The sequence below is a fragment of the Dunckerocampus dactyliophorus genome, chromosome 1 (assembly GCF_027744805.1).
Source record: "Dunckerocampus dactyliophorus isolate RoL2022-P2 chromosome 1, RoL_Ddac_1.1, whole genome shotgun sequence".
NCBI classification, from domain to species: domain Eukaryota; kingdom Metazoa; phylum Chordata; class Actinopteri; order Syngnathiformes; family Syngnathidae; genus Dunckerocampus; species Dunckerocampus dactyliophorus.
The window spans coordinates 5,638,492-6,215,207 of NC_072819.1; the positions used below are offsets into that span (position 1 = coordinate 5,638,492).

Here is a 576,716-nt window from a genome sequence, read left to right on the forward strand (position 1 = left end):
TATATCGTATGACAAACAATTCAGCAGCATTAGGATCAATAACACAACTACCATAAGTCTTTGACAAAAGTATTTGAGAGAAAGAGAAAAAAAGAGAAACGCCTTTATGATGACATGAGGAATATTAGAACCTTTTCAGACGAGAACAAGAATGGTTTCTTGTCATTTGAGGACACATTGCCATCTTGTGGTCAGACGTAAACTTGCAGCACAGTAAACAGCAAAACAACGCACAAAAAAATGGCCAGAAATGGCCAAAAGTGATACAGATTACAGATTTGCATTTCATAATTTATATATTGAAATCGAATGGCCTGCACTGTTTATTTAGCTTCGTCTTTGTCGCTGATGTGATTGGGACCAACTAGGAACCAACGTTCGCTGCTCGTTTCCGGGGCGGAAGCGGAAGCATCGCCGAAGTTGAGCAAAGCAAAATGGCGAGCCAAGAGGAGTCTGTGCGGGACTTTATTAACGTTACTGGCGTCGACGAGGAGAGGGCCCGCTTTTTCTTAGAGTCTACCAGTTGGAATTTGCAGGTACTGTTTTGACGCCTATAGGTTGGCGGTGTTTGCGGGGACATGGAGATATTAGCTTACACGCAGCACCGCAATCAGTTAGCTTGCCCGGCTATCGTTAGCATGTGTTGCCGGCAATTTATGCAAGTCACTGACTGACAATAGCCGAGCCTCCCTTTGCTATGTGATGACGAAAGGGCAGATATATCGATGTTGACAAGAATGGTTGACACAAAATGGCATATTCTTTGGAAAACACACATAGGCGTTAAATGATGGCGCACCCAGCAAGCTGTAGCCGTTAGCCCGGTGTCGCCTTGGTGCTTTGAACAGGAGCTTCTAATGACAGCGTTTCATGTCCTGATGACATGGGAAAAAAAGCTCCTTCAAAGTGAACAGAAACTCACATTTCACTCGCAGTATTTTGCATGTGAATCCCCCACGCTAGGAAGTGAGCAGACAATACACAAAGATTTGTAGTTAAGTTACAGCATCACAGCAAAATGAAATTACAACCTATTTGCTCACTTGTTGCTAGGCAGAGTTCACAGTTAGACATAGGTATGTATGCAGCCACAACATTGGGAACAGGTTTATATCCCGGCGCCGCCTGCTGTTATGTTTGTCATCAACTAGTGATAGCGATTTGGCAAAGTTTAGCCACTACTATGTGAGTTATGATTGAATATATAGCACACAATGACTCTCTTCTCTGAGAATGCTTTTGTGCTTGTGCACACGCAGGTTGCCCTGCAGCCTTATCACATTCGCTGCTTGGACGCTAGTTTACAGCCATGCACCCTCGATGGACACAAGCTCGAACCAGTTAAATACCTACACATAAATCACATACTGACCCACTCAGGAAGGAGTACACACCCCTGCGTGGGCCTATCTCAAGCATAGCACTTAGCTTGGACACTTCCTGGTTTTCATCACTGCCTGCTAATGTGAGCAGGAGTCCAGCATGCTGTACGTTTCACAAAAAGATTTAAAAGACAGAAAAGTGTATCTGCCTGATTTCTTCTTGGGAAAAACAACCCGGTTGTTTCAGTATGCTGAGAAGTTTTATCTATAATTCAAGAAAAATGTGCATCTCAGCTAGGCCTGTCACAATATTCGATAAAACGATTAATCGAACGATAGAAAAAAACGAGGTCGATAATTTTGGTCGATAAAATTGACATGTACATTCGCCTGTTCCATTTTCTCGTCTTGCTGTAGCACACAGGCTGGATGAAAAGAGGGTTCACTCTGTTTGTGTCTGAGCGCATTAGTCGATCAGTAAAATAAAGGGAAAGAGTGAGCCTCTTTCTATTACTACGAGCTACGTAATAATTGAATACGCTGAGTGCTAGCAAGCAGTTCGCAAGCAAACGCTAATATGAATGAAAGCACAAAAGCGATAGTTTCTAAGCCGAATGCCACTGTTTCAGTGTGGGTGTGCTGTGGGGCATTCGTCCCAGTGGTTGGTGCTTACTGGGGCGTTTGATCGGCGAAGTGAATGTCTAGTGCCGGGCGGTGCGAGTTTGCAATACCCAGGGTATGTGAAGTGGTGATTCCTAAGTGCTATAGAAGGCATCTTCTGTGCCTCACACAGACATGACACAGTGATGATTGAACGATAAACTTAATGATAATATGGTCTAAAAAAAAAAGGTTAAAGTTTTCAACTATCGTCAATAATTTATAGCACAATTATCGACCAGCAAAATTTATCGTGACAGGCGTAATCTCAGCTTTGTCATATAGGTGTAAAAGACTATTATTAATATCAACTTCACTCTTCGCTCCTTTTTGTTTAATTTGACAAATATTTCAACTTTCTTCTCAAAGAATTTTTGTAAATTTTCTTCTCATAATATTATGACTCTATTCCCATAATATTATAACTTTTCCACAACAGAAAATTTCCAAGAATGACAACTTTTATTTTATTTTGCATAATATAACTTTTTTTTTAAACAAAAGCATATTTTTTCATTAATATTTCAACTCTATGCTGCTAAAATATAATTTTCCTCATGAGTTTATTCTTAGAAAATTGCAACTTTTTTCTTGTTAGATTATGACTTTTTTCTCTTAATATTTTTGACTTTATTCTTGTAAAATTGAAGGTGATTTTTTCCATTTCTGCTGTCATTTTTTTTTGTTTTTTTCATTTTCAGGCTTTTATTTTTCAAAAAAATGTTGTTGTAATTATGACTTTACCTTGATATTTTGACTTTATTCTTGTAACGTTATAACATTTTCCCAAACTGAATTTTCCAAAAATGGCATGTTTTTTTTAACATGTTTTTTTCCCCCACTTTATTCCACTAAAATGACATTATTTTTCCACATAATATTATGACTTTATTCTCGTAAAGCTGCAGCCTTTTTATTTTGTTCGAATTTCTCTGAATATTTTCACTTTATTCTTGTAAAATTACATCTGTTTTTTCCCCAACTATTTCAACTTCTTGTAAGTTTTCTTCTCATAATATTATGACTTTAGCACTATAATATTTTGACTTTATTTTCTGACTTTATTTTTCCGCAACCTCATTGTCCAAAAATTACAACTTTATTTTGTTTTCTTTGTCATAATGTTATGACTTACAAAAAATGTTTTTCTTTAATATTTCAGCTTTATGGTACTAAAATGACATTTTTCCTATGAAAAATTGTGACTTTTTTTGTAAGATTTAGACAACTTTAATCTTGGAAATGCCATCTCAACTCCCCAAGTGGAGGAGTTTAGGTACCTTGGGGTCTTGTTCACTAGTGAGGGAAGGATGGAACGCGAGATCGACAAGCGAATTGGTGCGGCGTCTGCAGTGATGGGACTCTACATGGGTCTGCTGTTGTGAAGAGAAAGCTGAGGCAAAGCTCTGAATTTACTGGTCGATCTATGTTCCTACCCTCGCCCATGGTCATGAGCTTTGGGTAGTGACCGAAAGGACAAGATCAAGGGTACAAGCGGCCGAAATTAGTTTTCTCTGTAGGGTGGCTGGGCTCTCCCTTAGAGATAAGGTGAGAAGCACTATCATCCGGGAGAGACTTGGAGTAGAACCGCTCCTCCTCCGCATTGAGAGGACCCAGATAAGGTGGCTTGGGCATCTAGTCAGGATGCCTCCCGGACGCCTTCCTGGGGGTGTTCAGGGCAAGTCCGACCGGTAGGAGGCTTCGGGGAAGACCCAGGACACATTGGAAAAACTGTCTCCCAACTGGCCTGGGAACGCCTCGGGATCTGCCGGGAGGAGCTGGACGAAGTGGTTGGGGAGAGGAAAATCTGGGCCTCCCTGCTTAGGCCACTGCCCCCGCAACCTGATCTCGGATAAGCGGTAGAAGATGGATGGATAATCTTGGAAAATCACTGCTGATTTTTACATTTTTTCTGTTGGTTTTCTTTTTTTTTTTTTGTTAAGTAATTATTTCTACTGTAGAATGGCCCCCGGGCTGCACTTTGAACACCCCTGGTGTGACAGCCATAAACACTGTGTGTTTTCTTTGACTTCAACACAAATTTACCACCAATTTCATACATTTTATTTTGTAGTTGTGACAAACAGGGTTTTTTTGTACAATCTGTTCTATTGGTAACATATACTAGCTGGTGGCGGTGGTGTTGTTATATCTTTGTTATTTGGAGCGAGTTGCATCCAGTCCCTTTAAGGGAATGATTTCCAAACAGCACTATATATAAAAGTAGAATGGGACACGTCTATTCATTTCACGACTAATCTTGTCTTGTCGTGTGGACAGCTTGCACTTGGCAGCTTTTTTGAGGATGGACCTGAGGATGACGACATTGTGACTCTGCCTCAACCCGAAGGCGGCTCCTCTGTATCCAGATCCACCGGTCCAAGGTATAATACTTCATTACCAATTTAAAATAACTGGTCAGAGGTGGGACGAGCTTTTCCCTCCCATGAGGTCATAAAAAGCAAGCATTTGGGGGCGCCCCACCCCCAAGTTGAACAAACAAATGGGGGAGGTGGTAGATGTTCATAAATACATATTACTGATACTACATGATGAAAAAGTACCTTTTAGCATGACGATGTTTTCTTGTTTCCTTTATTAGCTCTCAGCACAGAGTGACGTCCTTCAGAGACTTCATGCATGAAGCTGAAGACGAAAGTGATGAGGAGGAAGGTCAGAGGTAAGTTGGGTCAGCTCACAGACTTGTCGGGCCCTAGGAAATCCATTTTATATCTTCCCAAATTAATTTTTTCACCATTTAATTTTTTTTTTTTTTTTTTTTTTACAATTCTGTTTTTTTGACCTGTTACTTATTTTACCAGCATAGAGCACGGGCTTTATGGGTTAGTGACTCAAATGTCTCTTGATTAAGTGCAAAAATGCTTACATTTACTAATTTACTGACAATTTTGCTCATTAAATAAACAGATGGAGCTTGGTGAACTTCTCTAAAGCGAAATGATCTCATTCAATACCAAATACGCGGTTATGTTTTTGTAAACCCGAATGCCCAATCCGTATTTATGTCTTTTACGTTTTTTTGTGTGCGAGAGGCAAAAAGAAGTGATGATGCAACTCTCCACTAATACATTTCACTTCAGAGCCGTTTTAAGACATAACAATGGCCACAAGGTGGCAGAAGTGCATTTGATAAGAGTTCGGCAGAGATCATGTGGACAGTAAATACATGACAGGGAGGAGGAAGTGAGAGAGCGTGGAGGAGTGTAGCGTGTAGAAGGTAATACATTGTAGGGAAATTTTAACGCATGTACACGCACACACATGCGCGCGCGCGCATGCGTGCACAGACATAGTTCAGTTCCAAATGTGAAAATTGTAAATAGTTCATGGTGTTATATTTGTAAATACATTATTTTCATGTAAAACAAACCCTTATTTGAGTTGTTTATGTTGTGGCGTAGTTGTTTAGATATTTGAGTTGTCATAAAGGCCAAAAATATTTGTGTCAAAGTGTAAGTTTGCTTGAAATGTATCTTTTTGCAAAAAGATGGTTATCTCTTTTTTTCTAGTCGGGAACTGATATTTTCCTGAAATGTACCCATGTTCTACTGCTCATGACTAAAGAACGGAAAAAGGTAGAAACGTTTTTTTTCCACAGAGAGCTTGGCTGGGGTAAAAAGCGTGTGAATGGTTGTCAGCCAGTTATAAAACAGGAGATAAGGAATTGTGATGCTGATTTTTCCTTCCTGTATTTAACCTGTGTTTGGTGGTCATCATGCCACGATGTGCAGGTTCTTTGCGGGGGGGTCCGAGCGCAGTGGGCAGCAAATTGTGGGACCTCCTAAAAAGAAGAGTCCCAATGACGTGGTGGAGGATCTTTTTAAAGGAGCCAAGGAACACGGAGCCGTGCCCCTGGACCGCAGTGGGAGGGGCCCGGGGGAATCGAGCAAAGCTAAAGTAAGTGAAGAGAACACCATGACTGTGCTTTCAATGAAAGACTGCCTCGACGTGCTGTCTGGTCTTCTTAGGCCTTTGATGGAGGTGGATACAGGCTGGGAGCAGCTCCTGAAGAGGAGTCCACATATGTGTCTGGAGGGAGACGCGACGGCAACGCACAACAGGACGTGAGTGGTTCCCATGGTGATTCCACCCATCAAATTACCTAGATCAGGGCTGGCCAAAGGTTTCTCTGTGAAGCCCCGGTCACACCGCCCGAACTTTGCTGTAGGGTCCCTGGAGCGGTGAAAAAAATTCATCACCGCTCGTAACCGCGCACCACTGTTTCACAGAAGTTGGCCCCCGTTAAGGCAACGCCGTATACGCTTGGCCACCGCTGATGGTCCCTCCTACCGCTCCGAAAGTTTTGAGCTGCACAAAATATTGCCAGCGGTGGGAGCGGGCAATTTTCCGCTACGGCAAAGTTCATCACTGCTCCAACAACGCCCAGTCAAAGTTTGGCGCCGCTAGACGGAAGTTTGTGGACGCTTGGATCCGCTACGACAACGCAGAAATCTTGAACGCTGGACCACTGCTGCTTCGCCAGCTTTGCCCGGGTGATAGTGTTTTACGAGCGGACACGGGATTGCTGGAACGGTGTCAGGCGTTGAAGCAGCGATGAAGCAGCAATCCGTTGCGGTGATGAACTTTGGTTTGCCGTTGGTATGGAAGTGTCGGAGGCGGAGCATAATTTCGCTATAAATACAGGGAGCAATGGACCAGGAGCCTATTTGGAATAGCCGTTGAGTGCAGACCTCAGTTATATCGAATTTGCTCAAAGTTACAGTCAAACTGTACTACCATGGATGCTGAGAGACTTGCTATGATTGATGCACTAGTCCAGCAGCAGAATCAGAACCTCCTCAGATTGCAACAAGCTGTTGACAGAAGGAGAAGAGAGAGGAGGAGAGACAGAGTTGTGTGGGTCAGACAGTTGTTGTGTTTGCAGAGACACACTAGAGGGCACTGTGGGACTGCGAATGAGGATCCACGAGCCTTCCAGCAAGTCATGAGGATGCCACCAGCCCGCATGCACAGAACGCCGCTTCATCGACGCTCGCATCACCGCTAAACCAACGTTCGCTACCGTTAAACCAACACTAAAGCAACGGCGGCTTCAGCGGTGCACCGCTAGGACAACGCCCGTGTTTTCTTTTTTTTTTTTTTGCTATTTTGTGCGCGGTTACGAGCGGTGATGATTTTTTTCGCCGCTCCAGGGACCCTACAGCAAAGTTCGGGCGGTGTGACCGGGGCTTTATACTTTACAGAAAGTCATTTTCTCCCAAAAAAATCATTAGGGATGCTCTGATCAGGTTTTTATGCTGCCCATACCGATCATCCATGGAACATACATTTTTACATACATACATTTTAAAATAAAAAAAAACATTTATTTTCATAGCTTATTTCAACCCAAAGAAAGCGAATATGCTTCTTTGTTTTACCAGAACATGAACAAAATGCTGGTATCCATAACTCCCATTTTGTATTTCAGAATGCATTTCTTTCTAGTCTTTTCACATTAACTGAACACCTGATTGAAAATGAGGCTTACAGGCGCCTCGTGGTCGTCGATCGGAGCAGCCGTACAAATCATACATCTCCAAGAGTTATGGTATTTATTTTCGAGAAATAAACATTTTCTAGAAAACTATTTTTATAAAGAAATAATTTTTAAGAGTCTAGAAAACTCTTAACTTTTCCAGTTTTTTTCCTAATTCCTTTTTTTTATAAGTTGTTTTCAAGAAAAAAGTGTAGTTTGTCCGAAGTCATTTTCTCAAACATAAATCATACATTTCCAAGCGTTATGAGATTTACTTTCTAGAATACTGTTTTCAATAAAATAAATACTTAAATGAGTAAAATCTAGAAAGCTATAACTTTTTTCTGATTTTTTTTTTTTTTTTAAGAAAAAAAGTTGCTTTCAAGAAAAAAGTACCGTAAAGTCCGGTGTATAAACTGCTACTTTTTAAAAAACCTTGTGGCGTATACAGGCGTGTTGCTAATCTATGGCTAAATTCTAATCTTGTGACATCAGAACTACTACTAATTGAGCCTGTCAACCCACTGAAACTGCAGGAGGTCAGTATATGTAGCGGTGTGGAAAAAGTGTTTGCCCCCCTTGAATTCCTTTTTTTTTTTTTTTTTTGCATGTTTGTCTCACTTTAATGTTTCAGATCATCAAACAAATTTAGTTATTAGTCAATGACAACAAAATGTAGTTTGCAAATTAAACTTTTTAGTATTAGGGGAGAAAAAAAATCCAAACCTACATGGCCCTGTGTGGAAAAAGTGATTTCCCCCTAAACCTAATAACTGATTGGGCCACCCTTAGCAGCAGCAACTGGAATCTCTTACAGCACTTTGGAGGAATTTTGGCCCCTCATCTTTGTATAATTGTTGTAATTCAGCCACATTGGAGGAGTTGAACCGCATTTTTAAGGTCATGGCACAGCATCTCAATAGGATTCAGGTCAGGACTTTGGCTAGGCCACTCCAAAGAGTTCGTTTAGTTTTTCTTCAGCCATTTAGAGATGGACTTGCTGGTTTGTTTTGGGTCATTGTCCTGCTGCAGAACCCAACTTCCTTTCAGCTTGAGGTCACAAACAAATGTTTGGACATTCTTCTTCAGGATTTTTGGGTAGACAGTAGAATTCATGGTTCCATTCATCGCACACAGCAAGTCTTGCAGGTCCTGAAGCAGCAAAACAGCCCCACACCATCACACTACCACCACCATATTTTACTTTTGGTAGGATTTTCTTTTTCTGAAATGCGGTGTTGCTTTTACACCAGATGTAATGGGACACACACCTTCCAAAAAGTTTAACTTTTGTCTCGTCAGACAAAAGCATTTTCCCAGAGGTCTTAGGGATGTTTTCAAGATATTTTCTGGCAAAATTGAGATGCGCCTTTATGGTCTTCTCCCTTAATAATAAAAAGTTTCATTTAAAAACTGCATTTTGTGCTCACTTGTGTTGTCACTGACTAATATTTAAATGTGTTTAAATGTGACCAAAAAAGTAAAATCAGGAAGGGGGCAAACACTTTTTCACACCACTGTAGTCATTCATACAATGCTTAAACTTGTTTTCAAGTTTAAAAAAAAAACAGTGTTTAAGGTATTGCGGCTTTTATTTAGTCTATCAATTCCATGTAGCCGAAACCCTGAACATTATTCTGGTAAAATGGTGACATTCTCTGTTACATAAAAATGTTTTTCTTTTAAGATTTTTGGATTTTGGCGATTTTTATTTTTTAGAATGTGCTGTTGGCCAATGAGAGGGCAACAAGCTCTGAACTAGATAGATGTACTTTGAATTTTGGTATCGACACGATACCAAGTAAATAGAGGGCCAATATTGCCAATATGATACTTGTCACTTGGACCCTTTGAAGATCATCGAATGATGGGTAGAGGGTGTAACAGGTTGAGTATGTATGAAGGTGACGGTTGGGTTCATTTTGGGAACAGTAAGGATGCAATTGCAAACTACTGGAAGCTCATTCCCCAATATCATTGAACAATTAAAAATAAAGCAGAAATATTGAGTTCTATGCAAGCCGTCAGTTGACGTCTGACTAATTCCTTCCATGCATTGATGCAAGCGTTGCGTGTGAGTGTGTGTTTAAAAGAATAAAGTGTGTATGTTAGGTACATGTGGTGTTGAAGCTGTGGAAGACGGGCTTCAGTCTGGATGACGGCGAGCTCCGAAACTACAATGATCCTGGCAATGCTCACTTCCTCGAGGCCATCCGCAGGGGGTAATTATTCCCTTTTGATCATTGCCATATTATTATTATTATTATTATGATTCTGATTGTTATTTTGGCTTTGCGCTGCAGGGAGATTCCCTTAGAGCTGAGGCAGCGTTCTCGTGGGGGCCAGGTCAACTTGGACATGGAGGACCACAGGGACGAGGACTTCAGCAAGCCCAAGATGGCCTTCAAAGCTTTTGGAGGGGAAGGACAGAAACTGGGAAGGTGAGATGGTAGACTAATGCAAACCACTAAACATGAATTTATAAAACCAAAGCTTAATTACATTTCTACACCAGTGTGACCTGCACTGGAGGGTGAGTGAAGTGCTTTGTTCAAAGACAAACCAGCAATGACTGGGATGAAGGAAGCTGGGTTGAAACCCTCAGGTTTCTGCACAACCTGCTCTTCCTCCAGAGTCACTGCCGCCCCCAGTGATTAGTTTGAAATGTACATATTTCTCTGTTCAATTGAATAAAAGAACCCTCTCTCTCTTGTCTTTCTCTCCCAGCGCCACCCCAGAGTTGATTTCAGCTCCCGCCACCTCCCAGCAGGACCAGGCAGCCAATGAAGCCCAGGCCAGTGCCAGCGTGAGCCTGGACACCTCTCAGCCCGTCACAAGCATTCAGATCCGACTGGCGGATGGCGGCAGGCTGGTTCAAAAGTTCAATCATAGCCACAGGTGACTATAGTCCAACCCCAGTAACCCCAATGCCACAAAAATTGGACAATTTGGCCTTTAGCCTACATTCCCTGAATTAAGATGAGTAATAATATTTGTATGATACATAGATGAATACATAAATCACTACAAATGATCAAATGAATAAATACAAACTATACACTAATCAAGTAATGGATAAAAATAATAATTAAAGATATTTTCATTATAATATAAATATAAAAATGTTAGTATTCAAAATATAATTATAATGGATTCGATTTTATATAGCACTTTTCAAGGCACACAAAGAACTTCACAATGAACTGAACCCATTATTCATTCACTCCTCAGTCACACACTGGTGGTGTAGCCACAGCTGGGAACTCCTCTCTTACGGAGCGTGAATGGAAGCTATCAGGGTTGTCTTAGTTTAGCAGAGCATACTAGTATGGCTGTATAAGTGTGTTTTCACCGTGTTGTGTTTTAACGCTTTAATGTAATCAAGTGTTTTACCATGTTCGCTGACGATAACGCGATTGGAATTGCACGGGTGACGACATCTTCCTTAATCACGAGCACGGGCATTACAGTTTGTTGAAGATTTCATAGCAATGAGTGCAGAGGCTAACATCCCATTAGAAAAGTTAGCCAGGCTACATTCATTTCTCAGTTAGTGGGCGAAATTGGCCAATGATGTATTGTATCAATAAATGTAAGGATTCTTGGGCGAAATTGGCCAATGATGTATTGTATCAATAAATGTAAGGATTCATGGACATTTTATTAACTAACCCAAAAAGCACACCCTGGTAAAATAAGTATAAAAGGTAAAAAGGAGGGTGTGTTCCAACTATGGTGGGAGCACACTTGTCAGCCTTCCTGGTAAGGTCTATTCAGGGATCCTGGAGAGGAGGATCCACCGGATAGTTGAATCTTGGATTCAGGAGGACCAGTGTGGTTATGGTCCTGGTCATGGAACTGTAGACCAACTCTACACTCTGGACAGTTATGTCTCATTCTAGTCGCTTCTAGGTGCGAGGAATCCAAGTAATAACGCGCTCCAATAATGCAACTTCCAGACAGATGATCACGTTGGAATTAATATTGTACATGTATATGAATTCTATGTCCAAGATGGCAAATGTTATGGCTGGTTGAATGAATGGAGGCTGTGAAAGTGGTGCAGTTGTGTGCATGAGTGTGCGTGTGAGCAGTAAAAACCGTGTGACCTCCTGTCAACATAATTCCGTGCACTATCACTTCCGCACCTATATGTGCAACACCTCCATACCGCCTTGAGGGTGCATGGGAGTTTGCCCAACCAGTCTACATGTATTTTGTGGACTTGGAGAAGGCATTGGGCTGTGTTCCTCAAGAAATGCTGTGGGGAGTACTCTGCGAGTATGGGGTACTGGACCACCTAATTCAGGCTATTTGTTCCCTGTATGACTGGTGCCAGTTTGGTCCGCATTGCCGGCAATAAGTCAGATTCCTTTCCAGTGAGGGTTGGACTGTGCCAGGGCTGCCCTTTGTCACCGATTCTGTTCATTACTTTGATGGACAGAATTTCTAGGTGCAGCCAGGGTATCGGGGGGTTCCGGTTTGATGGCTGCAGGATTGGGTCTCTGGTTTTTGCAAATGATGTTGTGCTGCTGGCGTCATCGGGCCGGTACCTTCAACTCATTGGATGAGTTCCCAGCCGAGTGTGAAGCGGCTGGGATGAAAATCAGCACCTCCAAGTCCGAGTCCATTGTTCTCGCCCGAAAAACGGTGGAGTGTCATCTCCGCGTCGGGGATGAGATCCTGCCCCAAGTGGAGGAGTTTAAGTACCTCGGGGTCTTGTTCACGAGTGAGGGAAGGATGGAACGCGAGATCGACAGGTGGATTGGTGCGGCGTCTGCAGTGATGAAGACTCAGCATCCGCCCGTTGTGGTGAAGTGGGAGCTGAGCCCAAAGGCAAAGCTCTCAATTTACCGGTCCATCTACATTCCTACCCTCATCTATGGTCATGAGCTTTGGGTAGTGACAGAAAGGACAAGATGGCAGGTACAAGTGGCCGAAATGAGTTTCCTCCGTAGGGTGGGTGGGCTCTCGCTTAGAGATAAGGTGAGAAGCATTCTCATCTGGGAGAAACTTGGAGTAGAACCACTGCTTCTCCACATTGAGAGGAGCCAGATGAGTATGGTGAGGTGTTCCGGGCACGTCTGACTGGTAGTAGAGCCTCGGCCTCGGGGGAGACCCATGTCACATTGGAGAGAAGAGACTGTGTTTCCGGAGGAGCTGGACGAAGTAGTCGGGGAGAGGGAAGTCTGGGCTTCCCTGCTTAGGCTGCTGCATCTGTGACCCCACCCCGGATAAGCAGAAGAAGATGGATGTAAAAAAAACGGAATTCTAAAAAATGTTTATGGAATTAGGGACTAGGGACTAAAAGGGCCCTATATATGGTGTTGGAATTGCACTGCTGTTGGTGAATAAAGTTATTAACGAGCAGCAGATGCAGCGTTCGGGACGCTATTTTGACTTGACATTCATATGATAATGATGCTAAAAATTGCAATTAATGAAATAAATGAGTTATCGCCTTTTAATGTGCTATTTTTAACAGCCCAACAAAAAACAGAGTACCCCCAGCATAGAAATATACAGTATACAGTTCATCCAAAGTGATGAATGATTGATCGTTGTCCAGTCAAAAGTCCGGGCACACGTTATCCTTCAGAAACTTAAACTGCTTTGCATGAAGTCCTCCCTGTTGTGTCGTTCCCAGGGTGTCGGACCTGCGGCAATATGTGGTGGTGGCCCGGCCCGCCATGGCCGCCCGGGAGTTTGTCCTGATGACTACTTTCCCCAACAAGGAGCTGTCGGACGAGAGCCAGACGCTAAAGCAGGCCAACCTCCTCAATGCTGTCATCGTGCAGCGGCTACAATGAGGACCCCACCCACCCAACCCTGCTGCCCCTCCCGCTTCGAGGGGGACGACGAGGAGTCACGGACTTGTGTTTGGACCTCTTCATTTCTGATTGATTTTTTTTTTTTTCTCCTTTTGTAAAATGCAGTGAATGATCACGGCGGCCCAAGACACGTCCGCTTGTATCCCAAATCACGCCGTTTGGACCATCATTCCCTATTTCTCTGGCAACAGCACAAAAATTCCTACATGAGTTTTGTTTAGCTGAAGATGGATTAGATCGGTTTCCAGTGAAATTGGCATGATCCCAGCTTAGATTTGCAGGGTAGCTATTGTTTTCTTAACAGACTGATCATGATTAATGATTAGAGGCTAAGCAGACAAGATCTAATAGATTGTAAACACCGCTTTGGCGCTGTGGAAGGTGGACATCATCTTTGCATCCTGGGGCAACATGGGAACCCGTTTGGACCTTGAGGGAATAAATCCATTTTCTGATCAATGTATGAGGAAGCCAGGGTGGGCTTGTCTTCTGTATTATTTGGGGGCACCTGCAGATTTTGTAGAAATAAATGCCCATCCAGGTGTGTTAGTCACCAGGATGTTCACCTCTGCAAGTATCAAAGACATGGTTAGTTCATTTTATTGGAAAAATGTGTGACATATATTAGACGATTCGATACACATGTACGGGTTAAGATACGATTAAAAACAAACATACATTTTAAAAACAGAATGCTTCGATATGAGTCAAGGATTACATTTGTTGACGTAGACATGAATCTTACGTTATAAAATATACATTTTCCAACTTACATTAGAAAATAAAGAGCCAATTGTACAAAAGTGGCATTCTTCCAGTATTTTCAAATGTGTAATAGAGCACATCATATCCTCAAACATGCTGTAAGGCAGGGGTCCACAACCACTGGACTGCAGGAAAAGTTTAGGCACAATGATTTAAAAAAAAAAAACCACACACACACAAAAATAATTTGTACATAACTACATCAAATTGTATGTAAAGGGCTATTAATTTTGGAAATATGGGCCATTTCATTAATACAGTATACAGTTAGAAATCCCCCAAGTTTTTGCATGTTTAATGCGAGCGGAGACTTGTCCGACTTTGTTGGACTGTCCTTGGACACATCAACTCCATGACTATCTGCACATATAGACGACTTTACTGTATTTTACCCTTTTTCTTTTACTTTATATTTGTGGATGCATTTGTGCATGCATAACGGTAAGATCTGATGATCTTATTGAGTGCTAATGTTCGTATTTGTTCTCTGAAAAACAAAAGTCCAGGCTCATGCAGGTGGGTGGTGGCTGTTAATTTGATGTCCCTGTCTTAGTTTTAGACAATACATAATAAGATCAATTACTTGAAGAAAAAAAAGTCATTTAAGTTTGCTTATCAAGTCAGGATGTGTGTGGCAGATGGGCTCACTCAACAGGTCGGATACTCGCGCCCCCATGTTGCTCAGATGTCAGCAAACGTCCACCACGTGACGTGGATCAAAACACAGTAGTGACGGGTGGGTTGAGGATTCACCGCTGGGCCTCATCCCTCAGGTTAATTACAAGGTAAACGTCAATTACAACAGTAATTGCTCGAAAATAAAACAACAAAAATATGAGTTGACTGCCGGTTGAGTGACGATGGGAGATGATTAAGTGTCCTTCATTTTGTGTCAACAAAACATGGAAGTCAAAGCCATCGGGTGCACAAGAAGAGGAAAGAAGGGGGCCAAAATACAGGTATGGAGCTATGTCAGCACCTTATGACCACCGCAGTATGGAATGCATGCGATCAAGTAAGGGAATGTTACAATTTTTATGACTTATTAACTTTTTTCACGAACCAGCAGAACATGTATGGAGAACATTGCAAATCTGTTAATTTAATGGCAAAGTTGCTGAGAGCAACTATGTACTATTAGTGACTGTTAGTACAAAAGTATTTGACAAATCTTAATTTGATCTGATGCTGGTTTTAGAGTAATAGAAATACATGGGAAATTAGTTGTTCAATAATATAATATGTATAATACAATCTAGAGCACTCTAATGTTTAAAAAAGAATGTATTTAGAAGGTCATAAACAGGTTTTCTGCCTTATTTTGGTGACTATAGGGGTGTTATTGCATGTCTTGAGGGCTCTAATGTTTAAAAAAGTATTTAGAAGGTGATAGGTTTTCTATGTCTTATGTCTTATTTTCTCTTATTATGTCTACTATATTGGGTAATAGAAGTGTAAAGGTGACTATAGGGGTGTTATTTCATGTCTAGAGGGCATTAATAAAGTCAAAAAACTTATTTAGAAGGTCATAAGCAGGTTTTCTGTCTTATTTTCTCTTATTATGTCTACTATATTGTGTTATTTCACATCTAGAGCACTAATGGTAATTCTAAAAATTTTAAATTTGTTAAAACATTTTCCAACATTCTTTAGCAATTTTAACATTTTCTATCTTCAGTATTTTTTAACAAAATCTTCCTTTACAAATCTTCCATTCTTTAACATTTTCTAACATTCCTCAACAAATTTCAACATTTTCCAGCATTCTTTAGCAATTTACAACATTTTCTAACTTTTGTCAACATTTTTTTTACATTCTTCAACATTCTTTAAATATTTTCTTACGTTCCTCAAAAAATGTCAACATTTTCCAACATTCTTTAACAATTTCTGCCATTTAAAAAGAAACATTTTCTAACATTTATCAACAAATTTCAACATTATTCAGTAATTTATAACATTTTCTGACATTCTTTAAAATTTTCGGATAGTTTTTAAAACATTTTCCAACAATTCATAACATTTATCAACTTTCCTCAACATGTTCTGACATTTTAAAAGCATTTTCTTCCATTTTTTTTTTTTTACATTTTCTGACACACTTTAACAATTTCTGGTGTTTTTATTTTTTTCATTACATTCAACATTTTTTCAATATTCTTCAATATTTTCGAGCATTCTTTAACAATTTTTATCATTTACATTTTTTTTCTAACATTCCTCAACATATTTCAATTTTATTGAATCATTTCTAACATTTTCTAACATTCGTTAACATTTTCAGATATTTTTAAAAACATATTCCAACATTCCTCAACAAATTCCAACATTTTTCAACATTTTAACCTTTTTTTTCCATTCTTTAACATTTTCCGGTGTTTTTCTTTTTTTTTATATCCTTGAAAATTTTCCAATATTCTTTAAAAATGTCTAATATTTTTAAAACATTCTTTAACATTTTCTTTAATGTTTTCTGACAGGCAAACCTTTTCTATTTTTTTACTTTTTTTTTACTTTCTTGAACATTTTTTGAAATATTTCTAACGTTCATCAACATTTCATAACAATCTGCAGTATTCTCCAAGATTTTTCAGCATGATTTAACACTTTAACACTTTGTAATGTTATTTTGAAACGTTTTCATAAGATAATTTGAAAGTCTTCAACAACATCTAACATGACTGAATATTTTCTAATTTGTTGACAATCTTCAAAATTTTTCAAAATGCTTGAACTTAATATCGAAAGATTAGCAGAAAATATTTCACATTCATTTTGTTCAAAAATTTTCCAACATAAAATGTTTTCACATTCTGGAAGGGTCCAAAATGCTGCATAGAATGAAAATAAATAAATATGTATGATCGAGTTTGTACAAAAGTTTTAATATGATCTAAGACGATAATACGTTTATACGTATATGACGTATGTTTATGTCAGCTGCTGTGAGCCCAGGTCATGTGACCGGAGTGGGTGGGGCTAATGACGTAACGTCGCTGGTCGGGGTCCACACGAGCTGGAATCCAAGTGTGACGTCACTTTCCGCGAATCCCCTTCCTTGAACGACGAGAGCGAAAGAAAGGAGCACAAAAAAAACCCAAACAAAAACACACATTGAACCGTTTGATCGCCGAGGACTTTTATTTGAAGAACAAAGCGACGTCGTACTGAGTGCTTGATTCCAGGTGAGTGTTCCTGTATGAGGCTAACGGTACATGCTAACGGTACATGCTAGCTGCGTATGTGCGTCACTTGAAATTAACATTTAGCCACAAAGAAAAATATCGCCCCTTTTTTAAAACATGTAACAAACTAATCGAGAATACCCAAAGTATCAAATGCGTGTGATCGTGTTGATTGTAAAGAAAATCTTCTAATTTCCTGTCTTAAACCATAGATTTAGTATTTTTACTTCCTGTTTGTGTCATTCATCATCCTAGTTATCTATCTGCGTTTCCGGTCTAAATGCATGCTAAAAACGACACACATTCTTGGCTCTCAACAAGGTTTCCAGTCTCAACTTGTTTTTTTCCCACCGGTAAACTCTGCCAAGAAGAACAAGAACAACACGGCTCAGCTCCACCCACGTTAATCCCCTCTTTTACATTTTCTTTCCACGGGAAAACAAGCAACTTGCTTTCTACTGCACAAAAAACACCAATATGCAACAGCAACAAAAAAGGGGGTTGGGGTCTTATCAGTGATGAGAAATAATAATCAAATACTAATTGTGAATGGCGTGCTGTATTCTACAGTGGCCACGGGGTGGCAGTGATTGTTCACTGAGACAGGCACTAGACCCCTCACTAAGGTTCCCGTGGGAGCACATTTACTGTGACACTACTCGAGCAGGAGTTTTATTTTCGTCTTAAATGTCTTATTTTCACTTATTTTGTCTACTACGTTGAGGAATAGGAGTGTAAAGGTGACTATAGGGGTGTTATCATGTTTAGGGGGCTCTAATAATGATAAAAAGCATATTTAGGAGGTGGAAAACAGGTTTTATATGTCTAATATGTCTTATTTTCTCTTATTATGTCTACTATATTGGGTAATAGGAGTGTAAAGGTAACTATAGGGGTGCTAGTTCATGTCTAGAGGGCTTTAATAATAAAAAAAAACATATTTAGACGGTGGTAACCAGGTTTTGTACGTCCTAAGTGTCTTATTTCCTCTTATTATGTTTACTATATTGGGTAATATGAGCGTAAAGGTGACTAGAGCGGTTTTAGTTCATGTCTAGAGGGCTTTAATAATAAAAAAAACATTTAGACGGTGGTAACCAGGTTTTGTACGTCCTAAGTGTCTTATTTCCTCTTATTATGTTTACTATATTGGGTAATATGAGCGTAAAGGTGACTAGAGCGGTTTTAGTTCATGTCTAGAGTGCTCTAGTAATGTTAAAACCGTCTTTAGAAGGTGGTAAACAGGTTTTCTATGTCTTAAGTGTCATATTTTCTCTTATTATGTCTACTATATTGGGTAATATATTGGGTAAAGGTGACTATGGGGGGGTATTTCATGTCTAGAGGGCGCTTATAATGTTAAAAAGTCTAATTAGAAGGTTGTAAACAGGTTTTCTATGCCTGTGGGTGGCCAAGTGGTGTCATCATAGTACAATATACAGCTTGTGTATTGCAGTATAGATGTCCAGTGTGCAGAAAATGACACATATTGTCTAAACAGCAGGTTCTATACTGTAATACAAGCTGGACGCTGACCACCTTTTTATATGTGTTCATTCCAAAGTCTTGTTTTTCTTCCACGCTGTGTTGTTGTGTTCCCAGCATAAATAAATGTGCCGGTCACGCATCTTGTGATTGTGACGCTTGTGATGTGATGATGATGATGATGAATCATTTTTTAAAATGTATTTATTTGTGTCATCTTTTGCTTTTTGCTGAGAAAGACACGAGTGTGCCGTGATGTGACCGATCTACAGCGTAGCACTTCAGTGTCTTTTTTTTTTAACTTAAAAATTTTATATTTTTAATTCTTTTTTTTTTTTTGTATTGATATATTTTTGTGTTTTAAGTTTTTAAAATTGTTTAGTTCCTTTGTTACTTACTACCTTTAAAACTTGAAACATGTTTTAATTCTGTTTTATTTTTTAATTCTCTGTTTTTGTTTTGTATTTATTTTGTATTTAATTTTTTAATAGTTTAGTATCTTCAAGTGAGTTATTACTTAAGTTATTACTATAAAATTGTATTGATTTATTATTCATATTTATTATTTAGTTTTATTTACTACCTGTTATTACTATGAACTTATTATGTAATGTATGTGCTTTAGTTACATTCCTTCATTTTTTATGTCAGTTTTTAAATAGATTTGTGTCTCTAAGCAACTTATTACTTAAGTTATTACTATACAATATGTATAATTTACATTTAATTCAGTTGAATTTATTATTAGTTATTACTATGAATGTATTACTTAATTTAAGTATTTTTTAAATTATTATTTTTTTAAATATAGTGTATTTAAGTGACTTATTAAGTTATTACTGTAAAATCTTATTATTTATTTCTTATTTATATTTATGATTTATAAGTTTCATTTACTATTAATGTCTTACCTAAGTGCTTAAGTTGCTTTTTTTAAATATTTGAAGTAGGTTAGTGTCTATAAGTGACTTGTGGGATGAATAGTAACGCCAACATGGTGCAAGCCTGTCAGCTGACTTTCGCTTCCTTTTTCTACCCGCCCTCATTTCCTCTGCCTATTTTTTCTTTAGCTTAACATTTTGCTGTACGCCTGGGTGGCCAAACGTTTTCCTCCAGCGAGGGCCAAATCATGAAATATGAAAGGATGCAACTTTGCCACTTTCATATTTTCATATGCTAAGAAATTATACATATTTTTTAAAAAACTGCACATTAGTCTTTGTTTTTTCCCCTTTTTTCTGTTTTTTCCCCAAACATTTTAACTTTCTTGTTAAGTCATTTTTACACATTTTCTTTTCCTAATGTTTTGACTTCATTCCCACAATATTCCCACATTATATTTTGACGCTATTTTTCTCAATATTTTGACTTTATTCTCGTGAAATCACAGCTAGAATTTACCAATTTACCAGAACAAAGTTGAAGTAGTTGGACATTAAAAAAACAGACAAGAAGAAAGAAAAAAACTTGTAACATGATAAAAAAAAACCCCATATCAACAAGTTGTACATTTTTGGAAAATTAGGTTGGTGTAAAAAGTTATTTTATGGGAAGAAGTTCTAAATATTACAGGAATAAAGTTGTTATATTCCGAGAAAAACATTTATGAGAAGAAAGTTGAAGTAGTTGGGAGAAAAACACAGCAGAAATGGAACAAAAACAGCTATAATTTTAAAAACACAGCCAAAAAATGGAAACATTTGCAGTAATTTTACAAGACTAAAGTCAAAATATGACGAGGAAAAATGTCTTAATTGTGCGTACATAAGATTGTAATATTTATGGGGAAAAATGCACTGCAGCAGAATGATGTGTTGTTGTGGTCTGCAGGATGTCTCTGTACCCATCCCTGGAGGACCTAAAGGTGGACAAGGTGATCAAGGTAAGAAGAAAGATGTCCCAGTAGTTGTCTTGAAATGAGGACAAGATGTCTCACGCTCAGCAGCTGGCAATGCAACGCTAACGGGAATGTTCCGGTGCCGACACGAGGTTAAAGCCGAGCACACTTAGAGCCTTTTTAATAATGCACCATTTGATGTGTGTGTGTGGGTTGTTTTCAATCCGTGGTCTTGTTGATTCATGCTTCCCGACCACTCCTGTCTCTTATTTCTGTACATTTCACTCATGCTGATTCATCTCCAATTGTTGTATTTCTGACTGACTAGCTACCATGAAAACATGACAACTAGGCCATAATTATTGTCCTACAAATGATTGCCGATAAGCGATATTAATGTCAACATTATTTTGAGAGCATTTTTTGTTGAATGTAATGAGAAAAAAGTGGCAATTTTACAAGAACAAACTCGTAATATTATACACTAAGTCCCCAACTAACGAACACAATTGGTTCCAGACGACCGTTCTTATGTTGAATCGTTCTTAAGTAGGGGAAAAGGTAATATTACCAATGATATAGGTACTACATGTACGTGTATACATATACAGTATATGTGTATGTATGTAAATATGAGTTTGGATGCAGTAGTAATATTAAACGAGGATAATTTAATGGAAAAAACAATAATAAAAATGATATAATAATACGTAATGATAAATGTTATTTACCTTTGAAGAGGAGTGGCCGAGCATACATCGTGGTGGTGGTGGAGGAGGAGTTATTGAAAAAAAGGACAAGTCGTCGTCGTCGTTAGACTCTTCTAAAAGAGGTAGTGTTCTGTGGGTGGTGTAGAATTAAGCAGGCCTATTAACTCTTCATAAACTTTAATCACACGCTCTGTCCCGGTTGTACAATTTAGCTTTCCATTTAGCTTTACACTCTATCTCCCCAGCGTCTAACACTTCATCTGTTGGTCTCATTAGCTCTAAGGCTGCATTAGCAGTGTCACAGTGCCCTCTACTGGTCAAGCATGTACAGTAGCAGTATTAAATACTGATTGAGTGACAACAAGGCAAAATAAAATAAAATACAGACCAGTCGGCTTGTGTTCGTATCCGTGAGTGTTCACTAGTCGGGTGTTCGTAAATTGGGGACCTAGTGTAAGTTGAAATATTAAAGAAAAAGTGTTTGTTTTTTTTCCAAATATGAGAAACAAACAAAACTACAGATTTGTCATTTTTGGAAAATTAGACCACCGCATGGTGGTCTAATTTTCTGGGTTCGATTCCTGGGTTTTCTCCGGGTACTCCGGTTTGCTCCCATATTCCAAAAAACGTGCCCGTTAGGTTAATTGGCGACTTTAAATTGTCCATAGGTATGAATGTGAGTGTGAATGGTTTGTCTATATGTGCCCTGCGATTGGCTGGCGACCAGTCCAGGGTGTACCCCGCCTGTTGCCTGAAGTCAGCTGGGATAGGCTAACCGCGACCTTAATGAGGAGAAGCAGCATAGAAGATGGATGGAAAATGAGGATGCTCTAATGTTATGAGGATGAAGTCAAAATATTACGGCAATAAAGTCATAATTAGATATACCTTCCATAAAGGAAGCAGAGTCTGAGGACACGAACGCTGACAGTTCCATCACCGTGGCTGAGGTATCTGGCGTCGTCAAAACACTCCTCAGTGGCAAAGCTCCAGGGGTGGACGTATTTCGCCCTGTTTTCCTCAAGGCTCTGGATTGGATTGGTCTGGGTTGAAACTCTTAAAGTGAATGTTTGTTTACAAGTGAGGTCAGGGGCAGGAGACAAAAAGGGAGGGCTTGATTTGCTCACCCGCACAGTACGGGTAATCGCATCTAGTTTAGCGTTTTTTTAAATGATCAGTTATCGGAGCTATTTTTAATGTTATCGGATTTATCGGTATGATGTCGTAATTCTCTCATAACTATCATGCATCCCTAATTTCAACATTGTAGCGCACACCTAACACAGGAAATATGCCTTTTACTGTTATTTTTCACTGCCAAAAGAACAAGATAGACGTGTTTTGGTGTCATGAACACTTTACACACTATGTTGTGAAAATGGTCATTGGCTCTAGCATCGCTTCACTGTTGGATTGCTCTTCAGGCCCAGGCCCAGTTTGCCCACACCACCACCACCACCAGCACCAGCACCACCATGCCAGCCATCAGTGAGGTGGGCCACCAGCTGCAGCAGCCTGCCACTGCCGGGATGCCATCATCCAGTAGGTTCCATACACAATATCTATTCACCTTCTTCATCTTTTTCTGCTTGGGCTTGGCTGTTTTGCTCAGCTGAGGTGGTAGCAATAAAGTTGGCTCGACAATATTTCAGCTTCAGCGAGACACTAGAACCTCCAATAAAGTCAAAATATGAAGAGAAAAAAGTAGTATTCTAACGAGAAAAAAGTCACAATTTTACGAGAATAAACTCATGAAATTATGAGGACAAATATTTTAGTAGCGTAAAATTGAAATATTAAAAAAGGCATAATGTAACAAAAAAGAAAAGCAACAAATAAAGTTGTCATTTTAGGAAAATTAGGCGGCTTATGAGAATAAAGTCAAAATATGGGAATAAAGTCATAATTACCAGAAGAATATTTACAGAAACAAAGTTGAAATAGTTGGAGGAAAAAACAGCAGAAATGGAAAAAAAAGCAGTCATTTTACCAGAATAAAGTCAAAATATAAAGACAGTAAAGTTGTGTCCTAATGAGAATAGACTCATAATATTATGAGGAAAAATAATTTTGGTAGTGTAAAATTTGAAATATTAAAGAAAGAGTGTTTTTATTTTAAGTCTTTATTGAGAAACACCGAAAACTACAAATAAAATTGTCATTTTTGGAAAATCGGGTTGCGGGAAAAACTTTTAATTTAATTCTTGTAAATAATTTTACGAGAATAAAGTCAAAATATTATGGTAATAAGTCATAATTACTAGAAGAAAATTTACAAGAATGTACAAATAGTTGGAAAAACCCCCCAAAAAACAACAACAGCAGAAATGGGAAAAAAAAACAGCTCTAATTTTATCAAAATACTAAGCGACAAAAGTCGCAATATTTTGAGAATAAACTGTATAACGTTGAAATATTAAAGAAAAAAAGACTTACAAAAAAAGTCATAATATGAAAAACAAAATTAAGTTGTAATTTTTGGAAAATTAGGCTGCGGAAAAAGTTTTAATGTTATGAGAATAAAGTCATAATTACCAGAAGAATATAAACAAGAAGAAAGTTGAAATAATTGGTGAAAAGCCGCCGAAAATGTAAAAAAAAACCAGCTGCAATTTTACGAGAATAAAGTCAAAATATTAAGAGAATAAAGTTGTCTGCTAACAAAAATTTGGGCAATTTTCAGAGAATAAAGTGGTAATATTATAAGGAAAAATAATGTAATTTTAGTAGCATAGAATTGAAATATTCTCATAATTATGACTTTTTTGTCATAATTATGGCCTTTTATCTGATAATTAGGACTTTATATAGTAATTATGACTTTTTATCTTGTAATTATGACTGTTTATCTTGCAATTTTGAGTTTTTATCACCTAATTCTGACTTTTTTTGTAAGTATGGCTTTTCATGTCGCAATTATGACGCTTTATGGCAATTTAGACTTTTTATTGCCAAGTAGGAGGTGTGTCCTAGTATAAAATCAAAGCTTTATTTTGTTGATGATGATTTGAAATGTACGTAAGGATGCTTTTGGTGATCATGTGTGTTTGTGTCTGTGCTGCAGGCTTGTACCCTAACCTGGAGGAGCTGGGAGAGTACATGGGTCTGAGTCTCAACAGTGACGAGGTGCAGAACAACTTGGCCTTGCTGCCTGTGGCCAACAACGTAAGCAGGAGAAAACAACTCCACACTCTGTTATGCTATGCTATCCCACATGCTAGCTAGCAGCAAAGTCTTTCACAATTACGCAAGTCACGTGACTCTCACCGAAAACCCATGCAGCAGCATAATCCACCATTTTTATGGGCCTCTCTCACTTGCTAATCTTTATTGACTATTCACATAGGACGTCACCCCCGTCATTAGGATAAACGATTTTTAAAGAAATACCATCTTTGTTTATGTAATGTATTATACTGAATATGAAATATTCTGTAATTATTATTATTTTATATTAACATCATTGGTTTGATTAAAACCTATGAAAAAATACAATATAGTAAAAACTATATTAAAAAACATTTTTTTAAATACAAATAATTAAAAAGATAATATAAAAATATTATTACAATTAATTAATTAAAGTAAAGTGCAAAATATATTAATATTGTAAAATATGAATATTCTAAAAATAATTATAAATTATACAAATTAATACTATTACTATGATATAGTATTATAGTATATTATAATATTATAGTATTAGATATTATATTAAATCATATTAAATCCTGTGAAAAATGCAATAGTTTATAAATTGCATCAACAATTATTAAAAAAGCAAATACAAAAATTAAAAAGATGGACTATAAAAAATAATATGCATACTATTTAAAGTGTGGTTAGATGTAAAATATATATAAGCTTATGAAAAAATACAATACAGTACAGCAAGATGTCCAGGTGGTCCATGATGGGAAGCGGTCACACTGCCCATTGGATTGTCTCCCAGCTAATCTGTTAAAAGATGTTTTGATGAGCAGTGGGCCCTATTTTGAGGCTAGTCAGTGCTATAGGTTGTGCCTCCATGCATACAGACTACAGTGCAGCCACTTATTAAAAAACACAATTTGCTAAATATTATATGAAATATTATATTAAATTAAATGAAAAATACAATATTGTATCAAATATATCAAAAATGATAAAAAAAAAACAAATACAAATAATTAAAAAGATAGAATATAAAAAATAATATGCATGGCATTTAAAATGTGGTTAGATGTAAAAAACACAATATTGCAATATTGTATAGGCTATTGAAAATGATAAGAAAATACAAATAAAATAAAGATGCAAAAAAAATCATTCAATCCATCCATCCATCCATCCATCCATCCATCCATTTTCTATACCGCTTCATCCTCATTAGGGTCGCGGGGGCATGCTGGAGCCTATCCCAGCTGACTTCGGGCGACAGTCTGACATTCAATCTGATGAAAAATACAATATTGTATGAGCTTTATTAAAATGATTTAAAAAATACAAATAATTAAAAAGACAATTTAAAAATATTTTGATTGTAACATATGCAAAATATTACATTCAGTCCTATTAAAAATAAAATATTATATAAACTATCAAAAATGCTAAAAAATAAATAAATAATATAGATAAAATATTGTGCATATTATTTAAAATGTCTGGTTAGATGTCAACTATTAAATCATATTAAAAAATATTATATAAGATAAGTAAAAAAATACAATAATAATAAAAAAAATAGATAAATTATTTAAACTCTAAAATCTCATAATTTCGGCTTTTTATGTTGTAATTATGACTTTTTATCTCATAATTAAAACATTTTATCTCGTAATTTTGACTTTTTATCTCATAATGATGACCTTTTGTCTCATAATTTCAAGTTTTTATCTCATTATTATGACTTTTTCCTCCTAATTATGACCTTTTTATCTCTTTCGTATGTCATAATTTTGACTTTTCCATTTTTTTTTTGACACTTTTCAATGTCTAAATGTTCCTCTCTCTCTTTCTCGCTCTCCCAGCAGGTGGCGGTGCCCTCCTATTCGGGCGTGGCCGGGATGGTGTGTCCCGTGACGGGCTCTGACATGGGCATCAGGAGGGCGGAGGTCCGCCAAGGGCTGCGGGAGATCATCCTGTGCAAGGACCAGGACGGCAAAGTTGGACTACGCCTCAGGGCCATCGACAACGTGAGTCATACCCATATTCTATTCTTACATAGTCTTTCATATCACATTTCACATATACTGTAACTAATCATACTTTCGTCAATTACTATCATTTCAAAATAGATTTTTAAAATTACATTTCTTTTTAAATGAAAATAAAACTATGTAATCATTATTAAATATTGAATAATATGCAATATAATGCATTCAATAATATAGTGTGATTGTAATACAATACGTTACATAAAAATAAAAAGTATTTCTTCCAAAGAAAATGTAATAAAATAAATAATAAAAGTAGAAATAGCTTGTAATATAATAAATACATTGAAATCGGACTATTGTAGTTAATTTGGCAATATACAGTAAATGATGCTTATTGAGCAAAGAGATATACTGTATATATGATTCATGTAGCATAAGGGGGCTATGAGCATATGCCTGGAGTGTGGCATGTGATTTTGGATTTTCTTTTGGGCAGGGAGTGTTTGTCCAGCTGGTGCAGGCCAACTCCCCCGCTGCCTTGGCCGGCCTACGTTTTGGGGACCAGGTCCTTCAGATCAACGGCCACAACTGCGCCGGCTGGAGCGTGGATAAGGCCCACAAGGCCCTGAAGGCTGCGGCCGACACCCGCATTGACATGGTGGTCAGGGACAGGTGAGGCTTGCTTTCTAGTCTCAGTGGCGTTGGTGGTCTTTGACCTCTCACCTGGAAATTTGTTGTTCACAAATAATAATAACAATAATAATAATAGCATTGCCAGACCGTCACAATATTAACACAATCTTGTATGCAGTATATACTGTATACTGTATACTGTATATATACAGTATATACTGTACCATTAGCATTCTCCCATACTTTTAATATTATGACTTTATTCCCTTAACATTATAACTTTTCCCCCAACCCAGTGTTCCATAAATAACAACTTGTATTTTGTTTTATTTGTTTCTCATAATATTATGACTTAAAAAAACGTTTTCATTTTTATTTAACAGGTCAACTCTACGCTGCTAAAATTAACATTATTTTTCCTCATAATAGTCAGAGTTTATTCTCGTAAAATTGCAACTTTTTTCTCGTTAGAATAAGACTTTTTTCTCTTCATATTTTGACTCTATTCTCGTAAAATTATAACTTTTTCTGCAAAAACTTTATTTGTTGTTTTGTTTGTTTTTCATAATGTTATGACTTTAAAAATGTGTTTTTTCTTTAATATTTGAACTGTATGTAACTAATCTGACGTTATTTTTCCTCATAATATTACGTGTTTATTCCTGTAAAATTCTCATTAGAATATGACTTTTTTCTGATCATATTTTAACTTTATTGTAGTATTTGCCCCAAATTTTTACAAAACTTTATTTGTTGTTGTTTGTTTCTCATATTATTCCGACCTAAAAAAAATCATTTCAAAAAAATATTTCAACCTTACTAATCTGATACAATTATGACATTATTCTTGTAAGATGGCAACTTTTTCTTATTAGAATACAACTTTTTTTTCTTGATATTTTGACTATATTCATGTAAAATTACAGCTGTAAATTTTATTCATAATATTACGACTTTATTTCCATAATATTTTCACTTTATTCCCATAATATTCAAACTTTTTTTCCACAACCTAAACTTCCAAAAATTCCAACTTTATTATTTTTTTGTTTCTCATATTATTATAACAAAAATAACTTTTGTTCTTTAATATTTCAACTTTATGCTATTAATATGACGTTATTCTTCCTCTTAATATTATGAGATTATTCTTGTAAAAGTTTTCTCTTTTTTTCTCTTCATATTTTGACTTTATTCTTGTAAAATTACAGCTGGTTTTTTTTCATTTCTGCTGTTGTTTTTTTTCACTATTGTTTCACTATTTGTTTTTTTCACTATTTAAACTTTCTTCTTGTAAATTTTTCTTGTAATTATGACTTGATTCCCATAATATTTAGATTTTATTCTTGTAACATTATAACTTTTTCCGCAACCTCATTTTCCACACTTTATTGCTCGTTTTGTTTGTTTCTCATATTATTACAACTTAAAATATTCCGACATTATTCTTATAATTACATTATTTGCTTATTAGAATACCACTTTTAGAATACAGCCTTTTTTCCTAATATTTTGACTTTATTCTTGTGAAATTACAGCTGTTTTTTTGCATCTCTGCTGCTGTTTTTTTTTTTAGCTATTTCAACTTTCTTCTTGTAAATTTTCTTCTTGTAATATTATGACTTTATTCCTTTTATAGTATAACATTTTCTGCAACATGATTTTCCAAAAACAACAACTTAATTTGTTGTTTTTTTGTATCTCATATTAGTACGACTTTAAAATATTTCGACTTTATGCTACTAAAATGGATGTTATTCTTCCATAATAATATTACGACATTATTCTTGTAAAATTGCCACTTTTTCCTCGTTAATTACAACTTTTTTCTCCTTATATTTTCGCTTCATTCTAAAATTACGGCAAATTTTTCAATTTTTGATTGTTTTTTTTTTTCTCAACAAACTTGAGGTCCCCTCGGAGCCTCAGCAGGACTGTCGCACTATTACATTGTACAAGCAGAGAATATGAAATGACTATTGATATACGTTTAATGTAAGCATGAGGCCGCATTGGTGAAGGTGTGTATGTGTGTGTGTGTGTGTGCGTGCGTGTGTGTGTGTGTGTGTGGGTGTCCAGGCCATTCCAGCGCACTATCACCATGCACAAAGACAGTTCAGGCCACGTGGGTTTCATCTACAAGTCTGGGAAAATCACATCGCTGGTCAAGGACGGCTCTGCGGCTCGCAATGGCCTACTGACGGAACACTACATCTGTGAGATTAACGGGCAGAATGTTATCGGACTCAAGGTGAGGCCCTTTTTAAGCATCTCTACTATGGAACACCAATCAATCACTCAATCAATCAATCAATGCCTTCCAATTCCAGGATTCCCAGATTAAGGACATTCTCAGCTCCTCCCCGACCGCCATGACCATCACCATCATGCCCAAGTTCATCTACGAGCACATGATCAAGAGGTAGTAACACGGCTCTCACGTCATTTCAAATATCAGAAAGTCATATTTCTCTCATAGGAAATTGTGGACAGTGGATTCATCTGTTCCAGGGTCCAACTGTGACCATCCATTAAGCTTTATTAAACGTACATGCGATGATTTCATGGGACATTTTATCATTCAAGTGTAAAAAGAAGTCAACCACTGTTAATAATAATTGAAATACAAATAGTCTGTTCCAGGGTCAAACTGTGGCCGTCGTACAAGCTTTATTAAAAAAGTAAAATAAATAAATACAATAAAATGCATCAAATAAAAATATAAACAATAAAAATGAATCTAAATAAATAAATACTCATTTGAAAAAAAATATTTAAAAAAATAAAAGCTTTATTAAGCTTTTATGTTTTCATTTAACATTACAACATTTATAATTGTTATTCAAGTGTAAAAAGAAGTTAAACCACTGTTAATAATAATGTAAATACAAATAGTCTGTTCCAGGGTCAAACTGTGGCTGTCCTATAAGCTTTATGAAGTGTACAGGCAGTGTTTTAATGGAACATTTCAACATTTTTAACTGTCATTCAAGTGTAAAAAGCAGTTCAAGACTTAATGATAATGTAGACGTAAATAGTCTGTTCCAGGGTCAAACTGTGGCCATCCTGAAAACTTTATTATGTGTTTGGGCAGTGTTTCAAGTCACATTTTAACAGTCTTTGAGTTGTTTTACAAGTGTGAAAAGAAGTTAAGCACTGTTAATAATAATGTAAATAGAAATAGTCTGTTCCAGTGTCAAACTGTAGCCATCGTAAAAGCTGTATTACGTGTACGGGCAAAGTTTGAAGTCACATTTCAACATGTTAATGTATTATTCAAGTGTAAAAAGAAGTTAAACACTGTTACTAGTAATGTAAATAGAAATGGTCTGTTCCTGTGGCCATTATAAAAGCTTTATTAAGTACAAAGGCAATGTTTGAAGTCACATTTTGACATTATTAATGGTCACACACGTGTAAGAAGTTCCACACTGTTGATAATAATGGAAATGTAGTCTGTTCCGGGGTCAAGCTGAGAGTGTCATTGAAGTGGAAAAAGAAGTGTTGTCAATGTAAATGATATACTGTAGTATAATAATATTTGGAGTAGTAGATGAGGAAAAGGCTCCAGCAGAGGGTGCTGTGGTGTCACATGTGTATATGTGTGTGTGTGTGTGTGTGTGTGTGTGTGTGTGTGTGTGTGTGTGTGGTCCAGGATGTCCAGCAGCCTGCTGAAGTCGGCCATGGATCATTCCATCCCAGAGGTGTGAAGGTCAGGCAGGACAAAGAGGACACCGACATCTCTTTTATCTTTCTTTCTTTCCTCGCCTTCACGTGTGTCTTTGATGACACGCTCATCTCACAATGCCTTGATCGTCTTTTCTCTCTCTCCTCCTATTTTCATTCTACTTGGAGATTAAGGTCGGTCCAAGATGTCTTTTGTTTTTTTTTTCAAACCATGCAAAGTCCAGAGCTTCCTCTGCGTTGGTTTCTTTTTGTTTTTCTTTTCCGCTCCAAGATGCTGGAAACAAGCCTGAGCCCCCCCAACCCAACATGAAATGCAAAAAGCAAGTCATGCATTGAAATGTCAAACCATTCTTTCATGAAGTAATGAAATATCATGCTGAATACTGCTTGTTGGTTTTAATATCTCCAAAATATTCAATCATTTCTAAAAAAAAAACAAACCAAAAAAAGCACAGATTTATTTTTGTAATATTCCACCAAATTTTTTTTCTCTTGGAATTATATGCCCCCCCCCCAAAAAAAAAATTCCAATTTATTTCCAATTATGAGATAAAGTCATAAATTTGACATTAAAAGTCCAAATTGTGAGACACAAACGGCGCATGTGCCAAGTGCATAATTTTGATTTATCTCAGAATTATGACTTTTATCTCATAATTTGGATTTTTTATGTCAGAATTTGGACATTTTATCTCATAATTGGGAATTTTTATTTTATAATTTGGACTTTTGGACCTTTTAGCTCACAATTTCGACTAATCTCTATATATGGATTTTTTAATCCCATAATTTGGACCATTTCTCTCACAATTTCGACTTTTATCTCATAATTTGGATTATTTATGCCATAATTTGGACATTTTTTTTATAATTTGGACCTTTATCTCATAATTTGGATTTTTTTTAAGTCATATTTTGGACCTTTTATCTCATAATTTGGACTTTTGATCTTATAATTTGGACTTTTTATCTCATAATTTGGACCTTTATTTCATAATTTTGACTTTTTATTTAATAATTTAGACATAATTATGGCTTTCCTATCTCATAATTCTGACTCTGTATTTTATCATTTCAACTTTTTATCTCATAATTTCGACTTCGGTCACAAATTGGACTTTTTATCGTGCATTTTTCACGAGTGATTTGTGTGAGATGAACTGTTGGCATTTAGGAACGCTAGAAAGGTAGTGCGTGTTTATTGCTTCCCTGCTGAAGATGATTTTTTTATTATTATTTGGGCCAAAATGACATCAAGATGAAATGAAAAGTCTTCCATTCAAATGTCAAATCATTCTTTCATGAAGTAATATTTTATCATGCTAAATAGTACTTTTTCTTTCTAATATTTCCAATAAATTCAATAATGTTAGTTTTTTTTTTTTAAGATTTATTTTTGTGGTATTCCACCTTTTTTTTCTTTACTCTTGAAATTCTACCATGTTTTTCTCCACCCACAAAAAAAATCCAACTTATTTCCAATAATGAAAGCTATGAAAGCCTGGAAAAAATAGGACCGATAACTCATTTTATTTGTTTTTTTCTAGTATTACCACTTCAGTGTTGCAGTGTCCAAAAAAGTCCACACTATTTTTCCAAAATGTGAATTTTTTTCTGATATTAGAACATCGTTGTTATTATTTTTAACCTTTATTCTTGGAATATGATTTTATTGATCATATGATCAATTCCATTTCATTCCTATTGATTTCTTGGCATTGGAAAAAATGACTTTTCGGTGCCACTCTTTTTTTATGTACAAGAAATGAAAAAGGTGAACTACATAAATAATAGTTTAAAAAATGCTGTGATTACGTGTGAGTATAATAATGAATGAATTAGATTGGCTGTTTAGGGCTGGAGGGGTACAGGCTAGTTTTAGTTGTAGTATTTATTAGGAGACTATGACTAAGTGCACTTTCCATCACCTTTACCTGTCCTTGAAATAATTGTACGTGTGGTGCCTCCTGTCTAAATGCAGCTATCTTCTCAAAGCTGCTCCAATTCAACATCATATCAACCCCCCGCGACCCCGCGCTGGCCTTTTGCTTCCTCAATGAAGAGCACAGCGACAGCAGCTTTTTCTTTTTTGTAACAATGTACCCACTGGCTGCTGATCAGGGAAGCACGTTGCCGCCACTGATAGAAAAAAAAAATATCCCAATGCCAAGTCTTCATTACCACATAAAATGCCAGTTATGACACAAAAAGTCCACATTATGAGATAAAAAGTCAGAATTATGGGATTAAAAATCCAAATTATGAGATAAAAAGTCATAATTATGAGATTCAAAGTCCAGATTATGAGATAAAGTCATAATTTAGAGATTAAAAAAATCCAAATTATGAGCTAATAAATAATAATTATGAGATAAATAGTCATAGTTATGAGATTAAGTCCAAATTATGAGATAAAAAGTCATAATTATGTGATTAAAAGTCCAGGTTATGAGCTAAAAGGTAATAATTATGATAGAAAGTCATAATTATTAGCTAAATAGTTATAATTATGAGATTAAAAAAATTGAAATTATGAGATAAAAACGCAAAAGTACAACATAAATTGTAATTATGAAATGAAAAAGTCCAAATTGTGAGATACAAACTGCGCATGTGCCAAGTGCATAATTTCAACCTTTTATCTCATAATTGTGACCTTCTATCTCATTATTTCATTTTTTAATCTCGTAATTTCGATTTTTGATGTCATAATTCTGATTTTTTTAGCTCACAATCATGCCTTTTTATTTCCTCAATATGACTTTTGTTTTATAATTTTGACTTTTTATCGCATAAATGTGACTTTTTATTTCATAATTTAGAGTTTTTATCTCATACAGTAGTTGTGACCTTTTATGTCATAATTTTGCCTTTTTAATCGCACAATTTCGCCCTTTTATCTCAGAATTCTGAATTTTGATGTCATAAAGATCCTATCTCCTAATTGTGACTTTTTATTCCCAAAGTAGGACTTTTTTTGTGTCTGATAATTGTGACTTGCCACAGAGATACGAGTTTTCTCCGAGCGGCGGGAAAGGGGCTCCCATCCCACATGTGATGTCTGCATGCATGCGTTCCTCCATAAAAAGTCATTTCTATATGAATGTAATCAAGATGGTTGTATTGTCAAAGAAATAAAGGTCAATCATTAGCACTCTTGTGTGTGAGATTTTAATGAGAGCTTTGAATGCGTACACGAGTACAGTATTGCATTTCAAGTAGTTTACAATATATTATACTATACAGTAGCATCATTTCATGTCGGAAGGACTACATAGAGCGTGGCCATCACAGAGACACCATAAATGTAATCAGAACTATCTCTATATCTTTGTTTTATACGTTGACTCTTGGTCTACATAGGATATACTCGATATGAGGGGCCTTTAGTGCACACACAAACATCCTGAAGGAAAAGACAACAAGTCATTCATTGTTTGCACAAAGCAAAGCAAATGAGATTAGGAGATTATGATTGTCCCTGACGTCTCGTACCGTGTGACACTATCGTATGTGCAATAGTATTGGGACACCTGGCAATAACATCCACGCTGAAAATATGATGGCTGTGGGGTTTTTTTTTTTCTTATTAAAGTCACAAGATCACAAGAAAAAAACATTTCATCACAATAAAGTTGCAATATCAGCAGCCAAAATCTTTAACTCACGTGACAATAAAGTTGTAATATCACAAGAAAAAAAAGTTCAACAATCGTAATTACATGAACATTACAACTTTTATTGTACTCAATTTTCCGCAAAAAAATTTCAACCTCATTTTCTTGCAATAATCACATTTTCTGTAACGTAATGTCGTTCTTTTCATATTACAACCCTTCCCCTTCGTTTTATCACAGCATTGATTCTTCATGTTTTAAAACGCTTTTCTTCGCAAAACCAACTTTAGTATTTTTTTTTTATATTACGTCATATTTCGAAATTTTAATCAGTCTTCAGAAATATTTTATATTTATATTTTAATGTCCTGAATGTATTTTTGTAATTTGATTTAATGTCTTATTTTCAGAACCAATTTTGTGAAAAAAAAACAAAACTTTATTTTTTAGTAATGCTGATTTTTTCTTGTAACGTTCCCAATTTATTCTCATCATTTTAAGACTTTATTTTTTTTTTTAATAATTTTAATATTAGTCTCCTTTTATCTTGAACCCTTCCCCCAATTTATTCTCATCATTTTAAGACTTAAAAAAAAAATAATTGTAATATTAGTCTCCTTTTATCTTGAATGGGGCCGCACGGTGGCCTAGTGGGTAGCATGTTGGCCACACGGTCAGGAGATCAGGAAGATCTGGGTTTGAACCTCCGTTGCATGTTCTCCCCGTGCGTGTGTGGGTTTTCTCCTCTTCTTGTAATACTAGTCTCTTTTTTTCTTGAAACCAACCACTCCTTTATTTCCATAATATTCATCATAATTATTTTTTTGTAATATTAATTTTTTTTAATGTTATGTTAAAACAGTCTCCAAAAATGCTTCACATTTTAATTTACTTACAAATTTATTCTCAGAATTTTAAGACATTAATATCACAATTGTATCACCTTCTTGTAAAAAGAGTCTCCTTGAAAAAACCAAACAAATTTATTTCCATAATATTATGGAATATTACGTATTTCGTATATTACGTCTTTCTTGTAATATTGCAACGTGTTTTTTTTTCTCCCAGAGTGTCCCAATACTTGTGTCCATGTGGTGAAAGACGAATGAGGCTTTGGATGACGTCTGCTTGAAGAGGATGGAGTACGCTTACTTACTGTACACTGACTGCCACTAATTCAAGTAATTGCTTACAATTCATAAAGTGAACAATAGTGCAAAAACAGCAACAGAAAGGGAAAGAAAAATGAACTTGTGTGGCTTCTTCCGTCTTAAAATGATGTTTTCTTCTGCGTCTGCTCGTGTCGGGATGACAAACATTTGGCTTTTGACTTTGTTTTTGTACATATTTACACAAAAAGTCACCAAATAAACATTCACAACTAAATTGTCATCACAACCAAAACCTCACCATTTTTTTTTGCCACGGTGGACCCTCGGAACTGATTTGATTGCCATTTGAGTCAAATTACGACTTTCCATTCCATTTTCTTCCGCTTATCTGGGTTCGGGTTACGGGGGCAGCAGTCTCAGTAGGGAAGTCCAGACTTCCCGGTCTCCAGCGAACCAAGGTGTTCCAAGGCCACCTTGGTGAGACATAATACCTCCAGTGTGTCCTAGGTCTGCCCTGGGGCCTTCTCCCGGCTGGGCATGCCCGGAACACCTCACCAGGGAGGCATCTTGGAGGAATCCGGACTAGATGCCTGAGCCACCTCAACTGGCTCCTCTGGATGCGAAGGAGCACCGGCTCCTCACCCTATCTCCAACCACGGAGAAAACTCTTTTCGGACGCTTGTATCCATGCCCTCATTCTTTCAGTCATGACCCAAAGCTCATGACCATAGGTGAGGGTGGCAACATGGATCAACCGGTAAATTCAGATCTTTGCCTTCCGACTCATCTCTCTCTTCAACACGACTGTCCCGCAAAGCGAAGTTGTGCTGTTTCCCCCGTTCACGCTCACGCTCCAACCTTCCTTCACTAATAAACAAGACCCCCACATATTTGAACTCCTCCACCTGGGGCAATCCACCCTTTTCCGACTGAGAACCATGGCCTCAGATTTGGAGGTGCAAAGTCTCATCTCAGAAGCTTCACACCCAGCTGCAAACCGCCCCAGAAGGTCACAGCCTGATGAGGCCATCAGGACCACATCGTCTGCGAGTAGCAGAGACGAGATCCTAAGGCCCTCAAACTGGACCCCCTGGATGCCTTGGCTGCGCATTGAAATTCTGTCCATAAAAATTATGAACACAATCGGTGACAAAGGGCAGCCTTGGAGGAGGCCAATGTTCACCGGGAACAGGCTTGACTTACTGCTGGCAATACGAACCAGGCTCCTGCTCCGGTTGTACAAGGACCGAATGGCAAATAGTAGCGTGCCACCAATCCCGTACTCCTGGAGCATGGTACATGGTCCAATGCTTTTTCCAAGTCCACAAAGCACATGTAGACCGGTTGGGCAAATTCCCATGTACCCTCCAGTACCCTTACAAGGGTGTAGAGCTGGTCCAGTGTTCCACGACCGGGGCGAAAACCACATTGCACCTCATGTAGCCGAGGTTCGACAAATGGTCGTGCACTTCTCTACAGCCCCCTGGAATAGCCTTTTCCAGGGAGGCTGGGGAGTGTGATCCCCCTATACCTGTAGTTGAAACACACCCTCCAGTCACCCTTCTTAAAAAGGGGGACCACCACCCTGGTCTGCCAATCCAGAGGTACTGTTCCTTACTTCCACACAATGTTGAAGAGACGTGTCGACCAAGACCCTCAACATCCAGAGCCTCCAGGAATTCAGGGTGAAACTCGTCCAGCCCCAGGGCTTTGCCGCTCAGGAGTTTTTTGACTACCCCAGATACCTCAGCCACAGTGATGGAATCATCCGCGTTCTAAAATTACAACTTCATTCTCATAAATGTCAGACTATTTCCCCCCAAAATGAGACTTTTATTATAACTTTTTTCTTGTAATATTACAACTTTGTTCCTGTAACTTTTAAACTTTTAAAAAATAGTATTATTACAACTGTTCTTGTAAGTGTCCGACTTATATCATGACTTAGTTCTTGTAATGTAATTTTTTGCAAAAAAACCCTCTCCTTTCCTTTTGAGAAGACACAACTTCACTCTGGAAAAATTATTTGGGTAGTATTATGATAAGTGCTACTTAAAACATGCGTAGACTATTTCAAAGTTCTGGTGATGTGGGACGTCCGAGGGTCCACCGTAATTGAGTGCGATGCCTCGCAGAAGGAGCTTGTTATCGGATGAGGTTCCGTTGGAATGATTTCAGTGCCGATCTATGTGTAGTCCAGAGTGACAATTGACAGTGACAAGAAAATGGGAGCTTTTCGTAGAACTATTCAGCACAGAGAGCGCTTGCCTCATTCAAGAAGACCAGCTGAGCCAGTGAGTATCTTCTAGCTAGCTTATTGCATATCTACAAGAAAATCGTTGGAGCGTGAAGGTGGACGTGTTGGTTCTTTGTGTTATCTGCCAAGAGCAAATGTTTTGTAAGAAATAAGACTGGACATTTGACAATCTAGAGGCTCAGTAACTTGGTAGGACCCTATTTAGTTCTTGAATAAGTCCACATTAGTGGTACAAGTTGGGTTTATTGGGTTTTTGGTTGTGTTTTGTTCTAGCCTCATCAAGGTCTTGCAGTGTTTTGGTGGCACAGGAACTTGACTCTTCCTGATAGTGAATCTGGACCTGTGTCTTTAGGATAAGAGGAAGATGAGTTTTACATGTAGATTGATTTCAGGTGATGGAGTATCTCACCTAAGAGACATCCTTGAAGACACAATACAGACTATTTTGCGTACACATCCAGCAAAGTGCTAATCTGAGTCAGTCGTGAGTGAGTAAGCAACAAACCTTGACAGTTTTCCCTGCATTTTTTTTTAAATCTGCACATTCAATCTGTAGCCTTGCACCAGTGGGTGGGACAACCCAGTCACTGAATCCTGTATTTTTACTCACCTGACACTCTCTTCACTGAAGACTTTGGCGTCTTCCTAATTAAAACCTGTGGTGGCCAAACGTGGTAATGAGGTTTCACATCTGGGATCCGCCGAGGTCTCCCCCGCCTGCAGGGTAATGCCTCAATCCGCCGCCCCTGCGTAGCGAGTGCAGGGCCACGGTGCAGCAGCCCCTCAGCAGCGACCCAATGTGGTACATAGGCTGCCCGTCTCGGACCGGACCACGGCACAACCATGCCACCGTTGGCACTACAGGGATTGCCACTGCTAGGAGGTCCACCAGGAAGTGACGACTCCAGTAGCTCTTCTGTACCGGCCCGGAGGCAGAATCAGAGTCCGCCTCCTCTGTCGATGCTTCACCGCCATCTTCGCATCCTTGCTCTTCAGCTCCTATTTCCTGGTCATCCTTCAGGACAAGTACACCGGCTCCCTCCTCGTGGGAAATTGATTTTTTAGGCTGGGAGGTGTGAGGTTCCAAGACTTGTGGTGATTCTGGGCTACTACATGGGCTCAGTCCTGGTGTTTGCGACTGGAGTGTTTCAAGTTGTCTGTCCTCTCCAATCCATAGGCCTTCATTTCTCTCCTTCAATTCTTTCTGATTTTCTACCAAACTCTCTGCCTCTGTGTCCAGCTGTCCCCCTGTGGGTTGGGCAACTGTTGGACCCTGGTTATCCGCTGAAGCAGATTCTTCCTCTGGATCTTCCTTCCGATCGTCCTCACAGACTGGACTCTCCATGGAACAGGCGACAGTGGCAGATCGCGGCATGGAATTGACCCGAGGCAATTTGGAGCACGGAATGGGCTCTGTGGCCGCACTCATGACGGTCGCTGTGGTTATAGAAGTAGTGGTTGTGATGGAGTCCAGCTCTTCCTCTCCTTCATCGGACAACCAGGTGGAAGTCGGGCTGCAGGCTTGAGAGCGGAACGTACGTTGTTCCGCGATGGTATCCAGGTCAGATGGGCACCCTGATGTCGCGGGGATGGGACAGCTCTCGGTCTGAATGCCCGTCTCGCGTAGAGGATGCAGGTACAGGTGATGGTGAGACAGGCAGGGGTGGCTCATACAGCCGCCTCCGCCCAGACCGCAACGGAATGGCGACAGACGGTCGCCCGAGCACAGCTTCTCGTAGGTGGCCGAGTGCGGCATGTTGTGGGGCACAGAGTGGTTGTGAGGGAAGGAATGAGGTAAAGTTTGGGCATAAGTGTGAGGCAAAGAGTTGGGTATGGAGCAAGAGAAGGTTTGTGCGTAGGAGTTGAGCAAGGAAGCGGTTTCCTCTGAGAGGAAAGCAGCCTCTAGCAGCAAGTCAGCCCGACTCGGGACGTTACCACCTTCCCCGCAGCACACAAAGCCACTGTCCTGAGTGCCGTCTGCTGAAAGACAAGGAAAATCTGCACCGTTGCGATCTCCCGCTTGATCACTCAGTTTGGTGTAGGTGGAGCTCCGTGTGATAGAGCGGGCTGGGGATCCATCACAAGAGCAAGAACCCCTCCCTCCTATTGCTGGTTTTGGTATTACTCCTGGACTTTCCCCAGATACAGATGCTGGCGCAGAACCCCCAACCCGGTTCCGGCGTCCTGCTATGGCTTCACCCTCCTTGGCTAGTCCGGCCTGAGCTAATTCCATGCTGAGCAGCAGGTTCTCAAGCTTGTGGTTTTGAGTGTTGATGTCCTGGAAGTACTTCTGGACGCCCATGTCCCCGCTGATCCCCCCGGCATCGCTGAGCCTGGTGCGGACCGTGTCCACGGCGTTTTTGAGCTGCTGGATCTCCAGACGCGCCTCCTTAAGGGCCAGTTGAGCCTCCACACGGTGGCACTCCTCTTCAACCCAGTCCTCCTGCATCCTGTAAAGCTTTTCTCTCAACTCATCGATCTCTGTGTCCCTAAGAGCAATCCCACAAACATAAAATAACATAAAGAACCTTTCTTAGAGAGTCCAAAGAGAGATCTCAACCGCTCACCTGTTTTGCAGTGTGGTGATAGTTTCTTTTAACCTGGCCCTGAGGTGCCGAATACACACTTCCTTCTGCTGCAAGGGTGTCAGGTACTGCTCCGGTGGAGGGGGCCGGATCCCGTGGTTGTCGGTGCATGACGTGTACTTCTGGTGACGTCTAAGAGAACGTCAACATCGTTGTCAAAGCAGTTTAGCGGAGCGTGGAGTTTTGGTTGGTTTCTGGGTTGGAATCCGTGACTCCAATACGTCTTTCGTTGCCTCTTTTAACAGAGCCGTAACAGAGCCGGGACAATGCTGTTGTAATCGTGGCTGCGGGGATGACGAACACTTGACCCCACTTTAACACTACGGCTGTCTGATAAGTGTTGAATACCATTTCAGGATTGAATGTCACTGCGAAATTGTACAGTTGCAGCAATGTTCCGATTCCCTGGGCATTGTGTGAAAGGTGCTGGCGAAGAAATGTAGAACCTTCTGCTTTGATGACTTTTAATTGCATTTAAGTGTCAAATTCCTGGCTCTGTGTCAAAGCATGCAAACTTGCAGAAATATCTCTTCACCTTTGCTGCGTTCTGTGTGAAAAGTGTGTCCAATGGTGTCCTAAGCTTTTTCTAGCAAGGGCCACGTAGTGAAAATTGAAAGGATGCAAATTTGCCACTTTGATATTTTGTAAGATGTGCATCTCAGCTTTGTCATATGGTGAAAAAGCATATGCTCAACTTCACTCTTTGCTCTTTTTTTCCCATTTTTGATGTTTTTTTTTTTCCCAAAATAGTTCACCTTTCTTCTCAAATTATTTTTTATAAATGTTCTTTTTATTTTATGACTTAATTCCCGTAATATTTTGACCTTATTCCCATAACATAACTTTTTCCCCAACGTAATTTTCCCCAAAAGCTTTTTTGTTTTGTTTCTTATATTATTACAACTTTAACTAAGTCTTTTTTCTTTAATATTTAAACTTTAACTACTAAAATTACTACGCTTTTTGCTCTTTTTCCCTCACATTTTTGCAATTGCTTTTTAATTTTTTTTCTAATATTTCAATGTTTTTCTTAAATAATTTTTGTACATTTTTTTCATATTATAACTTATAATATTTAGACTTTTTCCTCAACTTAATTTTCCAAAAATTACAATTCAATTTTTTTTGTTTATCATAATTTTACAACTTAAAAAAAAAAACTTTTTTTCTTTAATAGCTCAACTCTTTGTTTTTCCTCATAATATTATGAGTTTATTCTCATAGTTTATTCTCATAAAATTACAGCTGTTTTTTTAAATTTTTTTTGTTGTTGTTTTTTTTTTTAATTTCCAACTATTTCAACTTTCTTCTTCTAAGTTTTGTTCTTGTAATTATTACTTTATTCCCTTGATATTTTGACTTTATTGTCGTGACTTTGTGACCCAATTTCATTTTCCAAAAATTACATTACTTTGTTTTGTTTTTTCTCATATTACAACTTCTAATGTCTTTTTTCCTTAAATATTTCAACTTTATGCTCCTGAAATGACAATGTTTTAACGGAAGCGATGTCGTGTAATATTGCTGACGATGGTGAGCAACGGTGGCAAAGAAGTTGTAATGTTGGGCTAAAACGTACAAAAAGTCAAATCATAAAGATTATGATATTTATGCGGTATTGGACAGTTTTCGAACGGTTTGTTGTATAAAAATCAAAATATCAAAGGGCTTCTTGAGCCCTATTGTGTTCGTTTGTCGGCGCCCCGCCTCGCCCCAACCGTCAACATATCGCTTTGAAAGTAAGTTTTATAACCTTTATAATGCTTTGAATGCATGTTGCTATGGTGGCATAGCATTTACAATGCTACAGTATATGATAATATACTATACATAAATCTTATGTAAATAAGATTTACTGTGCAACTGTTGCAACTCTGACGCCTCTCTCCTTCTTTAGTCCTGTTGCTTGCTTCCTAGCATCCAAAATGTGTTCATACCGTACTTGTATAGGTTTTTCTTCATAGCAGTCTTCAGTGAAATGAACACGAGGCGGTGGTCCATATCACATCCACCGAAATTAGCACTACTCGGGGCTGCTAACAGCATGTGTTAGCTTACAATGCACCGGTATCGTCCACGGCGGGTAGCTCAGTCCCCGCTCTCTTGTGTGGTTTTCCTGGCATTCACATTCACTCGCAGCATGTGTCGGCTTAAAGCACTTTCCTCGGCGGGTGGCTATCGTACTTGCTTCGTTCATTGTAGTCTTAAACGTTTGGAAAAGAAAAGAAACTTAGAGTATCATTCGGACACGGTGAACAGCAAGCGGCAACACAATGTTTTGACATGACTAGGCATGATTTTGATAAAAAAAAATACATCAAACCAAGTCGATTAAGCTAGCATTTGTTTACAATCCTGCTCCTTCACCAACGTCACTTGGGAAACGCCCTCTTCTGACGAGCTTCGACCAAAATGGCGGTGTGAGAGATACGAAATGCAATTTTTACTAATTTAACCTTCGCTTTAAAAAAAGTAACAACGTAGAACATAATTACAAACAATCTAAAACATATTTAAGCAAAGTTGAAAAATCATGTCAGTGACCCTTTAAGGTGGTACCCCTGCCTCAGCGAGTTGGTGATGTGTTGCCTCACACACATCCAAAATAAATACCTATGAGTTTGTTACAACACGCAATGTAATGGTACGAGCTAGGATTGATTAATGTCATATTTGACACTGACATTACTTTGAGTTAGGAATACGCTTGTTTGCCCCCCATGTCTCTGAGGCGGGGCTGCCAACGACCGGATGTGACGTCACGTGAAACCCGGCAATTATGAATTAAGCTTGGAGTACCTCTGTATGTCCACGAGATGGCAGTAAGGCCCATGTTAATGGCCATACAGTGTACCTTGGGTATTGGGACAGTTTAGTGACAATCTACAACATGTTCTTACCCTTTGGTTGGGCTGCAGTCGCTGCCTTTACAAGAGCCTGAGTTGCTGCTGCTACTGAGGGAGGCGTTGCTGTAAGGATCTCTGTTAGTGGGTGCCGCAGGGGACCGCCTAGCTCCACAAAAATAACAAAAGAAATATGTTATGTCTTGCTGACGCCACAAAAAAACACACCAGATGGTAATCAACTCTTTGAGCTGTACAGCAAAAGAAAAAAAGAAATGGTGTAGTGATAAGACTAACAAAAGCAGGTGCCAATGGAAATGGACAAAAATACACAAAAACCTTGGAAAGACAAGCTGGCGTGTGGCAACGCACCAGTTCATGTGGTTTCAGACACACCAGGGTGAAAAACAACAGCAGTGCAAGTCGAGATCAGACTGGATGTGTAACACGATGAAGCACAATGTGACGCATCATCATTCTCATTTTGCTCTGCAGGGTTTCCCAAACTGCAGCTCTGGTCCCAAAACGGGTTACGGGGCAACTTTCTGTCCTCAAAAACAGCAGAGTGCTGTTGTCATATTCAGGTATTTGTACCTTGTATTTCCCTTTTTGCAGTAGATCCTGCCATATAGAGGATCTTTGACTTGCATTTTTGCAGTAGACCCTGTCATATCGAGGATCTTTGACTGGTGTTTTTACAGTAGATTATTTTTATATAGAGGTTCTTTGACTAGCATTTTCCAGTCGATCCTGTCACATTGAGGATCTTTGACTAGCATTTTTGCAGTAGATCTTTGACTAGCATTTTTTCTAGTAGATTCGGTCATGTAGAGAATCTTTGACTGGTGGTTTTTTGTTGTTTTTTTTTTTACAGTAGATGCTTTTTATATCGAAGATCTGTGACTTGCATTTTACCAGTAGATCTGTTATATAGAGGATCTTTGACTATCATTTTTCTAGTAGATCATGTCACATAGAGGATCTTTGACCAGTGTTTTTGTAGTAGATCCTGTCATGTAGAGAATCTTTGACTGCCATTTATGCACTAGATCCTGTAATATACATAGAGGATCTTTGACTAACTTTTTTCTAGTAGATCCTATCATGTAGAGAATCTTAGACTGGCGGGTTTTTTTTTAAATATTTTTTTTTTTACAGCAGATCCTTTTGATATAGAGGATGTCTGACTTACATTTTACCAGTAGATCCTGTTATGTAGAGGATCTTTGACCAGCATTTTTGCTGTAGATCATGTCACAAAGAGGATCTTTGACTAGCAGTTTTCTAGTAAATCCTGTCATGCAGAGGATCTTTGACTGTCATTATTACCATAGATTAACACTTTTACTTTAGATCCTGTCGTATACAAAAATCGTTGAAGAGCAATTTTGCGACAGATCTTGTCATGTACAGGAGAGGCTCTTTGACTAGCATTTTTCCAGGAGATGCTATCACGTACAGGATCTTTGACTGGAAGAGATGGTGTCATATAGAAGATGTTTGACAGGGGTTGTTCCAGATTTTGAGTATTTAAGTCCACGTTTGGGAGACCCTGCCGGAGGACTGTGAGGGTGGGGTGGGGGGGGTTGTGGACAGACCGGGAGCGAGGGGTGGAGGGGGAGTTTGTCAGACGGCTTTGGCGGTCTGGAGACTTGGTGGAGGCGTGTCCTTTGGGCGTGGGTGCATAGCCTTTAGTGGGGCGCATGGAGACCATGTAGCCCGCCTCCATGGGGACGTAGTCTAGTTCTATGAACCTGCAGTAGTCAAAGCTGAGCAGAGATGACAACAACATATTAGCTCGCACACACGCTAACCTGCCAGCCCTTTCTGTGCTGTCAGGGGAAAAAAAGCACGTGGAAATGCATTTGTAAGCATCATGTGGCGTTAAAAGCCATCGTGGTGGCTGCTAGCCAATCAGAAGCAAGAGTAGCGAGAATAGGCTCCAGCAACTTGTTGGAAAATCCCCATGTGCTGTTCTACCCCGGTCCTGCAGGTGGTGCCATGTATATTGCACAACACAGCAGCAACAGAACCAATGTTGTAATGTAGCACTAAGGCGCATACTCCGCATTAATAGCGCCGATGAGTTGATTGTAAGCAACAGTGCGACACCTATGGCTTTCACACCAGCGTTTTCAAGCGCATGCAGAGCTAGGTAAGCCCACCCCTCGTGCTTCACATGCGGCGAGCTTGTGGAGTTCATGAGGGTGCCTACAGCCACAGCTCTTAACAGCAATGTTGTTTGATTTTGTAGACAATGCACCCGGCGGCTCTCGGGGACTGCAGTTAATTGAATAGAGGCATTGATTCGAGCGTTTCCGCAAAGCGCGCAAACAGCGGCGGCGTGCGGCGCTTTGATGTTTTCATGAAGATGCACTCAAACACGAAAGAGGACCCACGAGACGTACGATAGAGCATCTCTAAAAGCTTTCCCCTCTCACTGCTGAAACAACATCCACTTTGTACAGTATAGGACGTCCCGTTGCCCTCGCGTGCACTTAAAGTCAAAAATACTGGTTTTGTTTTGTGTGTAAAACGAGCGTCATATTGTTGTTCAACTAAATATTATTGGAAGTCATTCTAGAAATGGGCGCTACATATGTATGTAAATTATTATGATGATTTTTATTTCAAATAATCATATACTGTATATATTATTGGAATATACTGTCAATTATTATACAGTAATTAGCAATTATTGCCAATTGTATAAAGATTTTTTTTCAACTTTTGTGGTAATTATTATAAATGTTAATTACCGGAGTTATACAGTATTGTAAATGATCAATTTCATTTTTTTTTTTTGCTTTCGTGGTCATGACTATAAATGTGCAGTGGTGTGAAAAAGTGTTTACGTCCTTTCCTGATTTTGTATTTTTTTGCATGTTTCTCACACTTAAAAGTTTCACATCATCAAACAAATGTAAATATTAGTCAGTGACAACACAACTGAACACAAAATGCGGGTTTTTAATGAAACTTTTTATTATTAAGGGAGAAAATAAATCCAAACCTACATGGTCCTGTGTGAAAAAGTGATTGCCCCCTAAAGCTAATACCTGGTTGGGCCACCCTTAGCAGCAACAACTGCAATCAAGCCTTTGTGATAACTTGCAATGAGTCTCTTACAGCGCTGTGGAGGAATTTTGGCCCACTCATCTTTGCAGAATTGTTGTAATTCAGCCACATTGGAGGGTTTTCCAGCATGAAGCGCCTTTTTAAGGTCATGCCACAGCATCTCAATAGGATTCAGGTCAGGACTTTGACTAGGCCACTCCAAAGTCTTCATTTTGTTTCTCTTCAGCCTTTCAGAGGTGGACTTGCTGCTGTGTTTTGGTTTCAGCTTGAGGTCACCAACAGATGGCCGGACATTTTTCTTCAGGATTTTTGGTAGACAGCAGAATTCATGGTTCCATTCATCACAGCAAGTCTTCCAGGTCCTGTAGCAGCAAAACAGCCCCAGACCATCACACTACCACCACTATATTATACTGTTGGTATGATGTTCTTTTTCTGAAATGTGGCATTACTTTTACGTCAGACGTAATGGGACACACACTTTCCAAAAAGTTTAACTTTTGTCTCGTCAGACCACGGAGTATTTTCCCAAAGGTCTTGGTGGTCATCAAGATGTTTTCTGGTAAAATTGAGTTGAGTCTTAATGTTCTTTTTGTTCAGCAGTGGTTTTGGTCTTGGAACTCTGCCATGCAGGCCGTTTTTGCCCCGTGTCTTTCTTATGGTGGGGTCATGATCACTGACCTTAACTGAGCCAAGTGAGGCCTGCAGTTCTTTGGATGTTGTTGTGGGGTCTTTTGTGACCTCTTGGATGAGTCGTCGCTGCACTCTTGGGGTCAATTTGGTTGGCCGGCCACTCCTGGGAAGGCTCACCACTGTTCTATGTTTTCACCATTTGTGTATAATGGCTCTCACTGTGGTTTGCTGGAGTCCCAAAGCTTTAGAAATGACTTTATAACCTTTTCCAGACTGATCGATCTCAATCTCAGTGTAGTTATGTGTAACAGGTGGACAATCACTTTTCCACACAGGACCATGTAGGTTTGGATTTTTTTCTCCTTTAATAATAAAAAGCTTCATTTAAAAACTGCATTTTGTGTTCAGTTGTGTTGTCATTGACTAATATTTACATTTGTTTGATGATCTGAAACATTTGAGTGTGACAAACATGCAAACAAGGGAGCAAACACTTTTTCAGACCAGTGTATGTTATTATATAGTATTATCAAATATTGCAAACTGTATAAATATTTTTGTTCAACTTTTATGATGATTAGTAAAAATGGCACTTATTATACTGAACTCTAAATGATAAATTCATTTTTTTGCTTTTATGATAATGATTATAAATGTTATTATACAGTATTATAAAAGATTACAAATTGTATAAATCATGATTTCACCTTTTATGATAAGTAGTATAAATGTTAACTTATACTATATACTATACGTTATGTTACTATGTTAAGACTTCATTAGAAATTACTATTAATTCCATAGATTAAAAAAAAACCTTTGGTGATAATTAGTATAAAATATTAATATTCCACATAAATTATGATAAATAACATGGATTTTAAAAATGTTTTATGATAATGAATCTACATTATAATTAATATACAGTGTGATAAATGAGTCTAAATTCCGTAAATGTGAAGTCATTGTGAGATTCTCGTATTATTCTAGTATTAAGGATTAAAAGTTTTTTAATATATAGTCACATTTAAATACAAATCCTTTTTAACATCATTTTTATTTGAATGTTTAGCTTGGCAATAATGTAACAATAATATTGCCATAGGAGTATTTCATGCACTGATGTCAAGTAACAGGACGTCCCACGTAGAGTAGCTGTGCCTCATGATCCATCAGTGCGTGACTACGGAAACAACCAGATCGCCAGAGGTGCACAAACGGGGAAAATATGGAGTGAGCGTGTGATACAGTGGGAGGGGGCGTGGCTACATTTCAGATGAAATAAAAAGTCAGCAAAGCGGCACGGCGCCATCATGAGGCGGAGTTTCTCTCTCAACGGATTCCCTCGAGAAAGTGCGAGTGAATGCGAGCAGAACCATTCAAGGAAAAAGTGATGCTGCTTGGTGGAAACAACCGTGCTTCTAGTGATCACCAGCAGGGGCGCTGTAAGCACACGTTTATTTGGTTGTCAGCGATGCTTTCGTGCTGTAAGACCATGTGATTTCCTTAGCGCCTAGCAACAACTTACGCACGCTTGACGCGTTTGCTTTGGTCCTTGAATACATGCGCTCTGTTTTGACTTGGCTCTTTTCGCTTCTCCTTGTCCTTTCTCGTCTGCGTGAGGCAGCAGGGTTCAATTCTGCCTAGCGACAAGTCAAATCGCCACCGCCAACCAGTGATCACAGTTTTTTTGTTTTTTTTCCCCGCAGGAAATGAGCGTTGTCGCCATGCCTGAGCTCCGAAGCACAGATCTACCCGTGGGAGATCTACAGCAGGGGTGTCCAAAGTGCAGCCCGGGAGCCATTTGCAGCACGCGGCTGGTTTTTTTTTAAAATTGTACCACGGCACATTCTAAAGATTAAACTGAACAAAAAAATAAAATAAATAAAATAAAATAAATACAAAAAAATTAAAAAAACAGCTGTAATTTTAAGAGAATCAAGTCAAAATATTAATAGAAAAAAAATCTAACAAGAAAAAAATAAAAATAAATTGTAATATTATGGGGACAAATTATGTTATTTTAGTAGCATAAAGTTGAAATATTAAAGAAAATGTTGTTTTTTTTTAAAAGTTGCAATATGAAAAACAAAACAACAAATAAAGTTGTCATTTTTGGAAAATCAGGTTGCAGAAAAAGTTAAAAGAATAAAGTCAAAATATTATTGGAATAAAGTCATAATTACTAGAAGAACATTTATTAGAAGAAACTTGAAATGGTTGACAAAATATTAAGAGAAAAATTCTTATTCTAACAAGAAAACTAATCACTGAACTGAACTAGAATAAACTTGTAGTATTATTAGGCCAAATAATGTCATTTTAGGAGCATAGAGTTCAACTATTAAAGAAAAAATACATTTTTTGTAAAAGTTCTAATATCATGAGAAACAAACAAAACTAAATAAAGTTGCTCGTTTTGGAAAATTTGTTTGGGTAAAAAGTTATAATATTATGGGAATAAAGCAAAAATATTATGACGATAAAATCATAATTACCAGAAGAACATTCAAGTTGGAATAGCTGGAAAGTAAAAAAAAAAAAAAAAAACAGCAGCAGAAATGAAAAAATATGAACAGAAAAAGGTCAATATTAAGAGAAAAAAGCCCCAATTTTACAGGAATAAATTTAGGAATAAACAGGAATATTACGAGGAAAAATAATATAATTTTGGTAGCATAGAGTGGAAATATTACAGAAAAAAGACAATTTTTAAAGTTGTGATGCTATGAGAAACAAATCAAACAAAATGAAGCTGTTATTTTTGGAAAACTAGGTTGGGGAAAAGTTTTAATGTTGTAGGACAAAAGTCAAAATATTCTGACAAGGAAGTCATAATTCTGAGAAGAACATTTACAAGAAGAAAGTTGAAATAACTGGAAAATGTTAAAAAAAAACCCTGCAGACATGGAAAAAACAGCTGTAACGATACAAAAATGAAAAAAATTCCAATTTTACAAGAATAAACGTGTAATGTTATGAGGAAAAATAATGTCATTTTAGTAGCGTAGAGTTGAAGTATTAAAGAAAAATTCATAATTTTTTTTTAAGTTGTAAGATTAGGAGAAACAAACTAAACACAATAAAGTTGTCATTTCTGGAAAATTAGGTTGGAGAGAAAGTTCTAATTTTATGGGAATAAAGTCATAATTTACTAGAAAATTGAAATGGTTAAAAAATACAAAAAAAACGCTGTAATTTTACAAGAATAAAGTCAAAATATTAAGGGAAAAAAGTCGTAATCTAAGGAGAAAAACAGTCACAATTTAATGAAAATAAAATCATCATATTGTGAGGAAAATAATGTCATTTTATTCGCATACATTTTAAAATATTTTTTTCAAATCTGCTATTTTTAAAAAAGTTGTATTCTTATGAGAAACAAACTGAACAAAAAAAAGTAAAGTCAAATTAGGTTGGGGAGAAAGTTAGAATATTAGGAGAGTAAAGTCATAATATTGGTAAAAGAACATTTTTGAAAGAAAGTAAAAATATTTTGGAAAATAGAAACAGCAAAAATGGGAAAAAAGAGTGACGCTGATATTAATGATCATGTTTCACCTTGCTGAAAAAATGTTTGGACACCCCCGGTCTACAGTGAGCCAGTCAAGGTTTCCCTCATCGTCGTTCTTGCAGGAAATCAAGTTCTTGCAGGGGTTTTTTCGCTTTCGTTTTTGTGTATTGCAAGCGAATGAATGAGGATCCAATCAGTGCAGGGGCCTGAGGGGGGAAACCCTGATCCCAGGGCAGCGTGGTAGCTCATGTGTTGTGTTGCCAAATGCGCTCTTGTTGTTTTAGTGGCCAACACAACGCATGCCAGAGCTGCAGCAGCTGTGCAGCAATGCAGCATGCTCTCTGTCAGAGTGGGGTGGGGGTGGTGGGGTCTCACGCGGGGCGCGCCGGCACCGGAATGGCCACCGGCGCTGTGGCAGCCGCCCCAGACCCGGAGGGGACCGGGACGGGCGAGGAAGAGGGCGAGGAGGAGGAGGCGGCCAGTATTTGCTGCAAGCGACGTTTGGGCTGCAGCGCCTTCAGAGGGTTGAATCTGAGAGGGAGGGAGAAGAAAGAGGAGGACACCCATGCCACATGTTGAGAGCCGTCTGCAGGGACTTGTTGCCAGGCGGCGCTGTGCGCTACGTACCCTGTGGACCCATCTAAAAACACACTCAGAAGTTGCTGACTCGGCAGAAAGATGCACTTTTCACATAATAGATGTTAACAGGCGGAATAGATGCCATGTATCACATACAGCCCAGGACACACCAAGCAGTGGGACAGGAAGACACAAACGTTAGCAATAGCTATGTCATGCTAAAGTGCTAGCATCATGCTAGCTTAGCATATTCGCTGAAAACCTGCATGATCAAAACGTACAGCTCCCGTGTCTGCGACTGACTGCCGGGTACTTGGCAAAGCTTTGTTTTTTTGCAATGTGTAGCGAAGCCTGCAGCATGTTATTGTTAAGTGAGCCCCTAAAGTCACGCAAAATGTCACGACATTATTATGACATAATTTTTTAGTCATTATATTATGAGTCTATTCTTAATTGCGATTTCTTTTGTTTTTTTTGTTTCCCGTATGCTCTTAAAATTACAGCTGTTTTTTTCCATTTCTGCTGTTATTATGCTATTATGCTATTATGTTATGATTTCCAAAAATGACAACTTTATTTAGTTTGTTATTCATAATATTATGACTTCTAAAAAAATGTGTCTTCTTGAATATTCAACTCCATGCGACTAACATGACATTATTTTTCCTCATAATATTACAAGTTTACTCTCATAACATTGAGACTTTTTTTTCGCGTTACAATACAACTTTTTTATTGTAATAATTTTAACTTAATTCAGGCTTTTTTGTTTTTTTTCCATTCTTGATGTTCTTTTTTTTAATGTTCCAACTATTTCAACTTTCTTCTGGTACATTTTTTCTCGTAATATTATGGCTTTATTCCCATAATATTATACATTTTCCCCAACCTAATTTTGCAACTATTTCAACTTTATTTAATTCGTTTTTTTAAAATTTCTTTAATATTTCAACTCTATGCTACTAAAATGACATGAATTTTCCTCATAATATTACGAGTTTATTCTTGGACAATTGCAACTTTTTTCTTACTGAAATACAAATTTAAAAAAAAATTATTCCCATAAAATGGCAAAGTTTTCTCGTTAGATTACAACTTTCCTGGATAAATATTTTGACGTATAGAATATAGACTATATAGAATGACATAGAATACAACATTGTTCTTTTAATATGTTGACGTTATTTTTGTAAAATAATTGCTGACTTTTGCTGTTGTTTTTTTTTAAATTTTCCAACTATTTGTAATTTTTTTTGTAAATGTTGTCTTGTAATTCGGAATTTATTCTCATAATATTAGGACTTTTTCTGCAACCTAATTTTCCAAAAATAACAACATTATTTGTTATTTTGTTTGTTTGTTTCTCAAAATATTACGATTTCTAAAGAGGAAGTATTTTTTCTTTTAATATTTCAACTTTATGCTACTAAAATTGTCCTCATAACATTACGAGTTTACTCTCTGACTGGTGGATACTTGGTCGAGCTGCATTTTAAGATGTGTAGCAAAGCCTGACTTTCACCAAGCCCTCGCCCAGCAAGTGGTGGGTGTAGCAGGCTTACATTCATTATTGATCCCGAGGGTAAAAAGTGTGAGTATCATTGCACATCGCTTATTTCAAACGCTTTGCAGTGGAGATGATGCATTTTAGAATAATTTTTTTTAAAAATACAATTAAAATAAATCAAAAATTTTAAAATGAAATGAAATGAAACAAAAAGTCTCAGCCTTCAATGTGTTTTTTTTAAAGATGTGTAGCAAAGCCTGCTTTTTTCCAGAGTGGTGGGCTTTTGTCCATGAGGAAGGAGTGTTTGAGCGCCTCTTGTGTCCATAGTGGAGCAACGAAGTGAGGAAGATGATAGATTTCCATCACGTTTGGTCTTCAGAAACACATACGACTATACCACATCATTAAAAAGGACCTTTGGCCTCATACGGGTTAAGGACTGCACTGGTACTGTGTACTGTGGCTTACCGGCGAGAGCCCGACCCAGTCCTCCTAGCGGCCGGAGCGGGGGCAGACATGGGTCCAGGCGGTGGTGTGCAGGTTCTGCTGTCTCTTGCTGAGCTGAGCCCCGAGAGCCTGGAAGCGAAGAAGAGAACTTAGCAACTTTGCAGTGCCAGCGCCACATGACATACAGTACACAATGTCCTGGCTGCTTTTTTTTCATTTTTCTTCAATTATATTATATTAAATTCAATTATTAATTAAATTAAATTATATTATATTATATTCTCGTAACATTGTAACTTTTTAAATCAATCAAATTTGACAAGAATACAGTCAATAAACAAAGAGAGAAAAGGTGTAATTTAACGAGATAAAATCTTATTTTTACGGAAATAAGGTCATAATATTGTGACGAAAAATAAAATCATTTCAGGAGCATAAAGTTGAAATATTAAAGAAAATAATTTTTTATAAGTCGTAATATGAAAAACTATGATGCAGTATTACGACCACATTGAGAATTTTTTTTTTTTGAGGATAAAGTCGTACATTTCGGATAATAAAGTCGTACATTTACGAGAAAAAAATCATAAATTTACAACCTTTTTCTCGTAAATTTATGACAAAAAAAGCTGTAATATTACAAGATAAAAGTCGTAAATTTATGAGAACATTTTTTCCTGTTACGAGAATAATCAGAAATTTATTAGAAAAAAGCCTTAAATTTTACAAGAATAAAAGCATACATTTACGAGAAAAAGTCATAATATCACGAGAATAAAGTAATAAATTTATGAGATAAAAGTCGTAAATTTACGACTTTTACGAAATTTTTTCTTTAATATTATGAGAATAATCGTATATTTACGAGAAAAAAGTCCTAAACTTACAAGAATAAAGTAATAAAGTTACGAGAAAAAAGTCATAAAATTACGAGAATAAAGTCGTACATTTACAAGGAACAAGTCGTAATATTAACGAGAATAAAATCCTAAATGTATGAGAATAAAGTCAGAAATTTACGAGATACAAGTCGTAAATTTACAAGAAAAAAATTTTAATATTGCGAGTATAATCGTAAATTTACAAGAAAAAAGTCCTAAATTTACAAAAATAAAGTCATAAATTTACTAGAAAACAAATCATAATATTACAAGAATAAAGTCGTAAATCTATGAGAAAAAAAGTCGTAAATTTATGAGAAGAAAGTCGTGATATTACGAGAGTAAAGTCGTAAATTTACGGGGAAATAATTTTCATATTACGAGACTAAAGTCATACATTTCTGAGAATAAAGTGGTAGTATTAGGTGTCATGGTGTCAGACGTGTCAGAGGGAAAATAGAGCACAGCTCTTCAGGAAGGAAGGAAACTTTCCTCTTGCTTTTATTTATAACGTGGCAGCAAAACAGAGCACAAACAGGTTAGCATGGCTAGCCCTTCTCACTTCCACCTTCCTTACCCCGCCCCCTCCACATGCTTCATAGCTGTCTCAGGCAATGCCTGTAACAGAAAGTTACAAGTTTTTTCTTTATTCTCGAAATGTCAGATGATTTTTTTCCTCCGTGTGGCCCTAATACTCCGTCATAAGAAACAAACAAAACAACAAATAAAGTTGACATTTTTAGTAAAAGATATTATGGGTATAAAGTCAGCATTATTAAGAAAATTTTATTCTAATGAGTTAAAAGTAGTCACAATTTTACGAGAATATACTCATAATATTATGATATTGTAATTTTAGTAGCATGGAGTTTAAATATTAAAGGAAAAGTATACGTTTTTATGTCCTAATAGTATTAAAAACAAACAAATAAAGTTGACATTTTTGGGGAAAATTATTTTGTGAAAAAAGTTACAATGTTATGAAAATAAAGTCAGAATATTAAGAGGAAAAAAATCCTGAGTTGGAATATTAAAGATAAAATATGTTACTGTTTAAAAGTCATAATATGAGAAACAAACAAAACAATGAATAAAGTTGGCATTTTTGAGAAATTAGGTTGTGAAAAAAACGTGACTGTTAAGAGTAAAGTCAAAATGTTATGGAATGAAATCATAATTACAAGAAGGAAGTTGAAATACTTGGAAAACTAAACAGCAGAAATGAAAAAACATTTGTAAAAAAGTGTCAATTTTACGAGAATAAACTTGGAATATTATGAGGAAAAATAATACCATTTTAGTAGCACAGGGTTGAAATAGTAAAGATAAAAAAGGGTGGGAATATTGCGAGACACACGCAAAACAATCTAAAGTTGTCATTTTTGGAAAATTAGGTTGAGGAAAAAGACAAAATATCACAAAAAGAAAATTTCCAAAGTTTGAGAAGAAGGTCAAAATATTTACAAAATAATACTTAAAAAAACGGAGAAAAAGAGCAAAGAGTTAAGTTGATATTAATAGTACGCTTTTTCACCTCTATGACAAAGAGATGCAAAAAATAAAAATCTTAGCATATCTGGTGCCAAAGTGGCTACGATGGCAACATGTCGACTTCTACTCTGGCAGAGCAGGTGTGTGTGAGGTGTGCCAAGAAGCAGAGTTACCACGCCATCTACTGTACGTCGTTGTATGTACTTTATTTATCCCACAGCGGGGAAATTTACTTGTTACAGCAGCAAGCAAGACAAGTAAAGAGTACAGTGTAAAGAAAGCATAGTGTCTACAACATGGTTCAGGTGGTGCAGGTGTTGTAGAGCCTGACAGCGGTCGGTATGAAGGACCTGCGGAACCTCTCCTTCTTACACCATGGGTGTAACAGTCTGCTGCTGAAGGAGCTGCTCAGGGAAACAACAGTGTCATGTAGCGGGTGAGAGGTGTTGTCCATGATGGACGTCAGCTTAGCCAACATCCTTCTCTCCCCCACTTCCTCCACGGAGTCCAGAGGACCGTCCAGGACAGAGCTCTCTCTCCTGATCAGCCTATTGATCCTGCTCCTGTCCCTGTCCGTGCTGCCCCCTCTCCAGCAGCCCACAGCATAGAAGATGGCTGAGGCCACCACAGAGTCATAAAAGGTCCGTAAAAGAGTCCTGCACACACCAAAGGACCTCAGTCTCCTCAGCAGGTGGAGGAGACTCTGGCCCTTCTTGTAGAGGGCGTGGGTGTTGACGGACCAGTCCAGTTTGTTGTTAAGGTGAACACCCAGGAATTTGTAGCTGTCTACCAACTCTATGTCCGCTCCCTGGATGTTCACCGGTGTGAAGTGAGATGTTTTCCTCTGGAAGTTAATGATCATCTCCTTTGTCTTGCTGGTGTTGAGCTGCAGCTGGTTAAGCTCACTCCAGCTGACAAAGTCCCTGATGACCGTCCTGTATTCCAGATCGTTCCCCTCCGAAACACAACCAACGATGGCTGTGTCATCGGAGAACTTCTGGATGTGACACTGTGTGGAGTTGTGTGTGAAGTCCGAGGTGTAGAGGGTGAAGAGGAAAGGGGAGAGCACCGTACCCTGAGGAGCACCTGTGCTGCAGAGTACCATGTCAGACACACGGTGACGGAGCCTCACATACTGTGGTCTGTTGGTGAGGTAGTCTATAATCCATGCAGTCAGGTGTTGGTCTACTCCCACACTCTCCATCTTCACTCTGAGCAGTGACGGCTGGATGGTGTTAAAGGCACTGGAGAAGTAAAAAAACATGACCCTCACAGCGCTCCCGCTGTCCTCCAGTTGTAGCAGTGATCTGTGCAGCAGGTAGATCACTGCGTCGTCCACTCCGATCCGAGGCCAGTAAGCAAACTGCAGGGGGTCCAGCTGAGTGCCCACCAGGGGTCGCAGGTGCTGCAGGATAATCCTCTCCATGGTCTTCATCAGGTGAGAGGTCAAGGCAACAGGCCTGAAGTGGTTAGCAGTAGCACTGCTACAGGTGTAGCACTGCTCTCCTCAGACCACTGCTTCACAGGCCTCTTCACAGGGGGTTGTCTATTCACTACTGGAGTGTAGTCTGTGACGAGATGGACGAGGTTGTGATCAGAACGACCCAGCGGGGGGAGGGGGGATGAGGTGTATGCATCCTTGATGTTTGCATACAGGAGGTCCAAAGTTTTATTGTCTCTAGTGTGGCATCTGACATACTGGGTGAAGGTGGGAAGAGCAGAGGACAGGGAAGCATGATTGAAGTCACCGGAGATGAGGAGGAGGGATTGGGAGTGCTGGTTCTGAAGTTGAGAGACGATGGTGTGGATCTGCTCTATAGCTGCAGCAGCGACCGCTGAGGGGGGGATGTACACAGTCATAGCAATAACATGTGAAAACTCCCTCGGAAGGTAGTACGGCTGCATGCTAACCGCTAACAGTTCCACGTCTCTGGTGCACAGTTGCTCCTTCACACAAATGTGTCCCGGGTGGCACCATCTATCATTCACAAACACAGCGATTCCCCCTCCCTTCTTCTTACCGCTCTCCGTTGCTTTCCTGTCCGCTCGTACCAGCTGGAATCCGTCCAGTGTGACGTGTGAATCCGGAGAAAGTTCACTCAGCCACGTCTCCGTGAAGCACATGAGGCTGCATTCCCGGTACTCCCTCTGCTTGTTGGAAGAACAAGCTCCGCTCAGACGGTCCCCTTATCAGGCGTTTATGATTTAGGAGCTTATGTTTATGTTTATGAGCCGGGGCCAACAGGTAGCGGAAAATGTATGCGTGACATCCCTATGCTGCTCACAGCCACTAGGGGGCACATGTACTCTATGTTCATTCTCAAATGGTCTCAATCTGGGAACCACATCTTCCAAAGGTCATGAAGTCGGGACCCACTTTTATTTGAATCATTATTTTTCTTATTTCTATTATTATTATTTTTTTTATACTTTTATTTAAGTATTTTTTTTAAATGTATTGTTGTTTTTACGCCTCTTATTTAAGTCATTTTTATTGTTTGCATTTTATTATTATTATTTATTTTTATTCTTTTTTACACTTTGATCTAATCTTTTTAATGGAGTTTTCTTTTCTGTCATTGTCATGAATTTTTAAGCCATTTTTATTTTTACTTATTTTTATTTTTTACACTGTAAGCCATTTTTATTACTACTTTTTTTGTACACTTTTATTTACATCAGTTTTATTTTGATTGATTTTATTATTGTTTTACACTTGTATTGAAACCATTTTTCATTTTTATTTATTATTGTTTAATGCCTTTATTTTTGTTTTTTTTAAAAAGGTTTTAAAGTATTTTTAAATTGATTTATTTGTTTTCACTTTTATTTAAGTCATTTTCATTTATTTTTCTTTTCTTTCACTTTTTTGCTTTTATCTATTTGTATTTTTTACAGTTTTATTTAAGTCATTTTCAATTTGTATTTATTTCTATGATTTTTTAAAGTTTATTATATGGTATATATTTATTTACTTTTATTTATTGTAACGTTTTTTGTTAAAAGTATTTTTATGTTTTATTCCTTTTTATTATTTTTCTTTTATGTAAGTGTCACTGTTATTTTTTATTTTATTTTTTTATGTTTTTATTTAAGTCACTGTTACATTGATTTCTGTTTTTATTATTTTTACACTTTGAAGTCATTTTTATTTTTGCCTTATTTAAGTCACTATTATTCCTTTTTTTTTTACACTTTTACTTAAATCATGATTATTACTATGTAATTAAAAAATACATACACTTTTATTTACATCATGTTTATTTTTGTTGTTTTAGACTTTTATTGAAGTCATATTTATTTATTTATGCCCTCATGTGTTAGTATAGTTTTATTTCAGTCGAACCAAGAAAATGGATTGTTTTTTTTAATAAAGTGGCGTCTTTTGAAGCGTGACCAGCAATAATGGTAATAATAGACATAATTTCATGTCCAAAGTGCGTTTTAGAGGACTCGGTGAAGGTATTTTGTCAAGGAAATGAGGAGGAAGACGACTAAAACATTGCTCAGTTTGACTTCTGAATAAGTTAGACATGAGTTGCATGTTAGATATTTTCATGACATTTTTGATTTGCGGTAACGGACCTGCGAGCCACTTTTGGGTCCCGGCCCACCAGTTGAGGACCCCTGCAGTAATATGTGCGGTACACATTGATGCTATCTGCTAGCAGGACACGGTCGTCACTCGTGTTGTGATGTTTCTCCCCACCCCTCCGAGAGGCGGAGATGCTGCAAGGTCAAACTGCCGCTGCGCCAGGGAATCTGTCACGACTTCCCGCCAACATGGACGCCCCGCGAGCGCGTGTGTGCGTTGTTTGCATTATGTCCATGTGGCCTACAGAGCGGCCATCCTCTCACCGCATGCGGCGTCTTACCTGCAGCCCTCCTGCCGTCTCGGATGGCGCCGTTAGTCCTCCGTCAGCCTCACGGCCGCCATCTTTTACTGTTCCCCCACGGCCGAGAGCACCGCAGCATGCAGACGACAGAGGATGTTAGCTCAAAGCAGCAGCAGCAGCAGGAGGAGGAGTAGGAGGAGGAGGAGAAGGAGGAGGAAAGGGTGGGTGGGTGATGATGAAGAGGAAGAGGAAGAGGAGGAGGAGGGGGCAGGAGGCAAGGAGAGCGGATGAATGCGACGCGTCATCCTACCTCACTTCAGTTCCAGGGCAATGACTAATGAAGATTGACTTTTCACTGGTTTATTATATATTTTTAAAGATATTTCAAACATTTATTCACATTTTCTTTGTTAATTTTATTATTTTATCTCCTGGGCATGTAACGGCCTGTCTATGAGGTATTTTATTTCGATAGCTATGACATTCAGTTCAAGTGAGATTTAGGTAAGATTTTGCGCACAAACTGTTAACAATCATCATAATATTAATAATAATTAAGCCAAGAAAACTTGAGTAAAGGCTTATTTTTGTTCTAAAGCCTGTAGTAACTGACGACGATGATAATGCTACTAGTAATGTTGACAATCATAGGAAACCAGTAACTTCCGGTATGAGCCGCTGAAAACGGCCACATGCTGCCATCTTGTGGGCATGTTGAGCACTGCAGTCGTTTCTGATGCACATTATAAGGGAAGCATGCGGCTTTGCAGCTGATACATCCATCCATCCATTTTCTATACCGCTTCTTCCTCACGAGGGTCGCGGGGGCATGCTGGAGCCTATTCCAGCTGACTTCGGGCGACGCCGCTGATACAGTATTTTGCAAAATATGCTAAGTTATACACTGTATACTGTATATTTCAAGCAAAAAGTGCATCTCAGCTTTGTCATTTAGCTGAAAAACGTCTGTTATGAATGTCAACTTCACTCTTTTTTTCCAATTTTTGCTGTTGTTTTGGAAATTGTCCAAATAGTTTAACTTTTTTCTTAAATAATCTTTTTCAATTTTCTCCCCCATATGACTTTATTCCCGTAATATTCTGACTTTATTTCCATAATATGATAACTCTTTTCTAATTTTCCAAAAATGACAATTTTATTTTGTACGTTTTCATACTCTTTTCATACTTTTTTTTTTTTTTTTTTTTACATATTTTTTCCTTAATATTTTCACTCCATGCTAAAAAAAAAACTGACATTATTTTTCCTCATAATATGAAAGGTTTTTTCTTTTAAAGTTGGGACTTTTTCTCGTTAGAATGCGACTTTTTTCTCTTACTGTTTGGAATGTATTCTTGTAAAATTACAATTACGTTTTTTTCATTTCTCTTGTAGGGGTTTTAAAATCTTATTTTTCAAATATTTCAACTTTGTTATAATTTTTTTTTCTCCTAAGTATGCTTTTATCCTCATAATATTTTTGACTTTATTCCATATTATTGAACCTTTTTGCCCAATGTAATTTTCCCAAAATGACAACTTTATTTTGTTTTGTTTCTTTCTCATTATATTACGACTTTTAAAAAAAATACTTTTTTGTAAATTTTTTTTCTCTGAATTGTGACTTTATTCCCATAATAAAATACTTTTTTCCCCGACCTAACTTCCCCAAAAGGACAACTTTATTTAGTTGTGTTTCTTTCTTGTAATATTACAACTTTAAAAAACGGCCTTATTTTTGCTTGAATATTTCAAGTGTATGCTATTAAAATGACTTTACTTTTCCTTATATTAATATTACCACGTTATTTTATGAGAATAAATATTGAATACTGTGAGGGAAAAATAATGCCATTTTAGTAGCATAAACTTTTTTTTTTTTAAGTTGTGGTATTATGAGAAACAAACAAAACAAAATAAAGTTGTCATTTTGGGGAAATGAAGTTGGAGAAAAATGTCTAATGTTATGGGAATAAAGTCAAAGAAAAAATATGACAGGAAGAAAGCTGAAATAGCTGAAATTTAGAAAACAAAAAAACCCTTTATTTCCTAACAATAATCATGATAATAAATCTTTGCCAATAAATGTAAAAAATTTATTAAGAAAATTAAAAAATACTTCCTTTCCTAACAATGATAGAGGTGGGGTCCGGGGGGAGGAGGCAAGGAGGGAGGATGGATGCAGGCAACACAAAGTGACCCATACGTCCATCGGGCCTCACTTTACTTCCAGGGCGTGACTTGTCACTTATTTATTATATTTTCAAATATATTTATAATATTTAATTACATTTGTTTTTACTTTTTTGTTTATTTGAATATTTTATCTCGTTTGCTTGTATAGTAACTTCCCGTCTATCGTGTATTTGATTTACATAATAATAATAATAATAATAATAATAACCAACAATATCTTGAGTAAAGGCTCATTTTTGTTTTAAATGTACTTTATAATATCTATAATGATAATAATGATGTTAATAATAAAAATAAAAAGCATTAATGCTGACTGCATTAAAACAAATAACTATTGGCATAAACATGACGTAATGCTGCCATCTAGCGGATATGTTGAGCACTGCATAAATATTTCTTTTCATTGCACAGTGGACATACCATACCGTCCATACCGTAGTGGAGCGACTGGCGGTAACGCTGAACGTCGACCAACAGAGGTCGCTAAAGGATCATTTGTGATGATTACTTTCTAGGCCTGACTGGAAAGTCCCTTCAATCACAACAACAATAAAATAGTGATGAGTGCTCCTGTCACACTCAGGATCTTTGACTCGCATTTCTACAGTGGATCCCTAAAAACAGCAGAGTGCTCCTGTCATATTTAGGATCTTCTAACATTTTTGCATCAGATTCCTAAAAACAGCTCAGTGCTTCTGTCATATGGATGATCTTTGACTGGCATTTTTACACCAGATTCCTAAAAACAGCACACAGGATTTTTGACTACCACTTTTTCACTGGATTCCTAAAAATAGCACAGTGCTCCTGTCATGTTGAGGATCTTTGACTAATGGTTTTGTAACACATTCCTAAAAGCAGCAGAGTGATCCTGTCATATAGAGGATCCTTGATTAATTTTTTTGCACCGGATTCCTAAAAACAGTTCAGTGCTCTTGTCATATTCAGGATCTTTGGCTAGCGTTTTTGCACCATATTCCTGAAAACAGCTCAGTGCTCCTGTCACACTGAGGATCTTTGACTAGCATTTTTACACCAGATTCCTAAAAACAGCACATGCTTCTGTCATATTGAAGATATTTGACGAGTGTTTGCGTTTTCGTGCTGTATTCCTAAAAGCAGCACAGAGGATTTTTCACAACCGCCTTTTGTGCTCCTGTCATATTGAGGATCTTTGACTAATGTTTTTGTAACACATTCCTAAAAGCAGCAGAGTGATCCTGTCATTTAGAGGATCTTTGGCTAATGTTTTTGCACCAGTTTCCTAAAAACAGCAGAGTGATCCTGTCATATAGAGGATCTTTGTCTTGCGTTTTTGTGCCGTTTTCTTAAAAACATCACAGTGCTCTTGTCATGTAGAGGATGTTTTACTAGCGTTTTTGTACCTATTCCTAAAAACAGCACAGTGTTCCTGTCATAATGAGGACCTTTGGCTAATGCTTTTGTAACAGATTACTGGAGTTTTCGCACCAGATTCCTAAAAACATCAGAATGCTCCTGTCATAAAAAGGATCTTTGACGAACATCATTTTAGCAGCATAGAGTTGAAATATTCAAGAAAAAAATATGTTTTTATTTTTTAAAGTTGTCATATTAAGAAACAAGCAAAACCAAATAAAGTTGTATTTTGGGGAAATTAAGTTGGAGAAAAAAGTTATAAAATTATGACAATAAAGTCATAATATTAGGAGACGAAAATGAGAAAGAGAGAGAGAGAAAATTTGAAATACTGTAGTTGTAAAATAAACTTAAAAAAAACAGCATAAAAGGGGAAAAGGAGCAAAGAGTGTAGCTGATATTAATAATAGGCGTTTTCATCTATATCACAAAAACGGAGATGCATTTTTTTCTTGGGGGTGGGGTTGGATGCCTGTATGAAAAGTGCAGATAAATGCTCCAGTAAACACCGGTGGTCATGCTTTTGTAATTTCACGCTGCAGAATTGTCCAGATGGTGCGGGAGATGATGTTTTTCTTATTGCCTTACACTGGAGAAAAAAAGCAAAAAGGCTGTTTGGGTTGCAGCACGCAATGTGTCCGACCCCTTTACTGTCAGCGGAGGGACTGCTTTATCGCCACCACCTGCTGTGTGAAATGTTACCCAGTGGACACATGCAACAACTTTTTCATTCTTCATAATTGCATGATCGCTTGGCGGCGAGATTTGCATCACGGGCCGTGACCATTAAAAGAAACACACATGAAAATATGTTTAGAACTACAAATGTACGCGACAAAAATAGATTGTTGTATTTTTTCTCGTTAAAAGTCGTAATGTTACAAAAAAGCAGTTGTGTTGTTGGGAGAATGAGGTGGCAATGCTACAAAAATAAACCTGCAAAATTACGAGAAAAAAGTTGAAACGCTACGACAAATAAGTTGTATTTTTACAAAAAGTCAAAACGTTACGAAAAAGGCAGTTGTGTTGTTAGGGGAATAATGTCGCAATGCTGCGAAAATAAAATTGCACAGTTACAAGAAAAATTGCAAATGCTACGACAAATAAGTTAATGAGAATAACGTCACAATGCTACAAAAATAAACTGGCAAAACCACGTTAAAAGTCACAATGGTGCGAAAAATAAGTTGCATTTTTATGAGAATAATATCGCCATTCTACCAAAAAAAAAAAGAGACAAGACCATGTTAAATTTGTAAAGTTATGAAAAGTAAGTTGTGTTTTAGGAGAAAAACATCGCAATGCTACAAAAATGAACATGCAAAGTTACAAAAAAAAAGTTGAAACGCTACGACAATTAAGTTGCATTTTTCCGAGAATAATGTCGCAGTACCACAAGAACAAACTGGCAGGACTACGTTAAAAGATGTAAACATTGCGAAAAAAGCAGTTGTGTTGTTAGGAGAATAAGGTGGCAACGCTACGAAAATAAACTTGCAAAATTACGAGAAAAAAGTTGAAACGCTACGACAAATAAGTTGTATTTTTACAAAAAGTCAGAACGTTACGAAAAAGGCAGTTGTGTTGTTAGGGGAATAATGTCGTAATGCTGCGAAAATAAACTTGCACAGTTACAAGAAAAATTGCAAATGCTACGACAAATAAGTTAATGAGAATAACGTCACAATGCTACAAAAATAAACTGGCAAGACCACGTTAAAAGTCACAATGGTGCGATAAATAAGTTGCATTTTTATGAGAATAATATCGCCATTCTACCAAAAAAAAAAAGACAAGACCATGTTAAATTTGTAAAGTTAGGAAAAGTAAGTTGTGTTTTAGGAGAAAAACATCGCAATGCTACAAAAATGAACATGCAAAGTTACAAAAAAAAAGTTGAAACGCTACGACAATTAAGTTGCATTTTTACGAGAATAATGTCGCAGTACCACAAGAACAAACTGGCAGGACTACGTTAAAAGATGTAAACATTGCGAAAAAAGCAGTTGTGTTGTTAGGAGAATAAGGTGGCAACGCTACAAAAATAAACTTGCAAAATGACGAGAAAAAAGTTGAAATGCTACGACAAATAAGTTGCATTTTTACGAAAAGTCGGAACGTTACGAAAAAGGCAGTCGTGTTGTGAGGGGAATAATGTCGCAATGCTGCGAAAATAAACTTGCAAAGTTACGAGAAAAATTGGAAATGCTATGACAAATAAGTTAACGAGAATAACGTCACAGTGCTACGAAAATAAACTGGCAAAACCACGTTAAAAGTCATAACGGTACGACAAATAAGATGCATTTTTATGAGAAGAACATCGCCATGCTACCAAAAAAAAAACCTGACAAGACCACTTTAAAAGTTGTAAAGTTCTGAAAAGTAAGTTGGGTTTTTAGGAGAATAACATCGCTATGCTACGAAAATAAACGTGCAAGATCACGCTACAAGTCATAGTTGTCAAAGTTGCACAAAAAAAGTTGAAACTCTACGACAAACAAGTTGTGTTGTTAGGAGAATAACGTTGCAAGGCTACGAAAATGAACGACAAGCCCTTGCGTGATTTAAATGCGACAAGATCTCTCGTTCAGAAAAAAACGTACATACAGTATATATAGCATATATATATAGCATACATACACACAGCGTAGAAATTAAATTGGTAGATTGCCATATATTTTGTATATTTTTCCATTGTACATTTCTTAAAAGTAATGTTAAAATCTTGTATCGTCTTGTGTTAAGTGTCTCGTCACATCCCTAGTTCTTAATGATATTTGAGTTATTTTTTATTGTTGAAAATGCCATGTTCACATATTTGATGTGATTTTGTCCTTAGTGGTGTCAGCCATGTGAGGGCCAGCAGATGCTGGTGAGGAACACGTCCATGTCGTCCATGTTGTTGTGGGCTTGGAGATGATGTTGCGCGCTCCAACACTCCAGAAGCTCCTTTTGTGTGGCGGAACATGAAGCAAGCGTCAGATGTTTTTCCTTGAATATGACGTGACGTATCTGAGCTCTTTCATCCGCCTGTTGCAAACAATCAGCTGGGCCTCTGCTGACGTGCTCATATAAATCTTGGAGTGGTGCGGCGCGGCGCTGCAATAAAAGACACCTTCAATATAGCGTATAAATATATAATAAAAACCTGCTCTTGATGAAAAGCTTGATTAAAGGCAGCCACAACACAATCATTGATCTCCGCAAACTAATCCCGCTGACATGTGACTCCTTTTTGTTCAACAGATCCCAGACGTTGACAACGTGATATGCTGTACTGGTCGGCATGGGAGGTAGAAACCACAAACCAGCAAGAAAAGGAGAAAGAATGTCACCAGGAAAGAGGAAAACATCCAACACACAGGTAATAAGCATAAGTCTAATTACCAGACGTGCACGTGTGTAGCACCTTCCAACCAGAGTAAACAAAGGGGAACGCTCCAAAGCAAACACCACAAGGAACTTGACAAGCAAGCGCCCAAAAACCTTCATGGACCTTCAGTGAGTGTACAGGCTACATTCTAATATCACACACGTGTAAAAAGAACTTAACCGCTCTTTATATCAAAATGCTAAATCAACAATACGCTACATGATGTAAGATATGTACAGTATGTATATATGTATATGTATATGTATATGTATATGTATATGTATATGTATATGTATATGTACAGTATATGTATATGTATATGTATATGTACAGTATATGTATATGTATATGCATATGCATATGTATATGTATATGTGTATGTATATGTATACGCATATGTGTATGTATATGTACAGTATATGTATATGTATATGCATATGTATATGTATATGTACAGTATATGTATATGTATATGTACAGTATATGTATATGTATATGCATATGTATATGTATATGCATATGTATATGCATATGTATATGTATATGTATATGTACAGTATATGTATATGTATATGTATATGTATATGTATATGTATATGTACAGTATATGTATATGTATGTATATGTACAGTATATGTATATGTATATGCATATGTATATGTATATGTATATGTACAGTGTATGTATATGTATATGCATATGTATATGTATATGTATATGTACAGTATATGTATATGTATATGTATATGTATATGCATATGCATATGTATATGTATATGCATATGTATATGTACAGTATACAGTATGTATATGTATATGTATATGCATATGTATATGTATATGTATATGCATATGTATATGTACAGTATATGTATATGTATATGTATATGCATTTGTTTTTGTATATGTACAGTATATGTATATGTACAGTATATGTATATGTATATGTATATGTACAGTATATGTATATGTATATGCATTTGTATATGTATATGTACAGTATATGTATATGTACAGTATATGTATATGTATATGCATTTGTATATGTATATGTACATGTATATGCATATGTACAGTATATGTATATGTATATGCATTTGTATATGTATATGTACAGTATATGTACAGTATATGCATTTGTATATGTATATGTACATGTATATGCATATGTACAGTATATGTATATGTATATGCATTTGTATATGTATATGTACAGTATATGTACATGTATATGCATATGTACATGTATATGCATATGTATATGTATATGTACAGTATATGTATATGTATATGTATATGTATATGTACAGTATATGTATATGTATATGTATATGTATATGCATATGCATATGTATATGTATATGCATATGTATATGTACAGTATACAGTATGTATATGTATATGTATATGCATATGTATATGTATATGTATATGCATATGTATATGTACAGTATATGTATATGTATATGTATATGCATTTGTTTTTGTATATGTACAGTATATGTATATGTACAGTATATGTATATGTATATGTATATGTACAGTATATGTATATGTATATGCATTTGTATATGTATATGTACAGTATATGTATATGTACAGTATATGTATATGTATATGCATTTGTATATGTATATGTACATGTATATGCATATGTACAGTATATGTATATGTATATGCATTTGTATATGTATATGTACAGTATATGTACAGTATATGCATTTGTATATGTATATGTACATGTATATGCATATGTACAGTATATGTATATGTATATGCATTTGTATATGTATATGTACAGTATATGTACATGTATATGCATATGTACATGTATATGCATATGTATATGTATATGTACAGTATATGTATATGTATATGTATATGTATATGTACAGTATATGTATATGTATTTGCATATGTATATGTATATGTATATGTATATTATAATAATAATAATTATTATACAGCAATATGTCTTCCTCGTGTGTGTTTAGGAACACCACGTGATGAAAATCCCACAATATAACAATCTAACATCTAAATCTATCGTCTAAATATATATCAATAAAATCTATCAAAAATAAGAATCTAACATCTACATCTATTATCTAAATATCTATTAATAAAATCTATTATCTGCAAATATAACATCTAAATATGTCATCTAAAAATCTAACATCTAAAACTATAAGATTTAAATCTATCATCTAAATATCTATCAATACATCTAAAAATATTAAATCTAAATGTATCTTCTAAAAATCTATCCTCTAAATGTCTATTATGAAAAAATCTATCCTCAAAAAATCTATAATCTTAAAATGTATCATCATAAAAAATTGATAATTAAAAAAAGGCTGTCGTCATAAAAAATGTATAATAAAAAAATCATCTAAATATAAAAAATCTCAAAATGTAAAATCACCTAAAAAATGTAAAATATGTGCTCATAAAAAACTACAATAGAAAGATCTATCATAAAAATGTATAATAAAAAAATCTGTCATCATAAAAAATCTATACTGTAAATGATAAAAATCTACTATCTCCATAAAAATCTATAAAAAAATCTCTCATCTAAATATACGATCTAAAACTATCGTTATGATAACCTATCATCTAAAAAAAAATCTATCATCTAAAAATGTAATCTAAATCTATCATTATAACAATCTATCTACAATCTATAATCTAAAAATCAATGCGAGCCCATTGCGCCCCCCCACTTTATGGAGGACAACTTTGTGTAGCGCAGCACTATGCATCACAACAAGTGGTTTTGTGTGTGTGTGTGCATGTGTGTGTGTGCGTGTGTGTGCAGTATGAATGTGAAAGAGGCGTCGCGTCGCCAGTGAAGGTCAAACGTTTCATAAAGGCTGAGAAGATCTGGCAGGAAGAAACCTTAAAACTGACTGATCGGACTTTCAGCCAATCACATTCATTTGTAATCTTCTACACGCTCACTCTCTGGTTATGCTACGTTACTGGATGTAAATATGCTACATTACATATGATGACAAGAAATTGTAATAAAAATAAATACGGTGCATAAAGGCTTTAAATACAAAGTCAATATGGTACAAAGTATTTTTATTCATGTAATGACCTTATCATGGATTAGCAAGTACAAATCACATTATTTGCAGTTAGGGTCCTGTCACACCTTGACGATTTAGCCAGCGTATGCCCGACGTGATCATTTTGATGGCATACGTTGAACTGTGGACGTTTTTTTTCAATTTTGGGCGTATACATAGCGTATTCATAACGAGTTGGACGTATACATGGCGTATTAGTAACTTATATAGAACGTTTCTATAACTTATAGACAACTTATACCAACGAATGCGTAGCGTGTTGCCGGCGTTCACAACTTATGCCCAACGCCAGTCTAACTTAGGCAAACTGCACGGCAGCGTATGGCCGACGATGACGTGCCGTAGCCTACAAAAAGGCTGCCACTTGATGACTTACCTCACTCGACACCACAGTGTCAACATCAGCATCATGCCGAGGACAATTTCCAAGACCGCTGCCGTCAGGGCAATGTAAATAGTTCTATTTTTTCCAGCAAACGCTAACTTGGACAGTAACATGCTGTATCTCTCCATTCTTTTTGAATGTAAATACTCCTATGCACTTTATGTTGACGTGATCGATAATGCTTGATTAAAACATGCATCGTTTCTCTCAGACAAAGAGAAAAAAAAAAGTTAGTTCCATTCCCAGTGTCACAGTGCCCTCTACTGGTCAAGCATGTACAGTACACATAAGGACTTCCTACAAGGCACACACACCATAATGTACTGTATAACGTAATCTATGCAAAAACAACAGCCTCCATCTCCTCTCAGCCAACGCTTCCCAGGAAGAGAGACAAGAAGACAGGTATGTTGACGTATTACGACTTGTGCGTAACTTACAAATAACGTGTGTGAACGGGCGTCAACAATCGCATAACTTATTGCCCGCGTATGCTGTACGTATGAATCATACGTTGACATACGTCAAAAAGTTTTGTGCATGCACAAAATCTTTGGACGACTTGGACGTACTACGACGTATGCCGGCATGCTTCAGCGTGTGGTTAACTTATACAAAACTTATCCGTAACTTATTCGACGTACGCCAGCGTATTGGCCAAATTTTTCATACGTTGGCATAAGCTGGCTAATTCATCAAGGTGTGACAGGGCCTTTAGCAAGTGAGTTAGCATTCCGCCAACAGTCCACTGTTAGCTCCCAAGCTAAAGCCAGGTCCCAAGCCACTTAGCTCAGGGGTGTCCAAAGTGAGTCCATTTGTGGTCCCACGGCACATTTTAAAAACATACAATAACGCGCCCCAGGCCCCCCATATCATAATAGCATTGCTTGCAACACGGAGGAGAGACACGGATGTGACCCCCTCAATAAGGCACCCCAGCCCCCCATGCCATAATACCATTGTTTGCAATACGGAGGAGAGACATGGATGTGACCCCCTCAATAAGGCGCCCCAGCCCCCCATGCCATAATACCATTGTTTGCAATACGGAGGAGAGACATGGATGTGACCCCCTCAATAAGGCGCCCCAGCCCCCCATGCCATAATACCATTGCTTGCAACACGGAGGAGAGACACGGATGTGACCCCCACAATAAGGCGCCCCGGCCCCCCATACCATAATATCATTTTTTGCAACATGAATGTGACCCCCTCAATAAGGCACCCCAGCCCCCCATGCCATAATACCATTTCTTGCAACATAGATAAGACCACATTCCTGTCCTTGTCAGCCTCATCTCATCTCATCTCATCATTTGTGATGTTTTAGTTTCATTTTACGTTCATTGTTGGCCCATCTGTATGTTACGCCAGTGGCGCCGCAATCACAAATCCAATTGGACCCCAATTGGACAAACAATTTCAGTCTTTCATCTACTGACCGGCTGCAATTTGCTCATTTTGGATTCTCCTCCTCGCTTTTGCAGCAGCGTTGACTGCAAATCACCTCGTCTGTCAAGGCGCTGTGTGGCTATTAATATGAGGAAGAAGCACGCCAGCCGTGTTGGTCACATTTTAATGCTTTTATGCTTTAACTTTTCTCCCAACCTAATTTTCCAGAAATGACAACTTCAAATTGTTTTGTTGGTTTCTCATATCATTAAGACTGGAAACAGGACACTTATTAAATATCTCGTGAGGCGCTAGTTTTGGAATGCATGTTAACTCCTTCACTGAACCTGGGCTCCTCCAGTTACGGCAGCACTCATGCAGCCCCGTACCGTGACGCTACCACCATCATGCTCGACTGTAAACAAGACACTTCATATCTTGTGACTTTCTGTGGTATTGTCCCATGACAAGCTATAATAAATGCTTTGCTAAAATGTGAGTGCTGTGCTCACTCATGTGCAAAAATACACTTTATATGTCGTAGTACTCGAGCATTATACTATTCCCTGCTAAAAGAGTGTGGAGGAATGTTCTGGAGTCGTTTGTCCGTCTGGCTGCTCTGAAGCAAATGAGAGTGACGCCTCCCTGGTGAAAAACTGTGGGAAAACCATCTCTAAGCTGTTCTAAGTATTTACCCTGCACATTCCCACACGGTGGCTTTTGGCCCCCTCCTGTGCTGGTGTACTTTCCTCCAGGCAGTGACACGCTTTGCTTTGTTTAAAGCTAGCATGTGCCCAGAGAAAGTCACAGAAGTAGAAGTAGTAGTACTCATTATTATGATTACCATATGCTGTGGCCAAAGATGGCCACTGATCCCTCCTGCGTCCACTGTGGCCGATTAGCTAACAGTTGCATCCAGATGGGAACGGATCACTGGCAACACGAATCAGCAGGTCTCCGCGTGCCGCCCGCCGATAATAAAGAACATCATGAATGCACAACGCCATCATGCGGAATCACTCGGGTGCCGTTTGTGTGTGTGTGATACAGGCTGGGAAGCGCTAGGCCACACCATTAAGCCATCATTTCACCCTGAAGGAGGTCCTTTCAATATCCTCCCTCAATTAAGCCTGACGACACGACATGCCAGCTTCCCCAAAACTGCAATGAAATGACCTTATATTCGTATTTTTCATCATGCCTCATATTCATAATAGTTTTGGCGTTTTAAAAACTTTAAAAGACATTTTTAAATATTGAACATTTCCATTTAGTAAAAAAAAACAATTCATTATAAATAACCAGAAATATATATGATATAATCAATTATTGATTATTATTATTATTATGAAGTCCTGAGATGAGTCAATTATTGGCAGCAATGCTGATTTTTTAGACCAAAAAATGCCAGCTTCCCCAAAAATTTCAGTAAAATGACGAAAGATTCATATTTTTTCACAGGTAAAATATTCATTATAGTTTTGGGCATTTTTTAAATGGTAGACAAGACATTTTTAAATATGTAATATTTTATTTTATAATATATTTTAATAGAATATTTAAAATGAAAAGCATAAAAACAATTATACATACTAAAACATGATTTTATTAGAAAAAAAATATTATAATAATAATAATTACTATAATAATAATAATAATAATAATAATAATAATTATTATTATTATTATTATATAATAATATTATATATTATATAATAATATATAATATAATTATATATAATATATATATAATAATATATATATTATATATATATATATATATATATATATATATATATATAATATATAATATAATTATATATTATATAATAATAATAGTAATAATAATTATTATTATTATTATTATTATTATTATTATTATTAGGTTCTAAAATGGGTCAATGATCGGCAGCAACATTGGTTATTTTTTAACAAAAAAAAAGCCAACCTGCCAAAAACTACTGTAAAATGACCAGATATTAATATTTTTTCACAGTTAAAATACGCATTATAGTTTTTGACATTTTTAAAATGGTAGACAAGACATTTTAAAATATGTGATATTTGATTTTATAATATATTTTTAATACAATACTAAAAAAGGAAAAGAGTAAAAACAATTGTAAATAATAAAACATGCTTTAATTACAAATAAATATATTATTATTGTTATTATTCTTATTCTTATTATTGTTATTATTATTATTATTATTATTATTATTATTATTACTATTATCGTCATCATCATCATTATTATTATTATTAGGTTCTAAAATGGGTCAATGATCGGCAACAACATTGATTTTTTTAACAAAAAAATGCCAGCTTGCCAAAAACTCCTGTAAAATGATCAGATATTCATATTTTTTCACAGTTAAAATATTCATTATATTTTTTGACACTTTTAAAATGGTAAATAAGAGATTTATATATATATATATATATATATATACATATACAAGATTTTATTTTATAATATATTTTAATACAATATTTCAAATGAAAAGATTCAAAACAATTGTAAATAATAAAACATATATGCTGTCATTACAAATAAAATAGATATTGTTAGTATTATTATTAGGTCCTAAAATGGGTCAATGATTGGCAGCAACATTAATTTTTAACAAAAAAAAAACCCCTCAGCTTCCCAGAAACACTATATGAATTTCCATGGGGGTTGAAAGGTTGCAGGTGGAATATTGACAGTAAAACCCGGAATGCCGGGACTGCTGGGATACCTTGACCTTCTGCAGACAATCAATTAGAAATATAGACTGACTGATTGTTTGTCCGGCCCCCACGAGTGCATGTATTTATTTATGTCATAGTTTCCTACTGTTCGTGGAAGTCACTGCTCTTCTATTTTGTGCTCTCTGCTGCGTTTTAAAGTCCCAGCGCATCAAGAAAGAACCATTATAAGACTGATAATTCATACTGGGCTGTACATCATGCAGTCATTGCCTCCTTTATCTGCTGCTGGCTGGGAAAATACCACATATATATATACAGTATATATATATATATATATATATATATATATATATATATATATATATATATATATAAACAATTTTATGAGAATAAATGATTAATATTATGAGGAAAAATGTCATTTTAGGAGCATAGAGTTGAAATTTTACAGAAAAATATGTTATGAGAAGCAAACAAAACAAAATAACCATGTCATTTTTGGAAAATTAGGTTGGGGAAAAAGTTATAATATTATGGGAATAAAGTCAGACTATGATGGGAATAAACTCGTAATAATGCAAGAAAAAAAATTGCAAGAAAAAAGTTGAAAGAGTTGGGAAAAAAGAAACAGCTGTAGAAATGTAAATGAAGTCAAAATATTATAAGGAAAAAGTCATATTCTAGTGAGAAAAAAGTCTCAATTTTACAAGGATAAACTTGTAATATCATGAGGAAAAAATTATGTTCTTTTACTAGCGTGGAGTTGAGATATTACTGAAAAATATGTCATTTTTCTTAAGGCGTAATATTGTGAAGAGAAGAAAACAAAACAAAGTAAAGTTGTCATTTTTGGAAAATTAGGCTGGGAAAAAGTTATAATTTTTGCGACTTTAATTCTTATGGGAGTCAATCGGGACCAAGTTGGTCCTGAGGGTAAAAACAGTAGATAATATAATAATAATATAATCTTACAAATAATTAATATCTAAATAATAGGGGTATAATACAGTATATCAAATGTAATCAACAATACTACATATATAAATAACATTTATAATATGAATATAATATGATGATATAAAATGCAAATATAATAAACACCTGTATTTAAAATGATTTATCATGATACAATAATTTATTTTTTAAAACATGTATATTTACATAAAATGACTAATATTACAGGCAATATAAATACGATAAATACCTAATATATTTTGCAATATATAATTAATAATAACACATGCATAAATAATACAATAGTCATATACTGTACATGCATTATAATGTAAAATGCAAATATAATAAATAATTGCATATAATATTATGTATAATAATAACATGACAATTTATAAATAATAATGCGCATGTGTAAATAATATAAATGATAATATATGGGATACCATAAATGTAATACTACATATATGAATAATCTAATATGTATATAATATACATATAATATAAAATGCAAATATTCTGTATAAATTGTAAATAATATATAACAATTTAAAACTACTAATACATATGTAAGTAATATAATATACATGTGTAAGTAATATAAATAATACATAATGATATCATAATATAGAATTCATATGTTTGTTTAACAATAATAAAATATAAAAAGATGAAAATGTTTTGGATGGATGGGCGTGGGGGATAAAAATGTCATTCAAGGCTTCAAACTGAAAGCAGCTTTGTTGCATTGGAGTTTTGAAGTGTCAATCAAGACAAGCTACGCTTAAATGTCCTTTGGCGTTTACACCCGAGAAAGAGAGAGAAAGCGAGGACCACTGAGGGGATGGAAAGCTTTCCTCCTGGAAGAAAGATCACATTCACAGTCAAATTGCTTTGCTTACAAAAGTCGAATGATTTCTTTGACGTTTTGATATACTGTCATCATATCATGATGTTTTGGTCACAGATACCCCATGAACATATCCCAAATCTAAGCCATGGGTGTTCAAACTTTTGTCTAGTGAGGGCCGCATGGTGAAAAATGAAAGGATGCATCTTTGCCACTTTCATATTTGATGAATATTTCAAGAAAGAAATGGATTTCAGCTTTGTCATATAGGTGAAAAACCATCCATCCATCCATCTTCTGCTGCTGATCCGAGGTCGGGTCGCGGGGGTAGCAGCCTAAGCAGGGAAGCCAGACTCCCCTCTCCCCGGCTATTTCCCGGCGAATCCCAAGGTGCTCCCAGGCCAGTTGAGAGACATCCAGGTAGTCTCTCCAACGTGTCCTGGGTCTTCCTCAAGGCCTCCTACCAGTCGGACATGCCCTGAACACCTCCCCAGACTAATGCAGAGTTTGCATCACCGCAGACGCCGCACCAATCCGCCTGTCGATCTCTCCTTCCAACTTTCTTCTTGTATATTTTCTTCTGGTAGTCATGACTTTAGTCCCATAACATAACTTTTTCCACAGCGACTTTGTTGTTTGTTTCTCATAATATTAAGACTTTTAACAAAACAGCGTGTTTTCTCTTTAATACTTCAAGATTTCTTCTGATATTACACCGTTATTCTTTTAAAATGACATACATTTTTCCTAATATTTTGACTTTATTCTTGTAGAATTACTGCAGACTTTTCCATTTCTGCTGCTGTTGTTTTTGTTTTTATTTTCCAGCTATTTCAACTTTATTCCAATATTATAACTTTTTATGCAAACTAATTTTCTAAAAATGACAATTTTAATTGTTGTTAATTTCTCCCAATATTAAGACTTTTAACAAAATAACATCTTTTTTCATTAATATTTCAACATTATGTCACTAAAACAACATTTTTTTCTCCTAATATTACGCCATTATTGTTGTAAAATTAGGACTTTTTCTTGTCAGAATATAACTTTCTTGTTTATATTTTGACTATTTTAGTAAAATTACTGCTGATTTTCCATTTCTGCTGGAAAAAAAAAATTCAAGCTATTTCAACTTTCTTACAAATTTTCTTCTGGTAATTGTGACTTTATTCCCATAATATTATATCTTTTTCTGCAACCAAATTTTCCAAAAATGACAACTTTAGTAGCTGTTTGTTTCTCATAATATTAAGACTTTTAGCAAAATAACGTCTTTTTTCTTTCATATTTCAATATTATGCCACTAAAATGATGTTATTTTTTTATCCTAATATTACACGATTATTCTTGTAAAATGAGGACTTTTTTTGTCGGACTACAGCATTTTTTGTAAAATTACCGCTGACTTTCCCATTTTGCTGTTGTTTTTGTTTTTATGTCATTTTCTTTCTAAATTATATTTTTAGAATGTGCCGTGGGCCAATAAAAATGTGCCACAAATGGACCCCGGGCCGCACTTTGGACATCTTTGATCTAAGCCTACTATGCCCACCATTTTGTAAAAAAGCAGGCTTTGCTACACATCTTAAAATGCAGTCAGTCAGTCAGTTACAGACGTATGAGCTGTACGTTTGGTGGTGTTTTCTTCAGCAAATATGCTAACCTCGCAAGATGTTAAAATTTCATGCTAGCACTGTAGCATCACACAGCTATACTAGTGTTGCTAACGTTTGTATCCTCCTGTCCCACTCCTTCATGTCGATATATGTCACCAGTTATGTTAGGCAAGGGCTTCGCCACGCATCTTAAAATGCAGCCTGCCAAGTGTTTGTCAGTCGGCTGCAGTGGACATGACGTACGCAACGGCTCAGTTTTGGTCTTGTGAAAATCCGTTTTGTGCTTCGTTGACCTGAACTCCAGTATTATCACCCCTAAACACACGGGTGCTTCCGAGCAACGTCCACGAGTGACATTTGTGCTCTAAAGACCAGCGCGATCAGCAGTCAGGTGTGGTGCATACGTGGCAAAAGGTCAGAGCCTTGTTGTGCTCCGCGTGTGTTTGTCCGCTCGTGTACTCGGCCGTGACCGCGGACATCAGCAGCGCCTGCTGAGCACCAAACTGCGCTGCAGGAGAGACACGGTTCATGTCCTTTTGTTCTGTCATGACGAAATGACAAGTCAGACGACCGCTGGCCATGAATCGCTTCTGAGAAATGATCACCTTTCTTTTAGAGAAGCATTCTAGCGCACGTTATGAATACATTCACACAGATGCAGAACTTCTCTTTCCACTTGTAATGTTGCCCTGGAACAGATGATTTCTTTTGTTTTCTGCGTGGAAAACAAGAGGTTCCGCTGCACTGCACACTTGATTCCCAAAGGTTGTCAGATGGAGGTGAAGCCAGGTCAAATAAGGATGCTTATGCATATATTTTTCATTTTATTTTTTTAAATAAAACATTTATTTCATTCAAAAAAGAAAAAAAACAATGTAACAAACAAACACTCTTCAATTCAGAATGAAAGTGAGCAGAAAGAAGCCAAGTCTTATTGTCTTATTACCCCTTTTTTAAATCAATATCTACTCATCAATACAAGTCATGCCATTGATAGCTGGGTTTTTAATACAAAAGAGCAGACAGGGTGTGGCAAAAGTGATGAAAATGAATGCGCAGCCTGTCTTTAATGCCAAAATGAATGTGTAGTGACATACAGTAGCAAGGTGTACATTCAACGCAGCACAAGCACCATTTCACGGATGACCTTGACATTCACACGCAAATGAAATATATCCAAATTATAAAGGCTGAAAGGACAAAGGACACAACAACAGCAAGACACAACAACACTGTCATGTACACTTTACAGCATCAAGCATGTCTGAACATTTACATACAGAGAATTCATGATGCATTTCCTTCCCTTTTGTGTGATATATACTGTATACAGTATATATAGTATATACAGTATATACATATATATATATATATATATATATATATATATATATATATATATACTGTCTATATATTCATTTCTTACACACAATTACAGACCACTGCAGCATGATCCCCATGAGCTCAGTTCGTGAACTCAGGGCACAAAGATGTAAACAAGGGATAGTTTTGTTTGTTTTGGGGGTTGCGGGACCCCCGAAAGGGGGGAATTGTGGAATCTTTCCATGAACTGACAACTGCACTATACAGTATATATGATCATTTCTGAGTGAGGCTCCCGATTCCCGATGCACCACTATAACTCAAAATTATTATTAAAGTTCCAAAATGAACTTGTTCTATATGCAGACCAAATAAGACGCATTAGCGCACAAAAGTAGACATTTTTGTTTGTTTTGAGGATTTTGGGATTATATTGTGGAATCTTTCCGCAAACTGACAACTGCACTAACTGCGGTCGTTTAACAGTTGTTCTCTTGTAGCATGTTTGGCGAAATTGTGTGACGTGGACTCCTTACGTAAGCTTAACCGCTTACATGAGCATAAACTTCTGGTAGTCGTTTAGAACGCTATTTAACTGTTGTTGAATGTATGAGTGAGGCTCCCGCTTCTCCATGCACCACCACGACTTTTATTATTAATTATTATTAAAGTTAGAAAATGAACTTGTTCTATATGAAGACCAAATACGACGCATTAGCGCACAAAAGTGGGCATTTTCGTTTATTTGGGGGATTTCTTGATACTCCACGCTCTATATAATGACCTTTTTAGATATTTCTCTCCTTGCCTTGTTTTTTTGTGCCTTACCGCTTAAAATCACCTAAAATTAGAATTGGGCACGCAAAAGCAAAAGGTTTCATTTGATATAAAAATTTGACTTTTCTTTTGTTTTGGGGGTTTTGGGATCCCCTATAATGCTAGAGTTTATATTGTGGAATCTTTACACGAACGCACATTATACACACAGTACACACATTAAATGCAGCACATTGTTTTTCATCACTGGTCGGAATATCGGGAACCAGTCAGACACCTTGGCCTTCAAAATAAAACACCTATTATAACGTCTGCTAGATCCGACGATCCAGAAACTGCACCCGCTGGTCCGTGCCAGAGTAAGTACTACTGCAAAGGTACTTCCTAGTAGGCCGTCTCCTTGATGATGTTGGTGGAGAGGGTGTGGTTGCTGGAGATGCTGAGAGAGTGTCGGGTGAGGGGACGGGGGCGACTTCCGTGGGAGCGCCACCCGCAGGGCAGACAAAGGTTGCGCAGCGTGGAGAAGAAGACTTGGCGGAAGGGCGCCGACACCAAATTGTAGAGGATGGGGTTGATGGCTGAGCTGATGTAGAAGAGAACGTTGGTGATCATGTAGAAGTAGTGGTAGAAGTCGTACAGGTCGCTGAGGACGACACGGGAGACATTGTTTCTTTATACACACCTTACTTTTTCTATATCTCGCCTTTTATATATACTTTACATACCCTACCTTCATACGCCTTACTTACTAGTCTATAATGAATGATTATTTGTATCATTAATGAGTGCATTTTCTAATCCCTAATATTTTTGTTTTTGTAAACCAGTACATTTGAAAATTCTAATTTGTTTTATTCAAAAAGAATTCATGTTTTATTATAATTTTTTAAAATCATTTAATAATATAATAATATAATACGTTTTAGCATTAAAAATCCTTTTTCACACATATCCCAAAAACATATTTTATAACTTTTTTTTTTTGTATTTTCTGTAATAACAATAGTATAATTTTTAAATAAAAAAAGTTATAGTTTTTTATTTTTAAAAATAATACTGTAGTTTAGCATTCAAAATATAATTTCCGGTAAAGATCTTCTACTAAATAGTCCTTTTTCACACAATACATGACACACGATTTTTTTTTTTTGCAAAACAGTAAATTTTAAAAATTCATGGATGGCAATAGAATTATTATTTTTAGAAACACATTCATTACACTGCCTGTTATTAAAATGTTAATTTTTTTTGTTCAGGAATGCAAGTAAATAAATATAATTTTCACTTTTTGCTCCCTTTTTTGTGATTTTTTTTTTTATTGTGTGTTTTTGTAAACCAGGAAATTGGAAAATTCATGGACTTATTTGTTTAATTCAAAAGTGATACATTTTTTATTTTAAAAAATAATATATTTTATTAAATAATATAATGCATTTTAGCATTAAAAATCTTTTTTCACTCATAGCCCAAAACCATATTTTGTAAATTTTTTGTAATAAGATTAAAAATTTTTTTATAAAAAAGTGATTTTATTTTTAAAAATAATGATATATTTTAACATTGAAAATATAATTTCCTTTAAAAAATCTTCTACTAAATAGTCACACATGATAACCAAAAAGCATATATTATTATTTTTTTTTTTTTTTTGGTCTTATTTTTTTTGCAAAACAGTGAATTTAAAAAAAGGATTAACATAATCATTATTATTGTTATAAACAGTATACAGTATGCAGTACTGTATATATATATTTTTATTTAACATGAATAATATATTTTAGCATTAAAATGACCATTTCAGTCCAATAGCTTGTATAATACCGGTGTATTAAGTATTACAAAACATGTCACCGGCCTCAAGTGTCCCCCGGGGGCAGGGGGTCCCCATTTTGGACACCCCTAGAGTAACCTTATGCTAATCATTGAGCAAGAGTCACTGTTAAACCATCCAGTCAGGATGATGGATCCTCTGGTCGTCTGTGTATGTAACACATTCATGCTCCAAGAGAAGGCTAACGCATGAGGAGAGAAGCCGTCACTCACTCGGACCAGTCGCTCACGTAGCAGAACATGAGGCGGCGGGAGTGATAGGGCAGCCAGCAAACCACAAAGGCAATGACCACCGCTCCTGAACACAAAAACACATGTTAGCTGGAAGTAAACAATACAAAACACTTGTTTGTTCAATCTTTATAGTGTAACATTCAAAGAATTCTACATTTTTGCTTTACATTCAACTCATGTTAGCATGTCATCGCTATCCAATGATGAGCATGTATGAGTTTTTTTTTTAAAAAGCAATTTTCAAAGCAACTGTTTTTGAACAAAATAAATGTTTCGTTGATTAGCGATGTTCAAGCCTTCAGTCATGAGGGATGCCCTCAACATCTCCACATAACCACCTGCCGTTTGACGCCCCTGCACAACCTGAAGCTACATTGTTCCATTGAAGGATCATGATGGCGCCCCCTCCACTGTGCCATGTGGAAAACATCTCAGGTGGGATCTCCTTGTCATGCCAGTAACGTTGGAAGCCATCAGGACCGTCAAGGGAGAATAAGCCTTTCAATGTCCCATGTTTGGTGCTCTCCTGTAAATTTCAAACCTTGAAGGAGACGGGGCTTTGAAGAGTTATTTCCATCTTAAAAAAAATAACATTTTTTGTCTTTATGCTACTAAAATGACATTATTTTTTCTCGTAATATTACAACGTTGTTCTTGTAAAATTACAACTTTTTCTCACTGGAGTACAATTTTTTCTCCTAATATTTTGACTTTATTCTTGTAAAATTAGGGCTCTTTTCCCATTTTTGCTATTATTGGGTTTTTAAAAATTTCTAAATATTTCAACTTTTTAAAGTTAGTTTCATAAAATTTCCTTTTGTAATATTATGACTTTATTTAGATAATATTTAAACTTTTTTCCCAACCTAATTTTCCAAAAATGACAACTTTTATTATATGTTTTGTTCTTTCTCATAATATGACAAAAAAATTGTTTTATTTCATATTTCAAATCTCTGCCACTAAAATGACATTATTTTTTCCTCATAATATTACGTGTTTATTCTCAGAAAATGTTGACTTTTTTCTCGTTTGAATATGACTCTTTTCTCTTAATAGTTTGACTTTTTTTTTTTTTCCAACTGTTTCACCTTAGCATGTTGACCACACAGTCAGGAGAAAAGATCCAGGTTTTCTCCGGGTACTCATAATGTACCGTTATCTTTGCATTTTTATTGTTATTGCACAGTGTAAAGCATTCCGTATTTGTCATTTTCTTATTTTCATACAAAAAGGTAAAAGCTACAGTAAATTTGGAGATATTTGCTTTCCATTGAACCGCATTGATACTTTACACATGTAGTGGACATTTCCTTGGCAGACGGTCGTGAAAACGAGTAATTTTTGAGCAAAGAACACTGAATCCTTTAATTTGAATGTAAGCATGTCAACATGTGGAAGCGGTGAGTTCAACAGATGAAAACAAACAGGCTAGCAAAGTTATGGACATGCTAACTTGACCAGCCTGGAGAACCTATCTCCATATAACGCTAACTTTTTCAGTTTACGACATGAACTTGTGTGTTAAAATGCAGCAACAGCCCCAAAATGCACTTAATGACAAGGTATATATCAACGCTATATTAGTACACAGCAATAAAATATTTGTTAGAACTCCTTCAATGTGTTTTTTACTGGCTTCCCCCTCGCTGACGTTTGTCTTCATTTGGCCTTTAAGTACAGCTGTGGATACCTTGTGATGGACTGCCTCCTCCATTTACACTCAACACGCTTGGAAGGAAAATCAATAATACTCAATTACTACAAAATAATAGCAATGGACAGTGGCAAGGTGAAATAAGCTCTGTACAGCCAAACATTTTCAGGAAGAAAGATCCGTCTATCGGTCTATATCCGTCTATGGATCATCTGTCTGTCCATGTATCTGTCGATCCAGCCATCCGTCCAGCCATGTATCTGTCTATGCAGCTACACTATGCATCCATCTATCCATCTGTCTATCCAGCTATCCGTCTATCTATCTGTCTATGCGTCTGTCTAGCCAAATATTTTTGGATCCATCTATGCATCTACAATATGTGTCCATCAGTCCTATCCATCCTATCCATCTCTTGGTCCTTCTGTATCTTTCTTTCTATCGATCCATCCATGTATTTGTCTGTCTGTCCATCCATGTCCATCTGTCTATCCATGTTTCTGTGTATTTGTCCATGCGTCCATCCATCTATTTGTCGATCTATCCGTCTACCCATCTGTCTGTCTATACGTCTGTCTATCTGTGTATTAGTAATTGTCCAGCCGTCTATCCCTCTATCTGGCTATCTGTCTATGCAACCGTCTGTCGACACGTCCATCTGTCTATCCATGTATTTGTCTTTCCAATCCATCTATCTGTCTGTCTCTCTGCCGATCTGTCTGGTCGTCTATCAGGTCTATTAGGTGTATCTGTCTGTCTATTCACCCATGTACCTGTTTACCCGCCGAGCCATGTGTATCTGTGTATTTGTCTATGCGTCCATCCATTTATCAGTCGGTCTGTCGACCCATCTGTCTGTCCAGCTAGCTGTCTGTTGTTACTTGTATTCGTCCTGCTGGCTGTCCCTCAATCTGCCTATCCGTCTATCCATGTATCTGTCTATGCATCCATCCGTCTTTCTATCCACATGTCTGTCTGCCCTATCTGTCTATCCTTCCATCCGTCTATCTGTCCATTCATGTATCTGTCTTGCTATCTATTCATCCTTGTGTTTGTCTATGCGTCCATCCATCTATCCATCAGTCCGTCAATCTATCCGTCTACCCATCTGTCTGTTCGCCTATGCGTCCACTAGTACTTGTCCATCAGTCTATCCAAATGTCCGTCTACCCATGCATCTGTCTATCCATGTATCCATCGATCTGTCTACGCGTGTATCCATCGATCGATGTGTAGTCTGTGAAGTGTTTGCATTTTCCTCAGGCAGACTTTCAGTAAGTCACTCATGTGCAGCCTCTCCTTCTTACTTTCTGCACTTTCCCACTGTCAGTCAGTCATCACACATCCACACTCTCGCTCTTTTCTCACGCGCTATGCAGCCCTCTATGGACCTCTATAATACACTACATATACACTATACATATACTACATACTATTACATATTGTACAAACACAACAAGCTCTTCCCAGTGTACCGATTCCACATTCAGTGTGCAAAGAAAAGTTTTATTTTATTTTAAACCACAAAATCTTCTAAGTTCAGGAGTTAGAATTCCAACAACATTTTTTAGAACAGACACCTAACATGCATGACGTCACACGAGACCTTATGAGCTCTCTGGCTTTTTTTTTCGAGACACTTTTTACTCCAAAAGGAGCAAAGGAGCCTCAACAAGGAGAGTTCATGTGTTGTGGTGGCAATAATAATAATAATAATAATAGTAATAATAATAATAATAATATTTGGAGGAAAAACCAAGGGTTATTATGCTCAATTTTCCATTCCATTTAAATCAGGGGCGTCCAAACTTTTTCCACCGAGGGCTGCATACTGAAATTTTTTACATTTTTAAACCACCACATCTAGATATGCAGAGAGATTTAAAAATATATATATTTATTTATTTTAAAGAAAAAATAGCCTTCATCACAGCTTTGTGTTATCGGTGACAAAGCATATTATTGGTACAAGTCTTGGTTTTGACATGGTCTTGACTTGGTCTCAACAGGGACAAGTCTTGGTTTTGACATGGTCTTGACTTGGTCTCAACAGGGACAAGTCTTGGTTTTGACATGGTCTTGACTTGGTCTCAACAGGGACAAGTCTTGGTTTTGACATGGTCTTAACTTGGTCTCAACAGGGACAAGTCTTGGTTTTGACATGGTCTTGACTTGGTCTCAACAGGGACAAGTCTTGGTTTTGACATGGTCTTGACTTGGTCTCAACAGGGACAAGTCTTGGTTTTGACATGGTCTTGACTTGGTCTTAACAGGGACAAGTCTTGGTTTTGACATGGTCTTGACTTGGTCTCAACAGGGACAAGTCTTGGTTTTGACATGGTCTTGACTTGGTCTCAACAGGGACAAGTCTTGGTTTTGACATGGTCTTAACTTGGTCTCAACAGGGACAAGTCTTGGTTTTGACATGGTCTTGACTTGGTCTCAACAGGGACAAGTCTTGGTTTTGACATGGTCTTGACTTGGTCTCAACAGGGACAAGTCTTGATTTTGACATGGTCTTGACTTGGTCTCAACAGGGACAAGTCTTGGTTTTGACATGGTCTTGACTTGGCCTCAACAACAAGAAAGACTCAAGACACTTACGAAGAACAAGAACTCCGTGCCGAAGCGACTGAGCGCGGTTGGGCTCCACAGAGACGTTGAGCATGGTGGGATTGCCCCCGACGATGCAGACGCGGTTGTCTTGCTCCGCCTCTCTGAACATTCTCAACAGCTGATTGGCTATGACCCCGTTCAGGGCGGAGATGGCGACCATGGGTAAGACGAAGGACAGGAAGGCGTTCATCTGTTATAGGGGACAGAAGAATCGTACGGTTAGATTTATTAGGTGTTAAGGAGTATTCATGGGTACCGCTTTGAGAGTATATGCAAATCTCTTTGCAATTAATGCAGATAATGTGAATATAATATAATTGTGTCATACAATACTGTATGTGTCTAGACTTTAGAGGCAACCTATATAACATAACTCATATGTAATAAAACACAACCTTTGGTGACTTGTGAGTTGATAGCCATTTTGTACTGAGCAGCCGGGACAAAATACAGTATACGTTCCATTTCCTGTTCTAAGGTTGTCATCGCACTTTTCCAGCTCTTCGCCTCATTAAAAAGTCTTAACAGGATAGCTTTAAGAGAAGGTTTAATAATACTGTAGAGCAGTGCTTCTCAAACAGTCGGGCGGGTCCCCCTGGGGGGGTGGGCGTGAGAGGCAGAGGGGGCTAATCATAAAATTTGTTGAAGGTTGGCAGGTCTGTTCGTGTTTTTATTCACGCTTGAAGGATAATTGAGAAGCACTGCTGCAGAGGTTGTGTTTGCTCCTACATGGAGAGGTCACGTGACCAGTGAGGGATGAGGGATAATGATGGAAGCCATGCAGGGAATCGTGGAAAAAAATGTTAATGGTTTTAATGAACAATGCTTAGTGAAGGTTTGCTGCCTCCAAGACTGATTGAATCGGAAAGGAGGTAGTGGTGGAAACACCTCAGAGGGGACAAACAGCTCAAGTTAAAAAAATGTTGACTTCCAGTGCTGAAAGGGAATATTTACAGTTATATTTAAAGCCAGCGACGTAGTATAGCCACGCTAAATATGGAATGACACCTCGCTAATTAACTTCTAGTGCTCGAGTGGCTCAAAGAAATGTTGACCAGAATCATCGGCACTTGGATAAATTACATAAAATCAAGGTAAAATCAAGGTCGCCCTTTTCAGCAGCGTGAGTTATTATACTTACCACACTTTCACACGCGGCCCAATTTCACAGGACTTCAACCTTGTTGATGAAGTGCTAACACCCCATTTGTCTAATTTAGCTTCTTGTCTCTGGAGATTTACAACTATCTGCTGCTGGATCTGCCATCAGCATCACCATCCGGCTTCCAGCATCAGCTATAGCATCCAGCATCAGCATCCGGCATCAACATCTGGCATCACAATCAGCATCCAGCACAAACATAGGCATGCAGCATCAATATCTAGCATCAGAATCAACATCAGCATCCCGCACCAGCATCAAAAAACAGCATCTAGCATCAGAATCAGCATCCAGCATCAACATCCGCAGCTGCATTTACATCAATATCAAGATGCAGCATCAACATCAAGCACCAGGATCAACATCAGCATCTAGCATCAGAATCAGCATCCAGCATCAACATCTGCATCAACCATTCGCATCAGCATCCAGCATCAACATCTAGCATCAATATCACCACATCCAGCATCAGCATCCCGCACCAGCATCCACATCAGCATCTAGCATCAGAATCAGCATCCGCATCCAGCATCAGAATCAGTTATCAGCATCCAGCATCAGCCTGCAGCATCAACATCAGCATCTAGCATCAGAATCAGCACCCAGCATCAGAATCAACATCAGCATCCAGCATCCACCTTGGATGTGAACACGCTGCAGTCGAACAATTTGGACTTCTATTTCAAAATGTGCCTTAAAAGTTTAGAGTTTATATGATTGTCATGCATAACACCAGCCAATCTCATGAAACTTCGGCACAGTGACCAGTATTAGCTTTTTCTTTGGCTTTTTTTGGGTCATACCACACACCAGAGCAGTACCAGTGAAGGGAAAGACAAAGAGTGTGATGATAACCACAGAACCGGAATGTATTGAGACATAAGAAAGCAATTGACTCCTCCACATAATAATAAATTAGAGATGCACAATATCTTTTTTTCAACACGATACTGATAACCTTCCACTTCTCAAGGCTGATATGATGCACATAGCCGATAACTTTTTTATGTCTACTTTTGAAATTTTGATTTAAGTGTGCTTTGTGCACACCTGGAGGTAAGAAGGACTGGAACAAATTAGGATTTGACCAACTGTACCTGTTGATTTGTCCTAATCAAATATCGACATTACTACTATCAGGAGAGCCAGACTGTAGAGCGGAGGGAGCTACCTGCTGTGGCCCAGCAAAGTGCACCAGAGTATATTTGGACATATGGGCCGAGCAGCTGGTGTGCCACTACAGAGGTCAGAAGAACCGGAGTATAGAGTGCAAGGAGCCACTTGGCATGGCCCAGCAAGGTGCACTGTATTCAGGCACACTCTCCGAGCAGCCAGTGTGCCGCCACGGAGATCTCGGGCAAACCTTTTGCACTTTTCAAACGGTGCGGCGCCGGAGATTCAGATGGCTGATATTTTTTTTTGTGTGCTCTCATCGCAGCACATTTGGTGCATTGTACTTCCTCTAAAAGTGAATGTTTGTTTACAAGTGGGTTCAGGGGAAGTTACGACAGGCCGTTAACGTCACAGGCAGGAGAAAAAAGGAATGCTTGATTTGCTCTACTAATCTCGCCTCATTGGAGCCTATTTTTAAATTATCGGTTAACTGAGCTATTTTTAATGTTATTGGATTTATTGGTATGGCGTCATTATTTCCCGATAATCATTATTAGGAATGTTTTATATTATTATTAATAATATGAATTAGTGTTCATGATTAATAGTATATAATTAAATAATATTATTTTAGGAAAAATGCCTTTCAATGCTCAGCTATTTATCTGAAATGTATTCAACATAATAATATTAAAAAAATTAAATGATGATTCCCTCTGATGATCCTGGGAGCGTAACGAAATGTCCAAGGACGTTTAGTACTGAGCTTCAGATTCTGTTGCCTTGCTGTTTTGGCTCGTTTGAATTTATAAAATTAGAAAATACAAATATTAATGAATAAAATGATAATTTTCTGATAACATACTAAAAAATGATAATAATACAAAATAATAATAATCTAAAACTAAACTAATAATAATAAAATAATAATTCAATAAAATAATACTAATAAAATAAGAAAACAATAAAAATATAGAACTTAATATTCGCTGTGTCCATAGAAATATACAGTACTTTATGTAGTACATGTAGTACATATACATGACAGCAACACAATGTGTTCTGCTGTGACGTTGGCCTGGCTCGGCTTTCACCCTGGATCACGTTGACACGTTGTGTTGGGGGGCATTAGCAATGCTTGATGTTAGGTGGGTGTGAACGCTTCTCGCTTTGTGCCTTTGAGGTGTCTGAATGCACGCACCTGCGAGTGAATATCGTCATACAAGTGACGCACGCATCGTTGTAGAGCGTGTTTTTATTTTTTTTAATGTGTTATAAGCGTGCAACTTTATTTTATTGAGTTATTGAGGGCTATTGGTGGCTGGAGAACTTCATCAAAGTATCTCTCCATCCTGTTATTAAACAGAATTGCCCTTATGTTTGATTTGTTATGTTGGATATTTTGCGCAAAAACCTATAGGAACGCTATGCAATGTTTTTGTGTGGTATCGTAACGCATCTTAATGGTAGCCAACATATTGCATTGTGTTGTATCATAATTGGAGGGAATCATATCATATTGTATCGCATGGTAATTGCCCTGAATCATATTGGATCAAAATTGGAGTTAATCTCAACCTTACGCATGGAGTTGACAAATCATATTGTATTGCACAGTAATTGCCGTGAATCGTGTTGTATCGTAATTGTCATAGGTTTGTATTGTAATTGGTATGAATTGTATTGTATCATAATTAATCAAATTGTATCGTAATTGTTGTACTGTATATTGTAATGTATCGTAATGGATGTTAATTGTGTTGTATCAAAAATTGTCGTGAATCATGTTGTATTGTAATTGTTGAAATTGTAAAATTGTATTGTATCGTAATTTGCGTGAATTGTACTGTATCATAATTTTTGTGAATTGCATTATATCGTAATGTCATAAATCGTGTTGTATCATAATTGTCATGAATCGTGTTGTATCGTAATTGTCATGTATCGTGTTGTATCGTAATTGTAATAGGATTGTATTGTAATTGTAATGAATCGTATTGTATCATAATTAATCATATTGTATCGTAATTGTTGTATATTGTATTGTACCGTAATGGATGGTAATCGTGTTGTATCATAATTGTCATGAATCGTGTTGTATCGTAATTGTCATGAATCGCGTTGTATCGTAATTGTCATAAATCATGTGGTATCGTAATTGTTGTAAATCAAGTTGTACCAAAACTGCCGTGAATCGTATTGTATTTTTATTGGCGTGAATCGGATTGTATCATAATTAATTGTCTTGTATCGTAATTGTCGTAAATTGTGTCGTATCACAATTTTCATCAATTGTAATGTATCGAAATTGTCATGGCTTGTGTTCTATCGTAATTGATGCGACTTGTATTGTATTGTTATTGCAGTGAATCATATTGTATCATAATTAATCTTGTTGCATCGTAATTGTAGTTAATCGTCATGTATTGTAATTGTCGTGAATCGTGTTGTATTGCTATTGCCGTGAATCGTATCGTATCATAATTAATCTATCATAATTGATCTTTATTGTAATTGTCGGAAATTGTTGTGTCGTGGAAGTGAATCATCCTGTTTCTTATCGCACTGTGCAGTAATACAAGTGAATCGGTCGAATCAAGTCTTTACACGTTGTGATCAGACTGAATCGTATTGTATCGTAACACACTGTGCAATAATTGGAGTGAATGGTATCAGATTTTCACACATTGTAATCAGACTGAATCATATTGTATCGTAACACTGTGCAATAACTGGAGTGAATCGGATCAAATCTTTACACATTGTAATAGTAGTGAATCATATTGCATCGTATTACCACGGTGTAAGAAGGAGAGGTTCCGCAGGTCCTTCATAGCTGGAGTGAATCGTATCGTTTTGCTTTGCAATTACAGTGAATCATATTGTGGCTTTATACGGAGCACAATGTACGGTATCACTGAGATACATATGATATCGGGGAAGAAGATGCACATTAGAACACCGATTCAGTTATCCTTGACGTTCTGAATCTTAATTGTTCATGCGTGTAAATGTAAATAATCGTTCGTCGCTACTGTGATTGACAGGTGGCGTACCCCGCCTCCCGCCTACTGGGATAGGCTCCAGCCCCCCATGACGAGAATAGGCAGTGCCATGACATGCAAGAGATGACAAGTAGTCATTTTGTTGGCGTTGTGTCCTTGTTGGAGAAAATGACACAAACACAAATATGGCCTCCAGCTGCGGTAGCGATTAGCATCGTGTACGCCGTCGGAGAGGCACAGCACGCCGTCATGGAGTGGAACGACACAAATTAACGTTATCAACGGCACCACACAGCTGAAGATGCTGATTTCCAAAATCGTTCATCCACTGGCATATCCATCATTTGGCTGCTCGCCGTGAGGCGGACGAAAAAATGAAAAAAAAAAAAAAAGGGATTGACACGTCGCCGACTTGACAAACGTGGACGGAATTGATGATGCGGTTGTCGCGCTCCATCACTGCTGCACTCGTACGCGCTCACTCACAAGTAGAACGCAGCCATTCGTCACTTGAACAATACTGTCTTCGATCATGCCATCATACTTTTACTGCCACAACAAGGCACGCATCGGCATTAGCAGTACTACTGCTAAGTGGTAGTACTTGCCATCTTTTACAGGCTACGCTAAGAAGTTATATATTTATATTTCAAGATAAAAGTGCATCTTAGCTTTGTCATACACAGGTGAAAAAGCCGATTATTAGGATCAACTTTTTTCTTTTTTCCCCCCATTTTTGCGTTTTTTTTCAATTTGCCATTATTTCAATATTTTGTCATGTGATTATGACTTTATTCCCATAATATTTAGACTTTACTCCCATAATATATAATATAATAAAATAATAAACATATTTTTTTATTAATATTTCAACTCGATGCTACAAAAAACATTTTTTACATATTTTATTCTTGTAAAATTGTGACGTTTTTCTCTTAATATTTTGACTTTATTCTTGTAAAATTACAGCTGTCTTTTCCCATCTCTGCTGTTTTGTTTTTTTCCCCAGCTTTTCAACTTTCTTCTTGTACATTTTCATCTCGGAATATTATAACTTTATTCCCATAATATTATATCATATAAATTAAATTATATGAATTATATATTATATAAAAATTACAACTTCTTGTTTTGTTTGTTTCTCATATTACAACTTTAAAAAAATCTTAATATTTCAACTCTGCTTCAAAAATGACATTATCTTTTCTCATAATAGTACGAGATTATTTTCGGAAAATTTTGACTTTTTTTTCATTAAAATACAACTTTTTAAAAAATTTAATCTCCTAATATTAGCACTTTATTCCCAAAATATTATAACTTTTTCCCCAACCTAATTTTCCAAAAATTACCATTTGCTGTGAATGGTTCTCATAATATTACGACTTAAAAAAACAACAACTTTATTTCAACTCTATGATACTAAAATTACATCACTTATTTCTCTTGATATTTTGACTTTATTCTCGTAAAAAATAATGCTGTTTTTTAAATTTTCCAACTATTTCAACTTTCAAATGACTTTATTCCCATAATATTATAAATAATATAATAAATTTCCCCCCAGCCTAATTTTCCAAAAATTACTTTTTTTTTGCTCTCATAATATTAGGACTTTAAGAAAAACAGAAACATTTTCTTAATATTGCAAGTCTATGCTAGTGAAATGACATTATTTTTCCTCACAATGTTACAAGTTTATTGTTGTAAAATTGCAAGTTATTGCAAATATTTTGACTATTTTTTTTACTTTTTTTCCTACTAGTTCAACTTTCTTCTTGTCATATTATCACGTTATTCCCATAATATTATAACTTTTCCCCCAAGCTAATTTTCCCAAAATTATATCTTTATTTTGTTTTGTTTGTTTCTCATAGTATTTTTTCTTTTAAAAAAAAATTCTTTTTTATTTAATATTTAAAGTCTACGCTACTAAAATGATATTATTTTTCTGTTCTTATAAAATTACAACTTTTTCTATTTAGATGTCAACTTTTTTCTCTTGATATTTTGACTTTATTCTTGTCAAATTACTGCTGATTTTTCCCATTGTTGCAGTTGTTGGGTTTTTGTTTTATTTGTACAATGTGCCATGTGTAAAAATGCTCCTTTACCACATGGGAATGGGAAAAACTGCGTTGCTTCTTTTGAACAGACTTTATGATATTAGCCATCCAAGGATGCCCTTCTTCTGGCTTCTGATTGGTCAGAAGATGCTCTTGACTTTAGTGTGTTTTTTTGATTTGCTTGTTTGAGTGTTGCCTCGTGTTGCATCACAGTGGAGCAGAAGACTTTTAATATGTGAGCCAATCTGCTAAATAAACTTCATCTCTCTTCCTTGATGCTATGAAATGATGGCTTAGCATCCGCTTCACCTCCAGTGTGCTTTTCCTGAACAGGAACCCATCCAGACTTCATCTCACTCATGAATCTCGCCCAAATTAAAGCCACCAAGTGAGATAATCCTAGCCTGAAGTCATCGCATGGATGAGCGGAGCGTCTATGTCAAGACAAGACAAGACAAGACAAGACGAGAAGAAAGTTGAAATCATTGGGAGAAAACACAGCAGAAATGTAAAAAAAAAAATGCAGTAATTTTAATAGAATAAAGTCAAAAATATTAGAAGAAAAACGTTGAAATTAATGAGAAAAAGTCATAATTTTACAAGAATAATGTCAGAATGTTATGAGAAAAAAATAACGTCATTTTAGTAGCAAGTCTGAAATATTACAAAAAATTATGAAGTTATTTTTAAAAAATCATTATGAGAAACAAATGAAACAAAAAGTTGTCATTTTTGGAATATTAGGTTGAGGGAAAAGTTATAATATTATGGGAATAAAGTCATAATATTTGAATAAAATCATAATATTACGAGAGGGAGTCTAGCTTGGAGACTGCAGCTGCTGAGTCATCCGCTGACTAACTAAATACACGCGGGTCTGATTTTCACTCTATTTTCATGCATTTGTGAATATAAAAATGATGACGAGGGATGATTCTGTACACCTGTTGCGCACATAAAATACAGTGTTGGTGTTTGGGTTTTTTTTCCCTGAGTGAATGTGTTGTCTGCTGGATCATTGGCGTGATGAAGCAGGGAGCGGTGAGAGCAGCCAACGAGAGTGTTTTAATTAGTGTTGGCTACAAGTCAAGTGCTGCTCAGAGCGCTTGTCCTTCTCCGAGATTCTTTACGTGTGACAGATGAGCTCTCTGCACCGGATAGAAGCCACTAATTAAAAGTACAAAAGCAATACTCGAAAGGTCACAATCTCCAAATACCACCAGCACACTCTCAGGATGGGTTTTGAAAACGTGAAATATGTCCTTTTTTTGACTGGATTTTATGAACATAAAGATAAATGACGGGACAGGATTCTACTGCATATATTTGTACTGTACAGCATATGCTAACATAGAAACGTATCATACAGCCGTACTTTACCAGCAAAACTTCATTTTTGGATTCACAAATGCATGCAAATAGAGTGAAAATCAGACGTGTGTGTAAAACTTAGCCAGTGGTTGACGCAGCAGTTACAGTCGCCGAGGTAGACGTCGTGAGTGTCCTCATGAAACAACACTGCTGTGTAAAATAGCACATTTCTCAATAATGCACACACGTATCGTATCATTATACTTGCACATGACTTACAGACACACGGTCTCCAAGGCAGAAAAAAGTATTCTGGACCTGTATTATTCAATTTGTGTGCCTAACTGCGTCACAACAAGCTCAATGCCATGAATTATTACATCCATTATTACATATAATTTAATATTTTGACTCTATGCTACTAAAATGACCTTATTTTTGCTGATAATGTGATGAGTTCATTCTCGTAAAGTTGACAATATTTTCTTGTTAGAATATTACTTTTTTTCTCTTAAAATTTTGACTTTATTCTCGTAAAATTATAGCTGTTTTTTTCCTTTCTGCTGTTGTTGTTTTTCAAATTTCCGACTATTTCAACTTTCTTCCTCTCATAACTTTATAATTTATTCAAATATTATGACTGTATTCCCATAATATTATAACTGTTTCGCCAAATTCATTTTCTAAAAATAACAACTTTTTCTTTTATTTGTTTCTCATAATATATATACTGTATATATATATATATATATTTATATAGCATGTTTTTTCTTTAATATTTCAACCTTATGCAACTAAAACGACATTTTTTCTCATAATATTGCAACATTATTCTTCAAAAAATTATTACTTTTTTTCGTTAGATTTCAACATTTTTCTTTTAATATTTTGACATTATTCTGGTAAAATTACAGCTGTTATTTCCCATTTCTTCTGCTATTTTTTCATTTTATTTTTATTTTATTTTTTTTTTTGCGCGGTGATAGTGAACAAGGTGATGACGCAAGTGCATGGTAAAAGATGTCACTGTTAGAGCAGTTTCAAGCCATAAAAACGGCCACAAGGTGGCAGAAGTGCATTGGATAAGAGTTCGGCATGGATCCTTTGCGTGTAAAAACACACTCGACAGCAGGGAGGAAGTGAGAGAGCGTGGAGTAGTGTAGCGTGCAGTAGGTTTTGCATTGTAGGGAAATTTTAACGCATGCACACGGACACACATGCACGCGCGTGCACACACACACTATAGTTCCAAATGTGAAAATTGTAAATAGTTCATGGTGTTATATTTGTAAATAATATTATATTATATTTTGACGTAAAACCACCCCTTTTTGTGTTGTTTATGTTATGGTATAGTTGGTTAGATATTTGAGCTGTCACAAAAGCAAAAAATATTTGTGTCAAAGTGAAAGTTATGCTTGAAATGTATCTTTTCACAAAAGCTGGTTTTCTCCCTTTTCTAGTCGGAAACTGATATATTCTACTGCTCATTACTAAAGAACGAAAAAAGGTAGAAACAAATTTTTTTTCTGATGAAAGACGGGAGTCTAATCCTTCTTCTGGTAGGTTCCATGTTTATATAGCAGCCATAGAACACAATATTCTGTGTGCCTTGAAAGATCAGTCAAAATCGTCTAAAATGGCCGGTACCGAAGGGGTTGTCTTTTGAAAAATGGCTGGGATTGAATGAGTTAATTGAGAAATCTGGACGTTGAAAGAAATTTTAGAAAAACAGAAAGTGGCGTACCAAAGATGTGTGAATTTTGTGAAAAATTCACATTTTTGGACTGTGAAAAATGGCCAATTTGAAAGCCCTGAATGAGTGGAATGGTTTCATGTTGGAATGGTTGGAATTGGTGTGAAAAATGATGTGGAATTTTTGGATTTTTGGAAAATCTGGGATTTTTTGGAAAAAACTAAAATGGTTGCACACGATTCCCGAATGAGCTGAACGATTTGACACGTGAATGCTGTGAATCGGTTGAAAAATGAAGGAGTTAGACGACAACAAAACGGTGGAGTTTGACATAATTCTCGTAAAATTACTGCAGCAAAATATGGTAAGCACTTTCTTGTAAATTTCCTGTCTTTTATTAACCTTTATCGGTAAAAAAAAAAAATCAGTTATTTCCTGTGAAAGGTCCCCTCATTGTCCAATGTGTACCGTAAACATGGCGGTGTAACTTTGCCGAGCATTAAAGTGAGCTTTAGTCGCGCACTAAAGATGTCGTTCCGCGTCGGACGCTCGTAGACGATAGACAGACGCCTTTGGCCTGCCATCATAAAAGCCCAGCAGGAGCTTCCAAGTGCATTAGCAATGTCAAACGTGTGCAAATATTTGCCATGAGAGTGAGACGGATGTTTGTTTGGATATAAAAGAAGCGGGTCAGCGTGCTTATGAGAGGAGGACAAGATAAATACAACATCTTCTGCTGGTTAATAGCGTACAAAACACCGGCGGGCAGCAGTCAGGAAGCAGATAAGCCGGGAGAATCCGTCTCATGAAACACCAACAACACTCGGGGGCTGACGGAAAATATGAAATGTTGACGAAGGAAGTCAGAAATAGACCACTTGGAGCTTACCGGGTCAAAAATAACATGAAAAACTCTAAGGTTGAGGGGGTGAGAAAAACGATTTATCGTATGGCGCCCTCTACAGGCGGGATACTGGCAGGGGGGGCACTGTTTTTTCATTGGCCTACGGCACATTCTAAAAATCTAATCTAACAAGAACACAAAAAAAAGGAAAAATCAACAATAATTTTACAAAAAACAATTTCACGATAATAAATTGAACTATGTTACAAAAAAAGGCTTAATATTACAACAACCAAAGAAACAAAAAGTTTAACCAAAACCAAAAAGTTATAATATTATAGGAATAAACTCATAATAATACAAGAAGAAAATTTAAATTTTTTTTTTAAAAAAACAGCAGAAAAAAAACTATTTTATGAGGATAAAGTCAAAATATTGCGAGAAAAAAATCTTATTCTAATGAAAAAACGTTGCAATTTTACAAGAATAAACTTGGAACATTGTGAGGAAAAATAATGTCATTTTAGTAGCAGAGAGTTAAAATATTAAAGAAACATTTTTATTTTTAAGTCATAATATTATGAGAAACAAATATAGCAAAAAAAAGGAAATTCGGTTGGGGAAAAAGTTTAAATGTTATGAGAATAAAGTTCAAATAATATGACAATAAAGTAATTATAAAAGGAGATGAAAATTTACCAAGAAGAAAGACATTTTTAAAAATTAAAAACAACAACAGAAGAAATGGGTAAAAAAAAAAAAAAAACAGCTGTAATTTCACAAGACTAAAGTCAAAATATTAAGAGATTAAATTCATATTCTAACAAGAAAAAGTCCTAATTTTATGCAAAACATGTTGCAATATTATGAGGAAAAACATGTCATTTTAGTAGCATAGAGTTGAAAAGAATTTTTTTTTATTTTTTCTTAAAGTTATAATATTATGACACACAAACAAAACAAAAAAAAGTTGTAATTTTTGGAAAATTAGGTTGGGGAAAAAGTTATAATATCATGAAAATAAATTCATCATTTTATGGGAATAAATTTAAATATTATGGGAATAAAGTCAGAATATTACAAGATAAAAATTTACAAGAAGAAAAGTTGAAATAGTTGGAAAAAAAACAACAGAAGAAATGGGAAAAAACAGCTGTAATTTCAAAAGAATAAAGTCAAAATATTAATAGATAAAAGTCATATTCTAACAAGAAAAATGTTGCAATGTTATGAGGAAAAATAACATCATCTTAGTAGCAGAGAGTTGAAATATATTGTTTTTTAATTACATCATTTGTTTTAAAGTCGAAATAGTATGAGAAACAAACCAAATATACTAAAGTTTACATTTTTGGAAAAACAGGTTGGGAAAATGTTAAAATATTAGGGGAATAAAATTATAATATTATGACATAAAAATGTACAAGGAGAAACTTGAAATAGTTGGAAAAATTGAAAATACAGCAGAAATGTAAATAAAACAGCTGTAATTTTAAAAGAATAAATTCAAAATATTAACAGAAAGAAGTTGTAATCTAACAAGAAAAAGTTGTAATTTTAGGAGAAAAATGTTGCAATATAATGAAGAAAAATAATGCAACATAATGTTAAAAACCATATTTAGAAGGCCATAAACAGGTTTTCTATGTCTTATTTCCTCTTACTATGTCTACTGTATCAGGTAATAGGAATGTAAAGGTGATCACAGGGGTGGTATTTCACATCTAGAGAGCTCTAATAATGTTAAAAAAAACGTATTTAGAAGGTGGTAAACAGGTTTTCTATGTCTTATGTGTCTTATTTTCTTTTACTATGTCTACTATATTGGGTAATAGCAGTGTAAAGGTGACCATAGGGGTGTTATTTCATGGCTAGAGGGCTCTAATAATGGTAAAAAACATATTTAGAAGGTGGTAAACAGGTTTTCTCAGTTTTATTTTCACTTATATGTCTTAATTCCTCTTACTATGTCTACTGTATCGGGTAATAGGAATGTAAAGGTGACCACAGGGGTGGTATTACATATCTAGAGGGCTCTAATAATGTAAAAAAAAAATGTATTTAGAAGGTGGTAAACAGGTTTTCTATGTCTTATGTGTCTTATTTTCTCTTATTATGTCTACTATATTGGGTAATAGCAGTGTAAAGGTGACCATAGGGGTGTTATTTCATGGCTAGAGGGCTCTAATAATAGTAAAAAACATATTTAGAAGGTGGTAAACAGGTTTTCTCAGTTTTATTTTCACTTATATGTCTTAATTCCTCTTACTATGTCTACTGTATCGGGTAATAGGAATGTAAAGGTGACCACAGGGGTGGTATTACATATCTAGAGGGCTCTAATAATGTAAAAAAAAATGTATTTAGAAGGTGGTAAACAGGTTTTCTATGTCTTATGTGTCTTATTTTCTCTTATTATGTCTACTATATTGGGTAATAGCAGTGTAAAGGTGACCATAGGGGTGTTATTTCATGGCTAGAGGGCCCTAATAATGGTAAAAACCATATTTAGAAGGTGGTAAACAGGTTTTCTCTGTTTTATTTTCTCTTATTATGTCTACTATAGGGGTCACCAACACGATGCCCGCGGGCACCAGGTCGCCACTAAGGACCACATGGTTGTCCACCTTCCTTTTCTAAAAATGATTATGTCCCGAGCACCGGCACCGAGGTTGGCGCCATGACCGCTGCCATCTTCATCACCACCCGTTGCTGCGCACCGCTTAGCGCTCAATGAGCCGAGGCCGGCATCTGAAGCGAGCCGCCTGGCTGGCTGTCTTTTTTCTTATCTCTCATGTCTTGCTTTAGTTGTTTTATTTTGTGATTTAGTTCATGACGAGCTGCTGGAAATGTGAATTTCTCTTGGAGAGTGATAAAGTATCTATCTATCTATCTATCTATCTATATAACTATCTATCTATCTTATCTAACTGTATATATATATATACGTATACAAGCACGTACAAGCACGTGGGGGCCACACAAACTACTGAGAATCATTTTGAGTTGCTACAATGACATTTTAGCAAAATGGACCAGTGTGCTGCATCATTTTTTCACTTGCATTTTTGGGGCGTCTTTGATTTCCCCCCTCTATAGGGTGATCATTTTCATTTCTATCAAATGATGTGGCATCATTTTGTTACTAATACATCACCCACTTATTATCAGGAAAGATATTCAAGATCATTTTTCCCCCAGTTTAGATCTGATGTGTTTTTGAAGTGTTCCTCTATTTTTTTTGTGCAGTATATATATACTGTATATATATATATATATATATATATATATATATATATACAGTATATATATTTGCCAAGTTGTTATTCTTTGTGCAGAGTTGGCTTCTTGTTGTCACCTCTTGCAATGTTTCCAAGGGTCCAACGTGAGCAGAGAGCAAAAAACGATCGGAACTTAGCAAATTGGACTCTTGACCTGCTTCAGGGATCACCGACCCCCCAACCCGCCTCGGCGGCTGAGAAGCTTTCAAGGCTCCAAAGGAGTGAAAGTGGCTTAACATCAAAAACGGATGACAAATCACGGCTTTCTTCCAGGATGGTGACCCTCTGCTGGCATAAATAATGTATGATGCGGCGCACACCACCAACACAATTATGATATATAAATACTATATAATAAAAATATATCATGATATTCATCCTTAGGGTGTTCACTTGGGCTATTTTTCACAATCTGGATTCATTTTAAGTGTTATGTTAGAATACAGGTTTTTTTCCTAACATTTGGCTCTTTTTTTTATCAATAAACACATTATAACGGGACTGTCTGTGGTCATAAAGTCAGAACATAATGCAAATAAAGCCATAATATCACAAAAATAAAATTTACAAAGATTATTTAAGATGGAAGTTGAAATATTTGAAAATTTTAATAGCAAAAATGAGAAAAAAAGATCATTTTTAGAGAAAAAAGTTGTAATCTAACAAGGAAGTGTTGTCATTTTACAAGAATAACATCATAATATCATGAAAATAATGTCATTTTAGTAGCATAGAGTTGCAAAAAATATTTTTAAATTAAAAGTTATTTTGGAAAATTAGATTGGGGAAAAAGGTATTATGGGAATAAAGTCATAATACTAAGAAAAGATCATTTATTAAGATTTCAAAGAAAGTTGAAATATGTGAAAAAAAATTAAAAACAGAAAAAATGGGGGAAAAAAAGATCATTTTTAGAGAGAAAAGTTGTTATCTAATGAGAAAAAGGTTGTGATTTAATTAGAATAAATATATATAATATTATGGGGAATATATCATTTTCATGTCACATTAAATATATATTATATGGAATATATATTTTAATGTCATTTTAATAGCAAAGTTGAAATAATAATGAAAAAACATGGAGATTTTTTTTGTCATAATATTACCAGGAAAAAATTTACATGAAGAAACTTGAAATGGTTGGAAACTAAAAAAAACAAAAAAAAAACCACACACACACACAAAGCAGAATTTTTTTTTTTTTTTTTACAAGAATGAAGCCAAAATATGAAAAGAAAAAAGTTGTATTCTAACCAAAAAAAAGGTTGCAGTTTTATGAGAATAAATATATATAATATTATGAGGAAAAATAATCTAATTTGGGTAGCAGAGTTGAAGTACTAATGAAAAAAATAATTATTCAAAAAATGCAATTTTTTAAAAATTAGGTTACGTTATAATATTATGGGAATAAAGACTAATAATAATAATAATAATAATACCTTTATCTGCTTCTATGTATGCTACATGTAAATATATTAGCCATACAACATAGAGTCAGCAACACCCGCAAGTTCAATTCCAGGTGTCCTCGCAGCCTTGAAAAGTTTGGGTAAGCATTTGCTCTCTCGCTTTGTTCAGTCATTCTATTAGCCATCCCTGGCCCTCAACCTATCGCCACATTTTGACATTCTCAGTTGTCACGGCAGTGTCAAAAGACGTGAACCTCTGTTGTTCTTGTAATGTTGGTTGAATTATGAATTGTTTTGGGGGGTGGGTAACAGCCTTTGCAGTATGTACATGTCAGTACAGGGACTCAGTACTAAATCATAAGAGCACAAATCCAGCGCAACAGCACAGAAAATGACAGTAAAAAAAAAAACACCCAAAAAAAACCCTACGGAGATGCTAGCGATGAACACCACCCAAGCATTAATGTCCCGTTTCTCCCGCCACCTTCCTCGCCTGCAATGACTTCATCTCATCATGACTTGCTGTGTTGCTTGTTATCCCACGTCCACGAGGAGGAAGGCAAGCACTGCACACAATATTGCGTTTCATTTCACACCACACTACACGACACTACATCACAAGCATCCTCTAAACGCAACCCATCATCCATCAGCTACACACCATCATGGCCTTCACTAATAATACTTTACACTTTCTCTCTATGGCTTATGTACTGTGTTTTATACCTGTATATATACTATGTGCTATATACTATGTTATATACCTACTATATACTATGTGTTACATATTATATACTATGTGCTATATTCTGTTATATACTATATACTGTGTGTTATTATACTATGTGCTGTATACTATGTTCTATATACTATTTGCTATATACTATGTTATATACTATATACTATGTGCTATATACTATGTGTTATGTGGTACGTGTTGTGTGCCATGTTCTGTGTTCCTTGGACGGTATTCTATGTGCCATGTCTATGTTGTTTGTGCCATATTCTATGTTCCATGTGCCATATGTACCAGGTGCCATGTTCTATGTTGCATGTGCCTTGTCTCTGTGCCACGGTCCAGGGTCCATGTGCCATGTGCATTAATACGCTACCGGTCCGTCACACATCATCTAGGGCTTGGTTAGCTTCTTTTTACACCTAATAAAGCTTTTATGGTGGCCACAGTTGAACCCCGGAACAGACCACTTCTATTTACACTCTTAATAAGAGTGGTTAACTTCCTTTTACACTTGTATGACAGTTAAAAATGTTGAACTGTGACTTAAAACATTGCTTGTGCACCAAATACAGATTTAATGAAGGTCACAGTTTGACTCTGGAACAGACTATTTGAATTACATTATTATTAACAGTGCGTAACTTCTTTTTACACTTGAATTACCATTAACAATGTTAAAATGTGACTTAAAACATTGCCTGTAGGCTTAACAAAGCTTTTATGGTGGCCACAATTTGACCCTGGAACAGACTGTTTCTATTTCCACGAGTTCCTGCACGGGTGAAATTGTCTTGAGACGACAAAGAAATGGGAGGTGGTCTCCCGTGTCGCGAGTGCAAAGTAGGCATGACCCACCTGGAGCACGGCCTTCATGGTGACGGGGGCCACGGTGGCGGTGCAGATGTTCTCGCCGCGGCGCGCCTCCTGGCCCATGATGAAGAGCATTGGCGCGGCCAGAGCGAAGGAGGCGAGCCACACTCCGCTGATGAGCTTCTTGGTGCGGCTGCGGGACATGATGCTCTTGGCCTTGAAGGGGTGGCAGATGGCCATGTAGCGCTCCACGCTCAGAGAGGCGATGTTGAAGGCGGTGGCGTACGAGCAGCTGTCCCGCAGGAAGTAGTAGCCGCGGCACACGGCGTCCCCGAACACCCACGGGTGGTGGACCCAGATGAAGTTGTACAGCTCGATGGGCATGGACAGAACCAGGATGAGCAGGTCGGACACGGCCAGGCTGCTCAGGTGGTAGTGGACGGTGCTCTGCAGATTCTGCAGGCTCGTCTTGCGCAGCAGGGTGCACAGGGTGACGGCGTTGCCCAGCGAGCCCACCGCGAACACCAGCACGTAGATGACGGTCACCACCACTTTGGAGTACACGTCCGTGTTCACGTCCAGGTCCTCCGCCTCGGGGGCGGCGGTGCCGTTCGGGAAGAGAGACTGGTTCCCCCAAAGTCTCTGCCCCAAGGCGCCCAGGTTGTGCGCATCGCGCCCGGAGTGCGTCCGGTTGGCGTCCATGTTGGCTGGACGCGTTGACGCGCGCGAGAGCGGACCAGGGATGACTTCGGACATGCACGCCCAGGTGGACACGGTCCGGTATGAGGAGGACAGAGGAGAACAGCTTTTATGTTCTGCAGAAGGAGGCGTGGACACTCGGATGACGTCACATGGCTGGATCTTTTTTTTCCTTTCCATTCATGGAACACCTCAAATATTATTTTATGCATCTGTGTTTGTGTGCGCTGCAAAATGGACTTTATTAATATTTTTTGACATTCTTAGCCGTCACACAAACGCAAAAAGACGTTAAACACAGCTTAAGACAATGTAACAAGAAATAGTCTGTTCCAGGGTCAAACTGTGAATCATAAAAGCTAAAAAAAAAAAGTAAAATAAAGCAAATACAAATATTTTTTAAAAAATGAATATCAAAAAATGTATAATAATTTGAAAAAAAGTTAAAAATTATAAATAAGACTTCATTACGTGTACAGGCAATGTTTTAAATTACTTTTTAATATTCTTAACTGTCATTCAAGTGTAAAAAGAACTTAAGTACTGTTAAATGTAAATAAAATAGTCTGCTCCAGTGTCAAACTGTGGCTATCATAAAAGCTTTATTTAAAAAAGTAAAATACAAAAAAAATAATAATAATAAATAAAATAAAGATACTAAAAATAAAAGCACTCGGAGAGGGCAGACCTCCTCCACACGCCATAGTTTCCCCCCTACTGTGATTCACACCAAAATAATAATCCTACATTTTTTGGATCAGTTTTTTTATATTTTGTAGAACCTGTTGGAAACTTGTCCTGTATTTCTTCCAAGTGCTCTGACCCTTTTATATGCACAAATGCTATCTCGCAATGTTAAAGAATCTGTGAAAAAATTCCTGGATCCAGACGGTGGTCCGGATCACCCCCAAAATGTAATCAGTTCTTCCGTATCCCATTTCCGACAATTACTGAAAATTTCATCCAAATCCATCCAGAACTTTTCAAGTTATTTTTAACACAAACAAACAGATAAACACCGGCAAAAACATAACCTCTGCGCTGCGCTTGCGCTTTGCGCTGTACTTGGCGGAGGTAATTTTTGTTTTTGTTTTATTTTAATCTCATACATTTTTTTCATAATTATGACTTTTTATGAAATCAAAAAATTTTATGTCTTTATTTTGACTTTTTATCTGAGAATTTAGACTTTTTAATCTCATAATTACGACTTTTTATCTCAGAATTATGACTTTTATCTCATAATTGTGACTTTTTATCTCATAATTTTTATTTTCATCAATAATTTGGACTTTTTATTTTATAATTTTTACTTTTCGCCTCGTAATTTTGACTTCTTATCTCATAAATTTGACTTTATATCTCATTATTCTGATTTACCATTGGGACATTTTTTTTCCTTCCAGTGGCGGACTTTTATAGTAAAAAAAAAAAAAAAAAAGCCAAGAGGAAAGAGAGTCCATTTAAAAGTTAATGGCTTGTAAAAGAAAAAAAAAAGCAAAACGAAGCAAATAAAAAGAAGTTAAAAGACGTGAGGTGACTGCTATTGTGAGAAGCAGCTCATTAAACAATTTTTGAATGAGCCACATCTCAAATGGGCTCACAAAAAAAACGTGATGTGCAGGTGGAGTCTCACCAGGTGTCCTTGTATTGTGTTTGCATGCTCAGTGATCATGGTGGTCTCTCGCGGTGATACAACAATTAATGCATCCTCTGCTGCTGCTGCTGCTGCTGCTGGGAAGCACGAGTGTCGTGCACGGGCGCAGAGCCTGTTTGTGTGGTTTTTTTGCGCTGCAGTGTCCTTGATCTTTTTTTTTTATTGTGAAAATTCTCATCTCCCCAGACAGGAGATGTTCATGATTGCTGGCTAGTCTGCAGAGCTGCAATGCTTTTTTTTGCATGGAGGACAACAAGTAAAAAATGACATTCAGATAGTTATTTGTCTGATAGTCTGAAGTCTATTTTTGATTTAGAAATACATTTTGCACAACTAATGGAGTGTCTTTTTCTAATAAGATGACATGCATGTGCATGCATTACCTCTATAAATGTGGGCCACCGCTTAATGACCGTGGAGAAAATGTGTTCAGAGCTCCTGCTCAACAAGACCCTTTTTCATTTTTTTATTTTATATTATTATATTTCATTCTAATATTACATTGTTATAGTCCACAATAGTTTGTTAAATTTGAATATATTTCTTTTATTTGTATTGTTTTCAGTTTAGATTTTACTTCACAATATTTTGATGAATGTTATTATATATTGTATTTTTTATATATTTAATTATATATTTAATTATATATTTTTATTGTTTTCAGCTGAAATTAATTAAATACATTTTTAACTTGTCTTGTAATATTATGACTTTATATATCCTAATTTTCCCAAAATGACAACTTATTTTTGTTGTGTTTGTTGCTCTTAATATTTTCACCTTAAAAATGCTTACGCTTAACAATATAAAAATATTATTGTTTTTTTTTCATTGTCCAATAATTCCAACTTTCTTCTTGTAAATTTTGTTTTTGTAATATTATGATTTTATTTTCATAACATTTTGACCTTATTGCCAAAACATTTGGACATTATTTCCATGATATAACTTTTTCCACAACATTATTTTCCAAAAATGACATATTTATTTTGTTTTGTTTCTCGAAATATTTCAACCTCAGACAATATTTTTTTCTATATTTCAATTCTATGCTATTAAAATGACATTATTTTTATTTTTTTATTTTTATAAGTTTATTCTCATAAAATTGCAACATTTTTCTCGTTAGAATACGACTTTTTCTCTTAATATTTTAACTTTATTCTTGTAAAATTACAGCAGTTGTTTTTTTTTTAAATTGTCAACCATTTCAACTTTCTTCTTGTCAATTAAATTTTTGTAAAATTCTGACTTCATTTCCATATTATAATGTTTCCCCACCTCAACTTTCCCAAAAATACAACTTTATTTTGTTTGTTTGTCATGGTATTTTTGCTTTCTACTTTTATACTTTATATATATATATATTTCAACTTTATGCTACTAAAATGACGTTATTTTTTCCTCCTAACATTTCAAATTTATTTTTGTAAGATTAAGACTTTTTCATGTTAGATTGCAACTTTTTTCTCTTCATATTTTGACTCTTCATATTTATTCTTGTGAAATTACAGCTGGTTTTTTTTCCATTTTTGCGACTAAAATTTCCTCAACAACTTGATTTTGTTTTGTTTGTTTTTTCATAACCTTAAAAATGTTTTGAGTTCCGACACGTTGTAAAAGTTTTGAGACAAGTTTTCATTGAAATGCATGAGAAAGTGTACCAAAACTTTTGTTGGACTGTGGAGGGTGGGCTTTAATTTGTTTTGCCCAGGAAAGCAGCTTCCATTGATTGCCTTCTCGTGTGTGTGTGTGCGTGTGCGTGTGCGTGTGTGGGTCATACACCATATGGAGCTCATCATCTCAGCAGCGACTCGGGAGAATATTGACAATGTAAAATGTCACCAGGGTACCATACTGTATATATATATATATATATATATATATATATATATTTATACAGTAGTATATATTAAAAGGTGATGGCTGAAATGAATCAATTTAAAAAAATCCTCTTGAGAGGTTCTTGCAGCATTTCCTGATTGCGTGTGCACAATTTGTTGACAGCTCCATAGAGTCCGCATTTCCAAATGCCATACAAAAATGATCAGTTCAGAGATCCCATCGGAAATTATGTAAATGGAAATTGTCTGTTCCGGGGTCAAACTGTACTGAGCATCCAGGACACAGATGTTTGTAGTATCCTCGTAAAATTACAGCTGTTTTTTTTTCCATTTTTTTTTTTTATTGTCAACAATTTAAACTTTCTTCTTGTAAATTTTCTTTTTGTAATATTATGACATTAGTTCCAAAATGTTTGGACCTTATTGACATAATATTTTGACTTTATTCCCATGATGTTATAACTTTTCCCCCAACCTAATTTTTAAAAAACCATAGAACTTTATTTTGTAAATATTTTTGTTTCTTTGTTTTTTTTTGTTTGTTTGTTAATAAAATGCATTTTTGATTTAATACTTCAACATTATCCAGCTTCTTCTTGTAAAATTAGGACATTTTTCTCGTCAGGTTATAACTTTTTTCTCTTCATATTTTGACTTTATTGTTGTAAAATTACAGCAGTTTTTCTCATTTTTGCTACTAAAATGACATTTTTTTTCCTCATAATATTACAACATTATTTGCCTAAAATTACAGTTTTTTTCTTGTTAGAGTACAACATTTTTCTCTTAATATTTTGACTTTATTCTCGGGGGGTTTTTTCCCATTTTTGCAGTTGTCGTTTCTTTTTGTAATTTTCCAACTTTTTTAATCTTGTAAATTTTCTTCTTGTAATATTATGACTTAATTCCCATGATATTATAACTTTTTCCAAAAATTACATCTTTATTTTGTTTTGTTTGTTTCTCCCACATATTATTAACCTTAAAAAATATATATTTTAAAATGTAATATTTCAACTCCAAGCTACAAAAATGACATTATTTTTCCTCATCATATTACTGTACAACGTTATTTGCGTAAAATTACAACTTTTGCTTGTTAGGGTACTTTTTCGCCAAACTAATTTTCCAAAAATGATGTTTTTATTTTGTTCTCTTTGTTTCTCATAATATTTCCACCTTCAAAAAAATGTATCTTTTATTTAATATTTAAACTTGAAGCTACTAAAATGGTGCTATTTTTCGTCCTCATATTCCGTTATTTGCCTAAAATTACAGTTTTTCTTGTCACAGTACAGGATTTTTTTCTTCATATTTTGACTTTATTCTTGTAAAATGATAGCTGTTTTTTTCTATCTTTGCTATTGCTTTGCAACAATGCCAAACACAAAGCGAAATGATACCGATCCTGGAAATCTGGAAAGGCCAGCCTGGCTGTTGGATGAGGAGGATGACGCCGACAATATTCTCAGGAGCAAAATTTGCTGTTATTACACGTCTTAAAGAAGGAGATAAGTGAGCTACTAGAAGAAACTTCAGCACTAACATAGCGAGAAGTATCTGGTAGCAAATATGTCAACTGCAATATTACAGAACGACACCCGCGACGAAATGCTCACGGGGATCCATAATGAAGTCATAAACCTTAAGGAGGGAAATAGAGCCCTGAGTAAGGATACCAAAGCATTACGAGAAGATGTCAAGGAATTACAAGATGAGAATGTTGCCTTGCGAATGCTCTTAAGGAGGCTAAAAACCCTAAGGAAGAAAATAGAGCATTATGCGACGATATCAAAGTTCTACAGGGTGATATCAAGGCACTATAAGAAGATAATGCCGCCTTGCGCACCACTCTTGAGGAAGACAAAGAAGCAAAGGGAAATATCACTGAGTAAATGAAAAATAGAATTGATGACATGGAGCAGAACGCACGAATGAAAGATGTGGCTCCGAATTACACCCAGGTCAAAAGATTGGACAGTTCAAAAGACATTTTGTTGCTCCTTCAACAAAGCAATCGATTGCCGACTTCCTACAATCAAAGGAGGTGGATGTAGATATCAACACCATCGACACTTGCATCCCGCTATATGACAGAAACCACACCACACCTCATCAGCGTAAAGTTCACCAACAGGCAACTCAAAACTGCACTGCTAAAAACCGGGAAAGAAGCTGAGAGGCACAAACGTCTCCATGAATGAGCATGTGACAAAACGCAACGCTGACAACGCCAAGAAAGCACGAGACTCGAGGAAGCAGGGAAAGATACGAAGCACTTGGCGAGGTAGGATTAAATAAGCTCTTCTTCTTGCTACTCCTTTTCGGACATGTGGAGTTGTCAGTTGTAATAGGAAGCATTCAATGTAAACGGCATGCATGTTTGAAATAAATGAAACCATAACCATAAGTTACCATAAGTTCACACCTGGTGGCATGTGCCACAGACTACCTGACTGGGGAACTGCAGGTCCAACACTGTGACCGGCAGCACTGGAGCACCGCCGGCAACTGTGCTCTCTCCAGTTCTGTTTACCCCGTACACGTCCGACTTTCAGTACAACTCTGAAGTACGTGGATGACGTGGCCGTGGTGGCATGTATCGGGAATGGACAGGAGGATGAGGACAGACAAATGATCCAGGACAACACTACCAAGACCAGGGAAATGATGGTGGACTTTAGGAGAAACAGGACACACCTAGAAGCTGTTGTCATGAAAGGTGACCGTGTGGAGATGCTTCACACCTACAGTATAAATACCTGGGAGTGCATCTGGATGATAAACTGGACTGGACTGCCACCATAGCAGGAAAGGGCAGAGCCGTCTGTACTTCCTCAGAAGGCTGGCGTCCTTCAACGTATGCAAGAAGCTGCCACAGATCTTCTACCTTCTACCTGGACAAAGTGGTGAGGAAGGCAGGCTCTGTCACTGGACAGCCTGGTATCTGTGCAAAGGACACCGAGGAGGCCTCTTTCCATCATGGACCACCAGCATCATCCGATGCACAGCATCATCTCCCGACAGAAGAGCAGGTTCAGTGGCAGATTACTATCACTGTCCTGCACTACCTGCACTACTGATACAATGAGAAGATCATTCCTCCCCCACGCCATGCGACCTTTCAACACAACGGTGGTGGAGCAGTAAAAACACACACAGCACTGGACTTATTACCTTATTATGTATTCTTCTTCTTCTTATTTATTATGTATATTGAAATTGATGTGATCTGTTACGTATTTATTTATTCTTATTCTATTGTCTTATTTTTCTTAACTGCTATTTTGCTTTGTTTTACTTTTAAGAGGTTATGTTTATTAGGGCACTTTGGCAGAGCAGCTGGAAAGGTGAATTTCTCTAGAAATGAAGTAAATAAAGTATCTATCTATCATTTGGAACTTAATGTGGCAAAAAGTGCCTCCTTCATGTCTTTATAGTCCACCTCCCGCCTCCCTACACCTCAGTCAACAAGAATACTCTGACTGGCTCCGTAAAGTACAACACTACTGCTGATGCTGCAAAAAACACTTTCTCCTCACGTGACATGACTGCAAAAAGCCTGTTTCTTATCATCATGTCGACTTTATTAGGATTTCTAGTGATGCAGATAAGGTCTCCTTAAAACACATCTTTTATACAGTTATATACCTCATAAGTCCAAATTCAACGCAGAACAATTGCATATTAATGTTTTTTTTTTCATTTTTCTGCCTTTTTCTTTAGTAGAATTCATGGGCAACTATGGTGACTTAATAACATAGATTTTTATTGAAAGAAACTAAAATAACTTCCATAAAGTACATTTAAAGGCTATTTTTTCATATATACAGTATATACAGTATATATAGCAGCATAGAAAGCGGCATAGAAAATGGATGGCTGGATGTCACGTCTGGTGCGTGGAAGTCTGGTGTAGGATCCCCGGATGCAGCGGCGAGACAACTCCAGGTAGGAGAAGGGTTTTATTTAGGAACAATGCAGCAGGCCAAATAAGAGGAACAAAAAACTACGGTGCAAACTAGAGTCTGAATGCACCGCGAAAAAAGAGGGAGTACACAATGTCCAAAAATGAAACCAAAACTACCAGAGATACAGGCGGGCTGCGGGATGAGCAGGCAGGAAGCAAAAGGTACTAACGAATGTCTCGGGAGACACGAAGCGTAGTCTGTAGAGTCCAAACCGAGGAATAATCCCACGCCTTCCTGAAGCAGCTGTGGGGATTAAGTGGCGGAGAAGATGGAATGCAGCTGTGCTCATCCGGCAGCTCCGCCCGTCTCAGGAGAACCAGCATCTGAGGGAAACAAAAAACAACGAAACAGTAACGAGACATACAAAAAGGGTCCACTAGAAATACCGCAACATGAGATAAGTCCAACATGTCACAGCAGAGAGTGACACTTTTCACTTTTAATATTTTCACTTTATTCCCATTGTATTATATCGTTTCCCCAACCTAATTTTCCAAAAATTACAACTTTATTTTGTTTTGTTTGCTTCTTAAAATATTTTGACCTTAAAAAAATATTTTTTTTCTTTAATATTTCAACTTTATGCTACTAAAGTGACATTTTATTTTACAGCTTTTTCTTGTACAAGAGTAAAACAGTTTTCTCTTAATATTTTGACTTTATTCTTGCAAAATTACAGCTGCTTTTTTTAAAATAGTTATCATAACGCTCCTTAAAATGTATTTTATGGAAATTATTTTTGTATAAATGAATTCTTCCTGTTATTTTTTTAATTCTATTTATTTTTGTAAGTTTTTCTTAATGAAGTAATTAATTGGTGTCAACGGTGTTGAGTTTAAAATGACAAAGTGTTCTTATTGTGTGCTAAATTGAGTGCTACATAAGCCGCCACGGGGCCAAAGAAAGTTGCGTGTGGCAGCGGGAAAACGTTGCCTGGGTTTTCGTACATGTGGGTTCTGGTTGGACACCTTTTGGAACAAATGAATAACACAGAAGATGTTACTGCAGGTGCCCCCTAGAGGTGTGTGTGCGTGTGTTGATGATGAGGTACGACGCCACGGCTTGTCTGGAGGAAGGCAGCAGTTTGATTAGCGTTGAGAGCATTAATGAGCTCCCAGCCTCTCATTCGTCAACCTTTGCCGCCGCCGCCAATTCTTTTAATGAGTTTGTGCCTCCTATTTGTCAACCTTTGCCCTGATTGTGCTAACCCACGAGTGCTCAGGCAAAGTCATTACCGCAGTGTCACACTGGTGCTCCCCCAGGGAGATTTTGGCGGTAGGCCCTTAAAAATAGCAGAACACGTCTGTCATGTAAAGGACCTTTAACTAGCGTTTCTGGAGGATGTTCCTCAAAGCAGCACAGCGCTCCTGTTTTATACAAGATCTCTGAATAGAGTTTTTTTCAGACTTTCTTGAAAAAGTGAAGACCGGTTGGCTCATGTAAAGGATCTCTGTGTTGTTTGTCTCTACTGCAAGTGTTTTTACAGTAGATCCCTAAAAACAGCAGAGAACCATTGTCATTGGAGGATTTTTGACTAGCATTTTTCAGTGGATTTACTGTATAAAAAAACAACATCAACAACAGTGCTCCTGTCATATTGCTGATCTTTGACTTGCACTTGTATCAGATTCTTAAAAACAGCACCTGCCCTTGTCATAAAGATTATTTTTGACGAGGGTTTTGGCAGTAAAGGATCATGTAAAGGATCTTTGACTAGCATTTTTAAGTGATGCAGATAAGGTCTCTTTTTTAGTAGATTCCTAAAAAAAAAAACCAAAAAAACAGGATGAACACTTGTCATAGATGATCTTTGATTTGCATTTTTGTAGCAGATTGTTAAAAGCAGCACCAGTTCTTGTCACACAAATGATCTTTGACTAGGGTTTTGGCAGTCGGCCCTTAAAAAATAGCACACTACTGTTAATTGAAGATCTTTGACTAGAGTTTGTGTAGCAGATTCCTAAAAACAGCAGCACGCTCCCATCATATAGAAGATCTTTGAATGGAGATTTTTCGGGACATTCTTAAAAAGTGCAGATTGCTTCGGTCATATAAAGGATATTTGTGTTTTTGCAGAGGATTCTTAAAAACAACAGACAACATCTGTCATCGGAGGATCTTTGACTAGTATTTCAGAGTGGATTCCTAAAAAAAAAAAAAAAGCAGAGAACATGTCCCATAGAAGATCTTTGACTTGCATTTTTGGAGCACATTCTTAAAAACAGCACCTGCTCTTGTCATATAGATGATCTTCGACTGGGGTTTTGGCGATAGGCCCTTAAAAATAGCAGAACACTTCTGTCATATGAAGTATGTTTGACTACTGTAGGGTTTCTGTAACAGATTCCTAAAAACAGCAGAGTGCTCCTGACATATAAAAATATTTGACTAAGGATTCTGTAGCAGATTCCTAAAAACAGCAGAGTGCTCCTGTCATATAAAAAATATTTGACTAGGGTTTCTGTAACAGATTCCTAAAAACAGTAGAGTGCTCCTGTCATATACTGTAGAAGATCTTTGAATAGTTTTTTCAGGACATTCTTTAAAAAGTGCAGATTTCTTTGGCCACATAAAGGATCTTTGAAGTGTTTTTGCAGTAGATCCTTAAAAACAGCAGATGTATTTATTCCCCACAACAGCCGAGTGCTCCTGTCATACACAGGATCTTTAAATAGCATTTTTGCAGTAGCTCTTTCAAAACAGCAGAGCGCTTCTGTCATACAGAGGATCTTTGAATTGCATTTGTAGATTCCAAAAAACAGCACCTGCTGCTGTTATGTAGAAGATCTTTGAACATGGTAAAAAAAATTTGAAGGGGATCCTGAAGATAGATACTTTGAAAAATATCAATTGTTGTGTTTCTTGCACTTCGAAATCATTTGAAAAGAGCAGAGAACACCTACCACGTAAATTATCTTTGTAGTTGGTCTGCATCTGACGTCATATAAAGGATTTTGATAACGGGAATGTAAATTTGGGCCCTAATAATGGAGGATTGTTTGAGAAAGTAATAGCACAGTCCATGCCGTGTTGTTGCATCTTTTGACAAAGTTTGACGTCTCTGCATGCAGCAGTTCAGAAGGAGAAGCGACTTGTCGGTGCTGGAAAAAGACTCCACCCACTACATGCTGCCTTCCTTCCACTATCCTTTTCATTTTGCTTTTTGTTGGTCGTATGTTTTTCTCCAGTGAATTTCTTCTTCTTCTCTTTGCGTAATTTTATTCATTTATTATTTTATTTATTTAAAAATTAGATTTACACTAACTGTACTGAATAAATACACATTAGATGTTTCAAGAGGTTTATTCATTTATTGTTTTTTTTTAAATAATACAATTGTGAATTGTTTTTTTTGTATGTAATTTCATTGAGTATACTGTATATTTTTTTATATTAGATGAAAAAAATATAGATTTAAAAGTCTTAGAAGGTTAATTCATTTAATTATTGATTTAATTATTCTGCGATTTTTGACGATTAGATTTTTTTTAATATGCTCATTTAAATGTTTTAGAATGTTTATTTTTTTTTATTACAGGTTGGTCATAAAATGGAGAAATTTGATACCTTTCACACATGATTTGATTTTTGTTTAACATAACAAACGTAAAAAAAAAAAAATACAGTTTAAAATGTTTTTTTAATTACTTTTAATTTTTAAAAAAATTCTCAGGAGGTTTATTCGTTTATGGCAGTTGAATAATTATTCTAATTTTTCTGAATATTTTAAAATATGCCCATTAAATGTTGGTCATACAATTGAGAAATTTGACATACTCCATAATTCATTTGATTTTTTTTTTTATGTTTCAAAATGTTTATTCTTTTATTGCAATTTTATAACAAAATTGAGAGTTGTTTTTATTTTTCTGTAATTAATTTATTTTATATACATTTTATATTACATGAGAAATATATACAAATTAAAATGTCTTAGGTGGTTTATTCAATTATTGCAGTTTAAATTATTTAGTATTATTATTGTTATTATTAGCATTATTATTAATAATAAGTTGGTATTTTTTGCATTTTTTACATTACACTGTTTGCTGTTCATTCATTTATTGAAATTTAATAATAAAATTGAGTTGTTTTTATTTTTCTGTAATGAATTTATTGTAGTCCATATTTTGACTTTATATTAAAAAAGACATATTTAAATGTTTCAAGAGGTTTGTTCATTTCCTGCAGTTTGTGAATAAGATTGAGCATTGTTTTCATTTTTCTCCAATTAATTACATTTCACATATAATTTTATATTACATAAAAAAATACAGATTTAATTTTTTCTTTTTTCATATATATTTTTTAAAAAAGCTCATTTAAATGTTTGAGAATGTTTTTAATTCATTACAGATTTCCAATTAAACTGAGAAATGTTCCATCTTCCGTAACTTTTACCTAACATTTAAAAATATACGGATTTAAATTCATTGATGACAGTTTAATAGTAAAATTGAAAGTTGTTTTTCTGGAATTTTTACACAACATTTTAAAAAACGACAGATTTACATGAGTTGTATTCATTCACTGCAGTTTATGAATTAAGCTGAGAGTTGTTTTTATTTTTCTGTTAATGAACTGAATATTTTAGATTCCATACAAAGATAGATTTAAATGTTTGAGGATGTTTATGCAATGAAAAGGTCATGATTATATGCAACTAAATGTCATTTAATTCTTCATGAATGGGGTTGTGATGCAATTATGACGCATATTCATTATCGATAGCGTCATCGTTTCCAACCACTGAGCCTTTATTATTTAGACATTATTCCTCACGTTCATTGCAATGCTGAGTCGTCCAGCGATATTTCAGCATAAACGGACAGAAGTTGCCCTGCGGAGTACATTGTGGTCGTCGCCCGCGGCAGACCATTACGCTTTTACAGTTTCCAAGTCCAAGTGGCGGTTTTTCCTCATACATTTATGAATGCTGTGTTCAAGAATGAAAGATGGGGAGGAGGAAATATTAATATTAATACTTTACTGTAGATCTGTTCTGACCTCGCAGCGTTAAAGTCCGTAAACGTGTCTCTTACGCAACATTTCATTGCCGTCTATTTTTGGGCATAATTATAATAATCACAGTCTCCGCTTTACATTTTATTTTACAGTTGAATAAAAGTTAAAATATATTGTTAATCATTAAATAACTAAAAGTTAACACATAATATATTATTGTCAAATTCAACTAAATAAATGCATAATAGGCATATAATTTAAATATTAGTCAATGACAACACAATTGAACACAAAAACTTTTTATCATTAAGGGAGAAGAAAATCCAAACCTACACGGCCCCGTGTGAAAAAGTGATTGCTCTTCCTGTTAAAATATAACTTCATTGAGATGAATTGAGATCTATCAGTCTGGAAAAGGTTATAAAGCCATTTCTAAAGCTTTGGGACTCCAGCAAACCACAGTGAGAGTCATTATCCACAAATGGCAAAAGCATGGAACAGTGGTGAACCTTCCCAGGAGTGGCTGGCCAACCAAATTTACCTCAAAAGTGCAGCGACATCAAAGAGGATCCCTCAACAACAGCCAAACAACTGCAAGCCTCACTTGGCTCAGTTAAGGCCAGTGTTCATGACCCCACCATAAGAAAGACACTGGGCAAAAACGGCCTCCATGAATACTGCTGAATAAAAAGAACATTAAAGGTCATCTCAATTTTGCCAGAAAACATCTAGATGATCCCCAAGACCTTTGGGAAAATACTCTGTAGTCTGACAAGACAAAAGTTGAACTTTTTGGAAGGTGTGTAAAAGGAACGCCCCATTTCAGAAAAAGAACATCGTACCAACAGTAAAATATGGTGGTGGTAGTGTGATGGTCTGGAGCTGTTTTGCTGCTTCAGGACCTGGAAGACCTGCTGTGATAAATGGAACCATGAATTCTGCTGTCTACCAAAAAATCCTGTCTGGCCATCTGTTGGTGACCTCAAGCTGAAACCAACTTGGGTTCTGCAGCAGGACAATGATCCAAAACACACCAGCAAGTCCACCTCTAAATGGCTGAAGAGAAACAAAATGAAGACTTTGGAGTGGCCTAGTCAAAGTCCTGACCTGAATCCTATTGAGATGCTGTGGCATGACCTTAAAAAGGCGCTTCATGCTGGATTCCTCCACAGTGCTGTAAGAGACTCATTGCAAGTTATCACAAAGGCTTGATTGCAGTTGTTGCTGCTAAAGGTGGCCCAACCAGGTATTAGCTTTAGGGGGCAATCACTTTTTCACACCACTGTATTTTACATATTGTGAGTGATTATTTTTTTCTGTTCTTTTTCCTTTAGTTAAATCAAGTTACAGAAATTACTGAAAAAACTAACATAAGAAACAAAAATATGGAAATGCAAAAATAAATAAAATAAACACATACAAATAATATTAATAGTAATAAATAAATAGAAAAATCTTACAAATAAAAAAGAATGTACTACAAACAAACAAAAAATGTGTGATAATACATATTATTAATATAAAATAACTATAAATAAATGTATTATTAAAATATTGTCAAAAGTAAATAAACACATAATCGACATATAATTCATATTATATACAGTATTTTCAATGATTATATTATTTGTACGTTTTTTTTAGTTTTATAACTACAATAAATAAACAAAAATATTGGCATGCAAAACTAAATTAAATAAATAAATAACAACACTAGTAACTATATTTCTAATGATTATAATTTCTGTTCTTTTTGTTTTAGTTCAATAAAAAATACAAAAATGACTGAAAAATAACTAAAATAAAAAAAAATATGGAAATGTTGAAATAAATAAATAACAATAAAAGTAATAGAAGTAAAAAAAGAAAAAGAAAATAAATGTATTAGAAACAAACAAAAAAGAAATATAATATATATTATACATATTTGCAGTGAAGAAGAAAGTGCTGTTTCCAATGTATTTTACAGTTTATTGCTGTAATAACACAAGGAAAAAAATCGTATTACCTACAAGAATTTTTTTAATCAATTGATTTAGTTGTTGTATTATTGTATTTACTTAAGTTGCTTGTATTATGGTTAGGACATGTAGTGTAGAGTTTAATCACTCACAAGATGAACGCAAGAAGAAAAGCACATGGTGGTTTGGCGCCACCCAGTGGTTGAAGTTGGTAGCCGATTAGTGTTTGGAGAATACCAGCGATGACGCATGAACAGTAAGACGAAAAAACAATCATTTTCAAAAATGCAATAACTCAAAGTGAGTCAGTTAATTACTATTATTATTATTATTATTTATTATTATTATTATTATTATTATTATTATTATTATCATTATTATTATTATTATTATTATTATTATTATTATTTATTATATTTAAGTCAATCAATTAAATAAGTATATTGTTGCACTTTTTATATCAAAAATGTTAAATACAAAAATACAGCTAATATCAACTATTATTATTTATTTCATGAACATATTTTCTATTCTTCTCGTTTTAGTTCAATAAAAATACAAAAATAACAGGAAAAAACTAAAATAAAACAAAACAAAAATATAAAAATGAAAAATAATACAAATATAATAAAATGAGACAAGTAAATAAACACAGTAAAAACATTATAAAATAAAACTAATAGTAAGTAATAGTAATTAAATAAATGATAATATAGTGAAGTAAAAATTACAGTAATAGCAGTAAATACGCATAGAAATATAACAAATAAAATAAAACGAACACAAAAAAATGATAATATAAATTGTTAATAATACACTAACTACAAATAAACACATAATTATATCATTGTCAAATAAAAGTAAATAAACGCATAATATGCATATAATTTATTTGATATATTTTCAATAATTATATTGTGTATTATTTTTGTTTTAGTTCAATAAAATTACAAAATGTACCGGAAAAAAACTAAAATAGCAAACAAAAGTATTGTAAATGCAAAAATAAATCGAATAAATAAATAAATAAATAATAGTGATAGTAGTAAATAAATATAGAAATATTACAAATAAAATAAATGTACTACTAACAACCAATAAATAAATATTATTCATAATAAAATAACTATAAATAAACATATAATTATCCATCCATCCATCCATTTTCTATACCGCTTCTTCCTCATTAGGGTCTTGGGGGTATGCTGGAGCCTATCCCAGCTGACTTCGGGCGACAGCCAGGGTACACCCTGGACTGGTCGCCAGCCAATCACAGGGCACATATTTTGAATAATTATATTGTCAAATTTTTTTTTAGTTCAGTAAAAATACAAAAATGACTGGGATTTTTTTTAATATAAAAAGCAAAAATATGGAAATGCAAAAATAAATCAAATAAATAAAAGTAATAATAGTAGCCAATAAATATAAAAATATTACAAATAAAATAAATGTACTACAAAAAACAATAAACAAATGATAATATGTTATTAGTATGTTATTCATAATAAAATGACTATAAGTAAACTTTTTCCGGACTATAAATTGCACTTTTTTCATGGTTTGGCTGGTCCTGTGTGGACCCGCCCACAGTGGGACCCGCAGCTGTCGGTTGTGCACCCGCCTGACCCGCCTGCTGGCATTCTGCTGGTCATTCTGCCCGCATTTGCATGGTATTGCCAAATGCAATGACAATATGCAATGCGAAAACGCAATTGGAAAAGACAAATACAAAACAGGAAAAACAACGGCAAATTTCAAAAAACAAAGACAATACAGAAAAAATTAAGAGAAAATGGTAAAAAAAAAATATGACTACATTTGTATATTTTTTTTTATTATTGAATCTGTTTGTATTTCCACATTTGTATATTTTTGTATTATTGATTCTCTTTGTATTTCCACACGTATTCCCTTTTAATTTTGGCACAACGACACGTCGCCGTCACGTGACCAGAAGTGAGCTTTGACCACAAGCCAACATAATATCTGAATATTTCAACTGACATGACTCACCTTAGTCGAAACTCTCCTGATATTTTGTTGTCTTATACACCATAATGAAAGTAATTCCACTTCTCGTAAGCAGACGATGATGGACTTATGTGCTTCTTCTATGGTTTGGGGTGTCACATGGTTCCGTCTGCGTGCCTGTTCACAGGTGCTTATAAAGACAACTGAGAAAGACGGAACACAAATGTCGCCCAAAAGAAAATCCGATTCTTCACATTACAAGCAGCAATTACTGAAATATGCAGCCCAAAACGGTAATGGAGCAACAGAAATTTTTTTGGGAGTGAACGAGAAACTCGTGAGGGACCGGCGGAAAGCGGAGGAAAGTGGCCGCAGCTAAAGGAACAAGTTCACAAATGGGTGCTCGAGCAACGTGCTGCCGGGAGAGGCTTGTCAACAATGCAGGTACGGTACGTCTCCACGCCCAGGTAGGTGCCAACGCGATGAATATACATGACTTTGTGGGTTGTTTAGGCTATACAGTAGTTATCTGAATATACAGTATGTTACTGTTATGTTAACATACCACCTGTTCACGTTGCGTTAACAGGCGCCTATTTAGCCTGTTGTTCTCCATTTTATTGTTATTACTATAACTTACCTTCTAAGTTGAAATGTCTGGTCTTGGTCTGATTTTATAAAATAAATTTCCCCCCAAAAATGGGACTTACAGTATATGTTTTCTCCTTATTGTTCATTTTTGGCTGGGCTTATACTTCAGAGCGACTTATGGTCCAGAAAATACTTATATTATTGTCAAATAAAAGTAAATACTGTAGACGTCCTTGCAATGTAAATAATTCGTTCCGAGAACCTTTATGTTATAGGGTTTTTACCTTATACGAAGCGTAAAATACATGGAAATAGCCTAATCCGTTCCAAGATTTCCCAAACTCACACCTTTGGTACTTCAAAATATTCAAAGTCCACCAAATATGGTGGGAAAATATAAGAAAACGTTAGCATAAACATAGTAGAGTAACATTCCAATATAAAATAAGGTAATAAATATGATTACTGTAAATGAATAAAACTGAAAAACAAAAACAATCCTACCGTTCACGAGATGTCTTGATCAGGAGCGCAAGTGGAGGCAGGAGGAGGAGGAGGAGGACTAGCCTGAGTCGAAACGCGACTCAAAGAGTCTAAGAGTCAGCTGGCCTCACAGACAAATGCACACGCACTACACGATAATGCTGTGTGCAAAATTTTAATTTGTAACAACTTAATTGTTTAAGTTAGTTTCAGGGCGACTACGAATAGGAAGGAGGTTGAAGGGAGAAGCCTGTCTCTCACACAAACTCACGTACGTGCTGTATAACTCAGCCAATGAGATGACAGCGTAGGCGGTGCCCTGATTATCAGCCAATGAGATGAGAGCATAGGCATCGCCCCGATAATCAGCCAATGAGAGCGTGAAGCGTCAGAAGGCGTCACCAAGTGTAAGCTGTTAGTCTGAACCACTGATCTGTATAATATATCTGGATAGCTCATACGTCGCACGCCGCAGTGCAAGCCGCTGAAGCCAAAGAGACGCCATCTTACCACTCACATCTTGACTACATTCGCACAGCGTACATAGTGTACAAAGCAGATGAAGAGGCTCGCAGAACATCTATATTTTAAATTAAAAAGCGGGGAGATTCTCCCATTCCTTCAAGTAACGCAACCTTTGTCCCTTAAAAACGAGTTGATACGTTATTCTCTATCTTTTGGCTATATTAAATGTACTTTTCCCCCTTCCAATTCTCATTGCCTTTGGGACAAAATTCTACTCTGCACCCTGGTTCAGCACTCCCCTATAACAATGCGTAGTTTTACTCCTCTAGAAAGAGATTTTAATTTTAACTGCATATCCCATCCCTTTTTTCCACTAAAATCCATGGACATGATCCTTTACTTTTTTTTCTTACTTTCATACAATTCACTATGCTCTCGTCTGAACAAAATATGAATCGTAAAAGAGAGTGACCTCTTTTCTTTTCTGATATAGAAATATATTTTAACAAAAACCACAGGAGTAATATGTAATATAATATGTAATAATATATAAACATTGGCTCCATATGGGGGTTCATTTGAAATTCGGGTAAACAAAATTTTTTTATATTTGCAAGCAACCGCAAATGATTTAGTAGTCTAGTCGCAGTTGTTTGTTTACATATCCCCCACGACCCTCTATGTAAAGCCGTTATGACTCAGGTATGGTATGATACCACAGAATTTTTAAAAATGATCATACCCGAGTCCTTTATGACTAAGCTCAAGCACACCTGTTGTGCGAGGTTAGTCTGAAGACTAACCTTGCATTTAGTGTGAGTGGGTAGCAAACTAACAACAGCCTTAACAACTCACAAGTTCTCACATAAGCCATTGTCCGAGAAGTGTTTCTTGCGAGTGGCAATATGGCGGCCGTGGGCTCACAAGTCATTGACCAATGAGCTATCCAGATTTATTTGTAGAGATCAGTGGTCTGAACTTGCACCGACTTCATTGTTAGTGTTATTTGTAAGGCATTAATAAAGTTGATTGAAAAAAAAACAACATTATATGGAATTTCTTACGTAATACGATGCAAAAACTTTACATAAATTCTTTACGTTCAGTGGAATTTACGTAAAAGGAGGTTTACGTTATGCGAGGTACTACTGTAAATGCATAATACGCATATAATTTATTTGCTTTTTGCCTATTCTTTTAGTTCAATGAAAATACAAAAAATACTGAAAAAAGTAAAAGAAAAAAGTCTAAAAATGCAAAAATATATTAAATAAATAAACTAATAATAATAGTAGTAAATAAAAATGTACACATAAATTAAATGTACTACAAGCAAACAATAAATAAATGATAATGTATATTACTCATGATAAAATAACTATAAATAAAGGTATAATTGTAATAAAGGTGTAGAAACACGTATATAATTTAAATCCTAATATTGACATATATAACAGTGAATACTACTGGAATTTTTCCCCGACATGTGAGTGACAAGTGAGTGACGTACTGTGTGGCAATGAAAAGGTGTGCAAGGAAGGTATGAAAGCCCCTGGTTTGTCTTTTTAATCATGTCAAGGTAGGTAACACATTATTACAAAGTCATACTGTACGTTGTTGTACTGTACACGTGTGGTTGTGATGGTCGTCATGTCTTTGGATCAACCAATAAACAACAAACATGCGAGCATGCGGCTGACATTTGGAGCAACACAACAAACACTTGTCCTTTTCTTCATCTCCACTTTCTTTATATATTTTATATATACTGTGTGTGCATATATATATATATATATATATATATATATATATATATATATATATATATATATATATATATATATATATATATATATATATATACACACTGTATATCCGTGTGTGTGTGTGTTTCACCTTTTTGTTTGCCACTGACACACTTAAAACGGGCTAAAAAATAAAAAGAACAATACACAAAGAGGTTGGAATGCACAACTTTACCATGAAACACTAGAAACACATGAGAGTAGATTTGGATGTGGTCTATGAAGACAGTACCCAAGACAGGAAAGCGCTATGTACCGCCCATCCCCCCCCCCCAAAAAAATAAAACAAAGATGTTGTTGAATTCCCTTCATTGAAAAGTGTTTGTGTGCGCCCGCTAGCCAAAAAGAAAACAGGAAGTGTGAGGATGAAAAGGGGACGTGCGTGCATCAGTCATGTGACCTATCATGTGATCATTATAGAATTACTCATGCCAATAGATCATTACACGTCATCATTATTAATGGCCTATAGAAAATCATTATATAAATATTCATGACATGAAATAATTATCGATAATTATTTAAATCAATTAATGAAATTACATAATTATAGATCATTCTGTCAATAATTATTAATGACATTACATATAGTAATAATAGTAATTATCAATGCCATTAGATACTTATAGATAATATATTGGTAATTATTCATATTTAATATTAGTTATTCATGACATGAAATAATTATGTACATAAATACTGCCATGACATAATTATACATGGTTATATCAATTATTAATGCCATTAGATAACGATAGATGATACATTTATTAAATAATTCTAGATAATAATTTAGTTATTCATGACACAAGGCAATTATGGGTGATAATTTCAATAATGATTAATGGCATTACATAGTATAGATAACATGATGTCAATAATTATAGGTCACAATGGTATAGTTATTCATGGCATGAGGTAATTACAGATAACTATTTAACTAACTGTTAATGACATCGCATTATATAGATAATATATCAATAATTATTCATGTCATTAGGTACTTATAGATAATCCTTTTGTTGATAATTATTAATGGCATTGGATAATAATAGAAAATAATTATACAGATAATTATTCATGGCATGAGCTATAGGAATATTTGACATAGATGATGACTAATGTCACTGCATAAGGCTAACCTGTACAGTCAGAAAAAGTCCCAAGTGAAAGTGAAAGTAAAAGGGGGCGGGGCTATTAGTGGGAGGTCTATCAAAAACACTGTAGTACACAAACGCTGATAAAAAGTCTAGAGGTCAAAGTTCACATCCATGTACACGTTCAAAGTGAAACCAAAACAAACAAAAAAAATACTCTTTTTACTTTTAAAAGGTTGAAAGTGCGAGAAACTCCGATTAGCTCACAGAAACCCAGGGAGGACAAACTTCATACATGCCAAAAGCTGCTTTTCTTATCTTTTTTTTTTAACTATTATTTTGAAGGGACATTTCTTACAAAAAAAAAAACACGCTCAATTTTGATTGCTACAAATTTAGTCTGGTAACAGACAGAACTTTTTCCCGTTCCATGGTCCAAGCGCTTTCATACTCCAAAAGGTGCTCATTGCTTTAGAATCAGTCAGTCATGTGACTCCTTTACGCGTGTCACAACATACTGTAAGTACAGGGCGGGGGCAAAAAAAAAAAAAAAGTAACATTTCCGAAAGTCGGGCGATAAACTTGGTTGAAATAACGATTAATAACTGGGATTAATTAATGCGATTAATCTGTTGGGTTTTTTTGCATTTTAAACACCAGTGCAAGCTGACTTTCTGACTGCTCATATCGGGGGTGTCCAAACTTCTTCCCAGAGAGGGCCACAAAGTTTGAAAAGTGAAAGAACTTTGCCACTTTGATATTTTGTAAGATATGCTAAGATGTTTTATACAGTAAATATATTTTAAGAAAAAAGCGCATCTCATCTTTGTCATGTTGGTGAAAAAGCCTGTTATTAATATCAACTTCCCATTTTACATTTTTCCAAACTTTCTTCTTAAATATTCTTCCTATATTTTATCATAATATTATGATGTTTAATTCCCATAATATTTTTACTTTATTCCCATAAAATGAAATTTTCCTGAAGTGACTATTTTATTTTCTTCTTGTTTCTCACAATATAAAAATAAAAAACAATTTCTTCAATATTTCAACTCTATGCTACTAAAATGACATTATTTTCCCTTATATGATTGCAATTTTATTCTTGTAAAATTGCAACTTTTACTTACGTCTTTCTCTCAATATTTTGACATTAGTCTCGTAAAATGACAGTAGTTTTTTTAAAATTTTCCAACTATTTCAAATTTATTCTTGTGAATTTTTTTTGGAATATTATGACTTTATTCTAATAATATTTTGACTTTATTCCTATAATATTATAATTTTTCCCCAACCTATTTTTCCAAAAAATTACAGCTTTTTGTTTTGTTTGTTTCTCATAATATTATGATTTTTTTTAAATGTCTCTTTTCTTTAATATTGCATCAAATGACATTATTTTTCCTCCTAATATTACAACTTTATTCTCACAAAATTGCTACTTTTTCTCGTTAGAATAGGACTTTTTTCTCTAAATATTTTTACATTATTCTCATAAAATTACATCTGTGTTTCCATTTGAGCTGTTGCTCTTTTTTTTTAATTTTCAAACTATTTAAACTTTCTTCGAGTAAATTTTCTTCCCATAATATTTTGGCTTTATTCCCATAATATTACAACTTCTTCCCCAACCTAATTTTCCAAAAATTACAACTTTTTGTTTTGTTTGTTTCTCATAATATTATGATTTTGAAAAAATCTTTTTCCTTAATATTTCAACTCTATGCTGCTAAAATGAGATTATTTTTCCTAATATCACAAGGTTATTCTTGTAAAATTGTGACTTTTTTCTCATAATATTTTGACTGTAGTCTTGTAAAATTACAGCTGTTTTTTCCATTTCTGCTGGATTTATTTTCCCCAACTATTTCAACCTTCTTCTTGTCAATTTTCTTCTCGTAATATTATGACTTTATTCACATAATATTATAATCTTTTCCCCAACCTGATTTTCCAGAAATGTTTGATTTTGTTTCTAATAATATGATTTTTGAAAAAAATCTTTTTATTTTCATATTTCAATTGCTGCTAAAATGACATTTTTTCCTGATAATGCCATGAGTTAATCCTCATAAAATTGTAAATTATTTTCTGACTTTTCCCTCTTAACATTTTTACTTTATTCTTGTAAAATTACAACTGATTCCTGCTGTTTAAACTATTTTAACTTTTGTCCTGTTTCTTCCTTTTTCATCTTGTAACTATGACTTCATTCCCATAATATTTTGACCTCAGTCCCATAATTTTATAACTTCTTCCCCAAACAAATTTTCCCAAAATTCAAAACTTTATTTAGTTTTCTTTGTTTCACATATCGCCACTTTGGGAAAAAAAATGATTTTTTTTTTTCCTGTTGTATTTCAACGCAGCAAAAATGTTATTACGACATTATTCTAATAAAATGATGACTTTTTCTCGTTCGAATACAACATTTTTCTTTTAATATTTGGAGTTGATTCTTGTAAAATGACTGCTGATTTTTCTGTTAGTTTTTTATTTATAGTTTTCTTGTTAGAATGCACCTTGAGCCAATAACAAAACAGTAATAGGCTGCACTTTGGACACCCCTGGTATGTGTGTGTGTGTGTGTGTGTATATATATATATATATATATATATATATATATATATATATATATATATGTATATATATATATATATATATATAACAAATATATATATTTGTGGAGTGTATATGTGAATGACAAGTTAGGACAGTGCGTAGCCAAGCGATTGTGCAAAAAGGTAGTTTCTTCTCCCTAGGTTTTGGTAAGAAAAATAAAAATGAGGTGATGTGTTGTGTTGTTTTTTTTGTTTTTTTTTCTCTCGAGGTCCTTTTGTACAAACAGACAATAACAACAAAATCCACACAAACAACTAGAAAAAAAAATACAAAGAAAAAGCGACACCCTGCGGACGTCGCCGTTATTTCAGACCCTTTTTTTTCGCTTTTTCTTTGACTCTACCAAGCAGCCGAGAGAGAAAGAGAGAGAGGAGGAAAAGGGGCGTGGCTTGATGAACATTGTTGTCAGTTGCGTTGGGTTTTGTGCATCTTCAAGAAAATAAAGAAAAACAACAGAAATCATCTAGTGGCCTATGGCGGAGGGCCGACCGTAGCGCCGAGCAGCAAGATGATTTTTTTAAATTTATGTGCTATGATGTAGCCACGCCCTGCCGTGGGCGTGGCCTAAAGCGTGGCCACAGTGTGGAGTGACAGCAAGAACAGTGGATGTAGAAAGGCGATGCCTACGTGTTGAAACGACAGCTTCATCCCCCCCCAAAACATTTCGATCTAGCTCTGCATGCGCTTTTAAAATGTCACTACTCAGCATGTTGGTGTGAAAATCATGCTCACGGTTGCACTGTTTGTCTACAATCGGGGCTATTAGTGCTCCTTAGCGCTGTTACAACATTGGTTCTGTTGCTCCTGTATTGTAGTTGTGTATACTACACGTCTGGCCAGTTTTGGAAGTCGACAAATAGTTTGATAACATATTCAGCTGTCCGACGTAGCATCCGTAGTCATATCTAGCTCTGCATGCGCTTTAAAGTGTCGCTACTCAGCTTGTCTGTGTGAATGCCGCGGGTGTTACATGTGTCATACTGTTGTTTATAATCGACTCATCTGCGCTATTACTGCTGTTACAACATTGGTTCTGTTGCTGCTGTGTTGTACAATATACAGTGGAGTGAAAAGGGTTTGCTCCCTCCCTGATTTTTTTTTTTTTTGCATGATTGTCACACTTAAATGTTTCAGATCATCAAACAATTTTAAATATTAGTCAATGACAAAACAACTGAACACAAAATGCAGTTATTAAATAAAACTTTTTATTATTTAGGGAGAAAAGAAATCCAAACCTACATGGCCCTGTGTGGAAAAGTGATTGCCCTCCCCCCGTTAAAACATAAGTTAACTGAGATTAATTGAGATCTATCAGTGTGGAAAAGGTTTGGGACTCCAGCGAACCACAGTGAGAGCCGTTATCCACAAATGGCGAAAACATGGAACAGTGGTGAAACTTCCCAGGAGTGGCCGGCCAACCAAAATGACCCCAAGAGTGCAGCGACGACTCATCCAAGAGGTCACAAAAGACCCCAACATCAACAAGAACTGCAGGCCTCATTTGCCTCAGTTAAGGTCAGTGTTCATGACTCCAACGTAATAAAGACGCTGGGCAAAAACGGCCTGCATGGCAGAGTTCCAAGACCAAAACCACTGCTGAACAAAGAACATTAAGGCTCGTCTCAATTTTGCCAGAAAACGTCTTGATGATCCCCAAGACGTTTGGAAAATACTCTGTGGTCTGACGAGACAAAAGTTGAACTTTTTGGAAGGTGTGTGTCCCATTACATCTGGTGTAAAACTAATGCCGCATTTCAGAAAAAGAACATTATACCAAAAGTAAAATATGGTGGTGGTAGTGTGATGACCTGGGGCTGTTTTGCTGTTTCAGGACCCTGAAGACTTGCTGTGATAAATGGAACCATGAATTCTGTTGTCTACCAAGAAACCCTGAAGGAGAATGTCCGGCCATCTGTTGGTGACCTCAAGCTGAAACCAACTTGGGTTCTGCAGCAGGACAATGATCCAAAACACACCAGCAAGTCCACCTCTGAATGGCTGAAGAAAAACAAAATGAAGACTTTGGAGTGGCCTAGTCAAAGTCCTGACCTGAATCCTATTGAGATGCTGTGGCATGACCTTAAAAAGGCGCTTCATGCTGGAAAACCCTCCAATGTGGCTGAATGACAACAATTCTGCAAAGATGAGTGGGCCAAAAATTCCTCCTGTAAGAGACTCATTGCAAGTTAAAGGCTTGATTGCAGTTGTTGCTGCTAAGGGTGGCCCAACCAGGTATTAGCTTTAGGGGGCAATCACTTTTTCACACAGGACCATGTAGGTTTGGATTTTTTCCCCCCTTAATATTAAAAGGTTTCATTTAAAAACTGCATTTCGCAAACTGCTGTAGTCATTGACTAATATTTAAATGTGTTTGATGATCTGAAACATTTAAGCCTGACAAACGCGCAAAAAAAAGAAGAAATCAGGAAGGGGGCAACCGCTTTTTCACACCATTGTACTTGTTCATATGGTCACTTTCTCATACACTCCAAGTCATTATTATTTAGGCAACTAAACGGCCTTGTTGAGGGTTTTAACTTACCCAATTTCTGGTGGAAATGTACTTATTAGTGGTGTCTCGGGCGTGAGCGGAAATCGAATATGCGTGTCCATCATGATAAAGATGATGCATGTGTTTGTAAAGGTGTCTTTTAACGCTTCCTACATCCACTGCTTGCGCTTTGAGGTGTCGGGTTCACTTTGGGCTCAGGTTTCTGAACGGCTTAAAGAAAAGAAGCTTAATTCATTACGGAATAACCCTTTTTCCTGGCGGAATCCACCAGCCCAATGTCGCACGTTGAAGCGAAGCTAACGCTAAGAAATACGCTAGCTAGCGTCCACAGTCTATGCTAACAAGTGAAGTAGGCTTCGAGACGGACCGCTGAAGGGAAAAAGGCTAATAATACTTCATCCGTGCTTTGCAAGATCCACAAGTCATGTAAACCTGCCAGACGTCCACACAATAAAACACAGCTAAAAATACACTTTTACTGAGATCAAAGCAATAATGAGATATTTCGTACACTGCAATAACATTCTTTTTTTCCTCATCTGTCACGGTAACTCTTTTTTTTCCTTTTTTTTAAGCATTCACATATGTCAGGGATCCTCATGACGTCTTGTCTACCCAAAGAGGCCGGAATTTAGTCGGAAATTGCACGGAAAAGGTATTGAAAAACAGAATAAAAGTCGTGTGATAGTTTCTTACCCATACGATACCAAGTAATACAGATTGCTTGGTGTACCACCGATGCCAATACCGATACTTCCATATGTCATGATACAGCTGCTTATCGATCACTTGTTTATACAAAATTAAATGATACTTGCTGATATTTTCCCTTGTCCGATACTGACTTGATACTTTTATGCTAATTGATGAAGGCTGTTCCAGCGAGGGCCACATAGTGAAACATGAAAGGATGCAACTTTCCCACTTTGATATTTTTGTAAAATATGCTATGAAGTTTTACTTTATATAATTCATCTCAGCTTTGTCATACAGGTGGAAAAGCCTATTATTAATATCAACTTCACTGTTGGTTTTCCCCAATTTTCCAAGTATTTCAACTTTCTTCTTAAATATATTTTCTTCTCAGAATATTTGGACTTTATTCCCATCATGTTATAACTTTTCCCCCGAAGACAATTTTCCAAAAATGACTACGTTCTTTTGTTTTTTGTTTTGCAAGCAGAGCTCCAGTATCGGAATAGTGCTGGTATCGGCAGATATTAAAATTTAGGTATACTATAATTAGACATTTTCATAAGTATTACATTTTTTATACATTTTTATTTTTACATTTTTTATAATTTTTTATATAGTATTTATTATCGCTACCATGCTAGGTGTTGCATGCTAACGTTAACATGTTAGCATTTTTAGCCGTTTTATCAGTAGAACTCATAGGAATACTTTGCGCTAATGTTAAGTGTTATCATGCTAACATTGGCATAGTAGCGTTTTTTTGCCATTTTCAATAATGTAAACATTGCCGGACATCTAGTACTATCATGCTAGGTTTAGCATTGCTAATAGGCTAACATTAGCATAGCAGCATTTTTGTCATTTTTATGTCACGTGGATCAGTGCATCCCTGCCTACATGCTATCATTCAGTCTCTGTATCGTTATATCGTCTCATATCGACACAGCATTGCTGAAATTGGAAAAATGTCACATGATTCATTCCAGTTCATTCCAACACTCAAATCTGTCAGAATATCAGCCTTGCCATAAGAGAATCAAGACCAGTATCGGAAAGTGTGGCATTAGGAAGAGTGGATATTTTGGTATCGATCCAGCCATCATTTGTTTTTGTGATAAAAAGTTCAAATTTTGTCATTGTCATTGTTTTTTTCTCTTCGCTGTTAAGGAAAAAATCCAAAAGCATTTTCAAGATATCCCACAAAACATCCACTTTTTGTACAACGTCCGACTAAATCCCGGCGACAAGAGGCCCCTTCAAGGGCGAGCTGAGGGTTGAAAACTGTAATGAGGAAGCGTAAAGTGTATTCTGGGAATTTGAGGAAACAGAGCAGATTCCTAAAGATGAAGTGCCTTCTGCTAAAAAAAAAAAAAAAAAAGTGCTTCTCTTGAGGAAAAGTTAGAAAAAAATGTTTGTTTGTTTTGTTTAACCCGTGAAGAGTTTTTTCACACATATGCCACAACTGATTTTTTTGCCCAAATTTGGCTCTGTCTTTAAAATGTAATAACTCAGTCATTTCTGAATACTTTTTTACTTTCGACCACTCAAAATTTTCAGTGGCATCAGACCTATCCATACATATATAGTTTTTATTTATTTATTTATTTTTGATACCCTCTATGTACAATAAAAGCAATAATGTGCTTTCAGCAAAAAACAATTATGTGTATATCTATATAAAAAAATTAATTAAAATTGGAATGTTTGATATGAATAATTAGGGCCTTGAATATGTTAAAAAATCACAACAACAGATTTTTTGTGGCATGCACATTTTTTTGACAATGGCAATTTTATGTTAATTACCCCATAACGCGTTTTTTTGTTCAAATATTGACAGACCCTTGGAAGTGTATAATTTCTGAATATTTTTTTTACTTTCAACCACTCAAAATATTCAGTGGCATCAGACCTATCCATGCATATATAGTTTTTTGTATTTATTTATTTTTGAACGTGAATGAACATGAACAATAAACAACTTTTTTTTTTTTCGAACAATTCATGCAAGTCGGCCTCATATGATTTCGTCATACTGATACGCCGCATTTCGAGCAGACATTGGACGCTCTCAGTGGGTGTGTCACAAAGTCCACACTGCTTTCTCTTTCGTGAAGGTCCAGGTGTGGCCTCTGCAGCATGCAAGAAAGCGTTTTGCAAGGTTTTAAAAGCCAAAAAGCTGTCTTGCAGACAAAAAGCTGTTTTATCGACAAAAAGCTGTTTTGCAGAGAAAAAGCTTGTTTTCCAAGGCGAGCCGCATTGGGAAATGCTCTCAAAACACCGCTATCCAATAGGAAGAGGGAGGGGGGGGGTCAGATTCAAACGCTGGACCAATAGAAACATCAAACTACAACTCCCAGCATTCCCCCAAGCAGAGCCGCCATGTTGGAGTGACGCGCCGCTGACGCGCCGCTGACGCTGCAACCACAGACACGCATGCTCCGTGCATACATGCACAATTTTGCAAATAACACTTTATTTTGCAAAATAACTTCACCCAGCAATGCACACACACACACACGCACCTATTCTAGCAAGATGGACAGTTTCCATGACGTTCATTTTGCACGATTGGGCGCTCATTGCAAAGACGCTATTAGTTAGGCTGTGTCGCCATCCAGTGGATTGTGGGTGTAAATTCAAAAAAAAAAAAAATCCCTCTCTGCTGTTTTTCGACTCGCCACTGAATGGATTGAAGCGGAAATCACGGGAAATGCATGATAAAATATGAGGTTTTCAGTGCATCAAAAAATAGACATTATAATGGGAGTCTATGTGTCAAAACTTGGACTTTTGTAACGTTCTGGAGCATTTTTATTTTGCTCAGAGATGCAACACTTTACAAATGTTGGCATGGTGCCATTTTTTTTGTTTTTCATCTATTTCCAACCTGGGAGACCTTGAAGCAATCAAACGTTTTTTCCCCAAATGCTTTTCTCTTTAAAATAAATCTCACTGTCCAAAATATGGACAATAACTCTTCAAGGGTTAAACCAACACTTTTCACATTTCTTTTTTTTCGTATCCCGTTAAACTGTTCAACCAAAGAAAACAGTAAACAGGAATCTGGGCAGATCATCTCTGTTCATATTTTCTATCTGCGCAAAAGAGCACTTTTTTTCCCAGAATGGGATGGGGGCTTTTTTTTTTTTCCCAGAATGGGATGGGGGCTTTTTGAGGTAAATCCTGGACTTTGAGCTCTTTTTTTTTGTGTCTCAGGCCCAGGTCTGTCCAGTCCACACGGAAACGTTCCTGGGATTGAAAAAAACTGGCATCCACACTGTGCCGGATTCGTAAATAGTCTCATCCGGACGGGAAACGGATCACTGGGTGAAAAGGATGTAATACACAAGGCACGCCTACGTGTGGCGCTGTAAATGCACATAAGTCAGCTTTCCGAAGCTGGTCGTCTCCACTTACAAGAAGTAGAAATACTTCTGCGAGTCATTTCGGAGGATAAGACAACAAAATATCAGGAGAAGTGTAATGTATAGAGATAGTTATATTAGGGCTGTCAAATATAACACGTTAACGACTCTTCTTAAATAGTCTTCATACATTTTCTTTTGGTATTATTATGACTCTATTCCCATACAGTAATATTATGACTTTATTCCAATAATATTATCTAATTTTCCAAAAATGTTTTGTTTGTTTAATATAATATTCCAAGTTTATTCTTTTTCTCTTAATATTTTGACTTTTTTCTCATAAAATTACATCTGTTTTCCCATTCTTGCTATTGTTATTTTTTTTATTTTTCAACTTTGTTTTTGTACATTTTTTTCTCAAAATAAATGGACTTTATTCCCATAAAATTTTGACTTTATTCTCCTAACATTATAAATTTTTCTGCAAAGTAATTTTCCAAAAATGACAGCTTTATTTTGTCTGTTTCTCATAATATTACAGCTTTTAAAAAAATTTTCCTTTTTCTTTAATAATTCAACTTTATGCTGCAAAAATAAAATTATTTTTCCTCATAATATTATGAATTTATTCTTGTTAAATTGCTACTTTTTTCTTGATAGAGTTCAACTTTCTTCAGATCTCTTCATATTTTGACTTTATTCCCGCAAAATTACTGCTGATTTTTTCAAAAACAACAATTTTATTTTGTTTTGTCTGTTTCTTATAATATATATACACCTTGAAAAAATATTGTCCTTTTTCTCTCATTAAATTTTTAATTAGAATTTTTTTTTTATTATTTCTTTTCCCACTCTGGAAGCCGTTTTCAAAAAAATTCCACCCAGGATGCCGTTTCCGTGTGGATGATAGGCTGAAACCATAAAATAATTTCCGTTTCCGTGTGGATAGTCCCTCAAAGTGAGACGTTGCGCCATTCTTACAAATACATCAAAGAAAAACAAAAACAAAAAAAAATCTCCACTTCAAACTATATTTTTTGTATCCGCGTCACAACAATACAGATCATCTTCACTAAACTTGATCTTTGATATATTTTTTCCTATTATTGCTTTCGAAAGTAACGCAGTACCACGCCTTTTGGCCTACTGATTCTGCCCTCTATACACGACTAAATAAGGGGGGGGATATAAGGGGACTTAAATGGCGTTGGGAGGTAAAATGAAGGGTTACTACGTCGTCATAACTACAGGATAAAGGGAAAAAAATCCAAATAAAATCTTGAAACTTCCTTTTAAGGATGCATGAGAAGCTTTAGCGCGCTCTCACTGGAAGGCCTGGTGGAAGCGAGGCAGCGTGGTGGTGCTGAGGCTGGAGCTGAACACTGGCGGGAGAGGGTGCAGGGGTCCGAGGCCCAGACCCCCGCCGGAGCTCTGCTGCTCCTGAGGTTGCGGTTGCAAAGAGGTAAGAGGCGCTGCCGAGGCAGAAGCCGAGGCGGCGTGAGGCTCGGCGGCGACGGCGTGCAGAGATGAGGAAGACGAGGAGGAGGAGGAGGGTGTCGCCGAGGAGGTGTAGCCCATCACCAGTCCTCCCGCGCTCATGGGGGCGCCGTAGGGAGGCAGGTTGAGCGGGAGGAAGCCCAGTAAGTGGGAGAAGTCCATGTTAGCAGCGCACAGAGACTCGGCGATCACCGCGGGGCTCTTGGACAGCAGCGGATCCCCGCACAGTTCTTCCGTTAGGCCAGCAGGGGGCTCCAGTCCGTCCTTTGGGGGGGAAACAGCAGCGTGGGGCTCCGGACCTGGCAGACCGCTCTGCAGATCCATGAGGAAGCTCTCCATCTCCACCTTCAAGGGTTTGTCCAGCAGGTATGAGGTAGATCCCAGCTGGTACTTGGGGGCCTGCTGGGGGTGGTGCTGCTGCTGGGGGGCCGGGGGCTGGTGGTGAGGCGGCGGAGGGGAATGGTGGTGGTGGTGGTGGTGATGGTGGTGGTGGTGGTGGTGGGAGTGTGGGTGCAGGGATCCAGTGGATTCCATGTGGCAGCCCATGCTCATGGCCGCCGAGAGGGGCGCAGACATGAGGGGCGGGTGAGGGTGGGCCACCCCAGAGTTGGACATGGCCTGCAGATGGTGGGGGTTGTACACGCCCATGGGGAAGGGGGCCCCGCTCGGGAAGGGCTTGCCCATCATGGGGTCCTTGTTGGGGGCGGCGCTGCACATCATGGGACTGAGCTCCTCCTTCACGGAGCAAGGAGGCGACCCCGAGGCGAGTAGGCCCAGCATGTCCGGCGGCTCGGTCTTGATCTTCAGCAGCTCTTGCGAGTGGCTCTTCTTCACGTGGCGCGTCAGGTGGTCCTTTCTGCCGAAGCGCTGGGCGCAGTACTGGCACAGGAAGTCCTTGCGGCCGGTGTGCACCACCATGTGGCGCCGCACGTCCTTGCGCGTGTAGAAGCGGCGGTCGCAGTGATCGCACGGATGCTTCTTCTCCTTGGCGCCGCCCGACGACTTCCCCGAGTGGCTCTTGAGGTGCTCCAGCAGGACGGGCGTGCTCTCGTACCTCTGCATGCACACTTTGCAGGTGAGGTCGCCCGCCGTGGCCGAGTGCATGGCCACGTGGCGCTTGTAGCCCAGCTTGGTGTTGTAGTGCTTGCCACACTCCTCGCACTTGAAAGCCTCCTTGTTGGGGTCATGGGTCTGCAGGTGGTTCTTCAGGTGGTCTTTGCGGTGGAACATTTTCTCACAGAACGAGCACTGGTGGGTCTTCTGTGGCGAGTGCGTGGCCATATGCCTACAGAGGATGGAGGTACGTTAGGTCCGTTAAACCCCCATTTCGCCATTTTTGCTCTGTTTTTTTTTGTCTCCAAATATTTCAACTTTCTTCTTAAATAGTCTTCATACATTTTCTTTTGGTATTATTATGACTTTATTCCCATACAGTAATATTATGAATTTTTTTCCCATAATATTACCTTATTTTCCAAAAATGTTGGTTTGTCATAAAAAATACTAAATTAAGGTATTTAAGTAATATTGTCCCTTTTCTTGAATATTTCAACTCTATGCTACTACAGTAAAATGACATTATTTTTCCTCATAATAGTACAACATTTTTCTCGTTAGAATACTTTTTTTCTCTTAATATTTTGACTTTATTCTTGTAAAATTGCAGCTGTTTTTCCATTTTGGCTATTGTTAATTTTTTTAATTTTTCAACTTTCTTTTTGTAAATTTTTTTCTCGAAATAAATTGACTTTATTCCCATAGTATTTTGGCTTTATTCTCATAACGTAACTTTTTCCGCAACCATATATTCCAAAAATGCCAACATTATTTTGTTTTGACTGTTTCTCATAATATTACAACTTAAAAAAGGTATTGTAGTTTTTGATATTTCAACTTTATTACCAGTATACTGAAATTACGTTATTTTTCTTCATATTATGAGTTTATTCTTTTAAAATTGCCACTTTTTTCTTGTTAGGATACAACTTTTTTTCTATCAATATATTGATTTTATTCTCAGAAAATTACAGTTTTTTACATTCCTGCTGTTTTTTTAAATTTCAAAATATTTCAGCTTTCCTCTCGTAAATTTTCTTCTCATAATATTTTGACTTTATTCCCATAATATGACCAAATTTTCCAAAAATTACATCATTATTTTGTCTTGATTGTTTCTCATCACAGGACTTTTAGAAAAAAAATGTCTTTTTTCTGTAATATTTCAACTTTATGCTATTAAAATAATATTAGAAGTTTATTGTTGTAAAATTGACACATTTTTTCTCAATACAACTTTTTGCTCTTGATTGCTTGACTTTATTCTCGTAAAATTACAGCAGTTTTTTTCCACCGCTGTTGTTTTTCCCACAAAACATTTCAACTTTCAGACATTTTCTTCTCGTAATTATGACTTGATTGCCATAATATTATGACTTTACTCTCATGGTAGTATAACTATTTCCCCAATGTAATTTTCCAAAAATTACAACTTTATTTTGTTTGTTTTATCATAATTTCATGATTTAAAAAAAATAATGTATTTATTTTTTAACATTTCAAGTCTATGCTACTATGATAATATTATTTTTCCACATAATATTCCAAGTTTATTCTTGTAAAATTGCCATTTTTTCCCCGTTAGAACACAACTTTATTCCCACAATATTTTGACTTTATTCTCATAAGATATTAAACTTGTTCTGCAACCTAATTGGCTGTGTTTTGACTTTTTTCATGTAAAAGTTCAGCGATGGTGTGATGCTACCTGAAGAGTTTGTATTTGGAGCTGAAGGCCTTGGCACAGTGAGGCTGCGAGCAGTGGAAAGGTTTCTCTCCCGTGTGAGTCGCGGCGTGGAGGCGGAGCTTCTCCTGAGAGGCGAACAGAGCCCCGCACGCCAAACACTCCTTCCCTCTCGCCGCCTCTTCTTCCTCGTCGTCCCTTTCTCTCCCCCTCTCTCGTTCTGTGCGTGGCAGCGGGGCGGTGCTCCCGAACAACTTGGCGGCGGCGGTCCGTCGTCCCTCTTCCTCCGGCGTCAGTGCGGTAATACGGTGTGAGGCATCGGCGGCAGCAGCTGCCATGGCAGCCCTAGAGTGCCGCGGCCATGAAAGTCCACTTGGGGGCTCCCCCGCCTTGCAGGCTCAACGTCGGAAGTCGGAGGCCCAGCGAGCAGGCGGGCGGGTGGCTGGGAGCGTGGTCAGAGGAGGCTCGGATGACGTTGCAGAAACATGGAGGTGAATCTGCCGTAGGACACAAGGCACACGTTGTTTTAGATTACCGTACTGATTTGGAAAAAAAGTGTGAAAAAGAAAAAGACGTCTTACATTCGAGGTTTGGAGATTTTTGCACGCAAACCAACAGGTGGCGCCAAATGACCTCTCAGTCCAACCCACTACAGCGTGTCTGGACACAAAGGAAAAAATGCAGATATTACATCATTATTTTATAAAAATATATATGATAATAACGGCCGCACATTGGTCCAGTGGTTAACATGTTAGCCTACACAGTAACAGTCTGGAGATCGGGAAGACCTGGGTTCGATTCTCCGTTGGGCATTTCTTTGTGGAGTTTGCATGTTCTCCCCATGTGTGGGTTTTCTCCGGGTACTCCGGTTTCCTCCCACATTCCAAAAACATGCATGTTAGGTTAACTGGCGACTCTAAATTGTCCATAGGTATGAATGTGACTGTGAATGGTTGTTTGTCTATATGTGCCCTGCCATTGGCTGGTGACCTGTCCAGGGTGTACCCCGCCTGCCGCCCGAAGTCAGCTGGTATAGGCTCCAGCATGGCCCCGGTTCACGGGGTTGCGTGGGCATGCTGGAGCCTATCCCAGCTGGACCGGGGCCATGCTGGCATTCTCCAGAGAAGTGGTATAGAAAATGGATGAATGGATGGATATGATGATGACATTTTGAATTCAAAAGAAAGAAAGAATATATCCTGAAGGCGGGAACCTTGGTGGTTTCATCCTCTGCTGCAGAAGCTAGCTCTTGGCATGTGTATTGTCACATCTCTGGTGGGAAGGAGCCTGAGCTGGTGCGCTGACGCGGAGAAGTTCCGGCTAGTTATAGTCGGACTTGCTTCAACGCACAGCAAGGGCTCTGGAACCAGTCCTCTCGAGAGGGGCTGGACTTTATTCCACTCATTGCCATTGGCATTGCCAACAGTGAGAGGCGACGGGCAGGAGTGGCAATTCCTTTTGCCCCCGGCTCAGGGCCTGTACCTTGGAGTTTAACCCGGTGAACGAGAGGGTAGTTTCCCTTCACCTTCAGGTGGGGGGACAGGTCCTGACTCTTGTTTGCACTTATGTGCCAAACAGTTCAGAATACCCAAGCTTTTTGGAGTCTTTAGAGGAAGTACTGGAGCGTTCTCCTTCGGGGGATTCCCTTGTTCTGCTGGGGGACTTCAACGCTCATGTTGGCAATGAGACCTGGAAAGGTGTGATTGGGAGGAGCGGCCCCCCTGATCTGAACCTGAGCAGTGTTTTGTTATTGGACTTCTGTGCTTGTCACGGATTGTCCATAATGAACACCATGTTCAAGCATAAGGGTGTCCACGTGTGCACTTGGCACCAGGACACCCTAGGCCGCAGTTCGATTATTGACTTTGTGGTTGTGTCGTTGGACTTGCGGCCACATGTTTTGGACACTCGAGTGAAGAGGGGGGTAGAGCTGTCAACCAATCACCACCTGGTGGTGAGTTGGCTCCGATGGTGGGGGAGGATGCTAGTCAGACCTGGCAGGCCCAAACACATTGTGAGGGTCTGCTGGGAACCACTGGCAAAGTCCCCTGTCAGGAGTTTCCCGGAGTGGGCCATGTTCCATGCCTCCATTGCCGAGGCGGCTGATCGGAGCTGTGACCACAAGGTGGTCGGTGCCTGTCGTGGCGGTAAGCTCAGAACCCGTTAGTGGACACGAGTGATGAGAGATGTCGTCAAGTTGAAGGAGTCCTATCAGGCCAAAAAGGCCCATGGGACTCCGGAGACAGCTGACAGGTCCCGGTAGGCAAAAACGTGGACATTGGAGAAGTTCGGAGGAGCCATGGAGAACGAATTCCGGATGGCTTCGAAGACATTCTGGACCATCAGCCTCCGTCTCAGGAGGGGGAAGGAGTTCATGGTCAACACCGTGTATGGTGGGGATGGTGTGCTGCTGACCTTGACTCGAGATGAGGACCGGGGGAAGGATTACTTTGAAGAAGACCTCAATCCCACTGACATGTCTTCCAATGAGGAAGCAGAGCTTTCCCATCTCTGGGACTGAGGTTGCCGAGGTGGTCAAAAAACTCCTCGGTGGCAAGGCCCCGGGGGTGGATGAGATCCATCCGGAGTTCCTTAAAGCCCTGGATGCTGTAGGCGTGTCTTGGTTGACCCGACTCTGCGGCATCACGTGGACATCGGGGGCAGTGCCTCTGGATTGACAGACTGGGGTTGTGGTCCCCCTTTTCAAGAAGTGTGACCAGAGGGTGTGTTCCAACTATCATGGAACACACCCTCTAGTCGCACCCAAAGTGGGTGGCCCAACCAGTTATTAGGTTAAGGGGGCAATCACTTTTTCACACAGGGCCATGTAGGTTTGGATTTTTTTTCTCCCTTAATAGTGAAAAGCTTCATTTAAAAACTGCCTTTTGTGTTGTCATCGACTAATATTTAAATTTGTTTGATGATCTGAAACATTTAAGAATGACAAACATGCAAAAAAAATAAGAAATCAGGAAGGGGGCAATCACTTTTTCATTAGTTTGGCCTTTATTTCAAATATTTCATCTGGCTTTTTGCAGTGAATGTGTCTCCTAGCTCAACACTCCCGTGATGACTACTGATCATATTTCTTATCAGGGATGAGCCAGATACTCGCTATAAATGACTTCGTTACGGATAATGCATTTTTGCCGAAGAAGCATGAAAGGAGTACATCTCATCATTATCCGTAATCGGGATGAAAGAAAATTATGTGTTCACTCTTGCAGTGCTTTTGACAAGACAGCGCTGTGCAGGCTTGTGTTGCCTCAGTCACTTATGCAACTCAATTGGGGTAGCATGACCGCTTTTTCCCTTGAAATGTAATTTTATCTCATTCTATGAAGTCATCATAAAACAGGCATGTTCATTTTTAGTTGGCAGTACACAGACAGTGATAACAGTAACGTGCATTGACTGGCCACAACATTAGGTACACCTGCACTGCTGTATCAAACACTCATTATATACATTATATACACCAGCGTGCTAAAATATCACACCCCTCTCAATACGTTGCAGTATGCACGCTGCAATCTTAAACTTGTTTCGTAACGTACGCAGTGCATTTCACAAGACAGCTGTGTACGGCTCGTGCGTCAGTCACTGTCGGGGGGGGGGGGGTTGTTGTTGTTGTTTTGCTTATAATTTGGCTGGTGATATAAAGTTGGAAAACTTTGCTTGTAGTACTGAACGCGGTGCTTTTGAAAAGCTACAGTGAACAAGGCTGACAGATCGTTTCCCTCTTTGGCATCAGTGGATGTTTGCATGAATCACTTCACACAGATCCTTCAAAAATAATTCAATAATTAAAGTCTTACAGATGACAGTACACATATAGCGGAATAATAAACACTAAATATAGCAACTTCTGATCAATCCATGTCAATTTCAGACTTAAAATAATGTATTGATTTAAGCCGCGCCCATTTCCAGTTAACCCACGCCCACTTCCGGTTTATGCCACGCCCACTCCAAGTACAGCGAGATTATTTAGATGGAACAGATACAGATACAGACAGTGGTGTACTCGCTCATCCCTGTTTCTTATCATCCCACTTACTTCCAATCCCACGTGTCCGTCTGTTCCTACGCTTCACATGCGCGCCGCTTCTCTTACGTCTCCTCCTCACCCAGGCCCAACAGCCACGCTTGGCGGCGAGCGACACAAAATAGTCTTCTGCATCTTGGCTCTTCTGCTGGACACAAAAAACAAACATACAGTTGAGCAAAAAAAAAAAAAGTAACAGTAATAGCCACCATTTTGTGAAAAAGAAGGCTTGGCTACACATCTTAAAATAGAGCTGTGTCAACTATTTGTCAATCACGTACGCCAGTGGTTCTCAACTGGTGGGTTGCGGATCCATCCTGGGTTGGTCGCAGACATGAGTCAAAAATGACATTAAAATATGAAGTATCCCAACGCAAAAATTAGCAATATTTTAGTCATTCTAGCCATCTAATGTTTTAAAAGATGATATTTGCAATTTTTAAAAAAACAAATACATTTGCTTGGTTTGACTGACATAAAAGTATGAAGGAATTAAATAAGCACATAAATTAAAGCATAAATTAAAAAAAAGACAAATTAAAATGACTCCAACAGAAGTGTGAAGATAATGAAAATAAATAAAAATAGAAATTACTTGAATAAAAGTGTAAAATAAATGTAAATTTAAATGATTTCAATAAGAGTTAAAGATAATTACAAAAAATAAAAATAAAGATGGCTTCAGTAAAGGTGTAACAAATAAAATTCAAATAGATAAAAGCGTAAAAAATTCATAACATTTAAATTACTTGAATAAAAAAGTTTAAAGAAAATTGTATAAATAAAAATGACTTCAATGGAAGTGTGAAAGATTTAAAATAAATAAAAACTTCAATAAAAGTGTAAAAAAAAAATAAGTGTATAAACATCTTTTTAAAATAAATAGTAAAAATTACTTCAATAGAAGTGTAAAAAAAAATATTTAACATAAAAAAAATAGAAACGACTTCAATAAAAGTGCAAACAATTTTTTAAATAAAAATAAGTTCAATAAAAATGTAAAATATTTTTAAAATAATGATTTAAATAGAAATGTAAAATAACTATTCAAAATAAATAAAAAGTACTTCAATAAAAGTGTAAACAATTGTAAAAATAAATATTACTTCAATAAGAAAGTATACAAAAGTAATTTAAAATAAAAATGACTGAAATAAAAGTGTAATAAATAAATAAAAATAAAAATTACTTCAATAAATGCACACTATTATCTACTTATTTAAATTTGATGTAAAAAAAATAAATTTACAATTTTTAAAAAGTAAGTAAATAATTTTTTCTTGACTGAATGATAATATCCTCAAAAGCAGGGGTTCTCATTAAGTCACCACCCACGTTTATTAAGGAAATGAGGGGGGAAACCACCAGTTGAGACTCCCTGCTTTAAAATAGTCCTTTGCAACACTAAACACTACAAATGATATTTCCAGAAAAAGTAAGAGTCGATAGGTAAGATGTGATCTCACTAGAGGGCGCTCAAGGACAAATAATTCAAGACGGGCGCCAACGTTTCTGTGCCTTTGCAACGTCATCGTGTACTTGTCATGGAAGTTACACACACACACACAGACACACACCAAAGAGTTGAATAAACTCTCAACCCTTAACTACACCCCCCCACCCCCCACTTCTAGCTCCCAGTGACCTCTGCTACCGACTAACACGACCTTGGAGTCCAAGGTTGAACGGACACAACAACAACAACAACGTCAGGCTCACGTGACTGGAGAGGGTGTGCTTGTGTTGTAGTAGTGGTAGTAGTAGTACAGAGACACGTGCATGTGTATAATAATACATGATAATAATAAATATACTACATAATAAACATGCCGTATATGTATGAGTAATATATATACAGTAGATGCAATATAATAATAGTAAAATCATAAAAATACCACATGATATACTGTATGTATATATATATATATATATGAATCATATGACTCAGTATAATAATAAAACTGCATATCTATTTTTTATTTTATTTATTTACTGCATTAAAAATATTTTATTGATATATATATATATAAAAATTATACAACCACAATAAAAATATTTATTTTATTTATTTAAAATTTTATTTTATATATATTATTTTATTTACTGTATTAAAACAGTCTTGCATTTACTTGAAAAACACTTTTCATTTTATTTTATTTATTAACGGTTATTTGTTTTTTTTAATTTTTTTTTATTGTATTCATTAAAAATGTCATTGTTTTTATTAAATATGTTTTATTTTTGTCCAATTTTATTTAATGTATTTAAAAAGTATTTGTATTTGTTACAATTTTATTTATTCAATATTTATATTTAATTTAAACATTTTAAAAATATTTGATATTATTTTCTTGAAACAGTCTATAGAGACACGGTACAGTAAAAATAGTAAATACAGAAATAAATAATAAAAATGATCATAATAAATAAATTACATAATAAACATACTGTATGATTATTTTATAAACAGTAATATGATAGGGCTGTCAAATTATTAAAAATTGTAATCAGATTAATCACAGTTTGTATTAATCATGATTAATCACCATTAGCAACTATGTCTGAAATATGCCCATTTTTACTGTATTTAATGAACAGAAAGATAAATGACAGGACAGGATTGTATATATTTGTATGTTTTAACAGCTCCAAATGAACTGAATATGTCAATCAAGCTAAAAGATACCACACAAGTCTAAAAATCTATTTGTCTAACACCATCTATTCATCCATCTTCTATGCCGCTTATCCTCACTAGGGTTGCGGGAATGCTGGATCCTATCCTAGCTGACTTTGGGAAAGAAAATATGCCAGCCAATGGCAGGGCACATATAGACAAACAACCATGAACGTTTACATTCATACCTATGGGCAATTTAGAGTCTCCAATTAACCTACAATGCATATTTTTGGAACGTGTGAGGAAACCGGAGTACCCGAAAACCCACACACGCAAGGGGAGAACATGCAAACTCCACAGATTTAACGTAATTAAGCATTTTCACCTCCAAACCATATAGGGGGCGCCATACACTGTACATGTACACCTATACAAGCAGGGGTTAAGTAGTGTGAGATATGACACAAGTAGAGTTCATGTCACATTTGTGTGTGTGTGTGTGTGTGTGTGTGTTTCCAGTGGTGCTTAAGAGGACCTGACAGCTGTAGCATTGTGCGGTGGACATCACCCAGCAGGGGGGGAGGGGGGTGACACCCATCCCATTGACCACCCTCAGGGAGCCCGGCTCCATTGTTGCAGGCTACCCACGTCGCACATTCCTGGCTTGAACCATGCCGCGCCGCACCGCCGCACAACAGCAACATGAAACACACATAGCTGAGCTCACTCACACACACACACACACACACACACACGTTACACCCCCGCCTCTCTCCCAAACTCTCACACACAAAGTAGTGCATATAGACATCCCGTAGTAAAAAAAAACTGCCTTTGCCAAAATACTACTACATGTCACACTTCTTGCAATTTATGCAAACAAACACCATGCGGCTTTTCAACACCTCACGTTGGGATCCATAAAAACAAGCACAAAGCTGGACTTATTAACCTAACTTTGGAACCTGCACACTGTCCATTCCGCACTGCCAATCCCAAATTGTTTGATTTTATCTTAAATTTGTCTTACATTGCCTTGGTATTGCACCATGCTTGTCTGTTTTGAGTATATTCTTACGTTTATGATGGCATTTGTATGCTATACTTGTTTTTGCTTCCATCCAAGTATACATCTGTCGTGCTAGTCAACAGGAACAAAAAAATGTCTGACAACCACAATAAAAGATTTGATTTGATTTATCCAAAATGTATTTAATTTTATTCATTACTATTTTTATTTTATTTACTTTTTTATTTTATTTACTTTATTATTTTTTATATAAATAGCTAACTATAAATAAACTGTTTATAAAATGTATTAACATTTTATACAATCACAAAATATTTAATTTTATACATTATTTTTATTAAGTATTTTATTTTATTTATTAACTAATTAATTTGTTTATTTTAATTTACCGTACTGTAAAATTTACTGTAAAATATTTTATTTATAAAAACTATATTCTTTTATTTTATTATTTATTATTTATTAAAATGTTATACAACCACAAAATATTTTATTTTATTTTTTACTTTATTTATTTACTGTATTGAAAAATTATTGTATTTCTTTAAAAACATTTATGTTATTTTTACTTATGCCGCTTATCCTCATTAGGGTCGCAGGGGTATGCTGGAACCTATCCCAGCTGACTTTGGTGAGAGGCAGGGTACACCATAGGCTGGTCGCCAGCCAGTCGCAGTTATGTTATTTATTACAATTTTATTTTATTCATTAGATATTTTATTTTTCTATTAGAATTTTTTTTCAATTTCATTTACTGTATTAAAGTATTTTATTTATGAACATTTTATACAACCACAAAAAAATATTTTATTTTATACTTTATTTTATTTACTGTATTAAAAAAGTCATTTATTGGTTTAGAAAACATGTCTTATGTTACTTATTACAACTTTATTTTATTTATTAGATATTTTATTTTTCTCTTACATTTTTTTTCCTTTCATTTTATGTAATAAAGTATTTTATTTATTAAAAATATTTTTATTTTATTTATGAACATTTTATGCAACCACAATAAAATATATTTTATACTTTATTTTATTTACTTTATTAAAAAAGTCATTTATTGATTTAAAAACATGTATTATGTTACTTACTACAATTTTATTTTATTTATTAACTATGATAGTTTATTAACTACTAACAATTATTTTATTAAAATGTAAAAAATATATTGTATATTATTTTCTTGATTAAAATTGTATTTTATTATTTTCTTTGTAAACATTTAATCTTACTGCCAAACTTGACAAAAAGATATTGGAAATACATAAGAAAATGTAAAAGATCCCATAATATAGTATATTTATTATTACATTAGATATTACAACTGGGATCAAATTGATCCCCAGGGTAAAAAGTGTGTGCGTATATCCAAATTGTCCTGTTCTGTATAACTTCTAATAGAGGGAAATCATTTAGTTTTAAAAACAACAATTTAAAAAAATAGCCTGGCCAAGTTTCATACACTTAGCATTAAAACTTTTTTAAAGACGTGTAGTGAAGCCTTACTATTATTTTTATTTTTTTAATTTACAAAGTCGTGGGCTTATAAAATGCTTAAAAATGTGAAATTTCACTTTCAAATGTAGTGTTTACATCAGGACTTTAATAAAAGTGGGGAAACATGTTGATATTTTAGGAGACGTTTACGAGAGGGAGGGGACCATTTTGGGACCTGAGGGTGAAAAGTGTAACTCGAGGGGTGAAGGAAGGGACGTCATCTTCTTTGTTTACGTTGCTGCAAAGACACATGTGGTCCGAGCGGTATCGCATCAGCACGTGTCGCACAAACATGGCCACGAACGACTCGCACGGACTTCGCGGCGGAGGAAGGGTTTGCTTCTAAAATGGCTTCCTTCGCCCGCCGACGGACGTCCGTTTACTGGAAGCGCCGGTGTCTACTTCCTAATCAGGGAGGGCTGAAGGCAGCACTGAACGGCGGCTTTTTTTCCGCCTGGGTGTCTTTGCTTTCTGTCCCGATGAAAGAGCTTCCACATTCCTTTCCAGCAGGGTCAGAGGTCACCCTCTGCACAGCTCCCGCATGCTGAGTGACTGCTGTTAACCCTTAGCGTTCCAAACGTTGCCATATGACGGGGGAGGGGAGGTGGGGGCGTGGCTATGTTAGACTCAAAACCAAAATGAGGCTAACAAGCCAGCAAACGTCCGTGAGGCGAAACTTTAGCAAGAGCCTAAAAATAGAAGCCGAGTTGAACGTGTGGCGTTTAGGTGACAACAGCCGCTCTTGTGTGGTGGTGGTGGGGGGGGGGGGGGGGTTGTATTGCATTGAGAGGAGGTGGGGGTTGTGTAGTTGAACACGCTGCACAAACATGGAAGTTTAAGCACATTCGTGCACACTTTAGTGCCGCAAAACACGTAGCGCCCATTTCCGTTTGGTCCGTGAATGCAACAAAGATGGCGAGCGTTAGTTAGCAAAAAATGACACAGAGGAAAAAACGATGAAAAGCACGTACAGTCAAACTTCGGGTTTTCGCACGCCCTACTTTTTGTATGATTCACTTTTTGACAGCAGTGTGATGACATTTTAACCCAGTTTTTGGTAACCGTCTTGTTTTTTGGTACGGCTAAATGTTGCACGTAGCAAACTAGTCCAGTCATCATTTCGCAGCATCGAGCAACGATGAAAAGCATTTACAGTCAAACTTCGGTTGGTTTTTGTACGCCCTACTGTTTGTACGATTTAGTTTTCAACGACAATTTTTGACTGACTTTCATCCCAGTTTTTGTACACCTTCTCAATAAACATTGCACGTAGCAAACTGGTCCGTTTGCCATATAATTTTGCACAGAATTTTGCCATAGAATTTTGCACATCGGGCACAGAAAAGCATGTACATTCAAACTTTGGGTTTTTGCATGCCCTACTTTTTGTACCTTTCAGTTTTCGACAGCGGTTTGATTAAATTTTGTCCCAGTTTTTGTAGACCGTCTCGGTTTCCGTAATGCTAAACAATACATGCAGCAAACTAGTCTGTTTGCATGCATATCATATCGCTGAATCGAGCCCAGATGTAAAACGCGTACAGCCAAACTTCATGCTTTCAAATTCCCTATTTTTTGTACAATTCACTTTTCAACTGCAATTTTTGACTGACTTTTGTCCCAGTTTGCGTACACCATCTCAGTTTTTGTACGGCTAAACATGGCACGTAGCAAACTAGTCCATTTGCCCGCCTATCATTTCGTGGAATGCAGCACGGATGAAAAGTGTGCACAGTCAAACTTTGGGTTTTTGTGCGCCCTCGTTTTTGTACGATTCGGTTTTCAACGGCAGTTTGATAAAATTGTATCCCAGTTTCTCCATTTTCGTATGAGTAAACGTTGCACGTAGCAAAGTGGTCCGTTGGTCACTCAATGAGAAGCATGTACAGTCAAACTTCGGGTTTCCGTATGATTCAGTTTTTGAGGACAATTTTGACAGAATTTTGAGAGATATTACTGAATTTTAAAAAGTACTCGTAGCAAAGATTGAATGTGGCGTACGTGTACGATGAACAGGAGGTCCGCATCGCAACGTTTTCTGCATGTGAGGCTAGAATTATTCACTAGAGAATGTACTTTTTGTTTATTTTTTTTGTTGCGTCCAAAATGGGTTAATTGGATTTACATTCTTTCTTATGGGAAAAATTGCTTTGGGTTTTGTACATTTTTCAGATTTTCTGGGGCGTCCAAAGTGCTACGTGGCAGCTTTGCGGCCCGTGGCTGTTTCTTTATTGGCCCGTGGCATATTCTAAATATATCATTTAACAAGAAAACCGAAATTGAACAATCTGCAGTAATTTTACTAGAAAAAAGTCAAAATATTAAGAGAAAAAAGTTATGTCATCATTTTACAATAATAACGTTGTAATATTATGAGGAAAAATAATGTCATTTTATAAGCATAAAGTTGAAATATTAAAGAAAAAATAATTTTTTTAAGGTCCAAATATTATGAGAAACAAGCAAAACAAAATAAAGTTGTCATTATTTTTAACAATTAGTTTGGGGGGAAAAAAAAGTCATAATATTACAAGAAGAAAATTTATTAGAAGTAGACTCAAATAATTGGAAAAAAAAAACAGCAGAAATGGGAAAAACAGCTGTAATTTCACAAGATTAAATTCAAAATATGAGGAGAAAAAAGTCGTATCTAACGAGAAAAAAAGTCACAATTTTATGAGAATAAACTTGTCATGTGATGAGGAAAAATTACGTCATTTTAGTAGCATAGGGTTGGAATATTAAAGAAAAAAGATCTTATTTATTTTAAAGTCGTAATATTATAATAAGTCAACAAAACAAAATAAAGTTGTATTTTTTGGAATATTAGATTGGGGAAAAAGCTATAATACTACGGGAATAATGTCAAAATATGATGGTAATAACGTCATAATATTACAAGAATAAAATCTATTAGAAGAAAGATCTAATTAAAAAAAATTTAGTAGAATAGATTTGGAATATTAAAGAAAAAAGATCTTATTTAAAGTCGTAATATTATAATAAGTCAACAAAACAAAATAAAGTTGTATTTTTTGGAATATTAGATTGGAGAAAAGCTATAATACTACGGGAATAATGTCAAAATATGATGGTAATAACGTCATAATATTACAAGAATAAAATCTATTAGAAGAAAGATCTAATAAAAAAATAACAGCAGAAATGGGGAAAACAGCTGCGATTTTATGAGAATAAAGTCAAAATATCAAGAGAAAAAAATTATTGAGAAAAAAGTTAAATTGTATGAGAATAAACTTTTATTTAAATATGTTTTTAAAATAAGTTAATTAAAAAATAAAAAATTTTAAGGTCAAAATGAAACAAACAAAACCGCAAAGTAAAGTTGTAATTAATGGAAAATTATTTTGGGGAAAAAGTTCTAACATTATGGGAATAAAGACCAAATATGCGAGTAAAGTCATCATTCATAAAGACATTTACAAAGAAAAAAAAGTTTTCTTCATGTTTCACATAAAAGGAGAAAACAAATCAAATTGCAGTCTTTATTCAAATAAAGAAATATTTTCATAAAATACTGAAAATATGTATCTGTGTATCATTATTGTTCAATATAATGAAATATTCGTTATGTTAATTGGAAGCAGGCGATAATTGACTGATGTCAAAACTCCACAACTACGTGTCTATAACAACTTGAATAATGCTTTGGGGTGCATGAGAAAGTGGAATGACAAACCTCGGTCTCTTTCGCTACAGTCGTTTAGAAATAAATCATAAATCATGCCTGATTTCATCGTTTTTTGTCAAGGTGGAGCGTTGACAATTGCTGCTGCCGAAGCGAGGAAGTAGTTGCCAACATACACACACACACACCGCCCAGGTTTCACTTCCCTAACTTCCCTCCCACCCCACCACAACACCCCCCAACCCCACCCCCGACATCCTCTGACCCCGGGTGGCATTCCGCCAAGAGGAAGAGTGTGTGGTTGTTCTTCCACGCCAAACGCTTGCTCGCCGCTAACACTCTTGAGCCCAAAGCTCATCGAGGAATGGGGCGGGGGCGGGACCAACGGTCACCTCGGGACACTTCCTGCCCACCCCGCCCCGCCTGCCTTAACTGACGTTTGTGAACATGACAACTCCACACAGAGATGCCCAAAAACAATTTCAAAAATTGTACAAATAAAATAAAAAATGTCTAAATTGTACAAATAAAAAAATTAATAATCTTTCAAAAATGAAAGTAAAAATGTATTAAATATTTGTGAGTGTAAAATTCATTTTGATTAAAAAAAAAAAAACAACCATCATTTGAAAACATGTTTTCCCAAATTCTAATAAGAAAAAATCATGACAAAAACAGTTTCTATTAACTGTTTACATCAAATAATTTGCTATATTACGGTCGTAGTTTTTCTACTTGCATGTGTTTTTTTAAATGAAAATACATCATTTAAAAAATAAAGTATGTATAAATACATAACGTATATTATTATTTTATTTTAAAATAAATAACAAAATAAAAGGTTTATTTTATTTCATGTAATTAATTCATTCCTTAATAATATATAATATGTGTAAATATAAATCAATAAATTAATTTAAATTGCAATTTTATATAAAAAAATATAAATACACAGTATAATATATAAATATAAAATAACTTTTTAAAATTAATTTATTTGAATTTGTAATATACTGTATATAGAAATTCATCAATAATGTAATGAATTAATTTAAATTAAAATTGCATACATATTATAAGTTAATAATTGAATTAATTTAAATTAAAATGTTATTTTGCTCTTCTCCATTTTTTATTGCTTTAATTAAAAAAAATTATCATTTGAAAACATGTTTTCCAAAATTCTAATAAGAAAAAATCATAACAAACACAGTTTATATTAACAGTTTAATAATTAGCTAAATTACAGTAGTTTTTGTACTTGCACATGTGTTTTTTTTACATGAAAATATATTATTTAAAAAATAAAGTATGTGTTTTATAATATTAAAAAAATAATAAACAAAAAAATCATAATAAGAAAAATATTTGAAAAACGCAAATAAATTAAACTGGTAATTTGTAATAAAATATAAATACAGCATAAAATATAATAAAAATACCAAATATAATTTAAAAAATATGATTAGTTTGATCATAACGAATAAAATAAGCAAAGAAATTAATTCAATTCCAAACATTGGAAGTATTGATGCATTATTAGTCATTCTGAATAGTGTTGTTTTTGACAGGAAGTTAGGAAGCTAGACCAACCACGTGGACAAGATGCTCGCTTGGCAGAGAAAAATAAATGTTGACATGAAACACATGGTGCATGTGTGTGTGTGTGTGTGTGTGTGTGTGTGGGCGGTATTCTAGGGGAAAGCCCTAGCAGGGAGTCCCGGCCACGACACGGACCTCCGCAGCAGCAGTCGGAGATGTGGGCACTGTGCCAGTGGGCGTCACGCCAGTCGCCCGCCCTCCTGGACCCCCCAACCCCACCTCCCGCCCCCTTGCCGTCATGTGTGGAGAGCAAAAAGCATCGTTATTACTTTTCAGTTTCTTCTATGTTTGAAATAAGTCAAAATAAAGCGACCGACTCTTTGAAGTACGTCAAAATCACAGCGATGGCAATGTTGGCCAAAACAACTAAATAACATAAGACATCATTAGTATTTTGATTTTTTTATTACACTAATGAACTCATAAATTAATAATAATTATATAGAACAGAAAATAGATTTATTTGTAAATGAAATATACTGAAAAATACATTTCAAATTATTTATTTATAATTTAATGACCATTTATTATTTGTATTATATATACACATATTTATTATACTATTATGTATTTATGTTGTTTGTATGTACATTATTATTATTACAAAATAAATTAAAAAGTATTCATGATTATTTACCGTATGTCAAATCAATTATAGTTACAATTGTAATAAATATTCAATTATAAAGAATAGAAAACCTATTTATTTATTACATATTTTCTTATAGATACCGTGATTATAGTTACCGTAGTAATAACTATTCAATTATAGTGCAAAAAAAAATCATAAATTAAATACAAATAGAGTACATAATAATTTATGATGTAATTCTTTTTTTAGTTGAACTTGCTTCCTACATTTTATTCAAACATGGATTTGTAAATCAATTACAAATACATGTAAAATCATTTCCCTACAGTATTATTTATCACTTTAAATATTATTTCGTTTTTCAATGTTTTTTTTAAAAAAGCAAAACAAAAATAAATTAAAAAATATTAATGTCTGTGTACAGTATACTCAATTATAGTTATCATTTAGATATTAATTTTGAAGGCTTTTTATTTAATATTTCTCCAACATTCATTTAAAAATGAAATATAACTGTAATACATATAATATAATATATAATACATGTGAAATAATTCATTTATAATATAATTATTTGTTGTTGAACTTTTTTACTAAATTTTATTTATAAATTAATTATAGCTACTCAATAATAGAATATTAATAACAACTGAATTTACGCAGCAAAGAAAATATATTTATTGATAAACTAAATATAAATTCAGGCAAAATAGATCAAGTAATTATTTTTAAATGTAACCTTTTTACTAAATTTTAATGTAATATTTCTTTATAATTTAATTACAAATACATGTAAAAGCCTTGTCCTGCAATCTAAGTTAGCACTTAAACATTTCATTTGAAGGCTTTTTAAAACTTTTTTTCTTTGATATTTATTCCTAAATGAAATATAAATATAATATAAATCCATGTGAAATAAGTTACATTTATATATAAATTAAATATAAACTTATGTCAAAATCATTCACCTACAGTATAATTTAATGCTTTTTAAACATACTTTTTCACCAATATTTATAAACGAAATAAAAAATACATGTCGAAACATTTATTCATAATTTAATCTTTTTTTGTAAGTTTTTTAGTCCATTTTTTGTCCAATTATATTCATAAATGTAAAATAAAACATCAAATAATATATTTATTAAGAAACCATTTTTTAGTTAACCTTTTTACTCCATTTTTTTGTAATATTTATATATAAATTAAATATAAATACATGTAGAATAATTTATTCTGAATTTATCATTTAATATTTTGTTTTTGCACGTTTTTAGTCCTTTTTTGACCAATTATATTCAGAAATATAAAATAATAAATCGTCAAATTATTTATTTCTAAAGAAATCATTTTTTAATTTGACCTTTTTACTACATTTTATTCTAATATTTATTTATAAATGAATTAGAAATGCATATGAAATCCTTTACCTGCAGTCTAATTTATCATTTAAATATTTCATTTTGAAGGCTTACTTTTACAATGTTTGTCTCCAATATATATTTCAAAATTAAATATAAATGCAATATAAATACACGTTAATTTATAAATTAATTATAAATTCATGTCAAATCATTCATAATTTTTATGCATTTTTACAACATTTTTCATCAATATTTATTTATTAAATTAAATATAAATATGAATTACATGTTGAATAATATATTTTATAATTTATCACTTAATATTTTTGTATGTTATTTTAAATTTTTTGTCCAATCATATTCATACATGTAAAATAATAAAACATCAAATAAAACGTCACTTTATAAAGTAATTGTTTTTAATGTATCCTTTTTACTACATTTTATTATAATATTTATTTATAAATTAATTACAAGTGTGTGTCAAATCCTTTACCAACAGTCTAATTTATCATTTCAACATTTCATTTTGAAGGGTGTTTTTCTCCAATATTAATTTCTAAATTAAATATAAATGTTATATAAATGTTAAATCATTCGTGACCCCTGACCTACAGTATAATTTATAATTAGATTATTATAATTTCCTTAAATGTTGTAATGCTTTTTTACACAATGTTACCATCAATATTTATTTATGTATTAAATATAAATAAGATCATTACAAATACACGAAGAATAATTCATTCATAATTCATCATTTAATATTTCATTTTTGTATGTTTTTAGTCATTTTTTGTCTAATACATAAATGTAAAATAAAAAATGTAACATTTATTTATAATTAACATGACTATCTTTTTCCCTCAAGATTCTGCTATTTGACGATGGTTATGGGTTTTTTTTAAAAAGCTAGTTGATTGTGGGCGTGCTTTTTGTTGCGTCGAGCTGCTGCTGCTGCGACTCACTTTGTTCGGCCAGTGTGTGTGCGTGTGTGTGTGTGTGTGTGTGTGTTTTATCCCATGCAGTCAGCAACAAACAATCTCCAAGTCTGGCAACGTCAGCGGCGCTTAAAACAACGGCCATTGTTCAAGCAGCTTTGCTTCACGCCAATCTACAGGTTGCAACACATCCATGCGCTCATGCTTGGCTTTCTTCCGCTTTTGTGACTAACTTGACGTCCATGCGTGTATGTTTTCATATACAGTATACTGTATAAGGATGAACAGTGTGTGTGTGCGTGTGTGTGCTTGGTAAAATAACATTCTTCCACAAACAGCACCTTGGAAAAAAGGGGGCAATGGAGAAGCCCGCATTCCTGGCATTTCTTTGGAACGTGATCACGTTTTGTGAATTGGAGGCCGCCGGGCACCTTAAGAGGGGTAAAAAAAACCCTCATGAGAATAACAACACGGCACATCAAAAGAATGGCAGACCTCTGCCAAGGCCAAACAATAACAAAGTAGTCCGAAGCCCCGATTATACTGCATGTAAACACGCAGCCGTTTCCCTGCTTTTTATGTTTTGGAACAGAAATATGTGTTTGCAATCACCAAAACTAATCATCTCCCTCACTTGTTTGCTCCACTTTGGGGAGGAGAGGCGCTTAAACGCTCGCTTTTCAACGTCCATGAAGGAAAGAGCTCCAAAAAAAACAAAAACAGCAGTCATTTCACAAGAATAAAGTCAAAATATTAAGAGAAAAAATTGTATTTTACAAGAATAAACAAATAATGTCAATTTAGTAGGATAGAGTTGAAATGTTAAAGAAAAAAAAATGTTTTTTTAAGTTAAAAGTAAAATAAAGTTGTCATTTGTGGAAAATTAGGTTGGGGAAGAACTTATCATGTTATAGGAATAAAGTCATAATATATCAAGAATAAAATCTACGAGTTGAAAGTTGAAATAGTTGGAAAATGATGAGGAAATATTATGAGGAAAAATAACTTCATTTTAGTAGCATAAAGTCAAAATATTAAAGAGAAAAGATGTTATTTTTTTAAAGACATAATATAAAGAGGAAAAAAACAAACAAAACAATGAATGTTGTTGTCATTTTTGGGAAATATAGGTGGTGGAAAAGGTTGTAATTTCTCGAGAATAAATGCAATTTTACCAGAATAAGCTTGTAATAATATGAGGAAAAATAATATCATTTTAGTAGCATAGAGTTGAAATATTAAAGAAAAAATATATTTTGTTTTTTTTTAAGTCCTAATATCATGAGAAACAAACAAAACAAAATAAAGTTGTCATTTGTGGAAAATTAGTTTGGGAATGAAGTCATAATACTACACGAATAACATCTACAAGATGAAAGTTGAAATAGTCAGAAAATGACGAGGAAATATTATGAGGAAAAATAACTTCATTTTAGTACCATAAAGTCAAAATAGCAAAGGCAAAAGATGTTATTTTTTAAAGCCATAATATAATAGGAATAAAAACACACAAATTGATGAATGTTGTTGTCATTTGGGGGAAATTAGGTGGCGGAAAAGGTTGTAATATTACAAGAATAAAGTCAAAATATTATGGGAATAAAGTTAGGTGTTTTAGGTTAGATTAGGTTGGGGGAAAAGTTAAAATATTATGGGAATAAAGTCATAATATTAGAAGAATAAAATCTATGAGAAGAAAGAAAAAAAACAACAACAGCAAAAATGGGGAAAAAAACAGCTGTGATTTTACGTGAATAAAGACAAAATATTCAGAGAAAAAAGTTGCAATTTTATGAGAATAAATAAATAATTCATGTCATTTTAGTAGCATAGAAATATTATAGAAAAAAAACTATTTTTTTTCAAGTCGTAATATCGTGAGAAGAAACAAAGTAACAAAGTAAAGTTGTCATTTTTGCTGCCGCTCCAAGGGAGATGAACCTGGCCCGTGACAGCTTTGTCTTTTTTTTTTTTTTAAAAGCAGGCTTCGCTACACATCTTTAAAAATATTACAACCTAATTGTATGAAATCATTTAAAAAATTCAGTGATCCTGTCTATTGCAACTAGCCCACGCACCCACGCTAACCCCGAGGGCCACATAGTGACAATTGAAAGAATGCAACTTTGCTACTTTGATATTTTTGTAAAAAGTTATATATATTTCAAGAAAAAGGTGCTTTGTCATATAGATAAAAAAGCATATTATTTAAATCAACTTCACTGCTCTTTTGGTCCTTAATTTTTGCTGTTGTTCTTTCAAAATAATTCTTCTTTTTTCTCAAATCTGCCTAAATTTTCTTCCCATAATATTTGGACTGTATTTCCATAAAATTCCAAAAATGACAACCTTGACTTTTTTCTCTTAAAATTTTGATTTCATTCTTATAAAATTGCAGCCGTTTTTTCAATTTCTGCTGTTGTTTTGAAATTTTCCAACTATTTTAACTTTCTTCTGGTAAATTTTCTTCTTGTAATATTATGACTTTATTCCCATAATATTTGGACTTTCTTACATAAGACTTGGACATTTTTTTCATAATGTTATCACGTTCCCCAACCCAATATTCCAAAAATGACAACTTTATTTGTTGTTTTGTTTGTTTCTCATAATATTACGACTTTTAAAAAAATAAGATACTTTTTTCTTGAATATTTGAATATATACACATTATTTGTCCTCATAATATAACGAGTTTATTCTCATAAAATTGCAACTTTTTTCTCATTAGAATACCACTTTTTTCTCATAATATTATGACTTTATTAAAATAATATTATAGCTTTTTCCCAACTTAATTTTCCTAAATGTATTTCCAACTTTATTTTGTTTTGTTTTTTTCCCCTTACATTATATTACAACTAAAGAAAAATAGCATAGTTTTTCTTTAATATTTCATCTCTATGCTATTGAAATTCTCTCCTAATATTTTGAGCTTATTCTCTTATTCTTTTTTCTTTTTTTCCATTTCTGCTGGGGTTTTTTTTTTTTTTTACATTTTCCAGCTATTTCAATTTGCATTAAATACATTTTCTTCTCACAATATTATGACTTTATTGCGAATATATTTGACGTATATTATTAGAATATTAATATTTTATTTATTCCCATTATATTATAAGTTTTCCTCCAACCGAATTTTCCAAAAATGACAACTTTCTTTGTTTCTCATAATATTACAACTTTTTTTTTTCTATAATATTAGGTTTTTAGCATAAAATTTTGTCATTTGAGTACAACTTTTTTCTGTTAATATTTTGACTTTATGCTTATAAAATTACTGCTGATTTTTTAAATTTTTGCTGTTGTTTCTCTTTTTTTTTTTAGTTTTCTCATTTTTAGAATGTGCCGCAGGCCACACTTTGGACACAAGTGGTGTATAGATGAGGAGATTTGTGTGTGTGCCCACACGTTTTACCCTCAGGGCCAAGTTGGTCCCATTAGACTCCCATAAGAAGAAAGAGATATGCTGTAATCTTGACATATTATAATGCTTTACTCATAAACACCAAACAAATCGAAGCCTACTATGAAAAAAAAAAAAATGGCTTTGCTGCACATCTTAAAATGCAGCTGCGCCAACTATCAGTCAGTCAGCTATAAGTTCCATCTTGTAGTTTTTCTTCAGCGAACACACTAACCTAGCATGATATTCATAGTGTAATGCTAGCACTTTAGCATCACATAGTGTTGCTAGTATATGAAAATATGTGCTTCTCGTGTACTTTGCGGGGCTTAGTTCTTCATGAACACACTTTCCTTTCCCCTTCTGCCCGCCCCCCTCCCAAAGATGAAAAACAACAGCCATGTGAATGAGTGGGAAGCCAGAGGGTGAGCTTCCACCTCACTACCTTTTCAATGTGTGAACGAGAGGGGGTGGGGGGTGGGGGTGTTCCGAAGAAAGCTTTAGGTTTCAAGATGGAGAGTCAAATAGTTAACAGATTGTCCAGCATTCGCCCATTTCCGCAAAACACCAACACCCGCCCAATCCTCCGTGTGGTGTCATGTACCTGTATACACAAGCAGAGTGACAATACAATAATGCCCCCCCCCACTTTGGGATCCAAACAGTGGCACTCTCGTCATTGAGATGACTGGTGGCCATGCTTATGTTCCACATCAGCTTTGAGCGCCAAAGCCTGCTGGAGCGTTGTCAATACGTGAATGGACACACAAAAAGTCTGTTTGCGTGATGTTTATATGTGAATGGACTGACATAGTGTCTTTGGTGATGTTTATATGTGAATGGGCCGACAAAAATTATTTTTGTATGATGTATACGTGTGAATGGGCAGAAAAAAAGTCTGTTTGCGTGATGTTTATATGTGAATGGACCAACAAAACGTGAATAGACTGACAAAGTCTGTTCGCGTGATGTGTACGTGTGAATGGATAGACAGAAAGTCTGTTTGCGTGATGTTTATACGTGAATGGATCGACAAAAAGTCTGTTTACGTGATGTTTATACGTGAATGGACCGACAATAAGTCTGTTTGTGTGATGTTTATACATAAATGGACCGACAATAAGTCTTTGTGTGATGTTTATACGTGAATGGACCTACAATAAGTGTGTTTGTGCAATGTTTATACGTGAATGGACCAACAATAAGTCTGTTTGTGTGATGTTTATACGTAAATGGACTGACAATAAGTCTTTGTGTGATGTATATACGTGAATGGACCGACAAAAAGTCTGTTTGCGTGATTATACGTGAAAGAACCGACAAAAAGTCTGTTTGTGTGATGTGTATATGTGAATGGACCGACAAAAAGTCTGTTTGCGTGATTGTTTGTACGTGAATGGACTGACAAATGTCTGTTTGCGTGATTTTTATACGTGAATGGACCGACAAAATGTCTGTTTGCGTGATGCTTATATGTGAATGGACCGACAAAATGTCTGTTTGTGTGATGCTTATACGTGAATAGACCGACAAAAAGTCTGTTTGGGTGATGATTATACGTGAATGAACTGACAAAAAGTAAATTTGCGTGATGTTTATATATGAATGTTTGCATGATGTTTATACGTAAATGGACCGACAAAAGTCTGTTTGTGTGATATTTATATGTGAATGGACAGACAAAAAGTTTCTGTGTGATTTCATATGTGAATGGGCTGACAAAAAGTCTTGTGTGATGTGTATATGTGAATGGACCGACAATACGTGAATGGACAGACAAAAAGTCTGTTTGCGTGATGTTCATACGTGAAGGGACTGACAAAAACTTTGTTTGCATGGTGTGTATATGTGAATGGACCGACAAAACGTGAATGTACAGACAAAAAGTCTGTTTGTGTGATATGTATGCGTGAATGGACTGACAAAAAGTCTGTGCATGATGTGTACAGTATATGTGAAACACAGACAAAACGTCTGTTTACATTATGTCTACATGTGAATGGACAAACAAAGTCTCCTTTGCGTATGTGTACGGGTGAATAGACCGACAAAAAGTCATCACCACCATTATCATCAGCATTATCACCATTATCATCCACATTATCATCAACATCATCAGCATTATCACCATTATCATCAGCATTATCATCAACATCATCAGCATTATCACCATTATCATCCACATTATCATCAACATCATCAGCATTATCACCATTATCATCCACATTATCATCAACATCATCAGCATTATCACCATTATCATCAGCATTATCATCAACATCATCAGCATTATCACCATTATCATCAGCATTATCATCAACATCATCAGCATTATCACCATTATCACCACCATCATAACCTTCATCACCATTATTACCATTATTAAATTACTGTATTATCATTTTATAATACAAGGCTTACCTTCTTTTTTCATTTTTTTTTACTTTTTCAAACTTTTTCTGTTAATATTTGGACTTCGTTCTTGGAAAATTACTGCTGATTTGTTCAATTTTTACTGTTGTTGTTTCTTTTTTAGTTTTCTGGTTAAATTATATTTTTAGAATGTGTTTAGAATTTTACACTCGTGTGGCAGTTAAGAATGTCCAAAAGTTGCCTGTAGTTTGTGGGTTGACTACGGCCACAGTTTGACCCTGGAATGGATGAATTGGCTCATTATTATTTCTTGCTGTGAAATCACATCAACTTACATATTTGTTTTTCCGCACAGGTTGCGCTTAGCCCGTATTTACAGGCCCATAAACAAACGGCGAGTGCTGAAAGACAACCAAAGCATCCACCAACCTGAGCGAGCGCATGGTGCCATGGGATTGGCCCGGGCTGACATGGCTGACTGGGAAGGGGAAGGCATGGAGGGAGCGGGGGGGGGGGGCGTCACGTGACCGAGTCCAGCGGAGAGCGTTATAATAGGCCCCCCTCTCAGCGCTGAGAGGCAGGGGCTGGACCTGAACCAGAATCTCTCTGCCACACACAGGCTGGCCATTGTTGCCTATTCACTGGACTCCATCTCGGGCCACTTTATCATTCAATTAGAACAGCTTTCACAGCGCCAGCACAGAAACGAGGCCTTCCATCAAACCACCGACCACAAGATGGATGGAGAGATGCAAGGGAAGAGTCAGAGGATGTTTGGTACCACGTGTGTGTTTAGGAAGCGGTGGCTGGAATGCGTGGGAGTGGGTGAGGGGTTAAATTTGGTAATGACCGCCGAGGGAGGGGTGGAGGGTAAAGAGAGGGGGAGCGGAGGGGGAGTAAAAAATCAAAGCGTGAGGAGAAGAATGGCACAGAGGAGCCCTCTCCAAGGAAGTAATGAGACGCACAAGTATGCTTGAGACGCAGCTCCTCAAAACACAAGCCGGGATTAACCGGGCCGGACGGCTCCGAAAACACCTCGCAGAGACACAAACCTCACGGACCTCCACCAAGGCTGTCACCTGACAAATCAATCACTTCACAAATAATACCATCCACCACACGCACCGTTTTTTCAACCGCTGACCCTGAACAAAAATAACACATTGTATGGTCGTTATCAGCATTCATTTCATTCATATTCATATTTTCAATTATCAGTTATTTGTGGAAATAAATATTTTCAAATAAGCAGTATTTTGAAAATATTTTAAATTAAACTATTCATTTATTTTTACATCCAATATCCACTCATGACCTTGCATTTACAAACAGCACATTTATAGAAATTGTCTTGTCATTACCACCATTCTTCTTATTCATATTCATATTTTCAGTTATCAGTTATTTTTGGAAAAATATTTTCAAATCAGCATTATATTTGAAATATTTTTAAATTATTCATTTTACTTTACGTCAAACATCCGCTAATGACCTTGCATTTAAAAAAAGCACAGTTTATAGAAAATGTATTGTCATTATCATTTTATTTATTTTCATATTTCAAATGATCAGATTTTATTTGAAAAATATTTTTGAAATAATCATTTTTTAAATATATTAAATTATAATTTTTTTTCATCAAACATCGGCTGATGAAGTTGCATTAAAAAACAAAGCTTATAGAAATTGTATTGTGATTATCATTATTTTTAAAAGATTTTAAATTCAATTATTCATTTCTCTTCCATCAAACTTCAACTTCTGCATAAAAAGTAGCACCGTTTATAAAAAAATACATACTGTAGATATTGTCATTATCATTTTTCATTTCATGTAATTTAAATGAATTATAATTTAATTAATGTAATTATAAATAAGAATTACATTAAAAATATTTTCAATTCAATTTTTTATCTCTTCTACCTCAAACATCAACTTCTGCTCTGCATAAAAATCAGCACGGTTTATAAAAATGGTATTGCCATTATGATTATTCATTGAATTTATTTCCATATGTCGAATGATCATTTATTTTTTTTAAATATTAGCATTACTTTTAATATACTTTAAATTTATTTATTTATTCATCTGCAAAAAAAAACCTGCATAAAATGTAGCACAGTTAATATATAACAAATATTTTCAAATATCATTATTTATACTTAATCATGATATATTTCAAATTGAATTATTTATTCGTGCATGCATAATTGAGTCAAATATATGATTAAATTAAATATTATTTTGTTATGTATGATTTTCACTAATTTTTCCGCCCATTTACCCAAATATCTCCCATTGTATCAAAGATGACACCCTCCGTGGCAGATGTCTCTGTGACACACTAGGCCTCCTGCATGACAAAAAGTTCCCACAAGGGAAAATAACATCCTGGACCAAGTCTACAGCAACATGAAAGGTGCTTTGAAGGCTGTTCCAAGACCCCACTTTGGAAAGGCCGACCACATCTCTATATTCCTTTATCCAACATACAGACAACTTCTTAAAAAAGCTCCCCCTGTAAGTATAGCAGTTAAAGTGTGGAATGAAGAAACTGATCAAGTACTTCAGGACTGCTTTGGCTGCACAAACTGGGATGTGTTTAAAACTGCAGCGGGGAGGGAAGATTGTACTGTTGATTTGGATGAATATGCTTCTGCTGTTACTGGCTACATTAGCAGATGCATAGAGACTGTTACCACCACCAAGTATTACAGAAAATACCCTAACCAAAAACAGTGGATGAACTGTGATGTAAGGGCTAAGCTACGTGCTCGTTTGACTGCATTTGTCATGGGCACCGCTGAGGACTACAAAAAGGCCAGATATGACCTGAGGAGGTCCATACGAGAGGCCAAAAGACAGTACAGACAGAAGCTGGAGGGCTACTATTCCACCTCAGACCCCCGGCGCATGTGGCCAGCACATCACAGACTATCGACAGCGGAGTAGCGTAGCCACGTCCAGCCAAACCACACTTCCAGATGAGCTGAATGAGTTCTACGCCCGCTTTGACACCCAAACTCCTGATGAGCAGAGAGGGTGGCTGGACTTGGGGAGCACACAGGACTCACCTCTCATGGTGACATCAGCTGATGTGCGCAGGGTTCTAAACAAAACAAACCCATGAAAAGCAGCAGGTCCAGACAACATCTCAGGACGTGCACTTCGGGTTTGCTCATCAGAGCTAGCTGATGTGCTTGCTGACATATTTAACCTGTCGCTTGCACAAGCATCTGTACCGACCTGCTTTAAGTCCACCACCATAGTGCCCGTACCCAAGAAGAGCAACGTGACCTGCTTGAATGACTATCGCCCTATAGCACTCACTGCTATTGTTATGAAGTGCTTTGAAAGAATAGTCATGACCCACATCAAAAAGAGCATCCCGGCCACTGTGGACGCTCTACAGTTTGCATATCGCCAGAACCGGTCCACAGATGATGCAGTCAACACTGCCATCCACACAGCCCTTTCTCACCTACAGGGCCAGGACACATATGTCAGAATGCTATTTATAGACTATAGCTCTGCTTTTAATACAGTCAGCCCCCACAAACTCACAAATAAGCTCCTCACACTTGGCCTGTCACCCTCCCTCTGTAACTGGGTGTTTAACTTTCTCACAGGCAGGCCCCAGTCAGTCAGAGTCCACAATCGCACATCCAGCTCAAGAATTGTGAGCACTGGGACCCCACAGGGGTGTGTGCTGAGTCCGCTCCTCTACACGCTCTTCACCTACGATTGCGTGGCCTCCCAGAACAACACCAGCATCATTAAATTTGCGGATGACACTACAGTCATCGGACTGATCACTGGTGGTGTTGAAACATCATACAGAAGAGAGGTGGCGGACCTCATAGCTTGGTGTCGTGATAACAATCTCCTTCTCAATACAGATAAGACTAAAGAGATGATCATCGACCCAAGAACAAGGGAAAAGGAGCCGCATAAACCCCTGTTTATTGATGAGACTGAGGTGGAGAGGGTGAAAACCTTCAAGTTCCTTGGCACACACATCAGCGAGGACCTCACCTGGTCTCACAACACCCAACAAATTATGAAGAAGTCCCAAAGGAGACTGTACTTCCTCAGAAGACTGAGGAAATTTGGCATGTCCACCACAATCCTGAGTTGCTTCTACAGATGCACTATGGAAAGTGTCCTTACCGCCTCCATCACTGTTTGGTACGGTAACTGTACAACACGTGATAGGAAGGCACTCCAGCGGGTGATCAAGACCTCACAGAACATTGTTGGGGCAGCCCTCCCCTCACTGCAAGACATTTATAAAACTAGAGTCCTACGAAGAACACACAACCTCATCAAGGACAGCACACATCCACAACACTCATTATTCACACTCCTACCGTCAGGCAGACGCTACAGGAGTTTGAAGTCCAGGACCACAAGGCTGGCAAATAGCTTTTACCCACAGGCCATCAGGCTTCTCAACGAAGCACTCACACACGCCGCACGCAACACACGCACACATTCATAGCACTTTATTTATTTATTTATTTATTTATTTGTATTAATGTCTCTTCTGTTGTTGTTGCTTAATTTATTGGTATATATGTTTATGTGTTTATGTTTCTTATGTTCTTATTCTTTCTTGTGTTTTCTTTCTTTTCTTGGGAGAATGAACAGAATAAGATTTTCATTGCATGGTATAACTGCTGTTTTACCATGCACATGACAATAAAACTCTCTTGAATCTTGAATTGTAAAACATGGCATTTTCAAATATTTTTTCAAATATTTTATTTGATATAATTTTTTCATAAAGTAATTTTCCAAAAATGAAAACTTGATTTCATTTTGTTTGTTTCCCATTATAGTACGTCTTAAAAAAACAACATACCGTAAATTCCTGTGTTTAAGCCACACCCACAAAATTGAGAGGAAAAAAGAGATTTGTCCTTATATAAGCCGCACCGGACTACAGTATGAGCCGCACATGTCCACGTCATAAAATGTCATATTTTATATAAAATGTGCACAAGTCGGTGAGGACCAGTCAGCTCTTTGACAGGAGCCAATCATGAGCTATGAAAAAACTCACAACTAGCTTGCCAAACCACTGGAACTTGCAAGAGGTCATTATTCAATAGAACAGTCTAACTCATGGTGTCATCTTACATAGAAAGCTAAATTCAATGCTGCCTTTGCCCACCAGAGGGAGCCAGAGGAGCTCAGAGGGAGGTCGACATCATTGCAGCACCCCAATGAATGAGTTGCTCAGACACAATGCATTATGGGAAAAATTTAGAGTTTTTTTTAATTTATTTTAAACTCGTATTGGTACATGTTTGTATATTTCTCAGGTATACCTTTTGAGTATTAAGTTGCTGTGTGATGAGTTTAGTCTTCTTTGTAAGATGACACCGTGAGTTATATTGAGTAATGACTGCAATTTCCAATGGGTTGACAAGCTCGTTGTGAGTGCACTGATGGCTCGTAAGTGCCTCCTGCCAAAGAATGAGCTACCGTTTCCTCACTGACTCGTGAGCGGCACAGTATTTAAATGATTAGTAGTTCTGAAGTAAAGGAGATGTCACGAGATTAGAACTTAGAACTTCAATTAGCTGCACTGCTGCATAAACTGCAGTGTTCAAAGTTTAAGAAAAAAGTAGCGGCTTATACACTGGAAATTACGGTATATTTTTAAAAATATTCGATGCCACAGTTTGATGCTATGCTGTGCTAAATTACATTATTTTTCTTAAGAATATTACGAGTTTATTCTTGTAAAATTACATCTTTTTTCATTTATGCTGGGTTTTTTTTTTAGTTTTCCAACTATTTCAACTTTCTTCATGTAAATGTTCTTCTTGTAATATTATGACTTTCATAACGGTGCATACAAAGAAAAAAATCAATTAAGATATTTTTTGCCAAATATATTATGATATTACCATATTCACATTCAAATTTTTAACCTTTTAATAAAAAAAAAAAGGTCGGTATTTCACTAAAACAAATAAATTATTTTAAATGATGAATACATGATTTTTTTTTAATTATATACATTTTTCATCAAAGAAATGGGACATCAAAAAAAGTAAATAACTAGAGTAATAATGGTAATACACTATAATAATTGGTATACTGTAAATAATAATAAAGTCCCCGCAGTAGTTTTGTGTTGAAATTATCATAAAAAAAAATATTTATTCATGGAATTGTTATGTATGTATTATTTTACTTTAGTGGGCCAAACCCGGCCGTGAATGACATCAAACTGGCCCGCATGTCCAGTTCAAAACTTGGGGGAGACTAACATTATTATTGCAGCACATTTCGCATTTTATATAGAAGATCTTTGATGAGTGTTGTTTCTTTTTACAGTAGGTTCTGAAAGCAGCTTTGACTCGTGTTTTTGCAGGAGGTGCCTAAAAACAGCAGATAACTCCTGTCCTGTAGAGGATCTATGACTAGCGTTTTTGTAGGAGCTTATTAAAAACAACAGTGCCTTTTTGTCAAAGAAAGGATCTTTGATTAGTGTTTTTGCAGCAGGTTCATTCAAACATCAGAGCGCTCCTGTCACATAGAGGATCTTTGACTAGTGTTTTTGCAGTTGGTCCTTCCTCGTCCTTCCTCTTAAAATGGAAAAATGTACAGAATGTTTCTTTTCATCACAATGATAAAAAATAAACATTTAAAATAAAAAAAATTACAAAAACATATAAAATTACAAAATATAACTGAAAAGGTTTTTTTTTCAAGTTTCATGTTTTTCAACAGTAATTTGGCAATGGAAAAACATACAGAGCATTTGTTTTCATCACAAAGAAATAAATAAATGAAAATTTATTCCAAAAAATTACAGAAACTATTGATGAAAAGTTTATTTTTTCCAAGTTTCAAGGTTTTCAACACTAATTTGTCAAGGGAAAAAGTGTAGAGCATTTCATTTTATCATAAAAAAGTCTAAATAAAAAAAATGTTTTTTTTATTAGAATTAAAAAAAATACTAAATATTAATGAAAAGTTTCTTTTTTTCCAAATTTCAAGGTTTTCAACACTAATTTGTCAATGGAAAAATATGTAGAGCATTTCTCTTTATCACAAAAAAAGAAATAATTATTTTAAAAAATTATAATTAAAATAAAAAATATATTATTATACTATGAATAAAAAAGTTTCTTTTTATCAAGTTTTTCACCACTAATTTGGCAATGGAAACCCGTACAGAGCGTTTCTTTTCATCACAACAAAAATAAAAATACAAAGAATATTTTTTTTAATTTATTAAAATAATATGAAGAAAAAGTTTCTTTTTTCCATTCCATTCCATTTTCCTCCGCTTATCCGGGTCCGGATCGCGGGGGCAGCAGTCTCAGTTAGGTAAGCCCAGACTTGCCGGTCCTCGGCCACCTCCTCCAGTTACACCGGGAGGACACCAAGGCATTCCCAGGCCAGCTGTGAGACATAATCCCTCCAGCGTGTCCTAGGTCTGCCCCGGGGCCTTCTCTCGGCTGGGCAGGCCCGGAACACCTCACCAGGGAGGCGTCCGGGCCTGATGCCCGAGCCACCTCAACTCTCAACTGGTTCCTCTCGATGTGAAGGAGTAGCGGCTCTACTCTGAGCTCCTCCTGGATGACCGAGCTCCTCACCCAGTGAGGGTGAGTCCAGCTACCCATTTCAGCCTCTTGTATCCGTGATATCGTTCTTTCGGTCACGACCCAAAGCTCATGACCATAGGTGAGGGTGGGAACAAAGATCGACCTGTAAATTGAGAGATTTGCATTTCAGCTGAGTTCTCTCTTCATCACGATGGTCCGGTACAGCAACCACATTACTGCAGACGCTGCGCCGATCCGCCTATCAACCTCACGCTCCAACCTTCCCTCACTCGACCCCGAATACTTGAACTCCTCCACCTGGGGTAGGGATCACATTCCCAACCCGGAGGGAGCAATCCACCCTTTTCCGATGGAGAACCATGGCCTCAGATTTGGAGGTGCTGAGTCTCATTCCAGAAGCTTCACACTCAGATACAAACCGTCCCAGTAAACGCTGCAGGTCACAGCCCGATGAGGCCATCAGGACCACATCGTCTGCAAAAAGCAGAGATGAGATCCTAAGGCCCCCGAACTGGACTCCCTCGACACCTTGGCTGCACCTAGAAATTCTGTCCATGAAAATTCTGAACAGAATCGGTGACAAAGGGCAGCCTTCACGCAGGCCAACGCTCACCGGAAACAGGCATGACTTACTGCTGACAATGCGAACCAGGCTCCTGCTCCGGTTGTACAAGGACTGAATGGCACGTAGTAGCGCGCCACCAATCCCATACTCCCGGAGCACCCCCCACAGGACACCGCGAAGGACACAGTCAAATGCCTTTTCCAAGTCCACAAAGCACATGTAGACCGGTTGGGCAAACTCACAAGTAGCCTCCAGTACCCTTGCAAGAGTGTAGAGCTGGTCCAGTGTTCCGCGACCAGGACAAAAACCACATTGCACCTCCTGTAGCCGAGGTTCGATTAACGGTCCTACCCTTCTCTCCAGCACCCTGGAATAGACTTTCCCAGGGAGGCTGAGGAGTGTGATCCCCCTATAGTTGGAACACACGCTCCGGTCACCCTTCTTGAAAAGGGGGACCGCCACCCCAGTCTGCCAATCCAGAGGTACTGTTCCCGACTTCCACGCAATGTTGAAGACACGTGTCAGCCAAGATAGTCCTCAACATCCAGAGCCTTGAGGAATTCAGGGCGAAACTTGTCCACTCCCGGAGCTTTGCCACTGGGGAGCGTTTTGACTACCCCAGATACCTCAGCCACGGTGATGGAACGGTCCGCGTTTGTGTCCTCAGACTCTGCTTCCTCTATGGAAGGTATGTCAGTGGGATTGAGAAGGGCCTCAAAGTATTCCTTCCACTGTCCGACTATATCCTCAGTCGAGGTCAGCAGGCCCCCATCCCCACAGTGTGGACCGGGCACTGCTTCCCCTTTCTGAGGTGCCGGACGGTTTGCCAGGACCTCTTCGTGGACGACCAAAAGTCATGCTCCATGGCCTCACCGAACTTCTCCCACACCCGAGTTTTTGCCGCGACCACCACCGAAGCCACGTGCCGCTTGGCCTGCCGGTACCTATCAGCTGCTTCAGGAGTCCCGCAGGCCATCCAACCTCTGGTGTCCACCATCGGGTTCGGGGCTTGCCGCCACGACTGGCACTGACCACCTTGCGGCTGCAGCTCCGATCGGCTGCTTCAGCAATGGAGGCACAGAATAGAGCCCATTCGGACTCGATATCCTCGTCCTCCCCCAGGATGCAGGAGAAGCTCTGCCAGAGGTGAGAGCTGAAGACTCGACGAACAGGAGACTCTGACAAACGTTCCCAGCACACCCTCACCACACGTTTGGGTCTCCCGGGTCTGTCCGGCATCCTCCCCCGCCATCTAATCCGACTCATCACCAGGTGGTGATCAGTTGACAGCTCAGCCCCTCTCTTCACCCGCGTGTCCAAAACATGCGAACGCAGGTCTGATGATACGACTACAAAGTCGATCATAGACCTGCGGCCTAGGGTGTCCTGGTGCCATGTGCACTTGTGGACATCCTTATGTTCGAACATGGTGTTTGTGATGGACAAACTGTGGTTTGCACAGAAGTCCAACAACATCACACCGCACGGGTTCAGATCGGGGAGGCCGTTCCTCCCAATCATGCCGCTCCTTTTCTTCACAAAAAATAAAAATAACACAAATATTTTTTTAAATTACAAAAATATGAAACATTTAGGGATGCTCCAATCAATCAGCCACTGATCAATATCAATTATCAATCCGATAATTACTGTGCTTTATTTTATATCTTGAAGTTTGAAGTGAAACTTTAACATTAAATTGTTTAAAATGCTCATAATTTGTCAGTTAAAATATGCGTCACATCAACGTCTATGGCTCTTTGCTTTTACCTTCTTGAGCGTGCAATCCCCACGGTAAGCTAACCATGAATACATTTTTTTAAATGATCAATATCGATCACAAATGAGAGCCTACCGTCCTGTGTGAACACACATATGGCTGCTTTAACTGAGGCTCCATTGGCATTTCCTCCAAGCTGCATGTAAAAAGATGACATATTTGACTTCAAGTGTTGATTTTGGTGATCTTTTTCAAAAAGAGGTTGTTTTTTTTTTATTGGAAAGACATTTCTTTATGACCTGGACAGTTTTGGACCTAGAAAGCCTCCTCAGATGCATGTGTGCGTGTCTGCGGAGGAAGTGGAGTGCTGGATTTTGTTGCGTGCAGGATGGAGCATTAGGACGTTATTAAAAATGTCCAGAGAGGAAGGAAGCGGGTCGATGTGTCATCAGACTCGACGGCTACGCTCGTACGCTGGTTCTGGTTCAGATCACCGCGCTGCAACTGTAACAGCGGGTGAGTTGGCGAGTCACGCCTTCTTTCGCCAGTGGATCAGCTTTCATACGTGCTGCCATGAATCAAAACAGGCCACGAATCACTGGAGCACAACAGAACCAACCAGAACTTCTACACGCAAGACAGGTCCTGCTTGGACACACTTGACGCCGACAGTTTTCTTCGTTATTATTATTATTATTATTTATTTTTAAATGATTTATTATTTTTACATTTATTATTAATTATTATTATTGTTGTTATTATTACATATTATTATTATTACTATTATTATTAATTACATTGTTAAAATTATTATTATTAAGGGCCTACTTAATAAGCTTGCATAATAGGACGCAGAAAATGCATGAAATAAAAAATGCAACGGCTCCTCCCGCCGGTTATGCATGACAACTGCCACCTTGCGTAATGGAAATAAATAGTAAGACTCTAAATAAGCCACAACACCAAAGTCCACATCACACTTGGTCATGCACGTTCACATGCGCTCATTGACATATCACATAATCAATGTAGTCACTTCTACTGATGGTTGTTAATGATAATTGCCACCTTATATTACAGAACTAAACAGAAAGACTTGAAATAAGCCACAGCACCAAAGCCTGCAGTGCACTTGCGCATGCACGAGCACATGCATAAATGTGTCAAATGATAAATGCAACGGCTCCTCCCGCCAGTTATTTATGACAACTGCCATCTTGCAAAATGAAAATCAATAGTGAGACTCGAAATAAGCCACAACACCAAGCCCGCAGTACACTTGCTCATGCACGAGATCATGAAAAATGCATCAAATTATAAATGCAACGTCTCCTCCCGCCGTTTTTTAATGATAACTGCCACCTAAATCGAAAGACTCAAAATAAGCCACAGCATCAAAGCCCACGGCACACGTGCTCACGCATGAGCACATGCGCACACACAACACAGACATCACATAATCAATGTAATCGTTCCTCCTACCGGTTATTAATGATAACTGACACCTTGCATAATTAGAAATATATAGAAAGACTCGAAATAAGCCACAACACCAAAGCCTGCAGTGCACTTGTGCATGCACGAGCACATGCATAAATGCATCAAATAATAAATGCAATGGCTCCTCCCACCGGTTATTCATGACAATTGCCACCTCTTGTAGTGGAAATAAATAGTAAGACTCAAAATAAATCACAACACCAAAGCCCACAGCACGTGTGCTCATGCATGAACCATAAACATATCACATTATCAATGAAATCGCTCCTCCCGCCAGTTATTAAAGATAATTGCCACCTTACAACCTTACAATACAGAAATAAATACTTGAAATAAGTCACAACACCAAAGCCCGCAGTGCACTTGCGCATGCATGAGCACATGCATAAATGCGTCCAATAATAAATGCAACGACGCCGCCTTCCGGTTATTAATGCTACTGCCACCTTGCGTAAGCGAGAAACAAACGGAAAGACTCGAAACAAGCCACAACTCCATGCTACTAAAATTACATTATTTTTCCTCATAAAAATACCAGTTTATGCTTGTAAAATGCCAGCTATTTCCACTTTGTTCTTATAAATTTTCATCTCTTAATTATGACTTTACTCCCATAATACTTGGACTTTATTCTCATAACATTATAACATTTTTCCGCAGCCAAATTTTCCAAAGCTTTATTTTGTTTTGTTTGCTTCTCTTTTAACGACTTTTAAAAAAGAACATATTTTTTTTTTTATATTTCAACTTTATGCTACTAAAATGACATTATATTTCTGCATAATATCACGAGTTCTTGTAAAATTGTCACTTTATTCTCGTTAGAATACAACTCTAATATATAGATCAATCAATATTTTGACTTTATTCTCATAAAATTACAGCTGTTTTTTTCCCATTTCTGCTGTTGCTTTTTAAAAAATTTTTCCAAATATTTCAACGTTTGTCGAGTAAATTTTCTTTTGGTAATATTATGACTTTATTCCCATAACATTATAACTTTTTTCTAAACCTAATTTTCCAAAAATTACAACTTTATTTTGTTTTGTTTGGTTCTCATAATTTTTACGACTTTAGAAAAATGGCATACTTTTTCTTTAATATTTAAATTTTATGTTACTAAAATGAATTTATTTGTTTGTTATTGCAATTTTTTTCTCTTTTCTTTTCTTTCTATTTTGCTAAACTCATAAAATTACAGCTGTTTTTTGTTTCATTTCTGCTGGGTTTTTTTACATTTTCCAATTACAACTTTTTTTTAAAATAAATCTTCTCATATTATGACTATTACTAAAATATTTTACTTATATTAAATATTCATAAATAATAATAATTAATTGATTATTAATTCTATTATTATTAATTAATTAATATTAATGTATTTATTTATATAATATTATGACTTAACCCCCAACCTCATTTTCCAAATAAATTAAACTTTTTTTTTTCCATAATATCACAACTTTAAAAAAACGGTATTTTTCCATTTCTGCTGCTGTTTATTTATTTTATCAAATTGAAAATAACCAAAAATGTAGAGTATTTCTTTGTTGGCTATTTTATAACAATTTGTTTTACATTATTTATGAATACGATTGACAGAATAAAAAATAAGGAATATTTATATTATTTACATATATTATTATTTACATATTATACATATTTTACATATTATATTATTTACATATATTATATAATATATTTATATTTTTATATTATAAACCAGTGAATGTACGGGAAACACACTGGCTCTGTAGGTTTGGTTTGGTTTGGTTTGGTTTAGTTTATTTGAACATGAAGGTTACAATGGAATACATCTCGTGAATCATTCTTTGACAGTTCCACATGTCCAAAAGGAGTAGGAAGAAGCAAAGCTTATTTAATCCTACCCCCCATCCATTCTACATCTAGTACAGTACATGTAGTTCACTTCCTGGATTCCATGTCATGTTTTCAGTGATAGTCAGGATAACACATAATAGATAACGGTGAGATAGCCCTCCCCCCAAAAAAAGAAAGAACATTAATAATAATAATAATAATAATGACCTTTTTTTTTTTTTTTTTTTTTTTAAGCACAACAAAGAAAATTATAAAAATAAATAAATAAATAAATAAATAAATAAAAATAAATAAATAAAAAATAAAATTTAATTAAATAAATAAATAATAAAATAAAATAAAATAAAATAAAATAGAAAAAAAATAAAATAAAATAAAATAAAATAAAATAACAAACCTGACAGAACAATCAGGACTCTTCTGCCTTGTATTTAGCAAACATCAACTGCTTGTATTGTTTTTTGAATTTGCTCATCTCTGTACATTGTTTGAGTTCTTTACTCAATCCGTTCCATAATTTAATTCCACACACGGAAATGCTGTGGGTTTTCAGCGTTGTTCTCGCATATAAATGTTTTAGGTTTAATTTTCCTCTAAGATCATATTTCTCCTCTCTAATTGAGAAATACTTGATTAGATTTTTGGGTAACGAGTTATTATTAACTTTATACATTATTCTAGCGGTTTGAAAGTGTACTAAATCTGCGAATTTTAATATCTGTGATTTTAAAAATAAAGGGTTTGTATGTTCTCTATACTTGGCATTATGAATTATCCTCACAGATCTTTTTTGCAGTACAGTGAGTGAGTGAAGATTGCTTTTGTAATTATTTCCCCATATCTCCACACAATACGTTAGATATGGTAATACTAAGGAACAGTACAGAGTGTGGAGTGATTTTTGATCAAGAACATATTTTGCTTTATTCAATATAGAGATATTTCTCGCCACCTTTTGTTGTATATATTTAATATGAGATTTCCAACTCATTTTTTCATCTATTACAACCCCAAGGAATTTATATTCTTCCACTTTTTCAATATCCGTTCCATTAATTTGTATTTGGTCGTACGTGTCCTTTCTACTATTACCAAATAGCATTATTTTAGTTTTACTTAAATTCAGAGATAATCTATTCTTGTCAAACCATGACTTTAATATGACCATTTCATCCTTGACCTTTTTAATGAGTTCTTGTGTGCTTTCACCAGAACAGAAAGCGGTGGTATCATCGGCGAATAAGACCAATTTTAAGTTGTTAGTTACTTTGCAAATGTCGTTAATGTACAAGTTAAACAGTTTTGGTCCCAGTATGGACCCCTGTGGTACTCCACACGTATTGTGTAGACTCCCAGATGTATATTCTCCTAGCTTTACAAATTGTTTCCTCTTTGCTAGGTAGCTTTTAACCCAATTTAAGACTAAACCTCTAATTCCGTACCTTTCTAATTTTGAAATTAAAATAGTGTGATTAATTGTATCGAAGGCTTTTGTCAGATCCATGAATACTGCTGCTGCGCATCTTCTGTTGTCTATGGCAGTAGTGATTTCCTCCGTGATTTCCGTCAGTGCCATAGAAGTTGAAATGTTGGCTCTGTAACCATATTGACTACTTGCCAATAATTCATTCTTATTAATAAATTTGTCCAACCTATTATTAAATAGCTTCTCCACAATTTTCGAGAATTGTGGTAACAAAGAAACTGGTCGATAATTTGTAAATTGGTGTTTGTCTCCTTTTTTGAAAATTGGAACCACCTTGGCTGTTTTCATTTTGCTTGGAAATATTCCAGTCTGAAATGATAAGTTACTAATATATGTTAACGGGTCTGCGATCTCATTGATGACCCTTTTAATTGTTTCCATTTCGATTCCATGACAATCAGTTGATGTTTTTGCCTTAAAATGGTTAACAATGTCAGTGATCTCCTTTTTGGTTACAGCAGTGAGAAACATAGAATTAAGATTCCTATCAATAATATCAATCCCTTCATCAATTGTGTCTTGTTTTGGAATTTCCTCTTCCAGTTTTTGTCCAATATTTACAAAATATTCATTAAACATTTCAGCTACCGCATTCATGTCATTCCTGTAAGTGTTTCCAACCATGACAAATGGTCATGTGACAAATGGAGCGCTTTCCTTGCTAACGTTGACGCTCCATGCTGCAACAGTAGCATAAAAGCTAACCAGAAAGGAGGTGCAAGGAGGGAAAAAGTGCCTTCTTGTCCTGAGCGTCAACATCCAGCGCTTGAAATGTGTGTGTGTGTGTGTGTGTGTGTGTGTGTGTGTGTGTTGTGAAAAGCCACAGCCGCGCTGCTCTTCCTAGAAGCGCGGCCACAAAGAAAAGTGGCAGCGTGTGTGTTTCAAGCATCTCGCGTCCTCTTACTATTTCTGCCCAAGCATACGGCACGCACGCACACTAAAGACAAACACAAGCAGCTGTGAGGGTGTGAAGGATTGCCAACGTATGCATTTATGGCAGCCAGTTTGCATTTTGTGCTTTTTCCATGTTACTAGTCACGTGGCTTCACTTCTTTTTACACTTCTACACAGGTAGGAATGCTTCAAATGTGGCTTCAAACATTGCCTGTACACCCTCTGACCCTGGAATTAATTATTTTAGAAAATGGGAAATCATTTCTATTATGTAAAAAAAAAAAATCAATGAATTTAAAAAAAACATTTATAAAAAAAACAATGATCAAAATAATTTCTTCTGCAAAAAAGCATACCTTGCATTTCTTTTTATCACACCAAAACCAAAATGAAAATACAAATAAATGTAAAAATACAAAGAAATGGAAAAACTACAATATATTAATGAAAAGGTTCCTTTTTTTCCCCAAGTTTCAACATTTTTCAACACTAATTTGGCAATGGAAAAACGTACAGAGCGTTTTTGTTCATCACAACAACAATAAAATAAATTAAATATATACATTTTTTTAATTAAAAAAAAATTACCCAACAATAGAAAATTACAAAATATTACTGAAATTTCTGTTTTTCCAGGTTTCAGCATTTTCAACACTAATTTGGCAATGGAAAAATGTGCAGAACGTTTCCCTCACCAGAACTTTTTTAAAATTCAAAATATAGAAAATTACAAAATATTAATGAAAAGTTTCTTTTTTTCTAGTTTCAAGTTTTTCAACATTAATTTGGCAATGGAAAAACATACAGAGCGATTCTGTTCATCACACCAACAATAAAAATAAATTAAATATATACATTTTTAAAATATATATTAAAAAAAAAAATAGGAAATTACAGAATATGACTGAAAATTTCTTTTTTTCACGTTTCAACTTTTTCAACACTCATTTGGCAATGGAAAAATGTGCAGAACGTTTCTCTCATCACAACACTTTTTTTTTCTTAATAATATAGAAAATTACAAAATATTAATGAAAGGTTTTCAAGTGTTTCAACACTAATTTGGAAATGGAAAAATGTACAGAGTGTGTCTTTTCATTAAAAAAAATAAAAATGAATAAATAAATAAAAATAAAAAACATTACAATTTAAAAGTATTACTAAATACTAATAAAAAGTTTTTTTTTCAAGAATCAAGTTTTTACATACTAATTTGGAAAAACATACAAAACGTTTCTTTTCATCGCAACAAAAATAAAAGTAAAAATTTGTAACCATTACAAAACTGACTAAACATTAATAAAAAGTTTCTTTTCATCACAGCACCATCTGCTGGAACTGACGAGGCATTGCCTCGGGGTTTCAAATTTTTTTTTACATTGGGTTGATTGTGCGGACTGAATTCTGCCTAGCAACAAAGGTCCACGCAAACATGTGAGGTTACCGGATAAAAACAATTTGTCTAGTTGCACGTGCTAGCTACCCAAAATTTATTTAAAGTTGAATTATTTTCCTTCAAAAATATACACACAAAAATAATATGTATCATTTTTTTCTCATTCACATAAAAAAAACAATAATATGTGAATTGTTGTATGGACTTCAAATGGCTTCTGATAGGAAAAAAAATCACATTAATTAAAATACATACAAATTATGTAATATTTTATATTGTTGCTGCTATTATTATTGTTAGTAATTATTATTTATTGTATTTTTAAATGCACAAAGAGCACTAATAATATTAAGTTAAAAAACACATTAAAAGTAATCATATTAGTTTTACACAATATTAATATTTTTACAAAATACACATAAAAATAATGATAATGACACAAATAATATTGATTTTAAACATTCACGTAAAAATAATAATAATAAGTGACTAGTTGTATATTTCTTTTTGAGTATGGCCATAGAAGGATTTCAAATGATTTCTGATAGGACAAAACATATCATAGTAATTAAAAGAATACACATAAAAATTTATATCATTAAAAAAATACACATAAAACAATAATAATATCAATTTAAAAATATACATTAAAAATCATAATATTAATTTAAAAAAATACGCATAAAAAAATTATAAATTTGAGTATGGTTTTTAGAGGACTTTGAATGGCTTCTCATAGAAAAAAAAATTAATCAAAAGAACACACATAAAAAAATTATGTCTTTAAAAATGCACATAAAACCAAAATAATAATTTTTAAAATACACATTATAATAATATTAATTTCACAAAATAATTCAAAATAAATAACAATAATAAGTCAAACCTGTCTATAGCGGCCACTAAAGGGAAACGGAAAAAGTGGCCGCTATAGGCAGGTGGCCGTTATAGACAGGTAGGTGGCCATTTTGAATTTGTGCGCGCACATATTAACATGTCTGTGATTAGAAGCTTGTTGTGTTTGCAGATACATATAATTATACTGTTACATGTTGACCAGTAGAGGGCACTGTGGGACTGCGGATAAAAGTTGTAAAGAACAACTAGGCTTGTTATTCTACACCACCCACAGAACAAAGCTGTGCTACTACAACCCCTGGCAAAAATTATGGACTCACCAGTCTCGCAGGATGTTCATTCAGTTGTTTAATTTTGTAGAAAAAAAGCAGATCACAGACATGACACAAAACTAAAGTCATTTCAAATGGCAACTTTCTGGCTTTAAGAAACACTAAAAGAAATCAAGAAAAAAAGATGTGGTAGTCAGTAACAGTTACTTTTTTAGACCAATCAGAGGGAAAAAATTATGGAATCACACAATTCTGAGGAAAAAATTATGGAATCATGAAAAAAACAACAACAAAAGAATACTTCAAACACACCACTAGTACTTTGTTGCACCACCTCTGGCTTTTATAACAGCTCGCAGTCTCAGAGGCATGGACTTAATGAGTGGCAAACAGTACTCTTCATCAATCTGGCTCCAACTTTCTCTGATTGCTTTTGCCAGATCAGCTTTGCAGGTTGGACCATTTTCTTCAACTTCCACCACAGATTTTCAATTGGATTGAGATCCGGACTATTTGCAGGCCATGACATTGACCTTATGTGTCTTTCTTCAAGGAATGTTTTCACAGTTTTTGCTCTATGGCAAGATGTATTATCATCCTGAAAAATGATTTCATCATCCCCAAACGCCCTTTCAATTGATGGGATAAGAAAAGTGTCCAAAATGTCAACGTAAACTTGTGCATTTATTGAAGATGTAACGACAGCCATCTCCCCAGTGCCTTTACCTGACATGCAGCCCCATATCATCAATGACTGTGGAAATTTGCATGTTTTCTTCAGGCAGTCGTCTTCATAAATCTCATTGGAACGGCACCAAACAAAAGTTCCAGCATCATCACCTTGCCCAATGCAGATTCATCACTGAATATGACTTTCATCCAGTCATCCACAGTCCACGATTGCTTTTCCTTAGCCCATTGTAACCTTGTTTTTTCTGTTTAGGTGTTAATGATGGCTTTCGTTTAGCTTTCCTGTATGTAAATCCCATTTCCTTTAGGTGGTTTCTTACAGTTCGGTCACAGACGTTGACTCCAGTTTCCTCCCATTTGTTCCTCATTTGTTTTGCTGTGCATTTTCTGTTTTCAAGACATATTGCTTTAAGTTTTCTGTCTTGATGCTTTGATGTCTTCTTTGGTCTACCAGTATGCTTGCCTTTAACAACCTTCCCATGTTGTTTGTACTTGGTCCAGATTTTAGACACAGCTGACTGTGAACAACCAACAACTTTTGCAACATTGCGTGATGATTTACCTTCTTTAAGAAGTTTGATAATCCTCTCCTTTGTTTCAATTGACATCTCTTGTGTTGGAGCCATGATTCATGTCAGTCTACTTGGTGCAACAGCTCTCCAAGGTGTGATCACTCCTGTTTAACTGCAGACTAACCAGCAGATCTAATCTGATGCACGTGTTAGTTTTGGGAATGGAAATTTACAGGGTGATTCCATAATTTTTTCCTCAGAATTGAGTGATTCCATAATTTTTTCCCTCTGATTGGTCTAAAAAAGTAACTGTTACTGACTACCACATCTTTTTTTCTTGATTTCTTTTAGTGTTTCTTAAAGCCAGAAAGTTGCCATTTGAAATGACTTTAGTTTTGTGTCATGTCTGTGATCTGCTTTTTTTCTACAAAATTAAACAACTGAATGAACATCCTCCGAGACTGGTGATTCCATAATTTTTGCCAGGGGTTGTATATATACGGCCGAGTGTCATTACAGCTTTAGTTCATCAGGAAGTGACGGGAAGTGACGGTGGGCGTCCCGAGCAGGAGAGCTAGGCTCAGTGCTAGCTGTGAGTTTGGAGAGAGTTGGGAAGTGTGTTTATGTTGGCGTGGATGTAAAGTCCTGCAGTGTTCTCCGCTGTTAATAAAGCCATTATTAACAGCGACGACGTGAGTCTCTCCTTCCCCACGACAAGCGGCATTACAGTATTGACCAGTGCACATTGTCTCACACCAGGAATTAAACGGTGTCACTGTCTGCAACAAGCTCCAAAGAAGACGGCTTTTTATGTGGAACAACTGACAGTTTGTGTGGATCTTGTGAATGATTGTGACTGAGCTAGGACTCAGTAATTAAAGTCTACACACGACGGCTTCATTGATTAAAAAACGAAACTTTTTCGCGCATGAAGCTTCTACTTGAGTTGGCATTTTGGCCGCTATATGCAGTCAGATATTGACCAAGGGATACAAAATGGGTGGCCGCTGGCCGCGTTAGACAGGTGACTGCTATACACAGGGTCTATAACACGTACATTTTCTGCGGGGGATTTTTTTCAGTGGCTGCTATAGGCAGGTGGCCGTTATATACAGGTGGCCGCTAAGACAGGTTTGACTGTACACCAAAAATGTTTTAAAATTACAAAAAACTGAAAAAAAAAGAATTTTCCCAAAATACACATAAAAAACTAATAATATATGAATATATTTTTTCTTATTGGCTATGGCTATTACATTCATTTTTTTTTAAATGTAAAATATATATTTTATTATTCATGATTGTATATTGTCCTTATTATTATTATATATTTCTATATTATTATTATTATTATTATTATTATTATTATTATTATATTATCATTCTTAGTGATTAATAACTTTTCCATATCAAATAATAATCACATTAATTTAAAAAAACACCTAAAAATACACATAAAAATTAATAATATATGAATAGTTAATATTTTCTGATTGGGTATGGCCTCATTGAGGACCTCCTGAGATGAAAAAGAGATTAAAAAAAAGTGCCCCCTTCCTGATTTCTTATTTTTTTGCATGTTGGTCACACTTAAATGTTTCAGATTCATCTATCCATTTTCTATGCCACTTGGGGTCGCGGGGATATGCTGGTATGCCTATCCCAGGTGACTTTGGGCGGCAGGCGGGGTACACCCTGGATTGGTCACCAGCCAATGGCAGGGCGCATACAGACAACCATTCACGCTCATTCATACCTATGGACAATTTAGAGTCTCCAGTTAACCCAACATGCATGTTTTTGGAATGTGGGAGGAAACCGGAGAAAACCCACGCACATACGGGAAGAACATGCAAACTCCACACAGAAATGCCCAACGGAGATTCAAATCCAGGTCTTCCTGATCTCCTGACTGTGATTGTGTGGCCAACATGCTAACCACTAGACCACCGTGTGGCATGTTTCAGATCATCAAACACATTTAAATATTAGTCAATGACAACACAACTGAACACAAAATGCAGTTTTTAAATGAAACTTGTTATTATTAAGGGAGAAAAAAAATCCAAACCTACATGGTCCTGTGTGAAAAAGTGATTGCCCCCTAAACAGAATAACTGGTTGGGCCACCCTTAGCAGCAACAACTGCAATCAAGTGTTTGCTATAACTTGCAATGAGTCTCTTACAGCGCTGTGGAGGAATTTTGGCCCACTCATCTTTGCAGAATTGTTGTAATTCAGCCACATTGGAGGGTTTTCCAGCATGAAGCGCCTTTTTAAAAGGTCATGCCACAGCATCTCAATAGGATTCAGGTCAGGACTTTGACTAGGCCACTCCAAAGTCTTCATTTTGTTTTTCTTCAGCCATACAGAGGTGGACTTGCTGCTGTGTTTTGGATCATTGTCCTGCTGCAGAACCCAAGTTGGTTTCAGCTTGAGGTCACCAACAGATGGCCGGACATTCTCCTTCAGGATTTTTTGGTAGACAGCAGAATTCATGGTTCCATTTATCACAGCAAGTCTTCCAGGTCCTGAAGCAGCAAAACAGCCCCAGACCATCACACTACCACCACCACATTTTACTCTTGGTATGATGTTCTTTTTCTGAAATGTGGCGTTACTTTTACACCAGATGTAATGGGACACACACCTTCCAAAAAGTTCAACTTTAGGTTCATCAGACCACAGAGTATTTTCTCAAAGGTCTTGGGGATCATCAAGACGTTTTTGAGAAGAGCCTTAATGTTCTTTTGGTTCAGCAGTGGTTTTGGTCTTGGAACTCTGCCCTACAGGCCATTTTTGCCCAGCATCTTTCTCATGGTGGAGTCATGAACACTGACCTTAACTGAGGCAAGTGAGGCCTTGAGTTGTTTGGATGTTGTTGTGGGGTCTTTTGTGACCTCTTGGATGAGTTGTCGCAGTACTCTTGGGGTCATTTGGTTTGGCCGGCCACTCCCAGGAAGGTTCACCACTGTTCCATTTTTTGGCCATTTGTGGATGATGGCTCTCACTGTGGTTCGCTGTCATCCCAAAGCTTTAGAAATTACTTTAGAACCTTTTCCAGACTCACACAGGGCCATGTAGGACAGGAAGTACTTTGCTGGAATTGGTAACTGTGTCTCAGAGCAAATGGCTATGACCTATGTGGTTCCCCAGGGGTCAATCCTGGGACCCCTATTGTTCAATCTGCACATGCTTCCTTTAGGCCAACTAATATGCAGCTGTAACGTGTCACAACATGTTAGAGCCACATGAACCATCCACGGTCAGACTGCGTTTCAGTTTTACGCTGCGAAAATCTGGAACAATCTTCCAGAAAATGTGCGACAGTCCTCAACTTTGGCACATCCAAGCTGAAAACACTTCTATTCAGCTGTGCATATCATGACTGAACGTCACTGAAAGTGAGAGAGACGAGACGATGGCGTGCAAAAATAAGGAATCTTTAATGTGACAGGTGCAGGTATTCACAAAAAGGACGGGAGCCAAACCAAAAGAGACAGAGGGAAAAACTCTGTAGACACGTTAACAGGTAGGTTAATAGGTAACAGCTCCGATGAGGAAACGAGGAACATCGACAAAGAACCAGCGCCGCAAGACTGACGACGCTGGCCTTTTAACTGCCACTAATGTTAATTGCCGGCAGTCGCGCGGCCACCAGCAGTGAAGCGGCTGCCTCTGCCTCCCCGCAGGACGTACAGCCCGCCAAAATAAAAGCACAGGACAGGGAGTGTTTGCTCCTGTCCTGCGGAACATGACAGGTTTTCATTTTTTTTCTCCCTTAATAATAAAAAGTTGAACTGCATTTTGTGTTCAGTTCTGTTGCCATTGACTAATATTTAATCTTGTTTGATGATCTGAAACATTTAAGTGTGACAAACATGCAATATTTTCCAGATAAAATATAATCATATTAATTAATAATACAAAAAATAATATATATAGACTTAATTTTTTCTTATTGGACTTGGCCTCATTGAAAAACCCCTGAGATGAAATTAATTAAAACAAGTCCATAAAATCACATACTATGATTTTTTTTTTTATTCACTTAGAAAATAATAATATATGAATAGTTGATTAATGTAATAATAATAATAATAATAATCATAATAATAATAATAGAATAATAGCGTATTGGCCTTGGAGGATTTAAAATGGCCCCTGATTACATTTTTTATTATTATTAGATTATTCTTAATTATGAGTAACTTTTCTGAATAAAATATAATTAATTAAAAAATACAAATTAAAAAATAATAATAAATAATAATCAGATATGAATAGTTGTATTTTTCTGATTGAGTATGGGCCTAGGAGGGTTTGGCTCTAGATGGGGAAAAAACATAATAATTTAAAAATACATACAAAAAAATAATATTATTAATGTTAAAAATGCACATAAAAGTAATAATGTAGCTGTGACAACTACAAATGGCTCCTGGTAGAAAAGAAACAATCATATTAATGTAAAAATACGAATGAAAATACTGTTTTAAAAAAAAACAGAACATATCATGAACAACTAATTTTTATAATATAATTTAATTAATTAATTTAAAAGTAATGTAGTAACAAAGTATATTAATAAAATAACATTTTGTTTTAAATAGACTGCAATGGCCCATTTATTAATGAATATACTGTATATGAAATATAATGTATTGTAAGTATATCAACTATAATTTCCAATACATCATAAAATAGGCAAAGCACACATTATTATTAAAAATAATAAATTCTTCCTTGGTGGAGGTAATAGAAAGAATACACATGCACCAGCAGTGGAAAGAACACAACAACAATCCTCCTGCAGCCTTCGGTGAAAAAGCAAAAAAACAAAAAAACATTCTCGCATGAACCCGTTGTCCTCATGCTCCCACCACCCCACACCCCCAGCCCCCTCCCTCCCTCTCGTCACCCTCCTCCTCCTTCTTCTTCCACGGCGGCCTGCAGAAGGTGAACAAGTACAAAGAAAAAGGGGATCGGAGCTTTTCCGATTCTTCGCTGCTTATTAACTGCCATTTGTCCCCAAGGAGGGCTGTCCTTCCTTTCCTTCTGCACAACTCACGCTCCTTTCTCATGGAAATCAGCCCCCCTCCTCTACCACTGCCCACAGTGCCAGCAAAGCATTGTGGGGGATTTCTCCTGCTCAAAAGCACACAAACACACGCGGGACATCAAAGTGACAAATAGTCAAACTCCCAGAGATCTTCCACCTCCGACCACCAGGGGGCATGCTAGCAACATCAGGGAATGCATGAAGAGAGAAGAAGATATATTTTTCTACATTCAAGAACAGGAATGGAAAAAACTGCAGTGTTTTTACGAGAATAAAGTCAAAATATGAAGAAAAAAAAGTTGCACTCTAACGAGCGTCGTAATTTTACGAGAATAACGTCGTAATATTATTTTTTAAGTTGTAATACTATGAGAAGAAAATGTACAAGGACAAAGTTGAAATAGTTAGAAAAAAAATAAAAACAACAGCAGAACTGGCAAAAAAACAGCTGTGATTTTATGAGAATAAAGTCAAAATATTAATAGAAAAAAGTCATATTCTAATTAGAAAAAAAGTCACAATTTTACAGTAAACTTATGAGTAATATTATGAGGAAAAATAATCTAATTTTAGTGGCATAGAGTTGAAATATTCAATAAAAAAAATTTAAGTCGTAATATGTTGAGAAACAAACAAAACTAAATAAAGTTGTCATTTTTGCTAAATTAGGTTGGGGAAAGTTAGAATATTATGAGGAGAAAGTTATAATATTATGAGAAGAAAATTTACAAGAAGAAAGTTGAAATAGCATTTTTCAACAGTAGAAATGGCAAAAAATATTTATGAGAATAATGTAAAAATATTATGAGAAAAAAGTCATACTCTAACAAGAAAAAGTCCCAATTTTACAATAAACTCTTAATATTATGCGGAAAAATAATCTCATTTTAGTAGCATAGAGTTGAAATATTAAAGAAAAAATATCATTTTTTATCTTAATCTTTTTGTAATATTATAAGAAACAAACAAAACAAAATAAAGTTGTCATTTTTGGAAAATTAGGTTGAGGAAAAAGTTAAAATATTATGGGAACAAAGTCATAATATTACGAGAAGAAAATTTACAAGAAGAAAGTTGAAACACAGCAGCTGGAAAACATTTTCCAAAAACAACAGCAGTAATGGAAAAAAGCCCAGCTGTAATTCTACGAGAATAAAGTCAAAATATTAAGAGCAAAAAGTTGTACTCTAACAAAAGGAAAAAGACGCAATTTTATGAGAATAATCTCGTAATATTATGAGGAAAATAATGTAATTGTAGGAGCATAAAGATGAAATATTAAAGAAAAAGACATCTTTTTTTAAGTTGTTTTATTATGTGAAACAAAACAAAATGAAGTTGTATTTTTTTTTAAATTAGGTTGGAGTAAAAAGCTATAATATTATGGGAATAAAGTCATAATTAGGGATGTCCGATATTGGCTTTTTTGCCGATAACCGATATGCCGATATTGTCCAACTCTCAATTTCCGATTCCGATATCAACCGATACCGATATGTTTAACATCATGTATCTTTTTCTTGAGTAAAATTGGAAAAAAAAAGTCACAATAGTCTTAAATGAGTACAGTTGTTTAGTTGGCTACACCACCCATCTCTGAGTAGATATTTCATGTATTACGTATTTGATAAGAATACATTTGTGTTTCTTGTGCCTTGATTTATGTTGTTTATGGAAAGATTTTAATTTTTTTTTTAGTTAAAAAGGGGTGTTGTTTAAAATACATGATTTTGCTGATTATTATTTGGATTGATAACTTTCATGTTCTTATTGTATATTCTTATTTTATTGCATTAAAACTACGATATATATGCACTGTGTATGGTTTTCCGCGCTCCTTTGTGCTCCATAGGTGATGCAATGTCAACTACTCCTACTGTGTTGGATCAATAAAGTTCTTAGCTGAGAAGATGAAATACATTGTTTTTGGTGCCTAACTGTTTCCCAAGCATATTAGTGCATGTGTGAATGTATAAGCGAGCAGCATTAACTTCAATTTCCTTGTGGAAAGGCGCTTTATGAAAGTAAGTACATTTATTTGTATTCACTTACAGCACACACTTGCCACATCCAATATGGCGGCGACGTTGACATAAGGCTCAGCGCTGTATGGTTTGGGCAACAGCACTTCCTGTTTCCCAGCGTGCTTTGCTGTACTGTTGTTGTAAATGGCTGCTAAGCTACATGTTTAGAGTTCACATAGTTGTCGGTTATTCTGCATTATTTGTTGGTAGCGTCTTGTCTGTTGTTATCAGCAGTACCTATTACGTTGCTGTGTGATGGTTTTTTTTTTAACTCTTTCTTTAAAGACACCGTGAGTAAGAATGGTTTGTGGAATGATAACCCCCCTGCGATTTCTATGACGCTAGTATGTTTATTGTGGTCTCTGATATTACCCTGCATGCTAAATAAAATCCTCCTCACAGGCTTGTGAGCAGCACAGTATCAACTACGTGATTCAGCACTGCAATTGTACGATGTTGCTGCGAAAAACCTCATGTCGCCTTTCGTTATCGGGAAAAAAATGATACCAATACCACATTGTTATCGGTGGCTGATCTTGGAAGAATATTTACAAGAAAGAATGTGGAATAGTTGGAAGCCATAAGAAAAAAAGTCATATTCTAACAAAAAACATAATTTTATGGGAATAACGTGACCAAAATAATGTAATATTAGTAGCATAAAGATGAAATATTAAAGAAAAAATATTTACTATAAACTATATACTATAAATATTTTTTTAAAGTTGGCATATTATGAGAAACAAGCAAAAAAAAATGTCATTTTTGGAAAATTAGGTTGGGGGAAAAGTTGTAATATTATTGGAATAAAGTCATAATATTATAAAAAGAAAATTTACCAGAAGAAAGTTGAAATTATTGCAATATATTTAAAAAAACAGCTGGAATTAAAAAAAATATATATAGTCCAAATATTAAAAGAAAAGGTCATATTCTAACGAGAAAAAAGTAGCAATTTTGTGAGAATAAAGTGGTAATATTGTGGAAAAAAAAACGTTATTTCAGTAGAATAATGATGAAATATTAAGGAAAAAATATGTTTTTTGTCATATTATGAGAAACAAGCAAAAAAAATTGTCATTTTTGGAAAATTAGGTTGGGGGAAAAGTTGTAATATTATGGGAATAAAGTCATAATATTATAAAAAGAAAATTTACCAGAAGAAAGTTGAAATTGTTGCAAAATATTTAAAAAAAAAAACAGCAGAAATGGAAAAAAAACCAGCTGGAATTTCACAAGAATAAAGTCAAAATATTAAAAGAAAAGGTCATATTCTAACGAGAAAAAAGTAGCAATTTTGTGAGAATAAAGTGATAATATTGTGAAAAAAATAACATTATTTTAGTAGAATAACGATGAAATATTCTGGAAAAAATATGTTTTTGTCATATGAGAAACAAGCAAAAAAACATTGTCATTTTTGGAAAATTAGGTTGGGGGGAAGTTATAATATTGTGGGAATAAATTCAAAAATATATGGGAATAAAGTGATAATATTATGAGAAGAAAATTTACAAGACGAAAGTTGAAATAGTTGGAAAATATTTTTTAAAAACAGCAGAAATGGAAAATTTTACGAGAATAAAGTCAAACTATTTAGATTTTAAAAAAAGCCATAATTCTACAGGAAAAAGGCAAAATATGATGGGAATAAATCCATAATATTAAAAAAAATAAGATTATTTAAGAAGAAAGTTGAAATATTTGGAAAATTAAAAGAAAGAGGGGGGTAAAATGGGGGGTACAAAGAGTGAAGTTGGTACTAATAATAGGCTTTTCCACCTCACAAAACAATCACAAAATGCAAGCCAGTGTAGCTCAACATATGCTAAGCTGTCATCTTAGCTTTGCATTATAGCTGACGAAGCAAATTAGAGTAATATCTAATAATATAAGCCATGAATATTTTAGCTGTGGTTTGGCTGCGAGTGGAAAATGGCCACCATGGTGGTAGTAGACAATGTAGCTAGCTCGGGTGGCTAGGCTAGTCCCAGTGGTAGCAGACAGTGTAACTAGCTTGGGTGGCTAGGTAACTAGCTAGGCTAATCCCAGTGGTGTTTCAGTATAAAAAAATAGGAAAACGGTCCATCTGATGCTTTTCAAAGTGGAATTTCTGTCCCGACAACAGCGTACTAAAGCACACACATACTCATGCTATTCATGCGCTACTCCTTCCAAAAAAACATGTAAAAATTACATTCGAGCTAGCTAGCTGATGCAGATAGGTGGATAGCCGGGCTACGTAGTTGTGTGCTCATCCACAACAACCGCAAATGTATTTGTGATCCCGTGTCAAACGTCACAACTCAAAGAAAAGTTTAGCTCGCATTCCTTCACCAGGTAACACGCAACATTTACACTTGTTGCTAGGCAGAATTTGTGCCACAAAATTAAATTACCGGTAATCCATTGGAAACCCCAACTTATGCTGTTCATTTTATTATTGTTGTTATTATTTTTTTTATTACTATTATGTATTTATTTACTATTATATTACATACATTATGTTATATTATTATTATTACTTTATTATTTATTAATATTACTACTATATTATATAATTTGTAATGAAATATTATTATTATTGTTGCATTTATTATATTACCATTTAATTTGCTGTTTCCCTGGGGGAAGAGGGCAGAAAGAAAGGACAGTGAGTGATGGCAGGAATAGGAAGTCAAACAGACAAAATATGACACAACAGCACAATAAGACAAAAAAAAAAAAAATTTTAAATAAACATATGATTAATTTCCCATAGGAAAGCCTGCCAAACCATGTCTATCAGAAAAGCCTTGAGGTCACGTTTACCTGTCATACAAGCGTAAAAAGAAGTTAATAATAATAATAATAATGTCAATAGAAATAGTCTTTTCATTCTTCATTATTGGACTTAGCTTCTTTTTACACTTGACAGCTAAGAAGGTTCCAAAAGGAGATTGAAACGTCTTTTGACACACCAAAATGAACAATGTTGTCATCTCTTTGACAGACTTTGCTTGATTATGAACAGTGGTTAACTTCCTTTTACACTTGCATGACAGTTAAGAAAGTTACATTAAAACACTGCCTGTACGCTTAATAAACCTTTTAAGATGGCCACAGTTTGACCCAGGAACAGACTATTTCCATGCACATTATTAGTAACAGTTGGCTAACTCCTTTTTACACTTGCATGACAGTTAAAAATGTTCCAGTGTGACTTAAAACATTGCCTGTACACTTAATAAACCTTACAGGCCGGACACAGTTTGACTTTGGAACAGACTATTTGTATTTGCATGATTATTAACAGTAGTTATCTTCTTTTTACACTTGCATGACAGTTGAGAATGTTACAATATGACATTAAAACATTGCCTGTACACTTAATGAAGCTTGTATGACAGCCACAGTTTGACCCCGGAACAGACTCTTTCTATTTACATTACTATTAACGCAGCTTAACTTCTTTTTACACTTGAATGACAGTTAAAAATGTTAAAAAAGCGATTTAAAACATTGCCTGAACACGTAATAAAGCTTTCAGGGTGGTCACACTTTGACCCCGGAACAGACTATTACCTTCTACGTTATTATTAACAGTGGTTAACTTCTTTTTACACTTGAATGACAGTTAAAAATGTTAAAAAAGCGATTTAAAACATTGCCTGAACACGTAATAAAGCTTTCAGGGTGGTCACACTTTGACCCCGGAACAGACTATTACCTTCTACGTTATTATTAACAGTGGTTAACTTCTTTTTACACTTGTATGACTGTTAAAAATGCTAAAATGTGACTTGATTCATTGCCTGTACTCTTAATAAAGCTTGTATGACGGCCACAGTTTGACACCGGAACAGACTCTTTCTCTTCACATTACTATTAAGGCAGCTTAATTTCTTTTTACACTTGTATGACAGTTAAAAATGTTCAAATCTAACTTTAAAAATTGTCTGTATCCTTAATAAAGCGTTCAGGAGGGCCACATTTTGACCCTGGAACAGACTATTTCCCAAGGAGCCTTGTTTCCTAGCTGGTCATGAAATATTGCTGTGTTATTGAATATGGTTTGGATGTGCTGTATTTGCGGTAGTAGAGTCGCACACAAACATACTAGGTATTACGGTAGCACCTCGAGTGCATGATGTTATATAACATACACTTTCACTTGTTGGACGTGATTTAGTGCTTCCCAGGAAAAGCACACGCGCATGCGCACCGAACCAAAAGGCCAAAAAGGGAACAAAAACATCCGAGGAGCCGCAAACATCACACACGAGCCATCCGGGCCGTTCCAAACGTGCAGTGAACACATCCCCACGCTTCACGTGACACCTGAACGCACCATCAACAAACTTGTTTCATTCCGCACTTTCAACACTTTGTTTTTACCCTCAAACACACACACACACACTTTCACACTCCTTTTTAAAGCATCACAGCACCAAGAATCAACCGCAACCCAGAAGTCGACCGCGGCTGTTAAATGTCCGCACCGACCGACCGACGTACTACGCGGAAAAGACGCAAAAACATGACGCAAAGAGCCCCGATGGCGCTTCTTCGGCCACAACAAGTCACACATAGCGAGGCCAGCCTCGCGCACGTCGACGTCAAAAGTTGCGTAAAAGTGCTTCCAAACACGCACAGCAAACACAACACACACACAGAGAGAGAGAGAGAGAGGGAGAGAGAAAAAAGTCGTTTACCCACCAAAAAGTTTCCAGCGCCGCATGAGTTCAACTTTCACATGGAGCCCAAAAAAAAAAGCAAGAACAAATCCACACGCGCCCCTCGATGTCTCCTTCGTGGCTCCTTTGCTCTTATTTTGGAAGATGTTTGCAGGGAATCAAGCAGATATTCGTGGCCTGGGAGTGAGAGTGTTTCTCCTCAGGCTGCAGCACAGTTATGGGCGGTAAGCATTGTGGGGCCGTGACGTCATCACACGTTCACTAACTTTTTTTGTTTGTTTTTACACGCAGGGAACTTATTACTGTTTTGTTTTTGTTTGGGGTTTTTTTTTCACTTCCGCCACTATCCGTAGCAACATCAGCCCCGAAATAACTATGTGTTAATTATTCATATTTATTTACGTTTAATTGATTGACTTTCTATTAAAAATAGATACAATTATATCTATTTTTAATCAAGTTTAGCTAAACAAGAACATATTTGCTAAAAACATTGGATATGTGCCAAAAATGACGCATAAAAATTTATATTTTTTACACGAATTAACTTTTTTTTAAGCTCATTCTGTTTTACTTTTTTTTACCGCTTAAATACAGAAAAATAACAGCAAAAATAAACACCTAATTCGTTTTACTTGTTTTTAACTGTGCAAAGTTGCTCAAGTTCAGCCTGCTCATTTTAAGTTACCATTTTACAAGTCCAAAAATAGCATCAAAAACTAATATTTATTCATTATTCATAATGATTTACATTTATTATTAGTGGTGAATTATGAATTGGAGTTGGTACCAAAAAAATATATCTTTGTGTTTTTGTTTTTTTTAAATCGAGTTTAGCTTTCAGCTAAGCAAGAAAATATATTTTAAAAAATGTTTACCTTTTTATATGTCCAAAAAAATAACACCGGGGAAGGAATAGATAAAAATATATATTTTTTTAACGAATAAACTATTTTTAGCTCATCCTGCAGCAAAAGCACATGAAAAAAAAGTTACTAAACATGGGGGTTTGACATTTTTTACCACTTAAATACAGAAAAATAACAGCAAAAATGAATATCTAATTCATTTTACTTGATATAAAATCGTTTTTAATCGTGTAAAGTTGCTTAGGTTCACCCTGCAGCCAAACATCCAAATAATACATATATATATATATATATATATATATATATATATATATATATATATATATATATATATATATATATATATATATATATATATATATATATATATATATATATATATATATATATATATATATATATATATATATATATATTAAATATATATATATTTTTTTTAAATAAATTTGTATGTATTTGCCAAACCTTTTACTTTTAAGACCTATGAAAATACAGAAAATAATACCTAAAATAAATATTCCATGAATGTACTTAGTATGAGTTAGTTTTTTAATTGTGTAAAACAAACTGAGAAACAATATGAAGTGTAAGACATACTGTCTATATATACAATTATTATTATTATTATTATTATTTTTAATGAAGTTCAGCCTGCAAAAAAATCTGTGTTAAAAAATAGCTACCTTTTTTAATGTAAAAAAAATCACACTGGGGAATTAACACAATAAAAATAATTATTTTTTTAAAAAACTTTTAAAAATATACTATGAAATATACCTTTTACTTGTAAGTCCTATGAAAATACAGAAAATGACACCTAAAATGAATATTTCATGAATGTGCTTACAGTAGAATTTGGTTTTAATAGTGTCAGTTATTAAAAAATATGACGTGCAGCATGTATATGTATATTTATATATGCATATTTTTTTCATATGTCCAAAAAAATAACACTGGGGAATGAATGGGTGAGATTTTTAGAAACGTATGAGTCGTTTTTCTTGGGTGAAGAAAACAGAAAGACTTCCAGGGCACGTGGAGTGGTTTCCTCCGGGCAGCCCCGCCACCACAGCTCATGCAGCCCGCAGGGGGAACATGTTTGTGCAGCCAAGGGGGGTTGGGAGGGGGTGGGCGAATCAACCGCGGTGCCTTCAGGGTCCGCATGTTATCCACAAAACGTTCCGTAAATTGAAAAGAGCACTTCGGTCATTTCTTCTCCTTCGCGTGGAAAAACATGCTAGCTTTATCTGTTTTACGTCCAATCGCGTTACAATAAAGTCTTTTTTAAATCATTAAAATTTACTTTTGTCGCAGTAACGAGATTTAAATGTGTGGGTTTGTTTAAATCCTCCAGTCTGCGTGCAAAAAAAATGCGAAATATCTTCATGATGTGAGTCATTTTTGCGGGGTTGTGTCATCTCCGACTGCACCTGAAGGCACCAGAGGCCTTGTGCTCTCTAGGCCACGCCCCCAGAGCGCGACTGCCTTACCTGTGTTGTTTTTGCCCGCTTTTACCGTCAAAAAAAGCCCATGAAAAAAATAAAAAAAGATCCTCAGCGATCACCGCGACCCCTGCGCAGGACCCGAGATCCACTGCTTTTATTTTAAATCATAATTTTTAGGCTTTTTAATCATGCTTTTTGATCACGTCAGCGTCGATGTTTTTGCCATTTCGTTATTTTCTGCTAGCAAATATAAATAATATAACATAACAATATAAATCATACATCTAAACATATAATAACACGTAAAACAATTCCCGAACTAAAACTTCAATTCATCATTGCCAGCTTTTCAAAAATATGTATTTTTTAAAATCAAAATAATTGATTCAATCCTTATTTAAAAAAAAACGTTAATGATTATGATGAAGGAATAAAAATTCAAATGCACGACATGCCAACATTTATACACACACTTTTCATTCGCCCAGCGTTATACTGACATACACGAAGCTAACTTAAGGCTGAACTTCATAAAAAAAAACAAAAAAAAGTATATGCTCCACGTCATATTTTTGTCTTTACACCATTAAAATAGTATATTAAAAATCGCTTCTTAAATATGTATTTTTATGTACTCAAGAAAATAGATGTAAGAAATGAAGACATTTAAAAATGATATCTATTTGGTGTAGTTTCTATTTATTTTGTAGCATGTAAATGATAAATGTGTGGAGTCAAATGAAGTGTAAACGCTTCATCACAGACGTTTTACGGATTTTTAGGAGGGGCTGAAAATATGTCCAAATTGTACCAGCTAAAAATGTAAAGTACTTAAATCCCTGCAGTGCATAATATAAACGCACACTTTTTGCGTGTGCCTTATCTGTTTTGACAAGCACTGGTTTCCTTTTTTCACCTTTTTTTAATCTTTTTTGTTTGTGTTTTCCCTTTTGTGAGCATGCAAAACCAAAAGCATACAAACAACAAACACAACTATGCAATACTGCTTATTAAAAGCCATACAATCACAAAAGAACACACGCAAAAGAAAAAGGCTGTAAATGCCAAGTCAACCATGCTAGCAGAAACTTAGCCAGGCTACCAGGAAGTCAGCCATGCTAGCAGGAAGCTTCATGCTACTAGGAAGTCAACCACGCTAGCAGGAAGTTAGCCAGGCTAGCAGAAAATTAGCTAGGCTACCAGGAAGTCAGCCAAGCTACCAGGAAGTTAACCATGCTGGCAGGAATTTAGCCAGGCTAGCAAGACATTAGCTAGGATATGAAGAAGTTAGCCATGCTACCAAGAAGTTAGCCATGCTACGGGGAAGTCAGCCAGGCAAGCAGAACGTTATCCAGGCGACCAGGAAGTTAGCCAGGCTACTAAAAGTTAGTCATGCTCCCAGGACGTTTGTCATACTAGCAGGACATTAGCCAGGCTACCAATAAGTCAGCCGGACTAGCAGAAAGCTATCCAGGCTACCAGGAATTCAGCCATGCTACCAGGAAGTCAACCATGCTAGCAGGACACTATCCAGGCTAGCAAAAAGTCAGCCCTGCTAGCAGGAAGTCAGCCACGCTATCAGGAAGCCAGTCAGGCTAGTAGAAATTTAGTCAGGTTAGCAGGAAGCTAGCCATGCTAGCAGGAAGTCAGCCATGATACCAGTAAGTTAGCCATGCTACCAGAAAGTTAGCCGGGCTACCTGAAAGTTTGCCATACTAGCAGGAAGTTAGCAAGGCAAATTGGGGCAATGTTTCCTTCAGTGAAGCACAGCTCGAGCGCTGGCAGCACTCATGCAGCTTTGCAGATGCTACCAGCAGCATGCTTGACTGCGGACACAGACTTGTGTAGTGTGTATACTATGGTATACTTTGTACACTGTGTATATGTGTACTATGTATACACCATATCACTCGTGTTTTAGAGAATAATAGCTGTGTGTTTGTACGTCTAAGCAGCTATACAAGCTGTACACAGGCTACTCTAAAGGCTACTTCTGTGTCGTTGTCATTCTTGTTGGTGCCCAAGGTTGAGGTATCTCGTAATGTAAATGAAACGGATGAAACGGTCCTACCTACCAGAGATCCTGTGGACATTTTTGTGTACCTGTGTTTGTTCCATGTGACCAAAAATGTCCCACTGGAAAAACATAAATGACCATTTTGACAGCACATTTATTTGAACATAAACTCACGTGTTAATATGGACGACTGGCTTAGCATTTGTCCACCAGGTGGCGCCACTTTTTTCCCATTCACATCATGCAGCGACATTGAAGCTCCACTCACATGATACGAGTGTGTGTGTGTGTGTGTGTGTGTGTGTGTGTGTGTGTGTGTCGCTATTTTCCTATTGATTTTCTCCATGAAAAATGGCTTTATGTAAGCGTACATATTCAAGAAATGCCAAAAAACATTTTTATTAATATAATATAATATAATATCATATCATATCATAATTAATAGAAATAAAACATATATATGAAATAAATAATAAATAAAAATCCAATATATTTTATATAAATATATTCTAATTATAATATACTTATAAATATCTATAGTATAAAAATGATAAATCCATATCAAATAAATAATTAAAACATGTCAAAAATACATGTTCATAAATTGATGCTGTAATTATATATTAATATACAATATAATAATAGTAATAATAAATAATGTAATATAATATAATATACATCAAATATGCTAGAAATACAAATATATAACAATATTGTAATTAAATATGAATATTACTGTATAATTAGACTTTGTATAGTAGAGTATTGTCCCTTGACAAGGTGGAATAAATAAACAAAAGTAAGTATAGTAGATTTGTGGAGGCGTCGAAGTAGAAGAAGAGTATTTGTCAGCAAAAGCACAGCACTTCCACTTACAAGTTTGGTATTTTTGGTGTTTTTCTTGTTGCAGCGGTGGCGCCAGCGAGATGCAGCATGAAGTGTGACACAACGTCAGCCCGCACAGCCTTGGAGAAACAATGCAAGCGTTGCTCAGCTCGGAATTAGCTGCAGGCTTACGGCGTCCTGCAAATGCAACAAGCTAGCGTGCGAGCTAGCCTGTCAGCTATCTGAGCGCCGCCATCGCCGACTATCAGCTGGCGTCGGGGGTCTGCAGCAGGTTGATAAGGACGGACGAGTGGAATATCGGCAGGTCCGGTCCGACTAAGCGGCTAGGACGCCGCCTGCTGTTAGCTTGTTGTCATATTAGCATCAGTGCTATCTATCTAGCGATCCACTGAGCCAATCAAAGCCTCTCTTCAATTAACTGCACTCTCCTATAGTCGCCGGGTGTGTGGACTACCCAAGTAAAAAAAAAACAGCAAAAAACGCTGGAGTCTTGAACTAGCATCGGGTCACAAAATGGGGTGTGGCTGTAGACAACCTCCTGCTGTAGTTTTTTTTATGAACTCCATAAGGCGGCACTGTGGCGTCAGTCACGTTTGTATTACACCATGAACAGTGGTTCACTTCTTTTTACACTTGTATGGCAGCGAAGAAGGACCAAAGGTGACTTTGAACACGGCCTGGACACTTTTCGGACGGCCACAGCTTGACCCTGGAGCATGTTGCCAAGGACATGGCATACAAGAATTAATAGAATATATCATAATATCATAATAAATATTATATACTGTATATCATTTATTATTTCTTATGTTATTTTATATTTTAATCAATAAATATAATTGGAAATATTAATTGAAAATTGTATTTAAAAATATAATAATAAATCAATAATAATTATTATTATTATCATTAAATATACAAAATTATATGTTGTATATTATATATATAATTATAATTAATAATATATAATTAAATATATATAATTATATATATAATTTGCTATATGTTATATTATTTTATAAATATATAGAATATAAACTACGACTTAAAAATATTTTATATAATATTTATTATATAAATACAGGCACATAATTTTATATATATATTAAAAAAAAATACAATATATTATATCAAATATACGTAAATAAAAAATCTATACATTCAAAAATGTATATAAAATATAAATTTAATGATTTTATGTATTCTATAAATCGATAGAATATAGAATATACATTAGAAAAGTATATTTAAAAATGTATATATAAATATAAATTAAAAAAACATCTGATATGTTATAATATATATTGTATTAAAATAGACATAATATATCATATAAATATAATGTTTTATATTTTGTATAAATAATATAAAATATAAATAAAAGGATATTATATATATATATATTATTCATTATATACATGAACATGATCATATAATAATATAGTAGTAAAATAAAGAATAATAAAACCATACATACAGTAGTAATAACCATCGTGATTGGGGGGTTTTCATGCTTCTCATTGGGTTGAGTTTGTTGCACTAATTCTGCCTAGCAACAAGTGCATTGTGACGTATTTCTGTTGACATCATTCTCGGCAGCGGACAGCTTCTTTTTACACCTGTACGGCAGGAAAACTGTCTTCTGAAAACATTGCCCGCCCCCGTATTCTCCGCGATCATTTTCTTGGTGCGTTTCCCGCCGGGTCCTGCATGCTCTGAGTTATGGCGCTGATCCGCATTGTTATCGCGGCTGTCATCTGCAACAATGAAAAACAGTGTGTGCTCCAGGGTGGGGGAGGAGCGCTCGCAGGAAAGGAGGCAAGCAACAGCCAGCTGCCGAGCATCACAGAGAGCGCGTGAGAGAGAGCAAAGGAAAGCTTCCACTGCATCTCAGCATCATGACAGCTTTATTCTTTTGTTTTGTTTGTCACATGACATCTTTAAAAAAAAAACCGAAGTACTTTGACTTTAATACTTCAACTTTATGCAAGTGGAATTTGATTCTATTTGTCCTCATATGACAGGTTTATCTTCACGTGTTCGTTGATCTTTTTTCTTGCTAGATTGCAACTTTTTTCTCTCATATTTTGCCATAAAATCACTGCTGTTTGTTTCTGCGTTTGCTGTTTCTTTTTTCATTGGACAAATTGTTCATATTGTTCTTCTCATAAATTCTGTCTTTATTCACAGAATATTTTGACTTTATTCTCATAATATTAAAAGTTTTTTCTCCAACCAAATGTTCCAAAAATAGCAACTTTATTCTTTGTTTTGTTTGTCATCATATCACAACTTTACGTATTTAGACTTAAATATTTGAGCTTTATGCAACTAAAATGATTTTTCCACATATTATTACAACTTTACTCTCATAAAACGATCACTTTTTTCTTGCTAGATTGCAACTTTTTTCTCTAATATTTTGGCCATATTCTCATAAAATTACTGCTGTTTGTTATTTCATTTTTGCTGTTGTTTTTTTTAATTTTCCAATTTTTTTCAACTTTCTTCTCGTTAAATTCTGACTTTATTCTGACAATTATTATTACTCAAAAATTACAACATTAATTTTTGGTTTGTTTGTTTTTCATATTAAGACTTTTTTTTTAAACGTCTTTTTCTAATATTTCAACTTTATGCTTCTAAAATGACATTATTTTCCTCTTTAATATTTTAGGAGGGAGTTCAACACACATTTGTTGTTGCTTTTTTTTCTTCATTTATTGTGTATTAATTAAAAAAATATATGTATAAAAGCACTATACGATAAATAGCCACAAAATTAAATAAGTTAAAATATTTTCACAAAATTCGTGAAAAAAATCATGAAAAAATATCTGTAACGGTGTGTAATTTTTCTGTCTTAAATGTTAAAATTTACGCTCATATGATTTTTTTTCCCGACTGTACACTCGGGTATTTAAGTTTGTTTTATGTACAATAATTGTTATTTATTTGTTTATTCATTTGATACAGATTGCTACATGTCACTAAATCGTACCGATGCGTTCAACATTATTTTTTTAAATAATAAAATAATAAATGAATAAATTTTACTATTTTCTCAATAATTTAATGCTTTTAATTGACATTTGATTGTATTTTTAAATAATAATAAATCATTATAGTAATACTCTTTTCACAAAAAAATATGTTCATCGTAAAATCACAGAACGTCTTATTCTTATACGATTGTTTTATATTTAAACATGTTTTTGTAGAACCAACACAACAACACGATGTGTAAGTATTGTATGCAAGGTTACATTTGCTGTTTAAAAGACTATTTTGATAACCTATTTTCAGTTACCTTGGAGCCAATGAGTATGTTTGATTGAATATGTACAATAATCAACACTAATAATAAAAAAGAACACATTGTATCAAGAAATGTTAAAAAGATGTCATCTTGCTCCATATTGCGCCGTATAATGTCTGCTGCAATACGCTTCCAGCCCTCTAGATGGCAGCAGGCACTCTATCCCGTTTCACCGCACCACGAAACGAAAGAATCAGAAGCCCGCGCGGTGCAGGCTGGGATGTGTTTTGAACCACAATGGCGGCCAGGAAGAAGTTAATGCCGCAAACTTCGATGCTCATTTATTTACTTTGTTTACGGTCCGCTGCTGGAGATATCAAGTGGGACGAAAACGGTTACGTGTTGTACTGTCCTTGCATGGGTAAAAAATACTTTTATTCAATGTTAGCTTGCATTTAACGCGTCAACTACAAGCAACACGCTGATGATAATTAATATTTGTAGCTAATTAAGCTGTTTACGAATTCCGGCATTAAACATGGCGGACGGTAGAGGAAGGATGCACTTTATTTGCTGTGAACCACAAATTAACATTGATTTCTCTGCTCAGGTCGCTTTGGGAACCAGGCGGACCACTTCCTGGGTTCTCTGGCCTTTGCTAAGATGTTAAACCGGACCTTGGCCGTCCCTCCTTGGATTGTGTACCGCCATCACACTCCCCCTTACACTAATGTAAGTTTTGCGTCGCTACCTATGTAGCCAGTCTCCATGCATAAGTTACGCCCTCAGCGTGGTCTTCCATGTTGTTCATGCAGGTGCACGTGCCCTACAGGGACTTCTTCAAACTGGAGGCTTTGTCAGCCTACCATCGCGTGGTGGCGTTGGAGGACTTCATGCGGGAGCTGGCGGACAAGCACTGGCCGAGAGGACGCAGGAAGGCATACTGCTTTGAGGCGGCTGCCCAGCGAAGCGCCGACAAACGATCCTGTCCCATGAAGGTGAGGATGCGGGTCCGTATGAAGCGACCGAGCGCTGACGTCATATTCTCCCTTCACTCTGGCTCATATTTTGGAATCAGGTCAATGCAGGGTTCTGATGTATTTTATGGATAATATAGTATATGGATGGAATATGTTTATGCTCGTCAAAGATCCAGTATGTGACAGGAGCGCTCTGATGTTATCAATGTTGTACTGCACAAATGCTAGTCAAAGATCAGCTATTAGACAGGAGTGTGCTGGTGTCTAAGGACTTTCTGTAAAAATGCTAGTCAAAGATCCTCTATTAGACAGGAGTGTGCTTCTGTTTTTAAGGATCTACTGCAAAAGCGCTAGTCAAAGATCCTCTATTAGACAGGAGTTCCCTGCTGTTTGTAAGGACTTAGTACCAAAAAAGTGTGTCAAAGATCCTGTATTAGACAGGAGTGTGCATCTGTTTTCAAGGATCTACTGCAAAAGCGCTAGTCAAAGATTCTCTAAATAACAAGAGTGCTGTGTTGTTTTTAGGAATATGCTGCAAGTCAAAGATCTTCTGTTAGACAGGAATGCTGTGCTGTTTTTAAGGATCTACTGCAAAAAAAGCTCGTCAAAGATCCTCTATTAGACAGGAGTTCCCTGCTGTTTGTAAGGATTTACTGCAAAAAAAAAAAAGTGAGTCAAAGATCCTTTATTAAGCCGAGGTGTGCTTCTGATTTTAAGGATCTCCTGCAAAAATGCTCGTCAAAGATCGTCTGTATGACGAGAGTGCTTTGTTGTTTTTGGGATTACGATGCAAGTCAAAGATGATCTATTAGACAGGAGTGCTGTGCGGTTTTGATGGATCTACGACCAAAATGCTTGCCAAAGGTCATCTGTTAGACAGGAGTTGTGATGGTTTTAAGGATCTACTGCAAAAATGATAGTCAAAGATCATCTATTAGACAGGAGCACTCTGCTCTTAATGATCTACTGCAAATAGTAGTCAAAGATCCTCCAAATGGCAAGAGTGCTGTGTTGTTTTTAGGATTGTTTCCAAGTGTGGAAGAGACCTGGGGGGCGGGACGTGATGGGTGAGGAAATGCTGCCCTCTGGTGGTGCAGGCGCCACATGCCACGTGACTGTGTAACGGCGCTTCTTTCAGGATGGGAATCCGTTCGGTCCGTTCTGGGACTACGTCGGTGTGGAATTTGATGAGTCGGTTCTGTTCAGTGGAATTTCCTTCAGTAGCTTCCACCAGCAGCAGTGGATGACAAGGTGAGTCGTTGCAATCCTTTGTGTTGGGTGGACAAAGCCCTCACGGATTATTTGGGTCAGGTTCCCCCCAGCCGAGCACCCGGTCCTGGCCATGCCCGGAGCGCCGGCCCAGTTCCCGGTGCTGGAGGATCATGTGGGCCTGCAGCGCTACGTGGTGTGGTCGGACAGGATGGCGCAGGAGGGCCAGGAGCGCATCGCCGTCCTCCTGACCCGACCGTACGTCGGCCTTCACCTGAGGATCGGCAGCGACTGGGTGAGATGCGATCGGAGAGGAGCGTCGCCTCAATGAATTATCCTCTTGAAGTTACTGCTTCTTCCTACAGCAAAATGCGTGTGAGCTGCTAAAGAGCGGCGACGCAGGCCCCCACTTCATGGCCTCCCCTCAGTGCGTGGGCTACAACCGCCAGACGGCGCTGCCCCTCACCGCCACCATGTGTCTGCCGGACCTGGCCGAGATCCGCCGGGCCGTCAAGCTGTGGGTGAAGAAGACCTCGGCTCGCTCCGTCTACATCGCCACCGACTCAGAGTCCCACAGCCGCGACATCGACACGCTCTTCAAGGGCAAGGTGATGGAAGGCAAATCATACGCTCTCCAATCATTCATATATCCATATCCACGTTCATTTGTCATCTTAGAAATAGTCCACACTGTCAGAAACATATCAAACATCATCATAGTATGAGGAGGAAGCCATCCTATTCAACTAAGAACAAATGCAATAAGTCTTAATAGCACTAGAAATACAATTTTGCAATAATAATGTTATGTTTTATACTAATAAGTTATATGCAGCAGAAGAACAAAGTCATATTACAGAAATAAATCATGAAATAATTTAGAAAAATGCATTTTACGACGAATGAATAAGAATGAAGTCATCGTATTCAAGGAAAATGATATAATAATTTAAGAAGTTAATATTTTTCAGGAATACAATTGTAATATTTAGACAAAAAAGTAGTCATCTTACAAGGATAAAATCCAAATAATAGAAGTTAATGTTTTTCAGGAATAAAGGTATAATATTTAGAGGAAGAAAAGTTGTAACATTATGGGGAAAAAAATAGTCATTTTACAAGAATAAAAGCATAATATTAAATGGAAGATGAGCATTTTCAGGAATAAAGTTGTTGTTGGTGTTGTGTGTGTGTGTGTGTGTGTGTGTGTGTGTGTGTGTGTGTGTGTGTGTGTGTGTGTGTGTGTGTGTGTGTGTGTGTGTGTGTGTGTGAGAGAGCAGGTGAAAGTGGTGAGCCTGCATCCCGACTGGGCCCAGACGGACCTGTACATCCTGGCCCAGGCCGACCACTTCATCGGGAACTGCGTGTCGTCCTTTTCTGCCTTTGTGAAGCGAGAGAGGGACGTCCATCACCTTCCGTCCTCTTTCTTTGGCATGGACCAACCCCGGAGCGCCACCAAGTTCCCATCAGACGGGAGACGGCAGCAGCAGGACACACAACGACTTAGCAAATCTGAACTTTAATCATTTCTGATTGTTTTTTGGGGAGAGACTGAGGGACTAACTCTCTGCAGGGTCATGTGACCTCCCTTGGGATGCGGGTAGAGAATATTTTTCGTACATGAAGTGACCGTTTAGTGAAAGTTGGGACCAGTTTTAAAACCTTCTGTAGTGCTGATCCTTTTAGCTTTTTTTTCAGTAAAAATATTTTTGGATATTTCAAAGGAAAAAAAAAAGAATCTCAATAATTTGCCTTGTTACATACACACACACAAAAAAAAAAAAAAATATATATATATATATATATATATATATATATATATATATATATATATATATATATATACACTCAAGGAAAAAAGAAATGCAACATTTAAATTTCCAAAAATTCCTAAGAAATACGGGTGCATTTGGAAAAATGGCTTAGCATCATGATTTCACTCCAAATTAGGCTGAAGACAGGTGAACAGATTTCTTGGTTGCGCTTGACTGAATGTGAGGACAAAGAGTGCATTTCAGGCTTGTTTATGCACACAAGCTCGTGTTTGAAACTCAGGGTTGAGTTTTACCACTGGTTAACTGTGCTCAAGCCTTCTCTATGTATAAAAGGGCACCAGAATGAAGCCAAAAACGCGCTTCTTCACGATGCCACAATTGTCGCAACCAGAGAGGGATCGCGCTATTGGCATGCTCCAAGCTGGACGGGGTTGTCTTGCTGTCGCCAGGGAGTCCACCGCTCTACCATTACTCGTCTTGCTGAGCGATACCACGCCTCTGGTTCCTCTAACGACCGCCTTCATACTGGTCACTCCCGTGTAAGGACCGCTGCACAAGACCGTGCCAAGCGGCCAGCACATCTCCGTGACAGTTTCCGGCCCACCACCAGGTCCACAGCCGAGACCATTGGGACACACCACAGGCCCGTGTTATGAACTATTGACAGTATAATGCAATTCTGTAACTTTTGGTTTGGGGGGTGCTCTATTTGGTTGTGTTCTAAAGCTTTGGGACTCCAGCGAACCACAGTGAGAGCCATTATCCACAAGTGGTGAAAACATGGAACGGTAGTGAACCTTCCCAGGAGTGGCCGTCCAACCAGAATTACCTCAATGGCGCAGCGACAACTCATCCGATAGGCCACAAAAGACTCCACAACAACATCCAAAGAACTGCAGGCCTCACTTGCCTCAGTTAAAAGTCATGACGCCACCATAAGAAAAACACTGGGCAAAAATGGCCTGCATGGCAAGGCTCCAAGACAAAAACCACTGCTGGACCAAAAGATGTTCGTCTAAAGTTTGTCTCAATTTTGCCAGAAAACATTTTGCTAATCCCCAAGACATTTGGGAAAATACTCTTAGAAACTTACATTGTCACAGCATGTATATAAAACCTTGTTGGAGGTGTTTTAATAGCGGTCTTTGTGGGCGGCATCAGTGTATCCCATACATGCGGTAAGAGAGAGGTGGGCGGGGCTAGGCGGACAATAGTGTACAACAGGGGTGCTCACACTTATTCAGCCTGTGAGCGACTTTTACAACGACTAGGTCCCAAAGATCTACCCCCTACATTAAATATGGAAAATATATATTTACCGTCTTGATAAATATTAGTATACGTTCTACACGTACATCGGGGTGGACGCACTTTTTCAGCATGCAAGCTATAAGTGAACGTCATGTATCTCTTACTATAAAACATATAAAAAATATATATATATATAAAATATTAATGTAAAAATAATGTATAAAATAATAAAATATATATGAAATCTAACCGGTAAACATTTAAACTACTACACTAAATACTAATGATTAGTATTTCACATTCACAGTTTCAGAGTTTACAGGTAATCAAAGTAGCTGTTATCATTCACAAATAATTCAATTCAATGTGGAAATAAAGATAATTACACATAATTCCTCAATAGTTGTGTACATATCCTGATTAACGGTCTCATGTCCATCAAAATGTACTACGGAGCCAGTGGCGGAGCTACGGGGTACCCGAGTGGCCACCCTCGCCACCACGGCTGGGGAACAATTTTGAGAAACGCACTCTGTGGCACAGAACATTAGTTCAGCCTAACCGCCGTTTCCGCTTGGACGCATTTCACTGCAGCACACAACTCCGTGTGGAGGAGCTGTCAATTAGACCACTGATCTGTATAATATATCTGGATAGCTCATACGTCGCACGCCGCAGTGCAAGCCGCTGAAGCCACAGAGACGCCATCTTACCACTCACATCTCGACTACATTCGCACAGCGTACATAGTGTACAAAGCAGATGAAGAGGCTCGCAGAACATCTATATTTTAAATTAAAAAGCGGGGAGATTCTCCCATTCCTTCTAGTAACGCAACCTTCGTCCCTTAAAAACGATTTGATACGTTATTCTCTATCTTTTGGCTATATTAAATGTACTTTTCCCCCTTCCAATTCTCATTGCCTTTGGGACAAAATTCTACTCTGCACCCTGGCTCAGCACTCCCCTATAGCAATGCGTAGTTTTACTCCTCTAGAAAGAGATTTTAATTTTAACTGCATATCCCATCCCTTTTTTCCACTAAAATCCATGGACATGATCCTTTACTTTTTTTTCTTACTTTCATACAATTCACTATGCTCTCGTCTGAACAAAATATGAATCGTAAAAGAGTGACTTTGGACAAATTTTAAAATCATTTAACATTTTGATGATTTTTTGTTTGTGTTATTAAATAGAAATAACCTCTTTTCTGATATAAAAATATATTTTAACAAAAAACACAGGAGTAATATGTAATATAATATGTAATAATATATAAACATTGGCTCCATATGGGGGTTCATTTGAAATTCGGGTAAAAAAAAAAAACAAACGTATCTTTTAAATATTTGCAAGCAACCGCAAATGATTTAGTAGTCTAGTCGCAGTTGTTTGTTTACATATCTCCCACGACCCTCTACGTAAAGCCGTTATGACTCAGGTATGGTATGATATCGACAGAATTTTTTAAAATGATCATGAGTCCTTTATGACTAAGCTCAAGCACACCTGTTGTGCGAGGTTAGTCTGAAGACTAACCTTGCATTTAGTGTGAGTGGGTAGCAAACTAACAACAGACTTACCAACTCACAAGTTCTCACATAAGCCATTGTCCGAGAAGTGTTTCTTGCGAGTGGCAATATGGCGGCCGTGGGCTCACAAGTCATTGACCAATGAGCTATCCAGATATATAATACAGATCAGTGCAATTAAACCGGGTCTTGCATGAACTGCAAGCGGTGGGTAAGTTTTCCATGATTACGTTGGTCGGTTCCGGTAAATTTTTCTTATTATGTTAACTCTGCCTTAAATTCTGATGCGTGATTCAGCACACAAATCTGCTAATATTGGAAGCTCTCTGTAGCCGCATGAGTGGGCAACCGATCAGCATCCGCTTCCGTATTATGCCCTGCACGGGTTTGGCCGCCATGATGGCGAGCGGAATCCAGAAACTATGCATTGAAAATATGTCCTCCGCACACTGCTCAGCTACTAATTGCTCTAATAGACGGTCCAAAAGCAGTGTCGGTCACTCTTGGGCCATATATGAATATATATGTATGTATGTATATGTATGTATGTATATGTATGTGTGTGTGTGTGTGTGTGTGTGTGTATATATACAGTATATATGTATTGTCAAACCTGTCTATAACGGCCACTAAAGGGAAACGGCAAAAGTGGCCGCTATAGACAGGTGGCCGTTGTCAAGTTCTTTAGGACTTTCACCAGCCTTAACTTGAGAAGGCCGAGAAGATTGCAGAGGACGTTTTATCAACTCAACTCCAGTAGATTTTCTTGAGTTTATTTTGCATCTCAACTATTTACAGGAGCACAGGTTAGGTTGATCACCTTAGAATCAGAGAGGAATAACATCATTACAATAGAATCAGTTTGTAACTTAGGAACAACAACAGCCGTCACATATTAGTGGTCTCTCCGGTCTTCTCTTGTTATAATCATTTGATTAGTTGTGACAAAGATACTCGAATTTCAAAAGACACTTCTTCTTTTCCATTTGTTTACTTTGTACAACCCCTAAGTAATGTGTAATAATGTGTCATAGGTCTGTCACATAAGTATTGAAATTCATCACAATTGCCACATAAGCTCGAAACGATCAGCATCATAGTTGTCATAAGAATTGCCATGTTCTTTGATAGACACATGTACAGTCATGTGACATGTGACTTATTTGAACAATATTCTCAAATAAGCCAAATTTGACAGAACAGCCGTTATAGACAGGTTGGCGGCCATTTTGAATTTGTGCGTGCACATATTAACATGTCTGTGATTAGAAGCTTGTTGCGTTTGCAGATACAGTACATATAATTATACTGTTACATGTTGACCAGTAGAGGGCACTGTGGGACTGCTGATAAAAGTTGTAAAGAACTACTAGGCTAATAAACTGCTGTTAATAAAGCGATTAAAGTGCAGTCTCACCTTCCCCACAACAAGCGGCATTACAGTATTGACCAGTGCACATTGTCTCACACCAGGAAATAAACGGTGTCACTGTCTGTAACAAGCTCCAAAGAAGACGGCTTTTTTTATGTGAAACAACTGACAGTTTGTGTGGATCTTGTGAATGATTGTGACTGAGCTACGACTCAGTAATTAAAGTCTACACACGACGGCTTCATGGATTAAAAAATGAAACTTTTTCGTTCATGAAGCTTCTGCTTGAGTCGGCATTTTGGCCGCTATATGCGGTCAGATATTGACCAAGGGAGAAAAAATGGGTGGCCGCTGGCCGTGTTAGACAGGTGACCTCTATACACAGGGTCTATAACATGTACATTTTCTGCGGGGGATTTTTCAGTGGCCGCTATAGGCAGGTGGCCGCTAAGACAGGTTTGACTGTATATGTATATATAAAACTCTCGTCTCCTTGGTAAGATATCCAATTATTTGTATTATTCGCCTGCGCTAAGTCTCATGGGTAATGCAGCACACAACATGAACCAACACAGAGCAAGAAAAGGCGGCACATGGGTGTGAATATTTAGCAATAGCACTTTATTCAACACAAACAACCCCAAGCCACAATACTGAATGACGAGACCAATCGGCTGCAGCAAACATTTTATAAAATAGCTTTTCATGTCACTACATTGGATTTTTTGTCCTTTTTCTTTTAATGTCAGAAAGACAGATGCAGGTTCTTCCAAAACAGTGAATGATCATTTACATATTTATCAACATTATTATTATTTCTTGTAACAAATCATCATTCACGTGTTCACACAAAAGGAATAACAAGGCAAAGTGCTTTCAGGATTGCATTGTCCGACAAACCAAAAACATGTTCCGCTGAGGCGGGGCTAGGCTAGGGGGCGGTGCCTGTCTGTCTGTCTAGCAGGGGAAGCGGATGCGTCGGTTTGGGTTTGGGGAAAGGCGGTCGGGGATTAGCGCCTCAAAACTTCTGTTTTGTTCGGTCTTTAAAAAGCTAAATGGGAGCAGGGATTTGCGCCGAGTCGCAATATTTTACGACAGGAGGCAAAAAAAAAAACCCACGCGTGCTTAGCCCCCCACCCCGACAGGATGACTCCGCTGTGCGCTACTTTAACATTAAAGGGGGTCATCGTAATCTGCATGGTAACATTGTCTGGCTTCACATTCCAGTGGTGTTTAGTCGTATAAATGCTTCTCATAAATATTTTTTTTCCCAAACAAACATCTACACGTACAGCAAGCACACTTTTATTTATTTATGTATTTATTCTAGCCAGCATAGCTTTAGGATAATAAAATGTTTTTCGTCCCATACCAGCGACTTCTTCTAAAGTGGGAGAAAAGGTGGAGACAAACAACAACACACAAAAAACCCAAAAGGAGGTAGGAGAAATGCTACAAAAAATGAACAGCGAGTGACGCAACCACTTCATTCGCTAATTAGCGACGTCCCGTCATGGTTGGAAGCGCGCTAGTTTCCCGCAAGTGGTGCTAACGTTAACACTTTTTGTATTTATCGGCAAAAAAAGCCCAACAAACTATTCTGTTTGCAATGGCAAAAAATACATGTGAGGATAGGCATTTTTATTTGATTTGACAATTTGTGGGGGGGAAAAAAAACGTAACTTGTCGACGCTAACGCCACGTTTTAGCACTTCATTGGACACAAAAAATGTTCATACTTTTTTTTTTTTTTAAAGATAAATTTGGTATTTTTTCACGTTTGCACCGAGACACGACAGAAAGCTAAGCGATCGTCTCCATAACGGGAATAGTGTAATACAATCTAGTTGAAATTTTTCAACAAAAAAAATGTGTCATTTTGTAACCGTATAGTCTGAATTTTAAGAGAAAATTTGACATCTGGTACAGAAACACAAATGTTTCGATTGGCTGAAAGTCGTAATCTTACAGGAATAGTCGTTATATGCCTACAAAAAAAGGTCGGAACTTAACGCAGTCGGAATTTTACTCGAGTAAATGTGAAATATTTTGAACATGACATCATAAAAAAATGTAAAATAAATTGAATTTTATAACAAAAAAATCATTCCCCTCGGAAAAAATGGTTAATATTGCGAGAATTGTAAATTTGACTAGCTTAAAATTTGACAGGTGGTCCAAAAAGACCTGAAAGTTGTAATGTTACAGGAATAGAGTAGTTATATGCGTTAAAAAAAAGGCGTAATTATTTGAGAAAACATTTCTGAAATATTTTTGACATTGTTGAGACATTTCACAAGACTAATATGATAATAAAGTTGCAATTTTAACACGATAAAAAGCCGTAATGTCACGAGAACGCAGTCGCAGTTTTACTCGAGTAAAATGTTTTCAACATCAACTCCTCATTAAAAAGAAAAAAGATAATTTTTATTTTACAACAACAAAAAAATCATTCCCCTCGGAAAAATCGGTAATATTACGAGAATTGTAAATTTGACCATCTTAAAAGTTGAAATTCTAATAAAATTTGGCGGATGGTAACGTTTTAATTGGCTGACTAATAAAGTTGCAATTTTAACACCATAAAAGGCCGTGCTGTCATGAGAACAAAGTTGTGATCGCAAAGTTGAATGTTTTGAACATTATTTTACGAATAATGCAAAAATAAGCGTGCAATTTTCACACCATAATAAGACGTAATGTCACAAGAACGCAGTTGTAATTTTGCTCGAATCAATTTGAAATATTTTGAGCACGAAGTCCGAATAAAGACCAAAAAAAAAAAGGAAAAAAAGCTGAAATTGTACAACTACAACAAAACAATTATTTCCCCGGGAATTGCAAGTTTTACCAACTTAAAAGATGAAATTTTAAGATCAAATTTGATGGAAGCCGTAATCTTAGAGGAATAGAGTAAAAAAAGTTGCAATTTTACAAAAAAATTCGGTTTTTGAAATATATTGAACATATGTCCTCATGTTTTTTAACAAAATGTACAAAAACCGAAAATATTGGAATTTTACAACTACAACAAAAAATGATTCCCCTGGGGAAACATCAGTTTTATTACAAGATTTGTAAATTTTATAAACGTAAAAGTTTAAATTTTACGGTGACATTTGACACATGGCGCAATAACAGTTCAAATCTCTGACTGAACAAATTAAAAATAGGAAATATGAACATGAAGGCATCATTTTACGAGAATAACGCTATAATAATCCAAAAATAAATTTTAATACCAAAAAAAAAGCCATAATGTCACAAAAATGAAGTTGCAATTTTACTCGAGTAAATTTGAAATATTATGAACACAAATTTGTTATTTTCCCACAATCAAGTTGTAACAAAAGACGTAGCGTTGCCAGAATTAAGTCCAAATGGGTGCAGATCCATCGGGATCGGTCAAAAACATTGTTTTTTCCTCGACGGGATGAGCTGCAGCGGCGATGAAACGGATATAAAAAAAGCTCTGATTTCTTTGCGTATGGACGTGGTTGTTTTGTAATTTGCGGTGTGACGCGAAGACGCGGGCGGTGGTTGGTCTTTCAACTGCTGGTGATGATGGCGTCGGCTCCTTTTGGGGCACACGGTCGCAGAACAAGTGGGTTTGCAGATTAGGTCAATGAGGTAATCAGGCTAAATAGAGAACCCTGTCGCTGACACACACACACACACACACACACACACACACACACACACACACACACACACACACACACAGTTCACCCGTAAAGCAACAACTAACGACGGCACAGACAGGTCGGCGGGATATGGAGTCAACTTTGGAATGTTGCGCCAACTTTTCTTGTGTTTTTTAACTAAATCATTTGTACAAGAGTTCCAAGCCAAGGTGCGCCGTGAAACCAGTTGATTGTAAGTCATCACATGCCCTGATTCAGAGTCCCTTCGCTCCCGATAAAGACTCCTTTGTGGATTTTCCGCAGATAAGTCACTACTAGGAACAAAAAATAAATAAATACAAAAATCTGGCAACCTTTGTTTTACTTTTCCATTGGGGGTATTTTGGAAGGAGCATGCTCATATGACGCTCCGGTTCGCCTTATTTCTCCTAGTTGTGGATTTACGCTGCAGGAGCACATTCCCATTTTTGGGACAGAGATACGCTATTTTCCCAATATTGTGCGCTACTGCGATTATGTCGACATATTGGAAGGAAGAGCAGCTACCAATATACATCCTGGGGTCTACGTAATGATCAAAGAAATGGTGCAATTTCAAATCGTATTTCCAGAATGGAAGAGTTGGCGTACCGGGAGACAACAATAAAACCAGCTCACAGCGTTTGTCGACGATATTGGAAGAAAATTTGCTACAATACATCATGAAATGTATGCAATTATCAAAGAAATAATGAGATTTCAAACCTTATTTTGAAAATGGAAGATTTGGAGTATCTACTAACAAACCGGGGTAACGAACAGGAAATATGCCAGAATATTCTGCCAATGATAAAACCACCGTGCAGTGGTAGAACATTTGTGACGGTTTCTCCTGATGGCCACGTAATGATCAAAGAAATGGCGCAGTCAAATAGGATCTCCAGAATGGAAGAGTTGGAGTGGCGTGAGATACATGACTATATTTTGCCCATGATAAAACTACCTTACAGCAATCGTATGAACAGGGCTAAAGCTAGTGTCAACTTGCTAAATCATTGTTTTGGACGTGAAAAGGTCCTAAAAAAAAGGGGAACAGTCACTTGTACAGTACATCGTACAGCAATTGTGTTAATGTGTTGGAAGAAAATTCCCTGCGATATATCATGAAATATATGTAATCAAAGAAATAACGGGATCTCAAATCTTATTTTAAAAATGGAAGAGTTGGAGTAACTGGAGTTACATCACAACGTTCTACCAGCAATAAAACCACCGAAAATTTGGGACAATGTATGCTGATGTCCACGTAATAATCCAAGAAGTGGCGCAATTTCAAATTGTATTTCCAGAATGGAAGAACTGGAGTAACTGGAGATATGTCGCGATATTTTGCCAATGATAAAACCACCCTACAGTGTTCATCAACAACATTGGTAGAAAATTTGCAACCACGTATCCTGACGTCTACGTAATAATCCAAGAAATGGCGCAATTTCAAATTGCATGTCCAGAATGGAAGAGTTGGAGTAACGTGAGCTACGTCGCTGTATTCTGCCAATCATAAAACCACCTTACAACGATTGTATCAACATAGCTAAAGCTAGTTTAAACTTGCTGAATCATTTTTTAAACGTGAAAAGGGCCTAAAAAAACACACACACAAAAAAACGGGAATAGTCACTTGTAGCGTAAATCCATCCTTAGCCGTCGTTGTCATGTTCAACAATGAACGCTAGCTAACTTTTGGAAAACGGCACTTCTGAGGGGAATGTTTTTTTTTATTCTCTCTCCGAAAGGACAATCAAACGAGACGTCCGATTTAAGTAGGAAAGTGTGTAACGACGACGTAGAGTCGGCTATGCTGAACCTCGGAGGACTGTACAAGCTTTAGTTTAGTTTACACGCCTCCAAATAACAAATATTCATGATAAGGCATTTTCAATACTTGTTTTTGTTTTTTTTAGTATTTTTTCTGTTTTTATTGAAGAAAAGGTTTCATTCCAGAAGGACGCGTACACATCTACACATGCAAACCAACGTGTCTAGCGGCTAGAAAAGCAAAAGCGCAACCAGGAAAAGCAGAGGAAGAAGTGGGAAGCAGCAAGCAGACCAACTTGTGCTTCCCCGCCCGAGCTGCCGGATCACAGTTTTTTTTTGTTTTTTTCCAAGAACGCAACAGGATAAGCCTCTATCTGCTACAGCTCAGCTTTTGGTGTTTGAATTTCAAAAAACAAAAACAAATCAAACCCAGGAAGAGAGGCTTAAAAAACAAAACAAAAGGTTATTGCACTTTTAATTTTGTCTAGTTCCAAAAAGGGAGGTCAGCTGAAGAAGGAGGATGAGAAGAAGGATACGAGGAGGAGGAGGGAAGAAGCAGGAGAAAAAGCAGGATAAGAAGGATGAGGAGGAGAAGAAAAAGAAGAGTAATAATACTAGCAAACACTGCACGCCAGCTACTACTTAGTAGTGTAAAAGGACAAGAAAACACACAATCAATGAGTCCCAACCAAGTGTGATTTGGCCACAAAAGCGCCAGTGCGGATACCCAAGAGTTGGGAATGGTCCCGGGCCGCCCTGGGTTTAGGCGCGGTAGTCGTTCTACAGTTTCTGTGTTACTGACAATCAAGCTCGGAACGCAAGCGTTTGTGGGAGTCGCTGTGGGGATCATCCAACAGAGCGATTTATTTATTTATTTTTTCCTGTGATGATACGCGGGTAAAAATGTTTTGCTACAGCATGAAAGTGTGCGGGGCGGAGATGCGAAGGACCCGTTATCGACGTGTCCGAGTTGGACCGTCCCAAATATGGCCTAATGAGGAGGATTTTTGGAAGGGCGAGCTGAGCCTTGCGGTGCCATCTTTCGATTGTGCTTTCATACCGCCGATCCCAGATAACCCAATCATGTGGTTTCCCCCCCCAATGTGCCCCACAAGTAAAAAAAACTAACAAAACCCTTCCGAACGTCAGAAAATGTGCAATTTATGCCACCCTTAAAGGATCGCCCAATTGCGCCCCGAGAAAAACGGATCTGTAGTGGATTTTCATTTATGCCATCATGTAATCCAGGGGTGTCCAAATGTCCTCCCCCAACTTAAAAATAACATTTTTTCCTCATAATATTACAAGTTTATTCTCGTGCAGCATTTTTCACGTTAGAATGATTTTTTTCTCTTTACTTTATTCTCGTAAAATCACAGCTCAGCTTTTTTTTTGTTCTATTTTCCAGCTATTTGTTCTTGTAATTATGACTTTATTCCCATATTTTGACTTAAAAAAAAATACAACACTTATTCTCGAAAAATTGCAGCTTTCTTCTTGTTACGTTTATTCCTTAATATTTTGACTTTATTCTCAGGAAAGTACAGCTATTTTTTCCATTTCTGCTGTTTTTCATTTTCCAACTATTTCAAATGTTTCAGCTGCTTGCTTAATTTTTAAAAGCAATTTTAGCTTTCTTTTTTTGCTCTCATAATTATGACGTTATTCACATAATATTTGGACTTTATTCTTGTGACATACTTTTTGCTTCTCATAACATCACGACTTAACAGAAGCCATCTTTTTTCCAACTTCATGCGACTAAAATGACATTATTTTTCCCTCATAAAGTTACGAGTTTATTCTTGTAAAATTGCCACTTTTTTTCTTCTTGTGAATTTTTTTCTCGTCATTATGACTTTATTCCCATAATATTTTGAAATTATTATCATAACATTTGAAATTTTCCCCAAAGCTAATTTTCCAAAAATGACAACTCTAATTTCTCTTTTTCGTGATATGCCTGGAAAAAAAAATATTTTTCAACTCTAAGCTACTAAAATGACATTATTTCTCCACCTAATATTACGAGCATATTTCCATAAAATTGCAGCTTTTTTTTCCTCGCCGGCATTCGACTTTTTTCTCTTAGTAGTTTGACATTATTTTCGTAACATTGTTTTTTCACAGCCTAATTTTCCAAAAACGTACAACTTTGTTGTTTTATCTATTGCTCATAATATTACGACTTAAAAAAAAATAAAAATGATTTTAATATTCCAGCTTGATGTTACTAACATGACATTATTTTTCCTCATATTACGACTTGATTCTCGTAAAACTGCCACTTTTTTTCTCTTAATATTTTGACTTTGTTCTTGTAAAATTACTGCTGATATTTTCTGTTTTTTTTTTTTTTTTTTCCCAGATTTGATGTGAAATGATATTTTCAGAATGTGCTGCGGGACGCACGTTGGACACCCATGGTGTAAGGCGTCCAAGAGATACAAATGGAAGACCGTACCTTTCGGCAGTAACGATTAAAAGGCACCGTGCCACCGTTGTGCTGGACGGTACACACGTCCTACTGGTTGGGAGGCAAAGGGGTGTGGCTAATGACCAAGCATTCAGGCGGGGGAGTGAAGTAGCTACCTTCCAAGAATTAGACAGTACCAGTCACCCTGTAGGCCTTGGGAGAAACAACAACAAAAGAAAGCATTTAGCGTTGTCGCACACGGGATGAGGTAAAAAGTTCAGGTCCAAAAAGTACGAGAAGGTGCAGCAGGCTGCGACTTGGGTAAGTAAATGTAGGACAAGAAAGGGGGAAGAAAAGACGACATTTCCGCCGACATGCATTTGCAATTCCGGCTCGTTGAAGCCGGAATTGATTGTTTAGCAGTCGATTCCCAACGCGTGGCTTCACTGTGGCCAATATGGCCTTAATCCTCCTGATCGCTGCGCTGCGCGGACAGCTACCGTATGTGCTACCTACCTACCTACCGCCACAGACACCCCAAGGCCCGAAAAAATAAAGAAAAATAAATGTTGCCGGTTTTAGCAGTGGCGCAGGTATTGCCAGGGATTGAAATCTTTTTTTTTTGTTTTTTTTTATAAGTAAGGCAAAAGGCTCAACAGTGGATCAGAGAGTTGAACTGATTTTTTTTTCAAGTAAAAACCGACATCGATAGAGGCAAATCAATTCTAAATATTACATGCTGCTTTTTTTTTCTTTTTTTTTTTAAAATAGCTTCTCTGCTAACACACACACACACACACGAGGGATTGTTTTCTTGTCCAATTCTAAAAACTTAGTGACAGAATACAGTGGAACCCGCTTGCGTCGACACCCCCGGGACCCGGCGTAAGCACCACGTGTGCCGATATGACATACATTCTTGTCTTTTCATATTTTATATTCTCATCTAACACAGCTGCTGTGCTAATTTGGTCGGATGTCTCGACGACAATGCCGTTAAAGTTTTTGTACAAGCGCAAACCTTTCTTCCGGTGGCTTAACAATTAAAAAAAAAACCAAATATATATATATATATATACAGACAAATAAAAATGGCTGCTGAGAGTGTCCTCCTTTTTTCCGAAAATGGCCAATTTTCTCAAATAAAGTTGTATATTTAAAAAAAAATTTACATTTTTGAGTAAAGTTTGAATATATTTTCAGATTTTTTTTTCCCCAAAGACTTTTCGTGAAATCCCAAAAGTAGGATTCCTTATTTATAAATGGAATATTTTGGTAAAAAATGGAAAACCTGTTTACCATTTTCTAATACGCTTTTTAACATGATTAGACATGTTAGCCCTCTAGACATGAAATAACACTTTTCCACTCCTATTACCCAATTATAGCAGACATAATAAGAGAAAATAAGACAGAAAACCTGTTTACTGCCTTCTAAATATGCTTAACATCATTAGAGTCCTCTAGACATGAAATAACACCCCTATGGTGACCTTTACACTCCTATTACCCAATATAGGAGACATAAGAAAATAAGAAAATAAGCCAGACAAAGTTAACTCTCACATGTTAGCATTGGGAAAGTTCCTTGTTTTTTCTAGACTGTGTACTTCCTGCGGCAACATGTAATTATTATGTCTACTATACAGTATTGGGCAATACGAGTGGTCTTTGTCTTATTTTCTCTTATTACGTCAACTACATTGGGTAATACAAATATTTTATGTCTTATATTCTCTTATGGCTACTATTTGGGCAATATGAGTGTTTAATGTCTTATGTTTATTTTTTTCTTATTATGCCTACTATATTGGGTAATAGGAATGTAAAGGTGACTATTGGGTGTTACTTCATGTCTAGAGGGCTCTAATTTTATAAAAAAAATTTAGAGGGTCATAAACAAGTTTTGTCTTTTTTCTCTTATTATATCTACTATATTGGGCAAGAGGAGTGGTTTATGTCTTATTTTCTCTGATTATGTGAGGTTGGGTAATAGGAGAGTAAAGGTGACTATAGGGGTGTTATTTCATGTCTAGAGGGCTCTGATAATGTTAAAGAACGTACAGTAGTACCTCGCATAACATAAACTTCCTTTTACATAAATTCCACTGAACATAAAGAATTTATGTAAAGTTTTTGCATCGTATTACAGAAGAAATTCCATATAACATAAAGTGTCAAGTCAGTGCAAGTCTTTTTTTTTCCAATCAACTTTATTAATGCCTCAAGTCGGTGCAAGTTCAGACTAACACTTGGTGACGCCTTCTGACGCATCACGCTCTCATTGGCTGATTTTCGGGGCACCGCCTCCGCTCTCATCTCATTGGCTGATTATCGGGGCACCGCTTATGCTCTCATCTCATTGGCTGAGTTATACGGCATGTACGTTAGTGTGAGAGACAGGCTTCTCCCTTCAAACTCCTTCCTCTTCGTAGTCCCCCTGAAACTAACTTAAGTTACAAATTAAAATTTTGCACACAGCATTATCGTGTACTGCGTGTGCGTTTGTCTGAGACCAGCTGACTCTTAGACTCTTTGAGTCGTGTTTCGACTCAGGCTAGTCCTCCTCCTCCTTCCTGCCTCCACTTGCGTGCTCCTGATCAAGACATCTCGTGAACGGTAGGATTGTTTTTGTTTTTCAGTTTTATTCATTTACAGTAATCTTATTTATCTTATTTTATATTGGAATGTTACTCTACTATGTTTATGCTAACATTTTCTTATATTTTCCCACCATATTTGGTGGACTTTGAATATTTTGAAGTGCCAAAGCGCTGTGTTTGGGAAGATCTTGGAAGGGATTAGACTATTTACATGTATTTTACGCTTCGTGTAACGTAAAAACCCTACAACATAAAGGTTCTTGGAACGGATTATTTACGTTGTAAGGGCGTCTACTGTATTTAAAAGGTGGTAAACAGGTTTTCTATGCTCTAACTACCAAAATATTCTATTTGTAAAGAAGGAATCCTACTTGGTGGAAACTGACTTATCACGGTCTGGTCTGGAACCAATGAACTGTTATAAACGAGGGATTACCGTACTTTTTTTGTTGTTGTTGCTAATATCGGATCGGGACAGCCCTACTGACAATACTGCGACACGTCAACATAAACAGAAGTGACATGAAATGTTACGTTCACATAAGCGGTGGGTTGCGTAGGTGGCGCCGACTTAAGCGGGCACTTTGGGTTCCACTGTACGTGCAAGTATTCATGCAAGTATTGGTTCTACTCATGCAACGTTATAGTAGTAGAATATCTGGGAGTCCAACTTAATTGTGTCTAAAAGGCAAATCAAGGTTTCTATGGCACTAAATGGGCGTAGCTTAGGTGTGTTTTTTTTCTCAAATCCGGTGTGTGTGGTTTCATCCCAGTGCGGTAAGGCATTCTCAAAGAAACGCATGTCAACGTGCCCCGGAGGCACGAAGCAGAAACGCAGCCACTCGTTCACACGCTACCGGCTCACAAAATTCAGAACCGACATTCATTTCAGTCATGGCTCAGATTGGATGGTCATACTGTAAACGGCCTGAAAGAATGCATCAATTAATCAATTGCTGCTGCTGTGGCTCCCCACCCTCCCACTTCCGCAGGTTTTGGCAATAAGTGGAAAACCGCTTTTGGAATCCACCGTTGGGATCCGTGAATGGGCCTAAGTGGATGCTTTGTGCTGCTCTATTGCTACGACTGGACCATCCCCATATTTACTGTACTTGATCTGCATCAACACACACGCACACAAACAACACACACACACAAAGCATGAAAAAGAACACTGTGTCCCAAACTAAAAGATTGTATCGTTGCGTTACTGCTAACATTTGGACATCATTAGAGGAAATAAATAAAGATAAAATCATCCCTGCCAGAACAGACGAGCACCTACAAATGGCTGAGTTTGTGTGTGAGTGTGTGTGTGAGGTGCAAGTTGACTCGGGCTGGAAAACACACACACACACGAGAAACCACAAAAAAAAAAAAAAAAGAACGAGACGACCAAAAAGCCAGTGGGCAGTGGACGCCGCCAGCGACACGCGTGCATGTAAACATAAGTACATACAGTACATTACATCTGCTCCATGTTGCACACTTTCAACCTGAATGTACTTAAAGTGCCTGCTTGACTACTTATTTCCTTATTAAGTGCTGCAGGATTAAGATTTTTTTTTTTTCATAAAAAAAAGGGAATCAATTTTCATGGAACATCACGTAAAAAAAAAACAAACAAAAAAAAAAAAAATCTACTACTCACAATCCTGCTGAGATCTGATTGGTTCCTTAATTTTGGCTTGCCACTCCAAGCACGACTAGATCCTGAGATCACAAATGTACCCAACGTCACCTCAGAGAGGAATAATGAGCGTCAATCAATAAAAGTCTGTTTTTTTGTGTCAGATTAGCGAGTAAGGGGATGGCGGTACGGGTAAGGGAGGGGAGGGGAGGGGAGGGAAGTCTAGTTCGTTGCCACCCATCAATCCACTTGGCTCCCGGCTAGACGTAAAGCCATCACACACGACCGACGATGACAAAGAACGTCAAGTTTGAAAAAAACAAACAAACAAACAACAACCTAAACAAACAAACAAAAAACACTGCGCGTGGTCCGATACCATCTACAATCTTTAGTACGCTTCAGTAGCAGAAACGGGATGAAGAGACAATAAATTACAAAAAAACACTTGACGCTAGGGATGGGCAGCATGATGAATTAATCATGGATTAATCAAGGTTAATCCAGGGGTGTCCAAAATCCTCTGGTGTATTATGAAGATAAAATGATGCTTTTTTTTTCATTTTATTTTTTTTTTAGCATATAGTAATGTTTTTCCATTTAATTTAATGTAATTATTTAATGTAATTATTTATTATTATTTATAATGTATTTTAATAGATTTTTCCCATTTAATAATGAGATTCAATAATTTAATTAAATGAAAAATATCACTTCATGCATATTTAAGCAAATTGGACAAAATTAAGCATTTTCAAGCACAAAAAATGGCAAAATAAACCGAAATGCAAATATAAGCCATTAAGACCAGCATTCAACTTACGAGTGTAGTATTCTACGTTGGCCACTAGGTGTCAGTAATTGACGTGATCGCCAGAACAGGCTTTTATTGCAGTTTTAAATGATCTCACAACAGGCACAATAATAACATAATACAGTCGTCCCTCGCCACATGTAGCCCTCACTCTATTGCGGTTTTTCTAATTCAACTCAACCTCTGACGTCACTTCCTGTCCTCCACACATCTGTCCGCCCGCCACTAAGGTCCCCTAGAAAAATATTTACTGGTTTGCACACAATATTTACATCTTAAATGGCATCTTTACTCTTATGTCTGCTATATTGGGTAATAGGAGTGTAAAGGTGACTATAGGGGTGTTCCTTCATGTCTGGAGGGCTCTAATAACGTTAAAACCCATATTTAGAAGGCGGGTGAACAGGTTTTCTATGCCATAACTACAAAAACATTCAATTTATTATTACTGAATTCTACTTTCCTGAAATTTGGGTCTGGACCCAATTACGTATAAACGAGGGACGACTGTAGTAATAACAACATGGGCTACTGTTGCGGCCTTAGCCCACGACGAGTGTAAAGGTGACTACAAGTCTTCATCTAGAGGGCTCTAATAATGTTAAAAACCATATTTAGAAGGTCCTAAACAGGTTTTCTATGCCATAACTGCAAAAAATTTCATTTATACATAAGGAATCCTGCGACACCTATCACAGTCGAGTCAGGAACCAATGAACCGCCATGAAGGAGGGATTACTATATGTTGAGACACCCCTGGATTAAGTTGCTTGTGTCAAAAATTGGTAGCAATGGAGCGCAGTACTTGTCTGCAACCAGCAGAGGTGCTAAGCTTGATCATCAACATCACGTCTGCTGCATCTACTGAACCCTGCTCAATGCTACACAGGCATGGAAGCAGGAGGTCAGAATGGGGGTGGGGGGGTGGGGGCTATCGTAATACTTTTGCCACGATGCGGTTTCATCTGAAATGACGGAAGGCATGGGTCGAAAAAGGCATTTGATGAGACGCCGTCAAAGGCAATCCAGTGCATTTGTGTTGACACAGACGGTTTAAAATGCCCGGAACACACGGAGCCGTTCCTTTTAGGTCTTTAGGTCATCTTTCACTGACGTTAAAGACGAAAAAGAAGAAGAAGAAAAAAAAAACACATTCCAGGGAAACAAAAGCCCTTTTGTGACAGTGATTGTCTAGTCAATACAACAAAAAAAGAAAAACAGAAAAAGGGCAAAAAAGAAAAAAATATTGCTCGGAAACCGCCAAATTATGACAATGGAGGAAAAAAAAAACAAAACATAAGCAGACGATACTCATCAAATTGACGACCGCCGAGAAGATAGAAGCTATTAAGACGAGTTGAAGACTGGCGAACACGAGGAAAAGGAGGCCTACAGGAGCGCTGAGGCGGCACAAACACGGCTCCACCAGATGGAGAACGCAATTGAAATGGCTTGTTCATCATTGATGTGCTCACATATTTCATGAGGTGTTGTTGGCGGAGATATATATATATATATATATATATATATATATATATATTACTTGTAAAGCCTTCATCCAGGAAATAAACAAGGCCTCGGTCGCTTCGCTATCATCCGACACCACCGCCGTTCTCCTGCGACAAGGGAACGGCGGGCCTGCGGACCCCGGGCCAAAAGATGAAAGCAGCTGCTAAACGAGTTGACGAGGTATATCGAGATCTATTGTCTTTCTCTGTACAGTACGAGTTCATCTCAAATAAATAATTGTATAGCCATAGTAGTGTTGATCAACTTTGGTCATGACGTATATGCTGAGAAACGTTCCAGCTTCGCATCTTTTCCTGGCGCCTCCGTCGCGCTTCTCGCCTAACTCAGCGCGGCGGCGCCACCTAGAGAGAGAGAGAGAGAGCGCGTGGTTCTCAACTGGTCTGCGCCTGAGCAAAAAATAATAACGGAAGGACCCATGTCCGTGAATGCACCTCGCATTCTTGTCCGTTGCAAACGGCCCTTTTTAAATCAGGGGTGTCCAAACTTTTTCCCACATGCTGAAAATTGGAAAGGGTGCAACTTTACCGCTTATACAGTCAACTTTCGTCTTAAACAATCCTCAAATGTTTCTTTTCATAATGACTTTAATCCCCTAATAGAACTTTTTCCCTCAATCAAATTTTTCAAAAGTGTCAACTTTTGTTTGGTTTGTTTTTCATATTACAACTTAAAAAAAAAAATAAAAACAACTCCATGCTATTAAAATGATATTTTTCCCTCATACTATTACATGTTTATTCACATAAAATTGCAACTTTTTTCCTCGTTAGAATACAACTTTCTCTTAATATTTTGACTTGCTCACTCGCTGTTTTTTCCATTTCTGCTGGTTTTTTTTTTAATTTTCGACTTTCTTCTTGTAAATGTTCTTCTCGTAATTCTGACTTGATAATATTTTGATTTTATTTTCATAACATTACAAGTTTTTCCGCCATCTAATTTTCCAAAAATGGCAACTTTATTTGTTGTTTTGTTAGTCATAATACTGACTGACTTTTCTCAATATTAAATTCTATGCAACTCAAATGTCCTTATTTTACCTCATAATATTACGAGTTTATTCTCATAAAATTCCCACTTTTTTCCTGTTAGCATGTAACGTATTTCTCGTACTATTTTCAATTTTATTCTCTTAAATTACAACAGTTTTTTCCCTATTTCTGCAGTTTTTTCTTTCTTCTTGTAATTATGATTTTATTGTCATAATATTTAGACTTTATTCTCACATTAGAACATTTTCCGTCACCTAATTTTGCAAAAATGTCAACTTAAACTGGTTGTTTTCTTATTTTGAGACTTAAAAAAAAAAAAAGCATAATTCTTTAATATTTCAGCTTTATACTAATAAAATTACGTTAATGTTCCTCATATTACATTCTCGTAAAATTGTTTTTTTCTCGTGTGCTTACATCTTTTTCTTTTTAAAATTACAGCTGCTTTTTTCCCCCCATTTCTGATGGGTTTTTTTTTACTCTTCCTGTAAACTTTCTTCTCGTAATTATGATTTTAACCCCATAATAGTTTGACTTTAGGCTCATAACATTAGAACTTTTCCGACTGCCTAATTTTCCAAAAAATGTTTGCTTGTTTCTTATATAATTAGGACTTTAAAAAATTGCATCGTTCCTTAATATTTCAACTATATGCTACTATTCCATTCCATTTTCTTCCACTTATCCTGGTACAGCTCACAGTCTCTGGCCACCTCTTCCAGTTCTACCAGGAGGACACCAAGGCGTTCCCAGGCCAGCTGTGAGACATAATCCCTTCAGCGTGTCCTAGGTCTTCCCCGGGGCCTTCTCCCGACTGGGCATGCCTGGAACACCTCAGCAGGGAGGCGTCCGGGAGGCATCCGGACTAGATCGGCGCAGTGTCTGCAGTAACGCGGTCGCTGTAGCGGACAGGTCATGGTGGAGAGAGCTGAGCCGGAAGGCAAAGCTCTCAATTTACAGGTCGATCTATGTTTCCCACCCTCACCTATGGTCATGAGCTTTGGGTCGTGACTGAAAGAACAAGAGTGGTTGAAATGAGTTTCCTCTGCAGGGTGGCTGGACTCACCCTCAGAGATAAGGTGAGATGCTCGGTCATCTGGGAGGAGCTCAGAGTAGAGCCACTGCTCCTTCACTTTAAGCTACTAAAATTACCTTCTTTTTCCTCATAATATTACAACATTATTCTCGTAAAATTATGTTGTTTTTTTCTCTTGAGATTATTACTTTTTCCTTTTAATATTTGGATTTTATTCTTGCAAAATCTTTCCATTTTGCCGTTTACTTTTTTTAGTTTTCTGCGGACAAAAAAAAGAAATAAGAAAAAACCAGCGACGGGCTGCACTTTGGACACCTCTGCTTTAAATCGAAGATACTAGGGTTGGAGAATGCAGGCTATGAGGGCCGCCGCTTGTCATTTGGGGGCGACGGTGGGCGGGACCCACACCGGTTGAGAACCACTGCCTGATAAGAGGACGTACCTTTCAAAAGTACGCCGCGATATCTTCCGTTTTGTACTGTAGTACACACGCATTGCACTCTTCAGCTCATTTTCCCTTGTGTGGTTCCTTCATTTAAAAAATAATAATAATTAAAAAAAACTAGGCTAACGTACAAGTAAAAACCAAAAAGGAAACTCTTTGATGAGTGTTTTGGGGAAGGGCTGCGTGTTCCTCTACAAGGTCACCAAAGTGATATGACGAGGAGACTTAAAGGGTTCCAATCACGTCCACGCGGCCCACTTGTGTTACTCCATGGGCGTGGCCTTGTAGAGCAACCCGGCCTCCAAAGTACTACTCTGGGATGGAGGAATGGGGGTCTAATTGCATATTAGGTTTGACTGCACCTCAAGAGAAAACCAAACGCTCTCACACACGCACGCACATACATACACACAATAGATATGTGGGCGGGTGCTCTCCTGGTCCACATTAAAGGGAGACGCCCCCCGGTGGTAGATGATGGCGGCATCATTCGGACAGGCAGCCGTCCAGGCCGACGGGCGCGCCGCGGCGGTCTTTGACGTAGCCGTTGTGGAGGCCGTTGCTGGGCAGCGGGGTGCAGGCGGCCGTGATGCCGCAGTGCTTGAGCAGGTTGAGGCCCGGCGAGGGGGAGACGGCAGGCGAGGAGCAAGAGCAGGAGGAAGGGTCCAGCTGGGGGAAAGGCTTCATGGTGGAGAGGATGAGAGCCAGGCAGTCGGCCACGTCCTTGTTGGGAGCGCAGGCCAGAGCTGGGGTGTGGCCTGGTGGGACGGGGAAAAAAAAGTCACATGCTGATGCCATCCACTAAACGGAAATATTAGGGCTCTCCTTTGTTACACACTGAATTTCTTGCTGATTAATAATCATTTCATGAAATAAAATATTATACACAAATACAATAAAAAAAAATAAATAAATAAATTACAGTAAATTAACTGAATTTTTTGTATTTGAATTTTATTTTTTTATGATTTTATGCTGAAAATTTTAATGATTAAAAAAACATTGTAAGCAAATTGCGTGTTTGGAAATTCGATATGTTAAAATACGAAGTTTAAAAATACAGCGTTTTCAAATGCACTTCAGTGCAAAAAAATGTGATGTTTCAGAGTTTTGAAACATTAAAATTACGTAAATTTTTTTTTCAAAACGTAAATATTAGGGTTCCACTGATTACAATTTCCTTTGTTTCTTTATGATCAAAGCTTTTTTTAGACACTGAATTTATTTAACAGATTGTTTTGCATTTACATTTTGTGAATAAAATTTTTTGTTCATGAATTTATGTTGAAAACTTCAATGAATAAAACATTATAAGTAAAATGCATGTTTTGAAATATATGAAGTTTAAAAAGTCACTTTGGTAAAATACAGTGTTTTAAAATTCACTTCCTAAAAATTCAGTGCAAAAAAAAAATTTCATGTTTCAAAACTGACATACGCTAGCGGAAAATTTTGACTTAATATAGAGCCAGCCAATCAGGCATAAAGTGCATCGTCACGTGACACGAGTCTGACAAAAAAAAAATGTGTGTTTTGAAACATCAAAATTATTTGCACAGATTCTTTTTTTTTTTTATTTTACACTGAATATTTGTAAACTGAAATTTTGTTAAGTGAATTTTAAAACCATATTTTAACAAATTGATTTTTTTTTAAACCCAGGCATTATTCTCATTACATTTTACTCATTGAATTTTCTTTAGCATAATTTGATGTTAAAAAAATAATTTCATGAAATTTAAATGCAATAAATTCAGTTAGATAAATTCAGAGTCAAGTTTTTAAAAATCTAAACAAGTTGAAATTTGACAAGAAAGACGTAAAAAGATATATCATTTTAGCAGGATAATGTTGAAAGATTAAAAGAAAAAAGATGTTATTTTTGTTCTTTTTTTAAGTTGTAAATTTTATAAACCAAAAAGTACAGTTGTAATTTTTTGAAAATTAGGTTGCCAAAAAAACTGAAATATTAATTAAATAAATAAAAAATATTACGGGAATAAAGTCATATTTACAAGAAGAAAGTTGAAATAGTTGGGGAAAAAAGCATAAGGTCAAAATATGAAGAGGGAAAAAAACTCCAATGAGAAAAAAAAGTTCATGAGAAACTCATACTATTATGAGAATAATATTGTAAGAAAAAATTTCATTTTAGTAGCATAAAGTTGAGATATTAAAAAATAAAGACATAAAAAATAATAATATTGTGAGAAACAAACAAAACTTAAAATTGCAATTTTTTGGAAAAATAATTTGTAGGAAATAAAATCAGCAGTAATTTTACAAGAATAAAGTCAAAACACAAAAACAATTGTAATCTAACAAGTTATAATTTTACAAGAATAACGTGGTAACATGAGGAAAATAACATCATTTTAGTAGCATAGAGTTTATATTTTAAAAGAAAAAAGTCGTAATATTAAGAAACAAGTGAAGTTGGAAACCCCCAGCAGAAACGGGGAAAAAAGGCTGTCATTTTACAAGAATGAAGTCAAATTATGAAGAGAAAAAAGTCGTACGATAATGACAAAAGAATGGCAACTTCACAAGAATTAACTGGTAATATTATGAGGAAAAATAACGTGATGACATGCTCACCTTCCTCATCCACAGCCAGCACGGTGGCTCCTCTGCTCAGCAGCGCCTGCACCACCGTGGCCAGGCCGTTACGAGCCGCCAGATGGAGGGGCCTGGAGGAGCGAGAGCAAGGGAGTGGTCAGTTAACGACGGTGCCCGCTTCATGCGGTATATTTACGGCGCGCGCTCACATTTGCAGAGCACTGTTGGTGGTGTTTACGAGAGCGGGGCTGTGGATCTCTCCCAGAATCAGCAGAGCGCACATCTCATGAGCCTGCATGGACAGAAAAGAAAGCTGCTGGTGTGGTAGTCATGGGACAATGGCAAGAAGAAGCAGCGCTGGTGTGTACCTTGTTGCAGGCCAGGTGCAGGGCAGTGTTCTTGTTCTCATCCAGCAGTGTGAGGTCAGCCTTGGCCCGGTGAAGGAGGATGGCTGCAAACATTTATGTAGCAATACAATGATATCATATCATCAACATTTTCTACAATGGCAAAAAGGCTTTTCTGAGGTTTGACTGATGAAACCTCCCCCCCCCCCCAAAATCAATGATCTGTCATCAAATATAATTTTTATATCACATTCAAACTTTTTCCTGCAGCAAAGTGAAAAATTAAAGGATGCAACTTTGACACTGATATTTGGTAATATGCTAAGAAGTTATATATACTGTATTTAATCTCAGCTTTGTCACATAGGTGAAAAAAAACTATTGTTACTATCAACCTTTTCTCTGGAATGACTCTTTTTTTGCTTGTTTTTCCATTTCTGTTGTTTTTTTACATTTTCAACATTTACATTTCTTTTTCTTGTAATGTTACGATTTTATTCCCATAATATTTTGACTTTATTCTCTTAATATTAGAATTGTTTTTCACAACCTATTCTCAATTTTAAGTTTTTTGTGTTGTTTGGTTGTCATAGTATTTCATAGAATAGTATAGTAATTATTTTTAATTGTAATTATTACATTTTTTATGTTAATACAGTCAAACCTGTCTTAGCGGCCACCTTTATAGAACGGCCACCTGCCTATAGCAGCCACTGAAAAATCCCCCCCAGCAAATTTACATGTTATAGACCCTGTGTATAGCAGTCACCTGTCTAACGCTGCCAGCGGCCACCCATTTTGTCTCCCTTGGTCAATATCTGACCGCATATAGCGGTCAAATTACCAACTCAAGTAGAAGCTTCATGCATGAAAAAGTTTCGTTTTTCAATCAATGAAGCCGTCATGTGTAGACTTTAATTACTGAGTCCTAGCTCAGTCACAATCATTCACAAGATCCACACAAACTGTCAATTGTTCCACATAAAAAAGCCGTCTTCTTTTGAGCTTGCCATTTCCTGGTCAAACATGTAACTTTAAGAGCATTTGCACCAAAACATTACCGCAAAGTAACAAACTCACAGCTAGCACTGAGCCTAGCTCTCCTGCTCGGGACGCCCACCGTCACTTCCCGTCACTTCCTGATGAACTAAAGCTGTAATGAAACTCTGCCGTATAAAAAGTAAAATATTAAAAACGAGCCTAAGACATTACTAGCACAGCTTTGTTCTGTGGGTCGTGGATATATTCTATCAGTCATTATTAAGCCTCTAGCTTCCTTTTAGTAAGTAAAAACCTTGGCTATGATTGAACTACATTGTCATGTAGACCTACAAAGTACACTTGGAAGAACAAGAAGTGAATAAATGTATTGCAACTGATGTGAAACTGATGAGGGGTAGGATTAAATAAGCTTTGCTTCTTCCTACTCCTTTTTGGACATGCAAAATTGTGAATTGTACTATGTGATGTGCTACTGTTTGACTCATGCATGTTCAGGATGAATTAAAACCATGAACCATGAACCATGATAATAACAAGCCTAGTAGTGCTGTACAACTTTTATCCGCAGTCTGCAGTGCCCTCTACTGGTCAACATTATTATTATTATTATTTTCCCTTTTCTTTTTTTCTTTTTTTTCCCTCTACTGGTCAACATTCAAACTGGACGCCAACCTGTCTATAGAGGCCACCTGTCTATAGCGGCCACTTTTGTAGACTCCCTCTAGTGGCCGCTATAGACAAGTTTGACTGTAACTGTTTTCTCCCCCTCATAATATGACTTTATTCCCATACTATTTGGACTTTATTGTCATTATATTATATTTCGCAACCAAATTTTTCCCCAAAACTTCATTCTCATAATAATACACATTTTTTTGCTAACTAATTTTACAAAAATTTTAACTTTTTTGTTTGTTTGTTTTAGTTCTCATAATATGGCGACTTTCAAAATAATTTGTACACAATTTTTATTTTATTTTGTTTGCACTTTTAAGTTATTTTTCTTTTTTTTTTTTTTACATTTTTATTTGAGTCATTTTTATTTTATTTACACTTCGGAATTTTTATTTATTATTATTTTTTACACTTTTTTTTTACATTTTTATTGATTCGATTTTTTTACACTTTGAAGTCTTTAAGTTGTTTTTTATTTTGATTTATTATTTATACTTTTATTTCAGTCCTTTAAAATTTGTGAAGTCTTCATACACTCTTTATTTTTACATGTATTTATTTATTCCTTCCCTTATTTAGTTAATGAATTTGTGCAACTGCATTTGCTTTTAGGAATTTATGAAAGCATTTTGTCAAGGACATGAGGAAGACCAGGTGCAATATTTGAAACATCTAGACAAGCCCGCACGTTTGCAAATGTAGGACACTTACCCACGGTGCCGCTGTGTCCCTTATCGGCAGCCACCATAAGAGCAGAACGTCCGCTGTTGTCTGCCGCATTGATCTCCGGCCCGTGGCGAAGCACCAGCTGGAGTCCCGCCACATCCTCAGCAAAGGCGGCAGCGTGTAACGGGGTCCTGGGGATGGACGGACACATGGCAGGAATAAATGACACTGCAGTCTTTGTTTTGTGCCAAGTGAGGCTCTGTGACGTGACGCAGCAGTTTTTTTTTGTTTTTTTTTTGGGTGGGGACGCAGGAGTGCATCTTCTTCTGACTTGCGTGGTCTCACCTTCCTTTGGCATCTCTGGTGTTCATCATATGGAGCCCGCCACATTCAAGAAGCCACTCGGCAGCACTGCTGTGGCCTTTCATCCTGTCGGCAAAGTGTACCGTATTGTTATGCCTCACCATTCATCTAGAAGTAGGTAACTAGCTGCTAGTTCACATGCACAGCTTGGGGAACCAAGCTTCGCTACATTTCAGACTTGATGGCCGGAACAACACGCGTTTATTGCATAATAATCCCTAACACGGGCTACTGTTGCGGCCGTAAGCCATGCCAAGCTAAAACTCAACCCTTAACCCCAGATGTCACTTCCTGTCCACCACCCCTCACTCAGCATCCCTAGCACCAGAACACATTGACAGCAACACACACGAGCATGAGTCAATGTCTTATTTTCTCTGATCATGTCTACTGTATTGGGTAATAGTAGTGTAAATGTGACTATGGGGTGTTATTTCATGTCTAGAGGGCTCTAAAAATGTTTAAAAGCGTATTTACAATGTGGTAAACAGGTTTTCTATGTCTTATTTTCTGTTATGTCTACTATATCGTGTAATACAGTAGGAGTGTAAAGGTGAATATAGTGGTCTTATTTCATGTTTAGAGGGCTCTACAACGTTTAAAAGCATATTTAGAAGCTGGTAAACAGGTTTTCTATGTCTTACATGTCTTATTTTCTGTTATACCTATTATATTGGGTAACAGGAGTGTAAAGGTGACTATAGGGGTGTTATTTCATGACTAGAGGACTCTAATAGTGTTAAAATCTGTATTTAGAAGGTGGTAAACACATTTTCTTTGTCTTATTTTCTCTTCTGCGTAGACTATAGGGGTGTTATTTCATATCTACAGGCCTCTAATAAATAAATAAACCAAAATATTACATTAATAAATAAGGAATCCTACTTTGCTGAAATTCACTTATCACATTTGGATCTGGAACCAATTAACTGCCATAAATGAGGCATTACTGTATATGTCAAAAGTACACAACAGGCTTACTAAAAATACTTTGAAAGTGTCCAAAGTCCAGCATCAAGACTAACACACTTGTAATAAACTATTATTGAAAATATTTGGAAAAAATACTATATTATGGAACCTTCAAGTGAAGAATTCAAGAGTATGTTTTAGTTAGATGAGAATACTCACAGAGCACAGTGCAGGGGGGTGAAAGGGTTTCCTTCTTGGTGAAGAAATGTTTTAAATTCAAGTAAAACCTCCAAACAGTCCTCATGCCCTGAGAAGACAAACAAGAGTGATGCACCACATGATTTTCCAACATGATGTCACATCCAAACCTTTGTAAGCAGCCCAGTGTAGCGGGGTGAATCCTTTGTTGTCCAGCAGTTTGTCTTGCGGCTCCGTCGCCGCCGCCTGCGCCAGACTGAGAAGGACCTTGGCGTGTCCCCTGGAGGCCGCGTAGTGCAGAGGCGTCCGACCCAGGCCGTCCCGACGCAGCGCAGAAGCTTTGTGCTCCAGCAGGGCCGTCACGCAGTCGTCATAGCCCAGCAACGCCTGCGGATAAAGTTGTCATTTTTAGAAAATAATAAATTAATAATTAAAAAAAAACATGGGAATAAAGTCATAACATTACAAGAAGAAAATTTACTAGAAGAAAGTTGAAATAGTTAAATTTTTTATTTTATTTTTTTAAACAGTAGAAATTGAAATTTTACAAGAATAAAGCCTAACTATTAAGAGGGAAAAAATTGTAATCTAACAAGAAAACTTGTAATTTTACGAGGACAAGGTTGTAATATTATAAGGAAAAATAGTAATTTTAGCAGCATAAAGATGGAAAATTAAATATAAAAGACATACTATAAATGAGAAACAATACAATTCTAACACAAAAAAAGTCCCGATTATATGAGAATAAACTTGTACGATTACGAGAAAAAATAATGTCATTTTAGTAGCATAGAGTTGAAATACTACCGAAATTTTTTTTCCAAAGTCGTAATACCGAGAGACGAGCACAAAACAAAATAAAGTTGTAGTTTCTAGAAAATTAGGCTTGGGGAAAAGTTCTAATATTATGGAAATAAGGTCAAAACATTACAGAAAGACATTCATAGTATTAAGAGAAGAAAATGTACCGGTACTTGAAGAAAGTTGGAAAAAAAACCCCAGCAGATATGGGAAAAAAATGCTGTAATTTTATAGCAATAAAGTCAAAATATGAAGAGGAAAAAAAGTTGTATTTTAAGAAGAAAAAAAGCCACAATTTGACAAAAATAAACTCGCATTATTGTGAGGGAAAATAATGTCATTTTAGGAGCATAGTGTTCAAATATTAGTCTTCCGCTGGCTCTCAACGAAGGCGGTCGTATCTTTCCCTCTCCTCTCTCTTATCTTCCCTGCTTTGCGTCTCACATCTTGTTTAGTCCTGTCTCATACTTTTAAGAGACTCTCCACATTGCTCTCCAAATCTAAAGGATGGAATTGATCAACTGGTCTCTCCACGAAGAACGACAAAATCTTCAACGAGAAGCTGTCTGTCCTGATAGAGCGTTCACCGCCGGTTACGTGATGGACAGCTGGGGAAAGTTGAGGGTCATGTGCCTGCCGTTTCTTTCCCTTGAGGACATGGAAAACATCTACCTATTCGGAACCATGATGACAGGACTGTTGCTGATTGGATTAGGCACTGCTCAGATTCCGAAGACGGAGACAGCAGTCCAACATGCCCAGCAGCTGCCCGTCATGATTGACAGATTGATCGGGTGACAAGAATGGACAAACAGAGTAGCCGAGTCTATCGGAATTTTTTTTTTAACTCCTCACCTCTCCTCTTGGTCTTCCCTTTCCTCTAACCATTTTAATCACCAAGTCATCCTGTCCTGTCTATCAATCTGTCATACTGTATGGTATGTTCTATCTGTACGGACGGGTGATTGCACAATTTCGCGTGTACCTGTGTATAAGTGACGAGTAAAGGCCATTCTGATGAAATATTAACAAAAAAATATGTCGCTATTATGAGAAACAAACAAATCAAAATAAAGTTGTCATTTTTTGAAAATTAAGTTGGGGGAAAAGGTTTTAATATAATGGGAATAAGGTCAAAATATTATGGGAATAAAGTCATCATATTACAAGAAGAGAATTTACAAGAAGAATGTTGAAATAGTTGGAAAACAGTAGAAATGGAAAAAACAGCAGCAATTTTAAGAGAATTAAGTCAAAATATTGAGAGGGAAAAGTCGTAACAAGAAAAAAGTGGCAAATTTACTAGAATAAACTCATAATATTTTGAGGAAAAAAAATGTCATTTTAGTAGCATAGAGTTGAAATATTATAGAAAATATATGTTATCATTATTTTCATAATATGAGAAACAAACAAAACAAAATAAAAGTCGTAATTTTTAGAAAATTAGGTCGGGGAAAAAGTTATAATATTACGGGAATAAAGTCAGACTATTACGAGAAGAAAATTTACAAGAAGAAAGTTGAAATCGTTGGAAATTTTAAAAAGAAAATGGCAGAAATGGAAAAAAACAGCTGTAATTTTACAAGAATAAAGTCCAAATATTAAGAGAAAAAGTATTTTAATGAGAAAAAAAGTCTACATTTTACAAATACATTCTTATATTATGAAGAAAAATGTAATTTTTGTTGCATAGAGTTGAAATATTAAAGAATAAATAGGGTTGGGTTTTTTTTTAAGTCAATATTATGAAAAACAAACAAAACAAAATGTTTTATTTTTGTTTTTTAGAAAACTAAGTTGGGGAAAAAGACAAAATATTATGAGAATAAAATCATAATATTACAAGAAGAAAGTTGAAATATTTGGGGAAAAAAAAAATGCAAAAATGGGGGAAAAAAATGAGCGAAGACTGAAAGTTGATATTAACTCATCCAATCCCAAAAACGTTTTTATACGTTTTCATAAACCTGAAATCCCAATCCCAACAACGTATTTAGTCTTTTACATTTTGGGGGGGCAAAAGAGGTGACGACGCAACTGTCCACTAATGCATGTCACTTTCAGAGCACTTTTAAGCCATAAAAATGGCCACAAGGTGGCAAAAGTGCACTTGATAAGAGCTCGGCAGGAATCATAGATGGAAAAATCACACGACAGGAAGGAGGTAGTGACAGAGCGTGAGGGAGTGTAGCGTGCAGAAGGTCACGTATTGGAGAGACATTTTAACATGTACACACACACACACACACAGTTCAGTTCCAAATATGAAAATTGTAAATAATTCATGGTGTTATATTTGTAAATCAACTGTTATTTTGATGTAAAACAACCCTTTCAGCCCTTTTTTGTGTTGTTTATGTTGGTATAGTTGTTGCAATGCGCAGCATCATCTCCCGTCGGAAGAGCAGTTTCAGTGGCAGATTACTATCACTCTTCTGCTCCACTGGTTCAATGAGCAGATCATTCTTCCCCCACGCCATGTGACTTTTCAACACAATAGAGGGGGAGCGGTAAAAACACACAGGACTGGACTTATTAACTTACTATGTATTGTTATTATTTATTATGTATTATTGAAATTGAAGTGATCTGTTACGTATTGATTTATTTATTCTTATTCTATTTTTATTTTTCTGATCTCTCATATTTTGCTATGTTTTATGTTTTTACGTGATGATGTTTATTAGGACTCTTTTGCAGAGCTGCTGGAAACGTGAATTTCTCTTGGAGATAAATAAAGTATCTACCCATCTTCTCCCTTTTCTAGTCAGGAACTGGTATTTTCCTGAAACTTACCTATCTTCTCCTGCTTACTAAAGAACGGAAAAAGGCAGAAACAAACTTTTTTTCATTCTTATGAAAGATGGGAGTCTAATCTTTCTTTTGGTAGGTTCCATGTTTAGCCATAGCCATAGAACACAATTTTCTGTATGCCTTGAAAGATCAGTCAAAGTGGTCTAAAAAGGGGGTGGCTTTTGAAAAGTGGCTTGGATTGAATAGGCTCTTCCACTTCTATGACAAAGCTGAGATGAAATACATAAATTCTTAGCACATCTTCCAAAATATGAAAGTAGCAAAGGTGCATCCTTTCATTTTTCACGATGAGGCCGTCGCTGGATCGTTTGGTTCCAGGGCATTACATGCAAAGAACAAAATGTTACACTTTACATTGATTGCAAATAGAATTTTTACAATCTGGAGGCCAACACTTGGAAATAATTCCAGGCTGCTGACATCATCATCATTCGTACGTCGATGTCATCATCACGCAGGATGAATAAATTGATTGTGGTGAGAGTGGGAAGCCTACCCCTCTGTGCAACGCCGTGCTGCCTCTTTTGTCCTTGGCATCGGGCAAGGCCTCCTTCGCCAACAGGAAGCGGACGCAGTCACTGTGGCCTCCGAGAACGGCGAGCATCAGTGGGGTCCTGCGGGGCAGAAAAGAGGACCGTTTTCATGGAGAGTTCAGAGTGACTGTGTCGTGGCGGTGGCGGCGGTAGAGACGCCAAGAGAAACACTCACTGGCCGAACTTGTCGACAACGTTGGCGAGGTCGCCCTCCTCGCCGCATTCGATCATCTTGCGCAGGCAGTCGGCGTGACCGTGAGCAGCTGAAGTGAGACACAAAACCATTGAGTGAAACTACAAACGCACGCTTGAAGAGTATTCATTCGGCATGTCACTCCAAAGTGCGGCTCGCAGCTGTGTTTTTTTAATTTTTTTTTAATTGGCTCTAAAACAAAAAAAACAAAAAAAATAAAAACACACACACACACAACAGCAGCAGCAAAAATGGAAAAATCAGTAGTAATTTCACAATAATTATGGGAATAAAGTCATGATACTATGGGAATAAATTCAAAATATTATGGGAATGAAGTCAGAATTGCAAGAAGAATATTTACTGGAAAAAAATTGAAAATTGTTGAAAAAACAGCAGAAATTGGAAAAACAGCTTCAATTTTACAACAATAAAGTCAAAATATTCAGAGATAAAAAAAAGGCATTCTAGCAAGCAAAAAATTGCAATTTTACAAGTATAAACTCGCAACATTACGAGGAAAAATAATGTCATTTTAGTAGCATAGAGTTGAAATATTAAAGAAAAACTTTGTTTTTTTTTTATAGTAGTAATATTGTGAGAAAGAGACAAAACAATATTACAATATAAAGTCATAATATTAGGGAAATAAAATCAAACTATTATGGGAGTAAATAAATACGAGAAAAAAAAAAAACAACTGTAGAAATGGAAAAAAACAGCTGCAATTTTACAAGAATAAAGTCCAAATATTACAAGGAAAGAGTTGTAATAAGGCCTGTCACGATAATCGAATGATCAATAAAAACAAAGTTTTGATACAATGTACAGTACTTGCATTATTATGCCATATAATTTATGAAAAAAATTGTGTCAAGAAATGTTGCCAACAATATCGATTGACAATAATTTGTAGCACAACAATCGACCAGCAAAATTTTTTGTTGTTATTGTGACAAGCTATATGTAAAAAGTACATGTAGTAACAATATTATGAGAAACAAACAAAACAAAATAAAGCTTTCATTGTTGGAAAATTAGGTTGGGGGAAAAAGTTCTCGTAGTATGGGCATAAAGTCAAAATATCATGGGAATAACGTCATAATTACAAAAAGAAAATTTACTGGAAGAAAGTTGAAAATTGTTAGAGAATAAAATAAATTTCAATTTTACAACAATAAACTCAAACTAGTAACAGAAAAAAGTCGTATTCTAGCGAGAAAAAAAGTTGCAATTTTACAAGAATAAACTCGTAATATGAGGAAAGAATGTTATTTTAGTAGCATAGAGGTGAAAAACTTGATGATTAAAGTTACAAAATTAATTTGTGGTATATAATTAGTTTTCATATTCTCATGCACTCCAAATGATTATTAGAGTGAAACAATTAAGTTTTGAAATATAATTAGTTCTCATAATTAAGGAAATAAAAGCCTCTTTCCTCTTACAAATAACGCCTCGTCCTCTTTGCGGTTGGGGCGAATCCGGCTGTAATTTCAGCATTTACCGTATTTTTGCAAGCTAAACGTGGTACTCCTTGGTATAAAAGTTGTAAGGCTATGAGTCTTATTTTTGAAATGATGGTGTGTTAACAGACATTGACTGCACTATATTGAGTAGTGTATACTGGTTGCATCAAAGTCATTTCCGGCTTCACACAGGCTCTTTCATGGCAATTTGAATGGGTGTGTCTACACGCGACTATTTGGATGGCTTTCTGAGAGCCTGCCAGCCACCTTGGCGGTCACAATAAGCTTACGAAACACATGGTGTCTCGTACCTGCAACATGAATCGGGGTCCAAATGAGGCTGTTGTCGTTGATGAGACATGAGGCTCCCTGGGACAAGAGCACCTCCACGCAGCGGGCGTGGCCTTTCTGAGCGGCCACGTACAGCACCGAACGGCCAGCGGCATCTTGCATATCCACGTAGGCGGCGGTCTCCGTCAGCACGCGCAGCGCTTGCCAGTGACCCCTCTCGGCCTGCGAAGGGGGTTGCAAGGAGTTTAGGCCCGAGAAGCCGTGAGTGAGCCCAAGTGGAGGGCGTGCTGAAGCACAACTCACGGCGAGATGCAGGGGACTGATGGGTATGCTGCTCTCTATGTCTCCTAGTGCATTAAAGGACATCTCCAGGAGCTAAAACACAAACAACATGCACAAGACAAAACATCTACCATATGCCATCAAACATCTAAAGTCAGAAAACACAATCTCATTTGTTTGGTTTTCAGAGTCAATTTCCCCAGTAGTGACCACAGACCACACATAAACATTCCTAACTGCAGCACATGTGTAACTAATAAGAGGTTTATCAATCATTCTTAATACCTGCGTTGTTGTGGAAAAACAATAAAAAACAGTCTGGCCCAGGGGTGTCCAACATGCGGCCCGTAGCTTGTTTTATTTATTGTCCCATGGTACATTCTAAAAATATTATTTAACAAGAAAAGAGCAACAAAAACAAAAAAAAAACACAGCGGTAATTTCCCAACAAATGGCCTTACTCTTATTATAGTAATTTTTTTCTGTTTAAATTTGGCCCCTTATTATTTTTTTAATTTATGTACTGTAATTTCCTGTGTATAAGCCGCTACCTTTTTCTTAAACTTTGAACCCTATCGCTTATACAGCAGTGTGGCTAATTTATGGCTAAATTCTAATCTCGTGACATCTCCTTTACTTCAGAACTACTACTAATTGTTGAAATACTGTGCTGCTCGTGAGTCAGTTAGGAAACTGTAGTTCTTTCTTTGGTAAGGGCCAATCACGAGCTAGCAGTGCACTCACAACAAGCTTGTCAACCCATTGGCAATAAACGACTCAATCAGGAGACCTGTGAAGAACGTACCAGCTCTAGGTTCTGTGTGTTGCCATAATAAGCTGCATAGTGAACGGCGCTGAAACCCTTGGCGTTGACCATGGAGGGGTCGGCGCCATTGTCCAGAAGATGCTCCAGGCAGCTTTTACGTAAGGAGGCGGGAAGACAAAAACAAACAAACAAACAAAAAAAAAGGTGGGTCATTCAGCAGGCCATTGACAAAGACATGATGGAGATTTAGTGAGAGGTCAGGGGGAGGAACCTACAAGTAGGACTCCTTCGCATCCTCTTCATCATGTTGATGACTCCCGGGAAAGTGACCATCAATTCTAAAAGAGAAAACAACAAAATACTCCAAACATGCAACATGGAGTCGAGAAAGACGCTCACGTCCAAAAACCAACACCATATTGGAATATTTTCACAGAGCATAGAAAGCCTGTTTGCCACCTTCTAAATAAACTTTTTAACATTAGAGCCCTCTATACATGAAATAACACCCCTATAGTCACCTTTACACTCCTATTACCCAATATAGTAGACATAAGAGAAAATAAGACATAGAAAATCTGTTTACGACCTCCTAAATAAATTTAACATTATTATACATAACATTATCATTACCGCAAGCCAAACAATTGCTTCTTACAATAAAACGAACGTCCTGTTTCTCACCTGCCAAAGGCTTGTGAGGCTGCACAGTAGTGCAGGGGGGTGCAGCCCGTTTGGTCGGGCTCGTTGATCTCGGCGCCGGCGCTCACCAGCGTCACAGTGCACTGGTATCTCCCATTAGCAGCCGCGTAGTGCAACGGGGTTCTATTGGCAAAGCGGGGCAGCGGTTTGGACAGGGTTAGCTCAGCAGCACGGACACCGTGATGTCATTTGACTTGAAAGGCTCACCTTCCCATGAGGTCCCTCCTGTTCAAGTCCGTACCGCTACTTAAGAGCAAGTTCAGACATTCAACATTTCTGGGAAGAAAGAAAACAACGGAGAAGGAATGACGTTTGCATTCTGTAAAGGCAAAAAAAAGAACGCAGCGGAAAATTATTACAACTGATTCTTTACTGGGACGTACAGTATGTCTCTTACGTCATTAGTCCACAACCTTTTTGGACCCACGGCCCGGCCCGTGTTCTCACAAATGTTTTCTTCTAGTAAATGTGTATGTTTTATTCCCATAATATCTTTAATTTACTGAGTATGCAGTAGATTGGTGACCGCATTTATTCTTTGCATCCAATGACCAATCAAGCCTTCATCTTACCCTCCGGAGGCAGCAGCGTGTAGACAGGTCCTCCCAAAGTTGTCCGGGGTGTTAATGTCAAACCCTGCCGACAGCACGTGCTCCTTGCTCATGGAGGAGACGATGCTGTACAGCTGACCTGCGAGGGGACGGGAGAGGTGACGATGTGGACAATAACATTTTTTTTTTAAACTAGCACACGATACGTTTTTTGAGGTTATTGTTTGACGCAAACCTGAGGAGAGTAACTTGCGACAACAGTCTGAAAACCCGTAGAGCACAGCTAAGTGCAAGGGGAACATTCCATGGATCCCACGTCTGGAAAAAGCACACAACACAAAGACAGTCGTCACTTTTAAAACATGTCTAATGTTGCATTCAAATTAAATATAATATTATACATATATGTGTGTGCGTAAAATAATAAACACATAACTAATAAACATAAGACATACAAAACCTGTTTACCACGCTAAATACATAAGAGAAAATAAGACATAACATAGAAAACCTCTTTACCAACTTCTAAATACGCTATTTAACATTAAAGCCCTCTAGACATGAAATAACACCCCTATAAGCACCTTTTCACGCCTATTAGCCAATATAGCAGACATAAGAGAAAATAAGACATAAGAAAGTCTGACTTTACTCCCAGAATATTTTGACCTTATTACCATAATATAATAACTTTTTCCCCGATCTAAAAATGACTTTATTTTGTTTTGTTTGATTCTCATAATATTATGACAAAAAAGAGCATATATATATATATATATATATATATAACAAATTTAAGCTGCTAAAGTGACTATTTTTCCTCATAAATTTGCGATGTGATGTTTTCTTTTTCTTCTTCATATAATTTAACAAAAAAAATTGTAAAAAAAAAAAAATTGAAAAATCAGCAGGAATTACACATGAATAAATTCTAAATATTAAAAAAAACTTCTAATCTAACAAGAAAAAGTAACCATTTTACAAGAATAACGTAATATTTTGAGTTTATAGAATTACTGTAAATTCAATTGCATAAAGTTGAAAAACTAAAAAAAATACATTCATGCTAAAATATCAAAACAATATAATGTTGGAATTTTTTGAAAATTAGGATGGGGAGAAGAGACTTCTAATATTTTGAGAACAAAGTCAAAACATGGAAATCAAGTCTAAATATTACGAAAAGAAAATGTGATAAAAAAGTTGAAATAGTAGCAAAATTAAAAAAAAAAAAACATAGCAGAAGAAATGGGGGGGGGGGAAACAGCTGTACAGTCAATATAATACAATTATAAAATAATATAATAATATTATGTCATAAAAGGAGGATGGGGAAAAGGTTGGGCAATAAAGTCATAACATTATGGGAATAAAGTATATAGTATAAAGCAGGGGTCACCAACGTGGTGCCAGCGTGCCCCCACGACCACATGAGGTGCCCGCAAGCCTGCTTTTCATTCAGGTTTTCAGTTAATAATGAAAGAACAGTAGAAAGAAATGCATTCTGAAATACAAAATGTGAGTTGTGGACACCAGCATTTTGTTCATGTTCTGGTAAAACAAGCATATTCGCTTTGTTTGGGTTTAAAATAAGCTCTGAAAATAAATGTTCCAAAAATGAGTAGCTCTTGGCCATTTTCATTTTGTAAAAGTCGCTCTCACAAGGAAAAACGTTGGTGACCCCTGGTATAAAGTATATAAAGTAAATATTACAAGAAGAACATTTACGAAAATGGGACCGAAGTTCATAGTACGCTTTTTCCAAAGTTGCATCCTTTCATTTTCCACTATGTGGCCCTTGCTGGAAAAAGTTCGGACACCCCTGATGTAAAATAACTGCAGATTTTTCCATGTTTGCATTTTGAAAATGTGCTGTGGGCCAATAACAAAAACAAACGGGGCGGAACTTTGGACACCCCAGTTGTAGCTTTTACTTGGTATCTACTGCTTTAAATATGGCTTCCTGCATGCCTTCTCCTCCTTCACAAAGGATGATGTCAACGTCAGTCAGCCATTCTGAGGGGCGAAGACGTAAAGCTGAATTTTTGGATGTCGTAGTGCCGGTACTACCTGGCCGTGTCAGCTCCGTTGGTCATCAGAGTGCTGATCAGCAGTTCATGGCCGTACTTAGCAGCGACATGGAGAGGAGTATTGCCATATCGATCCACGCTGTCGATTTCACCACCTGATGGAGCAGGAGGAATCACATGAGACGCACAGCAACAGGGGTGAGCCAAAGTGCCTTGGTGGAGGCCTGCACTTGACTGACCGGTATTCATGTTTACAATCACTTGTGTCCGCTTACGTCTCACAAAGGCACCGCATCAAAGCTTTCCAACAAGATCGTAAAATAAACATCAGAGTGGTGGTTACCATTCTGGATGAGGATCTGTGAGCGTGTGAAGCGTCCATGAATGGCTGCCATGTGCAGGGGGCTCTTCCCTTCTTTGCTCTGTTGCACACACACAAAACACGTTGAGCGACCGCGCTGGGCGTGAAATACCAGGAATACGATCATATTTAATAGCGACCTGCTGGTTCACGTCCGCCCCGTTGTTGACCAGCAACTCCAGACAGAGGGCACCGTTGGTGGAGACGGCGGCCAGGTGCAGGGGAGTGTAACCGCACTTGTTGGGCTGGTTGACGTTGGCGCCGTGGTTCACCAGTTCGGTGGCCACCGCCTCCTGCCCCATGTAGCACGCCACGTGGAGCGCCGTGTTCCCGAAGCCGTTGGGCTCGTCGATCTGAAACGAAGAGGGAGCGAGACATTCGCGAGACCATCCGCGCCCACCCCCTCCTCCAAAAACAAGGCACGACACTGGCGCCGACGTCTCACCTCCGCCCCCATCCTCAGCAGGTATTTCACGATGTCGATGTGGCCGCTGGCGGCGGCAGCGTGGAGAGGCGTGTAGCCCTGCTTGTCCTTGCAGCTCCTGTCGGCGCCGCGCGACACCAGCAGCTTCACCACCTCCACGTGGCCTGCAAGGAGTCACATCATCAATCACTGTTATTACTAGACGTGAAGTGTTGCGTACGTCATCTTTTTGAGTGTTACCCAAGTAAGCAGCAGCATGGATGGGCTGTCTCTCCTTCTTGTCCACGGCACTCAGGTTGGCTCCCTTGTTGAGCAGCAGCTTCACCATCTAGGAAACACTCTGCATTAGCGCCCAATGCGTCACGCTGTCAGCAGCAAATTACTGTATTTTCCGGACTATAAGTTGCACCAGACAAAAATTCACAATGAAGACGAAAAAAAACATAAAAGTCGCATCTTTTGGGGGAAAATTTCATTTTAGAAAATCAGAGACCAAGAACAGACATTTCATCTTGAAAGGCACGTTATAGTAATAACAATAAAATTAAGAGCAACAGGCTATAAAGGCGTGTGTTAATGTAACGTGAATAGGTGGTATGTTAACGCAACATATTAACCGTTATTCAACTAAACAACGCAACTACTTTACATGCAGTTTCTAATCCGCAAAATATGATTTTCTTTTTGGGAGCATTTGTGTTTTCTCAGTTGTCTTTAAATATTAAGGTTTACATTGTACACTGTGGTAGACACAGTGGTAGAGCAGCGATAGCAGTCACAGATACTGGCACACAAGCCTAGAGCGCCCTCTCGTGGCTGTCAGTGTGAAAAAAACCCATATGTAAGTCGCTCCGAAGTACAAGTCGCAGGACCAGCCAAACTATGCAAAAAAGGGTGACTCATAGTCTGGAAAATACTTTTCAACTAGCGGCACATTGTAAATACATCATTTAACAAGCAAAAATGGAAAAACCAGCAGTCATTTTACAAAAATAAAGTCAAAATATTAAGAGAAACAAAATGCAATCCAACGTCATAATTTTACATAATATTAGGAGGGATTTTTTATTTTATTTTAGTAGTACAAAGTTGAAATATTCTAGAAAGTTGTAAATTACGAGAAAAAAAACAAGTGAAGTTGTAATTTTTGGAAAATTAGTTTGCAAAGAAAGTTTGAATATTACAATAAAGTCAAACTGTTATTGGAATAAAGAAGACAGACAACAAGAAAATTTACAAAAAGAAAGCTGAAACTGTTGGACAATAAAAAAAAAGCAGAAATGGAAAAAAGTTGTAATTTTTGAAGAATAAAGTCAAAATATCAGGAGAAATAGTAACTCAAAAAGTAGGTCATACTGTACTTTCACAAGCATAACTTCATATTATAAGAAACAATAATGTCATTTTAGTAGCAAACTGAGTTGAGATATTAAAAAACAAACAAAATAGTTGTAATAATATGACAAACAAAACAATATAAAGTTGCAATTTTTGGAAAAAATAGTTTGAGGGAAGAAAGAAAAAAAAAAAGCAGCTGGAATTTTACAAGAATAAAGTCAAAATATGAAGAGAGACAAAGTCATATTCTAACAAGAAAGACGTCAATTTAATGAAAATAAACTCTAATATAATATTATGAGGAAAAATAAAGTCATTTTAGTAGAATAGCATTGAAGTAGTAAAAAAAAAAAAGACGTAAAAAATATATATATATATATATATATATATATATATATATATATATATATATATATATATATATATATATATATATATATATATATATATATACTGATTACTGATTACTGTATTTTCACGACCATAAAGGCACACTTAAAACTCTTAAATTTTCTCCAAAATGGACGGGGTGCCTTATGTGTGCACCGAGTTCCAAAATCTGTTGTGTGGTAGTAGTTGTAGTAGTAGTAGTAGGTAGTGTTCTGTGTGACTGATGAGCGCTCCGCTTGACTGACTGGAAGCATTTCCTGCCGACACGCTGCTTTTATAGACAAAAGGCGGACTGCGGACAGCATGCGGACGTTAAAGGGGGAAGGGTGGGCGTGAAGGAGGACGCTAAAGGCACGTCCCCAGTAGGTACGTATATAGTGCCGGTATGTGCATTGTGCAAAACTACATTGGTTTGGCTAAGGATCCCCGAAAATGGCACCTACAAAGAGACAGGCTTATAAAGTACAGTTTAAACTGCAAGCTATCAGTTACGCGAAGGAACATGGGAATCGAGCAGCCGCGAGAGAATTCAAGATCAACGAATCCATGGTTCGCAAGTGGAGGAAGCAGGAAAACGAGCTTCGCCAAGTCAAGACGACGAAGCTGAGTTTCCGCAGAAACAAGGCGAGGTGGCCTGAGTTGGAAGATCAACTCGAGCAATGGATTAATGATCAAAGAACAGCCGGGAGAATGAAAATGTAACATTTTCAAGGAGGTCCATCTTGGTGCTTTCCTTTTATGAAACGGCGCCATCTATCCATCCGGGCCAGGACTACTGTGGCGCAGCAACTTCCGGCAGATTACAAGGAAAAGCTGCCCATCTTCCGCTCCTACTGCAGTAAAAAGATCGCCCACAAAGACATCCAGCCCAACCACATCACCAACATGGACGACGTGCCGCTCACTTTCGACATCCCAGTGAACCACACTGTAGAAAAGAAGTGAACCAGCACGGTAGAGATACGCACAACAGGGCACAAGAAGTCGGCTTTTACTGTTGTGCTTGGTTGCCATGGTAATGGACAGAAACTGCCACCTATGGTGACTTTAAGGGGAGGACGCTGCCTAAAGAAAAGTTTCCAGCCGGAGTCATCGTTAAGACCAATCAAAAGGGCTGGATGGACGAGGAGAAAATGAGAGAGTGGCTGAGTGACCGGATGGTCACCGTCCCTGTTGATATGTGACTCCATGCGCGGCCATCTCAACTGCTGGACATCGGTGTAAGTGCCCCGTCACACCTTGACGATTTAGGCAGCGCATGCCTGACGTGATCATTTTGATGGCAAACGTTGAACTGCAGACAGTTTTGTTTTGTTTTTTTTCAATTTTGGGCGTATACATAGCGTATTCATGACGAGGTCGTAACTTAGTAACTTATATAGAACGTTTCTATAACTTATAGACAACTTATATCAAGGACTGCGTAGCAAGTTGCCGGTGTTCACAATTTATGCCCAACGGCCAACGCCTGTCACACCTTGACAATTTAGCCAACTTACGCCAACGTATGAAAAATTTGGCCAATACGGTGGCGTACATCGAATAAGTTATGGGTAAGTTTTGTATAAGTTAACAGCACGCGGAAGCACGCCGGCATACGTCGTAGTACGTCTAAGTCGTCCAAAAATTTTGTGCATGCACAAAAGTTTTGACCAGTAGAGGGCACTGTGACACTGGGACTGGAACTAACATGTATTTTGTATTTTTTTGCGCTTTGTCTGAGATTGTCTTTGTTTTTTCCAATTTTCCGTTGTTTTTCCTGTTTTGTATTTGTCTTTTCCACTTGCGTTTTGTCATTGCATTTAGTAATGACAAAGACAAAACAGGAAAAGCGACGCCATAATGAAAAAAACAAAGACAAAATGGAAAAAGAATATGACTACATTTGTATATATATATATTTTTTTATCATTGCTTCTCTTTGTATTTCCACACGTATTCCCTTTTGGCACTCCTGTGATTCCATACTTGACCAGTATGAACACAACTAAGAGTGCATCAAACCTAACGCTAACTTGGACAGTAACATGCTGTATCTCTCCATTCTTTTTGAATGTAAATACTCCTATGCACTTTATGTTGACGTGATCAATAATGCTTGATTAAAACGTGCATTGTTTCTCTCAGACAAAGCGCAAAAAAATTAAAAATACATGTTAGTTTCATTCCCAATGTCACAGTGCCCTCTACTGGTCAAGCTGCAAAGTTACCTTCAAATGCCTGCATCTCCTCTCTCAGCCAACGCTCGCCAAGAAGACAGTTTGTCTCAAGGTATGTTGACGTATTACGAATTACGACTTGTGCATAACTTACAAATAACGTGTGCCTTTTAATACGGTGCGCCCTATGGTCACAAAAATACGGTAAATTATGTTGCAGAAAAAGGTATGTTACGAGTATAAAGTCAGAATATTATGGGAATAAAGTCATAGTTACAAGAAAATTTACCACAATAAAGTTGAAATTGTCAGAAAATTAAATAAACACAGCAGAAATAAAAACAGCTGTAATTTTACGAGAATAAAGTCAAAATATATAAAAAAAATGTTGTATTCTTTCAACAAAAAGGTATAATTTAAAGAGAATAGTGTCATAATATTATAAGGAAAAATAAATTACGAGAAACACTACATTATAAATTTGTAAATTTTCTTCTTAGGGCCCACGACCTAATTAAAAAAAATACAAAGATTATTTGAGAAGAAAGTTGAAATATTTTGGGAAAAGAAACATTATGGGAATAAAGTCATAATTAGGAGAAGAAAATTTACAAGAAGAAAGTTGATATAGTTGGAATTTTTTTTTTCAAAGCAACAGAAAAAGTCACAATTTTACATGAAAAAACTCCTAAAATGAGAAAATAAAATGTAATTTTAAGAGCACAGAATTTAAATATTAAAGAAAATAAAGACTCTATTTTTTTTCTTTAAAAGGTGTAAGATTATGAGAAAAACTATACAAAATAAAGTTGTCATTTTAGTAAATTACAATGGGAATAAAATCTAATATTACAAGAAGAAAATTTACAAGAAGAAAGTTGAAGTTGTTCACAAGTGGTTTAAAAAAAAGGAAAAAACAGCTGCAATTTGATGAGAATGAAGTCAAAATATTAAGAGAAAAAAGTCATATCCTAACAAGGAAAGGTATGGACACTGCTGGTGTAACGCGTGTGGAAAGTAGTCACCTCCTGGAAGCCGCTCTGAGCGGCGTGGTGCAAGGCGGTGCGCCCGGTGCGGTCCCCCATGTTCAGGTTGCTCAGCTGGCTCAGCAGGGCCTCGGCGCAGCGTGTGGCCCGGTTGGCGGCCGCCACGTGGAGCGCTGTCTGCCAGAACTTGTCTCGGGCGTTGGCCTCGGCACCGCGCCTCAGCAGCAGACCCACGACCCTCTGTGGACACGCCAGCGGACGTTAGGGACAACATAACACCCAATCAAATCATCAAATAAATCATTCAATGAATAGATAGATAATCCAATATGACTAAATCACAAATTAATACAAATGTAATAAATACACAGCCTCTATTCTAACACAGTTCAGTTGCACATGATGCACTTGTCAAGAATCTCCAAAGTGTAAGCACAATTTTACTTCACTTCTTTTTACGCTTGTACAAGTTACAAAATGTCAACAATGTCCAAAATATATATATATATATATATATATATATATATATATATATATTTTTTTTTAAGTGGTACTACTATGAGAAATAAAACAAAATACAGTTTTATTATTGGAAAATTAGGTTGAGGAAAAAGCTATAATTTTTTTTTTTTTTTTTTTTTTTAGGAATAAGGTCAAAATATTATGGGAATAAAGTCATAATATATCGAAAAGAAAATGTATGAAAAAAAGTTGGAACAGTTGGAAAATTTTAAAAATAAAAACAATCAGCAGAACTGGAAGAAAAACTTAAAAAAAAAAAAATTCAAAATATATTTTTTAAAAAGGGCGTATTCTAATGAGAAAAAAATTGCAATTTTGCAACAATAAACTTGTCACATTATGAGAAAAAATTATATCATTTTAACAGCATAAAGTTGAAATATTTTTTTTATAAAATGTCATAATATAATGAGAAACAAACAAAATAAAGTTGTCATTTCTTGACATTCAGATTAGGGAAAAAGTTATAATATTCTGGGAATAAAGTCATAATATTACAAGAAGAAAATTCACAAGAAGAAAGTTGAAATAGTTGGAAAGTTACAACAACAACAAAAAACACACACACAGCCAAATTAAAACAATAAATAGCTGTAATTATCCGAGAAAAAAAGTTAAAATATTAAGAGAATAAAGTTGTATTCTAACGAGAACCTCGTAATATTATGAGGAAATATAATGCCGTTTTAGTAGCATAAAGTTTAAATATTAAGGAAAGACGTTATTTTTCTAAAGTCATAATATGAAACACAACAAATAAAGTTGTATGAGTTTTTATAAATTAGATGGCAAAAAAGTTAGCATGTTACAAGAATAAAGTCAAAATATTACAAGAAAAAGTCGTATTCTAACGAGACAAAAAGGTTGCAGTTTTACAAGAATGAACTTTTAATAATATGAGGAAAAATAATCTCATCAACAGCAACAATGGGGGGAAAAGCAAAAAGTTATAATATTATGGGAATAAAGTCATAATATTACCAGAAGAAAATGTACAAAAGTAACGTTGAAATAGAAATAAAATAAATAAAAAAATAATAGCAGAAATGGAAAAACAGCAGTAATTTTACAAGAATAAAGTCAAAATATACAGAAAAAAAATTCAAAGCTAATGACAAAAAAAGTTGCGTTTTTTTACCGGAATAAACTCGTAAAATTATGAGGAGAAATAATGTCCTTTTAGTAGCATAGAGTGGACATATTCAAGAAAAAATGTTATTCTTTCAAAAGTTGTAATATTATGAGAAACAAACAAAACAATATAAAAGTTGTCATTTTTGGAAAATTAGGTTGGGGAAAAAGTTAGAATATTGCGGGAATAAAGTTAAAAGAAGAATATTCACAAGAAAGTTTAAATAGTTGGAATATCACTGAAAAAAAACAGCGAAGTGGAAATACAGCAGCAATTTTATGATAATAAACTCATAATATGAGGAAAAATAATGTGTTTTAGTTGCATATAGTGAAAGTATTCAAAAAAAAAAGTTAAGTTATGTGCATGGCTCAGATCAAGGGTACCCAAGTGTTACATTTTGGGTAAAATTTCAAACTGGTGGATAGACCTTGGTAATGTTATCAACACAAACTTCAAACATTGCAAAACACACACCCAACATACCAGAGCTCGAGACATCTTCATTTCCCATAGCAACCCTCCAAAGTTCACTCTTTCTTAAATGTAAGGCACATAAGTCGGTGTCCACTTTATGCTGTTATCTCTGCATAGATTTGACTTTTGTTAGAAAAGTAACTTATATTTGAGAGAGTATCATAAAGTAAATAAAAACAAGTGACAAATCTAGATCTTGAGTTAAAGCTCTGAAAATATGGCAAAGAAAAATGGACCTTCAGTCCTTACCATGCCATTGTTGTATCAGTAAAAAGACTACAAATCCCATCAGCCGTTCTTAAGACTGTAATGACATCAACTTTGACCTATCAACGCCACAATACAAGCTAATCTTTGCACACTGTGGCAACATGAGCCAGGATTATGAGCCAGGATTCAGTGAAATGCACAGAGTGAGTGGTTCTTGAATTATCATGCTAAAGACAAAATTACAAGACGATCTTTGACCTCCCATGAGGGACATACCAATTGCTTCCGGGTTAAATACGGAGCAATTTAGCAACGAACACGCTAGAATTTATTTGTTTTGGATAAATGTCAACGACATATAATACGACGGATAAAAGTAAGTAAAATCCGACTAGTAATGATTAATAATTTTGCCCAATTGGCGTGTTTTTTTCGGCGCTTTGTGCACAGGAGACGAACGGCGACCTACGAGAGGTAAAAACAACAGCTGTCAAAACGAGTTACACTGCTCGATAAACACAAAATTTGTAACTCAACCGACGAAAAAAATCATTTCAAAGTGCATAAAGAGCTTCTCCAATATATATAAAAATGAAAAAATCTTACCTTAGACTTGACAGTGGTTGTTAAACCGCCGATTGCTCGTCGAAATGAATGATGCTGCCGAGGTCGTGACTGTACATTACGCTAACACAAAATGGCGAACACGGTGAAACATTCCCCTGCTGAACGCGTATTTGGCAAATAACCGGCGGAAGGACACAAGTTTTGTTTGGCCCAAGAAGGCACTTTTTATTTTCTAATTCAATATTTACTAGCAATACGCAATTTACGCTGTGAGCTATAAGTGTACGTACATTACGGGCAGGACACGAAATTTAGGTGTGTTAGACTTTTGTTAAAATAATCTTATTTTACTCTTTTAGACACAAAAAAAAATCACTTTAGTTGCAGAGTTGAGTAATTATTCCATGAATATATACCATTGTAATCATCATGGAGTTTGTTTTTCCATGGAATTATGTTCTTCAAAATTTTCATCGGCAGGTGGACACGAAGGTTATGTACTTTTCACTAATGATTACACGACAGTTTTTTGTTTTTTTTACACTGAGAAATCATGACAAAATTATCAGAGAAAATATTGTTAATTTCACAACAAAAGTAGACATGCTTTACATGTAACATTTCAATGTCCAAATATAGACACTTTTTTACAACATAGCCGTGCTAGCGCAAAATAAAAACATGAACGGGTTTAATTTATGGTTAATTGAAGCTTCCTCACTCTATAAACGTCAGAGTGATAGGGATAGTACACATTGTTAGAACACCAATTTCAAATACTACTCAAGTGAAGTTGAAGACAGCAAAGGGTACCCTTGATCTGAGCCATGCACAAATACATAAAGTTGTCATTTTTGTAAAATTAGATTGGGGAAAAAGTTCTCACATTATGGGAATTAAGTCATAATATTAGAATAAAGTTATGATACTACGAGAAGAAAATGTACAAGAAGAAACTTGAAACAGTTGTAAAGTGAAACAAAGACACATACACAGCAGAACTAAATTTAAAAAACATTAAACAGCTAGAATAACAACAAAGTCAGTTAGTCTGTTAAGAGAAAAAAGTTGTAATCTAACAAGGAAAAAAGTTGCAAGGTTAAGACAATAAACTGATAATATAAAGAAAAATATTGTAATTTTAGTAGCATGGAGTTGAAATACTAAAGAAAAGTGAGGGAGGGTGTGGCTGTGGTATTTGAAAAATCGACGACGTTTAGCTTCTTTTTACACTTGTACGACAGTAAAGTCGTGGGGGGGGGGGCTGATTGTGTATTTTATATTGAATACAGAGTAGGGATTCAAATACTGCACTACTGTCAAACTCTTATAGGGTTCATTTTGGCTGACTTGCTTGCCATCTAGTGAGCTCTGTCAAGTCTGCCTAGCAACAAGCAGGTATGTGCAAAAAAAATAAAAAAAAACAAGGGTGTGGCTTACTTCATTCCTCGAAGCGGCCGCCCTGTGCAGGGGCGTCAACCACACATGGTCTTTAGCGTTCACGTTGGCACCTGGGAGCACAAAAGAATCAAATACTAGAGTGGAACAATCTATTTCAGCCCAATATATAAACACACACACACACACACACGTTTGTGGGGCAATTTGTTGAAAACATTGTTTAAAAATGTAAAAAATGAGCCCTAACGCTCTAGCCGACGGCATTGCGATTGCTCCTCCACAGTTACATTACACCAGGGGTGTCCAAAGTAAGGCCTGGGGGGCCTTTTTTTTTGTTTGTTTGTTTTTTATTGGCCAGCGGCATAGTAAAAAAAAATGTAATTTAACTAGAAAACTAAAATAAAAAATTTGTAAAATAGTTGTAATTTATACGTTGTAATACGTTGTAAAAGAAAAAGTCATAATGTTTTGAAAATGAGGTAATATTATGAGGAAGTATTACGCCATTTCAGGAGCATAACGTTAATATTTTAAAGGCACAATAATGACATTTTAAGTAATATAATGACAAACATAAAAAATTAACAAAGTTGTAATTTTATGACAATTAGGTTGCAGAAAAGGTTAAAATGTTATGAGAATAAAGTTAAAATATTGTGAGAATAAAGTCATACTATTGCAAGACAAAAAATGTACAAGAAAGCTTTAAAAAAATCTATAAAAACAGCAGCGATGGGGAAAAACAGCTGTAATTTTCCAACAAAAAGTCAACATATTAAGAGAAAAGGTTGTATTTTAATAAGAAAATAAAGTGCCAACTTAACAACAGTAAACTCGTAATATTATAAAGAAAAATTATGTCATTTTAGGAGCATAAAGTGTAAATGTTAAGGAAAGACGTTGTTTTCCTAAAGTCAAAATATTCTGAAATACAACAATAAATAAAGTCGTCATTTTTGGAAAATTTGATTAGAAAACGTTAGCATGTTACAAGAATAAAGTCCAAATATTAAGAGAAAAAAAAAGTCATATTCTAACATGAAAAAAAGTTTCAATATTATGAGAAGAAAGACCTAATATTATGAGGAAAACAGCAATTATAGAATAATAGAATTTTTTTTTAAACAAATGAAAAAAGCTGTCATTTTATGGCAATCAAGTCAAAATATGAAGACAAAAAAGTCATACTCTAACGAGAATTTTTTTAATGAGAATTAATTTGTAATTATTATGAGGAAAAATAACGTCATTTTAGTATCATAGTGAAATATTAAGGAAGTCCGTTATTTTTATGAAGTCATAATATTATGGAAAAACAACAACAGAACTGCAATTTTACAATAATGTCAAAATATTAAGAAAAAAAAGTCGTACTCTAACGAGAAAAAAATTCAAAATTTTACATGAATAAACTTGTAATATGAGGAAAAATAAATTGCATAACGCTGAAATATTCAACAGCAGAAATCGGGAAAAAAACAGCTGTAATTTTACGAGAATACAGCCAAAATATTAAGAGAAAAGGTCGTATTTTAACAAGAAAAATTGTTGCATATTTATGAGAATCAACCTCTAATATTATGAGGAAAAATACCGTTTTAGTAGCAATATTAAGGAAAGACTTTAGTTTTCTAAAGTCATCATGTGAAACACAATGAATAAAGTTGTACATTTGTTTATAAATTAGATGGCAAAAAAGCTAGCATGTTACAAGAATAAAGTCAAAATATTACAAGAAAAACTCATATTCTAATCAGGAAAAAAAGGTTGCAGTTTTACGAGAATGAACTTTTAATAATATGAGGAAAAATAAAGTCATCAACAGCAACAATTGGGGGGGAAGCAAACAAACGGAAAAAGTTATATCAGTATGAGAATAAAGCCAAAATATTGTTCGAATAAAGTCATAATTGTATGAAAAAACAGCAGTATTTTTACAAACGTCAAAAACGTGAAAAAGTCGTATTCGAACAAGAAACAAATGGAAATTGTACAAGAATAAAGTTGTAATATTACGAGGAAAAATAATGTGATTTTAGTTGCATGGAGTTGAAATATTCGAGCAAGACGTTGTTTTACGTTCTTCTTACCCGACTCGATGAGCAGGTCCATAATGTGAACGTCGCCCATGCAGGCCGCAGCGTGAAGCGGCGTACGGCGCTCGTGGTCCTGTGGAATTTCAAGAGAGAGAGAGAGACAGAACAAAAAGGCCAAATGAATATGAATATGAATAAGCAGCAATGCTGCTGCTTCCTGTCCTTCATGCAATGACAGCTTAGATGCTGACATCCACACCTACCAGTGCATTGACATCCTCCTTTTTGTGCAATAAGTGTTGGACTTCTTCAGCATTCCGGTTGAAGATGGCCTGGACCAGAGGAGGCTGCAACACACAATTCATAATGACAATCATTTAATCGTAATAATAATAATAATAACATTGTCATAATGACTACGGTGAGGTGACTAGACAATGCTATGCTAACATCCCGTTTAACATCCCGCTACCATCCAATGTATCTGCTAATGCAACTTGTACTGATCCATAATGCTAATGTACTTTATTTGCAATGTTGCGTTTGCGTTAAATAAGCGAGTGTACGGCTAGTACTGCCCAGTAAATAGACGTCCCCCGCCGCTGGCTGAGGCCTACACTACAGGGCCTGAGTGATGCTAATCGCCTCATCTAGTCAAGCGGATTGGTTAGCGTCTTGCTAACAAAGCTAATGCAGAGCTATTTCCGCGAAATAATTGATCGAATAAGGCGATGTGATTTTGCAGTGCCGCAATATCTTCGCAAATGACGGGGGGTTCTAGAATGATAACAATTCGGTATTTCAGATGAAGCCGTAATACGCTGCGCACAAGAGCCACCCAACAAATAGACGGTACCCCGGTGTCGGCGTACCTGGTCTGCAATGTTGAGTACTCCCATCGCCCAAACTCAGCCGGGGTGGAGCTCCTTCATGGGGCTGAAACTTGGAGGGAATACCGCGGTGCGCTGCTGTGTCCGCCTCTCTCAAAAGACATCCATTGCGATGCGGAGAAGACTCGAACTCCCGATGTGTCACTGTTGTTGTCTCTTTGACGATGCTGACTGCTTGGCTTGCTTGTCTGCCTGCCTGGAGGAGTGCTGCTCCGCCTGCAGGCGCGGCGGGCGGATGACGCCTGCGCTGGGGACAATGGCGACACCGTGTGGCCGAAAGTCAAAAAACAGCCTTTTACTTCAACGACAGTCTGCTATACAGGCAGAAGCAATCAAGTTCAGAAAGCCAGGTTTGACATGATAAATACTGAATGAAATGTAGAATGCAATTACTTTAATCATCTATGTTGCTCCTTTTATTTAAAACCATTTTTGTTTTCATATTTTGTGTGAGTGGTCATAATGTTGTCTTGTAGAGTTTACACATGCTAATTCATCCATCCATCCATCTTCTATGCCGCTTATCCTCACTAGGTTCACGGGAATGTTGGAGCGTATCCCAGCTGACTTCGGGCTAGAGGCGGGGTACACCCTGGACTGGTCGCCAGCCAGTCACAGGGCACATACTGTACGGACAAACAATCATTCACGCTCATGTTCATACAATTCATACAATTTAGAGTCGTCAATTAACCTAACATGCATGTTTTTTTGGAATGTGGGAGGAAACCGGAGTACCTGGAAAAAAAACACGCACGCACGAGGAGAACATGTAAAACTCCACACAGAGATGCCCAACGAAGGTTCAAACCCAGATTTTCCTGGTCTCCTGACTGTGTGGCCAACATGCTAACCACTAGGCCAGCCTTCCTCATTTGTTATTTTTTTGCATATTTGTCACACATTTTGGTGAAGTAACCAAATCTTTTTAGAATATTCAAACATTTAATTAACTTTTACGTAACGCCTTTTTTCTTGTCATGTTTTATATATGATCATATACACTAGTGATCAAAATCTTAAGACCAGCTGAAAAATAGCTAGAATTTGCATTTTGCACATTTTCATCTTAATGAGGTTTTAAGTAGAGATACAATATGCAAAAACAAAAAGGGGGAGCGAGACAAAAATCAGTTCGAAAAGTAATTTATTGAAAACAACAATTAAACTGAAAGAGGTTGTTTATCAGCTGATCAAAAGTTTAAGACCATCGCTCAAAAAATAACAAAAAACTCTCCAAACCGGAACAAAAAATGTTCTCAGTAGGACTCAGTATTGAGGAGCTCCACCGTTCTTGTTCATCCCTTCAAAAATGGGTTTGTGCATGCTTGATGCGAGTGTTTCCAGGAGGCTAGTGGGAACATTGCTCCAAGTGGTGAAGATGGCTTCACCAAGGGCATCAACTGTCTGGAACTGATGGCCATTTTTATAAACTTCCCTTGCCATCCATCCCCAAATGTTCTCTATGGGATTGAAATGAGGGGAACATGCAGGACGGTCCAAAAGAGTGATGTTATTCTCCCTGAAGAAGTCCTTGGTCAAGCCAGCATTGTGAACTGCAGCGTTGTCCTGTTGAAGAACCCAGCTGTTACCACACAGACGAGGGCCCTCAGTCATGAGGGACGCCCGCCGCAACATCTGCACGTAAGCGGCCGCCGTTTGACGACCCCGCACCACCTGAAGCTTCGGTGTTCCACTGAATGAAAAAGCACCCCAGATCATGATGGACCCCCCTCCACTGTGCCGGGTAGAAAACATCTCAGGTGGGATCTCCTTGTCATGCCAGTAACGTTGGAAGCCATCTGGACCGTCAAGGTTACATTTTTTCTCATCAGAGAATAAAACTCGTTTCCACCTTTCAATGTCCCATGTTTGATGCTCCCAAAGTCTAAACGGGCAGTTTTGTGGCGTTGAAGGAGACGAGGTCTTTGAATTCTTTTAATGTTTTTTAAAGCCTTTTCCTGCAGATGGCGTCTGATGGTTATTGCGCTGCAGTCGGCACCAGTAAGGGCCTTCATGTGGGTGGAAGACCGCCCTGTGTCTTGATGGACAGCCAATCGGATCCTCCGGCTCAGCGCAGGTGGGATTTTTTGGGTCCGCCACTTGACTTTTTTGTTCCATAATGCTCAGGATCTTTCAACAAATGTAGAATGACTGATTTACTGCACCCAACCTCAGCAGCAATGGCACGCTGCGAGAGGCCTTGCTTATGCAGCTACACAATCCCACCACGTTGAAAAAGAGAAAGCTTCTTAGCTTTACCATCAGGAGGGCATGACCGTGTGAATGCCTGACAGAAAATGAACATTTTCAGCAGATTTTGGCTTTTATAGCCTGTGGTCTTAAACTTTTGATCAGCTGATAAACAACCTATTTCAGTTTGTTGTTTTCAATAAATTACTTTTTCAAAATGCTTTGCTTTTGCTTCTTGTTTTTGCATATTGTAGCTCTACTTAAAACCTCATTCATCATTCAAAACCTCATTTTTGTGGAGTAACCAAATATTTATAGCATATTAAAACATTTACTTAACTTGATTACCTTATTCATGTAACACCTTTTCTGATCATGTTTTGTATGTTAATATATATATACACAATCAAACTTGTCTATAGCGACCACTAGAGGGAGTCTGCAAAAGTGGCCGCTAAAGACAGGTGGCCTCTATAGACAGGTTGGCGTCCAGTTTGAATGTTGACCAGTAGAAGAAAAAAAAGAAAAAAAAAGGGAAAAAAATAATAATAATAATGTTGACCAGTAGATGGCACTGCGGACTGCTGATAAAAGTTGTACAGCACTACTAGGCTTGTTATTATCATGGTTCATGGTTTTAATCCTGAACATGCATGAGTCAAACAGTAGCACATCACATAGTACAATTCACAATTTTGCATGTCCAAAAAGGAGTAGGAAGAAGCAAAGCTTATTTAATCCTACCCCTCATCAGTTTCACATCAGTTGCAATACATTTATTTACCTCTTGTTCTTCCAAGTGTACTTTGTAGGTCTACATGACAATGTAGTGCAATCATAGCCAAGGTTTTTACTTACTAAAAGGAAGCTAGAGGCTTAATAACTGATAACTGCTAAAATACTTCAGTTAAGTACAACCGAACTCAGTTTTGCTCCCGCATGCATGCTAGCATATGTTTTTTTTCTATTGTAGCGTCGCTGGGAGCACGTCCTGTTCCCAGCCTACTTTGCGGTAATGTTTTGGTGCAAATGCGCTTAAAGTTACATGTTTGACCAGGAAATAGCAAGCTCAAAAGAAGACGGCTTTTTTATGTGGAACAACTGACAGTTTGTGTGGATCTTGTGAATGATTGTAACTGAGCTAGGACTCAGTAATTAAAGTCTACACACGACGCCTTCATTGATTGAAAAACAAAACTTTTTCGTGCATGAAGCTTCTACTTGAGTTGGTAATTTGGCTGCTATATGCAGGCAGATATTGACCAAGGGAGACAAAATGGGTGGCCGCTGGCCGCGTTGGACAGGTGACTGCTATACACAGGGTCTATAACATGTAAATTTGCTGGGGGGGATTTTTCAGTGGCTGCTATAGGCAGGTGGCCGTTCTATAAAGGTGGCCGCTAACACAGGTTTGACTGTATATACACTATATATTTATATAATAAAATATAAAAGAAAAATTATACAAAAATACATATAATATGCAAGCAAAAATATTTTTGTCAAGTAATGATTATAACATTTTCTTTCATTTTTTTTAAAAAGGTGAATTTCCCCTAGAAGGATTATAATCTGTATAAGAAAAATAAATACAATCATTTGCTTGTATTTATGTTAGTATAGCGAAGGCAATGCAGTCATTCAGTCAGACAACAAAATGGGTCGTGTACAAATTTTTATTCCAACATTTTAAAAATTTGGACAATATTTTGATGAGGATTTATGAAAAAATTTTAATAATCTCAACATTCCTCCTGAATACCGTAGAAAAGTACCGCTGCAATATCACCACTTTTAAAAATACAAGAAAAAAATATATATTTGTGCATAGTAGGAAGAAAAGCCCCACAGGAAAAGTTCCTATCTTGCATATTTGCATTATGGTCCTTTTTGTGCATGTTTTTTTCTAAAACATCATAAAACAGCTCCATGCACCTCAGGCCAACCTGAGCTTAGCTTCCTGTTGCTATGGTGACCAACAACTGACATTGCTGATGACTGAGCATCACCGCCGTGTAAACACGTAGGCCAAAATAACAACCGCCAATCAAAAACCTCACAGAACAACATGCAAAAAAATAATCATCATACATGCAATGCCAAGTCTTTCCAAAGTAAATAAATCACGATTTAAAAAAAAAAAGTACCGGAAAGGTTTCATGTTGATTATGTATGACGATGGATGAGCGCACAGTGAAACGGAAAAATAACAGCAAAGTTCCGCGAAAAATAGGTCGTAATGTTTTGCGAAATTATATATTTTTTGTTACGGGAATAAACTTGCCATGTCACGAGAAAAAAGTTGTGAAAAATACCTTGTATTGTTACAAATATGTTACAAAAATAGACTTGCAACATGACACAAAAAATCGTAACGCGCCGAGAAATCAGTTTTAGTGTTACGAGAATGATGTAACTTTTCGCCTTTATTTCTTCATCGTAATGTAACGACCTTTCAACTTTTCAGCACGGAATAACCTTGCCATGTCACGGAAAAAAAAGTCTCGGTGTTACAAAACATATGTGGTATTGTTACAACAACGTTGCAATGTTACGAATATACACTTACAAATCAGTTTTAGTGTTCCGAGAATAACCTAACTTTTGTCCTTTATTCTTCCAACATTTTCTTCCTGGTAATTTAACGACGTGTTTACCTTTCAGCGTGGAATAAACTTGCCACGTTGTGAAAAAAAAAGTCTTGGTGTTACAAAAAATATGTCGTAATGTTACAAGAACATGGCACTGTTATGAATATAAACTTGCAACGTTACGCAAAAAGTCGTAACGTTCCGAGAAATCAGTTGTAGTGTTACAAGAATAACGTCGCAATTTTACAATTTTTTCCCGTTGTATTAAGTTAAATTTTCATCGTCACAACATTACGACTTTTTGTAACATTACGTATAAACTGGCAACGTGACGCAAAAGGTCATAACGTTCCAAGAAATAGGTTTTAATGTTACGAGAACAACGTAACTTTTCGCCTTTATTCTTCCAACAGTTTCTTTCTCTTAATTTAACGACCTTTCAACTTTTCAGTGTGGAATAAACTTGCCACTTCACGAGAAAAACGTCTCGTGTTACAAAAAATATGTAGTACGGTTACGAGAACTTTGCAATGTTACAAATATAAACATGCAACTTGATGCAAAAAGTCATAATGTTCCGAGAAATCAGTTGTAGTGCTAAAAGAACAACAACGCAATCTTACAATTTTTTGTTAACTTCAAGTTAACTTTTTGTCGTCACATTACGACTTTTTCTACCATGACTTAATCTTCGTAACTTTATTGACATAACATTACGATCTTATTCTCTTGACAATATACGTTTTTTCTTGATATTTACCTAATTTTGGCAAAACATTACGATTTTGTTCCTGTCGTTACGAGAAAAAAGTTAATGTTATGAAAAATAAGTTGGATTTTTTTTCGAATATAAACGTCTTGGTGTCACGAAAAATATGTGGTGTTGTTACGAGAACGTCGAAATGTTGCACATATAAACTTGCAACGTGACACAAAAAGTCGTAACGTTCTGAAAAATCTGTCTTCGAGTTACAAGAATAGTTGCAATGTTACAATTTTTACCTGCTGTTTTCGTCTTTATTCTTCCAACAGTTTCTTCCTGGTAATTTAACAACGTTTTTGCTTTTCAGCGTGGAATAAACTTGCCATGCCACAAGAAAAACGTCTTGGTGTTATGAAAAATATGTGGTGCTGTTACGTGAACGTCGCAATGTTACGCAAAAATTCGTAATGTTCTGAGAAATCAGTTTTAGTGTTATGTGAGTAATGTCACTTTTAGCCTTTATTCTCCCAACAGCTTCTTTCTGGTAATTTAACGACGTTTTGACTTTTCAGCGTGGACTGAACTTGTCAAATCACAAGAAAAAAGCCTCGGTGTTACAAAAAATATATGGTATTGTTCACGATAACGTCGCAATGTTAAGAATATAAACTTGCAACGTTACGCAAAATGTCGTAACTGTCCGAGAAATCTGTTTTAGTGTTACGAGAATAACATCACAATTGTATATTTTTCTTCCCGGCGTACTAACATTTAACTTTTCGTTTTCACAACATCAACACTTTTTTAATTGGGCTTGATTTTCCTAACTTTATCAGCATAACATTACGACCTTATTCTCGTGACAACACAAGTTTTTTCTTCACATTTACCTCATTTTGGCAAAACATTACAATTTTTGCCCTGCCGTATTGAAGTTGAATTTTCCGTCACTTTCCTTTTCGTCATTTTTAAAATAATGTTTTCACTTTTCAGTGTGCCACGTTAGGAGAAAATAGTTAATGTTAGAAAAAATACGTTGTATGTTAGGAATATAAACTTGCAACGTGACGCAAAAAGTCGTAACGTCTCAGTGTTACGAGAATATCGTAGCAATTTTTTTAAAGAAATAAATTATAAAGATGATATACTGTATATACAAAATATGAACATTCAGTATATTTACAATTGCATTTCTTTCAAGACGTTGGATTATTTGCTATTTTTTTGGAGGGTTTCCTGCACTGCCCCCTACAGGCTACGGTGAGGCATAACATGCGTCATGTTTATCATTAATAATTCCAGTGTATTGTTGTGCTGAAAAATGCACATCAAATGTAAAAAAAAAAAAAAAAAAAAGGGTGTAAAAATACACAAATTGGGAGATTGGCCTGGTTTGGACTGAAATGATTTAAAGCAGGGGTGCCCGCATGTTTCTCTTAATATGAACTTTATTCTCATAAAATGAAAACAGGGTTTGTTTTTTTTTTAAATTACTGCTGTTGTTTTTATTAATAATGTCATTATTCCCATAATATTTTGACTTTATTCTCGTAATATTATAACTTTTTCCGCAATATAATTTTCCAAAAATGACAACTTTGGTGGGTTTTGTTTGCTTCTCACAATATTAACATATTTTGTCTTTAATATTTCAACTCTCTGCTACTAAAATTACATTATTTTTCCTAAATAATGTAAAAAAAATTAAATAAATTGAAACTTTTTTCCCATTTATGCTGTTTTTTTTTTTTTTAACTTTCTTATTGTAAATGTCCTTGTCATATTAGGACTTTATTCCCATAATATGTAAACTTTATTTCCATAATATTACAACTTTTTCCCCGAGCTAATTTTCCATTAAAAATTATATTTTTTTATTATATATTACTAGATTATTGTCGTAAAATTGCCACCTTTTTTCTCTGAATATTTTAACTTTATTCTCATAAAATTTGAGCTTTTTTTTTTATATTTCTGTTGTTTTTTTTCCAACTGTTTCAACTTTCTTCTTGTACATTTTCTTCTCATAATATTAAGACTTTGTCATAATATTTTAACTTTTCCACCAAGCTAATTATCGAAAAATGACAACTTTATTGTTTTGTTTCTCATAATTTTATGATTTTAACAAATAACATTTTTTTCCTTTAATATTTCAATGGTATGCCACTAAAATAACATTATTTTTCCCCATAATATTACCAGTTTATTCTCATAAAATTGTTAATTTCTTTTTGTCATTTAAAAAATTTAATTATTAATAATTATTAGTAATTATGCCTTCATTCCAATGTTTTTTTTCTACAAAATATTAAAATTTTCTTCTGCAATAACCATTGTAAATTTTCTTCTTGTAATATTATGACTTTATTCTCGTAACATTCTCGTAACTTTTTTCGCAACCTAATTTTCCAATAATTACAACTTCATATTTTTTTGTTTTACATAATATTACACCTTTAAAAAATGTCATTTTCTTCAATATTCCTACTTTATGCTACTAAAATGAGATTATTTTTCCTCATAATGTTACATTATTCTCTTAAACTTACGACTCGTTTTTACTCTTAATATTTTGACTTTATTCTTGTAAAATTACTGCTGATTTTCACATTTTTGCTGTTGTTTTTTAAGTTATCGTTTTAAATGATATTTTTAGAACATGCCACAGGTGGCAAACGGGCTGCACTTTGGACACCCCTTCTTTAAAATGCTTAAAGTCAGCAAACCCTGCTGATTGTGGTGTGATGATGATTGGATCTTGCGCTGTACCAGTGGAAGGTTCCCGAGGGCAAAAACACCTTTCAGCAATCCTGTGTGTCGTCTCACAAGTGCCCACAGGAGGGCGCCACACTCAACCCAAAAACCTTGTGCTCTCCAACGGACGGAGACACGCCGGCCTCACAGGTTTTCCCCCGGCTGGTACTGCGGCTCGGTGGAGGTGAAGTAGTCCTCCAGGAAGCCCTGCAGGTACTCGAAGGTGGGCCTCTCCTCCGGTTCTTTCCTCCAGCAGGTCAGCATCAGCTCGTGCAAAGACTCCGGGCACTCTGCCGGGCACGGCATCCTATAGCCACGCTCCACCTGGTCCAGAACCTCACGATTCACCATACCTGGGACACACAAGCAACTTCAATCTTACAACTCACCGCTTTTTAAAAGGTGCCCTCAGGTGACTTTTTAAACAGTAATATGTGTTTAAAAAGCAGGGGTGTCCAAAGTGCGGCCCCTGGGGCCATTTGTGGCCGCCTGCAGATGTTTTTTTTATTGGCCCTCCGCACATTCTAAAAATATAATTTAACAAGGAAACAGCAGCAGCAAAAACGGAAAAATGAGCAGTCATTTTACAAAAATAAAGTCAAAATATTAAGAGAATAAGTCGTCATTTAACTAAAAAAGTCGTCATTTTACGAGAATAAACTCGTAATATTATCTTCTTCTTTTCCTTTGGGCTTTTCCCTTCAGGGGTCGCCACAGCGAATCAATTGCCTCCATCTAACCCTGTCTTCTGCATCCTCTTCTCTCACAACAACTACCTTCATGTCCTCTTTCACTACATCCATAAACCTCCTCTCTAGGCCTCCTACCTGGCAGTTCTACCTATATATTCCCTATCTCTCCTCTGGACATGTCCCTCTGATGTACTCATTCCTGATCCTACCCTTCCTGGTCACTCCCAGAGAGAACCTCAGCATCTTCAACTCTGCTACCTCCAGCTCTGTCTCCTGTCTTTTCCTCATTGACACTGTCTCTAGAACAAACATCGCTGGTCTCACCACAGCAAACTCGTAATATTATGAGGAAAAATAATGTCATTTTAGCAGCATAAGTGGACATGACAAAAAAACAGGCATTATTTTTGTAAAAATATTATCTAAAAATATAATTACATATATTCTACAACTAACATTAAAATATTCTTTTGTTTTTTATGAAAAAAATAAATAAAGTTGTCATCTTTGGAAAATTAGTTTGCAGAAAAAGTGATAATGTTACCAGAATGGTCCAAATATTAAGAGAAAATGTTGTATTCTAATGAGAAAAACAGTTGCAATTTTACGAGAATAGGCTGGTAATTTTATGAGAAATAATCATTTTTGTAGCATAAAGTTGAAACATGAAACAAAAAAAATCATCTTTATTTTTATTTTCAGTTTCTTGACAGTTTTTTGTTTCATATTTCAACTCTATGTTACTAAAATGTCTCCAAAAATGACAACTTTAATTAGTTTTGTTTTTCATAATATTCTGACTAATAAATAAATAAAAAAATGAAAATGAAAAAATTTACAAATTATATTATGATGTAATATATTTTTTTCTCCTAATATTCTGACTTATCAATTAAAAAAATGACATAAAATAAGTTTTTTTTAAAACTCGTAATATTATGAGAAAAAATGATGTCATTTTAGTACAAAGTTGAAATATGAAACAAAAAATGTATCATAAGATTATTATAAGTTTTTCTTGTTTCATATTTCAACACTATGTTACTAAAATGTCTCCAAAAATGACAATTCTATTTCGTAGAGGAAAAATGGGGAAAAATAATATATTATATAGTTTTTTAGAGATGCAGTCTTTAGAAAATATGAAAGTGGCAAAGTTGCATCCTTTCATTTTTCACTGTGGCCCTTGTTGGGACGCCTTGTTTGCACGCCCCTGTTGTAAGCAGAAGCAGAAGAATGAAATGATTGTTGCGTGTCTTGCCTGGATAGGGAACTCGTCCTTTGGTGGCCAGCTCGGTCAGCAGGATCCCGAATGACCAGACGTCAGATTTGATGGTGAAGCGTCCAAAGTGAGCCGCCTCAGGAGCCGTCCACTTGATGGGGAACTTTGCTCCTGGTGGCAGCCATTAGCGTCAGTGATGGAAGATGGAATCGACAGCGCGGGTGGACCGAGCCTACCTTGCCTGGCCGTGTATTCGTTGTCCTCGATGAGGCGAGCCAGGCCAAAATCAGCCACCTTACACACCAGGTTCTCCCCGACCAGGATGTTGGCAGCCCGCAGGTCTCTGTGCACGTAGTTCATCCGCTCCACGTACGCCATGCCCGAAGCGATCTGGGGAACATCACGTGATGCGCCACTTTCATACATTACCCCTAGCTCCGCCCCCCAAGTGCAAGTTCCCATGACATCACTCACAGCTCCAGTCCAATAAAAAAAACTAAATGAATAAAACTACTTTTACTCATAAACTGATGCTCCTGGCCACCAAATCAAATAAAAAAAGATATTGTAATATATAAAATTAAATACATATAGAACAGGGGTGTCCAAGCTTTTTCCAGCAAGAGCCGCACAGTGAAAAATGAAAGGGTGCAACTATGCCACTTCGATATTTTGTAAAGCAGGATATATAAGGAACCCCGTTTCGCCCACTGAAAGAAAAAATATCCCAATGGTAAATCATAACTGTAAGCTAAAAAGTAAGTCGTAATTATGAGATTAAAAAGTCCAAATTCTGAGATAAAAAGTGAAATTAGAAGATGAAAAGTCGTAATTATGAGGTCAAAAAGTCAAAATGATGAGCCACAAACCGCACATGTGCCGCCTTCTTCATTGGAGCCTTAGTCACATGGCACTCGGCACATGCACAGTTTGCATCCATCATTTCAATTTTTTAACCTCATAATTATGACTTTATCTCATAATTTTGACTTTTTATCTCATGACTATGACTTTTTAATCTTAGAATTTGGATTTATTATCTCATAATTTGGACTTTTTATCTAATAATTTGGACTTTTTATCTCATAACTTTTATGATCTCATAATGTTGACTTTTTATCTCATAATTTTGACTTTTTATCTCATAACTTTTATGATCTCATAATATTGACTTTTTATCTCATAAATTCAACTCTTTATCTCATAATTCTGACATTTATATCATAATTTTTTATCTCATAATGTTGACTTTTTATCTCATAATTTTGACTTTTTATCTCACAATTTCCACTTTTTATCTCATAATTATGACTTTCTTATTTCATAATTTGCTATTTTTATCTCATAATTTTTACTTTTTATATTATAAGTATGACTTACTTATCTCATAATTTTGACTTTTTATCTCACAATTATGACTTTCTTATTTCATAATTTGCTATTTTTATCTCATAATTTTTACTTTTTATATTATAAGTATGACTTACTTATCTCATAATTTTGACTTTTTATCTCACAATTATGACTTTCTTATTTCATAATTTGCTATTTTTATCTCATAATTTTTACTTTTTATATCATAATTATGACTTACTTATCTCATAATTTTGACTTTTTATCTCATAATTATGACTTTCTAATCTCAGAATTATGACTTTCTTATCTCATAATAGTGACGTTTTATCTCATAATTATGACTTTCCTATCTCATAATTATGAGTTTTTATCTCATAAATTTGACTTTTTATTTCCTAATTATGACTTATCATCTGGAGATTTTTTTCTTTGAGTGGTGGAAACTGGCTTCCATATAAATAATTCTAGGAAACGAATATGTACTTTTTTTTAGGGCTGTCAATCGATTAAAATATTTAATTGGGATTAACCACATTTTTTCCACAGTTAACTCATGATTAATCACAGATAGAAATAACTTTTTATGTATAATAAGTAGGGATGTAAATCTCTTTGACCTTATTGATTGCTAATGTGTACATTTGCTCGGTACACAAACTCTCTGAAAAACAAAATCCAGGCTCGTACAGGTGGATGGTGCTCTGTATTCATTTCGTGCTTCAAATTTGATGTTCCTGTCTTTGTTTTACGCAATACATAATAAATAACATAAATTAGATCGCTATCATACATACGCTATGTACGTATGTTTTACTGATGTGTCGATGACTAGCTAATGCGCTGCTAATGCTAGCTTATGCTCGCGCCGCTAATGCTATTTACACCCATTCTCGTCTTCAGTCATAGTCACATTGACACAAGCCCCCAAATAGCTGTCCTTGGCTATGCTTGCCAATAAATAGCATCTTATAACCTAAATTTTAGCTCGCAGTTCAAAGCAAAAAAATCACTCGGGAGGCGGCTCGCATTTAAAAAACACTCATATGCCAAGGTACCGCTGTATAAATGACAATAAAAAATACCGGCAGTGCTCCAGTAACTTCACGCTTCTCTCTGGCAAGTCGAAGTAGTCCGTGATAACTTTTAAAATAAATTCGGATAAAATTCTGCTTCACAATGAAAAGAAGAGCCGACATCGAAGGATCAAAAAGCAGCGCCGCTATGAACGCTTAGCCGCCACAAGCCAGTTATCCCTGTGGTAACTTTTCTGACACCTCGTGCTTGAAACCCAAAAAGTCAGAAGGATCGTGAGGCCCCGCTTTCACGATCTGTACTCATACTGAAAATCAAGATCGAGCGAGCTTTTGCCCTTCTAACTAATAACTAATAACTTTGGTCTTGTCCATCAGCCAGGGCTTTGAATCAAAATTTACCAATCAAAATACCCTTTTCTTTCTCCATTTCTGCTCATTATTTGTTCCCGCTTGTGGTTCCACATCCACCCCTGCATTTCCTCAAACTATGGTGTGGGCCGAGGGTGAAACAGGAAGCACGCACGTTAATCATTGATTTTAGTTTCCCAAAATGTCAACTTTCCCATTAAAGTAATTTTTGTGAATTTTCTTTTCGTAATATTATGACTTTATTCTCCGAATATATTGACTTTATTCCCATAATAGTATAACTTCTTCCCCAACCTAATTTTCTAAAAATGACAACTTTATTTCTTTTTTTGTTTCTCATAATACTACAACTTCTAAAAAAACAAACAAAAAATGTTCTCTTAATATTTTGACTTTATTCTCATAAAATGACAGCTGTCTGTTGTTTTTTTCCCCAACTATTTCTTACTTTCCTATTTCTTCTTGGAAATTTTCTTCTCGTAATTATGACTATATTCCCATAATATTTAGAATTTATTCTCGTAACAATATAACTTTTGCTGCAACCTAACTTTCCAAAAATGAGAATTCTATTTATTGTGTTGTTATTACGACTTTGAAATAATAACCTTTTTTTTTTTAATTTAATATTTTAACTTATGCTACCAAAGTGATGTCATTGTTCCTGATAATATGACATTATTCTCATAAAATGATGACACTTTTTTTCTCTTAATATTTTGACTTTATTCCTGTAAACTGATTTTTCAATTTTTGATGCTGTTTGTAAAAAAAAAAAAAAGTTTTCTTGTTAAAAAATATATCGTTTTAGAATGTGCTGCGGGTCAATAAAAAACAGCTGGGTGCCGCACATGGTCCCCGGGCCGCACTTTGGACACCCCCGACATTACAGAAGAAGGGTGAAATTACAATTAAACGAATGCCATCTGCCACCACATAAAATGAAATACAGTAAATACTAAATACTGTATAATAAAATACAATAAAAATACTATACTGTATAAATATAGAAAAAATACAAATAACATGATAGTCAAGTTACCATTACTAATAATTTAGTGCCACCTACCACCAAACCCAATAAATAAATAAAAATAATAAATACAAAACTATATATTTGTACAAATATAAATATAGAAAAGATGAATAAAATAAAGATGTACACATTACTATGAAAATACTGCCATGAAGCAAGAAATAAAATAAATACAAATATCAAAAAAAAATTGAAAAAAAAATCTGAGGTGTGCATTTCTATTAAATTACTGCCACCAAATAAAATAAAAAAAAAAAATAATAATAATAGATATAAATACAATAAAATAAATATTAAAAGGAATTTCAATGAAAAAATATATTGGCCCTGCCGGGTGGTCTATAATAATAATAATAATACAAATAAACATAAAAATAATTGAATGATACTCTTTGTGCTTACCTGTGACGCCATGTCCACCAGCTGTGGGAGGCGGAGCATCTTCCCCATGTCACCTTTCAGGAAGTCCAGTAAGCTACCTGTGAGCAGGACAGACAACAGCAGTACAAGTTGGTATCACGTTTGTACCATCATGCTTTCTGCATGCGCTGACCTTTCCCCATGTACTCTGTGACGATGTAGATGGGCTCCTCGGACACCACGGCGTAAAGCTGCACCAGCTTCTCGTGCCTCAGCTTCTTCATGACCTGGGCCTCCTGCAGGAAGGCCTCCGGGGACATGGTGCCGGGTTTCAGGGTCTTGATGGCCACACGTGTCGTACCGTTCCATGTTCCTGGTAAAAGAGGCCATAAGGGAACTGAACTAGGGCCAGCCCAGAGCAGTAGAAACACCTCCCTCCCGGCAATCTATCATTTGGAAGAGTAGAGGCCCTGCTTACCCATCCAAACCTCGCCAAAGCATCCCTGTCCAAGCTTGAGGTCCAGACGAAGAGACTCTCTGGGGATCTCCCAGGCATCCTTGGCGAGGCCCTGAGTCTGAGGCTTTAGCACTGGACAGATGTCTGTTAGACTGTGGCACAGTCCATCTGCGTGCTCTGGAGACACAAGGCGCAGGCTGGACGTTATTATGGCAACAACCGAGCTGGGATCATCACAAGGGACTTTTTCAGTTTTATTCTAGTAAATTTTCTTCTGGCAATTGTGACTTTATTTTCATAATATTCTCAGTTTATTGTGGTAACATTGTACCTTTTTCCGCAAACTAATTTTCCAAAAATTACAACATTATTTTGTTTTGTTTGTTCTCACAGTACAACTTTTAAAAAACAACACATTTTTTTCTTTAATATTTCAACTCTATGCCACGAAAATGACAATATTTTTCCTCATAATATTACAAATTTATTCTCGTAAAATTGCGAATTTGTCGTTAGAATACAACTTTTTTTTACTGAATATTTTGACTTTCTCGGAAAATTACAGCTCTTTTTTTTTCCCATTTCCGCTTTTTTTTTTTTTTTTTTTAAATTTTATGACTGTTTCAACTTTCTTCTGGTAATTTTCTTCTTGTAACTATGACTTTATTCTCATAATATTATCAGTTTATTCTCGTAACGTCATACCTCTTCCCGTCAACTAATTTTCCAAAAATGACAACTTAATTTTGTTGGTTTCTCTTAATATTATAAGATTAAAAAAGCAACTTTTTTTCTATTTCAACTTCATGCGACTAAAAATGACATGATTTTTTTCTCATACTATTACGAGTTTATTCTTGTAAAATTGTGACTTTTTTGGACTTTTTTTCTCTAAATGTTTTGACTTTATTCTCTCTCTAAAATTACATAATTTTTTTTCATTTCTGCTGTAGTTTTTTTTTTTAATTTTCCAACAATTTCAATTTTTTTTAACTTCTCTTCTTTTAATTATGACCTAATTCTCATAATATTTTGACTTTATTGTTGTTTTTTTAAAGATGTTTTTTTTTTTATTTCCGCTGTTTTTTAAAATAATTTTCCAACTATTTACATTTTCTTTCAGTAAATCTTCCTCTTGGAATTATGACTTCGGCTGCATTCACACTGCAGGGTATGATTCCCAATTTGGATTTTTTTTTTGTCAAAATCAAATTTTTTATGTGATTGTTCATATTACCAAAAAAATGCTAGTTGCCAATGTGAACGCAAAGCATCCGGGAAGTGACGTGCGTGTGCAAAAGCACAACGTCACATGCGTTTCCGTGTGTTTACGCAAGTAAAGGTTGCTGCACTGTGTGTTCTCTCCTCGGTGCGTCTGTGGCAATTTCAAGGATTTTGTGCAACGGGAGTCAATATTTTCTTAACTAAATGATCCTGCGCAGCAGATTAAGAAGAAAGAGGGCAAGAATTTGGGCTATGGCAGTTTGTGGAGAACTTGCTGCAACGTTTTGGATGACATGAAGAGCTTTTGCCGACATCGGCGAGTAGCTTTATCCAAGTCTCGGTAAGCACGGCAATATACACCTTTCAATGACGTATAGGTCGGATATATATTGCAGTAGCATTGCATACATGTCGGATTTATAGCCACATACGAATGAGGCCTGAGTCGCATTTGACAAAATCAGAATTGTGCTTTTCACACCAACATGAAAAAAATCAGACACAGGTCACATGTTAGCAAAAAATAAATAAAATCTGAATTGACCTGCAGTGTGAATATAACCTTTATTTTCATAATATGCTGAGTTTATTCTCGTAGCATCGTAAAAGCTTATTATTAGAAAAAAAAAAAAAAAAAGGATTGGTACCGGATCAGATCGGCAAGACTATAAAAAATCGGATCGGATCGGAAGCCAAAAAATGTGGATTGGGAAATCCCTAATTGCGATTTTTTTTTTAAATGACAGCTTTTTTCTTTAATATTGCAACTTTATTGACACTATTTTTCCTCATAATATTATGAGTTTACTTTCATAAAATTGAAACTTTTTATTTGTTAGAATACGAGTATATATATATATATATATATATATATATACAGTATATTTTTTTTTTGTTAATTTCTTTTAATTTTCTTGTTAAATTATATTTTTAGAATGCACTGCATACAAAAAAAAACCCCAACAGCCGTGGACCGCGAATGGCGCCCGGGCTGCACTTTGGACGCCCCTGGCGTACAATGCAGTTGTTGTCTTTGATCTTGTCCAATCAGGGCGTTGCCACAGCGGGCCCAGATGCAACCCTCTCATTTATTTTATTATTTCCTGTGGTTGCTTAAAAGTTGCTCTCACAGCCATTTTGAGGTTAGATAAGTTTAAAAATCAATAGGGTTCTTGCTTTGACCCTGGACATCATTGAAATCTTGTCTGTCTTTTGGAGCAAACGGTGCCATCTCTTTGAATGTGCGAGCGACTCACTGCGGTAGTGATTGACGAGCTGCTGCAGGGTGCTGAACTGCGTGCGCGATGTGATGTAGAAGCCGCCGCTGTCCAGCTTGCGGATCTTGTAGTGCTTCACGTTGAGGCCCTTGGTGTTGTCGTAGTCCAGCACTGACAAGCAGTAGGCGCCTGCACAAAGACACAAACAGGAAATGCAACAAAACTATCATCAAAAATCATCAAAATGTGCTCATGATGGATTGCAGCGGGTAGTTTATCTTGACAGAAAAATACCTTGTTTTGGTTTTTGTACAATACTGCGCATAACAAACTAATTAGTTTGCTCTAAATTATATCACCACCTGTAAAGTATGAATGTGTTCCATTTGGCAGGCAATGTGGTGATGACAACACCAGAGGGCGATCTCAGCAACCTCACCCCCACCCCTTTGCCCGCCCCAGGGATGCCTTCCCTGTCTTCTCATGTTTGATGTGGGCGATACGGCCGTGGTTGTACAGGCCCCATCTCCACGCTGACCTAATTCTGTTTGGCTTACCCAGCCACTCTGCTCCTTCTCACACAGTCCCTGAACTGTCCCTGTTTCTCATTTCAGGCAGCTAATGTCCCCAAATAGGACACACACACACGTCCATAAACAGCTGGATCCAAAAGGGGAATGCGGCCTATCAGAAGCATCTCCAAGTGTGTCCCGCAGGCCTCTCGAACGATCGTTTCCCATCTGCACGAGTGCACTCCCTCGTGAGGCCGAGAAAGTACCGCTGTGGTTCTGCTAGAACCAACCAGCTTTCTTCTTGTTGGAACACGTTTGGAGCGACGTAACACGGAATGCAGGTGGATCCGTTGCTTTCACACAGAAATGCACACTGACATCTTGACCACAGGACTTTAAATTGGATGCACTTTAGAGCAGGGGTTCTCAACTGGTCTCAACCTGGGACCCACATTCAATGGTTGTTTAGTCGCGACCCATTTTTATTTATGTCATTTTTATTTTATTTTTTACACTTTTATTGAAGTCATTTTAATTTGTATTTACTTTAATTATTTTTTACACTTTTATTTGAGTCATTTTAATTTGTATTTACTTTTAATATTTTTTTCTACTTTTATTTAATTCATTTATTTTTAAATATTTTTACACTTTTAAGTCATTTTTATTTTTATTTATTTTAGTTTTTTACACTTTTATTTAAATATCTTTAAAAAATATTTTTTCATGCTTCCATTTGTGTATTTATTTAACTTATTTATACATTTATTTACATCAAACCAAGAAAACATGTTTAAAAAAAAATCCCAACAAGTACTGTCACAATTGGAAGAGCCGCTCCCTTGAGCGGTGGTCACGTCACGGTCTTGAGGTGCACGAGTGCCACTGACACCGGGGGAGCTACAGTTTATTGGGGAGAAACCTGAATCCCGACATGCACTTTGACATTCTGAAGAGCCGCAACATTGGAATTCATCTTTTTCCCCTCAATGAACCGCAGCTCTCCTAGTGACGACAGCACTCGTGCATCCCTAGACCATGACACTACCACCACTAACAGAGGCAATCTTCAGAATGCCACAGCACATGTTGGAATTCATCTTTACTCCCCGCTGCTCCCTCCGTGACGGCAGTACTTGTGCAGCCCAAGACCGTGACGCCACCACTACCAAGGGAGCAATCCTCAGAATGTTACAAAATATGATGGAATTGACCTTTTTTCCCCTCAATGAACAGCAGGTCCCCTGGTGACGGCAGCACTCGTGCAGCCCAAGACCGTGACATTACTACTATCAAGGGAGCTGATCTTTAGAAGGTCATAATATTTGTTGGAATTCATCTTTCCTGTCAATGAGCCACAGCTCCAGTGACGGCAGCACTCAAGCAGCCGAAGACCGTGATGCCACCATTACCGAGGGAGACGATTTTCAGAATGTCACATAACATGTTGAAATTGACCTTTTCTCCCGTCAAAGAACTGTAGCTCCTCTGGTGACGGCAGCACTCGTGCAGCCCAAGACCTTGATACCACCATTACCAAGGGAGCCAATTTTCAGAATGTTACAAAATACTGTATGTTGGAATTGACCTTTTTTCCCCTCAATGAACCGCAGGTACCCTGGTGATGGCAGTGACAGCAGCACTCGTGCAGCCCAAGACCGTGAAACCACCACTATCAAGGCAGCCGATCTTTAAAAGGTCATAATATTCGTTGCAATTCATCTTTCCTGTCAATGAGCAGCAGCGCCCCTGGTGACGGCAGGACTCATGCAGCCCAGACCGTGACGCCACCACTACTAAGGGAGCCAACGTTCCGAATGTTACAAAACATGTTGGAATTGACCTTTTCTCTCCTCAAAGAACCGTAGCTCTTCTGGTGACGGCAGCACACGTGCATCCCAAGACCGTGACACCAAGGCAGACGATTTTCCGCATGTCACAGTACATGCTGGAATTCATGCAGCTGTCATATACATTCATATAATGCTAAACAAGCTGTACGCTGACTACTCTATTGTCTATAGTACTGTCTCCTGACAAGCTAGAACAAAAATCTTGCTGAAATGTGAGCTACTGTGCGTTTGTGCTGCCTTACCTTTGGTGGTCTCGCTCTCCCTCACCAGGAAGGTTCCTCTTCTGTTCTCCAGATTGAGCAGCAGCCTCTCGGAGTCACGGCGTGTGATCTTGCCAAAGTACCACCTCGATAGAAGACAGAAGACACATGAAGAAGCAGGAGGAGGTGAAGGTGGAGTTGCTGGAAGTTGTTGCTCATGACGACACGCAACCCCCACCCCCCCACCCCAAAAACACACACACACACACACACACACACACGTCACCATGACAACAGCATCTTACCTGGAATCTGCAGTCAGTCTGAGATGACTGCAGAAAAAGGAAGGAAAAGGTGAGACGAGGAGGTGTTGACGGAAGGAATTAGTTCAGCATCGCAAGACTAACATTGCACAAAAAGGCAAAGGAGACAAAAGTATCGGGACACATGCCCCCTACAAGAAGTGAAAGAAAAAGGTGGACGTGTTCCCGACTTACTTAAGCGCATGCGAGACAGACACATGCATAAAGAGAAAGATGTCCTACTCTTCCGCTTGGATGGAGTCGGACGGAGCCACGTAATTGCTGGGAATATATCCGCTCTCTCCGGTGGTCAGGGAGCGCGCCAGCCACCAGTCGCCCTCCCTGCAACGACAACACGCACAGTCACTCGAAAAAAACGCCACCAGGAGCAGGGGGCGGGGCGTGGATTATGTTGAAAGGATCAATGCAAACCCAAAAATCATATTTTGACTAGAGATGGGCATGAACATACATTTTTAAGCATGAGGAATTTGAATGTGAATTCATTTTAACACCAGCAACCAGCAGATATTATTAGCTCACTCCTTGCTCATTTCTTCACAATTTTGCTGTTGTTTTAATTTATTTTCCAAATAGTTCAACTTCCTTCTTAAATAATCTTCATAACTTTTCTTGTTATAATATTCTCATAATATGATCATTTTTTCCCCAACCTATTTTTCCTAAAATAGCATCTTTATTTTGCCTCTCATAATATTACGACTTAAAAAAAATACCATATTTTTTGTTATTTCTAGTAAAATTGCAATTTTTCTCTCATTAGAATACGACCTCTCTTAATATTTTGATTTTATTCTCGGAAAATTACAACTGTTTTTTCCACTTCTGCTGTGTCTTTTTTTGTCCAACTATTTCAACCTTCAAGTAAATTTGTAATATTTATTTTATTTATTCTCATAACGTTACAACTTTTTCCTCAACCTAATTTTTCAAAAATTACAACTTTGTTTTGTTTGTTTCTCATAATGTTATGACTTAAAAAAAACTTTTCTCTAACACATCAACTCTAACTAAAATGACATTTTTTTCTCATAATATTACAATGTATTGCCACTTTTTTCTCGTAAATGTTCTACTCATAATGTTATGACTTTATTCTCGTAACAATCTAACTTTTTCCCCAACCTAATTGTCCAAAAATTACAACTTAGTTTTTTTTTAAATATATTTTAGCTTTATGCTATTGAAATTACGTGATTTTGGCTCATATTTAAACGTTTTTGTCATAAAATTACAACTTTTTAAAAGAACTTTTTTTTTTTAAATATATTTTGCCTTTATTTTTGTAAAATTATTGCCAAGTTTAAATATTATGACTTTTTTCCCCCCAACCTAATTTTCCAAAAATTGAAACTTTATTGTTTCTCATAATATTGCGACTTTACAAAAAGTGGTATTTTTTCCTTTAATATTTCAACTCTATGCTACTAAAATGACATTATTTTTCCTCATAATATTACAAGTTTATTCGCATCAAACCTAATATTTTGACTTTATTCTCGCAAAATTACGGCTGTTTTTTTCCAATTCTGCTGCCTCCCCCAAAGTATTTCAAGTTTCTTCTAGTAAATTTTCTCCTCATAATAATGACTTTATTCCCATAGTATTTTTACTTTATTCTCGTAACGTGATAACTTTTTCTGCAAACTAATTTTCCAAATATTGCAGTTATTCATAGTAATTTTGTTTCTCATAATGTTATGCCTTTTTCTTTTTAAATGAGGTATTTTTTCCGTAGTATTTTGACTCTGCTACTAAAATGAGATTATTTTTCCTACCAGTTTGTCATAAAACTGCAACTTTTTCCTCGTTAGAATACAAAATTAAATTACAGCTGTTTGTTTGATTTTTTTCCCCAACTATTTGAACTTTCCTCTTGTAAATTTTCTTCTCGTAATTATGACTTTATTCTCATAACATTATAACTTTTTCTCCAACCTATTTTCCCCCAAATTACAACTTTACTTGTTGTTTTACAGAATTGTTTTCATAATACAGTATGTCTTGTATACTCGCCCTAAGTCAGCTGGGATAGGCTCCAGCATACCACCGCGACCCTAGTGAGGATAAGCGGCATACAAAAGGGATGGATGGATGTCTTTTATATTCTTCTTGGATGAGTAGCATACAACTCTGCAGAATCAAGATAAGTTGATGTCTTCCCGTTTATTTAGCAGCGCTCTTCACGACTTAATATTTAAACGACATGCAACTAAAATAGTGTTATTTTTCCTCATAATATATAAATTACTGCTGAGTTTTCATTTTTGCTGTTGTTTTTGTTCAGTTCTATATTTTTAGAATGTGCTGCGGGCCAATAACAAAAGCTGCTCAATAATGAGCTTTTGCATGTTGATATGCTTTTATTTCATGCCTTTTACTGTCATACTTGTTATTTGTGTGCAGGTGTTTAGCTCTGAGCCGCAGTTCCTGCTGCTTGTCTATCGTGTCCAGTTTTGTTATTCTGTTGAAATGAGCCAATTCATGTTTCACTGTAAGGTAGAATTGTTGCTGGACAAATACATGTTTTCCACAACGTCAATAATAAACAACCCAATCATGCCCATCCCTTTTTGAGGACTTGAGGAGGCAATGGGACAAAAGACATGCATGAGTGTGGGTATGACAATGAGGAGGGCTTGTGCTTGCATGTTCAACATCATGCAAGTGCAATGCAACTTTAATCATCTCATCTCAGAGGCCCTAGACCACATCAAGATCCTTGGTAGAGGTGGGCGGATCCATCCAAATGTCCACATTATCCACTAGCGTGATGAGATGGATCATTTTCAGCTCTGTTTGATGTTGGTTTTCAGAAATATCTGTGTGCTTTTTGTTGTGTGGTTGAAATATATTGTATATATGTGTGTATCGTCATATTATAATACAGGGAATATGTCTTTGGACACAGAAAACCCAAAGATTTGACTTTATTTTGCCAAAATAATACAAATTGTACATAATAAAAAAGGAATGATAGCATTTTTCTGTAGATATTCTTACATTGTTATAATAAATATTGTTGAATTTATTTAAATCAAATTTATCTGTGGCAGATTTGGCGCTACCTGTTGGCCCTCACTCAAACACATTATAACGGGACTGTCAGAGAATGGAACTTGCGGTTACAAATCTGTGGTGGGATGCAAAGTAACGGCACTTCTTAACACGCCCCATATGCACGTTCTTTTTGGCGACTCTGACATGAAAGCACCTATCGCTCAACTTTTTCCCCAACCTGATTTTCCAAAAATGACAACCTTATTTTGTTTTGTTTGTTTTTCATAATATTATGACTTAAAAAAAAAGTCTTTAATATTTCAACCCTACACTACTAAAATGACATTATTTTTCCTCAGAATATTACAAGTTTATTCTCATAAAATTGCGACTTATATTCTTGTTAGAATACAACTTTTTTTCTCTTAATATTATGACTTTATTCCCATAATATTTTGACTTTATTCTCGTAAAATTACAACAGTTTTTTCCATTTCTGTTGTTGGTGGGTTTTTTCCCCCCCAACTATTTCAACTTTAATCTTGCACATTTTCTAATATTATGACTTTACTTTTCATAATAGTTTGACTTTATTCTCCCAACATTATAACTTTACAGCAAACTAATTTTTCAAAAATGACAACTTGGTTGTTTTGTTTGTTTCTCATTACGACTTCAAAACAAAAACCTTGTTTTTTCTTTAATATTTCAACTTTATGCTAGAAAAATTACGTTATTTTTCATGATATTATTAATTATAACAATTTTTTTAATTCTTGTAAAATTTATTCTCATAGAATTTCCATTTCTGCTGGGGGGGTTTCCCAACTATTTCCACTTTCTTTGAGTAAAGTTTGCTCTTGTAATATTATGACTTTATTCAAATAATATTTACTTTATTTCTAATACTATTTATGTTATTTTTCCTCATTATTCTGGTGAAGTTCAATTATATTTTTAGAATGTGCTGTGGGGCAATAATAAATCGCTTGTGCATCACAGCAACGCATCGCCACCACAAGTAAATTGCATCGATATCAGTGACAGTGGCCCTGTATTTACCCGGTATCAGTTGGACACCAAAATGTGCAGTATTGCCCACCTCCACTAATTGCTTTGGTGTGTACCAGAGTGGGCTAGCTGGGTTTTAGGCAGCACCAGGGGGGTGGGTGGGGGGTGGGTTTGGGGTTGGGGGGGTGTCAAGCTCAGGTTGGGTGAAAATGAAGTCAATTCTGCTGGCATGAAAGCACCCTGATTACATGAAGTTCCATCGCAGCTTCACAAACCTGCAGTTCACCTTCCGCCTAGAAAAAAGGGCGGGATGACGGTGGTAGAAGAGAGATGATGAAGGTCGAGTTAAAAGCAGAACAACACGGAGGCACGTGAAGCCATCACATGCTCATTACGTCACAGGTCAGCGACTACAGTAATCCAATCCATGTAGATATGCTGAGATGTTTTTTTATATTTAAACAACAGCCTGCATATCAGCTTTGTGTTATCTGTGACAAATGCATATCAATCAATTTTTTCTCCTTGTCTTATGCTTATGGCTCCTTTTTCCATTTTTCTTCTTTTTATTTTAGTGTTTTTTTTTTTTTTTTTTACAAATATTTCAACTTGCGTGTGATTTTTTCTCATAATATTGCCTTTATTCTCATAATATGTTGATTTTATTATTGTAATATGACTTTTACCCAAACAAAATGTTCCAAACTTGCTAGTTTATTCTGTTTCATTTCTCATACTATGAGTTTAAAAAAAATAAAATTCTTAGTCTTTAATATTTCAATTTTATGCTATTTTTCTCTTAATATTACAAATTTATTTTCCCAATATTTAGTCTTTATTCTCGTAAAATTACAGCTCTTTTTCCATTTTTGCTGTTTTTATTTTATTGTTTTTTTATTTTTTACAAATATTTCAACTTGCTTGTGATTTTTTCCTCATGATATTGCCTTTATTCTCATAATATGTTGACTTTATTATTGTAATATAACTTTTACCCAGACAAAATTTTCTAAACTTGCTAGTTTATTCTGTTTCATTTCTCATACTATGAGTTTAAAAAAAAAAGTACAAATTTTAGTCTTCAATACGTCAACTTTATGCAATTTTTCTCTTAATATTTAGACTTTATTTTGCTAATATTTTTTATTTCTACAAAATTACTGCTATTTTCCTAATTTTTGCTGTTTTTTCCCCCAATTTGCTTGTCATCTCACAATATTGAGACTTTATTATTGTAATATAATAACGTTGACCCAAACAAAATTTCCCAAAATTGGAAATTTATTCAGTTTTGTTTCTCATATTATGACTGTTACAAAAATAAATTTTTAGCTTAATTAACTTTTTCTCTTAATATTACAATTTTATTTCCATAATATTTTGTCTTTATTCTTGTAAAATTACTGCTCTTTTTTTCCATTTTTTCGTTTGTTTTTTAGTTTTCCTGTTTAATTTTATTTTCAGAATGTGCAGAGGGTCAATTAAAAAAATAACAGCCGAGGATCATAAATGGCTCCCGGGCCGCACTTTGGACACCCCTGTATTATACCAATCAAATCAAAGTATATTTCTACATTTCCATGTTAATATGTCAAAATATTCCTGAGCAGGACAAGGACGATTAAATATTCCTCACGTGTTGTTGACGATCTGCAGGCGTTCCCCCTTTCTGAACGACAGATCGGAAGCTGTCCGCGACTCATAGTCGTACAACGCAACAAAGGTCATCACGCCTCCTGTCGGGAGAAAACTTTTATTCATGAGTTGAATGTGGGCGAAGGTTCTTTCAATAAACAAGCACGGTCAAACCTCTGTTTTCTAAAATGTAGCTTGGGTTTTGGTACAATATTGCATGTAAAAAACTAGTCCGTTTGTCCTGTGCTGTGAACATGTGACTGCCTCGCTGTCTGTGCATTCTTTTATTGACTGTAGCTGTTAAATAACCCGCCACGGGGCCAAAGAAAGTTGCCAGTCCACCCGTTCCTCATTCAATATTACGTCACATTGTTTCCTGCATATAAAACTAAAAATTATTCTCTATTGGATGTATCTCTTTATATGTTTGGGTGTCTGCAATAGACTGAGGGCTGCAACTACCGATTATGTTCACTAGATGATTAACCTGAAGCTTGTTGTTTCCATTATTCAAGTAATAGGTTAGGTCCCGAGGGTAGTGAAAAATAAAAAGATGCAACTTCACCCCTTTGACATTTTGTAAAGCAACATATGTACTGTAGATATGCTAAAGAAGTTATGTATATTTCATCTCGGCTTTGTCATATAGGTGAAAAAGCCTATTATTATCAACTTCACTCTGCACTTTTTTTCCCCATTTTTTCCATAATTTTTTTTTTTTAATATTTCAGCTTTCTTCTGAAATGTTTTTTGTGAATTTTCTTTTCATAATATTATGTCAGAATATTATTATTTTATTATTAATTATTAATTATTAATATTATTAATTCCCGTAATAGTATGTCTTTTTCCCCTCAATCTAATGTTAAAAAAATTGCAACTTTATTAATTGTTTTCTTGTTTCTCATATTACTACTTTTTTTAAATGTATTTTTTCTTTAATATTTCAACTCTATGCTACTAATATGACATTATTTTTCCTCATAATGTTACCACTTTATTCTCGTAAAATTGTAATTTTTTTCTCACTAGAATACAACTTTTTTATCTTAATATTTTGACTTTATTATCGTAAAATTACAGTTCAAATTTTTCAATTTGAACCGAATTTTCCAAAAATTGCAACTTTATTTGCTGTTTTATTTGTTTTTCATGATATTACAACTTTTAAAAAAGAAACATCTTTTTTCTTTACTAGTTCCTCTTTACACTACTAAAAATAGTATTATTCGTATTCAAACGTTATTCTTGTAAAATTTAGACTTTTTCTTGTTAGATGTCAACTTTGTTAAAAAGTTTGACTTAATTTTCCTAAAATTACAGCTGTTTTTTTTTTTTTTACATTTCTGCTTTTTTTTTTTTAATTTTTCAATTATTTTGACTTTCTTCTATTAAACTATTTCAAGTTTGTTCTTGTAAATTTTCTTCACATAGTTATCACTTTATTCTCATAACGTACCTTTTTCTGTAACCTAATTTTCCAAAAATTGCAACTTTATTTGCTGTTTTATTTGTTTTTCATTATATTAAAACGTTTTTTATTTAAAAAAACAGATTTTTTCTTTACTATTTCATCTTTACACTACTAAAAATAGTATTCTTATATTCGTATTCTCGTAAAATTTGGACTTTTTATTGTTAGATGACAACTTTGTTAAAAATTTGGACTTTATTTTCCTAAAATTACAGCTGTTTTTTTTTTTCCCCCAACCACTTTTTTTTTTCTTGTAATGATTTTATGAATATGAATATTTTGACTTTAATGTAGTAAAATTACACCTGTTTTTTACATTTCTGATGTTTCTTTTTTTTTTTTTTTTTTACATTTTCCAACTATTTCAAGTTTGTTTGTTGTACATTTTCTGCTCGGAAATATGACTTTATTCTCATGACATTATTACTTTTTCTGCAACCTAATTTTTGAAAAGTTACAACTTTATTCATTGTTTTGTTTTTCATATTATGACTTTAAAGAAACTTATTTTTGTCTTTAATATCTTTATGCGACTAAAATTACATTATTTTATTTTTCCTCATAATATTCCGATGTTATTCTCGTAAAATGGCTTTTTCTCATTAGATGACAACTTTTTTCTTTAAGTTTTCATGTTAAATTATATTTTTAGAATTTGCTACCGGAGTTGGAGCTTATTGGTTCCAGAGTGTGTGTGGGGTGGAGGTCAAGCTTCTCACCAGCGATAGTCATTCTACTGCTGGAGGTGCTGAGGTTGCTGTTGTCCACGCCTCCAAACAGGGGCAGCTCAGCATTGTGACTCACGCTCTGGTTGCCACCCAAGCCGACCTCCACCGTGTTGCTGCGGTTGGGAGTCGAGGCCTGGTGGGCGGAGTTCAGGTGGTGGCCGCTGCTGCCGCCACCTACGCCTCCCCCGGAGCCCAGATGGGCGTCGAGGCTGACTGTGCGCGGGCCCGCTTCCTTGGCCTTACTCTTGGATCCCCCCATTGTGAGGCCTGGAGAAGAAAACGCATACCACTGTAAAAAGTGTTGATAACTTGAAATATGAAATATGATATGATCTACAGCAGGGGTCACCAACGTTTTTCCTTGTGAGAGCTACTTTTACAAAATGAAAATGGCCAAGAGCTACTCATTTTTGTAACATTTATTTTCAGAGCTTATTTTAAACCCAAACAAAGCGAATATGCTTGTTTTACCAGAACATTAAAAAAATGCTGGTGTCCACAACTCACATTTTGTATTTCAGAATGCATTTCTTTCTACTGTTCTTTCATTATTAACTGAAAACCTGAATGAAAAGCAGGCTTGCGGGCACCTTATGTGGTCGTGGGGGGCTACCTGGTGCCCACGGGCACTACGTTGGTGACCTCTGATCTACAGTAATCTCTCGTTTATGCCAGTTAATTGGTTCCAGACCCGACTGTGGTAAGGGAATTTCCGCCAAGTAGGATTACTTATTTATAAATTCAATTTTTAATAATGAAAGCATCGAAAACCTGTTTACAACCTTCTAAATACACTTTTTAACATTAGAGCCCTCTAGACATGAAATAACACCCCTATAGTCACCTTTACACTGCCATTACCCAACATAGTAGACATAAACAAGAGAAAGTAAGACCTAGAAAACCTGTTTATGACCTTCTAATTACAGTTTTTTTTACATTATTAGAGCCCTCTAGACATGAAATAACACCCCTATAGTCACCCTTACACTCCTATTACTTGTACCCATTATAGTAGACATAATAAGAGAAAATAAAACATACCGGTACATGAAATAGAAAACCTGTTTATGTCCTTCTAAATAAGGCTTTTTAATATTAATAGAGCCCTCTAGACATGAAATAACACCTCAAAGTCACCTTTACAGTCATATTATCCAATATAATAGACATAATAAGAAAAAATAAGACATACAAGACATAGAAAACCTGTTTATGCCCTTTTAAATAAGGCTTTTTAATATTAATAGAGCCCTCTAGACATGAAATAACACCCCTCTAGTCACCTTTACACTCTTATTACCGAATATAGGAGACATAATAAGAGAAAATAAGTCATATAAGACATAGAAAACATAGCAAATAGCCCCCCTGGCCGCACTTTGGACACCCCTGAACTAAAGGAACTGATATCATTTCATAGTTTAGACAGCAATTTTCTAAACTTTTCATTTGTATTTGATAGAACTATCTCATGTGCAGTTAAAACAGCAAGTTTGTGTTGGTTCATGGGGATTGTTCAACGTATTTCAACAAAAGAAGATAGGAATATTGAAGGTGTATGCTGTCAGTTTAAAAAAAAGAAATCGTTGTCGGCCAAAATCTGAATTGAAAACATTCTATGGAAACATTCCTGACATCTTCAGGGAGTGCGCATTACTGGCTGCATAGCAAACATCAGCTGCTGCTCCTCACTTGCAACACACATGCACAAACACACACTGTGTGAAACCAGTAATGCTGATCATCTCACACAGACACACATTTGTTTCCATTCATCCTCCATCACAAATGCAACAGGAAACACTCAACCTTTAAAGCTACAAAAAGCCAGCGCCAAAGCTGAGGGTCCTTTAAAAATGCTGAATCAAGTCCCCTGAGTCCAACAAAGAAGGTACCAAAGATATGCGCTAACTTCTCTATCCTGGGGAACCTCACTCCATTCACTACAAGAACCTGACTGGCAGCTATTTATAGACTTGCAATATTTACAACAAATGTTCTTATTTTTTTAGTTCAAAATGGCCAAAATTGAGAGGATGCAATCACGTGCTAACTTCCCTATCCTGGGGAACCTGACTCCATTCAATACAAAAATCTGAGTTGTAGCTATATAGAGACTTGCAATATTTACAACAAACTTTCTTATTTTTTTAGTTCAAAATGTCTCAAAATTCAGAGGATGCAATAGCGTGCCAACTTCCTTATCTTGGGGAACCTCACTCCATTCACTCACACCACTCAGTGTTGTAACTAGTGTATACACAGTACAGTATTGCAATATTTACAGCAAACCTGTTTATTTTTTTACTTCAAAATGGTCAATAATTGAGAGGATGCAATAGTGTGATAACTTCACCAGCTTGGGGAACCTCACGCCATTTACTTTACACCACTCTGTTTTGTAGCTACATATCAATTTTTGATATTTACAACAAACAATGAAGGGATGCAAACGTAATAAGGGGCGAACCTCACCGCCCTGGGGTACCTCACTCCATTCAGTGTCGTTGCTACTTTACATAGAGTGTTGGAATATTTACATCGAACTTGTTGATTATTTAGTTCAAAATGGTCCAAAATTGAGAGGATGCAATAGCATGCTACCTTGCCTATCCTGGGGAACCGCACTCCATTCACTACAAGAATTTGAGTTGTAGCTATATACAGAATTGCAATATTTACAACAGTCTCAACTTTCTTGTGTTTTAGTTTAAAATGGTCCCAAATTGAGAGACTGCAATAGTGTGCTACCTTACCTATCCCGGGAACCTCACTCCATTCACTTTACACAATTTAGTGCTATACACCAAATTTTGATATTTGCATGGTGAAATGATGAGGGGATGCAAACGTAATAAGCAGCTAACTTCACTAGCCTGGGGAACCTCACTCCATTCACTTCACACCACTCTGTGCTACTGTATACACAGTATTGGAATATTTACATCAAACTTGTTTGTTATTTTGTTCAAAATGGTCCAAAATTGAGAGGATGCAGTAGCGTGCTAACGTTACCAGCCTGGGGAACCTTACTCCATTCATTTTCCAAGCATGTATAAAACACATGCAGTAGTACATTACAATAGGTACTTGTTGTTTAGTACTCTAGAATAGGCCTGCACAAATAAGCAGTTTAAAAATTGGAAGGATGGAAATCCCTGTGGCAAGACTTCATTATGCATAAGATCTGGCAAAGAACTGTGCATCCTCCGAGTCTCCGATGGCTTTGATTGATTATGAAGGATGTTTTCATAGAGTGCGTGTTTTGTTTGGACATCTGAAAAGACAGCAATCGTCGTAATGAGATGATAAAGGCTAACGATCTTACAGCATTATAATCATCATAAAAGGACTACATTGTTTACATCATGATAATATTGATGAATGAAAGGACTTGTGAAATGATTTTTGACACTTATGAGACAGTTGCGATGGTCTAAAAAAGTGAAGGCAGCAAAGTTTCATTGACACAAGTGCGGAAGCGGTGGACCAGTTTGTCAGCTTGCGGTGGCACAGGCAACCTGTTTGTTTTTTCTTTGGATCAGTGCAGCCACGGGAGACACATCTGTCCTCTTTCTATCATTTATATGCATGTAGGATTAGGACGTGTGTGTGTGTGTGTGCTGCATGCATTCCTTCATCCTAATTCCCTGCATGTAATTACTACACAGGGGCCGCCACATAATCCAAGCATGCTTGTTCTTGATTATCACCATCTATTTCCTAATGGAATGACATGTGTACTGTGTACTGTGTGTGCGTGTGTGTGTGTGTGTGTGTGTGCATTAAATGACAACGCTGGACGGACCGGTCCAACCACACGCCTCTCAACAAACAGTAGCTTTTTTTTTCCACTCTTGTTGCTACTTGTCAAATGACACGGTGTTCCCAAACTAAGCTGGTTTCCACCTGTCAATCGTTCATGATAAGCACCACCTAGCATGCTGGAAATAAACACAAGCACTCCAAATAATGCGCAACTTCTCAACATTTTTTTTTTATAATATGATGGGAATAAAGTCATAATATTAGAAAATTTGAAGATTTACACAAAGAAAGATCAAATAATAAAAAAACAGCACGAATTAGGGAACAACTCAAATTTTTCGAGAATGTCAAAAATTTTGAGAAAAAAGTTGCACTCTTAAAAAAAAAAAAAGTCACAATTTTACAGCAATAAACTCGTAATAGTATAAAGAAAAATAATGCCATTTTAGTAGCATGGAGTTGAAATATTAAAGAAAATATCTGTTGTTTTTGTTAAAGTCATAATATTATGACAGAGAAACAAAACAAAATAAAGTTGTCATTTTAAGTTATAATATTATGGGAATTAGGTAATGATATTACAAAAACCTTGCAATTTTTCTTCTTGTAATTATGACTTTATTCCCATAATATTACGAATTTTTCCCCGTCCTAATTTTCCAAAAATGACCATTTTATTTGTTTTTTTTTTGTGTCTCATAATATTATGACTTCAAAAATTTTTTACGGGAATAAACTCACAATATTATGAGGAAAAATATGCCATTTTAGTTGCATAGAGTTTAAACATTAAAGGAAAAATATGTTATTTTTGTTAAAGTTGTAATATTTTGAAATAGAAACAAAACAAAATAAAGTTGTCATTTTTGGGAAATGAGGATGGGGGAAAAAGTTATAATATTATGGGAATTAAAGGCATAATGTTACAAAAACAATGTGCAAAGATTATTTAATAAAAAAGTACAAATATTTGGAAAATTACAAAAAAACAGCAAAAATGGGGTAAAAAAAGAGCAAAGAGGGACGCTGGTAGTAGTAATAGGCTTTTTCACCTACTGTACGTACAGTACTGTATATCACAGCACCTCCATGTTTGTTGGCTAAACAAATCCCAACAACCCCGCCCTCACCTATGATAACGAAAAAGCAAAAGGTGAGCTCATCTGCGCAGATTCCGCTCAAACATTCTTGTCACATTCCAGCCTCCCTGGAGCCGCCAGTATTTGGGAGCTTTTCTTTTTTTCTTTTTTTTTGCGTTCAAAGCACCTTTTGTTGGCTAAGCTGACCTTCACGTCACATGACATGGCCGGCTTGTCGGAGCAGCAGCAGCTGTCTCAAAGCTTACTGAGGAATTTCATGTCCGCTTCCAAACAACACAGCAAAGCCCCCTCCCACCGTCCCACCCCCTTCCTAATCTGACTATGACATACATGAAATGATTTGGGGATTGAGGCTCAGTGAGAAGTCATCCAGGCCAGTTTACACCAGGAACTTTGGCGAAGTGGCGCCACTGACCCACTTATTCCGCTTTTCAAATCAAGGATTTTTCCCATTTCAACATTTATTTGCCATGAATTGCTCCAAAAAGACTTGAAGTTCAAGCAACATTTTAACCCACCTACAGCACTGTACGGCGCATCTCGCCTTACTGAGCTTTTTAAAAAAATGTTTTTAAATCGGTTATCGGCCCTATTTTTAATGTTATCGGATTTATCGGTATGATGTCATACTTCCGCACCTCTGCCTGATAATTATTGCACACCCTTTTTTCTGTTATCACACCGCCATTTTGGTCGGCGCTGGTCAGAAGGGGGCGTTTCCCAAGTGACGTCGGTGAAGGAGCAGGATTGTAAACAAACGCTAGCTAGTCGACTTGGTTTGATATACTGTGTTCTTCATCACATTCATGCCAACTGATGCCAAAACGTTGTGTTGCCGCTCGCTGTTAACAGTGTCTGAGTGATACTCTTAAGTTTTTCTTTTCCACAAGATGGAGGTTTAAGACTACAATAAACGAAGCAAGTGCGATAGCCACCCGCCGAAGAAAGTGCTTTAAGCTTTAACGAGAACAGTGCGTTGTAAGATAACTCATGCTGTGAGCAGCCCCGGGTGGAGCCTTGGATGTCTGCAGAATACAGCAAGTGCTAATTTCGGTGTATGTGTAATGGCCAACGCCTCGCGTTTATGTCACTGAAGACTGCTATGAAGAAACACCGATATATAAATGCATTTTGGATGCTAGGAAGCTAGCAACAGGACTAAAGGAGGAGAGAGGTGTCAAAGTTGCCACAGAACACAGTAAATCATGTCTTATTTACATATATATTATTATTTAGTATTGTAAACGCTACGCCACCATAGCAACAAGCATTCAAAGCATTATACAGGTTGTAAAACTTACTTTCACAACGATATGTTGACAGTGGGTGTGGGGCGGGGTGCCGATGGACAAACATACTGTCATAAAAAAGGCTCCAAAGAGCCTTTTACTCTTATTAAGAAGCCGATTTAAAGCAATAATTCAAGGATAAGCAACTCCAAGGGAATTTACACTTACCATTTTGAGTTTGAGGCGACTAATCTTCATCTGCATGTCTTTGTCACCTCAGCATCAGACATACAGTATGCTCCCATAGTCGGTGGTTCCAATAAATACAGCTGGAAAACTAATGATACATCGTGCAAATCTTTGCTATAATCACTGTAAACATCTTCTATCTTGTCCGTTCTCTCATGTTTGTTTACTTGTGATGTTCAGCTGTGCTGATGTCACTTGGGAAACGCCCCCTTCTGACGAGCTCCGACCAAAATGGCGGTTTGGCACATAAAAAAAATATATATATATATATATTTTTTTACAAATTTAACATTTGCTTTCAAAAAAACGAACAACATAAAACATAATTACAGTACAGTATAGAACATATTTAAGCAAAGTTGAAAAATCATGTCAGTGACCCTTTATTATATAAAATATATATTATATTAAAATTATTATTATTATTATTATCGATATTATAAGATGTATTAACAATTATGTTTAATATGTTATTTATACGCGGACCGTTCCATCACCGTGGCTGAGGTATCTGGTGTAGTCAAAACGCTCCCCAGTGGCAAAGCTCCGGGGGAGTTTTGCCCTGAATTCCTCAAGGCTCTGGATGTTGCGGGACTGTCTTGGATGACACGTCTCTTCAACACTACGTGGAAGTCGAGAACAGTACCTCTGGATTGGCAGACTGGGGTGGCGGTCCCCCTTTTCAGGAAGGGTGACCGGAGGGTGTGTTCCAACTATAGGGGGATCACACTCCTCAGCCTCCCTGGGAAAGTCTATTCCAGGGTGCTGGAGAGAAGGGTACGACCGTTAATCGAACCTCGGCTACAGGAGGTGCAATGTGGTTTTTGTCCTGGTCGCGGAACACTGGATCAGCTCTACACCCTTGCAAGGGTACTGGAGGGTACTTGGGAGTTTGCCCAACCGGTCTGTGTCCTTCGCGGTGTCCTGTGGGGGGTGCTCCGGGAGTATGGGATTGGTGGTGTGCTGCTACGTGCCATTCAGTCCTTGTACAACCGGAGCAGGAGCCTGGTTCGCATTGCCAGCAGTAAGTCAAGCCTGTTTCCGGTGAACGTTGGCCTCCGCCAAGGCTGCCCTTTGTCACCGATTCTGTTCAGAATTTTCATGGACAGAATTTCTAGGAGCAGCCAAGGTGTCGAGGGAGTCCAGTTCGGGGGCCTTAGGATCTCATCTCTGCTATTTTCAGACGATGTGGTCCTGATGGCCTCATCGGGCTGTGACCTGCAGCGTTTACTGGGACGGTTTGCATCTGAGTGTGAAGCTTCTGGGATGAGACTCAGCACCTCCAAATCTGAGGCCATGGTTCTCCGTCGGAAAAGGGTGGATTGCTCCCTCCGGGTTGGGAATGAGGTCCTGCCCCAGGTGGAGGAGTTCAAGTATCTCGGGGTCTTGTTCACGAGTGAGGGAAGGTTGGAGCGTGAGGTCGATAGGCGGATCGGCGCAGCGTCTGCAGTAATGCGGTCGCTGTGCCGGACCGTCGTGGCGAAAGAGAGCTGAGCCGAAAGGCAAAGCTCTCAATTTACCGTTCGATCTATGTTCCTACCCTCACCTATGGTCATGAGCTTTGGGTCGTGACCGAAAGAACGAGATCGCGGATACAAGCGGCTGAAATGAGTTTTCTTCGTAGTGTGGTGGGACTCACCCTAAGAGATAGGGTGAGGAGCTCAGTCATTCGTGAGGAGCTCACACACACATTATATTCTCAGTATTATATATACACTTATTATAAGTATACTACTATATTGATTTTATGATATTATAAATATATATATACACTGCTCAAAAAAATTAAAGGAACACTTCGAAAACACATCAGATCTAAACTGGGGGAAAAATGATCTTGAATATCTTTCCTGATAATAATTGGGTGATGTATTAGTAACAAAATGATGCCACATAATTTGGTAGAAATGAAAATGATCATCCCAATAGAGGGGGGAAATCAAAGACACCCCAAAAATGAAAGTGAAAAAATGATGCAGCACACTGGTCCATTTTGCCAAAATGTCATTGTAGCAACTCAAAATGATTCTCAGTAGTTTGTGTGGCCCCCACATGCTTGTACGCATGCCTGACAACGTCGGGGCATGCTCCTAATGAGACTACGGATGGTGTCCTGGGGGATCTCCTCCCAGATCTGGACCAGGGCATCTATGAGCTCCTGGACAGTCTGAGGAGCAACCTGGCGGAGCCGGATGGACTTAAACATAATGTCCCAGAAGTGTTCTATTGGGTTTAGGTCAGGTGAACGTGGGGGCCAGTCAATGGTATCAATTCTTCATCCTCCAGGAACTACCTGCATACACTAGCCACATGAGGTCGGGCATTGTCGTGGACCAGGAGGAACCCAGGTCCCACTGCACCAGCGTAGGTTCTGACAATGGGTCCAAGGATTTCATCCCGGTACCTAATAGCAGTCAGGGTGCCGTTATCTAACCTGTAGAGGTCTGTGCGTCCTTCCAGGGATATGCCTCCCCAGACCATCACTGACCCACCACCAAACCGGTCATGCTGAATGATGTTGCAGGCAGCATAATGTTCTCCACGGCATCTCCAGACCCTTTCACGTCTATCGCATGTGCTCAGGTTGAACTTGCTCTCATCAGGGAAGAGCACAGGGCAGCAGTGGTGTAGTTGCCAATTCTGGTGGTCTATGGCAAATGCCAATCGAGCTCTACGGTGCTGGGCAGTGAGCACAGGGCCCACTACAGGACGTCGGGCCCTCAGGCCACCCTCATGGAGCCTGTTTCTGATTGTTTGGTCAGAAACATTCACACCAGTGGCCTGCTGGAGGTCATTTTGTAGGGCTCTGGCAGTGCTCATCCTGTTCCTCCTTGCACAAAGGAGCCGATACCGATCCTGCTGAGGGTTGAAGGACCTTCTACGGCCCTGTCCAGCTCTCCTGGAGTAACTACCTGTCTCCTGGAATCTCCTCCATGCGTCCAGGTACCGCAGTGATGCCCTGGTCCAGATCTGGGAGGAGATCCCCCAGGACATCATCCGTAGTCTCATTAGGAGCATGCCCCGACGTTGTCAGGCATGCGTACAAGCACGCGGGGGCCACACAAACTACTGAGAATCATTTTGAGTTGCTACAATGACATTTTAGCCAAATGGACCAGTGTGCTGCATCATTTTGTTACTAATACATCACCCACTTACTATCGGGAAAGATATTCAAGATCATTTTTCTCCCAGTTTAGATCTGATGTATTTTCGAAGTGTTCCTTTAATTTTTTTGAGCAGTGTATATACACACATACAGTCAAATTTGTCTATAGCGGCCAATAGAGGGAGTCTGCCAAAGTGGCCGCTACAGACAGGTGGCCTCTATAGACAGGTTGGTGTCCAGTTTGAATGTTGACCAGTAGAGGGAAAAAAAAAAAAAAAAGGGGAATTTTTTAAATAATAATGTTGACCAGTAGAGGGCACTGCGGAATGCGGATACAAGTTGTACAGCACTACTAGGCTTGTTATTATCATGGTTCATGGTTTTAATTCATCCTGAACATGCATATGAGTCAAACAGCAGCACATCACATAGTACAATTCACAATTTTGCATGTCCAAAAAGGAGTAGGAAGAAGCAAAGCTTATTTAATCCTACCCCTCATCAGTTTCACATCAGTTGCAATACATTTATTTACCTCTTGTTCTTCCAAGTGTACTTTGTAGGTCTACATGACAATGTAGTGCAATCGTAGCCAAGGTTTTTACTTACTAAAAGGAAGCTAGAGACTTAATAATAACTGATAGAATATATCCACGACCCACAGAACAAAGCTGTGCTAGTAATGTCTTACGCTTGTTTTTATATTTTACTTTTTATACGGCAGAGTGTCATTACAGCTTTAGTTCATCAGGAAGTGACGGGAAGTGACGGTGGGCGTCCCGAGCAGGAGAGCTAGGCTCAGTGCTAGCTGTGAGTTTGGAGATATATATATGTAATTATATTAATATTATTATATTTACAGTACATCCATACGCACACTTATGTATGTGTATGTATATACACACACACGCATATACAGTATATATACATACAAACACACGCACACATGTATAAAAAATGCAGCAGAGACATCTGTACTATAAATAATCTTTGCATGACACCTTTGTCAATAAAGACTTGAGTGTTTTATTGTTTTGATATTAACAGCGGTTAACTTCTTTTTACACTTGTGTGATCGAATGAAAGAATGGTGAAATGTGACTTAATAACTGTGCCTGTCCACTGAATGTCGCATTAATGATGGCCGCATTTGCACCCCGGAACAGAATATTTCTATGAACACGGTGGTCGTAAATGAGCTTACCTGCAGAGAAGAATAAATTGTTGGTGTCAGTCACCTCAGGTATGTGTAGTGTGTACATGCATGGGGGCTGGGGGTGGGATCAGAGCACTCAAGCATGTTAGCTTGAGTCAAGCTAACATGTCCAAATACGCCACGGGGAGGTGTGCATGTGCCGTGACATTCCCCGGTGCGGCACAGTCATCCGCCAGGAATGCCGAGGCGAGTTGAAACGCGGCTCCCGCTCGCACGGCCCACAGCAGGAATGCACGGGGAGAGCAGGTAAGACGCGGATGATACAGCCTCCAAAAAAGGATATCCCCTTATCTGTTTCTGAAACGGCCTCTTTGTTTTAGCTGAACTACATTTTCATATTCAAATCCTTCATAAATATATAGATAACATGATTTCATATTGGGTGGGGTTAGCAACTCAGTCATGATGATGTGTCCAAAGTGCAGCCTCGTGGGCCATTTGCCGCCCGCGGCGTTTTTTCTAGTGGCCCATGGCACATTCTAAAAAAATACAATTTAACAAGAAAACTAAGAGAAAACAGCAGCAGCAAAAATGGAAAAGTCCACAGTAATTTTACAACAATCAAGTCAAAATATTAAGAGGAGAGTTGTAATTAAACGAGAAAAAGTAGCAGTTTTATGAGAATAACGTCGTAATATTACGATGCAATATAACCAAGTGGTAATATTATGGAACACAAAATAAAGTCCAACATTTTTGGAAAATGTTGTTTGTTTTGGAAAAAACAAAACAAATTCAATTAGTCATTTTCGGAAAATTAGTTTAGGAAAAAATATTATGGGAATAAAGTCAAAATATCACGGGAGCAAAGTCATGTTGTAACAACAAAAAAGTTGCAATTTTACAAGAATAAAATGTTAATATTATGAGGAAAAATGATGTCATTTTAGTAGCATAGAGTTGAATTATTAACGAAAAAATATGTTTTGTTTTTTTTAAATGTCGTAATATTATGAGACACAAAGAAAAAAAATAAAGTTGTCATTTTTGGGAAAATTAGGTAGGTCAAAATATTATGGGAATTAATTCATAATTTGAGAATAAAGTCATCATATTACGAGAAGAAAATCTACAAGAAGAAAAATCTAAAGAAAAAAAAACAGCTGTAATTTTACGAGAATGAAGTCAAAATATTAGGAGAAAGAAGTTGTAATTTTACAAGAATGAACTCGTAATATATGAGGAAAAATAATGTCATTTTACTCGTAATATTATGGAACTAAAGTCATAATATTACGAGAATAAGACTTTACGAGAAGAAAAGTTGAAGATAGTAGATAGTAGAAGATAGTAGTAGATGCAGTAATGTATGGATGGATGGCTCATGCATGAACATGTCAACATGCTGGCACAGCTGCACCATCGCCACAAAGCCACACATAGAGGAATCTTTCTTCACACACACACACACGCACGCACGCACGCACACATGCACAAAGAGAGAGAGCGAGAGAGGGATGGGAAGCAAGGTGATAAGTTTTTCCACAGAGGCTGGATTGAGTGGGGATGAGTGGCCTCTGTCACCCTGGAGCCTTCCCAACGCTGCGGGGCAGGAAGTGGTCGGGCAGGCCGGGCAGGACACAAGCACTCCTCTGTTTGTCTCCACCGAGCGTCCGTCAGATAGCGCATTCAGATAGGAAGTCATGTGACTTGTCCTTTGTGCTGTGTGGCCTTCAGGTAGCCTGACACGTAACCAACACAAGCACTGCCAGCAAACACATTTACCCTTTACATGACAGGTACCTTGAATATCACCTAAATATAATACTTTATGACTTCATTCCCATACCATTACCACCTTCTCCCCAACCCAATTCTCCAAAAACTGTATTATGTTTTCTTTGCTTCTCACAATATATTTTATATATGCTACTAAAATGAGAAAAATGCTCCTTTTTCTTGTTAGAAGACAACATTTTTCTCATAATTTTGGACTTAATTCTCAGAAAATTACAGCTGTTTTTTTTATTTCGGCTGCTGTCCAACACCCACCCCCTCTCCCCCAAATATTTCAACTTTTCTTTTGGCAATATTATGACTTTATTCCCATATTATTATAACTTTTTTCCCCAACCTAATTTTCCATAAATGACAGCTTTATTTTGTTTCTTTGTCAAAATATTAGGATACTATTTAAACTCCATGCTACTAAGATGACATTATTTTTCCTCATAATATTACGAGCTTATTCTCCTAAAATTTTGACTTTTTTGTTGTTAGAATACAACTTTTTTTCTCATAATATTTTGAGTTTGTTCTTGTAAAATTACTGCTGATTTTTTCCATTTCTGCTGTTGTTTCATTTAATTTTCCAACAATTTCAACATTCTACTTTTAAATTTTCTTCTCGGAATTTAGTTACCTTATTCCAATAAAATATTTTGACTTTTTTCAGTGTTTCAGAAAAGTGACACTAATTTCACGACGTAAACAATTTTTTCTCGTTTGATTACAAATTTGCTGTTTTAAGATTTTGACTTTATTTTTTATTTGTTGTTGTTGTTTTTAAAAAAAGTTGAAACGGTTAAAAGTTGTTTTTTTTAATGATATTTTTAGAATGTGTCACTGGCCAATTAAAAAAAAGTAAAAAAAACAGCAGCAGGCTGCAAATGGCCCCTGGGCCGCACTTTGTACGCCCCTGTGCTAACCTCACCAGCCCGTGGAACCTCGCTCCATTCACTTTACATCTACATTAATCCCTCGCCACATCACATTTAGAATTGTGTGGCTTCACTCGATCACGTTTTTTCCAAAATATATATTAATGAATAAATCATTGCTGTTTCGTGGTTGACTACAGCCTTTTATTAGTAAAGAAATATGCACATTTAAGCACATCTTACATGTTTTTTTTGCCTAAATGAAGCATTTTCAAGTATCAAAATGGCTAAATGGAGTTAAATACAGATATGAGGCATTCAGAAGGAGTGTAAAGGTGACTACAGGGGTGTTAGTTCATGTCTACAGGGCTCTAATAATGTTAAAAACTGTATTTAGAAGGTCACAAACAAGTTGTCTGTCTTATATGTCTTGTTTTCTTTTATTATGTCTACTATATTGGGTAAGAGGACTGTAAAGGTGACTATAGGGGTGTTATTTTATGTCTAGAGGGCTGTAATCATGTTAAAAGTGTATTTACTGTAGAAGGTGGTAAACATGTTTTCTATGCTCCGAGTAGGAAAAGATTCCATTTATAAATGAGGAATCCTAATTTGTGGAAATTCACTGATCACGGTGATAAACGAGGGACGACTGTATTATGTTTGAGGCATATACAGTATAACATGATGACAAAGTTTATTGTTTGCTGATGCTGCGCCAAACTTATTATCTTGCTTGGAGCCAAAGTGTGGACCAGCAGAGATGCTAGATGAAGATGAAAGTAGGGCAGATGGTAGAGGTGTGAACAGGTGGTGCCGGCCACTAATTAGCAGTAAAAGTGGGCCACATGAGTTTAGTATCCATCACATGAAATATTCAAAGCTCCCCCCTACGGACGATCACACAGCTTATTGGCAAAATAGCACTCACAGACTACTTCTGGTAGTATTAGTAATAGTAATCATACTGCAGCAGCTCCATCATCCATTCCAATATGTCCTAGACGCTGGCTGCCAATTCATCCTCATCTGACCCAAAGGAAAGTGGGACACGGGCGGGATCAAACCATGATCTCACAAAAGCGTCAAGCTCGGGAACAATTCCAGCCACCGTGGGGAGCGGCGGCAAAGCGACCTTGACTGGAATATATTTCATTTTCATTGCTGCTTCCGAGTTTCCCCTGGGATTTTCTGAAGCTGTGGTGGTGGGCTGCATGGGACTGCCGCCGCTGTGTCGTGCCGCTGCTGCGTCTGCAATTTTTTAAATTATGACAAATATCAATTTTTTTATGACTTAATTATTTATTAACTTATTTAATTAACGTTTTTCAACAACGAGCAGAACATTGCAAAACTGTTAATTTCATAGCACAGTTGCTGAGAGCACTTAAAGTGAGCGTCTAAAACATCAAGCCTCCTTTTGTCACCTGACCTATATAGTCCAAAAGTACTACGTGACTAGTACAAAAGTACAACATTTTGTACTATTTGACTCAAACCTAAATTTAATTTGATGCCCGTTTTAGAGTAAAACTAATACAAGGGGAATGAATCGTTCAGTAATATATTTTTGAGTTCAAAATAACACAGTTAACAAAATAAAATAATTTCAATATTTTTGGTATCAAAATGTGTGGTGTATAACGGGTATAAATTGAGAGTCCAGGGTTATGACAGCACAGGTGTATCCACCTTGCAGCATTATTGAAGCTACTTTGACAAAAAGAAAGGAGAGGGGAGCTATTTTATGTGACTGCCAACATTTAAATGTAGTTTATTTCCAAAGTACATCTCTACTCAGTGTGTTCATTTGTCATGTTTGAATAGAACACTTATAAAACTACTAAGCAAATATTCTTTGGTGAACTACTCCACATCATCTGGTGAGCTAGCGCTAGCATATGAGCCACAGTACCCGTGGGAGACCCCTGTGATAGCATGACTGTCTAAAGCTGGATTTACTACGTGTTACAACAACTTAGAAACACATCTCGTGTTTTGAAGACAATCCGTAAGTATTAGAACGATAACAAGGGAGCAGGATTGTTGACACATTTTACAGACTATTTTTTATTTGCACGATAATAAGGAACACAGTGAACGTCAACACAAGACGCAAGTGCCGCGACATGAGCCGACACGGCAGACAGGCGTTTCTGGTGCATGTTTATCAAAATAAAGCGCAGTCAAACATTTTTATGATATTTTAAATTGTTTTCAAACTAACTGTGCGTAAATAATAAGCTACTGTATATATGCGTCTATATAGCATATGCAGTATATACATTACTTAACATTGTTTTCAAGTACATTTTTAAGGTGTGGCGGCCTTTTTTTTTTTTTTTTTAGTGACGGGCCGCCACGATCGATTACATGTAGCGGAAACACTGCTATTTTAATCGAGCATCCCGTGTCAATAAACAATCCCGTTTCAATCGAGCATGCCGTTTAAATGAAGCGTCCCGTTTCAATCCAAACAGCATCCCGTTTCAATAACGCTACCTGTTTCAATAAAGCATCCCGTTTAAGTCAGTAAAGCATCCCGTTTCAATCAATAAAGCATCCTGTTTCAATCAATAAAGCATCATGTTTTGATAAAGCATTCCATTTTAATCAATAAAGCATCCCATTTCAATCAAGCATGCCGTGCCACAAAACAATCTCTTCTCAGTCAAGCATCCCATGTTTCAATACAGCATCCCATTTCCATCAATAAAGCATCCTGTTTCAATCAACAAAGCATCCAGTTTCGATCAATACAGCATCCCGTTTCAATGAGTAAAGCATCCTGTTTCGATATATACAGCATCCCGTTTCAATCAATAAAGCGTCCCGTTTCAATCAAGCACCTCGGTTCAATAAACAACCCCCTTTCAATACAGCGTCCCGTTTCAATCAATATGGCATCCTGTTTCAATCTATAAAGCATTCCGTTTCTATCAATACAGCATCCCGTTTCAATCAATAAAGCGTCCCATTTCAGTCAAGCGCCTCGTTTTAATCAATACAGTATCCTGTATCAACCAATAAAGGATCCTGTTTCGATCAATAAAGCATTCAGTTTCGATAAATGCATGTTCCCGTTTGTATCAATACAGCATTCCGTTTCAATCAAGCACCTCGGTTCAATAAACAACCCCCTTTCAATACAGCATCCCGTTTCATTCAATCAAGAGTCACGTTTCAATCAATACAGCATTCCGTTTCGATCAATACAGCATCCCGTTTCGATCAAAACAGCATCTTGTTTCAATCAATAAAGAGTCCAGTTTCAATCAAGCGCCCCGTTTCAATCAACACAGCATCCTGTTGCAATCAATAAAGCATCATGTTTTAATAAAGCATCCCGTTTCAATCAAGCATGCCGTGTCACTAAACAATTCCGTTTCAATCAAGCATCCTCTGTTTCAATACAGCATCCCATTTCCATCAATAAAGCATCCTGTTTCAATCAAGAAAGCATCCAGTTTCGATCAATACAGCATCCTGATTTAATCAATAAAGCCTCCTGTTTCGATCAATAGAATGTCCCGTTTCAATCAAAAAAGCTTCCCATTTCAGTAAATAAAGCATCCCGTTTCGATCAATAAAGCATCCCGTTTCAATCAATAAAGCATCCCGTTTCAATCAATAAAGCATTCTGTTTCAATCAAGCATCTCGGTTCAATAAACAACCCCTTTTCAATATGGCATCCCGTTTCAATCAATAAAACGTCCCGTTTCAATCAATACGAAATCCTGTTTCAATCAATAAAAGCATCCTGTTTCAATCAAGAAAGCATCCAATTTTGATCAATACAGCATCCTGATTTAATCAATAAAGCATCCTGTTTCGATCAATAGAATGTCCCGTTTCAATCAACAAAGCTTCCCATTTCAGGAAATAAAGCATCCCGTTTCGATCAATAAAGCATCCCATTTCAATCAATAAAGCATCCCGTTTCAATCAATAAAGCATTCTGTTTAAATCAAGCATCTCGGTTCAATAAACAACCCCTTTTCAATACGGCATCCCGTTTCAATCAATAAAACGTCCCGTTTCAATCAATACGAAATCCTGTTTCAATCAATAAAGCATCCTGTTTCAATCAAGAAAGCATCCAATTTCGATCAATACAGCCTCCTGATTTGATCAATAAAGCATCCCGTTTCAATCAAGCACCTCGGTTCAACAAACAACCCCTTTTCAATACGGCATCCCGTTTCAATCAATAAAGCGTCCCGTTTCAATCAAGCACCCCGTATCAATCAATACAGCATTCCGTTTCAATCAATAAAGCATCCCGTTTCAATCAAGCACCTTGGTTCAATAAACAACCCCTTTTCAATACGGCATCCCGTTTCAATCAATACAGCATCCCGTTTCAATCAATACAGCATCCCGTTTCAATCAATAAAGCGTCCCGTTTCAATCAAGCACCCCGTATCAATCAATACAGCATCCAGTTTCAATCAATACAGCATCCTGTTTCAATCAATAAAGCATCCTGTTTCAATCAATAAAGCATCCCGTTTCCGCCGCTGCCGGGCCTGGAAGGCTGCTGGAAACAAACTACACATTGATGCTGAGCCTCACACACACACACACACACACACACACACACACACACACACACACACACACACACACACACAATATATACGCATATTGTAAAAATAGAGCAAGTCATTGTGACATGCTAGGAGTCAAGTGTGTAGGATGAGTGTGAAGCATTGCTAAAATGTGTGCATGAGAAACGGGGAGGGGAACACGTCGAAGAGGGTGAGGGTGCTTTCCAGGGCGTGAAGCGCGCACGTGGCGTTCCCAAAGCGGGTAGAGCGCACGTGATGTTCCCAAGTGGCTGCAGCACGCTGCTTTGGTGACACAGATGACACGCGGCGCTCCGTTCAATCATGACATGAACATTCGCAATAGCCTCTTCCTAGTCTATTAGTCTAAATCTGTTAGTGGCGGTCCAAATGGACTTGTGGCGGGCCACCACAAATATATTTGGGAAGGACTGGACCAAGGAATGAATGGGAAGTCCCAAATGTGTTTACTACCACGTTTTGGACAGCGTCCGTTTGTCTTTTGTGAGATCACTGCTGTTCTTCATGCGGGGGTTTCCAATGTGCGGCCCGGGGCCCATTTTGATTGGACCGCAGCACATTCTAAAAATATCATTTAACAAGAAAGCTAAAAAAAAAAAAAACACAAAAAAATGCCCTTTTACAAGAATAAAGTCAAAATATTGAGTGAAAAAAGTAATTTTCACATCATAATGTTGTGAATAAAAATAACGCCATTTTAGTGGCATAAAGTCTAAATATTAAAGAAAAACTATGTTTTTTTCAAAGTCGGAATATTATGAGAAACAAACAAACCAAAATAAAGTTGTGATTTGTGGAAAATTAGCTTGGGGAAAATAAATAAATAAATAAATAAATAAATAAATAAATAAATAAATAAATAAAAAGGATAATAATAATAATAATAATAATAATAGTAATAATAAGAATAATAAGAATAATAATATTGTGGAATAAAGTCAACATATGATTGGAATAAAGTGACAAATTAAAACAGCAGAAATGGAAAAAAAAACAGCTGTAATTTTACAAGCACAAAGTCAAAATATTAAGTGAAAAAAGTCATATTCTGACAATAAAAAAGGTGCAATTTTACAAGAATAAACGTGTAATATTATAAGGAAAAATAATCTAATTTTAGTAGTATGGAGTTGAAATATTCAAGAAAAAATGTTATAGTTTTTTTAAAAGTTGTAATATAAGAAACAAACCAGAAAACAAAGTTGTAATTTTTGGAAAATTAGGTTGGGGAAAAAGTTATAATATTATGGGAACAAAATCAAACTATTATGGAAATAATTCATAACATTATGAGAACAAAATTGCTTGAAGAAAGTTGAAATACGGTAGTTGGAAATGAAATGCGAAAATGGGGAAAAAAGCTGTAATTTTATGAGAAAAAAGTCATATTAGTTGTATATTAGTTGTATTCTAATGAGAATTTGTAATATTATGAGGAAAAAGAATGTAATTTTAGTCATATAGAGTTGACATATTCAAGAAAAAAAGGTGTTATTGTCATGGCAGCCATTCACCAATGAACTTGCATTATGGGAAGTAGTTAAAATGGCTGTTTTTTTGTATATTTTAAACTCGTCTTGGTACTTGTCTTGTATATTTCCTTAGGTGTACCTGTTGAGTGTTAAGTTGCCGTGTGATGATTTTAGCCTTCTATCTAAGGTGACACAATTAGTCAGACTGTTATATTGAGGAAAGCCTTCCTGCGTGAGTTGGCTTATAGCTCGTGATTGGCTCCTGCCAAAGAAAGAGCTACCGCTTCCTCACTGACTCGCGAGCGGCACAGTATTTAAATGATCAGTAGTAGTTCTGAAATATAGGAGATGTCACAAGATGAGAACATGGTCATAAAGTAGCAGCACCACTGTGTCGCAGGGTTCAAAGTGTCATTATTCCGACTTTTTATCTCATAAATATGACTTTTATCTCATAATTTTGACGTTCCATATCATAATTTCAACTTTTTCTTTCATAATTATGACTTTCCTATCTCATAATTATAATTTTTTCTCTTAGAATTTAGTCTTTTTATTTCACAATTATGACTTTTTTATCTCAGAATTTGGACTTTTTATCTTAGAATTTAGACTTTTTATCTCATAATTTAGACTTTTTATCTCACAATTTTGACTTTTTAACCTCATAATTTCAACTTTTTATCTCATTTTGATGTTTTAAATCGCATAATTTTGACTTTTTAATCTCATAATTTTGACTTTTTTTATCTCATATTTCCTATCTCATAATTATGACTTTTTCTCTTAGAATTTAGACTTTTTATTTCACAATTATGCCTTTTTATCTCAGAATTTGGACTTTTTAATCTCATAATTCTGACTTTTTATCTTTGAATTTAGACTTTTTATCTCATAATTTTGACTTTTTAACCTTATAATTTCAACTTTTTATCTCATCATTTTGATTGTTTAATCGCCTAATTTTGAGTATGACTTTTTATCTTATAATTTGGACTTCTTATCTCATAATTATGACATTCTTATCTCGCAATTTCGACATTTGATCACATCATTATGACTTTATCTCGTAATTTTGACTTTTTATCTCATAATTATGACATACCATTAGGATATACGTATTTTTTTCTTTCAGTGGCAGAAACATCCGTATAATATACTTATAACTATACAGTAATACTTTTTCTTTATTAAAGGTGACAAAGAAAAGGGTTATTAGCATTAGCATGCTTAACATTCAACTTGTTGTTTTTTTCCTAATGGTCTTTCCCCATGCTAATGGGCTACTTTTAGGAAGGATAGCCCATCATTATCACCGTCATATTCTTACAACCTTTTTCTTTATTCAAGAAAACAGTTATTAGCGTTCGCGTGATAGCTTTGTAACGTTCCATTATTTTTTCGTAGTTTGCTCATTTTCTTTTGTGATGTTTTGATTTTGCTCGTTTTTGAACAGCATTTTTTTAAGAGCTGCAGACCACAAATGGTCCCCAATTAAGGAGCCGGGTTTTGGACACCCATGTGCTAATTTAACTTTGTTAGCAGGTGACAAGGACTTGAGTTGGCTTTTCAATGGTATTTTCCTAAAAATAGTGGGCTGGATTCCAACTTGTGCGACATCAGGGGGACTTCAGAGGTTCCACTTTTACATTTCACAGACTTTTCATCGCCTGAGTTGGTGCTTTTTCATATTTTTTTTGCTAGTTAGCTTGGGCTAATTGGAAAGCTAACTCTGTAATGCATTACTTGTTGTCTCTAAATAGTGTTTTTCGGAGTGAAGATAAACGTGCATAATTCCACTCCAGTGTGACCCACTTCTGATAAATCAATGCATCGTGTTAGCTGCGAGTGAGCTAAATATGCTAAATAAAGCCACTGCACTGTATACATATATGTTATATGTGTACATTCATTTAAGTCTGACCCACAAGTCGACTCACCGGCCCCACTGGCGGAGGTGGTCTCCGGTGGTCTCTTGTGGTTCCAATCACGTCAAAGCATCAACAGGGATCCAAAAACCTGCTCGATCCTCAATGTGGAGGTCAACTGGAGGCTGCCGAGGTTGGCAACAAGAAGACGAAGAAGAAGAAAACAACTCTCAACGCCACGATCGAAAGTGGATCCCGGTGGAAGCGAGGTCATAGCGCGGGAAATCTCCCACGCAAAAACAGCATTCCCGCGGAGACTAAAATAAACAAGAAGCAAAAGAAAGAAAGCGTCTTTATGCGAGGAAAAGACGTCCGTGAGGTAGGAAGTCTTCCTTGCTTCCGTCCAAAACACCGGGATGGGTCTGACAGGCAGGGGGAGGGGGCGGGGTCTCAGTGGAGTGACGAACTCTGATTGGTGGGATCCTCCCATGCAGGAGTTAACCCCTCACTAAATTGAATAGAAGCCTCACCTGGCAGGTCATTTACCGCACTTGTAACATAATTTGAACGAAACTATTGGTGTCTAGTATTAGTTTGAAATGATTATGCTCAAATATTGATTGGAATGAAGTCATTGTCATTATTTTTTACAGCAGTAGTCAAAAGTATGGAGACACCTTCCCGCTCAATAGCATGATAAAGTGTCTCCAAACTTCTGACTGATAGTGTACATTATGTACAACGTTTATACAGTACTTTCTTTCTGTGACGCTGTAGGATTTTCTTGCACAATGCTGCCATCTAGTGTTCAAACAAGGTAGCACGCCCACTGACCCGCCAGACCCTCATTGACAATGATGGATTTCAGCTTTATTATTTATTTATTTTACATTTTAGTAGATAAAATAAAGAAAAACAATAACATCTTGTAACCATATAATATAAATATGCCAAAATAAATAACAAGTATAAAAATAAAAGAATTAAAATAATGAATAAAAATGTATTTATATTTACTGAAAAAAAAGTGTTTTTATTTGGAATTTTCAAAGCATTTCGGTGTATTTCAGTGCTTTGGCGTTCAGTCGAGCTACACCAAGGGTGCCCAAAGTGCGGCCATTTAAAAATATATATATATCATTTAACAAGAAAACTAAAAAAAACAGCAAAAATGGAAAAAAATCAGCAGTAATTTTACAAGAATAAAGTAAAGTCTTTACACTGTTCTCTTTACTTGTCTTGCTTGCTTGCTGCTGTAACAAGTAAATTTCCCCGCTGTGGGATAAATAAAGTACATACATACATACATACATACATAAAAATACTAAGAGAAAATTGTTGCATTCTAATGAGAAAAAGGTCATTATTTTAGAAGAATAACAGTAATAGTATGAGGAAAAATAATGTCATTTTAGTAGCATAGAGTTGACATATTAAAGAAAAAAATCTTTTTTTTTTTAAAGTCATTAATATAAGAAACAAAAAAAGTTGTCATTTTTGGAAAATTAAGTAGGGGAAAAGGTTATAATATTATGGAAATAAAGTCATAATAATACTAGAACAAAATTACAAGAAGAAAGCTGAAACAGTTGGAAAATAATATTTTTTAAAAACCCAGGAAAAATGGATAAAACAGCAGTAATGTTATGAGAATAAAGTCAAAATATTAAAAGAAAAAAAGTCATATTCTGAATAGGAAAAAAGACGCAATTTTACAAGAATAAAGTCGTTATAAAAATGGATAAAAAGTTGCAATATTATGGGACTAAAGTCATATTACGAGAAGAGAATTTACAAAAAGGTGAACTAGTTGAAAAAAATCCAGCAGAAATGGAAAAAAACATCTTTAATTTTATAAGAATAAAGTCAAACTATGATGAGAAAAAGTCATATTCTAATGAGAAAAAAAGTCACAATTTTACTAGAATAAAACTGTAATATTATGAGGAAAAATAATGTCATTTTAGTAATATAGAGTTGAAATATTATGACCCCTCCAAAAATTGGTAATTTTTGGAAAATGAGGTTGGGGGAAAAGTGATAATATTATGGGAATAAAGTCAAAATATTATGGAAATAAAGAAGTGGAAGAGGCATAGTTGCATCCTTTTAATTTTCACTATGTGGCCCTCGCTAGAGGAAAAACATTTGGACACCCCTGCTCTCGACCTCCTCCAAGGCCAAGCGATGCTACTGCAATAAAATAAATTCATGAATACAAAATAAATAAATGAAATGAATTAAATAAAATAATAATAAAATAAATAAATACAGAATAACAGAAGAGACGTTCAAATCCACTCTAAGAGATCTGCCAACATTTACGTACAACAATAATCACAATAATAATGGTCAATAATTTGCATACAAACCCTCAGAGTAGAAGAAACCACACTCAGTGGACGCTTCATTAGGTAGCCAAATCGTAGAATATCGATTATTATTATTGTTTATTGTAAAAGTGTACTCTTTGCATTCTGTCAATCAACACATGGGGTCACGACAGCAGTTATTATCATTATTATCACGTACACATGACTAACATATGAACTATGTACAGTGTATATGCTGTATATCCACATGTGTTTTATTACCATTGATGTTGATAATAATGTCTACATGTGTACCTAATGAAGTGTCCTCCATTTCCAATGCTCCAATTAAGGCCTCCATTCTATGAACCGCCAGGGCTCCTAAAGCCGCTGGGTAGCGCATTAACAGCTGCGGCTGTGGGCAACCTCCAGATTTCGCATTTTTGCTGAACTTAGGAGCATCCGGCAGATTTCTCTAGCTCTGCATGCACTCTACAATGTTGCTGTGAAAGTTGTGCATATTACACGCATCATAATTCGCTATTGCAACACTGCGTCTGTTGCTGCCGTTCTGTGCAGTGCGCTTGCGAGCTCTGCGTACGCTTTGAAGTGTTGTTGACAGCACAGTCATTAGCGCTTTCAATGTTGACTCAGCAGTTTGCGGCTTACTGCTATAACAACATTGTCTCTGTGGGTACTGTGTTGCGCAATACACTCGGAATCTACTTGCGAGCTCTGTGTGTGCTGTAAATGGTTATTTACAACAAACTCATCGCCGATTTTGATGCTGACTCAGCAGTTTGCTCTCTGCCGCCATTGGTTTTGTTGTGTCTGTGCTGTGCAATACACTGTATTGCTGTGCAATACAGCTCTGCGTGCACTTTAAACTGTCGTGAGCTGTTGTTTACTTCATTGGTGCTACTAATGCTGACTGAGCAGTTTGTGCCTTACCGCTGTGACAACATTGGTTCTGTGGCTGCGGAGTTGTGAACAATACACTTGGAATCTCTGCGTGCACTGTAAACAACTGTTTATAACAAACTCATCTGCGCTTTTGAAGGTGACACAGCAGTTTGCGCCCTGCCGCTATTACAACATTGGTTCTGTTGGATCTGTGTTGTGCAATACACTTGCCAGTCCTGTGTGCGTTTTAAACTGTTATTTGCTTCATCCCCAGTACTAATGCTCACTAAGCAGTTTGTGCCTTGCCGCTGTGACACCATTGGTTCCGTGTCTGCTGTGTTGTTAGCCATATACTTTTCAGCTCTGCGTGCGCTTTTAACTGTTGTAACTGTTGTTTACAACAAACTCATCAGCGCTATTAATGCTGACTGAGCAGCTTGCGCTTTGCCACTGTTACATTGGTTCTGTGGCTGCTGTGTTGTTAACAACATACTTGCCAGCTCTGCATGCGCTTTAAACTGTTGTAACTGTTGTTTACAACAAACTCATTAGCGCTATTAATGCTGACTGAGCAGTTTGCGCCTTGCCACTGTTACAATATTGGTTCTGTGGCTGCTGTGTTAACAACATACTTGCCAGCTCTGTGTGCGCTCTAAACTGTTCTAACTGTTGTTTACAACAAACTCATCAGCGCACCATATACAATACTTGTGAGCTCAGCCTGCGCTTTAAACTGCGTCATTGACAACAAACTCATCAGCGATTTTAATGCTGACTCAGCAGTTCGCGGCTTACCACTTCTACAACATTGGTTTCTAAATGAATGAGCATATGGAGAGCTAGTTTCAGGTTAAAAAAAGTAACTTGTTTTATAGAAGGAGGCCTGTTCTCTCTAATAATCTCCTGGCTGCACCTCTTTGCGCTAGAATGAGAGCATGTGTGGTGTAGTTGTCGAGTATGATTGTAAGAGGATGAGGACATACTGAAGGTGCGTGACGTGCCATTCTTCCGGCTGCGGATGCTACACGAGAAGGCTGTGTCTCTGGGAAGACTTCTCGTCCTCACCTCCCCGTCAGTCGTCCATGTCCCGGGCGTCTGACGTCCCGATGGGGAAGAGCATGTCGCTCTCCAGGGAGAGGTTGCTCCCCAGGTGGCCCCTCAGCAGGAAGTGCGTCCTCCTCTGCAGGAGCCTCTGCTGCTCCTGCTTGAGCTCCACGTAGGAGCGTGAGAAGGTGTGGAAGATGGAGGTGACGGGGAAGGCCATGAGGAGGATGCCGCTCAGGATGCTGCTCAGCGCCACCACCTGGCCCGGGATGCTGCGGGGCACCATGTCGCCGTAACCCACCGTTGTCATGGTGATGACAGCCCACCAGTAGGTGGCGGGGATGCTGGTGAACTCCTGCGCAGCGGCCATCTCGTTCTCCATCAGGTAGAGCAGCGGCGAGTAGAGGGCGATGGCCACACACAAGAAGAGGAGCAGCAGGCCAAACTCACGCGTGCAGCGGCGGGCCGTCAGCCCCAGCGTCTGCAGGCCCAGCGAGTGGCGGGCCAGTCGCATCACGTAGAGGATGCGCAACGCCCGTAGCACGCGCAGCACCAGGCCCACCTTGTCCAGGTAGCTGCCGCCTGAGCTGGGGCGGCGCTCGGCCGTGGAGGTGGCGTCCACCAGCAGCGTGATGTAGTAGGGCAGGATGGCCAGCACGTCGATGAGGTTGAGGGGCTGACGCAGGAAGCTCAGCTTGGAGCGGTCCTGGATGAAGCGCAGGGAGAACTCGAGGGAGAACCAGGCCACGCACACCGTCTCCACGATGAAGATGTTGTAGCACATCCGGGAACAGGTGCCCTGTTTCACACACAGACACGCACTGTTGCTTGACCACCACCAGGGGGAGCTACTAACACTCATTCACCAAAATAATATCTATCATTATTATTGCTAGCTGCAATGGTCATTGAAAACTATATTATAATTATTACATGACATTCATTAGGACTACAAATTAATTAGGAGAAACAAACAAAATAACAAAATTTTGGGAAAATTAGGTTGGGGCAAAAGTTATAATATTATGGGAATAAAGTGAAAATATTATGGGAATAAAACATAATATTACAAGAAAAAAATGTACGTTAAGTAATGTAATATTATGAGGAAAAGTTGCAATATGAAAGAAATCGCTGTTACCACGCTATCAAATTAATTACCCTGCACTATTGTTGATATTACAATTAATAGGTATCGTTATCATCATGACAACAAAACAAACATGATATATGAATAGAAAGAAAATATAGATACAAGTTAAACTATGGTGGATGGATGTTATATGTAGTATTATCATTATTATTACTATCACAGTCATTATTGGTTTACCTTTATTAAAGTGAGAACATTTTCACTCAATACAATTTAAAAAATGCTACATTTTTAAAATGCCCAAAACAAATAGTTCTACATTTTTAAAATGCCCAAAACATATAGTTACTACACTATTATTATAACACACTTTTAAATGATATGTCATGTTTTACTTAACCTTTTAATGAGAATTAATGTAAAATGTAGAATAAAAATAAAACACAAATGTAAAAAAATTCCTGGTTAAATAAAATAGCAAAAAAATGTAATAATAATAATCATTATTCTTCTTATTTTTGTAACAATAAAAAGCCCTGCTTGAAAAATAAATTAAACTTAAAATATTATATTCAAATTATTACATATGTATTAATGTAATAACAGTTAATTTCAAACTAATTGTAATCACATTTTTAAAAATGTAATAACAATACACAATAATAAATTCAACAATAAAAAAGCCCTATTTGAAAATTTGACTAAATTATTCAACTATTTTAATATTGCATTCAAATAATAACATCTGTATTAATGTAATAACAGTTAATTTTAAAATAACTGCAATCAAATTGTATTATGTCCTGTTTTATATATACAGCATATATATACTGTATACAGTGTGTATATGTATATATATATATATATATATATATACACATATACACACAGACTGTTATTACATTAATACATACGTAATAATTTGAATATAATATTTAAAAAGTTGAATTTATTTTTCAAGTAGTAGAAGTAGAAGTCAAGTAAGAATAATGATTATTATTATTATTATATATATATATATATATATATATATATATATATATATATACTGTATATACACACACACACACACACACACACACACACACACACACACACACACACACACACTGTGTATAGTGTTTCTTTGCTACAATGTCCCTCACGGATTTGCTCTTTCGCAGATTTTTTTCATGTGTAATTTTTGGTAATTTTTTTTTTTTTTACAGCGTATGAGCACGCATTGTGTTCTGCTTCCTTGTGGTGTATTAGAGTGATCTATCGGGGCTCTGTCGCTTGGGTCTGTGATTGTCAATCAATCTCCTTCGTGCAGGACTGCTTGTTTCCTGCTGTGCGATCCTACATGCTGAAAGAAGGCAGAAGTTACGTCTTATGCCTGGAATACTGTAAAAGAATCTTCAGATCATGGATGACGACAAGGATGAATATGTTTTAACAAGGATACAAAAACTCCATAGCCTAACGGCGCCAGGACAAGTCACGTATCAGAGGAGTGAGTCACTTAATTTCTTGAGTCCAACCTCGTAAGTTGATCATTAAAGTTCAAATGAAATTTGAACTTTGAGAGTGTTAAAACAAGAGAGAAATGTGATAAAATGTTCATGACTGTCTGAGAAAAGTGTATAAAGTGCATGGTGAGGGGTTTTACAGCCTTAAAACAAATACTGTACAAAAATATACTTGACTACTTCACACATTTCACTTATTGCGGGCTATTTTGGGAACCTATCCCCTGCGATACACGAAGGAACACTGTATATACCTGTAGATATATCTTATCTCTCCAAGTGTAATAAGCATCCTGGTGTTTTTGGTGTAGGACATACAGAAAAGAAAAAGGTCTAAAAAAAACCCACGAATTTGTCATGTGACCTAAGGTCCAAAAGTTAGCAGCAAATGAGGTGCGTACTCACCGCCTCCTCCTCCCTCCTCATGGCAGGCATGGTGCTGATGGAGAGGTTGACGGCAGTGATGGTGACAAACAAGACGGACAAACAAGCAAAGATCTTCCCAGGGAGTCCAGAGTGAGGTCTCTCCACCATGTCCCTCAGCTTGGACATGAAGCCGCTCAAGCGGGACTCGGCGGGATGCCCCCCGCTGTCCGACTCGGACAGGTCCCGCAGGAGCTCGTCCTCCTCGGCCGCTTGCTCCATGGCCTCCAGCTCCTCCATGCGGCGCAGCAGGCGACGGCGGCAGCACCACTCCAGGCTCTCCTCGGGCACCCCCCAGTAGAGCAGCTCCTCCCTGAAGGAGAGGGCGCACATCTCCCTGAGGGAGCGCAGCTTGCCCGCCCGCAGGAAGGTCAGGATGGTGCGGAAGGCGCAGGGGCTGCGGTCGAAGAAGAACTCGTTGCGCGCCACGTCGTAGTCGTCGCAGACACGCATGATCTCGTCGAAGCTGCTGCACAGGTGCAGCTGGCCCAGGCGGGACAGCGGGAAGTCCTCCAGGGTGGTCCAGGGGAGCTGGTAGCGCACGCCGCCCACATTGATAATGGCGTGGAGTTTGTGGGCGTTGGACAGCGGCACCGCGTGGCGGCCGGGGGCCGGCTCGGGGACCCGCTGCGCCCTCTTGTAGAAGGCTCCCTTGCGGGCCTCCTGCTCCTGCAGGGGCGGAGGGCCGAGGGAGGTGTCGGAGGCGCAGCTCAGGGCGCTGTAGTCGTAGTCAGAGCCGTCACCCGCCAGCAGGGTCATCTTTACTGGCCTCCTAGCATCCCTGACACGCCACCTGACACGCAGACGCTGTCACCTGCACAAAAACACAAGCACACCACACTTCAAAAACACCTGCGTTCGTTTATTTAAACATAAATAAAAGACCAAAATATTTCAGCTTTCTTCTCAAATAATCTTCCTCATTTAAAAAATAATATTATGACTTTATTCCCATATTTATAACTTTTTCCCCAACCTAATTTTCCAAAAACAAAATTTTGTTATATTTCTCACAATATTGGGTCATATTATAAAATAACAATAAATATTTGTTCTTTAATATTTCAACTCTATGCTACTAAAATGACATTATTTTCATCATAATATTACAAGTTTATTCCCGTAAAATTGCAGACCTTTTTCTCATTAGAAAACGACTTCTTTCTTTTCATATTTTGACATTATTTTCATAAAATTACTGTTTTTTTCCAACTATTTCAACTTTCTTTTAGTACATTTTCTTCTCCTAATATTATGACTTTATTCCCATAATATAACCTTTTCTCCAACCTAATTTTCCAAAAATGACAACTTTATTTTGTTTTGTTTGTTTCTCATATTACGACTGTATTTTTTTCTTTAATATTTCAACTCTATGCTTCAAAAAAAATATTTTTTTCTTTAATATTTAAACTTTATGTTAGTAAAATGTCATTATTTTTCCTCATTATTTTACAAGTTTATTCTCGTAAAATATTTTTTTCTCTCACTAGAATACAAGTTTTTCATCTTCATATTTTGACTTTATTCTCTACAGCTGTTTTTTATCTGCTGTCGTTATTTATTTATTTATTTATTTAGGTTTATTGAATTTATTTCACTTAATTATTTAAATTTCTTCTAGTAAATTTTCTTCTGGTAATATTATGACTTTATTCCCATAATATAAGTTTTTCCCCAACCTAATTTTTCAACAGTAACATATTTATTTTGTTTTGTGTGTTTCTCATAATATTACGACTTAAAAAATAGAAAGTATTTTTGCTTAAGTATTTCAGCACTATGCTACTAAATGACATTATTTTTCCTCATAATATTACAAGTTTATTCTAAAATGGTGGCCTTTTTTCTCATTAGAATATGACTTTTCTTCTTATTTTGACATTATTTTCCTAAAATTACAGCATTTTTTCCCATTTCTTCTGTTTCCTCGTAATATTACGACTTTATTCTCGTAAAATTGCGACTTCTTTCTCTCGCTAGAATACAACTTTTTCCTCTTTATATTTTGACTTTATTCTCTTAAAACTTATAACTGTTATTTTTTTTTGCTATTGTTTTTATCATTTTTTTTTATATTTAAATTTTCTTTTAGTACATTTTCTTCTCCTAATATATATATATATATATATATTTTTTAACTATTTCCGCAACCTAATTTTCCAACAATGACAACTTTATTTTGTTTCTTGGTCATCATTGCGTCTGTGTAGGCTCTCAGTCGTACAGGAGTTGTCCATCGAGGAAAAGGCTTCTTGAGACGTCATCTGTACTTCTGTGAAGAATGTGTCGGACGTTTCGCTCCTCATCCGAAGAGCTTCGTCAGCGAACTAATAAGTGCTGGTAGCCTAGGCCTTAAATACAGTAAGAGTGGGCGGAATTGGTGTGCCAACACCCTCCTCCTATTGGTTCGTTACACTAAGCCTGGGCGGAGTAGTGGTATAATCCTATCCTGTTATTAACACCTCCGATAAAAGGGAAGTGTCGCTCCCTGAATAGGGTATGAACGACTCTGATACTGATACTTCCTAAAGACAAGGCTCCAAACCAGAAACAGAGCAATGTGGTCTATTCCATCCACTGTAAAGATGAGGAATGCAAAGAGCACTACATTGGGGAAACTAAGCAAATGCTCCAAAAAAGGCTTTATCAACATCGCAGGGACAATGCTAGTGGTCCTCAATCAGCAGTACATCTACACCTGAAAGCTACCAATCACTCTTTTCAGGACAGCGAGGTAAAGATTTTGGCCAAAGAAAACAGATGGTTTGAAAGAGGAGTAAAGGAAGCTATTTTTGTCAAACAACAGAACCCATCATTGAATCGGAATGGTGGTTTGAGGTTTAATTTGGACCCTGTGTTCAGCAGGTTACTGAGACCAAAACCCACAGCTCTTAGTCTTGCAAATGAGGTGAAGGCAGGGCCGAGCCAGAACAATAGATGCTAACAAGCCAGTATCAGAGTCGTTCATACCCTATTCAGGGAGCGACACTTCCCTTTTATCGGAGGTGTTAATAACAGGATAGGATTATACCACTACTCCGCCCAGGCTTAGTGTAACGAACCAATAGGAGGAGGGTGTTGGCACACCAATTCCGCCCACTCTTACTGTATTTAAGGCCTAGGCTACCAGCACTTATTAGTTCGCTGACGAAGCTCTTCGGATGAGGAGCGAAACGTCCGACACATTCTTCACAGAAGTACAGATGACGTCTCAAGAAGCCTTTTCCTCTTGGTCATCATATAACAACCTGAAAAAAAATGTTTTTTCTTTAATATTTCAACTATGCTGCAAAAATGAGTTTTTTTTCCATCACAATATTAAGATGTTTTTCTTGACTTTTTCTTGTTAGATTACACCTTTTTTCTCTTAATATTTTAACTTCATTCTTGTCACATTTCTGCAGATTTTTCCATTTTAGCTTTTATTTTTATTTTTTAAGTTTTCTTGTTAAATTCCATTTTTAGACTGTGCTGCGGCCCGATCACAAAAACAGCCGCCTGCCGCAAACGGCATTCAGGGCCGCACTTTGGACACCCCTGCCTTCATAATGTTTTTTTTAATGTGTGACGTTTTTTATGTTTTATTTTTGGAATAAGCCAATAAAAAATTAGCAAATGGCTGCCGTGAATAATCTGCTGTAAATAATCTTTATGATGAGTAAAAAGACGCACGCTAGCTTCATTGTAGTCAGCACTGTTTCAGGACGTTAGCTTCCAAACCATGTCCTCGGTGGAAGTAAAGACAAAGACGTTGGTCTTGTTGCCGGAAGGAGGAGGAGTTGGCTGAGTGAAATGTGAGCAAGTGAACACTTATTAGACACCTGCGCTGTCACCATCTTGATTACAGTCCCGGAGAATGGAAGGTTCCGGCAAAACGCCCCCAGAGATCCTCACGACCGCCTCGCTGCTTGCTACACCTCAGCCAGGGAGCTGAGAAACGCTTGTAAAAATGCACGCTTGTGTGCCAAATAACTTCACGTATGGTCTACACTCCACTAAAGGAGACTACCACATGTCTCAAAATATTTTTTAAAATGATGGATTAGGGCCACTCTGGCAAAAAAACATAAATAAAAGAAGACAAAAAAGCACTGGCATTGACTGGGATACATGGGAATCATTGAAATAAAATACAGTGCAAACCTTTCCTGTCCACACCCCTCCTACTGGCTGACTCATGTCAACATAAGTGGTTGTCAACATAAGTCAGGGCTGTCCAAAGTGCGGCAAATGGCAATATTTCTAAAAATATCATGTAGCAAATTTTTTTTAATTTTTTTTAAATAACAGCAGCAAAAAAGGAAAAATGATCAGTAATGAGAATACTGTCAAATATTATGAGGAAAAAGGTAGCATAGAGCTGAAATATTATATAAATATTATATAAAAAGTCATAATATGAGAAACAACCAAAACTAAATCAAATGTACATTTTTGGAAAATTAGGTAGGGGAAAAAGTTCTAATCTTATGGGAAAAAAGTCATAATATTAGGAGAAAAAAGTTGACAAGAATAAAGTTGAAATAGTTTTAAAAAAAAACCCCAGCAGAAAACAAAACGCTGTAATTTAACAAGAATACAGTCAAAAATATTATGAGAAAAATGTCATATTCCGACAAGAAAAAAAGTCACAATTTTAAGACAATAAACTTGTAATATTATGATGGGAAAATATTGTCATTTTAATAACATGGAGCTGAAATATTAAAGGAAATCATTTTTTAAAGTAATAATAGTTGGAGAAATAATAATAATAATAATAATAATAATAAATAAAGTCAAAATATTAAGAGAATACATTTGTATTCTAATGAGAACAAAGGTCGCCATTTTATAACAATAAACATAATATAAACATAATATTATGAGGAAAAATAATGTCATTTTAGCAGCATAGAGTTGAAATATTTAAAACATGTATGTTTTTTTAAAGTCTTATTATAAAGAGAAACAAACAAAACAAAATAAAGCTGTCATTCTGAAAGAATACTTTGGGAAAAATGTTGTAATATTACGGGAATTTTATGAGAAGGGTTTTTAGTTTTATTAGAAATTTGAAGTGGCGAGGTATTACTGTAATAAGAAGACGGTGGACCGGGACTTGACGAGCTGTCGGCATAAATGAGTCAATTAAACAAGGTTTATTAAAAACAGCAATGCGTCATCTACAATTCTAATTGCCTTTCACTGATGGAAAAAGCTGCGTTCATCTGCTGTTCATCAGCTACTTAACGGTCCAAGAAAAATGATCTAGCATGTGGACAATCAGGAATAATTTGTTAATTCATCGAAACTGTTGAAAAAGCAACTTTTAAAAACTGCATCCTTTCATACAACGACAATTCCTCAGCGTGAACAGCCAAAAATAACAGCGGAATAGGAGCATCCTTTGGGTTTGAAAGTAGTGCGAGTGCATGAGAGGTTAGGAATACACCCACAGACGCGCACGGGCCTACGCCGCTCTCCTACTGCATTAAATCACACTTAACCCCCCCAGGCTGTTTGAATCCTCACTTGAAAACACTGCTGTGCTTTTTTTTGCCTCTTTGCGCTTTTCCCAGCATTTTCCGCGCAAGAAGGAAAGTGCAAGAACGGGATGGTGGAAGGCAACAAGGCTGTTCCCTCCACCAGATCGGCGGCGTTCTGGCCTGTCCGTGTGCCGGCGTGATGGCAGAGCTTGTTCTCTCATGTTGACTCACTGGCTTGCGTTGCGCTTCCTGTCGCGCCTTCTCCATCCCGCTACCAAGGAAAAGCCTTTTATCCAACCCAGACCGCAAAAGCTGAGCAGCTCCATATCCCCACACACGCCTTGCCACCCATATGAAGTCATCCACATGAAGCATAGTCACCAGTTATCCTTTTCATACACAAAATCACTTCATCCAAAACTAAACTGTCTTCAACTATGAAAAACACGTCATTTACGTTCATGCAAAACACGATTTTTTTCTACAATGTTAACAAAAACGTACGTTACGTTCATCCGGGACTACATTTTCAACAACGTTGTAACAAGAACCTACGTTATGTTCATTGAAGAATACATTTTTTTCATACAACGTTAACAAAATCGTACGTTATAGTCATTGAAGAGTACTTTTTCATACGACGTTTACAAAAACGTACGTTATGTTCATCGGAGACTACATTTTCGATGACACTGACAAAAGCGTATGTTAGGTTCATTGAAGACTCCTTTTTTTCTACGGTGCTAACAAAAACGTACATTATGTTCACAAGAAGAAAGTTGAAATGGTTGGAAAATTAAAAAAACTAAACAGAAAAAGTTTCACGAGAATAAAGAGAAAATATTAAGGGTAAGAAGTTGTAGTCCAACAAGAAAAAAAGTCGCAATTTTACGAGAATAAACTTATTATGGAGGGAAAATAATGTCATTTTAGTAACATAAAGTTGGAATATTAAAGACATTTTTTAAAAATATGCATAATATTATGAGAAACAAACAAAACAAAATAAAGTTGCAATTTTTGGAAAACTAGCTTGAGGGAAAAGTTATAATATTATGGGGATAAAGCCATAATATTACGAGAAGAACATTTACAAGAAGAAAGTTGAAATAGTTGAAAAATTTAAAATACAGTAGAAATTTTATGAGAATAAAGTGAGAAAAAAGTTGTAGTCAAGGAAAAAAGTTGCAATTTTACGAGAATAAACTGGTAACATTAGGAGGAAAAATAATGCCATTTTAGTAGCATAGAGTTGAAATATTAAAGAAAAAATGTTTTTTTTTTTTAAAGGTGTAATATAATGAGAAACCAACTAAACAAAATAAAATAAATAAAATTAGTTTGGGGGGGAAGTTATAATATGTAAAGAAAGCCGTAATATCACGAGAAGAAAATGTACAAGAAGAAAGTTGAAACGGGTGGAATTTTTTTTTTTTAAAAAGCAGAAATGTGGAGGAACGGATTGTGTTCAGCTTTGGAGGCACACACACACAGAGACAGAGAGAGAGACAATGACATGAAGGCCAATCAATGACTAAGATGATCGAGTGTGAATGAAGTGATGCATCGAGGACAATTGGACAGATTCTCCGCCATCTGTGCGTGACTCACGGAACTAACATGCGAGTCGGCGACGAGGCTCCAACATATTCGTCGCTCACCATGGGCGGTCCGTTTTCGGAAGGACATCTGAAACCAGAGAGTGGTTCCGCCTCTCTCGGGTTAAAACGCCGGTGTCTTTACATTAATTCACTTCCTGTTACTCTAACAGTCCTCTAATGACTCTCAGAGGATGTTGTTTCCAGCAATGATGATGTTTTTCTCTCCCTCTCCGGGAATCTGCTTAAATTCCCTAACAGTCCAAAGTGGAGAGTTTCTCTGTGTTGGAATTCTAGCAGGAGCCTTTTTGAAATGCTGAGTTGCTGCCACAAACGTCAGCATCCACACAGTTGCTACTCCTTGCGCCTGCACGCTCATCGATGATCAAGCTGGCGTGACACCAAGCTAGCGTGAATCAACCTGTTTGTCTTCCGATGTCCTTCTTCTGCCGTCGACCTGAATGCACTTCCTGCTAAAAGCGTGACAATCAGCGGTCAGGAGGCACTTCAAACCGGCCCCGTCAACCCCTGACAGGTCGCAACCAGAATTCAGCAGCGGCGGCGGCCCCGATGGGATGAGGTGACAGACGGTAGCGGGCGCTGACCCGGGAAGACAAAAAAATCCACTTTAACACTTTGGAGCTGTCAGGGAAGAAAGTGCTCTGCTCATGTTGCACTGAGCAACCACTCTTTCCTATGTCACTCTGTGCTTCCTTTTCTATGGTTATCATGACACTTTTCCAAGACGTATCATTCATATCAGCCTTTTATTTTAGAATATGCCGAGGGCCAATAAAAAGCGAACGGAGCAAAAATGACCCCGTGCCACAATTTGGCCACCATGACTTCTTCTGGACTCTCCCATCTCCTGTACAGTAAATGTCACATGGTATATAAATATATGCAAATATATACAGTATCTACGTTTATCTAGTGTGTGCATGGCAGGCATGACACCTGCACACACCTGGGAATAGCACGTCCTAATGACTTTGTCCAGGGGAATCAGACTGCCACTCTGAGTAGTTAAAAGTGGAACAAGTCATTAGTTGGTCTCATTACGGCCATAATGACCAAAAGGAGGGAGAGCTGATGATTGATCACCTCTTCAAACTTTGAGAGGCGTGGCAGAACATGCTGGCTGGGATGGAGCATCTCCTACAGACGCCATCTCCTATGTGGCTGGCTGGGATGGAGCATCTCCTACAGACACCATCTCCTATGTGGCTAGCTGGGATGGAGCATCTCCTACAGACGCCATCTCCTATGTGGCTGGCTGGGATGGAGCATCTCCTACGGACGCCATCTCCAATGTGGCTGGCTGGGATGGAGCATCTCCTACAGACGCCATCTCCTATGTGGCTGGCTGGGATGGAGCATCTCCTACGGAGCATCTCCTCCTTCACTCAGCTCTTTCAACAAAACTAACCCCTTATTCTTATTTTGGATCATGTTAACATAAAATCATTGTATTTGTTGTTTTAATTCCATTTTTGCTTTCATTATGAATATAAATGACGTCAATGCAAGACACATTTAAACCTCACAAAATGTACAATACAGTCATAAATAAACTAATAAAGCCATCAACAAATATAAATAAAAACACCAGCAATATGGTAACACCAGTCAAAGATCCTCTATATGACAGAAGCACTCTGCTGTTTTTAAGGACCACCCATCCATCCATTTATTTCCACTTAGCGAATCAAAGATCCTCTACAATAGAGGAGCACACTGCTGTTTTTTTTAAGAGTCTATTGCAAAAAAAGCGAATCAAAGATCCTCTACAACACAGGAGTGCTCTGTTGTTTTTAAGGACCATCCATCCATCCAATCATCTTTGTCCACTTATCTGGGTCCGGGTCGCGGGGGCAGCAGTCTGAGTAGGGAAGTCCAGACTTCTCGGTCACTGGCCACCTCTTCCAGTTCCACCCGGAGGACACCAAGGCGTTCCCAGGCCAGCTGTGAGACATAATCCCTCCAGCGTGCCCTAGGGTCCGCCCCAGGGCCTTCTCCCGGCTGGGCATCCCCGGAACACCTCGCCAGGGAGGAATCCGGACGAGATGCCCACGCCACCTCAACAGGCTCCTCTAGATGTGAAGGAGCAGCGGCTCTACTCTGAGCCCCTTCCGGATGACCGACGTCCTCACCCTATCTCTTAGGGTGAGCCCAGCCACCCTATGGAGGAAACTCATTTCAGCTGCTTGTATCCGCAATCCCAAAGCTCATGACCATAGGTGAGGGTGGGAACATAGATCGAACGGAAAATCGAGAGCTTTACTGTCCGGCTCAGCTCTCTCTTCACCACGACGGTCCGGGACAGCGACCGCATTACTGTAGACACTGCGCCGATCCGCCTGTCGACCTCACGCTCCAACCTTCCCTCACTTGTGAACAAGACCCCGAGATACTTGAACTCCTCCACCTGGGGCAGGACCTCACTCCCAACCCGTGAATAACCACCTTACCGTGGTGGAGGGGTTTGAGTGCCCGAGTCGTCGTAGGAGCTATGTCGTCCAGGGCTATACGCTGCTGGTAGGGTCTGCCAAGGCAAACAGGTCCCACGTGAGGAGCCAGACAAAGAGCGATTCAGAAGACCCTATGAACAAACTCAAGAGGAGGGACCACACCTCGCCCGGACGTAGGATACCGGGGCCCGACCCTGGAGCCAGACTCGGGGCAGAGGCTCGCAGGTGAGCACCTGGTGGTCGGGCCTTCACTCGTGGTATCCGGCCGGGCCCAGCCCGAAGAAGCCACACGGGATCTCGAACCCACAGACCCACCACCTCAAGCATAAGGGTTCTTGGGACATGTTTTTAAGGACCTCCAACAAAAATGCGACTCAAAGATCGCCTACAACACAGGAACGCTCTGCTGTTTTTAAGGATCTAAAAAAGCGAATCAAAGATCCTCTACAACATAGGAGCACTCTGCTGTTTTTAAGGACCTGAAAAAGCGAATCAAAGATCCTCTACAACACAGAAGTGCTCTGCTGTTTTAAAAGACTTACCGCAAAAAAGGCAACTCAAAGATCCTCTACAACACAGGAGCACTCTGCTGTTTTTAAGGACCTGACAAAGCGAATCAAAGATCCTCTACAACACAGAAGTGCTCTGCTGTTTTAAAAGACTTACCGCAAAAAAGGCAACTCAAAGATCCTCTACAACATAGGAGCGCTCTGCTTTTAAAGACCTACTGCAAAAACGTTAGTCAAGGATCCTGTATGCGGCATGAAAGTTGCTTTGTGTAGGGTAGATGAAAAGGTTTGCGGTGCATTTGTGGGCGTGGTTTGTTTGTGTGTGGGCGACACCATGATGAAGTTTGTTGCCGAAGGGCTGAAAGCACTGATATGCTGCTGGGTGAAAGTGTTGTCATCGTTGAACAACAAAAAAACCCACAAGCATGAAAAGAAGTTAAGCGCTGAAAAAAAAGAGAGTGAGGGTGTAAGTGGAAGGGTTGGGGTGACTGCTTGGGAGGCGTTGATGCTAATTATTCGATGCACATGCTGTACTTTGATGTTGATGATGTACATGCAGTACTTTGATGATGTGATGTACATGCAGTACCTTTCTCACCATTGTTGACGTGTGTTGTGCTCTTGCACTGAAGCAAGGTCACTGCGCTAACACATTTTTACACGCATCATATTTATCATATTCTTTCCTCTGTGACCAAGGACCTACTGCAAAATAAGTCAATCAAAGATCCTCTATATGACAGGACTGTTCCACTGTTTTTAAGCACCTACTGCAAAAATGCCTGTCAAAAATCCTCTAGATGACAGGAGCGTGTTGCTGTTTTTAAGGACCTGCTGAAAAAACGAAAGTCAAAGATGATCTATATGACAGGAGTGATCTTCTGTTTTTAAGAACCTCCTGCCATTATGCTCGTCAAAGATGCTTTCTAATGGGAGGACTCTGCTATTTTTAAGGACGTACTGCAAAAAATCAAAGATCCTCTAAATGACAGGAGCACTCTGCTGTTTCCAAGGGCCTACTACAAGAACGCGAATCAACGATTCATTATATGACAGGAGCGCTCTGCTGTTTTTAAGGACCTCCTGCAAAAAAAGCAAATCAAAGATCCACTCTGTGACTGGAAATGGCACTTGTGGTGCCCCCTGTGGGCTGTGCTGAAATGCTTTGTAAAGACATGCAAGCATACGTAAGTACATGTAAAGTCATACAAAAGTACGTGTACATAAGTGCATGTACAGTCATACAGAGGTACATGTACAGTCATACAGAAGTACATGTTCAGTCATACATAAGTACATATACAGTAATACATACATACGTACATGTACCGTCATGCATAAGCACATGTACAGTCATACATATGTACATCTACAGTCACACACACATACATGTACATAAGTACAGTCATACATACGTGTACAGTCACACACAAGTACATGTGCATACGTACAGCCATACATAAGTACATGTACAGTCATACATAAGCACATGTACAGTCATATATAAGCACACATACAGTCATACATAAGTACATGTACAGTCACACACATAAATGTACATAAGTAGTCATACATAAGTACATGTACAGTCACACACACATACATGTACATAAGTAGTCATACATAAGTACATGTACAGTCACACACACATACATGTACATAAGTACAGTCATACATGAGTACATGTACAGTCATACATAAGCACATGTCCAGTCATATATAAGCACACATAGTCATACATAAGTACATGTACAGTCATACATAAGCACATGTACAGTCATATATAAGCACACAAACAGTCATACATAAGTACATGTACAACCATACATAAGTACATGTACAGTCATAAATAAGCACATGTACAGTCGCACACAAGTACATGTGCATAAGTACAGCCATACATAAGTACATGTACAGTCATACATAAGCACATGTACAGTCATATATAAGCACACATACAGTCATACATAAGTACATGTACAGTCACACACATACATGTACATAAGTAGTCATACATAAGTACATGTACAGTCACACACACATACATGTACATAAGTACAGTCATACATGAGTACATGTACAGTCATACATAAGCACATGTCCAGTCATATATAAGCACACATAGTCATACATAAGTACATGTACAGTCATACATAAGCACATGTACAGTCATATATAAGCACACATACAGTCATACATAAGTACATGTACAACCATACATAAGTACATGTACAGTCATACATAAGCACATGTACAGTCATACATAAGCAAACGTAGTCACACATAAGTGCAAGTACAGTCATATATATAGTCATACATACGTACATGTATATTCATACAGAGGTGCATGCATATACTGTAAGTACATGTACACTAATACACAAGTACATGTACATGACTTGTGACAAGTTAGCATGTTAGTATCTTTTGCATATGGCGCTCTGTATACAAATGACACGTGGAAAGAAAAGCAAAGCAAGGAGAAGGAGGCGCTCCTTGCCGACGCTTCGCCACCAAAAAAGTCTGAAGGTGCCAACTTCTGGCTGTGAGAGCGTGGTCATGTGACACCAGACGATGGGAGGAAAGAAATAGAACACACACACACATACAGATGTTAAAGAAAAAGCATACTCACTGTGACTTTGAATGGGAGCAGCTGTTTGGTGGCTAAAAGATGCCCAAGGGCGAAGGAGGAAGACGCAGCAGCTTGGATGATGATGATGATGATGATGAGCAACAGGCTCCTTGCCTCTTTCTCTCTCTCTCTCTATCTCTGACATCACAAGTGGGACGTGCCGCTGAAGCGCAAGCTTTGGGCGAGAAATCCATGGCAACCGCCTTCTGGAGAGCGCTACCCGGCTCCCACTCCACCTTTCCCACCCTCATCATCATCTCGCTCTCTGGATCGGAGCCGCACGAAAATGTCTGACGTGACCTCCGAACTCGCCTGTCCCGGAGTCGGGAGCCGCCTGCGCGAAAAGTCAACACGATTGACGAGTCCGCTCATTGTCGGTGATAATGTCATAATATTATGAGGAAAAATACTGTCAGTTTAGTAGCTTAAAGTTGAAATATTAAAGAAAAAACACTTTTCGGAAGTTGCAAAATTTTGAGAAACAAATCAGCAAAGTGAAGTTGTAATTTTTGGAAAATTAGTTTGCAGAAAAATTTAGAATATTCCAAGAATAAAGTCAAAGTATTGTCGGAATAAAGGCATAATTTAAAAAAATAATAATTATAAAAAATAATAATTTGAAATAATTCAAATATAAAATAAATAATTATTAAAAATCCTTAAATAAAAATATTAAATTATTAAATAAGAACAATAATAATTAACAATAATAAAATTACAATAATAATATAATAATAATTAAAATGGAAATAAACAGCTGTAAATTTATGAGAATAAAGTCAAAATATGAATTTAAAAAAGTCATAATCTAACCAGAAAAAACGTCTAAATTTTAAGAGAATAAACTCGTAATATTATGAGGAAAAATAATGTCATTTTAGTATCATAGAGTTGAAATATTAAAGAAAAAATGTAAGTCTAGGTTCATAAATACACAGGACTTGATGGAAAAATCAGGTTGGGGAAAAAAGTTATAATATTACGAGAATAAAGCCCAAATATTATGTGAATAAATAAAGTCATTATTACGAGAAGGACATTTACAAGAAGAAAGGTGAAATACTTGGATTTTTTGTTGTTGTTGAAAAAGTCAGAAATTGAAAAAACAGCTGTAATTTTACAAGAATAAAGTAAAAATATTAAGAGAAAAAATTGGCATTCTAACAAAAAAAAGTAATACTTTTCAAAATATTATAGGAATAAAGTCATAATTATGAAGTATTAAAGAATAAATGTTATTTTTTTAAAGTTGTAATATTATGAGACAAACAAAAGAAAATAAAGTTGTTGGAAAAAACATTAAAATATTATTGGAATAAAGTAAAAATATGCAAATAAAGTCATATTATTATAGGACGAAACATTGAGAAGATTATTTAAAAACAACAAGAGCAAAAATGGGGAAAAGAAAGAGCAAAGCATAATGTCCATACTAATAATAGGCGCTTGCCTACAGCCTATTGCCAATGCCGACGTTTTCTGACCAGGAGCTAATTAGAGACCCCGGTCGTTATTTGGAGCTGTTTTTGGAGTATTCTTGCGTTATTTTGCCAGTTATATGAGAAAAGACCACATCTTACACCATAAGCAACGCAGTGCGTGTGTGTGTGTACGTGTGTGTGTGTACGTGTGTGTGCGTGTGGGCCCTGCGGGTGCAGTAAGATGTCAAGGCTAACAATGTTAAAAAGCATGCATGGCAAAAGATCCAAAGCAGAGCAGGATAACATCCCAACACATGTTGATCAAGAAACACTAGCAGCACTAGCATAGCTATGATGCTACAGTGCTAACATCATGCGAGCTTTGCATATTCACTGAAGAAAAACTCCATGATCAAACTTACAGCTCCCACGTCTGTAGCTGACTGACTGCCACTTGGATACCAGGCTGCATTTTAAGACGTGTAGCAAAGCCTGCCTCTATTACAAAGCTGTCCTCCATCTAGTGGTGGGCGTAGTAGGCTTAGATTTGGTTGGTATTGATGAGTAAAACAAGATAATATGTCAGGATTAGTGTATATTAAAATATGTGCTCCCTCTGGAAGTCAAATGGGACCAAACTGGTCCCAAAAAAGTGAGGGAAATGTCCAAATCTCATATTCTATACACCTTGCAATTGAGGTGCTCATTGAATTTTAAAAATCGTGTTTACAAAATCCTGAAGATCCTTAAAAGTTTCACACAATTAGCTTTGCAGTTTTTTCAGATGTATAGCAAAGCCTGTTTTTGGTTTTTATTGTTTTTTTTACAAAGCTGTCACAAGGCGGGCTCATCTAGCTGGGGGCGAGTCAGGGGCGGCATCGTGTCCCTGAGGAAGGAGCTTTTTCCTTTCCTTTAATTAATGTATTCATAATGGATCGATGGAATTTGAAAAACAGAATTTTTTTTTTACATAATTTTTTTAAATAGAATTTTAAACTGATTTTTTTTTTTTTTTTTTTTACCGAATTATGATTTTTTTTACATGTTTTTAGAACTTATTTCTTTAACAGATTTTTTTTAATTATTAAAAGAAGTAACTCCTAATGTTCTACTTTTTTTTAAACTGAATTTTTAAATTTCAAATAAAAAAAAAATGTACTTATATTTTACTAGAATCTTTTCAAAGATAATTTTTTTACAAATATTTTTTAAACTTTTTTTTAACTAAATTTTCACCATAATTTAATGCAAAAAAAAATGAATCCCATAAATTCAGGGTCTACAAAATGATAATAAAATAATCAAAATTAACCTTCATTGCAGTGGAAACTCCCACATTTCAAATGTTTTCAATTTATAACCCATTCAAATGCAATGTCATTACACACATTTTTTTAAAACAGAATTTTCAAATTCTGATTATTTTCATTTTTTTCAAACTGAAATTTTTTAGTACATGTACAGTAATACATACTGTATGTACACGTGCAGTCATACGTAAGCACACGTACATTAGCGCATCGTGTCCGTGAGGAAGGAGCTTTTTCATGTCATGAAAAGATGTCACATTTGCCAAGTTCCTATGTCATTAAAAAGTCAATTTGACATAATGGGGGTCCATTTTTGCAGGGTAAAAGCTGCGGGCGGGTTGCTGTGGCACCACTTCCTGGAAGTTACTTTGCGTATTAACTGGCTAATTGGACAGGAAGTACTGTACTCCCACTGCCACCACAAGCAATCTAACAGCATTATTGCTTAGCATAGCGAGACGCATTCATTCTGCACTAAAGCACAAAAGTTCAGAGAATGGTTGCAATGACTGTAAAAAGCATCGCGGGCTCGCCGTTGACAGCCGGATGCGCTGCTCCGCACCCCTGCTGAACAACAAAGAAGACCACGAAGAGCCCTGACGAGAACGCGCCGTGGGAGGATATTTCTTGCAGATGAAATAAATAAGGCGGACATTTCTAAAATGTGCATTCAAGCACCACCACTGCTGCATGTTGGACAACAGACTTGAACTCTGCGTTTGATACAGCGTGTCCATGCCGTCTGGTGTAGGAGGACGATGAGATCATCTCGTCTTCTCATTAACGCTCTGCCGCACAAACTATAATAATTAACCAATCAACAGCGAGCTAACAGTGTGTCACCTGAGACTCCAATTCCATTTCATTCAATTATATTTCAATTCTATTTCAATATACACGCCTTTCACGGCATGTCGCCATGAAGAAGGTTCATTTCTTTACTACCAAAGCTTTTCACACACTCAGTTTATCTAACTCCATTTTTGGCAAACTACATTCTTTTTTATTTAAACATCAAAATATGATGAAAATTTCAGTGAATAAAAAATTTGTTGATAAAAAGTCTGTGCTAATTTTTTTTTTTGATGTTTCCAAACAGATACACTTCCGATAAATGGAGACCAAAGCAATCGATTGCGTCTCAGAGCCAGCCAATCAGGTACAAATTGCGTCGTCACGTGACAGGGGGCTTACAAAACTAGAAGTGTGTCTGTGCGGTTAGAAATATCTGATTTATTTGCACTGATTATTTTTATAACTGAATAATTATAACTGATTTTTAAACTTTTATTTTTTTCCTTTAGTTTTTTTTACAATTAATTTGTTAACAGATTTTTTTTTAGGACTGAATTGATATAAACTGATTTTTTTACCACCATTGTTTTAAACATCAGATTGTTTAATAGAATTTTGGAAGTTATTTTTTGACGTATTTTTTTAAACTACATTTTAAAACATGTTTACTTTTTACACTTTTAAAAACAGATTTTTGAAAACTGTTTTTAAATGAATTTTTTAAAACTACTATTTTTGTACTTTTACTTTTTAAAACTACATTTAAAAAATATATATATATTTTTTAAATATATTTTTCAAAACTGTTTTTTTCACTTTAATTTTAACTAAAATAAAAAACTTTTATTTATTTATTTATTTTAACAAATTACTGTTTGATTAAAGTTTTTTAATTACATTTTTAAAACAGATTTTTTTGATATATTTCTCAAAACTGCTAAATTTCTACTTTTACTTTTCAAAACTGAATTTAAAAAAATGTAGTTAAAATTTTTCAAATATATATTTTTAAATGATTTTTAACTTACATTTTTTAACTGAATTAAACAAAAAATTAACTTGAATTTTGTTAAACTAGTTTTTTAAACTAATTTTTAAAAACAAAATTAAATTAAATTTTCACCACAATTTCATGCAAATAACATTTTCAAATGCATAAAATTCAAATCCATAAATTAATTTTAATGTATTAAAAATAATATTCAATTAATTACAACAAATTTTAATTGAATTGGAATGGAATTTTCACCATAATTTGACAAAAAAAAACTACTTCACAAAATTCAAACGCAAAAAATTCAATTCCATAAATTCTACGTCTAAAAAATGATTTGGTAACAAAGAAAAACATGAACCTTCATAGCAGTGGAACCTCTCAGCTTGAACACATTTTCAACAAACACAACGATTGGCTGGCGACCAGTCCAGGGTGTACCCCGCCTGTTGCCCGAAGTCAGCTGGGATAGGCTCCAGCATGCCCCCGCGACCCTAATGAGGAAGAAGCGGTATAGAAAATGGATGGATGGACAAAGGTTCTGGAGGTCCTGTTGTCTTCCATCCTCACAGTTCCAGCACCTCACCTCCCGGGAACACGGCGTCAGAAGGTGTGTGTAACTTTGAAGAAAGTGAAAATGACAAACTAGCGACAGCGCTTGGCCTGGCCGAGAGTCCAGGAGGATTTCAAACGGGCGCCGCCTTTGCTGAAGCGGGTGCCAGAACCCGGAAGAATCCAGAATCTCTCCAAGAAGACAACCGTAAAAATGACTATATGTCAGAATATGAACGCAGTCTAACAGCAAACAAGAGCAGTTGTCATGGTAATATCACTTCTCAGCTTTTCGTGTCACCGGGTCACATGACTCCATACCAAAAATAGCATTGAAGAGGACTGTGGAGCCCAGCGAGCGCTTAGTGTCAAAAGAAACCTTGTCGCTGAGGTGTCATGATGGCTGACAGTGTGCGTGTGTGTGTGTTTGTGTGTCATGTCTCCAGGGCAGGAAAGGTACTTTGGAATACACCTGGAAGCAACAAAGCAGCGACACACTGCATCTCTTTTTGCACCTGCTGCAGTTTCTATCTTTGAAACCATTACATGAAATATAGTTAAGTGTCAGAGGTACGTGATAGTGCAGGGGTGTCCAAACTTTTTCCACCAAGGGCGGCATATAGAAAACTCCAAGCATGCCAGCTCAATTTTTCCTATTTATTCGCTTGAATTTGAACTTCTCAATATGCCACGGGCCCATAAAAAACGAGCATTAGGCCACACTTTGTTCTACCCTGGCAAACGGATGCCAGTTCATTGCTTATTATATACATGTACTTATTTCATATCATTACACAACAAACAAACAACATTGTTTTATTTAGGAAAATGATTTCATTATATACATTATTTTTACTTCTTTTTAAAATGTTTACATTTTTAAATAATGCTTTACATATAAATTTACTAGGACCGTCAGAATTCATAAAGCATTAACAGGAATATTTTTTGACGCGCTATTAACATGCGCACGCCCTGTTTGACACTTTGAATGTTTTGAACACAGAATTTTAAAAAACCTGATCTTTACTTTTTTTTAATGAATTTTTCAAAACTGGTATTTTTCTACTTTAACTTTTTAAAACTAAATTTTAAAACCTTTTCACTTTAATTTTTTAATAAATATATATTTTTTAAATGTACTTTCATTTTTTTAAGCAGAACTTTTTAAATCTGTTTTTTACTTAAATTTTTTATAACAGAATTTTAAACAACTGATTTTTCACTTACATTTTTAAAAATACTTTTTACAGTTTTTGAACTTGTTTTTAACTGAATTTGTAAAATGACATTTTTAAAAACAGTTTTTTTTTTACAGATTTTTTTTCTTAACTGCTACTTTTCTTTACTTTTACTTGTTAAAAACGTTTCTTGACTTCAAATTTTTTAAAATATATATATATATATATATATATATATATATATATATGTTGAAAACTGAACAAGTGTCAACGAAATTTCCTTTAACGGCACTATGTTTTTTGGACCTGCGATTAACGTGCGCACATCCTGTTTAACCCTCGGCACGCACTATAGCTTGAGGAAACGCAGAAACGGGAACAAATATTGAGCAGAAATGTACAAAGAAAAGGGTATTTTTTTTAGGCCTGTCACGATAATCAATAAATTAATCGCAATTAATCGCACGATAAATAAAAACAAACTTGATAATTTTGCCGGCCCAGATAAATTGAGATGTGCATGCGTGTTTGTTTTCCTCCTCTCTCTCTACCAAACAGGCTGGATGACAAGAGGGTTCACTATGTGGAGTGATACGGTGTACTCGCATTGTTATGCCATATAATATGAATTTCATTCATGAAAAAATTGTCTCAAAATAATGTTGACAATAATATCGTTTATCTGCAATAATTTGTAGGACACCACCGAGTGTTTTTTTTAGATGCAAGCCGTGTGTCGGCTGATTTTTTTGCTTTGAACTGCGAGCAAAAATTTGGGTTACGAGCTGCTATTTACCGGCGGGCGTAGCCGAGGACAGCTATTTGGGGGCTTGTGTCAATGCGACCACTTTTCTACAATTGGCTTCTCTATTTCATAATGTAAGATTAACGTCTACATCAACAAATGTAATCGTTGAATCAAATCATATTGGTTGTACGCAGTATCGAATCATTCTGATTTTAAAATGTATCCTTTTTCAATGGTATCTACACGCGCATCCAATCGTTTACCACAAAGCGATTTACGTCCCTACTTATTACACATAAAAGCTTCTTTCTGTCTGTGATTAATTATGAGTTAACTATGGACGCATTTGATTAATCGTGATGAAATATTTTAATCGATTGACAGCCCTAAAATTTATATAACGTGTATACCATTCTATTTATAAAAATTACATTATACAGTTTTATTATATTTAGCTTTTTAATAATATCATATATATATTTAAATATTTCAATAACATTAAACAGCAAACAATAATTTTTTTTATTTTGCAAAATTATTTTATCAGATAAATTTTATTACAGACTAATAATAATAATGACGCTGTCTATCAATTTATACATTTCACAGCCTTTTTAAATGATTCGGTGACATTAATATTTATTAAACTACATTTTTAATGATTTTTTTCTTATTTATTTACTGGCATTATTGATGATTGTACGACTTGTTTAAAAGCAAAATGGCTTTACATTTGCACTGTACATTTATTTTATGAAGAATTTATACATTTCATGGCTTTCAAAAAAATGTAGTGACATTTACGTATTTAATTATTATGTATTTAATTACTTGATAATTATATTATTTTATGATGCCGTCAAACAATTTATACATTTCATAGCCTTTTAAAATGATTGTATTACATAATGTTTATTAAATTACATTTGGAATGTTTTTTCTTATTTATTGAATGGCATTATTTGTTATTTAACAACTTGTTTATTTTTTTAATATTTTATGTCATGATGCTGGCAATTCATTTTGAAATGTCATGGCCTTTTTAAATAATTGTATAAATTCCTATTTACTAAATTACATTTGGAATATTTTTTTCATTATTCATTTAATGGCATTGTTGACTATTTAACAACTTGTTTATTTCTTTAATATTTTATTCCATGAAGTTGTCACACCGTGATAAGCAACGTGGCTTTATATTTATTTGATCACGAATTTATAAATTATAAATAAAAAAAAATGTTTACTTCGATTTATATTTATTAAATTACTTTTTACATTTGTTTCTTATTTATTTAATAGCATTATGGATTATTTCATGGCTTATTTATTTCTTTAATATTTCATTTCATGGTGCTGTTAATCAATATATACATCAATGAAATGATTTAATGACATTAATGGTTATGAATTTACATTTCATTTCATCATTTTAATGGAATAATTGGCTCTTGAAAGGCGTGTCTCTTCAATATTTGATTCATTTCTTTTATTTCTGAGAAGCAACGTGGCTGTGTATTTATTTTATCATCAATTTCTACATTTGGTGGCTCTTTTTAAACAAATGGCTGAATGACATTTGTGTTTGTTCTCGTATTATTTAACGACTTGTTTATTTCATGAGGCTATATTTATTTTTGGCACCATTTGCATCAGTTCCATCTTTTGGGAGGTGATTTTTTTTTGCTTCTATTTTGGTGACTAATTATGGGTGAGGTTAAAGCAGGAGGGCTGTGTTTTAAGTGTAATTGCGTGGCCATGGTTACGGTGCAGTTGCTACGCGAGGATGCTGATTGTGTTGCGTTTTGAGTGTGGGAACGCCGCAGTGAGTGTTTACATGTGTGCTTGAATGACTCGGAAGGAGGATGAGAGCGTGTTTGTCAAAGCGATTACACCAATACTCAATTAACGCCGCCTCAATCATTCCTTCATGTCTGCCCAGGAGGGCGGGGGGAATGGCTTTCTTGCTTTAACTCTGCGGGACGGCTGCACGCTGTCTTCTTTTAACGAGGTCACCTGATGTGTGTTATTGTTCGGCAGGAATGCATTGTTCTGCTTTCACGTGTGGCTGCGTGGAAAGCCTGAAACCCGATTCAGCGTGAAGACAAGCGCCCGGCGTGCAGATGATGATGGAATGTGTCAGCAGGGGGAAGGAAATGAATGAAAATGCATCAGAGCTGCAAAAAAGCCGTGATTCCAATGTGCTGCTGAAGCTGAGTGCCTGGAAAGTGTGCTCTTTTGGCCATCAAACAAAAAAGCTTTGCTGACAGATGGACGCTTTCACGCTTCTCAAAGAAAAATACGGAGATTTAGCGCTCGCTAACGGGGACGAAAAAAGTCAGTTTCAAGGTCAGAGGACTTGAAAAACATGATACCGTATTTTCCGGAGTATAAGTCGCACCAGCCAAAAATGCACAATGAAGAGGAAAAAAACATATATAAGTCGCACTGGACTATAAGTCGCATTTTTGGGGGGGGGGGAATTTATTTTATAAAATCAGAGACCAAGACATTTCATCTTGAAAGGCAAGTTATAGTAATAATAAAACGGAGAACAACAGGCTAAATAGGCGACTGTTAAGCTAACGTGAATAGGTGGTATGTTAACGTAGCATATTCAGATAACTACAGCATAAACCAGGGGTCACCAACCCGTCGATCGTGAGCTACTAGTTGATCTTTGGGACTTTGCCGGTCGATCGCGAGAACATTTGAAAAAAATGTATTATCACATCAAGTGTCCCCACCTCCCGGAGAAGCAACCAACAGGCACGCATTTTGCTCACTGAACACGCCCGCCCGCCACGCCGCTATCCAGGCAGCAACCCGCAAGCCCCAGTAAGGAGCCCAGTCCCCAAAACCCGTCCGGAGGTACACTAATGCACACTCACACTCACCTCGTACACCAACCCGCCCCCCGCGCTAGCAAAAAAGGTGTAGCGAGAGAGGGAGGGAGTGACAGAGCGCAGGCAGTGATGTGCCTGCGCAGCCCGTTAAATCTGCCTTTGCTAACTCATAGTTGAGGCACAAACATAACTCCATAGACGTGCACCTCCAAAGAAGCTGCGACGCCGCCGCTCGTTAAGGGCTGCCAGTCGTGGCGCTTTGACCAGCCTCAATCTGCATCGCTCGCCCACTACACTGAGCCAACAAGCCAAATAAGAGTTTGGCTCACGGAGCCCAACCCGGATCAAAAGTAGAGGTGTAGGGGTACCCAAAGTGCGGCTCAGGGGCCATCTGTGGCCCGTTGCTCATTTGTCATTGCATCGCTGCAGAAACAAAATATCTTGCGCAGGTTCAAAAAGGTTGGTGACCACTGGCCTAAACAACCCGCAAAGTCATGTATATTCATGGCCTTGGCACCTACCTGGGCGTGGAGACGTACCGTACCTGCATTGTTGACAAGCCTCTCCCGGCAGCACGTTGCTCGAGCACCCATTTGTCAGCGTGTTCCTCGACCTGTGGCCATCCAGCTTTGAGCCCGCAGTTAGCTTTTTTTGGTTTTCTTCATTGCAGTCGTTTTCGCCAGTCCTTCACAAGTTTCTCGTTCACTCCAAACTTTCTTTCTGCTGCTGGATGACCGTTTCTGGCTGCATATTTCACGACTTGCAGCTTGTAATCTGCAGAATATTAATTTCTTTTCGGAGGCATTTGTGGCTGTCATGCGTATGGCAAAGTAAGGGAGCGCTGCAGCCATAGACTGTTCAGGCAATTTTAACCAGTCAGCGACGCCGGTGACATCATTTCTGGAGATAACAAACATGGCGATGTACAGTAATTAGTAATTAATTAATCAATAAGAAAAACAAGACACATTAAAATAAAATAGAATAAATACAAGGCAAATTTAAAAATAATAAAATAAAAACAAGTGAGAAGTAAATAAATACAACAAAAACCTGGCAAAATAAAAATAAATAAATAAACAAGTAAATAAATTGATTAATTGCTTAAAAGAAAAACATTAACATAAAATATATAAAGAAATAAATAAAGAAAAGAAAATTCATAGAAATAAATAAATAAAAGAAAAGACAAACTTTCTTTGAGTACATTTTCTTCTCGTTATTATGACTACCTTCCCATAATATTATGACTTTTCCCCCCAAACCTAATTTTCCAAAAATTGCGCCTTTATTCTTTCATATAATATTATGACTTTAAATAAATAAGATCTTTTGTCTTTAATATTTCATCTCTACGCTACTAAAATGACATTATTTTATATCCTCATAATATTACAAGTTTATTCTCGTAAAATTGCACCTTTTTTTCTCGTTGGAATACGACTTTTTTCTCGGAATACTTTTACTTTATTCTTGTAATATTACAGCTGTTTTTTTTCCATTTTTGCTGTTTTTATTTAACTATTTCAACTTTCTTTTAACACATATTCTTCTTGTAATATTAGGACTTTATTATCATAATATTTTGACTTTATTTTCATAACTTTCTAACTTTTTATGCAACCCAATTTTCCAAAAAATTACAGCTTTATTTAATTTTGTCTGTTTCTTATAATATTAAGACAAAAAAGGCATTTTTCTTTAATATTTCAACTCGTAAAATGGCATTTTTTCCCTCATAATATGCCGAGTTTATTCTTGTAAAATTGCAACTTTTTTTCATTAGAAAAACACTTGTTTCACTTAATATTTTGACTTCATTCCTGTAAAATTACAGCTGTTTTTTTTTCTATTTCTGCTGTTTTTTTAATTTTCCAACTATTTCAACTTTCTTCTTGTAAATTTTCTTCTTGTAATTATGACTTTATTCCCATAATATTTTGACGACATTCCCGTGATATTATGACTTTTTCCCCAACCAAACTTTCCAAAAATTACAATTTTTATATTTCAACTGCATGCTAGTAAAATGACATTATTTTGTCCTCATAATACTACCAATTTATTCTCATAAAATTGTGACTTTTTTGTCATTACGATACAAATTTTTTCTCTTAATATTTTGGCTTTTTTTCTCATAACATTACAGCTGTTTTTTCCCATCAGATCCGCCCACTACTTAAGATAACTTACTTGTGTAAAATAGGTATAATACCGTATAAATAGCTGTCTTCAGTATTTAGTAGGAGTGAAACTGACTTTAAAGTTGTGGGGGTGGGAATGGCAAAAATTAACATTATTGCAAATGGAATGACGTTACATCATCCTCTCTTATTTTCCGTTTTCCCACAGTGATGCAGGGCGCTAGAAAAATGACAACACATTTAACCCGAAATTGTGATTTACCTTAAAGGATGTCACCGTCGTCCCATGTTGAATCGTGCCTCTTCCCGCTCTAATCAATCAAATTAAAAAATGGCGCTTTTCTGTTTTTAATCCATGACATCTAACGCGGAAGTGACCGCTCTCTAGCGACCAATCCTCAGACAGTAGTGTGTTTTAGCCCCACCTCTCACTCACGAGCCACCTTCAGAATCGCAACGTCACAAGATTACAGGATTAACAAACCAAAAACTATAAAAAAAACGCCAAATTGTTACGATTTTTTTGTATAGTTTTGAATTACATGTGTTTTACTATTGAATACATCTTATCTGCTGTTCGTGGTGTCGGTAAATATAATGTACGTATTTCGAAGCAGTAAACCAGTAAAGTAAAAGTAGAAACAAGTAGGTAGTGTTCATCATATCGTAAGTCTTGTTATTACCGCCCTCTATTGGATTGGCGAGGTGGTGCAGTTCTATCCCTGCCTGCTTTGCATCGGAGGGTATTTATATGCTAAGAAGTTATATATATTTCATCTCAGCTTTGTTATATCGGTGACAAAGCCTATTATTAATAGCAACTTCTATCTTCTATCACATTTATGCTGCTGTCATTTTACATTTTCCAAATATTTTTACTTTCTTCTTAAATAACCTTCATAAATGTTCTTTTAATAATATTATGGCTTTATTCCCACAATATTTTCACTTTATTCCCATAATATTATACCTTTTTTCCCCAACCGAATTTGTAAAAAATGATGTTATCTTGTTTTGTTTTTCATAATATTATGGCTTTTAAAAAATAACGGTTTAAAAAAAATATTTCAGCTCTATGCGCTCTATTCTTTTTCCTCATATTACAAATTTATTCTCATATAATTTTTTTCTCTTAATATTTTGACTTTATTCTTGTCAAATTACTGCTGATTTGTTCATTTTTATTTTTTCTGGTGTTTTTTTTGTTTGTTTTGTTTTGGGTTTGTTTGTAGTTTTCTTGTTCAATTATATTTTTAGAATACAAAAAAACGGAAAAGGACCCCCGCGCCGCGCTTTGGACACCTCTACTTTAGGGGTTGACATCATTCTGTTTTTTGGCAGATGAATGAAATGCCAAAGTCATTAATCTGATTTCATTCGGATTTCTTTGCAAGCCTCACAGCCTGCATGAGTCACTCTGCGCGTGTGTGTCTTTTCATTGGCGCTGACATCATCAAGCAAAGACGTCCTGAACACACGCTTCATTCATAGAAAGCAGCCACAAAACTCCGGGCTTGTCTCCACAGCAACCGTTGCCACTCAAGCTTTTAACCCTTCCCCAAAATGTGTCATCATCTGTGGCTGAACGAGCACCACGTTCAAAGATCGTGTCTTCTTCAAAACGACTGCTGCTACTTCGTAAAGTCACCCTGTTACGCCAAAGCGCCCACACGTGAGCAGGAGCGAGCGTCTCCTTGCACTTGACGCTTCCGGCCAGCAGAGGGCGCCGCTGCTTCGCTAAACATTGCACGACTTGTTGAACAGTTTCGTCGGCAGCTTCCGTGCAAGTTCCTCCCGGAAATGATCACAATAACGACACAAAAAGGACAACTTAAGCAAGAATATACTTTTATTGCTACCTTTTAAGAATACAAAAAGCATGAAACTTAAAAGGAGGCCAACAGTAAGTAGGACATAGCATAGAAAATACAATTATCTAGACGTGAGTCCTACTTCCCTTCGTAAAATAAAAAGATATGATGCATGATATAAGCGTAAAGATTTGAGGTTGATATTTACAACAACAACAACAAAAAGCGTGCAGATTACATTCAATGTATGTCAGATGCACTTGTTGTGCTATCGTGGCTCAATGGGACAAATCCTTCAATGTACTGTCATATTCCAAAACAAATGATTTTCTATAACAGTTGAGGCATCAACCAGTTGTAATGCTAATTCATGTCCAATGAACAACACAGAGCGTAGAAAAATAGTCCTATTTAGCCACCAAACTGAATACTTTCTGAAAGTGTTGTGTTTATCTTGTGCATAGGCAAGGCTTTGGCATATTCTGAACCAAGGGTGTCCAAACCCACCCCCCCAAAAAAGGCCACAAAGTGAAAAATGAAAGGATGCAACTTTGCCATTTTGTAACGTAAGCTAAGAAGTTACATGTATTTCATCACAGCTTTGTCATACACCGTAGGTGAAAAAGCCTATTATTAATAGCAACTTCACTCATTTTGCTGTTTTTTTTAATAGATTTTCCAAATATTTCAACTTTCTAATGAAATAATCTACATACATTTTCTTCTCGCAGCATTATGACGTTATTCCCATAAAATTAATTTGTTTTCCCCAACCTAATTTTCCAAAAATGACAACTTTATTTTGTTTTGTTTGTGTCATAATATTATGACGTAAAAAAAAAAAAAAATTGCACCTTTTTTTCTTGCTGGAATACAACTTTTTTCTGTGAATATTTTGACTTTATTCTTGTAATGTTACAGTGTTTTTTTTCCAATTTTTGTTGTTTTTATTTAACTATTTCAACTTTCTTTTAATACATATTCTTCTCATAATATTATGACTTTATTCCCATAATATTTTGACTTTATTTTCATAGCTTTCTAACATTTTATGCAACCCAATTTTCCGAAAAATTACGGCTTTATTTAATTTTGACTGTTTGTCGGACTATTACGATTTTAAAAACAAAATAACATCTTTTTTCTTTAATATTTCAACGTTATGCTACTCATCTGACGTTATTCTCGCAAAATTACACATTTTTTCTCTAAATATTTCAACTTTCTTCTTGTAATTATGACTTTATTCCCATAATATTGTAACTTTTTCCCCAGCCAAATTTTCCAAAGACTTTTTGTTTTTTTGTGTAAATAACATTATTTTTCTTTAATATTTCAACTCTATGCTACTAAAATCACATAATTTTTCCTCATAATGTTACACGTTTATTCTCATAAAATTGCCACTTTTTTCTCGTTACAATGCAACTTTTTTTACTCTTAATATTTAGATTTTATTGTTGTAACATTACAGCTGGGTTTTTTTTTCCATTTTCGCAGGCGTTTTTTCCCCACCTATTTCAACTTTATTTTGGTAAATTTTCTTCTGCAACCTAATTTTCCAAAAATTACAACTTTATTTTGTTTTGTCTGTTTTATGTTTATGTTTAAGTAATGTGTCAAAAACTTTATGAAATATTATGAAAACATATTTTTCTTTAATATTTCAACTCTATGCTACAAAAATGTTTTTTTTATGATGAATAATTTTTCCTCATAATATTACAAATGTATGCTTTTTTCTCGTAATATTTTGACTTTATTATTATTATTTTTTAAATTTTCCAACTCTTTCAACTTTCTTCTTGTAACATCATGAGTTTATTCCCATAATATTTTGACTTTATTTTATTATATTACAAATATATAAAAAAACATTTTGTCTTCAATATTTCAAATATGCTACTAAAATGTCATTATTTTTCCTCATAATATTACAAGTTTATTCTTGTAAAATTGTGCCTTTTTTCTCATTACAATGTCACTTTTTTTTGGTAATATTCTGAGTTTATTCTCATAAATTTGCATCTTTTTTTGTCCTTTTATGCTGTTTTTATTTAAAATTTTTCAATTATTTATACTTTCTACTTATAAATTTTCTTCTTGTAATGTTTGGACTTTATTCCCATAATATTATCACTTTTTCCCCAACCTCATTTTCCAAAAATCGCAACTTTGTTGTTTTGTTTGTTTCTCATAATACTACGACGTTATTCTGGTAAAATTGCGACGTTATTCTTATTTGGACACCCCTGGGATGAAACGGTCATGATACTAAAAAAAGGCAGTAACACATCCAAGAAATACAAAGACTATATTTTGAAAGAATGATGTTGCAGCATCACAGGCCCTGAATATCATACTCGTACGTTAAGAAAAATACATTTGTTGAATATTATTTCATATAAAAAGAAGTAAAGTCAAATCTCTGGTTATCAAAAACAGTGCACGTGAAGTTCATTTGGTTATAAGGCATCACTTTCAATGTTTTTTTGTCATTTTTTTGAGATGATGGACCAAAAAAAGTTTGGATATTCTTCCATAAAATGGACGTAAACGTAAACAAGAGCAGGATGATTGGTGGACGGCTAATGCTACGTAGCGAAACGGAAGGCACATTCATTCTTGCTTCTTTGGTTGTTTCAAAAAAAAAAAGAAGACGACCAAAAAAACGGCACATAGCCAGCAGAGGGCGTCTACATACGCAAGGAAGGTGGGGGGCGGGGCTTCCTCTGCTTCGGGGGCAGACCTACGACTGCCCTCGAGCGTGAACACCAGTCAGGTCCTTGCAGATGATCTCGTTCACTGCAAAGCAAAGACACACCACGTTTACCACATTTAACTATCATCATAAGCATCATCATCATACATGACACTCCTCCTTGGATGGCTCACAGCCACTAGGGGGCAAAGCTGCACGCTTTCTGAATGCCTTCATGATCGCACTATTGGATTGGTAGCATTTCTAGTCGTGTTTGTAATGATCAACGCTATTACGCCACGTCTAATCACAGCAATCCAATCATCTCCAATTACGTCTGATTTTGTTATATGACATGATGTGATGTATTCATGTATGGAAATATATGTATGTAACATATTTCATTACTTTTATTATTAATTATATATATTTTGACTTTATTATTATTTATTATTTTTTTAATTCTAATTATTTGTACTTCATTATTTTCTTCTTATTTATTTTTATCTCTTGCAATTATTTTTTATAATTATTTTTACTTTCTTATTTATAATTATCTCTTATAATAATTATGTTTACGTTATTATTTTCTAATTATTCATTTTTATTTAAGTTTATTATTACTTTACTATTAGTTATTATAATTATTATTTTTTGTCATTTTCTTATTATTCATTTGAATCTCTTTTAATTCTTTTTTTACTTCCTTAATATTTTTATTATGTATGATTTTTTTAAACTTTATTACTATTTTCTTGTAATTGATTTTATTTAAGATTATTTATCATTGATTGTTTTCTTTTTATTTAATTTTAAACAATTATTTTTTATAATTATTTTTACTTTCTTATTTATAATTATCTCTTGTAATTATGTTTACATTATTATTTTCTAATTATTCATTTTTATTTATGTTTATTATTACTTTACTATTAGTTATTATAATTATTATTTTTTGTCATTTTCTTATTATTCATTTGAATCTCTTTTAATTCTTTTTTACTTCCTTAATATTTTTATTATGTATGATTTTTTTAAACTTTATTACTATTTTCTTGTAATTGATTTTATTTAAGATTATTTATCATTGATTGTTTTCCTTTTATTTAATTTTAAACAATTGTTTTTACTTTATTTTCTTATTTATTTTTGTTTCTTGTAAATATTTTTCACTTTATTATTATTTTCTTATTATTAATTTCAATTTATGATAATTTTTCCTTCATGATGTTCTTATTATTTAGGTTTTTTAATGTTATTATTCTTTTCTTATTATTTATTTTCATGTATTATGTTAATTTGTACTTTATTATTATTTTCTTATGATTTATTTTCATTTATGATTATTTTTCCTTCATTATTTTCTTATTATTTATGATTTGTTTTATTTTCTTATTATTTTCTTATTATTTATATTCACGTATTATGTTAGTCTGTACTTTATTATTATTTATGATTAGGATAAATGTGGGCTCACAAATGGCATTTTCCAATCGGACATTTTGTTCCCGAGGAACAAATGTGTGACTTTTTTGTGCAGCTTTGCTTTTTGGGGGGTCAAAAGCCAAATTACCTTGAAAATAAAAAAAAAATAATAAAAAACACATAATTTCTGTCACATTATTTTAAGACGTTTGATTGACGGGCTTCACCCGTTAAAAGTCATCACTTCCTGCTGGTGACATGAACACGCAAGCTCAAGGGTGTGTGTGTGTGTGTGTTTGTGCCTGAAAATGGAAACATTTGTTGCTTCTAAAAATAGACGCACACGGCATGGCGAGATGGGGTGGTTTTGGCAGGGCGTTTTCAAAATAAAAGGCTTGTGACTGAGAAGGTGAATAAGTGAGATTCTTTTGCATGGTTCACCGAGCAAGCGAGTTCGACGTCAACCACCATGACGAGCTAGCTGGGCCTGATATGGCGTCCTTACTTACCAACTAGCATTAGCATAAGCGGCAAAACATAACATCTGTGTGTGTGTACACAGATGCTTCGAGCCGGCGGCGACTCATTAGGTCCGATGACGAAGGCCGGCGTTCCAAAGTGGGCCAAAAAAGCTTTTTACTTCAGCATGTTGTGTCTGCGCCTTTCTGTAGCCATGGCAACCACCGACTGCTGAACCCCTATGCTACGCCACGTCACAGCAACAATATACCTGGTCTACATTTCCATGCTAGTATTCCATTCATTATTAATAGCAGCACAGAATTTAAATAATAACAAAATAATGCCAATAATAATAATAGATTTAAATTTGTATCAATTGACATCATTTTTTATTCATTTAATTTAAAAAGTTATATAAATTATAAGTAAAATAAGGCACCTGCAGTCAAAAGTTATATCCTTTATTTTAATGATTATATTATTAGGATTATATTAGGTAGATGTAGATGAGGTAGATGGGGTCAAAGGTTATATTATTTTTTGTTTTTATTTATTTTTCTTGTATTTATTTATTGATGTACTTTTCCCGCCAGGAAGCCCCCCAAACTTGTCCCAACATTTCTACATTTTAATCCTATGCTTAAAAAAATGTACAATGAACAAATACTTTCAATTTAATGTAATTCTAATTCAATTAATAACAACATAAATAATAATAATAAAAAAGAAATAATAATAATATAATAACAATAATTTCAATTAGTATTCATTGACATTATTTTAAAATTGTATTTAATTTTAAAAAATCCATAATTGTAAGTAAATTAAGTTGCGCAATCTTTCATCATTCTTTTTTAAGTTTTTCTTGTATGTATTTATTGACATATTTTTCACATGTGTTGTATATTTATTATTTATTGAATTAAAATTATTAAATGTGAATTAAAACTGAATGTAACCTCTTACTTAATTAATAACATAAATAAATACGAATAATAATCCTCCTTGTTTTTCTTTTTTTTTTAATAATTCCCCCCTAAAACCTGTCCCAACACTTCTACTTCTTCTAAAACACTCCCAACACTTGAAATCCTATAATAATATAATAATTATAATAATAATAAATAAATAAATAAATAATAATCATAAAATAATAATTATACAAATAGTAATAATACTAATGATAATAACAATAATAATGTATAATTAGACAGTAAATACATAATGATTAGGTACTGTCACTCCTAATTCACTTAACAACAACAATATAAATAATAATAATAACAATAATAACAATAAAACAATATTAATCATAGTAATAAAAGAATACAAATAATAACAAACTAATAACAAGACAGTTACATAATAATAGTGCATTTAAATCAGTATTAATTTACATGAATAGTTTTTAAAAATGAATTACATTCAATAAAGGCTGTATAAATGTAAGTAAAATAATTATTGATAATAATTACCCAAACCCAAATGAACCTAATTACCCAAATGAACCCAAACCATTTCTACAATTAATCCTATTAATATGTTGTTATAATTTTATATGACTTTAGTATAGCAAGTACTTAGTATACCACCCCCCAAAAACGATGATAAAAATGTTCTAAAAAAAGTTGAAAAAATTTGTAAAAAAACAAACCAAAAAAGAGCGAAGAGTGAAGTTGATAATAGGTTCATAGTTAAAAATAGGCTTTTTCACATACTGTTTATAATAAAGCTGAGATGAAACATACACCTTCTTAGGATATCCACAGTACATGGGATACATACCGTACATATAAAATATCAATGTTTCATGTTTCACTATGTGGCCTGATAAGTGTTTGGCGTATACATGGGGCGGGCTTATTTAGGGAGGTGGTATGATGCCCATGTAGGAGGACGTTGTGAGGGAGGTGTTGGATGTAGATGAGGTGGTGGTGTTGATAAGCACATATTACTGGTAGGACATGTTTAAAAAGTGACATAAGCCCCACATGTCGGCTACGGCGGCCTGACGAGGCTGTTGTGTGTTTGACCGGCAGTCAGCTGAGACAAATGCGTGTCCAAGCTGTCACTTGTGTGCTTTATCTCCAGCAGATCTCCAACCATTCCACCTGCTCCACTGCACTAAGCCTCCTCTTTCCTCTCAAGCAGCAAGTGTAACCAGGCTGAACGTGCAGCATGGGAAAGCGAGCGTGGGCCACAAAACACAAGTCCTCTCTGTGGGGGAGGGACATACATACTGTAGGACTTTCATTTTTAAAAAGCCACGCAAGCGATACCAGGATGTGGCCTCCAAAAATGACCACGCGCCACATGTCACACACTGTTTCAGATCATCAAAAAAATGTAAATATTAGTCAATGGCAACACAACTGAACACAAAATGCAGTTTTTAAATGAAACTTTTTATTATTAAGGGATAACTAATAACTGGTTGGGCCACCCTTAGCAGCAACAACTGCAATCAAGCGTTTGTAATAACTTGCAATGAGTCTCTTACAGCGCTGTAGCCCACTCATCTTTGAGTGAGCTTGAGCTTGAGGTCGCAAACAGGTGGCCTCCTTCGGGATTTTTTGTTAGACAGCAGAATTCATGATTCCATTTATTGCAGCAAGTCTTCCAGGTTCTGAAGCAGCAAAACAACCCCAGACCATCACACTACCACCAAAATGTTTTACTGCTGGTATTTTTTTCCTGAAATGCGGCGTTACTTTTACGCCAGATGTAATGGGACACACACCTTCCAAACAACTTTTGTTTCGTCAGACCACAGAGTATTTTCCCAAGGGTCTTGGGGATCATCAAGATGTTTTCTGGCAAAATTGAGACAAGCCTTAACATTGCACTGGTTTTCACCATGCAGGCCGTTTTTGCCCAGTGTCTTTCTTACGGTGGAGTCATGAACACTGACCTTAACTGAGGCAAGTGAGGCCTGCAGTTCTTTGGATGTTGTTTGGGGGTCTTTTGTGACCTCTCGGATGAGTCGTCGCTGTGCTCTTGGGGTAATTTTGGTTGGCCGGCCACTCCTGGGAAGGTTCACCACTGTTCCATGTTTTCGCCATTTGTGGATAATGGCTCTCACTGTGGTTCGCTTGAGTCCCAAAGCTTTAGAAATGGCTTTATAACCTTTTCCAGACTGATAGATCTCAATCTCAGTTAAGTTATGTTTTAACAAGGGTGGAATCACTTTTTCACACAGGGCCATGTAGGCTTGGATTTCTTTTCACCCTTAATAATAACAAGTTTCATTTAAAAAATGCATTTCGTGTTCAGTTGTGTTGTCATTGACTAATATTTACATTTGTTTGATGGTCTGAAACATTTAAGTGTGACAAACATGCAAACAAATAAGAAATCAGGAAAGGGCAAACACTTTTTCACACCACTGTATACACTAGGTCCCCAACTTACGAACATCCGACTAGCGAACACTTGCGGATACGAACACAAGCCGACTGGTCTATATTTTATTTTCATGCATGATGTCCATAACAGTTCAACAATGTTTTCATTCATGCAGTCAAGTCAGTCAAATGATACCATGTTACGCATTGGAAAATATAGATCTACAAATAATTATAAAACAGACATTTTGCATGCGTCCCTTTGTGCAGAGACATTGCAATTTACATGCATTGTCGTGCTGTGCACGCAAGCAGCGCACTTGAATTGGCCCCAACATGGCGGCGTAATCTCAGTTGTCGTAACTCTCGATATGAAGGGACTCTAGTTCTAACAGGCCATTTTTTCGAATACAGTAGAGACATTATTTCTATCATTACTTAATTCCAGAGATTTTAAAGTTATTTTTACACCATCAAAATGTATCTAATAGATTATTTCAGGCATACTAACCTGTTGTTTATAGATATTATTATTAGTATTATTTAAATCAAATTAATTAATTTAAAATTAATTCAACAATGTATAAAATAAAAGTATAACTAACATAATTTGATTAAGTAATTACACTTAATAAGGACGTATTATTATTTTCCATATTATTAAGTTATTTTTGCACCACTAAAACTTACGAAAGAGATATAATTTTAGGCATGATAACATGCTGAGTAACCTCTGAGAAGCTTATGCGAGTTTGTGTCTTTGGTTATACATATTATTATTATATTTAAATTAAATGAATTGATTTAAAATTAATAAAATAAAAACAAAATGAACAAAATGTCATTATGTGATTTATACTTAATAATTAAATATTATTTTTATTTGATATATTTTTAAGTTATTTGTGCACTATTGAAACTTATGAAAGAGGTATTATTTTAGGCATAATAACATGATGAGTAACCTCTGAGAAGCTTATGTGAATTTGTGTCTTTGGGTATACATATTATTATTATTATTATTACTTTAATACTTAAATGAAATTCATTCATTTAAAAACAATAAAAATACAGTCAAACCTGTCTATGGCGGCTGCTGAAGGGAAACGGCAAAAGTGGCCACTATGGACAGGTGGCCACTATAGACAGGTTGGCGGCCATTTTGAATTTGTGCACGCACATATGAACATGTTCACAAAAATTAAAAATTTTGTGTTTAAAAATTATTTTAAAAATTAAGTCAAAGAAGGTAATAAAATTACAAAAATATAAGTAGCGGAGAAATATTTTTAAAAATTAATTTCCATCTTTTTTTTTAAACACAATTTTAAAAGCTAGAAATAAAACTTTTTGTGAACGAGCCTGAGGAATGGGATCTAACAGGATACGCGTCATGAATGGGTGTGTACGTGAACAATAGAGTGCGGAGGAGGAGTAAACTAACAATACCATCGCTCCTTTGAATGCGTATTGAATGGGCTTCGAATCTCTAATTAGTCGGCAATTAAGTGAAATTTTAGATGTTTTATTCAGGTGTTTTGGCCATTTTAGAATCTATTCACGGCATTGCGAAGTGGGAAGATTACCGTTTTGGCCGTCATTGAATCTTTTCAGGGCGGCATTGCAAAGTAAGAAGACGGCTTTTTTTATGTGGAACAACTGACAGTTTGTGTGGATCTTGTGAATGATTGTGACTGAGCTACGACTCAGTAATTAAAGTCTACACACGACGGCTTCATTGCTTAAAAAACAAAACTTTTTCGTGCATGAAGCTTCTGCTTGAGTCGGCATTTTGGCCGCTATATGCGGTCAGATATTGACCAAGGGATACAAAATGGGTGGCTGCTGGCCGCGTTGAGACAGGTGACCGCTATACACAGGGTCTACAACACGCACATTTTCTGCAGGGGGATTTTTCAGCGGCCGCTATAGGCAGGTGGCCGTTATAGACAGGTGGCCACTCAGACAGGTTTGACTGTATATAAAATTAAATTAACAAATTAGACGAAGTAATTAATATTTGATAATTAAATATTATTTTAATATTAAGTAAGTTAAGTTAAGTATTTATTTTTGCAGCATTAAAATAGATATTATCATAGGCATAATAACGTGGCAAGTAACCTCAGAGAGGCCTATCTGAATTTGTGTCTTTGGTTATAACAAGTATTTATATGTTATTATTATTACATTAATAATAGTATTATTATTTTAATATTTATGGGAAATGAATTAATTTCCAATTCAGAGAAAACATCAAATAAAAATAAAGGTGATTAAATTAGATGGAATATTTAAGAATTAATTTTTTTTTTTCATAGGATTTACTGTATTTGCAATCCATACAGAGGAGGCATACGTGAAATGCATTGAAATGATAATAAGTATCGTATCATTAGAGTGTGTATGTGACTGCTGGGCCGAGCGTCCTGATTTTTCCTCATGGAAAAAATGCTCCAAAAAACACAAGAGTCATTTTTTCCATACAACAACTTCTTCCTTCTTCCCGCCAGCGACCCACCGCCTGCCCTCTGGCTGCTATCTCGCCGCGATTAGAGCAGCTGCGAGCGGGAATTCCTCAGACCAGATTGGCAGATCCTGCGGTTAATCCTCTGGTGGGTTCCCCTTGCAGGATCGGGGGGGTTAGGGGGGGCTTTAAGGGGCGTGAGGCCAAGGAGAGGCTCGGGCCAACTACAACAAACAAAGAGAGGCTTTCCCCAGCTCTCCCAGGCAGCTCCGTTCCTTCCACTCTCTGACAATGGTTGCCATGGAAGCGCTTCTGGCATCATAACACAGCCAACATGTGTCTGGAAAGACACACTGTTATACCCCCACCCTCCCTCGGCAAGAGGAGAACCTCCAACATTGTTTGGGAGAAGCTTTGCTGTCAAAACAAGGAAGTTGTAACTCTATCAGAGGCTAACTGACACGCCCACGTGCAAAAGAATGAGCTCCATATTTTGTAAATACCAGGGGAGGGTGGATCCATCCAATTATCCATAGCATTCATACTAAGGGTAGGACCGGTATCGGATCCATACTAGCATGACGACATTGATGTTTTTCACTTCCCTTCCATTTATTTTCACATGCAGTATTGCCATCCTGTCATTCATTTGTGGCGCCCCACAGCCTATTATCTTCATATCATCGTTTTCCCCCATTTTTGCTGTTGTTTTCCTCAACCTTTTCCTCAACCTAATTTGCAAAAAAACATTTGTTTCTCATATTCCAACTTTTAAAAAAACATGTTTTCTTATAATATTTCAACTTTCAGCAACTAAAATTAGGTTATTCTTTCCTCATAATATTATGCCATTATTCTCGTACAATTACGACGTTTTCGTTTTTCTTGTAATATTTTTACTTTATTTTTGTAAAATTACTTTTTCCATTTTTACTAATTTTTATTTTTTTCTTTAATTTTTTTTTGGTTAAATTACATTTTTTAAATGTGCCACAGGCCAATTAAAAAAAAAAAAAACAGCCATGAGCCGCAAATGGCCCGCAGGCTGCACTTTGGGCACCCGTGCTCTGACATGAAAGCACGTGTGGCTCTTTTCAATGAGCAGCCGGTGCTGCAGTGGGCCCCGCCCTCATCTCCGTCTTATTTGTGGCATAAAAAACATTAAAAAATAAAAAATATTTGTAAAAAACCCCCACAAAAAGACGTGACGGGAGAAAGTTAATCTGTATTTATAAACATGGCATCGATGAGAACATTTGCAGTATCGCCACCCCATCATGTTTGTAAAGGACATGAGCATGTGAAAGTAAAAACATGAACTTACACTCACCATCATCGAGGTAGGCCTGGTCCAGGTTCTCCTCCTTCACCGTCACCCTCCTCGGTCTGTTGGTGGGGATCTCCCCGGGAGCTCCTCTGGCTTTCTGCTGCCCCTTGTGGACGTACGTCTGCTGCTGGATCACGGTAGCGTACTGCTGAGGGGGGTTGCCGGCCGCGAGAGGGGGCGTGGACGAGCGAGGCCCCGGCGGGGAGTAGCCTTCGCAATAGTTATCTTGCTGCACTTGGTGGGGGTTGGTGGGGGAAAACTGGATGATGGAAGGGTGCTGGCCTGTCCCCATGGGGGGTTGCGCCGGGGACCCCGTGTGGACCAGGACAGAGCGGTGTGGGTCGGGGATCAGGGGCCCGGTCTGCTGATAGGCGCCGGGGCTGCCGCTCAGGCTCTTCCCCCCGCGGGAGAAGACAATGGCAGGGCTCTGGTTGGGGAAGCTGGAGCTGAGGCGCTGGCAGGACGCCATGCCGGAAACCAGGCCGTGATCCGGTTGCATGACGCCCCGTGTGCTGTGGTAGTAGGAATGAGGGGGGACGCCCATGACGGGGGGCAGGGCGAAGCTCATGTGGTCGGATTCATACTCGTCTAAGGGCTCGGTCTTGATGGACGGTGCTGAACAAAGACATACAGTCACGTGAAAAACTCAGTTGAGCAAAATGTGGGCGGGACTTAGCAAGAAATTGTCCATAAGTCATGGAGCATTTGTCTAATAACGTGTCCTTGCGTGGAGCTTACATGGCAGCGGCGTGTAGGTGAAGTGCTGAGGTTGACTGCGCTTCCGCTTCCCGTTCACCACGCAGAAGGTCACCTTGGCGGGACGGCAGATGGACGTGTCACGGTAGGACGGCACCTCCACAAACAGCATGCTCTTCGAGATACGACATTTCCATGACTCCATGATTCATCGTGTGACACAGGGGTGTCCAAAGTGCAGCTTGGGGGCCATTATATGCTTTCTTATAATATTTTGACTTAGTTGTGGCAGTATAACTTTTTACACAAGCTAGTTTTCCAAAAATAACTGTTTTTTTTTTTTAAATTTCCATCTACACTAAGTCCCATACTAACGAACATCCGACGTGCGAACACTTGTAGATACGAACACAAGCCGACTGGTCTATTTTTTTCATGATTTTTTTCGAAAATTGCCATATTTTGCCATTTACATTTTTTCGAAATGCAAAGGCGCTATTTTTGTATTGCGCGCCATTTCGCCGCTACAAATGGTGGCTAGCAGCATCCCTCTCGCGTGATCTTTCTCAGTTCGTCTGCACTGGTCACTGATAACATCTCGGAGCACGCTGTTTGTACCCCATTCGATACTTTACAGAGACGTTTGTTATCCGTTATGATGGCTGATAAATCGAGTGCAAGTGCTAGTACAACCCCTGGCAAAAATGATGGAATCACCAGTCTTGGAGGATGTTCATTCAGTTGTTTAAATTTGTAGAAAAAAAGCAGATCACAGACATGACACAAAACTAAAGTCATTTCAAATGGCAACTTTCTGGCTTTAAGAAACACTAAAAGAAATCAAGAAAAAAAGATGTGGTAGTCAGTAACAGTTACTTTTTTAGACCAATCAGAGGGAAAAAATTATGGAATCACTCAATTCTGAGGAAAAAATTATGGAATCATGAAAAAAATGACTGACATGTTTTTTTTTTTATGGGCCCGCGACATTTAACAAAAAAAAAAAAACATTTGTCATTTTTGCAAACTTAGGTTGGGTAAAATGTTATAATATTATGGGAATAATAATATTACAAGAAGAAGAAAAAAGTTTAAACAGTTAGGAACCTCCCCCCCAGCAAAAATGGGAAAAAAAAAAGTTGTATTCTAACCAGGTAAAAAGTTGCAATTTTACGAGAACAAACTCGTAATATTATGAGAAAAAATTATGTGATTTTAGTAGCATAGAGGTGAAATATTAAAGAATAAATATGTTTTTTTTTTCAAAAAGGCGTAATATGATGAGAAACAAAAAAAATTTGGGGGGAAATTTAGGTTGGGGAAAATGTTATAATATTATGGGAATAAAGTCATAATGTCACGAGAACAAAATTTATATGATGACAGTTGAAATTTTATGAGAATAAAGTCAAAAAGAAAAAAAGTCATATTCCAACAAGAAAAAAAAGTCTCAATTTTAAAAGAATAAACTCGTAATAGTAAGACGTCATTTCAAGTCATTTTAGTAACTGACCTGAAATTAAAGGAAAAAATTCATTTGTTTAAAGTTTTAATATTATGACAAACCAATCCAAATTACATTTTTGGAAAAATAGGTTGGGGAGAAAAGTCAAAATATTACAAAAAGAAATACTTGGAAAATAAAAAAGCAGAAATTAAAAAAACAGCTGTAATTTTACGAGAATAAAATAAAAATATTAAGACGAAAAAACGTATTCTAACGAGGAAAAAAACATCAGTTTTACAAAAATAAACCTGTAATATTATATTTTATTATATTTTTTAATTGTATTTTTTTATTATATTTTTAAAGAAAATTAGGTTAGGGAAAAAGTTATAATATTATAGGAATAAAGTCAAAATATTACGGGACTAAATAAAAAATATAAAAAAAAATCTAAGATTATTTAAGATGAAAGTTAAATAATTTAGAAAATTTAAAACAAACACCAGCAAAAATGGGAAAAAATTAGCAAAGAGTGAAGTTGCTATTAATAATAGGCTTTTTCACCTCTATGACAAAGCTGAGATGAAATACAGGGTGGGCCTAAAGTAGGGTTGTCTAGCAAAGGTGTTATCGGACCCGTGCTCTTTGATGGAACTGTTACTGGAGACAATTATTTGGAAATGCTTTTTGACGTGGTAGCACCACAAATCAGGACCAAAGCTAACTTTGACGAACTGTACTTCCAGCAAGATGGAGATGTACTCACCAGAAATGAAAAGTTAGTAGTCAATGTAAGAGTGGTTAGACATAGCATTGTAATTTATGCACTGCTTGGACTGTTTCTTGAAATCGCTCATTTTAGTGCATTGTTTCAGTTCCTTACTAAATCCGTTCCACAACTTGATTCCACACACACAAATGCTGAAGGTTTTTAGTGTTGTTCGTGCATACACCTGTAAGTGTGTTAGGTTTAATTTTTCCCTAAGATCATATTTCTCCTCTCTTGTTGAGAAGAATTTTTTTGCGTTTTTGGTTAACATGTTGTTGTTTACTTTATGGATAATTTTAGCTGTCTGAAGGTTTACCAGATCAGCAAATTTTAATAATTGTGATGTTAGCAATAAAGGGTTTGTATGTTCCCTGTAAGCAGCATTATGGATTATCCTAACTGACCTTTTTTGGAGCACGGTTAGTGAGTGCATTGCGACACAATAAGTTAGATATGGTAATATCAAAGAGCAGTAGAGAGTATGGAGTGATTTTTGGTGTATAATAAATTTAGCTTTATTCAGTATTGAGGTATTTCTTGCCGCTTTATGTTGTATATTTTTAATGTGAGAGTTCCAGTTCATATTGTTATCTATTACGACCCCGAGAAATGTATTTTCATTTACGCTGTCAATGTCTATGCCGTCAATTTGTATTTGAATATGTGTCTCCTTTTTACACTTAGCAAATAGCATTAGTTTTACTTAGGTTTAGGGATAGTCTATCATTTTTGACCCATCTTTTTAGTATAGTTAACTCCTCTGTGATTTTTTTATTAGTTCCTGTGTGCTATCTCCAGAGCAGATTGAGGTTGTATCGTCTGCAAATGATACCAGTTTCAAGTCCTTCGTGACTTTATAGATGTCGTTTATATAGGAAGTTAGGACACCCCTTGTGTAATGCGTGTGAGTGTGCTGTGAAAAACTTACGGGCTGGCTCTTATCTTTGTCCACGGTTGCTTCCATCTCCCAAATTTGCATCCCATCTAGGAGATGAGGAGGAGATGTTCATGTATTATTGTCGTTGCAACACATACAGTCATGTACCAAAGCTCCTACGCGTGGTCTTGTTAAATAATGCAGGGAACTGATCAGAAATATGCACTCGAAACATGAACCATTCAACACTATGTTGTGGCGGACACTGGGGCCTGGTTCAAACACAACTGCCACATTGGTGACGTCAAGCTGGACCAAATCACCAAGTCTAGCCAAGAGACTTTTAGCGACTCTGACATGAAAGCACGTATCGCAGGCCTCTTCTCGACAAGCGGCGAGTGCTGCTGTGGGCTCTTCCCCCATCTGAAAGCAACTCACAGGCGGTTCCGTCTTGTTTGTGATATTTTGTTTGTGAAAATGACAACTTGTTTCTCATAATATTACAGCTTTAAAATAATAATTTGTTTTCTTTAATATTGTAACTCTATGCTACTAGGATGACATAATTTTCCCGCATAATATTACAAGTTTATTCTAAAAATGTATTCTGAAATTGTGACCTTTTTTCTCGTTAGAATACATTTTTTTTCTCTTAATATTTTGACTTTATTGTCATAAAATTCCAGATTTTTTTTCCCATTTCTGCTGTAGTTTTTTCCCCCCCCACTGTTTCAACTTTCTTCTACTAAATTTTCTTCTCATAAATATTCCTTTATTCCCATGATATTTTGACTTTATTTCCATAAAATGTATGACTTTTTCCTCAACCTAAATTTCCAAAAATGTAAACTTTATTCTTTGTTTTTTTTGTTGCTCATAATATTCCGACTTCATAACACTTAACATAACACTTTTTTAATATTTCAATTCGATGCAAGTAAAATTACATTATTTTTCCTCATAATATTACAAGTTTTGTCCTCTTTTTCTTGTTAGAATAAGATTTTTCTCTAAATAGTTGGACTTTATTCTTGTGAAATTACAGCTGTTTTTTCCATTTCTGCTGTTTAAAAAAATCTATCTATAGTGACATAACTATTGAACTTTCTTCTTGTCAATTTTCTTCTTGTCATATTATGACTTTTTTCTAATATTATGACTTTATTCCCATAATATTTTCACTTTCTTGTCATGAAATTATAGGGTTTTTTAGCATTTTTTTTAAAATTTTGTACCCATTTCAAATTTCTTCTTGTAAATTTTCTTCTTGTAATTATGACTTTATTCTCATAATATTTTGACTTTATTTTTATAATATGCTTTTTACACAACCTAATTTCCCAAAAATGACTAATTTATTTAGTTTTGTTTATTCCTCGTAATATTACAGCTTTAAAAAAACAACATATTTTTTCTTTAATATTTCAACTGTATGCTAGTAAACAGACATTATTTTTCCTCATAATATTATGACTTTTTTTTTGTTTTTTTCCCCAACAATTTCAACTTTCTTCTTGTACCTTAAATTCCAGTGTGTAAGCCGCACCCACTAAATTTAGAGGAAAAACAATTTGTACATATATAAGCTGCACTGGGATATAAGCCGCACATGTCCGTGAGCACCATGGAGCGCTTGTCAACCCGTTCGAAATTGCAGGAGGCCATTACTCACCATAACAGTCTGACTCACAGTGTCATCTTAGAACGAACACTAAACTCATCACACAGCAACTTAACACTCAAAAGGTATACCTAATAAATATACAAACATGTACCAATATGAGTTTTCACATAATGCATGCTAAGTAAAACATTTCATTGGAGGTCAAGCAGCATAGAAAATGGATAGATAGGTACTGCAATGCTGCCGCTGCCTACCAGAGGGAGCCAGAGGAGCCCTGAGCCCAGAGGGAGGTTGACGTCACTGCAGTGCTCCAATGAATGCGGTGCTCAGATGCAATGTATTACAGGAAAACTTCAAAAGAGTTGTTTTTTTTCATTTTATATTGATATACTGTTACAGTATATTGAGTAATGACCTCCTGCGATTTCCAATGTGTTGACAAGCATTAGGTTACTGAGTCACTGACAACTCTTGCCAAAGAAAGAGCTACCGTTTCCTAACTGACTCGTGCACTGTATTTAAACAATTAGTAGTAGTTTTGAAGTAAAGGAGATGTCACGAGATTAGAACTTGGCCATTAATTAGCCGCACTGCTGTATAAGCCGCAACGGTTCAACGTTTCAGAAAAGATAACGGCTTATACACTGGAAATGACAGTAAATTTTCCTCTTCTAATGATGACTTTATTCCCATATTTTGACTTTGTTCTCATAAAATTAGAGCTGCTGCTGCTTTAATTTATTTTCCAACTGGATCTTGTAAATTTTCTTGTAAATTTTCTCTTCGTAATTATGACTTTATTCAAATTATTTAAACTTTCTTCTTGTACATTTTCTTCTCGTAATTACGACTTTATTCTCATAATATTTATTTTCATAATATTACAACTTTTTCCGCAACCTAATTTTCCAAAAACGGCAACTTTATTTGCTGTTTTGTTTGTTTCTCATAATATTACAATTTAAGAAAAAAAAATTCTTTAATATTTCAATTTAATGCTACTAAAATTACATTTTTTCCCTCATAATATTTTTACTTTTCTTGTTAAATGATATTTTTAGAATGGCGTTTGGACACTGCTAATGCAGAAGAAGAGTTGAAGCATAAGAAAAGTTTGCAAAAGTAGGAAAGGGACCCCTTTTTAGATGCTCCTAAATATATTCCATGACCTCCTCCAAGGCCAAACTGTTTAGTATAAAAAAAAAAAAAACAACATGCTGGAGCGCCACATTTGTGTTCCTTTGGTAGCTTGCTGGCCACTTCCTGGTTCATGGAGGTGGCTCCATCTTGTTTGTGACATAAAAAAGAGAAGAAGCAACACAGTGGAGTGCCAAATTTGTGTTCCTTTGGTAGCTCACTGGCCACTTCCTGGTTCATGGAGGTGGCTCTGTCTTGTTTGTGACATAAAAAAAAAAAAGACGCAACATGGTGGAGAGCCGTATTTGTGTTTCTTTGGTTACTCACTGGCCACTTCCTGGTTCATGGAGGCGGCTCTGTCTTGTTTGTGACGTGAAGAAAAAACAAAAAAAAGAAACAGACAAAAAAGCAACAGAAGAAGGAAGAGACTTTCATGTTTTTTGACTCAGTTTTGAAAATGAGTCATGGCCAATTATGCAAATTTGATGATTGCGGCCCCCCGCCCTTCAGCCATGTGGGAAAGAAACACTGCTGACGTTTATGACAAACTTTAGCTAGCGTGCGTCAAACGCTGCCCCCTGCAGGCCTGAGTGTACCGCAGCAGACGTCATGCGGCATCGCACTGCGACTGTTAAGTGAGGAAAAAGCAGCAAGCACGAAAAGGTGAAAGGCGAACACATGACTCGACACGTGCTGCCGCGAAAACAATTGCGTATGTCGCTGGAGGCGGGGAAGCCTCTTGTCAGCATGCTAATTAAAAACACACGGCTTGATTGAGTCAGCTGGGGGAAAAAAAGCGTTTGGGGGTGGTATTCCACACGTGTTGCCAACCTTCTACCATCAACTCTCTCCGCTTCCACTCCATGACTGCTCTCTTGGCACCGCTTTCCTTGCAACTCAGGGAGACCCCGACTTGTCTTGGCCCGTCTGGACGTGATTATGCGAGGAAGTGGAAATCAGAAGGAGGCGGCGGTTGTTCCCGGGGATCGCACGGGCTGGCAGATGTCTCCCCCGTTTGGGAAGGATTTGGCAGAGCACCACGACGTGTCACGCAGTACACCAAAGTCTCCAAAACACCGGCAATCCCTTTTTCCCCAAAGATTTCCTTTTCCGTGTCTGTCCTAGCGTGTGTTACTGTGGCGTGACGTAATACACGCCGTGGAGGAAAAATGCACCTTTTAACTGACGTAACATGCTCAGCAGTGGAGATTTTAAAAAATGGCTCCTATTCTGCTCATTCCAGGGGCTTTTAAAATGAAACATTGAATCCTGGTGGGGCTATAATTACCCCCCCGCCCGCCACCCTCCCCCCACCGTGGCTGTGAGGTAGGTCTTTAGCTCCCCGGAAAACAAAAAGTAACGTCTTCTCTGGCTGCCATTTTCAAGCAAAAGACGTACTGGGCAGCAGTGGATGATTACCAGTGGAGAAACGACAAGTTGCCGTACGTGGGCTTCCTAAAGTTGTGACGGGAGAAATCTTTTCACAAAAAGTGTTTTTTCTCCCTTTTCTTGTTGGGTACTGATATTTTCCTGAAACTTACTAACAGTATGTTCTACTGCTGATTACTAAAAAACGGAAAAATGTAAAAACAAACATTTTTTCTGATGAAAGACGAGTCTAATCTTTCTTTTGGTAGGTTTGGTAGGCTCACTCACCGTGCGTTTTCTCCATAAACAGCACCTTGGAATCGGAGCTGAAGTTCTGCCCCGTCAGGATCATCTGCTGGCCTCCCCGCACGGAGCAGCCGTCCAAGTCCTGCTTCTCCACGATGGGAAGTTCATGTGCTGAACGCTGAGCTGCGGGGTCGTGAAAACACATCACCTGCATTATGACCGGTAACAATCTTTGTTGCTCTTGCCCCACTACGCCCTAATACGACAAATACAGCTCATTAGCATTAAAACTTCACACTAAAACAAACAAACAAAAAAAACAACAGCAAAAATGGAAAAATCAGCAGGAATTTTACAAGAATGAAGTCAAAATATTAAGTAAAAAAAGCAGCACGGTGGTCTAGTGGTTAGCATGTTGGCCACACAGTCACAGTCAGGAGATCAGGAAGACCTGGGTTCGGATCTCCATTGGGCATCTCTGTGTGGAGTTTGCGTGTTCTCCCGTGTGTGCGTGGGTTTTCTCCGGGTACTCCGGTTTCCTCCCACATTGCAAAAACACGCATGTTAGGTTAATTGGTGACTCTAAATTGTCCATAGGTATGAATGTGAGTGGGAATGGTTGTTTGTCTATATGTGCCCTGCCGTAATTTAACAAGAATAACGTCGTAGTAATATGTGGAACTACAAAGTCATTTCAGTTTCCCATAATTATAAGTCAAAATATTATGGAAATTTAGTCAATTATATGAAAATAAAATCGCAATATTATGACAAAGAAACAAAACAATGTGTGTTGTTATTTTGGGAAAATTAGGTTGGGGAAAAAAGTCATAATATTAATAATATAAAGTCATAATATTACGAGAAGAAAATTTACAAGAAAAAATTTGGAAAAAACAGCTGTAATTTTACAAGAATAAAGTCAAAATATTAACAAAAAAAAGTTGTATTCTAACCAGAAAAAGGTGCAATTTTATGAGAATAAAATCGCAACATTATGACAAAGAAACAAAACAATGTGTGTTGTTATTTTTGGAAAATTAGGTTGGGGAAAAAGTTATAAGATAATGGGAATAAAGTCATAATGTTATGAAAAGAAAATTTTTCAAAAAAAAAAGGAAAAAAACAAAGAATAAAGCCCAAATGTTAAGAAAAAAAAGTTTTTTAACAAAAAAAGGTGAAATTTTACAAGAATAAACTTGTGACATTATGAGGAAAAATAATGCCATTTTAGTAGCTTAGAGTTGAACTATTAAAGAAAAAATATGTTATTTTTTAAAAGTCGTAGTATTATAAGAAACAAACAAAACAGAATAATGATGTTGTAATTTTTGGAAAATTTGATTGGGGGAAACGTTATAATACAACGAGTTAAAATGGTAAAAAAAAAAAAAAAAGATTAAAAATGGGATCAAAATATTATGGGAATAAAGTCATTTTATTATGAGAAGAAGATTTACGAAGATTATCTTGGAAGAAAGTTGAAATATTTGAAAAATTGGGAGAAAAAAAGCATAATATCAAAGTTGTATCCTTTCATTTTTCATGTGGCCCTCGCTGGAAAGAGTTTGGACACCTCTGTTCTGAAGGTAAGAAAGTACTTCTACGCCTGTGCAGCCTGCAGCGTCTCCTTGCACACAATTAAGAGGACCCTCGCCGCAAGGGGAGGTGTCAACAAACAACCCTGTGACCTTTGCACCCACATCAACTCCAGCAGACAGATGTCAGCGGTGTACGCCCCGGCGTACTGGTCTCACGACACACGACACGCTAGCGACTACTGTCGGGCCTTTCTCCAGACAGGAAATGACTCCCATAAAAGTGAATTTTGCGTCACGAGGAATGCTGAATGTGAAAAAGACGCTCTTGTTTGACTTTTGATTACAGCGGCTGCTTTAATAAGGCATGTGTACACATGCTTGGATGTCGCCAAGCTGCGCTCTCACACCAAATAAATCACATGGCGGCATAAAGACGTCTTTGAGCGCCCGACTCTGCTCCAGACGCATTTCAGTGCGGGCTGGGTTTTTTCTGGCGTTTCACTTTGCATGGAGTTTTGTTCATCCCAGCAAAAATAAATAAACCTGACTTACAGCACTCGACGGGATGCGAGGCCACTTGGAGGGAGACGTGCTGTCCTCCGGGCTGGGGTATGTGGACGCGGAACACCAGGCGGACCCGCGTGTTCTTTCGCCCCACGTCCGTCTCGCCCTTCCTCAGCTCGATGTCGGCATTCCGCAGTTTTAGGATGCCGGCGCAGTCGATGCTGGAAGAGGCACAGCAGGCAGCATTAGCTAAACGTGAGCTAAATACTGTACAACCATACTAGGACGCTAAGGTTTAAGTAGGGTTAGGGTTTCATTTTAAATAAAGATTTAAATAAATTTTTTGAATAATTTATTAATGTAATTAATTGATAAATGATAATGATAAACCTCGATTTTACTTTTTAAATGAAATGAAATTAGTTAAGCAATTAATACGAATTAATTTAATCATTTGCTTTTATTTTAAATAATATTTTAAATTAAAAATGAAATAAAATGAAATTAACATGACCTTAAATTACAATAAAATTTTACTTTCAAATTAAATTAATTACTTTAAATTATTTCAGCAAATAATTTAATTACGTTCAAAAAACTAACTTAAATTAAAAAAATGCAATTAATTAACATTAATTATTTGTATTATTTTATTTAAAAAAAACGAAATGAATTAAGTAAGCATTATTTTCTTAAATTTAAAAAAACATTTTAAATTAAAAATGAAATGAAATTAGAATTAAATTAAAGTACAATTAAATTGAATGAATGAGTGAATGAAATGAATGAACACAATTAAATTTTACATTTATTTTAAATGTTTTAAATTAATTAATTAGTCAAATAATTACATAAAATTTATAATTACATTTATAAAAATAAAATATTTACATTATTTGATTTAATTTAAATGAAACTAAATTAAGTAAATAGCTAATATCAATTAATTCAATTATCTGCTTTAATATTACATAACATTTTAAAGTAACAATGAAATCAAATTAAAATTACATTAAATTACAATTAAACTGCACGTTAAATGAAATGTAATTCATTACCTAAAATGAATTAATTGAGTAATTACACTACATTTCAAATTAAACTTAATTAAAATAAATTTTAAATAAAATAGATTCATTCAAATTAATTATTTACATTACTTGATTTAATTATAAATGAAATGAAATTAATTACACCCCCCTTCCAAAAGTTTTGAAACACCTGCAGGTGTTCATTCATTCATTCATTATTTTAATCATTTGATTCAGTTTAAAATAAAATTTGAAATTAAAATTATATTAAAGTATAATTAAATGTTAAATGCAATTAATTAATCAAATAAGGTCGTTACATTTGAAATAAAATTGAATGTTTGTCACCAGACTTTCATGATAATAGTAATAATAATCTCACATTGCCCTCATGTTGTTCTTGGGTTCCAGGGGGATCTCTAGGACTTTGGTGCCGTTGACCACCTTCTCCAAACTGTTGGTGGTCACCGTCTTTCCGGTGATGCGGTGCACCTGGTAGAAGGCGTGCGGCTTGAGGATGCGCTCGTCTGCCGTGCCGATGAAGATCTGCAGGCCGAGCGGCTCTTTGCCTTTGTAGCCTCGCAGCTGCGAAACACACAAAAAAAGAAGTTGCGCAATGACCGCTGACACAGCGTGACATAAAAGCATAAAGCGCGTGCGTGCGTCCACGTTCGACCGGTTTGTGGCTCTGATGTTGGCTGTTTTCCCAAGACGTGAATGTGAACACATGCCAGGAGAGCGCGCGCCTGGGTTTCCCTCCCGGAAGCCCACGTGCAAGGCACCCAACTTCCCTGATTGCTTGCTGGGTGTGTTCAAGTGCTACTCAATCACAACAGAAAGTACACAGGAAGTAGTTTGCTGAAGTAAATAAAACAAGCAAGAATGTATACTGGAAGAATAGTACAATGCTGTACTTGGCTACATGACAGTGTGGCGTATGGAGTGAGGTTGCCAGGCGGGTTAAAAAAAATTAAAATTAATACATATAATGTATAAAATGTCGAAAAATATTTACATATAAAAAAATTATATGATTGTAAATATTATATTATAACATAAACTGTACCCCACATGACCCTTTTTTATTATAAAACATTAGTATAATTATTGTGTGTGTGTGTGTGTGTGTGTGTGTGTGTGTGTATATATATATATATATATATATATATATATATATGTAATATATTTAGATTATTTGTAAATTATTTGATTTAATTTTTAATTAAATGAAATTGAGTCATTGATATTAATTTATTTTTATGAAAGGTCATTACATTTAATTGACATTTTCATTTCATTTTATTTTTTACGTAAAATGGTATTAACAATTAAAATCCAATAATTGAATTAATTCAAATTAATTTGTTACGTAATTAATGACATTTCATTTAAAATTAAATCAAACAATGTAAAAAATTCAATTAACTAATTAATTTCATTTAAATTTAAATAAATTAAAAATGTAATTACATTATTTGACGCATAAATGTTTATTAAGTTGCACAGACTATAACTAATTAATTACATTTAATTTCAACTTCAACTTTTAATTTTATTTTTAATTGAAAACGTTATTTAAAATTAAAATCAAATAATTTATAATTAATTAATAATTAATTACAATTAATGACTTGATGTCATTTCATTTAAAAATAAATCAAATAATTTAATTTAAAATGTAATTAAATTATTTGATCCATAAATTTTAATGAAACTGCACAGATTCATACTTTTAATTAAATAATTACATTTAAGATTAAAATGTAATTGTAATCTAATTGAAAATTGTATTTAAAATTAAAATCAAATAATTTTATAATTAATTTCATTTCATTAAAAATGTATTCAAATAATGTAAATAAGTCATTTTCATTAATTAATTAACTGCATTTAAATATTAATTTAATGGAATTTAATTAAATGTGTAATTAAATTATTAGATTCATTAATTTTAATTAATGTATTAATTACATTTGATTTAAATTTAAAATGTCAATGATGAATAATAACACTAAATACAATTTTAAAGTAAAAATGAAATGAAATTAAAATTAGATTAAAATATAATTATGTTTTATATGTAAAAAATTTAATGGCACTGGTATTTAAGAAGCAGTCACGTTTCATTTTGAAACTACCAAGTGAGGAAACCACAACGCCTCCCCTGACAAGAAAAGCTAATTTATGTGCACCCGTGTGGAAACCCCCCTCCCCTCCATAAACTTGCTACTGATATGATGTGCTTACAAGAGACTGCACATCGTTCTTGTGAGAGTGACACGTTGCATCCTTGTCACAATCTTTGACAGTAACTATGGCAACAAGTTGGACTCCATCCCCTTCTGGCAGAGCAGAGAGGAAGAGGCCGAGCGCAAACACAAGCGTGAGTCTGGCGGTTGTCACGGCGACGTGCAGGAGCAGTGACTCATGACTGAGCGGCGGGTAGGAAAACTAAAGTGTGTGTGTGTGTGTGTGTGTATGGGGGGGGGGGGGTTTGAATGTGAGTGGGTGGGGGGCTTCACGGAGGGAAAGCGGAGGTGAGGGAGTGCAGCCAGTCGGGCAGAACCGACTGTAAGCCTTTTGGGGGAAAGTGGAAAAGATGCAAGAACAACAACGACAGTCAGCACTGGGAAAACTAGAAGGGCGAGTGCAGTGCTGACCTCTGCCAAGGCCCAAACACTGAAAAAAGGGGGTTAAAATCGCAAATTTGTGGCTTTTTAGCACACAGATTGTGCCTAAATTAGGGGCTGCGCCCTTTAAAGTGTCCCATTGCGCAATTTGAATGATGTCGAAACAGTAGTATGTGTCAGTGCAGCTGGCAGCACACTCTAAAAATATAATTTAACAACAAAAACAAACAAACAAACAAACAAACAAAACAAACAGCAAAAATGGAAAAATCTGTATAAATATAAATAAAAAAAATATTAAGAAGAAAAGTTGTAATCTGAGAAAAAAAAGTCATGATTTTATGAGTATAAAAAGTATATATGAGTATAATTTATGAGGAAAAATAACCTAATTTTAGTTGCATAAAGTTGAAATTTTAAGAATATTAAAGACCTACTTTTTTTAAAGCAGTAATATTATGAGAAACAAAAAAAAGTTGCATTTTTTGGGAAAATTAGGTTGGGAGAAAAGTGATAGTATGACGGGAAGAAAGTCAAAATATTAAGAGAATAAAGTCATAATATAACGAGGAGAAAATTTACAAGAAGAAAGATGAAATCATTAAAAAAAAAAAACAGCAGAGATGGAAAAAAAATCTGTAATTTTACGAGAATAAAGTAAAAATATTAAGACAAAAAAGTCATAATCTAACGAGAAAAAAAGGCACAATTTTATGAGAATAAAGTCATATTATGAGGAAAAATAATGTCATTTTAGCAGCATAGAGATGAAATATTAAATATTTTTTTTTACTTTTTTTTTTTAAGCTGTACAGCAGCACCTCTTCTGGTTGCAGCCATGTAGTGTGCTGGATTTTGACGTGATTAATCAATGCCCCTTCCATAGGGGTAAGGGTGAGGGGGTGATGTTATACTAACAAGGAATAAGATTTAAATCGTGATCAACAAAGATGGAGTGTGGTGGTAACCCGACAGGAAATGGTGGGATTCTGGTGGTACCTGCACCACAGGATGTCCTCCCGTGTGGGCCTTGACGGCGCCCCTGCTTCCCTCCGTCTCGTAGTGAGCTCGGTGGTGCGGCTTGGGTTGCACCTCGATGTGGAGCTCGTAGTGGTCTGTGCGGCTGGGCATGGGCCATTCCAGAGGGGGGAGGGACGCCACTGGGATGCTATCAAAAAGCAAGAACACACGTGAGGAGCTTGAATCATGCATCCCGAGTGCCGCAACGTTACCTGCAGATGCTGGAGACCAATGGCTTGGGCCAGATGGGAGGAATGACAAAGAACGGTTCCGGAGCAGGTTTTAAGTCCTGGTCACATGACACCAGGTAGTTCCCCTCGGCGTGGTGCTCCGGGTACAGGGTGTAGACCTGGTTGGAGGTCTTGACCATTTTAGTTGGCAGACAGCTGCTAAAACCGTTCATGGCGTCGTGCACATAGTTGGCACCCGTGTTGTGATCCTCGTGGCTGGCATGGGGGGACGGACTGCGGGAGCGGATCCCGGGTACCAAAGCCAGGTTCCTGTACATGTCGTAGGTGCGTTTGCCTTGCGGGGAGGTGGAGCGGGACCCGGGGCGTGGGGAGGGCGAGCACGCCCCCAGGCAGCCGTCCTCGGCTAGGCCGGCGCTTGGCGAGGTGCCTGGGGACGTGCGCGGGGAGCCGGCGTGGATGTTCTGCAAGCGAGGGCACAGGTCTCCCGGGTTGTGGCCGCTGCTGGGGGACACGCAGGGGGACGCCCAGGGGGAGTAGCTCTCCGAGTGCCAGCTGGTGGAAGAATTGCTGCTGGCGGGGCTCAGGCACTGGGGTTCGCGGTAGGCCAGGTTCTCGTGGCCAGGCACGGTGAGGGTGGGTCGGGGGCTGTTGACACTGGGGTGCTGGTTCTGGAGGGAGTCCCGAGCGTGGCTGTAGTGCTCACGGGACGGCGTGATTTCAATGCGTGGGCTCAAGGCCAAGCCTGCGGGCCGGGTGCTGTCCAGGTAGCTCCGTGCCTCCTGGGGCTCATAACCTGGCAGGACCTCCGCGGTGTGTTCAATGTAGGAGCGACTGCAGGACTTGATGCTAGCGTAGGGGGAGACCTCCTCCAGGGGGAAGGCCTGCTCCGACTCGGGATTGAGGACCTTGTGGGACGCGAGGTTGGGGTCTTCTGCAAGGGGAAGGGAAATATATTGAATTCCCAATATTCCAACCTTGACTGGTTATTCCATGATGCCTAATAATACAAATAAATGAAAATAAAACGGTCTTAAATAAAAGTGTAAAAAGAAATAAAAAGAAATAAAAGAAAATGTGGGTCCCAGATTGAGACCACTTGAGTTCATAGTTTTCCAGTTTGCTAGCTCGCTTTTACCTAGCTGCAAGCTAAAGCGCTAACCGATTAGCTCTTCCTCTACATCCACTTTGTAATGCTAATTGTTATGGGGTGGTTTTGTACATTGTAGCAACCTAATTTATCTTATTTATTATGTGTTGGGTAAAACTAACTACATTAAAAGCACAAAATGAATACACACCCACCATCCACCAGTAGGAGCCTGGAGTTTGTTTTTCAGAGAGAAGATTATAACGCCGCAGTTTGATGTATGTGAAAAAGGCAGTGCGCTAGCATGAATTAACTTGAGGTTGTGCACCAACAAATATGCACATATGAGGTGAAAGAAAAACGGTAAAATACAGTATAGTAGTCTATCTGTGCAGCGTGGGAGAACGACAAACACGGTGGGATGGGTCGCTCGCAACAAACAACATATACAGTACATGCAAAAACTATGGGATTTGTATTTTTTTTTAAATAATGGCCCGTATTTCCAAAACGGATATGCATTTACACTAAATTCAATGTAGTTATTTACAAATGTATTTTTTTAAGTGTTTTTTTTTTAAATGCTGCACCTGAAAGCGGCATTGTGATTAACAAAGAAAAGACTCGCCTTGTTTCTAATCAAGTCTTTAGTGCTGCTCTCAGGCACCACAACGGAGCAGCAATTAGCTAGCTTGGAAAGCAAGCATGCTGGGAGCGTCTGCAGAGGCTGGCCATAAAAATAAAAACTGGCACAGCGCTAACTCAAAATGTCCCGTTGTTCATAAAAAATTTAATTTGACCCTAACCCTGAAAAGTAATGCCTTACAATTTGCATAAAAACATAAAGTTGGAACTGTTGTTTTTTTGCTTTTCCTTTGGCTTTGTCACCGCACAACTTCAGCATAGTCCACTAGGTTCCAATGCGAATGTTAGCAGCTAACCAACACTGTTGCACAACAGTGCTTAACTTCTTTTTACACTTGTATGAACTATTAGAACAAGTGAAAAAAGTGACTTAAAACATTGCCTCTGCAAGTAAGGCTAAGTAAGGCTTTTATGATGGCCACAGTTTGACCCTGATACAGACTATTTCTATTTACATCGTTATTAACAGTGCTTCTTTTTCCACTTGTATGACAGTTAAGAATGCTAAAAAGAGACTTAAAACATTGCCTGTATACTTAATAAAGCTTTTATGACAGCCATAGTTGACCCTGTAACAGACTATTTCTATTTACATGATTATCAACTGTGTTTATGTTCTTTTTACACTTGTATGACAGTTAAGAATATTAAAATGGGACTTAAAACATTGCCTGTACACTTAATAAAGCCTTTATGACAGCCACAGTTTGACCCTAAAACAGACTATTTCTATTTACAACATTATTAACCATGCTTAACTTCTTTTTACACTTGTATGACATTAAGAATGTTAAAATATGCCTTAAAACATTGCCTGTGCACTTAATAAAGCGTTTATGATGGCCACGGTTTGACTGTGGAACAGACCATATCGCTTTCCTGGGGACATTTCTATGTTTTGAAGAGGTATTTTTACATTTTGTTTAAAAGCATATTGGAAATATTTAATTCATGACTTCTTTTGCAAGGAGCTAGACTGTTGACATTGAGATTGGAGATGGGCGGCCGCACACACTTAAGATTCACATCCTAGAAGTGACCCTGCACCTGTCAAAACTCTCTGGCAGCATCTTTTATGTGTTTAGCATCCACCTAAATCCCCTTAGGGTGCATAAATCCCACTGAAGGGGGGGGTTTAGCCACGCCACAAGGAACCTGTTGACCAACCTTGCCGTCCTCCCGCAGCAGCCTCAGTGCAAGGTGCTTCATATTCAAACAAGTAGTCAAAGTCCAGGTCATCATCGCCGCACTGCACCCGGCTCAGCTCCTCCTCCAAACGGTTCTGCTCGTACAAGGAGTTCATCTGTCCGACGTCTTTTGCCACGAAAAAAGGTAGAGGAAGCAGGCAAGTGCAGAGTCCAAAAAAATAGATAATAGAAAAAAAAAATCTCTCACGGGGAAAGAGGAGGAGGAGCGCGCATGTTTCCTGTCTCACTTGTTTGCGTGTCAAGGCGGAACTATTGTCAGCGTGCACAATCCGCCTCCACACATCCTCCTCCTTTCTATTTTAGAACACCTCCAACTACCTTCGCCAAACATACAACACCACCGTCTCGTAGCAAATCTCATCAAACAAAACATGAGACTTACAGGATGTGCAGTAAAACAGCCTGTTTTATGCAGTGACTCAGCTAGTTTAGGACATGTTATCATGGCTGCACAGTGGCTGAGTGGTCACACAATCATGAGATCGGGAAGACCTGGGTTTGAATCTCCGCTTGGTCATCTCTGCCCGTAGGTATGAATGTGAGTGTGAATGGTTGTTTGTCTATATGTGCCCTGCGATTGGCTGGCCACCAGTCCAGGGTGTACCAGCCTCTTGCCCAAAGTCAGCTGGGATAGGCTCCAGCATATCCCCGCAATCCTAATTGGGCTAAGCGGTATAGAAAATGGATGGACGGCATTTTATCATGTGCACTTAGCTACTTATTATGCTCCACGAATAAATAAATCATTTGAAAAAAATTATGTAATTATTTATTTTGAATATTTTCATATTTATCAACACATTATCCAAAAAATTCAGGTAAATTACATTATATATACACAGGCATATACACATATTTTATTATCTAAAAAAATTATTATCTAAAAATAAATACATAATTTATGGTAAATTATAAATCCACCAAATTATTTAATTTTAATTGATTTCTATATTTTCATATGTTATTGATATTTTAAAAACAAATGCATAACTTCAGGTATATGATATTATAAATTCACATAATTATTTACATTTCTTTTAAATCATTTCATCTTTTATTGACATATTATTTGAAAATAAATACATCCTTTCAGGTATACCATATTAGAATATATATATATATATATATATATATATATATATATATATATATATATATATATATATACTATTCCTCTACCTTTATAATATTTATAATATTCACCTTTATATATTTATAATATTATATATTATAATATATAATATATTTATAATATTCACCCTAATATTCACCTTTATTCATAATATTCACCTTTATAATATTCATTATAAATTTCAAGTAAATTATACACAATTATTAAAATTCATTTTAAATACTTTTATTGACCACATTTTCTACAAATTTATACATAATATCAGGTAAACTATATCATAAATCCACACAATTATTTACATTTATTTGAAATATTTTCATTTCATTTAGTGACACTTCATCAAAAAATAAATGATTTCAAGTAAATTATAATATAAATACACAAAATTATTTATATGTATTTCTGATCATTTGTATAATTTATTGACACATTACCTAAAAAAAAAATCCAGAATTTTAGGTAAATTATATTAGAAATCCACACAATTATAGTTTAATGTTTTATTGACTATATTTCATATTTTATTGACCAAATTATCTAAAAATAAATACCTAATTTTAGGTAAATTGGATTATAAATCCACACAATTATTTGCATTTATTTAAAATCTTTCACATTTTAATGACCACATTATTTAAAAATAAATACATCCTTTCAGGTATACCATATTGGAAATCCACACAATTATTTAAATTCATTTGAAATATCTTCATATTTTATTGACACATTATCAAAAAATAAATAAATAAATTTCAAGTAAATGATATTATAAATCCACACAATTATTTACATTTATTTCTGGTTAAATTTCATACTTAAATAAAGTAAACGGCAATTTATTGATACTTGCATATACATTTAAAGTAATTTATTAATATTAATTTTGTTTAATTCTAACTGATTGATGAAAAATTGGTTTTGCCCATTTTACAGTTGTTTTCTTAGCTCTTTGTATGATTTAATTATCTTACTTTAATAATTATATGACAATAATAAATGATATAATAATACATTTAGGTTGAAATATGTACATAAAAAAAATACGGAATATAAACCAAATTCAGTCTCATGAAAATCGTTTGACCTTTGATGGCAACGTTAAGTAAAAATTAAAATAAAATAAAAGTAGTTGTTTTTACACGGGTGGTGCTGCCCCCTGGTGTCTGAAATGCTGCATTGGCACAACTTTGTAACTTCAACATCATGCTTTCTGCTAAAATCATGAATTTACAGACCACCCAATTGCTTTTTTAACAATTTTTTTTGGTGTCGGTCATGGATCTGGACCAGAACCAGGATGTCCTGTTTGCAGAAACCTGCCTTTACATTACACGTACAGTGGATCCAAGGGAAAAATGTGTATTTTAACATTATATTTGGATGTTAAATATTACATTTCACGGCTTTAGTCATAAAATAATGACGACCAACTGGAAGAATTTGAAGAAAATCTCAGAGAGATGGCAGTCTTCCACGTGCTAAGTCATCGGTTCTGGTCCAAAACATGAATAAGCCCGCAGGCTGATGATGTCACGACAAGTTAAATAAAATAATTGAAATGTGCGGATTACCAGATGATCACAGTACCTTGATCCACGGACCTCATGGTGTGGTACTGGGCCAGCCTCCAAGTCCCTCGAAACATCTGGAGACCAAGTTACAAAAATGGAAGAAATGTGAAAATAAGAGTCAAATTCACTGCTGCCAAACAAGCATGGTTAAAAAAAAAGATGTCCTCTGGTTTCAAGTCTAGAGAGGTCTAGAGTCGGTCAGGAAGACAGAAGCAGCCGCGAGGTCGGAGCAATGAGAGCGGCTTCCCTTCCCCGGCCGGCTCTGAGTGTTTATAACGGTGCAATGCTGTAAAATAACGGGATTCCCTCAGTGTTTCCTCCTGTTTGGGCGCCCTCGCCATGGAAACCTGGAGCGGCTCCATGTTGGGAGACTCAGGGCTTTTCCTGCAAAAGACCCACGCTCAGGAATCCATGACGTCTCACGCCGCCCAGCCAAAGCATTTCTGTGGCTTTTCCTCGCAGACGGGGAGCAGAGGCACACAACGGGCTTATTGTGGGACCCCTGGGGACCCCGGCTCTGTGTGTGTGTGTGTGTCATTGGTTTTAAAGACTAATTTAAGTACATAAATATACAGTACATAACGTAGTAGCTGATTAAAGCATCAATTCTAGCCCAAAATACTACATCTGTCACTGTGATATGAATTTATTCATTTCATTTAGCACTTTTACTAACTTTTGAATGTATTTTTATTAGATATGTTATATTTTACAACAGGGCCGCACTGTGGTCTAGTGGTTGGCATGTTGGCCAACACAGTAACAGCCCGGAGATCGGGAAGACCTGGGTTCGATTCTCCCTTGGGCATTTCTGTATGGAGTTTGCATGTTCTCCCCGTGTGTGCGTGGGTTTTTTCCGGGTACTCCGGTTTCTCCAACATTCCAAAAACATGCATGTTAGGTTAATTGGCGACTCTAAATTGTCCATAGGTATGAATGTGAGTGTGAATGGTTGTTTGTTTATATGTGCCCTGCCATTGGCTGGCGACCAGTCCAGGGTGTACCCCGCCTGTCGCCTGAAGTCAGCTGGGATAGGCTCCAACATGCCCCCGCGACCTTAAAGAGGAGAAGCGGTATAGAAAATGGATGGATGGATGGATATTTTACAACAATTATTTAATCTGTACTTATTTTATTTGTGCTTTTTATTTACATTTATTGAATATTTTTACTGTATTTTATTGATTTCTCCTTATGTACAGCACTTTGCTTGTTGTTAGGACTCCGCCATAAATGCATTTGCTATGATCTGGTATTTATCTCGAACATTTGATTTTAAACAGAAAACATTTTATCATATTTTTTTCATACCCATAAATAAAAAATTAAAAATACATTTAAAATTCTTTCTTATAGTTATACTGTTTTTTTTTAATTTCTCTCTGAACTGTGTTTGTTGTTTGAGTGCGTCATAAACACATTTGCTATGTTATGCTATTTTATTTGAAACATAAAACATTTTATTGTATTTTTGTCAAATACATAATTAATAAATAATTTTCAATTATTTATTGTTTTGTAGTACTTTTCATTTATATTTATTTGGGCTGTCAAATGATTAAAAAGTTGAATCAGATTAATCACATTTAATTTTTTTATTTGTTTTAAAATTAATTAATCACGGTTAATCACCATTAGCAACTATGTCAGAAATATGCCCATTTTTACTGTATTTAATGAACAGAAAGATAAATGACAGGACAGGATTATACATATGTGTATGTATTAACAGCTCCAGATGAACTAACATGTCAATCAAGCTAAAAGACACCACACAAGTCTAAAAATCTATTTGTCTAACACTAGTCTATTTGATAATAGCAGAACATTTGAATCACACTTTAAACCATGTCATTCTGAGCAATGAGGGGTCGCGTTCAAAGACATCACGTAATTTAGGGTAAATGTACTTGTTTTCAGTGTATTTTCCGGCATACTTAAATGTAGCAAATTGTACATCCGAATTAAGCGCTACGAAGTGAGAGATAACAACATCCACTTCATGTTTTTCTATATCCTCCTGTTTATTTACACACGCACACATTGTAAAGCTGTTTTTGTGATGTTCGGAGTGTCCCTGAATTCATCCGGCGTTCTTGTAATGACAATGAGAAAGTGTCGTTTCCCAGGATGAACGGACGAGGCCGTGTATGAGTTGGAGATACAAACAGTTTATGGTGTTGGAATTGTAGTGCTGTTGATGTGCTCACATCAGAATGAGGTTATAAAAGAGAAAATAACATATTTTTTCTTTAGTATATCATCTCTATGCTACTAAAATGACATTATTTTTCCTCATAATATTTTGAGTTTATTCTCATAAAATTGCAACTGTTTTCTCATTAGAATACAATTTTTTTCCTTAATATTCTGACTTTATACTTGTAAAATTACAGATGTTTTTTTTTTTCATTTCTGCGGTTGGGTTTTTTTTCCAACTATTTCAACTTTCTTCTTGTACATTTTCTTTTTGTAATATTATGACTTCATTTTCATCATATTTTGCCTTTATTCCCGTAATATTATAACTTTTTCCCCAACCTAATTTTCCAAAAATTCCAGCTTTATTGGTTTTGTTTCTCATAATATTTGGAATTTTAAAAAATAACTCTATGCTACTAAAATGGCATTATTTTTGTTCATAATAAAGAGTTTATTCTTATTAGCCTTTTTTCCTCTGAATAATTTGACTTTATTCTCGTAAAATTACAGCTGTTTTTTTTTTTTTTTTACATTTCTCCTGTTTGTTTTTTTTGCTATTTCAACTTTTCTCTTGTACATGTTTTTCTCGTAATATTGTTACTTTATTGTGGTTACATTGTTAACTTTTTCCCCAACCAAATTTTTCCAAAAATGACAACTTTATTATTTGTTTTGTTTGTTTCTCATAATATTACGACTTCTAATTTTTTTTTCTTAATATTTCACCTCTATGCTATTAAAATGTTATTTTTCCTCATAATATTACGACGTTATTCTCGTAAAATTACAACTTTTTCTTGTTCGATTTAGACTTTTTTCTTGTAATATTTGGACTTTATGCCTGTAAAATGAAAGTGTTGACTTTTGTCCAAGTCCCACAAGGAGTGACTAAAGGAACACGGACGACACAAACTGGATGACAGGAAAACTGCTGCTGACCAGACGGTGGAGTAAGGTGCTGCTTTTTTTTCTTTTTTTTAAAGTCCGTCTCAGAGAAGGCATTTTTTTCCAAGTTTCAAAACTCTGAGGAGGACTTATTTGCGTTCCTGCAACGCCCTCATTGATTTTTGCCAGTGGAACACGAAACTCTGAAATATGTTATGGAATGATGTCCTTTGGGATTATGTCTTATGGAATGATGTCCTATGGAATTATGTCTTATGGAATGATGGGTTATAATGATGTACTATAAAATTATCTCTTATGGAATTATGTCTTACAATGATGTCCTATAGAAATCTGTTTTATGGAATGATGTCTTATGGAATCACGTCCTATGGGGTTATGTTTGATGGAGTTATGTTTTATGGAATGATGTACTATGAGATTATGTCTTATGGAATATTGTCCTACGGAATGATGTTTTATGGAACTATGTCTTATGGAATGATGTCCTATGGAATGATGTTTTATGGAATTATGTTTTATGAGATTATGTTTTATGAAATGATGCCCTATGGAATGATGTCTCATTGAATGATGTCCTGCGGAATTATGTCTTAAGGAATGATGTCCTACAAAATTACGTCTTATGGAATGATGTCTTAAGGAATTATGTCCTACAGAATTAAGTCTTATGGAATGATGTCTTATAATGATGTCCTATGGAATATCTTATAAAATGGAATATGTCATTTTTATAATTTTGTAGTAGGTTCTTAAAAACAGTAGAGTGCTCCTGTCATGTAGAGGATGTTTGACACGCGTTTTTGTCGTAGGTCCTTAAAAACAGTTGAGCGCTCCTATCATAGAACGATAGGGGATCTTTGACTTGCGTTTTTGCAGTCATTTCATAATAGCAGAGTGCTCCAGTCAATTAGAGGGTCTGTGAGTAGCTAAAGCTAAATGCTAAAGCTAACATATCCACGGTAGCGGTGTGGCATGTACAGTATATTACAGTTTTTGCAGCTGCTAAACAAGACAAATGACAGTTTTTTGGAAACGTTGCACGGATGACTGATGTTCATCAGTGTTGGAGAAGATCTGGATGTATGGTTTTTTTTTAAAAAAGATGTAGTCTGTGTCGTTCTGATGAAGTTGTTGTACTTTGCTTTGACAACCAAATACCTCCTTAAATACCTCCTTGCTTCCTGAGCGAGATAACGTGTCAAAGTTATGAAATGGAGGCGGAAACCTGGACCCGCGCGCCACTTTTCCACTGGAAGCTCTTGGAATTCTTTTGGCCGCCTGAGTTAGGATCGATCCGAATCCCGTTGTTACATAAGCGCAAGCATTTGCTGGGTATGTATGGACGCTCCGTGTCGGCGGAACATCTGACCTCATTCGCTTTGGAAAAAAAAAAGAGAGAGAGAAAAATGTTGTCAAGTAGTGGCAGGAAGGAAATCAAATTCCTTCTTGGACTGCTTTTAAAACATCATCACCTTATTGATACAAAGACATGAACATGACAATCATCTACAAAAAAAACCCCAAAACAATGACAAAATGAGTAAAAACACCAGCCCCTAGTTGGCCACACTTTGCAAACAAACACGTGGAAAAACAGCAGAGTAGTGTTCCTGTCATAGAGGATCTTTGACTATCATGGTAATGTCTAACAAGTCTAACATGTCATTCAACACTAAGTAGCTTACCTTCCTGTTGCATTGATGGGTCAGAATCCTGGTACTGGTACTGGAGAGACAGCCTGATGGAAATAAGTTCATTAAATTGAATGAAATGTGTTAAAAGAAGAGACAGTAATATTTATAACTCGCCAGCGCCACTACAGTACATTGGCAATAAAGCCAACAGGCTAATGTACCTTTTACAGTCAACAGCAACATTTTCAACAAAAAATTGCATGTCCTCTCGTTCTTATTTCCTCTAGTGTCTAATTTTTTAAATTTATTTTCTATTATTTCTTAAATCTATAAAGTAGTTTTAATTTTGTTAAGGTCAGGGTAAGAGCTTTTCTTTTCCACAAACTAGTAGCTAACGCAGCTATGTCCACCTGCTTTGAGGCGGACTGAACCATTCCAGTCAACGGCCGGGGGTGATTGAGAACAAGAAGCTTTTTGCATATTGACTTTTTTTGCCAAAACGAATAGAAATACAGATATGGTTAGTTTTATTTTCATATTTCATTTATAATGCGAGTTTATTTTAATTCAATATACATTTATAAATATGTTTTAAGCTCATTAGAACAGTCATTAGACAACCCCCACATATTGGTCTGGTCTTTATGGCCGCATTAAAGCTACAATGGCAACATTATTCAAGTACACTTTAAGAATACAGTGGATCTCCCCCCAGTAAAAAAAACAGTTTCTGAGTACAGAACAATTGTTGCGCACATATAAATACAAATTCATATTTTTGTGAAGAACACAACACACTCCAGATGTCACCCTAAGTTTTATCTCTACTACTTGTACATGTCCAAAGTTTGTTTATTGGCCCACAGTGCATTCAGAAAATATAATTTAACAAATAAAACGAAAACAGCAGCCAAAAAAGAAAAATCAGAAGAATACAAGAATAAAGAGAGAAAAAAGTTGTCATTTAACGGGAAAAATTAGGAATGTTAGTAGCATAAAGTTGACATATTAAAGGATAAAGTTGTAACATGAAAAAGAGAAAAAAAATTCAAATAAATTTGTAATATTTGGAAAATGAGGGTGTTGGAAAGTGATAATGTTTTGAGAGTAAAGTCAAAATACTATGGGAATAAAGTCAGAATTATGAGAAGAACATTGACATGAAGAAAGTAGTTTGAAAATTTAAATACAACAGCAGAAATCAACTGTACTTCTTATAAAGTCAAAATATTAAGAGAAAAATGTAATTAACAAGAATAGGTCATAATTATGATAACTAATAATATTATGTCACAATATTATGACAAAAAGAAGGTCATTTTTGTCAAGTAAAGTAGAAATATTGAAGAAAAAAATGTTTTAAGATTTTAAAAGTAATATTATGAGAAACAAAACAAATAAAGTTGGCATTTTTGGAAAATTAGGATGCGGAAAAGTGATAATGTTTCGAGAATAAAGTCAAAATATTATGGGAATAACATCACAATTACGAGAAGAACAATTACAAGGTGAAATAGTTGGAAAATTAAAAAAAAAACCTCAGAAATAGAAAAAAACAGCTGTAATTTTATGAGAATAAAGGACAAATATTGAGAGAAGAAATATTTTAATGAGAAAAAAATGTTGCATTTTTACAAAATAAACTTGTAATATGATGAAAAATAATATTTTAGTAGCATGGAGCTGAAATATTAAAGAACTAAAAAAACAGGAAAAATATACTAATTTTACAAGATAAAATACTAAGAGAAAACTGTAAAAAAAAAAAAACATCCTCATTCAAATAATAATATTTGGGCTAGAGTATTTTCCCAGCATTTATTCATAACAATAATAGTTTTTGTTTTTGTGTAAGGCAGAATTGGAACCATACAGAGCAACACAAGGGAGGCAAAAACACAGGATAACAAACGGTGACATTTATTATTCATATTCATCAACATCCAAACAAGGTCCCTTTTTTGTTCTGCTTTCCGACCGACAGCACTTTGTTAAAAAACACGTTAATACGTTAAAAACAATATTATTTACAAGTACCTCAAAATCATGCTTCTTTTCACATCCATGGCAACGTCATGAATAAATAAATCATGAATAATCATCATCACCTTAATGAGCACACAGAGACTAGAAGAAGATATTAGCATAATCATATGGACAATATTCACATTCTGTTCAACATATTCATCCCTTCGTTTGCTTTTTTTGGTGTTTATTTTTATGGCTTGAGGTCACGACCACATCAGAGGGGTCCTGTGGGGGAGAGGACCCATTTAGCCTCAGACGCCCGCTGCCTGCCTGACGCATAAGCCAGCTTTTTTACAAGTGACTTTTAGGTGTATCATTGTGGAGGCTCCTTTTAGAGAGGGGTGGGGGCAGTAAAAGTCAGTGATGCTGCTAAAAGGTTAGCATTAGCACTGCGGGATTCTTTTTTTTTTTTTAATGTGTATAAATAAATGAGCAAGCTGTGTTGTTTGTTGGGTTGAGGTGGTTCTACTTCCTTCCTGGTGTCCACGACAGCACCCCCTAGGAGGTGAGCTTGGAGTAGCTGGGCGGGGAGAAGCGTCTGCGCAGGTACTTGAGGATGTAGAGCGGCAGGCAGCTGACCAGCGTGATGGACGTCACCTTCCACAGGAACGACGGCGTGGTGATGAAGTACACGTCTGACAAAGATCACACACAAAAACAACCCCACATCACGACGGCTCACACTGTCTTTGGTAATCAGCAGTGGAACATAGGTAGGTTTCAGGAAAATACCAGTTCCTGACTAAATAAGGGAGAAAAACAGCTTTTTGTGAAAAGATACAACTTGGCCATAGAGATATAACTTTCACTTGGACACAATTTTTTTTTTCCACATATCTAAACAACTACACCACAACATAAACAACACACAAAAGGATTGTTTAACATCAAAATAACAATTAATTTACAAATATAACACCATGAACTATTTACAATTTTCACATATGGAAATATGTGTGCGCATGTGTGTGCACACGTGTGCATGCATTAAAATTTCCCTACAATGCATAACCTTCGGTACGCTACACTCCTCCACGTTGTTCCTCTTACTCCTCGCTGTCATGTATGTTTTTTCCATTCAAATTCAAATGCCGAGCTTGTATCAAGTGCACTTCTGCCACGTTGTGGCTGTTTTTATGGCTTAAAACTGCTCTAAAAGTGACATCCATTAGTGTGCAGTTGTGTCATCACCTGTTTTTGCCTTGCGCTAATTTTTTTTTTATAAATAAATACATTTTTGGGATCGGGACTTCGGGTTTATAAAAATGTATAAATACGTCTTTGGTATTGAAAAAGTGGTTAATTTCTTAAAAATGATTAAAGTCAAATAAGATTACACTATTCAGTCAAAGTGTATACATTTCCTGGTAAAATTCCATTGCTTTTTTTTTTTAAACATATTTATACTATTATTATTTATATTGATACAGTTATTATTTATAGTATTGTTTTATTTTGTTATATTAATATAATTTTTTCTTTATAGTATGACTGTATTGTCCAAAAGTGACTTTTCTAGAAATATCACAACTTTTCTTGTCAAATTATGACCTAACAATTTTAAAATTCATATTGTATTATTATTCTCCAAAGCAAGCAAGCAAAGCAAGGCACCACTGCACTGTATTCGCTTTTGCTGTGCACAATGCTTTTGTTTTTCACACTTGTGCCACAGCGAATGTCCCAATGTAACTTTTGGCCTGAACACTTCATTTTTATGATGGCCACAGATGATTTCTGTCTATTTGCGTGCTTCCCAGCCAGGATGAAGTCAAATAAAAGCACACATTTAGAGAGGAGGCTAAACCTTTAGAATCTATTCCAGTGCGCCCCAAGGTGGAAAAGTCTCCAAAAAAAGTCTCCTGTGTGACCGCATGCCAGCCATGACTCGCCGTGGTGGAGATGGGAGGCCCACGTAAAACCCAAAATAAAGGCAGGAAGGGTTTGATGGGTGCTACGAGTCCATGCGACACTCTCTGTTGTGTCAGCTCATCAACTTGTTTGTTTCCAACTCACTTAGTAACACAGGAAGTCCCGCCTTTTATCAACGCTATCATGAGCAGTGACAAGCAGTGGCAAGGACAACAATAAATGAACTTGGATATACTTTGTAGAGTAGTCAGTGTGCAGATTGTATAGCCACTTGCCAACACATTAATGTGTAAATATTCACAAACACAATGGAGTAGCAAGATTATTGTGTCTTGCCTACAGTCAAGCATGCTCGTGGTAGTGTGCACGAGTGCTGACGGCACTGGGGGAGGTACGGTTCATCCAGGTAAAATATAAATTCCAATATGCTCAATGACATTCTGAAGATCTGCTCCCTTGCTGGTAGGGTCCCAGCTTGGGGCTGCACAAGTGCTGCCGGTAGTGGCGGAGCTGTGGTTCATTGAGGAGACAGCTGAATTCCAACATGTAGTATGACATTCTAAAGATCTGCTCCATTGGTGGTGGTAGCGTAAATGTCTGGGGCTAAATGATTGTTGCCAGGACTGGGGGGAGCGGTGGTTCATTGAGGCGAATGATGAATTCCAACATGTATTGTGACATTTTGAACATCTGCTCCCTTGGTGGTGGTAGCATCACAGTCTGGGGCTGCACGACTGCTGCCTTTACTGTGAGGAGGGGCGGTTCATTGAGGAGAAAGCTGAATTCCAACATACACAATGGCATTCTGAAGATCTGCTCTCTTGCTGGTGGAAGCGCCACAGTCTGGGGCAGCACGAGTGCTGCCAGCACTGGGGAGCTGCAGTTCATTTTTTGGGGGAAAAATGAATTCCAACATGTACTGTGACATTCTAAAGATCCCCTCTCTAGGTGATGATTGTGTCACAGTCTAAGGCTGTATGAGTGCTGCTGATAATGGAGGGAGTGCCGGTTCGTTGAGGGATACATTGAATTCCAACATTTACAGGTACTATGACATTCTGAAGATCCGCTGATGCTCTTGCTTGTGGTAGCATCACAGTCTGGGGCTACAAGAGTGCTGCCGGCACCTGGGGAGCTGTGGTTCATTTTTGAGGAAAAATGAATTCCAACGTGTACTGTTACATTGTGAAGCAGAAACTGGGCCGCACGTCAGTTTTCCAATATAATAATGGCTGCGTTGACTAATTTTTCACGCAAACTACATCTATACGGCAAGACAACCTGTACATTGACTACTCTAAGTTGACTTTGAATCGTGTCGTCACTTGATAAGATGTCTTGTACAATCTCAAAGACACAAAACAGACACTGAGGGAGCGTCTCACCGATGAAGTCGTGCAGGAAGACGAGCGAGGCGACGTAGCAGGCCAAGCTGAGCAGCTCGGCCACCATCATGAGCCAGTGCCACGTCTGGATGGTCAGCGCCACCATCAGCAGTTCGGTGAGGATGAGCGAGGTGAAGGAGATGGCCACGATGTGGACAAACTCCGACTCGAAGAGGAGCAGCGCCCCGTACATGATGATGCTACCTGCGAAGGACGGCACATCCACACCACACCATTAAGATAAGGGCATGCATACCTTTTTTATGTGGCTATTCCCGAAAATGGAAAATGATGACAAAAGAATAAAAAAAAAAAGAAAACAAATAAATGCATTTTATAACACACACATTAAAATATCAATTAAATTATATTTGTAATATTTTTTGTTTTAATTATAGACAAAATTGGATAATCATTATTTATATTTCTAATAATAATAATAATAATGAATTTTTTTAAAACGCTTTTTCCATTCATAAAATAATTCTCGTTAATTACAAATATAAATATATATTATATATATATATATATATATATATACACACATACATATATAAAGCATTGAGTTTATTATAAACAATAGTGCAACAAGTGTAACGCACATTAAAAAATAACTACATAAATACACACAAATTTATATTGAATTTTTTAATCATTTTAATAATATAAAGTTAAACGTTTAAAATAGATACATTTCTTTAAGTGCAACACACCTGACTTTCACCCCAATAGCTGAGTAGCAACATTTTAAAGTGCATGTAGAGCTAGATAAAGCTGCTGGACGCTGACCACTCATGATGAAATGACGGCGATAGAAAAAAATACCAATTAAAAAGACCAATTAAATCATATTTGTGTAAAAAAAAATAATTGTCTAATGTTTCAATTATATACACAGTTTATTTTTATTTTTCCATTCATAAAAAAGGTATATATATATAAATAAAAGTGTAACAGACAAAAAAATAAATACACACATTCATATTTACTTTTTTAAATCATTTTTTTTTAATAAACGGAAAGATTTAAAAAATGTATTTAAAGTGTAACACACCTGACTTTCACCCCAACAGCTGACTATTAACATTTTAAACCGCATGCAGAGCTAGTAGATAAAGCTGCTGGATGCTGACCACTCCTGATGCTTCATACGCAGCTACTGTCATGTTGTGGACCACATGGGATTGCACAACACAGCAAGAACCAATCTTGTAATGGCGCTAAGGAGCAAACTGCAAAGTCAGCATTAAGAGCGCTGTTGAGTGGATTGCAAACAGTAATGTAAATATTGAAAAAATAAATACATTTTAAAAACATTAAAATATCACTTAAATTATATTTGTATTTGTTTGTGTATATGTAAAAAAATATATTTTAATGTTTTAATTATATTTTTTAAATTATAAAAGTAGTATTCAAAATATTTTGTAATTTTTGTAATTACATTTTATTTTTTCCATTCATAAAAACAATTGTTAGTCACAATAATACATTGTTAAAAGCAGTACAAGTGTAACAGCCATTTTAATTAAATTTTTTTAAATTAAAATGCGTTTTTACATTTTTTTCATGTAACGCACCCGACTACAACACCAACAGCCAAGCAGCAACATTTTAAAGCGCGTACAGAGCTAGATAAAGCTGCTGGATGCTGACCACTCGTGATGCATACGCAGCTACTGCCATCGTGTGGACCACATGACCATTTATTAAGAAGGAAAATGCACAACACAGCAAGAATGTTGTAATGGAGCTAAGAAGCAAACTGCTGCGTCAGTATTAATAGCGCTGATGAGTGGAAACAGTACGGCAAGTGTACACTGAAAAATAAATACATTCTAACAACACACATTAAAATATCTGTAAAAATATATTTCTAATATTTTTGTATGTATTAAAATATACATATTTTAATGTTTTAATTATATTTAAAAAATTATAAAAATTGTATTAAAATATTATTTAATTTTCATAATTACATTTTTTTTCCATTACTAAAAAAATAGTTAATTATTTCTAATTTAATTAAAATGTGTTTATTTTTTATATATATATTTTTTTAAATTACAAATATCTTTTCTATATCAAAAAAATATATATAATTTTTAGTTTTAATTATATAACTTTTTTAAAAACAATGTTTTATAGTTTTATTTATGTTTCAGTTCATTCATAAAAATATAGTTCATTACAATAATATATTGTTAAAAGCAGTACAAGTGTAACACATTCAAAAATATAAATAAATAAAAATTATTATTATATTTATATTTAATAAAAAAAATATATTTTCATTTTGTAAAGTGTAACACACCCGACTTTCACACCAACAGCTGAGGAGCAGCATTTTTTAAGCGCATGCAGAGCTAGATAAAGCTGCTGAATGCTGACCACTCATTTTGCGGACTGCATAAACAAAAACATCAGGAGGTTGCGTACAGTCACAGCTCTTAATGTTATTTGCTTTTGGCCTACAGGAGACTCTGCATTTAATGAAATAGAGGCATTAACTGAAGTATTGAAGGTAATTATTGTTCATTTGCATCTGAGCTAACATGCTGGATGGAGCCAGAAGGGCTCACAAATGAAACGGATACAATGATATTTGTGTCTTACCTTGATAAATACTGATTAAGACCCATATGAGAAATGTCTTAAAGGACAGAGGTCTACCCTGTGGGAAGAAAACATGAGGAAAAAATGAGTCACACCTTGTTTTTTGTGTGTGTGTTTGACCGAATATGAAATACCTTCAACAAGTCTTTGTATAATTCTGGATACAACATGGCCACCTCCGACTTGACGTCCTTGTCCAACACCAGGGAGAAGACAGGGAACATGGTGTAGATGGAGGAGTAGCTGGAACAGAATCATGATAAAGCCTGACTTTAATCAATAAGATATTCCTTCTTCTCACAGTAAAATGTGTTAATGATCAAAATCTATCATCTCCCTCCACTTTGGAGAGAGAAGGCGCTCAAATGCTCGCTTTTCAAGTTCCATGAATATGATCACATGATAACACCTCAGACCAGCCCCTGGCTAGGTGAACCTGCCCCCTGTATAGGCCCACCACTTGAGGGAGGACAGTTTTGTAAAAAAAAAAAAAAAAAAAAAAAAAAAAAAAAAAAAAAATGTAGGCTTTGCTACACATTAAAAACATTTTTTTTTTTTTTAATGAATGGCTAATCGTATAAAACATGTCCAGGATTTTTTTTGTTTTAATAATTATTTTTACAATTAATAGATCCCCTCTCATGCAAGGTGTATAAAATAGGAGATTTGCACACATGGCTACACTTTTACCCTTGGGACCAATAAGGTGATGTCAGACATTTGTAAAAAAAAAAAAAAAAAAAAAAAAAAAAAAAAAAAAAAAAAAAAAAAAAAAAAAGGCTTCACTACACATCTTTAACAAAAACAAACTTCAGTCTAATTGTATGGATTTTTTTTTTAAACAATTAAAAGATCCCCTCTCTTGCAAGGAGTATAGAGCAAGGAGATTTGCATATAGGCCCACTCTTATTACCTTTGCGACCAATTTGGTTCCATCTGACTCCCTTAAGCAGCACATACTTTTAATGTAGTGTAATTCTGACATTTATAATGCTTTATTCATGTATGCTCGCCATTTGATGGAAGCCAGCTTTGTAAAACAAACAACAGGAGATTTTCATATATGCCCACACTTCTTACCCAATTTGGCCCCATTTGACTCCCATAGGAAGCACATATTTTTGATGTGCTGTAATCCTGATATATTATAATACTTTACTCATGAGTGCTCGCCAGTTGATTTGTAAAATTTTTTAAAAAACAAGCTTTACGACAGAGCTTAATTTTTTTTTTTTTTTACGTCTAATGGTATGGATTTTTTTTTTAATTCTTATTTTTAGAATTCAATGATTCCTTCCATTGTAAGGTGTATAGAACAGGAGACTTGCATGTATGGCCACACTTTTTCCCCTCAGGATCAATTTGGTACCGTTTGACTTTCATAAGAAGCATATATTTATACAAAAGGTATTATCATATTATATATACATTTGTAAAACTGTAAAATATTTTAAAAGGCTTTGCTACACATCTTAAAAAGTTTTCAGGATAATTGTATGAAATTGGCCTGATTTTTTTTTTGTTGTAATAAATTCAATGATCCCTTCTATTGTAAGGTGTATACAGTAAGATACTGTATACATGTATACAATACACTGTAATCCTGATATATAATAATGCTTTACTCATTCATTCCTAATAAATGTAAACTTAAAACACTGGCCATCTGTCAGAGGACAGCTATGTACAAATAAATACATACAAATTAAAGAAAATAATGTCAGGCTTCGCTACACATTTTAAAATGTAGCCTGAAGCCTTACCAAGTAGCCATCAGTGAGTTATAGCAGCAAGAGCTATGCGTTTTAATCATTTTGTTAATAGGCTAGCCTAGCATGATGTTAAGATACAATGTTATCATGTAGCATCACACAGCTATGCTAGTGTTGCCAACATTGGTGTCCTCCCGTCCTGCTCCCTCATGTTACTACGCTGCATGTGATATATGGCATCTATTAAATTCGTGCACAGTTACAGTGCACAAATAAATCAGATGCTAAAGCGATAACGTGCCAAATAGTCGGAGACAGCCGTGTGTGTTCTCACCCAATAACGAGGAAGCCTTGGTAGAGCGGCACTGAAGCAAAGTAGAAGACAGACGAGAAGACGGCCTGTAGGAAGAGAAGGTTGAACAACTTCAACAACACGAAGCTGCTGGTCATGAAAAAAGTATAGAATACAATAGTGGAGAATTCAAGTAATCAATGAGAGGGAGGTACTGTGGGTGATACTTTTGGGATCTGATGGTGTTTTAGAGCGCCTGCCACTAATTTGAGCATGTGGCGTCGTGGCATGATGGGTGCAGCATTAAGCCGTCAAGCTGCGGTTGTGGTCGTCCAGACATTGTGGGGGAGAACACTCCTCCCTGCCCCCCCACAACCACCCCTCGAGGCGCTGAGTCACGGACGGGCCCCGAGGTCGGACCGGGTCATGGTGGCGGCGGTAGTGTGGGGGCGCTCTGACTCATGTCCCCGCCTTCCTTCATGCATCACAAGCATGCATGTGTGTCATGCTAAAAGTCAAGATTGCACTTTCGGCAGGCATTTGTGTGGAAAATGCTGGAAATGCTCCAAAAAGCCAACTCTTCCATGCAGGATGCTGTTCAAATTCCATTTTGCTTAGAATGACAAACACATCTTCCCCATAGCAAATAAGAGAAATAGAAATAATCATGCTGTCACCATCATAAAACCGCAATGTTTTCAATGATGTCTACAGCACTATATTGGGTAATAGGAGTGTAAAAGTGACTATAGGGGTGTTATTTCATGTCTAATGATGTTAAAACTGGGTTTGTAAAGGTGGTAAACAAGTTTTCTATGTCTTATGTATTATTTTCTCTTATTAAGTAGACTATAATGGGGAATAGGAGTGTAAATGTGACTATGGGTTGTTATTTCAAGTCTAGAGGGCTGTAGTAATGCCAAAAGCGTATTTATAAAGGTGGTAAACAGGTTTTCTGTCTTATATGTCTCATTTTCTCTTATTATGTCTACTATATTGCGTAATAGGAATGTAAAGTGACTAAAGGGGTGTTATTTCGTGCCGAGAGGGCTCTCATGTTAAAAAGTGTATTTAGAAGGTTGTAAACAGGTTTTACATGCCTCATAGAGCTGCAACAAACGATTATTTTAATAACCGATTTATCTGTCGATTATTTTTTCGATTAATCAATGAATCGTCTTTTTTTTTTTAAACACACATTTTTAATTGCCGCCTCTTTATTCAGAAATATAAGATTTGAACTGACTGAGCAAATACGTGCACAAACCACATATACTGTTAAAATGTTAAATAATAAAAAATGTAAACATTTGTGAAATAGCTTCAGTAAAACAATAAATGTACACAAAAATACAATCATGATCCTTTTCCTAGTCGATTAATCTGACGCTTGTTGTTTCAATGAATGGAGTAATCGGTTCGACCATAGATGGACCAAATTAATATGAAGCAAACACCAACAGTTAGTGGGTGGGTCCACAACATAGTCAAAGCTGCTACAGGTATGTGTGAATATCTTGTTTAGGCTAAAACATAAAGATAATAGGTCTGCTTTCATGGATGACTAAGGAAATTTCCAAAAATATTCACAATTGAGAGGCTGAAATCAGAGGATATTTACATACAGTATTTAAAAAAAAAAATTAATCCATCACCAAAATAGTTGTCGTAATCGATTAACCTTGTCGTAATTGGGTAATTGATTAACCATCGATTAATTGTTGCAGCTCTAATGTCTTATTTTCTCTTATTTTGTCTACTATATTGGGTAATGGGAGTGTAAAGGTGACTATAAGGGTGTTGTTTCATGCCTAGAGGGCTCTATAATGTTATAAAATGTATTTAGAAGGTGGTAAACAGGTTTTCTATGTCTTATGGCTTATTTTTTCTTATTATGTCTACTATATTGGGTAATACGAGTGTAAATGTGACTATGGGGTGTTATTTCATGTCCAGAGGGTTCTAATAAAGTTAAAAAGCATATTTAGAAGGTGGTAAACAGGTTTTCTATGTCTTCAATATGTGATTTTCTCTTATTATGGCTACTATATTGGGTAATAGGAGTGTAAAAGTGACTATGGTGGTGTTATTTAATGTCTAGAGAGCTCTAATAATGTTAAAAACTCTATTTAGAAGGCTTTAGTTTGCCTTATGTCTATGTCTATGTGGTGTTTGCTACATATACTGTACAGTACCTGCATGGTGCTGATGCAGAGGCTCCTGTGGATGACAAACTGGCTGAGGGCTGCGGACCTCTTGTAGCTGTTACGACCGTGAACCATCAGCAGACGACCCAAATGTTTGAACTGAGTCACGGAGAAGTCTGCGGCCAGCGAGGCCTGCTTGCCTTCCTGTCAAACACAAGCAAAGCAAGGCAGGGCGAAAAGTGTAAAAACAAACAAGTCCTTTCTTTGTGCTCATGAAGCTTCGTCATTGGCAAAGCACAAACGTGGGAATATGCCTGCTTGGTTTTAGCATACAATATGGCGCACCTTCTGACGCTTTATTCATACACCGTGTGTTCTTAATGTATTTTTATCACAAAACGTCCCTGTTAGCATCGTGTTCGCATGGAAATCAGAACTCAGAAAAGTACACCCGGAGGTTAACTACAGCCATAGCTGTTAATGCCAATGTTTTTAGACCCGGCGCCAATTAGAGCATTTAGACTATATCAAACTTAAATAGCCGTATTACATATTATCACTTTAATACGTCATAACTATATTATGTTGAAAATCATTTTGTAAAATATTCTCTGAATGACAAACATGTAACTTTAATTTTTATTACATCTGAAAAACACCCTTTTTTTTCGTGTTTCAAATGTAAACCAAAGAAAAGCTGATACAGTCAAACCTGTTTAGCGGCCACCAAAGGGAAACGGCAAAAGTGGCCGCTATAGGCAGGTGGCCGTTATAGACAGGTTGGCAGCCATTTTGAATTTGTGCGTGCACATATTAACATGTCTGTGATTAGAAGCTTGTTGTGTTTGCAGATACATATAATTATACTGTTACATGTTGACCAGTAGAGGGCACTGTGGGACTGCAGATAAAAGCTGTAAAGAACAACTAGGCTTGTTATTCTACACCACCCACAAAACAAAGCTGTGCTACTATATATACGGCAGAGTGTCATTACAGCTTTAGTTCATCAGGAAGTGACGGGAAGTGACGGCGCGACGTCACGAGCTGGAGAGCTAAGCTCAGTGCTAGCTGTGAGTGTCAAGAGAGTTAGGAAGTGTGTTTATGTTGGCGTGGATGTAAAGTCCTGCAGTGTTCTCCGCTGTTAATAAAGCCATTAAAGTGCATCGGCGACGTGAGTCTCTCCTTCCCCACAACAAGCGGCATTACAGTATTGACCAGTGCACATTGTCTCACACCAGGAATTAAATGGTGTCACTGTCTGCAACAAGCTCCAAAGAAGACGGCTTTTTTTATGTGGAACAACTGACAGTTTGTGTGGATCTTGTGAATGATTGTGACTGAGCTAGGACTCAGTAATTAAAGTCTACACACGACGGCTTCATGGATTAAAAAACAAAACTTTTTCGTACATGAAGCTTCTGCTTAAGTCGGTATTTTGGCAGCTATATGCGGTCAGATATTGACCGAGGGATACAAAATGGGTGGCCGCTGGCCGCTATACACAGGGTCTATAACACGTACATTTTCTGCGGGGGGATTTTTCAGTGGCCGCTATAAGCAGGTGGCCGTTATATACAGGTGGTGACATATGCGTTTAATGATATATAATTTAAAAAAAAAAAAATTGCACTAATAAAGGCCACACTCATAATAAATTCCTTACTCCTAAAAAGACACTAATGTGATGAAGTTTGCGGATTCTTTTCTTCACGTTTCGGATATAAATATATTATTTTAATAAATGGAAAAAAATATATAACTACAAAAACTATAAAATATAATTATAAAAAATATTAAAATGTATGTCTATTTAATTAAAACATTAAAATATTATATTTGTTTAATATATTAATATATAATTTCATTTAATAACATGAGCAAATGCATTTGCCTAATCCCAAATGATGCTAATGTGACGAAGTCTGCATGTTTTTCTTCACATTTTGGATACATCATTACAAAAACTAGAAAATATAACTGTAAAAAAAAAAGTTTAAAAAAAAATCTAATAAAAAATGTTTTTTTATACAGTATGTGAAAAATATATTACAAATGTAATTTGACATAATATGAGAAAATGCAAATGCCTCCTCCATAATAAATGCCTTACCCCCTAAAGAAGACGCTGATGTGATGAAGACTGCAGGTTACCTTTGCACAGCTAAGGTATAGCTATGGGGCTGCATAGCTATACCCCCCCCTGCCCTACCACCACGACCACCACTAACACCACTGACTCAAGCAAGGAATGAAGAACAATGCGCGTGCACGAGACTTCACAATATCGGACAGGAAAGGCGAGCGGTGTGAGCGCTCGGCTCGATGCGAGTCTTACTTTTCCCTCCACTCCCACGCCACAGTCGGCTTCCTGGATCATGCTGACATCGTTTCCTCCATCCCCTAAGAGAAAACAAAAGCCATAGAGGTGTCAGGATTCCCAGGACACGCCCTTCATCGGAGGAATGCTCTGTGTGCCCATCGCTGTTAGCATGCTAACTCGAACGCTACTGGTCAGCTGAACAACAACTTCTTCCCATCCAGGAAGTGAAGTTGAAATAGTTGGGGGGAAAAAAAAACAGAAGAAATGGAAAAACACAGCTGTAATTTTATGAGAATAAAATATTAAGATTAAGTTCTATTCTAATGAGAAAAAAAAGTTGCAATTTTACAAGATTACAAGGAAAAAATTCATTTTACTAGCACAGAGTTAATGTTGTTTATTTTTACGTTGTAATATCATGAGAAACCAAAAAATATATGAAGTTGTCATTCTTGTAAAATTAAGTTGGGGAAAAGATATAATATTATGAAAATAAAGTAATGCTGTAATACTACGAGAAGAAAAATTATGAAGATTATTTAAGAACAAAGTTGAAATACTTGAAAAATTACAAAACAACAGCAGCAAAAATAGAAAATTAAAACTTTTTCTAATTAGATTAAATGTTTTTTCTCTTAATATTTTGACTTTATTCTTGTAAAGCTACTGCTGATTTTTATGAAAATAACATCGCAATATGAGGAAAAAATAACGTCATTTTTGTAGCATAAAGTTGAAATATTAAAGAAAAAAGGTGTTTGGAGTTTGTTTGTTTTTAAAATCATAATATTATGAAACACAAGTAAAACAACTAATGAATTAATACATTTTTGGAAAATTATCTTGGGGAAAAAGTTACAATATAACAACAATAAATTCAAAATATTATATACAGTAATTACAAAAAGAAAATTTCCAAGGAAAAAGTTTATATAGTTGGGAAAAAAAAGAAGAAAAATTACGGGAATAAAGTCAAAATATTGAGTTAAAAATTTGTATTCTAATAGATTAAAACCATAAAATTATGAGGAAAAATAATTTTATTAATTTTACTTGCAAAGTTGAAATATTAAAAGAGAAAATGCATTTTTTTTTATCATGAAAGACAAACAAAAAGTTGTCATTCTTGTAAAATTAGGTTGGGGAAAAAACTATAATATTATGGGAATAAAGTCATAATGCTACTTTTTTAGAACAAAAATTAAGAAGATTACTTAAGAAAAAAGTTGAAATATTTGGAAAATTAAAAAAAAAAACCAGAAAAAATGGAAAATTACGATTTTCTCGTTTGATTACAACTTCTTTTTCAAAATATTTTGACTGAATTCTTGTAAAATTACTGCTGATTTTTCTGTAAATGCTATAATATGAAGAAAAATAATAAAGAATAAAGTTGAAATATTAAAGAAAAATGTTTTTCTAAGTCGTACTATTATGAAACAAACAAACAAAACAACTAAAGCTGCAACTAAATATTCCACGAATAAAGTGAAAATATGGGAATAAAGTCATAATTACAAGCAGAAAATTGATAAGAAGAAAGTTGAAATAGTTGGAAAAAACCACAGCAGAAATAGGAAAAAAATATATTTAAGAGAAAGAAGTCAATAACAGGAAAAAAAAGTCGCATTGAGAAAAAATAGTGTCATTTTAGTAATATAGAGTTGAAATATTAAAGAAAAATTTGTGTTTTTTTAAGTGGTAATATTATAAAGCAAAACAACAAATAAAGTTTATATTTTTGGAAAATTACGCCGCGGAAAAGTTAGCGGAATATTACGGGAATAAAGTCAAAATATTCTGGGAATAAATCAAAGAAAATTTACAACAAGGACATTGAAATATTTGGGATAAAAAACAACAAAAAAACAACAGCAGAAGTGAAAAAACAGCAGTAATTTTTTGAGAATGAATTCTACATATTACAAGAAAAAAAATTGTAAAATAAAATTTGCAATTTTACAAGAATAAACTCGTAATATTATGAGGAAAAATAATGGCAGAAATATTAAAGAAACATTTTTAAGTCAAAATATTATGAGAAACAAACAAAACAAAATAAAGTCGTAATTCTTGGAAAATCAGGTGGGGGATAAAGTCATAATATTATGAGATTATTTAAGAAAAAAAGTTGAAATATTTGGAAAATTAAAAAAATTAACATGAAAATAGGATTTTTCACCTATATGACAAAGCTGAGATGAAATATGAAATGAAACTTCTTAGCATATCTACAAAATATCAAAGTGGCAAAGTAGGATCCTTGCACGTTTCACTTTGTGGCCCTCGCTGGTGTAGATGTTAAACAGAAGCACAAAGGGAGGATAAAATACAAGCACTTTGCGACGCACCTACAGCGCAGGTGAGCTTGCCCGTGCGCTCCTGCAGCAGCCGGATGATCTGGGCCTTCTGGGTGGGGGCGCAGCGGCAGCAGACCACGGCGGGACACTGACACGCCAGCTCCATGAACTCGTACTCGTAGTACTTGAGGCAAACCTGCGGGTTGAACAACGCCACGTGACGTGAAATGTAGAAAAGGCGTCACGTCATGCGAGAGCTTGTCGCCACTTTTCACCTCCAGCGAGTCCCCCGATATCACCAGGGCGCAGTCGTGTTTCCTCCGGAAGGCGTTGAGCTCCAGGTGGGCTTCTCCTCGCGTGGTCACCTGTTATTATGTTATATGTAGAAATGGAAAACAATATTTATAACAATAATAAGCGGGATAGAAAACGGATGGATAATTCCAATATAAACATAACAAAACAATATTATATATATATATACACTTTTGTTATACTTTTTTTCTATACTTTTGTTTGTGTGTGTGTGTGTATATATATATATATACATATACATATTTAAACCTTGTCATTTGTAAGCAAAGCGAAATGTGCCATGTGGAATTTACGGCCTGACAAACAGGACTTTGGCGGCTGGGAGCAAGGAAACGGTGTCCGCTTCCAATTGAGAGAGGAAAAAAGGCATCCCTGACAGCGCGTGGAGTCAATCTGTCATGAAGAGTTACGCTCTGGCCACAACATCCGCCAGCCGCTGACTCCTCACACGTCAGAGCGCACCAGGGCTTTGGTGGCGACCAGGAAACTAATCCAGATGTGCGGCGTTGGGGGCCCGGTCAGCACTCCCGCGGCGTCCATTTTCAAGGCGTGCCAACCATTGTTATTCTCTTCCAGTAAGCGTCGGCGTACGCAAACTGTAACCTCGCCAAGCGAGGTGGCCTGTCGCCAGGCGTAGCAGCTCGAGGGGACGGTGGAGGCCTGAAAGCTGAAAAACAAACGCGGAAAGGAGGCTTCTGCGTGCTCCCGGCAGGAGAGCTTGACTGCTTTTCTCCCTCACTTTGCCGTGCCTGACAGTAGCTTGGATGTGGGAAGTGATTGATGCTTTGTGGATGCTGGCTGGGCGCTCGCTAAAGGGCCCCCTTGGCTGACGTCTGACCTGAGATGAACCTCCCACCCCCCCTGCTAGGACAACCTGCACTTACGGGTCTGAAGATGTGGATGTCCTGATTGCGGGTGATGAGGTGGGCGTTCTTGGCGGTGCATGTCGCCGTTTCTAGTTTGTCACCTGTCAGCATCCATACCTTCAGAGTAAGCAAGAAAAAAAATAACATCTCAGCTGTGCCATATAGGTGAAAAAAGCCCATTATTATATCAACTTCCGTTTTTGCTCTTTTATTCCCCATGTTTTTTCCCCCCCAACTGCCTTCTTAAATAATCTTGTGAAACGTTCTTCTCTTGATATTCTGACTTTATTCCCACAATATAAGAACTTTTTCCCCAACCTAATTTTCCAAAAATGAAAACTTTGGTGTGTTTGTTTCTCGAACTTTAAAAAAGAACTTTTTGTTTTCAAATTTCAACATTATTTTTCCTCATAATAAGTTTATTCTTGTAAAACTGCACCTTTTTTCTTATAACAATACCATTTTTTTGTTTTAATATTTTGACTTTACACACGTAAAATTATTGCTGTTTTTTTAAAATTGTTATTGTTTTGCCCCTTAATATCTAAACTTTCTTCTTGTAAATTTTCTTCCCATAATTATGACTTTATTATACATATTATATCATATATAATATATATATATTATATATATTATATATAATTATACTTTATTTTAACTAATATTCTCGTATTATCTTATAGAGTATATTCTCGGAAAACTGCAAACTTTTTTTCTCATTGGAATACGACTTTTTTCACTTGGTATTTTGACTTTTGTCTCTTAAAATTACTTTCCGCCTATTTCAACTTTCTTCTTGTACATTTTTGTCTTGTAATTATGACTTTACTAATATTTTAATAATAATAATAATAATTATAATATTTTTACTTTATTCCCATATCATTACAATTTTCCCCAACCTGATTAAAAAATGACAACTTTATTTTGTTCCGTTTGTTTCTCATATTATTACACCTTTTTTATTTAATATTTATATATTTAAATATTATTACATGTTTTCATCATCATTATTATTATTATTATTATTATTATTATATAAATATACTGTTAAATATTCTTGTAACTGCTCTTCTTGTAACATTATGAATTTATTCCCATAACATTATGACTTTTTCCCAAACCTAATTCTCCAAAAATTACAACTTTGTTTGTTTCTTGGACTTTTAAAAATATATATTTTTTTAATATTTCAGCATTATTTTATTCTTTAATTTATTCTCATAAATTTACAACTTTTTTTTGCCTTTTTTTGTTTTTTTTCCTTTTTGCTCGTCCTTTTTTTTTAAATAAAGTTTTCCAACTATTGAAACTTTCATTTGAAAATTTTCTTCTCGTAATGTTATGACTTTTCCCCCCATAATATTTGGACTTTTGAACTTTTTCCGCAACCACTTTACCCAAAAATATAATTTGATTCGCTTTTTGGTTTTTCATAATATGACTTCTTTAAAAATACCAACTTTCTTTGATATTTCAACTTTTTCTCGATAGATTACAATATTTTTCTCTAAATATTTTGATTTAATTCTTGTAAAATTACTACAAACCTTTCCACTTTTGCTGTTGTTTTTTCTCCAAAATATTTCAACTTTCTTCTTACATAATCTTGGTAAATGTTCCTCTCATCATAATATTATAACTTTATTCCCAATCCAATAGTATTTTGACTTTATTCACCAACCTAATTTTCTAAAAATGACAACTTTATTTTGTTTCTCATAATGTACGGACTTTTAAAAAAGAATATATATTTTCTTTAATATTTCAACTCTATGCTACTAAAATGCCATGATTGTTCCTTATAATATTGTACGTTTATTCTCGTAAAACTGCAACTTTTTTCGCATTGTAATACGACTTTTTTCTCTTAATATTTTGACTTCATTCCCATAAATTACAGCTGTTTTCTCCATTCCTGCTGTTGTTGTTTTTTTCCAACTATTTCAACTTTCTTCCTGAAAATTTTCCTCCGTAATTATGACTTTATTCCCATAACATTTTGACTTTCTCAAATTCTGGTAATATTTTAACTTTGTCCGCAACCTAATTTTCCAAAAAAACTCATTTTACGTTTTTTTTTTTTTTTTGTGACTGTTAATTTTTTTTTTTTAATATTCCAACATTATTTTTCCTCATAATATTACACATATATTTTTGTAAAATTGCAACATTTTTCAAGTTACAATACAAATTTTGACATAATATTTTGACTTTATTCTTGTAAAATTACAGCTGTTTTTCTATTACTGCTGTAGTTGTTTGTTAGTTTTTTTTTTTTTTTTAATTTTTCCTACTATTTCAACTTTCCATTAGGAAATTTTCTTCTCAACTTTCTTCCCATATTTGGACTTGATTCTCATAACATTATAACTTTTCCCACAACCTAATTTTCCAAAAATTAAAACTTTGTTTTGTGTTCTATTTTTTTTAATCTTTCGAAATTATTTTTCTTCATAATATTAGTTTGTCATAAATTTGCAACTTTTTTGTCATTACAATTAAAATTCGAATACAAAAAATTATGTTTTTCTTCAATATTTCAACTTTTTCCTGTTAGATTACAAATTTTTCGTTTAATATTTTGACTTTATTTTTGTAAAATTGCTGCTGATTTAAAAAACGTTTTTTTTTTTTTTTCTGGTAATGCTGCAGGCCAATAAAAAAAACTGGCTAATGCTAATTATCCAGTAGAAGAAATCTAATTTGACTCGATAACATCATAATAAAAATGCATTCGCACGAATAAATGAGTCGTCATTTATTTCCTGTTCTAGATTGGGAAAGGCGGCCCTCACCTTGATGCCGGCGTTGCGGAGGATCTCCAGGGTGGGCCTGACGTCGGCCTGAAGCTGGTCCTCCACGCCGGTCAAACAAAGGAGCTCCATCTCCATCTCCAGACTCTCGATCACCGTGGCAACCTTGAGGGAGCGGTCGTGCACACTGAGCTTGGCCTGGACATAGCGTGCCTGGGGGGAGGTACAGAGGGGGAGATCATTTTTGGCTGCAGGAGAAGAAGGAAAAAAACTCATGGCAATGACCTGCCATTCAAAACTTCTATGAAAAGCAAACATTTTAATATAAACCAACATGTTTGTGCCCCCCCCCCCCAAAGCCACTCCAGCAAGTGTGTTAACGCCCGTCTTTTTGGCGCTGCCGCTCCGGCGTCACTCACCAATGAGATAACGCAAAAACAATCCGCTGGTGACTCACGCAGGAACACAAAGTGTGTGTGTGTGTGTGTGTGTGTGACTCACTGCTGCCCACCAACTCAAACACACAATTATACACTTCAGTGCATGAAGCCTGCGGGGGGAGCTCCGGCCTTCCAGAACAGAGTGAGGGGGCAGCAGGGGTGGGGGTCAAAGGTTAGTCTAATCACCCAGCAGCAGCCTTCATCATTAGGGCTACATTGTGGAAAGATGGACTATTGGATCTTCTGAGCTGCGGTTTCCATGGTAACAGGAAAGTCTGCATCCTTGTTGTGCTCTATAGTTCCATGTTTTGGTGCTTTTTTTGTCTGCTACACAATTACAGCGCCCACCAGTGGCCTGGCATGGACACCACAGAATCAACATTTTCATGAAACAAGAGCATCTACGTCTACACCAAGTCCCCTACTAACAAACATCCGACGTGCAAACACTCGTAGATACCAAACCAAGCCGACTGGTCTATTTTTTCATGTGTTTTGCCTTGTAAGCCCATAATTATTTATATTTAAGTCCATATTTCACATGCATGACCAGTAGAGGGCACTGTGACACTGCTAATGGGACCAACATGTGATTAAGACCAGTGGGAGGAGACTGAAGAAAAGCAAAATTTTAGCTGTAGTGCAACCCAGCACAGCTTGTGATTAAAGTTTATGAAGAGTTAATAGGCCTGCTTATAATTCTACACCACCCACTGAACACTACCTTTTTTGGAAGAGTCTAACGACGACAATTTGTCCTTTTTTTAATATCTCCACCTCCTCCTCCTCCACCACCAACGACGTGTGCTCGACCACTCCTCTTCAAAGGTAAATAACATTTATCATTACGTATTATTTAATCATTTTCATTATTGTTTTTTTCATTAATTATCCTCGTTTAATATTACTACTGCATCCAAACTCATATTTACATAAATACACATACACTGCGTATGTATACACGTACATGTAGTACCTATATCATTGGTAATATTACCTTTTCCCCTACTTAAGAACGATTCAACATAAGAACGGTCGTCTGGAACCAATTGTGTTCGTTAGTTGGGGACTTAGTGTACACAGAATTTTTTCCCCCCACCCCGGTCCTGAGTCAAAAACATCATGATGATTGGCATGCCAGGGTTACACCCTTTGGAGGAAGGGCCTTGGGAAGTCGTTTTTGGCATGGTTTAACATCGATCCATCCATTTTCTATGCCGCTCATCCTCATTAGGGCCACGGGGTTATGCTGGAGCCTATCCCAGCTGACTTCGGGCGAGAGGCGGGGTACACCCTGGACTGGTCGCCAGCCAATCGCAGGATGGCTTCACAGCTCTTAAAAGCTCTAAAACCCCCCCCAACAAACTACATTACACTAAACCAGGGGTGAAAGTGCGGCCCAAGTGCAACCCATCGCTATTTTTTCATTGGCCCGCGGCACTGTATAAATATATAATTTAACAAGAAAACTAAATAAAAAAAAAAAAAAACATAAAAAAAATGGAAAAACCAGCCATCATTTTAGAATAAAGATGAATAAAAACAAAATTTTAAGACGAAAATGTGTAACGTGTAATATTGTGTAAATATTCAAGAAATATTCAACCACAAATAGTAAGTTTTGAAAATTTGACTGTGGAAAAAGTTATCATGTCACAAGAATAAAGTCAAAATATTACGGGAATGAAGTCATAATTACGAGAAGAACATTACAAGAAGAAAGTTTAAATATTTGGGGGGGGGGGGGAAACAAACAGCAAAAATGGAAAAACATTTTATTTCATAATTTTATGAGAATAAAGTCAAAATATTAAGAGAAAAAAGGCATATTAAGAGACAAAAAAATGCCAATTTTATGACAATAAACTCATAATATTATGAGGAAAAATAATATCATTGTAGTAACAAAGTTGAAATATTCAAGAAAAAACACCAATTAAAAAAAAAGTTGAAAAGTAATATTATGAGAAATAAGCAAAAACAACAAATAAAGTTTTGGAAAATTAGGCTGTGGAAAACGTTATAATGTTACACAAATAAAGTGAAAATATTATGGGAATAAAGTCATAATTACGAGAAGAAAATTTAAAAGAAGAAAGTTGAAATATAATAGGAGAAATACAACAGCAAAAATGGGGGAAAAGATGTAATTTTGTGAGAATCAAGTCAAAATATTAAAGAAAAAAAAAGTCGAAATTTTGTAAGGATAAACTGGCAAAATTAGGAGGCAAAATTAACGTTATTTTAGTAGCATGGAGTTGAAATATTAAAGAATAAATGTGGTTTTTAAGTCGTAATATTATGAGAAACATTTTTTGGAAAATTAGGTTCGGGAAGACGTTATACTATTCCGAAAAGGAAGTCAAAATATTATGGGACTAAAGTCATAATTACGACAAGAAAATTTACAAGAAGAAAGTTGAATGAAATAGGTGGGGGGAAAAAACAACAGCAGGAAAAAAAAAAAAACAAACAGTTGTGATTTTATGAGGAAAAAAGAGAATAAACTTGTAATCTTATGGGAAAAAAAGTCATTTAGTAGCATAGAGTTGAAATATTAAAAGATAAAGGTGCTTTTTTTAACATCGTAATATTATGACAAACAAATTAAAATAAAGTTGGAATATTATGGCAATAAAGTCATAATATTACAAGAAGAAAATTTAAAAGAAGAAGTTGGAAAATTTAAAAACAACAGCAGAAATGGAAAAAAGCAGCTATAATTTTAGGAAAATAAAGTCAAAAGAGAGAAAAATTTTATATTCTACTAACAAAAAAATCAAACTTTTTACTAGAATAAACTTGTAATATTATTAAGAAGAATAATGTCATTTTAGTAGCATACAGTTGAAATATTAAAGAATAAATGTGTTTTTTGTTTGAAGCCGTAATAGTATGAGAAACACAATTTTTGGGTTTAGGGTAGGGAAAATAAATATATGTCTAAATATTATGAGAATAAAGTCATAATATTACAAGAACAAAATTTACAGGCAAAAGTGGCAAAAACAGCCCTAATTTTATGAGAATAAAGTCAAAATATTAAAAGAAAAAAAGTTGCATTCCAACGAGAAAAAAGTCACAATTTTACAAGAATAAACTCATCATATGAGAAACAATGTCATTTTAGTAGCATAAAGTTGAAATATTAAATAAACGTGTGATTTTTTTTGAAGTCGTAATATTATGAGACACATACAAATAAAAATAACGCTGTAATTTTTTGAAAATTACGTTAGGAAAAAAGTTATCTTAATATGAGAAGTCTGAAGTCATATGACAAAAAATGGAAAAAGTCGTAATATTATGAAACACAAACAAAACAACGAATAAAGTTGTAGTGTTTGGAAAATAAGGTTGTGGAAAAAATTATATTATGAGAATAAAGTCAAAATATTATGGGAATAAAGTCATAGAGGAAAAAGAACAATGTTAACTAAACTAAATTTAACGAGAAAAAAGTCAAAATATAATATGAGGAAAAATTATTTTCGTAGCCTAGAGTTCAAATATTCAAGAAAAAATAGTAATACTATGAGAAACAAAACCAAATAAAGTTGTCATTTTTGGAAAATTGGGCTGGGGGAAAAAGTTATAATATTATGGTAATAAACTCATAATAATACAAGAAAAAAGTTGAACTACTTGGAAAATTAAAAAAAACAGAAACAGCAGAATCTTTTTTAAAAAGGGTAAAATAAAGTGTAAAATAAAGGGCTTGCTAATCGAGTACAGGAAATAGCCGACTCCGACAGACGACAAAGTGTTCCACTTGCCTCAAAATCCTGATACTGCTCCTCAGTCAGCGACTTCTTTGAGACCACCAGGACCCTCAGACCTTCTCTGGCCATGTTGCCACACTAGAAAAGGACATTGTACATGTTGTACATGACCGCTCCGTCGGCATATATGCAGGATAAAGAAAAGACAGCAGCGGAAATGCTCCAATTAACAGCTCTCGTCAATTCATGAGTCTCCGATAGTCGCCGTGACCTTTCAAAGATAATAACGGCCCCAGGGTGTCTCGGTCAGCATCCAGCAACTTTACCATCATCAACATCATCATCAGGAGGTTGCCTACAGCCACAGCTGTTAATGCTAATGCGCTTTCCCAGTGCTAATTAGAGACCTTAGCGGACCCCCAGGCTACGAAAGACTCAGTGGTTCGGCGAAATGAGGTGTCAATTGGAGCATAAGCTCCACCTACTACAAACGGTAGGTAGTAGGTTAACTTTTTTTTAAAGCCCAAAACCACCCAAAATATTTTTCAATATTTGTTCTTCGTGTTTCAGATTTCTAATTATACATATCTAATTATGTATAATTAATTATATATCTAATTATACATTACATATTTGTATTATGTTACATAATAGGTCTTCTATGCTTAATATCATATTGTAAAATATTGGCTGTATTATTATTATTATTATTATTATTATTATTGTCATTATTATCATTACATCAATTTCATATTTTTATTATATTATGCAATAGGTCTGTTATTATAAAAATTATAATTAATAAGCATCAAAAATATTGGTGCTATAATTATTTGATTAATACATTCACTATTTAATTGACTAAAAATAACAATTATTAATTTAATTATATATATTACATATTTTTATTATATTATACAATAGGTGTGTTATGCTGAATATCATATTGTAAAATATTGGCAGCATTATTATTATTACAACTGTATATAATTATATTATTATTAATGAAATATTAGTACTATAATTATTTGATTATTAATTATTCATTAACAATAATAATAATAATAATAATTTGTATTTTTGTTGTTATCATTATTACTATTATTATTATTTGCCACAAAAACATCCAAAATATTTTTTCTTGTTTCAGATATAAACCCCAAAAAGCGGACACATTTTTGCAATAATACGCTTTTTACATTATATATAAGTGTATTTTTTTTTATATTCCAAATATCATTAAAATAAATGAATTACAAGAGGTTAATGTGAAATTAGGACTGGCAACATTGCCTGTGCCAGTTTGACTCTGGAACAGATAAATTGCACAGCCATGACTTCATATGAGAAAATACGTGTTTGAGGATAGATGGTGTCCACTGTGCAAATAATAGTGAAAATCAAACCAAAATATGAAATATCAACCTCTTCTTCCAGCCAATCGTTGTACTGGACGATCCCGGCCATGACCACGTCGGCACCCTTCATGTAGAACGTGATCTCTCCCGTCGATTCGTCCTGAAATTCAACACATCACTGAAAGCCTTTGCCTTCTCGCTTATCACTAAGAATGTGCTTTGCGGTCACAGAGAGTTCAAAAAGTCTTTGAAAGGAGGCCAAATTCCTGCGCTTCCTGCGTGTTCATCCAAGAAAAACAATAGTAGTCAAGCAAGCATCGTGTCTCCTGGCAACAAAAACAACAAAGCACGTTGGCACTCACTCGCACGATGATGCCCATCCTCTTGCTCTCATAGGTGAAGGGGAAAATCTGCAGAATGCTGAAGTTCATTATCTGGCCTGTTGGGGTCCTGAGCTGCATGGAGGACTGGTCTCGGCCCACCAGCGTCAAGCCCACACTCTCTGTCCACTGCACCAGTGACACCTGTAGACAGACAGCAGGGAAGACTCTCACATCAATCACTTCCATCACTTCAGTGGACAAGAAAACAGCATCTTTTAGTCCAAATCCACTCCCTATAGAATGGATCCATCAATAGCACTCAGCACTATTGAATGCTAAACCACAGGCAAGTCTCTTCACTCAGAATCTTGTTTTTGCTTGACAAGGACAGACACAAGTGGCCCTGCCATTCAGGAAAAAATAAGGGAACATGAAATCATCAATAACAACACAAGCACTCCATCAAGCATGGCGTGTGTGTGTGTGTGTGTGTGTGTGTGTGACAGGCCTAATGGCAGACAGGCCAAATAAACAACACTTTATAAAGCACACCGAGTCCAAAAACAAGACAACAAACTTTCATCATCACTGTATTCAGGTTTATAGCCATTTATTTCGTATCATCTGATTTTAAAAAAAAATGGTAGTTTATTTTTTCCCACGGAATGGAAAAAAAAATAGAAAAGAGTTGCTGACAATTTTTTTCCCATTTATGAAATTAAAAAAAAAAAATCAGGTGTGTGGGTTAAAAAATTGTTTTGGTTTAATTATATATTTTTAAAATTACTTCTAGTTTATTTTTTGCCACGGAATGCAAATAAAATAGTTAAGAGTTGCTAAAATGCTTTTTTTTTTTTTATTTATGGAAAAAAACAGGTATTGCTTAAAAACATTGTTTTAATTATACACTCCTGATCAAAATCTTAAGACCAGTTGAAAAAATGCTAGAATTTGCATTTTGCACATTTGGATCTTAATGAGGTTTTAAGTAGAGCTACAATATGCAAAAACAAGAAGGGGGAGTGAGACAAAAAGCACTTGGAAAAGGTAATTGATTGAAAACAACAATTAAACTGAATGAAATGTTCTTAGTAGGACTCAGTAATGAGTAGCTCAACCATTCTTGTTAATCACTTCAAAAATGGGTTTGTGCATGCTTGATGCGAGTGTTTCCAGGAGGCTAGTGGGAACATTGCTCCAAGTGGTGAAGATGGCTTCACCAAGGGCATCAGCTGTCTGGAACTGATGGCCATTTTTATAAACTTCCCTTGCCATCCATCCCCAAATGTTCTCTATGGGATTGAAATGAGGGGAACATGCAGGATGGTCCAAAAGAGTGATGTTATTCTCCCTGAAGAAGTCCTTGGTCAAGCCAGCATTGTGAACTGCAGCGTTGTCCTGTTGAAGAACCCAGCTGTTACCACACAGACGAGGGCCCTCAGTCATGAGGGACGTCCGCTGCAACATCTGCACGTAAGCGGCCGCCGTCTGACGACCCCGCACCACCTGAAGCTCCATTGTTCCACTGAATGAAAAAGCACCCCAGATCATGATGGACCCCCCTCCACTGTGCCGGGTAGAAAACATCTCAGGTGGGATCTCCTTGTCATGCCAGTAACGTTGGAAGCCATCTGGACCGTCAAGGTTACATTTTTTTCTCATCAGAGAATAAAACTTGTTTCCACCTTTCAATGTCCCATGTTTGATGCTCCCAAAGTCTAAACGGGCGGTTTTGTGGCGTTGAAGGAGACGAGGTCTTTGAATTCTTTTAATGTTTTTTAAAGCCTTTTCCCGCAGATGGCGTCTGATGGTTATTGCGCTGCAGTCGGCACCAGTAAGGGCCTTCATGTGGGTGGAAGACCGCCCTGTGACTTGATGGACAGCCAATCGGATCCTCCGGCTCAGAGCAGGTGTGATTTTTTGGGTCTACCACTTGATTTTTTGTTCCATAATGCTCAGGATCTTACAACAAATGTAGAATGACTGATTTACTGCACCCAACCTCAGCAGCAATGGCACGCTGAGAGAGGCCTTGCTTATGCAGCTCCACAATCCCACCGCGTTGAAAAAGAGAAAGCTTCTTAGCTTTAGCCATCAGGAGGGCATGACCGTGTGAATGCCTGACAGAAAATGAACATTTTGAGCAGATTTTGTCTTTTATAGCCTGTGGTCTTAAATTTTTGATCCGCTGATAAACAGCCTATTTCAGTTTAATTGTTGTTTTCAATAAGTTACTTTTTCAAAATGCTTTTTGTCTCACTGCCCCTTCTTGTTTTTGCATATTGTAGCTCTACTTAAAACCTCATTAAGATCCAAATGTGCAAAATGCAAATTCTAGCTATTTTTCAACTTGCCTTAAGATTTTGATCAGGAGTATATATATATATATATATGTATTTATTTATTGTTTATTTTTGCCACAGAATGCAAAAAAGGTAAAGCGCTGCTCACGATGTTTTTTTTATTTATGAATTTAAAAATTTATGGAAAAAAAACGTGTGTGTTGCTTAAAAAACATTTTTTTGTCTTAATTATTTCTAAAATAATATTTGGAAAAAAAATAGTCGCTCACATTATTCTTTTTTTATATATGAAATTACAAAAATAGTGTGTGGCTTAAAAAACTTTTTTGTTTTAATTACTGTATATATATTTTTTAAGTATTTTCATAGGTTTTTTTATACGTTAAACCATACATTGAAGGCGTTAGTGATGTCAGGCGACTGTATGAGCAGACTTCCTGTTGGTGGTCGTGAAAGCCGTACATTCCGGGGCTCAGCAGACATTCTCTGCAGGATCGCATTCCAACGAGCGAAGCACAGTCACAAACGGTGACAACAAGAGGAAAAGCCCAAGAAAAAGCAGATGACAAGTGCAGCAGGCTGGGGAGCACATCAAGGAAATCCGGAGTCACGCTGCAGGAAGCGGAGCGAGTGGAACTGAGCAGAGCTCTTCCTGGCGTTCAAAGAACAGGCGCCATCGAGGACGCAAATGCGGGACAACATTTGACCTGTGAACCCCGGCAAAGCGGGACAAACGAGAGCGCGTTCGGCGTGGTGATCCTATGTGTTGCATAAGCGACGTGGGAAAGAACGCAAGCCAGCAGATCCATCATCATGGCGGGATGAGGGGAGCGCTGCAACTATTTCAACAGGAAGCAAATTAAAAGTGTGACGTAACTCCACAAATACAAAAAAAATCATCATTCAGACTACTGCTGATTTTTATGAGAATAACATTGTAATATGAGGAAAAATAACAGTCATTTTAGTACCATAAAGTTGAAACAAGTTTTTTTTTTTTTTTTAAATAAGAATAAAGTTGTAGTTTATTGAAAATTAGGTTGGGGAAAAAGTTCTGATATTACAGGAAGGAAGTCAAAATATTATTGTGATAAAGTCATAATATTAAGTGGAAAAAAATGAAGATTATTTAAGAAGAAAGTTTAAATATTTGGGGGGAAAAACAAAAGCAAAAATGGGGAAAACAAGAATAACATTGTAACATTATTAATTATATTTAATAATAAGTAAAATTACTGCTGGTTTTTACGAGAATAATGTTATATGAGAAAAAATAAAGTTGAAATATGTAATTTTTTTAATAGTTGTAATAAAACAAAATAAGGCAATTTTTGGAAAATTATGTAGAGAAGAAAGTTATGATAGTATGAGTAAAATATTATGGCAATAAAGTCATTTAGTCAATTACAATAACAAAATTAGCGAGAAGAAAGCTGAAATGATTGGAAAATTAAAAAAACAGCAAAAAATTTGAAAAAAAACGCAGTAATTTGACGAGAATAAAGTCAAAACATTATGACAAAAAAGTGATAATCAAACAAGAAAAAGATGTAATTTTATGAGAATAAGGTCGTAGCATTATGACGAAAAATTATATTTTAGTCGCATAAAAGTTTTTTTTTAAGTTATTTTTTTAAGTCTTTAATATTATGAGAAAAAAATGTATTTGTCATTTTGGGAAAACTATGTTGGTGAAAAAGTTACAAGAATAAAGTCAAAATATTATGGTAATAAAGTGATAATTATGATTTAAAAAATTACAAGAAGAAAGTTAAATTATTTTGTAAAAAAAACCCAACAAAAATGGGGGGAAAAAAACAGCAGTAATTGTACAATAATAAAGTCATGATGAGAGGAAAAAAGTGGTAATCTAATGAGAAAAAAGTGGTAATTTTATGAGAGTAATGTCTGATGAAAGACAGGAGTCTAATCTTTCGTTCCACGTTTATATAGCCATTTTTTAAGTTGTAATATTATGAGAAACAAACAAAACAAGGAATACATTTGTAATTTTGGGAAAATTAGGTTGGGAAAAAAGTTACAATGTAAGAGCAGAGTCAAAATATTATACTAATATTATAATAATATTATACTAATATTGTGGGAATAAAGTCATAATTAAGAAAATTTATGAGAAGAAAGTTGAAATATTTGGAAAATTAAAGAACAAAAGCAAAAAATGAAAAGAAATCAGCAGTAAGTTTGCAAGAACAAAATATTACAAGAAGAAGCTGTAATTTTATAAAAATAAAGTCAGAGCATTATGAGGAAAAATAAAAGTCTTTTTTGTTACATAAAACTTCTAATATTAAAGTAAAAATATGTTTTTCTTTTAAGTTTAAATATGACAAACAACTCAAAGAATACATTTTTAATTTTTGGAAAATAATGGATGAGGAAAAGCTTATAATGTTAAACCAGAATAAAGTCAAAAGATTATGGGAATAAAGTCATAATTAGGAGAAGAAAGCTAAAACATTTGGAAAAAACAACAAAAATGGGAAAGAAAACATCAGTAATTTTAAGAGAATAAAATAAAAATATTAAAATCCAAAAGTGGCAATCTAACAAGAAAAAAGCTGTAATTTTATGAGAATAAAGTCTTAGTATTATGAGGAAAAATAATATCATTTTACTCGTATAAAAGTTGAAATATTAAAATAAAAACATGTTGTTTTATTTTAAGTCATAATATTATGAGAAACAAACAAGACAAAATAAAACTGTCATTTTGGTTGGGGAAAAAGTTATAATATTACCAGAATAAAGTCAAAATATTTTGGGAGTCAGAATTACGAGAAGAAAGTTGAAAGTTGAAATAACTGGAAAATTAAAAAACAGCAGCAGCAACAACAACAAAAAAAGGTAAAAAAGAGCAGATACTCACGTTCATCCTAATAATACTAATCGTAAATAATACTACTCACCATAATACTGCTAATACTGGGAGAGGGTGGGGTTTAGTGACCGTACCTCATCGGGGCTGGATGCCTGGTACACCCTGCAGGTGTCCTCGTAGTGCTGCTCGGCCTCGGCCTGGTCCGTCACGCCGTTGGACTCGTAGGTGGGCGTCACGTTGTGCACCAGCGCGATGGCCTTCACCGCCTCGTGAACTCGACTGCTGATGGTCTTGCGAACCTTGGTGGCCGCCGGGGTTCTGGAGGCCGGGAGGTCATGGGTGGGCTGAGGGGTAAGATGGATGGGACAAAAGAAAACTGACACTTCTTTTTACGCTTGAATAAGAATGTCCAAACATTGCCTGTAGACATACTAAAGCTTTTATGATGGATACAGTTTGGCCCTGGAGCAAACTACAAGTAAGCAATGTTCCTACTAATACTCCTATCACGGTTTTTCAAAAATATATTCATTCATAAATCATGCTGTTTCGTGGTTGAACACGGCCTATCGTTAGTCAAAAACATGCATATTGAAGCAAATTTTACATATGTTTGGCCTAAATGTGAATCGTGAATTTCTCTTGGAGATAAAATAAGTATCTATCTACCTACCTACCTATTTATCAATCTAAATGAAACATTTTCAAGCATAAAAATGTCTCAATGAAGTAAAATACACATATAAGGCATTAAGAAGATTCACTCCATTAATTCATTAGTATTTTTATTTTATTTATTATTCCATTTTTATTTATTTTACGTTTTTAATAAAGCTTTTTTGATGGCCTTTGTCAATTTGAGTTTCTATTTCCATTAATATTAGCGGTGGTTAACTTCTTTTTACACTTCTATGACAGATAAGAGACAGTTAAAAACATTGCCTGTACACTATATAAATGTATTTTTTATTTTCAGTTGTATTTTAACATTAATTGTTTGGATTTTATTTTTATCCATTTTAAGATTTTATTTTAAGTTTTTAATAAAGCTTTTATTTCTTTTATTATTTTTAAAAATTTGTATTTATATATTTGTAATTTTAATTGCTTGTATTTTTGTTTTATTCATTTTTATTTTACTTTCAATAAAGCTTTTTTGTATTAATTTTTTATTTTGTTTTATTTATTTGCTGTTTTTATTTCATTTATTTTTTATTTTACTTTTTTTTTAATAAAGCTTTTTTGATGGTCACAATTTGACCTTGGAACAGATCATTTTTATTTCCAGTCGTCAACTTCGTTTTTACACTTGTATAACAGTGACTTAAAAACATTTCCTGTATTTTTCTTTGTATTTTTATTTAAATTTTTTGTATTTTTATATTATTCATTTTATTATTTATTTTACTTTTTATATAAAGCTTTAATTTTTTAAATTTGTATTTATTTGTATTTTATTTTAGTTTTAATTGCTTGTGTTTTTATTTAATTAATTTTATCTTTTTATTTGAATTTTTCAATAAAGCTTTTATCTTTTTAAATTTGTATTTATTTGTATTTTTCTTTTAAATTTAATTGCTTGTATTTTTTACTTTTTCAATAAAGCTTTTATTTTTTACTATTTTTTTAACTCATATTGATTTATTTGTATTTTATTATTTATTGATTTTATGATTTTTATTTTACTTTTTTTAATAATACTGGTATTTTTTAAATTTGCATTCAGTTGTATTTTAATCTTATTTCATTTATCGTTTTACTTTTTTTATTTTACTTTTTTAATAAAGCTTTTTTGCTGGCCACAATTTGATCCTGGAACATATTAATTGATGTCATGATGTTTCCGCTGGGAATACTTTTAATACAGTATATTTTGTTCAATGAAGAACAAGCATTTCAAATAGTTAAGAGCACGAATCCATCATTTATTTCATGAATGAAGGTACATTTTGCACATGGTGCATTGAGGAACATAAGATGTCACTAAATGCAGCTCTAATTATGGCTGTCATAGCGTCCAATAAGGACAAGCAGATGTTTCAAGTCAATATGAACAATTTGCCTTTCTATTTATATCGCGGTTGGCATGCTGCAGAGGTTAATGGCAGCAGCGTTTTGCTTTTGGGCTGATCTTTGCTTCCTGCTTCCCTAACCTCTGGTGTCACGGGAGGGCAAAGACTATGATGGGAGGTCAAGACGCATTGGGAAGGGGGGCAGGGAAGAAGTCCTACGATGTCGAAGTGACTTTTTAATGATGTTCTAACTGTAATATGTGTTCAGACACACCCAACGTGATAAAAATCATTCAAAACGCTCAAACGCTCACTTGCCAAGTAGCGTATTATCATGACGTCACGAAGGAAGGATAAACCTCCCTTCCTCGTGGACATGAGAGCACCTCTGGCCCGCCCCTAGCTAGATGAGCCCGCCCCGTCTGAGTATGTTTGAGATAACTGACTTGTTTTTTTTTTAATTTGTTGATTTTAAATGTAACATTTTTTGTCATTTTCCTTTATGGTATATATTCACTGCACATAAGTCAAACATGATTTTGCGGCCTTATTTAGTGCAATTTAATTTGAATTTCCTTTATGCATTATTTGTATGCATGCAGTTATGTTCTTCCTCATTTCCTTGACAAAATGCCATCATAAATTCCTCTAAAATGCACTTTGGACATGTACAGTAATTATGTGTATTAATGTTGGTGACATTGGTGATTAAAAGAAACTGAAGGAAAAGTATAAATTGATTAATTACATTTAAATAAATACATAAATATGAGCATAAAAAAATATATATTTAAAAAAGAATTAAAAAAAATTGCAAATAAATAAAATATATAAATGCCCTAAATAAAAGTGCAATGAATACAAATAAAAATCACTTTTTAAAAAGTGCAAAATATAAAATAAAATAAATACAAATAAAAATGACTTAAATGAACGTGGGTCACGACTAAATGAACATTGGAAGATGTGGGTCCCAGGTTGAGACCAGTTGAAAACCCCTGCTCCGACCTTTTTCTCAGCCAGGGCCACAGTGAAAAATTAAAGGACTTTGATATTTTGTAAAAATATGCTAAGAAGATACATATATATATTTCCATCATTTTCTATGCCGCTTATCCTCACTAGGGTCGCGGGATATATATTACATATCAGCTTTGTCATATAAGTTAAAAGGCCTATTATTAATATCAACTTCACGCTTTTTTTATGTTTTTTTCCCCCCAAATAGTCAAACTTTCTTCTTAAATAATTTTCGGAAATTTTCGTTTTGTAATATTTTGACTTTATTCACATATGATAACTTTTGTCCAACCTAATTTTCCAAAAATGTTGTATACATACTTTATATTGTTTGTTTCTCATCATATTACGACTTTTCCAAAATAACGCATTACAATTTAAACTCTATGTGACTAAAATGACATTTTTCCTCATAATATTACAAACTGATTCTCATAAAGTTGGGTCTTTGTTAGAATATGGCTTCTTCCTCTTAATATTTTGACCTTATGCTTGTAAATTTATACTGTTTTTCTATTTCTGCTGTTGTTTTTTTTTTCCCTCCCAAACTATTTCAGCTTTCTTTGCGCAGATGTTCTTTTCTCGTATTGCGACGTTATTCTTGTAAAATTACAATTTTTTTTCTCCTAATATTTTGACTTTATTGTTGTGAAATTACTGCTGATTTTTCCATTTTTGCTGTTTTTTTGTTTTTTTTAGTTTTCTTGTTAAATTGTCTTTTTAGAATGTGCCGCGGGCCGCACTTGGGCACCCCTGCTATGGACCAATTTGGTCCCATTTGACTCCCATAACAAGCACATATTTGTGTAGAAATACCTGATAAACTACCTGATAGGCTTCGCTACACATCTTAAAATGCAGCTCTTCCAACAATCGGCCAGCTAGTTACAGACCTGGGAGCTGTAAGTTTGACCATGCAGTTTTTCTTCAGCAAGTGGGCTAATCTAGTATGATGTTAAAACGTAATGTTAGCACTTTAGCGCACAAAGACACACATCTCCTGGGAAGAAGGCCCACAACGTTTGTACCTGTGTGTAGGCACTGAACACGTGGCTCTGCACTTCATCCATAGAGTCCATCCCGTACGCCACAGTGCCAAGGTGGAGCCGGCGGAACACCATCTCATTTTGGGTCAGAGTTCCTGCCGTTCAAAAAGTTACGCGGCATCATTACATCATCTAATAAGTGTGGCTCATTTGCAAACACGTGAGGTTGGACAACACAGTAATCCCTCATTTATGACAGTTCATTGGTCCCAGACCCCGATTCCTTATTTATAAGTGGAATATTTTCATAGTTAGATAAAAGAAAACCTGTTTTTAATACAATTTTTAACATCAGAGCCCCTATAGTCACCTTTACACTCTTATTACCCAATATCGTAGACATAATACAAGAAAATAAGACATAAGACAGACAAAAACTGTTTACCATCTTCTAAATACAGTTTAACATTATTAGAGCCCTCGAGACATGAAATAACGCCCCTATAGTCACCTTTAGACTCCTACTACCTAATATACAGTAGTACACATAATAAGAGAAAATAAGATACAGAAAACCTGTTTTGTGATCTTCTAAACTCGCTTTTTTCCTGCTGTGGGTGTTTTTTTTCTCCTTCATTTTCCAACAATTTCATCTTTCTTCTTGTACATTTTATTCTCGTAATATTATGACTTTATTCCCATAATATTTACATATTACAACCTAATTTTCCAGAAATTACGTTATATTGTTTTGTTTGTTTCTCATAATATTACAACATTAAATAAATACCGTATTTTTTTTTTTATATTTCCACTCTATACTACTTAAATGCCATTTTACAGGTTTATTCTTATTAAATTGTGACTTTTTTTCTTCTTAGAATGCAACTTTTTTTTCTTCATATTTAAACTTAATTCTCATAAAATTACAGCTATTTTTTTCCATTATCTAGTCGGCTTTTCCCAACTATTTCAACTTTCTTCTTGTACATTTTATTCTTGTAATATTACGACTTTATTTCCATATCATCATAACTTTCATAACCCAACCTAATTTTCCAAAAATTACCTTATTTTTTATTTTATTTTTTTATTTTATATATATATATATATATATATATATATATATATATATATATATATATATTTTTTTTTTTTAATTATAATTCTTTTTTCCGTTAAATTCTGTCTCTTTCTCATTACAGTACAACTTTTTTATCTTAATATTTTGGCTTTCTTCTTGTAAAAATTACAGCTGATTTTTTCCATTTTGGCTGGCTGTTTTTAGTTTTCTCATTAAATGATATTTTAGAATGTGCTGTAGGCCAATACAAAAACGGCTCCGGGGCCGCACTTTGGACACCCGTGCTGTATTGTACGTATGTTAATATGGGAACTGACTCATACCTGTCTTGTCAGTCAACAGGTAGGAGATGCGGCCCAGCTGTTCGGGTATGGTGCTGGCCCTCACCACGGTTCCAGGTATCTTGGAGTCCCTCTTGATCATCCAGCTGAAAACCATCTTGCCCATATCCAGGTTGACACGCAAGCTGCATGGCGTGAGCAAAACAGCAGCAGTAAATACATCATCTCCTGCAAGCATGCAGCTGTGGCGGGGGGTGGCACCTGATGGGCACGATGTTGGAGAAGAGCAGCAGGAAGCGCATGATCTGCAGGTACCAGCGTCCTGCAAAGTGCTGCAGGGCCACCATGACCAGAGAGACCACCACCAAGGCCCCAAACAGGATCTTTGTGAGGCAGTTCACCTCCAGGTCGAACAGGCCGACCTGACATGAGCACAACCACAATGCTATTATTATTATTTTATTAGCTATACATTATAACATGTTAGATTAGATGTATTAAAGCAGGGACGTCCAAAGTGCGGCCCGCTGTTGTTGCTTTTACTGGACGGCACATTCTAAAAATACAGTTAAACATGAAAACAGCAGCGAAAATGGAAAAACAGAGGTAATTTTACAAGAATAAAGTCAAAATATTTTTCATTTTACAAGAACAAAACCATAATATGAGGAAAAACATGTCATGAGAAGCAAAGAGTTTAATTATAATATCACAAAAAGATGTTATTTTCTAAAGTCCTAATATTATGAGAAACAAAACAAAACAAATTTAGCAAGTTGCAAAGTTTATAAGTTGCAAATTTTGGAAAATTAGATTGGGAAAAAGTTATGACATTACAAGAATAAAGTCAAAATATAATGAGAAAAAAGTTGTCATCTTACAAGATAAATGTCGTCATTTTAAGAGACTAAAGAAATAAATGAGGGGAAAAAAACATGTCATTTTTAGAAGCATGAAGTAGAAATATATATATACTGTATATATCTAAAAAATATATTATTTTCTAAAGCCGTAATATTATTAAACATTATAAAACCAAACAAAAATGAAGTTGCAACATTTGAAAAATTAGGTTGGGAAAAAGTTACATGACAAAAATAAAATCAAAACATTATGAGAAAAAAGTTGTCATCTTACGGGAAAAAAGTTGTTATTTAACGAGAATAAAGTTGTAATAATCAGAAAAAAATTGTCATTTTCATTTTTAGAAGCATATATTTCAAATATAAAAATAAAAGATGTCATTTTCAAAAGTCGTAACATTATGAAAAACAAAAGCAAACAAAAGATAAAGTTGCAAAATTAGGTTGGGAAAAAGTCATACCATTACGATACGGGCTTGTCATTTTACAGAGAAAAGTCATCATTTTACAAGAACAAAAAAATACATAAATAATCAGAGGTAAAATATGTAATTTTTAAAAGTATAAAGTTAAAATAGATTTTTTTTAAGTCTAAAGTCAAATATAAATATATAAAGAAAAATATTATTATAAATATTATAAATATATTATAAATATTATGAGAAATAAAACAAAACAAAGAATAAAGTTGCAAATTTTGGAAAATTAGGTTGGGGAAAAATTATGATAGTATGAGAATAAAGTCACATTGGTTGGTCACTTTGCAAGAAAAAAAATATGTAAATGTTGTAATATTTGGGGGTGGAAAACAGGCAGAAGTGGAATAGAAAAACAAAAAAAGTGAAATTTGAGGAGAAACGTTGCTATTAATAATAGGCTTTTTCCACCTATATGACAAAGCTGAGATGCAGGCTGCTTTTTTTCTACCATATATAATTTCTTAGCATGTCTACATCATTTGGGTTAAAAAATGTCACTGTCGGCAGAAAAATGGCTACCGATATGAACAGGTATGGCATTTTATCTGCCAATATTATCGAACAATCCCTGTTGACACAGACTGCAAACACTCCAATGAAGTGTGAAAAAACAGGAGTGACAGCGGCCTCTGTACCTTGTGTCTCGGGTTGGAGGTGTTCATGACACTGCGCAGCTCCTTGCCAGTGTAGATCACCACCCCCACCACTGTGCCTATGAGCAGGGAAACACCTTTCAGTTCAGCACAGCACCCTCCCACAAGTGTAATAAAGTATGACCAAGATTCAACAGGACCTGGGGTCCTGGCCGGCGTACGGCTTTGGAAGTGTAAGCAGTCCTGCTTGTGGTGAGGTACCTACCCGAGGCCACCACCGTGCTGGCCCACAGCGTGTTCTCAATGCTGAGGCTTTCGTTGATGGGAGGGTCTCCATCCTCCTGTGACAAGGTAACATCCATATCATTTTTTCTTATATTATTTGCCACAGTCAGGTTTCATCCTGACCACTGTGGCTGTAGGCCACTACTCTGGATGACAATATTCAGGAAAATGCTATTAAAAACATGCGCACTCACCCTGGTGAAGGTTCCAATAAAGTTATGGATGTCAATGTTCGGCTCCTCTGCGTACACGTACGATCGGATCTGTAAAAGGTCCTGCGAGACAACAAACACACTACTTGGGAGTTGTTCCTACTAATACTCCTTTCATGATTTTTCCAAAATATATTAATTCATAAAATCATGCTATTTTGTGCTAAAATGCAGCCTTTTAGTCCAAAAATATGCATATTTTTGGCCTACATTAATCATTTTCAAGCATAAAAATGTGTAAATGAACTAATGTATTATTATTAGGCATTCAGAAGAGGCATTTAAAGACACATTGATATGTAGTATTCTACACTGGTCACTAGGTGTCTGTAATGTTACACTGATGAGCGCTGATTTCAGGTGAGAGGCGAGGTAAACCCTGGACTGGTCGCCAGCCAATGGCAGGGCACATATCGACAAACAACCATTCACACTCACATTCATACCTATGGACAATTTAGAGTCTCCAATTAACCAAACATGCATGTTTTTGGAATGTGAGAGGAAACCAGAGTACCCGGAGAAAACGCACACACGCACGGGGAGAACATGCACACAGAAATGCCCAACGAAGATTCAAAGCCAGATCTTCCCAATCTCCTGACTGTGTGGCCAACATGCTAACCACTAGACCACCATGCAGCCACTGTCCAGAACAAGTAAAAAAAAAAATAAAAAAAAACAACTACAAAAAAAACAAAAGAAGGAACTCTCTCATTTAATCTTATGTTATTATAACCTTATAACTTGTTCAGCAACCTAATTTTCCAAAAATTTAAACTGTGTACATTTTGTTTAAAAAAAGTTTAAAAAAAAAAGTCTTTAATATTTCAACTTTACGCTCCTAAAATTATGACTTTTTCTCATTAGATTACAGCTTTTTTTCTTTTAACATTTTTACTTTATTCTTGTAAAATTACTGCTGATTTTTCAATTTTTTTCCCCCATCAATTACATTTTTTGGAATGCGCCAGGGGCCACAAATGGCCCCCAGGTCTCACTTTGGACACCCTCGTCTTAGAGGATGTCAGTGTGTGAGGTCAGCAATTGTCCAAAATGCTTTGCAACAATGAAGAATCAACTCCTGATTGACTGATTGATTGATTATTGATTATCTGGGTGTGTACTCACTGCAGCAGTGGGCAGCCTCTGCGTGCAAGCCACCGGGAGGCGGAGCTTCCAGTCGGTCTCTCCATCCAGCTGGTCAGTGCGGAGGAAACAGGAGCCTGGGAGGAGGAGGGGGAGGATAAGAGGTGATGACACATGTGACTCGCACGTAACACCAGGGGGCAATCACACACAAACCTTTCGGATCAAAAAGGGGGCTTGGACACACACACAGATTTTTTTTCTAGCAGCTCACTTTAGGACAACTTTTGTGAGCATTGCTTTAAAAAAACAAAAAACACACACACACACACACACGTGGTCACCAACCCCCTCACCACCCCCAACCCCTTCAATGAGTCATCCTGCCAAAAACTCTTCATAATTGACCTAATGGCCTCCACATGGAAGGTAGATAAGCCAAACAGTTTTTCCAGTAAGACAAAAACATTCATTTCCTCATCCCCAGCAACAACAACATGCATGAAGCTTTTAAAGGCTTACTTTCCATACTGTATGGACTCAGAAATAATCCAATAAGCACGTGTGATCAACGTTAACATACTCGTTAATTCTTTTTACCTTTAATCAATCAATCCATCAATCCATCAAAATTGATTTATATAGCCCCTTACATCAGCTGTAGCTGAACCAAAGTGCTCGAAAACAGTGGCGGAAACAGAAGGCGGAGCTGAAAAAACTAGCTTGAACGACAGGCCCGATCTGTTTGTCAAAGTTTAGGTAGCTGTCAAATCTAACACCCAGATTATTAATCACCGATTTACCACAGGGGGCAAGAGGGTCCAGATCGGGGACAGCACCAGTGAGCAAATTTGATCCAAATACAATGCATTCAGTTTTGGACTCATTTAAATGTAAAACATTATGTGATATCCATGAAAGTAACTTGTAAGTATTTTCACAGTAGTTCACTTCTTTTTCCACTTTTGTGACAGGTAAGAACGTTCAAATATGGCATAAACGTTGCCTGCACACTTAATAAAAGCTTTTATGATGGCCATAGTTTGACCCTAGCACAGACTATTTCTGTTTTACTTTATTATAAGCAGTGGTTATCTTCTTTTTACACTTGTGTGACATTTAAGAATGTCCAAATATGGCATAAACATTGCCTGCACACTTAATAAAAGCTTTTATGATAGCCACAGTTTGACCCTAGCACAGACTATTTGTATTTTACTTTATTATAAGCAGTGGTTAACTTCTTTTTACACTTGTGTGACACTTGGGAATGTTAAAATGTGACTTAAAAGGATTAGAATGTTACTTGAACCATTGCATAAACGCTTAATAAAAGCTCAAATACCATAAATTACGATGTATAAGGCGCATCCACTAAATTTAAGAGAAAAAAAAAAGATTTGTTCATATATAAGCCACACCAGTGTATAAGCCGCATGTGTCGACGTCATAAAGTGGCATATTGTGTACGAGTACGAGTCCGTGAGGACCAGGCAGCACTTAATTTGACAGGAGCCAATCATGAGCTATGAATCAAGTTACAACGAGCTTCTCAACCCATTGGAAATTGCAGTAGGTCATTCCTAATATAACAGTCTGACTCACGTTGTCATCTTACAAACAACATTAAACTCATCACACAGCAACTAACACTCAAACATTATACCTCAGACAAATAGAAACATGTATCAATACGAGTTTTATATGAAAAAATCTCAAAGTGTTTTTTAAAGTGCTCGTTTGAGAAAACCATTTCATTGGAGGAGAGCACAGAAAGCATAGAAGATGGACCCGGAGCCCAAAGCAAAAAGAGGGAAGCTGATGTCACTGCAGCGCCTTAATGAGTTAGTAAATTGTTCTTTGAAATATGACACAGTGAATCAGACTGTTATGTTGTTATACTGGTATACTGTATAAAGTATACTGACCTCCACTGACTTCCAATTGGTTGACAAGCTTGTTGTGAACGCACTGATAGCTGGTGATTGGCTCCTGCCAAAGAAAGCTATTGTTTCCTCACTGACTCGCGGGCGGCACAGCATTTAAACAATTAGTAGTTGTTCTGAAGTACAGGAGATGTCACGATGTTGTTTTGGGAAGTTTTGTGTTTTATTGGCTGCTGCACAGCACTTTGGGCAGTTGAACTGTTGGAAATGTGCTATAAATTTGAACTTGACCTTGAAATTAAAAGATAAAAAGTCAATTCTGAGATAAGAAAAGCAGGAATTATGACATAGTGTCATGCCATGTGACGCTCCGGCACATGCGCAGTGTTTATTTCCAAAAACGTCCACTTTTTGATCACATAATTAGGACTTTTTAATCTCATAATTATGACGTTTTAGCTCATAATTTATTTTGATCACATAGTTATTACTTTTTAATCTCATAATTTTGACTTTCTAAATTATGACTTTTCATCTTGTAATTTCGATTTTTTATCTCAAAATTAACACTTTTTAATCTCATCAATTCAATTTTAACACTTTAATCTCAGAATTTCAATTTCTATCTCATACTTTTGATTTATCGCATAATTAGGATTTATCTTGTAATTTCAACCTTTTATCTCATAATTCTGACTTTTTATCTTGTAATTTCAACTTTATTTCAGAATTTCAACTTTTTATCTCATAAATTTCAACTTTTTATCTCATAATTTGGACTTTTTATCTCATAATTAGGATTTATCATCTCATGAATGTAACTTTTTATCTCATAATTACAACTTTATCTCGTAATTTAAACTTTTTATCTCATAATTTGGACTTTTTATCTCATAATTATAACTTACCATTGGGATATTTTTCTTTTAGTGGAGGCAACAAGCTTCCATAAAAAGGAATTTCCCTCACAGGATGAATCAAATATATTTCTCTAGCCCAGAATGGACTTTATGTGTTCCCAAAGTGGGGTACGCCAATTGTCATGGGGGTAAGTGAATAAAAATAAAAAAACAATTAGCACCTAACTCTCTCAATTACGAGTGCGCCTGAACATCTCACAGAGCAAAGAGAAAGGATGTTTTATTTATATTGATGTTCCAATCCCCGCATGGCGTAGCAGTGAAAACCTGTCGTTGTGAGTGGGGCTTTATCATTTTTGTACTTTGGCTACTGCTTTATCATGATTGTATAACTTTCCCCTTCAATTTGGCATTAAATTAATATGCAGAATTCAACCATAACCATCATGAGAGGACAAAAAAGTGAAGCTCCAATTCAAACCATTCAAACGGAAGGATGCGAACATCAAAGTGGAATAAAAGATATGTAGGATGATCACTACACTTATCTATTTATCAGTGCTCATGTGAAACTTGATCAAAATGCCAGCATGCAAAATACACACTTTTCACCCGGAATTCATGAAGCAATTAATTATGTTCAATATTTGAAGTTAATTAAGATATTGTTAAGTGTGCAGGAGTAGGGGGTACATGGCTTCAAATGTCTGAAGGGGTACACCACTGTAAAAAGTTTGGGAACTACTGTGTTGGATGTGATTTATGCATTTTCCTTGCTTGCATAAAAATGCGCGCGAGAAAGCCAGAAAAAGGTTTTGTCTTTGTTGCGTCTATAACTGGAAGCAGCAAACACCTCGCTGCACCCTCCCCACCCCCTTTACAACCCCAGCAGCTTTGACTGATAGTGTAGTACTGGACCCAATTACAATTTCGACATTACAGGACTTCCTGTCCAGGCTCAGGGCTAATCCCTGCACCTCAGCGCCTTTTTTTTTTTTTTTTAAACAAGTCATTTCCCCGCTGGCCTGCACGTCTGGATGGATGAATGAATGACCAGCAGATGTTTACCATTTCTCTCCGAGGTCCTTAAAAAGATCATGTCAGCAGGAACGCGCTGGTTCTACAAGGAGGGAGCAGAAAGAAAAACATCACTTGGCCATCACTTCCTGACCCCTCCTCCCCCAAAATGTTTCACTTATTGCTTGGCATGTGGCACACGATGGACAGAAAAAAAACCCAACTGATCGCCATGTGACCTGCTTTGACTTTTCCAAAAATTATGCCATTTTTCTTGTCATCTCAACTTTTTATCTCATAATTATGACTTTTTATCTCATCATTTCAACTTTTTATGTCAAATTATGACTTTTTATCTCGTAATTTCATCTCATAACTTCGACTTCTCTCATAATTTGGACTTTTATCATTTCAATTTTTATTCTGTATTTTAGACTTTTTATCTTAAAATGATGACTTTCCTATCTGGTAATGATGACTTTTTATCTCAGAATTTTGACTCATTTCATAATTTTGACTTTTTATCTCAATTATGACTTTTTATCTTGTAATTTTAATTTTTTTTTTTGAATTCGGACTTTCCTATCTCATAATTTCAACGTTTTATCTCATAATTGTGATTTTCCTACCTTACCTCGTAATTTTGACTTTTTATCTCATAATTATGACCTAATCTTGTAATTTCAACTTTTTATCTCAAAATTATGACTTTCCTATCTCATAATTATTACTTTTTATCTCGTAATTTCACCTCATAATTTTGATTGAGCTCATAATTATGACTTATCTTTTAATTATGATTTTCCTATCTTGTCTCGTTTGAGTCACAATTATGACATTTTTATCTCATAATTTTATCTCCATTTAAATTTATCTCATAATTTTGACCCTTTATCTCATAATTTTGACTTTGTATCTTATAATTTCAACTTTTTATCTAATAATTATGATTTTCCTATGTTATCTCGTAATTCTGACTTCTTATCTCATCGACTTTTCATGTCATTTTTCAGGACAGGCTGCGGGCTCGCAATCAGTCAGACATGTTGGCCAAATGTGTGACATGTGTGACCTTTCCTTCGGCCAGTCATTCTGGCTTGGAAACTGAAGACAGAATAGCTCTTCTCATGTTTCATGTGCAAAGACCTCAGCGGGAGACTTAAAACTGACCCCAACTTTGATATGCCCAATAAAATTACAAAAAAAACACACATTTATGAAAGTTCGAGAAGAGGATTTAACAAACCTTTTCCACAATGATAAGATCCCCCACTTGGATATTGCTGCTTTTCACCTTCATTGTGCCTGAAAAACACAAAACAAACTATAAACAAATAGAAAATTATAAAATCGTCATACACGTCATACATGCCTTGCAGGCCATGTGTCTGTAAGTAATGTGCAACTATAATCATATGATACATGTGTGGATTATTTTACACAGCAGTGTTGTTTCATTCGGACACTAATTACATCTAGCTTGGAGATTGTAGCTGCTGCGTCAGCCACAGACTAACTAAATACACAAAACGTTACGTAGCTATTTTGACTGACATATTAGCGGTACTCGGGTTACAGTGTGTAAACAACTATTGAGGAATTATGTGTAATTAATTGTAGATCTGTATATGTTATATTTTTTATAGAAAGAGGTAGATCAATTTGACTCATAACTTGCATGCTGAAAAAGTGCGTGCACCCTTGACATACCTGTACATGTATAACATAAATAAAAACGTAGTCATATTTTTTTTATATAAATATAGTACAGATATATATATATATTCTATTATATTAGGAGGTAGATCTTTGGGACTTGGTCATTTTAAAAGCAGCTTGCAGACTAAAAAAGTGTGAGCAGTCCTGCCTTATAATATTAAGAGTTTATTCTCGTAAAATTACAATACATTTTCTTGTTGGAATACAAAGTTTTTTTCTTAATATTTTGACTTTATTCTTGTCAAATTACATTTCTGCTGTTGTTTTTTATTTTCCAACAATTTCAACTTTGTTTTTGTAAATTTTCTTCTCATAATATTATGAATTTATTACCGTTATATTTTGACTTTTTTCTCTTAACATTAGAACTTTTTCCACAACCTAATTCTCCAAAAATTACAGCTGTATTCGTTTTGGGTTTTTTTTTGGTTTCTCATAATATTATGACTTTTTGAAAATGCCTTTTTCTTTAATATGTCAACTTTATGCTGCTAAACTGATATTATTTTTCCTCATAATATTACGAGTTTATTGTTGCAAAATTGCGACTTTTTTTGTCATTAGAATAGGAATTTTTTTCTCTTATTTTCTTCTCGTAATATTATGACATTATTCTCATAATATTTTGTCTTCATTGTCGTAACATTACCGCTGCTTTTTTCCATTTATGCTGTTTTCTTCCAACAATTTCAACTTTGTTCTTTAAAATTTTCTTCTTGTAACATTATGACTTTATTCCCATAATATTTTGACTTTATTGCCTCCGCCAAGCACAGCACAAAGCGCGAGCGCAGCACAGACGCTATGTTTTTGCCGCCGTTTATCTGTTTGTTTGTTTATTGTCTGTTCTGAATGGATTTTGATTACATTTTCAGGAATTGGTGGAAATGGGATATGGAAGAAATTATAAAATTTTAGGGGTGAAACGGATCACCATCTGGATCCAGGAATTTTTTAAAGGATTCTTTAACATTGTGACCATTTTTGGCATTTGTTCAAATAACGCCACAAAAAATGGTCCAAGCACTTGAGAAAAAAAAATACAGGACAAGCTTCCAACAGGTTCTACAAAATATCAAAAGACTGATCCAAAAAAATGTAGGATTATTATTTTGGCGTGAATCACAGTATGGGAGGAACTACGGTGCTTGGTGGAGGTCTGCGCTTTCCGAGTGCTTCTCTAGTTCTCATAATATTAGAACTTTTTCCACAACCTAATTTTCAAAAATTACAACTTATTTAGTTATTTTTATGGTTTCTTGTAATATTATGATATTTTAAAACAACATCTTTTTCTTTAATATTTCATCTCTATGCTATTAAAATGACATTCTTTTTCCTCATAACATTACGGGTTTATTCTCATAAAACTGCAACTTTTTTCTCATTAGAATAGGACTTATTTTTCTTAATATTTTCATTTTATTCTCATAAAATTACAGATTTTTTTTTCCATTTCTGCTGTTTTTTACTTTTCCTACTATTTCAACTTTATTCTTGTAAATTTTCTTCTGGCAATGTGACTTTATTCTTGTAAATTTTCTTCTATAGCAATGTTGTGACAATGTTGTAACATTATAACTTTTCCCCTAACTTAATTTTCCAAAAATGACAACTTTATTCAATGTAAATAATGTATTTGTCTTTAATATTTCACCTTTATGCTACTAAAATAACGTTATTTCTCCTCATAAAATAGAATAAAGTCAAAATATTACGAGAACAAAGTTGTAACAATGAGAAAAAGTTGTCATTTTCCACTTTTGCTTTTTTGAGGAGGTTTTCTTGTTAAATGATAGTGTGTGTGTGTATGGTGGGGGGTAATTTTCCATGCATATCTGAAGGAATGCTGGGGGGAGCTGAGCTCTTGTCTCTCATTCCATTTGGAATTAACAGGCAAATTTGTTTGGGGGAGATCACTGACCCTTGACCCCCTGCCGTGACCTCTGGCCAATGCATATGCAAGACATTAAAGCACATATAATATCGCCATGCATGGAGTGGGGGGTGGGAGGGGGGGTTCATGGGAATTCACAGTTGTGCTTTGTCCCACTGTGTGCAAAGAGGGGGCATTATATTCCCCAAAAGATGATGATTATAATTCGAAAGAGGGCTGGAAGACGATATGTTACGCATATTTTTTCCTGGACAGGAGCAAAAGCAAACGTGTGCGGGGGCCGCTGCGGTGGGAGGCGGGCGGTCATTGTGTTTACGGCTCAAACAAGCTGTCACATCAAAGCAGCCAAGTGATGGAAACCACAAGAGGTCTCTTGCTTTTTTTTCCTTTTTTCTTTTTTTATTGCAGCTCGCACTTTATACCGCGCCCTTGTATGCATGGGCTTTTATGTCTCTCTGCTTTGAATTACACACCGTTTCCCCTCAGCTGCAATAAGCTTTAACAGGGCCAGTGCCTCCTACAGTTAATAGATGCCGGAAAAGTCAGGAGACGCGGCTCAGGTAACGACACGGGCGCTAACGTGAGCGGCGTCACGCAAGCAGAATACGAGGGACGAACTTCAGCTGTCAGGCGACGGTCTTGTTGAACCATTTGCCTGATTCTCACTCCAGACAATGAAGGGCAGACTTTAGGACTTTACATCTTTTCTTTTTGATAAGGGCCTCTCATATGGGCCTTTGACACCATACAAGCTAAAATGGTTCAAACTGGATGTCGTTGTAGAGCAGGATGCATCTTTGCCAATTTGGGAAAAGAACAAAAAAAGTTATATATATTTCCAGAAAAAAGGCACCTCATCTTTGTGATATAGGTGAAAAACTATTCATAGTATGAACTTCCATCTGTGCTAGTTTTTAAATTTGCTCCTCATAATATTGTGACTTTATTCCCAAAATATTACAACTTTTCTGCCAACCAAATGTTTCTGAAACTATATTTTGTTTTTATATATTTTTTTAATTTACTTACTTATTTCTTTAATTTAATTTTTTTTACATTTTTGTATATATTGTATTTTTTGTATTTATTCTCATAACATTTTTCTTAAACTGTTTCTCATTAGAGTACAACTTTTTTCACTTAATAGTTTGACTTTATTCTCATAGCTGTTTTTTGCACTGGTAATAGTAATGGTAATGATTTAATTCATCCTGACCATGCATACAAGTTACACTGGAGCACATCACATAGCACAATTCATAGCTTTGCATGTCCAAAAAGCTTTCTTCTCGCAATATTATTACTTCCTTCCCATAATATTTGGACATTAACGACATAATATTATAACTTTTTTCAGAAATTACAACTTGATATTGTTTTGTTTATCTCTCATAATATTACAACTTTGAAAAAAACAACATCTTTATACTTCAATATTTCAAATTTGTGCTACTAAAATGATATATTTTTTTTATTCGTAATACATTTATATATTTTAATATATTTGTAAAATGTATTCTTGCAAAACTTCTTGTAAAACTTTTTCTCGTTAGAGTACAATGTTTTTCACATAATATTTTGATTTTCATCCATCCATCCATTTTCTATGCCACTTATCCTCATTAGGGTCGCAGAGGTATGCTGGAGCCTATCCCAGCTGACTTCAGTCGAGAGGCAGGGTTCACCCTGGACTAGTCGTCAGCCAATCGCAGGGCACATATAGACAAACATACAAGTATTCATACAATGTAGTGTCTCCAATTAACCTAACATGCATGAATTGGAATGCGATTGGAATTGGAATTTGGAATGCGGGAGAAACTCATGCAGGCAAGGTGAGAACATGCAAACTCCACACAAAGATGCCCAACTGAGATTTGAACCCAGATCTTCCCGATCTCCTGACTGTGTGGCCAACATGCTAACCACTCAGCCACCGTGGGCCCATTTTTACCCAAAATATTAATTTTATTCTCATAAAATCACAGCTGTTTTTTCAATTTTTGCTTTTTAACTATTTCAACTTTCTTCTAGTAAATTTTGTTTATTCCTATAATATTTTGATCTTATTCACATAATATTCCAACTTTTTCCCCCAACCTAATTTTTCAATAATTACAACTTTATCTTCTTTTGTCTCTCACAATATTATAACTTTTTAAAAAATTACATCTTTATTGCTTAATATTTCAACTTTATGCTAGTAAATCCATCCATCCACCTATTATCTATGCTGCTTATCCTCACTAGGGTTGCGGGGGTATGCTGGAGCCTATCCCAGCTGACTTCGGGCAAGAGGCGGGGTACACCCTGGACAGGTGGCCAGCCAATGGCAGGGCACATATAGACAAACAACCATTCACACTCATATTCATACCTATGGACAATTTAAGGGTCGCCACTTAACCTAACATGGATGTTTTTTTAAATGAAATGCTACTAAAATTACATTATTTTTCTTCATAATATATTGATTCATTTTATTATTTTTTAATATATATTTTTAGTTAATCTTGTAAAATTACAACATTTTCTCGTTAGAGTACAACTTTTTTCACTTTGACTTTATTCTCATAAAATTACTGTTTTTTTCAATTTTTGCTGTGCGTTTTTTTTTTTTATTTACAACTATTTAAACTTTCTCCTAGTAAATTTTCTTCTCGTAATATTATGACCTTATACAGATAATATTAACCCCCCCCCCCAAGTAATTTTCCAAAAATGACAACTTTATTTTGCTTTGTTTGTCTCTCATTAAATTACGACTTTCAAAAAATAAACACAATATATTGTTTTATTATTTTTAAAATTTTGTTTTTGATTTATTCTCATAAAATTACTTTTTCTCGTTAGAGTACAACTTTATCTTAATATTTTGACTTCATTCTTGTAAAATTACTGGAAATTACTGCAGACGTATAGGCTTTCTTTTATTTTATTTATATTTTTATTTGATTTTATTGATTTTTTTTTTTATTTTGCTGTCAATGAGCAAAATATCAATAAAGTTGATTTGAACTGAGCCCAGCTCTTACCTCTTGTTGACAGCTTGCTGTAGATCTGCGAGTTCACCTCTTTGTCTCGAAAGTAGCATCGTATTTCATCCACGGCCTCTCGAATGATGGTGATGGTCAAGACCAGACCCTGTGGGGAGGCCATAAACCAAAATGTCACTTTAAAAGGCGGCGACTGTCGAAGGAAAAGGGAGTGGTATGGAGATGGCCGCCTACCAGCGGGACCCAGTAGGTGTAGAGGTCACCCAAGCGCAGCACCTCCACAAACTGCGAGCAGGCCAGCAGCAGGAAGTACAGGTTGAAGAAGTACTTGAACTGATTGAACAGCACCTGTTGGCGCAATATTACACAATAAGACACTTTATTTTAAACAACCATATGGCTTTCTCTGATTTATCAACTCCCGCTTCTGTTTCTGTTTTCACAGTCAATATCACTCTTACAGTTTTTTCTTCTCTTTATTTCTGTTTCAATTCTTTCTTGTCCGGTGTCCTTTCTGTGGAAGCCCGTTTCCCTCACTGAAAGAAAAAAAATTGCCCAATGGTAAGTCTTAATTATGAGATAAAAAAAAGTCATAATTACGAGATAAAAAGAGTCTCATAATTAGGACTTTTTATCTTGCACTTTTGACTTTTTATTTCATAATTATGACTCTCATAATTAATACTTTTGATCTTGCAATTTCAACACTTTATCTCATAATTATGACTTTATCTCAATTCTGACTTTTTATCTTGTAATTTCAACTTTTCATCTCATAATTACGACTTTTTATCGCGTAATTTTGACTTTTTAGCTCATAATTCTGACTTTATCGCACAATTATTGCTTTTTATCTTGTAATTTCAACATTTTACCTCATAATTAATTATGACTTTATTGCAATTATTACTTTTTAACTCTCAATTTCAACTTTTTACCTCATAACTTACCTCATAATAATTTCAACATTTAATCTCATAATTATGACTTCTTATCTCATAAATGACTTTTTATCTCGTAATTTCAACTTTTTATCATACTTACAACTTTTTACCTCACAATTATGACTTTTTATTTCGTAATTTCAACTTTTTATCTCAACTTTGACTTTTTATCTCGTAATTTCAACTTTTTATCATTAGCTCATAATTACGACGTTTTATCTCGTCATTTTGACTTTTTATCTCATAATTCTGACTTTATCTGACAATTATTGCTTTTATCTTGTAATTTCAACATTTTATCTCATAATTAGGACTTTATCTCAATTCTGATTTTTTATGTCATAATTTCAACTTTTTATCTCATAATTATGACTCTCATAATTATTACTTTTTATCTTGTAATTTCAACATTTTATCTCATAATTATGACTTTATCTCAATTCATAATTTGGACTTTTTATCTCGTAATTCTGACTTTATCTTACAATTATTGCTTTTTATCATGTAATTTCAACATTTTATCTCATAATTATGACTTTATCGCAATTATTGCTTTTTATCTCTCAATTTCAACTTTTTATCTTATAATTGTGACTTCTTATCTCATAATTACACTTTTTATCTGATAATTTTGACTTTATCTCACAATTATGACCTTTTATCTTGTAATTTCAACTTTTTACGTCATAATTACGACTCATCTCATAATTACGACATTTTATCTCATAATTATGACTTTTCAATGTCGTAATTATGGCTTTTTTTCTCATAATTATAACTTCTTATCTCATAATGTTGTCTTTCTTATGTCATGATTATGACTTTTTATCTCGTCTGTGTAGGCTCTCAGTCGTACAGGAGTTGTCCATCGAGGGAAAGGCTTCTTGAGACGTCATCTGTACTTCTGTGAAGAAGGTGTCGGACGTTTCGCTCCTCATCCGAAGAGCTTCGTCAGTGAACTAATAAGTGCTGGTAGCCTAGGCCTTAAATACAGTAAGAGTGGGCGGAATTGGTGTGCCAACACCCTCCTTCTATTGGTTCCTTACACTAAGCCTGGGCGGAGTAGTGGTATAATCCTCTCCTGTTATTAGCACCTCCGATAAAAGGGAAGTGTCGCTCCCTGAGTTGGGTATGAACGACTCTGATACTGGCTCGTTAGCATCTATTGTTCTGGCTCGGCCCTGCCTTCACCTCATTTCTCTCTCTTCACAGAAGTACAGATGACGTCTCAAGAAGCCTTTCCCTCGATGGACTTTTTATCTCGTAATTTTGACTTTTTATCTCATAATTTTGACTTTTTATCTCATATCTCATAATTATGACTTACCATTAGGCAATTTTTTTTCTTTCAACGGCAGAAACGGACTTCCATACCATTCTCACATCTAACACTCACGTTATAACCGCCCTCAGTTTCATTAGCACCCGTGTGCAAAATGACTAGCAATGCAGTGCAGTGCGGGCCGAGGAGCAAACAAATACTAAAAGAGTCACATTGCACAGCAAGTCGTGCTTCATCTCACCACTGTCTGAAGAAAATAATAAGAATAATTTTAAAGAAAGGGATGACATTTTGCATTGCAAATACCTATATACTCTTGTCTTGTGCTTGGCAAACAAAACGACATCCTGGTGAAGACCCTAAGACAACTGGCTATGTCTGGAAGGCAAATGTTTATGCAAAATACACCCCCATCCCCCCAAAAATAATAAATGACATGAACAAACAGCACAGCAACCACCATCACCATCACGTACAGATACAATGGAAAGATACATTCTTTAAGTGTACATTTGTACTGTTTTTTATTGGCCCGCGGCACATCCTCAAAATGTAACTGCACAAGAAATTGCAATAAAACCCAACTAGTAATTTTACTGCAATAAAATAAAAAATATGACGAGAAAAAGTTGCAATCTCACGAGAAAAAGTCGTAATTTTATGAGAATACCGTCATAATGGTTTGAGGAAAAATAACCACATTTTAGTAGAATAAAGTTTAAATATTAAAGAAAAAGATGTTTTAAAGTCGTAATATTATTAAACACAAACAAAATTTTTAAAAAGGTGGAATTGTTGAAAAATTAGGTTGGGGAAAAAAGTTATAATATTATGGGAAAAAAGTCAAAATAGTACGGCAATAAAGCCACAATTACAAGAAGAAAATTTACAAGACGAAAGTTTAAATAGTTGGAATTTTATTTTTAAAGCAGAAATGGAAAAACAGCTGTAATTTTACAAGAATAAAGTCAAACTCTAAAAATTGTATTAAATGAGAAAAAAATCGTATTAAATGAGGAAAAAAAGTCGCAAATTTACGTGAATTAACTCATATTAGGGGAAAATAATGTCAATTTAGGAGCATAGAGTTGAAATATTAAGGAAAAAAGACGTTCTATTTTTAAACGTTGTCATATTATGAGAAAGAACAAAAAACAACAAATGAAGCTGTAATTTTTGAAAAATTAGGTTGTGGAAAAAGTTATAAAATTACAAGAATAGAGTCAAAATATTATGGGAATAACATCATAATTACGAGAAAAAAAAATGACAAGAAGACAGTTGAAATAGCTGGAAATTTTTTAGAAAACCCAAAGCAGAAATGGGAATAGCTGTAATTTTATGAGAATAAAGTCAAAATATGAAGGGAAAAAAGTCATTCTAATGAGGAAAAAAACATCAAAATTTTACGAGAATAAACTCGTACTATAATGAGGAAAAATCATTTTAATAGCAGAGTTGAAATATTAAGGAAAGAACACCTAATCTTAAAGTTGTAATATTATGAGAAGCAAAAGAAAATAAAGTTGTCATTTTTGGAAAATTAGGTTGGGGAAAAATAATATTATGGGAATAAAGTCATAATATTAAGGGGTGCTACGTTTGTTCTGTTTTGTGCCATTTCGGTTTTTGAGTTACAAAGTTTTTGAATGTACATCATCAAACAACACACACACACACACACACACACACACCCCTTCGTTTGTGCTGTTTTGTGCCATAAATATGATAGCTCGGGCTATGTTACAACTTAGAAGACCGCACCTTTTATCTGAGCCCCCCCAAGTATTGGAACATGTGACAGACCTGCATGACATTGGCCCACTACCCCACGCAACACTCTGGTAAAATAGTTGCAATCGTTTGTGCTGTGTTTGCGCCTTTTTCGTTTTTTGAGTTACTATATATTATTTGGTTGGGCAGTCAAAACTTGACTCAGGCCCCCATTTTCTCCCAACTAAACAAACATAGTCACAATCATTTGTGCGGTTTTGTGCTGTTTTCGGTTTTGAGTTATTACGTATTTTATAGGTTGGTCAGCGTCCACCTAGCCCCCCCTTTTATCCAAGTTCAACATACAGTAAATAGTCGCAATCATTTGTGCTTCTTTGTGCTGTTTAGTGGCATTTTCGTTTTTGAGTTATTACAATTTATTTTATAGGTTAATCAAAGTTCACCCAGGCCCCCATTTTCTCCAAATTAAAAGCCGCAATCATTTGTGCTACGTTTGTGCTGTTTATCGCCGTTTCTGTTTTTGAGCTATTAAATATATTTGTATAGCTCAATCAAACTTCATCCAGCCCCCCTCCCCCATTTTCTCCAAATTCAATTTCTACTGTTTTGTGCAATTAAAAATGATTGTTTCTGCTGTTGTATCTTTTCAGTTAAAGTCTTGAGTGTCTGGCGATTACATAATCATCCCGCCCCGCCCCCCGACAGGCTCAGAATGAAACTAAAATAGTCACATTTTTTTCCCCTCTTCGTTTTTGCTGTCTTGTGTGATAAAAATGACAGATTGGGCTTTCTTAGAAGACTGTACCTTTTGTTTGAACCCTTCCAAGTAATGGAACAAGTGACTGACAGACATGCATGATATTGGCCCTCTACCCCACGCAACACTCTGGTAAAATAGTAGCAGTCGTTTGTGCTGTGTTTGTGCCGTTTTCGTTTTTGAGTTCACCCAGGCAGCCATTTTCTCCAAACTAAAAAAAAATGATTGCAATCATTTGTGCTACATTTGTGCGGTTTTGTGTCCTTTTTGACTTATTCCATGCTATTTTATAGGTCAAATCAAAGTTGACCAAGTTCCTCCTTTTTCTCCAATTAAAAAAAAAGAAGTCACAATTGTTTGTGCTGTTTTGTGGAAATAAAGAAAACTATTGATTGTGCTTTATGCTGACCTTGATGAGTGACACTCACCCCAGGCAGGAAGGTGAAGAAGTTGTACTTCTGGTTATTGATGACATTCCGAGGGTACCGCTGCTCCCTCTTCTCTGGATGGCCCAGCCACACCGTGCGGGGACGGAAGTCGCACATGCCGCAACACTTGGACCACGGGCAGCACCTGAAAGGATAAATACAACACTCCTGATGTAGTTTTTTTTTAAATAACTCCATAAAATGGATGTGCAATACACTGGTCCATAAAGAAACCTGTGACCAAAGAGTGTCACATACAGAGCGAGTGCGACATACATGAACATGTCAGCAAAGAGATACTGTAGGCAACCTCTCTGATGTCTTTTTCATGAACTTCGCAAGATGGTAGTAGCTGCAAGTGCTCTGCATGCGCTTTCAAATGCTGCTACTCATCCGTTTTTTGTTTTTTTTTACCATCAACTCACCAGTGTTGCTAATGATGGCTCAGCAGTTTTCAGCAGCAGCTCCTGAGCGCTATTACAACATTGGTTCTGTTGCAGTCAATCGTTTTGGGGGTTGAGGGACCCCCCGACAAAAGCATCATGTGCAAACTTGGCCACAGGGAATTATACCCATATCTCAGGGGTGTCCAAAGTGCGGCCCATGGCACATTTTAAAAATATTATTTAACAAGAAAACAGCAAAAGTGGAAAAATTAGCAGAAATTTTCCAAGAATAAAGTCCAAATACTAAGAAAAAAAGTTGTAATCTAATGAGAAAAAGGTGCAATTTTATAAGAATAATGCTGTAATATAATGAGGGAAAATAATGGCATTTTGGTAGCATAAAGTTGATATATTAAAGAAAAACAAGATGTTTTTCTGAAGTTGTAATATGAGAAACGAAAGAAAATAAAGTCGGCATTTTTGGAAAATTAGGTTGGGTAAAATGTCATAATATTATGAGGAGAAAATCTACAAGAAGAAAGTTTCAAAATTAAAAAAAATATGGCAAAAACAGTTGAAATTTAACAAGAATAAAGTCACATTCTAACAGCAAAAAAAGGCTGCAATTTTACAAGAATAAACTAGTATTAGGAGGAAAAATGATGCCATGTTAGTAGCATAAACTTGATATTATAAAGAAAAAAAATACATTTTTGAAGTTATAATTGCAATAAGTTATAATAATACTATGGGAATAAAGTCATAATATTACGAGAGAAAAAAAATGCAAAAAAAGTTGTAACATTAAAACAAAACCCAGCAGAAATAGCAAAAACAGCTGTAATTTTACAAGAGTAAAGTCAACATCTAAAGTCAACAAAAAAAGTATATTTTAAAGAGAATAAACTCATAACATTAGGGGGAAATAATGTTATTTTTGTACCATAGAGTTGAAATATTAAAGTTGTTTTTTTTATCTTAATATTATCAGACACAAACAAAACAAAATAGTTTTCATTTTGGGAAAATTAGATTGGGGGAAAAGTTTGATTATGGCAATAAAGTTAAAATATTATGGGAATAAAGTCGTAATATTACGAGAAGAAAATTTGCAAGAAGAGAGTTGGACAATTTTTAAAAACAACAGCAGAAATGGCAAAAACAGCTGACATTTTTCAAGAATAAAGTCAACATACTTTTTTTGTCTAACTTTTTCTTAATATTTTGACATTATTCTTGTGAAATTTCTGCTGATGTTTCCACTTTTGCTGTTTTCGTTTTTTTTTCTTTAGTTATATATATTTTTAAAGCCGCGGGGAAGAAATGGCCCCCTTGTGCCTCCACTGGTGTACAAAGTATCAACAAATGCCTTTAAATGAATCCGCATGGGGCCTGCTTCCCTCTTGGTGGGCTAGTGTGCAGTTATTATTTTACAAAAGGCTTTTTTTATTATAAAAACGACGTTTGCGAGCCTGTATTTGTCTAGATCGCTACTGCGACATGTAAATATTGACGTCAAGTGCACTTGCCGGAACAAGGATGTAAGCTAATGCTACAGCTAACTACCACATAGCGCCATTAGAACACAGTCGCAACATGAAAACGCCATAAATGTGACTATTTAAATCATAATTAGGCATACTGGAGCTTCGACTTTCTCCTCCGTGTCCAGATGCGAACACAACATCGTCGCTTGTTTTGACGCAAATGGCCGCAAAAAGTCAACAATGCTAGCTAGTGCTAGCTAATGATGAATGAGACTCCATCTGGATTGTTCATATGTGTCATCTAAAGACGCTTTACCCATTTCTGTGCTTGCTGTTGTTCCTCTTGGGCCGCCGAACGGGCTGTAAGGGGATGTTGTCGGTCATTCCGGCAGGCAGCCTGACTGACTGGGGCGGTTCTCTGCTGGGCGGAGGCTGCCTGGCACCGAGCTGCTCCGAACTCGCACACCGAATGGAGGACTAGCTACCTCCTAGCTAGTCAACACGCTCCTTTTGTGGATTCTTTTGACATTCTCAACCCTGGAGCTTCATTTAATACACAATGTCAACATACGAGAAGATTTTCTTAGTTTTGAACAAGCCTGCAGGTGTATTTTGTGTCTGAGGCATGGCCGTAGCTACATTTTGAATGGCTGCAGGGCAAAACCAGAGACTGGCCACCCCATTGTAAATGAACAGTATTAGCCATAGCATTGAAAATGTAAAAAAATGAATATATAAAATAAAATGTATTATATTTTATTTTTATTATATTATATTGATATATAAGTCTGCTATTGGCTGGCAACCAGTCCAGGGTGTACCCCGCCTCTCGCCCAAAGTCAGCTGGGACAGGCTCCAGCATACCCCCGCTACCCTAGTGAAGATAAGTGGTATAGAAAAAGAAAGGGATGGATGATATACAAGTCTTTTAGAAATATTTTAGAATAAAAATCTTTGGGGCAGTTGCTCACCATCAAAATACTGCAACCATAAAAGCATGAAAATAAAGGAGACGTTAGGAAGGACAGCAAACACAAACATAAAACTCACCATGGGAGGTGGAAACAGGAACACGCAAGAAAAGAGCACTTGGAAACAGGAAAACAAAGATGCACTTCCTGTCTTCCCCCCCAACTCAGCGGAACACATTTACAGCAACACACTCGAGCAAGCGTCTTTTTTTCCCCTCTTATGTCTACTATATTGGCTAATGGGAGTGGAAAGGTGGCTATAGGGGTGTTATTTCATGTCTACAGGGCTCTCATAATGCTCAAAACCATATATAGAAGGTGGTAAACAGGTTTTCTGTCTTGTTTTCTCCTTCCAAAATATTCCATACATTTACAGCATAAATAAGGAATCCTATTTGACGGAAATTCACTTATCACAGTTGGGTCTGGAACCAGTGGCCGCCATAACCAAGGGATTACTGTAATGTAGTCATTATACAGCGTTTATCCAGCGAGGGCCACATACGGAAAAGGATACATTCTTTGGAAACATCCAAAGAACTGCAGGCCCCACTTGGCTCAGTTAAGGTCAGTGTTCATGACTCCACCATAAGAAAGACACGGGGCAAAAACGGCCTACATGGCAGAGTTCCAAGACCAAAACCACTGCTGAACAAGAACATTAAGGCCGGTCTCAATTTTGCCAGAGAACATCTTGGTGATCCCCAAGGCCTTTAGGAAAATACTCTGTGGTCTGCTGAGACAAAAGTTGATGTGTGTCCCATTACATCTGGTGTAAAAAGTAACACTGCATTTCAGAAAAACATACAAATAAAATGTGGTGGTGGTAGTGTGGTGGTCTGGGGCTATTTTGCTGCTTCAGGACCTGGAAGACTTGCTGTGATAAATGGAACCATCAATTCTGCTGTCTACCAAGAAACCCTGAAGGAGAATGTCCGGCCATCTGTTGATGACCTCAAGCTGAAACCAACTTGGGTTCTGCAGCAGGACAATGATCCAAAACACACCAGCAAGTCCACCTCTGAATGGATGAAGAAAAACAAAATGAAGACTTTGGAGTGGTCTAGTCAAAGTCCTGACCTGAATCCTATTGAGATGCTGTGGCATGACCTTAAAAAGGTGCTTCATGACGGAAAACCCTCCAATGTGGCTGAATGACAACAATTCTGCAAAGATGAGTGGGCCAAAATTGCTCCACAGCGCTGTAAGAGACTGACTGCAAGTTATCACAAATGCTTAATTGCAGTTGTTTGCAGTTGTTTTGCAAACATGCAAAAAAAGAAATCAGGGAGGGGACAAACACTTTCACACTGTATAAACCAAACACGGATGCAAAGTAACGGCAAAATCCACGTTGGAAAAAAAAAGTCACCCTGATTTTATTTTTCAAAACCAGCAAACACATCATTGAAGGAAACATGGGGGGGGGGGGGGGGGGCAAGAAAAAGCAACAATATACACTGTAAACAAGCCACATTGGCTCAACATTGAATTGTAGAGACATCTTTGAAAGCAGTTTCGGACAACATTCTGAGGAAAAAGCAAAAACTACGAGAAGGCACAATGTGGCAAATGCATATTGGTAAGGAATGTACAGCAGAGGGAACTCATCAGGACTCGTGTAAAGTGTCCAGTGATACATTCATTTCATTTCAACACAGCAGAAAAAGAATGTACGGTTGAGTCAAACACACACACAAAAAAAAGAGGTAGAATTTAACCCCCTGAACTTGTCAAACCTTGTGGATTACAAATAAATTAAGGCTGCTACAACTTGAAGACGGTTAAACAGGATCGAGACGGAGATGCAATGTTAGCGTAAACCTTCAATAAAGTGCAGGCTGGAGATTTAAAAAAAAAAAAAAAAAAAAGAAAACAAAACACACACACAAAAAAAAAAAAATCAGCCAATTTGACTCTGCTTTACAAGGGAAACCACACAGGCGGCACATACAGTATAAATGTGATGTAAATGGGATACCCAAGCAATGCTACATGGCACACATCTGACCCAGCCTTCAAATCCAACCCCTCTGGAGCACCCAAAGATGACATACAATTCAAGTCAGGCACTTGGCAGCTACAAGAACCAAATCGTTCATTTTATTATTACAGACGTCAGCCAAAAATACGCAACGGGCATCCGTCAGCCCCTTCAATGTGAAACACTACCCGAGGAAAAAAAAAATCTTATAAAAAACGCGCACAAGCAACAGGAGGGAGGGGGAAGTAGTCATTCGGCACCGGTACGGTCTGTCACACAAGTTCTGAGCGCTGACCTTAAAAGACGAGCCTTTAACGCCATAATCCTTCAAAAACGTAACAAAAAAATAAAAAGAAAAAAAAGAAATTAAAGCAGTTTCAAGTAAAGTTATACATTCAAACCTCTGGATAGACAGCAGAAAAGTCACAGGAAAAGAAAAAAAATACCCGCATATATATTTATAACAAATAAAATACAACTCCAGTAGTTATATTAAGTCAAATTGTGTTGGGATGAAGATTGATTGTACCTCATTTGGGGGTGGAGGTGGGGAGGGGGGCATTCAGGCCAGTCTGGGTGACTCCTAATTCACCGCGATCTTTCCCTCCTCCATGAAATGCGGGAACTGGGATTTCGGGACGCCGTCTGAGCCATTCTTCTCCATTTCCGCCACGCTTGCGGGCAAGCCCGAGTCGGAGCTCGAGTGCGCGCCCGCGTGAGAGCCCGACCCTGCGTGCGAGCCGTCCATCTTCACCAGGCCCCCGGTGGAGCCGATGAGCGGGGCGCCGCCACCGCCTGGGCTCCCGGGCAGGGGGATGCCGCCCCCCTGGATGACTGAGATCTCGTTGGTCTTCATGGTCAGGCCGCCGCTGAAGGCCGCTGCCGCGTATTGGTTCCACAGGGATGGGTCAAAGTTCATGGGCGGCGCCGGGGGGAGCTCTTTGGGCGGCGCCGGCATCTTGGCCTCGGGGCCCATGGCCATCAGTGCCATGGGGTTGTCCAGCGAGAGACGTTGACCCCGCCTTGACGAGTTGTTCCACATGTGGGTACCGATATGCACCTAGAGACACAAAAACACAAGCAAACAAATTCAGTCAACAATCGCCACTTGGAGGAGATAAAGATTATCCAATAAAAACCTCCTCTCTCCACTTGACCATTTTCACTTTGCAGATAAAACGACCATGCATCCAGTGGAGATAGTCATTTAAAACATTTTTATTTATCATTATTTTATTTTACATTTTAAATGTAATGTACATTTTAAATGTCTATTTTTATTATTTCACATACAGTATATATACTGCTCTAATACTAATAATTAAAGACATTATTAGGTCAAAAAAAACAAAACAAAAACAAAAAAAACACTCATAAACACAATCCAGGTTTAAGTCCTAAATATACGCCACACACACACTTGTTAAAACACATTTCAAGTATAAAATGCATATTAAATTCATCTAGTGGATGATAATGCAAGATGAAGGCCTATTTTTGGAAGAGAGAAAAAAAAAAAAGTGACCAAAAATTGGCAAATTTGCAGGGTCACAAATGGTGAATGTGTTATATTATTTTATATATTACCGGTATATATAGTTTTGTCTTTTTTTTTTTAGATTAATTATTCGTATGTCTTTTTTCATTTTGTTCTTGCTTTCATAGTTTTTCTTATTTCTTAGAAAACCGAATATTCATATTTTTTTTCATTCATATACATTTTTCTTACTCATTTTAAATTTAGCAATTTGTCTTATTTACATTTTAATTTGTAATAAGTATTTTTTCTTATTCGTATTTTTATTCATATTTTTTCTTATTTCTTAATTTTTTCTAACTTCTCATATTTCCATATTCATATTTTTATTCATATTTTTTTCTCTTCAGATTTTTTCATTCATAGAATTCTTTGCCATTCATATTTTGTCTCATTCAAATTATTTCTTCATCGTTTCTTATTCAGATTATATTTTTTTTCCTTCTTTTATTATTCTCACGCATCATTATTCGTGTTTTTTTTTTTTTTTTATTATAATTTCTATTCTTTCTTATTGGTATCTTTGTATTTTATTTGTATTTTTTATTTGCGCACGCAGAGGAAAACAAGTGTACCTTTAGATTGCCCTTAGTGGTGAAGGCCCTGCCGCAGATGTTGCAGGCGAACGGCTTCTCCCCGGTGTGAGTGCGCTCGTGGATCTGCAGGGCGCTGGCCGAGGAGAAGTTCTTCCCGCAGACGCTACAAACGTGCTGCTTGGCGGCGCGGCGAGGAGTGGCCGAGACCAGAGAAGGCGGTGCCGTCCCCTGAGGCATCTGAGAGCCGAACAAAGCGTGGGTGCCCATGGAGTTCTCTGGAGGTATCTTCATCTCCAGGCCGACCAGACTTGAGGGTATCCTCATGAAAGACATGCTACTCGGGCCTGTAGAGAGGAAGGAGACCATTAGCATCCACCGTTTCTCACAAATAGACTGCAGTCCAGTGAGATCCTTACCATATTCTCCGTTGGTGAAGGGCAGACCGGGTTCTTCTTTGATGGCTCTTGGGGTGAAGCTGCTGGAAGCTGTGAGGTCGAGAGCGCCGCTGGATTCATTGGCGTCTTGAGACAAACCATCGTTTTCGGCTTTGGACCCGTTCCTGGCAATCTCCTCACCAACCGATTCAGGAGGGTGGAGGCCAGCGCCGTTGGTGTTGACGGGGGAAGCTGAATGAAACGCGACGGCCGCGTCAGACGCCCCCGGGCTGCGGCCGTTCTCTTGCTCCCTGGGAGCAGACTGCGACTCTTTGGGAGTTCCTTCACTCTCCGACTGAGCGCTGCTCTGGCGTTTCAGCACGAGAGCTGAGGTGAGGTTCTTCAAGACATCTAGGCTGGAGAACATGGCGGGCGGCCCATCGGCCGCAGGCGGGGGAGCGTCAGCGTTCTCGTTCGGCTTCATATCCGCTTCTGGATCTTCCATGCTCGCTTCAAAGCCACTGACCTCCACGGACCTCTCCTCTGGCAGGGAGGGCTGGATGGCTTCCGGTGGTGCCTCAAAGGGGTTTTCCGGCACGGGGGTGTTTGGGATTTGTCCGCCCATGTGCATGCGGATGTGCTGCTGCAGGACTACGGCGTTTGTGAACTTCTTCTGGCAAATGGGGCAGGAGTGTTGCATTTTGAGAGGCGTGTTGGCCCTGTGCACGCCATAGTGAGCCTTCAGGTTGCCTTTGGTGGAGAAGGCGCGGCCGCAGATCTTACACTTGTACGGCCTCTCTCCGGTGTGCGTGCGGTAATGCATCTTCAGTGAGCTCTGACAGCTGAGGATCCGGTGGCAGATGACGCACTCATTGGGGTCGTTGGTCCTCTTCTCCAAGCCGTCCACCATTTGCTGAAGCTTTGCCGTTCCAGAGCTTTGCTCGTTACCGTTCATGTGATGCAGCGGTCGCAGGAGGTCTTTGGCATCCTTCTGGCCGTGATCCGTTGTCATTTCCTGGCTGAAGACGTTTGAGGACACGGACGGGGAGCCTTCGCTTGTTGATGGCGAGCGTCTCTGGGAAAAGGGGTCTCCTCCGAAGCCATCAAAGGTGGTCTTGAATCCTGACAATGACGAGGAATGGAACCCGAGCACTGGCTTCATCTCGCTGGATTCCTCCATGGGCACGGACATGCCAAAGGGAATCCCGCTGCTGGTGGGAATGTTGTCAAGGTGTTCTGGCACAGGATGAGGGTTCATGGTGATGTTGGGATACTTGTCCTTGTGCCGCTGGAAATGCACTTTCAGGTTGCCTTTGGTGGTGAAGCGGTTTCCGCAGATGTTGCACTTGAAGGGCCTCTCCCCCGTGTGGGAGCGCAGGTGGATCTGGAGGGCGCTGTCATTGCCGAAGGTCTTGCCGCAGTACTTGCACTTGTGCTTGTATAACGAGTCGCCCGTCTTGGACTCCACCGGAAGAGTCAGCAGCTTCCCCTTTGCTTTTTTGGAGTCCATCCCTGCTTGGATGCCGCTGAAAGTGCCCGGGAACGCAGCCGCTGCGCCCGGCGACTCCGGCAGCAGGGCTGGCAAACGGCCGGCCAGATCCGGAATGCCCTTCAAAATGTCTATTTTGGAGGCCATTGCACTCAGAACTCCGGGCCCAGACATGCTAGCAGCTACAGGCAGCTTAGCATTCTTCACAGCCTCCACGGACAGGCTTTGACTACCAGTCCTTTTTCCTATCAAGGCTGCTGCGGCAGACAGCTGCTGAGAGAGATGTGCCCCCAGGGCTTTGAGAGGGTCTATGGCGGACCCCACCGACGACTGGAGACCCTGCGGAGTCATCATGGCCACCTGGATTCTGATCTGTTCCGTGATCTGGATCTGCTGTAGCTGCTGCTGCTGGAGGCACACCAACTGCTCCAAGATCATGGGGAGAACCTGCATGGCGTCCTGCGACTGAACCGAAGACGTCCGGGTGTCAGCAACCATGGCTTCCATGGCGGCGTTTGCGTCCTGCATCTCGGGAGAAGGCTGGAAGTTGGTCTCGGGACTGGCAGACATATTGCCACGGTCCTGCGGTTCCTCTGTGATCAAGTTGGAGTCCTCCTCGGTTCTCTCCATCTGGTCTCCATTGGCAAGTGACAGGTTGCTGGAGCGGCTGTCGTCGTCGCTGCCGGGGGAGCCGTGCGAGTATTCCTCGGGTCCCTCGCTGCAGTCGCCGTCCTTCATGATGACCACCTGGTGGTTCTTGGCGCAGGTCTTTTCGTGCTCAAGAAATTCAGCCTCGTCGAAGAACTCGGCACAGCACTTGGCGCAGATCTTGGTGTGGTCCATTCGGAACCTCTTCACTTCGCCACTGCCGGCCTCCTCAGCTGGGTCATCTTGTAGGAGGATCCCTGGGGATTTTTTTGTACACACACACACAAAAAAAGTACAAAAATCATGAGGTAACATTCAAGTTTTATTGTAAAAAATTTAGCTTTTGTCCACCATCTACCTTCAACATAAGGGCAGGAGGACAAAGAAGCATTTTTAAACTATTAATAATAATGTAGCAGGGTTTCTATTAAAAAAAGGTGATTTGATTCTTAAAGTTCACATTCAGGTCGCAAGCACCATAAAGTAAAGTAGTGCATTTGTCTGCAAAAGAAGCCATTTCACAACAACTGGGTGTATTGTTAAATGCTAATGCCTTTGGGGGGGTTGAGAGCGGGCTGCAAGACCACCTGTTTGCATTTGCCCAAAAGAAACTGTTGGCCTTGATAATTGCCCAGCAGGGAGGGGAGGCCACTAAACACAAAACAAAACAAAAAAGTTGCATTACAATACTACACAATCCGTCGAGGGGAGGGGAGCCAGCCACATTTGCGCACAATGCGGCGCAATCTGCAATCTTATCGCTCAGAAATGAAACACGTTTGCAGATTTAACCCAAGCACGTAGCGATGGCAGTGCCGCAGATGGCCACTTGGGGGCGCCTGACCTGCATCACCTTTGGTGTAATGTATGGCACGAGGTCAGCGGTAACATTGCAAAGTATACAGTACATTGTTAAAGTGGTATTTTTCTCCTTTAACTTCACTCGTATCGCACCACGACTCGGTATAACAAATTTTACAAAGTAGTGGAAAAATAGGCCCCCCACGACCCAACAGACTCTACAAAAAAGGGCCACCCTGCTCCATCCCCCACTCTCCAACATACGTACCAAGGAAACAGTCATGCATTAAACTGGGGGATTTATTGCTTTTGGGTCAGTTTACGCGAGTCCCGTTTCATACTGTTTTTTTCGGGGGGGGGGTACCTTTGTTTTAAATCTTACAACAATCAGAAGAAAACGCCATTTAATTCAAGTAGGCACGATTAAGGCAATCGTATAAAACGTAACGCGCGATTCAGTAGTGCAGATTCGTCACAATCGGCAGACAAAAACACTTTTCAAATATTTATCCATAAGAAATGGGGTTGTGAAAGTGTTCAACTTTCATATCCCTTACGGGGAAGCTGAATTCCCACCACAAAGAGAAATCAAATCAACAGGTAAGTTGAAGGAAAGAAAGTTGGTATTCCAGTTCGCACATTCGATACAGAGACTCCGTGGGACAGGGACTCCCACACCTGGTTGCGTTTCAACTGCTTCAAACTTCTCATTTCGGGATACAAACCAATTTTCACTCATTTGTTTCGCTTCCAACTCACCATTATGGCTGCAAGAAGAAGAAGAAGAGGAGGAGGAGGAGGAGGAAGAAGCAGAAGCAGGAGCAGGAGAAGCTTCGTCCGAGTTGATGTGCTGAGGTTTGGCTTGCTTGCGCCTCGACATGGTGCAACCATCTGCGCCAAAAAGAAGTTCCGCACAATTATCCTGCTCTTCTTCTACTACTACTTCTACTACTACTACTACTACTACTACTACTAATTCTTCTGCAACAAGAAAAAAAAATTACCCCCCACCACCTCCCCCACTCTCCTCAAGTAGAAATGCGCATGTCAAGGTGATTATTATGATCAATAATGCATTGCGATTTATCACAGAGCTCTGACAGCTGATTGGCTCGACTCCATTATTCAAATGAGCAAACCTCCACCCCTCCCTGCTCACTGACCAGAGGTGGGGGCGGGAGGAGGCCTGCCAGTGGCCGGCCTGGCCGCATGGAGGGCCGGCTTAACAACGCCCAGCTCCCCCAAATCCCGGCCGGATCGAGTCGAATATCGATATTTATCGATACCAAGTAGTGTCCGTGTCAAATTGATACCAGCGTAATTAAACTGTTTATTTTATGTATTTATTTTACACATACCCGTTTTTGTTGTGATGTTCCCATTGTTGGTAATAAAAGAATAATTACATTATTTTGTTTCTTAGATTATTTTATTTGTACTTGTTCACAAGTCAAATTGTTAACATTTTTACTTGCGTATTGGTATTGCATCGATACTACAATGTGCAGTATCGTCCACCCCTGTTTTTTCACAATGAATACCCATGACGTCATAATTAAATACTATTTTTTGTCGGTATGTGACGTTAATGAAAAATAATGGCAAATAGCAGAATATCTTTATTTTTAAATGAAAAAATTTGCATTTCCTTCATGCAACAGCAGGAAATGCATTGGTATTTACAAAATACCAAAATCAAGAAAAGTTGAAGTTCAAGTGACGTTTTTATAAATAAGCTATTAATATTTCTTTCTATCACGCAAGACCATGATACCATTCCAGAAACCCAGGAACCAACATATGAAATTAAAGTTAATGTTTTTGTTTTGTTTTGAGTAAACTCAGATGATGCTTTTTTAATGCCATTTAAGTGATACAATTATTAATTTAGCTGACGAATAGATACAGTAATTTAATCCAAGAAAAATAAATGATGATAAAATAAAGTATTACTGAATAAAAAATTAAAAATAAATATTTTTTAAATATTTGGAAATAAATAAAAAAAGTTTACGTTTTCAATTATTTTAATTGAATTTGTGCTATATTATGTCCTATTATGGAGCTTTGACATAGTTGTCAACATAACATGAAAATAAAATCTAAATGAAATATATTCCATTAAAATTGTTTTTAAAAATAAAACAAAAACATAATTTTGATCAACACCAAATGATACACTTCCTGGAAATGAATTAAAAAATCATCAGACCTAAAAAGTGACCTTCTTTCATGCCTCTGTTGTATTAATATGCGGGCAAATAAAATAAAATTAGTAAAAAATAATTCTGACAGTGGTGTGAAAAAGTGTTTGCACCCTTCCTGATTTCTTTTTTTTTGTTTGTCACACTTAAATCGTTCATATCATCAAACAAATTTAAATATTAGTCAATGACAACAGAACTGAACACAAAATGCAGTTTTTAAATGAACATTTTTATTAAGGTGAAAAAAATCTAAACCTACATGGTCCTGTGTGGAAAACCACTGCTGAGCAAAAAGAACATTAAGGCTCGCCTCAAAATACTCTGTGGTTTGACAAGACAAAAGTTGAACTTTTTGGAAGGTGTGTGTCCCATTATATCTGGCGTAGAAGTAACACCGCATTTCAGAAAAAGAACATCATACCAACAGTAAAATATGGTGGTGGTAGTGTGATGGTCTGGGGCTGTTTTGCTGCTTCAGGACCTGGAAGACTTGCTGCGATAAATGGAACCATGAATTCTGCTGTCTACAAAAAAATTCTGAAGGAGAATGTCCGGCCATCTGTTGGTGACCTCAAGCAAAGTCCAGGTCAAAGTCCTGACCTGAATCCTATTGAGATGCTGTGGCATGACCTTAAAAAGGCGCTTCATGACGGAAAACCCTCCAATGTGGCTGAATGACAACAATTCTGCAAAGATGAGTGGGCCAAAATTCCTCCACAGCGCTGTAAGAGACTCATTACAAGTTAAACGCTTGATTGCAGTTGTTGCTGCTAAGGGTGGCCCAACCGGTTATTAGGTTTAGGGGGCAATCACACAGGACCATGTAGGTTTGGATTTTTTTACTCCCTTAATAATAAAAAGTTTCATTTAAAAACTTCATTTTGTGTTCAGTTGTGTTTGATGAGCTGAAACATTTACCGGTAAGTCTGACAAACATGCAAAAAATATGAAATCAGGAACACTTTTTCACACCACTGTATATGAGACGCATCGACGAATTAAAATGTTTGCATTGTCATCCCGATCCTGCACAAATAACCAAAAGACAACTGAAATAAGGCATGAAATGGTGATTTAAAAAACACCTAAAAAGTGCATTAAAGACTCTTCCTTAAGCAGTCTGTCCCACAGAGACAGACAGGAATTCCTTTTTTGGCATTCCAGTGACATTCCAAGTGTGGACTGCACAGACACTGCAGGGTCAGCTGAGATCAAACACGTTGTGTGGGAACTTTTGGGAATGACTGAGATTAGCTCCAGTCCCATTTTACACTTAACAGTGTCTAATTTAACTAAATAGCGCCACATTCTGGCATAAAAAACATCGAGGATAAAGTGTATGAACGCAAAAAAGCAGCCACACAATGACTGTGATTAGCTCTGACCCCATTTTTACTCTTAACAGTGCCTTATTGAACTAAACAGTGCCACATTCTGGCATCAAAACAGCCATACAAAGACTTCAATTAGCTTTAGTGCAATGTTTACACTTAACAGTGCCTAATTTAACTAACCAGTGTCACATTTTGGCATAAAAACATCGAGGATAAAGTGTGCAAATACAAAGAAGCAGCCATACAAGGACTGAGATCAGCTAAGGTGCGACTTTGACACTTAATAGTGCTTTATTTAACTAAACAGTGCAACATTCTGGTCCAAAAACATGAATGGATACAAACAAGCAGCTTTACAATGACTTAGATTTCTATGTGTGTTATATAACGAGACGGCTGATAAGACAAAGAGCGGTCCAAACAACTCGGAGCACCAAATGCTCTTTGAGAGCTCGGCTGAAGGTGAAAAAAAAAAGAAAAAAAGAAGGGAGTGCTGTCTAGACGCTTTATGGCCCCCCCCCAATAAGAACGTATGCTTGAATACGCTGTTTTGTTTCTTCCTCTTCTGCGACTATGTGCACTCATACAACCATTACCCCGCCCCACACACACCCTCCCCCCACTCCTCTGGGAAAGGAAATAACCAAAATAGACTCACATAGTCCACAGTGATAAAATGTTGAATAATGGAGGCGATAGGACACGCTCACATACTCCTACCAAGATAAGATTTATGTACAATGATGTACACCTACAAATAAAATCAGCATAACAACAATCAAATAAATACATCAATCTATCTTGTCTACCTTGAATAAAATAAGCAGTAGAAAATGGATGAATGATGGAAAATAAAATAAAATAAAACAAATGAGGCTAAGCAGAAGAAATATACAGATAATACCTGAGAAGCAGAAGAAAATGGGTGGATGGATGGATGGAAAAGAAGATAACATAACATAACATAACATAACATAACATAACACAACACAACATAACATAACATAACATAGCATAACGTAACGGAACGTGACGTAACGTAAACCTACAGTATCCTAAACTAACTCAACATAACATAACATAACATAATGCTACATTACGTAACGTAAACCTAACCTAACCTACATAAACATAAGATAAATAACATAACACAACACAACACAACCGAACACAACACAACACAACACAACACAACAGAACATAACATAACATAACATAACACAACACAACATAACATAGCATAACGTAACGGAACGTGACGTAACGTAAACCCACAGTATCCTAAACTAACTCAACATAACATAACATAACATAATGCTACATTACGTAACATAAACCTAACCTAACCTACATAAACATAACAAATAACATAACACAACACAACACAACTGAACACAACACAACCGAACACAACACAACACAACACAACACAACACAACACAACACAACATAACATAACATAACATAACATAACATAACATAACATAACATAACATAACATAACATAACACAACACAACACAACATAACATAGCATAACGTAACGTAACGTGACATAACATAACGTGACGTAACGAAAACCTACAGTATCCTAAACTAACTCAACATAACATACTGTAACATAACATAATGCTACATTACGTAACGTAAACCTAACCTAACCTACATAAACATAACATAAATAACATAACACAACACAACACAACACAACACAACACAACACAACACAACACGGAGATCTGGGATCAAATGTCCGTTCGGCCATCTCTGTGTGGAGTTTGCATGTTCTCCCCGTGCGTGTGTGGGTTTTCTCCGGGTACTCCGGTTTTCTCCCACATTCCAAAAACATGCATGTTAGGTTAATTGGAGACTCTAAATTGTCCATAGGTATGAATGTGAGTGTGAATGGTTGTTTGTCTATATGTGCCCTGCCATTGGCTGGCCACCAGTCCAGGGTGTACCCCGCCTCTTGCCCGAAGTCAGCTGGGATAGGCTCCAGCATAAGGATAAGCGGCTTGGAAAATGGATGGATGGATGACGTAAGAATGTACACAAAGAAAGTGAACAAGAACATTGAAGTGAAAACTGTTTCACGTCTTACAGTGCTTAGCTTCTTTTTACACTTGTAAGACAGTTGGGAACGTTATAACGTGAAAATGCAAAGCTTTGCCTGTCTTTAACTTAATAAATATCTTATCTTTTATGATAGCCACAGCTTTATATTGACATTATTATTAACTTCCTACGAATGATAAAATGTGACTTTTTTGTTTTTATGATGGCCACAGTTTGGCCCTGGAACAGATCATTTCTATTCACATTATTTCCGAAAGGAAGTCAAGTAAAGGTTAAAATTTTGTTTTTTTGGTATTGTTTTTACCTTTAAACAGAGGAATTGCAATTTTCTCCCATTTTAACGACTTCTCACGTGGACACGAGGGCCCTTTCATCTTTTACTGCATGCGTCTTTGAACAACAACAAAAAAAAAACACACATGTTGAGTCCACTTGTCGTTGTTTTTTCAGCGCAAGGTCGTAGCGTCGGTGCCAGAAGTCAGCAAATGTTGTCCACTGAGGACGTCTTTCATCACCGTCGGTCGTCTGTTGGCCGTCGTGTGTCGTGTGTCACCTTGTCCAGGTTTTTTTTCGACAACATAACTAAACATCTGACAAGGTAGAAGACGTTCATTGTTGGTGAGTATCTGGATAAGACTGACATTGGATGCATTTATTTGCATTTTTCTTAACAGTTGGGCCTTGGGGGAGGTCTGCGCTCTACCTATCGACATTCTAGTTCTATGTGGTGATTATAGCATGTATCTTTTAAGAGTAGTAATACTGTAGGTGTTTTTTTTTATATGCTGCTCACACCTGAGCAGACACAGGAAGCGTGTTTATTAAGTCACGTAACAAGATGATTGCTTGCTTGTCTCACACCGTTAACTGAGCCTTGAAGGGGGGGCAGGGTGGGGCATGGTGAGGTAGGAGTGAGGGAGGGGGGGATGGGACAGGAGGAATTCAACTTCCACCTTATTTACTGGAGTTACCATCAACGTGATTTTTTGCTCTTGTACAAACAAATATTAGTGTCTTCTAGTACTCTAGCACATTGAAACACTGAGGGTCGGGGCCCAAATTGGGCCCCATGTCAGTTTTATTGGCTCAACTAAATTATTTTAGTTATTATTATTATGTTGTTATATATATTGTCAGTTATTTTTTTAAGTACATTTCTTTATTCGTGAATGTATTTATTTAATTTTTTTGAAATATGTTTTAAATATTTATTTTTACTACAATTGTATGGCAATTAAAATAAAAACAGAAAAAGAAGGAGAACTCTCACAATAATGAGCTAAAAATAAAATAAATACATAATAAAATAAAGAATAAACAAGGACATTCTTATGAAAATTGAATCAAAATATAAGAAATGTATTTAAAAATAAAGACAGAGGTTTTATACTACATGTATACTAAAATACGATTAAAAAAAGTGTTTATTTATTTATTTTAAAAGTGTTTCATTTATTTTAAAATAATTGTAGTTATTTTTGTATTTTTTTCAGATTTTTTTGTTTTACTACAATTGTATGAAAATTAAAATAAATCATAAAAAAGAAGGGGAATTCTTACAATAATGAGATAAAAATAAAATAAATACATAATAAAATTAAGAATAAAAAAAGAACATTCTTATAATAGAATTAAAAATATTAAAAATGTATTTAAAATAAAAAATGAAGACAGAGAATTTATACTACATGTGTAAAATGGGATTTTTAAAGTACATTTGTTTATATATAATTTATCAATTTAATTTTTCATGTTTTTAAAAATAATGTAATTTGTTTGTTTTATTAGATAATTATGTATTTATTTTTACTGCAATTGTATGAAAATTAAAATGCATTAAAAAAAGAAGGAGAATTCTTATAATATTAATTAGATAAAAATAAAATAAATACATAATTTTTTAAAGAATTTAAAAAAGACATTCTTATGATAATGGCATAAAAATTAAATAAATGAATTAAACAGATGAAAAATAATGAAGAGGAATTTGTGTTACTGTGGAATGAATATAAATGTTAAAATAAAGAATAAAAATAGGGAATTTGTGTGATATTGGGATAAAAAGGTAATAAACGCAAAATAAAAAAAATGAAGGAAATTTTATATTTTAATGGGATAAAAATATAAGAAATGCATTTCAAATAAAAAAAAAGGAGAATTCTTACCATAATGTGATAAAAATGAAGTAAACTCATTTAAAAAAATATATAAAATAAATAAATATTGGGAATTCCCATAAAAATTGGGAATTTATGTGATAATGGCATAAAAATTAAGTAAATATAATGAAGGGGATTTTATACTTTAATGGGATAAAAATATAAGAAATGCATTTAAAGATGAAAAAATTAAGACAGAGAACTTATACAAATTTAAAATAAATACATTTATTATATATATATATATATATATATTCTATATTCGAATACAAAATAAAATAAATACAAATAATAATGGGTAATTTCCACGAAAAATATAGTAAGAAAAAAAAATTAATATAAAATTGCTGTAGAATAAAATACAAGTAACAAAGAACAGTTTTAATTAAACTGTCTAAAAATAAATAAATACAATGATTTAAAAAAATATGCCATTTATGGCATTTTTCTAAAAACGCACAATTATACAACAAACAAATAAATCACGACAAATTCAAAACAGAAAGCTAACTAAAATGCAAGCAAAGTAGTAGAATTAACTAAAATTGTGGAATGTAAATAGAAAAAAAAATTGTGGAAAGTTAAAAAAAAATTAAAATAAAAAAACAGCAAAATATATGAAAATTATAATAATAATTCTAACAAAATTAGAAAATGGCAAATATAATAAAAGTTTTTATTGGTTTACGTACAGTTGGATTGCAGTGGTGTTAATTATTCTTTTATACTTTACTTTTATACAAGTGTGTGTGTGTGTGTGTGTGTGTGTGTGTGTGTGTGTGCGGGTGAGGGCTGCAGAAACACGAGCGTCGCACACATGGCTGTAATTTCAAGGAGAGAACTGCCCAGTGGTTCCCCAGCACAAGTAAACACAGAAATAAACAACCTAATGCGCTCACAAAGACTCACTGTTTCCACACGACACCAATCTCATCTCCTCATAGTCGTCATTCCAGCCTGTCATCTCGCTGGGAATTCTGCGTTACGTCAGAAATCACATGAGCTCCAACACTTAGTACGTCACTTTTTTAACATTACATCGTGAGCCTCCGGAAGAAAGATTTGCGCATGAATGCAAAATTGATGGCTTCCATTCCAACACCGAAATGTTCATCTCATTCGGGACACGGCAGCAATCTATTGACACGTTTCTCAAAAATTCCCACATTTTCCATAATTCCACATTTCACGTGACAACGTTCCCATTTTCACAACATCAAAACATTCAACAGCAATTTCTCACATGCCAAAAATTCCCACTTTCCCCACAAATTCTGGCATATCTAATAAACAATTAATTAATAATAAATATTGAATTTCTATATCGTTATTTTTACATTATTGTATACAATTTTAGTATACATTCACTGGTTTATTTTTTTCTGCATTCATTTATATTCATGTTTATAGTCTTGTGCCTCTTCCCGTGTTATTTCCAGCTAAAAAATAAAACAAAAATCAAAATAATCTCGCCTCTTTCTGTATTATTTCCAGCTAAAAGACCCTCCCAAAAATCCCACATTTGCCGTCAATTTCCACATATGTAATAAGCAATAAATAAAGAAGAAATATTGAATTATGAATCATTATTTTATCCTATTGTATCTTCATACAATTTTAGTATACATTATTTTCATTTTTTGCATTCATTTACATTTACTGTATTACAGTCTACCGCAGTGACCCTGTGATTTGTAATAATAAATAATAATAATTTAATAAAATATAATTTAATATTTATTAGATTTTCATTATTTTATTTTTAAATTACATTATCATTATTATATTATAATGAATATGTCATTATTATAATATTTGTATTATGAACTATTTTAAAATAAATATTTATTATCATATCATAATACGTGCATAATTTTTTATATAAAATAAAATAAAAAAATTAAAGATGTATTATTATAGTATAATATCTATTATTTTCTTATTTCTAAATTAAACAATTATTATTATATTTGTATAATCCATCTTGTTTTTAAATTAAATAAATCCAATAATTAAATATTTATTATTATATCATAATATTTTTATTATTATGATTTATTATTATTTTTAAATTATATTAATTTCATAAAGGTTTGGAATAACATATGTTCCCTTTATTACATTTTTTTGTGCCTCCTTTTTTTTTTTACATCATTTCCAGCTTTAACAAAAAACAAAAACTGTTTTTAAAAATCTAAAATGTAAGCAGAATATTAGTAACTCAGGCTTGTATGCAAATACAAACACGTAAATATGACAAATGTAATAAATAAACAGTAAAAACAGTGCATTCCATCAATCTTTGGTTAGTTGTCATCATACTGTACTGTATTGTCGTAGTGTTGTGCACCCAGTAGTGAAGTGGGGCGGGGGGCGGGGTGGTGGGGATAAATCATTGACTCAGCATTTTAAAGCCAGCGAGAGCTCTCCAACATGACGGGGGGGTTAAACCAACACAAAGCAGCATAAAGCACTTGGAAAGAAAAAGACACCTGGTGTGTTTTGAGGCCCTACAATGTTTTACAGCAGCCATGACCCCCCCCAGCCCCCACCCCGGCCCACCCATCCACACCCCCCCATGCAAAAACACTTCATCCCAACACTCACTCATGTGCTTTGAAATAAAAGTCATACGTAACGACGTCATGTGTCTGCTTCATTTCTTCTTGCCTCCCCCCCAGCCAACTTCAAAATTCAATGTGAGTTTATTGGCGTCGCCATGGCGACGGCAGAAACGGCAAGAGCGCAACAATATTCCACCCTCACACCTGCGCCTCACTTCTTCTTCACATGTTCTGATGACTTTTTAAAAAAGTTTTTATTCTTTGTTTAGGACAAGTCGACGAGTATAAAGTCGTGAATTTCTCGTAATATTACAACTCTTTCTCTCGTACGTTCACGACTTTAATGAGATGAGATTACGAAAAATGAGATTTGAAAATAAAGTTGTAAATTTACAATAAAAAAAGTCATACATTTGCGAGAAAAAAAGTCATACTATTACCAGAATAAAATGATACATTTACGGAAAAAAACACGTAAATTTACAAGAAAAGAAGTCGGAAATTTATGAGATAAAAAGTCGTAAAATTACGAAAGTAGTCATTAATTTCTGAGAAAAAAATAGTACATTTACAACTTTATTATCAAAATCTCAGATTCTTATTTTATATAACATTATATTTCTTTATATATTTATTATTATATATTTATCTTATTATTGATTATATTTTAGATTATATAATATAATATTATGAGAATAAAGCCATAAATTTACAAGAAAAAAGGCGTAAATTTCCAACTTTATTCTAGTACATTTAAAAGTTTTTTTGTGTAAATGTAGGATTTTTTTCTCGTAATTTTAAAGCTTTTTTCTCAAAATCTCAGATTATTATTTTATATTACATTCTATTTTTATATCTTTTTTATTATACATGACACAATATAATATTGTAAATTTACAAGCAAATAAGTCGTAAATTTACAACTTTACTCTCGTACATTTACAACTTTTTTTCTCACAAATTTACGGCTTTATTCTGAAAATCTCAAATTGTTGTAATTTTTTTCATTGTGGCCCTAACACTCCGTCGTATTTGTTTGTTTTTAATTCCTCAAATTAAAAACTTGCATGAACCTGCATGAAAAATATGATATAATATTTCTTTGATAGCAGAGACATGGAACATATATTTCATTTATACTTTTAAAAAAAATGTAATATATGGAATATTATTTGCAAACGAATAATATTATTGCCAAACATGTTGGATAAATATGCATTTATATAAAAAGTTGGTATGGAAAATAGAATGATGACAATGTATTAAATATAAATATAAATATAAATATAAATATGGTCAATAAAAAAAAATCTACAAATATTGTAACAAAATAAAAAAGAAAAGGCAGTTTAGGAAAATAAAAATAGGAATAGTTCACAATCAAAGAAAAAAGGTGTAAAAAAAAAAAAAACTAAAAATAATGACAAAAATATATACAAAATAAAGTTTAATTTATGATATAAGTTACTTATGTTTTATAAAAAATGTCTTTTAAAAAACGTGAATATTCTTTTGTCGCACAAATTGATTCAACTAAAGCCAACAAAATAAAATACACACGCAAGGAACTTGACAAGAAAGTAATGCTTAACTTCTCTTTACACTTGCGTGACCGTAATGAATGCTAAAACATGACCCGTACACGCCATAAAGATTTTAGGGTGGCCACAGCTTGACCCTGGAACAGACTATTTCTATTTTTTTGTTATTATTTCCTGGAGAAATTTGCTGATTTGAGCCATTCTGTGTTCGTGTCCGTCCACTCAAGCGTGTAAAAGCTAAAAAAAAAAGAAAAAAAGAAGCTCGACAGGGGAGGGCATCCTTACCCCCTACCTCCCTATTGATTCAACAAATTTGCCACAAATCATTTTACAAATGCCCTGCGAGGGGGCTTTAGAGGCGGCTGGAAACAGTCCATTCATGCAGGGTGCCCCCACTCCACTAATCAACCCTCCCGCAAACCCCCGCTGGCCCAGCTCTGACTCTTGGGCTCCTTTATAAGCGTGCTGACTGACTCTCATCCCGCCACCCATCTGCAGGATGGCCACACACGCGCGCACACACACACACTCACACACACACACAGAATTTTAAAAAGTGAGGAATCCCACCCCCCCAACACCATCATCATCATCATCAGTGATGTCCAAAAGGCCTCCAAACCAAGAGACACAAAGTTATATAACAAATGCATACTGTCTAAGGAGTACAATCAACTAAAAAAAATACATATAAATATTTTTTTAAATGATTAAAAAAGAAAAAACTATACAAATATGAATTGTAATATTTTTCAAATTAAAAATAATTACATTTAATAAAATCATAAAAATAAAAAAAAGTATAATCATGATATATAGTTTAAATGACATTGCTATGTTACCATAAATAACATTGATACTTACTTAATGATACTTTCAAGTTCCAAAAGCATAAAGGTATTGTAATTTACCGCAATATTTGTCCAAGTATTACAGTATTGCAAATGTTTTTTCTGCTAAGGAATTAGCTTAGTTTTAGTTTTCACTGCATGAACAGTTGGAAGATTTAGCCACGCCCCCACACCCCTTTTGTGAATGGAAGTGGGAGGAGTCAACTCCCCGTACTGAATGACTGTGTGTTAACGTTAAATTCAATACAATTTATAAAATAATATTTAATTAAAAGATTAATATCAAATTTCATTCATGAAGTAATAATTCAGTATATGACAAAACAAAAATGAAGGGTTTTTTTCTATGTTTTAGATAGAATTAGAAAATAATCATATTTAATTTAAAAAATACATATTTAATCATTATTAATATTATTTATTATTGGAATATAATAAAATAATTTATATAGATATAATATATAAGTTCTGATTTTTAAGAACAAATAATTAAATATCATACAATTTAATTAAATAAGTATTAATATATTATATTTGAATATTACTTTAAACACAATAAAAATAATTAAATATTATATTTGTTTTATAAAAAAAAAATCACATAATATGGAGTAAAATTTATATAAAATTTATTAAAAAGATTTAAAAATAACAAATAAAAAAATAACGACACAGTATATGAAAAAATATGTTTCTTTTAATTAAAAATGTAAAATGAAACGAAATATTATTCCATTAATTAACATTTTGAAATATTTGTAATTACATTCAAATACCTACATTCATTTTTAAATATTAAATTGAATCAAAATTTTAAAAAATATTAAATTCATTAAAATACATTTTTAATTACATTATAATACCTACATTAATTTAAAAAATACTACATTAAATCAAAATGTTAAAAATAACATTAAATTAATTTAAAAATCCAATAAAATTAAATAAATCAAATAACAAAAATAAAAGCTTTTTCTCCAGAAATCCTAGTTATACATTTACGAGAATAAAGTCGTACATTTCCGAGAACAAAGTGGTAATATTACGTGTCACGGTGTCATACGTAAAATACAGCTTAGCTCTTCAGGAAGGAAGGAAACTTTCCACTTGCTTCAGGCAAGCTTTTATTTATAACGTGGCAGCGAAACAGAGCAGTTGAGCATTTCGATGAGCAGGTCGAGCCCGTCTCACTTCAGCCTTCCTTACCCTCCACATGCCCAAGGCCAAAGGTCACATAAGTCCACCCTTTTCATAGCTGTCTCATGCAATGCCTGTAACAGAAAGTTACGAGTTTTTCGTCGTAAATTTACAACTTCATTCTCGTGATACTCTGAGTTTTTTCTCGCACATTTACGACTTTACTCTCGTATATTTAAGACTTTATTCTCGAAATCTCTGATTATTGTAATCCTCTCTCGTAACAAAGGGGGGACTTATGTGACCTTTGGCCTTTAGCAAAGGTAATATATTATGCCTTTTTTTCTCGTAAATTTATGACTTTTTTTCCCTTGTAAATTTACGACTTTATTCTCAGAAACTGATGACTTTTTCCTCATACATTTACGACAAAAAAGTCGTAAATATATGGGAAAAAAACTCGCAATATTACGACTATATTCTCATGAATTTACGACTCTATTCTCGTAAATTTACGAACCTTATTCTCAAAATCTCCGTTTTTTTTTCTCCCCAAAACATATTTAATCAATAAAAAGATGAAAATGAAATGTGGTACGTGACACACCAAATAAAGAGTCCAAAAAATAAAGGAAAATGAAAACAACGTGCAACGATTGAATTCCCACATGCAAAAGCAGTGAGAAAAGTCGGAATTTGAAGGAAAGGATTCCAAATAATAGAAATATTTAACTTCAGACCAGCTAACAGTTGAAGCTATTTATATTTATTATAAAAGTTATTTAATGTGATGATCAAATCAAACAAATCTAAATTATTGCTGTATTTCCTATCTGGACATTTACATTTACTAAAGCAGCACACACACACACACACACACACACACACACACACACACAATGAGATAAATATACAAGTCCACTCTTGCCTGCAGATTTTCCCCCTAAAAAGCCTTTGATAGGTTGGCCATCTGGCCCCAGCGCAAAAACGTCCTCATAAAAGAGGCCCAAATAAGGTCAGGGGTCGCTCCCTCCCTAGGTCAGGGGCCCTGGAAGGTTGTTATAGCGGACTTTACTAAAGTTGACAAATTAAAGTGCATTCTTGTCCTTTCACAAGGCTTGCCTTACAGTCACAAAGTACATCCCTCAGATTTTTTGATTTTATTTTTAGAGCCAACACCACTTTTATACTCTTTCTTTTCAATAAGTCATAGCTTTCTCATGATAAGGACCATTTGGAAATAATAATGAATAAAGAAAATGATTTTTGCAAACGATACAGCACGTCGAAAATTTATTGCAACTTTTTAAATTAGTAAAAAAAAAACCCCTCATATTACATAACGTTTTATTACATAATTGTTTTTAACATTCATTTTATTTAAAATAATAATTAAAAATGATTGTCCAAATGAAATAAAAATGATGAATAAATTGAATTAAAATGCTAAAAATGAACTAACATTCAATTGATTCAACATTTCAAAATAAATGTATTAATTAAATGTAAAGACTTGAATTAATGAAAAAGAAATCATACAAAAATAATTCCAATTATTTTTAAAATAATATGAGATTCATTAAAATATGAACATCCAATAAAATAATGATACAGTATATGACAAAATAGAAAGAAAAAGCTTTTCTCCATGTGTTGGATAGAAAGAAAGAAAAAATCACAGAATTTGGAGTTACGTGCTTTTCATTACACAGCAGAAAAATATGCAGTATATACCAAACAAAAAAAGGACAAATAAATTATTTTTTTAATTTATATTGCATGATGTTATAGTACATAATTAATCATTTTTAAATTTATTTTCATTTAAATAAATATCATTGAAAATGAAATAATATTCAATTTATTCAACATATTTAAATAAATTGATTAATTTAATTGAATGGCTTCAATTCATAAAAAGTAATACTAAATGAATTACAATTTTTAAAATAATATTGGCTTAATTAAATTAATTACAATATTGAAATCAAATCAATGAAATAATGATAAAATACTCGTGAAAAAAAATATTGAAAAAAAACATAAACCTTTGTGACATTTTTTTGGAGAAAAATATTCTATTTTTTAAAATATTTTTTGGACAATCAAAACAAATTAATTTATTAATTATGATTTATTCTAATGTTTTTTTAAAATAAAAATAAAATGAATTATTTTCAAATTTTTGGAAAAAATATTTCTTACTTTAATCACCTTATATGTATTTTTAAACAACGTGTAAATATAATATAATGCATTTTAAAGGTATAATTATTTTCCAACTTACAAATATACATTGTATATGTATAATTTTTTTTACACAGAAAAATACTGAATTATTTTCCAATATTTGGAAAAATATATATTACTTTAACCATTAAAAAAGCATGACAGTAAATACCTATTTTTTCACTAATTATTTTATTTTAATGCATTTAAAAAAATATATATTACTTTTGATGTTATTTTAAAGCATAATAACAGTAAATGTTAATTTTATTCATGAATTTTATCTTAATGGATTTTTAATGAAATAAAATTGTAAGACTTGTAATCATTTTTTTTAAGTAATGACGGTGTTTTTATGGATTCATTATTTTTATGTGAATGTATTTTTAAAATAAAACTAAAAATGAGTTACTTTGCAACTAATGAAAAATATATATTACTTTTAATGTTTAAAAAAGAACATAATGACACTAAATGCATTTTTATTCATTCATTTTATTTTTTATGTATTTTAAAATACAAATTAACATAATTATTTTCCAAATGCAAAAAAAAATGTATGTACTACTTTTTTTTTTTTTAGCTTTAATTCCATGACTTGCTAAGTTTTGCGGTACCATGCGTCCTAAACTGCTTCAAAGTGATGCGTTCAGGGTCCGTGGTAAACTCCCACACGCGTGGTTCCCAGCAAAGCCTTTGGTCAACACGACGCACATGAAAGGTGCGCTGACAGCCCGTCATTAACCCCGACCGGCGGGATGAAAGGCTCCCGCCCGACTTATCACACAGACCCATTTAGTCGGCTACGGCCTGTGGCGTCGTAACGGAGCCGCGTGCTAACACCACGCAGACACGGCGACCTTGCCGCTCAGATAGAGACGAGCTAAATGATGTGACGTCTCGCTGCGTGATGACATGTACACGAGGAAAATGAGCAAATGAAGCATTATGCTGTTCTTTTTACACAGGGACAATACTCCAATGATACATTTGCTAAAGTGCTAAATCTCAATGTGATATGCAAAATGCTGAGTGCACTTAGCAAGACAGCACTAAAAGCAGTTCTATTGTGGTTTTACGCCACATTTAATATGAGGATAATACCTAAAATACTAGCAGTTAGCATGCTAGCTCCAAACAAGATGGCACTAATTACAGAAAGGCAGTTCGATACTGTTCTTACATCATGCCGTGTGAATTCTTAGAATTTTACATGAGCAAAACGCAAAAACGCAAAGAGTTAGCATGCTAGTACCTAGTTAGACCGTGCAGAAAGTACTGAGGCAGTTCTACAGCAATTATACTTCACTCTACAGTATGTCGATATACAAAATTTCAAACGAGGACAATCGTTGAAATGCTTACAATGCTAAGAGTTACCATGCTAGAACTGAGCTAAATAGCGTATAATAGAGTACTAGGGCAGTTCTGCTAATTATAATTCACTCTATGTCTACATATACAATTTCAAACGAGGACAATGGCTGCAATGCTAACAATGCTAAGAGCAGGCATGCTAACACCTAGCTACACAACGCAGAAAGTACTGAGGCAGTTCTACAGCAAATTAAACATCACCCTATGTCGGTTATACAATTTCAAACAAGGACAATGGCTGAAATGCTAACAATGCTAAGAGTCAGCATGCTAGCACCTAGCTAGACAGTGCAGAAAGTACTGAGGCATTTGTACAGCAATTATACTTCAGTCTACAGTATGTCAATATATGAAATATTAAAACGAGGACAATTGTTGAAATGCTAACAATGCTAAGAGTTGCCATTCTAGCACTTAGCTAAATAGCACAGAAAGTACTAGGCCAGTTATGCTAATTATACTTCACTCTGCGTCGGTATATACAATTTTAAACGAGGACAATGGCTGCAATGCTAACAATGCCAAGAGTAGGCATGCTAACACCTAGCTAGACAGCACAGAAAGTACTGAGGCAGTTCTACAGCAAATTATACTTCACTCTATGTCGGTTATACAATTTCAAACGAGGACAATGGCTGAAATGCTAACATTGCTAAGAGTCAGCATGCTAGCACCTGGCTAGACAGCGCAGAAAGTACTGAGGCAGTTCTACAGCAATTCTACTTCACTCTACAGTATGTCAATACACAAAATATAAAAACGAGGACAATCGTTGAAATGCTAACAATGCTACGAGTTACCATGCCAGCACTTAGCTAAATAGCGCAGAAGGTACTGAGGCAGTTCTACAGCAAATTATACTTCACTCTATGTCGGTTATACAATTTCAAACGAGGCAATGGCTGAAATGCTAACATTGCTAAGAGTCAGCATGCCAGCACCTGGCTAGACAGCGCAGAAAGTACTGAGGCAGTTCTACTAATTATACTCCACTCTACGTCGGTATATACAATTTCAAACAAGGATCATGGCTAGCATGCTAGCACTATGCTAGCAATGTCAAATAAAAAGGCCAATATTCCATACAGTAAGGTTTGCCAATGAATTTGTACTAGGTGCTACAATTCTCATCTTTTTACACGTGAACGTAGTCAGGAAAGAAGTTGAGTCATGCCTGCAGGGGGCGGGTGTGTGTGTGTGTGTGTGTGTGTGTGTGTGTGTGCATGAGGGCGGGGCTTCATCTCAGCACGCCGTTATTAATCTGAGCTAATTGCAGCCTCTTCTTTCTAATCACACGTCCTGCAACTCTACTTGAATACGCTTAAGCCTTTCCTGCGTCTACACGCCTTTCATCCCATATGTGCAATCTCCGATATCAGGCGTGGACAAACGTGTATATAAATATCCACATAAATCGTTGATATCAGACCTGACAAAGAGGGTTTTAGGACCACGCTAAGAACTATCAAGAAGTCGCGAGGAAAAAGCTAGCACAGCATAGCATGCAATGACCAAAATCTTTAAACCCGAATGCTATTTTAATGAAAAAAAGTGCTATTTAACAAGACAAACTGAAAAAAAATGCACATTCTTATTATATTTGTAATTATTAAGATGAATTCCTGAACATAAACACGGGCTTTCAAGCTCCTATTAAAGAGGCAATACAAAATATGAAGTTATTTGGTTAGCACATGTGCAAAAAGGGACTATTTTAGTTCTGCGCTGTTAAACAACAAATTGTTACACATTTTTTTAGGCTTAGATTTAACTGACAAAATATAGTGTTTTTTGTATGACAGGTGGCCTAACGCGATACAATACAGACCACATGTTATGTTATCTTACGTTTATTCTAAACATTTGGAATTATTTTGGTTTGATTTCACTTCTTTAAATTTTATGTTACGTTAAAAAAGTTGTAATGTTAGATGTTGTTTTTTACATTCATTTTTAAAAATATTATTTATTCATTTATTTTATTTTTCAAAAATGTTTTTTGAGTCATTTGTTTTCTTTTGAAAATTAATTTATATTAAATATTTTTGTTATTTTTTAGTACTATTTTATATTAGTATTATTACTCATTTATTCATCTTATTCTTAACTATTATTAATATAATTATATATATTATTGTGCTGTAATTGTATTGCAATATTGTATTGTATTGCATATGTACATATATATGTATTATTATACTTCTTTATTAATTATATACTATATGATTACTATTATTTTATTTTTATATAATTGTATTGCATTTTATTTCATTTAATTTTAATATTTTTTTAATTTGTATTTTTTGGTAATTTTTATTATTTTAATAAATAGGCCTACATACAAAAATTATACTCTAAAAATATGTATTTATTCGTTTGACAACTAAATAAAAGAAATGTAATGTCGTGTACAATTTTTTATAAAACAAATAAATAATTTTCAGGCTTTCAATTCAAGTCATAATGACAGGTGACAGACTGCAACATGTGAAAAATAAAATAAAAGTTTACTTTACTCAGTTTTTTAGGAACATTGTTTCCCTTTCAGCCACAACGAGTCAATGGCATGAACGCTTTGCCTTCATTTATCGCCGGATGCTCCATCCAAATTGAGGCCAATCGTTTTTTGTTCCACAGTAAAAAGTTGTGTTAACTTTCTAATGGCTTTATCGTTAAATTTGGTTAAATATGCCACGGCCAGAGGTTGTCTACATGGACGAGCACCTGCTGGCTCTGCTGTGTCCTTCCCCAGCAGTGATGCCATCCTTTGGAAGAAGGAATGCATCATGGGGGAATCATTGGCCTCTCCTAGTTAGTTAAAAGGGATTCACATGCTTTGGGATGTGTGTGTGTGTGTGTGTGTGTGTGTGCATGAGGGCGGGGCTTCATCTCAGCACGCCGTTATTAATCTGAGCTAATTGCAGCCTCTTCTTTCTAATCACACGTCCTGCAACTCTACTTGAATACGCTTAAGCCTTTCCTGCGTCTACACGCCTTTCATCCCATATGTGCAATCTCCGATATCAGGCGTGGACAAACGTGTATATAAATATCCACATAAATCGTTGATATCAGACCTGACAAAGAGGGTTTTAGGACCACGCTAAGAACTATCAAGAAGTCGCGAGGAAAAAGCTAGCACAGCATAGCATGCAATGACCAAAATCTTTAAACCCGAATGCTATTTTAATGAAAAAAAGTGCTATTTAACAAGACAAACTGAAAAAAAATGCACATTCTTATTATATTTGTAATTATTAAGATGAATTCCTGAACATAAACACGGGCTTTCAAGCTCCTATTAAAGAGGCAATACAAAATATGAAGTTATTTGGTTAGCACATGTGCAAAAAGGGACTATTTTAGTTCTGCGCTGTTAAACAACAAATTGTTACACATTTTTTTAGGCTTAGATTTAACTGACAAAATATAGTGTTTTTTGTATGACAGGTGGCCTAACGCGATACAATACAGACCACATGTTATGTTATCTTACGTTTATTCTAAACATTTGGAATTATTTTGGTTTGATTTCACTTCTTTAAATTTTATGTTACGTTAAAAAAGTTGTAATGTTAGATGTTGTTTTTTACATTCATTTTTAAAAATATTATTTATTCATTTATTTTATTTTTCAAAAATGTTTTTTGAGTCATTTGTTTTCTTTTGAAAATTAATTTATATTAAATATTTTTGTTATTTTTTAGTACTATTTTATATTAGTATTATTACTCATTTATTCATCTTATTCTTAACTATTATTAATATAATTATATATATTATTGTGCTGTAATTGTATTGCAATATTGTATTGTATTGCATATGTACATATATATGTATTATTATACTTCTTTATTAATTATATACTATATGATTACTATTATTTTATTTTTATATAATTGTATTGCATTTTATTTCATTTAATTTTAATATTTTTTTAATTTGTATTTTTTGGTAATTTTTATTATTTTAATAAATAGGCCTACATACAAAAATTATACTCTAAAAATATGTATTTATTCGTTTGACAACTAAATAAAAGAAATGTAATGTCGTGTACAATTTTTTATAAAACAAATAAATAATTTTCAGGCTTTCAATTCAAGTCATAATGACAGGTGACAGACTGCAACATGTGAAAAATAAAATAAAAGTTTACTTTACTCAGTTTTTTAGGAACATTGTTTCCCTTTCAGCCACAACGAGTCAATGGCATGAACGCTTTGCCTTCATTTATCGCCGGATGCTCCATCCAAATTGAGGCCAATCGTTTTTTGTTCCACAGTAAAAAGTTGTGTTAACTTTCTAATGGCTTTATCGTTAAATTTGGTTAAATATGCCACGGCCAGAGGTTGTCTACATGGACGAGCACCTGCTGGCTCTGCTGTGTCCTTCCCCAGCAGTGATGCCATCCTTTGGAAGAAGGAATGCATCATGGGGGAATCATTGGCCTCTCCTAGTTAGTTAAAAGGGATTCACATGCTTTGGGATGTGTGTGTGTGTGTGTGTGTGTGTGTGTGTGTGTGTGCGTGTGTGTGTGTGTGTGTGTGTGTGTGTGTGTGTGTGTGTGTGTAAGCACCCCTCCTCCCATGGGTCAGCAGAAGCAAAGAAAAAAGGGGGGATGGGGTTTTGTTTGACTTGGGAAGTTGCTAGGAGCATTTACATACATACATACATACATACATACATACATACATACAGTACATACAAACAAACAAACATACATACATACATACATACATACAAACATACAAACAAACATACATACATACAAACATACATACATACATACAAACAAACATACATACATACATACATACATACAAACATACATACATACAAACAAACATACATACATACAAACATACATACATACAGACATACATACATACAGTACATACATACATACATACATACATACAAACAAACAAACATACATACATACATACATACATACATACATACAAACAAACATACATACATACAAACATACATACATACATACATACAAACATACATACATACGTACATACAAACATACATACATACATACATACAAACATACATACATACGTACATACATACGTACATACATACATACAGAGGACAGAGCAAATGTGCTTACTTTCTACCATGAAACATATTGCTTCACTAATCTAACTTTTTTTTTTTTTTTTTTAAGCATATTTCATTTCAGGTTTGGATGCATGAATGGAAGGAAAAAGCCCACAAAATCATCAAATTATGCAAAATGGAATCATTGTACTAATATACCACTTCAAATAAATGAAATGATGAATATTTCCAACAGCACTTTTTCATTTTTTGGTCATGTGTATGTTGGTTATTACTATTATTTTGTCATTTGTATTTAACTGTATATTTTGTATTGTATTTTTCAATTTATTTCTTTTTTTGTGTGTTGGTTATTATTATTATAATACTTTTATTTCATTTTATTAAATCTGTAGTGCATGTGGTTATTTATTTTTTTTAAAAAACATTTTTATTTATTTAATTATATTTTGGGGGGGTATGTTGGTTATTATTAATAGTATTTTTACATTTATTTAATTTTATGTATTTTTGTCTGTGTTGGTTATTATTTTCAATTTTTAGTTACTTATTGTGCATGTTGGTTGTTATTATTTATATATATTTTTTTCATTTTGATTTAATTTAACTTTATACTTCTTGTGTATGTTGGTTAGCATTATATTTTTACATTTTTATTCAATTTTTCGTGTAGGTTGGTTTTTATTGTTATTTTTTACATTTTGATTTAATCTAACTTTATACTTTTTGTGTCTGGGTTAGTATAACATTTTTATTTTTTTTTAAATTTTTTTGTGTATGTTGGTTTTTATAAATATTATTTACGTTAATTTATTTGTGCACACCGGCTGTTATTCATATTATTTTTTAACATTTATTTAATGTTATTGTTGGTGTATGTTGGTTATTATTATTATTCGAACATTTCTAATGTATGTTGGTTCGCATTATTTTTTACATTTGTATTTAATTTAATTGTAAATTGATGGATATGTTGGTTATTATTATTATTATTTAAAATAATGGCATGAAATGAGTATTTTTGGTATGTTGTTTGTGATTATTACATTTTTAAAATGTAATTTCATGTGTCTGTTAGTCATGCTGATGTGAAGCAGTGGTGGATTAGCAAAGACCCCCCCTCCCCCCCCTCACCCCCCAAGCTGAGGCAAGAAAGGATGAGTCAGCACTGCTAGCATGCTAGTGTCAGCTGCTAACAAATGCTAATCAAAGAAAATGCTGGGGTGGGGGGGACAAACACGTTCATCAGGACAAAAGGCATTTTCTTTGGTGTGTGTGATAAGCAAAACTTAAGCAAATGAACAAAAATAGATAAGTCAAATATAAATATATGAATTAAAAATAAAAATAATTAATGAAATAGTCCACTAACTAAATACGTAGTGCCAAATACAATCTTAAATAAATACTTCTTTATTCCATGACCAACATATTTATTTCATTGAACATTTTTATATATTTCATGAGGTTTTCCATTTTTCGATTCCATTATTTTTATTCTTGCACGAGGTCATATCATAACCTTAAAACAATAGTAATAATAATGTAATCATCCATTGACTTTATTTGGAATATGATTTGCTATTATAATATATGAAATAGCAACATGTATTTATACATGCGTAATAAAAATATGATGTACAACATATGCAGTACTGTACATATAAAAATAGAATACCTCAAATAAAGTAAAGTAAAGTAATCATGTACCTATAGTATTGGATAGTTATTTGACTTCATGACCAATATATTTATTTTACTGCCCATTTATATATTTCACAACAATTAAACGACGTGTATTTTATGACCAATATACTTATTTTACTGCCCATTTATATATTTCACAACAATTAAACTATGTGTATTTTATGACCAATATATTTATTTTACTGCCCATTTATATATTTCACAATTAAACTACATGTATTTTATGACCAATATATTTATTTTACTGCCCATTTATATATTTCACAACAATTAAACTATGTGTATTTTATGACCAATATACTTATTTTACTGCCCATTTATATATTTCACAACAATTAAACTACATGTACTTTATAACACATATTTATTAAGTAATATTTATATTACATTTCATGACGCCAGATCACCACCTAAAGAGAATAAGAATAATAATACAATCATGTAGAGTTTATTCTAAAAATATATTAATATTTATAAACAACAAAAATAAAATGTCTAAAATAAGCTGAATAGTAATCATGTAGCTACAGTATTTAAGAATGATTTGATTTCATGACCAATATATTTATTTCATTGCTTACTTCCAGTATATATTTCATGGCCTTTTCCAGTAGTTCAACTATATTTGTATTTTTCATAATGATTGATCACCTTAAATAAGAATCATATCAGAACAATCATGCATTGATTTTACTCTAAAAACATATTCATAGCTAAACAAATTAAAAAATATATAATATTTCTATATAAAATGTCTAAAATAAGTTGAATATTAATCATGCACCTACAGTATTTTAAGAATTATTGGATTTTATGACCAATGCCCTTTCATATACTTCATGACTTTTTCCAATAGTTCAACTACATTTGCAGATAGAAATATATTTTTTACTATTTCATGAAGCCAGATCCCAACCTTAACGGATAATAATAATAATACTACAACCATCTATTGATTTTATTGTAATAATAGATTCATATCCATCGTTAAAGAAAGAAATATTCCTTGCCCATTTATATATTTCATGACCTTGTCTGATGTTCCAATTCCATTCCAGCTTGTTTTTGTGGTGTAAAAATGAGGTGCGGAGGCCACTCACGTCCCGCGTGACGGATCCAGGTGATGACTACGGCGCGGTGTGGACAGCAAAGGTGTCACATGGGCTCTCTGGTGGGGGTTGGGGGTGGGATCTTCTTATCTGCAGGGGCCAGAGCGGACTTTATCTTCCTAAAAGCAGAAACAATCGTCCTGATTGACAGCATTCCCCACAAGGTGTCGGGTTACTGCGGGTAATTAATAGAAGATGGCTATCAGGTGGGGGGACTGGTGCATCAAGTCATTCATTATCTGGAGTGGAGACGACAGGAAGTCCCCGGGCCGGCTGTTTATGGGTCAAAGCAGGCCCACAAAAGGCTCAAGGTTGGGACTGGAGTGAATGTACGGCCATACGCCGCAAGCCCAATCAGCCTAACAATGCTATGCTAACGCGGAGAGCGCGCGTGCTAATGAAGGCTTCTCACATTCATACGGGGCCCAGTAGAACTTTCACAAACGTCACACCTAAGAAAAGCTTCCTGTGCTGAAATATGATTAGCATTCATCCAAATGCAGCCTCAGCCCCCCCCCCCCTACAGTATCAGCCCACCAGCAGCTTCATAGCCGGGGGAGGAATCACAAATGCTAATAAAACAGATGTCCGCCACACATTCCAGGCCGACAACACCACTGCTCGACCTCCAACACCCACCCCGACCCAACCCACCCTACCCCACCTCCAACACCCACACCGTCAAGAAAGAAAAGCACATTCATTAAAAGCAATTACTATTTCTATTTCACGATAAAACCTTTTGATTGAATAATCACCAGTTGAAATGATGTGCATGTGCCGCCTTCTTCACCGGAGCCTTTGTCACATGGCACTCGGCACAATTTCGACTTTTTATCTCATGATTATGACTTTATCTCATCGTTATGACTTTCCTATCTCGTAATTTAGACTTTTGATCTCGTATTGACGTTGTATCTCGTAACTGTGACTTTCCTATCTCATGACTTTTTATCTCGTAATTTCAATTTTTTAGCTCATAAGTTTTTATCTTGTGAATTTCTTATGAATATGAGAATCATGACTTTTTATCTTGTAATTTAAACTTTTTTTTTTCAGAATGTCGACTTTTTATCAAACAATTTTGACTTTATTTTATAATTATTACTTTCTTAGGTCATAATTATGTCTTTTTATCTCATAATCATGACTTTTTTTATCTCGTAATTTCAACGTTTTATCATAATTATAATTTTCTTATCTCATAACTTTGACTTTTTATCTTGTAATTTCAACTTTTTATCTCATAATTATGACTTCTTATCTCATAATTATGTCTTTTTATCTCACAATTATGACTTTTTATCTCGGAATTTCAACTTTATATCATAATTACAACTTTATCTCACAATTATGACTTTTATCGTTTTATCATAATTTTAACTTTATCTCACAACTTTGACTTTTTGTCTTGTAATTTCAACTTTTTATCTCATAATGTCAACTTTTTACAGTATCTCACAATTATGACTTTTTATCTCGTAATTTCAACTTTTTACCTCATATCTTTGACTTTTTGTCTCATAATTTCAACATTTTATCTCATAATTATGACTTCTTATCTTATAATTACAACTTTTTATCTCGTAATTTCAACTTTTTATCATACTTACAACTTTCTTATCTCACAATTATGACTTTTCATCTTGTAATTTCATCTTTTTATATCATAACTTTGACTTTTTGTCTCTTAATTTCAACATTTGATCTCATAATTATGACTTCTTATCTCATGATTATGTCTTTTTATCTCACAATTATGACTTTTCATCTCATAATTTCAACTTTTTATCATAATTACAATTTTCTTATCTCACAATTATGACTTTTTATCTCGTAATTTCAACTTTTTACCTCATAATTATGACTTTTCATCTCTTAATTTCAGCTTTTTATCTCATTACTTTGTCTTTTTATCTCATAATCATGACTTTTTATCTTGTAATTTCAACTTTTTATCATACTTACAACTTTCTTATCTCACAATTATGACTTTTCATCTCGTAATTTTGATTTTTATCTCATAACACTGACTTTTTATCCTGTAATTTCCACTTTTTTATCTCATAATTTAGATTTTTTTAATCTTAGAATTATGACTTTCTTATGCCATAATTCTGACTTCTTATCTCATGATTATGTCTTTTTAACTCATAATCATGACTTGCCATTGGGATATATTTTTTCTCTCAGTGGCGGAAATAGTATAGTCTATATATATATATATATATATTCTACTGTATATATATAGATATGAAAGTACAGTATATAGGTATAAATGAAGTACAGTATAGTAATGTTAGTTCATAGTTATGAATAAAGAAGCTGATAGCACATGAAATGGTTAAGTTACTGGTTGATTGTGTTGAGAGCAGCAATTTGATCTCGTCTGGCCAGAAAGCTGCTTTTATTTTGGGGGGTGGGGGTGTTTGGTGAAGGTGTGGGTCCTTGTTGGAAACTTTCCACCACACTGGAAGTCTCGGGTGACTGACAGGATTCATCATCCATTGTTGTCCCTTTTAGACGTTTTGTGAAGTCGCTGCAAACATCAGCTTTGTCTTTTTTCCGTGAAGGATCGGCCCAGCCGGGGTCAAGCAAATAATATGACTCGCATCCGCGGAGGGGGTCGCTTGGGGTGCTAGCTGTAGCCTTGATGAGGCGCACATGCGTGATGCTACGTTAGCTTCTATGAGAGTAAAACGGTGTCTTTATCGCCGCCATTAGCAGCTTTAGCGCTCTGTAATATTAGAGGACCAGCCAGGACGTTCGCAGCGATATGCAGTAGCTTTAGCTTAGCTTTGACACCATGTTGAGGCTAAAAAAAAAGCTCATCATTAAGACTTTTTATCTCACAATTTCTATTTTATCTCATAATTATGACTTTCCTATCTCAAAGTGAACTTTTTTATCTCCTAATTATGAGTTTTCACCTCATAATCGTGACCTTTTAGCTCATAATTAGGATTTTTATCTCATAATTTCAACTTTTTATCTCGTGATTATGACTTTTTATCTCATAACTACGACTTCATCTGGTAATTTCAACTTTTTCATTCATACTTGTGCCTTTTTATCTCATAATTATGACATTATGTTCTGATTCAAATGTGCAAATGCAATGCTTCATAAGTAGAAGGTTTTTAGAAGCATTTTAAAAGCAAGGTAAGATAAATAAAGCAGGCGGACTGCACACTCATGCGTCTCTCTCTCTCTCACACACACACACACACACACACACACACACACACACAATGGCTTGCATGTGTAAAGATCCGATTTCCATCATGTTTGTTTTGCTAGGATAAGGCATGTGTGAACAAAGACAATATTTTGCTTGCTAATAGCCATCTGTTGAAACCCCAGGAATTCCTCGCATTGTTTTTGGAAAAAAAAAAAAGTTTGTTTTTTTTTCTTTTTTGCCAGTGAGGATTTCATAGCACGTGTTTCACGTTTCATAAGATGATTTACGCCACATACATGTCGCGTATTAAAGTGATGTCACACACGCTAACGTTGTTTACCTTATTAACAACAGTGGCTATCTTCTTTTTACGCTCGTATGATACTTCAAAATGTCCAAATGTGACCTAAAACATTGCCTGTGCACTTAATAAAGCTTTTATGGTGGCCACAGTTTGACCCTGGAACAGACTATTTCTATTGACATTATTATTAACAGTACTGGACTTATTTTTACACTTGTATGAAAGGTAAGAATGACAAAATGTGATTTAAGACTTTTCCTGTACACTTAATAAAGTTTTTAAGGATGGCAATATCTACCTATAGGCGTAAAAATAAAGCAGAGGACGTGTTAACAATGCGTTACGTTTGTAGTTGATGGTAAACAATGGTAGTGTCCACTCACTCGTTCCTTTGTCCATAAAAAGACTTTTATGGGTGTTTTTTTCCACTAACTTTTCTGCCCCCTCCTCCCTGAGGACATTTGTTTGAAAAAGTGCTGTTTTTAAGTCTCAAAGCAGCAACAACAACAAGACGTCAGGGTAATACTTCCTGACAAGCCGCCCTGAGATTAAAAAAAAAAAGGAAAAAAAGACAACAAGCCAAAGTGTTCGGGACACACACTGACTCAACTCACTCATGTTCTGACAACACCATTCCTCTCAAATCTTTCATTGACAATGAATTCCTGGCTAACGTAATTTTTTTAGATAGTAAATTACCGCAATTTAAAGTGTAGATGCCAGAGTGCTCATTAAATTTTATTAAAGTTAAATTTAAACTATTCTTCAATACAGCATTCAAATCAAAGCAATACACTTTTTTAAAACTAATAAGGTATAATTTATTATACATTAAATCAATTATAAAATTATTACTTATTTAGTATAAAATAATACCGTTCCAGATTAACAAAATATTATGTAAATATTATATACGACAATACTTCTTTCCTGAGTTTTTTTTTGTTTCAAAGAAACATTTAATAGAAGACAATGGACACTTTTTATTTAAAGTGTTCTAATCAAGATTTAATTCATAATTTATTATAAATTAAATAGTATTTTAAATAATTATTTATCATAAATTTATAATGAATTTATAACTTTCCAGATTATCAAAATATGATGTCAATATTAAAGAGGCCAACACATTTTTTTTGTTTTTTGAAAAGTAAAATTTAATAGTGAATCTTTTTTTAAAGTGTTCAAATCTACAATTTCAAATAAAATGAAATCCTCCATTTCCAGCAATTTAAATGGACTTCTTATTAATTTGATAATTAATATACTTACTTACATTCTTCTTTTTTTAACTTTGACTTATTACTTTTACATATACAATAACTGGCCACCAGTCCAGGGTGTACCTCGCCTCTCGCACGATGTCAGCTGGGATAGGCTCCAGCATCCCCGCGATCCTAGTGAAGGAAGCGGCATAAAAGATGGATGGATGGCATATACAATAATAATATAACAACATTGTGCTATTTATTTCAATTTTATTCATTATTAATATTATTTTTTTATCTTGACTTATATTATGGATTTATTTATAGTCATATATGATTTATTATTATGGTAAGAGTAACGTTTTTTTTATAATATTAGGAATATTACCTTTGATTTCTCTGTTTATTGCTCGCTGTTGTTGTTTTTAGCATATGTTCTTATGTGGTGTTTGACTTTTGATCTGTTTCATTTTTGACTCTGGTATACTTTCTTTATTAATTCAAATAAAAATCTTTGTCTTTACACTCGTGTGACAGGTAATCATGTTAAAATGTGACTTAAAAGGTGGCTTGTACATTTCTATGGCGGCCACAGTTTGACCCTGGAACAGACTATTTTCATTTCCATGATTTCCTATGCAAAAAAAAAAAAATGTTATCTTCGGTGATGGATTGTTTAAGGTTGCACGCTAACGAGCGAAGGAAAGGACAGCGCGTTGAGGCCAAGCGTGTGTTATGCTTTTATCATATCGACAAAGATAAGGGAAATGAGAGACACCTGTGCGGATGCTCAACATGGTGGCTCAATCGGGTCATTTCATTAGGGACGCCAATATTGTACGAGAACCATTGTTGCACGCTGGTTGCTGCTGTGGAGGAATGCATCTCGCAAACTTTTCTTTAAGCAGCTGCCAGTGGAAATGACTTTTTTTTTTTTTTAGGAGGGCAGGGAGATTGGGGGGGTGGGGGTTGGGAGTTGTGGGGGGGTGGTTTATGACCCCCACCACTCAAACACAGGAAGGAAGGAAGTGAAGAAGTGGCAAACAATATCAAACTGCTGCAACCTTCAAGAGGAACACACACACGCAAAGGGCACACTTTAAAGTGACTCATCTGGAATGGACACTTCATTAGGTACACTCGATATACACTCCTGATCAAAATCTTAGAAATCTTGGAAAATTGTTAGACTTTGCATTTTACACATTTGGATCTTAATGAGGTTTTAAGTAGAGCTACAATATGCAAAAACAAGAAGGGGGAGTGAGACAAAAAGCATTTTTTTAAAGTAATTTATTGAAAACAACAATTAAACTGAAATAGGTTGTTTATCAGCTGATCAATAGTTAAGACCACAGGCTATAAAAGTCAAATTCTGCTCAAAATGTTCATTTTCTGTCAGGCATTCACACGGTCATGCCCTCCTGATGGCTAAAGCTAAGAAGCTTTCTCTTTTTCAACGTGGTGGGATTGTGGAGCTGCATAAGCAAGGCCTCTCGCAGCGTGCCATTGCTGCTGAGGTTGGGTGCAGTAAATCAGTCATTCTACATTTGTTGAAAGAGCCTGAGCATTATGGAACAAAAAAGTCAAGTGGTAGACCCAAAAAATCACACCTGCGCTGAGCCGGAGGATCCGATTGGCTGTCCATCAAGACACAGGGCGGTCTTCCACCCACATGAAGGCCCTTACTGGTGCCGACTGCACCGCAATAACCATCAGACGCCATCTGCGGGAAAAGGCTTTAAAAAGCATTAAAAGAATTCAAAGACCTCGTCTCCTTCAACGCCACAAAAGTGCCCGTTTAGACTTTGCCAGGGAGCATCAAACATGGGACATTGAAAGGTGGAAACAAGTTTTATTCTCTGATGAGAAAAAATGTAACCTTGACGGTCCAGATGGCTTCCAACGTTACTGGCATGACAAGGAGATCCCACCTGAGATGTTTTCTACCCGGCACAGTGGAGGGGGGTCCATCATGATCTGGGGTGCTTTTTCATTCAGTGGAACACCGGAGCTTCAGGTGGTGCGGGGTCGTCAAACGGCAGCCACTTACGTGCAGATGTTGCGGCGGGCATCCCTCATGACTGAGGGCCCTCGTCTGTGTGGTAACAGCTGGGTTCTTCAACAGGACAACGCTGCAGTTCACAATGCTGGCTTGACCAAGGACTTCTTCAGGGAGAATAACATCACTCTTTTGGACCATCCTGCATGTTCCCCTCATTTCAATCCCATAGAGAACATTTGGGAATGGATGGCAAGGGAAGTTTATAAAAATGGCCATCAGTTCCAGACAGTTGATACCCTTGGTGAAGCCATCTTCACCACTTGGAGCAATGTTCCCACTAGCCTCCTGGAAACACTCGCATCAAGCATGCCCAAAGCCATTTTTGAAGGGATTAACAAGAACGGCGGAGGTCCTCATTACTGAGTCCTACTGAGAAGATTCTTTGTTCCGGTTTGAAGAGTTTTGTGTTATTTTTTGAGCGATGGTCTTAAACTTTTGATCAGCTGATAAACAACCTCTTTCAATTTAATTGTTGTTTTCAATAAATGACTTTTTCAAAATGCTTTTTGTCTCACTCCCCCTTCTTGTTTTTGCATATTGTAGCTCTACTTAAAACCTCATTAAGATCCAAATGTGCAAAATGCATCCATCCATCCATTTTCTATACCGCTTCTCCTCTTTAGGGTTGCGGGGGCATGCTGGAGCCTATCCCTGCTGACTTCGGGGGACAGGCGGGGTACACCCTGGACTGGTCACCAGCCAATGGCAGGGCACATATAGACAAACAACCATTCACACTCACATTCATACCCATGGACAATTTAGAGTCTCCAATTAACCTAACATGCATGTTGCATGCATGGAATGTGGGCGGAAACCAGAGTACCCGGAGAAAACCAAATTCTAGCAATTTTTCAACTGGTCTTAAGATTTTCATCAGGGGTATACATACATACATACATACATATATATATATATATATATATATACACATATACATATATATATATATGATATATCACCTTTGAGTGTCTTGAAGCCCCTTAAAAATAAATTAAATTTACTATTAAGATTATTAAAGCCTAAAGTGCTCATGACACCAAAGAAAGTTGAAAAAAACCATAACAAAATTAAAGCACTCACTTAAAACATTTTGTCATGCTGCTGTCATAGATAAATAACTATGAAATAGGCGTGAAATTAAGTGGTTTTGACACACACGCCCCGCCAGTGAGTTTCTGAACTGCCACCATCTTGGCTGTGACATCACACACAGGCCCAAGATGTCTGACCTAGCTAACATTAGCTAGTTAGCATTGTAGCTCACTAGCTGGCTAAAACGCTTGTTCTAATTCCAAATAGCAGCTGCTGTCTTTGAGCAAAACTGTTTGGTTGTTTTTAAACTAAGTATGCGTTCCTTGCGCTTGTTGAAATCATCTTAAATGTGAGACTAAGGTCCCCTAAACGTCTCAACCATGTCAGCTGACTTAGCTTAAAAGCTAACCATCAGCTCTTTCATTAGCTTTTAAAACGTCTCCAGTAACAAAACATCATCTTGTCATACATCACAACCTCATTTGGCAATGACCTGGCTTGAAAAGGTGAAAGAATATTCCATTTATTTGACTTCAAATAGTCCTTTCTTGTCCAAGTACTTTTGAAAATGTTGGTACTACTACATAAAATGACAGTACTGTAATTCCCAAATAGTAAATGGCATACTCTTAAAGATAAAAAATACGTACAGTGTTTATTGCTTCGGTTCAAATTCACTCATATTAAAGGAAAAACAAAAACTATCCCACCTGGCCCTAACTCTACGCTATTGTACATTATTGATTGTACAATTCTATTGCAAAGCTACACATGAAATATGTGTGAAATCACAGTACAAATGCTGGTTACTGCTTTGCACTGTTTTACGTTCATTTTCTGTTGTTTTTCTCAACGAGGTGGGCTCCTCCCCCATCTCAAAGCACTCACAGGCGGCTCCGTCTTGTTTGTGACATAAAAAAAAGAAGTGACAGAAGAAAGTCATACAAAATCGAGGCCAATAATTTCCCCACCATCTAAAAACTTTAATTAATTAGTAACTGTCCAAATGATCAAAATATTATGATTATTATATAAGCCTATTCATTTTTTTGAGTTATTGTTTCAAATTTATTCATAGACATATTTTTAAGTGTTTCAACTTACAATTTAAAAGAAAGTCTTTTTGCACATTTAAGTAAATGACAATAATATAAATAATAAATACTGTAACATGGCATTCCTTGTAATATTCCAAGCACATCTTAAAAATATGCATGTAGTCGCACCTTTATCAGGACCTGCACCGAAATATTGTTGTGGCATTATAGTTTGCGTCTCATAGCGCATAACTGTGGTGCGTTCACACAATGTGCAGAATCTTCACACTTCACGAAAAACATTACCAGCGAAACAAAGACATGAACGCGTAAAAATTGCTTGCTTTCAAAACACGTATCGCTATTTTCAAAGATTTGTGGGTGATGTCGTGGGCCCCTCTTGCTTGTGAGAATTTTTTTTAAAAAGGCGACAAACAGCACATTTGTATTTCTAAACATATTTGTTGTGCTTTTTACATTTTGTCCATTACAATTACATGCAAATGTATCATGCACTTATGCAAATGAGATGATTACGTCATTACCTCCCCTCCGTATTGCCACAAATAGATTGCAGTACTGCGGGAAACAAATATTTTGAGCCTGCAGGTCCACCCAAACTAGTAGGTTTCAAACGGGAGCTGTTGGCGCTACAAAAGACGAAACCAAAAATCAATAGGCGAGTCTTCAAGTGCAGCCTTGACGTTTTCGAAGCGCTAAGTGCTGAAGTCAAGAGAGCGACGAGAGACGCTTGAAGCCAAACAGGCACTTTATTGAAAAATCAATCCGTGGAGAGAAACGCTAGCTTTTTAGCAAGCAGGACTTCTTTGTGCTTCATCGGGTTTGTCCCACGCCGCAGAGGACTTATTCATCGCGGAAAACAATCAATACTTGCAAGGTTGCACTGAGTGGCGGCGTCATTCTCGTCCATCTATCTGCTGCACCCTTGTGGAAGAACTGGGGAGCTGCAAGTCCAGTGACTTGAGTGCTTTTACTCAGGAGATTCTCAACATCCTTCAAGAAGGCTCAAAGGTTAGCTTATGTCCTTTGAAAAGTTCTGCTCACATGCTAAGGCACTGCCCTCGACCCTCTACGCCGCCACTGGGTGGAGTCGTCATCACGGCGCCATTCCCCTCTGTCACAACTGTCACCTCCGTGCCGCCCTCCTGCACCAAAGCGCTCAGGTCCTCCAGTTCTGTGCAGGTGGTGATGAAAGTCTGCGGGCTAGCGGCAGAGTCGTGAGTGACAACAGTTGGTTGGACCTGCTGCAGCGGGTCGTCAGCAGTGGTGGTGTGGAGTGGCGTCAACAGGACTGTCTGGGGTACGTAGGTGGCCTCTGCGCTTTGGCATGGCCCAGGCGCCAGCAGCATGGAGTTCACCACCATGTCCTGGTGTTCTGGACTCAACAGAACCATCTTGTTGGAATTCTCCGCTGAAGAGACAATAATTTTGAGCTGTGACAATGAGTCCGTCTGTACCGGGACTTCCACCTGAGGCGCCACAGCAGGAAGCGGGGAGCCCACGTGGCCCTGCAGGGGGTTTTGGACTTCTCTGTGCTGCTTCCTGTGACTCCTCAGCGAGTCCTCCCGGACAAACGAAGCACTGCACAAGTCGCAGCTGAAGGCTCGAGTGGCGTCCAGTTTGGCCCGGTACCGAGAGCTGACGGGCTTCGGGGGATCGTCGCCAGGCCTCTTGCCGCCGCCTCGCCCGCCGCCCTTCTCTGCCGTGTCCGAGTGGAAGCGCTTCCTGTGGATGACCAGGTTGCTGCGCTGCTTGGAGGCATAGCCGCACGAGTCGCACTTGAACGGCCGCTCCTCGGAGTGGATCCTCTCATGGACCTTGAGGGCCCCCCGGCTGGCGCAGGAGTACGTGCACTTGGGGCACTGGACGGGCTGAACGGGCCGGTGTTGGCGCGAGTGCTGACGCAGCGCCGTCTTGTTGGCGCACTTAAAGTCGCAGTGTGCGCAATGGAAGGAGTTCTCGGCGGCGTGTTTGATCTGAACGTGCGACTTGAGGTTACCTTTCATGGCGCAGCGGTACTCGCACAGATCGCACTTGTAGGGCTTCTCCCCCGAGTGTACCCGAACGTGCCGCTTCAAGTCCGAGTTGATCTTGAACTTGGCGTCGCACTGCTGGCACTGGAAGGGTGCATCACCTTGGACGAGACAAGGCAAGAATGTCTACAAAAATCGACAGTATTTCCACAAGGGTTTTTAGGACGGTATATGTAGGGACTATACAATAGACAGCAACCTGGGAGACACTTTAGAGTAGACAGTGTACAGCTTGTTTAACTGAAAATGAGTCACACCTACTATTGTGTAAATATATGGCAACACACGTGAGTAGCGAGTTAACTGTGACGTGTCTACAGTCTACAAGTGGTAGAATCCATGAGTGCTGCTGGCACTGGGGAGCTGCGGTTCACTGAAGGGAAACATGAATTTTTAACACCTCACTGTGAACATGTCCGACAGGTCCAAATGAATGTTTCCTCTCAATGAGCCGCAGGTCCCCGGTGCTGCCAGCACTCGTGCAGCCCCAGACCGTGAGGCTATCACTACCATGCTAGACTGGAGGCAAGACATGCTTATCTTGCTTCTCACTTGCGTGGTTTATCTTGTCAACGGACAACACGGTAAGAAGTAAACTTGAATATACTTTAGATTTACTATCAACACACAGCCATTATTGTGTAAACAGCTGGCAACACAAGTGAGTTGTGAGATAACTGTGTCTTGCAGACAGTAGTGGCAGTGCATGAAAGCAGTTCCTTGAAGGCAAAGATGAATTACAATAAGTACTTTCTGAAGATCAGCTCCCTTGGTGATGGTAGCATCATGGTTGCATGAGTGCTGGGCGAGTTGCGGTTCACTCAGGAGAAACATGAAGATCGGCTCCCTTGGCAGAGGTTGCGTCACGGACTTAGACGTACGAGTCCTGCCGGGACTGGGGGGAGCTGTGGTTACTTCAGGAGAAATGGGAATTCCTACATGTACTTTGACATCCTGAAGATCGGCTCCCTTGATGAGGGCACGTCATGGTCTCGGCTACACGAGTGCTGCCGGTACTGGGGAATTGCGGTTCATTCGGAAGCAACATGAATTCCAACATGTACTTTGACATTCTGAAGATCGGCTCCTTTGGTGGGTGTAGCACCACGGACTCAGCTGCACGAGTGCTGTCAGCACCGGGGGGAGCTGCGGTTACTTCAAAAATGAAAAATGTGAATTCCAACATATACTTTGACATACTGAAGCTTGGCTCTCTTGGTGGGGGCTGTGTCATGGACTCGGCTCACTAGTGCTGCCAGCACAGGTGGGAGCTGCGGTTCATTCCGGAGTGACATGAATTCCAACATATTCTTTGACATTGTGAAGATCTGCTCGCTTGGTGGGGGTAGCGTCACAATCCGGATATGCACGAGTGCTTATATATTTACACAATCATGGCAGTAAATCTACACTGCTACACAAGCAGTACACTGGCTACACTCAGTAAGGGCGTGGCCAAGAAGCTTTGGGACCTACCGGTGTGCGAGCGTAGGTGCACAGTGAGCTGGCTGGAGTTGCGGCTGGCGTAGGGACAGATCTGACACTTGAAGGGCCGCTCGTCGTAGTGGATCCTCAGGTGCTTCTTCAGGCTGCTGCTGTCGGCCGCCGCGTACGCGCACAGCTTGCACTTGTGCGGCTTCTCGCCAGTGTGCGAACGGCTGTGCATGTTGAGCTTGTCCCGCCGGCTGAAGCGCTTGTGGCACAGCTCGCACTCAAACGGCTTCTCGCCTGCGTGGCAAAAGGATGGCTCCAGTAAAAGGACAGAGTTAACTTTGAAACGGTGTCTGGTGGCGAGGTGGGCGCGTACCTGTGTGTGTTTTCAGGTGTCTCTCCATGTCTTTTTGACCGTACTGCGTCATAAAGGTGCAGCCTGAACAAGAGGAAACATGCATGCGATTCCTTTTACTATTGAAACACACAACGAGCACCGTGTATCGAACTGGGCATCCTCCAATTGTTACTGATCCAGTTTATGGAACAGCTGAGAGACGGCACCTGAGAAACAGCAGCTGTGCCTCTTGGACGTCAGCGAGTCTTTCAGCTTCTTGCTCTTCTGTGGTTTGGTGAGGATCTTCTTGACCCCTCTCAGGAGACACGTCTGGAACGTCTCCTCCAAGACCACCTCCATGCTGGAGCCTGAGCACGGAGAAATGAGACACATTGAAAACGCGAGAAGAAGATGAGATGACAAGATGAGCGGAAGTGAAGAAAACCTTCAGAAGATGAGCAGGATGGGCCCAAAAGTACAACACGAGAAGATGAGGAGGAGGCTATCAGGAACAGCAGGAGAGCTAAGAAGAACGAGGAGATGATGAGGAGCAGGATGAGAAGCACTGAAGATGAGAAAATACAAAGACTAGACCCAAAAATAAGATGAGAAGACCATAAAGTGAGACCCGGATGATGAGGGTGACCAGGCAAGAGTGAAAAAGGTCATGAGAAGATGATGAGGAGCAGGATGAGGAGGTGAGAAGTGACAACGATGACAAAGGAGAAAAATTTGAGCCGAAAAGAAGATGAGAAGATGAAATGTAGCAGTGCGAGAGCAAGGAACATGAGAAGACCATCAAGAGGAGCTTGATAAGAACAAAAGGGACACAAGATGATGAGGATGACCAGGCAAGAAAGATGAGAAGATGAATAGTAGCTGGATGAGAAGCAAGAACATGAGGAGGTGAAGAGGTGCAAGAGGAGAGCAATGGGCATGAGAAGATACTGAATCGGAATGCCAACAAAAAAGAACACAAGAAGACAACTAGGAACACAAGGAGAGCAGTGGGATGACAACAAAAAAAGATGAGAGGCGATGAGGATGAGATAGAGCCGAAAAGATGAGAAGACAAAATGTAGCAGTGCGAGAGCAAGGAACATGAGAAGACCATCAAGAGGAGCTGGATGAGAACAAAAGGGACACAGGATGATGAGGATGACCAGGCAAAAAAGAAGATGAGAAGATGACGAGGGGCAGAACGAGAGCAAAAAATAAGATGAGAAGAGGAACAGTAGTAGGATGAGAAGCAAGAAGAACATAAGGAGGCGAAGAGGTGCAAGAGGAGAGCAACGGACATGAGAAGAGGATGAAGCAGAATGAGTACAAAAAGAACATGAGAGGATGAAGACAACTAGGAGCATGAGGAGATCAGCAGGAGGAGAACAAAAAAGAAGAGGAGAAGAGGAGTAAGCAGACAGTAGAGAAGATGACAACACGGGAAGATAAAGATTGGGATGAGAGCTGAGAACAACATGAGATGATGAATGAAGCCTAACAAGTATGCTAAGAGGGACATAAGATGAGAGCTAAGAAGGTGATCAGATGAAGGCAAAGAACATGAGAAGATGACAAGACAAGCGACGAGGATGAGAAAGAAGAAAAATTAGAGCCGAAAACAAGATGAGAAGCTGAAATGTCGTGGTGCGAGAGCAAGAAGAAGCAAAACGAACATGAGATGATGAATGGAGCATGAGAAGTAAAGAGGAAGACAGCATTTGATGAGGAGCAAAATGACACAAGTAAGCATGAGAATGTGAAAAGAAGACATGAGAAAATGATGAAGACTTGAGAGTAAAGAAGACCAATAGAAAATGGAAATGGACACCAGAGCTAAGGAGGACATGAGCATGAAGTGAGAAGATGGACATCAGCAAGATGAGAAGCAAGGAAGTACGACTATATTTCACGAATACAAGCAGTAGGAGAAGAAGATGTGGAGGTCACCTGGCAGGGGAGAAGCTGTAGTTGTGGCTGAGCTGTTCCTCATGCTTTGTAGAGAGCATCCAGTCTGCTTGTGTGCCACAAACACTTGGAAATTGTTGAACTGCTGCTTACAGAATCCACAAATGTGGATGTCAGGGCTCACCTCCACCACCACAGAATGTCCTGCAAGGGAAAACACGTTCATTTAGACGTTCATAGTTAAAGGTTACGTACTACGTTACCCATAAAGCTTAGTGCTGGGGAAAGAACCCGGAAGTATATAAGCTGTTATGTTCCGAGCAAGCAAGGGTATTGTGCGTACAAAGTAATGAGAGAGTTCATATGTGTTACTGCATATCACTTTCTGCTTTGTTAGCAAGGGACAAACGTAAAAGTAGAAGCACATTGAAGGAAATTGTTGTTTTCATACCTTCTGCGTCGTAAGCCGCCGCCATAGTCAAGCTTATTTGGCGACACATCAAGTCATGTCCTGGCCCCTTCCGCGGCAAACACGACCACTTTCTTCCAACCCGAGTCAGACTTTGATCACAACAACGACTTGTTCCTTCATGATGCTAAAATAATCATCATTACTTGACAACATTCAGGGTGGTTCACGCCAAAAAACATACACAAGTAGCAAAGCGACAACAACATCAACTCGGGTGAGGTTTACGACATGTCAACTCAGGTTTACGGCTGCCAGACACGCGTGCGCAGAGGGGTTGTCCTGGTGACGTCACACGCAGGGTTGTAATAAAAAAAGGGATTTGGAAGCCAAAAAAAAAAAAAGGATTTCGAAGCCATATAGATTCACAAGTAATAAAACTACATTTGAATTAAATGAAAATGCTAATGTAAAATAATATTCATTACCAAATTATGTCAATTCACTCACTTTTTCAGGATAATTTAAAAATATACAAATGATAATCAAAGTCACAAAACTATAAACAGTTTAAATAAAGTGTTTTTTTCATAAAATGCTATATTTTCCACTTTTTTTCTTGAAATATGATTATTTGTAATACTCCAACTTAATCTTTTTTAAATTACACATTTTTCACATTGTTCTTGTGCAATTTCCTTGTTTCTTGTAATATTACGTCTTTATTCTCGCACAATGACCACCATTTCTCTTACTATGGCTTTATTCACGTAATGTTACAACTTCACTCGTGAAATAGAAACAGTTTTTTTTCTCAGAATATTACATCTTTATTATATAATCAAATCATTTCTAGCATCTCTCATAATATTTGAATTACAGCTGTTTTTTTGGTAGCATTACAACTTTATTCAGGTAAACTTTATTCATGTAAAATCACAACTTTTTCCTCAGAATATTACGTTTTTATTCCCATGAAATTACTACATATATTATTATATTATAATGTATATATATATAAAGTAATAGATTATCCATATTACAATATAACAATTATTATGATATAATTTATTATCATGTAATCACTATATTATTAAATATAATGATAACAATATAATATTTAATAACATAATTATCAGATAATTTATTAATGATACTCATCAACTAATATATTATAATAACATATTTGTATTAATATATACTAATATAATATATCAGTACTAACTAATATATATAAATACACTCCTGATCACAATCTTAAGACCAGTTGAAAAATAGTAGAATTTGCATTTTGCACATTTGGATCTCAATGAGGTTTTAAGTAGAGCTACAATATGCAAAAACAAGAAGGGGGAGTGAGACAAAAAGCACTTTGAAAAAGTCATTTATTGAAAACAACAATTAAACTGAAAGAGGTTGTTTATCAGCTGATCAAAAGTTTAAGACCATCGCTCAAAAAATAACAAAAAACTCTTCAAACTGGAACAAAGAATGTTCTCAGTAGGACTCAGTAATGAGGAGCTCCACCGTTCTTGTTAATCACTTCAAAAATGGCTTTGGGCATGCTTGATGCGAGTGTTTCCAGGAGGCTAGTGGGAACATTGCTCCAAGTGGTGAAGATGGCTTCACCAAGGGCATCAGCTGTCTGGAACTGATGGCCATTTTTATAAACTTCCCTTGCCATCCATCCCCAAATGTTCTCTATGGGATTGAAATGAGGGGAACATGCAGGATGGTCCAAAAGAGTGATGTTATTCTCCCTGAAGAAGTCCTTGGTCAAGCCAGCATTGTGAACTGCAGCGTTGTCCTGTTGAAGAACCCAGCTGTTACCACACAGACGAGGGCCCTCAGTCATGAGGGACGCCCGCCGCAACATCTGCACGTAAGCGGCCGCCGTTTGACGACCCCGCACCACCTGAAGCTTCGGTGTTCCACTGAATGAAAAAGCACCCCAGATCATGATGGACCCCCCTCCACTGTGCCGGGTAGAAAACATCTCAGGTGGGATCTCCTTGTCATGCCAGTAACGTTGGAAGCCATCTGGACCGTCAAGGTTACATTTTTTCTCATCAGAGAATAAAACTTGTTTCCACCTTTCAATGTCCCATGTTTGATGCTCCCTGGCAAAGTCTAAACGGGCACTTTTGTGGCATTGAAGGAGACGAGGTCTTTGAATTCGTATTTGTTTTTTAAAGCCTTTTCCCGCAGATGGCGTCTGATGGTTAGTGCGCTGCAGTCGGCACCAGTAAGGGCCTTCATGTGGGTGGAAGACCGCCCTGTGTCTTGATGGACAGCCAATCGGATCCTCCGGCTCAGCGCAGGTGTGATTTTTTGGGTCTACCACTTGACTTTTTTGTTCCATAATGCTCAGGATCTTTCAACAAATGTAGAATGACTGATTTACTGCACCCAACCTCAGCAGCAATGGCACGCTGCGAGAGGCCTTGCTTATGCAGCTCCACAATCCCACCACGTTGAAAAAGAGAAAGCTTCTTAGCTTTAGCCATCAGGAGGGCATGACCGTGTGAATGCCTGACAGAAAATGAACATTTTGAGCAGATTTTGGCTTTAATAGCCTGTGGTCTTTTGATGAGCTGATAAACAACCTATTTCAGTTTAATTGTTGTTTTCAATCAATTACTTTTAAAAAATGTATTTTGTCGCAAATCTGGTCTTAAGATTTTGATCAGGAGTGTATATATAATATAATATTATATATTAGTATTAATAATATTGCTACAGTGTTTATGTAATATTACAAATGTATTCTTGTTAAATGATGTCATCTTCTCATAATATTGCTTCTTTGTCTGGTAAAATGACCACACTTTCTCATACCGGTACTTTGTTCATGGAATACTACAACTTTGTTGCTCATGATAATTAAATTAATAATGCTACAACTTTATGAAGCTAAAATCATAACTTTTTCTCCCAGGAATATTACGTCTTTTTTCCCCGAAAAATTCTGACTTTTTTTTGACAACTATCAACACTGTTTCACCTCTTTTTCTACTTTGACGTGGGGCCTCAGAGGATCCGGTGTGGTCGCTTCATCCCCTCGTTTGCCTTGTTAGGAATAAAAAAGCTAGATATACAGATAAATAGATAAATACTTTATTAATCTCCTAGAGAAATTCACATTTACTAGTGAAGTTACTTTAGTTAGTACTGAAGTTACTTCCCAACTCTGTGGGCTTGAACGCGAGCATGTCGTAGCCACATTTAGCACGAGCGGCTGCCTCCTACAAGCTCATATTTCACATGGAGCTGCTCTTACAAGGTACTTACACACAAACGCACACGCACACTCGGCCATCTTTCAACTAGCGGGGGTAATTTAGTGGCTTGTTGGGGCGAGCGAAGTAGAAAGCGTCTTTATGTGAATAAGCCGTGAACGTGACTGACACACGGCGCCATTTTCCCTGGCAGCTCCTTAACTGGCTCATTGCTGCTCGGGACGTTGGCCTGATTCCCGGCCTGCTGAGACAGCACAAAATCCTTCAAGGCAAACAGGAAGTGTGCACACACACACACAAATCCACACACACACGTATATAAAATACTGCAATGATGTCTTTCAACATCTCCGTGTACACACAGCATGTCAATCAGAAGACTTTTACGCTGCTACCGACGACGCACACGGTGAAGTCCGCAATAAATAATTCCATGTGAGCGAAGGGCGTGCAAATGGAGTGCGCGGAAAGCTGCCGCCGTTAAATGTGCATCAAAAGAAAACAGATTTACACGCCATTGTGAGGACGCGATACTTTGATGTGTTCGGTTTGAATTCAGATGAGTGGCGACCGGCGAGGTGGCTTCTTCGCCTGTCGACCTTGTGCCCGAGCCCCGCTCGCTTCCCGCTGGAGCCGGCTACATGACGCTCCAGTACGCTGAGCAAACTTATTGTAAACCTAAAAAGAACAATAATCATAATACAATTAAATGTGTTCTAAATTAAATAATAATAATGATCACAAAATAAAATAAAATAAAATTTCTTCTAAACACAATACAAAAATAAATAAATAAAATGACATTTCTTCTGAATTAGATTTTTTTTAATTTTTAAATATGATTTTTATTGAATGTATTTAAATATAAATAAAGGAAATAATAAATACAGTTAAATTGAATAATTTCAATGTCAATTGGTTGCCAGCAAGTCGTAGATTCTATGTGCGCAATATTATAACTGGTGAAAATATGCTTTTTAATAAAAAAAAAAAATGCCGTACTACTTTCATTCTATACGCTTGTTTGTTTACATTTGTAGTCCCAAAAAGTAAGCAGCATTAAAAAAAAAATAAAAACAATATGAATAAAATACAATTTATTCTCAATGAAATGTAATAATAATACGTAATAATAAATAAAAATAATTTTAAAATAATAATAAAATTAAATAATTTCCAAATTCTTCTAAATTGTAATTAAAAAAAATACGACGTTTATTGAATTTATTTCAATGTAAAAAGAATCCCAGAAAGTCCTAGACTCTGTGTATGCAATATTATAATTTATGAAAATATGCTGTTTAAGTCAAACATGAAAATGTAATTATGAAATAAAAAATGAATGGCGTGCTACTTTCATTCTATACATTTATACGTTTACATTTGTAGTCCCAAAAAAGAAGCAGTATTTTTTTTAAATGATAATAAAAAAAACATAGATTCTAAATTAAATTTGATAATGATAATATTAATATGACATTTTTTTAAATTAGAATTTTAAAAACATTTTTTTATATTTAATATATTTTATTTTAAAATAAAATAAATTCCATTTAAAAATAAAAATAAATAAAATACATTTTAAATTGAATTTAAAAATAATAATAATATAAACATGACATTTTAATACATTTGCATTTAATTTATTTATTTACAATTTATAATGACATTTTTAAAATGGTCTTTTAAAATATAATTTTATTGGATTTATTTTATTTAATTTAAAACATTTAATAATAATAACAACATTTATTCTAAATTAGATGTTTCTATTAAAAAAATAAACTAAATTAAAAATAATAAGGATAATAAAATTAAATTAAATTTATTCTAAATGTGATATTTTAAAATATTTTTAAAATAGATTTTTGTAGAATTTGTTTGAACTGAAAAATGATTCTAGAAAGTCATAGAATATAGTGTATGGATGTCATATTCTAAACTGTGAAAATATGCAATTGAATTTTAAAAAAAAAAAGTAATGGTGAGCTACTGTCGATACGTTACCGGTATCGTCCCGAAAAGTAAAATGAAAAGAATGAATTGAAATGAAACGAAAAGAGTCAATTAAAACGACCAACAAAATGCTGCTTAATGGCAGAATGTGTCACGAGACGTCATATTGACACATTGTGCAATGACTTGTAGGCTTGTAATTACACCTGGCCTCCACTTGAGGGCCCCCCCCCAACATCACCAACCATACACTCGTGTCTCTTTCACCCTTTCACGCCACCCCACCCACCCTTTTTAAATCATATTTGCCATCAAATATTAATCCTGCTTTGTCACCTAAGAGCCTTATTTCATGTCATGAGTTGGGGGGTGGGGGGTGGGGGGGGGGGGGGGGTGGATTGAGTTAAGATTATTACAGTTTAAAGGAGAATAGGAAAAATCTGTTTACAGCACATTCAAATGGTTTATTTATATGATTTATTTACAAAAATATCATTTTTTATTCCACCAGATTAGACGGCACGTGTGGTTTTCTATGATATGCTGTGATGTATCGTCACCAGGCTCGGACTGGGCAGCCTAGAAGCGCTATGTCTTGTTCTATGGTAATCACCAGGCTTTTCACCTTTGCCATCGCTAGCACATTTCAGGCCCTGCTGCAAAAACGCCAGTCAAAGATCCTTTATAAAACAGGAGCGTCTTTGCCGGTTTTAAGGACCTACGGCCAAAAACACTCATGAGAGCACTCTGCTGGACAAAGTCATAACACATTCAAGAACAGAATGGGGCTTTTGGGGGGGGGCATATTATTTGTCATCTCAGTCCAAATAGTTTATTATTTTGAAATAAAACTGATTTTAAAAATGTATGTTTTTAAATGAAATTTGAAAACTACAACAAAGTCAAAGATGAGGTCATGGACAGAATTTGAAAGGCATGGTTAAATAATAGCGCTATTTTTATTATTGCTTTATTACTGTGTATGTGATCATATTTTAAAAATAAAAAAACTATTAAAACATATTTAATATATTAATTAGTATATATTATTTATGATTTTGTTTATTACTTTTATTTTTATATATTTTTAAAATTAATTTCATAGCTAGAAAAGAATCCCCTCAGAAAGCCCTCATGCCAGATTTGACCACAATTAATATAAGATATATTTTGGAATAAAAAACACATATGTCTGCATATTAACAATTTATTATATATTATTTCTGACGATTCATCTTTACATATTTGTATTGAAAATTAGTTTTCATGGCTGGAAAAAGAATGCCCTCATGTCATACTACCAATTAATAAATTAAATAAATTAATAAATCAAATGTTCAATCAAAAAGTATTATTTCATGTAATGTTTTATAGTTTTTACTTTATAAAAAAATTGATTAGAATATATATATATATATATATATATATATATATATATATACTTTATTATGTATTATCATTATTATTATTAAAACAAATTTGACATGGTCCGTATTTGTTTATTCTATTTTCTTATTGCTCATGTCTTGCCCTGGTTGTTTTATTTTGTGATTAAGTTCATTATGACATTTTTTTCCAATGTAAATTTCTCTTGGAGAGGAATAAAGTACAGTCAAACTTGTCTATAGCGGCCACTAGAGGGAGTCTGCAAAAGTGGCCGCTATAGACAGGTGGCCTCTATAGACAGGTTGGCGTCCAGTTCGAATATTGACCAGTAGAGGAAAAAAAAGGGAAAAAATAATAATAATGTTGACCAGTAGATGGCACTGCGGACTGCTGATAAAAGTTGTACAGCACTACTAGGCTTGTTATTATCATGGTTCATGGTTTTAATCCTGAACATGCATGAGTCAAACAGTAGCACATCACATAGTACAATTCACAATTTTGCATGTCCAAAAAGGAGTAGGAAGAAGCAAAGCTTATTTAATCCTACCCCTCATCAGTTTCACATCAGTTGCAATACATTTATTCACCTCTTGTTCTTCCAAGTGTACTTTGTAGGTCTACATGACAATGTAGTGCAATCGTAGCCAAGGTTTTTACTTACTAAAAGGAAGCTAGAGGCTTAATAATAACTGATAGAATATATCCACGACCCACAGAACAAAGCTGTGCTAGTAATGTCTTAGGCTCGTTTTTAATATTTTACTTTTTATACGGCAGAGTTTCATTACAGCTTTAGTTCATCAGGAAGTGACGGGAAGTGACGGTGGGCGTCCCGAGCAGGAGAGCTAGGCTCAGTGCTAGCTGTGAGTTTGGAGAGAGTTGGGAAGTGTGTTTATGTTGGTGTGGATGTAAAGTCCTGCAGTGTTCTCCGCTGTTAATAAAGCCATTAAAGTGCATCGGCGACGTGAGTCTCTCCTTCCCCACAACAAGCGGCATTACAGTATTGACCAGTGCACACCAGGAAATAAACGGTGTCATTTCTTACAGGCATTGGCTGGACAGCTATGTAGTGGGGCTTGTTTAACCTTTGGCTTGTGGGCAAGCAGAAAGGAGAGACGATGCTGAGAGATGTGTGTGTGTTCTGAACTGCTGTCTGGTGGCCGCGTTCAAGAAATAAAGTCGGCAGAAGCAACAGGAGAAGTTTCCTTTTTTGCTTCGGAGCTGAATAACACTGACAAGTTAACAGACTAGTAGCGAACGGAAAAGAAGACGGCTTTGTTTGTGTCGAATACAGAAGATGAGGACTTTGATGGATTTGTGGATGAGGATTGATGAAAAATAACATGAGTACATTCTAAAATACTTCAATTAAGTACAACCCAACTCATTTTTGCTCCCGCTGCCGCATGCATGCTAGCGTATGTTTTTTTTTTTATTGTAGCGTCGCTGGGAGCACGTCCTGTTCCCAGCCTACTTTGCGGTAATGTTTTGATGCAAATGCTCTTAAAGTTACATGTTTGACCAGGAAATAGCAAGCTCAAAAGAAGACGGCTTTTTTATGTGGAACAACTGACAGTTTGTGTGGATCTTGTGAATGATTGTGACTGAGCTAGGACTCAGTAATTAAAGTCTACACACGACGGCTTCATTGATTGAAAAACGAAACTTTTTTGTGCATGAAGCTTCTACTTGAGTTGGTAATTTGGCCGCTATATGCGGTCAGATATTGACCAAGGGAGACAAAATGGGTGGCCGCTGGCCACGTTGGACAGGTGACTGCTATACTTAGGGTCTATAACATGTAAATTTGCTGGGGGGGATTTTTCAGTGGCTGCTATAGGCAGGTGGCCGTTCTATAAAGGTGGCCGCTAAGACAGGTTTGACTGTATCTATTGAAAGTAAAAAAATAAATAAATGAAATAAATTAATAAATCAAAAGAATTAAATTGAATATATTATATGTTAACTATATATATTTTATAAAGTAAAAAAATATAATACATTATATTAAATTAAATGTTAAAATAAAGATTTGATTTGTTAATTTATTTAATTTATTAATTGGCCAAATATGACATAAATGAAATAAATTAATAAATCAAATATTTAACCTTCATTTCTTAATTTAAAAGATAAATAACTACAGTATTTGTCTGTCTATTATTCATGAATTAGAAACCGAATAATACGAAGCACAAAAGACGCATCTGCAGTTGAGGCAGAAGGGCTACCTCGTTTATTTCGTTTGCCCTTAAATAGACCAAGTGAACAATAACAATGACGTGGATTACCAGAACACCGTCCTTATTTGGAACCTTTGGCAGGACATTTTGGAATCACGTAACATCTGGAAAACATCTTGTGTAAGTCAGGTCCCGTTGACCCCCCCTAAGTCACGTAGGCCTCATGAGTTCAATTGGCGTTCACAAAACAAAAAGTAATCTGGAGTTCACAGGAAAAGAATCATTTTACAATATAATCCCTCCTTTTGGGGGGGTCCTAAACCCCCAAAACAAACAAAATGTCTCTTTGACCAGCCTTGACCCCTCATTCAAATCGAAATGTCCCGGCACCATTTTGACTTGTCCATTTTTTCGAATCAAGTTCGTGGGGATCTTGATGCATGCTTGTCCTGAACAATGGGCATGGGGGAGAGGGGAGAGTGTTATGGGCAGTGACTCGGTGTGGGGCAAGGTAGAGGGGGTCGAGAGCAATGTTTCTGCTCACATTATCACCGCCCAGAGGATTATTATGTAAGAACGGTGTTGGCCATTTTCAGTCCCTTTTTCCAATCACTCACTGATGATCAGCACGATGTCATCTGGAGGGACCCCTTGTGATGTGGGGCCTCGTTCACAGACATGTAGGAGCCTCCTGGATGGACGTCGCCAGCCTCCCGGATGGACGTCATTTTCTGCTCACACTGGCTCCTTTCCTCGAATGCCGTTTCAGCCGCAGTGGTCTCGCTCCTCGGATGAGGCCTGGGAAGGCGCCATCTCTGCTGGAACGATCTTTTCCTACAGCTAATAGTGTACCTAATACTAGCCTGATTGCCTTTAAAAATGATTTATTCTAAATTGACCAGAGTACATCAAACTGCAACTTTAATATCTGTACCTAAGTAAAACGTAGTGTGAATACTGTAAATAGTATTGACCCAAACACTGAGTGAGTAACGGTAGATGATCTAAAATGATTACTGAATAGCTAAGTATACAGAGATGCCATATTAATTGTGTTCCTATCTGTGATCCTTTCACTGAGGGTTCTGATGCAGTGAGTACAGACTACACTGCATATATACGCTACATTCTACTCAGCCAGGCCATCAGGACAGAATGTATGTAATGTCATTGATCCAAGCTATCTTTTTATTGACCATGACCCACCAGAGCAAATATTGTTCATATCCGGCCCCACCTGAATACGAGCGTTAAACTCATCCGGCACGCCCCATGGCGCCAATGTAGACCCTGGGATTGAAGCTCCCCTGAGGACGACGTCTCCTCCCTCAGGACGGGCCGAAGCCCTGGGTCCCATCTACGCCACCTGCAGCGCTGCGCCTTCCTGGGGAAGAACATAGAAAGGTTCACGTGCACACGTGCCAGTTTACTTGGCTGGTAAATGTGGGTGTCAGGTGCTCTTCCCACGATCCCACCACACTACCGCTTTGCCAAGTCCTCGGTTGTGAACCAGTTGGGCTCACACTGCCCAGAGCAACATGCTCCGGCACTTACTTCATGAGTTACATCACGCCAAATGACTGGCAACCAGTTGGATCATACCTGGTACATCAGGAATAAGAACCTGGAACAGGAATGAAGGTCGGAGTCTTATCAAGAGCAACTGGAGGATACTCAGCACGGATCTAAAACAATAAGAAACTTCAATACTGGGGCTTTTATATACAGTATAGCATAAGCAATACGTACAATAGGAAGGCCTGCTGGTATAACAGGTCAGTAAAGCAACAGTGCCTATCACATGTTGACTGCTAACACATGCTATACAACTTAACCACTTATTTCTGTCTGAAGTTGAAGCTATGATCTACATTCATTCTATCCACATATTGACTTGGGTCATTGTTATTGTTCATTTGGTCTATTTAAGGGCGAACGAAATAAACGAGGTAGCCCTTCTCCCTCAACTGCAGATGCGTCTTGTTGTGATTCTTATTATTCCACAACATATTATATTTGATTATTAACCTTATTTTGTATATTATTTTTAAACAGATCCTATCAGAAGGCCCTCATGTCGTCGCCATGCTGCTCACGGCCACTGGGGGACGCACAGGCCCCCAGTAGGTGATTTTTGCTATGATCTGCTGTGATATCGCATCACGTTGAGGCCTTCTGAGTGTGTGTCTCCTCCTCGGCAAGCGAGCGTCGGGTGATGCGTCCTGATGGCGTCTCATGCACAAGAGCGAAGTGCAAGCACGGCCACACGCCATGCATGCTCTTTGTGTGTGTGTGTGAAGCCATGCAGATCATGCGGCTGTGGCGCACCGGAGGGACGGATGCGTCCTCGGGAGGAGGAGAGCGCGCCATAAAAAGCCTGAAGAGCCGATGTTTCAATGCAGTGAAATATTTCATTGCAGTGCATTGGTTTCACAGGGTGGTGTTGTTCGCTGTGTAGCCAGCAGGGGGCGTCCTACGTCAGCCAATAGCAGCGTCAGTTGAGGCCTCCTGCAGGATCCACTTGGTTGTGGCTGACATTTTGGAAGTGTCGGCTCAGCAAAATGGGAAAGGAACAAAGATGTATTTATGGAAAGCGCTGACATTTCTCATCAGAAGACGCTTTTTCTACGTTCCAACCACGCGTCCTGCGCTTTCATTAGCGCCGCCGCTCAGGGAGGCAAGCACGTTCGCCGTTTTCAGGCGTCCGCGTCGATGAGGCCCAATATGAGAGAAAACATTCAAATCGTATCCGATTCAGCACTGTTTTTGTTGTTTTTTGTAAGCCATGACACCGACCGTTCGCCCCTCCAGCCCCCATACGACCGCCCTTTTCTGGTGCTCGCTTGCTTTTAAGGATGCGGTGCAAAAACAGGACTCAAGGATACGCCAATTGTCATGGGGGGTATGTGAATAAAAAAGAAAAACAAATAGCGCCTAACACTCACAATTACGAAAGATCCTGAACGCCTCATGGCAAGAGGAGGCCCGAGCAGGAAGGAGACAGAGCGTCAAGTTGTTCATTGCTCGGAGTGCATCATATGAACAAATAAGCAAGTTTGATGATTATTTTGTGCATTATGAGTGTTTCTTCTTGAAGATTTCATTTATATTGGTCTTCCAATTCATCCCCACACGCCACTGTAAAAGGTTTGGGAACCACTGCTCTATGAGATGGAGCGCGCTGCTGTTTAAAAAAATTTTTTTTTTTTAAAAACACCACTCAAAGATCCTCTACATCAGTGGTTCCCAAGCTTTTTACAGTAGTACACCCCCTTCAGACACTTGACCCAAAGTCATGTATGTATGTATATTGAACATAATTCATTGGTTCATTCATTTTATAGTAATTCCGGGTCAAAAGTGTGTATTTTGAATGGCTTCAGTTTGAGCGTCACTTGTTTTGTCCACTAACGATGGCTATGTTTAATTGTGCATATTCGTTTTATACCAAACTGAAGGGGAAAGTTGACCAATGATGATAAAGCAGCATCTGTCCGAATGTTTAATGTTGATTATTTATAAGTAAAAGATTTTGTAACATTGCCTTACTGTTATGAGCAGCAAGTGGTTGTTTTTGTAAATATCACGCGATTTGGGCCGCATGTGCATGTTTGGGTGCGTTTCCTGTGATTTCCAAGTGTCCGTGAATGCAGCGGCAACTTGTGCCCGAGGAGTTACGTGATGCACGTGAATGCACCATTCTTAGAAAAAAAAGCTAGCTGAGCACTGAGAGCAGTTTGCTAGCTTCGATCCTGCTTGTTGAAAATGAAGTGTCCGTCATTTGTGTGCGTTGTGTGACGCAACAAGACCACAAACACACACACACACACACACACACACACACACACACACACACACACACACACCCCTTTGGACAAACCCACGCTCCTCTGGACACATACTGTATATATACACATATATTGCTAAAAGAGCCTATCCACTTGCGTAATAAAGATGATTCAATGACTACCTGACCGGAATCTTTCCATGGTGTCCCATCTCTAAAAGAACCACTACACCCTTCTTAATAGTACCCCAAGCACAAAAATACATACAACCAACGATGAAGCCTCATTTTCGGGTGAATCCCCACACACACAGTGACAGGTTTTCGCCGCTGCGCTTGTGGGAATGAATTGGAAGACCAATATAAATGAAATCTTCAAGAGGAAACACTCTTAATGAACAAAACAATCATCAAACTTACTTATTTGTTCATATGATGCACACAGAGAAACGAACAACTTGACGCTCTGTCTCCTTCCTGTTTCGGTCTCCCCGCGCTGTGAGGCGTTCAGGCTCACCCGTAATTGTGAGTGTTGGGCGCTATTTGTTTTTCATTTTATCATTTTATTCACGTACCTGTTATGACAAATGGCGTACCCCACTTTGGGAACCTAGGCTCTATATGACAAGAGTGCTTTTCTTTGTTAAGGACCAATTTAAAAAATGCTGGTCAAAAATCTTCCACATGACAGGAATCCTGGACAGGAAAAAAAAAAAATACTAGTCAAAGATCCTCTATATAACAGGAGCACTGCACTGTTTTTAAGGACCTAGTGCGAAGACAGTAGTCAGAGATCATCTATTTAATCGTGGACTCTCTGGTTTTAAAGGACCTACTGCAAAAAACAACAACCAAAAAACAACAACTACAACAACACTGGTCAAAGATCATCTAGATGATGGAGCAACTGCAAAAAAACTACTCAAAGATCCTCTATGAGATGGGGTGCTCTGCTGTTTTTTTTAGGGCTTACTGCAAAACCACTAGTCAAAGATCCTCTATGTAACTGGAGTTCTCTGGTGTTTTATAATCACCACAAAAAAAAAAAAACATTTGTCAAAGATCCTCTATGGCAGATAGTGTACTGCAAAAACCCAAATCAAAGATCCTCTATTTAACAGGAATTCTCTGGTGTTTTAAAATCACCTACCACAAAAAAAGTTAGTCAAAGATCCTCTATGGAGGAGCGCTCTGATGTTCTTTTAAGAAGATGCTGCAGAACTGCAGGTTAAAGATCCTCTTTTTGACAGGAAAAAGGCAAGTCAAAGATCCTGTATGTGACAGGAGCGCTGTGCTGTGGAGGATTTCACAGAGAAAAGGGAAAAATGCTACAGCAGCAATTTAGTTTCCAACTGTTGGGAAAAAAAAGGTCTGCGCTGACAGCATCTCAGCTGCCGTATCACCCGCAGGAGGAGAAAGGAAATCACGCTTCAAGAGCAGAGGAAGCGCTCACCTGACAGTCGACGCGCGACTTGTTTGACGACGACGCATCGGCGAGAGGCGGGGGGGGGAAAAACAGCGGCAATTAGGGACGGAGCTCTTCGACTTGTCTGAAAGTGATGGAAATATGACGCCGTCGTTTTATGCTACAGCAGCACTGACACTGTAGCGCTCTTTGTTAGCGTAAACGTTAGCTTACACATGCTAGCTGGCTCCAAATTATTATGGCTGCAAAAAGTTAATTCAGTCTAGCCAGCTCCTAGTTAGCTAGCTACAAGCGCAGTAAAATGATTTTTATTGATACGTACAGAGGCGTGATCTTTGCTAGCTTGGCTAGGGTAGTTGGTTTTTGAATCTGAGCTCATGATTTAATTTATTTAATGCAGCTTTGTAAAATTATTCAGCAGAAAACAATGGGCGGTGTAGACAGACGAGAGAGGGAAGCGATAGACACTCAACTTCCCACAATGCAATTCTTCTTAAAGGGCCAGGCTCAGCCTGTAACAGCGTTCTTACGCTGTAATAGAAAAAAAAGAAGCACAAAAAAAGAATCGCAAGACAGTGGATCCGCAAAAAGTGCACCATGATAGAGCGAGGAACCCTATATATTAAAATAAATAAATACAAATCAATAAAATATATACAGTACAGTAGAGTTCTAACACACTACTGTGGCACCTCTGGCATTTATTTAAAGTGGTTAAGATAAATAAATCAATAAAAATATAAGGTCCCATCTCTTTTATTAAAACATAAAACTTGGATAACATACACTAAAAAATAATGTAACATTGAATAATAAATAAAAAATATAAGAATAATAAATAAAATTTAAATATACAATGAAACTTGAAAAATGCAAAAATCTACAATTAAATAATAATGAATAAATTAATAAAATAGTAATTTAAAAACAAAATAATATAAATAAAATATATAAAAGGTCCCATACATTTGAATAAAGCATAAAACTAATAATATATGGAAAACAAAGAAAATAAATATAAATAATAATATCAATAATAACTAAATGAATAAATAAATAGTAAACACAAACGAATACAGTAAAAATATATAAAAGGCTCCATACCTTTTAATAAGACAGAAAACTTGAATAATGTATGTTTAAAATAATTACATAAAATCAAATAATAATAAATAAATTAATAAAATAATAATGAAAAACTACATAAAATAACAAAATTTATAAAAGGTCCCATACCTTTTAATAAGGCATAAAACTGGGATTATATATGTAAAAAAATATATAGAAAAGTAAATAATAATAATAAATAAAATAACAAAATAATAAAAAAAAATTAAAATCAATAAAATATATAAAAGGTCCCATATTATTTAATAAAATATACAACTTTGACGAAAATAATAATAATAAAAAATAATAATAACTAAATAAATACAATAAGAATAATAACTAAAATCAAATAAAATACATAAAAGGTCCCATACCTTTTAATAAAGCATAAAACTTGGATAATGTAAAAAAATTAAATAATAATAGATAAATTAATAATAAAAATTACATAAAATATAGAAAACGTCCAATACTATTTAATATATGAAACTTGGACATAAATAGACAAAATTATACAAATTAATAGGAAGTAAATAAATAAAATAAGAATAATAAAATAAAATATATAAAAGGTCCCAAACCTTTTAATAAAACATACAACTTAAATAATGTAAAAATCTAAACTTAAATAATAATAAAGAAATGAATAAAATGATAATAACAAATAAATAAACTATGTAAAAGGTCCCATACCTTTTAATAAAACAAAACTTGAATAAGGCATGTAACATAAGCTTTGCTGAGTCTGATTGTTAGGGAATGTTAGGCTCCGGCTGTTCTGGAAACGTAAGCTCATCTTCGCCGTCAAGTCCGGATCGTCTTGCGGCTCTGCGACGATAAGCGCGGCTGAAACGGAATCGCCGAGGCAGGCTGAAACGCTTATCAAGATGAAAGCGCGAGGCTTCCAGTCCGTCATCCATCATCATCCGTCCTGTATTTGTTTGCTCTTAATTGAAATATTATTTTACCTGACTTTTGAATTATTGATGGCTTAAAAATGTGTTTTCCTTGCTCATCAATAATTCAGAGCGGATGGCGGGAACATGTCGCATCAAAGCGTCCGTCGTCTTGCGCGCAATTTACAGCAGATCTGGCGGTGCGTCGGCCTGCCGTCGCTAATGAGATGGAGTAAGGTGGGTGTGGGGGGGTTCAAATGTGAGAGCGGTGGGCCGGCTGTCAAGCGCCGGGTGACGGTTTTAGGACTCGGCGGCGATACTTCATTAATTAACCTTCACATGCGATGTAGATCCGCTCATCAAGATGCAGTTAATTAAAGAAAGGTCATTCCAAGGGCTGCTGGGAAGCGGCGCGCATACAATGGAGGGACGGCGCTGCTTTCAGCCAGATAACACTCGAGGGGGTTGGGGGGGGGGGGGGGGGGGGGGTCGGCCTTCAGTCCAAATGGCAGACATTTCACCAGGACTCCAGAAAAAAAAATAAACTCTTATTTTGACTTCTTTTTCCGAAAGCTCTAATGGAAAAAAGCTGTAAAATATTCATCACGCTCAATCAACGACATCCATCTTTTAGCATCTTTAAACATTTTTTTTTTATGATGCACCCCCTACCCCCGCATCTCCACTGTCCATTTCTGTGCAAACCTGAGAGTAAATAATGCACTTTATTTATAGAAGGCTTTTCTGGCTACTCAGAAGAAAGGTTCAGTAAAAAGTAGGCAAAGAATACGTTAAAGTACAACAGTAAAAGTAAACTGAAAAATTGATATCAACAGTGCTTCCTCACAGGGCCACAATCTACCTGTGGCGGTGTGGATGATGTCATCGCCTTTTTTACTCATCAAAAACTCCATTCCATTCCATTCCATTCCTCCGCTTATCCGGGTCCGGGTCGCGGGGGCAGCAGTCTTAGTAGGGAAGCCCAGACTTCCCGGTCCCCGACCACCTCCTCCAGCTCCACCGGGAGGACACCTAGGCGTTCCCAGGCCAGCTGTGAGACATAATCCCTCCAGCGTGTCCTAGGTCTTCCCCGGGGCCTTCTCCCGGCTGGGCATGCCCGAAACACCTCACCAGGGAGGCGTCCGGGAGGCATCCGGACTAGATGCCCGAGCCACCTCAGCTGGCTCCTCTCGATGTGAAGGAGCAGCGGCTCTACTCTGAGTTCCTCCTGGATAACCGAGCTCCTCACCCTATCTCTTAGGGTGAGTCCCACTAACCTACGAAGAAAACTCATTTCAGCCGCTTGTATCCACGATCTCGTTCTTTCAGTCATGACCCAAAGCTCATGATCATAGGTGAGGGTGGGAACATAGATTGAACGGTAAATTGAGAGCTTTGCCTTCCAGCTCAGCTCGATGGTCCGGTACAGCGACCGCATTACTGCAGACGCTGCGCCGATCCGCCTATCGACCTCACGCTCCAACCTTCCCTCACTCGTGAACAAGACCTCGAGATACTTGAACTCCTCCACCTGGGGCAGGACCTCATTCCCAACCCGGAGGGAGCAATCCACCCTTTTCCAACTGAGAATCATGGCCTCAGATTTGGAGGCGCTGAGTCTCACCCCAGAAGCTTCACACTCAGATGCAAACCGTCACAGTAAACGCTGCAGGTCACAGCCCGATGAGGCCATCAGGACCACATCGTCTGCAAATAGCAGAGATGAGATCCTAATGCCCCCGAACTGGACTCCCTCGACACCTTGGCTGCGCCTAGAAATTCTGTCCATGAAAATTATAAACAGAATCGGTGACAAAGGGCAGCCTTGGCAGAGGCCAACGTTCACCGGAAACAGGCTTGACTTACTGCTGGCAATGTGAACCAGGCTCCTGCTCCGGTTGTACAAGGACTGAATGGCACGTAGTAGCGCACCACCAATCCCATACTCCCGGAGCACCCCCCACAGGACACCGCGAGGGACACAGTCGAATGCCTTTTCCAGGTCCACAAAGCACATGTAGACCGGTTGGGCAAACTCCCAAGTACCCTCTAGTACCCTTGCAAGGGTGCAGAGCTGGTCCAGTGTTCCGCGACCAGGACGAAAACCACTTTGCACCTCCTGTAGCTGAGGTTCTATTCCAGGGTGCTTCTCTCCAGCACCCTGGAATAGACTTTCCCAGGGAGGCTGAGGAGTGTGATCCCCCTATAGTTGGAACACACCCTCCGGTCACCCTTCTTGAAAAGGGGGACCGCCACCCCAGTCTGCCAATCCAGAGGTACTGTTCCCGACTTTCACGCAATGTTGAAGAGACGTGTCAGCCAAGACAGTCCCGCAACATCCAGAGCCTTGAGGAATTCAGGGCGAAACTCGTCCATCCCCGGAGCTTTGCCACTGGGGAGCATTGTGACTACCCCAGATATCTCAGCCACGGTGATGGAACTGTCCGTGTTTGTATCCTCAGCCTCTGCTTCCTCTATGGAAGGTATGTCAGTGGGATTGAGAAGGGCCTCAAAGTATTCCTTCCATGGCCCGACTATATCCTCAGTCGAGGTCAGCAGGCCCCCGTCCCCACTGTAAACAGTGTGGACCGGGCACTGCTTCCCCTTTCTGAGGCGCCGGACGATTTGCCAGAACCTCTTCGAGGCTGACCGAAAGTCGTGTTCCATGGCCTCATCGAACTCCTCCCACACCCAAGTTTTTGCCTCGACCACCGCCGAAGCCGTGTGCCGCTTGGCCTGCCGGTACCTGTCAGCTGCTTCAGGAGTCCCACAAGCCATTCATACTCGATAGGACTCCTTCTTCAGCTTGACGGCAGCCCTGACCTCTGGTGTCCACCATCGGGTTTGGGGCTTGCCGCCACGACTGGCACCGACCACCTTGCGGCCGCAGCTCCGATCGGCTGCCTCAGCAATGGAGGCACGGAATAGAGCCCATTCGGACTCGATATCCTCGTCCTCCCCCGGGATGCAGGAGAAGCTCTGCCGGAGGTGAGAGCTGAAGACTCGACGAACAGGAGACTCTGCCAAACGTTCCCAGCACACCCTCACTACACGTTTGGGTCTCCCGGGTCTGTCCGTCATCCTCCCCCGCCATCTGATCCAACTCATCACCAGGTGGTGATCAGTTGACAGCTCAGCCCTTCTCTTTACCCGCGTGTCCAGAACATGCGGACGCAGGTCTGATGATACGACTACAAAGTCGATCATAGACCTGCGGCCTAGGGTGTCCTGGTGCCATGTGCACTTATGGACATCCTTATGTTGGATCATGGTGTTTGTGATGGACAAACTGTGGTTCGCACAGAAGTCCAACAACATCACACCGCACGGGTTCAGATCGGGAAGGCCGTTCCTCCCAATCACGCCCCTCCAGGTCACACTGTCATTGCCCACATGGTCGTTGAAGTCTCCCAGCAAAACGACGGAGTCACCAGTTGGGGTGCTCTCCAGCACCCCTCTGATGGACTCCAGGAAGGCTGGGTACTCTGAACTGCCGTTCGGCGCATACGCACAAATGACAAATGACAGTCCCCAACCTGAAGGCGTAGGGAAATGACCCTCTCGTTCACGGGGGATGACTCCAACACAGAGGCACCGAGCCGGGGGGCTATTAATAAAAGCCAAGAAACAGATTTGGCCGCCGAAGACCAGGGCGCCTAGGTCAAAAACTGAGTAAAAAAAAAAAATCTAACAGCAATCCCTTGTTTATGGCAATCATCCCGACCGTGATAAGTGAATACTAAATGAATTACAATTTGTAAAGTATTATTTAAATTAATTTCTCATTAATTCTTTTTTTATATTTATGTTTTAATAATTAAAATATTAAAATCAAATTAAATACATTTTCATTGGACAGTAGCAATCTACAGTATATAGCAAAAAAAAAACATTTGTAAAAAATTATATTGCATGACATTATAGTACATAATTTAATCATTTTTTTTCCTAAGTAAAAATGATAAAAAATTCAATAATATTCAATTGATGCAACATTTTAAAATAAATATCTTAATTCAATTGAATGACTTAAATTCACAAGAAAAATAATACTAAATGAATTATTATATCGCATGATGTTATATTACGTTGCTTAATCAATAAAAAATATTTGTATGAAAATAAAAATAATTTAAAAAATGAAGAAAATAAATAAAAATAAAAATCTGCATTTTTTAAGATCATGCATGGTGCAAACAACTAAAACTCTAACAGAAAATTACAATAAATAAATGAAACAATATAAAAAAAAATTGAATTTCTATTTTTTTTAATTACATGGAACAAAAGTATGTATAATAATCTCTCATTTATTGGTGGCTAATTGGTTACACACCTGGCCGTGATAAATGAATACAAAATGAATTACATTTTGGAAAATAATATTTACATATATTTTGCATTAATTTTATAATTCATTCTATTTTATATTTATGTTTTAATCATTAAAATACTAAAATCAATTTAAAATCTATCCATCCATCCATCCATCCATCCATTTTCTATGCCGCTTTATCCTCATTAGGGTCGCGGGGGCATGATGGAGCCTATCCCAGCTGACTTCGGGCGACAGGCGGGGTACACCCTGGACTGGTCGCCAGCCAATGGCAGGGCACATATAGACAAACAACCATTCACACTCACATTCATACCTATGGACAATTTAGAGTCGCCAATTAACCTAAAATGCATGTTTTTGGAATGTGGGAGGAAAATTTAAAATCTAATTAAATATATTTCATTAGACAGCGGCACTATACAGTATACAGCAAAAAAAAGACAAGTAAATTAATAAAAAATTATATTGCATGATGTTAGTACATAATTTAACCATTTTAATTCATAAGTAAAAATGATAAAAAATGAAATAAATATTCAATTGATGCAACATTGTATTAATTACATTGAATGACTTCAATTAATAGGAAAAATAACACAAAATTAATTATTATATTGCATCACATATTACATAATAATAAAAAAAATCATTAAAATAAAAATAATTTAAAAAGAAAAACATTAATTAAAATAAAAACAACCATTTAAAAAATTTTATAAAATAGATTTCCATTGGACAGTGGCAATATACAGTATATAGCAAAAAAAGACCATTTAAAAATATTATATTGCATAATTATAATACATAATTTAATCATTTTAATTCATAAGCAAAAATTAAAAAAATGAAATAATATTCAATTCATTCAACATTTTTAAATAAATGCATTAATTACATTGAATTACTACAACTTATAGAAAAAATAACGCTAAATTATTTGATTATATTACATAATATATTCAATAATACTTTCTAAATTATTTTCATTACAATAACAATAAAAAATAACAATAAAAAATGTGATAAATTAAAATTAAAATAATCTTTTTTTTCTTCTTTTTTTTTTTATTAATTAAATTATAAAAAATTAAATACATTTTCATTGGACAGTGCCAAAATACAATATATAACAAAAAAGTAAGACACATTTGTAAAAAATTATATTGCATAATGCTACAGTACATAATTTCATAATTTTAATTCATCCATCCATCCATCCATCCATCTTCTACCGCTTATCCGAGATCAGGTTGCGGGGGCAACAGCCTTAGCAGGGAGGCCCAGATTTTCCTCTCCCGGCCACTTTGTCCAGCTCCTCCCGGCGGATCCCGAGGCGTTCCCAGGCCAGTTGGGAAACATAGTCTCTCCAACGTGTCCTGGGTCTTCCCCGAGACCTTCTACCGGTTGGACTTGCCCTGAACACCTCCCCAGGGAGGCGTCCGGGAAGCATCCTGACCAGATGCCCAAGCCACCTCATCTGGCTCCACTCAATGCGGAGGAGTAGCGGTTCTACTCCGAGTCTCTCCCGGATGACAGTGCTTCTCACCTCATCTCTAAGGGAGAGCCCATTTCGGCCACTTGTACCCGCAATCTTGACCTTTCGGTCACTACCCAAAGCTCATGACCATGGGTGAGGGTAGGATCGTAGATCGACCTGAAAATTGAGAGCTTTGCCTTTTGGCCCCAAGACCCCAAGGTACCTAAACTCCTCCACTTGGGGCAGGATCTCATCCCCGACCTGGAGATGGCATTCCAACCTTTTCCGGGCGAGAACCATGGACTCGGACTTGGGGGTGCTGATTGTCATCCCGGCTGCTTCACACTCGGCTGCGAACCGATCCAGTGGAAGTTGAAGTTCCTGGCTTGATGAGGCCAGCAGGACCACATCATCTGTAAAAAGCAGAGACTCAATCCGGCAGCCACCAAACCGGAACCGGGGAGGGGGGGAATAAGAGGGGGCCAAAAAAACAAACAAAAAAAGATAGAGACAAGGACAACAGCAGCAACAACAATTGTGACAACATCAGCAAATAAATGTTTGTGATGACTATAAAGACCCTGACGGAAAGGACAAAATAATATCAACAACCACAATGACAATACTGCATTGAGACAGTCACACATAATAGCAGTCATGAAATGATGAACTATGATAGTGATCACAATGACAACACTGCATTGAAACAGTCACACATAATTGTAGTAATGAAATGATTACCTATGATAGCGACCAGAATGACAATAACTGTAATGCATATCATTGTAAAAAAAACTACAGTCATACTGCTGATATCACCGTCGCTGTAAAAAAAACAAACAACATAATAACATCCTGGTTAACTCCTGGTTAGTGAGTAATGTGGGGAAGTACGTATGTACTACGACTGTGCATATGTACGTGTGTACAGGTATCTCTGTATGTGGGGAAGTCTTCATATATATATATAAAGGTGCAAGAATGTGTGGGCGTGTAATTGTCACTGAGAATGCATGAAAGGAAATGGGCCGCCCTCCACCTCCCAGAGAACCCCGCCCCAAATAGCCAGGCCGAGCCCCCTCCGCCAGAAGGCCACCAGGCCCACAGGGGCAGGCAGCACAAAGATCAGCGCCCCAAGAGCCGGCCCATAGAGCTCTCCCCCCCGGGAAGACCAGCAAGGGGCTGCAGAGAGGTAATCCCAGCCAAAGACAGGGCACCGGCGGGTCGGAGGACAGCCAACCCCTGTGACCAGCGAGAGATCACACCCCACAAAGGCAGACGAGTACCGGGGGCCACACACCGGCAGGCCCAGAGACGCCCCCACAACCGGAAAGAAGCCCGCCCACCCTGGAAGCGCCAATCCCCCCCACCGCCACCCCCACACCCAGGGAACGGAGTCCGGCCCGCCCCGGACCAGCCCCCGCCCGACCCCCGACACAGGACCGCCCCGCCCAGGGATGCAGGAGGCACAGACACGCGCACACACACGCACACACGCACACACACACACACACACACACACACACACACACGCAAACACACACACAGAGGTCGACTGCCCGACACCCGGAAGCCTCACTCTATCCCCCGTTGGTAACCCAAGGAGCAGCGGAGCCGGGGACCCCGGGGTCCCAGACAGACAATCCAGAACCCGCAGCGCGGACAGCGCGGACCGCCGGGGAGCACGAAGACACCAGGCCACCCCATCCCACCGGTAGGACGCCGCCAGCAAAGCAGACAGAGGAGCCGGCGAGGAGGAAAGCGGGCAAATGAGCAAGCGGGCGGCCAAACGGGCGAACCACCACACAGCGCCAGCTGACACCCGCGGGGCAGCAAACCCCGGAGAGGCAGTGTCGCACCCCAAGCCGCAGGGAGCACCAGAGCCGAGAAGGCGAGACCAGCAGCAGACCAGCCGACGGACCCCACCAGCCACCAGAAGCCAGACCAGCCACATGCCACCAGAGCTGACGGCGCACCACTCACGCACCGGAGCCCCACCCCCGACAAGCCCGCAGACAGACAGACGGGGGAGGCGAAGACACAGACAAAGAGCACGATCCCCCCAGCAGGCCCGGCCCCAGGGCACACGACCCCCCCCCTCCGGCCGAATCCGCCCCAAGAGCGCAGAGGCGCCCGTGGCACATGTTAGTCCAGGGGAAGCACCGCAAGCCGCCCCCCCGGTGCAAGCCCCGGCATCAACAGGCCCCAACGGGCCACCCCAGGGAAAGGCAGGCGAACCAGCAAAGGCATCCCACAAGCCAGGCCACCCCGGGCGAGCCGCCATGCCGCGACGGCCAGCGGACAGGTCTACAGGTCTATGGCCCCATTCCCAACCCTGGCGGGCAGGCGCCGCGGAACAGGCATGAGGCACCCCAATCCAGCCCACCCCACCCGTGTATGTGATAAGGTGTGATTGTGACTATGCAATTATGCAATTAACAAATAAAATAAAATAAAAAAGGACAGCTATGAAGAGCTGGTCTCTGTGTCCCTGATGGGTATATCTGTGTGCATGTATATGATAGGGGTGTACGTGGATGATAGCTAATGATGCAATTAAAATCGGGGGACAGCTGCCGCTTGGTGGGCCCCTCACCTGACCAGCCCCCCCAAACCCTAAGTGTCTACTGTGCGATTAAAACTGGGGGGCAACAGGTCAGTGGCATGGCAGGGGGAAAGGAGCCCCTGCAAGGCAACTCCCCTCCCCAACCACACCCGACCGTAGGTCAATCATGGAAGTACGGCCTAGGGTGTCCTGGTGCCAAGTGCACATGTGGACACCCTTATGCTTGAACATAGTGTTTGTTATCGACAATCTGTGACGAGCACAGAAGTCCAATAACAAAGCACCGCTCGGGTTCAGATCAGGGGTCCGTTCCTCCCAATCACGCCTCTCCAGGTCTCACTGTCACTGCCAACGTGAGCGTTGAAGTCCCCCAGCAGAACAAGGGAATCGCCTGAGGGAGCACTCTCCAGTACTTCCTCTAGAGCAGGGGTTACCAACGTTTTTCCTTGTGAGAGCTACTTTTACAAAATGAAAATGGCCAAGAGCTACTCATTTTTGTAACATTTATTTTCAGAGCTTATTTTAAACCCAAACAAAGCGAATATGCTTGTTTTACCAGAACATTAAAAAAATGCTGGTGTCCACAACTCACATTTTGTATTTCAGAATGCATTTCTTTCTACTGTTCACAGCCTCTTTGAACACGTCTTCCATCCATCCATCCATCCGTTTTCTCAGTTCTTTATTTTTATATTTCACTTCATTTAGCCATGTTTGTGCTTGAAAATGCTTCCTTTCGGCAAAAAATACGTAACATTTTGCATATTCATATGACTAATAATAGGTCGTATTCAGCCATAAAACAGAGAGCGAAGGTTTGAATTTTTTACTGACATTCTAAAAATATAATTTAACAAGAAAATTAAAAAATACTTCTAATTTTACATGCATGAAGTCAAAATAATAAGAGAAAAAAAGTTGTAATCTACAACAGCAGGAATGGAAAAAACAGCTGTAGTTTTACAAGAATAAAGTCCAAATATTACGAAAAAAGCCGCAATTTTATGAGAAAAAAACTCTAATATTCTGAGAATTTTTTTATTTTAGTAGAATATTAATGAAATATTAACAAAAAATTATTTTTAATATCTAAATATTATGAGAAACAAACAAAACTAAATAAAGCTGTAATTTTTGTTAAATTAGGTTGATATAATATTATGGGAATCAATTTAAAAAATTACGGGAATAAATTCATAATATTACAAAGAAAATTTACGACCTTTAGGCAGAACATTGAAATATTTGGAAAAAGAAACACCAACAAATAATAATAATAAAAAAAGCAGCAAAAAAACAGCAAAAAATAGAAAAAAGAGCAAAGTGGCACGCATTGCTTGTCGCACTGCTGCCGCCTGTCTGCCATTTGTCCGCAGTGCACCTCAGCCAGCGTGGGCGGAGACGCCGTAGCACACCTGCGGGCAGTCAGCAATTTGGACTCCTCTTAAGCAAGGCAGCAGCATCTGTTCATTCCCAGATTGTACTTCCTGACCTCCCGTTCCTTGCTCCCGCTCAGTCCGGCTCCACTACCCTTACCCTGCTTTCTGGCCCGTTACCTGTGCTTGAACTTACCTGCTCTGTACTACCTTAGTGTTTTCCTGTTGGTTTGCCTTCAGTGTTTTTTGTTGTTACTTCTAGTTTTTGTCCTGACAGCCTTTTGCTGTCAGTGTTTTATGTTTCTTACCCGTAGTGGATTTTCCTTTGTTTGTACTTTGCCTGTTTGGACACTTTTTGTTATTAAACTTTATTTTATATTTCGAAGTTGCCCTAGTCTTGCGTTGGGATCCTATTTTTCTTGCTGTGGCATCCGCCACTCCTGACACAAAGATTGAAAGCAGGAAGAAAGTTAAAAAAGTTGGAAAATGTAAAAAAAACAACAGGCAGAAATGTAAAAAAACAACGGTCATTATAAAGTATAAAGTCAAAATATTAAGAGAAAAAACTTGTAATATTATGATAATATGATGAGAAACAATCAAAACAAAGACTAAACTTTTAATTTTTGGAAAGTTATTCATACTATTACGGGAATAAGGTCAGAATTTTATGGGAATAAAGTCATAATAGGAGAAGAAAAGTTAAAAACAACAAAACATTAGAGTTTATGAGAATAAAGTCAAAATATTAAGAGAAAAAATGTGCAATTTTATGAGAATATTATTATAATATTAGGAAAGATAATGTCATTTTAGTAGCATGAAGATGACACTTAAAAAAATATATGCTTTAAAAAAAAGTCACAATAAGAGAAACAAAGAAAGTTTGGAAAAAGTTGTAATATGAGAATAAAGTAAAAATCTTATGAGAAGAACATTTATGAAGAACAGTTAAGAAGATTATTTAACATTTTAAATGACTAATTCATTATTTTAAAAACAACCGCAAGAGCTGTAATTTTACAAGAATAAAGTCAAAATATTGAGAGAAAAAAGTCGTATTCTTATCAGAAAAAAAGTTGCAATTTTTTGAGAAAGAACTCGTAATATTATGAGAAGAAATAATATAATTTTAGCAGCATAGAGTTGAAATATTCAAGAAAAATGCATTTTTTCTTGAAGTCGTAATATTATGAGCCATCAACAAAATAAAGTTGTCATTTCTGGAAAATAATCTTGGGAGAAAAAGTTATAATATTATGGAAATAAAGTCATAATATTAGGAGAAGAAAATTTATGAAGAAATATCTGGAAAATTAAAAAAAACAACAGCAAAAAATGTAAAAAAGAGCAAAGAGTGAAAACAGGAAGAAAATTAAAAAAGTTGTAAAATAAAAAAACAGCATCCGAAATGGAAAAGCAAGTGTAATTTTACAAGAATAAAGTCAAAATATTAAGAGAAAAAAGTCGTATTCTAATGAGAAAAAAGGTTGCAATTTTATGCTAAAAAAACTTATATAATGAGAAAAAAATATGTAATTTTAGTAGCATAAAGTTGAAATATTAAAGAAAAATATGTTTAAAAAAAGGTCATAGTATTATGAGAAACAACAATATATTTTGAACAATAATATTCCTAGAAGAACACTTAGGAGTATTATTTAAGCAGAAATTTGAAATATTTGGGGAAAAAAAACAGCAAAAAGAGTGAAGTTGATATTAATAATGGGCTTTTTCACCTTGAAATATACAATATATATAACTTCTTCGTATATCTTATGAAATATCAAAGTGGCAAAGTTGCATGCTTTCACTGTTCGCTCTGTGGCCCCCCGAGCTGGAAAACGTTTGCACACCCGTGGTTTATATAAAATGTGTAGGTTTTTCAATGGCATTCATTGGAAAGCAGAAGATGAACGTGCGTGTATCTTTTCTTCAAACGTATTTACTTTCATTCCATCCAATCAAAGGGAATGGCGTCCCTCGCCAAATTGTATTCCCGCTCGTTTGCCGACTGCGTGCACACAAAGGAGCGCAATGTCCTGTCCAACAATGCCCCCCGCGCCATTTGTGCCGCCCAGCCTCCCGACGCCATTGGCTGGAGCGTGACAGTCCGACATAACTCCGCCTTTTCTTTTTTCCCCCTTTCCTTCCCTCCCCCTCGCCGCCGACAACACAGCCCCCAATTATTCAGCTCCAAATTCAATAGCAATTTTCCGCTCAATGAAATAGTGGTTTCAATCTCGAGAGTAATGTCACTTTAGAGACGCTTTTGCGAATGGCGTGTCTGCGAGCGGATGGATGGACGCGGGCGAGGGTTCATTTGGCGTGGAGGAAATGATAGTCGTCGGCCGCCGCTTGTCATTTATCGACGGAGGCACGCCGTGTGGGGATGTTTCGGGGCCCCGCAGAGTGCTCTTCCTTTAAAAACCTCCACTTGTTAGCTTTCACTCAAAAGGGAAGACGTGAAAGAAGGAAAAAAAAACGAGAATAGCACTCAGACCTCCCCCAAGGCTGAACTGTTGCAAAAGGAAAAAAGTCGTATTCCGCAGTCGATGCAATAAGACTATAAGATAGTAGCAAGTGGATTGACTGCTCTGCATTAAATATAAGAGGCAGGACAGTCTGGGTACGGTACGGTTTGTATCAGGGGTGTCCAAAGTGCGGCACATTCTAAAAGTACAAGTTAACAAGAAAACTACAAATTTCTTATAATTTCACAGGAATAAAGTCAAAATATTAAGAGAAAAAAGTTGTAATCTAACGAGAAAAAGTTGCAATTTTCTGAGAATAAAGTGAAATTATTATGGGAATAACGTCATAATTACAAGAAGAAAATGTTAAAATAAAAAAAACAAAGCACATTGTGAAAACAGGAAGAAACTTGAAAAAGTTGGAAAATAAAAAACAACAGCAGCAGAAATGGAAATTTATGATAATTATTGTTAATTTATTATGATTAATTTTAGGAAAACTAAAAAAAAAAGCTCCACAACAACAGCAAACATGGAAAATCTACAATCATTTTACAAGAATAAAGTCAAAATATTAAGACAAAAAAAATGCAATCTAATGAGAAAAAGTTGTAATTTTATGAGAATGACACTGTAATATTATGAGGAAAAATAACGGCATTTCAGTAACATAAACTTGAAATATTAAATTTTAAAAAGTAGTAATATTGCGAGAAACAAACAAAACAACAAATAAAGTTGTCATTTTTGGGGGAATATAGATTAGAAAGTCAAAATATTAGGGAAATAAAGTCATAATTACCTGAACATTTTTTACGAAGATTATTTAAACAAGATGTTGAAATATGTGGAAAATTAAAAAAAAAAAAAAACAATTTTTTTTCCGAAATTAGACTTTCATTCTTTGTTTTTTTTTGTTTCTCATAACATTTCAATTTAAATATTCAAATATTTATTTTTTATTTTTCATTTTAACATAAAGTTCATATTTGAATGTATTTTTATTTTGTTTTATTTATTATTATTATTTATGTATTTTATTTTATATTAATTTATTTGTATGTAATATTAATTTTAATTATTACTATTTTAATATTTCAACTCAATACTGCTAAAATTACTTTATTTTTGGAAAATGGTGGTGCTGGTGGTTAGCATGTTAGCCAACACAGTCACAGTCAGGAGATCGGGAAGACCTGGGTTCGGATCTCTGTTGGGCATCTCTGTGTGGAGTTTGCATGTTCTCCCCGTGCGTGTGTGGGTTTTCTCCGGGTACTCTGGTTTCTCCCACATTCCAAAAACATGCATGTTAGGTTAATTGGTGACTCTAAATTGTCCATAGGTATGAATGTGAGTGTGAATGGTTGTTTGTCTATATGTGCCCTGCCATTGGCTGGCAACCAGTCCAGGGTGTACCCCGCCTGTCGCCCAAAGTCAGCTGGGATAGGCTCCAAAGAGGAGAAGCGGGATAGAAAATGGATGGATGGAGCTTGGGTAAACGTTATAGTTACACTAATAAAAATAAATAAAACTCTATGCTACTAAAGTGCCATAATATTATGTCTTCTTGTAAATGTTCTTCTACTAATTCTGACTTTATTCCCATAATATTTTGACTTTATTGTTGTAACATTATAACTTTTTCCACAATCAAATTTTCCAAAAATTCATTGCTTTGTTTTTCATGATACAACTTAAAAAAAATAACATCCTTCTTTAATATTTCAACCGTCTAAAGCTGCTTAAGTTATTAGTTTTTTTGTTTCTTTCTCATAGTAAGACCTATTTTTCTTTAATATTTCAACTCTACGCTACTAAAGTGCAACTATGCGACTAAAATGATTTTTTTTCCCTCATTATATTATGAGGTCTTGTAAAATTGTGACTTATTTTCCCATCAGATGAAAACCTTTTTCTCTGAATATTTTGACTTTATTTTTGTAAAATTTCTTCCGTTGTTACCATTTCTGCTGTAGCTTTTCTAAATATATAATTTTCCAAATATTTCAAATTTGTTGTTGTAAATGTTCTTCTCATAGTATTGTAAGTTATTTTTATTACGCCGATATTCTCCTAAAATGACAATTATTATCGTAATATTTTGACTTTATTCTTGTAAAATTTCTGCTGTTTTTACCATTTCTGCTGTTGCTTCTTTTTTACATAATTTTCCCGTTTTCTTCAGTTTTCTTCTTGTCATATTATGACTTTATTCCCATAATATTTTGACTTTGTTCTCATAATATTATAACTTTTTCTGAATCTTAATTTTCCCCAAATTACAACCTCAATGTTAGTTTTTTATTTGTTTCTCATATCACGACATTTCTTTAATATTTCAACAAATGACAAATGACATTATTTTTCCACATATTATTACGAACTTACTCTCATAAAATTTTGACTTTTTTGTAAATAAAACCCTAATTTTTCTCTGAATATTTTGACTTTATTTTTGTAAAATGTCTTCTCTTTATGCTAGTTCTGCTGTTGCTTTTTTTTTAATATAGAATTTTCCAAATATTTCAACTTCCTTCTTGTAAATTTTCTTCTCATAACATTATGACTTTAGTTCCACAATTTTTTTTACTTTATTGTCATAATATTCTGTTATTTTTCCTCGTAATATGACGCAGTGATGCTCCTAAAATTCCAACTTTCTTGTTAAATGACAACTTTTTTCTCGTAATATTTGAACTTTATTCCTGTAAAATTACAGCAGATTTTTCCTTTTTAGCTGTTTTGTTTCTAGTTTTCTTGTTAACTCATTTAATACCAAAGTCGACTTTATACGTTTTTATAAACACAAACGACATATTTATACGTCTTTTACTTTTTGTTTTGGCAAAAAGCGGCGATGACGCAACTGCACACTAATAAATGCTGCTATCGCTGCAGTTTTAAGCCATAAAAACGGCCACAAGGTGGCGGAAGTGCATTTGATAAGATCTCGGCATGGATCATCTGCATGTAATGAAACACTCCACAGCAAGGAGGAAGTGGAAACGCATGGAGGAGTGTAGCTTACGCATTGTAGGGAAATTTTAACACATGCACACGCACACACGCGCGCACACGCGTGCACACGCACAGTTTAGTTCCAAATGTAAAAATGGTAAATAGTTCATGGTGTTATATTAGTAAATATATTGTAGTGTTGATGCTGTGTTGAAAGTGTGACAAAGTGAAAGTTACGTTTGAAATGTACCTTTTCACAAAAAGCTCTTTTTCTCCTTTTTTGTTGGGAACTGATATTTTCCTGAAACTTACCTATGTTCCACTGCTGATTACTAAAGAACAGAAAAAGGTGGAAACAAACCCTTTCTTCTGATGAAAGACGAGAGCCTAACCTTTATTTTGGTAGGTTCCATGTTTATATAGCAGCCATAGAACACGATGTTCTGTGTGCCTCGAAGGATCAGTCCAAATCATCTAAAATGGCCGCTACTGAAGTACTGAAGGGGTTGTCTTTTGAAAACCAGAGTACTTTGGACACCCCTGCACTAACGCTTGAAATACCAAATGCCGTCTTTGCATGTTCTAAATGTAAAAGTGGCCCCGGCGTCCTCTGATTGTTCAGTATTTGGCCCTCGGTGGAAAACGTTTGGACACCCCTGATGTATGGGAAACAGTGCGCTGTGGCCGACGTAAGCGGGAGGGCTTCCGCTGCGCCGTCTGTAAGGTGAAAATAAAAATAAAAAAGCAGAAAGCAGATGCGCGGCCTCATGATTGCGTTTGATCAGAGCGCGGTGGTTTTGCTTGAGTGCCGCATTTAAAGTAGCACACAACAATAATAATGCAGGGTGGGGGTAAAAAAAGGCAATTATAAGCAGTGTTTGTGCGTAATATATCAGCGGGCCATCCGGGGGCCTGGCGTAATGAATGCAAACGTGCGAGCAGTGAGCCGTGCGCGCGCCGCGCTCGATGTGGAAATAAACAGAGCCGTGGAAATGCTTCTCATTAGTGTTGTTTTCATATCAAGTCCCTCACACCGCCTTCGACAAAGCCCCGCTCCCCGCTCTCCTCCGGGGACCGCCGCACCGATACATACGGCGAAGGGCAAAACAACAAGCCAGCCCGCACCGACACCATTACTGCCCCGCCTGTAGTTGCTTATCCTCCCCGAGGACCGCCGTGTGGAGTTATAGACCGCAGGAAAACACATTAAGACCTTCCGGAAAGAGTCCTGCTTTCATTTATCACCATTGGTGTTGCTCCTAAAAGGGACAAATGTCTCCCCCTCCATCTTTGCTACCATACAACCTCACGTGGGGGACGTGTCGTCGACGCGGGGACGTGGTATGATGCATGGACGTAGATAGACGCCGCATCGAGCGGGTTTGTCCACTGTTGCGATATGTCAACGTCGCCGCCATACTGGATGTGCTGTAAATGAATACAAAGAAATGTAAGTGAATTCCTCTCGTTCACACCTTCACACATGCACTAATATACTTGGGAAGCAGTTAGGCACCAAAAACAATCCAAATCACGTTGTACAAAAACAATGCCATCATTTTTGGCACCCGAGTGTTTCCCAAGTATATTATATTAGTGTGTGTGTTTCAATGTATAAACAAGAGGAATGAACTCAGATTTCTTTATAGAAAGGCTGTTTATGAAAGTAAGTACATTTACTTGTATTCATTCACAGCGCTGCCTTGACGCAACCAATATGGCGGCGACGTTGACGTACGGCTCAGCGCTCGATGCAGCGTCTATCTATGCCTATGGTATGATGGACGTGATGGCACGGGCCCCTTGCACCCTATTACCGCGAGGATGTAACGCTCCAGCGGTGGAACAGTGGGGTGGGGGTGTTTGGGGGGAGGGAACAGGTGTGCAGGGCGTCTGGCTTGCAGCATGTGTTTGCCGTCGTTCCATATGCACCTGTTTGACACGTCGCAACGCTAGCATCACATAATGAATTTCACACGCCACCGTGAAAGGTTGCATGAATTAACCGCCGGAGAGACGGCGTGTCACGCTGCTAGAAAGTGCACTCACCCTTGTCAAGTCACTATTATTATTATTATTATTATTATTACTCCATTAATATAGATGTCAAAAATCAAAGAATTTGAATTGAATTAAAAATGTAATTACTTTACTTTTATTTAAAACAAATGCATATGTATACTGTATGTAATTTGAAATTATAATATTAATATGACAAATTTAACATTATAATGAATAAATAGGCTGCACGGTGGCCTAGTGGTTAGCATGCTGGCCACACAGTCAGGAGATCGGGAAGACGTGGGTTCGAATCTCCGTTGGGCATCTCTGTGTGGAGTTTGCATGTTCTCCCCGTGCGTGTGTGGGTTTTCTCCGGGTACTCCGGTTTCCTCCCACATTCCAAAAACATGCATGTTAGGTTCATTGGTGACTCTAAATTGTCCATAGGTATGAATGTGAGTGGGAATGGTTGTTTGTCTATATGTGCCCTGCCATTGGCTGGCCACCAGTCCAGGTGTACCCCGCCTGTCGTGGGGATAGGCCGCAGCATACCCCTGCGACCATAATGAGGAGAAGCGGTACATAAAATGGATGGATGGATAGTTTATTTATAACATTATTGTGAGTTTATTATTTATTACATTATTATTTATTATTTGTTAAATTGTTGCAAATGCACCAGATTTAGCCAAAAACCTATTTTTCATCTGTTATCCACTTACAGATCTTAACAATTCTGGCGCTCTTATTTTTGTATCTTTTTTGTCATTTTATTTAAAAAAAAAATATTATTATTAGTTTATTTAGTATTTATTACATTATTATGAGTTTATTTATTACTTATTACATTATTATTAATGATTATTATTGACTTTGCTGCAAATGCACCAGATTTAGCCAAAAGCCGATTTTTCATCTGTTGTCTCCGGACAGATGTTAAAATTCTCTGTTTTTTTATTTTTTAATTGGATTTTAATCTTTTGTAAAATATATATTTTTTTAAATTATTATTGTCAGTTTTTTTTGTATTTTGTTTTACATTCGTATTATTTATTATTGCACCAGAATGATCCAAAAGTATCTCCTGTCCCTGCAAAGATCTTAAAATGGTCTACCTTTTAAAAATGGTAGTAGTACGTATGCGCACCTTTATCCAGATCCTCACTAAGATGTAATGTCTTCTTTGCTGCATGCGTATCGAAACAAAGTGTTTTAGTAGGAGAACCAGATTGGACTCGAACGCGTTTACGGTCCCCTGGCGGCGCCGTCTGGGCCTTCTTCCCGACCCGCTGGAGCTGTGAGGGTCGTCGCACGGCGCCTCGAGGCGACGCAAAAGATCGCCTTTCTGGCCATCTCACGCTTTTTCCAGTAAAGAGGGGGCGTGTAAGTGGATCCGTCAAGGTGACATGAACGGTGGCTGCACTCCGGGATGAATAAGTAATGGACGCTCACAGGAAGATAGTCGCGCTCTCAAAGTGGTCACCCAAAACCTGCAGAAACCGTAAACCAACACAATCTGGAAGATGTTGGGTTTGATTTAAGATCAACTTCATGACACGCCAGCAAGGAATTGATTTCAAAACTGGTTTGCTTGTGTTGCAAAGTCATGAATAGCGTGATGACACAAAAACTCTGGAAAGGTGGAGCACCCTTTTCTCATTTGGGTCACTGTTGTTAAGCGGAAACGTCCGTTTCGAACTGTGTCATCCTCCATCGACCAGGAAGTAGCGTGCTAGCGAACAAACCCATGGACAAACAAGCACTTGTCACTTACTAAACTGACCGCTCGCTGTCATATTACCGCTTTTTTCTCGTGAAATTTGACTTTTCATCATAATATTTATGACTTTGTTGTTGTTAAAGTAGGACTTTTTATTGTAATATTACCACTTTTTTAATCCTAAAATTAGGACTTTTTATCATAATATTCCAGCTTTTTCATTGTAAAAATAGGACTTTTATCTTAATATTATGACTTTATTGTTGTTAAATTAGCACTGTTTATTGTAGTTTTACTACTTTTTTCTTGTAAAATTAAAACCTTGCATCAGAATATTCCGGCTTTATTCTTGTTAATTTCGGAGTCTTACGACTTTTTTCTTGTGAAATTGGACTTTTTGTCATAACATTACAACTTTATTGCTGTTAAATTGGGACTTTTTTATCATAATTATACAACTTTTTCATCCTAAAATTAAGACTTTTTATCATAATATTCCGACTTTCTTATCGAAAAATTTTGACTTTTTATCGTAAATTCCGACTTTATTGTTCTTAATTTCGGACTGTTGTAATATTAGCACTTTTTTCTTGTAAAATTAAAACCTTTCATCAGAGTATTCCGGCTTTATTCTTGCTAATTTAGGACTGTTTATTGTAATAATACCACTTTTTCTTGTAAAATTTTAGTTTTCATCATAATATTACGACTTTTTTCCTGTAAAATTAAAACCTTTCATCAGAGTATTCCGGCTTTATTCTTGTTAATTTAGGACTGTTCATTGTAATATTTTTTTCTTGTGAAATTGTACTTTTCATCATAATATTACGACTTTATTACTGTTGAATTAGGACTTTTTATTATAATACTACGACATTTTAATTGTAAAATTAGGACTTTTTATCATAATATTATGACTTATTTTTTGTAAAATTAGGACTTTTGGTTGTAATATTACAACTTTATTCTCATAAATTTAGAACTTTTGGTCGTAATATTACAACTTTAGTCTTTTAAAATTAGGTCTTTTTATCGTAATATGAATTTTTTGTGTTAAAATTAGGACTTTTCATCGTAACATTAGGACTTTACTCTCGTAAAATCAGGATAAATGTAGGACTTTTGGTCATAATATTGTGACTTTTTCCCCCCTAAAATTAGGACTTTTCATCATAATATTACAACTTTTTTTCTAGTAAAATTATTAAATTATTAAATTGTAATATTACGACTTTGCCTTGTAAAATTAGGTCTTTTTGTTGTAACGTTAAGACTTTTGTCTCGTAAAATTAGAACTTTTTATGGTAATATTATGACTTTCTTGCATAAAATTAAGTTAAATTTAGGACTTTTGGTCGCATTATTATAACTTTTTTCTCGTAAAATGATCAATTTTGTCGTGACGAATTGAGAACCAAGGGTGCGAAACCCCCTACATGTGTGCTGGATTCGGGTAGTTCACGAGCAGAACGGAATTTAGATTTGGTAACATTTTGTGTAACCGTGGCGATGTTATTTACAAACAAAGTCGAAAAAGGGTCAGTAGATTAGGAACCCAGAGAGGAAAACACGGGCGGAGGTGCCTCTTTTTCCAGGCTCCGTCGCTTAGTGTGTGTTGCGTAGAGTGGAAAAGCAGGAAGAAACAAGTTTTATTTTGGGCCGAAACGGTCCTTCTGGCCACGTCGTTCACTGCAGCTTCTTTTAAATTAGCTGAAAACGTAGACACACTTGTCCCGTCTCTAACAATGTCACTTTTATGTCACGTATGTGTGGCATTCTGCTTTTGTCGCCCCCTCGGAGCAGTTAAATGTAAAAAATTTATGCAGAGACAAATTTTGTTGGACATGTGACAAATAAAAGCTCTTTCTTTCTTCTTCCTTTACAGTGAAGGCTGTCTCACTTCTTTTTGCGCTTGTATGACAGTTAAGAATGTTGACAAGTCACATGCATGAGGCGCATGTGACTTACGTGTTACGTCTTTGTTGTTAAAAGCTCCGGTGTTCCTGTCTCGTCTTTTAATATTGGCAGAGGTTAGCTTATTTTTACAGTTGTATGGCAGTTAAACATGTTAAAATGTGACTTCAAATATTGCCTGTACACTTAATAGGGGTTTTATGATGACCACAGTTTGACCCTGGAACGGATTATTTGCATTTACGCTATTATTACACTAGTATGACAGTTCAGAATGTTAAAACGTTACCTGATTACTTGATAAGGCTTTTCTGACGGCCACAGTTTGACTCTGAAACAGACTATTTCTATTCACAATTGGTCTTTTTACACTCTATGGCATTTAGAAATTTACAAAAAGGCCAGATATGACCTGAGGAGGTCCATACGAGAGGCCAAAAGACAGTACAGACAGAAGCTGGAGGGCTACTATTCCACCTCAGTCCCTCGGCGCGTGTGGGCGGGGCTTCAGCACATCAGCGAGTATCGACAGAAGAGTAGCGTAGCCACGTCCAGCCAAACCACACTTCCAGATGAGCTGAATGAGTTCTACGCCCGCTTTGACACCCAAACTCCTGATGAGCAGAGAGGGTGGCTGGACTTGGGGAGCACACAGGACTCACCTCTCATGGTGACATCAGCTGATGTGCGCAGGGTTCTAAACAAAACAAACCCACGAAAAGCAGCAGGCCCAGACAACATCTCAGGCCGTGCACTTCGGGTTTGCTCATCAGAGCTAGCTGATGTGCTTGCTGACATATTTAACCTGTCGCTTGCACAAGCATCTGTACCGACCTGCTTTAAGTCCACCACCATAGTGCCCGTACCCAAGAAGAGCAACGTGACCTGCTTGAATGACTATCGCCCTATAGCACTCACTCCTATTGTTATGAAGTGCTTTGAAAGAATAGTCATGACCCACATCAAAAAGAGCATCCCGGCCACTGTGGACCCTCTACAGTTTGCATATCGCCAGAACCGGTCCACGGATGATGCAGTCAACACTGCCATCCACACAGCCCTTTCTCACCTACAGGGCCAGGACACATATGTCAGAATGCTATTTATAGACTATAGCTCTGCTTTTAATACAGTCAGCCCCCACAAACTCACAAATAAGCTCCTCACACTTGGCCTGTCACCCTCCCTCTGTAACTGGGTGTTTAACTTTCTAACAGGCAGGCCCCAGTCAGTCAGAGTCCACAACCGCACATCCAGCTCAAGAATTGTGAGCACTGGGACCCCACAGGGGTGTGTGCTGAGTCCGCTCCTCTACACGCTCTTCACCTACGATTGCGTGGCCTCCCAGAACAACACCAGCATCATTAAATTTGCGGATGACACTACAGTCATCGGACTGATCACTGGTGGTGTTGAAACGTCATACAGAAGAGAGGTGGAGGACCTCATAGCTTGGTGTTGTGATAACAATCTCCTTCTCAATACGGATAAGACTAAAGAGATGATCATCGACCCAAGAACAAGGGAAAAGGAGCCGCATAAACCCCTGTTTATTGATGAGACTGAGGTGAAGAGGGTGAAAACCTTCAAGTTCCTTGGCACACACATCAGCGAGGACCTCACCTGGTCTCACAACACCCAACAAATTATGAAGAAGTCCCAAAGGAGACTGTACTTCCTGAGAAGACTGAGGAAATTTGGCATGTCCACCACAATCCTGAGTTGCTTCTACAGATGCACTATCGAAAGTGTCCTTACCACCTCCATCACTGTTTGGTACGGTAACTGTACAACACGTGATAGGAAGGCACTCCAGCGGGTGATCAAGACCTCACAGAACATTGTTGGGGCAGCCCTCCCCTCACTGCAAGACATTTATAAATCTAGAGTCCTACGAAGAACACACAACCTCATCAAGGACAGCACTACTGTTGTTGTTGCTTAATTTATTGGTATTAATGTTTCTTTTGTTCTTATTCATTTTATTGTGTTTTCTTTCTTTTTGGGGGGGAGAATGAACAGAATAAGAATTTAATTGCATAGCAGAACTGCCTGTTTTACTGTGCATATGACAATAAAACTCTTGAAATCTTGAATCTTGATTTAAACAATGTAAAAATGGTAAAACGTGACCTTTAACATTGCCTGTCCACTTCAAAAGAAATGATAAATTAATGTATTAAGAATGAACACAAAATAATTATAATGAACAAAATAATATATTCATAATTGATATCTTTTTTCATGATTAGTAAGACTTTTGTGATGGTCACAGTTTGACCCTGGAACAGATCATTTCTATTTACATTGTTATCAACAGTGCTTGGCTTCTTTTTACACTTCTATGACAGTTGAAAAATGTTAAAAAGTCACGGAAAATAATACATTCATTTATTTATAATATATCCAAATGTCAATAAAATGAACAATTAATAATAAAGCTTTGATGATGGCCGCAGTTTGACCCTAGAATGGATCATTTCTACTGACATTATTAACAGTGCTTAGCTTTTTTAAAATTTTTTATTTTTTTTATTTTTTTTAAATAATCAATAAAATGAATAGGATTATTCTTGTTGACGTTAATTCCAATGGGGGAACTTAAAAAAAAAAAAAGTCCATTCTGAGTGGTCACATGAGCATGTGACCGTCGTCGTCCAACTCCAGCCAGCATGGACCCACAAAATGAAATAAAAAGCTTTCTTCTGGTTTTTTTGCGGCCTTTGTCTGCAATACCGCCATGGCTCCCACTGGTATTTTTGTAATTTGTGGCTGCGTTTCTGCGCTTCCCCGCCTTAATATCGCACTATTGCTTCAATTTGGGCTGCAGGAAACTCACTGTCTCTTTCATTTTTCGCGGGATTGACTTAGCGGGCCGCGCACGTCTCGAGGTATTTGTTGTGTTTTGTTTTATGGATGAATTATTTAGAAGGCTCCAAAATAGAGAGCAGAGTGTGAGGGCTGGATGTCCCGCTATGATTTGTTTCATATGCTCGTCGCCACACGTGGGGCAGAGGATGTGTGATTTCCCTGAAGGAGGTCCATGTTGGATTGGAGTGGAATGATAAAGGAAGAGTGTGTTGCTGTCGTTATTATTTCCTACGCCAAGGAGGTGGCCTTTTCACTGATTCACTTCACTACAGCTTCTGATATATTCACCTTTTTACTTCATCATAGAACATTAAAGGCTATGTGTCCAAATGAAGTCACACTAAATACGTCCCATAGCTACATTTATATCATAATCAGATTTTTTATCATTTTTAAAAAAACTGGTTTAATTGCTGATGTTCATCCCGTAGTTTCCATATTTTTAAAAATATATTGTTATATATTAAATACATTATCAAAATAAATACAAATATTACAAATAAAATACAAACACAGCAGGCGCCAGTTAAATGAAAAATAAAAACATTAAATACCTGATAAAAAAAATACAAATATTCCAAAAAAACACAGGTTCCTGTTTAATGAAAAAAAAGTTATAAAATGTATGATAAAAAAAACAAAACAAATAAATGACAAACACTTGTTCCTGTTGAATGAAAAACAGAAAAAAGAAGACATTAAAAATGTAATTTAAAAATACATAAAAATATTGCAAGTAAATTACAAACACAACAGGTTCCTGTTCAATGAAAACAATTAAATAATAGATAAATAAAACAATTAAATCAAATACCTGATAAAGAAAAAAAACATATTACAAATGAACAGATTCCTGTAACAGCAAAAATCCCAAAACAAAAGAAAAAAACCCAAATAAAATAGTAAATAAATATTACAAATAAATGACTGTTCAATGAAAAAATACCAAATTGAAAAACAAATCAAAAATATTGCAAAAAAATCACAAACACTACACGTTCCTATTAAATGAAATAAAATATCTGATATAAAAATATTAAAAACAAATTACAAACAAAACAGGTTCATGTTGAATGAAAAAAAATGATAAATAAAATGTTAAATATTACAAAGTAAAAACAAAACTGGTATCAATTAAATGCAAAATAAATTCAAAATATTACAAATAAAATACAAACACAGCAGGCACCAGTTAAATGAAAAATAAAAAAATTAAATACCTGATAAAACGAAATAAAAATATTACAAAAAAAGCACAGGTTCCTGTTTAATGAAAAAAAAAATAAAATGTATGATAAAAAAATAGAATACAAATAAATGACAAACTCTTGTTCCTGTTGAATGAAAAACAGAAAATAGAAGACATTAAAAATATAAATAAAAAATGCATAAAAATATAGCAAGTAAATTACAAACAGCAAAAAACCCAAAACAAAACAAAAAAACCTGATAAAATAATAAATAAATATTATTGTATTGTATTTGTATTTGTACTTTATTTATCCCACAGCGGGGAAATTCACTTGTTACAGCAGCAAGCAAGATACGCAAGTAAAGAATACAGTGTAAAGAATACATAGTGACTACAACATGGTTCAGGTGGTGCAGGTGGTGCAGGTGTCGGTATGAAGGACCTGCGGAACCTCTCCTTCTTACACCGTGGGTGTAACAGTCTGCTGCTGAAGGAGCTGCTAAGGGAACCCACAGTGTCATGTAGCGGGTGGGAGGTGTTGTCCATGATGGATGTCAGCTTAGCCAACATCCTTCTCTCCCCCACTTCCTCCATGGAGTCCAGAGGACCGTCCAGGACAGAGCTCGCTCTCCTGATCAGTCTATTGATCCTGCTCCTGTCCCTGTCCGTGCTGCCCCCTCTCCAGCAGCCCACAGCATAGAAGATGGCTGAGGCCACCACAGAGTCATAAAAGGTCCGTAAAAGAGTCCTGCACACACCAAAGGACCTCAGTCTCCTCAGCAGGTGGAGGCGACTCTGGCCCTTCTTGTAGAGGGCGTGGGTGTTGACGGACCAGTCCAGTTTGTTGTTAAGGTGAACACCCAGGAATTTGTAGCTGTCTACCAACTCTATGTCCGCTCCCTGGATGTTCACCGGTGTGAAGAGAGATGTTGGAAGTTAATGATCATCTCCTTTGTCTTGCTGGTGTTGAGTTGCAGCTGGTTAAGCTCACTCCAGCTGACAAAGTCCCTGATGACCGTCCTGTATTCCAGATCATTCCCCTCTGAAACACAACCAACGATGGCTGTGTCATCGGAGAGCTTCTGGATGTGACACTGTGTGGAGTTGTGTGTGAAGTCCAAGGTGTAGAGGGTGAAGAGGAAAGGGGAGAGCACCGTACCCTGAGGAGCACCTGTGCTGCAGAGTACCATGTCAGACACACGGTGACGGAGCCTCACATACTGTGGTCTGTTGGTGAGGTAGTCTATAACCCATGCAGTCAGGTGTTGGTCTACTCCCACACTCTCCATCTTCACTCTGAGTAGTGACGGCTGGATGGTGTTAAAGGCACTGGAGAAGTAAAAAAAACATGACCCTCACAGCGCTCCCGCTGTCCTCCAGGTGTAGCAGTGATCTGTGCAGCAGGTAGATCACTGCGTCGTCCACTCGGATCCGAGGCCGGTAAGCAAACTGCACGGGGTCCAGCTGAGTGCCCACCGGGGGTCGCAGGTGCTGCAGGATAATCCTCTCCATGGTCTTCATCAGGTGAGAGGTCAAGGCAACAGGCCTAAAGTGGTTAGGCTCCTTGGGACGCGGTGTCTTTGGTATCGGGACCACACAGTAGGTCTTCCACAGGGCCGGGACTTTCAGCTTAGGCTGAGATTGAACAAGTGCCTGAGAACTCCACAGAGCTGGTCAGCACAGTCCTTGAGGATTCTAGGGCTGATGCCGTCCGGTCGCAGAGCCTTCCTTGCCTTGATCTTCTTCAGCTGACTCCTCACCTGATCATCAGTTATGGAGAGGGGAGTAGAGGATGGCTGGGATGGGGATGTGGGGGTGAAGAGTGGTGAGTTGGTTGGGGAGGGAGGGGGGCAGACTCAAGACTCAGACTCAAATCTGTTGAAAAACAGATTGAGTTCATCTGCCCAGATCTTGTCCCCACTGGCTTGGTCTCTCCCCACTCCTTTACCATGGCCTGTGATGGTCTGCAGGCCTCTCCAGACTTCCCTGGCATTACAAATAAATGACTGTTCAATGAAAAAATACCAAATTGAAAAACAAATAAAAAATATTGCAAATAAATCACAAACACTACACGTTCCTGTTAAATGAAATAAAATATCTGATATAAAAATATTATAAACAAATTACCAACAAAACAGGTTCATGTTGAATGAAAAAAAAAGATAAAAACAATTTTAAATACTATGAAGTAAAAACAAAACTGGTCCCAGTTAAATGCTAAATAAATTCAAAATATTATAAATAAATTACAAACATATCTTCTGTTAAATGAAAAAAAAAAAAACAATGAAATAATGACAAAATAAATACAAACATTACAACAGGTTCCTGTTCAAATGAAACAATGAAATAAAATACCTGAATACAAAATAAATACTATTGTCACAAATGACAATCAATTTCATAAAATACCAGACAAAATAATGAATAAATATTACAAATAAATGACAAAACACGTTCCTGTTAAATGAAAAAATACTTGATCGAATAGATAAATAGAAATACAGCAAATACATCACAAACATGTTCCTCTTAAATTAAAAAAATAAAAACAAAATACCTGATAAAAAAATAAATACAAATATTACAAATAAATAAACAACAAATAACAAATAAATTGCAAAACACGTTCCTGCATTCCTGTAAAAAATACACAAAATACCAGATTAAATAATACATAAATATCAGAAATAAATTACAAAACACGTTAAATGAAAAAATACCTGTCCAAAAAATAAATCAAAATATTGCAACTACATCACAAACACCACACGTTCCTGTTAAATGGAAAAAATAAAAATAAAATACCTGATGAAAATAAGAAACAAAAATATGACAAATAAATTAAACACATGTTCCTGTTAATTGAAAAACTGGGGAGGAGGCGGTGTCAAATCTGATAAAAAAAAAAGCCATAAAAATATTGCAAGTAAGTTACAAACACAATACGTTACTTAAAAAAAAATGCATATAATACCAGATAAAATTACAAATCATGTTCCTGTTAAATAAAAAATAAATCAAAGTGATAAAATACCTGATAAAATAAATAAATTCAAATATTACAAATAAATTACAAAACAACACGTTTCTCTTAAATGAAAAAAATTATAAATAAAATACCTGGTAAAATTAATACAAATATTACAAATAAATTACAAACAACACATTTGTCTTAAATGAAAAAAATTAGAAATAAAATACCTGGTAAAATTAATACAAATATTACAAATAAATTACAAACAACACATTTGTCTTAAATGAAAAAAATGTTATAACTAAAATACCTGGTAATATAAATACAAATATTACATATAAATTGCAAACAAAACACGCAAACTGATTCATTCGATCTCTACCTTTGAAAATACTGTATATTGGCCAACTCCTTCATTCTTTTTCTATGCCGCTTGTCCTCATTAGGGTCTCGGGGGTATGCTGAAGCCTATCCCAGCTGACACCCTGGACGGGTATATTGGCCAACTATTGCAAAATATTTAAAAAATAGAACAAATAATAAAGCAAAAAAAAAAAAACAAGCAAAAAAAATAAGGTCCACACGTGGGGGGGAAAAAAGAGCATCGGTTTTCAGAGATGGAAAAGTAGTTTGGGTGCAGGTAAAAAGTGGAAAATGAACTGAAAAGAGGATCATGTTTGTAAAAATATACCGTCCTTATTTGAACGTTTGCTTGTGGTAGAAAAAGAGATTTGGCGTTGTTATTCAGCCGTCCAAAGCGCATCCCCCCCGCTGTGGTAACGCCGGAATAATCCTTCATGGACTCATTTTTCATCATTTAGTGAACACGCTAAAGTTCACCGGCTCTATTAATGAAAGACTCACGCTTTTTCTTTACACACCGTAGCACTTTTTAAAAATGCTAATGGACTCCGGCGAGCACCTGGACGTGCCCTAATTCCCCTCTCAAAAGGTCAGCGGGATGAGTTATGGCGGCGCGGTGGGGTGGGGGGGGCGGCAGCGAGCTATTCCCTCGTTAGATTTGACAAAGGGAGGCTGCCATTTGCTCCCGTTAAAAATAGTGCCCCCTGATAAACGATCGACGGACGGATGCGGGCGCTACAGGCACCCATTGAGGTGGATAGCATAGGAATGGCAAGAGAAATCATCTGTTCCAGGGTCAAAGTGTCACGTGACAGCTGTATTAAGTGCACAGGCAATGTTTCATGTCACATGTTAGCGTCCATAACCTACCAGTCAAAGGTTTAGAGACACGCAACCATGTTATTGTATGAGAACGTGTCTCCAAACTTTTGCAAATATCCTATTCTTTTAGTTTAGAAAACATCCATCCATCCATCCATTTTCTATACCGCTTCTTCCTCATTAGGGTCGCGGGGGCATGCTGGAGCCTATCCCAGCTGACTTTGGGCGACAGGCGGGGTACACCCTGGACTGGTCGCCAGCCAATCGCAGGGCACATATAGACAAACAACCATTCACACTCACGTTCATACCTATGGACAATTTAGAGTCGCCAATTAACCTAACATGCATGTTTTTGGAATGTGGGAGGAAGCCGGAGTACCCGGAGAAAACCCACACGCACACGGGGAGAACATGCAAACTCCACACAGATATGCTCAGGGGAGAATCGAACCCAGGTCTTCCCGATCTCCAAGCTGTTACTGTGTTGGCCAACGTGCTAACCACTAGACCACCGTGCGGCCAGTTTAGAAAACAGAATAAAAAAATAAATTCTGCCCAAGTTTCATACAATTAACTTTTTTAAAGTGTTAACATTACCATAGTAGCATTTTTAGCCATTTTCAGGGGTAGACACTCATATAAAGACTTAGCATTATCATGCTAGGTGTTAGCATGCTAACATTAGCACATTAGCATTGCTAGCATGCTAACATTAGCATACGAGCATTTTTAGCCATTTTTATAACTAGACACATATACAAACACTTAGCAATATTATGCTACATGTTAGCATGCTAATGTTAGCATTGCTAGCATGATAACATTGGCATAGCATTTTTTCCCGTTTTGATAGATAGACTATTATATAAACAGTTAGCACTATCATGCTAGGTGTTAGCATGCTAACGTTAGTATGTATGGTGCTTGGCCCTCGGAGTGCTTCTCTCGTTTGTCCTGCAGTTGTAAATAAATAATAATAAACATTAACAAAAGAAAAGTATAACAAATAAAATTAACACATGAAATACCAGAGTAAAAAAAAAATAATGATTATGATGAACAAATTACAAACAAAACCTGTTAAATGAAAAAATATCTAAAATACCTGGTAAAAAAAATAAAAATATTACAAAGTACAAACAAAACACGTTCCTATTAAAAGGGGAAAATTAAATAAAATACCTGATTAAAAAACAAATAAGAATATTACAAAATAAATTACAAATACGTGTTCCTGTCACATGAAAAAAAATTATTAAGAAAAAGTAAGTAGTAAAAATAAAGCAGGTTTCTCTTAAATGGGGACAATTAAATACAATAACCAAGTTTAAAAAACAAATACAAATATCACAAATAAATTACAAATACATGTTCCTCTTAAATAAAAGGAAAAAAATACCTGGTTAAAAAAAAATTATAATACAAAGTACAAACAAAACAGGTTCCTATTAAATGGAAAAAAAACAAACAAAATACCAGATTAAAAAAAACAACTAAAATATTACAAATGTTAAATGGAAAAAAAGAAATAAAATACACGATTAGAAAAATAAAAATCTTACAAAGTACAAACAAAACAAGTTCCTGTTAAATGGTGAACATTAAATAAAACATCCGATTAAAAACACAAAAATATTGCCAATAAATGGTCCTGTTAAATAAAAAAAAACATGTTCCTTTGAAATAAAAACAATTAAACAAAATACCTTATAAAAAATACATAAAAATGAGACAAATAAATAACAAACACAACAAACTCATGTCAAATTGTGTTTATCATGGCCGTGAGCCCACACCGTGTATTAAGCCCACCGCTTCATGAAGAACAGCTTTGTAAAAAAAACCCAAAGGCTTCACTACACGTCTTAAAAAATGTATTGTACAAAACCCAAGCCCCTCTATTGTGTGTAGAGGTGCGTAGAATAGAATATTTGCATAATTATATGCCCACACTTGATGCTCGGGACATAGCTATGCTAGTGTTGCTAACATTTGCGCCGTCCTGTCGCCACTCTTTAATGTGACGTAATGTTGTGGCAGCGACATGCAGGCTCGTCGTACGCTGACGGTGCACCTCAGCATACGTGCAAGTTGCGCTGGGTGCGCCCCGAAAGGTGCCCGTGGTCGGGCGATGCTGGAGTTGCGAGGACGGAGGTGACAGTTTGAGGTGGAGGAGTCTAATAATAGTGTTTGCACTCAGCCCAGCACTCCATCATTCCTGCTGATGACACTCACCTTGGTGAGGATGCCAGATAAATACACACTTTTGATTTGGATGCTGCGTTCTCTGGAGCCTTTAGTATTAAATGTAATTATTAGACCACCCCTGTTTCGTTTTAATGCCCGCTACAACTAAAGGTACATTTGTTTGGACAAATATAATGATAAGAAACCAAAAAATAGATCCTAAATAATATATATATAGAATTATTTTAACATTATCAGTAAATTGTTGTAAATTACAGTAAATAAGACAAATAAGAAAAATAATTTGTTTGTCATAAAATTGTCACTAAAATAATATTTTAGCTGTAGACAAAGTAACGTAGAATTGCTCCAATTTTTATTTTATTTGCGTCTGTGTAGGCTCTCAGTCGTACAGGAGTTGTCCATCGAGGAAAAGGCTTCTTGAGACGTCATCTGTACTTCTGTGAAGAATGTGTCGGACGTTTCGCTCCTCATCCGAAGAGCTTCGTCAGCGAACTAATAAGTGCTGGTAGCCTAGGCCTTAAATACAGTAAGAGTGGGCGGAATTGGTGTGCCAACACCCTCCTCCTATTGGTTCGTTACACTAAGCCTGGGCGGAGTAGTGGTATAATCCTATCCTGTTATTAACACCTCCGATAAAAGGGAAGTGTCGCTCCCTGAATAGTCGTTCATACCCTATTCAGGGAGCGACACTTCCCTTTTATCGGAGGTGTTAATAACAGGATAGGATTATACCACTACTCCGCCCAGGCTTAGTGTAACGAACCAATAGGAGGAGGGTGTTGGCACACCAATTCCGCCCACTCTTACTGTATTTAAGGCCTAGGCTACCAGCACTTATTAGTTCGCTGACGAAGCTCTTCGGATGAGGAGCGAAACGTCCGACACATTCTTCACAGAAGTACAGATGACGTCTCAAGAAGCCTTTTATTTTATTTATTATTTTATTATATTTATTTTATTTGACAAAATATTTTTTCTAAAAATTGTAAAATTATTTGACATTTCCAGCAAATTGATGTAAATGACAGTAAATAAAACTTGACCATAAATTTTATTTGTCATGAAATCAGCGCTAAAATAACATTTTAGCTAGCAGAGAAAGTAACGTAAAATTGCTCCTGGCTCCGTATTTGAATGAAATTGACAAATGCATCATATTAGAAACAAAAAGAGCACCAGCTTCTGGATCAGGTGGGGCACTGCCCTTGCTGCCCCCAAAGCGAAGTTGCCGCCGCTTTGTTTTTAAGCTTCGGAAACAGTATTATTTTATTTTAGAAAACATATTTAAGAATACAAAAATATACTAAAAATATACTCAAACTATTTCACATTTTCATTGAATTGATGTAAATTACAGTAAATAACGCTAATTATTTGTATAAACTATTTGTCATACAATCATCACAAAAGTAATATTTTAGCTAGCAGACAAAGTATCGTAAAATTGCTCCTGCTCCGTATTCTAATACAATTGACAAATACATTGTATTAGCAAAAGAACAGCACAATCTACTGGATCAGGTGGGGCACTGCCCTTGCTGCCCAAATGCAAAATCACCACCTTTGTTTTTAAGCCTCGGAAACAGTATTCATTTATTTTCTAAAACATTTTTGAGTACACATTTTCACATTTCACATTTTCAGTGACTGTAAATTTACAAATTATTTTTGTTATTGACTACGTTATTTGTCATACAATAGTCACTAAAATATTTTAGCTAGCAGACAAAGCAACGTATCATTTCTCCGATATTTTGACTTCCTGCTCTGTATTGAACAAAAATTGAGAAATACACTCCTGATCAAAATCTTAAAACAAGTTGAAAAATTGCTAGAATTAGCATTTTGCACATTTGGATCTTAATGAGGTTTTAAGTAGAGATACAATATGCAAAAACAAGAAGGGGGAGTGAGACAAAAAGCATTTTGAAAAAGTAATTTATTGAAAACAACAATTAAACTGAAAGAGGTTGTTTATCAGCTGATCAAAAGTTTAAGACCATCGCTGAAAATATAACAAAAAACTCTCAAAACCAGAACAAAAAATGTTCTCAGTAGGACTCAGTAATGAGGAGCTCCACCGTTCTTGTTAATCCCTTCAAAAATGGCTTTGGGCATGCTTGATGCGAGTGTTTCCAGGAGGCTAGTGGGAACATTGCTCCAAGTGGTGAAGATGGCTTCACCAAGGGCATCAGCTGTCTGGAACTGATGGCCATTTTTATAAACTTCCCTTGCCATCCATCCCCAAATGTTCTCTATGGGATTGAAATGAGGGGAACATGCAGGATGGTCCAAAAGAGTGATGTTATTCTCCCTGAAGAAGTCCTTGGTCAAGCCAGCATTGTGAACTGCAGCGTTGTCCTGTTGAAAAACCCAGCTGTTACCACACAGACGAGGGCCCTCAGTCATGAGGGACGCCCGCCGCAACATCTGCACGTAAGCATCGTTTGACGACCCCGCACCACCTGAAGCTCCGGTGTTCCACTGAATGAAAAAGCACCCCAGATCATGATGGACCCCCCTCCACTGTGCAGGGTAGAAAACATCTCAGGTGGGATCTCCTTGTCATGCCAGTAACGTTGGAAGCCATCTGGACCGTCAAGGTTACATTTGTTCTCATCAGAGAATAAAACTTGTTTCCACCTTTCAATGTCCCATGTTTGATGCTCCCTGGCAAAGTCTAAACGGGCACTTTTGTGGCGTTGAAGGAGACGAGGTCTTTGAATTCGTATTTGTTTTTTAAACCCTTTTCCCGCAGATGGCGTCTGATGGTTATTGCGCTGCAGTCGGCACCAGTAAGGGCCTTCATGTGGGTGGAAGACCGCCCTGTGACTTGATGGACAGCCAATCGGATCCTCCGGCTCAGCGCAAGTGGGATTTTTTGGGTCTACCACTTGACTTTTTTGTTCCATAATGCTCAGGATCTTTCAACAAATGTAGAATGACTGATTTACTGCACCCAACCTCAGCAGCAATGGCACGCTGAGAGAGGCCTTGCTTATGCAGCTCCACAATCCCACCACGTTGAAAAAGAGAAAGCTTCTTAGCTTTAGCCATCAGGAGGGCATGACCGTGTGAATGCCTGACAGAAAATGAACATTTTGAGCAGATTTTGGCTTTAATAGTCTGTGGTCTTAAACTTTTGATCAGCTGATAAACAGCCTATTTCAGTTTGTTGTTTTCAATAAATTACTTTTTCAAAATGGTCATATTAAAATCATGGTTTGATAGGAACAGATTATCCCTGAATTTAAGTAAAACTAAAATAATGCTATTCGGTAATAGTAGAAAGGATACGTATGACCAAATACAAATTAATGGAACGGATATTGAAAAAGTGGAAGAATATAAATTCCTTGGGGTTGTAATAGATGAAAAAATGAGTTGGAAATCTCATATTAAAAATATACAGCAAAAGGTGGCGAGAAATATCTCTATATTGAATAAAGCAAAATATGTTCTTGATCAAAAATCACTCCACACTCTGTACTGTTCCTTAGTATTACCATATCTAACGTATTGTGTGGAGATATGGGGAAATAATTACAAAAGCAATCTTCACTCACTCACTGTACTGCAAAAAAGATCTGTGAGGATAATTCATAATGCCAAGTATAGAGAACATACAAACCCTTTATTTTTAAAATCACAGATATTAAAATTTGCAGATTTAGTACACTTTCAAATCGCTAGAATAATGTTTAAAGTTAATAACAACTCGTTACCCAAAAACCTAATAAAGTATTTCTCAATCAGAGAGGAGAAATATGATCTTAGAGGAAAATTAAACTTAAAACATTTATACGCTAACTATGCTGAAAACCCACAGCATTTCCGTGTGTGGAATTAAATTATGGAACGGATTGAGTAAGGAACTCAAACAATGTACCGAGATGAGCAAATTCAAAAAACAATACAAGCAGTTGATGTTTGCTAAATACAAGGCAGAAGAGTCCTGATTGTTCTGTCAGGTTTGTTATGTTTTTGTTTTTTTTGTTTATAAAAAAAAATATTTATTTATTAATAATAATAATAATAATAATAATAATAATAATTATTATTATTATTATTATTAATGTATATGTATACATATATATATATATATTATTATTATTATTATTTTTTTTGGGAGGGCTGTCTCACCGTTATCTATTATGTATTATTCTGACTATCACAGAAAACATGACATGGAATGCAGGAAGTGAACTACATGTACTGTACTAGATGTAGAATGGATGGGGGGTAGGATTAAATCAGCTTTGCTTCTTCCTACTCCTTTTGGACATGTGGAACTGTCAAAGAATGATTCATGAGATGTATTCCATTGTAACCTTCATGTTCAAATAAACTAAACCAAACCAAACCAAACCAAAATGCTTTTTGTCTCACTCCCCCTTCTTGTTTTTGCATATTGTAGCTCTACTTAAAACCTCATTAAGATCCAAATGTGCAAAATGCAAATTCTAGCAATTTTTCAACTGGTCTTGAGATTTTGATCAGGAGTGTACATCGTATTAGAAAGTAAAACAGCACCATCTGCTGGATCAGGTGGGGCACTACCCTTGCTGCCCCAATGCCAAGTAGCACAGCTTCCAGAGTAGTACAGTAATTACGTAGCGTAGTAGTATTTCAATGAAGTGAAGCGTTCGTTTTCATTGCATCTCGACCGACGTCCCTTGCGCGAACTTAATGATTTAACCTTCAGTCACTAACCGGCGCAAAAACCTCACACGCTGACGTCCCCGCCGCTGCTGCAGATTGCAACTCATCCGTTTTTGGTTTTTTGTTTTAATTGCGCCGTTTTTTTTCGCTGGGTCCCAGCACGGCGGTGGTCGTTGTCATCCGTCTGCCGTGACAGGAAGCGAGTGTGGCATGGCGCCACTTGGCTGCCGCAACCCCACAGCCCGGACTCCTCCCCCGCCCCCTTCCCCAACATCTGATGTGTCAGGCGTATCACACGGCCCAGCGATCGCGAGGTGACACCCGCCGCTGAATCAGTGACATTTCACGGACGCTGCAAATCTATCCATCTTTGTCAAGCCGCCGCCCTCATTTGAAGCCTTCCTCCAGTTAGCATATTGATCACACGCTCGCGCGCTACTCCCGCCGACAACCTGTCCTTTTCTGCCCCTTGAAGAGACGACCACCCCTGCCCCACGTTGCCCCCCACCGGCAAAAGCAACTTGACGCACATGAATAATATACCACATCACTTTTCTCCAGCATGTCAAGACGCTGAACTCAGACCACATGGAGTTAAAGTTAGCAACACTGTTAGCATGTCACATTAGCTGTTCGTGCTAGCTTACGCCGCTTTTAATGAACATGGATTTTGTCGTTTTGTTCAAATTCAAAGTGTGGTTTAGGTGGCTGAAGAAGTATTTATTAGACTTTCCATACTTCAGCGTTAGCATTTAGCATCAGTTTTTGGCTGGCGTGATGATGCACCGCTAGCTCATAACTTCCGTGTTCTGTTCTGTGGTCATCATCGCATTTCCTCACATTCTCATCACCGTTACCCTTTTGTGGTGGCATCAGAAGACAGTGTTCCCTCGTTTATCGCGAGGTTCCCAAAATAGCCCGCTGTAAGTGAAATCTCCGAAGTTGCTAACTTCATTTTTTTTACAATTATTTTATGTTTTAAGGCTGTAAAACTCCTCACCACACACTTTATACACTTTTCTCAGACAGGCGTTAACATTTGATCACGTTTCTCTCTTGTTTAAACACTCTCAAAGAAGTTCAAACCGTTTGAATTTCAATGATCAACCTACAAGTAGGACACAAGAAATGATTAAGTCACTCACGTGTATTTTTTGTCCTGTGACCTTGTCTTTTTGTCCTGGAGCCGTTCCGCTGTACTGTGGCATTTTTCTATCCTTGTTAAAACATATTGCTGCAGTCCTTTGAAGCGAAAATTCATTTACTAGCTAGCAAGCAAGCAAGCAAGCTAGCTAGCAATGACACAGGAGACACGCAGGTCAGCACAAAGGAGATTGAATGACAGTGGTCTACAGCCAATCAGGATGCAGAAAGCAATGGGCAGTGCAGACAGAGGAAGTGCAGACAGGGAAGAGAGGCACTCAACTTCCCACAATGCAATTCTTCTTAAAGGGCCAGGCTTGGCCTACAACAGTGTTCAGATGCTGTAATAATAAAAAAGAAGCACTATAAAATCTTGCAAAAAAGTGAATCCGCAAAAGGTGAACCGCGATAGCGCGAGTCACACTGTCACCCTACAAATGCTAGCTGCCAAAACCCCCCCAAAACGCTAGACAAAGATCCTCTATGTGACAGGAGCACTCTGCTGTTTTTAAAACCTACAAAACACTATTCAAAAATCCTCTATACGACAGGAGTGCTCTACTGTTTTTAAAAACCTTCTGGAAAAAAAAATGTGAGTCAAAGATCCTCTATGTGCCAGGAGTGCTCTGCTGTTTATAAAAACCTATTGAAAAAAAAACGCTAGCCAAAGATCCTCTGTGTGACTAGAGTGTGATGCTGTTTTAAAAAACCTGGAAAAAAAACAAAAACAAAAAGAAAAACAAAAACAAAAACAAAAACAAAAACAAAAACAAAAAGTGACAGGAGTGCTTTGCTGTTTTTAAAATCAAAGTTACTGGAATGAGCACTACAATACTGTACTCAAGTAAAGTTACTTTGCTACTTTGCTACTTTGCCCAAAAAATGTGCTAAAAGTAAAAAGTAAAAGTACAGGTCTAACAAATGTACTCAGGTAAAAAAAAAAGATTCCACATGTACTCAGAGTAAAAGTTACTAGTTACCAGAGGCAGAATGAGTAGTAAGATATTGGACTCAAGTAAAATTTTAAGTGTAATCAGAGTAAAAGTTACTAGTTACTAGTTACTAGAGGCAGAATGAGTAGTAAAATATTGTACTCAAGTAAAATTTTAAATGTAGTCAGAGTAAAAGTTACTAGTTACTACTTATTAGAGGCAGAATGAGTAGTGAGATATTGGACTCAAGTAAAATTTAAAGTGTAATCAGAGTAAAGGTTACTAGTTACTACTTACCAGAGGCAGAATGAGTAGTAAAATATTGTACTCAAGTAAAATTTTAAATGTAGTCAGAGTAAAAGTTACTAGTTACTAGAGGCAGAATGAGTAGTAACATATTGGACTCAAGTAAAATTTTAAATTTAATCAGGGTAAAAGTTACTACTTACTAGTTACTAGTTACTAGCGGCAGAATGACTAGTAAGATATTGGACTCAAGTAAAATTTTAAATGTAATCAGAGTAAAAGTTACTAGTTACTACTTAATAGAGGCAGAATGAGTAATCAAATATTGCACTCAAGTCAAATTGAAAATGTAGTCAGAGTAAAAGTTATGAGGTGAAATAAATAAAATATTGTACTCAAGTAAAAATACAGTTGTGTTGTTGAACTTTTTACTCAAGCGCAAGTAAAAGTAGAGATGTAAAAGTAAAGAAGTAGGTAAAAGTTACAAGTTACTAGAGGTGAAAGGAGTAGTTTAGGCATGCTGGCTGCTGAGTAAGGATTGTGTGAAAGCAGCAGCAGCAGGTTGCAGGCAAGGGATTCAGCGATCTGCACTGAAGGTCAAGGTTGCTGTGTGATGACAAAATGCGTCGGGGTGGGAGGTGCGGGTGGGCAGGAGGCGTGCAGTTGTGTCCCTCCTCCCCGCAGACAGGCCCCCCCATGAATGAAAAGATGAATGGATGGTAATCCGGTGCTGCTTGCCATGTTGTCATTGGAATCTCCTGCAGTGGAGGAATGCTAAAGCCATGAAGCTATGAAGCCATGAAGCTATGAAGCCATGAAGCCATGAAGCCATGAAGCCATGAAGCTATGAAGCCATGAAGCCATGAAGCCATGAAGCCATGAAGCCATGAAGCCATGAACCCATGAAGCCATGAAGCCATGAAGCCATGAAGCCATGGCCACGCGCTACTTCCTGTCTGCGGGATTCCACCGGGGGGTGGTGGCATTCGCATGATGTAAAACATGCCTCCTCTATCACGGGCTGGATCGTGTCCAACATTCTGCACCCCACCCCCCATGGCCGCATCCTACCAATAAACGCCTTCCTCTCCTTGTCCCCCTTCAAAATAAAATAACCAGTGACCGCCATGACCGTCGAAAGGAAATGGTGTCTTATGTGGACACTAAGTAGAAATGACTACACAGTTTATGCACGCATCACAAATGCTTTCGGTATATGACATTTTACTGAAAAAACACAACATTGATAAAATACGACTTCTTTGGAAAGGGTCTTAGGGTATAATATTTATTGATAACATTTCTTTTATTCTTTTTTCTTTCATTTTTTACTAGGATCTTCTATTTTATTTAGTGCATTTTTAAAACATTTTTTCCCCTGTTTTTGCTGTTTTCAAAAAATATATATAATTTACTTAATTATTATTGAAAATGTATTTGGTCAATTTTATTTTATTTTATTCTTACCACAAATATACACAATATTATCACTTATAATACTACCATTATTCTCCCCCTTTTTTTCTGTACAATGTTTAAAATAAAAATTAATATTAAATAATTATTATATATGTTATTGCTATTATATATATATTTTTTACAATAAATTTAATGATTTAATAATAAATACATACAAAATCATTAATAAAGAATTCTTATTAATATTATTACATTTTTTAACAAATCTAATTAATTGATAACCTTTCTTGTTTTTTGTTTTTTAGTACAACCGTCTATTTTAACAACTTTTTTTCCTTGTTTTTTGGGGTTTTTGTGTTAAAAAATTTATATAATTTACTTAATTGTTATTCAAAATGTATTTGGTAAATTGTATGTATTTATTCTGATTACAAATCAGTTTATCAGTAATAATACTACCATTATTTCCTACCTTTTTTCAGTATTATAAAATAATTATAATGTTTGTATTTTATTTATTTGGGTTTTTTTTTGCAATAAATATGTAATAATTTTATAATAATTAATTGAATTATATAATTTATACATACATGAATACAAATCATTATTAAATAGCAGTTATTAATAATATTGTATTTTATATTACAATAAATTTTATTGTCATTTAATAAATATGCTCCTTTATCATTTATTTTTTATAAATAAGGTATATTGTATTATTATTATATATGATTCATATTATATTTAGAAGAAACTATTAATAAGAATTTTTTGTTGATTTATTTTGTTTACTCATTTATTTATTGCAATAAATTCTACTTTTAATATTGTTAAATCACTAGTTTGCTATTTATTTATGAATTAAAATAAAAAACATTATCGTAATAATGATAGTACATGTATTTATTTACAAATTAAAATACTTAATGTTAGTCAAATTATTAAATTATTATTAAAGACTCAAATATATACAGTGGTGTGAAAAAGTGTTTTCCACCTTCCTGATTTCTTATTGTTTTGCATGTTTGTCACACTTAAATGTTTCAGATCATCAAACAAATTTAAAAATTACCCAGTGATAACACAACTGAACAAAAAATGCAGTTTTTAAATGTAAACATTTTATTATTAAGGGAGAAAAAACAATCCAAACTACATGTCCCTGTGTGAAAAAGTGATTGCCCCCTAAAGCTAATACCTGGTTGGGCCACCTTTAGCAGCAACAACTGCAATCAAGTGTTTGTGATAACTTGCAATGAGTCTCTTACAGCGCTGTGGAGGAATTTTGGCCCACTTATCTTTGCAGAATTGTTGTCATTCAGCCACATTGGAGGGTTTTCCAGCATGAAGCGCCTTTTTAAGGTCATGACACAGCATCTCAATAGGATTCAGGTCAGGACTTTGACTAGACCACTCCAAAGTCTTCATTTTGTTTTTCTTCATCCATTCAGAGGTGGACTTGCTGGTGTGTTTTGGATCATTGTCCTGCTGCAGAACCCAAGTTGGTTTCAGCTTGAGGTCACCAACAGATGGCCGGACATTCTCCTTCAGAGTTTTTTTGTAGACAGCAAAATTCATGGTTTCATTTATCACAGCAAGTCTTCCAGGTCCTGAAGCAGCAAAACAGCCCCAGATCATCACACTACCACCACCATATTATACCATGTTATTTATTATGTTATTTTTTTTAAATGTGGCGTTACTTTTACACCAGATGTAATGGGACACACACTTTCCAAAAAATTAAACTTTTGTCGAGGCGAGCCTTAATGTTCTTTTGTTCATCAGTGGTTTTGGTCTTGGACCATTTTTACCAGTGTCTTTCTCATGGTGGATTCATGAACACTGACCTTAACTGAGGCAAGTGAGGCCTGCAGTTTTTTGGATTTTGTTATGGGGTCTTTTGTGACCTCTTGGGTGAGTCGTTGCTGCACTCTTGGGGTCATTTTGGTTGGCCGGCCACTCCTGGGAAGGTTCACCGTTGTTCCATGTTTACAGCATTTGTGGATAATAGCTCTCACTGTGGTTGGCTGGAGTCCCAAAGTTTTTTAACCTTTTCCAGACTGATAGATCTCAATTAATTTCAGCTAAGTCATGTTTCAACAAGGGGGTGGTCAATCACCTTTCCACACAGGGCCATTTAGGTTTTTTTTTTTTTTTTCTCGTTTAATAATAAAGTTTCATTTAAAAACTGCCTTTTGTGTTCAGTTGTGTTGTCATTGACTAATATTTAATTTTGTTTGCTGATCTGAAACATTTAAGTGTGACAAATGCAAAAATTATACATATTTATCAAATGCTTTTGTTATTTTAACTTATTAAAAAAGTATTCAATGAATTTCAGTAAATTACAATGAATATTATTTTATAATGAAACGACGACGCTGCCATAAAAAACAGCCTCAAAGTCGTGAGTCTTTGTGAGTCTTTTGGTTCAGACACCCGGGTCTAGATTGCGAGTCACAGTCGGGGGGTTTTGAGCGCGTGCAGGCAGGCCTTTACTGCTGACTTGGATCACAAAGCGGTGCAAATATCATTTGTCATCAGGGATTTCCTGCTGTAGGATCATAGAGAAGATCCAGGCCAATCAATACTATTGATTTAGCGCCGCACACGCTGGACTATTGTCCAATTGCCGTGAAACATGTGGCCAGATAAAGTGGGGTGCGTGTGTGTGTGTGCGTGTGTGCGTGTGTGTGTGGGCGCGTTTGACGTTTTTGAAACGGAGCGCCGAGTCAGCACGAGCCTTGTCACATGCTCACCGTCTGCACTGACAGAAAATGATCACGCCGCAGCGTCCGCTTAACAAACGCTTCCTCCTTGTCATGTGATTCATCAGGAATGCCAGAGGGGGGGGCCCTCTCTATTTTTGGGGGTGGCATCACTCTGCATCATTGTCAAATGACGCTGCGGCCACTGCAGTCCAGTCAGAGCTTAGCAGAATCTGCTAGAAGCCCCAAACTCTCATCAGGCAACCCACTTAAAGCTACGGTAAGGGACAATTGGGCTGTTTAACTCCAGGGCGCCCCCCGGTGTTCACGAAGCTGCTCTTTAAAACAAAACGAGAGATGTCCTGGCTGGTCCACAATGGCTCACTATGACAACAACCGATTTTTTTGTTTACTGTTCTATGGCTATCATCACACTTTTTCTCGCTGCTATCATTGATTGATGCAGCATCACACAAAGCCAAAGAAAAAGTAAACAGACCTCACTCATGGTGCACTGTAGTAGTAGTATTATTTGTGTTAATGTTGTCTCTGCAGCCATATTGTTCTGAGCAGCCAGGACGGACACGTGTGTGCTGGCTACGTCCATTTCCTGTTCTATGGTCCCATCACTCATGGTACCCATCAAGATAACCCCACAAAACACCATCTGCAAAAAACAACAGTCAAAGATCCTATATAGGACAGGAGGACACTGCTGTTTTTAAAAATCTGTTTCAAAACGCTAGTCAAAGATCCTATATAGGACAGGAGCGCGCTACTGCTTTCAAGAATCTGTTGCAAAAACACAAGTCAAAGATCCTCTATATGACAGGAGCGGTCTGCTGTTTTAAAAACCTACAGAAAAAATTTTAGTCAAAGATCCTCTATCGAACAGGAGCACTGTAAAAAAAAAGTTTGTCAAAGATTGTTTTTATGACAGGAGCGCTCTGCTGTTTTTTTTTTTTTTAAAGAAGTTACTGCAAAAGCACCAGCCAGAGATCCTCAAGATGACAAGAGCGGTCTGCTGTTTTTAAAGACTTACAGTACAGCAACAACCTGAGTCAAAGATCATCTATATGAGATTCCGCTGCTCTTTTTAAAAATGTACTATGAAAACGCTCTTCAAAGATTCTCTGTATGTCAGAAGCACTCTGATGTTTTTTAAGGACTGGCTGTTTATAAGGACGTACTGCAAAAGCGCTAGTCATAGATCCTCTATAGGCCAGTGCTGCGCCGTTTTTAAAGACGTACAATACAGCAAAATGTGTGTCAAAGAGCTTCTATATGACAGGAGTGCTCTGCTGCTTTTTAACATGTACTGCAAGAATGTGAGTCAACGATCCTCTATATGACAGGAACACTCTGCTGTTTTCTTTAAAGGACTTATTGCAAAAAAACCCTAATCAAAGATCATGTATATGACAGTGCTTTAGTGTTTTTAATGACTTAGCTACTGCAAAAAGCAAGTCAAAGATCTTTTATGTGACAGGAGCACTTTGCCGCTTTTAAGGACATACTGCAACAATGCTTGCCAAAGATCATCTATATGACAATGACAATAGTGCTCTGATGTTGTTAAAAATGTGCAATACTGCGAAAACACTCGACAAAGGTCATCTATATGAGAATGTTGAGATTTTTTTAAGGATGTGCTGCAAAAACGCTCTTCAAAGATCCTTTATATAACAGTGTTGTGGTGTTTTTAAAGACGTACGGCAAAAACACAAGTCAAAGATCATTGATATGACAGGTGTTTTTAAGGACGTATGGCAAAAACGCTAACCAAGGATCATCTATGATGGGTGCTCGGATGTTTTTAAAAACGTGCAATCCTGCAAATATGCTTGTCAAAGATCCTCTATATTACAGCGCTATGGTGTTTTTAAGGCTGTACAGCAAAAAGCTCATCAAAGATCATCTGCAGAGATGTTTTTAAGGGCGTACGGCAAAAACGTTTGTCAAAGATCCTTTATACGACAGTGCTGTGGTGTTTTTAAGGATGTACTGCTTCCAAATTCCGGAGCGTGGGGGGAGGAGCTGAGGGAGGGGGCGTGGCTTCAATGGCCGTCTCTCCTGGTAAAGTGGCGGCATTTACACGCAAGTGGAAAGTCATTTCATCGGACTCTCTGCCCCAATCCCACTGGGCTGACCGCTTTAAGAAAGGTCAGGCTGGGAGAAGACTGGGAGGGGGCGGTGGATGGTGGTCAAAACAGCTCGCCGGTGACCCCCTCCCCAATTAGGGGCGCTGCAGGGTGGGAGAGTGCAGTGGGGAGTGACAGTCATTTAGCAGCAGCTCATCTGTGGGGAGGAAGTGGGAGATGGATGATGGGGGGGGATAAAAAATGATTTGCCGGGACCTGTTAGAACCTCTCCACCCGTCGTCCTGCCCGTCCTGCCACCTCTGCTCCACACACACACACACACACACATGCACACACACGCACGCACGCCATCGCCGCATGATTATTGGTGCAATCAGTCATGTAACAGCCCGGCCCGGCTTTGTGTGGGGGCTGCTGTATTTGTCACTGTCACTTTCTCCCACTGCTCCGCCATTGTCTTGGAAATTGTATGTGTAAGGCAAGAGATGCCTGTGACCCACTTCCACACACATACACACACACACACACACACAACACACACACACTTTGATGTGTCCTATTATGTGTCCCAGCAAGAGCCATAAATAATTGTGACAAGTTTTTTTTTTGTTGCGCGTGGAAGTCCTTGACTCTGCCTCCTGTTCCAGCACCTCCCCTCTTGTACGGAGATGCTGCCAGACCCCCCCACCCCGCCACCCCCTCCTCCACCCGGCCCGATGATAGATGGCACGGCGCGGCAAATGACAACGGGATAGATTTTTAGTTTGTGCTTTGGAAGGGATCAGTAATGGTGCTTTGCTGTACGGAGCAATAAAGAAGAAGGACAGGAGACGGAGCATCGAGAAAGGAAAAACGACAGTAAGACGGAGACGAAAGGAAAGGATTGGATTGATTGTCGGCCATCTTTGCTCTTAGACAGTGCAATGAAACGCACTTTCTGTCCTTTGATGATCTTAGATGGCGTCCACACCACTATCGTCCATAAAAAATGGAGCCGGGCGCCAGGTAGCGTACCACCTGCAGGGTGTGGTGCCAGGCGGGCAGGATGCTGGTCGACACTACGATCAGTCATGCTAACGAGCAGCATGCTAACATACCGTTGAATTATGGCACTTTTTTTTTTTAGCGCAGACCTCCACCAAGGCCACACTGCTCCACTCCAGTCCTGTAGGTGCTGATAAATTCTCATACTCTCATAAAGGCTTCTTGCGTAGCACTCGTGCTAATCCCTCTGTGACGTTTTGATGTTTTGTGCTAACAAACGGTGATCAAAACGCTACCTCTTGGTGTGGTTAGCAAAATGTAAAAAACAGCAGAGTAGCAACCTGGCGACTATAGGAGACTCAGTTGTTTTATGTTTGGGAAGATTCGAGTTTCACTGACTCACGGATACTGCATGAAGAGGCGAGACTCACGGATGCTCAACAAAGACTTGATTTTCACTGACCCATGGGTACTTCATGAAGAGGCGAAACTCACAGGGGCTCAACAAAAACTGGAGCTTTACTGACTCACGGGTGCACAGCGAACACTTGAGTTTCACTGACTCACGGGTGCTTGACGAATACTTGAATTTCACTGATTCATGAGTACTCAACAAAGACTCAGGTTTCACTCACTCACAGGCACTCTGAGAAAACTCGATTTTCACTGACTCACGCATACTCCATGAAGAGGCCAGACTCACAACAAAGACTCAAGCCTCAGTCACTCACGGGTGCTCAAGAAAGGCTCACGTTTCACTGACCCGCAGGCACTCAATGAAGAGTCGAGACTCCTGAGTGCTCAACGAAAACTTGTTTTTCACTAATTCGCGAGTACTCAACGAATACTCAAGTTTCACTGACTCATAGGTACTCCACGAAGAGGCAAGACTCATGGGTGCTCAAAGAAGACTGAAGCTTTACTGACTCACAGATGCTTGACAAACACTTGAGTTTCACTGATTCACAAGTACTCAGTGAATACTCAAGACTCAAGTTTCACTGAATCACCGGTACTCTGCAAAAACCCAAGTTTCACTGACTCATGAGTGCTTGATGACTCGAGTTTTGCTGACTCACGAGTACTCAACAAAGACTAAGGTTTCACTGAAATACAGACTCGGGTACTCAATGAAGAGGAGAAACTCATGAAGATTTAAGTTTCGCTGACTCACGGATACTCAACAAAGACTTGAGTTTCACTGACTCACAGGTACTCAATGAAGAGTCGAGACTCACAGGTGCTCAGCGAAGACTTGAGTTTCACTGACTCACGTGTACTCGACAAAGACTCGAGTATCACTGACTTATGATTACTTGAAGACTTGACTTTCACTGACTCACTGGTGCTTGACCAATACTTGAGTTTCATTGACTCATGGGTGTTTCACGACTCGAGTTCCACTGGCTCACGAGTACTCAATGAAGACTCAACTTTCACTGAAATACAAACACGGATACTCAATAAAGAGTCCAGACTCACGGGTGCTTGATGAATACTTGGCGTTCACGCTACTTCTCGGTGTGGTTAGCAAAAGTAAAAAGCAGAAACCAGTCTACTTCCTGGTTTGTGGGCTTCCCAGCATGCCTTGTTGGTGTCAAATGCCCCGTGAGCGAGATAGTGGTTCGAGTGCATGACCTGCTCTTCTTTTGAGCCGTATACGTGTTTGCTGAGTAGGTAAGAAAGTACCACTTCCGTAAAGCAAGTCGAAACTCGACTCGGACCATTTCCCGTGTGGCTCTTGCTCGCCACCACATGTTTGAGACTGGGTTTTGTTTTATCCACTTGGGACTGCCCGTGTGACTCACATATACTATCAGCGAGCGCTGAGCAATATAAATAGTTACAGCTAGAAGTGCCACTTGGCGATTGGGTTATATATGTTCACACCTTTCAGAGAGCTGATGACAAAATTCCGTGGCGTCATGTTTGCGGCTTTGTCGTCTTAAATTGACCGCAGACGCATTTGCTAATTGCATTCCACTCCCTTCCCTCCCTCCCTCCCTCCCTCCGTCAGTGGCCCGTGATCATTCACGTCAGCATGGCGGCCGCATCCGATAGTTAAGAAGCGGGGCTTCCGTAAAGAATCCATCATGAACATCAATGCGCATTACGGAGGTAATTAAACAGGAGGTAACGCCGGCAGATATTAAAATATCACGGGGTGATCATACGCCCCCGCGCACTCTGCAGCCTCAGCACTTGGAAGAGGGATCAGCTGCGGCATAAAAAAAATCCCAAATGGAAATGTAATTTGTCTATTTTAGAGTATGACTTTCCTCCCTGATGAAAAATGATTTCAAACGTACAGGAAGTGGCGTTGAAATAATGACTGTCTGAGTTTGTACATTGAGCGCGGCAGCGCCATTAGGAATAATCTGTCCAATTAAAGCGCATGTAATTCATTAAGTTGAAGAGGAGCGAGGAGGGGAGGGCGGGGGAGGGAGGCGTTTATCACTGCACTGAAATACGACCTCTCTTGTCCCAAAGACTAATACGTCTCAACAAAAGATGAGAATGGATGACGGCGTTATTTGGAACACAGCGCCCGCTGCGGTGCAACTATGATGCATCTGCGCTCGGCCTCGTAAAAGCGCTGATGTATTGGACCCCGAGCACTGAAGGGCGCCCGAATGCCAAAAATACTCGCTGACTTCATCCCGGCCAGGAATCGGGAGTTGGCAGCGGGATAGCGCCACCTAGAAGAGCAGCGGAGCGTGGAAATGTCTCGCTGTGCCAAATCTGCCCATTCATTTGTGCAAGAAAATGTGCGCCCTTCCTCTCTCATGCCTTTGCAGACGCATGCCAAGCCTGCATGCTGCCGTGCTTCAGCTCTAGAGATGCACAGCTCATAGAACAAGAGTACTGCAAGTTTAACGTCCACGACTTTCACACCAACAGCTCAGTAGCAACCCCTGCGACTATAGACTATTTATAGACTCAGTGGTCTCAGGGAGTCTCAAGTCTTCACTGACTCACGGGTACTCCACGAAGGGGCGAGATTCCCGGGTGCTCAACGAATACTGGAGCTTCACTTATTCATGGGTACTCGACGAAGACTCAAGTTCACTGACTCATGGATACTGAGTAAAGACTCGAGTTTCACTGACTTACGGGTGCTTGACAAATGCTTCAGTTTCACTGACTCATGGATACTTAAGGAAGAGTCTAGACTTATTGGTGCTTGACGAAGAATGGAGTTTCACTGACTCATGAATGCGCAACGAAGACTTATGTTCCACTGACTTACAGATACTCAATAAAGTGTTGAGACTCGCGGGTGCTCGACAAAAACTTGAGCTTCACTGACTCATGGGTGCTCGATGAAGACTTGAGTTTCACTGACTCATGAGTATTTCATAAAGACTCATCTTTCATTGACCCATGGGAACTCAATAAAGAGTCGAGACTCACGGGTGCTTGACAAAAACTCAAGTTTCACTGAAATACAAACACGGGTACTCAGTGAAGAGTCTCATGGGTGCTCGGCAAACACTCGAGTTACACTGACTCGAGGTTATTCGACGAGGACTTGAGCTTCACTGGCTCACAATTACTCAACGGCGACTCAAATTTCACTGACTCACGGGTACTCAATAAAGACTTGAGCGTCACTGATTTACGTGTGCTTGATGAAGCCTCAAAGTTCACTGACTCACAAGTGCTCGACAAAGACTTGAGTTTCATTGACTCACGGGTAGTCGACAAAGACTCGAATTTCAATGACTCACGGGCACTTGATAGAGATTTGAGCTTCACTGACTCACAGATACTTGACGAATACTTGAGGTTCACTGACTCATGGGTGCTCTACAAAGACTCAAGATTCACTGACTCACGGGTACTCCAGGAGGAGTCGAGACGGGTGCTTGAAGAAGTTCATACTCATGGGTACTTAATAAATCGTTAAGACTCACGGTTGTTTGACAAATACTCGAGCTTTACTGACTCATGGTTGCTCAATGAAGATGCCAGTTTCACCGACTCTCGACCAAGACTCGAGTTTCACTGACTGACGAGGACTCAATGAAAAGTCGAGACCCAGGGGTGCTTGCATCTACAGCTCGACCTCCGAACTTGTTGCGCATGTGCGAGTTTCTATGCGTGCGCTCCGTAATGGGTGAGTACCCGATTCACTTGGGTGACTCTTAAGAAGTCGAGTCAGTAAAAGGATTTCCCATCACCACCAGCAAGTAGCGGTAGCCCAGCTGAGCTAACTTGTAACGTCATCAACACACGTACACACACACACACACACACACACACACAGTATTACTTTATCTAGGCCAGCATATAGTAGCGCCACTGACAACATGTTCTTGATTTTTCTCCAGCTGTTTTGAGCTTCGGAGTCGTTCCAAACGATGCAAGTAAAACTCATGTAAACTATCGTCTTTTTGCACTGTAAAAAAACGTGTAAACATTTACATGAGCCTGACATAGACACATGGCAGCGCTGTAAATAGTGGCCAGAAGAGAAGCAACCCTGGGCCCGTCATGGCAAATGAACATGACAAATGGATGAGCCGAGGACTTCAGAACCGATGGACGTCGTCCCCCCCGCCCTCCCAAGCTCCCCCACCCACTCCCTTCTAAACACTGACATTCCGCACGCATGACGAGTTCTTCCTCAACGATTCCAAGGAACATTTACAACGGCGTCCTTATGAGGCTTTGATTAAACACGCGTCTGACAGGGAAGTCTAATATCTCATGTATAAAAGTGCAAATATATCACATTTTAACATTTTACTGCGCTTATGCAAACACAAACCCATGGGACATCATCATAGCCTGTTCCAGGGCCAAACCTCAGCCATCATAAAAGCTTTATTAAGTGTGCAGGTGAAGTCTTAACTCACATTTTTAACATTCTTAACTGCCACACAAGTTAAAAAACAAGTTAAGCACTGTTAACAATAATGTAAATACAAATATAATATATGTTGTTATTTCTTAAATCTCAATTTAAATTTCTATAATAAAGAAAAATCTAGTAATAAATAAACAATAAATTACAAATAATATAATATATATAATCATGCATATATACAAATATTCATTCAAAATAAATAAGTAAATATTGTAATAAAAAAATACATCCAAATTTCCTAGTTCCTCTCTGCCGATAAGCGTTTGCAAGCACTTTTGCCGCTCGATTATACGCCAGTGCAGGACTTCATTGTCATGTCGCCGTGCCCGCTGCCGCCACGGCCATATGGACTCTCCAAATGGCGATCACAGGCGGGCAAAAGGCAATCATCTTTGTAATGAAGAGAATTAACAGCGCGGTGTCGGCGCGTAATGACAGCAGCAAAAAAAGATAATGATAAAAAAATACGCTCCATGTGACAAGCTTTATTTTCTACTCCACCAAACTACTCCAGTATTCATTACATCAATACTTCAATTAGCCGCGTAGACGCTAATGTTGTGTACTTTGTTATGCTAGCAGTGTCACGCTACCACTTCCATGCTGGGGCTGCAAACCAAAATTTATCTAACAAAACTAAAAAAAAAAAACAGTCTTCGGTTTCATATTTGTTTATCTGTCCATTTGTTTGCTAGCAGGCTACGTCCTGGTTCATGGAGATTGATGTTAGAAAAGTTAATTCCTCTCAGAAAAGTACAAAAAAATTGTCAAATTATGGATTTTTTTTTAGTTGCTGGTATGTTAGCTTGTGGGCTAACACTTGAGCTTCACTGACTCATGGGTACCCGGCGAAGACTCATGTTTCACTGACTCACAAATACTCTACAAAGCTCAAGTTTCACTGACTCAAGGGTAATCAATACAGAGTCGTGACTCAGGAGTACTCAACAAAGACTCAAGTTTCACTGAAATACAAACGCGGGTACTCAGTGAAGAGTCTGGACTCATGGGTGTTCAGCAAACGCTCGAGTTACACTGACCCGAGGTTACTCGACGAGGACTTGCGCTTCACTGGCTCAGAATTACTCAACGGCGACTCTAATTTCACTGACTCACAGGTACTCAATAAATACTTGAGCTTCACTGATTTACATGTGCTTGATGAAGACTCGAAGTTCACTGATTCACAAGTGCTCGACAAAGACTTGAGTTTCATTGACTCACAGGTGCTCTTCAAAGACTCGAGCTTCACTGACTCACTCGGTACTCAGCGTTGGCTCGAGTTTCACGGACTCACGGGTGCTTGACAAATACTTGGGTTTCACTGACTCAACAAAGACTCAAGTTTAACTGATTCATGGGTACTTAAGAGTCAAGACTCACGGGTGCTCAGCAAAAACTTGAGCTTCACTGACTTACCGGTGCTTGACGAAGACTTGATTTTCACTGACTCACGGGTTCTTGACAAAGACTCGACTGACTCACAGGCACTTGATGAATACTTGAGTTTCACTGAAGCATGACTACTCAACGAAGACTAAAGTTTCACTGACTCTTGGATACTCAATGCAGAGTCGAGACTCACGGGTGCTTGACCGAGACTCAAGTTTCACTGACTTATTTATGGGTGCTTGATGAAGACTTCAGTTTCACTGACTCACGGATACTTAAAGAAGAGTCTAGACTGACAGATGCTCGACAAAAAATCGAGGTTCACTGAATTATGGGTGCTTGACGAAGACTTGAGCTTCACTGACTCACGGGTATGTCTTGAAGAGTCAAGACTCATGCGTACTTGATGAAGACTTATGTTTCACTGACTCACGAATACGCAACAAACATTCATGCTTCAATGACTCACGGGTCCTCAATGAAGAGTCGAGGCTCGCGGGTGCTCGACAAAAACTTGAGCTTCACTCCAGCTTCACTGACTCACAAATACTCAGTAAAACACCATTGTGTTTTGTATTTGTTTATCCGTTTGTTAGCTAGTAGGCTACTTCCTGGTTCATGGAGATTGATGTTAGATGACTGGATTGGACCATTTTTGGTTGTGGGGCTTGGGAAATGCTTCCTGTAGGAAATAAGAATGTAAATTTATTTAACAATACTACAAAATAATCAGTATTGTGTGTCGTATTTGTTTATCCGTCTATTTGTTAGCTAGTAGGCTACTTCCTGGTTCATGGAGATTAACATTAAATGACTGGATTGGACCATTTTTGGTTGCGGGGGAAATGCTTCCTGTAAACTCAGAATGCACATTTATCCAACAAAACTACAAAATAATCAGTATTGTGTGTCGTATTTGTTCATCCGTTCATTTGTTAGCTAGAAGGCTACTTCCCGCTTGACAGAGATTGGCGTAAGAGGAACGAAATAGCGACGTTAGCGTCAAGTAGCTGTTTACTGCCTATGAAGCATGCGGAACTGCAGTCCAAGCGGTACAAGATGGCACCCCTCTCCCTCCCTTCTCCGCAGAACAAAAAGCCAGTGAAATGATTGCAAATAATGAAAAGCCATCAATAAGAATTCAGCAGAGACTCATTTCTTTGTGTTTTCTGGCAGCCACATTCTTTTGTGTAAATGCTAGCGCGGCCGAGCCCGCCTATTGATTCTATTATTTCTGACCTTGCATTAGTGTCGGCTAATCTCGCCTGGCTGTAAAATTTCATTTGCTGCTGAAAAATGCTGTCGGGCCCTCAGGGGTGGGTTGCAAGCGGGTGGGGGGTGGGGTCGGGGTGGTTGCGCGCCCGTGGGATTCATAAAGTGCACACGCGGGTAAACAAACGGCGCAGCGAAGGTTTGTTAGATGACTGAGCAGCAGCAGCCGCCGCTTCATTTCCCACTTTTTTCTTTCTTTTTTTTCCTGGGAGGGGTCGGGTCGCGAGACGAATGAGAGCATCTTCCGGAACAACATTGGATTTTTTTTTTTCTCCCGATGTTCACCAGGCTTTCCTACTGCTATCGCTTGTGTGAGGCGTGACCCGGGCCTGACCTGCGTGAGGAACAATGAAGCGCTCTGAAGAGATTGATGCAAAAAAAAGCCCGCTCGTCTATTTTATGCATGCAAACAAACACCTTGCATGGATTGACGCCTTTTTTTAAATCACTATTATGATCATATTCAATTTAAAAGTCAAAGTAGGACGGACTAAAAATAAAGTCATTGAAAAATATTTTTCAATTTTTTTCCCTTGATTTTTTTGGTTGCTTTTTAATGTATAGATTTTATATATGATGATTTATACATATGGAATATAAACTAAATATAGAAGTAATAAATACTATATATAAATCAAAATATTATAATACATCTTAATTTTCATTATATATACAGTATGTATATTTATTTTATGTACTGAACTGTTTTTAATGAGATACTAAAAATAATAGTAAATAATATTTACTATATACAGATATAACTGTTATCATAATACAGTACACAAAATATTTTAAATTTTTCATATATTGTATTTCTCAATAAAATGTGTGTTTGCTTTAAATGTTTTTCCATATTTTTCAATATACTTAAATGTATTTAAATAAACCTAAATAAATAAATGCACTTTAATATAATACAAATTTTATTTTGTTTTTATTGTATATTTTTGGGCACTTTAAATATTTTACATATTGTAACAATTTAATTTATATTTTAGTAAATAATCTTTACTATGTATAAATCAGCAAGTCTTCCAGGTCCTGAAGCAGCAAAACAGCCCCAGACCATCACACTACCACCACCATATTTTACTGTTGGTACGATGTTCTTTTTTTTTTTAAATGCGGCGTTACATTTACGCCAGGTGTAATGGAACACACACCTTCCAAAATGTTGAACTTTTGTCTCGTCAGACCACAGAGTATTCTGGGCGGCATTTTAAGATGTGTAGTGAAGCCTGCTTTTTTTTTTTAAATTTTTTTCTTTACAAAGCTGTTCTCTGTGAAGTGGTGGGCGTAGTTGGCTTAGACTTATGAGATATTGTTGATGAGTAAAGCATTAAAATATGGCAGGTTTACAGTAATAGCACTGTCAAAAAAATGATGTGCTTCCAATGGGTGGTTGTGGGGGGGCTCATCCAAGTTTAACGCGCCAGCAAAGGAGCGGCTTTTACGGAGCACGTCATGAATAAACGAGCAGACGTGTGTGCCGCCGCCAAACGAGGGACGCGGCGCACTCGCCTATGCATTTTTGATAGCCGTCTCATGATGTTGATGAAATGACAATGTCAGCCATTTGACAGGACAAGACGCCCCCAACCTGTTTGAACAGACCCCGCCCCCACCCTCCCGCCTGGCTGGGGAGTTTCGGCCTCCCGGAGTCGACGCGCCGCTTATCGCTTTCCGCGACACACGTCCGCCGAGACACACTGAGGGACGGCGGTAAACATGAGAGTGGGACGTTGATCAGAATATTCACCAAAAATAAGTCAGATTATCACAATGCAGTGTACAAAATATTTATTTAGATTTTCTAGAATATTTCGGAATCAATCATATGTGGATCAGACCTTGTAAATGTGATATATTATTTACATTTTATATTTATATTAATTAAGACATGAATAATATTCATATATGATCTTGTTTATTGTTTTAAATACCTGAAAGTGTAAAAAGAAGCTATCCACTGTCAATTCCAAAGATGAAGAAACAACAAATACTTTGTTTTTCATTTGATAACAAATACATAATGTTAAGATGGGCGAAATCTTATTTACATTTTTAGGTGTCATAATAGTGTAAAAAGAAGTCAAACGAGGAGAGAAATATTTGCCTATTTTTCTCGTTTATTCTTTTTATTGTATTTTTGGTTGATTTTTAAAATGTGTCTTTTATATATTAGGATAACAAATAATATAAAGTATGTATAGGAAATACTGTATGTAGTAATTATATACATATAATACATCAAAAAATACATATACAAATATACAGTATTATAAAAAATAAGATTTATTATGCATAAGTCATATGATCATCATATTTTCTATAATATTTCTTAAAAATATATGGAGCAGACATTTATTTGATTCAATGTAACAATAATATTATTTAGATTTTCTATTTCTTTTAGTTTTCATTTTTTTTTAGTAATGTTAAAATGGATTAAATCTCATATTTTAAAGGTTTTTGAGGGTCATAAAAGTCTAAAAATATTCAAACAAGGGCGGACTAGTAATGATCTTGTTTTAAAAATATATATATTCCTATTATATTTTAAATCTACTATTATATTTATTATATATTTCCTTGTTATCATAATATATAAAATACATACATTCAAAAAACAACCAAAAAAAGGGAAAAATAGGGGGAAAAAAACAACATCTGTATGCATATTTAGCTCTGCATGCACTTTAAAATGTTGCTCAAACAGAGCTGGGATTTCCTTTCCACTTTCTCATGCACTCCAGATTTTTATTAAAGTCAACAAAAGTACTTTGCTTATATGTTCTACAACATATTTGGCCACAAATGGTTTGATAACATAAAAAATGATATATATATATATATACGCATATTTAGTTCTGCATGCGCATTAAAATGTTGCTCAAACAGAGCTCCATTTTCCCTTTCACTTTCTCATGCACTGTAAATCATTTTGATTACATACTTGGCCGTCCTAAACAAGATTTATTTAACTCTGCGTGCGCTTTACAGTGTGACATAAACAGAGCAAATATTCCCTTTCCACTTTCTCATGCACTCCGAATCATTATAAAGTAAACAAAAATAATATACTACATATTCTGCGACATATTTGAGCACTTTTTGAAGTCGACAAATGGTCTGGTAGCATGTTTAGCTGTCCATAGTATGATTTGTATACATTTGTGGCTCTGCGCTCGCTTTAAAACATTAAAACGTTTTCCTTTCCACTTTCTCATGCACCCCAAATTATTATTAAAGTAAACAGAAATAAGTTGCTATGTATTGTACGATATATTTGACAAATGGTTTGGTAATATATTTAGCCGCCCAAAATGAGACCCGTATGCATATTTAGCTCTGCATGCGCATTAAAATGTTGCTCAAACAGAGCTACATTTTTTCCTTTTCACTTTTTCATGCACTCCAAATCATTTTGATTACATATTTGGCTTTCCAAAACAATATTTCTATACATATTTATCTCAGCATGCGCTTTAAAATGTAAATTCTCATGCACTCCAAATCCTTTTTAATGACATATTGAGATATCCAAAACAACATTTCTATACATATTTAGATCTGCATGCGCCTTTAAAAATGTTGCTCAAAAAGAGCAACAGTTTCCTTTCCACTTTTTCATGCACTTCAAATCATTTTGATTACATATTTGGCTGTCCAAAACAATATTTCTATACATATTTAGCTCAGCATGCGCTTTACAATGTGGCTCAAACAGAGCTACATTTTGCTTTTCACTTTCTCATGCACGCCGAATCATTTTTAAAGTCAACAAAAATAAGTTGCCTTGTATTGTAGGACAACCTGAGCTACATTGTAAACCCCGGCTATGATTGCATTTTTAATCTAACATGTATGTTTATTATCAAAAATGGTGGGTGGATGTTGATTATTTTGGGTTATTTTTTAGCATAAGGCCTGAACCTGATGTTTGAATGTGATACGGAATACAAATTTAAGATACTTGTGTGGTTAAAACATGAAACATGATTCTGTTTGAAGTGGCTATTCGTGTGTTCTTACTGACGAGGAGTCATTGAATGCCACGCGGCGGCGGCCTGTACTGTAAATAATGGAGGCGGATTCCTGCGAGTGGTTATCGGTGTCGTGTGACAGCCAGCAGCAAAGTGACGGGCGTCCATGAGGGACGTGTTGTGTAAATTTGATGAGTGACAAAGGAGATTAGCAAAGTGACTTTCTACACGGAACTTTCACCTCCTTGTCGCCGTGCATGCGGGAAGATGGAAAGATGGCGGCGCCATGACCTAAAAATTTGTGTTTGTCCCTTCTTGTTTAGCTTGTGTGCACGTTTGCCACAAATAAAAGTCTAGCGGAGAGCTTCTTTTGACCCTTTTTGGGTGTATAAAAAATAAAAACAATACAAAAAATACTAGCGTGATAGCACTAAATGTTTAGATAAATCTCTACTTATGAAAATGTCAAAAATGCTACTATACTAATATTAGCATGTCAGCAATTGTAACGTTAGCATGCTAAACCTAGCATGATAGTGCTAGGTGTCTGCCAATGTTAACACTAATGAAAATGCCTCAAAATGCTATTATGCTAATGTTAGCATGCTAGCAGCGCTAACATAGTAACCTCTGACAGGATAGCACTCAGTGTTTATATAAGTTTCTACTCATGAAACAGCTCAAATGTTACTATGCTAATGTTAGGCTGTGAGCAATGCTAACGTTAGCATGCTAAACCTAGCATGATCGCTGTAGGTTTCTGTCATTGTTAACACTTAACACGAAAATGGCTAAAAAAGCTTCTATGCCAGTGTTAGCACACTAGCAATGCTAACATGCTAACTGCACTTTGCATGACGACATTAAGTGTTTCTATAGGTTTGTACTTGTAAAAACAGCAAAAAAGTCTAGAATTAGCGTGTTAGCATGCTAACATTAGCATGTAACACCTAGCATGGTTGCATTCAGTGCCTGCGGAAGTTAATACGCATAGAAATGGCAGAAAATGCCACTATAATAATGTTGGCATGCTTATGCTAACATGCTAACACCTAACATAGCACTAAATGTTTATATAAGTTTTTACTCATAAAAATGGGTAATGTTATCATCAAATATAAAATACATACAGTACAGTTAAAAGTAACATAGGGAAAAAACCCAAAACAGCATCTTACAACATCTTTATATTTCTAAATGTTGCTTTGGACGGCTAAATATGTCAACAAGTCCTTTGTCGACTTCAAAAAGCGGCTCATTCGTGGAACACGACAGCAACAGAACCAATGTTGGTGTTTTGAGGAGCAAACTGCATTAAATAATACAGTCAGGTATGTCCTTTCCTAAAAGCAATTGGAAAATAGCCAAGTAGCATTCTAACGTAATATATAAACAGGATTAATAATATCACATGTATTATTTTCAAAATGGAATGTTTGCGTTTGAAAAGCTTTGGAGAGTCGCAGGAAGCGTGCAGGCAGGCGCGTCTTTCAGCGTCTTTCACGTTCAAAAAGCATCAGATGCGTCTTTTACACTTCAAAGCGCGCTGGGAAAAACACTTGAAAGGGACACTTTTGTTGCTTTTTCATGCAATTTCTTCTCAACAGACTCGTGAGCACTTTGAACGTCGCAAAAAAGCCTAAAATGTTATGATTGATTGATTGATTGTTACGGACTTAGTAAGACTCCAGCGACTGTTTGCCACGTTTTACTAACGTCTTGCATGAGAGAACTCAAACTGGTTCAACGCATTGATGGAAACATAAATAGTCTGTTCCAGGGTCAAACTGTGGCCATCAGAAATGCTTTGTTAAAAAAGTAAATAAAATAAATACATAAAATAAATATGCAAAAACTAAAAATACAAATATATCAATCCAAATTTATAACAAAAGCAGTGTAAAAAAAGTAAAATAAAAAACTAAAAATAATAAAATAAAAATTAAAAGAAATCAAATTTAAATAAAAAAAATAAAAAATTTTTACAGGCAATGTTGTGAGTCACATTTTAATCATTTTAGCCGTAACACAAGTGTAAGAAGAAGTGAAGCGCTGTCAATATAATAATGTAAATTGAAAAAAATCTGTTCCAGGGTCAAACTGTGGCCATCAGAAACGCTTTATTAAAAAAGTAAATAAAATAAATACATAAAATAAAAATGCAAAAACTAAAAATACAAATATATCAATCCAAATTTAGAACAAAAGCAGTGTTAAAAAAGTAAAATAAAAAAACTAAAATAATAAAATAAAAATTAAAAGAAATTAAATTTAAATTTTAAAAAAAGAAATTTACAGGCAATGTTTTGAGTCACATTTTAATCATTTTAGCCGTAACGAAAGTGCAAAGAAGTGAAGCGCTGTCAATATAATAATGTAAATTGAAAAAAATCAGTTCCAGGGTCAAACTGTGGCCATAGTAAAAGCTTTATTAAAGAAGTAAAATACAAAATAAATAAATAAATAAATAAATATTTACAAATAAATAAAAAAAATAAAACAAAAAACCCAAATAAAAGCTTTATTACATGTAGAGGGACAGTTTTAGATCACTTTCTAACATTCTTAACTGTCATAAGGGTGTGAAAAGAAGATCAGCACTGTTAATAATAATGTAAACAGAAATCATCTGTTCCAGGCTCATCGTAAAAGCTTTATTAAAAAAGTAAAAGAAAAGAAATTAAAAATATGAAAAATAAAAATAAATAAATACAAATTAAAAAAAAATGTAATACTAAAAATAAAGGCTTTGTTGAGTGTACATGCAGTGGTTTATGTCACGTTTGAGCATTCTCACCCGTCAATACAAGCGTAAAAAGAAGCTAACCGCCGTCAATAATAATGTAAGTAGAAATAGTCTGTTCCAGGGTCAAACTGGGGCCATCTTGAAAGCTCTATTAAGCGCGCAGGCGATGTTTTAAGTCACGTTATTATGAAAGCATAAATGAAAAACAGTGTTTTTGCCGCACGTCAGCTAAACGTGTCGTTTGGACGAACACGCAGAAATCCCACCACAGCCGCCCTCCCCCCGTACAGCCTGCGAGCATGCTCGGCTTGTCATGGAGGGGAAATCGTCCACGGCCAAAAAAAGGAAGTGGATGTCCTCCTGCTTGGCGAGCACACTTCATTAGCCGCGTCCCCTTTTTTGCGCCATTTTGACTGCATCGGAATCTCTCTTCATGCCGTCTCGTCTTTAAAGAGCGGCCATAAATCCCACGTCCGCTCCTAACGACCGCTGCAGGCCGGCGGCTAATATGTCATTGTTCTCAGGCCATCGCCCAGCGGGGAATAGACCATGCCAGTCTTTGTAATTGCACACCCGCAAAGATTTATATCGCCATTATGCACGGACATAAGGGATAATTCAAAGATATCATGGGGGAAGAAAGGGGGAAAAAGCACGGCTGCCGACGCTCAAATCTCTGATGGCGGCCTTCGTGTTCCACACGTGCGGGAGGAGCGTCAAGAAAAAGCGCAGCTGATGCTGCGTTCTTCCCTAAACACGTCGCCGTTAGCGCTACCCGAGTGTGAGGCTTTGCCGGGCGCCTTCTCCCCTGAGCTGACGCAGGTGTCGGCCCGTGACGAGGGCGTTGTCGCCTCGGCGCCCACGAGCGGGGAGTGCAGGGCAGGGGAGGACGGACTGCTTGTTTTATTTGGATACTTCCTACGATGTCATCAAAATGTAAAACACGTGCACATCAAAACAAGCAAGCCAAGCCTCCACCTTTTTAGAAACTAGCTTTAGCACACAGGCAACGTTTTAGTCGCATTTTAACATCGCTAACCGCAATAAACGTGTCAAAAGGAGCCAACCACTGTTCATAATAATGTAAATAGAAATAAAAATAGAAATAAAAAGAAAAAAGCTTTATTAAAAAAGTAAAATAGAAATTAAAAAAATGCAATTAAAATACAACAAAAAAAGAAATACAAATTATTTTACTATTAAAAAGTAACATAAATATAAATAAATAAATAAGTTTTAAAAAATAAATAAATAAATACTACTAAAAAAATTTAATAAAAGCTTTATTAAGTATACGGGCCGTGCGTTTTAAGTGCAAAAAGAAGTTAGGCTGCGTTGATAATAATAATAACGTACATAAAAATGGCCATGTGGCCATCATAAAAAGCTGTATGAAAAAAGTCAAATAAAAAAAACAAAAATAAGTAAATAAATTAAAATAAAATACAAGAAATAAAATAAAAAATAATAAAATAAATAAAAAATAATAATATATAATAAAATAATAATAATAATAAAATAATAATAATAATAATAATAATAATATTATTTTATAATAATAAAATAATAAATATATAATATATAAATAATAATAAAAAAAACCTTTATGAGATGTACAGGCAACGTGTTTTAACCACATTTTAACATTTTTAACCGCCACGGAGGCTGTTAATAATGATGCAAATAGAAATACCTGTTCCAGATCTGTTCAAATCTGTTCCAGGGTCAAACTGTGGCCATCATAAAAGCTTTTTAAAAAAAAGTAACATTTAAAATTAAAAAAAATCAACAAATACCATAAAAATACTAATAATATAAATAAATAAATGAAAGTAAAAATGAAATAAAATAAAATAAAATAAAAGCTAAATGTTTGAAGTCACATTTCAATATTCTTAACTGTCATGCAAGTGTAAAAAGAAGTTAACCTCTGTCGCTAATAATGGCAAAAACATCAAATGGTTGTCATCGTAAAAGCTTTATTCATTTTATAAAGTCATATTTTAACGTTGTGAACTTGTATAAGTGTAAAAAGAAGCCAACCGATTTAGTAACAATTTGAAATGGATGTTTTTGTTTTCAGGATTAGAATAGATTGATATCTCAAAATAATCCACAAATGTATAAAAAAAGAGGAATCTCTGATAAAAAGGAAAAGGATGTTGTCAAACATGGCGGCTGGAGGGCGATTATTCTGACCAATGTTTATTCATGAAGAGATGCTAGTTTAGAGCTAAGGGGGGTGTTAGCGTGTTAGCATGGAGGCCAACCATCCGCCGTCTCGTTCCGCTTCTTCAGTGCGGCCGCGCTCACTCTTGCACACGCCCCCACCCCTTTTATTGGATCTCTCTCACGTAAGCGCGGCGCTCCGCACGGCGCTAAAGAACATGTTTGTCCGTCTCCAAGCGTCCGCCGGGGGAAGGCGAAGCACCAGCGACGTTGTCATCTGCGAGCAACGCGCTACGACTCCCCCGTGGTCCAAATGTCAGATTATACTGCACGCTGCTAGTTATCCTCCCCGAGTGCGGCCTGTCGCGGGAAATTCATGGCTTTTTACGGCCTTTATAGAGCGGGGGGGGGAGAACGCGCGTGCACAAACTGCCAGCAGCCTCAAGATGGTAATATAATTGTACTTTTACACCCGCCTCCATTCTCATCCACGCTTTCATAAGCTCTTCAACACTCGTTGTGAACATGCTAATGCTCTGCTAGGACACCACCAGGTGCGCTGATTCACCAAACAACACTCCAAAGAGTTTTTGTCCTATTTAAATGCAAATCATGTGCTCGGGTTTTATGCTTTAAGACAAATCAGCAAACTTCGCCAACAAGCTCCACCCACACGTTACGGTGAAAACGCAATTTATCATCGGCCATCTGTCTAGCATACATGGTTAGCTAACTCCTAAGCTAACTCCTCCCTGGTAAACTTCAGGTAAATGATATTATAAAGCCACATAAATATTCATATTTCGAGCAAATTATATCAGAAATCCGCACAATTACTTCAATATATTTTAAATATGTTCATATTTTATTGGCACATTATCTAAAAATAAATACATGATTTTAGGCGAATTATATTACAAATCCACACAATTAATTACATTTATTTCAAATATTTTCATATTTATTGACATATTATCTAAAAAGAAATACATGAATTCAGGTTATTATTTGTTTTAATTATTTACATTTCTTTTAAATTTCTTTTAATGAATTAAATAAATAATATTTTCATATTTTATTGGCACATTATCTCAAAATAAATACATCATTTCAGGTCAATTATATTATAAAGCCGCACATTTATTAACATTTATTTGAAATATTTTCAGTTTTTATTGATGCATTATCTAAAAACAAATCCATAATTTCAGGTTGTTATTTATTTATTTAAATTACTTTGACAGTTCAATGTCTTCAGATTTCATTGACACATTATGTAAAAATAAATCATTTCAAGAAAATGATATTATAAACCCACACAATTATTTACATTTATTTGGAATATTTTCATATTTTATTGACTCGTGATTTAAAAACAAATACGCAATTTCAGGTTATCATTTAGTTATTGAAATTATTTTAAATCATTTTTCAATGTATTTTATTTACATGTATTTGAAATATTTTCACATTTTATTGACCCATTTTCTAAAAATAAATACTTTCAAGTAAGTGATATTATAAATCCACGCAATCATTTAAATTTATTTCTTATTATTTGTATCATTTATTGACACATTATCTAACAAATAAATCCACATAAATATTCACATTTGTTTGAAATATTTTCCTATTTTGACCACATTATCTATTAAATACATCAAATCAGGTAAATGATGTTATCAATCCACACAAATATTTACCTTTTTACTTTTGCTGTTGCTGTGGCTTTGATTTATCGTTTTTTTATTTTTAGAATAAGAAAAAACAAGCTGCCGCCTGCAAACGGCCCGCGGCCCGCGCTTTGGACACCCCCGCCGTGGCAGCTCGGTGAAAGCAAAGAAAGCGCCGAGTGAAAGTGCAAAGATTTGAAAGACGTGATGGAAGTAAAAGGCAATCAGCTCCTTTGCTGTGATTTCGACTCGTCTGACAGGCGGACGCGGGCCAAACTGACACTTCTTTAAAGCGTCTGACAAAAGCGGCGCATTAATTAAGTCGTCGCTGGACTTTAATTGTCTTAAGAAGTTTGAAAAAAAAAACCCTCATATGAGAAAAGGTTAGCGAGTCGTCGCCGGTGTCAGGTTTTTTCTACTTTCTATGAATATTAATGCAGCTAATGAAGACCATCGCAGCTTCATCTCACTACGCTCAGCCGCTGAGTTGTTGTTCCAGAACAAATATGTCACGGGAGGAAGTGGCTGCCACGTCTTTTATCTCAAATTCATCAAGAAGAAACCTTTTTTTTTCTTTTTTTGCCACCGGGAAGTAAAAACAATGTCATCGTTTGTTAATTAATAAATGTTCTCTGAGCGCGGAACAAAAGAAAATGATATTTTTGGTGATATTTTGCTTTGAGAATGTATCGTTTACTTTTTAATCACAAATCGCTTCCCTCGGAAAATAAGGAAAACGCTGAAATAACAATGAGAAACAAATGTAAATAATATTTATTTCTAGGTGCCTTTTTAGCAGACGCAATGGATATATGCGATACAAATATTACAAGAATAAAGTCAAAATATTATGGGAATAAAGTCAGAATTATGAGAAGAAAATTTACAAGACAAAAGTTGAAATCGTTTCATTAGGAGGATTTTTTTTTCATTTCAGTAGCAGAGTTGAAATATTAAGGAAAAAAATTGGTATTTTTTTAACAAAAAAGTCATATTATAAGACAAAAAACAAAACAAAATAAAATTGTTTTTGAAAAATTAGGTTGGGCAAAATTTGTAATGATATGGGAATAAAGTCAAAATGTTATGAAAATAAAGTCATATTTATTTTTTAAATTATTTTTAATCAGTTTATTATATATACTATATATACTGTATGCATTTATAATTTAATTACATTCTTATTATTTCATTTTTTATTATTATTTTCCATTATATTTAATTGATTAACAATTATTTGTTAATAAATAATTGTTAATTACTTTTTTATTTGTTAATAAATTAACAAATAATTAAAAAACTAAACAAAAAAACAATTATTTTAAAACATGAAAAAATCAGCAGTCATTTTACAAGAAAAATGTCAAAATATGAAGAGAAAAAAAGTTGTAATCTAACAAATAAAAGTTGTAATTTTATCATTTGTATGATGTAATATTACGAGGGAAAAAATACGTCATTTTAGTAGCATAAAGTTGAAATATGAAAGAAAGACGTTTTTTTAAAAGATGGAATATTATGAGAAAAACACAAAACAGCAAATAAAGTTGTCATTTTTGGAAAAAGTTGTGGAAAAAGTTGGAACATTAAAAAAAAATGGAAAAACAGCTGTAATTTTACAAGAATAAAGTCAAAATATGAAGAGAAAAAAGTGGTATTCTTTCGGGAAAAGAGTCACAACTTTACGAGAATACATTTGTAATATTATGACACAAATATTTTAGTTGAATTTTAGTAGCATAGAGATGAAATATTAAAGAAAAAATACTGATTTTTTTTCAGTCATCATAAGAGAAAAAAACACAACAAATTAAAGTTGGAATTTTTGGAAAATTTGGTTGTGGAAAAAGTTATAATATTCTGGGAATAAAGTCCTAATATTACAAAAAGAAAATTTACAAAGATTATTTAAGAAGAGAGTTGAAATATTTTTAAAACAACAACAACAGCAATAATGGTAAAAAAAAAAAAAATCCTGCAAATTTGAAAAATTATGAGACATTATGAGACAAATATTTTCGTTTAATTTTAGTAGCATAGAGATGAAATATTAAGAAAAAATATAGATTTTTTTAAAATAAAAAAACAAACACAACAAAATAAAGTTGGAATTTTTGGAAAATTTTGTTGTGGAAAAAGTTATAATATTCTGGGAATAAAGTTATAACATTTCGAAAAGAAAATTTACAAAGATTATTTAAGAAGAAAGTCAAAATATTTGGAAAAAAAACAACAACAGCAATATGGGTTAAAAAAAATCCTGCAAAAATGGAAAACTCTGCACTAATTTTACAATAATAAAGTCAAAATATTCAAATAAAGTCAAAATCTAAATAACTTCAGAGTATTTTTTTTTTAAGTTGGAATATTATGAGAAACAAACAAAACAGCAAATAAAGTTGTCATTTTTGGAAAAAGTCGTGGAAAAAGTTCGAAAATGAAAAGAAGAAAGGCAGAAGCAATGGAAAAACAGCTGTCATTTCACGAGAATAAAGTCAAAATATTAAGCGAAAAAAGTCCTCTTCTTGTGAGAATAAATTCGTAATATTATGAGGAAAAGTAACCTCATTTTAGTAGCATAGATTTGGAATATTAAATAATTTTTTAAAAAAAGTTATAATATTCCGAGAAGTTGTAATGTTTGCAAAATGAGGTGACGGAAGCACAGAGCGTCCCTCTAAATGCAATATTAAGCGCACGCAGTGGTTGCCAGCCATATTGAAGAGACAGAAATTCAAATTAACCTCGGCGGCCGTGATAAGACGACCTGAGCGGCGCTGAAAGATGAGCCGGGGTTATTTCTGGAGCTTCTCGCCACAGGGCCAAACCTCTGAATAGCCCCTCCCCCACGCAACGACGGCTTGAAGACGAGGACTCGGCACTTTGTCATTGAAAGAACGCCTTTTTTTGGCACGGGTCTTCACATAGATCTTCATCAAAAAGGCTTCGAGCTTTGCCTTTTGTGGGGAAATGAAGGGAAAAGGCACACGCGCACGCGCACGCGCACGCACATGCACGCACCTGGCTTGACGACGGTGAAAGAGGGCGGAGTCTGTTCTGTGCTGTTCCATTATCATGCTAGGTTAGCATATTGGCAGGAGAAAAACTAAATGATCAAACTTACAGCTCACAAGTTGCATTTTAATATGTGTAGAGAAGCCTGCTTTTTTTTGTTTTGACAAAGCTGAAATGGTGGGCGGAGTAGGCTTTTATCGGGGGGGTCCAAAGTGTGTTTTGGGGGCCATTTGCAGCACGCAGCAGATTTTTTTTTATTGGCACACAGCGCATTTTAAATATAGATTTTAACAAGAAAACTAAAAACAACAACAACAACAGCAAAAATGGAAAAATCAGCAGTAATTTTACAAAAATAAAGTCCAAATATTAAAAGGAAAAAGTTGCAATTTTTATAAGGAAAAATTACGGGAATAACGTCGTTATATTATGAGGAAAAACAACATCCCTTAGTAGCAAACAGTTGAAATATTAAAGAAAAAAAGAACAACAAATAAACGAGAATAAAGCCAAAATATTATGGGAATAAAGTCATAATTATGAGATGAAAATTTACCAGAGGAAAGGTGAAATAGTTGGAAAATTAAAAAACAACAACAGCAAAAATGAAAAAAAAATGCTGTAACTTTACAAGAATAAAGTCAAAATATTGAGAGAAAAACAGGGGAAAAAAAGTCTCAATTTTATGAGAATAAGCTCGTAATATTATGAGTCATTTTAGTAGCACAGAGTTGAAATATTCAAGAAAAAAAAATTGAAGTCGTTTTTAAAAGTAAAAAAAAAAATTAAGTTGACATTTTTGGAAAATTTGGTTGGGGGGGAATTATAATATTATGGGAATAAAGTGGTTATATTAGGAGAAGAAACTTTACTCAAAGCAAGTTGAAATAGTTGGAAAAAAACAGCAGGAATGGAAAAAACAGCAAAAAGTCGCAATTTTACGAGCATAAACTTGTAATACTATGACAAAAAAATAATGTCATTTTAGCGGCATTGAGTTGAAATATTAAAGAAAAAACATGTTCTTTTTCAAAGTTGTTTTTAAAAGATTTTTAAACAAACAAAACAAAATGAAGGTGGTATTTTTGGGAAATCAGTTTGGGGAAAAAAAGTCCAAATATTGTGGGAATAAAGTCATAATTACGAGAAAATTAAACTAGTTGGAAAATTAAGAGAAAATCAGCAGAAATGAAAAAAAACAGCTGTAATTTTGGGAGAATAAAGTCAAAATAACGAGAAAAAAGTTGCTATTTTACGAGAATAAACTGGTAATATTATGAAAAAAGAATAATGTCATTTTAGTGGCATAGAGTTGACACATTAAAGAAAAAACATGTTATTTTTTTAACAGTTGTTTTTTTTTTTTTAAAGGCAAAATATTGTGGGAATAAAGTCATAATTGGGAGAAGACAATTTACAAGAAGAAAGTTAAACTAGTTGGAAAATCCAAAAATCCCCATCAGAAATGAAAAAAAAATCAGCTGTAATTTTGTGAGAATAAAGTGAAAATTTTAAGAGAAAAAAGTCGGATTCCAACAAGAAAAAAAGTCACAATTTTATGAGAATAAACTTGATATACTGACAGGAAAAATAACGTCATTTTAAAATCACAGTGTTGAAATATTAAAGAAAAAATACGTTATTTTTTTAAAGTCGGTTTTAAAATTTTTTTAAACAAACAAAAGAAAATGTGGTAATAATTTAAGACGGGGAAAACGTTAAAATATTAATGGAATAAAGCCATAATTAGGAGAAGAAAATTTACAAGAAGAAAGTTAAAGTAGTCGGAAATTAAAAAAAAAAAACATATCAGAAATGGGAAAAAAACTGCTGTAATTTTGTGAGAATAAAGTCTAAATATTCAGAGAAAAAAGTCATTTGAGAAAAAAGAATCGAAAAAAAAAACCCAACTTGTTATATCATGAGGAAAAATTATGTCATTTTAGTAGCATAGAGTTGAAATATAAAAAGAAATGTTTTTTTAAGCTTTTTAAACAAGGAAAACAAAATGATGTCATTTTTGGAAAATGAGGTTGAGGAAAAAGTTATAATATTATGGGAATAAAGTCATAATATTCGGAGAAGAAAATTTACCAAAACAAAGTTGGAAAATAAAAAAAAAAATAGCAGAAATGGAAAAAAACAGCTGTCATTTTGCAAAAATAAAGTCAAATTATTAAGAGAAAAACAAGAAGAAAAGTCACGATTTTACGAGAATAAACTTGTAATATGAGGGGGAAAAAATCATTTTAATGCTGAAATATTAAAGAAAAAAATATGTAATTTTTTTAAAGTTGTTTTTAAAGTTTTTTTTAAACAAACAGAAGAAAATGTGGTAATAATTTAAGACGGGGAAAACGTTAAAATGTTAAGGGAATAAAGCCATAATTACGAGAAGAAAATTTACAAGAAGAAAGTTAAACTAGTTGGAAAATAAAAAAAAAAACATCAGAAAATGGAAAAAAAACAGCTGTAATTTTGAAGTCATTTTGACAGGCTTTTTAAACAAACAAAACAAAATGGACTTGTAATATTTGGAAAATTAAGATGGGGGAAAAGTCCAAATATTCTAGGAATAAAGTCATAATTACAAGAAGACGAAAAAAACCAACAGAAATGAAAAAAAAGAAATTCTACGAGAATAAAGTCAAGATTTTACGAGGAAAACGAGCAAAAAGTTGCAATTTTTTTTTTTTTTAGAATAAACTCGCAATATTATGAGGAAAAATAATGTCATTTTCGTAGCATAGAGCTGAAATATTAAAGTAAAAATGTTTTGTTTTTTCCTAAAGTTGTAATATTATGAGAAACGAAACAAAATGATGTTGTCATTTTTGGAAAATGAGGTTGGGGCAAAAGTGTAAATATTGTGGGAGTAAAGTCATGATATTACGAGAAATCAATTCTGGAAGTCAAATGGGAGCTAATTGGTGCAGATCTACCGTTCTATATTCCGTTTTTTTTTGCAGTTGTTTTTTTTAAGATGTGTAGCGAAGCCTCTTCTCTCCAAGTGCGGGAGATGATAGATTTTTTAAAACTCATGTTTGGTGTTCATTAAGGCATATTATTTGTGTATACCGTACCTTGAAGACATAAGAACAGCCTGACCCCCCCCCCCCCGGAGCGGCCAGGCGGGACAGCGTGACCCGGGGTGGCCCCTCCCGTTCTCCTCTCGCGGCTCGTTAATTGGGAATTTGAGCAAACAAATGCATCACGGCGGCCGATAAAAATGGCAGGAGTGATGTGGTAGCGTTCTTCATTCTCGCTAATTTGTTGCCCCCGCCCACCGGACGACCCCCCCACCTCCCACCCCCTGCATCTTTTTTTCTGCTGAACGTGCTACTTTATCCCCTTATGAACGTTACAAATACTTGTCAAGGTTAACGAGTTAATATTCTCCTTCAATATTTATTTTACGGCCGAAAGAAAGCGTCTCCCTCCAGCGCCGCCCCCCCATCCTCCCCCCCCCCCGAGTGGGGAAGGGGCGGCGTTCATCAGCGTGACAAGGACGGTGTCCTTTTTGCTAATCCCCTGAATCATCCGGAATAAAAAAAAAAGAAGATTATTAATCAGCCGCCTGTGATGAATTGTTATGAAGCGTTGCTCATCCATTTCCGGATGCCTAACAATCTCCCCCGTGACTCCACCCCGCGGGTGGAAAAAAAAGAAAAACTCACAAAAAAAACCGCTTATTAGCTGCTTTTGCTTACTGCGTTCCCATTTAAGTCTTTAGATTGCACTTTTCCAACAGTTTGCAGGTGTCAGCGTGAGTCCTGCGCGGGTGAAAAGTATATTTCAGCCATGCGCTAGCATGCTAAGGCTTGCTAACGCATGTTAGCGCATTATTTTTGACATTATTTTTTGTCAGCGCATTTTCCCGTTCTTCGACAAATAAACACCGGCTTCCCTCGTTTTATGTGCCTTTCTACGACCGTGCAACGCAAGAAGACGGCAGTTTGTTGTACATGCCATGCTAGCACAATGCTAGCATATTTCCGGAAGAGGCGCTCGCATCTTCTAGTATTTCTGCTTTTTATTTGGCATTTTATGCAACACTTCGGAAACTGTAAAAACAAATTTGTTTTTATACAAATGGCACTAGCTATATACATTTATGCTATGTAGTTAAATGTAGCTAGCTATAGTCTAGCGATCTAGATTTTGCCTAATTAAGGATTTAGCATCAGAAATGTTGCACGAAATGTCAAAAGATCTGACACACAGTATGTAGCCGCTAGCAACGATTCTTAGCTACCTAAGCTTTTAGCTTTTATGAAGGTTGCTCAAAAAGTTGGAAGTGTACTTGGCAAAAGATCTGAATACAGAACGTAGTGGCTAGCAGCTAAAAAAAAAAAGATTCTACTTAAGAATAATAATAATAATCAAAATGGTAGGAATGCTGAAGAATTAAACCTTTTATTGTTAAAAATGTTGCAAAAGATGTCTGAAAATCTGATAGGAAAGAAATGTAGCAGCTAGTCGCTAGCAACATGAACTAACTACATTCTAGCCGGCTAGGTTCTTAGCTAGCTAGAGGTAGACTTTTTAGAAAGGTTGCCCAAGTTCAGAAGTGAACTTGGTAAAAGATCTGAAATGGAGGAATGTAGCAGCTAGCAGCTAAAAATAACTTAGCTAGCTATATTCTAGCAAGCTAGATTTTGCCTAGTTAAGGTTTTTGCTTCAGAAATGTTGCTCAAAATGTCAAAAGATCTGGCATATATAGCCGCTAGCAATGACTCTTAGCTAGCTAAGGTTTTAGCTTTTAGACAGGTCGCCCAAAATATCGGGAGTGTAATATATGCTAGGATTATAAAAGAATAAGGCTTTTAAAAATGTTTTTTCCCTAAAAATATTGCACAAAATGTCTGAAAATCTGAAAGGAAAGAAATGTAGCAACTAGCCGCTAACAATCATTTAGCTATCTATATTCTACTTCAGAATACAAATAATATTCAGCAGAAAATGATATTGAGGAATTAGGGCTTTATTATTAAGGCTTAATCATTTATTTTTAAAATAATATTTAATATTTATTTTTAATGTAATTTTAATTAATCTGTTGAATAACAATTAAAAAATATATATATTTATATTTTTTAATGTAACTGACATTGAAATTAATCTGTTTAATAATAATTATTTTTTAGTTATATTTATATTTTTAATGTAATTTTAACACATTTAAATCAGTCTGTCAAATAACAGTTTTTTTTTTATTTTTTTAAATGAAATTTTAATGCCTTTTCATTTTAATTTTAAATTTTTAATAACTTTAATACCTTTTAATTTTTCAAATGTAACTTTGACACATTTAAATTAATCTGTCTAATAATAACAGTTTAAAAAAAAATTATATTGATATTTTTAAAGTAACAAGCACATTTTAATTAATCTGTTGAAAATAATATCTATTTTTTAAAATTACATTAAATTATATTAAATGTAACTTTAACACATTTTACTTAATCTGCCCATTAATAATAATACGTTTTAAAAATTATATTAATATCTTTTTTTATGTAACTTCAACACATTTGAATGAATCTGTCTCATAATAATAGTTTTTTTAAAAAGTTATATTTTTAGATGTGACTTTAACACATTTTATTTCATCTGTCTGTTTTTTTTTCTTAAATGCAAGCAAGAATGTAAGCGCTAGCTTAGCGTGAGTGAGTGAGTGCTATGAAAGAAAGCGAAGTAAAGTCAGCGTGAGTGATGTCAACGTGTAAAAAGCACGAGTGGTCTTGACCAAATAACTGTCACATGATTTTGACGGTCCCCCCCCCCCCCACGCCTCTCCCCCACGGTGCTGCTCTTATTGCACATCAGCTAACTTGTCACGTCCGCTACGTCCCTTTCATGGCATCACTGACAATTAGCAAGACGACGCCGCACGCCAGCATCTGGACAGACGCGTCTCTTTCTGTCTCTCAGCTCGCTGCTGCTGAGCCAGCAACCAAAATAAATCTCAAGGTCACCCACCGCCTGTCACTTCCTCAACGGAGCAGGTTGCCTCAGAGGTGGATTTATTTTATTTTGAGAGGGTTTTGCTTCACGCGCACGACAAAACGGCTTCCAAAGACACACGTGACCGATCAACAACTTGTCACTTTTCACACTCGCCTTGTTTCATCACTTGCACAACTTCTGTGCTAACCACGGTTTGTCCATCACAAACGCCATGTTCGTACAAGAGGACGTCCGCAAGTGCACCTGGCGCCAGGACACTCTTGGCCGCAGGTCTATGATCGCCTTTGTGGTCACACCATCAGACCTGCGTGGGCGTGGCCTGAGCTGTCAACTGATCACCACATGGTGATGAGTCGGACAAACGTGTAGCGAGTGTGTGCTGGGGACATCTGGCAGGATCCCCCGTTCCTCGAGTCTTAAACTCCCACCTCCTGCAGAGAGGACGAGGATATAAAGTCCCGATGGGCCGTATTCCGTGCCTCCATTGCTGGGGCAGCCAATCAAAGCTGGGCGGACAGCGCAAACCTCCAGCCCGATGGTGGACACTGAAGAAGGAGTCCTGTTGAGCATGGACGGCTTGTGGGACAGGCCAAGCCGCTTCCGAGAGGTTCTGGCAAACCGTTCGATGCCTCAGAAATGGGAAGCGGTGCCTGCTCCACACGTAGGACACAGTCGGGAAGGAAAAGGCCCTTCTCAATCCCACTGACAGACCTTCCGGAGAGGAAACAGAGTCTGAGGACACAAACACGGACACGTCCATCACTGTGCCTGAGGTGTCTGAGTTAGTCAAAAAACTGCTCAGTTGCAAAGCTTCAGGCTGGACGAGTTTCGCCCTGAGTTCCTCAAGGCTCTGGATGTTGTGGGACTGTCTTGGTTGGAAGTCAGGAACGGTACCTCTGGATTGCAGACCGGGGTGGTGGTCCCCCTTTTCAAGAAGGGTGACTGGAGGTTGTGTTCCAAATATAGGGGGTCACATTCCTGAACCTCCCTGGGAAAGTCTATTCCAGGCTGCTGGAGAGAAGGGTACACTGCTCACTGGGACCAGCTCGACACCCTTGCGAGGGTACTGGAGGGTGCATAGGAGTTTGCCCAACCGGTCTACAAGTGCTTTGTGGACATGGCATTCGACCGTGTCTCTCATGGTGTCCTGTGTGGGGTGCTCCGGGAAAACAGGGTTGGTACTCGCCGGTCCTTGTGAAGTGGAGCCTGTTCCTGGTGAATGTTGGCCTCCGCCAAGGCTGCCTTCGATCACGGATTCTATTTAGAATTTTGATGGACAGAATTTCTAAGCACAGCCGAGGAGTCAAGGAGGTCCAGTTTGTGGGCCTTAGGATCTCATCTCTGCTACCGCAGATGATGGCACATCGGGCTGTGACCTCCAGCGTTTACTGGGACGGTTTGCATCTGCGTTTGAAGCTTCTGGGACGAGACTCAGCGCCTCCAAATCCGAGCCCATGGTTCTGAGTCGGAATAGGGTGGGTTGGGAGTGAGGTCCTGCCCCAGGTGGAGGAGTTCAAGTATCTCGGGGTTTTGTTCACGAGTGAGGGAAGGTTGGATGGTGAGGTCGACAGGCGGATCGGCGCAGCGTCTGCAGTAATGCGCTTCCTGTGAAGAGAGATGTTCCCATCCTCACCTATGCTCATGAGCTTTGGGTTGTGACCGAGAGAACAAGATCAGGGATACAAGAGGCCGAAATGAGCTTTGTCATCTGGGAGGAGCTCAGAGTAAAGCCGCTGCTCCTTCACATGGAGAGGAGCCAGTTGAGGTGGCTCGGGCATCTAGTCCAGATCCCTCCTGGACCCACGCCCCCGGTGGGGAGATCTGAGCCTGCCCACCCTGGAGGAGGCCCTGGGGCAGACTGAGGACACGCTGGGGGGATTATGTCTCACAGCTGGCCTGGGAACTCCTTGGAGTTCCTGGTGGAACTGGAGGAGGTGGCCGGAGAGCGGGAATGCTGGACTTACCCTACTGAGACTGCTGCCCCCGCAATCCGGATAAGCGGAGGAAAATCTCGGCGAAGGAATGTTCTGAACTCCTGTTTCCAGTTCAGTACAGTCGTAAGACATACTTTATGAAATCAATGAGTCGCCGCTCCCGTCTTCAAAGCGGAAGAGGCGCTAGATGGGAGAGGACATGACGGCTCCCTGCTGAGTGTAAAAAGACGCAGGACAAAACATATGACACCATGGCGACACCGGGGAGACACAACGAGCAGGAGACTGACACGTGCTCAAGTCCATTACAGTCACGTCCTCCTCAAAGGTCACATTGACGGCTGCTCCAAATTGGACAGGACAGCTCGGCCATACACACTCTGGCAAGTGGGAGGACGCTTACACATGCACACGCGTGTACACACATGTACACACATGCACACGCATGTACGCACACACGCGGAGGGGGAGGGACAGAAGCGTGTCACTCACACTTGTCATTAACACTTCATCATCGTCACATTCAAGCGGAAGGATCCACCGCTTTATTCACTCTACTTGTATCATACTGAACATCATCAATGTACATTTTCGAATTGTCTTTATCGGTGTTCTAGCAAGTGTTTTAAAGGTTTTTTTAAATGATGTCTTGTATTCTATTGTATTTTTTACATGTTATTACTCAATATTTGTATACTCTATATAGTAGGAGGTGTTTTCTAGTATTGACTGTATTTTAATTAAATGTAATATTGTTGATTTTTTTAATTATATTATATATATTATGTTTATTCAGTAGTAGGAGTGTATTTATGTTTATGAAATATTTGTTTTTTTATCTTTATATAGTAGGAGATGTTTTCTAGTATTGAAGGTATTTTAATTAAATGTAATATTGTTGATTTTTTTATTATATTAGGTAATATATATATATATATATATATATATACTGTATATATATATATATATATATATATATATATATATATATATATATATATATATATATATATATATAGTATATATTTTATATATATTATTGAGGTATTATATATACACAGTCAAACCTGTCTATAGAGGCCACTAAAAGGGAAACGGCAAAAGTGGCCACTATAGGCAGGTGGCTGTTATAGACAGGTTGGCGGCCATTGAATTTGTGCGTGCACATATTAACATGTCTGTGATTAGAAGCTTGTGGTGTTTGCAGATACATATAATTATACTGTTACATGTTGACCAGTTTTGTTATAAAAAAGAAAAAAAAGTTTATAAAAAAAGTTTTCTTTATTCATATTTATTATTTATTATAAGCATTATAAGCATTATAAGCATTATAAGCATTTATTTATTTATCTATTATTATTATTAGTATTACTATTATTATTAATGTATATGTCTGTATATGTATATATATATATATATATATATATATATATTTTTTTTTTTTTTTTTCTTTCCTTTAGGAGGGGAGTCTTACCGTTATCGATTATGTATTATCCTGACTATTACAGAAAACATGACATGGAATGCAGGAAGTGAACTACATGTACTGTACTAGATGTAGAATGGATGAGGGGTAGGATTAAATAAGCTTTGCTTCTTCCTACTCCTTTTGGACATGTGGAACTATGAAAAAATGATTCATGAGATGTATTCCATTGTAACCTTCATGTTCAAATAAACTAAACCTAACCAAACCAAACCAGTAGAGGGCACTGTGGGACTGCGGATAAAAGTTGTAAAGAACAACTAGGCTTGTTATTCTACACCACCTACAGAACAAAGCTGTGCTACTATACATACGGCAGAGTGTCATTACAGCTTTAGTTCATCAGGAAGTGACGGGAAGTGACGGTGGGCGTCCCGAGCAGGAGAGCTAGGCTCAGTGCTAGCTGTGAGTTTGGAGAGAGTTAGGAAGTGTGTTTATGTTGGCGTGGATGTAAAGTCCTGCAGTGTTCTCCGCTGTTAATAAAGCCACTAAAGTGCATCGGAGACGTGAGTCTCTCCTTCCCCACAACAAGCGGCATTACAGTATTGACCAGTGCACATTGTCTCACACCAGGAAATAAACGGTGTCTCTGTCTGCAACAAGCTCCAAAGAAGATGGCTTTTTTTTATGTGAAACAACTGACAGTTTGTGTGGATCTTGTGAATGATTGTGACTGAGCTAGGACTCAGTAATTAAAGTCTACACACGACGGCTTCATGGATTAAAAAACAAAACTTTTTTGCGCATGAAGCTTCTGCTTGAGTCGGCATTTTGGCCGCTATATGCGGTCAGATATTGACCAAGGGATACAAAATGGGTGGCCGCTGGCCGCGTTGGACAGGTGACTGCTATACACAGGGTCTATAACATGTACATTTTCTGCGGAGGATTTTTCAGTGGTCGCTATAGGCAGGTTTGACTGTATATATATATATATATATATATTATGTTTATTAAACATTCCTTTTTTTCAGTGTATTGTAAGTGTATTGTATATATTATTTCTATTTGATGTTTATTAAATATATTTTTTAAAATCTTTATATAGTAGGAGGTGTTTTCTGTCATTTAAGATATTCTAATTAAATGTAATATATATTTTTTAAATTCTATATTCTATTTTTTCTATATTATTTATATTTTATGTTTATTAAATATTTTTTTTAATCTTTGTATTGTATGAGGTGTTTTCTGGTACGTAAGGCATTTGAATTAAATGTATTTGTTTTTTTAAATTATTTTACATATTATACATATATTTAGATTTTATATATTTTATATTTATTCAATATTATTTTTTTGTATTTTCTAATCTTCTTAGGTGTATTGTAGGAAGTGTATTGTGGCGTGTGAGGTGTTCTAATTAAATGTGATAAACATATTTTGGATATCAATGTATTGTAGGACATGTTTTTTGGCAGATTTGGTATTCGAATTAAATGTGACAGAAACGTACACAAAATAAAAATGTAAGTGAATAAAGTACGTGTGATCATTTATATTTTGTATTTGATGTTCTTTAAATATATATATATATTTTTAAGCGTTGTTCATCAGGAGGTGTTTATTGGCACATCATGAACGCAAAATAAAAATGTACAAGAAATAAAAATGGAAATGAATAGCGTGTAGGAGAATGTATGTTTTATGCTTATAAATGTATTTTCAGTGTATCGTAGAAGGTGACTTTCGGCAGGTAAAGTGAATGTACAAGGAATTCAAATGTTTACAATCATTTCTTTTATTTCAATATACGTGAATAAAAATGTGTATTTTCTTTATTATCGCCATCAAAAAAATGATTTTTTTTTGTTTGCCTATTATTTTTTATTCTGGTTATAAAAATATGATCTAATTATTATTTCAATATTTCAGAAATTATTATTATTATTTTGAAATATATATTATATAATATATATATTTATATATTGTAGGCTTACAATTTATTTGATTTAAATTTGCTAAATTCTTTTTTAAATTCTTTAGAAATGCAAATACGGTACACCGACAGTAAATAAGAAAATATCATTTTACACACTCGCTTTTTAGATTTATTTTATGAACCTTTTATTTATTTGATATTTTTTTGGTTTCAGGAAGTGAGGAAGCGATGAGGAAGGAGAAATAAACAAGGACTAATGAAGCGTCCTGGATGTTTGGAAGAAGTTCCCTGGAAGCTGTTCGCGTCATGCTAGGAAACCCTTCAACATTAAAGCTAAATTCTAACACACACACACACACACACACACACACACACACTTATTCCTCAGCAGCATACATTTATTTGCAAGTTGATTTGAGGCCAAACAAAGACAAAGAAGCTTGTAGGAGTGTGTAGAGGAGGGAAGGGAGCAGACTTTTCCCTCCAAAGGGAAAGGACTTGAAAGAGGAAGCGA

At 36.6% G+C, this 576,716-nt stretch overlaps 13 protein-coding genes and 1 long non-coding RNA gene across 31 annotated transcripts; 3 read left to right on the top strand and 11 right to left on the bottom strand.

Annotated features, from left to right (window-relative positions):
• The first annotated feature begins 405 nt into the window (after positions 1–405).
• On the top strand, positions 406–14,628 carry nsfl1c (NSFL1 (p97) cofactor (p47)). The gene is made up of 9 exons (XM_054794395.1): positions 406–536; positions 4,263–4,366; positions 4,585–4,662; positions 5,735–5,900; positions 5,972–6,067; positions 9,595–9,704; positions 9,786–9,923; positions 10,210–10,380; positions 13,130–14,628. Exons 1-9 carry the CDS (start codon positions 435–437, stop codon positions 13,290–13,292), a joined length of 1,128 nt encoding a protein of 375 aa, XP_054650370.1. The 5' UTR covers positions 406–434; the 3' UTR covers positions 13,293–14,628.
• A 2,439-nt stretch (positions 14,629–17,067) lies between these two features.
• On the top strand, positions 17,068–33,907 carry sdcbp2 (syndecan binding protein (syntenin) 2). 2 transcript variants are annotated; one of them, XM_054771006.1, is made up of 9 exons: positions 17,068–17,263; positions 20,579–20,630; positions 22,720–22,837; positions 24,360–24,460; positions 26,308–26,469; positions 26,930–27,105; positions 29,146–29,317; positions 29,397–29,488; positions 30,722–33,907. In XM_054771006.1, exons 2-9 carry the CDS (start codon positions 20,580–20,582, stop codon positions 30,774–30,776), a joined length of 927 nt encoding a protein of 308 aa, XP_054626981.1. In that variant the 5' UTR covers positions 17,068–17,263; position 20,579; the 3' UTR covers positions 30,777–33,907. The 2 variants fall into 2 exon arrangements, with proteins under 2 accessions (XP_054626981.1, XP_054626972.1); XM_054770997.1 differs by having other exon boundaries at positions 17,070–17,263; positions 26,305–26,469.
• snphb (syntaphilin b) lies at positions 31,460–59,390 on the bottom strand. 4 transcript variants are annotated; one of them, XM_054770957.1, is made up of 7 exons: positions 59,173–59,390; positions 52,947–53,054; positions 50,768–50,923; positions 44,766–44,936; positions 43,225–43,332; positions 40,307–40,456; positions 31,460–40,228 (listed from the first exon to the last, which is right to left on the bottom strand). In XM_054770957.1, the coding sequence occupies exons 2-7, from the start codon at positions 52,994–52,996 to the stop codon at positions 38,425–38,427; spliced, it is 2,439 nt and encodes an 812-aa protein (XP_054626932.1). In that variant the 5' UTR covers positions 52,997–53,054; positions 59,173–59,390; the 3' UTR covers positions 31,460–38,424. The 4 variants fall into 4 exon arrangements, with proteins under 4 accessions (XP_054626932.1, XP_054626942.1, XP_054626951.1 ...); XM_054770967.1 differs by lacking the exon at positions 50,768–50,923 and having other exon boundaries at positions 59,173–59,389; XM_054770976.1 differs by lacking the exon at positions 44,766–44,936 and having other exon boundaries at positions 59,173–59,389.
• An 18,509-nt stretch (positions 59,391–77,899) lies between these two features.
• Positions 77,900–103,742, bottom strand: ntsr1 (neurotensin receptor 1 (high affinity)). The gene is made up of 4 exons (XM_054799332.1): positions 103,020–103,742; positions 85,521–85,722; positions 81,239–81,323; positions 77,900–79,838 (listed from the first exon to the last, which is right to left on the bottom strand). Exons 1-4 carry the CDS (start codon positions 103,728–103,730, stop codon positions 79,580–79,582), a joined length of 1,257 nt encoding a protein of 418 aa, XP_054655307.1. The 5' UTR covers positions 103,731–103,742; the 3' UTR covers positions 77,900–79,579.
• An 18,914-nt stretch (positions 103,743–122,656) lies between these two features.
• On the bottom strand, positions 122,657–197,423 carry plagl2 (pleiomorphic adenoma gene-like 2). 3 transcript variants are annotated; one of them, XM_054770905.1, is made up of 5 exons: positions 197,355–197,423; positions 141,994–142,129; positions 138,512–138,590; positions 137,955–138,427; positions 122,657–136,475 (listed from the first exon to the last, which is right to left on the bottom strand). In XM_054770905.1, exons 4-5 carry the CDS (start codon positions 138,266–138,268, stop codon positions 135,017–135,019), a joined length of 1,773 nt encoding a protein of 590 aa, XP_054626880.1. In that variant the 5' UTR covers positions 138,269–138,427; positions 138,512–138,590; positions 141,994–142,129; positions 197,355–197,423; the 3' UTR covers positions 122,657–135,016. The 3 variants fall into 3 exon arrangements, with proteins under 3 accessions (XP_054626880.1, XP_054626863.1, XP_054626871.1); XM_054770888.1 differs by lacking the exon at positions 197,355–197,423 and adding an exon at positions 192,170–192,361 and having other exon boundaries at positions 141,994–142,126; XM_054770896.1 differs by lacking the exon at positions 197,355–197,423 and adding an exon at positions 192,170–192,361.
• Positions 197,424–200,835: 3,412 nt separating this feature from the next.
• On the top strand, positions 200,836–204,503 carry pofut1 (protein O-fucosyltransferase 1). The gene is made up of 7 exons (XM_054770199.1): positions 200,836–201,004; positions 201,194–201,315; positions 201,399–201,581; positions 202,702–202,814; positions 202,875–203,067; positions 203,138–203,380; positions 204,053–204,503. The coding sequence occupies exons 1-7, from the start codon at positions 200,881–200,883 to the stop codon at positions 204,293–204,295; spliced, it is 1,221 nt and encodes a 406-aa protein (XP_054626174.1). The 5' UTR covers positions 200,836–200,880; the 3' UTR covers positions 204,296–204,503.
• An 11,984-nt stretch (positions 204,504–216,487) lies between these two features.
• Positions 216,488–255,877, bottom strand: ankrd52a (ankyrin repeat domain 52a). Of its 2 annotated transcripts, XM_054770178.1 has the most exons (28): positions 255,651–255,877; positions 255,042–255,125; positions 254,833–254,911; positions 252,782–252,852; positions 248,473–248,673; positions 243,801–243,888; positions 243,582–243,724; positions 243,277–243,489; positions 243,119–243,197; positions 242,816–242,930; positions 240,981–241,063; positions 240,767–240,884; positions 240,402–240,470; positions 240,177–240,317; positions 239,768–239,830; positions 239,532–239,643; positions 238,748–238,819; positions 238,465–238,666; positions 236,667–236,754; positions 236,455–236,572; positions 232,508–232,724; positions 232,359–232,446; positions 231,210–231,293; positions 230,910–231,055; positions 228,543–228,625; positions 228,384–228,466; positions 228,214–228,305; positions 216,488–226,373 (listed from the first exon to the last, which is right to left on the bottom strand). In XM_054770178.1, the coding sequence occupies exons 1-28, from the start codon at positions 255,675–255,677 to the stop codon at positions 226,102–226,104; spliced, it is 3,231 nt and encodes a 1,076-aa protein (XP_054626153.1). In that variant the 5' UTR covers positions 255,678–255,877; the 3' UTR covers positions 216,488–226,101. The 2 variants fall into 2 exon arrangements, with proteins under 2 accessions (XP_054626153.1, XP_054626162.1); XM_054770187.1 differs by lacking the exon at positions 238,748–238,819.
• Positions 255,878–259,519: 3,642 nt separating this feature from the next.
• Positions 259,520–305,250, bottom strand: src (v-src avian sarcoma (Schmidt-Ruppin A-2) viral oncogene homolog). Of its 4 annotated transcripts, XM_054767853.1 has the most exons (14): positions 304,892–305,250; positions 283,607–283,882; positions 281,415–281,514; positions 280,054–280,071; positions 275,990–276,088; positions 275,750–275,776; positions 275,487–275,590; positions 272,919–273,068; positions 270,460–270,615; positions 270,175–270,354; positions 270,024–270,100; positions 266,063–266,216; positions 265,866–265,997; positions 259,520–264,265 (listed from the first exon to the last, which is right to left on the bottom strand). In XM_054767853.1, exons 2-14 carry the CDS (start codon positions 283,872–283,874, stop codon positions 264,057–264,059), a joined length of 1,674 nt encoding a protein of 557 aa, XP_054623828.1. In that variant the 5' UTR covers positions 283,875–283,882; positions 304,892–305,250; the 3' UTR covers positions 259,520–264,056. The 4 variants fall into 4 exon arrangements, with proteins under 4 accessions (XP_054623828.1, XP_054623837.1, XP_054623846.1 ...); XM_054767862.1 differs by lacking the exon at positions 280,054–280,071; XM_054767871.1 differs by lacking the exon at positions 275,750–275,776.
• A 1,300-nt stretch (positions 305,251–306,550) lies between these two features.
• kcng1 (potassium voltage-gated channel, subfamily G, member 1) lies at positions 306,551–337,369 on the bottom strand. Of its 3 annotated transcripts, none has more exons than XM_054784932.1 (5): positions 337,040–337,369; positions 335,178–335,533; positions 324,787–325,120; positions 312,085–312,916; positions 306,551–309,877 (listed from the first exon to the last, which is right to left on the bottom strand). In XM_054784932.1, the coding sequence occupies exons 4-5, from the start codon at positions 312,859–312,861 to the stop codon at positions 309,107–309,109; spliced, it is 1,548 nt and encodes a 515-aa protein (XP_054640907.1). In that variant the 5' UTR covers positions 312,862–312,916; positions 324,787–325,120; positions 335,178–335,533; positions 337,040–337,369; the 3' UTR covers positions 306,551–309,106. The 3 variants fall into 3 exon arrangements, with proteins under 3 accessions (XP_054640907.1, XP_054640899.1, XP_054640917.1); XM_054784924.1 differs by having other exon boundaries at positions 335,155–335,533; XM_054784942.1 differs by lacking the exons at positions 324,787–325,120; positions 335,178–335,533; positions 337,040–337,369 and having other exon boundaries at positions 312,085–313,230.
• A 1,239-nt stretch (positions 337,370–338,608) lies between these two features.
• On the bottom strand, positions 338,609–376,201 carry nfatc2a (nuclear factor of activated T cells 2a). 4 transcript variants are annotated; one of them, XM_054784885.1, is made up of 13 exons: positions 376,005–376,201; positions 375,835–375,887; positions 375,375–375,526; positions 371,055–371,112; positions 365,417–366,326; positions 365,184–365,352; positions 361,937–362,139; positions 360,572–360,744; positions 358,521–358,661; positions 354,155–354,210; positions 351,053–351,185; positions 350,318–350,929; positions 338,609–341,393 (listed from the first exon to the last, which is right to left on the bottom strand). In XM_054784885.1, exons 1-13 carry the CDS (start codon positions 376,043–376,045, stop codon positions 341,338–341,340), a joined length of 2,757 nt encoding a protein of 918 aa, XP_054640860.1. In that variant the 5' UTR covers positions 376,046–376,201; the 3' UTR covers positions 338,609–341,337. The 4 variants fall into 4 exon arrangements, with proteins under 4 accessions (XP_054640860.1, XP_054640889.1, XP_054640880.1 ...); XM_054784914.1 differs by lacking the exons at positions 371,055–371,112; positions 375,375–375,526; positions 375,835–375,887; positions 376,005–376,201 and adding an exon at positions 368,295–368,817; XM_054784905.1 differs by lacking the exons at positions 371,055–371,112; positions 375,375–375,526; positions 375,835–375,887; positions 376,005–376,201 and adding an exon at positions 368,295–368,817 and having other exon boundaries at positions 350,312–350,929.
• A 1,171-nt stretch (positions 376,202–377,372) lies between these two features.
• Positions 377,373–434,290, bottom strand: LOC129182695 (probable phospholipid-transporting ATPase IIA). 2 transcript variants are annotated; one of them, XM_054779121.1, is made up of 28 exons: positions 433,994–434,290; positions 431,805–431,949; positions 426,894–427,007; positions 426,699–426,807; positions 421,294–421,352; positions 420,099–420,150; positions 416,327–416,421; positions 415,178–415,258; positions 414,964–415,039; positions 414,741–414,817; positions 413,025–413,185; positions 412,806–412,948; positions 411,441–411,553; positions 407,515–407,724; positions 402,278–402,439; positions 401,983–402,075; positions 400,612–400,695; positions 396,438–396,608; positions 393,658–393,756; positions 392,734–392,823; positions 392,510–392,654; positions 390,174–390,238; positions 387,884–388,039; positions 385,731–385,795; positions 383,819–383,927; positions 383,685–383,742; positions 381,069–381,272; positions 377,373–378,446 (listed from the first exon to the last, which is right to left on the bottom strand). In XM_054779121.1, exons 1-28 carry the CDS (start codon positions 434,059–434,061, stop codon positions 378,310–378,312), a joined length of 3,141 nt encoding a protein of 1,046 aa, XP_054635096.1. In that variant the 5' UTR covers positions 434,062–434,290; the 3' UTR covers positions 377,373–378,309. The 2 variants fall into 2 exon arrangements, with proteins under 2 accessions (XP_054635096.1, XP_054635104.1); XM_054779129.1 differs by lacking the exons at positions 431,805–431,949; positions 433,994–434,290 and adding an exon at positions 427,121–428,690.
• A 1,821-nt stretch (positions 434,291–436,111) lies between these two features.
• On the bottom strand, positions 436,112–467,504 carry sall4 (spalt-like transcription factor 4). Its single transcript, XM_054789077.1, has 5 exons — positions 467,375–467,504; positions 442,777–442,908; positions 439,122–441,473; positions 438,745–439,049; positions 436,112–437,692 (listed from the first exon to the last, which is right to left on the bottom strand). The coding sequence occupies exons 2-5, from the start codon at positions 442,895–442,897 to the stop codon at positions 437,216–437,218; spliced, it is 3,255 nt and encodes a 1,084-aa protein (XP_054645052.1). The 5' UTR covers positions 442,898–442,908; positions 467,375–467,504; the 3' UTR covers positions 436,112–437,215.
• Positions 467,505–476,964: 9,460 nt separating this feature from the next.
• On the bottom strand, positions 476,965–482,653 carry zfp64 (zinc finger protein 64 homolog (mouse)). 2 transcript variants are annotated; one of them, XM_054789088.1, is made up of 7 exons: positions 482,392–482,653; positions 481,983–482,144; positions 480,481–480,558; positions 480,263–480,403; positions 480,075–480,137; positions 479,744–479,995; positions 476,965–478,368 (listed from the first exon to the last, which is right to left on the bottom strand). In XM_054789088.1, the coding sequence occupies exons 1-7, from the start codon at positions 482,438–482,440 to the stop codon at positions 477,275–477,277; spliced, it is 1,839 nt and encodes a 612-aa protein (XP_054645063.1). In that variant the 5' UTR covers positions 482,441–482,653; the 3' UTR covers positions 476,965–477,274. The 2 variants fall into 2 exon arrangements, with proteins under 2 accessions (XP_054645063.1, XP_054645073.1); XM_054789098.1 differs by lacking the exon at positions 480,481–480,558.
• An 8,488-nt stretch (positions 482,654–491,141) lies between these two features.
• LOC129185089 (uncharacterized) lies at positions 491,142–495,317 on the bottom strand. The gene is made up of 2 exons (XR_008572039.1): positions 494,062–495,317; positions 491,142–492,801 (listed from the first exon to the last, which is right to left on the bottom strand). It is a non-coding gene; the product is annotated as an uncharacterized LOC129185089 (long non-coding RNA).
• Positions 495,318–576,716: the final 81,399 nt, after the last annotated feature.

What these genes read in the sequence shown, in the direction of transcription:
- nsfl1c (XM_054794395.1), top strand. Translation starts at nt 435, where the DNA reads ATGGCGAGCCAAGAGGAGTCTGTGCGGGACTTTATTAACGTTACTGGC. An exon ending in GATGAGGAGGAAGGTCAGAG is followed by an intron (nt 4,663 to 5,734) that starts GTAAGTTGGGTC and finishes CACGATGTGCAG; the next exon opens with GTTCTTTGCGGGGGGGTCCG. An exon ending in GGGAATCGAGCAAAGCTAAA is followed by an intron (nt 5,901 to 5,971) that starts GTAAGTGAAGAG and finishes TGGTCTTCTTAG; the next exon opens with GCCTTTGATGGAGGTGGATA.
- sdcbp2 (XM_054770997.1), top strand. Translation starts at nt 20,580, where the DNA reads ATGTCTCTGTACCCATCCCTGGAGGACCTAAAGGTGGACAAGGTGATC. An exon ending in TGCCGGGATGCCATCATCCA is followed by an intron (nt 22,838 to 24,359) that starts GTAGGTTCCATA and finishes TCTGTGCTGCAG; the next exon opens with GCTTGTACCCTAACCTGGAG. An exon ending in GCCTCAGGGCCATCGACAAC is followed by an intron (nt 26,470 to 26,929) that starts GTGAGTCATACC and finishes TCTTTTGGGCAG; the next exon opens with GGAGTGTTTGTCCAGCTGGT.
- snphb (XM_054770957.1), bottom strand. Translation starts at nt 52,996, where the DNA reads ATGTCTGCCCCCGCTCCGGCCGCTAGGAGGACTGGGTCGGGCTCTCGC. An exon ending in CCCTCCACCCCTCGCTCCCG is followed by an intron (nt 43,333 to 44,765) that starts GTCTGTCCACAA and finishes TTGTGGAGCTAG; the next exon opens with GCGGTCCCCTGCGGCACCCA. An exon ending in ATCACCACACTGCAAAACAG is followed by an intron (nt 40,229 to 40,306) that starts GTGAGCGGTTGA and finishes GATTGCTCTTAG; the next exon opens with GGACACAGAGATCGATGAGT.
- ntsr1 (XM_054799332.1), bottom strand. Translation starts at nt 103,730, where the DNA reads ATGTCCGAAGTCATCCCTGGTCCGCTCTCGCGCGCGTCAACGCGTCCA. An exon ending in CCATGAAGGCCGTGCTCCAG is followed by an intron (nt 85,723 to 103,019) that starts GTGGGTCATGCC and finishes CCCCTATAACAG; the next exon opens with ATGAACGCCTTCCTGTCCTT. An exon ending in TACGTGAGCGACTGGTCCGA is followed by an intron (nt 79,839 to 81,238) that starts GTGAGTGACGGC and finishes TGTCGTCCTCAG; the next exon opens with CGACCTGTACGACTTCTACC.
- plagl2 (XM_054770905.1), bottom strand. Translation starts at nt 138,268, where the DNA reads ATGGCAGCTGCTGCCGCCGATGCCTCACACCGTATTACCGCACTGACG. An exon ending in TCCAAATACAAACTCTTCAG is followed by an intron (nt 136,476 to 137,954) that starts GTAGCATCACAC and finishes CATCCTCTGTAG; the next exon opens with GCATATGGCCACGCACTCGC.
- pofut1 (XM_054770199.1), top strand. Translation starts at nt 200,881, where the DNA reads ATGGCGGCCAGGAAGAAGTTAATGCCGCAAACTTCGATGCTCATTTAT. An exon ending in CAGCAGCAGTGGATGACAAG is followed by an intron (nt 202,815 to 202,874) that starts GTGAGTCGTTGC and finishes TATTTGGGTCAG; the next exon opens with GTTCCCCCCAGCCGAGCACC. An exon ending in TGAGGATCGGCAGCGACTGG is followed by an intron (nt 203,068 to 203,137) that starts GTGAGATGCGAT and finishes TTCTTCCTACAG; the next exon opens with CAAAATGCGTGTGAGCTGCT.
- ankrd52a (XM_054770178.1), bottom strand. Translation starts at nt 255,677, where the DNA reads ATGGGAGTACTCAACATTGCAGACCAG. An exon ending in GATGCGAAGGAGTCCTACTT is followed by an intron (nt 239,644 to 239,767) that starts GTAGGTTCCTCC and finishes CTTACGTAAAAG; the next exon opens with CTGCCTGGAGCATCTTCTGG. An exon ending in GCACGGCGTTGCACAGAGGG is followed by an intron (nt 232,725 to 236,454) that starts GTAGGCTTCCCA and finishes CTTTATCCGCAG; the next exon opens with GCGTTGCTGGGCTATGACGA.
- src (XM_054767853.1), bottom strand. Translation starts at nt 283,874, where the DNA reads ATGGGGGGATCCAAGAGTAAGGCCAAGGAAGCGGGCCCGCGCACAGTC. An exon ending in GCTCGTCAATCACTACCGCA is followed by an intron (nt 270,616 to 272,918) that starts GTGAGTCGCTCG and finishes TTGTGTCTCCAG; the next exon opens with AGCACGCAGATGGACTGTGC. An exon ending in AGGACGAGTTCCCTATCCAG is followed by an intron (nt 264,266 to 265,865) that starts GCAAGACACGCA and finishes TGTGTGTCCCAG; the next exon opens with GTATGGTGAATCGTGAGGTT.
- kcng1 (XM_054784932.1), bottom strand. Translation starts at nt 312,861, where the DNA reads ATGACCCTGCTGGCGGGTGACGGCTCTGACTACGACTACAGCGCCCTG. An exon ending in TGAGGAGGGAGGAGGAGGCG is followed by an intron (nt 309,878 to 312,084) that starts GTGAGTACGCAC and finishes TGTGTGAAACAG; the next exon opens with GGCACCTGTTCCCGGATGTG.
- nfatc2a (XM_054784885.1), bottom strand. Translation starts at nt 376,045, where the DNA reads ATGCAATTTTTTGTTGAAAATGTTGCTGTTGACTGTAAAAG. An exon ending in GTTGCTGTTGACTGTAAAAG is followed by an intron (nt 375,888 to 376,004) that starts GTACATTAGCCT and finishes TATTTCCATCAG; the next exon opens with GCTGTCTCTCCAGTACCAGT. An exon ending in CCAGGCCTACCTCGATGATG is followed by an intron (nt 341,394 to 350,317) that starts GTGAGTGTAAGT and finishes TTTGCTTTGCAG; the next exon opens with TGAACGAGATCATCTGCAAG.
- LOC129182695 (XM_054779121.1), bottom strand. Translation starts at nt 434,061, where the DNA reads ATGACCGACAACATCCCCTTACAGCCCGTTCGGCGGCCCAAGAGGAAC. An exon ending in ATCTTATCATTGTGGAAAAG is followed by an intron (nt 420,151 to 421,293) that starts GTTTGTTAAATC and finishes CCCTCCTTGTAG; the next exon opens with AACCAGCGCGTTCCTGCTGA. An exon ending in TATCGGGGGACTCGCTGGAG is followed by an intron (nt 392,655 to 392,733) that starts GTGAAAAGTGGC and finishes TTCAACCCGCAG; the next exon opens with GTTTGCCTCAAGTACTACGA.
- sall4 (XM_054789077.1), bottom strand. Translation starts at nt 442,897, where the DNA reads ATGTCGAGGCGCAAGCAAGCCAAACCTCAGCACATCAACTCGGACGAA. An exon ending in TTCTTCTTGCAGCCATAATG is followed by an intron (nt 441,474 to 442,776) that starts GTGAGTTGGAAG and finishes AAAAATCCCCAG; the next exon opens with GGATCCTCCTACAAGATGAC. An exon ending in CCACTAAGGGCAATCTAAAG is followed by an intron (nt 437,693 to 438,744) that starts GTACACTTGTTT and finishes TTGTGTCTCTAG; the next exon opens with GTGCATATCGGTACCCACAT.
- zfp64 (XM_054789088.1), bottom strand. Translation starts at nt 482,440, where the DNA reads ATGTGTCGCCAAATAAGCTTGACTATGGCGGCGGCTTACGACGCAGAA. An exon ending in GCACAGCTGCTGTTTCTCAG is followed by an intron (nt 480,138 to 480,262) that starts GTGCCGTCTCTC and finishes CCTCTTGTTCAG; the next exon opens with GCTGCACCTTTATGACGCAG. An exon ending in GCACCTACGCTCGCACACCG is followed by an intron (nt 478,369 to 479,743) that starts GTAGGTCCCAAA and finishes GTCTCGTCCAAG; the next exon opens with GTGATGCACCCTTCCAGTGC.